Source organism: Anabas testudineus, chromosome 21 (genome assembly GCF_900324465.2).
Source record: "Anabas testudineus chromosome 21, fAnaTes1.2, whole genome shotgun sequence".
Taxonomy (NCBI): Eukaryota; Metazoa; Chordata; class Actinopteri; order Anabantiformes; family Anabantidae; genus Anabas; species Anabas testudineus.
In genome coordinates this window covers 13361789-13859077 of record NC_046629.1, presented here as the reverse complement: position 1 = coordinate 13859077, position 497289 = coordinate 13361789, and the positions used below count along the sequence as shown (strand labels likewise).

At 39.8% G+C, this 497289-nt stretch overlaps 22 protein-coding genes across 37 annotated transcripts; 9 read left to right on the top strand and 13 right to left on the bottom strand.

Annotated features, from left to right (window-relative positions):
* The first annotated feature begins 41065 nt into the window (after window positions 1-41065).
* LOC113173736 (polypeptide N-acetylgalactosaminyltransferase 5) lies at window positions 41066-46046 on the top strand. Its single transcript, XM_026377264.1, has 10 exons — window positions 41066-42236; window positions 42325-42491; window positions 42633-42752; window positions 43171-43306; window positions 43418-43537; window positions 43664-43781; window positions 43859-44188; window positions 44495-44575; window positions 44929-45081; window positions 45294-46046. The coding sequence occupies exons 1-10, from the start codon at window positions 41107-41109 to the stop codon at window positions 45432-45434; spliced, it is 2496 nt and encodes an 831-aa protein (XP_026233049.1). The 5' UTR covers window positions 41066-41106; the 3' UTR covers window positions 45435-46046.
* Window positions 46047-46152: 106 nt separating this feature from the next.
* On the bottom strand, window positions 46153-48808 carry LOC113173522 (ermin-like). The gene is made up of 2 exons (XM_026376949.1): window positions 48156-48808; window positions 46153-47073 (listed from the first exon to the last, which is right to left on the bottom strand). The coding sequence occupies exons 1-2, from the start codon at window positions 48622-48624 to the stop codon at window positions 46664-46666; spliced, it is 879 nt and encodes a 292-aa protein (XP_026232734.1). The 5' UTR covers window positions 48625-48808; the 3' UTR covers window positions 46153-46663.
* A 1198-nt stretch (window positions 48809-50006) lies between these two features.
* On the bottom strand, window positions 50007-53444 carry cytip (cytohesin 1 interacting protein). Its single transcript, XM_026375577.1, has 8 exons — window positions 53205-53444; window positions 52839-52891; window positions 52672-52726; window positions 52453-52555; window positions 52163-52256; window positions 51964-52030; window positions 51526-51592; window positions 50007-51305 (listed from the first exon to the last, which is right to left on the bottom strand). The coding sequence occupies exons 1-8, from the start codon at window positions 53370-53372 to the stop codon at window positions 50848-50850; spliced, it is 1065 nt and encodes a 354-aa protein (XP_026231362.1). The 5' UTR covers window positions 53373-53444; the 3' UTR covers window positions 50007-50847.
* Window positions 53445-55418: 1974 nt separating this feature from the next.
* Window positions 55419-70277, bottom strand: LOC113173834 (activin receptor type-1C). Its single transcript, XM_026377418.1, is given in 10 exon segments — window positions 55419-57365; window positions 58290-58420; window positions 58697-58821; window positions 59741-59897; window positions 60080-60247; window positions 60369-60599; window positions 60732-60974; window positions 64359-64589; window positions 69955-70057; window positions 70059-70277. Coding segments are annotated over 10 exon segments (1734 nt in total). The 3' UTR covers window positions 55419-57239.
* Window positions 70278-72291: 2014 nt separating this feature from the next.
* On the bottom strand, window positions 72292-93956 carry LOC113173523 (activin receptor type-1). The gene is made up of 12 exons (XM_026376951.1): window positions 93654-93956; window positions 83755-83828; window positions 82849-83103; window positions 81865-82137; window positions 81337-81603; window positions 79964-80169; window positions 77384-77483; window positions 76332-76478; window positions 75481-75756; window positions 74126-74323; window positions 73417-73547; window positions 72292-73293 (listed from the first exon to the last, which is right to left on the bottom strand). The coding sequence occupies exons 2-12, from the start codon at window positions 83819-83821 to the stop codon at window positions 73159-73161; spliced, it is 2055 nt and encodes a 684-aa protein (XP_026232736.1). The 5' UTR covers window positions 83822-83828; window positions 93654-93956; the 3' UTR covers window positions 72292-73158.
* Window positions 93957-96691: 2735 nt separating this feature from the next.
* LOC113173246 (uncharacterized protein C7orf57-like) lies at window positions 96692-100418 on the top strand. Its single transcript, XM_026376645.1, has 8 exons — window positions 96692-96792; window positions 97027-97073; window positions 97206-97370; window positions 97473-97569; window positions 98200-98317; window positions 98558-98634; window positions 99714-99809; window positions 100122-100418. Exons 1-7 carry the CDS (start codon window positions 96782-96784, stop codon window positions 99784-99786), a joined length of 588 nt encoding a protein of 195 aa, XP_026232430.1. The 5' UTR covers window positions 96692-96781; the 3' UTR covers window positions 99787-99809; window positions 100122-100418.
* A 372-nt stretch (window positions 100419-100790) lies between these two features.
* On the top strand, window positions 100791-103376 carry upp2 (uridine phosphorylase 2). The gene is made up of 7 exons (XM_026377259.1): window positions 100791-101027; window positions 101206-101320; window positions 101413-101571; window positions 101655-101769; window positions 101893-102102; window positions 102223-102369; window positions 102536-103376. The coding sequence occupies exons 1-7, from the start codon at window positions 100975-100977 to the stop codon at window positions 102676-102678; spliced, it is 942 nt and encodes a 313-aa protein (XP_026233044.1). The 5' UTR covers window positions 100791-100974; the 3' UTR covers window positions 102679-103376.
* Window positions 103377-103519: 143 nt separating this feature from the next.
* On the bottom strand, window positions 103520-128667 carry LOC113173733 (coiled-coil domain-containing protein 148). 2 transcript variants are annotated; one of them, XM_026377256.1, is made up of 15 exons: window positions 128580-128667; window positions 127365-127421; window positions 126842-126963; window positions 124045-124148; window positions 122531-122622; window positions 122289-122440; window positions 119973-120086; window positions 119663-119844; window positions 119131-119269; window positions 115614-115820; window positions 107855-107995; window positions 106331-106449; window positions 104808-104925; window positions 104507-104641; window positions 103520-104012 (listed from the first exon to the last, which is right to left on the bottom strand). In XM_026377256.1, exons 2-15 carry the CDS (start codon window positions 127417-127419, stop codon window positions 103869-103871), a joined length of 1824 nt encoding a protein of 607 aa, XP_026233041.1. In that variant the 5' UTR covers window positions 127420-127421; window positions 128580-128667; the 3' UTR covers window positions 103520-103868. The 2 variants fall into 2 exon arrangements, with proteins under 2 accessions (XP_026233041.1, XP_026233042.1); XM_026377257.1 differs by having other exon boundaries at window positions 119991-120086.
* Window positions 128668-128778: 111 nt separating this feature from the next.
* LOC113173731 (plakophilin-4) lies at window positions 128779-191145 on the top strand. 4 transcript variants are annotated; one of them, XM_026377252.2, is made up of 22 exons: window positions 128779-128937; window positions 142840-142973; window positions 156313-156425; window positions 160168-160202; window positions 163183-163314; window positions 163703-163896; window positions 164364-164946; window positions 171286-171456; window positions 173614-173824; window positions 174584-174716; window positions 176284-176497; window positions 182766-182949; window positions 183901-184018; window positions 184665-184856; window positions 185090-185263; window positions 185474-185624; window positions 186494-186686; window positions 187124-187208; window positions 187534-187651; window positions 187756-187896; window positions 188681-188745; window positions 190072-191145. In XM_026377252.2, exons 2-22 carry the CDS (start codon window positions 142845-142847, stop codon window positions 190315-190317), a joined length of 3582 nt encoding a protein of 1193 aa, XP_026233037.1. In that variant the 5' UTR covers window positions 128779-128937; window positions 142840-142844; the 3' UTR covers window positions 190318-191145. The 4 variants fall into 4 exon arrangements, with proteins under 4 accessions (XP_026233037.1, XP_026233038.1, XP_026233039.1 ...); XM_026377253.2 differs by having other exon boundaries at window positions 128780-128937; window positions 163183-163308; XM_026377254.2 differs by lacking the exons at window positions 128779-128937; window positions 142840-142973 and adding an exon at window positions 144391-144704.
* Window positions 191146-191932: 787 nt separating this feature from the next.
* Window positions 191933-193866, top strand: dap1b (death associated protein 1b). 2 transcript variants are annotated; one of them, XM_026375571.1, is made up of 4 exons: window positions 191933-192166; window positions 192689-192785; window positions 192968-193031; window positions 193154-193866. In XM_026375571.1, exons 1-4 carry the CDS (start codon window positions 192097-192099, stop codon window positions 193268-193270), a joined length of 348 nt encoding a protein of 115 aa, XP_026231356.1. In that variant the 5' UTR covers window positions 191933-192096; the 3' UTR covers window positions 193271-193866. The 2 variants fall into 2 exon arrangements, with proteins under 2 accessions (XP_026231356.1, XP_026231355.1); XM_026375570.1 differs by having other exon boundaries at window positions 191936-192166; window positions 192965-193031.
* A 1882-nt stretch (window positions 193867-195748) lies between these two features.
* tanc1b (tetratricopeptide repeat, ankyrin repeat and coiled-coil containing 1b) lies at window positions 195749-284186 on the top strand. Of its 2 annotated transcripts, XM_026376017.1 has the most exons (27): window positions 195749-195867; window positions 205479-205569; window positions 222190-222396; window positions 230386-230487; window positions 245087-245220; window positions 247356-247545; window positions 249571-249909; window positions 258704-258826; window positions 260290-260571; window positions 260899-261053; window positions 264889-265120; window positions 265602-265768; window positions 267538-268145; window positions 269602-269710; window positions 269862-269984; window positions 271581-271817; window positions 272033-272218; window positions 272928-273006; window positions 276558-276691; window positions 276861-276984; window positions 277096-277271; window positions 277462-277594; window positions 278578-278607; window positions 278732-278823; window positions 279329-279475; window positions 281252-281352; window positions 281459-284186. In XM_026376017.1, the coding sequence occupies exons 2-27, from the start codon at window positions 205512-205514 to the stop codon at window positions 283071-283073; spliced, it is 5883 nt and encodes a 1960-aa protein (XP_026231802.1). In that variant the 5' UTR covers window positions 195749-195867; window positions 205479-205511; the 3' UTR covers window positions 283074-284186. The 2 variants fall into 2 exon arrangements, with proteins under 2 accessions (XP_026231802.1, XP_026231803.1); XM_026376018.1 differs by lacking the exon at window positions 278578-278607.
* A 1163-nt stretch (window positions 284187-285349) lies between these two features.
* Window positions 285350-295116, bottom strand: LOC113172928 (WD repeat, SAM and U-box domain-containing protein 1-like). The gene is made up of 11 exons (XM_026376019.1): window positions 294907-295116; window positions 294141-294328; window positions 293859-293945; window positions 293082-293175; window positions 292559-292592; window positions 292387-292427; window positions 291916-292025; window positions 291377-291403; window positions 288801-288977; window positions 285662-285796; window positions 285350-285544 (listed from the first exon to the last, which is right to left on the bottom strand). Exons 1-11 carry the CDS (start codon window positions 294984-294986, stop codon window positions 285393-285395), a joined length of 1125 nt encoding a protein of 374 aa, XP_026231804.1. The 5' UTR covers window positions 294987-295116; the 3' UTR covers window positions 285350-285392.
* Window positions 295117-296280: 1164 nt separating this feature from the next.
* Window positions 296281-336162, bottom strand: LOC113172926 (bromodomain adjacent to zinc finger domain protein 2B). Of its 4 annotated transcripts, XM_026376013.1 has the most exons (39): window positions 335972-336162; window positions 330268-330369; window positions 317613-317771; window positions 315646-315834; window positions 315322-315441; window positions 314942-315135; window positions 314615-314821; window positions 313578-314219; window positions 312803-312870; window positions 312282-312700; window positions 311837-312118; window positions 310964-311024; window positions 309387-309495; window positions 309100-309201; window positions 308322-308532; window positions 307779-307871; window positions 307097-307158; window positions 306736-306801; window positions 305892-305957; window positions 305730-305774; window positions 305455-305481; window positions 304577-304642; window positions 304196-304336; window positions 303313-303567; window positions 302455-302678; window positions 301818-301892; window positions 301407-301644; window positions 301235-301297; window positions 301006-301150; window positions 300207-300901; window positions 299664-299952; window positions 299351-299506; window positions 298911-299059; window positions 298547-298752; window positions 298230-298365; window positions 297741-297887; window positions 297299-297585; window positions 296895-297038; window positions 296281-296773 (listed from the first exon to the last, which is right to left on the bottom strand). In XM_026376013.1, exons 2-39 carry the CDS (start codon window positions 330290-330292, stop codon window positions 296626-296628), a joined length of 6711 nt encoding a protein of 2236 aa, XP_026231798.1. In that variant the 5' UTR covers window positions 330293-330369; window positions 335972-336162; the 3' UTR covers window positions 296281-296625. The 4 variants fall into 4 exon arrangements, with proteins under 4 accessions (XP_026231798.1, XP_026231800.1, XP_026231801.1 ...); XM_026376015.1 differs by lacking the exon at window positions 330268-330369 and having other exon boundaries at window positions 296626-296773; XM_026376016.1 differs by lacking the exons at window positions 330268-330369; window positions 335972-336162 and adding an exon at window positions 335787-335810 and having other exon boundaries at window positions 296626-296773.
* Window positions 336163-340355: 4193 nt separating this feature from the next.
* On the bottom strand, window positions 340356-346829 carry cd302 (CD302 molecule). The gene is made up of 6 exons (XM_026375958.1): window positions 346642-346829; window positions 343405-343530; window positions 343191-343301; window positions 342537-342713; window positions 342364-342384; window positions 340356-342259 (listed from the first exon to the last, which is right to left on the bottom strand). The coding sequence occupies exons 1-6, from the start codon at window positions 346721-346723 to the stop codon at window positions 342057-342059; spliced, it is 720 nt and encodes a 239-aa protein (XP_026231743.1). The 5' UTR covers window positions 346724-346829; the 3' UTR covers window positions 340356-342056.
* A 1715-nt stretch (window positions 346830-348544) lies between these two features.
* Window positions 348545-364601, bottom strand: LOC113172893 (RNA-binding motif, single-stranded-interacting protein 1). The gene is made up of 13 exons (XM_026375957.1): window positions 364328-364601; window positions 361140-361309; window positions 359382-359440; window positions 358250-358341; window positions 354806-354963; window positions 353843-353922; window positions 353147-353262; window positions 352574-352623; window positions 352399-352486; window positions 352053-352103; window positions 351348-351458; window positions 351119-351199; window positions 348545-350996 (listed from the first exon to the last, which is right to left on the bottom strand). Exons 1-13 carry the CDS (start codon window positions 364376-364378, stop codon window positions 350925-350927), a joined length of 1179 nt encoding a protein of 392 aa, XP_026231742.1. The 5' UTR covers window positions 364379-364601; the 3' UTR covers window positions 348545-350924.
* A 9806-nt stretch (window positions 364602-374407) lies between these two features.
* tank (TRAF family member-associated NFKB activator) lies at window positions 374408-379820 on the top strand. 2 transcript variants are annotated; one of them, XM_026376958.1, is made up of 8 exons: window positions 374408-375043; window positions 375443-375584; window positions 375858-375966; window positions 376134-376204; window positions 376992-377050; window positions 377174-377292; window positions 377728-378122; window positions 378795-379820. In XM_026376958.1, the coding sequence occupies exons 2-8, from the start codon at window positions 375486-375488 to the stop codon at window positions 378963-378965; spliced, it is 1023 nt and encodes a 340-aa protein (XP_026232743.1). In that variant the 5' UTR covers window positions 374408-375043; window positions 375443-375485; the 3' UTR covers window positions 378966-379820. The 2 variants fall into 2 exon arrangements, with proteins under 2 accessions (XP_026232743.1, XP_026232744.1); XM_026376959.1 differs by having other exon boundaries at window positions 374409-374567.
* Window positions 379821-394021: 14201 nt separating this feature from the next.
* tbr1b (T-box brain transcription factor 1b) lies at window positions 394022-397778 on the top strand. Its single transcript, XM_026376922.1, has 6 exons — window positions 394022-394713; window positions 395045-395199; window positions 395391-395512; window positions 395749-395907; window positions 396229-396290; window positions 396855-397778. The coding sequence occupies exons 1-6, from the start codon at window positions 394022-394024 to the stop codon at window positions 397696-397698; spliced, it is 2034 nt and encodes a 677-aa protein (XP_026232707.1). The 3' UTR covers window positions 397699-397778.
* Window positions 397779-400425: 2647 nt separating this feature from the next.
* On the top strand, window positions 400426-418644 carry slc4a10b (solute carrier family 4 member 10b). The gene is made up of 25 exons (XM_026376575.1): window positions 400426-400717; window positions 401638-401679; window positions 404989-405070; window positions 406282-406434; window positions 406561-406699; window positions 407142-407302; window positions 407539-407724; window positions 408914-409002; window positions 410331-410488; window positions 410635-410722; window positions 411317-411463; window positions 411551-411654; window positions 412398-412572; window positions 412747-412880; window positions 413070-413315; window positions 413454-413559; window positions 413905-414066; window positions 414321-414434; window positions 414516-414677; window positions 414814-415065; window positions 415256-415324; window positions 416089-416262; window positions 416579-416698; window positions 416792-416853; window positions 416964-418644. Exons 1-25 carry the CDS (start codon window positions 400667-400669, stop codon window positions 417037-417039), a joined length of 3252 nt encoding a protein of 1083 aa, XP_026232360.1. The 5' UTR covers window positions 400426-400666; the 3' UTR covers window positions 417040-418644.
* Window positions 418645-420317: 1673 nt separating this feature from the next.
* On the bottom strand, window positions 420318-421599 carry gcgb (glucagon b). The gene is given in 5 exon segments (XM_026376578.1): window positions 420318-420435; window positions 420649-420804; window positions 421287-421397; window positions 421512-421564; window positions 421567-421599. Coding segments are annotated over 5 exon segments (471 nt in total).
* Window positions 421600-421949: 350 nt separating this feature from the next.
* fap (fibroblast activation protein, alpha) lies at window positions 421950-429356 on the bottom strand. The gene is made up of 26 exons (XM_026376577.1): window positions 429060-429356; window positions 428750-428831; window positions 428353-428442; window positions 428112-428206; window positions 427946-428020; window positions 427796-427848; window positions 427627-427699; window positions 427249-427369; window positions 427003-427157; window positions 426690-426787; window positions 426441-426570; window positions 426263-426301; window positions 426073-426171; window positions 425915-425985; window positions 425755-425808; window positions 425397-425521; window positions 425188-425238; window positions 424654-424752; window positions 424391-424460; window positions 424108-424302; window positions 423914-423968; window positions 423725-423824; window positions 423054-423112; window positions 422877-422949; window positions 422630-422703; window positions 421950-422411 (listed from the first exon to the last, which is right to left on the bottom strand). Exons 1-26 carry the CDS (start codon window positions 429060-429062, stop codon window positions 422310-422312), a joined length of 2241 nt encoding a protein of 746 aa, XP_026232362.1. The 5' UTR covers window positions 429063-429356; the 3' UTR covers window positions 421950-422309.
* Window positions 429357-429810: 454 nt separating this feature from the next.
* Window positions 429811-438990, bottom strand: ifih1 (interferon induced with helicase C domain 1). 3 transcript variants are annotated; one of them, XM_026376296.1, is made up of 17 exons: window positions 438432-438522; window positions 438158-438295; window positions 437722-437893; window positions 437441-437566; window positions 437252-437317; window positions 435416-435642; window positions 434830-435040; window positions 433120-433337; window positions 432726-432827; window positions 432507-432630; window positions 432214-432429; window positions 431699-431955; window positions 431445-431594; window positions 431190-431351; window positions 430907-431100; window positions 430688-430781; window positions 429811-430321 (listed from the first exon to the last, which is right to left on the bottom strand). In XM_026376296.1, the coding sequence occupies exons 2-17, from the start codon at window positions 438206-438208 to the stop codon at window positions 430124-430126; spliced, it is 2568 nt and encodes an 855-aa protein (XP_026232081.1). In that variant the 5' UTR covers window positions 438209-438295; window positions 438432-438522; the 3' UTR covers window positions 429811-430123. The 3 variants fall into 3 exon arrangements, with proteins under 3 accessions (XP_026232081.1, XP_026232079.1, XP_026232080.1); XM_026376294.1 differs by lacking the exon at window positions 438158-438295 and having other exon boundaries at window positions 438432-438990; XM_026376295.1 differs by lacking the exon at window positions 438158-438295 and having other exon boundaries at window positions 437453-437566; window positions 438432-438990.
* Window positions 438991-439187: 197 nt separating this feature from the next.
* LOC113173035 (potassium voltage-gated channel subfamily H member 7) lies at window positions 439188-469229 on the bottom strand. 4 transcript variants are annotated; one of them, XM_026376289.1, is made up of 16 exons: window positions 469154-469229; window positions 468515-468745; window positions 459782-459937; window positions 455295-455735; window positions 453735-453946; window positions 451919-452344; window positions 449863-450262; window positions 449547-449746; window positions 449378-449380; window positions 448536-448788; window positions 446620-446849; window positions 446417-446504; window positions 446099-446257; window positions 445057-445213; window positions 442590-442770; window positions 439188-442243 (listed from the first exon to the last, which is right to left on the bottom strand). In XM_026376289.1, the coding sequence occupies exons 1-16, from the start codon at window positions 469227-469229 to the stop codon at window positions 441944-441946; spliced, it is 3513 nt and encodes a 1170-aa protein (XP_026232074.1). In that variant the 3' UTR covers window positions 439188-441943. The 4 variants fall into 4 exon arrangements, with proteins under 4 accessions (XP_026232074.1, XP_026232076.1, XP_026232075.1 ...); XM_026376291.1 differs by having other exon boundaries at window positions 446644-446849; XM_026376290.1 differs by lacking the exon at window positions 449378-449380.
* Window positions 469230-497289: the final 28060 nt, after the last annotated feature.

Below are 497289 nucleotides of genomic sequence, written 5' to 3'. Positions count from 1 at the left end.
AGGCATGAGTACCTAAGTGTGAATTTTTTTTTTTTTTTTTTTTTTTTTGAAGCACATAGCCACTTGATCACTGTGAGCTAAAATAAAAATAATGAGAGGCGGCGGTTTTAGAATGTATAGAATTTCTTTGCTCCAGTCCACACAGGTACTGTACAACTATACAGTGAGTGAAACCACAGCTGTGCCACTTATGCATGAGTATTGGGATTACTGTCACCTTTGTCTGCATATTTTTCTTTGATTAATGTCACCCAAATGCTGTGTCTTCCAATTTAGAATCCAGTTCATTTGCATGATTTTTTGTACATGGTACAAATTTGGGGATAAATTAGTCAGTCTCCCATCTTTGTTGGCATGGCATTGAGTGATTTTTACTGAAGGAAAGGAGTCTCAGAGCAATACTCCCAGAGAATTACACCTGTGAGATATGCTAATCATTAACACAGCCATAATGACCTTATTTACCTTCATATAAAAGACAGAAATTAGCATTAGGTGCCCTAAATGAATGGGGAGTTAATAATCAAGGCACTCACTTATACCCCCTATTTGTTAGCTGGAGAAGCTAAACAGCAGCTTCAATATGTTTAGTTGCAGGCAACCATCAGTCGATGTCTTTAAAATGCATTATAGCACCATCTCGTATTGCTGCCTTGGAGGGGAATTCCCAGATGGTGGGCTATGATTAGGTAGTTCACTTAGCTGTTTAGAAATGAGCATCTGGAAACACAGGTTGAATTAACACCACTGGGTCCCTAATTTTCTCTAAATGAGTGTTATTCAATTAATCTAATTATTAGGCATGCAAAAACTGAAGGACTAATAGATTCCTATTATCCCGCCATTATCATCTCTTACTCACAAGTGCTTACATTTCTGAACAGGCTCACATGTGTTTAGCACCCGACGACACAGCCTCCAGCTTCGCTCTTATGCCGTCAGCTTACCTACGGACAAGTTTTTAAAAGTGACATCCTTGGTTACTTTTTAAATAATCTAATTTGCATTTTGCTTTCTACTGTGCAGCGAGTTTCAGTTGTTCTCATTTCTAGTCCTTTCGGATGCAGAGCCCTGCTGGTTTTCATTTTTGTCATGTAATCAGGGGCTGATTTAGACCTAGAACACCAGCTGAATGAAATTAGGTTTCTAGTAGGACTGAAAACAAGCAGCACTCTGGGTACTAAGGAGCAGGACTGAGAGCCACTTAATTACAACACTGTATCTGTGACAAAATAAAATGCCCCTCAGAGGCATCATTAGCAGCAAATATGCAGATATACTGCTTGGACAAATCAGTGGTATAGGTTTGAAATTCTAAGAATCAACTCTTAAAGCAATTAGAAGTGAGAAAACTGGCAATCACATTAAAGGAGAGCTATTTCAGAACAACTTAGCCATGTCCTGTCTGGGACTCCTGTGGCTATTTCTGCTACATTTGTTGCAAACAAAAAGAGGTTGATCTACTGGATTTTGAAGACGTCGTCCTCCTGTCACTTCACACTATCTGACATAATGGACAGGCAGAACGGATGATTGGTGTCAGCTCCTCGTCACCCACCTCCTTTCACATAGATCATGCGATGCAAGCCTAAAGTGGCCCGTGTTGTGTCTCTCTCTGTGTACCCCCCCACCCACCCACCCACCTCCTCCCTGGCGGAGCCCCCACTGTCCGGAAGGACCCTCTCCCCAGGCTGGAGTGGCTCCTGCTGGGACTGCAGAGCCGCTGGCGAGAGAGGGAGGGAGGAGTGGTTACAAAGACCTGGAGAACACTGTCAACAGCTTACAACCTCCCCCATCACCCGCCACCCTACCCCACTCTCCTATCCCCTATCCATGCTTACCCTCCCCCACGTATAGACAGACACTCTTGCAGCTGTATGTTTGTGTGCACTCGTCATTTGTCTCCATATGGGGATGCATGTGTCACAGAGAGGAGAGAGAGAATGTGTGTGTCTGTCTGTATGATTGTGTATTCGTGTTTTCTAGTGTGTATTGTATGTGTGTGTGTGTGTAAGTGTGAATGAAAGAGTGAGTAAACATGTCCCAGGAAAGGATTAACCTCATGAGCTGAAACATCTGGGGAAGACATTAACAATAAATGTCAAATACTGCACAAAGATAATCATACAAGAGATACTTAGTGATAAATTTCAACCAGATGTCAATTAAATCATCAGCTTGTTAGAACAAAACCACTTCAGCTGAAACCCACCTTTGGTTGTAAAGTATCCAAAACAGGGTTTCTGCCTCTCTTCTGTTTCCTACTCTCCAGCTCATATGATTTTCTCAGTGTCCATCTGCTTTTCTTGATCTTTTTTTTTCTTCAACCCCCTACACAGGCCCTGTATCAGCCAGTCTTCAACCCAGTCTAGCCCGGTTTATAATGCAAACACCCAGGCAACTTAATTCACAAAGAAGAGATACCAATTTTTTCTCAGCAAGTGATATATCAAGGATGTTAAACAAAGCAAACAGCTGCATCGAATCCTGATGGTGCAAAGCTAAGCCTTCAATTTGAACCTCCCCTCAGAAGAAAGCAGAACTTAGCTTTAAATGTATTCCTGGTAGAAAAGAGAGCATATTGTGTTATCATGAGAGTCTGTTTACCTAGTGAATCTACATATGGCTATCTAATATCTTTGTGCCATTGAGCAGGTTGGAGGCTTGAGTCCCAGGGGTTTCAAGGCTGGGATTATGCATGGCGGGGTTGAACTATTGCCCCTGTGTGATTGAAAGACCTCCACCAGCTTAGGCCCTGTTTATTGTACATTTGCATTGCTCAGTTCCACAAGGATGCTGGGAACTATCAGTGGCCAGGCAGCTCATATCTGGTCTGCTATAATTTGTTTTCCTCTGTGTCCCACTCGTGCCTTCCAGCAAGCAGGAGAGGCCGGGGGCTTACAGGCAATCATTTCGTCTGATTGACCAGGATATGCTCTGATCAATATCTCACACAAGGCCCCACATGGTGAGAGGAAACAAATCAAATATTTGTGTCTTTCAAGCCAGTATTTACACTCAAATTTAGGATTAAATACCAAAACATTTGTCCTTAATTTGAAGCAACAAGAGGGCACTTAATTTGGCTATATGTCAAATGTGTTGCACATTACAAAACTGTAAGAGTAGAGATATAATGAGACAACTTTTAAATATCGGGAGACTACTTTTAAATTTGACACATGTTTTGTGTCAATCAGTTGCTTTCTGAAATCATCTTGTAGCACTGAAGTGCAGATCTATTAACAAAGATAATTGCATTTGGATCCATGCCCTGAAGTGGTCAACTATGCAATTTCACTAATTCATCCTGGTGAAAGGCTGACCTTAAGAAATGTAATTACATGCACACCTGAGTTACACAAGAACCTAAGAGGTCCACAAAACGTTTACTGGTGAAGAAGGTATAATTACCAGAAACAATTAGCCCATTGTCATGGCAGTTGAAAAAAAAGAGTTTTTCCAATGCAGCTTCTGGCTTTACACAAACAACTGATTATGAAAATGCTGTTGATGAATCACATGCTGTCAGTACTGAAGCAAGAATAACGCTAGCCTGATTTGTTAATTTGTTTTTTAAACGCAGTATTGGAAAATCAAGTTATTAAAATGTGCTTGAAAGACAATGCACCTGCCTCTGTATAAGGTATACAGTGAAGGAGGGCATTAGTTCTACATGACCACGTGGAATTAAGTGGTTTTGAGTTACCTAGTATAAACACAAATCATTTATGAATTTTAATAGGTCTGTCCATGTCTCATAACTATGCATGACTTCATACTTTCATAATTGACAGGAAATATGGACTAGGCCAAGGGTTGCCTATTAGAATGACTTTTCATTTAATTTTTTGACAGCCCAATACACAAATGTGGTGTGAATTTCTTGAGCATATTCATGTAGTGCACAGGAACCTTTCTCATGAAATCTAACAGCAATCCCCCAAGGCCAGGACTGGTTCTCTTATAATTACACAGTACTACACTTTGTAGTTTGTACTAGTGAAGTAGATCTTCCTGAGAGTCGCACAGAATCCGAACTGTTCAAATGGGAATTCAATTTGTCCATTACAGTAAAACAGTGGAGTTGAATTTCAGTGATTAAAAACGAAATTCACGTGGCCAAAAGAGCCCATGCTACATTCAGATGGTAGCAAATCAGTGAACGGTGCTGTGTAGACAGGTGTGTTACATCACTTCTCCTCAGAGAAGTTGACCATGCAGACTGTGTAAACATAGAGTGCTGCCTTTTGCCCAAGTTCAGCTATAGGCCAGGATGCCCCCCCCCCTCCCTTTCCCCAAACACCTACCCTGTTCACGGCTGCTCTGTGGCAGAGAGGTGTTCATATACAATAGAACAATACGCAGTGGGAGGTCGAGGAATGTGGGCCCTATCACCCACCTTTTAGCACAAGCTAAAACTCATTGTATCCCTAAGATGTAAATCTACACCTCTGGGCTATAAATGTGCTACAAAGAGGGTTCTTGACTGAGAAAATTAACATTCATCCCACTCACAATTAAGCAGACAGACAGACATTGTCGCTTCTACACTGCAGCAACACTGGGGGCTTTGTTGACATGGCGTCTGGACAGACGAAAAACCAGAGGAAAATAATTTCAATTGAGTCATCGACTTGACATTGGTATCTGGAGACTGGAGTTTGAGTTCAAAACAAGACACTTTAAAGCTGAGCAAGGACAGAAGGATTGTTTTGCACCATTAATATGATTATGTGTTATTATTATTGTTATTTTGCAGTACTTAAAGTACTTTTCTAATAAAACAAATATCAAGTTTATATCACTATGCACATGTATCCAGATTCAATATGAAAATGTAACTGTACCAGTTCTACAACAGATGGGGTTGGCCATTCACACCAGTCAAAGCTTACAAAATTGGGTCTATACCAATCACAGAGACACAAGATATTCAAATCAAAATATCAGAAATCCTATTTGGACCACAGACAAAAAAGGCATTGTGAAAAGATCTGTGAAGACAATGCCAACGATGTTGGCACGTGTTAAAAACACGAACGCACACTGGTTATCACTGGATATAAGAACACATTACTGAAAGCATGAATACATTACCATCTGCTGCTTTTAATCCCAGACAGTTACAGTAGTGGCATGTTTTGGTAAAAGGATATCATTAATCATGGGTGTAATCAGATGACATCAGGTCATGGCCCACTAAGTGTGTTTTCCTCATTATGGTAATATGGAGGAGAGGGTTGGGTTTCCGCTCCTTTTTTTTTTTTTTACTTTGACACTTCTTGTGACAACCTACTCCTGATGAAAGAGGAAGGAGAAGATTAGGAGCTTGGACACAACACCCCTCAATCTCTTTCAGTAAATATAATCTGATAAATAGCCACTAATATTGTTTTTGATTTGGCTGGTGATAAATTAAATAGGAGATTTAAAAAATAAAATGACTGAAAAACTTCTGAGTTTTTTTATCATCTCTTAAATTATGTTTCATATTTATGTGGCATCAAATCTTAATTCAAGTCACCACAACTTCAGCTTGTGAATAGATCGAAAGCATTTCTGTGGCAGTATAAAATAAATCCTGAGGCTATTTACTGTCTCCTTGATATATGAAGTTTGTGGTTTTGATTGTGTGTGATTATGTTCTGGGAGAATGACCTTTAGTGGCAACCGTATTGTAATATAATGAGGAAGTGTCAGTCGGCAGGAGTACAGTGATGAGACGAGGCCAGGCAAGCGGCGTTTAGAGCATCGATCCACCAGCACCATGAGTATAGAGGAGAATCTGAAATATTTCAGCACTTCCCTCTCCCAATATACAGGTGGATACGAGATCTCATCGAGCTGCTCAGAGGCACTTGAGGCAGCCTGAGCCGTCAAGCACAATGAGAAAGAAGACAGGAGTATATGGACCCTTGTGTCTGTGATTAATGATGAGCAGTAGATATCCCTGTTTTCCCTGAATCATGAATCAATTTCCAAAAACAGCAATTGCACTGCGATAAACTGTTTACTGTAAAGTAGGAACTTTTATTCAAAAAGAATCATAGCATTTCTCTTTTAGTTATTTACACCATGAACAGTTTTTAAATCTGCATTGCCGTTTTTATTATTATTATTATGTGTGACTTGGAATATCACAATATTGTATCATACTGATATGAAAATGATAATTAATGGGGAAACAATAAAAAATTGTTGACACAAAGGTGAAAAGAGAGGTGGTGCAGATTGATATGGTGATGGATTCTCTTACCTCCACCTTCTCATTAACTCTACCCTGGGTAATATGACCTGGGAGAGATTTTCTCCTCCTACTTCAGCCCTAACACTGAGTCTCTAAGCCCTGCTTGGTAAGCCCTATCTCATAAAGCACAATTAAGTGGGCCAATCACACAGGCTTAAAGTCACTCCTCTAGTGCCTTCACTCCATAATTAACCAAAATACATCATCAGCAATAAATCAGCCCCATGGATTTCAACCATAATCACAGCCAATCATAATGTCGTAATTTGCTGTGACTTTTACCTTCAAGGAGTACTTGGTGTGATTTGGTCTAATAGGATTTAAAATCAATATTTTTTAGTCAAGTTTGTTTTTCCTATAAAAAAAAAACTAAACTACACAAATAACAAATCTGATTTACAGCTGAATAGGATCCTGTGGTTGGATGTGATTTGAGTATATAGTGAATGGTTTATCTCTGGGGTCTAAGCCCTAACTATGGAAGCAGAGCACCAGTGAAACATTAATCACCAAAGTATTATAGCTCATATCCTTGGACAGCACATTAATTCAGGTGGCTATTAGGCTGCCTTGCAGCCAACCTTCGAAAAAGGTCCACATTGAAATTCAGTTGACAGTGTACACTGTGCAGAAAGCTAACTATAGTGTTATTGTGGCCAACAATAAGCAAAACAAATTTCAGATATGAATATAAGAAATGTGTAAGTCTCTTTATTGGAGCAGAAGATGCAACATAATCTGAACACTGGACTTTAGTTGCCACTGGGTATAATCACTCTAGACTGGCACAACAATCTTCCCTGTATTCCTTGTCAATAGAGACAGACACTCTACCTGTAGATGGAAAATAAAATAAAAAAATGCTGAAGAAACACCAATTAGAAAGGCTCTCTCTCTCGCACTCCCTCAGAAAAGCCAGGCTCCGCTAAAGGTCAGGCTGAAATTTGAATGACAGGGCCAAAGTCTTTTACTCATAATTTTTGTGTTTGCGATAGATTTCTGAGCAATTCACAGCTTTAAAGGCCTTAAGTGGAACAGCAATTAATTGTAATGAATAATCTGACAAATCTGGTTGACATATGGCCGCTAATACTCCTCCTTTCTAGAGGGAGCAGTGGAAGGATTAGATTACCTCAAATGAAATCTGGGAACGCTGTGCCATCTGCATGTACAGGGAGAGGCAGCGCACGTAAAACAGGATGTGGGTGGAACTGGAGGTCTGCTCCCTGTCGCTCCAGTTCCCTCAACCTCACCAGCAACTGATTTGGGAATAGGGCCTGTTTTTTTTTTTTTTTTTTTTTTTTTTCATCTTATTGAACCAGCTGCCTCTCATGAAGTAAAACGCAATAATGCTGCAGCCTTGCCAAAATCGAACACACCAACAAAAGTAAACAAACATGACAGAAGTGATAAGTGTTGTGCAAACATATAAACAATACCGCCATGTCGGGCCATCTGAGCACAGGGAAGCCGTAACTTTATTAAAAGCATTTAAAGGCATGATGAATAACCACGCAACGCAGAGCTCTACATCAGTCCACTGTTACACGTACAAATCTTTACAAAGTATCTTGGGGCTACAGGACATGAAACACGCGTAAAAAAAATGGTGAAATGGTAAAAAATGGTAAGAATAACCTGATCCCCAGCTCTGTGAATCCGTGTATTGCTGGGAGTTTGCCACCATAACAACAGAGCTGATAGGTGTAATGGCATCATACTGTAAGTCTTGCTAAAAGCGTGATAAAGAGGCAGCATTCTGCATGAAGTCTATCAACAGCCAGCTGACATAAGCACGTGCTGAATCAGCACGTTCGCTAAAAGGGATGAAATCCTGTTTTCAGAATAATCTTTCACCATTTCTAAGCTCTCCCTTGTATGTATAGTGGAAGCAACCTCACCTCAATAGTTTAAAAGGAATAGTTTGACGTTGTGCGTAATACACTGTTTCGCTTTTATGTCGAGAGCTGAATCTGGAGATCAATGTGTTTTTTTTGTGTTTGTGTTATATATTGTAAATGCAGCTATAGCGGCTGGCTAACTTAACTTAGCAATAAGACTGGAAACCTACCTCAGTCCAACACTTATTGATCCCACAGCCACTCAAGCTCTTAAGATCGCTAATTTATATTTTGTATCTTGTTTGTTTAATCTCTACAAAAACTGCATAAAGCATAATTTTCCAAATAAATTCCTCAATTCTCAACTTGCTACTTGGAAACTAGCTCTGGCCAAAAAATAGTTGCACCTAATCCCCTGTAAAATAGTGAATTGCCATTTTTACACTTTGGGCTTTGTACATATTCATTTAAGGTGTGGCGTGCAGTTCTTAAGCTTGGGGGCGTCATGCTCTTCCTACCATATTCTCAACCTAGCACCACCACACACCCACTTCAAATATTCTTTTAAGATCACAGACTATTTTTTTTAGAGCCGTTAACACTGGTCTAAGTAAAGAGCCAAATTAAGGGGCATCACGAAAACATGCTGTACAGTTGTAGGTGTGTTGTGCGCTTGAAGCAATTCAGTGAAAGTTGCTGGTGAGCGGAGGTGGAGATGTAAGACAGAGCATCTGCTCACATCTGCCTAACCAGCCTTAATGTGACAAGAACACACCTAAAAAACACAGACTAATCACCTCATCCAAAGGCAGCGGGTGTCAGCTCAGATATTAGTCACCACGCACTGCTTTATGATCATCACTTTACCTCTAATGTAACTCTGATACAGAACACTGGCTTGCCTCAATTTACTCCACCTGACAGAGGGGGGAAAACAACAATGCATAATCACCCTTTTCTTTCTAAAATGCATTCTAAACAGATAGTTCAGGAGCCAGGTCTCCTATTTAATTGCAGGAATTGAATAAAGAACGTTTTCCATGAGGTGTTCGTGTGTGGCTAGCATAATTGCCAGGGAACAGGTCTTAATTTAAACCGGGGGGTAATTATCATGCAGAGCATACCCACCCAGAATGTTTGCATAACTATCACAAGCGTTTTCATAAATGATGCTTTAATTAGTCTTAATTAGAATTTGTTTAAGTCAGCAGGGAATGCAGGGCCCGTGAAATGATGTATGTAATAAGCATCAGGGCCCGCTCTGTTTTTTTCCTTACTTGGGGAATAGAGCTGACAAAATCACATCACATTAAATTGATTCAGTCAGAATTAAAATTCTTATGGTATTAATTAAATGGGGGAAGATCTCATTAGCAGGCGAGGGAGAGACCCTCTCTGCCAGCAGATGTGACGGTGTCAGAGCTGCTGTACATGCTCGCCATTAGGGCCCCTAGACAAGGAGAATGTGAGGGACGAGAGAGGAGGGAGAGGTAAAAGACGAGCGGTGAATGACAGAAGAGAAGAGATGGCACAATAGCATGGGAAAGAAGGGATGGATAGAAGGAGGGAAATGAGGGAAAGCGAGAGAGGAAAAAGTGAAAAAAGAAGAGGAGAGGAGAGGAGAAGGTGTCTGTGGCGCTGGGAGAAAGAGGAGGAGGAGGAGGAGAGCGAGGTGGCAGTGTATTAATGGGCTGTAGGCTCCTCACCATCTATAGCTTTATTTAGCTTCATTTGGTCTATTTGGCTGGAGGAATTCAATAAGAGGAGAGCTAATGACTTGACCAGATACCCTGTTATCAGCACTGATGAGACACCCTCTCTGCTTGACTCTTTATACAGCTACAGTAGTCTAATAGGCCTCTGGAAGATTGCTACCCAGAGCGGAGTACAGACCTCCCCTCTGGAAATATAGAACATGATTGTGCCTCAGGGAGCTTTGCTTCACTGCTACAGGGCTCACCTGATCCCCTTGTTAGAGAGCTAATAGCTATTGACACATTTCTTAAGGAAGCAAACTGCAGAATAACAATCCAATTCAGGGATGTTACTGTACTGAGGATTTCCTTTTATCCTATTGTGTTTTCCAACTTAGCTTTTCATCCCTCAGGTAGCTCCGGGTCAGCAGATAGTGGTGGGGATGCCGAGCAATAGACACATTGCTGGTCCCCTGCAGCAGCTGTCAGTTTGAGTGAACTGTAAGCTTGACTGGACAGAATAATATGACAGGAAAAGAAAGAGCAGCTAGAGATCATATGTACTCATTGCAAATCACTCTTTCGTCACCATCTGTGGTGCTATTGAGTCTTTTTGTGCATAGCAGATCTTACGCCAGAGTGTCAGTAAAATCAGCACCAGAATACATGGATCATACACAGATGAACCAGTCACCTGGTGGTTCAAACAGCCTTTAAATAATATATACTCTAGACTTTCTATTGGCAATAAAGTCACAATTTCTGAAAGAAATCCCTCAATATCCAAAACAGCTCTGTAAAACACCTAAGGCCTACAGTATATGAGACAGGCACTGTAAACACAGGAAACACTGGCCTGTATAGAATCCAATGAAAATGATAATGCAGGAAACAATGGCCTCAGGCAATGTAGCAGCAACCCAGCGCGGCCGATGTTACAAGGCATCACTTTCCCTTTATTAGGAGTAAGCATGACTGTTAGTAGGACCTGCATAAATATTTGGGGTAAATACACAGTATATCATTTTTCTTCACACTTGAATTGCATTATGATTTCCATGCAGACTCAGGTGAACCGGGGTCAGGGGACTAAATTAAGTGGGTCCTGGAAGCAGCTGCAATGGTTTCTCTCTTTAACCATGCTTGGCTGGTTAAGCTATCAAAAGCCGCTTGTACATGGATCATAAAAAACACTGTGTGTGTGTGTTTAAAATGGTATTAAAATGTTGTTGACCCTTAAAATTAGAAAGGGAAACGTGCAACTCTTTGCATGGCAATTATTTCATGTACATCCAGAGCACAGTAGAGTAGGGACATATGACTGAGGCCCCTTGAAAATTTATTGACAGGCAGACGGAGGAGTGAGGGGGTTCATTTATGACAATGGGGCGTGATGACATCACACCATAAAAGCAGTCTGCAGGGTCAGATGGTGTGTGCCGCACAGGTTTGAGTCTTTGTGTTTGCTATGCATGAATATATAAGGTCTAGAGTGGGTCAGTGGCTGACATTGCTTTCCTGTGATGTATTATGACATCTACGCATTTCTTTTTATTTTTTTAACGCGCAGGCTGGAGGTCCACGAGAACAACTGTGGTTTAGAATGTTACAAGTTGAAGATCCTAACACAGCGTGTCCCTAAAGAGAGACAATATTAGTGGTTCTTTACATAGTAAGCTGATTTTATAACATCAAATTCACAATGATTTTAGTTTTTGATAAACACTGCCAATTTGTGTTTGGAAATTCGTTCAAACTGACCTTCCACCGGTTATAAAAAGCATTGTCAAATTCTAATCATTCATTCTTATCGATGAAATGCTAATGCCAATGAATTCTAGGGTTGGAAATAAAATATATACTAAGACACAGACATTGTGAGCTGGTGTAAATGTTGGTGTACTGTTGGTGACAATGCTGGATTTATCTGTTTACATCAGTTTGATAAACTGCCTTTACTTGTTAGCTATTTAGTTTAATACATTAGCTAGAACAAAAATGTAGTTACTAAATTTAATTTCCAGTAAACATAATTTTTATATACAATAATCATGCAATATATAGCATTACTTTTGTGACATAGACTTACATGCATCATGATAACATCATACACTCAAAGTAATACGTTTTTTATAGGAAATATTCATGTATCTAATAATAAATAATTTCATTTATAGGTGTGTCTGTGTGTGTGTGTGCGCGCATCTTACAACAGTTACTATTTCCAGTATGTCCCAACTTAATGCTGTAACTCTAAGCACAGGCTATTATGATAATTTTGCTTACTTATAATAATTAGCTGTTGTATATTCATTAGCCTTTTAATTGGTTAACTCTAGGGACCACCAGCAGTCCCAGTCAGTCAAATACACTAATGATAGATACACACACACACACACACGCACAGTTCTCCACGCAGACAGAAAGACCTTGCACAAGTAACCTCCCCCTGAACTTTTGTAGAGCACTCTCCCTCCAATCACTCCAGCTTTCAATACAGCTGTCAGTTTGGGCCAGAAAAGCAAGCTTTAACTCTGAATTTGCAGCTTTGTCCTTAGTGAGAGGAAGTACCTGTGACATCTGCACTGACATGCTGGAGATAATCCTCCATGTGATTGTCAGACAAATTGGGGGTCAGCGGCGCTGCAGACAGGGGAATGTGGCAAGGGACATGGAGGAAATGTTCAATCACGGGCCAGCCCATTCGGGAGCCTCCCTTTTCAGCCTCTCCAGCCTATGGTTCATCTCTCTTTCGTGCTCTCGCTCTCTCTTTCTCTGCCCACAGCTGCTGGGCTTCCACTGGGAGGGAGCTGTATTATGGCTGGGTTAATTTACTGATTAATGTCCAGCCACTAGATCCAGCTTTCCCCAGATGGCCAATTAAAAACTACAACTGGCAGCACACATAGGCCTGGCAGCAGGTTGCCATCAGGCCCAGGGCTAGAGGCTGTGACAGAAGGTATGGGTCCTGTTTGGGCCCGAATAAGAGCTGCACACTATCCTACTCTTTGACTCACCACAATTAATACTGAGCAGAACTGTGGAGAAAGTGGGGCTACCACAAGGACACTTGTAGGTATACTGTGTGCAAGTTTACAGAAACTGCACCCAAAGGTAACATGAGAGTTACAGGTACATCACAACAGAATGCAAAACTGTAGGTATAATGACGAATGAGTAGTTTTTTGTAATGTTTTGTGACATTAAGGAATAACATAGGAATATGTCATATACTTTCTTTACCTTTAACAACAGTAAGTATCCAAAAAAACAAATGATTAATAATAAGGAAACAAAGAAAATGAGACGATTAGACATAAACATGTAGACTGTATGTTATAATTCTGAGTCATCTTGCTTTCATCTTGCAGACACTGCACAAATTGCATACTCAAAAAATTACATAATACCTAGAAGCTACTTAATTTATTTATTACTTTTAAAGCAAGTAAATGTTATATATTTAATTAATAAAGGTAGTCCTAAACAAATAACTACTATACATTTGTTAATTCCTCGGTTTTAGTGCAAATACTATGTATGTATGTATTATTGTATATAATAAATATAATATTGTTTAATTATCAAAATAAAGTGCTCCAATGCAATATTGTACATGTGTTCTTATATATAATATAATTCATTCTTTACAGAACCCAATATAATACAGAGCAGAAATATTTGACATCAATAATATCTGAATACAAACAGTGAAATATAACCTAAAAATCTATATTTCCACCACTAGCTGCAGGACTGCTGAATATTACCAGTCTGTAATATAATCCAGCCTGCAATAGAGCAGTGTTAATTTCACTACAATAACCCTCACATTATGAGACACTGCTATATTTAGACGGAGGCCATTTGAATACAGGTCTTGTCTTAATACTGACAAAAACCTTATAAATGAGCTAGGGTCACCATGGAAACACTGTAAATACAATGGCCGCTGCTGCTCTGCGAGGAAGGGTAATTAATAACTGAATTACCAAACCAAGATAGAAAGCCAGACAGACCCATGCAGCTTCTTAGTCCCCTGATGAAGGAGAGTTTAATACAAACAGTTGTACTTCTACTGGGTCAGCTAAACCAGGGATATCTGGGCCATCTCTGTTCAAAGAGAAAAAGGCCACGAACAGAATTGATGGCCTATTTCATTATGTAATTGCCTCTTTAACTTCCTTGTTCTGAGCAATCGCTCTTTAAACTCAAGCTCAAGGTAATATATGCAGAGATATTAGGGTAGTCTCACAGACAGATAATTCAGTAAATAGCTGTAATCTTTGCATCACCTTTAACCACCCCAGAGCTGACTAATATGTCATCTTAAAACCGTGGAGTGCTAGAAATGAGGTATGGTACATAAAAAAAAAAAAAAAACAACTGGTCGGCTACAAGGAACAGTTGTACATCAACAAAGAGCTGCGCTGAATCCTCCAGCATCACACAGAACAGAAAAGGAGGTTTGCTGCTGAGGATATCAAAAGTGTGGTCCAGTGGAACAAGGCTCCAGATAGCCTTTAAGCTGCCACCCTCAGTGTCGGGGTACAGGGAGCACAAAGCTGGATATGATTACCTACAAGAGAGTGATGCTTCCTGTCCTCCAACCTTTGAACTTAAGGTGTACCCTACATAGAATCAAAGTAAACACCAAACCCCCGTTCAGAGCCTCTGAAGTGGGTAGAAGTGAGAACACAACACAAGTGACCTGCTTCCTTTCATTTCCCTCTTCATAAAGATCCCACAAATGAAAAAAAAAATGTGATGCAACACACAAAGCAGTGATGGGAAGGCTGCGCTCTTATTGAAGGGTCAGTAGTAGGATCACTGGGAGAAGGTCACCAAAGAGCCCAAATTCAAACCCCATAATTGAGTAACAGGGGTCGCTGATTACAAGACAAGCAGCAAAGAAGAACATAAGACGGTTGTTGGGAGCAGCACCAACCTCAGGCTGTACAGAAAAACAAGACAAAGTGCCAAAAGAAGGCTCTGGAAGGATAGCATATTGAATGGTCTTCACAGGTCCACCACTGTGATAAAGAATGAAGACTTAATTAACTGAACAGTCGGGTCTAACAGGAACCAGTATATCAGAGAGACACAGGGAGAGACTATTCCCTTTATGTAATTAGATCAATTGGGCATGAAGTGAAGAGGCTTCATCCTAGAGCAGTGTGTGGTGGTGAAGTGGGATCACTGGCTGAGGTTTGATTACCTTTTGATTGTTAATGCAAAATTGGGCTGAGCCTCAATAGTGTCAATTCCTTATTTTCTGTTATTTTATTTTTGTGCTTATTTTGCACTGACTGAAATATGAGTGTTTGTTCTAAGAAAGACCTGACTGTACATCGCAAATGTGTGAGATGTGATGTGTATATATATATATATAGTTAAATAGTTATAGATAGATATGTTCAAATCAGTGGAGGCAATTAATAGCTTCTCTAATAATTCACCTGAGTGCTATTTGTTCACATATTAAGTCTGTAAATTACCTTTAGAAGGACCCCTGAAGCCCTGTGAGATGTTTTTATCATTTCACTATTCAGTACTGGGCAATACAACTCCACAAAGAAAGGTCCTATTTGAACAACAATGTTAAATGCACCGTACTTGTAGGTGATGAAATGTATAAAGAAGAAATAACTATTATCCTGGAAGTGCCAACAAAGCAATAAATCTCTTAATTTTATCACTACTGTTTGGCTGCAGCAGTACCTTGTCTCTTAAATAAGGAGCCAGAGTCGGAGACTGGTCCCACCATGAGGTTCCCCGGGAAGGTGGAGGGGGGGGGGGGTAGTTCTGTGGCCCAGTGGAGCAGTAGAGTGCCTCTGTCTGTGCCTGTCTTTCTACACCTCCAGTCACAGACAGAGGACTTGCGTGAGGGATGGGCCCCATCGTCCAGGGGAAACGGCTTGTGTCGGCCGCCCACACTGCGCCTCCTCTGTGTGAAATTGGCTGAGAGGATGTAGACATATTCCACGCACTGATCCATGGCTGAGTATAAACAAGAGAGGATCTCGCTTTCACTCCTAGAAGGTCAGGAAGCTTCCCCGTGAAACAGTAAGTGACACTGCCTCTTCCGCGCTCACTAACAGCCTGACCGGTGGAACTTGACCCACCACCCCCCACCCTCTGCCATCACACTTCTCTGTGTCCTGTGTACAGCCAATTCCTGCACTCTCGGTGGGGTGCACTGATATTTAGTGGCTGGGTATGCCAACTTAATCAACAATTCCAAGGACAGATACTCAAATTCACATTGAGGGACCAAGCAGCAGACAAAGCACCCAGCCTGTGACTGAAGATCCATGACCGGCTAGAAACACCTGCAATATCTTATGTCTAAACACTGCTCTGAGTCATATATCATAAGTTCAGATAGACTCATGGAAAAAAAAATCTAAAAAACCATGTTAGACCCCCATCTCGCCACCAACAATGTCCAAATGGTTGAGACAGAGACATGAGATCTGTGCATGAAATCTGATTGCGGCAGCAGTAAAATGGACTGGCGAAGGCATGAATGTAATTAAAGTGGCTGACACTTTTATGCTGGGTAATGGGAGTCCAGGGCCAACTATTCCCTGACGAGCTCCCCTCACAGTATGGAGTACGCTTTAATACCACCATGCACAATGACTTAACTGCAACTCTCAAGGCCTTCATGGAGATGTAATATTGATGTGTAAATAGGATAAATGCCAACATCCTGGGGTTTAAGGGACATAGTAAATAAACACTACCTAATACAGAAATATATAAATTAATTCAAACATCTGGACACCGCAAAGCAAGACAGGAGTGAATAAGGGGCAGCGCAACACTCTACAGCAAGAGCAAGCTATTTCTGTTCTTAAAATATATTATGTATCCTGAAGATTAATCATTTTTAAATTTTATGTGGTTATAAAAAGAGGATATGTAAAATCCTCCATGCAAATAAAACCCAAAATATCACAATATTCCCTGTGATAAAACCTGAGCTCCTGGTTATAAACAATGAAATTAAGAGCAAAAAACTGCCTGAACAAGAGAAACGGAACACCTCTATGTGTAATTAGGCTTAATGAAATCACAGTCTGCACTAAGTAGAGGAAACAGATGAGTTGTGGCGCGTACCGGCACTAATGTTAGGAAACAAATGCAGAGACTAGAAAAACAGTTAGGCATTGTCCAATCAGTAATGTATTTGTTAACGCAGGTATGAGGGAGGGAGCTTTTAGATCACAGTGGGGCAGATAATGAAGAAGTTAATAAGAGGAATGGTACTTTGAAATGTTCCTCAACCACCCAGGTCCCACAATTTAATCTGTAATAAATAATCTGGCATCATTGCAAGATGGCATCTCATAATGGCAAATGAAATATGCTGGTATGATAGGTACAATAAATCTGGATTTTCCTATGGTTCCCTCAGGCTAGGACAATATGCAACTATAGTGCTCTCTGTCAGGAAGAGCAGATCTCAGAGCCGTCATAAAATCTAAATGGGCACTAATTAGGCAAGCCTTCCCTCTCACACTTACTATTTCTATTGACATTTTCAGCGTGCCGCCCCCCCCACCTCCCCCTGCACTACCATAAGTCACTGAGAGAACTCCCAGGATTGCAGAGCACAGGGCTGTTAAAGGGAAGTTCAACTTAGTGGTAAGGAATAAATTTGCCCTCCCAAGCAGTACTGTTTCTTTTGTCTTGGACCCAAGCATATTCATGCATCTAAATGGTAATTTGCTACAACCAATGCTTCTATGGCAGAAATCAGAGCCATAAATAGACATTATAACAGCCACTGATTACAAACTCAGTCATTTAATAAAAAATAAAAAAAAGACCAGAGGAAGGACATTTAATTATAATTTAATTTTCTGCAACATAACAATGAGCCAATGCATGTTTTGGGATAGCATTTTTAAAATTCTCTTAGAATTGTGGCAGCTATAAATATATTACTTTTGTACTGTTTAAAACCATCAGCTAAGAATCATGATCGTATTTTTTTCTTGCTGCAGACACCAGTGGAGTCAATTTAACTTCTCTATAGGGAGCTCTGGGGTTCAGGGGTGGCAAGGAGTAGTGGGATCACGTAAATATATACGTATGCATTCCTTCCTTCTTCAAATTAATAAAAACCTAATGCGTACTTGGCACAGGACTGCTTGTTGAACATATGCTGCAAGCATTGCTAAGCCATCTGGCTCAGAGTCAAGTATTTCCACCAACTGTAGTCTTATGCTACCTGACAGTGGAAAAGCTTTATTCCCCTGGCATCAGGGCACAAATGGAGAAATATTATTGAAATGATTATCTGCATCAAGACTCAGATTTGGGCTGACATTTCGCTGGCTCTGTGTAATCCAAGGGGTTGTCTAGGAGAGGGCGGAGAGGGGTTTGCCGGTAAGCCTTGGCGGGATGATTAATGAAGCCAGGATACTGGGTGGACCCAGCCCACCTCCACTCAGACCCAGGGGCCGAGCCCCGCATATGAAATTGGCCTATGCTGCTCGTCTCCCTGGGAGAGAGCCACTGAGGATCCTCCTGACACCGGTCTGCTTCCACTCACCAAACAGTACTCCAAAGCCATGCCAGATCCAGGCTTAGGAGCTGCTCTCCCTACACTGTGTGGCTGTGAGGTGACAGCATCTACACACCTGCTCTTCTGTCAAGCACATTTCACTCAAGACATATTGTTTTTGGTTTTTCTTCCAGCAACTTTTCAGTACTGTTCCATAGGTGTCATAGGAGTTTTGTGTTTAAAAATATATTTTATATTATATGAATGATGCTTTTTCATAATATGAATCATTTGACGTTTTAAAGAAACAGGTGACTATTGGCCCAACATGCACTGTCACCTTTACAAAGTTACATCAGAAAGCATCACATAATGTCATGTTACATGACAAGTCATCACCATGACCATGAATTCTTCAGTGCTTTACATCACTGCCGCAGCACTGTCGCGGCTTTCCCTCAACCCCTTAGTCTTGATGGATGGGCCTGTGAAAGCCTCTCAGGATGCTGGCAATCGGATAACAGCAAACCAAATTCTTGACCAAGAATGGGGTGGGGGGTGGGGGGGGGGGGGTGTAAGCAGTGACAGGCAACTCGTGAATGAGCACGGACGAAAGAGAAGCAAGTAATTCAAAAAAGCGGGGAACATCTTTAATCATTCTGTGTCGATGATTAGTCATAGACAATGTTGCTTTGTTAAGAGGGTGCTGTAATTAATAACTGGAGCGGGACAGAACAATTCAGGGAGCGAGTGTCATGTGTTGTACAATACTTGAGAGAGGTGATTTCTAAATAGTGTAAATTAGGTGTTTACCTATTGTGATCCAGTCTGTGACACCGCAGCCTCTTTTTCCTTTAGAACAAGACCAAAGAGAATGATTAATTGCAAGCTTGCGGGTTTTACAGCTTCAAGAGTAAATCAACTTCTAAGAAGTGCTAACTTGCTAAAATATAAACTAATTTTAGGCCCCAGATATTAAAATATAATCCATCTTCTTCCTCCACAGGGAAAGCTAATTAGAAAATGTGACTGGCATAAGAGAGGAAGAGGTGGAGGAATAGTGGGATTAGGCTTGGGAGCAGAAAATCACACCCTCTTGCTAAATCTTGGGATTTCTATACACTCGCCGTTTGTCACACTTCCAAAACAAAAGCTAAAAAAAATATTTAATTCTGCAAACACCAAATAAAGTTAATAGTCATTTAAAACGTGTATCAGTAAAAACATTAACGTTCATATGTGATGAAGCAGTTTTATATTTTTTTTCTCCATTTACAAATATTTATGCTTGTTCTCTCTTTCTCTGGGTTTTTATTTCAGCATCTACACCTTCTTTTTAATGCAACAGCCAATAAACACCAGTTGCCTAAGGCAAAGAGGCTAACTGAATGAGGCTCGACTAGTATTCACCTCTGGTGTTCTTTGTATGTATTGACCTTATGCTGTGAAACATGCACCGCCTTTTGTATAATGCAGTTTAAATGCTTAATAAACAAAGAGGTTTGAAAATAGGGGAATAGAGGATTTGTGTAATTACAAAAAAATAATAATAATAAATAATAAAGAAAAATATATGATGATGAAAAATATAGTTTTTTTGGGTTTTTTTTTAAGTAAACTTAGATGCTTCTGACTTTTATGTGTACACAAGTTGGAAATAAGCAGCAAGAGAGGACTGTATAGTGCAACATGATACAGTAGCAGTAGCTAGTGGAGCAGTCCTAGAGAGCTGAGCTCTCACGACTCCCAGAAGACAATCCCCTGAGAGGAGAAATGCTCTGAGTGGTGACAGCTTAAAGGCAATAAGCCAATAATAAAGACCAGCAAAGTGGCCATGGGACAAAGTTCTATTCCTGTTATCTTCAAAACAACAGCGCAAACAAGTGTCACTCACAAGGCTGCAGCCAGGTGTACCAAGTTAAAGTGAATTTTTTACAAGTTTCCTCCATTCTTTAATAACTGAAGTAGGGTCTTCTCAATTGTGTGCTTTTTTTTTTTTTTCACCTAAATCTCCCTTTGCAAGCGTCTAACAAAGATGTAATTTTGTTGAGAGTGGCAAAATGATTTATTCTCAGCAGACCTGTTCTGTTAACCCTTTCAGTATAGAACATAACTCTCATAATCCATTTAGAAAGGGGCACATTTCAAGGATTTTAGTGCTATAATAGCTGGCCAATTGCTGCCCTGCTGAGTGTCTATTTGGCTGCACCAAATGCATTGAAATGCTTTCCTACTGTCGGTAACTACCCAGAAACACTCGCAAGAAAATCATCTGAGAGCAAATTGCACTTAACCTAGCTAAACTTTGTTTCATAATGTATGGACATGATACAGGAGGTGATGGTAAATTTATTTAAAAGCTGGGTTTGTAAAGGACAAAATAATTGCTTTATTCACAATTACAGAAATTGCTCTGTGTGATGGGAACATACTTTCAGATTGCAAAGGGAAGAGGAAAAATAATAGTGAACGTAATAATAAATTCTGATACTACGTGAGCGTTAAAGCCAGGAAAATAAAATTCCCACATCCAGGGAAAACTGCACTAAGAGACAAACTCAGTCATACATACTGTATGACACGAGCAACATGCACTCGACGTCTTGTGGCCTAATTCCCTAAACCAATAACACAAAACTTTGTCTTTTCATTCATTCTCTATGCAATCAACTTTTGTGGTGGAACTTTGGTGGTTGACTCTAACATTGTTCTCACACTTCAGTGCAGTTGTACCCTGTGAGGATGACAAATTTCTAGGCTAGTTTGGAAAGAAGAGTGCTGGAAGGCAGTGGCCAGACTGTGATGGAGGGGGGGGGGGGGGCGACCAGTAGAAAACTCATTTGGAATTCAGCACTGCAACATTGCCATCTTTTGGCCAGACGGTATACTCTGAAATACCTGGAACACTCAATCTCCGTAGCTATACCGAGGTCCTTAGGCAGCTTGACACAAAGGTACATACTGGATTTATACAGAGAAAAGAGACATTTTCATTTGGCTGAAAATGCAATACATATATCTGTTTTTGTTTATCTATGCAAGTCCTAATTATATTCTCTTAAAACTGCAAAAAATGTCACCTCACCTATTTTTCTCTATCATAACAATAACATCTTCGAAACAATGAAATAACACAGGATGCAACAAAAGTCAAACAAATATGTTCAGTGCTGTTTTAGTGCCCTGAGTCAGATATTACATCCAAAATCAACCAAATTCTACGTGATGGCTTGCAGAAATAAACAGACAGCTGTTCATCCATCATGCGCTCTTCTTCTGGGAGTGAATGTACAAACATGTAGTGAACAGGAAAGCTTAAGTGGGTATACTTGTCCTCTACCCGAATAAATATTTGTTTGAAGCTCCTATGCTGTCCTGTTTTCCCACGGTGGTGTATGGGACATCATGGATAAGGAAGAGGATGGGCTCTGACAGAGAGTGACAATTCATCCCTTCATCCCCCCCTAACTGACATGTCACATTCTCTGATGACTTTATTGTGCTCCCTGTCACTGCACTTAATCTGTGTGTCAGTCAAGCTGGAGCAGCCCACACCACCACCTCCAGACGGCAAAGCTAATACCCACCCTTTTAATGACATTAGATTTGGAGTAATGCCATTCAGTATAGCACTGATATTATCTTCTATTTGCATCATTCAGCCAGTGACACAGCCAGAGCTTGGCCGATAGAGAGCTGGTCATTTCCCCATCCATTTCCACTTGGATGACAGATGTCAAGATGGAAACTGGCTATTATTTACTGTAGCCATGTTTTTATCACAGACAGACATGATGTCTCACTTTACACCAGGCTGTCAGCCAACGCAACAAAACAGTCTTGTTGTGATATTTGGAGGACGGCAATAGAAAGGATATAATCATTCTGATGCTTTTGATTTTTTTCTTATTAACATTACCTGCTCTGCTATCTTAGCTCTAACTCCGAGGGGCCAAATTCATATTGCTGATCACCAGAATTGAACTGTACAATAACATACAAGTCTAATACATTACAAACAACTCAATCAGACAAACAAAGACCATCAGTTTAATCCTGCAAGAAAGAGGATAAAACTAACAAATAACCATCCTCATCACAAGCAAACCTTGATGCTCTATTTAATAATTATTTCAACCTCATATTGGCTTTTGTATTCTAGGCAAAACTCTGATTGTAGCACAATTAAAAATAATGTCTTAGGCATGCCAAATACCTGCCGTCCTCTCAATAACCATCTGCAGTATCCTCTTCAGGTGCAATCATGACACTGTAATGAACATGCCACAAATAATTTTGAGTGATTCAAATTCCCTCTGCACTGTGTTTGGTTCCCCTGTCATTGAGAATGAGTAAGCAGCATTACCGCCCTATCAGCATTAGAGGTAACAAAATCTTTTCTTTTTTTTTTTTTTCCACTGACAGTGCATTTTCTCTCCCATCACAGTTCCCACTACCTAATTAAATGTATTTAGCATCATAAATATTCCAGGGGGACAGGTTGACACAGTGAATTAATGTCTCGCCTCAATACCAGAGCCTCTCTATTGGCTGTGGAGAGAAAGTTAGCCCAGTGCCAGGTAAATGCTGCTGCTTGTATGTCTTGTTATAAATCAGCTGTGCATGTGTTTTCTAATAATGTGGGGCTGAAAAATACACTGATACTGGTTGAGTCACTGTGTCTACTTTTGGATTTACTTTTTTGGAATAATTGCAAGAGACTGATTTTCACTTTTAGGCAATTAAATATTAACTATTTTCAACAATTGTTGTAAAAATCCTATATAGCTGTTTTATATTTTCTTCTTCATTCATAGTTCGGACACTTTTTTGTCATTCTCCTTCTTACTAAAGTTAGATGAGAAGATCAATACAGTAGAACCTAGAGCTTGAAGCTAGTTAGCCATTCTCAACATAGTTGAGTGATCCTGTCTCTTTCCAGCATTAAGATGAGCCACCTCCCAGCACCTCTGAAGTTCACTAGTTAACACATTATATCTATTTTTATCTGACACATAACCTTACAGGGTCACTAAAAGGTCAGGGGCACTCCAGAAAGTTATTGTACCAAATGTATTTGGACAGATAACTAACTTTTCTATTTTTTTTTTGTGTATGCTGAGATAATGGTTCACATTCACACAAATAATAAATAACTATACAGGCAAGACTGGTACGAGTCTTCTCATTTACCTTTCAGCAAGTAACCAAAATTATCTGGAGCTAGACAAATAAACCGTCTTGTCTTGTCCATGATAGGAAAACTTACACAACTCCTGAACATGGAAAATAGTAAAGATATTGGATAGACTATGGGGAGCCAGATTAGCTAGTCTATTTAACTGAATAATAAAAAAATAAAACAAATAAATAATAATAAATAAAAAAGCACACTAACAGGCTGTATGTGCACTGTATTATCGCTACCTTGTAGCTTATGGCTTACAGTTTCATGGAGAGGAAAGTGACTTGTCCTGGTGAGCTGCTGTGCCAGGGTGCACCAGTCATAATCCGATCACTGCTGCTACCTTGGGATATTTCTGTGTTACAGCCCCACCTCACTTTGCTGGTGCATTCACCAGTGCCCTCTGTTCAACAATGCCATCCACAAGCCCCTTAGGAAGACAGTCGGGAATTTCAAACGACTTCCTTGGGGTTTGAATCCCATCTCAAGTTTTCCCACTTGAAGAGTAAAACATTTCACAGCCCTTTTTTGTGTGCTTTTCCCCTGCATGACTGTTTGCCTGTTAACCCACCACCTCAACAAAGAAGTATCCACCAGACTGGAGAGGATAGAATTACAAGATATTATGTTCATTTTAAATCTCGATATTTTTCCTAATTTTCCTCAGATTTTCTCTTTCCTGTGAAAATGCATGCATCACCTTTCTCTCCTCAACATGTGTAATTGCAATTTGCAAGAGCTAAACTAATTTTACGACACAGAAGCACCTGTATTCATCTCCATATTAATAGAAAACAGAAAGTATAAATCCCAATTTCCAGCAGCCAGTGTCAGTGAAGATGTTCCTTGAGGGAGAAGGCTGTCTCTTCTCCATTAAAATATTGGTGCTCTCCCCCGCTTTCTCTCTAGAGTGTCCCTTTTGAGCCGAAATCAGATATCATAATTATAAATGGCACCCAATCTACATCACTGGGTTTGACACTTCAAATATCCATATATGCCAATGCACATTTAAGTTTCCATTGTTAAGGGTGTTCTCTGTGTTGAATTATAGTACTGTGTGGCACCGCTCTAGAATCCAGGGCCCTGTGAGTCTCATTTAGCTGTGGAAAACAGAGATTTGACTTTCCTGACATAGCTTATTCCTTAGAAAAGAAGAGGAACCTTTTTTCTACTCTTAAAACCATTAAAAATCTGTTCATCTACACAGTTAATCTTGGTTATCTACAGCAGCAGCAGAATACTGGTCTCCATTATAAATCAACACATCACCCATTGACATTAATGCAAGAGGACATTTACTAATGTCCATGTATGCAATCTTGTGTGTGATCATTAATATTTGAAATTTAACCACCAAGGGTTGTGAGCCTCACCTGGGGCTGTATCTCAGTGTTTCTGCATCCCTCTCTGTGTGTATGTCATTACACCAAAGACAGGAAAGAACAGGAGCCATTGTCAGGTCAGGCTCTACAAAAGCTACAGCTGATGTAGGTGGTCTGCGTCTGCGTTGCCTCATTAGTAACAACATGAGCAGTGGTCTAATGAACTTAAGACAATGCTAATTATTGGAAGAGAACAAAGGCTTAACATTTTTTAGGAAGTGTGAAGCACTGAGTCTGCTTGTATGACAGCATTTAAGCCACCTTAATCCGCTTGTGATGCCGCGCATGGTGCCTCGACCGCATAGTGCCGGGGCAGGTCAGAGGGAGCAACTCCATACCTCAGCTGATATAGTCACCTGTGACAATCCTTTATAGGCTGATAAAGTAAGGGAAGTCTCTCAAGGAACAGTGCACTGACTTGGCGAAGGGTCTCCCCAGGGAGCAGGTGTCAGGGTTGTCTATCAGAAGGCTGAAAAGAGAAAAGGGACATGTTACCGGGCTCTATTGTATCCTGGTTGTCATTGACTGATCGGGTCCATTTAGCTGGCTTTCACAGTGAATGAAACCACCTGAATAGATGAAAGCGAGACAGCCTTCCCGACAAACAAGGAGCCCTGGAATATTCATGGAGGATCTGCGAGGAAAAGATTAATGTATTAGAAATTAAAATGGGACCCGGACGTATGATCTTGCTCTAACACTTGGCCAGACCTGTGTCACCCGCCGCTAGCGCCTGAAGTCGGCACATGCCGCTGCCAAGGTGGAGAGGAATCATTAAGCACCCTGCCATTGTGTGAGCAGAATAATCAAACTTCACCCCCCCCTCTCCCCAATCTTTCCCGCAGCACTGACAATGAATAATTCTGGAGCCATTTGCAATGTTAACGGCACCTATCTGGGCCATCCATGCCTTTATGATAAGAGCTCCAAATATGCATTTCAACAGTCTGAACAGAAGCTGCTTCACCGGCATTTCAAAGGACACCTGTCAGTCATCTGAAAGAGCTGTCAGTCTCTGTCACGCAACGGTGCCAGTGAAATGGCCCAAAAGATAATCTTTACTCTCTCTCTTTCTCTCTCCCCACCTCTCTCTTTCAGATCACAGCAGTTCCATTTGCAATGGAGTGACAAGTGATTTACACTGGAAAATGGATTGTGTTTAAACTGAAAAAAAAGGGGAGGCGTATTCTTTTAGGCTGTGTTATTCTTTGCTGGTTTACAGCTGTATCAAATATGCTATCATAAACGTGATCTGGACTACACTGAATGTCATTATGTGTGATACCACGAGCACTAGACGGGCTACTGAGCTCAGAGGTGACTTTGATAATCCCCTATCTCTCTAAACAGAGTTCTGTGTTTTACTCTGCGAGGAGCAGAAGCGGAGATGGAGGGGATCAAACAGGTTTGTGTTTCCAAAAAAGTTTGACTTTGTGTTGTTTTGAACTGGAATGTGTCTTCAAACATGCATTTTCTATGGTGAACAGCACTGCCTGCTATCTCTCTATAGATTTTTACTTAATAAATTCTCTCTTTTCCCAACACCGCCATACAGAATAGATGTGTTAAAAATAATTTCTTTGCTTAACTCCATTAACTAGTTAGTTGCAGACTGTACTTGTATGACCACTTGGTTGGCAAGGAGGCAAATGAAGCCCCCTGCCCCTCCACATGTAGGCCAGTAATTTGTTAAGCACGACTAACTTGTGTGCCACCAGCTGTTGGTGGTATTTACAGCTGAGTGCAGAGGATGTGTTTGTACAGAGGCTTGCAGGGCTAGTGCTGCACAAGACCCAGTCCTACTCCCATCATGGCCACTTCATGAGCGAGAACAGCCAACACTCACAGCGCAGAAAATGATACCATATAATCATAATACAGAGGAGCCCAGAGTGACACAAACAAAACTGAACACAGCCAGGACAGCTTGCTGGCTCAGCAAGTGAGGAGTAGGCCGTGCGTATGTGAGTGTGAATCTGGAAAATGACCTTTGTAACTAGTCACCCTCTCCAAAATCTCCTCTGATACTCTCTGAAAGTAAAATCCAATAGAAGTACGGGTGGCCCACTTGTTCTCCAAATCATGAAGCAATCGCAGCTAAGTTATGAGACGTTATATCATGCACGCCACACATCAGTAGCACATTTTGATCACTGCTACAACCGCCTGAAATTGTCTTCAATGCGCTCCTGGGAGCTCTGCCAAAAGCCAGAGTCACTTTAGTTCATCTAGCACAAACCAACACAAAGCTCTGTGGAAAACCCTTCTGCTTACCCATCCAAAATTCTTTGTTGTTTTCCACCAAGTCAGGCCATTTTCACACAGAACAAACAGGAATCTGACAAGCAATTTGATTTTTTGGGCACTCCTCTTTGTCACATAGTTTCCACGCCATGTCCGTTCCTCCAACAGTCTCTTCATTGTGGCTCAGGGAGGACACGGTTCAAGAAGTGAGTCACTTGATGAATGTTCACTTTCATTTCAGAGTGCAGTAGGCTGGCATAATCTGTGATACTGAACCCTGACTCACCAGGTCTTTTTTAGATGGAGCATTCTGTACTTCTTCCATTGAAAAAAAAAAAAAAGACTCACTCTTGCACTCACTTTTTTGACTGGATAAAGTTCAACTACATGTCCACTGATGAAATTACACGTGTCAGAAGCACAGCAGGGCCGTTGTGAACAAAAACATTACGAGGAAATCCGCCGAAGACAAACGAGCATGTGTTCAAATAATTCACGAATGAATGAAATGTTATGAGTTAATCAAATGAAGTGAATAAAAGAACAAAAGCGAGTAGTTATCTTGTCTCCAGTTGTCTTTTTTTTTTTTTTTTTTTACCATTTTGAAATGCTCACACAGATGAATGTCAATAGATGTGCTTGTACAACAGCTTTCTTACAAATTATTCAGTGACTACAATTTTGCTGTTGAAAAAGTCACACACAGAAAGCCATTTACCTGAGTCACAAATGAGTATGTAATTGAGTCCTTAGGGAAAATAACTCAGCTTAACTACTGGAAATAATGTGTAAATTCAATACATTTCCTAATGAGCTCATTTGAGTTTGCTGCAATTATATTTGCTAGTCTAGGTGCAGATAGGATTCTGCAGCTGAGCTGAGGTGAATAAAACCACAGCTCCCTTGTATTCATTAAAATTAGCATATGGACCTGTCAACACTTCTCAGAGGCACGTTGTAACAATGCCATTTAGCCCTGCATCAAGCAATGCCAATGGAATTAATGCATGTGGTGGGTAAATGCCTCCCCACCCCTAGCGACAGGGGTGGAATAGGACTGGCAGTGCTGGCTCTGACGCACAAAAGACGCTGCATTTTAACAGCCAGGCCCTGGCCTCTGACCAGGGGCCATCCACATCAACACCGCTTACACTCCACTATACCTCCCAGCTACTGGCCGAGCCAACAAGCTCTGTGCACACACTGAGACAGACAGAGAAAGGAAAAAGGCAGGAGCAATGAAGACCACCAGTGTGTTGTGAGCTAGTGTGTGTGTGTGTTTGTATGGCTATCATTGTGAGGATGAATGCAGCATCAATTTTTATCCGTTGGAGTGAGGACATTTTTACAAAGTGAGGACATTTTAGCCGGTCCCCACAATGAGAAGGGTGTTTAAAGAGGATTAAGACTATATCTTAGGGTTCGGGTTAAATTAGGGTTTGATTAGGATAAGGGTAAAGTTTAGGAAGAGGCAGTAAGTTATGATGCTTAGGGTTAAGTTAAGTTAAGGTAGTGCATGGGACGAAGAGCAGTAAAGAAATGATAGGTGGTCATCTGCAAACTTAGCCAATATATCTGCTTTTAACAGTTGTCCATTGATCTTCATAGACAAAGAGCTTTCTTTACTTAAACAACAAAACCCAAACTTCAAATAATTATTCTATATAAATAGCGAGTATATCAGCATATAAACTTAAAAAATATTCTTTTCAATAGGTGCCAAGAATGAAAAAATAGCTCTTTTATTGTTGTTTTGTCATCGTTACACTGAAGCTGCCAGTGAGAGAAGGTATTGTTGCTCAGTGGAGCACACAAGGCCCTAGTTGCATTGTTGTGCCAGGATTTTAAAACAGGCGCGAGTTATCAATAGACCACAGACTATTCGACTCACTCAGCTGTGCCTCTTGATACACTTCAGAACCTCACACACTGAACAGCCAGCCATGATCGCACACAATTGGGCTGCTTTACTGACACTTTGTTTCCAGATGGATTCAGGTCTATGTATAATGGATACACAGTGCCATCAGTCCAAAGCTCTCAGTTCTTATTTCAGTTGACATACATTACTGTCAGACTAACAACACGATTTCAAGTAATGAAATATCATTACAATTAGTTTTCTGAGATATAAGTTGCCTCACTGTAATAAGATTTGCCTATCGCAGCAGAAATGTTCAATTCCATGAAAGAGGACACTGGAATAAAAGAAAAGGAGACAAGGCCTCATCTGTGCTCTGCACTGATCTACACACTGTGATTACCTGAAGCAGAAAACCAAATGTAAAGGCCTTGGGCTGGCTTTGATATTTCCAACGTTCGTTTGTCTGCTATGACCTGGACTACATCTAACAGACCTAGACTGGAGGTCAGTAGGAATCAAGGGAGAGGAGAGGAGAGGAGAGGAGAGGAGAGGAGAGGAGAGGAGAGGAGAGGAGAGGAGAGGAGAGGAGAGGTTAAAATTAGAGAAAGGAACAACGTTGAAAATACCCCAGATGCTGACTCTTGAAATGGCCGAGCGCATACAGGGTTTCCTCACTCTCTTTTCTCACACAAACACCCAGACGATCCTTTTCCATCTCATTATGGCTACCTTTTGTCCAGTATTGAGTGCCATTACCACTCCCACCCCAGCACTAATAGAACTAGGACCAACTTTATTCTGTCAGGGTGCTTATTAAAAGATTACATTTTCACGCTTCTGTAGAACAGACCCTTAATGAGGATGAAGGGAGACTCATAGAGTTTGTCCTTACTTTATGACAGTTGAAATAAAAAAGGTAACCTGCAGTCTGGGCAGTCTGTATATCATAAGGGCAGAACCAATAAAGAAGAGTATTGTATTTTATACATAGTCTAGTATATCTGTATAATGGATATACACTCTTCATCTTGAGTGGCATGCCTTTTTAATGGCACGTAGACGTTGAGGACAAGTGGGGGAAGCTTTAACAGCTTTAACAAATGAGGCGAACAACTCAAGGTGTCCTCCAATTGTTAAGATATCACACTGCTAAAAGTATTAGCACAGCCGTCCCTGTGGTGGCCTCAGATGGGTAACATTACTTCATTAAAGCTAAGATTTAAAAAAAAAAAAAGTTTATACCATCTAGAAGTAGTGAGTAGGAAGATAAAAAAAAATTTGCCAGATGTTTAAAACACCTTAGCTTCACTGTATAGTGAATGTATGAGGACAAACAATTTATGAATTTATTAGTCTAAAAAAATATAAGCTGAAAATATTTTATGTTTATTTATTTATTATTGTAAACAGCTAAATATGTTGACCAAAAAAACTAAATTTTAACATATTCAGTTAATGCAAATAATCATTAAGTGCAGTCATGTATCAGTGTATAGATATTTCTGTAAAAAAGAAAAAAAAACTCAGTGTTTTTCATTCTTTAATTGTTTAAGTGGGTTTATTTACTGTAGGTAGCGAGAGAGTTCATTTAATACCTGTGTCTATCTAAGTTTGTAGTCTAATTACAACTAAATATGTTTAAATAGCCAACTCCAGGTAACAAGGTATTCAAAAATACAGTTTTAGATCATTTTTAGTATTATAGTATCATATTCAGTGCATATTGTAGAGGCTCTGTAAAATCATCTTTTTATTTCTCCGTATGAGTACTTTCAACTTTCCTTGATGTTATGTTGTTGCATTCCTGTGCGATGAGTAGATGGTGGGTTAAGAAGTGAAAATCAAATCAAACTCAAACACAAAAATAACTGTAAAGTTTACTGTGTATGTAATTAACTTATCATCGCTTTTTGAACTTGGCAATATTAGTTCATTATATATGGAAGTCAGCTGAAATGAAGACGGATTAATGTTCTCATATTATTGCGAAAAAAATGGGAGAGAAAATGAATGTCAGGCTGACAGACTGAAAAGCAGATAGCCAGACAGGTAAATAGATAAAGCTCAGAATTTGCATGGTATTTAAGATATGGGTTAATTTGTGTAATGGAAGAGATGCAGATAACAAATGGAATAAATCACCATCATCAAAAGTTTTAAACAGCTATTTAAACTCTGCGTTCTGAGGAAAAAAAAAAAGTTAGTTTATAGATCTAGTCTATCTACACCAGGAGAATGAGCCCACACTAAATCCGCCACAGTTTTCACTGACAGCTCAAAACTGTTTCTCAAAACAGTGTTTTTGTGTGTAGAGTAATACAGCCAAGCTCGAATTTCTTTCATTCCTTCAAGCGCAAAATACAAAAGGCCTGGGCTGCCACTACCTGATTCAATGAAGTGTGTTACATTGTACACCCATGGGCAACAAGGCGACGTGTATTTTAATTAATAAAGTAATACCCTGCTCTCAAAGGATTGGCCTTTGGCATTCTTGCCGTTTTTTTTTTTTTTTTGTAAATGCTGCCAGCAAAGACGCTGGGAGCATTTTTCTGCACACTCACACTCATGCAGCTGGATTTGACACATAATGTTTGAGACTAAGACTGTGAGTGAGGGGAGCAAACTGTGACGCATGTCATCATTTACGTAAAAAAATAATAATAATTAAGAGGAAAAACAGCAGAGAGAAGGAAGAGTGGCAAATTAAATGAGGTGTATTAGAAACACGTAAATGAAGAAGGGGCTAGGAAATTCTCATTTGAGTATAAGGTGTGAATCAAAGTTAATGTTAAGGGCTATGAAGACAGACACATGGCCGTGGGTGCTATGTTTAAGGAATAACAAGCACAGTGAAGGGTGAACGCACGCTTCTTTGGAGATTCTGGACCGGAAAGAGGCCTGAGGGAGCTCAAAGGCTTATGGGATACGGGCTGTGTTCAACCTTTCTCTGCAGCCACACAGAACAACAGAGAGTGATGGCACTTTTACAGTACACCACGCAGGCTCATTTGCTCATACCTAACAGAAATGTTAACTAAACATCTACAAAAGTAAATAACAGTGACAGCGATTTACCTTTATACATGCAGTCATGTTTATGGCCGCACTGGTCCAAGCTTTCTTCATAGAGGAAATAAATCTATTTACATGTAGGTAAACATTTATATCAATGTTGTATCTGTTATTTAAGTGTTGTAATCTTTTTGTTAACCAAACAAATAACTTCAAAAAGATCTTTTTAGATAATAAAATTAATTTTTTAACATAACAAACATTTTAATTAGCTAACAGGAGCGCAGGCACAAGTAAATCTAAAGTGATTATTCCTGCCCTTAGAGAAAGGCTGTCTCCCTGCGCTCTGTCAAAAGGTCAATTATGGCCCCAAACCGGCATGCAGTGACAGTGACCTGGAAGCGCTACTGATGACCCCACATCCAGGGGCCCAAAAGAGTTGATCATCTAACATGCAGGATGCCCGAAGCCATGGAAATCTGACATTTGTCCTTATTCAAATGAACACAAACAATATGCATCTCATGCCTCTCCCTAACCTGTGCCAAATCTTAGGCAAAGAGACCAGCAGTCTTAATGCATTGTCCTCCCATCCAAGTCCATGCCCTTCCCTGTGAATACAGCCACACGGCAGCCACACACACACACAGCCTGCAGTGAGGGCAGGCTGCAAAAAAGGCACCATCTCTACCAGCATCTTCATCATCTTCTTAAACAGTGGCCCTTATAGTTCTAGTCTACTGTGCTACAGTTACACATTGAAACGGGGTTATAAAGTTGTGTGACCTGTAAAATAAATAAATATTTTTAAGTTGATAATGGCTGTGCTCCGAAACTCTAAAATCTAAATCCTTAAAGTGGCAACAACAGATATTTGTAAAATAGAACAATGGATGAAATGATGGACCCACGGAGGTTTAGCAGCAGGTGCCCTCGGCCATTGGCTCACTCTTACCATCATTACAGCATATTTTTTGTCATAGCAGACAGCTGAATTCAGTAATTAAAGTAATTAACTTTACCAGTCAAACACTAAACATCAGACCAACACGCTCAGCGACTACCAAGTGAATTATACTACAATTAGAAGCTAAATTAGTGTTTACTTCCCATAAATAAAGGAGATTTCCTTTAAAAGTAGGTTTAAGATTTCAAACGGGACACAAAGGAGAGGGAACATATTTACATATTTGCAGGTGGATCTGAATCTGAACTAAAGGATCTGGTAAAAAAAATCATTCTTTTCCATAGAGTATGTGCCTAGCTGTCCACGCTGAGCTCAACATGAGCCCCTTTACTACAATGGAGTAAAAAGCTTTGCACAAACACCTCTATAAGAAGGTTATAGCCGTAACACCGGTGTATACACAGTAAATTCCCTCTGAATAGCACTTGCCCGAAGCAACACCTACCATAGTAAATGTTTATCCATGTGGACTTCCCATCTCATGCTGTTTTGTCTGTGTGTGCAGAAGGTAGAGGCCCGGCCAGGAACTGTGTGACACAGAGCAAGGGCTCTCATGTCTTCAGGGCGTTCCACAGAGCATGATCATGAAAAGCAGAAACATGAAGAAAACTGCAAAAGGTTGAGCCATGGAAACGTCCTTCTTCTGCACGTCAGTTAATTTCCTCTTTTTCCCTTTGGTTCCACATCACTTTTCTATTATGTTTTGAACACAGTGAAAACATAATACAAATCACGCTGCTGGAAAAATCTAATCATTACACCCTCAAATGAAAAAATGGATACCAGTGAAAAATGTAAGAGAAATTGTTATTTTTCACATTCTAATTCACATCACAAGGAACCGAAAAGAAACACATGCTGTATATCAGATTGGTTTGGTGCCTTTTGCCCCAAGCCATGCAGCACACACTGATATTAGTTTTAAATACAGATTGCTGGCAATAATAGAACAGAGGAGTCCATGCCTGCCACATAGGCCTGGTCTGGAGTGCTGCACATTGCCGACTTGGCAAGAGAGCTTCAATCAAAAAGCTCAAATAAATGTAGTTCTTTGGGCTCTGTCAACTGTAAACTGTTATTGATCCCAACAAATGAAATTTGTTCACGTTGATCGATCAAAGACATTATCTGTGTTTTCCAGTCTATTACCAGCAAGTGGAAACCCAGGAAGCATCAATAAATAGAGTAGCGTCACCCCGGGTAGATTCCTTTCAAGCCAGAAAGGCTGTAAAAACAGGCGACCAAACACAAGTACTTGTACTTAAAGGTAATGGACCTGCATCATGACTAAACGCTAAGTGCCTAGGGTGTCTAGATGTGGAAAGCACTTCTGTAGCACCTTCAAGGTCTAGAGACACTTGAGTGTGTACTGTATACTTGCCCTCCTCTCTTCTGCCCCTACTAATACCCCCCCCTCACACACCAACATATGAAAGCCTTCCAGCTGGCACCCAGTGCCTGTACTTGGCAGGTCGGGGGGAACATGAGAATTAAACCTATATTGCCCCTGCTACCAGTTCTCAAATATCAGTGGAGTCCAGCACTTCACTGGGGACTGAGGAGGGGAAAGCATGTCAATGGAACAAAAAGCTCCTCCTGGCACTACTCCACTGAACTGTTCTGCTCACTGCTATTACAGGCAAAAAGTTTTCACATGGAAGTAGGTACACATGCTCCTGTGAAGGAGGGAACCTGCTGAATGTTGGATGACAAAGTGATGCATCTATGCTTCTATCTAATGTACTGTTTAATGGACAAAACCCACCTGGGCATAAAGCGGGCTAATCAATAGGGCAGCAAACATTATCCATTTACCGTGCTATTTTGGCATTAGGTTTTCAGCTGAATTATAAGTCTCTATGACTAAGAGAAATGCAGCGAGATATGGGCTACTCACACTGTCTCTTTCACTCCTACATGCTATTAGATACACTCACTGTTAGGTATATACAGCTGAGACTGATGCAGGCTAAATGCAACAGGTCTGCAATGAATTCCACCATCACCACCACTTGGTCAGTTTTTTGTTTAGTGTGTTGGAGAGGTGTCGATTCAACTTTACAGCATGTTGGGAAGGTGTGGTTCGTAGCACTGTTCAATTAAACACTAGATATACCTAAGTGCAATAAAAGAAAACTGGAATTTAAGTGGATGTGCATTGTAACTTGTGATCTAAAAGTGTTTCAGAAAATAAAAAATCCACAAACCTCAAATAACCCCTTTTTAGTTTATTAGCTTGTGAGCTAAGGTTCTACTAGAATATAAAATACTGTATTGCAAGAATTGTATTTATTGTAACTTGCAAAACAGGAAGCATTTTTAATGCCGAAAACAATAAAAAATAACCGTGCAAGTTCATATTCTAGTTTATTTTCCATGTATGATGTTGAGAAACTTCAGCTAAACTTGACTAAAACCATCTCCCTCTGTTTGTTCACATTTCTTCAGACTAGCAGAAGACTGACAGCTTGTCCACAAACGGAGCGCAGCCTCACTAGAAATAGGAATATCCACCCCTCTACTAGTGATAGAGCAGCTCTGATAGCTCCTTTATTATGGAAAATTATTTTAAACAGCATAAAACGGCAGAGGCTCATTTTTTCCATGTTTCTGCCACTATCACTCCAGCTATTGATAAGATGTCTAAATTTATTGCAGAATAATTCTGCAGGAAAAGAGATAAAAGGTTGCTGAATAAAATATGAGGCGAAGGCTGTAAATTGTAGCAATGCATATCATTTCATTCAAATGTAGGACGCAATTACCATCTGCTACACTCATCAGTCCCCTCCTTTATGACTTAATTATATGTTTAATGCTATCAGATCAAGGAAAGGGCAAAACAGATGAATGAGAAAGAAAGAGAAAAGATTCCGCAACAAGACAAAAGGCAGATGAAAAGTAACATAAAAGGATGGAATTGATTTCATTCACCAGGAAATAGAAAAAGTTAATTTAGATACAATGTTCCCTCATCTCCTGTGCCTTTGTAAGATAATAAACCCAGTGTGTTGCCAATAGGTCTCATAACAGTCAAACAAAAGAAGTCAAGTTCTTCACAACTAAAAGTCTTCCGGCATTCATTTTGAGAAGGCAGCAAGTCGGGGAAACGCTCAAAGTGTTATATGATCATTGCATTAATTTCAGTTAATTACAATCATTATCTTAAGGTTTAGCAATGAAGAGTCATAGAAGAATATGGTATCGAACATAAAACATGTAAATCGCTTTTGTTTTCTGTTTTGAGTCATTTTAAAAGACACCAGCAGGCTTTTAGTTACTTCTTTCCGTGGCGATTTATGGAGGTAGTATTTGATATTTTGTTCATGTACATATTCCGTTGTCTTCCATTGCCAGGGTAAAATTAAACTTCACAATGCTGAAACTTTTTGTTTGGATGCTAATCATGTACAGCAGCATTCACAAAGAAAACTGGGGTTGTCCAAATGGCTGTGGGCTAAAAAGCTAGCCAGTGGGCATCCCAGGTGCCAGCGGGCACTGTCCTAACTGTGTACCTTTGGCCAGAACTCATTATAGGGTGACATTTAGGACTGCTGCTGCCCATGCCAAGTCAGCCCTCTGGATTGAGACAAATTATGTAGTTATTTTTTATGTCAGACATTAAGTCATGTCCAGTGGGAGCCAAATCAGTATCACCTTCATGTCACCTGGGGAAAGAAATGATAAAGGTTTCTTCTGGACTTCTCAAACAGGGGCTTTATTCAACGTATTTGGTGAAATACTCTGATGTTACTGAATGGATTTACAGCCTTATCTGTAGTGCAGAGACTTTAGTAGTAATTTCATGTTAGATTAAAAAATGTGAATGAGCTAAATAATTATTTTTCAATAATTCCTAAGAATTGCTAACTCTAAAATCCTTCATTCAGTGCGCTAACACACAAACACTTGATTAAGCTCTCTTTTCTTTCTGGTAGTTGTGACATGCCAAACATTTCTACCTGTATGCCGCAGAAGGCGTGACAGTTTCCCTTGATTTCTTTAAGCCAGGCCTGACAAAAACAGAGCGAAACAGAATTGCCAAATAAAATTGTTTCAAAGTATCACATTTATTACTTAGTATTAGTATTTTATAATAATATATAATAATAACCAAAAAATTGTGAAAGCTGTATGCTGGGATATAAAACAAAGCACCTACACCAGGGGTCCAGTGTGAGGGTGCTACACCATGAAGACAGGTCTCCATAAAAAGCATCGTTAAAGATTTCCACAAATTTTCAAGTAATATTTCAATAGTTCATGTCAATATATTATAAGCTTGAGATACAAATACACGATGCAGAGGAAATATGACAACATGAGTCCATGATGCAAATTCTTCCAGGAAGCCAAGAGGATTGTCAAACCAAGCAGGCAGTGCACAACATGAACAGAACTAAAGCTCCATCTTGTGGATTAAAGCAACTACAACTAAACAGCATCTTAATGGCTTCCTTGGGTTAGGCAGCAGAAAGGTTTGCATCAAGCCTTTAGAATGACTAAATATCCAAGATAATATGTAAACAGACAAAAAAACGACACACTGATTGAATCGGTGGGTCAGCCTGATTCTAATAATACAGTGTGTGTTTGAGAAAGAAGCGAAATGTGTAGAAAACTAATACATATTTTACAGTACTGAGAAACAACAGTTTGAAAATCATAAGTTTTGCAGGTCATAATTAGCTGAACACAAAACTAAACATTGATGAAACCTTCACAAGGTGAGCAGTCCACACTAGTTTGCAGGTAAGTTGTTTATCTGCTTTGTATTATTGGGCAAATTGCAGATAATTGCTCATTTGATGTATTGAGAGTGAAGCATTCATTTGATGCATATGCTGCGGTGTGTTTTCCACACAACCCTAAAGATGTAACAAAGAGAAAGAATGGGATGTAATTGATTATAAGCTAATTGTGCAAAGGTCTCCCTGATGGGAACCATCTGTCAAAACAAGCTGTACATTCACTAATTCTAATCATAATTAATTAAATGGCTAACAAATTACATACATCATAGTTAGTACAGGGGGGGAAACTACGGCAGGAACTGTTATGAAACAAATTAGCTTTAACAATGAAAGAAAATGACATCACATAACTAAATATTATACTCGTTTCCGCAAGCCATATTTCTTAATGAATTCTCTAATTAATTTAATTCACACAATGTGCATAATTTGGAGCTGAAAATGTCACTGGGTCAGACTTAACCGTATTGTTGCTGGCTGTCTATTCCAACAAGAGCCATATTAGGACAACACGACCTCTATGTAAATTACACAGACCAACTGCTGTAATTTTAATTCCAGGCCCTAATTAACATGTTCTATACATATCATCCGAGTACCTTTAACTCATGTTACACATGTTCATGTCAACACAAGATTTCTATTTGCCTTAATGTGGTGTAATCCCTTTGTTGGGAAGAGGCACGACAGTTTATGTTACAGATTATGACAAAGAGGATGCTATTTTTTTTTTTTGTTTTTTTTTATTATTATTGCTTGTTGGGTTAAGTGCTGAACTTTCCTGTCAGTGTTACTCCCACCACTCTTGGCGAACATTATGGACAAGATGGCCGAGCTCATTGAGAATGTATCTGTGTACAGCAGCACAGTTTAGACACCAGATAAGTAAAATCTAAAAAGAGCAATTTGTGACTCAAGTGTGAAACAACAATGGTTAGCAGCAAACAAATGTCTTTAAAAAATAACTTTCCCCACAGAAAACCTTCTTCACGGTGCAGTGGCAGCATTTAGACTCATCTTATGTTCCCATAATGTGCTTATGAGAAAGAATGTGTGGTATTTTTCCTTTGAAAATGGCAATTAATCAGTTGTGAAAATTGTTTGCCGACTAATCCTTTAATTGACTAATAATTTGAGCTCTGCTGTGTACATATACAGAAGCATTACAGTCACCTGCATGTTTGCACTTGAGTTTCAGTTCACGTCAGTATGAATTAAACCTTATACATTAGTTAATGTTCACTACTCGGTCAGCGGTGTTGTGCTAGTGTCCTCACCCTGTGCCTGTTCAGTTTAGAACAAATACGATCAAATTTACCAAATGATGCCATCATTGAGTGTGAATGCAGAGACGGATGAATAAATGAATAAATTGCCCAGTGGATGGAACATATAAGCTAACACATGCATTGCAGGGCTCCGGGGCTATCCTGAGGCCAATCATTTAGCTAACACACTAATGAAAGCGTGTGTAGTGTGGCTAAGGGCAGCCACCATGGGAGGTACCACTCCCCTCCCTCCTCATACTGGGGACTGTTAATAGGCTGGATGGAGCCAGTGGGACTCCCAGGAGAGTCCTGCTGATGAAGAGGAAAACCTGCCGTCGCCTTCACTAATCACTGCCTAATCACCGCAGTAACACAGGTTTTACAAATGTGATCATGCATGTGTGTGTGTGTGTGTGTGTAGTATGTGAGAAATACAGAAGTTTGAAAATACAGGTAATCTCACGTAAATATTTATTAAGGTATCTCCATGCTTGGAATTGTATATATTTTATGTATATTCAGTTTACATAGGAATGGACACCAGAAGCTGTTCCGGGGTTATTGCTCTGCACCCACCTTCACCACACCACCAAACATGATGATTTGCTTTTGTTTTAACCAGTTTGTTTTGTTTTTTCTGATGCCTGCAGGTACAACTCATAAACCTGCAGCCTGCTGGCACCACCTCTCTGATTCTAGCTTGGGTGAGAATTTGTACATTATTGTAAACAGGTTGGTCAAACAAGACAAAGCATTTGATGAAAAGAAGGAAAGATCAGATGACTCACAGCCACGTTCATTAAACTCAGTCTGGGTCTGTGGGGCCACACTGCTTAAAAACTCACCTGCACTGATTCTTCAGTTAGTGGACTGCTCACATGCAGCCGACACTAATCACAGTGGATGATCGGGTTTTGCCACATTTAAAGCTGAGACCAGCCCTTAAGAGCTACTGCACAATCACCTTACCACGTAGGTGATTTTGACGCTGAATCTACAAAGTGAAGCTGTGAAGCTGCTAAATTGAGTTAAGTTAGGAACACGCTTCCGGTTGCCACATACAAAATAAAGTTTTGATTAAATTTTTTTTTTTTTTAGCAAACTGGAAACAGAAAGCAATGTCAGTTGATTGTCCCTTCAATTGCCTATCATCTGCATGATCATTCACAAGACTTAAAGGACACAACTAATTTGTTGTAAGCAAATTCTGAATGCAAAAAGAGTTTCAATAACACACCAGCAAAGGCACAGTAGGTGTGAATCAATAAATGATCGTGTCGTTTGTTTCAGGGTACTTCAGTGACTCCTATGGCTCCGTAAACAAGGTTCAAGGTTCATTCATGATCTTTCGATCCTAGGATGACAAAACAATCCCACTAATGTACTTGTACAACACAGGGTCACAAAAAAAATGAAAAATAAGCACAAAAAAAAGGCAAAAAGGGATCAAAACTACCAAAAAAACACTAAAAAATGCCCACAAAAAGAGCTAATTTTAGCCCTGTAATTTTCTAATAAATTAAATTCAACGTTTGTTTTTCCACGTTTACCTAAAACTCGAGCATCAAGCTCAGTAGAGGATGTGAATGTTTTATTTTGAAGGTAAAACACCGCATTTCCGGTGCTCCTCCAGCTGTTTCCGGGCAGCTTTGCTGGTTGCGCCCTAGGCCGAAACTTTCCTGTTCATCGGTCCAATCAGAGTTTCCTGAAGTGCAAGTCGGCTGCTACGTCCTCATGCGCAACTGTGGCGTTTAGATCCAGTGAGGAACCGAGTAACTTTGGTGAAGTTTTTTTTTTTTTTTTTTTTTTTTAGATCGTGCGGGACACTTTGTGGGCTTCCCGAAACAAACATGTCTCCAGGCGGCTGGACGTGACCGGAGCGGGACGGTATGGGAGAGGATCGCTCCATTGTAGCTTCGAGCTGGGCCATGAGTGTCAGACCCTGCTGGATTTCTGACTGACAACACTCACTACAGTCGCTGCTGTGTGCCGTGGATTATTTGGAGCATGCCACGCAGGCAGCTAACTTCACCAAAGACAAGAAAACTTTGACTGCAAACCGGAGGTGGCACTTCTTGACACTTTCTTTCTCTTCGCTTTGATTTAGTTTTAAGGAATCTGAACATGATGAAGGTTAGGAGATACTTGAGGGGGAGTGGGAGGGTGCTCGCATTTGTGTTCATTGCCTCTGTCATCTGGCTGCTGTTTGACATGGCTGCACTGCGCTTATCAATAAACGATGTGAACAGTCATCTGCTGAAGGAGCGAGTGATGAGAGAAAGAGAAGTGTTCAAGCAGCAGTCCAGGGTGACCCAGCTGGTGAGGGTCAAACACCCGGTGCAGAGGGTGGACTTGGATGTTGCACATGAGGGCAAAGGACCACGTCATTCAGACATCAAGGTATCCCAGGTGTACAGACAAGGAGGCAGGAAATGGGACCAAATGTTCGGGGACAAAAAAGTGAACTCTGTAGAGCAAAGAGGAGACAACGTCCTCAAAGCTGACCACTCCAAATCTGTAGTTTCTAACCATAAAGAAAAGGCGGCCCTGCAAAATGTTACATCGAAACAGAGTGTTCCCGTAAAGAAAAAAGCAGTAGACTTGGATCTGAGTGATGCAAAATTAGAGAGAGGTCGTTTAATCAATGTAGCAGTGTCTAATGTAACCGAGGTCACCAGTTCACCTGGTGCTCAGAAACTCAAGCATGCCCCTCCACCAACAACAGAGAAGAAGCCAAAGAAAGACACAAACGAAGCAGAGAAATCTGCAAGCGAGCCAGATTTAAAGGCAAACAAGAAAGCTGAGGATGAACCCGAGGCCAAAACTGCATCAAAGCTGAGCCAGCTTCAGGCCGAGGAGGCACACCCTGTTAAAACAACATCTAAACTCCCCAGCAAGGACGTTAGAGAAGGGCTAAACACTAATGGAGAAAAGAACCTGACAAAGACAAATGACAAGAGCGAACGAAGTGCACTGACAGGACGGCCGAAACCTCCAAACAAGCTCCCAGCAGGAGGTGAATCAAAGGCCAACTCCACTGCTGTCCGTAAAGCAGGTCTGCACAAAGTGCTGTCTCTGGATGTGACCGTCGCCCCCCGAGATGCCAACGCGGTGGGTCAGTTCGGTCAGGCAGCATTTGTTGCCAGTAATGAAGACGCAGAGGTGAGGAAGAGATGGGATGAAGGGCACTTTAACGTCTACCTGAGTGACAAAATCCCGGTGGACCGTGCCATCCCGGACACCCGGCCTGAGACGTGAGTGTGTTTTGTTTTTTTTTTCTTTCTGTACATTTGACCTCTCACCCTTCAAAGCCGCATTGTCCTGTTTTGTTGTGTTTTTCAGGTGCGCACAGAACCTGGTCCACGACGACTTGCCTTCCACAAGTGTGATTTTCTGCTTTGTAGATGAAGTGTGGTCCACGCTTCTCCGTTCTGTGCACAGTGTGCTCAACAGATCTCCCCCACACCTCCTCAAAGAGATTATATTGGTGGATGACTTCAGCACTAAAGGTAATGGCGTCCTGACTGCTTCACACAAAAGAGCGCACCAGGGTTTTATCAAGTACATCATTGGAGTTCTAATGATTATTCATATTTGCTGTCAGTTTTGTCAAATCATGTGTTTTATCACTTGCTTGCACTCACTGACAGACTATCTGAAGGAGCCACTGGATAAGTACATGTCCCAGTTTCCCAAAGTCCGAATCATTCGTCTGAAGGAGCGACAGGGTTTGATCAGGGCCAGGCTAGCTGGAGCTGCTGTCGCCAAAGGTAAGAGGCTACTGTGATTAATAATTTTTGTAATAAATGTCTTTAATGCAAGGAAGATGCGTTAAAGCCGGACGAGTAATATAATATTAAGATTGGATGCAGGTATTCGTCACATGGTCACACTAATTTAAAGTCTGACATAGTATTTACGGGTTTTTAAAATGGAAAACAATTATCTGGGTTTGTGATAGTTTGTATGTGTAACATCTGGCATTTAAAAATATACAGTACTGAAACTATTTATAATAGAAGCCCTCTCAAACGTGTACCTGCTCTGTATTGTATTTATAGTACGCTGATATACATTTTATTTACATAATGAACAAACTACCTTTTCAACAGCTCGAAGTTGTGCTGTTACAATGCAAATAGGGCTGTTTGTTTAACTGCAGCAGGATGTTTGCTTTCTCTCATGTAGGTGAGGTTCTTACCTTCCTCGACTCCCATGTTGAATGTAACGTGGGCTGGTTGGAGCCACTCCTGGAGAGAATCTACCAGGATCGCAGGAAGGTTCCCTGTCCGGTTATTGAAGTCATCAGTGACAAAGACATGAGGTGACTGAACACAGCCACATTTAAGTCGCATATAAGTCAGTTGTGTTTAATAGAAGAAAAATTAAATGTAATTTGGATGTGAGAGTTTTCATCCTGACTCTTTCTCTTCAGTTATATGCTGGTTGACAACTTCCAAAGAGGCATTTTCAAATGGCCTTTGGTGTTTGGCTGGAGCGCGTTACCAGATGAGTACATTAAGAAAAACAACATGACCATCTCAGATCCTATCAGGTGCCTCAAGTGTTCACTGCTCATTGTTCAGACATTTTTCTTCATACTTGATCAAAATCCCAGCTTTTTGGCTAACAGCTAATATTTAAGTGGTATTCTCATTTATTTATTTATTTAACCTCACAGATGCCCAGTTATGGCTGGAGGCCTTTTCTCCATAGACAAAAAATACTTCTATGAGCTCGGTGCCTATGATCCTGGCCTGGATGTATGGGGTGGGGAGAACATGGAGATTTCATTTAAGGTATATTACCTAACTAATTCATGAATAAAAGATATTCGGGGCACTACACTCACAACCCATTATTGCCATTGAAACAGATCTGGATGTGTGGCGGGGAAATCGAGATTATCCCCTGCTCTCGGGTGGGACACATCTTCCGAGGGCAGAATCCTTACAAGTTCCCCAAAGACAGGCAGAAGACCGTGGAGCGAAACCTGGCGAGGGTGGCCGAGGTCTGGCTCGACGAGTACAAGGACATTTTCTACGGCCACGGCTACCACCACCTTTTGAATAAAAAGGTCATCGACATCGGCAACCTCACGGAGCAGATTGAGCTGAGGAAGAAGCTCAAATGCAAGAGCTTTAGGTGGTACCTGGAGAACGTGTATCCGGACATGGTTGCTCCATTAGTCAAAGCTGAAGGCCTGGTATGTAAATGTCTTACAGCACTTTTTTTGTGCACATTATTTACATTATTCTAAATGATCAGTTAAAATCAAGGCTTGTTGAGCTTTCTCTGTGAAGCTATTGTCATCTCTACTGAAAGCCCTTTCACGAAGCCAACCCAAACACAGACTGCGATTGTCCTTGTTTGCAACAAAGACAATCTGTCTGTTTAAGCCTGTGACAGCATTCGCTCGTGATTCATAGAAGAGAAAGAAAAACGGCAACAAGTAAACAAATGTCTCGCAGCACTGTCGTTTTACTGTACATCATCACGTTTTGCCCCGTAGGTCTTCAATCGTGGCTTAAGAAAGTGCCTTGCTGTGGAGAAAAGCTCTCTGTCCTTTGAGATATGTGATCTCAGCAAACAAGTAGGTGTCTTTATTTTACCATCACGATGAATGAACTTATTTTAATTAGCCAGATTATCAGCAAGGTTATTACACACATGTGATATTATGCAATTTTGGCCCCTTGCCTCGACTAATTCTGGGGACATAACACAAAAATATCCAGGAATAGACCACAATGAATGCAATCATGATCCAAGACCCAAGCCATGATAAACAAGGGTGGAGTTCAAGAAGAGACCAAGCCTTTCCAAAATGTGGTCTTCTTGGATTCAGTGCTGCTGAGCTGAGCTGCCTCACTCCAAATCCTTCAGTTTTCATGAAGCATAATTATATCCCTGCCACTCCTCTCTTTGTCTGTTTCTGGTTTACAGAGTCAGCACTTTAATTACACCTGGATGAGGCACATTCGACAACAGGACCTGTGTGTCGCACCCCAAGGCTCAGGAAACGGCTTTGCTTTACGATTATGTGACAACGTCAAGCCTGAGCTGCGCTGGTTCCACAAATCGTCCAACTTAGCCCTGGTAGGTCGACTTCGGGTGTGCCTCTTACTTTGTCTCCTGTCTTTGTTTTTCTCTCCTTTCACAGCTTTTGTTATTTTAGAAATTCTGTAAGAACAAAGAAGGAAGCTAAATGTTGTTGTTGGATGAAAAATGATATTGTTCATGAATCAGGGGGTGTTTAGAGACGAAAAGGTTTTTCCATTAATTGGGTTTCCTGTTTTTTCCTTCTGAAGGCGGAGCACCTCATCACAGAGTTTGTCTCCCACCACATGTGCCTGGAGGCAGGGCCTCAAAGTGACACTCTTCGCCTAAATCCATGTGAACCCACCAACGCCTTTCAGAAGTGGCAGTTTACACACTACCATGCTCAGTGATAGGACAATAAGATTTATGTTTTAAACATGAACTACAAGTGACTTAACACCACGGTGCAGTCTGTGGTCCAGCCTCAGAACACAGGACCGTCCTGAGGAAGTGGGAAACACTGTAGTGGCGGTAAATATTGTGGTGTAAAGCAGATGGTGTGGGGATGTGCAATGTGCCTTTTTTTTTTTTTACTATTATTACTTAAGCATCAGCTGACCTTGGGTTGAAACGTTTGTGCCAGACGAAAGAGACTGGGGCCTGGTGTTGTTTAAAAATTTCACTGTGCACGGGGCTCCCCGGGAGACAACTCCATCCGATAAGCTCATTAGAGCAACATATAATTTCTCTGCCAAAGATAAAAGGATCAACAATGCCTTGTGTTTGCTCTGCTGGATCTGGATAAGGAGTAGAATTTTGTAATTTGTGTAAAACAATATGTCTGGAACTTTGTGTTGGGAAAAACGGCTGCTTTTCTGGTTTTTAAATGATGTGGTAATTAGGTGTAGATTTTTGTTGTTAAAATGTCTTTTTACTTTTTTGTTTTGTTTGTTTTTTTGTATTTTTGTCACTAGAGGGAAGTGTTGAATCAAAACACCCAATAAACCTGTGCTGTGATTTCATGACTGTGTGATGTATATGCAATTTCTTAAGAAAGAAAATGAAAATGATGACAATGATACCATTTTAATAGCGTGTTTCTCTTTATTTTTAATTTTTTTTTATCCACTACACATTAGGATAATACACTAAAAGAGTGTGTGCTTAGTTAATCAGTTACTTAACTGTAATAGCTTCACTACTCATTTACTCTCCAGAGGTTCAGATGCTGATGCTCTAATACCAAATAAGATCTTAGATAATATCACTAGTAGGATTATAAAGCCCTGAGCTTCTTATTTCTTTAATCCACTGTCCTCACATAACAAGATGTTTTCATGCTAAACTAATGAAAAACACAAAATGCCTCTTAAATATCAGATTACCTTCCTCAACGATCAGATGCTACACAGCAGATACTGCGTGAGCCGGAAGGTTAACGTGACCCCAGTGTGAGATTTTCTATGCTACTAATCTACAAGTAGGCTTCAAGCTCATACAACAAATAAATAGGTCAACTGTGTACCATGTGAGCTGCATGTGCGATCACTCTCCTCTCATGCTCATTTTTTGGTTATTGATCATGTCCAGCAGTTTTAATTTCCTGAAAAGGATATCAAAACATTTTTTTTTTTTTTTTTTACAAATTTATTATCATGTACTCAAACTCCTCTATCTTCTGCCGGGTGTTGCCCCTGCGGATCTTGCGGTAGGACACTGTGCTGTATCTCGAGGATGTGAGATGGTCAAAGGAAGTGTGGTCACTGTCACTGTGACTGGATTTCTTCGGCAGAGGCAGAGTAGAGTAGCCTGAACTGGGGCCATGATGAGATCCCACAGGAACATGGAAGTTGTGGTCCGGCTCAGGCTCCTGGTTTACCTCAAGTTGCCTGTTGCCTGCTGTCTGGAGTTCAGCACTCGGCATCTGTTCTAGGGCATTTTCTTCCCCGTTCAGCCTTGTATAACTCACATCACAGCACATGTCGAAGGGTTCGCTGTTTGGTGTCTGAGTCTCTAGCAACACTTTTTCCTCTTTAGTCTCTACATTTGCTGGAAATGAAAGGAAGAGAGTGATCTGCTTTGATTTCTGTAAACAAATATAGTGGCAAGAATAAGAGATTACGAAGTGACGTATGTGAACCTTTGCAATTTTATGGTTTTCTGCATTCATTTGTCATAAAATGTGACCTAATCTTCATCTAAGTCAAGAGTATTAACAAATATGATGTGCCATATATAATAATATAATATATAATTATACAAAAAAAACAACCATAAAAACCTCATAGTGCCAGTAAAAAAAGTATGTGTATGTTTGAATATTGACCAAAAAAACATAACTGGAGTCAGGCGCTAGCATAGCTGGAGTCTTGTTTAGAAGATTTGTTAGTAGGTGTGGACTAGACCTACTTTGACTGACAAAAACTACTCAAACCTTTTAAGTTTGCTGCTCACAAAAAGAATACACTTATTTGAGCCACAACTCTCCAAAAGGAGCTTTCAGAGGATCTACGATCAAGAATTGCTGATTTACATAAAGCTGGAAAGCGTTCACCAGTCTACAGTTAGACAAACAATCTACAAATGGAGACACTTTGGGACTGTGGCTACTCTACCAAGAAGTGGGCGACCAGTCAAAATGACCCCCAAGAGCACAACAAACACTCATTAATGAGGTGAAGAAACAACTCCTAATGACAGCAATAGATTTGAAGGCATCATTGGAACTGGCTAACATCCTTGTTCATGGGTCTACAGTAGGTAAAACACCGAACAACAGTTTGCAGCGATTGGGGCGAAGATGAATTCCCAAGTGTATCAAAAGATTCTTCTGAATAATGTGAGAATGTCTGTACATCAGCTGAAACTCTGTAGAAGTTGGGTGATGCAACAGGACAACAGTTATTAATTTAGAGGGTTCACATACTTTTTCCACTACACTAGCACTATGAGCTTTTTATAGCTGTTCTCAATAAAGACATGAATGATCTGATTTTTTTTTTACTTATTTTTTTAAGCACATTATATTGTTAATACTCTGCAGACCCTTAGATGAAGATCAGATCACATTTTCTGACAAATTAATGCAGAAAACCACGAATTTTCATAAGGTTCACATACTGCCACCGTACCTGTTTCTGATGAAATATTCAGCTTGTGCTGTGTTTGTATGTCTGCACTTGTGCTGTCTGGTTGTAGAGATTCTGCAGGATCGGACTGACGCACAGCTGCTTGTTCAGCCTGAACGAACACCTCCTTCTCCATCTCTCTATTTCCCTTGTCAATAACGGCTTCTGCTCCTGGATCATCTTCCTTCTGTGAGGTCGGTTCTTCAGCTGCTTCACTAGTCACAGCACCCTTGGTCTTTTTAGCACCAAAATCACAAGATGCGTTTGATTTTCTGTCCTGATGAGTTTGGTCCTCGTCACTGTAGAACACGGAATCATCTCCCTCCTCCATCAACCACACATCGGTTTCCTCGAGCTGGTCCTGGGTCTGCAGGCCGTCAAAGGTGACCTCCAGCACCCGGGCTGATGCATTTTCTTGTTCTACTGGCAGCATCAGATCCTCTGAAGGCATTGTACGTTTCTTCATCTCCATCTGGCTGTTTTGCTTTCTTCTGTGGTGTGACACAGCTCTGTTTGAGTATTTGTTGACACCAAAGTTAAACGACCTCAGATAATCATTTGTTTTTATTTGACATCTTCAAAGCATGAATAGAAAGTCCCATCTGAATTTCAGTCAGCAGTGCAAAGTAAAGCTCTCCAGTATTCTCTCTACTGCAAGTACCATGTAGTTATGTGTATGTGTGTGTGTGTGTGATGACTCATTGAATCACAGGGTTTTGTTGTAGACTCAACAAAGGATCTTTGTGATTCTGGCATCTGCGAATAGAGTGATTGTATTTGTTCTTTAATCTGTGCTGGGTGACCATGTTCAGCATTGTAAATCTGGATTAACATTCTCCTATACCCCTATGTTTTCTTTGCAGTCATTTAACTCCCAGAACCAGAAGTCCTGTTGAAAATGTAAGAAGCTCTTAATCCGAAGTGTGAAATGTTACCTTATACTTCACAAAGATAGGCAAAGAGAAAGATAGAATTATTCTATCATGCCAATATATTTTACTATATAATTTCAAGATTTTATATTAAAGAATCACGGTGTTAATTCAACACATCTGTGGATGCAGTGAATATTAATAATACTATATCCAGAGGTGTTAAATAACTAACTACCAGCTACTACTTTTGCAGTTGCTGATTCTTAAAACAAAACATATTAAACCAGTAAATGATTACGTATTATTACTGATGAACCACCTGTCAGTGCATTCACTTTACCAACTGTGCTGTTTTTCTGTGCTGATCTTTGGACCTTATTTCGTTTCTTTTTATTTTCCTAATTACTCATTTCTTTCCTTTGCCATATGTTTCACACTTGAAAGTTTGTTTGCAGTTTACAACAGAAGTGCGAAATGACTTCATAATTCATATTTTCTTCTTTCAAATAGCTTCAGTGGGGTGCAATGCCAGCATTACATTTTTGCATTGTTACTAACTGAACTGAACATAAGAAATTAAACGAATGAATGAAGAAGTTCTTTCTTTTATCCTGCACAAGTGCGTAAGTGCGTACCTCACAATTTATTTGTGACAGGAAAGCACGTTTTATTGTTTTTGAGAGTGTGACACTTTTCACCTCGCTCACTCTCTCTCACTCTCTCTCTCGCTCTCTTACCGTCCCCCTCTTCTCGCTCTCTCCAACTAAAGCAGGAAACCGAAGAAGTTAAAGCTTTTACAGGAAATATGCAGGTTTCTTTTCTCAGGTTTTCTAACCTAGCGTGTGTTTATGAGTAAATTGTGTGCAATACCTGCACCACCAACCAAATATATGGTGTATAGCTCACACTTTCCTGATGAAAATGTAACTTCAGAATGAGTAATACTGTGTCATTACTAGTATCTACATGAAAACACTGGTTTTATAAGGGTTCATATGTTTATTGTTTTTGAAAAAGCCTTTTACATGCAGACAATCTTACTGCAAAAGGTAAAGCATGAGTGCAATGCACAGTTTCTAAAACGCTTCATTTTTTCTGGACACAAATAAAACACACAAATTTCTGTACATTTACAATTTACATTAAACCGTTTCAGTATTGCTCCCCACTGAAAATAAGCTGTCTGTAGTCTGAGAATAATTTTGGAAATAAAAAAAAACAGGTAAGTAGTACTCTCTCACCCACATCCTGTTTTGAACTAAGCAGCCATCTACATAGTGTAGAGCTTTGGTTTTGGTTTTGAACACACACACACACACACGTGAGAGAGGTGCAGTCTAAATGTTTCTCTGGCAGAAAAAGTAGAATGATATAAGTGTATTTTAGGTCACATTAACCTCATTTTGAAATTCAACTTGCTACATGAATACAGCTACTGCATTTCACGCTGTTCTTCTTAATGCTAATCACACTGATTGAGGCATCAGGGGAAAAAATGCAGTTTTTGTTCAAGTTAGTAGGATAAATCATTTCATTCAATGAACATTCCGCTCTGTTCTGCATACATTCATTCAAACACTTGTTTAAAGGAACAACATTTTTGTAATGCTGAGGTGCCGTAAGTCTGAGCCTAAACAGTGAGCCAGGCTCATCTCAAAGGTTCATCACCCTCTTGGGCAAGTGCCACAATGTCTGTCCTCTCAGTGTCTCCACACACGAAAACACAATATTCACAATGTTCAAATCAACCCTTTAAATCTGTGGAAACACAACAGAGTGCATTTCTTTATGCAACCTGGTCAGACCATGAACAAGTCAAGTCACTGAGTGTGTGTTCCTGTCTCCTCCTCTTCAACTGATCGCTGGAGTCCAGGAATCAACTTGAAGATGTGTTTCCGAACACTGGCACGCCGGGTCTTTCTCGGCAGGGTACCAAACAAAGAGGAGATCCTCGTCTCCTCCCACGAAGGAGACAGGGAGCTGCTGCTGCCAGCCAAACTGGAGCTGCTCGAGCGGCTGAGGGATTGGTGGTGGTAGCCGGAGCTTGATGAAAACCTGCGGAAGTTGTCCTGTGAAGTAAAATCTCTGGAGAAGAAGCAGCTGTCATCAGTGGTGCTGGACGCACTGCAGGGGCCGGGTGAGTTCACATCCCCAAACACACTGGCCTGGTCACTGTCGTCTGTCATCACACTCCTGCAGCTGCTGTCGCTAGAAAAACGGCGTCCACATCGGCCTTTGGGAGAGCTTAATGTGGAGTCCATGCTGTCATTCCAGTTATCTGAAAACATCACAAAGTCCCTGTTAGTAGAAGTTGTCAATTGGCGAGAAGTTAGCAACAGGAAGTTCGTCAGCAGCATACAGTCTGCTCAATTGTCAGGGGAACTCCATCCAAATTAACTCGAGTTTATGCATGAATTCATAAACTGTAGCTTTAGAGACACGACAATGGCTGTGAGAAAGGAAGTGCTGTGGTCTCACAGCTGAGCAAACTCTCTCACCTCCCATTAGACGTTTTTCCTGTATCGTAAGTGCTCGCAGCTCCACCAATTTCTCATGAAGTGATTGCTGTGTAGACAAAAAACAACAACAAGTGTTGTTACACTTTCAGCAACATTATTTTAGCTTATGTGAACATTTACCTACACACCCATAGTCTATGTCAGTATAAAAGCACACACACACACACACACACACACACACATACACATACACATAATGCTTTTGCAGTGTAGGATTGGTTGTGAAATGTTTGAGTCCTGGCTGCTTCATCTGAGGTGTAGCAATAGGTCAGGCTGTTTTTAAGTACAGTCTGGTAGTGCTCTGTCATTAATTAGCTGCAGGGTGTGTGGTTGGCATACTTAGACCACATAATCACAACCACAGATCTACAGTATGTGAACAACAAACATGGGCAGGGTTTAAAAAGAAAAACACACCTTGAGTAAGTTCATCTTCTTCTCCAGCTCAATTTGCTTCACCACGTTCCCGCATACAGTCTCCATCCTAAAATCACACATTAATACACATAATTACAAACACTTTCACTTTCAGCCCAAAGAAATTTGTGTAGTGTTGTTTTGTATGCCGTGCTTTGCTGCACCAAGGTTTTACTAAAATGTCATCGCTGTGACTTACTTCAGGTTGTTGGTTGATTCTCTTATCAGATCAAGAATATGTTGATGAGATAACCCTTCAATGCTGGCCCCATTTATAGTAACAATAATGTCTCCTACAACAAATGAGTACAGAAAAACTTGTTACTTGTGAGATAAAAAATTTGCATCGCATTTATGCATCGCTGTGTGGCTCGATAAGAATGCGTATACTGTATGCGTGCCCAGTGAAATACATGTTCATCTATGCATGGTTTTGTACGTGTGTGAAAGCATGCACAGGGCCTGTATTGAAAGGTGTGGGTGGTTCACCTGCGGTCAGGCCTGCACTCTCGGCTGCACTGTCCTCCTGCACCTTGCTCACAAACGTGCACATCTCCACCGCAGAGCTGTTTTTGGGCTGCAAACCATATGTCTGCAACAAAAGGCAGTTGTTTTAAGAGCCATAATGTCGATATTAATACTACACAAGTAAATTAAAGATTAAAAAGCACGGCAGCAATTCATGCACATGATCATAAAGAGGTTTACCTGAATGTCAAAACCGAATGTTTCATTGTCTTGCTTTTCCAAAATAATTGTGGACCTGTGCAAGTGAGGAATGCAAAAAAGACAGACTGTAAATAGTGCAAACAACATAATGGATCATGTCTTAAATATATTAAAACTGTACAGTAGATGTAATCTTTTATTTTTACCTTTGTGGGTCAGAGTAATCAACCAGTGAGTTAGAGGAGGAGGTATTTTTAGACTGCAAAAGGAGAAATACAGAGTTGAGTTCCTCTTTAAAATAACAGGTTCATGTTTTAAACCACTTTGGAGAAGGAGTACAGTACTCATTGTATACTGTTACATAACTCAGAAGATTAAAATAGTTAAAAGGCTTTTGAGCCAGTTGCAGGGAGCTGCTACACAGTTGGTGGTAAATCAGTGAACCGGTTCTTATCATAAAACAATGCTATGCAAGACAAATCGCAGCTCTAATCTTTCTCTGACACTGTGTTATGTTACACTGTATATACTCCAGCTATATTGCATGTTTCACACTTAAATTATTGTCTCACCTTGCACGCTGTGGGCAGAGTGCTTGTATTCTGCCGGTGTCGATCTCTACTTCCCCTCAGTGAACGCCGGTACCACAGAGAGCTTTTCTTCTTGTGAGTATTATCCAGAATGTAACTGTCTTGGCTGCCCTGACGCTGAAGTTCATTGGAATTCATGGTGGACTGCATGGTAGACTGGTCCTCAAAGCACCATCATGTCCCGCTGCGGCAGATCTTTAGTGATTGTGTGGCCCTGCCCTGCTGTGCAGCCAAAAGAAAATGTGTCAAAACGGAAATCCACATCATGTGATATTTGTGGTGGACCTGCATCTGCAGTCTCACATACCTACTTTCCTGTTCATCACTTTTTTCTATTCTTTCTTGAGAAGGGCTCTGCTGTTAGTAAAGAAAAGAAAGAAGAAAGTTTAGGCTTTTTTTTTTTTTTTGTATAAATCCCCTTCAAACAGTCCCTTCCTTTTTGCAGTCGTGGCACTCTGATTTATGGTCAGACATCAGCAATACATGAGAAACTGCTACGTCACCCCTCAATCAGCACCTGCTTCTAGCCTCACTCACCCATAGTTTCTCAGTGGGCTAAGCTCTGGTTTATGCCTTGCCTTGTGAGGACAGACAAAAGCCTGATTTAGTTTGGGGCCAGTGTCACAATATAGTGACAGTTTTGGTCACTGGGCCAAAGGCAGTAGACATGTTCAGATCAAAAATAAATGACACACACAGAGGCGGGCAGTCAGGCAGACAACAGCTGATGGGTCCAAAAAAAAAAAAAAGGAACCACAGCACAGAAACCTTTTCCCACTACTACACCCATGCATTCAAAAGGTACATTGTGTAATATAAAGGAGAACAATATCATCTTTCACCAGGCCGCTTTTTTTTTGGTGACCATGAAATGTAAGAACATTCACTTTGGACCTCAGTTCTGTACCTAGGAATTCATTTGAAAGACTTCCTAACCAGCTGATTGCATCACAGCAGTCCCCTCAGCCCCACTGATCCTTAGCAGAGCCATTGGCCAACAAACCACACCACTGTCTGGAACAATATCCCTACACAGGACATTGCAAAGCCCCATCTACACTTTTGCCACTTTATGTAGAGAAAGTCTCAGTTATGTTCCCTTGAGTTACATGAGCTCAAGCAATCTGACATCAGAAAAAGAATGAGGATGTACTCGCATTATCGCTTTTATAATAGTAAAATTGCCAAATCAAAGGGGCAAATAATTAAGAAAATGAAAACTAAAAAAGTTGTGCCACTTTTATTTACCACAACGTTTGCTTACATTTGTCACTATGGGAAAGTTTTCAAAAGAGTCCCATTATCCTCCTGTAAGTGACACTGCATGACCTTCTCGTATGTAGCAGGCAGCACTATGAAATCTGTTGAAGCAGCTCACAGCAAAACCTCAAGGGGTGACTCATCCGTGTAGTGCTGATGGCCTTAGTGTCGTGGCTATATTTCCTCTGTCTAACGGACACATTCACATCACAAACAGTGTATACAAAAATAAGGCGGTAGATCAGAGATGAGCAGAGATGAGTCACGTCAGTTTAGGTAAAAGAGTAATGAGGAAGATAAAAAGGGCCCGTTTCAGATAAGTTGTTCCGGGAAGTTCTGCTCCACATGCAATAATGTGCACATCGCTGCACAATCAGTGCGTTCAACTGTAATCTCAGACGTTTCACATTCAAAAAGAAAGACCTGAAACATGCACAGTAAATGAAAAACAGTTTATTGACCCATTTATCTCGTAGCCACTTACTTCTATATAGAATAAATAGCGCAAGAGCAACAATGCAATGACACGGAGTCCACATCTGAGCAAAGACACACAACAGTTTCACATGAATCAAATGTAGAAATCTAAATGAGTGGAGGCTTTAACAATCAAAAGTAGGTTTTATTTTGAGAAAGCAGTATCACGTGTATTAATACATATCTATGGCATACACAATACTGTATATAAAAAAAAAAAGACACCAGTCAGAAATTGCACATGGTGATCACTCCTCTTTGAAATTAGTCCCATATATGTTCAACTCTCCATTCTCCTCTCTCTTACTCCTGTTTAATTCTTATAATAAGAATTAGCAAATTGACAACATATAAGCTTGGCGCAGCTCAACTTAACTTAAGTCGGTATCTTAAGTTGGAAAGCTAGGGCAGAAGCAGAGCTAGATGCATTAATAATGTTATTTTAATATATATATATATATATATATATATATTTCCATTTGCAACACAGACAAATAATTCAACGACAGAATTCAACTAAACATTACACATATATAAAAACATTCAGACATGAATTGATATTTGCCAAGAACAGGCTACTGTACATAGCTTATTATCAAGAGGCAACACTGCTGATGCTACATACATATCTTCCAGTAATGCTTCATAACAGGAATATGCTCACAAACTGTAGTATGTGTCAACATTAGTAGCTACTAAGCAGCACTATGGAAGCATGTCACTTGCATTGGGAACTCAAATACATAAGCACAACTAAGAGAGCTAGACATGAATTAAAAGCCACGATGTATGGGAAACAGGTTTTTGGTTTTGTTTTGTTTTTTTCACAAATACTGCAATTATGAATTAGAATCTTTAAACAGCCCTATGGGTTCAGATTTACTCATGTGCACTTTTCATGACCCTGTTACGACAGGGTGCTTCACAGGTCCTCTCTGACAGGGGCATTAGTGATCCCAGTGAAATGATCCGAGCCCAGTCTGCTACCAGTGCTAATGTACAATATTAGCACAGCACCATAATGTAGCACATGCACACCAGCTTCTAAATCTTTGTGTATTGTTATAATTATCATGGTTTATTATTTTATCTTCTCAATTCTGTTGTCATCATGTGGTACAATGGGAAACCTGTTGTCAAACGTAGACGATGTAAATAACTATGCTCATGAGATATTATTTTTTTAGTTTGTTGGTAAAATAAAAATACCTTGAGCTACTTGTTTGTCTGAATTTTGGCTGTGGTTTTTTTTTTTTTAAATGCATAGTATAAATTTTAACATGCTTCCAGTGCGAATAAATACATCTGAGAGAACAAAACATACACTTTCATATTCACAAATCATTCAACTGTCAGGGAGCAGCTCTTTTCAGGAAGTGAAAGCTTCAAATGTGCAAAATGTATAGCAGGAGTTCATGTCTTTACTTCACTTTTTATTTAGAGCAAACATTTATAGTGCCAGCTGTCTCACGAGGCAGAGAAAATGGAGAAATGTTTTCAATCCAGTGATCTTTACTAGTGGTAGCCTGAGGGAAGCACCAGAAAGAGAGTGAGTTGTGTAAATCTAAACGTTTTACTGTGACTATTTTAAAGAAAGCCAAGACTCAGTTCTAGTCGGTCAGGCTCAGCCTTCATTTGTTTTAAGCTGTTCTCTAATCTATTGTGGTCTGTTATCATCTAATGTCTGTGGGTGGCACTAGAGGAGGAGCTCATCTACTGGGGGCTATGAACGTCCGAATCATTTGCGTACTGACATAACGAAGTAAGATTCAAACGATCGGGGACAGCATGTGTAAAACCAGACACAGCCAATTAGGGTTTGTTTTTTTTTTTTCTTTATCCATTATCCTTTGTGATTGTCAGTTTGCATGCTACCTACCCAGCAAAACTGCATTTGCTACAAGATATGGCACAAAAACATCACGATGTGCAACTTCAAGCTTTGGGCACTTAAATGTGTGAGGTAGCAAAATAATTGGTATTTACATTAAACATGTTCTTATTACTTATGGCTCTTTCTATGGAAACTTTAGCTGTTTGGTTCAAATCGGTTTGTTAGGTGTCTATGTGCAAAAGCAGCCGCAGATACCTTCTACAATACTTTGGCACCACCAACGACCTGATCTGACGGCGAACTGCGTGGCTGTATCCTGAAGAGGGCAGCCTCAGGCAGTTAGTGTGCACAGTTTTTCTCCCTCTTCACTCCCAGTTTGTCTCGCTTGCACCAGTGCCAGCACCAACGCCTGCACCGGTGCTGATCCGCCGGGTAGTTATCCTATCCTAATCTTTGACGTCCTTGATGACAGACAGCTGAGACACTGTTTTCTTGACCCGCAGAGCGGTGAGTCGAGCAGCAGGGTTAGCATACCAACACTCTCTCATCAGTTTGCCCATCACGCGCATAGCCTGACGAAGAAGGCCGAAGACAGAAATATCACGTAAGCCAAGGCCGAAGCATAAGTAACAACAATACAAAGTGTTTTGCAGCCAAATGTATAATGATCTATGATGTAATGAGGTAATGAGTGTTGTTCAATTTACCTGTCACTGGTTTTAATATTGTGGCTGATCAGTGTATACCACGGATTTAATGGAGGAGTTTGGTAAAGAATTTTATTTGGTGGTTGAAAATTTATTGTGTGACGCATCAGAATAACAGAAACATGCACTTGTTTGATAGTTTACTAAGGGTTTTAAGGTCGTTTAGGTCCTGGTATGAAATTCTCCCGTGCAGTGAGCTCATTACAGATATTTTAATGGCTTTCGTTTTTAGTTTTACCAAACTACGTCTTTTTTGCCCTGCTGTACATGATGTCACCAGCAGAGTTTCAAAATAAAAGTGGAAATTAGCAATGACTTTTCTGATTCAAGCTGTTGGTATCTCCAGCACAGAGAACCACATTATCTGATCATACAGTTCATATAGATTGTGTCACCACATTTGTCATTTTAAGGCTGATTCAGATTATTTTCAGTTCAGGCTGTTCTGCCACGTTCAGCACAAACTAGATCGGCAGAAGCGCTGATAATAATTCCGAAAGCTCAGAAACCACCTATGTGTAACAAAGTTACAGCATCATGATTGTTTCTTTGGCTTTTGCGGTCGTTTATTTGAAGCTCTCAGTCATGTCAGTCACTGGAGCTCCACTGAGTCACTGAGAAAATACTGATTCAGTGTTCTGCCCACATTTTGATGAACCAGAATTATTTCTGTTATCTCTGTGTTTTGGATCTAACCATTACAAGTGTATACACATAACGAAATGTATAACATAATAATAGTGATACTATTTTACGTCATGATACATTAGATACATTTCTGTGTCTCACCTCACAGCTCTGCCACTGGTTGGGAATGTTTGGTCTGAGTTTCTGATCACATACCACCTTCTTCATGTCCTCGATGGATGGATCTGAAGGCACCAGATCGTAATAAGGCAGTTGAAAATCTTCATGAAGTCCTGTGAAAATAACAAGAACAGAGATTTTGTTTATCATCCGCAACACACAAGACTGATGATGCACAGTACACTGCAAAATGTAAGGTACCGTAATAAACTATTAACTACTTTAAATGAGCGTGTTCGAGGGACACGCTGACACAGCACACGACAACTCGCTGTAACTGGGACGACTGCATGTTCAGTGCAGTTTTGCTGATGACTTATCTATTAAATATTTCTATAAATGTTAATAAACAAGTGGGAGTGTATATGTGCAAGTGTCATTAAAGGTACCCCTGACAGAGCATCTTCGGGCCAGTTCCCAGAACACCAGACCCAGCGAGTAGATATCCGCCCGCTTGAATGACTCAAAGCTATTCATATTGATTGTCTCATCCAGGATTTCTGGGGCCATGTACCTGCAGAGGACAAAATGATTAAGGCTTAACTTAATAAATAAAAAGAATTTCCCTAATCGATTTTGAGTGTGGGGGTTTGTTGTAAACTACAGAAAAAACAAGCTAAATCTGAACATGAATGTTGTTGTTGACTGCAGAGAATAAAATCTTCCTTTTCTGGGAATTTGCTCCCACTTTAAGACCAACTTCAGCAGCAGCAGCCGCAGCAGCCGCAGCACCCACTGATGACTTACGCCTTCAAAGGACATATATTAAGTTGTAAGCTTGTGAGAGTTTTATTCAACCACTAGGAGTCGCCAAACACAAAGTTTTAAATCCCACACATATGGTGCCAGATTTTGAGGGAGACAATTGAGTCAATACTTTATTAGGAGAGAATATATCTTCTTCATTATCTTCCTACAGTGTCTAGTTGTACAATTCCTGCACCAATCGTGTTTGCGTTCTCACAAATAAACTGAAGTTGTATCCATCATTTTTCAGACTGACCTTTTTCTTCACCTTACTTATAATAATAATTTAAATATTGCACCATTTACGTGTTCAACTAACATTACACTGTGAACAAACTGCATAGTATTTTAGGATTCACAGGACTGAATATGCACAAAACGTGGAAACATATGCTTTTGAATATGGATAACAACTAATTTATGTTGTTCAACTATATTATGCAGTAGCTGGATCTTAGTTCAGCTACATTTAGAGTTGTGTGGTGATTCAAGGAGTTACTTTTTTGACACAAACTATGATTAGATGTGTAGAATTGAACTGAAATAACAACAGATGTCAAAATAGCTGCAAAGTTATGTCTTCGAAGTCTTCTTCCCCAACACAGGATGAAATAAAATGTGGAAACTCTTTGGAAAAAATAAAGCATAATTTCATATTTCTATTGTGTGTGTGTTGTATATCCAACCTCTTGGTTCCCACTCTGTGGTTGGATGGTATGTCTATGGTGTTGGTCCTGGAGTCGTGTTTCACAGCCAAACCCAAATCTGCAATTACTGCTGTGCCGTTCTTCTTCACTAGGATATTTTTGGACTTGAGGTCTCTATGAGCGATGGCTGGCTTCCCTAGATCAGAAAAGATAGCACGGTATGTTATATTAAGACAAATAGGCTTTTTTTATCTTTAGGAGATGGTTTAAAATGAGGAAACTTTTTCAGGACTGATGGAGAATTAGGACATGGGCATCAATGTTTTGTGGTAGAACAGCAATTATTAAATAAAGTGTCCACGTTCATCATTCACTTACCCTGCGTGCCAATGATTTCCATGTGGAGATGTGCCAAACCACTGGCTATGGACAAAGCCAGGACTATCATACCTTCCACCGACACTGTGTACCTGTTCAGGTAATCATACATGGATCCGTGCTCATGGTACTCTGACACCAACCAGAGCTGAGTCCATGAGCCGTTATCTGCAGCACACAGCAAATAATACGGTCACATGTTGCCTTGATTGATCCCATAACTGTGTAGCTGATAATGTTAGATTAATGCACTTTAAAGTGTTCATGATTCATTGAAAGGTTTAAACACCCTTGTTGTCAGCAGCAATGAATCCCAGGATGTTATCATGTCTGAGCATGATAGTCTGATAAATCTCTGCTTCTCGGAACCAGGACCTCTCGTCCCTGGAGGAGAATATCTTCACCGCCACATCCTCTCCTCGCCACTTGCCCCTCCACACCTCACCAAATCGACCCTTTCCAATAGTTTCCTGCAGGACAATGGTCCGAGCTATGGTTCGCTGGACCAGCAGCGGCAGACCTGCAAAACACGGATGATTTTGTTTCAGCAGATCATTCAAAGAATACTTAATCCTAAAGAGTAATATTCTTTTATAAACATTACATCTTTCTTGCTTCACCGACCTAGAAAGAATGCCATCATTTCTCTCACCTGATCCAGATCCTGAAGTGCTCATGTCGTAGATCAGATCTTTAAGACATTTGTCAGGTGACATGAGCATCTGGTCATCCAGAGGCTCCTCTGGGTCCTGCCTGTGGGCTCGGCTGTAGGCACAGCGGTGTCCCTGCGCAACAAACACACCGAGAAGGATCCCTACAAACAGCAGGCAGGACGGCACCAGGATCACCACACAGAGCTGCAGCCTGCTCCAGCCAGGTTCTTCCGGAGGATTTACTGATAACATACATAAACAAAATGACAATGTTAATCCATCAAAGCCAATATTGTTAGCACACAGGTCCCTAAAATTACACTGTGAAGGTAAATGCGGAAAAAGTTAGTAGTTTGTTGTTAGTCAGAGGTTCCAATAGCATTTTGCACCCTCTGGTGGTTGTTGCTCAATATGGCATTAAGTGTACTGTATGCAACAGAGTGGGTTCAGAAATCAGCCTCTCAAGTGAACAATATATTACTATTGGTGCAACGTTATGCTGAAACATGCAGATAGACATTCATTTTACCTTCAGCCAGCTGGCCATCTTAAATTTTTAGGGAGATGGAAATTGTACATTTGGCATTTGCTAAGTTATCTATGCCAAAAACTGTTCTTCCAGAGTGTCCAGTGAATTTTTAATCACTGCCCATAAATGTTATTAAACAAATGTGATAAAGAGACACACTGTGCCAACAAATTCATCTCAAGAAAGTAGAAATCTGTTTTTTTTTTTATTTTTCTCTTGTTGTTTCCTTTTTTCTTTTCACTTTAGGTTAATGACACTTACTGATGAAATACAGGTGCACTGATACACCTGGTAATAAATTGTGAGTTAGTCAAAACAACGTAGTCTGGCATTTCTATCACTGACCTTCATTCTGTCCGTACATGGACAAAGGAAGCACAGTTGGCGGGCACTGTAAGAATATGAGATTTACCAATATGCTGACAAAAGTGTGCACAGTGAACACTGTAATAGTGTTATGGCATAGTACTACAGTTAAATGGGGAAATATGACGATTTTGCACTAAACAACTACTAACAACTAACTTTGGAAAACATCCACTTGACTTAGCCAACATAGATTGTTGTAACCTTATTTTAACTTCAGGAAACTCTTTCGGCATTCACATGCAGATGCGATGCATAGAATAGTAACAGTAAATTAAAAAAATCCAAACCTAATAAAGTATCTTTAGCCTTCTCATCTTATGTCCCCATCTTATGCCCTCACCTCGAACATGCAACATCTGCAGATGGCCCAATGTGCAAAGCAACACGTAATGAACTAAACCACAGTTTCTTAAGACATCTTTAACCTTTTACCTAAATACATATCTTGCCATGTGTCCAACTGGAGCTCAGTAAATATGGTGCAAAACAAGACTTTACTCTCCTCTGGCCCAGTGGCAAAAGAACTTTTACCAGAGGTGTTAAGTAACTAAATACATTTACTCAAGTCGTTTTTTTGAGGTACTATATTTGAGTATTTCCATTTTATTTTCCTTTGAATTTTACTCTACTACAGTTCAGAGTGCAACATTGTGCTTTATACTCTACTACCTATGACAGCTGAGTCACTTTGCAGATGCAGATTAAAATACAATATTAAAATAATTAAAATTAAATAATAAGAACCAATACATTAAGATGTATTATTATGAATAAACCATCTGTTTTTTTATTAATTAGATGATATTTTTCTTTGCCATGTGTTTACGTTTCACCTTACAAAGTTTTTTGTAGTGTACAGAACAAATGCGAAATGAGTTCATGATACATACTTTTAAGACTTTACTTCTGGTGTGTAGCCTCCAGCATTTGGTTTTTCTACTGGTATGAAATAAAGGTGGATAGAAGAAAACAAATGAATGTTGAGAGGTTTTCTAAATATATTCTCAGAAATAGTTCTCTCCTCTCCTCTCTTCTATTAATGCCTGAACATTTCAGATGTCCGCAGAAATCTTACATAGGAGACTCAAGTGGACCAAACTTGCACATTCATGTTATCAACACCATGAAGCTCAACAGTGTTTAGAATATACAGTCTTTTAGTGGAGCATTTAAAGTAAGTGCACTTAGTACTTCACCTGGAGTAAATAACTTGAGGAGGTACTTCTACTTGTAGTGGAGTATTTTTTTTTAGTTTGTGTATCTATAAACTGTAACCGTTTCTTGCAGGTGACTGCACGGATCGAAGAGATCACCCCAGCGCGTTCATTTCTACGTTTAAACAGTTTGACGTTATCAGAAATGCGTGGAAATAAAAGTGATGCAAGAACACAGAAGCTGCCACCTGTCAAGCTGTTAAAGGACAATATGTAAGCTGTAAATGCGGATAGACAAAGCCACTCACCATAAAGTGCGTATAACTTCGCTGATGAACATGATGTTTTCACGTATAAAAGATAACAGACTGGATGAGCTCACATGCTGATATTTGGAAAAGCAGCGGAACAGATTGATTTTAGTGTCCTCATTTACAGTCAGCACCATCACTGCCTCGGGCTATTGCCCTGACTAGTTTCATCAACAATCTGCAGCACTTCTCTTTTTAAATCTCAGCACCCACTGACCAGTGTCTGACGATGCCATCTAGCATAAGTTATTTTAGATTCTATTTTTATTGTCGTTTTAATGTTACACTGTGAACACGAATCCCTGTCAACATACAGTAGATGGTTCTTGTCTAGGAGTGGCAGAGCTCTGAGGCGTAACACTGACCAAATGAATATAGACACTAGAATATACTGTATAGCAGTGCATGATCCAGCTAAATATCAGCCTGCAGCTTTACTGGTTTGGTTCACAATTCCAGCAGCAGCAGAAGCAGCAGGCAACGGCTTTCAACAACAAGCTCTGATAAGCCTTCCCAGTTCCAATCAGCAGTCAGACACAGTGAACCCTTTTGCAGAAGCAAACTAAGGTCAGGTGTCAGCAAAACTGCAAAACAGCAGTAGCTCAGTGCTAATTTGAATCATATCAACATTACAAGGCATCTTCAATATGTATGTTCTTAGCTTCTTATGAAGCTCAGTCCAAAAACAAACATTTCTGCTTTAACATACATTGAAAATATACACGATGTTATGACTGGTCCCATTTATTAAGTATTTGAATTCGGATAAATAGAAAAATTCAGTAGCAACACTTGAGTTCACAGAGGTTCACAAGTGTGAGCTTGACCTCCTAGCATTTTCCACTGAATTGTATATCCACAGGTGTACGTAATCCCCCTCTGCTTTAAGGCCACCCAGCGGACCCATTTAACTTGCAGTAGGACTACATGCCTGACTAAGTATTTATTTATAAATCAAGAGGGGGAGGGCAGTGGGAGGATCACCAACGCCGGCCCATAGCCTCTGCCAGATTTGTTATGTCACAGGATCTAGTAGGATCAGCATGCACGTCGTCTAGCCAGGGCCAGAATGAGTGGGAAATCCCACACTGATTGGGCTGGTGCTGCTGTTGACTCAGTACTGTAAGTAGAGAGCAGTGTGACATTAACTGACTGTCTGAATGGATGAATCCATATACAACCAGTGGTGGAGGTGGTATCATCAGCATTACACCTATCTCACAATGAAACGTAATAGGAAATATATAATGATAATAACATTACCTGGCGGTAGGTGCAGAGTCTCGTTGTTGCAGAAGTCAGTGAAGCAGCAGTTCCTCTTGGACACGTTACGGGAGCTGTAGCAGAAAACCTGGCCCTTCATCTCCGAGGGGGACAGGCAGGACTTGACCGTCTCCTCCTTCCCATCAATCAACATCACAGAGTTCCAGCAGGCGCCATCTGCGGCCGTTTCACAGGTGTGGTTGGCACACAGCTGGCACACACACTTCAGACCTGAAACACATTGCATCATTCAAGATGGTTAGGTAACTGCTCTTTCACAGACACTCTCAGGTAGCTGCCAGTTAATCCGTTAATTTGTGGAAAAGGAGGGAAAATAATAATTACTAGACAAATGTTTTGACTCGCACATTTGTCGTGGCGAGTGTTCTTTAACTCCTTAGAAGCAGGATGCACCTGTTATGTAAGGAGGTCTATGCTCTTAAATGGCTGGAGGTGGAGGAGCCAGTGTAATGCCTCTTATTTTAACACCCAGATAATCCTATGTTCTACTTGGAGCTGCTGTCATGCTTTGTTTGATAAGACGTGAGTCATTAATAAGCAAGGCTGCACTGCCTGCTCGCCAGAAGTACAATAACTCATTACTCCACTAAATGTAGGAAGTACCACTTACACAGCACTACAAATTATTTACTTAGGCTGAAGTATTAAGTACATGCTCTTAAAGTACAAAAGTACGCCACTAAAAAAAAAACATCCATGTCTAATAAGATTTTTTTTCTAAAAATCTAAAACGTCCAGGCTTTGTTAAGCTTTAGTAATGTACAGCTTCCAGGAGCTGTTTATTTTTAAAAGCTTTATTTCTCAGTCACAAGAAATAAAGCGACACTTTTTAAAACAAGAAAATATTTATTAGGAACTCATTACACATTTGTGCTGTGAACTGCGAGCTTAGAAAGGTGAAACATGCACAGCTGGTACTGACAGGTGACTCGTCCATCACAATACATATCATTTATTGGTTCATTATATTTTGTTTTAAGAATCAGCCTCCGCAAAGTGACTATACAGGAGATGGTGTATCAACAAACTAAATGTTACCACTAAAGTTCTCTTAAGGTATAACTTTAGTATATGTTGAGGACTGTATCTACACATTATAGTAGAAACCGGAGGGTTTTGTTTGAAATGTACATCATATGTGCAGGTAATCTCTTCTTTATACATCCTCTATGTTTCTTCTACTAAGAGATAGGTAAAAAACACTAAGTGCACTAACGTTGTATCAAGTCAACACTTGAATCTAGGACGTTTGGACAGAGCTCTATCTCCACAAATGTTGCAAGGAACTGTTGATTTTTCTGACCCTTTTTAAACCTCCAAGAAAGTCAATCCATTTTTCATTGATTTTGTGCTGTGTACCACAGACTGTGCAGATCATTCGGCCAAAGTCCTCATCAGTAATGACAGTAATGTCTTGTAGATAACAGTTATTTGAATTATGAGCGTCAAGTAGATGATATATTGTGATTTGATTATACAGGGATAAAAATAATAACAGTGCTGATTTATATAATTACAAAATAAACAATTTAGAACCGAAACTCTGATTTTAACCTGCACTCAGAAGTTATTAAAATCCAAATCCTGATACTGACATTGATTGGCTCTTTCTGAATCTGTGCGAGAATTGTGTTTAAAGTCTAGCAGTGGCATTTTGACCCACTGAGGCCTGGAAGTGGAGCAATCTAAACATGTTGTAACGGTCTCAGATCTGGACTCAGAAGTACATTTCAGAAACAGACATTTAGGCAGAGAGAGTTCTTGTTTAATGGTGTGATCACAACGGGCTCAGACAATTGTAGTAAGGAGAACAAGCAAGATCTGTTAAAAAGGCTAAGAAAAGGCTACAGCAGGGCTCGGTGAACCCAGGCTTAACGTTGATTTTCATGGTTTGATTGATTGATTTGGTCACATTTAAAAATGCTGGTCTGTTTATGGACTGACAACATTCACACATACATATATACATGTTGGGAATGTTCTGGGAGGGTCTAGATAATCTGGGAGTCTCTGGGAAGCGTCAACGGGTCATAAAATTGACAGAGCTGAGAGAAACACAAGGCAGGGTTTTGTGTGATTTCTTTTACATGTAATTTTATAGACACCATCATCACTACAGTGAAGTTACAACTAAAAATACATACCAGCATATATTATTAATATATTATATTATGTATTATTATTATCATTATTATTATTATATTATATAGATATAGGAAAACAGAGCAGATGGTGGGCGACCAAGGATCGATCCCTCGGGTACAAAGCATCCACTTCCTATGTTTGAATTACAGGGATACAGTCATAAGAACACTTTGTTATGTCATGTTTGACTTTTTCTTTTTTAATGAGTCACAAATATCTTACTGCTGAGTAATTTCCCAAAATGTATGCTGTAGTTTTTAACAAATGTCACTCAAAGAGGAATAAATCGTTCACATTGTTCAGACAAGTTTCAGTTGCAGATTATAGAAACAGCACCGAGCATTTACAGTAGGACTGGGCTCGAAATAAAAACAGTGTAGCGATGTTCATTTCAGGCAGATTAGTTTTGTTCTTTTAATCACATATATAACTAAAAGAAAAATACAGAATATCACCAGCGTTTTATTTTAAAGGATCTGATAAGGCCGAACCTACTTGCAACTTCTCCAGGCCCCAAAAAAGATCAGGACTTCAGTTAAGGAAAAACCTAATTGGGGTCTAACAAAAATGCTTTACTTTACTTTATCAGCATACCTAGGAGTTGCTTGGCAACACCTTTCTCAGGGATAATTGTTATTACATAAAGTTTGAACAGACTTTAGCTCTCGAATGTGAAAGTGTAAATCACATGTAAGACTGAGCGTTGGTGTTTGTTTAGCTGGAGTCAAACCTTTCTCCTATCTTTAGCATTATTAGAGACAAAAGGCATGATCTGGGAAAAAAAAGAGGCCCAAACATCAGAAATTAGTTCAGCATTCACACTGATGTTATTTTTGCTGTAATGCGATATTATTTGAACAAAAAAAATCTTCGAGTGACAAATCCAGTCTTGGCATCCCGATGCCTCGAAGATATTGGCCCCTGTGGGTGTGACACAAATATGTCTTAAGGGTTTCCAAAAGTCACTCAGGGAAATAAATCTTTGATCTAACATTACTCTGTAAAAAAAAAAAAAAAAAAAAAAAACACAACGCCCCCCCATCCCTACATTTCACAGCTGCATTTCCTACTGCTGCTTCAGTTTTTATGACATACAGGGGGAAACTAACCTAGAGTGTCCCTTTACATGTGATCTCGTATTGATTGTGAATTCAAAGGTTCTTTATCTTTGTACAGTTTGACATAGCAAATGAGCCACAACAAACAGAACAAGCTGTGTGATGAGAACCAGCAATCAATAAAAGTTAAGTGAAAGCACAGAAAGCCTTACACTGTTCAACTATGGAGGAGAAAACTGTTAGGGAGCCACAGCTCTGAGGCGCAGTTTTGTGGTTGTTTGTCTCCTTGGAGGTGTAAATAACATGCTTTGTGCACTGCGGACACTGACTGTGTGCCCCATATTCACACACGCTGGAATATGTGCACATGTTCTCCTATCGTTTCCCAAGAATGCCACATGGGTTCAGATAGCTCTGCAGTCCCCTAAACCCGGGAGGAAACATGAGTCATTTCCTAAGTTAATTAATTGGATGTGCTCCTAACCTTAAAAGAACAACCGAATACAGTATGCGTCAGTGAGAATACTGAATCAGTGAGAAATGAATTACATGCTTGAGATGCTCGGTAAAGAAGCTATCAGCCTTTTGTTCTCAGATAATCATTGAGGAGGCAAGTGGGACTGGAGAAAAACTGAATTAACTCAGTGCTTGACATCTAGTCATGACAAGGGAGCAAATTGACTGAAAAAAAAATGTAACAAAGGTAGAAGGTATTTTTTTTGTTTTTTTTTTTCACTAAGACTAAAATACAGGCATGCAGCGGAAACGAGTTTGCCAAAGTACTGCACAGACTCCCAATTCTCACATGGCCATTTTTTTTTTTTCAAATGGAAGTGTAGAAATAGCAACTGTAATTTGTATTGTATAGTTTGAGGTACAGTACTTTTTTTTAAATACAATAAAACAACAGTGTAGAGTGTAAAGAGGGTGTCTACTGTCAAAACTGTTTAACGTCATAAGGTAAGGTTATACTTTCCTAGCTTTTCTTGAGACTGTCAGGGACCCTGTTACTACGCTCTAAACCTATACATGAAGCCAAAACATTATAACCACCTCTTCATATCATGCACTGGAGTACAACCCCCATTAACTATGACCTCAATAATAAACATTTAGTAGAATTATCACCTTTTTGACAGTTTTAACAGGAACGTAGAAATTATAAGCTAGTAAAAGAGATGCTGTATTGGATTTGATAAGATTGTGCAGGTGTCCCTAATAAAGTGACCACAGAGTGTTTATTTAATAAGAGACAAACAAAATAAATGGAATAGAAAGGAATAATGTCTGTTGTCTCCACTATTAACTGACCTACCTGCTTACCCTGGCAGGAAACACACTAAAGCAGCTCTCATACACGTTGCTGACAAAAACAAATACATAATTCCCTGTCTTTGCTAAAGTCTGAACAAATAGCATCCAAAAATAAAGAGAAAGGTCAGCACACTGAAAACCATTGCTGTCTTGAACTTTATTAGACAGACAGCAATTTTCCAGGGAATACACAAAGACAAACCAGGGTGCCGAGTGAAAACTCATTCACAAAGCACTTTATGATTATAGATTCATCATCGTCAGACTGGAGACCAACGGTTCACCATATGTTATGACAGTGAAGTGCCAATTACAACAATCAATTAATTTGATGATTATCGTTTGATCCAGAAAATGGTGAAACATGAAAAAGCAGAAGCTGTGATAGCCTAACGGAACACTTTTAGATTCTTGTTTTGTCCAACCAGCTATCCAAAATCCAAATATAATTAGTTTTCTTTCGCATATGGCAAAGAAAAATTGTCACACTGAAGGAATCACAGCAGAGTTTTTGTATTTTTTTATTCCATCTATTACCAAAATAGATGCAGATATATTTTCAGTTTATTGACTAATCAAACTTATTATTTCAGTTTGAATTCTGCTATGAATTTAGTCAAAGAATTACGTTTTTGCAACAATAACATGACATCATCATAATCTTCCAGCTTGACTGACAAATGGATATGAAGAGACAGTTCAACCCACAGGTTTGTAATATGTCTCTGTCTACAAACATTTCTGTTTTCATTTATAGATAAGATGTTTTTACGACCTACTGTCATATGCATGGAAAAACTGACTGTTTATAGGAGCCAACTATTTATTCTCCTTATATAATTGATCTTTAAAATCAGAGCCATAACAGCAGCAGCAATAAACTCTAATTAAACTTTTTTTAAACCACATTATTTATGTTTTTGATGTCGCTTTTAGTTTAGTTACATCAACTTGATTCGTTAGTTGGCACAAACCAGAGTCCTTTACTGGATGAGACAGTTCCCGTGGACAAAATGCTGAAAGTGAGTGAGTGGGATCAGTCAGCTCGGCCACTGTACCTGCAGTCAGCTGGACGACAGACAGGAAGACCAACGCCGCTTGAAAGCTCCGCTTCCTGGGACAAGTCATGGTAAGTGCCTCATCTGCTCCTTCTCCGACGCACACGTTTACGCAGCTACGCTACAGTAAAATACGCACGACAGCAGACATCGCGGTGAAGTCCGACGGCCATGCAGCCCGCCACTAATGCTGCTCACAGTAAACCCAGCAAGGGAGGGAGGAGGAGGGTGGGGGGGGTCTGTAAAACGCAATGAGAGGTTTGCTCCGCCTCTGTTGACTGGAATTTAAGAGGATTAGAGCTGCAGACCTCTGATGAAGACATGTGAATGAGAGTCTGGGAGAAAGTCTCCTGCGCATCCATTTAACTACTGCAGCTCCAACAAAGCAACTGTTAATTCTTTACTATGGATCTCTATTCACTTGTTTACTCAATGCCAAGTTTACATCTGCACATCACCAATGGAATAAATCTAGTTGCCATGACTCACCTACAACATAAACTCACCTGGATGACACTACACTGAATAGTTTCTCCAACTCCATGTGTTAATGCTGGTATAAATAGTCTACAGCAGCACGCATTGGTTTCCAAGTTGTAATTGCTGTGGGTGATTAATCTGTATCTGTATTTAAAATATAACTCAGTAGCCAACAAAAGCAAAGAGTAAACACTTGAATACTGGATGAGTCTACTGAACATTCACCTGTGTGCAAAGTTCTACTCACCTGCCTGCAAGAAGTTATTTACAGCAGGCCAGTCGTGTTTCGGCTACTCAGGCTCCATAGCAACATCAGGTGCCAATGTCACCAGGGAGAGAGCAGAGGAGCGAGTCGAAAGTAATCCCAAAGACGACGTGAGCAAAACACAAGCAAAAAAATGTTAAATTCCCAGCTCGACTACAGGCATGACTTTGAAAACAATAGGGAAACAGTTGTTGATAGAACTACTAAATTCAAGAAACCTCATCTGCGCTGTGTGTTCTGCAAACAGCACCAGCACAGAAGAGCCTTTATTTACTGTACCTGTAAAATGACACACAAAGTGACTGGAGAGTGTAAAAATCGGCGTCAATCTCCAAGTCCCACTTGGAGATTAGAAAACTGGCCGACTCCAACCTCTCCGCTGCACGTTTGTGCTCAAGATGGATCAAATGGCAGTGAATATGAAGACGGTTTTGCGCAGAAAATCTGACAGTTGTTTATGCATGCAAGCAGCACAGCTCAGCGCCGTCAGGCATCCACAGTTTTGTTGGTCTGTCCCATAAATCTTGTAGCATATTGATCAGTTCGCAAATCACTGGGACCCCAGTTTCTGCCTGACACCTGCCAAGATATCTGCCATGCAGGCGACTTCACTCACCAGCTGGCATGGAAAATAGCTAGGCTTTTGACCTTCCCAAATTAATAGAAATGTGTCAGATTAGAGGAGATTTCAGGCTTTTTACAGTACAAAAACTGAAAAACAAACCGAAAAAAGGTTTACAAATAGCTAAACTACTGCTACATTTGTGCCTGAACTGTCATAGATGGCTGCAATAGAGCACTTCAGCTGGCTTGGTGTCTACAATAAACAGTATCCGAGTTAACAAGAGGGTTTGATTTGAAATTATAGATGGTATAGACACAAGCGAAATACAAACTATACATCCATCCATCATCTAAACCACTTATCCTGTTAAGGGTTGCTGGGGTGCTGGAGCCAACCCCAGCTGTCACAAGGCTGAAAGGTGGAATGTGAAAAGAAAACAAAAATACACTAAAAGAAAAACAAAGAAACAGTCTACAGCGACGTTAGCAGCTCTGTTAACATGATTTAACATCAGCATGATGAAAATGCTGCAATGGGGACATTTAGCAGATATCTTTTCTAGGTTCATCATCTCTGATCAGTATGTTTGTGTATTAACATTTAGCATTAAAAACAAGTGCAGCCGGCGCCAATGGAATGGAAAGACTGAAATTGCGATCTACTGATGGCTCTGGATGAAAAGCCAGCGAGAGCACCAACGTTAATTAAAAGTATCTTCTTGGACACCTATTATCTATAAATTTCACTCAAAGTCAAAAAGGAAAACCTCATAATAATGCACAAGAAAAGAAAATCCAGATCACCAAAGATACATCCTGCAGGAATCACGAACGTGTGACGAAATTAGGAAAAGGTAATCCATCAAGTACGATGCGACAGACCTGCTATTAACAGAGACATGTCACCGGACACAGTATCAACACACCATCAAGACAAATGACACAGATAAAGAGAGATATTTTTTTCTATTTAATTAATAGAAATCACTAATTGATATAAAATGTTAAAGAAATAAAAAAAAAAAGGCTGAAGTTTGACTTCATTTACTTGACAATGCACGCATTAAGACAACAATGCACGCTTTAAGACAGTATACAGGCTTTACAGGCTTACTTACAGGCCTCTGGAGAAACAGAGTTCAGCATCATCTAGCAGGTATTTTACTTGTTCTTTTAGTATTTGTGTAAAGCTGAAGAAACAATACAACAACAGAACAGCTACATAATTCAATGTAAGAGTCAAGGTGATGTACAAAATGTCTGCGACAGAGTACCTTCTGTTCAACGACGTCTCGGGGAAAAGAGCAATGCCATTGATACCACTGTACAACCAAATGTTACAGGACTGATGGGAGCCCATGAAACAGCACTGTAAACAGGTGAATTACACAGAGTAAAACATAACTGTCCTTGTTGTGACCAGGTTCAGAATGGATGCTGAATCAATTGGCAAACTGACCTCTTTTCCAAATGAATCCATAGTAACTGAGATAAACAACGTAGTACAATTACTAAGATAATGTGAAACTGCTAATATGATTTTTCAAACTAAAAAAGAAAATAAAACATGTCAAAACAACGTCTGCTGTTCTGACAAAAGCAAGCCTACTCAAATGCCCAAGTAACAGTTTCTTCCTTGAAGAATATTTCTAACTGTGTTATAAGTTACATAGATATTTTTCCTATTTCCAAGACCACTGGCCGTCTCAGAAATGCCAAGTAAGCCATCTTTGGATGCCAAAATGTGTCCCACCAAGTGTTCTAAAATAAATATAGGACCGTGCCACTATAAGGGCACAGAACCCATCAAAGTCTTTTGTCTTCGTACATTTCTCTGAGCTGGTCCACCCTCTGGAAGGCTTTCGGTATGCGTCTGCCTCTTCTCAAGGCAGGCCTCAAATGTCCGTTTTGATTTTGTCCAGAGAGCTGTCGATCTTTGTGAGAGTCTTTTTGATGCGCAGCGCCGTTAACCTGGCTGATGGATTCTGGTACCAGCACTCCTTCATGAGTTTTGCCATAGAGGTTAGCGTCTGAAAATAAATATGAACAAATAAATGAGTGTCCCATGTCAACACTGAGGTATTATGGAAATGTTTTCCAGATTTCCAGAACATGCGTACCATAACTTTAATCACAGTTTGAACATTACTTACTGGGTCTGAGAACCATCTGTTGGGGATGTTGGGCCTCTGCTGATCCACACACACGACCTTCTTCATGTCCTCAAAACTGGGATCACTTGGTACCACATCATGAAAAGGGGGCTTGTAGTCTTCTACAATGCCTTATTGTAAAGAAAAGAATGCAACAATTCAATTTAAAGACGCACACTATGCTTTAAACTAAGCGAGAGACAGATTGTAATGTGGTTAAATGGTGTTTGAGGTGTTCAAAGGAAGAATCATGTCGTAGTATTGTTGTTTTGTCCTTAACCTGCTTTTAAGTGTGGCTGTGGGACAAAATAGAAATGTGAGGTTACTGTGTAGAGGGTACATCAATATCAAGTGTTGCTAAAGGCTCAGTTCCTTGTAGAAAGAAATAAACCTGTTTGACAGTGAAGAAAAGGAAGCAGGTTTTATTTCACCTAAGATGCCTCCGGCTTTTCTACAGACTGTGGGAGTGGGCATGTGAATCAAAGACATAACTTTCTATCAATAGCAGAAAAGCTTTTACTACTATCAAGGCAATAATCTTGTCTAAATAGTAGCACTATATCACTGTGATATGTTCACAAGGTTAACTTTACCCACAACACACTCTGTTTATCAGATTCATCATTTTCTGTCTATAGGATCAGGAGAATAGGTGATTACCAAGAGACGGGGATATGCTGAATCCAACACACTGTGTAAACATACTGACCATTGCTGACTGTCCTCCTGGCGATCTCCCATAGGACAAGACCCAGAGCCCAGATGTCCACTCTCTTGTAGGACTCAAAACAATCCATCTGTATGGAGTCGTCAAGCACCTCAGGGGCCATGTAGCGCTTTGTGCCCACTTTAGGATTGTTCCCCACATCTAGCTCATTGGTGTCTTGAAAATGCATGACGGCCAGCCCTAACGTGAAAGCACAAAAAAAGAACTTTAAAGATCTCATGCAGACGCGTTTAACAATGTACCAAAGACAATAATAATCCTTTGCATAATAATCTGCATTTGAGAGCCACAAAATAGTAATCTATGAAAATATCTTATGAAAATATTTTAAAACTTGGACCCAAATGTCTCTTATTTAACTGAGAAGTCCATTCTCAGTGTATGTGCACCGGAGGTTTCAACATCACGCTTGTGTAAATGACATAGCGAACCACGACTGTTGTGTCACAAAGTCATAAAATCCTCCTGGTGTGTGCACGTCTTAAACTGAAATCTATGGTGGGTGTAAAAACTAAAAGCTCTGCTCCCTTCCACATATGAACACTGAAACTATTTTGCACCGAGAAGATTATAACAATCAAAACCCAACTTTGAGTGAATGAAGACTTTTTAAACAAAGGTGGGGAAAAAAACACTTGTCTCCCTCTATTAACAGGTTTGATGCTTCTCCCCATACAGGATGTTGTTCCGCCATGAGAACAACTCGCATAGGAGACAAACAACTGCTTCCATGTTTGTCAGAACAGCAAAATGCGTCATCGGGAGCAGAATTTATTACATGGAGCTTGTAAACATGTCAAGCCTGTCGCCAGGTTATGGCTCCTACCTGAATTAGTCTTTATTCAAGTATCCTCAAATGGAACATTGGTGTATTAGACAAAGTGGTCAGAGTTCTTCCTAATGTATTTTTAGTTAGGAGAGCACCATGGTACATTTAGCAGTGGTTGTTCTTCCTAAATTAACAACAAATAAAGCCAAAGGGATTGATGCAAGTTGAGTGTTATCACGGCAGATGCAGCTTTTATGCAATGCCCATGAATGATAACATCTGAATTACCTCTTTAGTAGCTTCATGCTAGTTAAAATCATCTTACACTTGAGGTGAATACTCCATCAGCACTTTACTAAAAGGTAATTTTATATTCATTTCCGGAAAATACAGCTCAACAAAATTTCAATATTGGGATATCTACTCCACAACTATGAAACTATGTATGGGTTTGTAATGGCTGGACCAAAAAAAGATACATGTCTAATTTATAAATATAATAAATTAATGCCAGGAATATAGAGAAATATAAATAGGACATTTATCATGAACATGTTAGTGTACTCACCCAGGTCGGCAATGCAGCACTGCCCGTTCTTTTTAACCAATATATTTTTGCTCTTGAGGTCTCTGTGGGCGATGGCTGGTTTGCCCTGTGTGCCAAAGATCTCAACATGGAGATGTGCCAAGCCGCTAGCGATGGACAGAGCCATGCGGAGGCAGCCAGAGGCATCGAGGGTACTGAGCTGAAGGTAGTCATACAAGGATCCCATCTCATGGTAGTGAGTGATCAGCCAGAGCTGAGTACTGGAGTTCCTCGAAGTCATGTCTGAAGCTATGAAGCCTATGGTGAGAGGAATGTAGAAATGAAATTAATAAAAAGGACAGTTACAAGAAGTCATGAAAAATATTCTAATGCTGGGTTTAATTTAATAGTTATATGGTTTTTCATTTTATTCCTTTTTTTGAACTTTAAAGCCCAAGAAAATTACAAATATTACTCTACAGAGCAGCACATTAAGTAGCCGGACATTAAAACAAGTACAGGACTGGCTCTGTTCTGGGCGTGGAGCTGGAGAATGTTGTCCAAACTCAGCCCTCCCACCCACTACACAGAGTCCTGGCTGGGCACTGAAACATGTTCAGCCAGAGACTGATCACTGCCAAGCAACTTCACAGAGCCCCACAGGGGGTCCTGTCTTCCATCGGCCATTAACCTTTACAGCTCCTCCCCTCTCTCTAAGGGGGAGGAGTTGCAACGTATACCTCACCCTGAGGTACACCTGAGTTTATTATTATTTATTATTGAAATGTTTAAATTACTGATGGATGTAGATGATTTATTTTGTTTGTCATTTCTTTTTGTTGCTCATATTGTTACAGCTTGTTACATCGGGTTTCGTGTGATACCCTACATACCGAGGATGTTCTCGTGTCTCAGCAGCACCGTGTTGTAGATCTCGGTCTCTCTGAACCAGGACTTCTCATCTCTGGAGGAGAAGATTTTGACGGCAACACTCTCTCCCTGCCACTGACCCCTCCACACTTCACCATAACGGCCCTTACCTGGTAAGAAAAAACAGTGGAGAAATTTTGCAAACGAAATGCAAATAAATATCTGTTATGTCAAATTAACTTCATTAAACACATTCAATAATCTTGGATTAAACATGTGATACCACATACACAGTATCAAGGAACAACTAAAATGCCATAAAAAGGTATCTCTCTCTGTTTTATGTGTACAAGTAGCTAAGACAAAGAAATCTTAAATTAATGCAAATGCTAATGTTGCAGTGTCTACTTGATGTGTAAATAACCTGTTTACATTTTGCAACTTGTGTAAAATGTCCTTTTATTCTGCTGCCTCCTAGTGGTAATAAATCCATCCATGCACTGAATTTTCTGAGAGTCAGGAAATAACTTTATCAGCACAGGAGGTGTAGAACGGAGTTAGTTCCTTATTTCCAAACGAGTGACTTAACCTTGAACACTGATAACTATGACAACATGTTTGTCCGTATGAAAATATGTTTGCCGTTGGTAATATTTTCTCTGACACTTAACATACTACAACCAATCTCAGAAATAACATTTGTGCAATTTTGGCTCCAGGGACTTCATTACTGGAACTGTTCTGGAACATTCATTCTGGCCTGATTTCAGAATATCCTCGCAGCAATTGCACGTTTTGCAACACAAATATTTATTTCAAATTGATGTTTCTTTTGGATAAAGAAATGTACTGGCCTCTCTTAGAATCGTGGCCCATCAGTATTAGCATTAGGAAGGTGGAGAGTAAAACCATCAAATACTATCTAGCATGGTGCCGGGTAAGTATGCCCTCACAGAGACTGTATCTGAATGCTCGTCACAGCTGCTCTGAAGCTTAAGCCCCCTGTGAAATGAATGAATACTGTATTTAAACCTATATATAAGATCTACATATAGAAATGTACCATGTCACTTACCTACACACTCGTTGAGTGTAATCTGTCGAGCAACAGTTCGCTGAACAAGGAATGGGAGTCCTGAGCCACTGCCTGAGGTACAGGAATGATCCAGCAGATCCTGCAAAAGACATAGAAACAAAGAGTTAAGGGATTGTGTATTTGTGCTATCTGAATGAAAGAAAACCTTCCCAAAGGAGCTCCTGTGGCTGGAGCCTAAAAAAAAAAAAGATGAAATAAGGAATTTGTGGGACTCAAATGGAGACTAATACAAGCAGGCCGCCTTTGATGTGGCTCCCACATGGAAAGGAAGGGGGGCAAGGCTGTGTGTACCAGGATACTGTGCCTATGTGGGGGTGTATCAGTGCTGGAGGTGCAGAGTTCCCCCTGCTGAGTAAACAACAGAAGTGCCACCCCCTCTTCGGTGACTTGTGTGGGTGCTGGAGATTTCATCTAATCCAATGGCCAGACTCCAAAAGCAGCGCAATGCTACTAAGCCTTTTATTTATATCTCAGTTTATAAGACATGCAGTGCACCGGCGCTGACACACGAGGGCAGTGCACAGCAACGGAGTCTGCAGCTGCTGAGCAAAACAAATGACTAAACAGGGAGGAGAGGTCGAGGATTGAAAACAACACAGAAGAGTGATGCCTCTGATAAACAGATACATAATGCAAGAGCTGCCTGAGAGACAATTTGGAAACAGAACACGGGAATGCAAGCCCTAAAATGAATGACGAGTTAGTCTACTGAGAGTTTTTAATCCCCCATCTGCAGTACAGGAGGATTGTTTTTTGGGAGGGTACATTCAGGCCAGGATGTTAAACAGCAAAATGCAGTCAGAATGCTGAAATATCATTCAAATCAGAGACAGCGTCTGGGCAGAGAGCTGCAGACGGACAAGCACATGTGTTTGAGTCGGTTTTGCTTTTCACAGCCACGCTGCCGCTTCTAATAACCTTTCTCGTGGTGCTGCCAAGCATTTTTTAATTATGCTGAAACAAAAATTCTGTGGTTCCACGTTTGGGCCTTTCATTGCCAAGAGTATTGATGAAAATTGCTTGAGCATGAGCCAAAATCAGCCGTTTCCCTCTATCACACAGACACACACACACACACACAGACACACACAGTTGGATGTGTTATTTACAAGCTTCCTAATCAAAGATAAATGGGATGATCTAGAAATGTAAGACTTTAATCGTGCTCCAAAAGAGATTTTCTATGTTCTGTGATGGCCAAAGAACACAGAAAATTTTAGTTACAGATGTAAAATCAATGTTTTCAACCATATAAATGTATATTAAGACGTATTAGTATATTTTAGGAGGACAGTGACAAAATGGAGGACAACAACTATATGTTTAGAGCAGAAGCAACACCGAGAGCAGCGTTTGCTGAACTTGATTACACAGTGTGCGAGCTGCTGAATGTGCTGGGTTGTCTTTGAGACTAAACGCTAACCACAGGACTCCACCTAAACTCTGGATTAGTTTAGCAGGCCTCAAAAACATAAACCGCTCCACAGCGAAGAGACATTCCTCTACCAGACTGGAAAATGACTGAGACGACACAAAACAAGTTTGAAAAGTTTAACCGTTCCCACTGCTGAGATAATGTCCTTTAAATCACACACAGCTCAACAGCGAATGTCTGATTTCATGTAATCATTTATGGAGAAAGACCTAGAACATGTCGACCTAAGCACCATAATGTATTAAAGCTTAACAATTACAAGTGGTCAGACTTCACTCTGTCTGTCTCTCTGTCATTTCATAACATTTACTGAGACAAACATAAGGAGTGGACAAATTTAAGTGAGTGGTCCGACACATTCAGCCACGTGGCATGTTGCAAAATGAAATGATAACCGAAAAAGCCACAGAGATAAACAGTGCAATTACCACTAAACAATAGCTCGGTAGAATAGTTTTATTTTGAGGTTGCATGACATATTCTCATATCGAAAACATAGTTGTGGTGGACAAGCGCCATGTTTAAGCAGAAAAAATGCTTTTCTTTGTGCCATGTTTGGCCAGTCACAGCATACCACACTAAACTCTCTAATGTCTCATTTTTAAGTTATCTGGCTGTAAATAGTGTAAATGTGCCCGAAGAAGAAGAAGAAGAAGAAGAAGAAGAAGAAGGGGAAGTTCCCACTAATCCAACAGCTGAATCCCTCCAGTTCATACAACATGTAATTTTAGGGTTATCCATCTCTGTTACTGGTAGACGGATATACAGACTTCAGTTGTAAGACGCTGCGATTCAAGCACAGAGTTGTTTACGCTGACTGGTAAGCTGCACAGACAGCAAACAGACCTACAACGAATTTTAAATCTCGAAGTAGAAAAATACACACACACACACAAAATAAATCTAGTCCATACTGAATGGTGTATTTGAAAATACTGAAGCAGTGAGTTTAAATAGGGAACTTGAGTTTGATTGGGCTTCATTTGTAGCACACTAGTCTAACAAAAGTATGCTTTGAGCAGCTCTTGCACTGATCTTTGTAGCTCTCTTTTTTCAGGAGGTCTTCTCCTATTCAAACGCTATAAACCACTAAAGCTAACCGTCTTCATTGTATCGCTACTCACCGCCAGAGTGCTCTCCCCCACATTTGACGCTATAAGGCCATCAATGGTTCCATATTCAGCATCTCTTGATGTTAGCCTCTCCATCTGGTTGTGGTGGATGCGTCTGAACACCAGGATGGCAATAGCAGAGATGATGATGATGACAATGATGGGAGCCACGATCACGACAGCCAGCGTAGTCACACTGTAGTTTGGCAGCTCATCGGCTGTGAAGAGAGAGAATTATTTATGAATATAGTTTTTTAGAATACTACATGAAGCGTGACCTTAAGATTACAATTTGACTTTCGCCAGTGTACAGCTGCTTAAATTGAGCAGCCAACAGAAACGTCTTACAATATAAAAAGAGGTTATGATTATTCGATATGCTGGCTGCAAGTTTTGCAGCACTCTGCAGACCCTGTGAGGAGCCAGTTGAGGGAGTGGGGGTGCACGCAGGCATCAGGGTTCACACACAGACACACACACACACACAGTGAATCTCATCAAGTCGCCCTGAGGAACTGACCACCATTCACACTTTCAGACATTCCAAGGGAAAGAGAGTGCTCAGCTCTGCCTGCAGCACAGACAATGATCCCCTATACTCAGCTTGAATAATGAACTCTTTCTCCCACATCAGTAGCAGCACGTTCTAGGAGCTCGCTAGACTTGAATCAAACACATTGGAAGCAATGCAATAAATTAGACCTCTTTTTTCTACAAGGTTGGCTGTATTCTAATGTTTTGGCCCCATCAAAACATTAGACACCTCTTGATATAATGCACTCCAGTTCCTCATAAAGTGGCTATTGATTGTTTATACAATTCTCATACAGCAGTTTAAAACAGCTGTAGAGAAGAGACAAAAAAAAAGGGTAACATTAGCTCTGTGTATAAATGTCTGACTCTCCATCTCCAGGTGGTTTCGCCCTCTGGGTTCTTGTCAACCGACACTGACAGCCTCCAAGAGGACAGGGGGAACCAGGTGGACCATGACTAAACAATATTCAAAACCTCCCCCTCGCTGCCTAGTGTCTCCCCCATTTCTGTCTCAGGAGGTGCCAGAAGTGTGGCAACACAGAGGTGCAAGTCAGCCCAACAGAAACCATCCAGAACAGTCGTGGCAGACAGTTTCACAGCTCATGGCGCAGCCTCCTCAGTAGTGAATGATGGGGAGGAAGAAATATTTGCCACTTCGTATTTGTCTTAAACACAACAAGGAATAACCCACATGCTCACTGCTATTAAGAGTAGATAAATCTAGCGATAGGGGTTTAGCAGCTTAATTAAAGGTACAGATTTCAATGCCAAAATAAACAGATGCTCTTGAACTAAACTTTACAAACACAACTTCACATTCATGCTGCGTTCTGGACAGTGCAGTACTATACCTTTGACAGGCAGCTCGACAGTGCTGTTCATGTTACACAGGTGCCCGTGGCAGCACTCAACAATCTGGTCTCTGGACGGAGGGGTCTTACAGGTTAATGTGCTCTGCTCATAAACCTTAAAGCAGCCTTTCTGGTACACCAGGGAGCCAGCGTTGACTGTCAGAGATGAGAAACACTGGTGGCCCATGCAGCGGTTCCCTGTTACACATGAGCTGCCCTCACACACACATTGGTGCTTCTCTTTGATCAGGGGCTTTACCGCCTCTTCTGCAAAAGATACAGGGAGAAAAAATGCCACTACATTAGTACATAAGTTAGTAGTGAAATCATCTGTGTCACTATTTGCATGCATGTTGAATTTTATGCTGTTAAAAACAAACCAAATATTATTTATATTTATGCCATAAATGGAAATTATAGCAGATATCAGATCCAAAGCGGACCTTTGGTACAGTCTTAGGCAACATAAGGTCTATGGTGATGGTGATCGGCAGCCAAAAGAAATGTGTACAATGTGTGCAAAGTCACCTCTCCCTGGAGCTTGCACAGTGACGTTCATGTTACACAGATGGCCCTGGCAGCACTTGACAACATGGACCGATGAAGGTGGCATGGCACAGGTGGCTCTGCCCTCCTTGTCGTCCCTCAGGCAGCCCTTCTGCTGAACGGCCACCCCATCAATCACCTTCAGAGAGGAGAAACACTGCTGGCCTGTGCATCGACGGTCACGCTCACACATGCCACCCTCACACACACACTCCTGGTCTCTGAGGACCGGTCTGCCAGCAGACAGCTCTACATCTGATAAGAGGAAATAGAGATATGGGAAAACCCATTACCGCAATACCATTAGTGTCCCATCAAATTAAATGCCATTCACTCACATCACAAAACATGCAGGTTACAAATGGCTCTTTGTTGGCCGGTCATCGAAGCGACCACTCAAATAATTTTAAACTCATCCATCACTTTATGAAGTGCTTTAAAAAAAAGTAAATCAATGTGCCAGAAATGATTTTTTCACTTTAAAATCATCTGGTAATATAGTTTATACAGTTTCAGCATTTATTTCCAACCGGACTTGATGGTGTTTGTATAATTTAATTATTTCCAAGTTCTCCACTAAAATTAGTCCTTGGCAATATTGAACTCAATCACTGTGAAAAGATATAAAGATGATTCTTTCAATTCAGTTGAATGATTCAAAGCAAATCTAAGCACATCACCAAATCCTAATGGAAATGAAGATGATCCTAATGACTGCTTAACAAGTCTACGGGAACGATCCTTGGGCAGTTGAACAGATCTGTGAAACGATTTTCCAAATTTGTAGAAGCCTTGTTAATGAAGCTGTTCTGCAGCCAACTCTAAAGTGTCAGATGTCTATGCTTCACACATCACAGCTCTCTGCAAAGGGGTCAGCCATCACAAATACATTTCCAAACATAGACAATAGGATGGTAAAACGACTCCTTCCTGTTCTGCAGTATATTATAAAAAGATCGCACTTACCTTTCACCAGTGACTTCAAAGAGATGTTCATGTTGCACAAATCCCCAGAACAGCACTCTATCATCAGTTCAGGAGTTGGTGGGCTTCCACAGCTCAGGGGCCCTTCTTCATTACCCACAATGCAGCCCTTCTGAAGGACTGACGTCCCATTCAGTATAGAAAGAGAGGTGAAGCACTGCTGGCCAAAACACCGGTCCCCATCGCTGCAAGTCGATCCGTCACACAAACATTCGGAGTGTTTCACACTGCTTTCACCTAGAAAAACACAATTACAGAACACGTCAGAATTCATCCTTGAGTGGCTCGAGTGCTGCAGTGGGAGACCAATTACAGGAGGCAAAAATATTCCCACTCATATTTTGTGATGAAAAGTGCTAATCCCTCCTGTACGTAGCATATGGGGAAAAGTGTGGCTTGCCAGTCTTAAAAAAAGAAAGCACTTTCCACTGCATTCCACCACCACTGCAGTTGTTTAAAATAACACGGAGACAGCAGATGAAAGGGAGACAGACTGAGGAGCAAGGTGGCGAGAGGGAAAATAAATGATGTGAACGTTTGGACTGCATGTGATAGACTTGAATGGACCGACCCAGAGGCTGAGGGATTGTGAGGATGTTAACACAAAAACAGAAGATGAAATACACATTTCATCCACAAATCTTTTTACTGCATTTACTCGAGGCCCCCAGTGACAGCGCGTGACCCACTAATCCTGTTTGTTTGCCGTAACAAGGTTGATGGCTCCGCAACAGATAACTACACATTTAGAAAATAGCCATTCAACCAGTTCCTGTCTATTCACGCTGCCAGAAGCCTCTCCTGCCTTCAGCGGCAGCTTTCTCTCAGGTCTGACGTGTAAAGCTTTTGGAAAAGTGTGACAAGATGGTAGCAGAGGCTGATGCTTACCTTCCAAGCTAGAACAGGGGAGGACCAGGGCGATCAAGACCAAATGAAACATGTCCCCAGCTGTCATTGTAGACCTACATGGAGAACAAAGGAAAACAAGACGTGATTACTGCACTATAATAAAAAAGTGTTGCCAGGTGAAAAAAGTCTGCAGCAATGAATAAAGAATGGGGATTTTTAATCAGATGCGTTTGAATACCTCCAGTATTTGAGTAAATCGTCTTTTGGGCACACTGTGCAGTGAGACAGAAAACCAAGACAGTCAGACCGTTAACAACAGGATTTGCTGTTGACCTAAGAGTATTAGACAGAGCAATTTTAAAGAGGGAGACCTTTTCTTGTTTTTCAGAAAAAGAGTCAACACCAAGTTTAAAATGCTCAAGTAAAGTGGGTCTCATGCCTTCCTGTTGTCCTGGCAACAAGGCATTGAGTGGCAAGCAATGGGGAGACTGGTGCTCTCCTATTGGCTGCCTCTATGCGTGTGTGTGTGTGTGTGTGTGTGTGTGCGCGCGTTGATGTCTGTGTGTGTGTGTTGGAGGCGCAGGCTGCTTGGCAGTAAGGGGAAATAAGGAGCAGACAGACGTGAAAGGAGGAGGAGGAGGGGAAGGAGACGAGGAGCACAGCAGGGAGAATAAGTGTGGGTGCCCAAATACTATCGTTCAGAGACCTGCAGAAAAGTAATCCTTCAATATTTGATATGTCTGTAGGAACGTCCACACGCGCCGTGCAGTTATGCTTGTTTGCCTTGTTCATTGACAGGTTTTAACAAACCACCAAAGCCTACTGTGAACTCCAGAGAACACAAAATCCCTTCTAACAACCCATTTTGTAAAGATAATATGTGAGTTTTGTGGAGACATCATAGCCTAGAGCGTGCCCTGTTTATGCCATACTAAGCACCGGGAGCCGTTATCTTGGCAGCATGTGTGTGCGCGCCTGAATGCATCTGTGCCACAGATAAATACCCCCAGCCCCCCTCTCCCCCCACCCCCTCCGAGCCTTTGTGCCCGTCTCCCTGACATAAATGATTAAGCACGTAATGTTAGCATTAGCCCAACGGCAGCATCTGTACGGGCCGTTCACACACAGACCACATGCTGCTTCTTTAATCAGAGCACAAAACAGAGGCTGCCACACAGAGATAATCAGGAGCTGTGTCTGCTCCCCTTGGACCAAAGGAGAAGGGTGCAGCAGCGGGGGCAGGCAACGGGCAGGGGGGGGGGTTACGAGGAGGTAAGGGAGGTATAGCCTGGGGGCAACTGAGGGACAGTGGGTCAGAGAAGGACAGGGAATGAAGCCAGTGAGGGAGACACAAGGGCTCGAATGGGCTGCAACTCTGAGGTAGGCGGAACGGAGTGAAGTGGGACAAGGAGGTGTCTGGTGTCAACACCCAGGGGCATGGTGGGAAGAAGGGCAGCATGCTGGTGGGGGACATTTGGCTGGGCCATGGTGACGCCAGGGGGGCCGCAGGAAACAGGACAGAGATAAGCAGCAGAGTGAGACACAATAGTCTGGAAGCCTTAAAAAAAAACAGACAGACTCTTCTCTTGCTGTTAACTCATACATTATCCATGTAAAAAAGACAACAAGGAGCACAATATCCCGACTCGCACCCTGGTGACAGATCAATAACTCACAGCAATTAACTAAGTAGAGCATGTCATGGGGCATCACTTAATGGCCCTTAGTTGGTGTAGATGATTTGCTGCATTTTGTTTACATTCACTGCTGAAAGACCCTCAAAGGGGCACTGAAATTATCTCCATCTCAATTCATCTCTCCCACGCAGACACTTTAGTCTTAAATAAACAGGGAGCCACACTCCGACCACCAAGCAACCAAGTAGTCGTGTTATGCGTTCGCAGCTATGCACACAGTAAATATTCTTCTGGGCTCCAGCATGTGCCTACATTTGTATTGTGCACATGCAAAGTGCACTGGGAGTGTTTTCTATTTTCTTTGACATAAGAGCAGTAAACTGAAACTGCTCCACATCTATCTACGCACAAGCCGGTAACATTGTCAAGACAGGCTAACAGCTTGGCTCACACAGTGAAGACTGTGCCTGATATCGGAAACCACGGAAGGAATTCTTGGCGAGGAGAGATGCAGGGCCAGCATCTGCAGAACTGATTACGATCTGAACAGACAACTTTATAGCACTATGTAAATGTGTGTGTGTGTGTGTGTGGCAGCCCTCTATTCCTACGTATTGAATTATTGGGCAGCGTTCTGCAGTGTGTGTTTACAGAGTTGACATCCTGCCGTGGGTGTGATTTCATTTCCTCCCATCTCAACCCCCATCTTTCCTTTTAGTCCCCTTTTCCTATATCCTCTGATGAGCTGCTGTAATAGGAATAGGAAACCAGTATGACTATGACAGGTAATTTTAACTTGGAGATATATAGTAATGGGTCTCATAAGTTTAACACGACCTACTTTTAACTGTCTTTTGCCATCTATGAAGGCCAAACAGTTTATGGTCGTTTCCATTTTCCAATGTCCATCGAAGTGTTAAAAAGTTACTTACTGGCACTAACCTTGTACATGAAAACATAAAGACCACACTAGTTAAAACATATGCTGAGGTGAAATAGCTGAAGGTTATTTTAGGGTTGACTCCTGCTGATTGCTGCTAGAGGTACTTGAACGTTTTTCTATGCATCAAGACTCATTTTATGAGACTGTTTTTTTCCCCCAGACACTTCAGTTCAGTGTTCCCCTCTTCAGAGGGTTATCTTGATAAGCAGTTCTCTAAGACGTTGAGCAGAGCTTTAATTGATTAGATGGAGATTATGAGACATGCCACTCAAATGATGCGAACAGTACGTCTGAACCCATGTAGAGAGTTATGATTATTTAATATGTATGATGGTTCAGATGTCCATATATAAGACTATATCTTTGAATGTCCTATTAACCTAATATTCTCACAGCTGTCAGCAACAAAGGCAATTGTTTTACTCCGGGAAGTTACTTTATTATTTCAGTCCTTAGTATCCGGGTCAGGACAAAGGAGAGAATGAGAAAACACTACTTTGTCTGATGAGCATGGAGTATCACTGAAGCTGAGGAAGGAGGAGGCTTGGAGCGTTGCAGGAGCTGCTGAGTCATCATGCTGGCAACGAGGGAGACGAGAAGTGGAATCTGTGTCTGAGCTGGCAGGCTGGCACAGTTACCATGGCACAAATAGCCTGGGCACCGAGGAAACTGCAGCAAAGGAAGAAGCAGGCAGAGACTCGAGCACGGTGGAGCCTGCTGTTCGTGTCCCTGTCCGTGACCCAGACCCAGACAGCCAAAGTACCAGCATGCCATCAGCGACACACAGATGGTTCGCTCCTAGGTGGATGTGGGTGTAATACAGACCTGAGGGCAAAAGTCTTCTTCTTTGCAGCAGCCCACATTCATATTCACACTGCAGCTCAGCAGATCAACACATTCATTTAAGTGTAAAAAATGCATTCTCTGCCTACAGTCAAATACTACACTTGGGATGACTAAAACTAAGTTGAAAGAATACACAACCTTTATAGAGAATACACAACTTTTTGTGAGCGATGACAAAACATACTCTCACAATTGATACAGCCGTGTTCATGAATGGGGTAGCATGAATCTTACATTAAAAGGAGATGTGCACCCTAATGATTCAAACAGTAACGCTGTAACACTGTTGTAGTGAAAGACTACGTTCAACACTTTATATAATTCTAGATTAAATGTTAGTGATCAACAATGATAATTTAACATTAATTATGGGGATCTGACATCATAGCAATTACACATTTCACCTCTACAGAACCGTAAAGCAAACCAATTGAGAACACATCGCTCATCTAATGGTTTGACATCCAATAGTAGTTGGCATTTGGCTTTAGGTCTCTACACACTGAGGTATCAACAGTCTTGCAGGTCACTGGATGTCATACTGTGCAGCATCGGTCTGAAAAAATCTTGGTAGCAAATCTGTGTCATGCTGTATGATGTCAATTTTGAGGCATGTCAGTCTGTGGGATGAATGCCTGATGAAATGTAGAGCTGGGATGTAGGATGTACAGGATAAAAAGCAGAGACGTGTTACAAACTTGCATCATCCATATGAAAAACAAGCTTTGGCCTTAGAGCTGCCACTTTTTTTTTTTATTAATAAAAAATGAAATCACAATGTTGAATATAGTTTTCTGCCACATTTGATGCAGTGTTCAATTTAGTTTTATTTGTATAGCGGCAAATCACAACAGACGTCATCTCAAGGCACTTTAAAGTGTAACGTTTAAGACCTTATAAAATATAACGGTGTACAGAATTAAATAGAAAATCCAACAACCTCATTTGAGCACTGGGCGACGGTGCAGAGAAAAAAAACTCCCTTTAACAGAAGAACCCTGCAGCAGAACCAGGCCCAGGGTGGGCGGCCATCTGCCTCGACCGGTCGGGTGTGAATTTAAAGTGGAAATTCCAACTGGTTGGATGTTAACATCCAGAGCCGTTTTGAGACTTTGGTTCTTAATTTCTTGGTCTGAATTTTGTGACAGCTTGTCTTTGCCTGTCAAAGTTATACATCTACTGTTCACTGTAACTGTGCCTCTAGGTGGTTTAAACTGCTAAATTAATATGGTGGTTAATGTCTGTCAAATGTTTGATTAATAAGATTAATAATGTTTGAATAGCACACTGCAGCCTAAAAAAGCACTGCTTTGGCATTAATACTAACTTAGTTATTGATAGTTTCTACAATTTTGAAATGATTTGAAGTCAATGCCCCACTGTGACCTTCTCTGGTGAACAGTGAAATGCAGGTTGACCCCTTCTCAATGCTGTGCATCATACACTGTGTTTGTGCGTGAAAGACGTATGGCTCCACTGAATGAAAAGTGAAGCTCATTAACCTTTGGAAACACACCTCGCTGGCCAGGGGCTTCATCAAATGAGAGAGATGAAAGAAGGATTTCTGCGGCCCCAGGTCAACCCAGGCCCAGAGCCCTACAGTATCTCAGCAGCTACCTCCTTTCACAATGTGAGGAATGTAATCAAATGCAAATGCCCCCCTGCTTGTGTTCAATTCTCAGTCACACAATCATTGCAGTAGGCAATGGCATAGCAGGTTTTCGTTCCTTGGATACAGTGCAACCTGTGGTGTGTGTGTGTGCGCTCACAGTGTATTGGGCCTAGATCTAATGTAATCCGAGAAGAGTACTTTTCTTCCTGATGTGGTCCCACCCCATCTTCCACCGCTGCACCACAGACACACTCTGGTAGATCTCCACACACACAAAAAAATAAAAAATCAATTACAATTACAACTCTTTTGTTTCTAATGGCATTCCGTGAGGACCCACAAAGTTTGATTTGTTTCCTCATAGTGCGTGAGAAACACGCGAGACCGCATCAGCTCCACAAAGACGCAAGAACGTTTACATTTCGACATAGCTTCTGCGTGTCTTGCGAGGTTTTCTTGGGGCTTCGGGCTGTGTGGGTTCTCGTCGGACACAACTTGTAACGTCTTACAGCATTGTGAAGATACTGTTAACAAGTCTTCCGTGCAACAGTCACCATAGCAATTAGCCATCCATTTTTCGCACCACCATCAAAACATCTGAAACGGCCAATTCAAACACACCCTCGCCCTATGTTTGCAGTCACAGGAATGCACAAACATTCTCCCTCCAAACGACCATCTCACAAAGTTCACCGCTGCGGGACAATAAGGTTCTCAAAAGGACACCTTGATTTGTATCCCAGGACACTCTCGAAATACATTTTCCTCCTAGTGGAACAAGTAAATTAGGCAAATCGACTGAAGAACTGCATGGGCAGACACTCAAAGCTTAGAGATTCTGTTAAGTCGTGACTGATAGTGCTCCTTGTCTGGCTACAGAGATGTTGGTGGATACTTATCAAAGGCTACATGCGCAGATGTATTTCTGTTCAAGCCAAACTGGAAGGAAAATATGTAAACAAGCATTCGCACAAATGGTGATCACACCGGAGCTGGATACAGGTCACTTACAAACATGAACATGAATCATCAACACACAAAGATCTATTATAAAAAGAAAGTAATAAAAGATTTAGCTTGTAGTATTGATTTCAGCCATATTGCCCAAACCAATGAATAACTAAAACATTACAAATGTCTCATGTGCCTCAAGCATGCAAAATGAGCTGCACTAATTCAAGCACCAACGTGACGCTGAAGTACTCCCATCATAACCGAACTACTTCAGTTTACAACCCCGTGACCCCGAGAGATGAAACGTAGATTATTTCTGATTCGCAGACAAAGTGCCCACACAAAATAAGAGCCCGTGTCTGAGCCTGGGAAAGAGATCAGAGAGAGAGGCAGCAACTGAAACAAAGCCGTAACTTCCCCCCCCCCCCTAACAGCTGAGCGATAAGACAAGAGCACTGAAGCAAGTGAAGGGCTCATAAAATGTGTATTGCAGACTGTCTCCAGTGCAGTCTGGGGTTAGCATGGAGAGAGAGGAGAGGAGCCAGAAGCACTGCAGATCTATGCGCGCGCGTGTGTGTGTGTGTGTGTGTGTTTGCAGATAGTAGTGTCTCGTCTCCTTTCTGTCTCCAGTCGTCTTCCTCATTTGAACACGGAAAAAAAGGGGGGAATCAATACGTCGGCGCAGAGCCACCAGAAGACAAGAACGAGCTTCAAAACAGCAAACCGTGAAAGGAGACTAAAATCTGGCAGACACACAGGCATTCTTTTATCTTTATTCTCTTTTCCCCTCCAACTTCCTGTGTCCTGCTGAGACTGCAGTGCCCGCAAGACCCAGACGGCTCTTCTCATCATGATATGTTTAGGCTGCATAAGGCTGATGATTATTAAAAAGCTCAAGGTTTTTTTTTTTTTTTTTTTGACTAAAAATAACACTGCAGACAGAGGGCCCTTTCTGAAAAAGCTGGACACGAGCATGGAGCAGAAGCAAATTCAACCCACATGCTGTGTTGCTCTGCAGCCTGCTGCCTAATCTGATGCCAGATCTGTTGCTAGTTAAACTTTCTAGTAAGTCAGCATATATGCAAACACACGGAGACACAGGGCACACAGGACATATGCTCAAATGCTGGTGCAAGATAATGGAAGGTTGGTACTCAGAGGCTAGACCTGTAGCCAAACATCAGCTGCTGTCTCCCACCTGCACATGCATTCACACACACACACACACACACACACACACACACACGCACACAGTATCTCCTCCCTCCTCCCCTTTCTTCTTTAACTTGGGAGCCACCTACACGGTGGAGCGATGAGCCACAGATTCTTGCTCAGACATGAAGCAGTCTATCTTGGTCTCATAACTGCAGTTCTGTTGTTAATGACAGACTGTGTAACCTGATTCCACACACACGCAGGCAGACACACACACACACACACACACACACACCAGCCAAGCCTCAAACACTCTCTCAGGACTTTTTGGAGCGAGGGCTTCTCCTTCTCCCTTCACATGCATATTGTTCCAACCCAAACTGCCAGCTGCTTCTGACAGCCAAATTACTGTGCACACAGAAATGATTGCTAATAGAGGTCTACCCCCCCCCCCCCATACTCCACCCCCCCCTCTCCACCAAATCCTTGCCTCATGTCTTCCGAATGCTCAGACCACTGTGGACAAATTATATACTTCATGGCCATCAGGAAGAACAGCGATGCACTGATGTAAAGGCCAAGACATCTGCATCCAAAGTTTTTTGGGGAAGGAAAACTTGAAGGTTGTTAAAGGAGAGTCGTCAAAACTTTGATATTTACTGATAAATTGGCTGTAACTGGCTCAGAATAGGGAACCCATTGTGTCATTTTCAATTAATCAGACACTCCCATTCCTGATTCTTTATGTAATGTCTGAACACAAAATGAACATTTGAACTGGAAACAGACCAAAGCGGCTGATTGTCTGACTGCTCGTCTGTCCAAACACATTCAAATGATCCGACATAAGATAAAAAAAAAAAAAAAAAAGAGCAAGAAGAACTGAGGTTCACTGTGTATTTTTTTTACAACAAGACATACAGGTTGAGCTTGTTTGTTTTGAGTGTTTAAAATGAAGACGGTGAACAACAGCTCCATTATTAAAATGATATGACCTGTACGACATCAAAATAAGCTCCACTCTTTATTCGGCCACCAAATACCAAATGTTTCACTTCACATATTCGAGACCCCTTAAACATAAGTAGTAGACGGTACATCTGATGTCTGGATGTTCATGAGCACCGGCCAAGGCACCACTAAAGAGCCCATTGTTTGAAATACGTAGTCAGAGACAGAGGTAATCTCCTAAATGGGCGAGGAACAAACCCAAACAACAACATTACTGTTAAAGGCCGAGATACTGGGAGACAGAGGAGAGGGTCAATCACAACGGCAAAGCGAGCAGCCACAATCATGTTGGTGCACATTACCTGAGCTGCACAGAACAGGATCCACAAGATCCCCTGGAGTTGATCCATATCTCAGCCCAGACCGACTGGCATCCCTTTATCTGACCACTATCAGCCAGACTCCACGACGCAAGTCACTGAGAGCGCCAGGCGTCCTGTAGAGACCGGACCTCTGAGACCGGCCAGCTATGGGGTTACATTGTCCAGATCCTCAAAGCACCACACATTCACTACCACTAACCATAACGAGTAACCTTTTATTTATATATTTTCCTCTTAGGAAAAGAAAATCTCTATTTTTTTGCAAATCCAAGTGATTTTTAATTAACTACACAGTGTCTTTAGTGCTTAAAGTTATTCTAAAGTGGGCCCTTTGTGTTAATTAAACAGTCTGCCACGCCAGACACTACTGATGCATATGTACAGCTGTCAGATTGTCATGCATATGCACTCAACCTCACCTTGAATGCATCACAAAAACAAAAGGAGCCCAGTGGCTAATGCACAATCAACTGTCCCGCAGACAGCTGAGAAAAAAAAAACCGTGATTAGTATGTGGGAATGTCATTTGTGTGTGGGAGGGGGGGGGGGGGGGGGGCAATCACGACGAGTTGATTCACAAGAGAAGAACAGTTCAGTGCGAGACGTGACCATTCACACGTCTTTTAATCGCCACAATTATCTTTGAATGTCTCTCAGCTTGCATTAACACCTTAGTAATGAAGTTTGCACCCCTCTCATCAGCAGCTTTATCGCCTTTTTTGATTGCCCTTGCCATCTTATTACACCCCATTTCCTGTCCGCCCCCGATTGTTCCACTAGACATGTCAACAAATACTTCAGCATCCGCATCTGAGTGTTTTGTGTTTTTTTTGTTTTTGTTTTTTAGGTGGCAACTAGTTCAATTACGAATCAAACCACAGACTATTCTGATCCGATCTGATCTGGGGTGTCAGCAAATGTTGTGGCTCTCTCCACCCCCCTGCAGGACTCCGATTGTGATGGTAAAAGGTGCTCAGCGTGAGATGATGAGACACACGATCCCGGCAGCAGCGACCCTCCCAAGGAGCGTTTGAATGACAAAAGACTCTCAGCAAGTCACAGCTGCTGGCTGTGCCGAGGGTTTGATTTGATTGTGCAACTGAATTTACAGTAGAGGAAAGTGGCAGAGCTGAACTGGAGACCAGCAAATAACCGAAATAAACACATGCACGCAAAGCTACAGTCTGCTAAATCATGTTTATATGATGCTGGATCATAAAACCTGCATTAGTGTGAAATGACAGCGGGAGGAAAAGCTGCACATCAGCACCGGAGTTTCCACAGAAAAGCTCAGAGGAAGACAGGATTTCTCATTAGAGCCCGTCACGAAGCTTTTCCCTGACTAATAAGCAAACTTGTCCACATCCGCAGAAATGTCTGTTCCCACATCGCCACTAAGAAACGAGGGCGACGGTGAGGATCAAACGAGGAAATGACACAGACATGACCAAACTTACCGTGTGGGCTTTTCTCCAAGTGCTTTTACGAGGGCGCAGCTCGAACTATTCTGCTTGTGCCATCTCCCGAGGATTCACCGACAAACTCCCGATTTGCTTCCTAAAGTCTGCACAACAGAGGCTGCAGGACGCCAACACATTATCGTCGCTCGTTGGGGGAAAAAGAAAAAGGGGCAAAATTCACACGATTTTCGAGTTTGAGAGCGACAGAGAATGGAGATACATTATGATCCGCTGTCCGTCTTTACGCATTAACACTGCCCGAGCTGCTCCACTCGCTCTCAGAAGGTAAAGCGCAGCACTGGAGGAGGAAGTTACCTTGCGTCAATTGACCAGCGACCAGTCAGATGATAGGTGCAGATTTCCGGTCGGACGTTTCAAAATAAAACAAATCTGTGTGTGTGTGTCTCTCTCTCTCTCTCTCTCTTAGTCTAAATGTCTAGAACTACAAGTAGCCTACAAGTCTGAGGTATTTGTACAGTACACAGGAAACTTGTCAGGGGTTTATAAAATATGATGCACTGTTACACTGCCAGCTGAAATAGTAAAATGATTATACTATAATAATTCAAATAGTCTTGAAACAAGAGTGACTAATGGATGTTAATGAGATGTAGTGAAACCAACTTATTTTATGCAAACATCAGTCCAAGATGGCTAGATAATCACTTTACTATCATAGTGTCTATGACTCACAAAAGATTAGACAGGTTAATTAGTGAACCAATTAGTGGATTCTCAGAATATCTATTAATAATCTAATAAAATAACATATTATAGAACATATTATTATCATATTATTATCATAAATAAACTGTGTTTTTTATTTACTAACATTTTCAGTACAGGACTACTTGTTACTTAGTATTATATACTATTATATACACTGCGGTGTTGCTACTTTTAAGTACTTCCTCCATAAGCTCTGCTACATGTAACCTACTGAAGACCAGTATAAAGAGGTCAAGTGTTCATTGTGCAAGATGCAAACAGTATGATTTATGTTATTGTCATATCTCCTAATTGTTAAGCAGCATTTTAAGGCTTTAGCTGGTCATTTGGCAGTTGGCCTCTACTAATGCACTGTTTTGTATAAACAATATCTACAGTGCCAAATAAATGTAATGAGAACAAGATAATAGCACTTTCCTCTGAAAGATAGTAACGTGAAACAAAAGACACAATACTTAGATACGATAAACAACTTCAAAGGATTTTTGGGTAACTGTAGTCTCACCAGTAAGCCTGTTGCTGTATTAAATGACAAAAAAAAAAAACTATGAAACATCCTAGTGTGCACTCACAGAGCAGTTATTTGCCCATTATCTGATTGCTCTAATGTTTTGGGCTACAAACCTGCGCTTTTATGTTAAAAAACTAAAGTGAACACTTCCGGTCACAGACCTATTCTCTATGGTTAACTTGACAGACGGTGTCGCCTGGAAAACGGACGAGAGCAGGCGGCGGCGTCGGGGGGGGGGCGGAGACAAGACGCTGCAGTGGAGACGAACAGTTTGTAACTTTTCCAGCAGCCTTCAAGCTGCTGTTTGTGCTGAAAGCAACAAATTCTCACATCCTGTGAGGTCGGATACAGAATCAATAAAATTCTACGTTGTACTTAGTTTTTAGTAACTTGTATTTGTTGTTCTAAAGTTTCTGGATTAACCTCCATATATTTCACATGAAAGGAGTAAAAATATAATAAAACACAGTCATCATGTCAGTTTTCTTACTATAAATGTAAATCGTGAATCCGTCAAGATGGGATTTTAATAATCTGTAACAAGACTGTCATTTAATTGTGTAGTTTGGGACTAAAATCAGCTTCTCTGATAAGCGTCATTTATGATGTAATAGAATTGATCTTCACTGTGAACACTCTGACTAAAGAAATCAAAACATTTCAAAGTAAATCAAGGACGAAACGTTTCTATAAAACTTCCTGCTGTTGAGCCAACACCTGAACCAATCAGATCTTAGATCAGGTGAGCGGCAGGCGTTTCCCATCATGCCCTGATGTTTTGTAGTCCGTGGAGGAAACTAACCGGCATGCACTGCGCGCCGTTCACCGGGGATCGAATCTGCGCGGAACTCGGAGCGTGTGTTCGTTCTGCGCATGCTCCCAACGCAGCAAGTTTCTGTGATGTTGGACCGGGACCGGGAATCGAACCATCAACCCTGGGGTTCCTGTCCCTGTCAACTGAGTCACGGTTATGTTTTTCATTTACACTTACACACACACACACAGTTAGGTCTGTTTCTAGAGGATGTTGAGCATTAATTAATAATAACAGCATGGACATTTATTCAGCACAGTCGAAACACAATCTTAAAATATAAAACCACATTCAGAGAGTTCAAATTAAGCAGTACATCACTGTCACAAAGCCTGTGGAGATTAGGCCACTAAAAAGCAATTAGGTCTAACAGCCGACTGTTGTACCACAGAGAGCACACTGTGATTCATCTGTAATAAAAGCCTTGAATATATTTTCAAATTGCTGTGAAGGCACATTTGCATTTAAAAAATGTTTTATCACCTGCTTTACAAAGACTTTCTGAGATCCAGCTTTTCGAAGTGTGCAGTACATTTTTTTAAAATAACAATTAGCCAATCATTGTCATCAGTTTTGCAGCAGTTCATCTCCAACATTTACTAACATACTTTTATGATACTTTGCTACATGGGGTGTTTCAATTTTATTTCTTTATATTTCTAGTACACTCATTTCCAGAGGGAAATGTATTTTTTTTACACCGCAATATGCATGTGACAGCTTTATGATGGCACTAAATTACACTAAATTAAATAATAAGAAGAATACTTTACATTTCATATCTGGTATTATAGAGGGACTTAGTTTGGTATTGCAAAATTGTTACTTAAGAAAAGGCTCTGAATACAAAAGGGACTTAATAATATAGCTACATTACAGGGAAAGTGTGTTGTTTTTTTATTTTAAACAGATAAAATAAGTGTATTCGTCCCACATTTTAACATCACCGCTTCTTCCTCAAGTTGAAACTTGCAGCATCAACCCAAACTAACCGTTACCACGGCAACGCAGTCAGGCGTACCAAACAGAGTCCGCACTCCGCACACGGCAAGTTGTTGGTCTGCTGCAAAAATGCTTTCAGAGTAAGTATAAACTTTAGCAACCGAAGCAGAAAACCGCTGCAGCTCTTCATGCGCTACTATTCGGTGCCCTCGCTTGCAATTGGCGTTGAATGTGAGCTTTGTGGGACTGCAGTCAAGGAGCGTTAGCTAGGTTAGCTAACTAATGCTAACGCTAAACCAGCTTGTCGACGCGTTGCGAAGCCGTCGTCGATCAAAAGTTGACTTTCATCCTGTTTTGTTTTCACCCCTCTCTAGAAATTCCTCAGATGTCATCAGTGACGATGTTCAATCAATACAACCTGGCAAGTACAACTGTTCATATTGACATAATCCAGTTATCAACTATTATACTGCTATCACGCAGCTCTTCGTTCAAATAAAGTAATAAATAGAAAATCTCTCTTCCTTTCTCTAACTGTGTTTTAACGTTACAGGTGCGAAAACAGGTTATCAGGCAATAAATGGCCATATCTCCCAGATTCCAGGACTGTCCCCAACCATCGGCTCTCTTCCTGAGGGGAAGGGCCGGGGGCGAAGGGTTGGAGTCCTGGAGAGTGATTCTGACTATGTGAAGCTCGCAAAACAAGGAGGCCACAAGGGTAGAAGCATCCTGCATCCTCATTTAAACTGATCCGTGAAACTGTGACTGGTTAGTACTTTTTCCCTACATTTATTTTGGCCCTTTGTTTCATCCCCTACAGGGCTTCTGTGGCATGAGGAGTCAGTCACCTCTAAACCTAATCCATACAAACCCCCAGTGTGGTTCTGCACCACATCAGAAGAGGACAGTGACCCAAGGTACATTCACTATCATGCACTAAATGGCAGTTTGATTTAAAACGACTTGCACCTCTACACTACCATTGTCAGAACTACTGTTGGGATCACACTTTTAGTAGCACCATAGCACATCTACACATCCGTTGTTACTGCCTGGTCCTGCTACAGCTAATATCAGTTCTGTTACAGTGGCCTGACACGGTGGTGTAGTTGGTCATTTTAGTGAAGTTAGTTTTTGTCACCTCACAGTTCAAAATACTGGGATCAAATCCGGGTACTTTTATGTGTGGTTATGTTTGGGTGATCTCCCCTTGTCTGCATGGGTTTCCTCCAGGTACTCAAGCTTCCTTTGTGACTGTGAGTGTGAATGGTTGTCTGTACCCTGCTTAATAACATGTCGGTGCTGGGATTGGCTCCAACACCCCTGTGACCCTTAGCAGGAAAAACAGATATATGGACTGTTATAGCACTAGTAACAAACACCTTCAGCTTTGTACTGTAGAATATATAGAATGATGTAAACATACAAATCAACTACTATAATGACTTATAATGTTTGTTAGTCTTTATTCTGCACTAAACTAAATACATTCCAGCTATCATTAAGTGAAGGACACAATTCATGTCCTTATATTGTTTTTTCAATAGTCTCATTAACAGTGAAGAGAAGATAAACCCTGGGGCTTTTCAACTGCTAGAACCCCCCTTTGGGACTGACAATATGTCAGCTTGGGAAAGGGATGATAGCAGCAACGACAAAGAGAAGGTAAACAGAGAAATACTAAAGTCGTTGTAAAAGTGATATAGCCACAGTCACCTCAAAAGCAATTTATCCTGTCTCTCCTGTCATTTTATTCTGTTATGACCCCCTCCTTTATAACAAGCTTGAAAGATTATTAGTGATGCTGTATTGTTAGCTGATCAGTAGGACTTTGATTAAAGACATAGGAAAAAGATTTCCCAGCTATATTTACATCCATTTCACACTTTGTTTTCTGTTCTGCAGAACACCGCCGATTGTAGCCAGATGGAGAAATTGCAGTCACCCAATCAATATTATCACACTAACAAATTCAAGAGGATGTAAGTTTATGTTGTCACAAGATGGTGCTGTTGTTGTAGGATTATCATTCAGCAAAAGTGGTCAGCATCCCAATTAATTTTTTACAACTTTCAGAAAAGAAGCTGCACAAAATAGATTTGATTAGTGATTTTGATTTTGATCAGAGGTAACTGAATAATGAAGGAGTACATGGGTTCACATCAATTCAGTTTATTTGTATAGCACCAAATAACAACAAAAGTCTTGAGGTGCTTTTCAAATTAAGGTTCAAGACCTTACAGAATATAACAATACAGCTATCAGTTATGTAGAACACTCATCAATCTCACTTGAGCAAATACGAGCCAACAGTAGATTGTATTATAGATTTGTTATATTTGCTATGGTTAATTGTAATGTTTTAGTTTTTTTACCACTACGATCAATTTAAGTATGTAGTTATGAGCATGGCAGCACCTGCAACATATGTCTTCTATACACATTTTAACTTTGCCTCTTTGTAGACATTACATTTCCATGTTGTGATGACTAAGCAGAAATACTCATGTCAAATCAGAGCATTGGAGGCTAGACAAATGTATACGTTTACCCATGTGTTTGCTTTGGCTCACAGCTGGTCTCCGCTGTTTATTTTTCTGTGCCTTAAATGTCACTGACTTGTCCAAAACCCAAATAACCTCAACTTCCAACGCTACAGATAGAAGACAGTATAGTGCATGTAATGCTAATACTGTATGTTAGTAAGCCTTCAAATCATCCACCACAAAAACGTTATCTAAGTCTTTCAGTCATCTTTGTGAATTACTGAGTAAAAATAAGTAACTCACATTTATTTCAAGAAACTTAAGATGACTGAACTAAAATATACATTACTTACTGACTCTGTGTGCTTTACTGGAACACGTTTGTAATGAGTAACCAGAGTTTGTGTGGTGTACAACGTTAGAATACTGAAGTCCACATTTGATTTTCAAAATGTGTCTGGTGTCGTCCTCTGCCTAACGTAACATGTATTCTGTAGCAATGTCAGCACATTACATGTGCAATGAGAAATTTCCCAAATGTGACTCCCTAACATATAGACATTGTGTTCTCACAGAGTGTTTGACAAGAAACCAGCCCCTGTTGACATGTCTAAGCTGTTGAGCTTTGGTTACGCAGGAGACAATTAACCAATAGGCAGCACGGATGTGAAGTAAGTGGCACAATGTTTGTGATGGTTTGACCTGCAATCTTATTTTATCTATATTATCTAATTTTATTTTTATTGTTTTTTTATGACGCTATCAAAATTCACTGCCAGTACAATAGAAGGAAATGAAGGCAGGCTGTTCAGTAGTGTATGTATTGACTTTCTGTCACTCAGTCTGTTGCTGTAGTACATAATGAAATGATTACAAAACTTGAGATGTGAAGCTTTAAGGATTTATGATACTCCTTGGCAGTAGGGGATTTTTTTTGATAAGGTGAATCACTCGCGTTCTCATATCTTTTTCCTTGTCTACAGATTTGAAGACCGCCAGTGCATGGGAAACTCAAACAGCTCCAGTAGATGTAGTTGCCATCGTTTTATCTGACAACAATAATTTCATTACTCCTTCATGCTGAGCCACATCAAACATTTTACTTAATTTCTGTTGTGGTGTCATATCACATTTGTTACTGAATTGTGGAAGTTATTTACTGAATTAAAGCTAGTATGTTTTATTTATTGTGCCTGTTAGTGGTACACCATAGAGCGCTTTTTTGTTCCTGTGTCTTTAACTTTATTAAATGACACTATTAAAAGATTTCAAATAAAACAGTAAACAAAACAGTGTTTTTTTTTTCCTCTCTTTTTTTATACTATAGCACATAACCACTGGGATACAAAAGCATAATATTAGCCTTGAAGCAAATTACATAGTGCAGACTTAGATTTAGAGGATTTTTACAGGCAAAATATACACTGCACTTCTGTTGGTTGTATATTAAGTTAGCTCTGTGTATGATTGTTTTGACCATCACTGTGTGTTCCATGTTTAGTGTCAAAGGTTATCTCAGTGTCTGCATGTCATTTATTCACACATCAGTTGTTGAGATTGGCTCATATGTAGGATGTTTTCATTGTTGCTGCAATAGTTTTCACTTGGCCAATCATTTTTAACACGGTCCTGCTCCGTTTGTTTGGAGCTGCTGGATGTTTTTGCTGGAGTAAGGATAGGTGCTACTCCTCTCTCTGGAACCAATCAGTGATCAGAAGCCGCTGTATCAGCTCTGCCTTCCGACAGAGGTCTTGTATGAAAAACAGCTGCAACAAGTGTTTTGAGGTCTTACGCTAGAGCAACTTTTTGTAGACATTTACTGTGTTTGCTGCAGTCATGGCACCGATTTTACTCAACTGTATGGGGAATGACCACAATGAATATATCAAGTAAGTGTTTTAGCTTCTCACATAAGTTTAAATTTACAGTTTTTTGTTTCTCTTCAAAGAAATACATTTTTTGCATACATATGCCTAATTCCATAATGTTTGATTGGCTATTGAAAGCAATTGCTTTCAGTTGCGTGTTCTCTAAATATATTAACATGTTGCATTTAATTGCTCTTAGACAACTGGTCCAAGTGAAAAACCCCTACTTGGACACCATGGAAGAGGACATTCTCTACCACTTCAGCTTGAGTACCAAGACACACAACCTTCCAGAAATGTTTGGAGATGTTAAGGTATGCGAAATAAGGGCTGATTAAAGAAATTGATTTGGGATTAATAACTTAAAAAACTGAATTTAACAGTCTCCTCTCTGTGTTTCCCATAGTTTGTGTGTGTCGGTGGCAGTGCAAATAGAATGAAGGCTTTTGCCAAGTTTATCCACCAGGAGCTGAAACTGCCTGGAAACCCTGAGGAAATCAAAGATATCTGTGAAGGAACTGACCGCTACTGCATGTACAAAGTAGGACCAGTGCTCTCTATAAGTGTAAGTATTCAATGACCAGTTTGAAGATTGGTGTAAGAAAGAATCGCTTCTGATATTTTCATCACAATTGCCATATATTACAGCATGGCATGGGAGTCCCTTCCATCTCCATCATGCTTCATGAACTCATCAAACTGCTGCACCATGCCCAGTGCCGTGATGTGATCCTTTTTCGCCTTGGAACATCTGGTGGAATTGGTAGGAACAGTTTTACCTTGCTTTACTTTGGAGTTTGTTGTTCACATGGTTTCTGTCAGTATCTATGAGGTAGATCTGTAACATACACTAAGTATTTAAAACTTTCTACCCAATCATCTCTAGGTCTGGCTCCAGGGACGGTGGTGATCACAGATAAAGCGGTGGATTACTCCTTTCGTCCCCAGTTTGAGCAGGTGGTTCTAGGTAAAGTTATCACCAGAAGTACTGAGCTGGATGAAGGAGTGGCCAGTGAACTTCTGCAGTGCTCCTCTGAGCTTCAGAACTTTCCAACGGTGATTGGAAACACCATGTGCACCCACGACTTCTATGAAGGTACAGCATAAACAGCATCTCAAGGAGTTTCTGTTCACTTTTGTAATTCACTTATGTAACGGCTGACAACCTCAGCAGGCCATATTTGATACTGAGAAATCATGTGCTGTGTCTCTCTAGGTCAAGGGCGACTTGACGGGGCTCTCTGCTCCTTCTCTAATGAAGAAAAGCTGGAGTACCTGAGAAAAGCTTATGAGTCTGGAGTGAGAAATATTGAAATGGAGTCCACAGTTTTTGCTGCTATGTGCCGTGTCTGTGGCCTCAGAGGTATTGTGTAATGTAGAAAATGTTGCACAGTCACACATTTTCACTGATGGTCAGATTATTGTCTTGGTTGAAACTCCTGTGTTCTTTTTTTAGCCAAGTAGATGTTGATCAACATGAACATTTTAGCAAATATTAAATAATTGATCTTTTCTTAATTTCCCTCCAGCTGCTGTGATCTGTGTTGCACTGCTGAACCGCTTTGAAGGAGACCAGATCACCTCCCCTCATGATGTTCTGGTAGAGTACCAGCAGAGACCTCAAGTTCTGGTCTCCCACTTTATCAAGAAACGCCTGGGGCATATTGTCTGAACCACCTGCGTCTTCCATCACAACCCCAGCCTCCTAAATAGTAGGACTATAGTATACTGTGTATACTGTAGCTTAGACTTGGCTGGATAAGTGTATATACTGTAATAAAGATGTTAATATAAGCATTAGATACTTATTTAAAAACAAGGCTGTAATATTAAGTATTTTGCATATATGTAGTATAGATTGCATATTTTAATATTTAGTACTTATGTAAGATAATACTCATTTTGCAAAAATGTGATCACAACTCATACTGTGTGATGTAAGTCCAGTAGTTTGTTTGCCTGTCTTCTGTCTTCACAACATTAAAAAAATGTTTAGAATGGCCTTTGGAAAAACAATAGATTACATTTTAGTGAAGATACAGCTCTGTGCTTTATACACAATAATAATTTTAGCCAAAACTACAAATCTAGTTAGTTTTATAAAGAAGATTCCAAATCCTGAGGGGATCTTTGTAGGATTATTGTTTGCAGTCTGTTAATGGAAGAAAAAAAGCACATGTTGATCCTTAGTGATTTCCCTTATGAGGCAAGATGATGAGGAGGGCTTCCCACAATCTGTTTTATTGATGAATGTTGTTACTAAATAGTCAGAGACATAAATTACATTGTAGCTTCTGCCTTACAAGCTTGTTTATACCAAATGCTGACTTCCTGTGTAATATAAGCAGTCAATAAATATTAATAAATGTGCTGAGATGTCATTTTAATGTATTGGAATTACATGTTTATCATCACTAATACATACTCTATTGAAATGTTTTGCTCATTAGACTTTAGATTAGAGTATAAACCTACACTAAAACGTCAGTAACAGTAATTGCACTGTATCACTTGGTGGTTAATACAAACTCGTATATATCAGTTTATTTTGTCAGTAGAGCTGATTTTGAACCCAGCAGCCTCAAATAGCCAATTGTGAATGAGATGCTTACATACTCTAATGTCCATTAGAAACACCTCCACCACCCAGTATGACGTGAGTAATAAACATATTGTATAATAATCACCTTTCTGATCATTTCCAACAATTTACAAATAAATTATTACCAAAGAAGTTCTAACCTTGTAAAAGTAGAATTTATGATCGAGCTGCTGTATTGGATTCCATTATAATGTACTTAATAAAGTGACCAGTGAGTGTATATTTCTTATAATATGACAAAATCTCAAAGAAGATCTCGGTCAAAATTTCACTATGGATTTGGTGTCTCGTCGAGGTGGTTTAGTGGGCTTGATAACAGACAGAACCTTTTTGGCATACTGACTGTGGTGTAGACCAGCCTCCCGGAAAGCCTGCTCAAGCCGCACTCTTGGATCAGATACAATCTGGAAAACAGAGGTTAAAAAAAACAAACAAACATTCATGGTCAACAATCAGGCTGTTCCAGCTGTTTCACACTCAATCACAAACACTTGGTTACTGTGGTCTGTTTTTTTACTACAGGTTTTCATCACCTGTGTTACACAGTAACAAATTACTTACTTATTCTACTGCAATCACAAAAACAAACACACAGTGCACTGACTCAGTGGCCTTGAGATCAAGGCTGTGTATACAGGTCTCTGAGATGAGGACAAACACTGTTTGACCAGTCAGCCAGGTTACATAATTTTCTCCCACAGCATGGGTCACTGCTCTGTCTCAGCCAAGATGAAACAAAACGCGAATGGCTGGAAATTTAGAAGCGAGGCGTTGCAGGTTCATCATATGTCATGCATAGATAAGGAGCCATAAATTATGTGGTTGCAATTGACCACACAGCTGTTGAGTTTTGATACCATATAAAGGTTGTGCGCTGGTAGATGTTGTCATGCCTCACCTGTGTGTCTGTGTACGTGTTAATACTGTAGAGAGGCCTCTGAAGTTCAAACTCCTTTACATTCAACTGTCGGCTCCTCCAAGCATCTGTGTCTGCCATCACCCTCTCGGGGTCTGCCTCTGCCACCACCCGAACCTAAGATAAACAGGAAAATATTTAATAAAGTGATAACATTCAATTTTTTTCTTACTTCCTGCCACAAAGATAAGGATGAGATAAGATAAACCTTCTGTTCTGGGTCAGTTCAATGGATACAGCAAATTAGTGATGTTGTGAGGGTTAAGGACAGATAATGATTCACCTGGTTTCTGAGAGCTTCCAGACGATTCTGTTTCTCTTCTTCTTCTCTCTGCTGCTCAAGCTCCCGAGCCTCTCTTTCTTCTCTGCGTCGCTGTAACAAATCTGCCCGAAACTGCACCCTTGGAAGAGCACAGAGGTTGAGAACATTAGACCTAAACAGACTCTTTTTTCCGGTGCCACTGCCACAACCAACATTACCTATCACTCCTGACACAGTAGGCCTTCAGGCTGTGGCGGGCTTTATGGAGCTGCCAGAGTGCCGCTCCTCTCCTATTATCTGTTTTTATTTCTTTCTCAGCTCCTCATGATTTCTGCTGTCATTCCTGCCAGAGTTCATTCTCGTGACCAAAGTCAACACCATTATTTGGTATTTAATGTCAGCCTTTGTGAATGCCTGCAGAGAAATCCCAAGCAAATTGCACCAAACAAGGAATTTTTTTCGAAGTAGACTTCTCTATTTTTCAAGAACTGCTTAACGTCAGGCTGAAAACTAGTGTTTCACTGCCCCCTCTAGGCTAAAGTGTCGCACTTATTGGTGGTATACTGATATACTCTGCTGAATACTTCGACATCATTGCAGTAAAGTAAGACGTTGGAAGTTGTGGTTGAGTCAGAAGAAGTCAATTAGTTTTTATTTTACTTTAATAAACCTTTATTTAACCAGGTAAAGATTGTTTCTAATAGTTTTTTTTTCTAAGGGCAACCTGATCAAGACAGTGGCATTATTGTTTCTAACAAGGCAAACATTATTAAAAAAAGTATGTCAACCTTTTGAAATGTCATGGTTTTCTGCACTAATTTGCCATAACATAAAATGTGATTTGATCTCAGGAGTATTAATAAATATAATGTGTAAAATAATAATAACCCTTCATGTCTTTATTGAAAACAAAAATAAAAGCCTCATGGTGCTAGCCGGAAAAGTATGTGAACCTTTAGAATAATGACCTTAAAAAAGCTAATTGGACTCAGGTGTGATTTCAAACTTTGGAACTGTGTCTACTCTATCAAGAAGGGGGCAACCAGATACTACTACTACAACCACATACTTTTTCAACTAGCACTATGACAGTTGTTGTTATTTCAGGCACATGATATTAGCTAATACTCTTGACTGAGATGAAGATCAGATCATGTTTTATGACAAATTAATTCGGAAAACTATGAAATTCCAAAAGGTTCACATACTTTCTTACTTTTTTGCCACTGTATACACATGTAAAAAGTTTACATGAGTCAAAAGAGTACAGGTAAATTGACAGCAGCTAGTCAGTGCTAAGGAAGCTAAAATATATTAAGAACAGACGCAGATTGGTTATTAAATTGCATTCTACAATCTACAATAAACAGGGGCCAAAACGGATGCACCGGAGTCCAAGATACAGTGTAAGAACATAGTCATAGTTTGCAGAATAGGTGGACTTTCAAAAATGTTATAATAAAATTGTGTGTCTTATTGTTATATGCCTGTGTAAGGAGTAGTAAGGTCATAAGGAGAAGATGTGTAAAGTGCAGTGCACTCACCTCTCTTTATCTCGCCTCATCTGTTCTTCCATGATGCTCCGCAGATTTGCAAGTCTTTCTTGATCTCTCTGCTCCAGCATCTCCCTTTGTTTCTGCTGCTTTAAATAAAACTGCCTGACCTGGGAGAAAAACAACAATTTCCAAAGAATAATCACAAAAAGTTAACAAGAACAATAGCCACACTTGCACTAATTTGACTCCTACAGAACTCTCAGGATCATCACGTGCTATTGATCGTGACAGAGCATGAGTCAGATAAGTGTAAATAGGGAGAATTAGATGATATTTCAATGTCTGCCAGACTATTGTGGTAAATTATATGGAATCCAATGCAACCTAAATGCACTCATTAATCACAAAATGTCTCAGGTTGCCCATGCTCTCCTACAAGACCCCTGAGGAGAGAGTTAATTAAACAGTCAGAAACACACTAATTCTGGTCTAATTGCACCTGTGAGGACAATAACTAGATGGAATAATAAAAAGAGTCAGTCAGCAACAGTAACAATGTATGCTTTCAATTTGATCCCCATGTGTGCCCACAATGAAATCCTTCAAACACTATGGCCACAAATGGAAGCATAACTTCATCACTGAGCAGCCAGATATTGAAATTACTGTGATGTTGATGTGATGGATTTACTTTAGTGAGAGCTCCTAATGTCACATAAAGTGTAGTCATCTATGTAATGTAATCAAGTTTTTTGAAAGCGTCCACAAGTTTAGCACTGCTACATCAAATTTCCAGTGCTTCTTTTCCAGCAGTAGTTTTTGTGGGTCTTTCCTAGGTATTCACCCATATTATTTCCATGAAAGGTCACCCATGAACCAAATCCATACATTGACCAAAACTTTTTTTTTGCATCAGCTGACACAATAATTTGGTGCTTTAAGGAGTGTTTTCTATTCTCCACCATAATTGACATTTGAATTCTGAATGCTTAGGATCAAGCTGGGCCGGTATTGCTCTTATTTTTCAAAATGTTTGAAGCAACATTCTTGGCATACCACCAACTCTGATCCAAACCTAACCCGTCTGCACACAGACTATTATAAAATACCGCAGATCCTTCCTGCTGAGCAGAGAGAGGTTTGCTTTTTTTTCTTCACTGACTAAGTTTTCACTGTTTTGAGTTGCTTGTGTGCAGGTCTTGTGGACTAGCTGCATGATAAAGGAGCTACTGAATTTATAATTTATTATCTTGTTTTTTCCCCTCACAATAATAAACTTAAATGCACAAGATAATACGTTATGCATACAATGTATGGCACTTCTGAGCAAAGGATAAAAATGACCATCTATCATCTAGACAGAATATAGGTAATATATGTACCTAACCCTACACAAGGTTTGTTTGTTTTTTTTAATGTGTGTAATCCCTTTTCCCTGGTAATAAATAAAACTTTAAATTCAAGGATTAGAATTTTAGCTTGTAAACATTCATATGCATTAGTGTAAGTCTTAAGCAAGTGCTGCAAGAAGAAACCAAAACTTTGTAATGGTTGCAATGAACACAAAATTACTTTTTCTTTCTGTTGTGACCTGATGGAAGCCTCCTTCTCCTGCTCCCTCTTCAACCTTGCCTCTTCCTCCTCTTGTTGTCTAGCAGCTATAGCTGCCTCAAGCTTTGCCACCTCCTCCTGCTGGGCCCGCCAGTGCTGCAGCTACAAACACACATGCAAATCACACCAGTGAGAAATACAAATCAGGTTATTGCCCATCAACAGCTATCTTGTAAGAATCAATCCCAGGGAGACAACCAGCTGAGCCCCACTGCCATAGTGCCAAAGTGTTGCATGAACTTTAGAAATGTCAAAACTGCCTCTTGTACTTAGTGTTTGTGCTTCTCAATTAAAACCAAAATGTTTGCACCCTATTACAAACAGAACTTAATCTTGTGAGGAGACTGCTGTACTTGTACACCCGTTGCCTCAGGTCATACAAAATATGCAAGTTTTATTAAGAGTGTGTCTCTATATATTTACATGCCTATCCCACCATTCCCTGTCATTAACTTAGTGTCTTCTTCCTCTCTGTCTCCCTCTATCTGTACCTTTCTGCAGGAGGACAGCACTCATAAGTCACAGTCTATCACAGTCACTCACACCTGGTCTCAGGTGATCACAGTGACACACATGTAAGCCAGGTGGAACAATAACAACAGGTGACCACCAAAGGGTAAGTCTGTTACTAACTTGTCTGTTATTTGTTGTTGCTCTACTTTTCTTTCTCCACTTTTCACTCTCCCAAACCAGTCGAGGCAGATGTCCACCCACCCTGAGCCCGGTTCTGGAGGTTTCTTCCATTAAACAGAGTTTTTCCTTTTCCAATGTTGCCTAGTGCTTGTTCAAGGGGGATATGTTGGATTTTCTATGTAATTTATATAGTTCATATGTTTTCTACACAATTATGTAAAGTTCTTAAACCTTACATATAGGGTATTTTATATATATATATATATATATTTTATGATTTGGCGCTATATAAACTGAAAAAACATGTAAACTTGGCTGAAAATACATTACATTTAGTCATTTGGCAGATGCTTTTATCCAAAGCGACTTACAAGATACAGGGAAACTCACAAGGCAAAGGCAGGGTAAGGAAGTACAGTATCTGCTAGGGAGTGAGTGATTGACAGGTTTGTTATGCAGCAGCCTGCCCGTCTGCAATCCGACCTGGCAGACAGACTCACAGATCTATCAGTGGGGCACTTAGGAGTCTCAGAGGGAATGAACTGCAAATTAACATGGTCTCAAACACATTAGCACCAGTGGTATCATCAAGTCAGTTACACTTGATGTCCCCCAGAGAAAAAAAAACATCAGTTGTGTGTTTGGGAGAGGATGTAAAACAAAATCCAGTTCTATTTGACAGAAGAAGTACAATAGGCTTGTTCTTTAGAAATCAAGACCTTCTCTTATTCAGACACTTAGTGGCTCTATTTTCCTGAAACATGGTTCAATATGCAATTTTTGTGATCAATATTGCAAAATGACAAGGAAGAGTGATTAATGATAGTGACAGTACTGCGTCAATATTTATATTGCTACTGTACAATTTTCAAGTTTTTATGCAGTGTCCATTTGTTCTCTTTCGTCTTACTTCTCTTTCCTTTTAACTGTGTGTTAACGTACATTGTGCACTGTCGATGTTGAGCACATAATATAATCATGTGAAAGGTCAGAGTAGTGATTTCGATGATTAGTGGTGTTACCTTGAACAGAACCATAGACCTATACAAAGCTTCAGCACTACACTTACTTTTCTAGCCCAACAAAAGATGCCAAATAAAATGCTTCAGTTGACATATTTTATCACAGCACTACCTCTAAACTATTGACCTTGGGGGAAAAAAAAACATATTTTTAAGACATGAGCTAATGACCAATGCTCATATTTATCAAGTGTGTCTTTGTATTTAAATTTCTAATATATTTATAGTAATACTGTAAGTATATGTATATGTAAGTAGACCAGGATATCTCCTTTACTTTAAACATAGAACTGCCTTTTGTTTTGAGAAACATTATTAAAATTAGGAGCATCCTGTCCCAAAGTGATGCTGAAAAACTAGTCCATGCATTTGTTACTTCCAGACTGGACTATTGTAATTCATTATTAATAGGATCTCCCAATAACTCCTTAAAAAGCCTCCAGTTAATACAAAATGCTGCAGCCAGAGTTCTGAGTGGAATTAGCAAGAGAGATCACATTTCATGCTTCTCTCCATATGCTCCCTGTAAAATCCAGAATTGAATTTAAAATTCTTCTCCTCACTTATAGAGCACTTAATAATCAGGCTCCATCTTATCTTAAAGACCTCATAGTACCACCAGTATCATAGTATTTTCCCAGCAGAACTCTCTGACTGCAGGTTTACTTGTGGTTTCCAAATGTAGAATGGGAGGCAGAGCCTTTAGTTATCAAGCTCCTCTCCTGTGGAACCAGTTCCCAGTTCAGGTTCGGGAGGCTACATTTCCTCTCTAGACTTAAAACATTCCTTTTTTATAAAACTTATAGTTAGAGATGGATCAGGTGACTCTGAACCATCTCTTATTTATGCTGCTAGGGGTTAGTCTGCTGGGGGACCTCTACTGATACACTGAGCTCCTCTCCTCTCTCCTTTCTCCTATATCAATTCAAATGCCACCATTGCATGTCATTAGCTTTGTGTCTTCTCTCTCCTGTAGTTGTGTTTCCTCCTCTCTGTACTTTTCTGCAGGTATCCTCGGCCTGGAGCTGTTCTCTCCAGAATCCAGTTGACCTGCCCAATGTTCTTGCTGCTTGTTGTTGTTGTTTTTGTTGCGTGCTGTTCTTTTCTCTCTTCTCTTTCCACTCACCCCAACCGGTCAAGGCAGCGGCCGCCCACCATGAGCTTGGTTCTGCTGGAGGTTTCTTCCTCTACAGGAAGTTTTTCCTCTTAACTGTTGTCTATAGTTTGCTCAAATGGGATTGGTGGGTCTTCATTTTTTGTATAATTATACTCTGTAATGTCTAAAACCTTACACTGTAAAGTGCCTTAAGATGACTTCTGCTGTGAATTGGTGCTATACAAATAAAATTGAATTGAATTGAATTTATCAGTAAAACTATTTTAAAATAAGTACTGAATTCACTATTGTATTAACTGTATTATATTTTTCTATACATAATATAGAAGGGTTTAAACACACTGTATGCATTTTCTGACTTATTGATGAGTCTAAATAAGTTCTTTCTTGCTTGTAATCCATGTAACCCATCTGCTCCCCCTCTTCAATGCTGTCATGTTTCGATTGAAGCCAACAAGAACTGATAAATATAATTTTCCTAATATATCTATATTTCAAAAACTGTCAAAAACAGCCCTAAATTGAAATTAGAGTAGAAACTGAAAAAACAAGCACACATAATTAAACCATCCATCAAGCTCCAGGCTGGTCCAGATAAGACACCTGCATGTGTGATGCAACTGTAAGCGATGGAGCGGGTAAACAACCTGGTGGGTGGGCCTGAAAGCATATTTTTGGGTACATATAAACAAGTGACAGACAACACCATTTTAGATTTTCCCATACTCTCTAAAAGCAAACACACTAAAGTTCAGTTGCAATTTAAGGTTAATAAGGTCATGAAATAATCTCAAATGTATCTTCAAAGTTTAAATCCACTGTGAACATAGGGAGTTCTACAATTGCTGAATGTACTTTGTATGCCTTTCTTGTTTAAGCAGAGATGAAAAGGCATTTTAGGGTGCACAAAGAAAATAAAATGGTCATTATGTACAGTCTACAGTAATTTGTCACTGGAATCTCATTTTCTGTGAATTCAAAGGGAAATGAGACACCATCCTTTTTCATGGCAGCACAAAAAAGACTGCAGAGATGTCAGAATAACAAAAGAATGATAGCCTTTTTATCTGTACACTGCAGCCTGCTCAAAGCCTTTGTTAATACAACTGTACAGTTAAAGTGACATCTATTGTCAAGAAACACTGCAGCAGCCGTCATAACTTCCAACTGTCGACCATTTAAATGCAAACTGTAGGTATATAAAGGGATGAGGGAAACAGATTAGCTATGACCTCTTGGAAAACTACAAATCTTCTACAGGTAATGTTGCTGTGCATTACAACAGTAAACAGTGAAGAATGAGTGGGATGTAAACGGGCAGTACCACTCCTCCATGTGAGCAACCACTGTACTGAGGGACATAAGAGATGAGAGCTAATGTCCATTAAGAGATGAGAAAAATAAAACTATGTCTTTATCTTTGTATTTCCGCTTATCATAATAAGAATTTTCCTCAGGTTCATAACAGGCACATCACTTTGCAAAGGGAAAATTAGACACATATGAGCAATTAACTCTTCAGAGAGTTGTCAGCTGAAAGACTGTGTGGCCCACGCACTGTCCTAGCTCAACTCTGCCATTTCCAAACAGCCACCAGAGGGATGAAGAGCTGTACTAGTTAGTTACTAACACTCAGTGACATGGGATCTGGTAACACATGGCACAGTGCATTGAGAACACACTGATTACTACAAGAAATTACAACAGAAAATGAAAAACGTGTCGCTGCAATAAAAGACAACCTCCCATCATTTGAACATCTTTCTTCTTTCAATTGTTATTTTGTCCCATTGTTCTGCTCATCCCTTTCCCACCTGAACATTTTGCAACAACCTGACATGCCTCTAGGCTTAATTTACTCGTGTGGAAAACAATTGCTCATCAAAGATGCCTGTGAGTGAGATATAAGTGGGAGGCAAAATGAAAGCAAGGACAGAATACAAGGCTGGAATGAAGGGTAACAGCAAGAACAATGCCAGCTAATTACAGCAGCCAGCACAGTGCAGAAAAAAAAACAGCTAATGATTTGAAAAGAAGCATCTGTCTTTCAGTGATACATTGGAATGAAAAAAGTCATATCTTGTGCATTAAATTTTTATCTTAATCATCCGTTTCATTTCACCTTTCGCAAGATACACCTTGTGCAATCACTATCACGTCTACATCTGCAGCCTTGTGAAACTGAAGAACGGCTGCATGATTAATTATGCTACATGGATTCGTGTGTCCAGACGCATGAATCCAGCCAGTCATCTTTGTATGTGGATCTAAGAAGAAGCCGCCGTCTGTGTGACAGTCTTGCCCTTTCCCAAACAGAAGGGTACAACCTAACTCTGAAATCAATTATACCAGATTTCATCCCGCTACACATCCCCCAGGAGACAGCCGAGTGGACCGGCAGCACACAGCCTCACTCCCTAATGATGTCAGAACCAGACCAGCACTGACCAAATATTGTCCAGTTCGTGCTCTCATCTGAACCCATGGAGGCACAGAGAAGATGAGAAAAGACCAACGCGCACAATCACAGCAGTCCTATATTTTCTTTTTCTCTGGTTCAGAAATCCTGAACCTTGTTCTGTTTGTATACTTCTGTTATTACGAAGGGATTATAAACAATAAGTTGTATATCAGTTTCATCAACTATATTACTGTGATTTAAGCAAACTATTTGATTAGTTTATCGATTGCTTTTAGCTAACTAACCTTGTCATGTTACACTGGGTTAGGGTTAGGGTTTGTTCATTACTTATTTAACTATTTAAGTAGTTTACCTATCTTCCTATATGCAGTATACAACATAATCTACTTGTTAAATCACAAGGATTATCCCCTGACTTAAATCACACACGCTTGGAGTATTTAAAGCTGAAAGTAGAGTATAAAAACCCTCCATAAAAGAGCTGCTGAATGGTGAAGATTTTGTCACAGATTTGTGTCACAGTAGTATCATCCATGATTCTAGAGGACTGAATAAAATCAAAATGATCAAAACATTTAGTCATTTGGCAGAGGCTTTTATCCAAAGTGTAAGGGGTTCTTGCTTAAGGACCCCTACTAGAGGTAGGCCACAGCCAGGAATTAATCTCCAGTCTCCTGCATGGAGGGCAGCGATGTTACTACTACACTATCCAGCCAAAACATAAAGGTGGACATACAAAATGTTTTTCAAAAAAAAAAAAAAAAAGAAAAATGTGTAACCACAGGTCTTTGATAAAACACACGTTTTGGTACATTTAGAGGTGACCTGCCAGATGCATTGTGCAAGTATTTTATCAAATCTTGTTGTATTACATGCAAAAGGAATACAGTTTTGAACGTTGAAAATAATTTCATCTCACGAGAGGTGAATGGCTCACAATAGTCGGGGGAGCAGCTGCACAAAACAAAGTGTAAAAGAAGCAGATGCAACTGGAGGAGAATCCATCCTGCCTCACCACTGTATTGCCAGGCTGTGGTAATAAAGGCAATGGAAAAAAAAATAGAATGCAAACAGGTTTTCATCTGAGCCTTAACACAAACTTACAGAATGTACACTGAATAAACAAAAAGCATGGATGTGGAAAAATCATGGGAATGAAAATGTCTATGTGATGTTGTGTTTCAGAGAGCCATGAAAACAAAACTCAGAAATGTGCAGGTTTACCTAATTTACTGAAAGTCAAAGCTGTTGACAATACATTAAAAAGGAGACTGCAGAGACATGCTGCTGTCTTGAATAACATATTCCATCATTTTGATTACTTTTTTTTAAACAGACTTTATGCCACAATCATTGCAGCTGTATCTGAAGTAGCTCCATTCTGCTGGAACTGGATGTGAAGTGATTATTGCCGTTGAATTTGCAGCTTTACTTAGAGTACCAGTATCAGTAGTAAATTACAACGTACAGCAAATGATAAAGGGAAAGCTGTCCAATTAAATGCAGAATATAAGCAGCTCAGGAATAAGAGTACATCACAGTTGTATATACCCGCTTGATCTTTGGTGAATTCTCTTCAGATGAAGTTGAATATGTAAATAGGTAAATACATACCGTGGACCTAGGTTAGGCTGTTATAAATAGAGTAGTATTAGGTGTCCAGGAATCATTGCTTCAAGACAACACACTAAATCTTGGGAAATCTTGTTTTGAAAAAGACAGATAATAGAAAGATTAATAATTAGAGCTAAGGAAGATAAATTACAGCTTTGTAACTGCAAAGCAACAGTGCAATAGCTAAACCAGCAGTCCTCCCCCTGTTAAGTGATATGTCCTGAATTTTAACAAAGTTAAGCCCATTAATGATGGCCCAACCCTGTATCAGTACATCATAGTAACTTTCTATCTAATCTTTCAGAGGACATAAGCAAACTTTCCTAAATTGGCAGATAAAGCTAATCAAGTTGTACAACACTGCATCAACAGTACATGGTTTTGTTCACATGAATAATTTGTTTGTTGTGCGAATGTGAACTAGCACCTCCCCGAGACAGCAACATCATGTTTGCAAGACCTTCCATATTAGCTTGTTTGCATTCACAGCCCATCCCAAGTGGCAGCTAAAGCGAGAGATGCTGTCAGGCAGCCCAGAGTAACACACAGCCTCATCAGCAGATTTACTGTACACAAGCGGGCCGTCAGACACCACTGCTTGTCTGGTATCTCACACGTCTCTCACAACAACTGTAACATCTACATACAGCATGTTGTTTTGAAGAAAAATAAAATTGTCAGGAAACCAATTCAATTCCAGCCATTCCAGTGAATGACTAGTACAGTGAGTGAGTAGTGAGTAAAACGTGCAGAGAAGTACGATATTAAAGTTGTGCATGTACAAACATGTGCATATACAGTACATTCTAGTGGGATTAAATAAAGTAATTTGCAGATAACTGCCAACATAGTAAGGCATTCCCATAAAGTTGGAGTGTAGGTAAATGTGTAGGTGTAGGTATAGACACTAACTTTGTCTCTGAGATGCGAGCAGATGTCCTGTTGAAGCTGTTGGTCTCTGTGGAGCTCCAGCTGCTTCTGGTGGGCATATTTCGCCTCCTGCAGGGTGACCAGGGCTCTGTCTAGTAGTTCTTCCCGATCCCGTTGCCACTGCTGATTTACCACTCTCAGCTGTGCCTGGGTGAAGCGCTGCCAGTCCCACATACGTTCATGCTCTATCTGCAAGAACAACATGAACGGAGAAGGTACTCTTTGCACTAAAGCATTAGTGTAATTAATAATTGGTGCAGTGTATTAGTTATTTTTACAATAAATGAACAAAAATGTAAAGTAAAGATAAGATAAAGAATAAAGTGTGAAGACTGAAAAGGCAGCACTGCTGTATTGTACATAGTGGTGCAACAAACGGATAATATGCAAACAGAAATCTACAAATACCTATAAATGGTATGCTCTCTATAATAATGACAGCAGGACTATAGGGGAAACTCTGTGTCAGATCTGTCTCTACTGGTATATAAAATGATACCCTTCCCCTGGTTGTGAAACTTCTTGAAGGAAAACAGTTCCTGCCTGTGTGAGGACTGCCTGTAGCTATTCATCATTGTGTCAGCGATCACAGAGGCTGCATCACTTGGCTGCTTCATAAGAACAGAGGGAATGATATTCATCTATGGGCTAATAGCGGCTAACTGACAGTGGGAAGGCATTAGACGGCTGACTGGTTTTATTGAAAATGAGTGAGCTGACAGACCTGCCAACAGAACAGAAGAGCCAAAGGCAGTCAAGCAAATCTTGTTTATTAATGCACAACTTTGGAACTGGAATGGGAAATTCCACCCCTTGTTCTTCACTTTCTCTTGTCCTCTCCTTCATTACCCTTGCCTCTGTTGCATATGTGCATAAGTTGCCCATGTGTGTATGTGGAAGCATCCACACACTATTTCTGCAGTGCCCACTTAAAGTGGCACGACACTTGGGTTAGCTGATGCATCCACATTCCCTTTGTGCAGCCTACACGAGGGCTGAGTAGCAGCAGAGGTGGCCGTGAATCAGTTGGTAAGGTAAACGTCCATGCCACCCCAGAATTAGTTTGTTTACTGTTCCCTCATGTTGAGGTGTCACTGGACATCACACAAAAATCATGCAGTAGCTGCATCATCTACGTGCAGCTGTCTAACAACCATTTCCCCATAGGGATCAGTAAATAAAATGGCTTTGTAAAAAGTAAGAGATATGGAGTACTTTCACTCTTCCTTTGGACACTATGAGGGTATTACAATGAAATCCTGCTGGAACTCAAAAGGACATAGGGTCCCTAATTGTCAAGAGAGCTCATCAAAGTCATAACAGACAATAACACAGAGCACCCCTCCAGTACAGAGAGATCTCTGTAAGATAGATGGAGTTCCATTATTTGACAAAGTGAGAGACTTCCTTTACTTTAGGTCATCCAACTGGACAAATCAACTATGTCCAAACACTTGCCGAGACATTTCAAATCACATGCTTTATATGCTGCTGAAAGAAAGTATTTTGTTCAAATAGTTTGGAATTAGGAGAGCAAAAAATGTCTGTGCCAAGAATGTGAATCCCTACTACAAATCTCTGCTTCTGCACTACCTTCACTTTGATATTTCTCTACGAGATAAGAGAAATAAACTGAAGGCAAAATCTCACAAAATCAATATTCTAAAGTGAAAATTTGGTGTCTATTAAACTGTCTTCTCAGTCTTTCCCTAAAAATCATAAAAGATTCCAAAAAACAGATGCTGCAAGCAGTTTTGAAGGACTTAGGAACTGATCATCAGGACTCGTCACACTGCATAAACTCTTTAACTGGGGGAATATGTCACACCTGCTATCTAGCTATAAATACAGCTGTTTGTTTGATTTTGCATCAGAATTTAAAGAAGACAGGCAAAAGCAGCAGATAATGATGCTAAAATAATTGCAAGCAGATGGAACTAAATGGGAAGTGGCAAAATATTATAGCTCAAACTAGAACATTAAAACTCTCTGCCATGAAAACCCAACACAAGGAAAGCTTAGACACTTAGTTATCTGCACTGAAATTAATGTGTTCTAAGATACAGCCAATGTATCTGCAAGACTAATGGGAATAATATTTTCACAAGAAATACAAAGGAAATATGTGGCCAAAGCATGTTTTGTGTTTTCACTTAATATCTAACAGAGACAAAGAAAATCAGGTGCAACGTTCACTTCAACTGGGGAGTAACATCTGAGCTTACTGGGTATTAATGAATGTCATGTGTCCATGTCATACTATTCTATTCATTTAGCTATTATTTACAATATTTGTTCCAAACACAGATAGCAGAGGAGCATTTATACTAATCAGTGAGGTTTTAGCAACCTAATCGGCACTTCTTGCTGATTATTCACTGTATGCAAGCCCACTTAATTATGACTAATAGCCCAAATAGGTAAAGTCACCACCACCACCCGAGAAAGATAGAACGATCACGGCTCTAAATGCAGCACCCGGCTGGAACTGATGATGACAGGTCTCTAGGTGGTGGTGGTGGTGGGGGTGGAGGGGGATCCTGGCGGTCGTCATGGTGATGCTAGGCTGTGGCGTGAGCGAGTTGTCCACAGTGGGTGACATGGCACATCCTGCAGTGCGCTGAGTGGATCATTGTCCAAGCTTATCTGTGTCTGTCTGCTCAGTTCAGGGTACTGAGGTACATTGATCAGGGAGTCTGGGACTCACATTGCAGTGCTGTTTCAGAGTGAGGATGGAGACATATTTTGAAAGAGGTGTAAGTGTACATGTGTGACCAACCATGGAAGAGCATGGAAGTGTGTGTCTTGTGTGTTGTGAAGTCAGTACAGGAGAAGAATTAAAAGGGCAGTGGGCAAAAGATCAAGAATAATCCCCCAGGATTAATTTTTGCTCTTAAGCAAGGCAGTTTACCCCACTTGCTGAACTGTCAGCAAACCAGACTGTGGTACTCTCTGTTAAACCTTATGCATATGTTAAGAATATTGTACATAGTATTTATCGGGTAACAACTTGACAATTAGTCAATTAATCATTAAATTTATTGAATAGTAAATTGTGAAACATTTTTACATAGTCCAACTTAATCATATCATACAGTGCATGTCCAAAGATCCACCACCTGGATTTAACTGAACAAATAAGTAAGAGCCTCCCACTGGATAATTACTCCATGGATGATTATTGTTTAACTGACAACAAGTTATTTAACCCTAACTGATCAACGAAATATTAGAGTGTGCGACCTTTTTTTTGGACAGGCAGTGTATGCTAGTTTATTAATATCTGTCAGTATTACATATACAGTATGTGTTCAGGGGACATTGTACAATGTTCCAGCAAAGACCAAGCAGTGTGTGTGTGTATGTTTACCTTGGCATATTTCTTGTCCATACATTGCATGTTTTCTTTTTGATAGACTTGGTTGTTTTATATAATAACAAATAAAACAAAAAAATATGATAACAAATTAGATTCAGCAAACAATGTCAAAGTACTGACCAGCTCTTGTTTAGTCTTTCCAGGGAAAAGTCTTTGCAGCATGTCCATAAAAAGTGCCCTGTTGTTGGGTATGTCATGAGTGTACTGTGACAAAGTAAACCGGAAGCACTGGTGGTCATCTGGGCACCAGCCACAAAATCTGAAATACATTCACCAGAGGTCCAACTCATAATACACCTGATAATAAGATTAATATAATAAATAAATAATACCGTGGCACTGATAAATTACACATTTCTCACAAAAGCAAACAATTATACATAGCAAAAATATTTAAATAATAATCAAGAAGTGGCTCTGAGGCATTGATACAATCAACCTCCTAGTGAGACTCATTCAACAGCTTGCTTCTGAGGAGTGAAGTGACTGTGCCTCTATATGCAGTCAATGTCCTGCTGAGATTTTAATGTTTCATCTAGATCTGCCGAGTTACGCTTGAGTTGTGTCTCTTAATGTATTTATCATAAATGGGTGGCTGAAATAGCCTATTTCTATCAAGAGATTTTGAAAAAACAGTAGTTTTAATTCCTACCTGTCAGTTCTTTGCAGCTGCTCTTGGAGACTCTGCATCCTGCAGTGGTACCTTTCTGACATTGTATGGTAGGCCTGGATCAGGGAGTCCTTCAGCTCTGGGTAGGGGCTGTCTGACTCCAGGACCTCTTCTGGAATATTTTCTATATTCACCAGATTGTCTGAAGTACTAGGAAGATATTTCTGCAGAGGACCATACAATCATCTTTGAGATCCAGTGTGTAAGGTATTGTTCTTGGTAACACAGGGTAGCAATCACATTTTTAGCTTATGTGTAAAAATTGCTGAAACGGCAGGATGATAACTACAACCAGTAGTGAAAACCATGCCTCCAAGTCAAGGCCCATGAGCTCCTCCTCCACAGCCAGGTAATCAATGTTAAGTTTTGCAGTTATGCCATCTTGCTGGTCCTTCACAAAGTTTATCTGGAGATTCAAAGAGACACCTTAAAACGTCTTAATTACAGGCTAAGACAGCATCTTGCCCTGACTACTTAGGAATCTCTGATATCAATAACTTCACTATAATGTTGCTCTCTGAACAAATTCTTACGTTGCATTAGATTAAACAAATTTGGGACTATAATAATACCAAGTGCAGAGTCAAGGCATCAGAGCTATCTGCTGTAACACTTCAGTCTATGTTGTTATGCTTGTCTGCTCAAATCAGGAGTGAACTCACCCCCATCTCTTCTCACATACATCTAGATTCAAAACATTTATCATCAAAGTGATTCAGTAATAGCAAGTAATCAGTAACTGCCTGTCAACCAAGATGCTAGGTATCAGTAGGAGGAAAACAGTTTGTGAGAAATGTAGACAATCAATGTAGTAACTTTGTTTTTCCGTTTCCAATAATGAATGAAGGAAATAGAATGAAAAACAGAAATATCTCATCTCATTTACACAAACAGACCATTAATAAAACTGTTATCTTCAAGACATGTTTTGAAAAAATGTAAGGATCGAAATTGAGTTTAACATACCTCTCTTAGTGTATAAACATATAAACATTTAGTGGTTAAACAATGAAAACACTTGTCCAACAAAAGAACAGTTTTAAGCTCAAGTAAAATGTAGCAAAGTCCTCTATACTTTTTACAGTCCAGTGCACTAAAGACATGTCTCACTTGCCACTTGACACTTGCCAGTTGTAAAAAAAGATGTAAATATAGCATTATGGACAATCCGTGCTATGCCCATTAAGGCCAAAAAGCTGATATGCACAACAGCAACAGGGAACCTTTAAATGTTTGGCTATAAGATGAACATTAGCCATAAAGAGCTGAATTCTCCATGGAGACTGAGGTTGAAAGCCTTGATCAAGGCAGCACAAAGAGACGTTCAGAACTACAAAAAGGTGTGATGAAGAAAGAGTTACCTAAGAAGTACAACGAGCTGTCAATTTCTTAGGCATTAGAAACTGGCAAGCAAAGACTCACAGCCCTGGCTATGCGCCTGAAGACATACACCAGAGATATAGAAGTGACCCACCAAGACTGGAGACTGAACAATACTGGAAAAGTACATGAGAGAAGGAGGCATCATGTAACAGCAATGCTTAGTGGCTTGTGGATCTGAGAGCAGACCACAGCAACCTCCCTGAACAGGCTCCAGCAATCATCAGAAAGGCAGACATCCGAGAAGGGGTCTCAAGTATGAAGAGCTAGACAGCATCGGGCTCTGACACGATTCACACCTACTGGCTAAAGAACCTAGCTTCACTCCATGAGCGCCTGGCAGCACAAATAAACCAAATGTCAATGGATGGGACCCAACATCAATGATTAACAAAACGCTAGAAATTCCTGATCATGAAGGACACCCAGGAGGGACCAGTCCTTTCCAACTATTGACCAACATAGAAACACAGACAGGGCAGGTACCATATCTGTGGGGGGGGGGGAGCTGTTCTATTGTGCTCATGTAACCAGGTGGGTAAGTGTTGTGCACCAACACAGTAGAGAGTAGAGAGGGTCATGAGAACAAAACAACCTTGAGTGAACAACACGGGGGAGACAAAATGGCTGGCAGACAGTTCCAAGTGTTCCAAGTTTTTAAAGAGCCCTTCTTACTCCTTAATCTCCCCATTTATCTTGACAGCTTTTGAAAAGCCTTTCACAATAAAAGACAGAATTGGTGACTTGGGGACTGTGGCTATCTAACAAATAAGAGGCACGGACAGTGAATACAATGTTGTGTGCAAGCTGAGAACACTGAACAAAAACGAGAGTTTGGATTTCTGATGCACATGCAGGACAGCCTTTGCCAAATGCCATAAAAATCAAGAAGAAAGACAGATTGTTTTGGTTTACTACCCACAGAGAGTGTGCACAGCTAAGATGTATTGTCAAAGGCTTTTAGAGTACCACAAGCATTATATACTGAGAATTGTTTTACTAATAGCCAAGGACACAAGTAACAAAATGCGTCTTGGTATTTTCAGAAGCTGAATCATTATTATTTCTGAACCGGTTGCATTAAAAGTCTACTGTCTACACATTTGTTTGTCTAAGATAAATGTAGAAATACTGTCAGTCTGCAAGTTTGCCACAAATTAAGCTTTGTTAAGCTTGTCTTTATCAATCCATGGTCACAACTGACATAACTTTAATTTATTTAACATGCCTGTTGAATTACGTTTTCCCAGTCTGGTGGATGGGCAGCGTGCTGGTAATGCTGTACTTCACCCAGTCTGAAGCACAGGTCATCCCTGAGCTGATTAACAGGCTCCACAGTAGCTTTCCTGAATTCCTCTCGTTCCTGTTCCAGATACAGCTCTAAACAAAGATATATATTGGTACATTGCCTATACTGTAAATACCAAAGATTATGGTGAAACGCTTAAAAGATCATATACAGTAGCTTACCATACTCTTTGAGTGAGAAGATGGCAGTGTCCGTTATATTATATGGCCTGATTTGGGCTAGAAAATCTTGGATATCATTCTCAGCCTTCTCTCTGACTCAAGAGAAAACAAGAAAGTGAGTTAATATAACCACCTTATAGAAATAAAAGAAGAACAGCCAGGCATTGCACTAGCTTCAACTGTGTGGTGCATATCACTGTTAACGTTACATAGCAGTTTGCTAAACTTATCTTAGCTATCTAGACAAAAGACTTGAAATTCTAGTCTTCTAAACCAAAATGTATTTGGGTGATTTCATGAACAAACCTGCCTACTGTGTGTTTGCACCCCACCAGATCACTATTAACACAAATGAAAATGCTCATTATGCAGAATGTCCCATTTCAGCTAGTGATAATATTGCAGTATAAGTCTTAAAGCCCAAGTATCACTGTAACACTACAACTGGTAAAGGTATGACTAAGTTTAACTACATTATACTGGTCAGTAGCTTAATAAATAGTAAAAAGCAATCTACAGTAGTTTTTATAATACCATAATAATTGGACCCTGCAAAGTAGCAACTAAATATTTAAAACAAATGCATTGAGGTAGAATTATAAAGTAGCATTAAATGGTATTACTAAGAGGACAAGAACCTCAAATTTGTATTTAAGGAGAGAACTTAAAGAAATGTACTGTCTTCCTGCTATTACATACAGCTAATACTCTAATTTGTTTTGGAGATACAGGGGTGGGATATTGATCAGGTCAGGGTTGAAGTCTTCCAAAAAAATTGGCGACACTATGTCTTGTTATTGTTAGTAGCAACACACCAACAGGCCTATGGAGGGAGCTAAAGTAATTGTTTACTTCCTACCAATGGACCCAAGGGATTGACATTATTGTGAATAAAGGAAGAGTAACCATAGCAATATACTTGCCTGTTTTGCCATTTGACAAGGTGGCTTTTGAATCCCAAGGCAATTTAACTAGATATATGTGTAGAGTGTTGCAAGCAGGGGCACATCTTATGACTAGGCTCATTACTGAAGCTCACGCCTGTGTACATCATTAACCTTGGGTGGCTCAGACACAGTCATTACGCAGCCAAACAAGCTGCACCCCAGAGCTAGTGCTGCCCTTCTCACTTCACAAGGCATGACACCACTAGGGCCCTAGTCCCACACTTCTGCCTCAGCGTGCAGAGGAGGAGTGTTCCTCCACTCAGTATTTCATTCTGCTTCCACACTGTTGCTATAACCCCATGCTTTTGTCTTTTCTTTTTCTTCCATCATCACTAAAAGGAAAAACAGCTTACATGCGAATATTCCGACTCTTCTCTTTGTACATGTTTCTTTTTCCATTATATATTTTTCTCTTTAGGTTTACTTTTGCCCTCTCTCTTTATACTCTTTTTTTCATGCGTGTTCCTTTGAGGATTCAATGGGGCATAAGTGGAACATTTGTGTGGTTTAATAGCAGTTTCAGAAAACTGCAGCAAATAACGACCAGGAGTAATAGAGGGTTCTTACTCAGCTTTTTGCAGCCTGGGGCACTCTCTGCTCCACACCTGTCTGTGCTGTCGTAATATGGAGTTCTCCTTGGTTGCCTTGGCTGCACAGCGAGCCTTCTGAACCTATAAGAAAAGATTTTTCTTGGAACAGGAATACAGCACACATTGCAAAAACAAACAAATGTCTGCACTTTAGCCATGACATTTATTTCCCTCTATAATTAACTTTATCTGGACAAAACCATATCTCAAGTGCTTTAATGCATCAATTATCTAGTCCATTTTGTAACATTCAAAAAGCTTAACAACAAAAGTGAATAAATTATAATGTTACAAGTATGGTGAAATATGTAGGTAGCCTGCTAATGGTTAAAAGTAAGTTGTTCCCTTCCTCTCTGCACAGTTTTAAGGGCATTTGCTTCAGTCTTTATTGGCATTATTGTGTGAGAGGCTCATACATTTTGGTAATTCAACTGAAACACTATCAGTGTTCAAGCATGAAAGCAAAACAAACAACAGGAAATTAAAATAATCAAGTTGAAACATGCATGACACAGGGGACATGTTATTAAGAGAGAACAAGGGAGGCAAAAGTCTTAATATATTCTCATCTGTTTTCATCATCATCATCATCATCAAGAACAAGGCCTTCCTTTAGAGTGCTCTCAGTGCACCAATTCATTGTTTTCTATCAGTGTTTTTATACCCAGACCACTGGTTTAGATCATTGCACAAAAGAAAATATCACGTAGCTAATACCTGGGTATATTTCATATTAACATAAATAGTCAGGTTGTTAATTTATGTCATAATTATAATCATCATAATGTCATGTGTAGGAAAAGTAGTCAATATTATGCTGGATATTACACCTCAGGGTGACATATATATTTTATAGTTACTGGAACTGTGAAATAAAAAGACCAAAGTGATTTCATCCCAGGCCTCTCCCAGGCAAGATCTTCATTGCATTGGCTGTTTAATAACTCAGCTGAACTACAAAAACTACATAGAGCTAAATTTCCATCAACCAATTTCTAGTCTAACTGTTACAAATAAAACAAACCCATTAATATTTACCTTTATCATTTTGATTACCTATTTAAGCATTGTTTAGTCAAACTCCTATTTATATTTCAACAGGAAAACACATTTGAAAAAAATTAAGTTAACACTACCTATTGATTTTCTAATTATTATTAATTATTTGTACCACATAATAGTGTAAGTAGTAAATACTTCTATGCATATTATGTCCCGTCTGATATCTACATATTTCACACTCAGAATGGCCTCTACATACACAACTGTTTTTTTAAAACAAATTCTTTCACATTTTCTAACATCAGACTGATCAGAAATACATTGTAGACATTGTTAAGATGTACACAAGCCAGTAGTCTTGTATAACTGTGGCATGGGTTTGCAAGTGGAAGTTTAGCAGTTTAAAAGGCTAACCAATCATTAGGAAACCCCTTTGGTAATTATATATGTTAGGACAGCTAAAAACAGCTCATATCTAAGAAACCCCAAATTTGGTACAGATATGTATTCTGTTACTGAAATACAGTTCGTAGTGACAGAAGAAATTAGATTAAAATATTTTTCTATAATTGAAGGTACTAATACTGAATGCACATTCTAAATGCCATTTTTTTGAAAGGTTTTGTGGCGTTTGTGTATGGTGAAGTATGTTTGAATTCTGCTATTTTTTTGCAATTAGCAGTGGTAAAGATTATCCCACAAGGATGCAGTCTTTCAATTTGCTGTTTTAAATTTTCTAATTGGACCAAGGTGTCTTAGCAAAAACATTATAGGTAAATAGGTAGAATTGTTAGGTGAATATAGCAATATTGTGCTAATTTTCAGGTATACTATATACAGTATACCTTTTTTGCGTTTAAACGTTATTGTTTTATTTTGTTGTATAATCTGCCTACTTCACTATATTAACTAACTTCAATATATTAACTTGTGTATTGTTGCTGTTATTATTTCTGTTAAAAATAATATTATCAATATGCAAACATGTTAAAGGTTTTAGTATCTAATGCTGCCAGTCTTTTCCTGAAGAGCAAATTGATCCTATACTTGGGCATGGTCATTTATTTACCTTCTATCACATCACCAATTAGAAATGCTTAGAGAGGCTGCCTTTCAGCAGGCAGCAGAATGTGAACGTAGCCCGTCTTATCTAGGTTATGCAGAGAGCAGTGTTAGAAAGCGCCATTGGCAACCATAATGATACTAAAAAGCTTCTGCCACAGTTTACCAATTAAAACACCACAGGTCTAACAGCCTAATCTCTGTTGCCCCTAGCATGAACTTTTTGCTCTGCTCAGAGTCAGATGGCAGCGAACTTCAAACAATTTACTAGGAAACCCCAGGCAGCCAAATGAATATTCATGAAACTTGAGATGCTATTGTGTTGGGTTGTGATATTATTGTTCTGTTTCATGCTGTTGGACCACTATAAAGCTACGAACTATAAAGCTTATATATGCACCGCCTGTCTTGTATGAAATTAAATCCTTTTACAGAATGTGGAGTATAAGTTAGAGTAGAAAAAGATAAACAAATGGTGCTGCTACAACTATTTATATACAATTTTACAACTAAAATCAGGGTTTGGTGAGTTTATTCTCTTCCTAAAGTGGGTAATGAGGACTGTTCTGCTCTGAAACAATGATATATATTTAAAGGTTTTTTCACATTTTGTTTTGCTTAATCACAATGTTACTAAATGTAACAAGAGCTGCTTTTATCATAGTATTGCCGTTTTAAGTACAGGAAAGGCATTAATAACTAAAATGTACCTTCTGTCCAATTAGATTAGACTCCAGGCGCTTAGCGTCAACAATGGCTTGTAGTCTGTTATACTCAGTCGGTTTGTACTTTGAGCTGCCAAGACCATTTTTCATCCGGAGTGTCAGTTTTTCTGCATGGATGAAAGAAAATGATATGGTATTGGAAGTGCTGAAAATCTCATCACTTCTGATGTCTGAAAGTCTTTATGCTGACTTCAGCAAAGAAAGCAACAGAGGTAAAGAGAGAATCAGCTAGATAGTATGGGTAATTCACAAAATACTCCATGGGGGTGTTATATGGAAGGGGAGTAGCAGAGAGCAAATTAACTGTGTCAGACAAATTTTGTGAGGAGGTCAGTTGTGACTCCAAAGAGCAGGTGAATAAACACAAGCAATGCTGCTGCTGCTGACAAAAGCATCAAAGACAAAGTCAGTCATGAAGAATTCAACAGGGGAAAAATCTGTTCAACAGATCAATGGGCCACTATGTCAAATGTCAGCAATGTCTCAGACCCACACTGTGCTGACTTACCCACATCTTCTGCTCTGTAGTTTGTGTTGAATGTATTCAGATCCCTTCCAGTCATCACTGTAGACAAAAAGAAATCACTAAATACATGTGGTTGTGCAAAGTATGATAAAACACAGTCGTCACCTCCTCTGGTATCTGGTTTTACTAGTCACTGAAAGGATTAACAGGAAACCATAGGCCAAAAGCCAATCAAAAACTTCAAAGCCATCAAGGTCCACGTGGCCTTGCTAAATATTACTTGGCTTTCACAAGGTTTGGGAAGGGACATATGTAGTGATCACACTGTACCCAGTGTGATCAGATATACAGCCGGAACACCTCTAGGATTAAGCTTTGAAAACTTCTAGCCACACAGGCATTGTGTCAGTTAAGATAAATGTATGTAATAATATGACATATATGTCTGTATATCATCATATGACATATGATTTATGTAATGCAATGGTCTGGACCATTTGAAGATAATTGCTATTTTTCTGTTCAAATCTTCAACATAAAAGTTTATTTTGTAATTAGCAGAGCAAGATGAACCTATTATTTTTCATTTAATGACACCAAACTGAAAGCAAATGTCCTGATTTTAGACATAATATCAGTTTAACTAAAGTTGTTGCTTTTTACAGGATACACAACTAGTTTATTTTACTACGGAGCTGTGTGGAGTTTGGAGCTGTTACTTATTAGTTTATTAACTGATTAGCCTGTCGACACAAAATTGAGAATCCATTATTTGGAGGAAGAAATGGCCAACTCATTCACAGATTGTCACGAGTTAATACATATATGTTATGTATTTACTGGTCATCTCTGGCAGTAAATGTATTCAGTTGACTCACTACATTTAGATTTTTGGCTGAAGTTGCTCCATTAATTGAGAAAACACTCGATTACTAATCACAGTTGGTTGCAACTATATTGTTGCTCACAGATTAACTTATGGCCAGATCTACAAAAAGGTGGGAAAGCTAGATAGGTCTGATGGATGTATTAGTGAATTAATTGCTTTATGATCTCGTAGGTTAACGCTAGCAAACGTTAAGCTAGGTCTACCGTCCTGAAGTCAGACAAGTGTAAATGTGAGAAATAGAGCAAACAAAAACACTGGTACGTTTAACACACTTTCGTGATATGACAAAATCAAACAAACACAACTAGTATGAAGGCTCTGACATGTGAGTAAAATGTATTTTGTCACTGAACTTCCCATTAGCTTACCTTGTTAGATTCTTCTGCACAGTGTATCGGTTGACAAAATCTGTAACCAAGGAAACTATCATCCTCTCGTTCATTGGTTTCTTCAACAAACGGGTAACGCCCCCTTCTCCTATCACGACCAATCGGGGACGCGCGCCGCTTTCCCCACACTCCCACTGACGTCATGGACGCTCGCATTGCCTGGGACCGCTGGTGGAAGCGAGGAGCAGCGGCGGGGTCGTGTTCTTCTTGAGTACGGAGGCGAGTTTCACTCTCCCTCATGCACGGGACTAAAACGACGAGACTTCGCCGATGAAGTTAGAGGTTCCGATGTAGATCCGAGCCACAGCTCAGCCAGCGAAACAGCGGTCCTCCCAAGGTATTTATTGCTCCTGCTTTTTCCACAAACTGCAGAACAATTTGGTGAAACGTGGGGGGGGGGGGAAAAACGCGAGCATCGGTCAAGAGAGTGCGGGCTGTTAGCTGAACTCAGAAAGTGTTGAATTTAACCTTACAGTGGGAAGAAAGTGGTACAGGACAAGTTTCTCTGGGCTTCTTGGCTGCGGGAGACACTCTGGTAATAGGCTAATCTCGTTCTTGTGACCGACTCCTCGACAACGACGCACACCTTTTCTCCACGTAGTTCCTGCCCTCGGTGTCGTCCTCGGCCAGCTGGGGATGAAAACTTAGCTTAGAGACGCTCAGAACAGTTTGGTTAGTTTCCCCCCCCAGTGTAAACACATGTCATAACGAAAATGTAAACTCGTTTCCCCCCCCCCACCAACCCCTTGAAATTGTCCTTGAAAAGCAGGCTGCTAAGTAAAGCAAAGGCAGGTGAGCTTAGTGTGTGGGAATCTCTGGAATTCGAGGTCGCCGAGAGGGGCGGAGATCCAGACGCTGCTCCCACACGACGAGCTCACCTCCAGCCGCACGATCACTCGCTACACTCAAGCTGCGCCATATTTAATGACCCTCATCTGCATTTTAACCAGGGGCGTTTCTTTTAGCGTGGACTCATTGTTATGTGTAGTGTAACAACAAGCTTACCTGTTGTTGTTGTTGTTTTTTGTTTTTTTTATAGGACTAGATGATCTCCCCTTTATTCAGATCAGCAGACACAGTCAAGTTACTCCATCCTAATAAGTGCAGCTTTTGCTTTAAGCCTTAGTTATTGATAATAAATAAAAGTAAAGGTGTGTCACATGCAGCCTAAATCAATTTGCTCTCCAACTCCATATTTTTTTTAAATAACTTATTGATTGCTTGTATGAAGTGTCATTCACATCCAAGTATGAGTTGCTGTGGCAATGCAATCAAGGACCAGGGCATTCAACTTAAACCCACCCATGTCATGTTTAAGTTTGGCTCCAATCGAAGCAGAGGAAATGCACAGATGGAAGAAGCACTTATCAAGTGAGTTATGGGTATCAATCAAAGTCTCCTTCTCCTGTTAGGATGCGAAAGATGCTGGGAGCAAGTCGCTTCTGTTGCCGTTGAGGTTATCGGTCTGCTTCACTGATTTGACCACAGCTCCAAGTTCATTTTATTCCTGTTAATTAACAGTGAAAGTGCATATGGCCCATGTGAACTGGCTTTCACACTCCCTCAGTCTCACTTTCTCACACACATATACACACACACACACACACAATGAATCTTTAGGCTACTCTCCTCGTGATTCACATTACTGCACAAGGTGCACACTGCCACACAGCTGACAGCCACTGAAAGTGGTTCACTGTGGAATCGAAACAACAGGAGCATGCTGGTATGAGGAGTCAAACTCTCCCTCTGTTTTTGTTTTTGTAGTCGTCCCTGCTTGCACACGAAGCAGCGATGCCGTGTTTGGCACCAGGAGAGAGGTTTTTAGCAAGTCAGACGTGCAATCAACCAGCTGTCATTTTTGTTCGTGCTGTTCCTTGTTTATCACTCTGTCTGTGCGAGATAGCGATGAATGTTTGTGAAACTTTCTGTATTGATTATGCAGGTGCTAGGAGATAGTTTCAGAAGTACTGTTTGCATGAAAAAGAACCTTGTACCATGGCAGATAAAAACAAAACAGTGCTTGCAAGACCTTTTAAGCATTGCTGTGGTTCTTTGACCCAGTCTTCATGCTGAGTTCTATTTAATAGGAACTGACAACAGTTAAATAGCTTAGCGCCCTTTGGCAGGCCTCTCTTTTTTTTTTTCTCTCTCTCTTCTTTTTTAAAAATTCTGGATCAACATTAAGGCTTAAACTCTCAGTCTTGTGTTACGTGTTAGATTTACTGATCAAAAGATATTTTGCTCCATTTTGAAGAAAAAGCATTTACAATCCCTCTCTCAGTCCCTGTATGACTGACCCAAAATGGTTATTTGCCTTGTATCCATGTGTTCATGTCTGTGAAAGGAGGTGCTGTTGTAATAACCTCTTTCTTTGGCCAGTCAAAAGAAGATCCAAACAGTGAAGTGCTCTTAAAAGTTGCATTCCTCTTTTTGTGCTTTATTTGCCTAATTGCCTTATAATATCACAGTATATAAGCTAAATGCTGCATTTAAAGGTATAGACACCTAGACTTATGGTTAAGCGGTTATGGTTGACGAATATATTTATTAATTACTCTAAAAACATTTCTTGTATAATTGGAGAATTTTAATTTATTTATTCAGAAGTGTTAGTGTGAGATATATTCAGTAGTTCTTTTTTCTTTTTTTTTTCTTTGCTTTTGTTGTGTTGCTGAAATGTCGGATTACAATAGGAGGTCATAGTAGAGATGATCCGAGGAAAATTGTTTATTCATTCTTTAGTGTGGAAATTCTTTTTTCATCAAACCCTCCTCACGTAGCTAGCTTTTTTTTCCACCGTGTATTTGCATGACGTGGTCTGAAGAGAGTTGATCATCCTCTCCTGTCTCCCTTGAGAAGAAACCACATGCATTAGAGTGGGGAATTTCCATTGTGAACTTGTTGTATCTATCTTTGTTATAGTTCTCTAGAGGGTTTTGGAATAAAACAACAAGCAGAGCACTTATTAAGAAGGAATTCATCCTTAATATCTAAAAATATATCGTGATCACATACAGGAGAAAGAAAGTTTTGCTGTTAATTATAAACTTGCGACTTACGTGTATATTAGCAGTTCTTTCCTTTCTTATGTGAAAAACAAATTAAATCATCCACTTAAGTAACTACTTGTGTAGGATGTATTCACCCATCAGTGGCTTGTGTGGATAAGCCTTGACTTGTGCAGCTGCTGACTAAATGTTGATCTAACTGCATATGTAGAAAGATTCCTGAAATGGCCCCAGATTTCATGCTTTGGTTGGATCCCGAAAAGCTAAAGATAATGCAGAACACAAAGCATGTCAGCACTTTTAGAGATTAGGTGCACAATAGTTTTTTGTCTGGTAACATAGCCCTCCATGGGCCCAACATGCTGAGTCTGAAAGACGGCTGCTCATCAGTGTCTGCACAGCGTATGGACAGCAGCGACGAAGGGACAGGGTTTTTTTTTTTTTTTTTGCTGTATTTTTCAACACATGCTGCCTTAGCACCAGAATCTTCCTGCAAACACATTGCTAAAACAATCCCATCAATCTAGGTCTGTCTGCCTGGAGAGTTACCTAAACAGGGCACATAATACCTTGTTGAATATTTCAAAGTGCTACTCATATTATCACCCCAGGCGAAAGCTCTCTCTTTACTGATTGTAAAAGGAGGAGTGGTAAAGAAGTTCGTCCCAGTGGAATGCATGACGTAATAAATAAGCAGCCCTGAAAAAATACTGTAGTCTCTACAATCATATCAGAATATTTTCATTTAGACTGACAATTAATGATTATCAGTATTATTTGAGACAGATGCCATATTTAAATAACAATCTGTATACTCAAAGCTTTTGTGTGGGAACTTTTAGATGATTCTAGGACAGCAACTGGTGATTATTTCCATTTTTAAATGTGCTTGCTGGTTATTATTTTTGTTTGATTGCCAAATGTCAGAAAATATTGCTAACATAATTTGTCAAGGTGGCATTAAAGTTGAATGTCTGAGCTGACCAGTCATTTTAAACTCAAAGATGTATGCAATGACGTGAAATGCAGATGACCAGGAAACCATCAAATGTTTGATGGCGTGGTTTGATAAATGATTCAATTAGTTCTTTCTCAAACAGATTCATCTGATTCCTGTCTACTGACTAAGTGCTTAATTGATTTCCTGTGTTAGCATATGAGCTGCAAATACAAAACCTAAAGTGTGTTCCTATTTAGTTTAGACTTCTTTTAAAGCTTGTTTGTGGGATGGGATCAGGTGTCATTCCAGAGTGGTATGTGAGTGAACCCGGTGGCTGGATTTAGTACAGAGGTGAAGGCATCTCCCCAATGCCAGGTTACATTCTAGTGACCATGACCATCATGCCTGTGCCCAGACTACAACTGAAACGATATCACCTGTTTCCAAAAAGGTCTGCCAAGAAGCAGAAGATTCACTTCTTAAATGTCAAGGCATTTAAGACTGCAACAAAGTAAAATTACCTCTGAAAAGGGGAGTTGTTGACATTGGAAATGAACAAATACAGTTCAAGCACATGACATTTAAAATGGCATTTTATAGATCTTAAGCTTTGCATTGGTAGATCTGTGCTGTGTGATATCAAAGCGTATACTGGATCTTTTCTTTCTCTGTGAGAGTAACGTGATATAGTGACAACATCAAAGCTGACAAACCCGCAGCCTCAAGGCAGTGGTGCACAGATTGATACAATTTAAATGAATGAGACACTAACCTTTTCTGTAGCACAAAGTTAACTTGGGAGATGTACTTCAAGAAGCACAAAATATCCCAGAATAGCCAGCATTTTTTGTAAGATTTAAGAGAGTGTCTTTGGTTGTTAAGCTGCAGCTTACAAACCCATCCAACCTGTTAAAGGGCTTGTTCTCATCTCAGGAAGAACTGTTTTTCTGTCATCTGAAGTGCACTCTTCCCTGCATGCATCAGTAGCCCTGAACAATACCAAGCCCTCATACCCTGGATGGTCATTCATTCCCAGGTGCTCGCATGTCATTAAGATTTCCGCCAAATATGCTTAAAGCACCATAGATGCACCAAAATGTTTTGTAGCTATTGGGATAAGGGATAGCATACTGCAAGGTCATACACATCCAAAGTGAATCAGTAGAGAGTGTAGCTAAAGGGGAATTTATTTTCCTAACTTGTAGGGTGTGATTTATTTTTTCAATTAAGGCCCTTTTGATAGATTATCCACACGGTGCTATATAACAGGAACTTTACATTCCCTTCAGTACACAATGACAGTGCAGTCATTGCAGATATTTGCCGATTTGTCAGTCTGTGTCTGAGGATCAGTTTTTATAGGGAATCTTTTTTTTTTTAAGTTCAGTGTTTCACTTTTGTCATCATTTATAGGTAATATTGACTGTTTACTTTTAATAACACGCCGTGTATACTGTTCAGTTGAACTGTAGGTGTAGAAACCTTAGAAGATAGTGACTCCTTCCTATAAATGTTGGGCAAAGAAATCTAAAAGCTACGGTACCACAGTCTTCGTCATGCTCTTGCATTTTTGGGAGATCTTCTCCAGTTGACAGTCTGACCCCATGTCTCCATAGGAAGTGTACCACGAGCAGCAAGTTAGCAAAGCAGCAGCAGCTCTATTGGTCTGTGTGTCTACACAGGAGACTTTCAGGAACAGTTCAGAGTGTAGGTCACACGATACACAATAACGGGGGTTGTGCATTTCCTGTAAACATAGGAAAATAGATTTAAGGTGTAAAAATGTGCGAGTGTGTGAGTAAAACACAAGGTGATACGCAGGCTGTGTGGACAGCTAGACGGCTTAAAATAGGAGTCTATCTGTTCCCTAAAATTTCTTTGAAACAGATTATTGAAAAACGTGACAGAACCACCTTTTGTCAAGATAAAGCATGTGGCTCAACCACATAAAAAGCATTTACATTAGCGTATTCTTATATCAGGGAATTGGTACCTTTTGAGTTCAACACTAGCATGTTGTATGTTCTTACAAAAGCTATAATTCTTTGTTTGTCTTTAGCAGTGTTAATTACATTAACCTTTATCTCTGAAGTAATTAAGTATCCACCACAAGATCATTTTAAAATAAAAAAAAAAATAGTCATTGTTGTTGTTATTATTCATTTACATTATTCTTTATTATGTCTTTGTTATTCATTTACATCCAGTGGCGAATGTTAATGGGTTATGCAGGAGACTTGTCCAGTCTGTTGTTGCCCCTTTGAAAGACTTTGAGAAATCAGTTTCCAACCTGCAAGTCAGAACTCGTGGTGGCTAAAGGAATTGGTAAATACCATGTTGGAGTGGACATTATAGCGGTCAGCTTAACTACTTAAAAACATTGGTAGCATTTGAGCACTCGCTCTGTTACAAACTGTGCATATTACCAACACTAACTTTTTTTTTTTTTTAATGATGTGACTTATTTTATTCAAGAGGACTTGATTTATGTTGATTGTTGACTTTTCTGTCTAAAACCTTGTTGTTGTGGGGTGTGATCACAGCACTCTTGTTCTATGACCCCTCTCTGTCCACTTCGACTCTTATTGCAATGAGTAGGCAGTGCCAATGCAAATGATTTATCAGGAAGTGCGTGGTCAGGCGTCTGCTTATCATCTATTCTTTAAGCAGTTTTCACAATACTTCACAGGAACAAGATTTTCATTTAGTATTTTTTCCCAGGTTGACTAAAATTGAGCTCCCGGCCAACATGAGAACACAACTAGAACAAAAATAAATAGGTGATTATATTAATAATCTTTATTTCTCTCAGAGTCACTCAGGCACATCAAATGCTCATGAATATGTAAGAGCAAGGAGTGTGTATGAATGTAATGTAGAAGCCATCATTCCTTCATTACCCAATTCATCACAGCAAACCTCCAAAGATGTCTTTCTTTATGAAGAAGCAATCCGTTGTGTTGGATTTATGCTATTCATAGTTGTGTGATTGATTATTTTTCTGGGATAGTTCATCTCTTGCTTCAATCAGTCTCAGTATTAAGTGCTGAGTGAACTCAGTTATTCACCTCAGACGCCTAACATTGTGAGAGCCAGGACACTGCCAATGCAAGGACACTTGTTATGCTAATTCTCCTTTTCAATTTCTGTCATTCAGATGATCTCTGTATTTCTGTCAGACAGAACATAAAATTCAAACATTGTCATTTGATAACCATCTTATGTGCTCAGCGGTGGAAAAAATGTTTGACACAGTCGGTGGAGTGTGGTGGGGTGAACATTTTTGCAGTATTGATTAAATAGATTTTCATCAGAACTGTTAAATGAGGAAAAAATAATGTCCTAAGGCATGATTGACAATTAACTAAGTGCATTAAATCCTTTGTTACATCCACACAGGATTATGCTATAATTCCCTCCTTGGAAGTGTCGCTGTTGTTGTTGTGTTTGCATCGTAACAGTATGCAGAAAGGCTTTAGGGTGTTAAATATATTCTAGTAACAATGTGTAGCAGGATGAAGTATGTCTGTCTAGCACAAACTCTAATTCCGTTTAAAGGATTTACATCCAATCAGAATAATTTATGTTCCGTTCTGTCACAACATATTTCTGGCAGTGACACATTGGAAACAGCTGATGAGCCTGCAGTTGAGCCTTCCTATTCCCCATTAGCTGAGGTATTGTTGTGAGGAAGTGATTTTTTTTTAGGGTGAATGATCAGAGTGGGAGGCAATCACAGAAAGTTACCCTTGTGTTTTCACTGCTGCACAGGGCAAACATGGATTATTTGGTCTGTAGTCATCTTCCCCATGCCCTCTTTGAGTAAACATAGCTCGTAAGATAAAGTGCAGCACTGGGAGTGTGTGCGCGTGGTCCATGGCATGTGCGTGGGCTTTGTGTGTTTCATAGACCATATAGTGACTGTGTTTCCTGCCCTTACTCAGAGCCAAGCCCTGTGGATACACATGTTCAGATAGGCTTCAGGTTATTGCAACATTTTCAGGGTGAGGTTAAAGGTATAAGGTAGGCATGGGTGCAGCTTCCGAAAGATTTCCTTTCATGTCCACTCTGTTGATGCAGTGAAGAGGAGGCTGTTGGGCGATTGTCTTCACTCCATATACGTTTCTCCTTGTTTAATCCCGTGTCAACAAAATGACAGGTATGTGTCTGTGTGTCAGGAATCTATGTAGTTCTGTAACACTTTCATGGTAATGATTGATAGAGGGGTTGTGTGTGCATGTGTTTGTGCTTTGGAAAGGCGACATTCTTTCTGGACATGTTGATATGAGAGAAGTGTTTTTAGCTATTGAGAGCAGCAGAAAGTCAAACATCAATGGATCTAATAATAACTTTGTGTTTTCCTTCTGGCAAGTCCGTTAAACAGGACAATTACTGAGAATTTGTCATCCATGTTAAAAGAATTTTTAACACGTGACAGTACACTGACACCAAGAGGACTACACTGTTAATTGGTGACATGCTATTTGTATAGAACTATTAAAATAGTTGTATTACCCACATTCTTAAATCAGCTCAGCACGGTTATTATGGCGAGGTCTCAGAATTTCCTAACCACGTGTTTTGCTTAATAGCGTGTGCATCCAAAGAGGATTTCAGAATTCTATGACTTGCCATGAATGTTAATGAATGTTAAGCTATTGTTCATCCTGCTAAATTTTGATAGATTGTACTGGACATATGTTTTATTTAGGAAGTCTATAAGTATTATAGGTCTTTGGGGACATTGTTGTAGCTGCTGAGAGATTAATACATAATGCTGGTAGTTCACTCTACATATGTTATGACCTGTTATGTGCCACAGGGGCTTAAGAGCAGGTTGGGTTTTCATGCACAATGCTTTCATTTATCAGACCTGCTCAGGTTTCTCAAGTTCCAGTAGTTTTTACTGTAAATTCAAAGTTCAGAAAACCTAAATCAGATCAATATTCGGTCTGATGACTTTGCCTTCTAAACATTCCCAGTTCTCCTTGGCACACTTGCTCACAGTTTTTACCTGGGATGTTAGTAGTTCCACGCTTCTTCTGTGGATTTAGTTTGTCTCAGTGTCTTCTGCCTGTTCATGTAATCCCAGACTGACTCCATGATATTGAGATCAGGGCTCTGTAGGTGTCAAAGCATCTTGCAGGACTCTTGTTTTTTTTTTTCTCATGGCTCAATGTACACCAGTTTTTTTTGTGACGCTGGCTTGATGTCTGGGCTCATTGTTGGATCAGATCACACTTTACGATTGTTTCCATCCCAAGTCACAGATCTACAGTCTTTGACAGTCTGGAAGCAGTATAGACATCACAACAACAAGTACAGTAGAGTGTGGGCAACACACTCGAATATTGGTCAGTAAACACTGGAGGTTCTGGCAATAGACATTACCTCCAGATCTGCATGAATATTATATGATATGTGATATATCCAGGATCTCACCCATGATCAGAGATTTATCTTTTTTCACTGTGCAAATATCTTGCTCCTAAAAAATTAGAACCTGTCAGTTGGAGTCCATGTTTGTTTAGACACAAGAACATGTGAGAATTTCCCTTCTCATGGAATTTGCAGTATTGTCTAATACCTTTACTGCAACTTTACAGTCATTTAGTGCCCACACTCTACAGTGAGCGCTGCTTGTAGATGATCAAATCAGCATTTTGTTTATGTGCTAGACTGGCACTGACCTGATTCAACTAGGTCCAACTAGTCGTCACTAACAAATCACATTCATAATTGGCTGTACAGTCAAGTGTGTGCTGGCATTAACCTGGAGCAATCAGCATGTGAACTGCTGCTTCTCTCAGAGTCTGCAATTGAAATTCAGGCTAATTTATAATTGTTTCTCAGCTCATCTCTATTTGTCTGTGTGGAATGACTGCGACCTGGTGTCACGCAGCCTCCTTAAAAATCCTGACAAATCTCCTCTCACTGAGTGGCAGACAATGGATCTTTTCACTTACAGGAACACCGTGTGTATTTGTGTGTGTGTATGTGTGTGTTCAGGTAGCAGCAGTTAATCTCTTTTTGCAATACAAGTGAGAAATAAAGAAGTACGTCAGTCACCACACTTAGAGTACATGCACTCAAGTCACCTGTTTCATCAGATTCCTGTAGTAATGTTAAATGTCATGTAAGCAATAAGAAAATAAGATCAAACTGCTTAACAAGACTTACGGATAAGGTTGTACTGAATATTTTACTCGATCTGAAACCAGTTCCGAATCAGCTGAATCCAAATCCTGTATTTATTCTGAGTATTTTCCTGTACTTTTTTTTTTAAATTTCTTTAGACATTTGTTATAAAAGTGTAAAAAAGCTTTTATTTCAGTCACCATAGTAAGAAAACTAACCATTATTATTATATATTGCATTTTATTTAAGACTAGCTAACAGACTAGATAACAAAATTTCTCATTTTAATTGTCATTTAGCAGCTAATTATCAGGCCAGCATTTCACTGAGTGGAAAAAAAACTGTGGTTATTGACTTTTGACCTGAACTATTGACATTATTCATTGTTGAAGGTGTTATCCTTTAGTTCTACATTGTGCTACAGCTGCAAAATTTAAAGTGATGCATTGAAAAAAATACTTTATTGTCCAGTAAATGTGAATGTAAAGAGTTGATAAGGGAATTTGTTAGTAGATTCATTAAGCTCTATCGGTCCATCTCTAACAATGCTAGCCATCTGGTTTTTCAGCCATGTGTGTGTTTTCAGTTTTCCGTAGGCGTTTTAATAAGGGCACATGACTTGACTGGATAACCAACCCGTCAAACAAGTATTATCAAGCTGCATGAATGGAAAGATTACTCGTAGTAAAATATTCAAAGTGAAACCCAGGCGAAAACGGTCTAATACAGTAAGTTGGGTTAAAAATTTAAATACAGGGTTTTGTAAAATTAAACTACTATACAAACTCAACCACTACACAATAGAGCCTGACGTCACCCCACACTGGCTATCCAAGAGCCCACAGTAGAAAAAAAAAGTAATCTTCAGGCTTCAGAATGATACATCAATAATTCACTTAGAGTAAATATGTAGGCTTGGTTTGAAATGTGTCTACTGACAAGTTGCATGTAAACACAGGCATTGCAATGGTAGTGGCTTTGTGGTGCATGTAAACATGTTCTCCGGTTTCCTGCTTTAACCTGTTTACTCCCAGTAACCTGGTTCTTTGTGTGTATGCAAACACTGCCTGTGTGACGGCTGATGTTAAATTGCTGCTGCAGTGCTGCCTGTGACACAAGACAAAGTTGACTCTCAGGGAGACTAGGCGACTGATAAATTCATGTCTGCAGACAAAAATGATGCAGGAAGAATAAATCTCTCAACTTTCCTCAGTATTAATCTCTTTAAACTGTACTTTTTCATTCAGATTTTTTACCTAAAAATAGTCTTTCAGTTTGAAAGATGTGTAAGCACAGTCCTTTCCCTTTCGTTTTCCTTTCTTGCTCTTTAAACAACATTGAGTTTAGGAGATGAAGAATAGTGGAAGGAGGGGTTGTGCAATTAGCCACAGAGGAGTGGCCGGAGTCTGAGGTCAGATCAGACCACGTGATTTGACAAGTCGGGGTGGGGTCAGACTAAGACTTTTCTTGGCAGACTTGGATTAGAGTACTTTAAAGAGGAGATTTAGCTTTGACTAGAAAGGGTGTCTAGTAAAGGGATGCTTATTATTCCATGTTGAATAGCTTGAGAAATTTGTCACTGAACAAAGTGTTAAAATAGATGAATAGATAGATTAAAATAGATTTGGTTTGTCAGTAGCTGTGCTTAAATTCCTGTTCTTATACAGTGCGTTTGTTTTCTGCTTAGTGACAGGGAATTACCATAATAGTAATAATTAGACCCCCGTTTGCATCTTTGTTTACACCAGAATCAGGTCATTTTAGTGTGTTGGAACTGCACATTATAGACCTAAGGCATTAACCTAATGACAGCCTTTGGGTTCACCTTGTTTAGCTTCTCACCTACTTCTCAGCCTTGTGCTTGCTCCTCAAACTGTCTAAGGTCTTGACATTACCCAAGTTTTCACCCACCAGGCAGTTCACCAAGGTTGTTTTTCCCCTCAGTATATGAAAGGAAACAGAGAGAGAAATCTTGAAGAACCAGACAGCTGTGTGCTTGAAGGCCTGTGGTAGGTTGGCAGCAATATAGTTGTCCACAGTCTGATTTCAAAGCTGCTGAGAAGTCCAAGCAAAGCATAGTGAACTGAACAGAGTGGGGAATCACAGAGGTAGGCTCATATCACAGTATTTATTTGCCTAATTGTTTTTTTCTGGTGTTGCAAATGCAGAGGGATACTTACTTGTACTGATTATATAGATAGGTTTTGGTTATGCTATAAGGCATTTTAATTTTGATGGAAGGCTGTGTTTTAATAAATGTATTGAATTGAATCAGGTCAAATGTAATAGGTCCTACTTAATTTATGATGATTAAAATAATTGTTGCCATTATAATGTGTTGCTATTATAGCTGCATAAATCTCATTGTCCTTCTGTGTGAGCAGAAAGAAAGAAGAAAAGATTTTGTCCACTCCAATCAGGTTGGCAACTTCTGTCAGTTTTAAAATTTGCACTTAGGACGGCCTGTCTGTGTTGTTCTGCTCTGTGTGTGTGTGTGTGTGTGTGTGTGTGTGTGTGTGTGTGTGTGTGTGTGTGTGTGTGTGTGTGTGTGTGTCAGGGAGGAGGAGTTCTGTCAAATTCAAACAGCTTTTCCTGTTTCCTGTTGTTGTGTTTTCTGGCAATAAAGCAACATGGCCTTGATTCAAAGGCTGCAGAGTAGGTGGGGAGAGTCGGTCAGTATTTTGTAACACTATGAATGAGCAAGAAAGGAATTTGGAAGACTGACAGGGGATACATGAAATATCCTGCGTGGGCTAGCACACTCTGTAGTAGCAACCTACTTGTTGCTGGAATCATTGAAATACCACACATGGCACATGAGTTGGTTCAGCTCAGGCACCTTGACATGCACACGCTACCTTGGTGGCAGAATCCCAGAATACCACAGGGTCACATTTGGTTCAAGTGTCTAGGGGACCTCCCACACACTTTATACCCCACCCCTACTCACTAACTCATGCCTCTCCAAAAAAAAAAAAATGTAGCAGTATTTGTAGCAGTATTTCACTTCATAACCTTTTTCTTCTTATTGTCTGCCTGCACTACATGGACTCATTCAGTAAAGTTGATGTACTATTAGGTTTTCCAGTCACCATCAGGCAACTATAATGAATTTAGAAGTTTAAAGTTATGATGATACTACAAAAAGCTATTTTGGAAATTAGCATATGACTGTTTCAAGGTGGTTTTTAGCAGCTCATCACAACATGCCTCTTGGATCATCTTGGCTACATTCTTGCCTGGGTCGGTACAATAAATCATGCCAGTTAAGATATATGTCTAGAAACCAAGGGGTGAAATGTGTCCTATATGTGTATCTTACAGATGACAGCAGCACTGGATCTCTGTGGCAGTAATAGTCGGAGTAAAATCCCAGTTTCCCTAAAGTCACATAGCTCCTGTGTTATTAGACCCGCTGCCTTTTGTCAGCTGTTACGGCCCAGAACTGTAAGGAAGCAGTCGCTGGCTTTAGCTGTTCCGTCTGACTCAACAGGCTCTTTCTAGTAAATATGGATCCAATCCTGAGCGGTGTTCCCTTGACATTATCTCTGTCAATGGATATAATGAGACCATAACTATTTGTTCTACTTTCTCATTTCAATCCCAGACAAGTGGCCGGAGAAAGCAGAGACACGCCTTATGTCTTTTCATTTTTTTCCCCAAAGGCCTGTTCTCACTCATCTCCTGCAACCTCTTCACATCCAACATCTCCATCTCATAAACAAGTATTAACCTGCACACATATGAGTACTTTAGAGTTCCTGCATTGCTCGGATTTGAATTTCACTTCATTTGTAACTTGTACAAAACTGTTGGCTGTTCTGCTGGTGTTGTAATATCTTTTATGCGACTATTACATACAACAAATCATTATTTAACTCGTGTGTTGTCTCAAGGCCATATGGCATTGATTTGCACTGTCACAGACGTGAAACATTGACAGTCTTTTTCTTTTTGGCCATATGGCATGTGTGGGTGTGTGTTTGTTCAATACTGGTGATGGCGTGTGACCATTGATAGTCACTTCTCAGCATCGTTCAGCTGTCTGTGTTGTGTTCATGTATTCATGAGTGGATTGTGTTTGCATGCGCATGCACATAGTCTAGTATGTGTGTACAATTGTGCATGTGTTGTGTGTGTGTCCATACAGGAGGAATGCCAGCTCCTGAGCAGAGCCCAGTGACGGAGGAGGGGCTTCTGCTGACCATTCGCGACAGTTCAACTGGCCGCACCATGGAGGCTGACAACACCGCCAACAACATCCTGGCCTCTGTCAAAGAACAGGTAGTGTAATGGTTGTGGTTACTACTATAAAAGCCCACTGATTCATGTTATATTGCTCATATTACATTGCTGTTTTTGCTTTTATGAACTAATTACATTGACATTTATGGAATACACATACATACATATGCACATTGTACATTGTAGCAGCAAGAGAACCACTGGGTGTTTTTTCAACAATACATTTGTATCACTCACCCTCATAATCATAACATGCTGTGGCACACAGCACGGAGAGCTGAAGACCTCGAATCACGTCCGTGCAAGTGTTTTTTATTTTTTCATCTTATCGCTCATAATGACAAAACAAAGCATGTTCCCTTTCTTTCTTTCTTTCTTTCTTTCTTTCTTTACAGTTTCTACAGATCACCAACCACTTCAAAATCTTTGTTTTTTTTTTTTCAAAGTTAATAAGCATTTTTTTTGCATTAATAAAACTACAGCTACTATGATCTGAGCCAAAGCAGGCCTGAAGCATGGTTATTGCCCAAATCCATAAAACACATCAACACTCACCTTTATAGTCATTATTTCAATATCTAGCTATAATTGTTCATTGTTCCCTGTTGTAGTTAGAGATGGTCTGAACTTGCTGCGACCTGACTTTCTCATGGACTTGCCTTTTCTAGCCCTTGCTGGAATATAGCAATAATTATCAATACATATGTTACTCATTTAGAAATTTCAGGACTAGGCCCCAGGTGTCCAGTTTATATAGTTATTTCTGTGCGTGTGTATATTGACAAAAGTATTTTTGTTTATAGCAGGGCTACAGTCAGAGTGGACTGTTTACTTATTTGTCTGCTGGAAAAAAAATTAAGTGGAATTAGCTCGACTTGGAGCTAATGGTTGTTTATTGCCTGTAGTCATGGTCTGGCTTGCTTCAGTGGACAACCAGGAAAATTATCTCCTGCAGGGTTTGTGAGCCTTTGGAGGGACATGCCCTCTGACTCACTCCATCTCTGCCTGTCTCCCTGTGATTCACCCAGACTCCCTTCCATCACACACGCATACATATACACTGTCCTTTCCTCTGACTTTGCTCCAGTCCTCAATGTTCCTGGGAACCCAGCACAGGGCAAACTGGGCTAAAGAGATTTTGCACATTATTAATGACTTTACTTCCCCCCTTTGACATGTCAGATTCCTCTTGTTTTTTCCCTGAATGACACACTAGTTGAGCTACATTTTGAAATAAATTCAATGTGTTCTCTCATTTAGTAGCAGCCCACAAGAATCCCATATAGACTTACTGAAGAAAAGTGTGTTATTTACATGAGTGAGGAAGGAAGGAAGGAAGGAGGGAGCACCTGATAGTGTTTTCCTTCCTTGAAATATTCCTCAGTGGGTTGGCCGGTTAGAGCAGCTATCCAAGCAGGCGAGCAGGAAGAGCAAGTAGCCTGCCTGAGCTATTGCTTTTAGAGTCACTAGCAAGAGACATGCCTCTTCCTGCTGGAGTCGAGACTTTAAGAAAAGATCGTTCTCCTCAGTATTTAGCAGACTCTGAGAGGCAAATAATGGAGTGAATGAAAGTGAAAATGTGTGGAGGTCAGAGATAAGGCTAGTGTGAGCGTGGTTTTTTTCCTCTTCTCTGCCGTCTGCGTAAGGTTTTCCTGTGATTGTTGAGAGGCAGACTTTCTAGGGATCCCGATGTGGATGTAAACATGCAAGTCTGCTGTGCTGTAACTGTGGCCGCAGTTAGGGCTGTGGCTTGGTATGACTGAGTGTTTGGTAAGTGTTTCCATCATGGCTCTTTTATCTTTATATATATTTTTTTAAATAAAGTATTTTCCTTTGCTGATATTCCTCCCTCCAGTTGTGCTATTTATTTCTTGTGTTACTCCATTTTTTTTCTTTCTGTCTCTTTCCAAACTTCTGTTTCTGGGACTGCTTTAGTTATGACTACACAGGCTTTGCCCAGATGCCCAAACAAGGGCAGATTCACCAACATATTTTGGTTGTGTTCTCCCCTTTGTACATTTGCTTGAACTTATGTCCCCTGTACTGCAGTTCATGGTTATTAGAATCTTGTCTTTGCTGAGCACTTTTTCACTAATCAGACATCCATGATGTTTTATTATACACCCTATTTAAATGTATATTTCAAACCAGACTCCATTGTCAAGCCTAAGCTTGTATAGTTTTTTAAAAACCTTAACAAACTTGTTATAATTTTTCCCTCTCCAGTATTATCACCAGACGTCAGTTTACCCCATGGGGATGTTTTGAGGATTGACCACATTTGTATCTGTTTCATTTTAAGTCTAATTGGAGTTCTGGAAGCTCTAGGGTTTGTCTAGACATTATTTTGTCTGTGCAGTCACAACATTCTTATATAATGTGGTTTTATTCTGTCCTTAGTATTTTGAATTTAATTTGAATTTTTTAGAGATCTGCGTTTTGCATGTGTGAGAAAAATCTTTAGTTCAAATGAGAATCATGTAACACAATCAATTTAAATGTTATATTGTTTATTGCTGTTTTTATTATTTCAGTTATTAAACTGAGAATCACCATGTTCAGCATATTCATTAGCTATTTTGCAACTTGACCCCATATGTCTGTCTTTACCTTCTGCTACTGAAAACATTAACTAGAAGGAGAAGATATTGTTCATGACAGCAGTAGGGTTTGGTGAAACCAGGGTAAAATAGATCATGCCATTGTTAAAATTAGTATTGACTGAATAAAATCTTCCATATTACAGTTATGAGAAACTGGCGATTCCATCTAGTGTTGTGTATGTCAGAGTTTTCTTGTATAACATGGTGACTTAAACAGTTCAAGAACTCATAAAGGTGGAAACTACAGCATCTTGCATTCAGATATTTAATTACTTTAGCTAATGCTTGTACCAACTGTACCTGTGTAAGGAGCAAAGGTACAGGTTCAGTGTAGCGCTAACTAATACAAATGTGTGTTGATGGCCACATTCAATCAAGTGGCTTTTAACTGCTTGGTCATTAGCAATTTATAGCTATTTGATGAATGAAATGGTTGACTGCGTTCTGTCAGACCTAATACTTTTTGCATTTACGTGCACATAAAAATACCAGATCATTACCTGATTAGGAGATCCCTCTGTAATGTTTGGATACATTCTGAGTGGAGATTCTTGGTTACAGTGTGACTTTTAACATTTAACATATTATTTTCTGCCTCTACTTTGCAGGATCGAAACAACCATTTGCATCAGTTCAATTAACAGAAGTCATACAGTGGATGTTGACAGATATGAAATCTAGTGATCCCTTTGGATTTATAAAATGCTATTTATCTAAAACCCTGAATATGGGGAAGGCCTTCAGAATATGTTTTGTGAAGTAATTGCTTAGATATTTTTTCATGCATTGTTAGCCTCCTTAGGTTTAGATAATTAGACTCCACTAGGAGATGTTTTTATCCAAATAATATGCACATTTTAAGCAGGTCAAATTACAAGTTTCTTCTGTGTTAGTACAACAATAGCATCATTCCACCTGTTGTACACTGTTATAAAAATACTGGGAAATGTGCTCCCAGAGTTAAAATCAAGCTGAAAAATCAAGTAATTTTACTTTTTTCCCTCAAAATTAGGACAAGATGGGTGTTGTAGGAATGAATAAATAAAAGAAATGTGAAGTTGATTTCATGTTCAGCTTGCAAAGTAGTCTTAAAAACCAACATCAACATTTTTATATTAAAAAAAAAATGCAGTTTGATATTTGTGCCATATTGCCCACCCCTACCTTGGTTTAGTTTTGTTTCAGGTAGGGGTACAGGGGTGGACATGCCACAGGGTAAACCCAAACATTTTTAATGTTTCAATTACTAGCGAGTAAACCACCCACAAACATTTACATGTACCTAAACATAATTGATGAAAATAATATTGAATTTAGCTTGTGGCCTACAATATATATATAATAATACATACATGCATATAACCCACAGCCACAATTCCTTAAGGATGTGTGTGTGTGTGTGTGTGTGTGTGTGTGTGTGTGCTCCTGTTCCTCCTTAATTATGAGACTTTGCCCTTAGAGTAATACTGTTAAAGACAAATGTAAATGCACATGCTGTAGGGATGTGGATTTTTCCCCAGCACCATATTCAACAGCCTTTTGAGAACAATCCATCTTCGATTTTGAAGTAAGTATACAGGAGGCCTTAGGTTGTCTAGTAAGGAACCCACAGAGAAGGCATCAATGAGTATGAGGTCAGGTCTTTAAAGAGCATCTCTTTATTGATCACTCTGCCCTCATTTCTGCTTCCTACTATATCTCCCATGAGAGCTGTAGCTGCAGGAACAAGGGAGCCTTTAGTAGTGTGACTTCTCAGTATGCTTATTTTAGTGATGTTTGTGTTACAGCATCAGTAGGCTGGGGGAAATAGAGTGGGAAGGATGGTACGTCATGATGAGGCATGTGCCTTACTGACAGCTAAAACATTGTTGTAGAGTAAAACCAATATGTACAGTTTAATTGTCATATTATTAACCCAAAACACTTGAAATGTCAAGGCGTATCACGAAAATAACAGATTTTAAGCTATAAAGGACTGGTTTATTAGAACAAGTTGTGCATCTTCTATGTAGATAAAGAGCAGGCTAATGTCCAGTATGATTACCAGCAACGCTTCAGGTGTTATTCAGGATCTTGAAAGGCCAATATGAATGTGAAAAGGCCAGATTTTTTAATGTAAGTGTGATTAGGAGGCCTGGTTAAATTCAGTGAATTATATTCAGTATTCTATAATAAGAACTTTATACACTAGACAGAGCGGATTTGGTTCTTTCATTTTTCTCTATTGTGACGAGACTTAACCTCCGACGTAAAAGTAATTCTGTGGTTCATCTAGCCCCTCTAAATCTTTGTTTATCAGATAATTTCTAGTATCAAGATTGTAGTTTCCTTCCTTGGAAATGCCGTGTTTTTGTGTGCTCTTGTTCCACTTCTATTATGAGACTTTTACAGTAATACTGTTATTAGCTATGCCTGAACATGCCTATATGTGCCACACGACTAGCAAAAAGGGCCTCTTAGGCAGACTGTACTATGGTCTTTCAACACACCACCTCTCAGAAAACACCACAGTGGAATTTTCCCCACTTTGTTGGAGTCCATTACCCATGAAAGATTTGGCTGGCTCCTGACTCTCCCTGGCAAACCTGAGTTACACAACTCACACCCATGAGCTGACCTTGCTTTGAGTGCTACAAGTCCTGCACCGTCTTAAAGGCTTGATGAGTTGGCTGAAATATTACCCCCTTGTTATACCAAAGCTGTCCCATTTTAATGAAGCTGAAGTCATCTTTGTCTATGTGACCCAGCTTAAGGAGTTAATATTTTGAATCGGGGCAAATATTTAAGGCATTGTTATTGCCATTATGCATTTTTATTCCATAAGTTCAGCAGAAAGGTTGAGTTCTCTTTACGAGCGTTGGTGTCTTTTCCACCTCTATAGGTGAAATAAGGACTAATTACAATCGACTAGTGATTTTCTCCACTCCTCAGGGTCTTATCTGCCTTCCTCTCCCCAGAGCTGCTGCCGTGACACAGGCAAGGAGAAATCTAGAGGCATAAGCATTCTGGCCTCGATTATAGTCATAAAAATGGAAGCCTGGCTCCGAGCAATTACCCCATGGGGGAGCAGAACAAGTATGAGAGGGAACGAGTGAGACAGATTCAGAGGGGAGGGATACAGGTGAAGGAGAGTGCTCAGGTATACAAAGGAAAGACAAAATGCTCAGATATAGACAGGGGGCGCAGAGGGTGGTGAGTGAAGGGAAAAAGGACAAAAGTGAGAGTGTGAGCATGATGGAGAGAGGTAGAGTCAGAGATGCTGTCACCTGTGAATGGTTCTCTAAATCGCAGTGGCAGGAGGCTGTCAACGTTGAGGAAAACAAAAAAGAAGGCTGGGGGAAAAAAGGGAAGGGGAGATAATCTGCTCCCAATGTGACATGATGTCAAAGGAGTGGTGTGTGCGTCTGTCCTGGCACAGTACTGTCATTTTGAACCCATCCCTGCAAGATATCCCCTTAACTAGCCTGTTAATACTCATCACCATCACTGTCATCATCATCATTATCACTATAATCATTGCCATCGTCAACAGCACACACAGAGGAATAGGTCACTGGGGAGCAGTAGTTGTACTCGGCAAGGTGGAGGCACAGTAAATACTGATGAGCTGGCCTTGTAAAGGCAGTCAACCCCCTTCCAACTCCCTAAACTTCCAGTGTGGAAGTTTAGGGAGTTGACTGGGTGAAGCACCAGTTAGGTTTACAAGTGTCTCTGTATCATCCTGTGCCCAAACATCCCGCAGAAGAGGTCCTCTCAATGGGTGATCCTGAGCTGATCTCACTTGTGACTGCAGTTTTCATTCACTACGTCAAGCTCCAGATTGATGGTCCCTAGATTACTTTTTCTCCTCGTTTTGGCCAGGAGCGGTGTTCCTTTTCTCTGACACAAAGCTATTGATCTCCCAGTGGAATTGTATGTTCACAGGTCTGCGTGAATTGCACTGGCTGCGTGATTGCACTGCTGCAGCTTTTTAGCTTTTCGTTCCAATCGAGGAGATACAGATTGCCTTTGTGAGTTACTCGCTATGCCTTGGCATTATTATCAACAGCAACACATTAGAGCTTTTGTTGGGGCTACACATTGCTACACAAAACAGATCTAGTGCAGAACTTACATATAAAATACTGCATTTGTTGGATTTTAAAACACAGGGAAATACATTAGTGCCGTGCAGCAGTACAAAAAATTATGAGATATTATTATTGGATTTTCCAGTTTAAACAATATGTGAAGCCAGTCACACATCACGAACAAGGGCCACAAATAAATGTTTGAACATTTAGATGACTTTGTAATTGTAAATGTACCAAGACTGTCAAAGTGGAAAGCTAATAAATAAAAGGAAATAAAAGGAAATAAAAGGAAACTCTATACATAAAAGAATTTGTGAGGGGGGGAAAATACCACTTCATCTGTTCATGAACACTGACACAGTTTTTCTTTCACTCTCCCCCTCCCACAGTCTATCCTCTGTCTTTATTATTGACAGTCTTTCTTTAGTTGTCAGTGTCTTTGTGTTACAAGTACTAGGTGGTGGACTTGCCAATACAGATGACAGCTCTTTTAATAGCGTTCACCACACAAATGACAGTTTCTTTAATGGCATTTTAATCATCAAGCCAAATTATAACTTCCTTTTCTTGTTGAAATATAGAGAAAACCAGTGTTTTCAGGGGTCTTACTCATCTTTTATCTGAAATGCCACCAAGAAAAAATATTTTGGACTGATGAGGTCTAGAGCTTTGGATTATAGTTAGACCTTTTTAATAAGCATTTAAAATGTCAACATAGAGCTTATAATCTGAATGCTAAACTCATGCATGTGAAACACCAGAGGTTAGCATAGAGAGTCCTTCATCTTTACAGGGTTTTATGTGTAAACTGAGAAATTGGTTTAGATTTTAAAGCTACAGGACAAAGGAACACTGGATTAAAATATATTTTGTTAGTTATAATAGGGAAGTTTGCATCTCTAGCCTTTATTTTCCTGATGATGAGGATATAAGTAATAATTTTACCCTATAGTTGGAGGTGGCAAATATGTTTCACAGGTCAACAATCAGCATCGTTCATACTGTGTTCACACAATCATATCCAGAGGTCTACTAGTACAACATGGAGGCCGACATGCTGAGAAATACTGTATGATTGGACATTAGAAGCCAGTAATGACTTGGATCTGCATTAGGTAATCAATCTTAGGAACCCAACATCTATGGAAGGATCAGCTTGGTTTGACTTTAAATTTAAAGTAGTAGTATATAGGTACAGTAACAGGACATTACTGAAATTAATTTTATTGACTCTGCAGGGTTTCTGCTTTAAATGCTTATAATACCATGTTAGAAATCCTAGTAGAAATGATGTTCTATTGTGAACTTTCTTTTCCATTATCTGAGGGTGAATGGTGTTTCACATTTCTGGCCTTTTGTCACATTATGAGCTTATACAGTACAAAAGCTCTGGTGCAGCTGCGGGTCCTAAAGCAATTTTCTCTCTTTGACTCACCTATAGCTACGCCTTTAGCTGCACACTCTCTTACCTCAGCAAGCCACATTACTGTGTTTATAAATGACTTTCTCTCAAAAATGGTGGCATGACTCTGCAGCCAATATCCTAAAACCTTAGTATTTTAACAAGGTGACTTTGTCGGTTTTTATTAGTAATTGCACTGCATGGTTCTTTCAGGTCCGATAGCACAGCCTGTTCTGAGGCCTGTTCTCTTTACTCAAACCTCGGGCCTGCTTTTCTGTCCCTGCTGCGGCAGAAATCCTTTAACCTCTGCTGTCATTCTCCCACTGTGCAGCTGCTTTGCTCTCTCGTTGGAACGCGTCTGTGACACTGCAGTGAGAGTGCAGAGCTGTCAAGCCTCATTGGCAGTTAATGAACATATTTCTAGTAGATTCTCATCTTTGGTTAAGAGGAAAAGCCATCTGCACTACTTACTACAAAATGCATCTGCAGCTTCACAAGTGAAAATTTAGCCTTTTCTTTCCAGACCCAGGCCCATGTCACAGCCCCACCAAAACACACTTTACCACAGATTCACATGAGCTGCACTTGAGCTAATAAGAGCTGCAGTAAGGATAAGATCTCCAGTGTTAATTAATAGTGGGATTTGGACATTCACTACTAAGGATTAGGCAAAATTTGCTCTGATGTATACCTTGCAATTACTATTCTGTCATAAAAAGACGGTGCTGCGTTACAAAGAATACTCAGACATAATTTCACAGATCACCGGCACAGCATCACATTCGCCTAATTCATCATATCGTTTATATGGCATGTATGATGTTGTAGATTTGTTGTTTCACAAAATGATGCATCTGTTCAGTAATTCACAGCATGCACATTTATTGCTATCCAGACGTGCTGGTTTGATAGATGGCATCACAATTCTTTATAGATGATTTGTGTTATATGTGTTACAAATGAGCAGCAGTGTGCTTACTGTGGAGCGATTTTTGAAATGTGGTTTGGATGTGTTAGTACTATTATCTGCTTTAAATTTGAAAATGACTCATTTTGAGCTTTCCCAGATTGTGAAAACAGTCATGTACTGTATGAAGTGCAGTAAACAGACAAAAACAGAAGGCAGATCAGGACCAACAGCCTCATTGTTCTGAGGCTTTGTCGGTACAAAAAAAGCCATCAACCATCAACAAAAGTCATCTATTCACCTCTTCTTTCACACTAAGTCTGATTCAGAATAAGTCTTGCCTAACACCTGTTAAACAAGCACAGTTCTTGTTTAATGGTCGCTACTGTGTGCTCAGGCTGACTTGGTGAATCGTTATGCTGAATAAAAGAAATGTTTCCTAGTCTGTGTACTCCTAAAGTGTGCAAAATGCAAGGAATTTCGCATAGCAGAAAATACTCTCTCTCTGTCTCTCTAGCTAATATGAGCCCCACTTACAAGTGTGATCCTTGTCCTTGTTCCATCAGTTCAGGGCTCATTTTGGCACATAGCCCTGTGCTATCACAAGCTAATTATGGATATATTGAATTCAAATTTTTATAATATTCATAGATTTAATTAGTCATGCAGAACAAAGACAGTCGAGAAATGCTTTAAAAAGTTTTTTCTTGCTAAGGAGAGCTTGAGGACATAATGGTAAAGACTCATGGCAGTAATAATCTCAAAGCCACCTGAGAGGCCGGTGCAGGGTGCAGTGTTGTTTAATTGGCTGTTATAAAAGAACTCTTGCCATGTTCAGGCTTCTGAAGTGTCAGCCATCATCACCAATGGAAAGTGTCCAATAATTTAAAAAATGGTATTTAATGAAGGCAAATGTATAAATATGCATAATAGTGTAGAAAAGGATGAATATGATCAACACAGAGATCATACAGATGATAACAGGGCTGAAACCAATTTGTCAAACAGGAGAAGAGAGAAGTTCCATGCGGGACGTTGTGGACTTCTTTGTTCTCTTCTGTAGTAAGAAAACAGGACTGGAGTGAGCATGCAGGCAGGTTTTGAGCAGCTCTGAATATCGGTAGTGACAGAGACCTCTGTGCCTAATGGCTGCAGCAGATGTCTCTCTCTGCTGTGCTTGATCAAGATCATAGACTAATCAGCGGGATTGAAGGCCAGTCACTTTGCATGAAGTATTAGGAAAGACATAACTATTTATTTATTTATTTCTCAATTGCATCTACTACCTTTATAAAGGCGCAGCACAAACCATTGCTGGATTCACGAAGGTGAAGGTGCCAAAGAACAATTGGATTATGAGCTTAAAAGAAAGAAGGCACAACATGGTGAGCCAAGAGTAGTGACATCTGCTGAAGCAGGATTGTCTTCATTCAGAAAGTAAACAAAACAGTTACACGCCATATATATGTTTTTTTTTCCATTAGCATCTGTTACATATTCATAAATGATGCACATACTACTACTACTACGTCAACTCAGTAATATTTACATGTGCAATGTGATTTTTAGGTGTATATGTGGGTTTTTGTGTTGAGATGAGTAAATATACAGGGCCTAAGTATGTACTTTTGTATGTATGCTTATAGTTCTATATACACTCCTTTATGTGATTGTTTTGAACTAGCCCATGGCCTTATACTCCCTGAATACCATATTTAGTTCTATCTAGTTCACATTTTCTCTTTTGCCACCCTCGCTTATAAATAAATGCCCATATGGATTTTGCCCCTCCTGTATCACTTTCACCTTATGTTCCTATACACTGGAGTGATTTCACATTTGTTTCAGGAAGTAGTGAGAGGGTGCTTGAATCATCTCTCCCTCCTGTGTGGTTCACTGTCTTGTTACTATCATTCAATGTCCTCTCTCCCCTCATACACTATATAAACAGCATAACCTTAACTCTTATCCCCACTCTCTTTTGTGTAGCCATCTTGGTACCAAATTTTTAAACAAGATATAGCTAGCCTTGATCTCTGTGCACAAATGGTGTCACAATAGGGATTTCTTTCGGTATTTGTACTGCATCACAGGAACATTCAGTCCTGGAGCTTTGTGATAGAACAGTATATATTGTTGGTGGCCTTAAGACCCTGTGTGCATTTCTTTGAAGACTGGTTAAGTATTTGCAGGACGAAGAGTTTAGATCTCAAGAATAACGGCTAAATACATTTTGAATAAATTCTGCTCCTACATAAGTAGGGTACAAATATATTTCAGTGTTTTGTATTTTGAATGTAATGGAAATGAATGGTTGTAGAGAAGGGTTGAAATTTTCCCTACAGGCTAAATCTTCCATTAGGGGTTATGTCTCACAAAAGAGTATTGATAGCTCACTTTTTGAGTGGCTCAGTATTGGAGCCAACCTGTCTCTGTCCTGCTTCCTAGTTTGCACACTCTTTTAGCTGTATTTTTATCAAGAATAAGAACAGTGGGAATGACACCTGGTGAGTCTGCTTCTTAGTGGTGATGTGCTGCTTGTAAGGTAATAACTGGGGGTCGTACTGCAGTTTACCATTGATGTTTTCTGTTGGAAGTTTCTGACAGAGAGCAGCCTCACCACAGCTGCTCTGGAGTTTGATGTGTCAAGTTGCTGTTAATGCAAACTAAACATTTCCTGCAGCTGTGTCATATTAAAGGCTTTGCATGGATTAACCCTTTAAGGCTCTTAATATTATTATTTATTTATTTATTTAAGAAGAAAGACATTTAAAGATTAATTGCAGTATTGTTCACTAGAACGTTTACATAACAAGATGTGAACATGTTGGGCAATAATTTGTCAGTAGGTTGGTTTTAAATATTGCATGTTGAATGTTGCCAGAGGATACAGCGAGTGAGCAACAGGCTTTTACTGTGGTTTGTGCAGACCATATTACAATCAGTTTTTCACCACATCATGAAGGTAACCAGCAGTTTTTACTGTGCCTTCCTGTATGTATATGTATATTCATTTTGCTGTGTATGTTGGCATGTTGAGGTACTTATCTAATGTTATTTGCACCATACACATGCCACAAGATGTTATTGTGGTTGCTCATGTCACTCTATGGGTATCCCAGTCACATGAAAACATATCATTAACCTAGCAGTTTTCCCTCCTGCATTCCCCCTCTTACTGCAGTCAAGCCTCACACACTACTGTGTCTACAACTGAGGCAGAGAAGAGGAGAGCAGTGGAGGCTCTAGTTTGGGGGAGGGGTGAGTAGAGTATATCCATAGTGGAGGGAAATTTCAGTGCACCCCCAGGGAACACTGTTGGAGGTGTGAAAAGTAGGCTGGTCCTAGTGATTCAGAATGACAAAACTTCCTTAGACAGGTCACAAAAGGGGCTGAGAGCTTGTAGGTGTGTGTGTGTGTGTGTGTGTGTGTGTCTTTGTTTCTGTATGCAGCTGGCTGGTAATATAATTGACTGTGTAATGGACATTACATGGGATGTACATGGGGCTACTAAGGAGCAACTATCATCTGTACGCAGTGTTGTGGTGAGTGAGGCCTTTTTGTAAGAAAGACTATTTGCTGCAGTGCAGATCCTCCTCATGCTGCCAAGGTAGTGGTGTGGGAGAGTAAAAAGGTATTTCTAAGGTATGAAAATTAGTGTGTATTAGCATGTCGTAATTTTTCTGTGTACAAAAGACTCAGTATGTTTTGTGAGTGTCATGATAAAGTGCTTGGAGCTAGAGAGTTGTGCAAGTAATAGCCTCGCTCAGACTAGATAATTAGTCAAATGCTGATTTCTACTCGACTCCCATAGGAACAGTGCCGCCAAGGCTAAATATCACCCACTGAAGTGGTGCTTATCTCTCTGTGTGGGCTGAAAAAATGGCAGTACCATATAGCCTGTGCGTTTCTGCACCTTAGTTGCTGTATAGGGATATGCGTTGTGTCTTTTTTGAAGCTACTTGTAAGCAAACGTTTCTTTTTGGAATTGGCTTATTTGCAGTTCTGTAGGCTGGATCCAGACAGACATTTCCCCAATGTTAAAACAACGCAGGGAGGTGCATCGATGGAAGGCGCGTTGTTTGATGTATCAGTGAGACAATGAAGTGCAATCCAAGCAGTCCAATTGGAGAAACAGATCTGTGCGTTTAAAGCTTGTTGGATGCCAAAACATAGCACAGTGATGTATAGTACAGGGATTGTACAGTTGTGGAAAGTTGTCATGGCAGCTGCTGTTTCATCTTTGTTCTTGACGACTTTGAGGTAAACGGTAGAAGTACAACATTCACGGCTGTCAAACTGTCAACCTGCCTTCCTCACATAGGCTTCACTTTTGTCATATCTGTACATAAAGCTCTCTCCTTGACTTATTTTTCATTGTGTTTGTGTGCAGGAGCTCCAGTTTGAGCGGCTAACTAGAGAGCTGGAAGTGGAGAGGCAGATTGTGGCCAATCAGCTGGAAAGATGCAGAGTTGGGGCCGAGTCGCCAGGCGCTGGTAGCAGCAGGTAATGAGAAGATGCACGCGCACAGACACACACACATAACCACATTCCCACACATGGCTTTTTCATCCTTCACAGCAGTGACCATATTCCATAGTGTAACCTTATGGCATAGTGATGGAACAACCCAGTGTGCTCAAATCTGTCCTTCTATTTAGAAATGGACAGAACTGCTTTAGTGTTACCCAGACTAATCAGAAACATAATATAAATAGATACATTTGCAGAATAGCAACATTTTCTATTCCACACTAAATGTATCTATTGAGTGTGGATTGCAGAACAAAAACAACAGTTTGATCCATTTAAGATTACATTTAAATTAAGGCCAGAAAGATTGCTGAATCCTCTCTGAAGCCAGTGTACAACTGACTCTGTAGGCTATGTTTAATCAGTGACAGCATGTGTATGTGTTTATGAATCTGCATGATAGTGGAGTGTTGTTTGTTCAGTGAAGCACTCCTGTCAGTGTGTGAAAAAGCTTCTGCGTTTGTTCTGGGAACTCATTCCCACTTCATCAGCTAAGTCACCAGGCTGCCTGATCATCACACTTCAGTGACCACACATTCTGTCCTGTCTGCTGTGGCTTAGACATGTCAGGTTCATTCGTAAAGCTCAGTATCATCTACAGTACCCCAATGGGCTTCTCAGACACACGCTGACGAAGGTTCGACACCAGCCTTGCTTTATCACATGGCTACTCCAGTTGCCTCAATGTCATGTGAGTGTTACAAATTACACAGAGATGCACCCTTAAGCAAACATGCTGTTGACCGTCACCAGTAACTGATTTTATAATCAATACAGACATTGTTTTTAATGGTTTAATAGCTTTTAAGTCTAACGTAGCATAGATAAAACACAGATGCATGTGAAGCGCTGCTTGTTTATTCGATCATGACTCATGTAGTACTTGCACTTATTAAGCAATGAAGTTGTAGATTGTCTTTTAAGTCTAATAAAAAAATCATTCCTTAAAGTGGCAAGGGAAATTACAATAAAGGTTAATAGACTGTGACATTTAAGAGATTGCTTAATGGTTAGATTTTGCAGGGACTATTAATATGGTTCTTTGGTGCTTTTTCTTATTTGCTTATTTCTGAATTAAGGCCAGTAATTTTAATGTCACAGTGCAGTGCAGTATTGTGTAGATATGTCTCCTTGGAAAGTTTGTGATTACATATAAGGTTAACCATACAAGAATATGACTAACCTTTTTTTCCAATATCCACTCACTCTAGGTGATGATTGAGAGGATCGGCACTGTAAAAGCAGTTTGCTTTGTTGACATACTGGATACTTGATAATCACTCAAACTACAGTGAAGGCTTGTTGAGTACACAGTTAATTTAATCAGCTCATTTTGGCTGATTCGTCTTTTAAACTTCTTCCAATCAATATTTGAAATGTATCTACTGACAAAGAAGTGCCTCTTTGTCTTATATATACAGAGCAATTTTTACACCCCACTAAACTGGTTAATGGGTAATGATGCCAGGTTTGAGTTGGCCCTTAATGCAACTGGGATATATCTGGGCCCTGACACATGGTCTCAACAGGGGCTGTGATAGCTCTCTGTGGTCTTTTCTGGCTTTGTGATAATAAGCCCTATACCCTTACATGATGCATTCTTGCACTCCAGCCTGCATAGCTGCAAAAAGGACTCACCTACCACCAGCAGATTGCAGTACTCTGGAAGAGTGTCAATTTCCCCTTTCCCCATTTTTGCAGAGGCTCGGGTATAGAGCAGCCTCAAGTGCTTCTAAAAAGGTCTGGACGCCAACTCAGTGAAATTATGCATAGCCGTGATATTTTCTTTCATTTCCTCTGTAAAAACTACTGTTGTTTTTCTAAACTTCAGTTTTATTTTATTCTCTTCTACACTGGTGATCAGATTTGGAGACCAAAACTACAAACTTGCATTTATGTGGCAGTCCTCTATTTGCTCACAGCAGACATAGGAAAAAAAAATCTGTGCCACGATTTATGTTAAATATAAAGCTAAATAAAATAAAATAAAAATATGAACAGATCATTTGTCTGTGCTGACATTTGTTTTGTGAGCTTTATTAAATCATTTTAGAATAAACCTAACACAAAGGCAAAGACACACCTCAACGCAGTTGATGGAAAGAGAAATAAAGATTTTTTTATTTGTTTGCTTGTTTTATGTTGAGGTTTGTCATCATTTTAATATTAAACCAAGTTTCTTGTGCACATGATGTTTTCAGAGTCCGTATACTGAGAGAGAGAGCAATATACATATTTATCCAGTACATGTAAATGTAGCAACTCATCTCAGTGAGACACCAGTAGCTGTCCCCCACCTCCTAGGGTCCTTAAAAAGAAAACATGCCACGCCATTTTTACGCCTTTGTTAAAACCAGGGGATAACAAATGAAATGGCTATCACTGAACATTTGTGTGTGAATGGGGTTTAGATTTAACCATTGAGGTGACCCTGCTTGACTGAATAGCTCAGCAGGACAACAGCAGAGGTGGCAGCGCACCATCATTACATTTCATGACACCTACAGAGTTGACCACCCCCTTCATTTCTGCAAGCATACAGGGACATGCCATCAAACTTGACCTTTGTCAAAAATCCTAACAGATGCAACCTCTCACCCTCTCAGCCAGCCAGTCGACATGCGTGGCACATCATCATTATGGGAGCTATTCTTCAACCTCATCTGCCATGGCTCAGTGGAGCACAACTCACCTAACTTCCTCTTTTTAATTGCCTGTGCGCTCATTACAATTCTGAGAGCTGTGCGTCTTAAAACCCATTGAGTGCCAGCCTTAGATGGGGGAAAAAATTGCGGCAGTAGCAACATCAGGTACCTGATAGCAATGACAAGAAATAAAGAGAAAAGCGGAAAGGCAGCTCTGACGTCTCCTTCTTGGAGAAATGGCTCAGAGAAACTGAGTCACTTTCCATTTGGTCAGAAAGTATTTTCACAGATATTTACATAATGTAGAAACTATTAAGTGGCTATTAACATGTCTGTGTATGATGGCTCATGTGTCTGTTCTGCACCTTACTTTTTGCTGAGGCCTTAATGAAATGGATTTGCTGTAAGATTAGTATGATTTCTTTTTTTAAAATTTTTTTTTCAGTTGGATCTTCTTTAAATTACATTTTACTTTTGGTCATTTTCAGGTATATGTACTGTAAGTTTTATTTCTCTAAAAATTACGAGATATTATTTTGTTTTCACTCTTTCTGGTTAACATTAACCAAAAGGAGAAGATTTATAACCACTCAATTCTTACTCAGTGATGACTTAATGCGGCCAGACATTAGATACCTGTAACTACATGACATACTGGAGATGTCATCCTGCTGTGTTACTGGGTGCCAGAGTCAAAAAGAGTAATGGTTCTAACTTGGTTTATTGTTATAGCAGCTGCTCCTGCCAGCAAAAAATATGACAAATATGCTTAAACATAAGAGATTGGAAACTGAATTAAAGTGATCAATGCTCATGTTTGTAGCACACACCGTCTTGATAAACAGGAAGTAAAACAGGAAATCTCCACTTTGGTGATATACTTGGATCCTCTAGCTATTCTATCCCTATGACAGTGATTACATCTCTCACTCTGTTATGAAAGGCTTTTAGAAAGAGGCCTTGTTGCCACTCTTTCAGATGATTTCATTTGTGAATGGTACTGTGGTATCTTTGACCTGTAGTGTATACAGTGTATTGACCTTTCTCCTGTTTCCCCCCCCCCCACGCAGTTCATCTGAGAAGTCCCTGCCTTGGAGAACTGCAGGTATGTCAAAACAGGCATCGATATGATTGCATAGCTGTCCCTATTCATAACTGCAACTAAAAATAACCCAACAATTACACATGCTGCAATCTTTGTCAATCCATTAATGTGGGGGAAGAAAACACAATTGTTTACTCTATTTACCTTAACACAGTAGATCACAAGGAGGTCACAAGTGATTACATCTCTACTTTCTATTATTGTTATTGTCGATACCGTTCAATAATAAAGGGAACTAGATTACATTTAAATAACTCAAATTCATTTATTTATGTCCCTATTTAATTGTCAACATTTGTGGACTGGATGATCATGCTGAGTATCAAAGAGATAAATACAAGTGTAACATCAGTGAGGCTCAACTCATCAGCTGCAAGTGCTTATGAAATATTTAAATATTAAGAGATTTATATTACTGTGCGTATCCTTGTATGCATATTTGATTAAGTATTTGTAGTACTGTATAAACTTGTTTTACATGTTCACGATAATCATCACTAATAGGAGCTTTTCAACCAAACTTATAGTACTGGACAGCCTCAAGCATATTTTTGTTATAATATTTATTCAAGCCATTTCTGCACACTCAAATGCAACACGATCAGTGACAGTGAACACAAGGATTTCTCTCCGACTCCTTTGGGTTTCTGTTTGTTTAGCCCACACCCTCGAAGGATCTTCAGGAGAGAACAGATAACGAATTGAATGTACTAATGTATTTCATGGCTTATTAATTGCATAGTGGAACTTAGTGAATTTCTGAAATGGCCATTAATCTTTTATTGTCGATCTTGTCAGTAGAGCCTATGGGGGTTATAGTGCATATGCACTGGGAATATTAATACTACACAGTTTTCTCATTTGTTGCCTGCTCCCCATTTCCTTGTGGAATGCATTTCATTATTGTTGGAGCAGGGCTGGGGTCTAATCACAATCACAGTTTTGTATTGATTTCTCATTGTACTGTAAGTGATAAATGATAGTCAGGTGTGATAATGTACTTTTTTCCAATCTAAGTGAATTAAAGTCTAAATGAGTGGCAGAGAGCGTTACGGACCACGCTTTGGTCTATTAAGCTTATTGGCCCCATGAGCTGCCGTAGGTCTCCACTGCATGGGATAGAAGTGTTACTGTGGAAACAAACTTTTTTTTTTGCCCAAAGAAATGTCAGTGCAGTCACATTTGTCCGCTGAGAGTAGAGGACAAGCACTGCTGCATAAAAGCATTTTTTTTCTTTTGCTCTCTCTGTCCCCTCTCTCTCTTTGTTTAGCTGCTTATTCTTTGTCACACATGTACTCTGTTAATATATTGGAAGCTCAGGATGTTAGCACCATGTTAAGAAAGAGTCTGTCATTTTAATAAAGGCCTAATTAGGACCCAGCAACATTTTTAACCCCCCTGCACAGTGTGCAGTAAGACTCTTGTGCATGTTTAAAGGGCAACTTCTGGGTTGAATTTCTTACAGAATTAATGTTTTAGGTTTTTAGGGAAATTACACTTACATGATATTACATTATTACGTATTCAAACCTCATAAAATTGAGGAGTGAAACAACACAGAGATTCTTATCACACCACAACTCAATTTCTTGCCAGCAGCCATTATTTCTCTTCACTAAATTTTGTTCCCTGGTCCGTGAAGTCCTAGCAGGCTTAAAATTGTAAAGCTATTGTCCTTTATGTGCAAATTAATATTTACTTTCAACCTTATCGGTATGAAAGTTACCCTTAGGATCCATATTTATTATTATAACTTAATGTACCTGAGCTTGGCTGCTCCAGCTTTTGTGATGCTAATGTGATGCCAAAATCATATCACCGATCCGAGGTAGCCTGTGTACGAATGAACCCTCTCTAGTCTCCTAAAGATTAACAACTCTTTTAATTGTGTCCTTTTGAACATTGTTGACATGGGATTGTGTTGATATGTACAACTTAAATGTAAATGCCAAAAATCTTGCTGTAGAAGTAAGTAATGTTTTTCCCTCAGTTTAGAAAAAAAACGGGTTCAGTCTCCTCTTCTTCTTCCTCCTGTGTTCTGGCTTTTTGGCATCTCATTTATCAAACATGGTCAGGGCTCTGAATGAAAACCTTGTGGTCTGAAACGACACGCTGCTTGCCAGACAGAATCACTGCCAGAATAAAAGAAGACAAAGACTTGTTTGGTGTTTTGTTTGGTTATTAATGTTTTAGAGGACAAATAAATGCTTTTTGATCTTGTAGAACCGTTGTATTAGTTTACTGTAATTACTTTAACGTGTCCCTTGGATCACCAACACTGATTTGTTTTTAATGATTTCAACATTCTCTTACCCTTACTCTTTTGCCATTTTGCTCCATAAGTGTAACTTATGAATAGTTTGGTGTAGTCTGACAGTTATTACAATTAAGTTATCCTATTTGTAAATAGAGTAAACACCCTGTGAGGTCCAGAAGCATCAGGTTACCGAATACACTAGACCACTTGATGCTTGACCTACAGGTCAGCATGGCTTCTCTACACACCACCTAGCAGTGTCGGATTTGACAGGCCCCGGGCACTGATATTTGCCTCCCTGTTCCCCTCTGCTTGCTGCCGATTGTTCTAGTGATTGCAGTGACACTGGTCACGCTTAACTAGACTGTGATCATGGGGAAACATTGTGCACAGGGACATTAGAGGGCTAATTCCAGTTCCTGTTTGCCACACTGGTTGTTGCCATGCATAGAGAGAAGGGGATGCAGGGAAATGTTAAAGCAGCAAAACTATTTGGAGCTTGGCAGTATACACACACCAGATTAGTATGGCAGTAAATGTAATGGCTCAAACTGTACACAACCATGAAACTAATGTTGCAGAAATGATGGCTGTTATTGTGTGCTCTCAACTCCAAAAAAGGAAAACTTAAATAACTCTTTCCATCTCAAAGCCCAAACTCTGTAATTGTTTCAGACACAAAGCTCTTCTTCTCTAAGTTCCTGCTCTGATATGTCTTCCCAGATGCCTCCACCTCAGGGGACACCAAGTCTCGAGTGACTGACAGCTCCCAGTCGCCCAGCTACCGCATCAGGACTGAGTCAGAGCAGGTGTCTCTGTACTCCCCGGAGCAGTCCTCCCTCCATGAAAGTGAGGGTCTGTTATTACCTTCTCTCTCTTCTGCAGTTCCCTCATCTCTTGTTTGGGTCTAAAAACTGTTTATTTTCCTCTCTTACATTAAACCAGATGTCTGTTTGTTTTGCACGTCTCTGTTCCATAATGCTATCTGACACTTTGAGCATCATATATATCAAGTGATGCCTCATTACAGCTGATGAGAGGCTGAATGATGTACCACAGTGCAGTGAATCTTTGGCTGGTAGTCCAGTTATCCCTCTGCAGTGTCATTTGTCAGTAGTAATGCCATCTAGGTAAAGGCCATTTCTATTAAGAAACCATTTATGATCTGTCCGTCTCCTGTACCTCTAACCCTTCCACCTTGTCTTTCTCTGTTTCATTGCTGTTTGTCTTTTTCTGTCATCAGGGTCAGCGGGGAATTCACGTAGCTCAACTCAGATGAACTCCTACTCGGACAGTGGCTACCAGGATGCCAGCAGCGGCTACCTCAGCAGCCAGAACCTGGGCAAAGCTGAGCTGAGGATGCAGCACTCGTTCCCTGGCACAGGCACTGGCACGCTAATGAGGAATTCCAGGGCCGAAGGCCAGGCTTCAGCCCAGGTCAGCACCTAAACCTACAATATATTGCTGTTGTCAAGGACTAAATTAACCATCTTTGAAAGAACACTATACCAGTTGTTATTCACAATGTTATAAATTTCTATTCCTGAAATTTAATTCATAACTTGCTGTAAGATTTAAATTAATGAAAACAATAGAGAAGCCTCTTCACATACATGTTTAGTATGAAAGCCTAAAGACACAGAAGGCACATGGTGCATAGAGCACCACATAATCATGTTTCATACAGCGCTGGACACAGACACCACTGTGAAACCAAATGGCACTGTCACACACTATAGAGGGGGGTGGAAAAGAGAGCTGTGTTGTTGAGCATGTCATCATCATTACACAAGCCAATATGTAGCAGAGTATAATGCTACTGGAAATAATTTTACAGCTTTTGATTTTACAGACACAAAAAATACATGCACCTATGTTGTTATGTATGTCTTCCTCATGTGCAGGTTCCAGCAGTCACAACAGCATTGCCTGGCCGTGCTATGCGGAGGGTAAGCTCAGTGCCTTCTCGCTCTCACTCGCCAGCCTATGCCAGCAGCATGTCCCCCTCCCGCGGCTCCCTGCGTACCTCATCTGGCAGTGCCTATGGCTCACCCATTGTAACTGAACCCAAACCCCTCTCTAGCATCTTCTCTACAACCTTGCCCTCATCTCAGTGCACCAGTACCACAGCCACCGGTGGCAGTGGTTCACCCTTCTCAGCCCAGAAAAACTCCCCTGCTGCACTGCGACGCATGGGCTCCACGAACTCACGGTCAGGCAGCACTGGCCGTACAACCTTGCCCTACCAAGCTTCAGCAGCATCCTCGTCAGGCCGCATGGGCTCGCCTCTGACAATGGTGGACAACATCAACTCTCCGCTGACTAAACAACCCACTCACTCATCATCTCCAGTCAGGGCTAGTATGACCGCCGTACCCCAGCACTACAGTTCAACTTTGCCCCGATCTATGCTCCACAACACTGACCCCTACGGACCCCAGAGTTATGACATTTACGAGAGGATGACACGACCTGACAGCCTCACAGGTGCACAAATGCGCACACACACTCACACACTGCTATGTCGACTGTATGTGCTCAGTTGCTTGCTCACTAGAAGCGTAGTCACAGTAAAGCAGCAGTAGTCTTGCACTATACTGAGCAGGGTCTTTGGCTTTGTGCTAAAGTGCTAATGTTCCTTCCTGTCTTTGTCTGGCCTCAGTATGAGGGTGATTTGTCATTGTACAGTTTGGGAAATTCAGAAACACAAGTAGGCTAATTAGTTTTTAATTCATTCAATCAATGCTCACTAGTCATTGGCTGCACCCACAAAGGTCAGCACAACTAGAGTGAGAGTTCATAGATGGTCCACACAGACATATTGCAGAGCACCATATGGTGCATAATAAGGAGAACATGCGTACAAAAGCTGTTTTTCTGCATTTATGGGAACTCCCTCTCATGAGTAGATGATATTAATATTTTCAGCTGTCCTGATTAGAGGATTCCCTCCAGATGAATAAAATTCCTTCTAAATGCATAATTTAGTGCGTTATCAAACTAACATTATGGCCAGTCATAAAGTAAAAAATAGGTGGTTGTTGTGTGTGTTATTTCTTCAGAACAATTGATAAGACCAGGAAGATAGTTACTGATGATCTTTCCTGCCCAAACAAGTTAATGTGTCGTGTTTATAGGAGAAAAGCCAAAAACAAGCACAGACTAATATTTCCTAGTCAAACATGTAGCTTGTCCAAATCTAGAGGCAATTTGTCCTCACAGAAACAGAAGGAGGCTTTTTGAGCTCAGCTCTCAGCTTTTGAGGTATCTCCTGTAGATAGAAAAAGCTGTTATTATGTAGCAGTAAGCTTTATAAAAGTCAAGCATACGTAAAAGAGGTTTCAGCTGGGAAACAGAATGAAAGGAGTCATTTAAAGCTGGTCCAAGCAGGGTTGCACCACAAAACCAAAGGACAATTTTGGTTTTCCGCCAAAAGGTAAACAAAGCCCTTGTTCAGCAAATCACTCGATTATTGTTACAAGGTTAATGGACTGTTTTCTGCTTGACTTCATGCTACCTGGGGGAATCCTTAGATGCCCTGGTTGACGATGACGTTCAAGGTGAACATATTTGGTTATTGTGTTATTTTCATTGTCAGTTTTCCTTCATCCTCAGTGTATTGTGTTTGCATGCAGTTTGCAATGTGCACATGTGCCTACGTGTGTTCTCGGTTAAGGAATAATTCCCAATCAGGTGCTATTCACTTGCTATTCATTGGATTTGCCTATGTTTATTGTGGTGTTATCAGCATTTAAAGTCACATCCTGCACTGTTACCTCATCCTGCAGAGACATAATCACTATGTTTTTCATATGGATCTGCTGATGACAGTATATATTTAGTTCCACTACATTTGTCGTTCACCTTTAGGACAAATTTTACATTAACCAGTAGGTCAGTAGGTCACTTAAAGCATTAATTACTGTATTAAATTAATATGTGCTGTTTATGTGATATTAGTGGCTATCAACCTGCTTCATCTCACTTTTCAAATTTTTATTTTTGCGCAATTTATTAGCTCCTTTTATTGTACAGCCCTACACACACTGCTGCTAAGAATGATCACGGCTCCAGCAGACACAAATGGGTTTTCAGTCTCTGTCCTTTGAGCAGACCGAGATACCAGCCTAGGTCTTTCTTTGTCTCCTAAAGCAAGCTTCCTATATCCTCCTCCTCTCACTCATCTCTTTCTCACTCCTTTTCCCGTTAACATATTAATTTGTCAGTGTTTGATGAACCATAGTAGAAGGAAATAGGATGGTCACGTGATAAGGCTCAGTTTCAAGCACTTGGCAAATGCCATCTGACAACTTTACCTTGATTTTGTGGCTCTTGGTGGGTTTCTGTTAGAGTGTATCAGAAGATGCTTTCACTTTTTTTCCTCACCCCATCTTGCTCTGTCACACTTTGTTTTGTTGTCATTTTCCTCTGTTTTATTTTCAACAGACTTCTATCCCCGTTTCCTTTCTGCTTCTCTCAGTGACCTCCTCGTTTTTTTTTCTTCCCTCCTTTTTTCTACCACCTATCTGGCTACCTTCCCCGCACTGACGTTGGCAGGAAGTCGTGCCTTCCCTCTGCTGCTGAGAAATAGTAAATGAAGACAAATTGTCCCTAATAATGTGCTCATTACACTCAGTGACCATTTCAGAGCAGAGTGGCACAAAGAAAGCATGAGGGGAAATGGAATATCTGCATGTATGGGGTCTCAACCTGACAGCCAAACCACTATGATACCTTTAAACTGTGTTTTTTTATAAATATTCTCACATTTAAGTGTAACTATTTGCTGGTGATCATGCCAGCTCTCTTGTGTGTTTGAAGAGGGTTTTTTTGAAAATGGTTTTTGTTGAGGAATGCCATCGGCTGCATACATTTAAGTGTTTGTTTCTCCAGAGCAAGCACGTGCCAAGCCACCACCGCCCTTCATCTAGCCTCTGCCAAGTATAATCTGTTAAAGCCACAGTGAGAGGGCTGAAGGGGAGAATTAAATGACTATAACGCACCAGGAATGTGGGCCATTCATCCTCAATAGACAGCATTATGTTATTTCTCCCTGACAATTTGCAGATGCTTTTAGAAGTGACTGCAGCTCTACTGTCAGGGGAGCAGAATAAAGAAGGCAGACAGATTAGTCTCCTCTAAGGTTGTTTGAATGTAGCTACTTTCGGGAGTCGGGCTGCTGAGAGGGAGAAATATGCGTGAAGGCTTCTGTGCCTGGGAGATTCCGTTCCTCTCACTCAGTCACAGCTGTGCCAATAGCCTCCATTTGTGTGGCCGGGCTTTACATGGGATGAGAAGTCTCTGGTGGTCCTAGACGGGCTCATTAACCCTCTTTTCATTTCCATCCTTTCTTTCCCTCCCCCTCCTATATTCTCTCCTGCTTTCTTCTCGGTTGCTCCCGCCTTTCCTCACGTCTTTCCACCACCTCCTCTCTCTTCATATCCTCACCCCCTTCGAATCTTTGAACAAGAGAAGCTGAACTGACTTCCTGCCAAGCTGCTGCTAGTGGCTATTGTGTGCACTGCCACAAAATGAAAGGCTTCCTGGACTATTGGTTGTGGCACTACAGCACACAGGAGCAGCCTTATTCTGTTTTATTCACTGCCCCTGCACAACAACATGCCTTCCATTTTATTTGTTTATGTGTAGTCCATGTTAGGTTTAACCCTTCTGTGTCTCAAAGGTGTTTGGGTATTTAACAAAACATATTGATAAGCCATAAATTGTGAATCTAAAGTTTGGTTTAATTAGCAATAGGCCACAAAGGCACATTAAAAGATGACAGACATTCATCCACTACCTAAAACCTCTAAGCTGCTCTAAAGTATATAAGTGTCTTATTGCTCTTATTTGTCTGTGTTTGAAATTTATTTTAAATGGCTAATTAAAAAAAACCAAAAAAGTTTAAATATATATATATTTTCCCACATAGAACAACCTGTTGTCAACTGATATACAGCCCCTGAATTAAAGGGGACACATTATGCTTAATTTATAGTTTATGGTTATGTTAGTAATAATAATTACAATGTACAGTGGCCTACCAATCTGATGTGATCAGGAGAAAGAGATGAGCTGTTGTTTTCTCTCGAAAAATGTGGGTTAACCATCAGATAGTCGGTGCATAATCTGAACTGTAACCTACTTTAACTATTAATGTAGTTAAATGATTCTCTTACACATTCATTATGTAGCTCTTGGCTGACAAGGTCTTTGACCTGCTGCCTCATGCCTTACCAGAGCTTATCTTCTTATATGCAGAAGACTTGGTGCTCCAGTGGTCAGCCTCAGTCTAGCACACAATCTACATCTAAAATCTTGAATCGCCTTGCCCCCAGAAGCCCCCTGTTCCCAAATGAGTCAAACATGCTTATTTATTAATTTACTCTGTCTCAAACTGTGACAAGATTCCCTCATTTAGCTGGTTCTGCATGGGTGATTTTGTGTTTAGCAGCAGTCTGTGCCTCAGTTCATGCATTTGGAGAGGACCCAAGTGACGTTTGGAGACTGGAGCAGTTATTTGCCAACTGTATACTACTCCACTGGGGTTCACAGTTAAGTGAGCTTGACTGATGTGAGGTTCAACACACACGGGCATGAAGATAACTTAAAATGTGTGCGTTTGTTTGACAAAAAGTGAGATTAAAGAAGATCTAACGTGAGAACTCAACATGTCCATGTTGTTCTGTATGTTTCACTGCGTTCATGTCTTCAGTTTATCCCTCGGCTTTAAATGAGAGCATAAGCCTTAACACTTTAATGCCATCTTGCGAACTTTACAGTAGAAGCATAACCATTATTGTGCATTTTAATAAAAAAAGATTGTTGAAATGGCACAATAAAATATTCAGCTCCAATTTTAATTTAATCAGGGCAATGATTGGCTGAGTCATGCTATAATTGTAGTCCATTTTCATGCATTTACCCTCAGTTATTTTGATAGAAGTCTTGCAGCCCATTATCCATCTCCTGCATAGTAATTTACAAAATTCATGATTTTTCTTAATGTTACTTTGTTTTATTGCAGATGTTTCCCCATTTGCTCCCATGCACTGTATTTCTTTTCTCAGCTACTCCCCATCTAGAAAGGTTGTATCCCCTTTAAGAGGTGAAATTCACTAGCAGATTATAGTAAAATAAAATATACAGCTAAAAGTGTTTTTAGGAGCATGTGACTGAGCTGAATGTACAGATATTTGTAATTAAACCCTAGGTGTCTGCACTGCTTAGTTAGACGTTTTCATCACCACCAGGGGCTGGAGGGATTATGTTTCCATCCGTATGACCACCCAATTATTGTAAAAGTGACATCTTAGGAATACCTGGAGGGAATTCCTTCAAACTCTCAAAATGATGAACTGATTCAATTTTACACATTAAAACAGTGTTTATAACATACTGTTAGTGTCCCGTCTGGACTGAGTCTGAGTTAGATTGAACTTGCTGCTTCCTGCCACCTGTTGTTATAGTGACCTGTCTCAAAAGGAGTTTTAATTGCACTGATCATCTCAGTGGTTCTTTTATTCACCCGTGGCAGAAAAGCTTGTTGCTGATTATGGGCTAAAACTGCTTCCTGTACCACACATTTCCCAACATCTGCTCTGGCCACGCTTTGATTGGATCACAGTCCTCTTGCTCCAGCAGTGTTGGCTCTGGTCAGCTCTCATCAGTGGCCCATTTAGTGCAGTATTTATTGTTTGCTTCTGCCCTTTCCTTCCATAAGAAAGAAATAAACAGATTACTGACTGACGACACAAATGCAAAACAAAACTTCACAGTGCTAGTTGTACTTTATCCTGCATGTTTGTAGTTTGTGTATCCAGCCTATAATAAGACTGTATAATCAGACTCTCAGTGGTGGTGGTGGTGGTGGTGGTTAGCTGTTTTGTTTGGTTCATCTCTCCATCGTGTTCTCAGACTGCTTCATTGTAAATTCCTCTCAAGCAGCCTCAGAACATATGTGGATGTTGGCAGCCATTTGGCTGTTGGCTGGTTTAAGTGCAACAAAGGACATAAGGCAACGCAGTCACCCTTCCTTTTCAGTGGTAGTTGTTGTCTATAGTCGGCATGTTGTATCAAGGACATAATGCAAAATTGTCATTAAATGAGCATTAAAAAGCCTTTTCATAGGCTCTAGATAAGATGATGTAGTTAGGATTCAATTAGAAGATAACATTTTTTTTATACTCAACTGTTCAATTTTAAATGTTTTCATTTACTCTCATTCTTTTGCTTTCCTTAGTTTAACATACTGTATATAGTACATTACACCATATTCCCAAGCAGCCTTAAAATTGCTTGCAAGATGTCACAGTAAACCTAATATATTTTATTTTTGCACGGTTTACATATTGTTGTTAAGGAATGCGGTAAGTGCAGACTTTGATAATCAGTAGAGTGCTTTATCATGAAACTAAGACATTAATTTTAACAGGGAATTTTTTGCTTAATATATTTAATTACCTAATTCAATTATATTGTCTCTCTTAAGATTTAAAATTCATTTGACAGTTCAACAGAATAAATTTTAATCATTGGTCTGCTTAGAACGTTGGTGAACTAATTAAATAAAAAATCAAAATACTATGAAAAATGAATATAAGAAAAAAACCTAAAACAGAACAACCTTCATCCCTTTCTCTATTCCTTTTTGTCCCCCCCATGTTATGCACACAATAATTTGATAGTACACATAAGAGATTGGTTTTTAGGTTTACAGGGCTCAGATCATTGACTCTTCAGCTATGAAGCTATCTGTGTAAATGTTAAACTATTTGGGCCTCTCTGCAACTATCTTCCTTTCCAACCATTCTTCTCCATCCACAGGAATACGGAGCTCCTATGCCAGTCAACACAGCCAGCTGGGCCAGGATTTAAGGTCTGCCATGTCCCCAGACCGCCACATCGCACCAATTTATGAGGAAAGGACGTTCCAGGGCCCATTGTACCGCAGCCCCAGCCACACACAGCCGGGCACCCTATACAGGAGCACATCAGGTTGGTTCCGTGTTGATTGTTGTTTTGCATTGATGAAAAGACATTACTTTTTACTTTTACTTTTTTTTTTTTCTTTTGTCTTTGTGTGTGTGTGTGTGTGTGTGTGTGTGTGTGTGTGTGTGTGTGTGTGTGTGTGTGTGTGTGTGTGTGTGTGTGTGCGCAACACATCAGACTCCAAATAATTTCCAAACTTAGCAGAAACTCCATTTGGTTTTCTTATCTTCTCTCTTTATTGCCAGTGTTGTCTCTGTATCTTCAGGTCACGATAAGCACTTTTCAAAACAATTTTTCACTCATAACATTTCTTTCTTCTTGTTCCCTTTTGTTTTTTTAAATTCTATCTTATCCAGTGAACCTGGGGCCTTTCATTCTGGTTTGTTGTCTTCCTTGTGCAACACATTTCTCTGTCCATATGCCCTTTAGTACTTTGTCTGTTGTTCTTCCTCGCTCTTCTCTGTTCTTTTCTACTTTTCTTTCTCTTCTGTCATTCTTCTTTCCTTGCCTCCTCTTTCCTTCCTCTCTCCACTATCAGACAGGAAAGGTGAGACATGAGTTAATAGCCAGGTACAGATATGTCATCCTGCCACAAAGGAGTCCATTACCTATGTGTCACACTGAGAATGAGAAGAAGGAAGATGGGGCCGGGGACAGCTTGGTTACCCGCATCCACAGCCTGCTTTCTTCCAGCTCTCCTAATGTTGTCATTCTCCTCTCATCATCCCTCCTCCCTCAAACACACTAGCTTAGTTAGGGCATTGGCACACACACTCCATTCAGCCTTATCCGTCACATACTGGAGATCTGCTTAGACCGATAAGTTCTCTAATAAATGCAATTGATGCCATGAGGAGCCCCACAGACACGTCTTCGTGCCAGCTATATTGCGAGAAAGCGAGTGGGACGAGGCTGAAGGGAATGTTCAATATGGAGTCTTTGTAAGAGCTACCTCATTAGAAAATCCAATTTGATTCTAGAGTATTTTTTATTATTTTGTTCTGAAATGAAATTTCGGAGGGAGCATTTCCCCCCACCAGCTTCCAATGCCACCTTTAGCTTTTTTATAGGCTTGCACTTTACTTTTTGGGCAGGTGGGAGCAAGATTTTTATGATAAATAGAAATATTGATCCTTGCCTGAAAAGACAAGGACTGGAATCCAGATTGTTCCAGTAAAATTGCAATGTCACATTTGTTGTTTATCATTTGTCTTCCAGTGTCTTTGGCTCTGTTAGATTACATTTAGTTAGATAACCATATTGCAGAGTAGTGCTGCTGCCCAACATAGAAGTGCACTGATGTGAGAAATTGTGTTTTTGGAGCAGCCCCACAAGTTGACGTCTTGGTTCCTGGTAGGAGGGAGTTTGAGCATGCACATGCCCAGTCCTATTGGACGACTGATAGAGATCTGACCAGCTCAGCAGTCACACTGCCGCGCGTCATGTAGCGCTTCTGAGAAGGAAGGCTTGGTGAGAAGGAGAACCAGCTTGTTTATGCAGTTTATGACCCATTGTGTTTAAATGTAGGTCATAGGATCACTTGAAGCAAAGGAAAAGAAGAAAGATAAATGAAGTGAGATGCTGGCAGACTGAATATTGGATCTAGCCTGGAAACATTACCTCTCTGCATATTTATGTTTGTGACGCCTCTGCTTTACTAGTGTGTCTTTAACTATTTTTCTAGCTGGTCATGGTTGGTCATTGCTTCTCAGCTGTGTACAAAGTTGGGGCAAACACCCAGTGGCAAAAAGGAGCAAGAAGGCAGTAAGGGAAGGATATATGGATCATCAAGCAGGTTGAGTCTTTCTGTCCTCTTTGAAAACCTGCAAGGTCCTTCCGGCTAAATACAGTCTTGTAAAAACAAAACAACAAGCAACCAGGCCTTTGAAGAAGAGGACTTCTACTTTGTGGAACCATGGGAGCTGTGTTTTATCCTCATCATTAATTGGTTCCAGATTTGAAAATTTGCTGAGACTGTCAGAGCAGCTGCATGTTTGGTTTAAAGTTGTATGCCACCGGTGTGCAAAGCTTCAAGTTTGGCTGAAAAGGTCTGAAGATCCTGAAATCCAGCGTTTTGTGGTTTTGTCAGTTTTCCTGTGTATTTTTATTTCATCTTATTTTTTCATTTTCAAGCTCTCTGATGTTTTGTCATTCGGCAATCAGGTGTGGGGAGTCTCCAGCGGACATCAAGCCAGCGCAGTGCCATGACCTACCAAAGAAACAATTATACTCTGAACACAGCAGCCACTTATGCTGATCCATATCGCTCAGCACAGTACCGTCCCTCTGATGCCAGCTACACTCACCAGGCTGTCGTCATGGACGATGGTGCTACCCGCTCACCCTCCATAGACAGCATTCAGAAGGATCCGAGGTAAGCACTGCTCACTGTTTTCTTTTTGTTACTAACCTTCTCGATGTAGTCGGTGGTTAACAAACTGTAGCTTTGCATGAACCAGTCATCCAAAGGGACTACTTAAGCTTACGAGGCATCCCCGTTCTGCTGGGTCAACAACAGTGTCCTCTTACTATTCAAACACAGTGTCCCCTGGGTAGTTACACACAGAGCTGGTAATACTACCCTTGGCCCCCTCAACAATAGATTCTCACATATATTAAAGTGCTGCGTGTACTCTTCTTGTACAGTCGCGTGTAAGGGCAGGGAGTGGGTTGACCCCTGCAGTAAACCCCTGACCTTGCACTTTGGGAGACTTTGTTTATGTCTGTATATGTTGCTGCAGTGTAACCACTTGAAGTGAATGCACCAGGGGCCATTCAAGAAGTGCATTTGCATTTGAGTAAAATATCCAAATCTTCCAGTGTATTTTTCAGGTTTGCAGCTCTCTTTAAAACTGAATTCTGGATGTTTCCTAAATATATTTCAAGTGTAGTGTAGAGACATTGCATTCCTCACTCTCTTCTTTAGTATACACCATACAGGGGAAAAGTAATCCAAGTGTAACCAAAGTGGATTGTCGTATAGAACCAAATGTGAATGCAATTTCCTCGACTTTGCCCCGAGGTGCTGAGGTATTCATTTTGGAGGAATTCATGCCTGCAGTTTTTAAGTAAGCAACCTCATTTCTGCCTCTGTCGCTGTGCTGATACGTTTGATCCCACCTGTGTTTTCCAGGGAGTTTGCGTGGCGTGACCCTGAGCTAACGGAGGTGATTCACATGCTCCAGCACCACTTCCCCTCAGTGCAGGCCAACGCAGCTGCCTACCTGCAGCACCTGTGCTTCGGCGATAATCGAATCAAGGCTGAGGTAGGCATTGTGTGTGCCTGATCCCATACTGTGTCTTGTTAGAATGACTTTTTCAACATTTAACTTCTGAAGCTCTAGCCATTTTTTTCACTTCCACTCAAATGCAGCTACATCTCTTATAATTGGCACCATGACAGTTATATTTATTTTGAAGTGAGAACAAAAGCTTGCAGTTAAAATCAAAGTCAGACATCCATCACTGCTTGTTTTAGTTCTTCCTGTGTGATGAGAGATTATCGACACTACAATTCTTTTTAGGTTTGATCTCCCAAATCGAATATTCTGGCTAGAGCCTCTTTGTAGACTTCTCACCTCATTCCAAGAAATCAGCAACTTTAAGACAGTGTCATCAAAATCTAGAACTGCTGGTCTGAGCTTTACAGATGAAAACACGTTTTAATTAACTTTATGAATGAACTTAATTACTTTTCCTTTTAAATCTCCGTATTTAGCTGTGTTTTAAGGTTGACAATGCCAGTGGGTCAGTCATTCATCCACCACATCCAGACTGAAGTATTCAATGTCAGTCACACTGACTGTCGACTGACAGTTTGGTTGACATTTTACAATTTTAAGTGAAATGTTTCCATATCTGTTCAATGAATGAAGTGAATGAAATTCTCCACACACATTTATGTTCTCTTCAGGATGAATTGTAAAAACCCTGATTACTTGAATTAGCTATTTTCTCTATGATTGTTATCATGTCTAAATTTTAAATATGTCTGACACTTCAAATTATGTGTTTCCATTCTTCTCTGCTTTACTATGTGTTTAGTACCAACTAGCAACTGTTAGCATGCAGACATGGGTCACACAAGATTTGTTGGCATAAGGCTAAAAGCATCACTGGTTCTAAGTATGACTTTCACATAGCATGCAGTTGATCATCTGTGTAGACAATCTCTGTGTCTGTGTGCCTGTCTGTGATCTGACCATTCAGTCAGTGCAAACTCCCTCTGGATTTTCACAGTTTAGCAGAGAACTTGTATCGCCTCAGGAAGTGTCAGCACAAGTTGGGGGGTGGGGGGAGCAAAAAAGGGCTGGACACAATGACTGAACAGAGGATTCACAGCCTTTGTAGAGATTAAGTTACACGTTCACACAAAAAGACACTGGCACAATGAAAAATGTCTGCAGAAAGCAATAGTTTAAAACACCAAATAGATATACAGGAATCCAATGTTCCACCTTCTTTCTGAGACATTAAATGTCAAGCTTGTACTCGTGGTTATAGAAAGACCCAGAAAGCAGAATAAGATATTAGATGTGTAAAATGTATTTTTCATTCTCAGATGCCAAATGACAACTTATTGCAAAAATACTCTTGTGAAAATGTAAATGTAATCTTTCAAAGCACTGTCTCCTGTGGGTGAGCTCTATAGTCATAGATTAATTTTACTTTTTCAAATAATTTGAATCTGGTATGAATACATTTCCTGTTTGGACATTGTCTCATTATAAATACCTGCATGATTATGCTCTCCATGATACACAGGATAAGCTGTAACATTCTGATCACTGGTCATCTGGTAATAGTGTGTGATCTCATTCACCCCGTCTATAGGTATGTCGACTGGGAGGAATTAAACACTTGGTGGACCTACTAGACCACAAGGTAATTGAGGTCCAGAAGAACTCGTGTGGAGCTCTGAGGAATCTCGTTTATGGCAAAGCGATGGACGACAACAAGATTGCTGTGAGAAATGCAGGAGGCATCCCGGCTCTCCTCCGCCTGCTGAGAAAAACTGTAGATGCAGAAGTGCGGGAGCTTGTCACAGGTACGTCAGCGTGAGGGGAGAATATGTGTGCAGTTTTTATTTTTCCTACTGCTTCCTTTAACCACAAAATGATAAAGCTTTATAATAGTCCTTCATCTGGTGCACAAAGGACACAAAATTACATCTCTTTTTGTCTGCAGCTGCAACTAATAATTATTTTTATTATGAGTCTTCTGCTGATTGCTTGTCCTTTTTCCAGGGAGCAGTCACAAAGAATTCAGAACCAAGATTAGCCTAGAACAAAAAATGAAGAAAATTCTCACATTTGAGAGACTGGTGGCATTTTATGCAAGGTCAATGACTTGAACAATTAATCGATTATCAAAATCATTGTCTAATTTATGGTTAATGGAATCATTGATTAACCTGTAAGTCATTTTATCTCTACTGCTGAAAGCACCACTCCTTAACGGTGCTGTCTTTTTTCGGGCTCCCACACCACAAACAGATCTTTAGGAGATCTGCTGTGGGGTCACAGTAGGACAAGAACTATACATCACTTGTGCAAAACATGCTGAGTTATTTACCTTTCCAGACTCACAGACAGGTGTGTGTGTGTGGAGAGACAGTAGTGTGTTGGTTACATTGCTCATAACTTTTGATGTGAAACCTCTGCTTTTGAAATCAGCCAGTGATTGTCTGCTATGGCCTGTGGTAAAACTGCATGTGGTTAAAAAAGGAAAAACTGCTCTAGGAGATAAGTTGTGAAATGAGATACTCTGGAAAAAAAAATTTAACTGGCTGTTTACCATAGCATGTCTTAAGAATATGTACGTTGTAGGTGGAGATATTCCGTAAGTTGCTGCTAAGGCTGTCAGTACTGCAGAGTCCCTTCCCATCTGCATGATATATACAAAGAAATGAAACCACATTTCCATGGGATTCATTTTCTTTTATTGCTGAGGCTGCAGAAAGATTTAGCTCTCGAGCTCTCTGAAAATTGTTGTTCTCCTCGTCTCCGCGTCGGACTGTGTGCAGCTCAGTTGTATTTGTGTATTGTCTGAACTCCACAAACATGATATAAATCCATGTTGTTTTGGATCAGGGTGGAGCACTACAGAAACAAGCAAGCCAAGACATTTGGCTCCCAGGTGGCTGAGTCAGCTGTTTTGTGCTCGACTTCAGCCCCCGCTCGAACATAGTCTCAGTTTACAGTCCAGCAGTCCTGAGGGACAACAATACAGTTGGTGCAGTGCTGTATAGGCTGTATATTCACTTTACTTAACACATACCAATGGAGAAAATCATAACATTTTGAAAGAACACAAGAGCACAGTCTGCTCACACGCATGCTTGTGTTCTGAAAACCACTAACATTTTTTACTTCACTCCCTTCAGTCAAATTTCATGAGGTTGTACAGACAGACATGTGTTGCCCAATCAGAGTCAGCAGTTTTAACGTGAGCTCTGTTTCTCACTTTCATCCATTAGTCAGAGATCCTGATGTTGTTAATTGGTAGTGCTGGCCCCAGGATGGGGGGAGCAATTAGGAAAGGTCAGCACTGCTGCATTACCTCTAGTTAATTACTACTGATGAGAACAATCCTCAGAAAGAGCTCTCAGGTGGACGACAAGGGTATCCTAGGTCAGAGCTTAAAGTGGAGCCAACAGAAGTCATTCACTCACCCACAGCTACTTTGGGGCACATTAACCATTTGAATTAGCAAAACCTTCTCTAGCTGAGTTGTCGAAGGTAGTTAAGAGACCAACCAGTTGTCAGGACTAAAGGGCTCTACATTGACTCCCCTGCGAAGTCCAGGTGTCAGCTATGGTTCATTAAGTTGAGCTGCGAGAACAGGCCACCCCTTGCTTCAGGTCAGAGGTCACGTTGAGGGAACACACAATGTGATCTCGGCTCCCTTACCTGCCTCAACTTCCAGCAGCTGTTGTGGTTATTGCTCTGTCCTCAAATAGCCTTTAAGATCAAAAGGCCAAAACTACAGCGCTATCATTAACTCCAGTACTGGGAACACTTGAGAACACACATGTTCAAGAGTAATGTTTGTTACCCCCATGTTAGATAATACATGGTTTATCTTATCTTGGCTTTACTTGGGTAAAGTCAGCTGCATGTTTAATCATGATTTCATTGTATTTGAGCTTTTGAGAGTGTTTCAGCTTTTTCAAGTTTAATAAATGATAAAACTTGTTACCTAAAACATGTTAGATACAAAAAGTCACTAATGTAGGAGATCTATGATTTGGCTGGCAAGGAATAACTACATCATCTAATAATTTATACTACATATATGGCTACATACAGTATATGTTGCTAGAAAAGACTAATTTCTGGATTTTGTTTGATAAGGTGATGGTCGTATGAATTACATCTTGTTTTTGTCTTCCTACTGCTTGCATTAGCTTTGCTATATTATATTTTTTTAGTTTTTGCAGTTTAGGAAGGTGTTTTAAGGTTTATTGAGTTCCAACTAACACAAAAGTACAACCCTGTAGCAACACACACACACACACACACACACACACATTTGCCAAGTGATTGCATCCATTGCTGTCTTTTTTATAGTTGAGAGTGAAAAAAATGAGAAAACCTTTGATCAAGTGAAAAATGAGACACTTAATTTGATCCAAAAATAAATCCAGTTATAGCCATAAGCAGCAATGCACTGACTTTCATTGGAAAACAGAAAATGAGAAACGCCCACCAACCTCAAAAGTACCCACCAAGCTGTTTGTCTGAGGTTTAGTCGATGCAGCATTGACAAGTTTCCAGTTCAACTCCCACAAATTGAAATGCTAATAAATTGGGTGGTTTTGGGATGATCAGCAGCTTTTTACAGATTGAAGTAAATGCCCACCCTGTTATATTGCATCACCTGATGAAGTCAATCACATGCTGACCTGTAATTTGACAAATATTATCATAGGAGCAGTTAGATTTTGGAATTCAATCAGGGTCAGTGATCTGTTTGTGTCTAGATAAGAAAAGTGACCAAGCTGTGAAAATGCACTGTAATTCTACTACAAACAAAACACAGTTTTACCAGTAACCAGCCTGCTAGCCAGAATATACAGAATATACATCAATATTAAAAAGATCCATACTAAGGATGTTCAGTATAGTAAATCGTAGAAATAGAAAAAAACTATCAATCTTCTAACAAAACCTTCTGAGTATTGGAATCATTGTAACTCTTACAACATTCAGCTGAGAGTTCAGCTGACTTTATTTTCTACAAATGTCAATTTTACAAATTCCTAGCACAAAGCAGTGTGTTGTACTTGTTATGTGACACACTGTTTGGTTGAAGAGGTCAACTTTAAACTTATATGCAGAAAGCCAACATCAAAATAAAATAGAACTCCTCACTCCTTCTGTCCTGTGTGTTTGTATAATATGAAATATCAAATCCAGGTGAAAACTAATCGGAATGCTGATTTCATTGCATCTGTAACTGGGTGCAGATTCATAATATGAGTGAGAGTATGTCTAATAAGAAGTAGCAGCTCACATTGTTTAGGTTAATTGTGCACTGGCATTGTCAGCTTATCCTGTTGTTTGTGTGTATTAAAAGGAAAACAAAGCTAGTGTTAAAAAAAAGAAATCAAGGTACAGTAAATACATAACATTATAGATTTAGTATATTTAAAGTCTGGAAAATCACTGCTGATAAGCTGCTTGGTGAGGTCCAAACATCCACTCGCCATACTGACTAATGGCTCAGTGTGTTTGATATTGAAGTCATGCAAACACAATTCTTTCTGTCCACTTAGCTCCTGATCTGTGACGTGTTCTCTTTGTTGCATCCAAGCTCCACAACATACTGCAGCTGTCAGTCATACCTCAGTAAATTTGCCCATTGATTTCTTCAGGATGCCACTGCCCCCACAGGACTAGTCTGAAATCCCACTGAGAGTGTTTTATTCCTACTGATTGACATTAGAGTGGGTGTGGGGGAACATGTCAGGGAGAAAGGGGATTGTTAAAAAGAACCAGAGGAGTTGGTCATGAGGTGTGAGAATGTATCACTAAATTATGGCTTCTATGTCACAAAAGTAAACATAGACCTGAAGGCGCTTGTGCAAGGAGCAGAGTTCAATCACCAAAGGAGCATTTGATTGAAATTAATTTCACCGCCTGAGCAGAGCAGAGATGCTATTTCACCTGATGCCTAAAGCTTGTGTTTTGGCATGCAGCCCCACACACATACTGCTGGCTAGCTGTGATTTTAAGCACACGATGCATCTCAAGAGCCAACTGTCTTTTAATTTGAAGCCTTACATTGATATTTTTATGTAAGATAATGAAAGTTCAGTTAATGGGCTTTAAAGGTAACGGCAAGTAAAATGATGTTGATTAAATGTCTGGCAGAAACTCTGTTTGGCAGGCATATACACATCTCTCTGTATATCTTCTTGCCAGTAATAAGCTTAAATTGTGCTCCTGAGCCAAATTATTGAGTTGTTATTATCTCTTAGTTCAATTGGCAGGACGGGGAACAATGTGTTGAGAGAAACTGTGAGGTTGAGAACCAAGTTAGGAGAGTTAAAAATATTTTTGATCTTTCCAAACATATACAAACACAAACAGATGGAATATCAGTATAAAAGTATGCCCTGTTGTGTAGGTTATCATTATTAGCAAGATGTAGGGCAAAAGCTACTGTACAGTGACAAGAAAAAGTATGTTATTTTTATGGTTTTCTGTGTGATCTGAAGTCAAAAGTATTAACAAATACAATGTGTCTAAAGTCAACAAAAAAGGTCTTATCTTTTATGTCTTTATTGAGAAAAACCATAAAAACCTCATAGTGCTAGTGAAAAAAAGTATGTGAACGTGTGGAATAGTGACTTAAAAAAACTAATAGGAGTATTAGCATACTTGGAAGAAAATTGTTTTAAGGGTGCAGACTATAGCTACTTTGACTGACAAAAACCACTCAAACTGTTTAGGTTTGCTCCATACAAAAAAAATATGCTTGTGTGAGCCATGCCTCACCACAAGGAGCTTTTAGATGATCTATGATCAAGAATTGTTGATTTACATAAAGCTGGAAAGGGTTACAAAGTGATTTCAAAGGCTTTAGAAATTCACCAGTCTACAGTTAGACAAACAATCTTCATATGGAGACACTTTGAGACTGTGGCTACTCTACCAAGAAGTGGGCGGCCAGTCAAAATGACCCCAAGAGCACAACAAACACTCATCAGTGAGGTAAAGAAACAACCCAGAGAGACTAGGCATCATTGGAATTGGGTTCATGAGTCCAGTTTGTAAAACATTGAACAATCAGGGTGTCTAATGCAGTTTTGGCCACTACATATCATCATAAAAACATTATCCCAACTGTAAAGTATGATGGAGGAAACATCATGATTTGGGCCTGTCCCGCTTGCAGTGATTAAGAGAGCCACAGACATTAGATGTCCAAAGAATATGACAGAGCTAAATCAGTCCTGTCTGGAAGAATGGGCTAAAAGGGTCAACCAGTTATTAATTCAAAGGGCTCACATACTTTTTCCACTATCACAGTGAGGTTTTTTACATTTTATGATAAAATGCCAAAAACCATGAAATTCCAAAAGGTTCAGATACTGTATATAAAAACTGCTGCTATAAGTCAAGAGACAATTGAGATTGCTGTAATATTTTGTTGAGTATATATTGAGTTATTCTTCACAGTGGATTGCAGCTTTTGGAGCTTTTTAGCCTCCTAAGGTTACTGGTGCCCCGCAGAAGTCAGCCTGTGCCTTACTGTAAGCCTAGCAGCAAAAGCCATCTAATTAGAAGAACATGCTACATGCTGGCTAATCCTTGACAGATGCAGCATCAAAGGCTGCCAGGACTGTGCATGATTATCAGTGGTTACCAAAAGTATATTTGAATTGAGTGAAATGATGGCATAATTTCTGAAGACTTTACATTATTTATATTTCATTTCAAATGACTGAGCCTGTGCCATATGGATCCCTGCCTTCTCCTCGATCTTTTTTTCATTTCAGGCAAATAATCTTTTGCCCCAAGGATATTCTGCTGAGATGAAATTTGATTTGAATGTCTCATGCCTCGATGCTAGAGTTGCGGTTTCATTTCTGAAAAGCAGTATTTTCACTTGGGTTTTGTTATGTCTGCCTCTGCTCGTTTGAATGTGTTTGTTTTATGGACCCATCCTCCCAAACTGCTATTAAAAGCACAAGTTGTTAGTTTCTCTGTTGGGTTAGGCTAACTGCACATGACAGCTGACATCATTGGGGGGGGGTTGTGTGCCTGTTTCTCAGTGCCCGTGTTTGCATGTGCCTGTCTCCACAGGGGTGCTGTGGAACCTGTCGTCATGTGACGCCGTCAAGATGACAATCATTCGGGACGCCTTAACAACTCTGACCAACACTGTGATCATCCCTCACTCTGGATGGAGCAGCTCCACCTTCGATGACGACCACAAACTGAAGTTTCACTCCTCCCTGGTGCTGAGAAACACCACAGGCTGTTTGAGGTAAACCACCTGATGCACACACTTGGCACTGGCCCCCCACTGTGGCTATTTGATGCTACTACACATAGTGGCAAATTAGCTTATACTGTGGCTCCTCTGCAAATCATCATTGAGTCATCATTGAATAAAATATAATATCAGATTGGTCCAACATAAACATAAAAAACTAATTAAAGGTCATGGCTTCATGGCTGACAGCATGAGAATAGTCTGCATTTTAGCTTTTTAAGTTTTGGCTTTTATACAAAAAAACAAAATGATAAATAAATTAGTGGTAATTGAGCATGGTTTAGTCTGATAGCTAGATTTTTGATTTATCATGTCTCTTTTTCAAAGGTAACATCATTTCATAGACTATTACAGTCAAAGCTGATTTAATAATCCTAGCTTCTCTCATGGGGCTTCTTCTTTTGAAGGCATCGTTCTGCGTGTAGAGCTCAGCCTTTAATTGGTGACAGCCAGTCGCACTGTGTGTGCGTGTTGTGTATGTTTTTGCACAAATATATGCATAGGTGTGGTTATCTGTGTGTGTGTGTGTGTGTGTGTGTGTGTGTGTGTGTGTGTGTGTGTGTGTGTGTGTGTGTGTGTGTGTGTGTGTGTGTGTGTGTGTGTGTGTGTGTGTGTGTGTGTGTGTGTACACACTAAGTTGACTCCTTATTTACCCAGCAAAGTAGCAAAGAGTTAGAATGACTCCAGTCAGACCACACACACACTTCATACATTATTGATGGTGTACGGGGATGGCAAAACCCACATTACACATTAAAGTGGGGACACACGCACTCACACACACACACACACACACACATACACACATACACAAAGAGCTGTCATTTTGTGTGTTTGCGTATGCTCATTTGTTTGTTGAGCAAAGGCCCAAATCAAAGGCTGAATTTGTGTGTGTGTGTGTGTGTGTGTGTGTGTGTGTGTGTGTGTGTGTGTGTGTAAAAGGAACCTGAGTTCAGCTGGCGAGGAGGCTAGAAAACAGATGCGCACTTGTGAGGGCCTGGTCGACTCACTGCTCTACGTAATCAAAGCCTGTGTAAACACCTCTGACTTCGACAGCAAGGTACACACAAAGTCACACAGACACACACTTAGCCAGAAGGAAAACATGCAGCCACATGATAAAAGGCTCTGGGGAAGAATCCTACTTACCTTGTTTGAATCATTTTAGTGCCTGAGTCTAAATTACCCTCGCAGCAGCCAGCAGCCACTGTTTCATATACTTTTTCACCCAAAGCACAACCCATAAATACACAACAGTGGACTTTAAGAATCCAACACACTACCACATAGGACAGGTATACAGTATATGGTAGCAGTAGAAATTAAAACACATCTTCTAGACACGCATCTGTGCACTTTAAAAGTCAAGTGGCTCATCGGTAACATGGAGATTGCCTCCCCTAAGAGCCTGTTAATTTTCGTCAAACATATATGTCATTGACATTCTGCGAAGCAAAGCCTGTACAGAGCTCAAACAGCGTGGAATAAAATCCATTTGCTCCGGTCCAGATATTCTTTCTAGCTACAGACCCTTGGGTTCCCTATATAATTGATTTGTAACACAGCGAAAATCAGGCCTGTGTGCCACACATTGGCTGCAGATACTGTAACCCACCTCAGAGTTTATTGTATTATAGCTTTTGTCATGGTGATTTAGGAAGCCGCCGTTGTAACAGCCCACCCAAACCCCTTCTGCTTGCCACCAGATTGTGGAGAACTGCATTTGTACTCTAAGGAACCTGTCGTACCGTTTGGAGCTGGAGATGCCTCCGTCCCGGCTGACTGGGGGTCAGGAGCTGGACGGGTTACTTGGCAACGAGTCCCCCAGTAAAGAGGTGGATTCCAGCTGTTGGGGCAGGAAGAAAAAAAAGAAAAAAAAGAGTTTACAGGAAGAAACAGTAAGGATTACACTTCTTACTAGAGGCTCAGTGCATGTTAATTAGCAGGAAGTTTACATTGTCCATATTTATAGTCAAAATCAATATAATGTATGTCAGACATTTATGTAACCACACTCAGAAAACCACACAATCTATCTGTGTCCTATTGTTTGTGGTCATATTTATCTAAAAAGTTCCAGCGCTCTGAAAAATGACCTGTATTAAACTAAACACTGTGGTTGTTCGTCCAGTGGGACGGCGTTGGACCAATTCCTGGCTTCTCCAAGTCCCCCAAGGGTGCAGAGATGCTGTGGCACCCTGCAGTGGTTAAGCATTACTTGACACTACTGGCTGAGAGCTCAAATCCAGCGACTCTAGAGGGTGCTGCTGGGTCCCTTCAGAATCTGTCAGCTGGCAACTGGAAGGTACAGTACCACTGTCTGTGTGCACAGCAGATACATAGATTATTTTTTGATTTTATGTACAATGTTAAATGTGATATCCTTGGAGACAAAGAGGATTTAACATCTATGTGTCAGTCAAAGCAGACACAAGTTTTACTTGGAATCACACATGCTACATCTCCTGTGAGGTGTCGAGATCATTTTGAAGGTGTAATCCTTTCCTGTGCACAGTTTGCAGCATACATTCGTGCAGCAGTGCGTAAAGAGAAAGGACTGCCCATCCTAGTGGAGCTGCTGCGAATGGATAATGACAGGGTGGTGTGTTCAGTTGCCACCGCACTGAGAAACATGGCGCTGGATGTCAGGAACAAAGAGCTCATAGGTTAGTAGTCACACTGCAGCTACTGTTCTTACCTTTGTCCAGTTTAACAATAAACGGTAGCTCCTGCGGATTTTGCACCAGCAAGACTGATGCCATCTTGGAAATGTGCCTTAGGGGTTCCTTGTGAATGAAAAATCATGAATCTCAGTTATACTAATACCAAATAGATGTGTTTTGTGGCATTTAACTGTGTATGGATATTACATTACATCCCAGACAGTTTCATGTTTTGCATAAATTTATCTGACGACATTAATATGGTTAAACGCTGTATGTAATATCTTTTGGGGTATTTTGTAATATTAATGTTTTTATTTTCCATTTCATCTCACTCCAACCCCTGAAACTATTTTGTTTTACAAAAAAAAAAACAAGTTTTTATGTGATCTCTGTGTGGAATTAATGAGGACCTGCAGTTTCAGCTGAGCAGGGCTTACGCCTCTAGGCATAGTTGGGGAGGAGCTCCAGTGATGAAGATGCTTTTTGTTGTGTGTATGTGTGCGAGAGAGAGAGAGAGGGAGTTTGTGCTGCGTGCTTTCTGGTCTTTCGGTTGGGCTGCCCTGCTCAAGGAGATAGGGGAAACAATTCTTTTTTTAATGCCACAGTGCACACACTCGCCCTTGCAATGATAACATAATGTAATTTAGGGAAACTTGCAGTCTCAAGCACAATAAATATCTCTCAGTATTCTGGAAGTACATAATGTAGTTCAGGTCACACTGACAGACATTCACTTATACATTAAGTTAAAAATTGACTAATTGTTTGTGTGGCAACTTCGCCCTCTCCTGTCTGGGCATAACCTTCTTCCTATAAACCATGTTGGAACGTTTTAACCACATGTTTCACTTTTCACTCCTCCCTCTCAGGGAAATATGCAATGAGGGACCTGGTCAACCGTCTCCCTGGGGGAAACACCACGCTGCTGTCAGATGAAACCGTGGCAGCCATCTGTTGCACCCTGCACGAGGTCACCAGCAAAAACATGGAGAACGCTAAGGCCCTGGCCGACACAGGCGGCATCGAGAAGCTGGTCAACATCACCAAGGGCAGAGGAGACAGGTGTGCTATAGCAGCGTGTATTTGTCGATAAGCTTTTTGCAAGGGTGGAGGGTACACCCAGATACAAACCCCAATCACTAACATGTTTCAAATGCGCACAGAAACATCAGCTGCATGTGGCACTGGGCAAGAAGGGTTTTACACAAAATCGCACACGTACACAGAAACACATGCATTGAAATGCTTGGACAAGGAGAAGCCATAGCTATAGAAAAGGTGGTTTGTGTGCATTGAGGTTTTATGTCCCTGTGGAATGATGGCAGTAGCTATTTCTAGCCTGCTATATATTCAGTAATGTTCCAGGTTAAAATACACTGAGGACACACTCTCCTCCATCACTCACACTTCCCTGTAATGTTTACAGTGCAATTTAAAATTGGGTTAAAATCATTCAAGAGTATTCAAAAGGCATGTTTACATGTTTGTCTGTTTTCCAGGTACTCCATGAAGGTGGTTAAGGCAGCTGCTCAGGTGCTGAACACTCTGTGGCAGTACCGGGATCTGCGCACCATCTATAAAAAAGTAAGGGAATTTGCATTGATAACAGCAGGTTGTCATGGTACGGTTACAGCAGTCACCATCTAATGTCTCTGCAGGCTGATGAATAATGTATGTTTCTAATACAAGGAGGTCTTACAGTTGAACTGTGAAAGAAAACATTTGTCATAAACATTTGTCTTATAAAGGTCTAGGCAGTTGAAAGAAAACGAACTGTTCCTTTTAACAGCACAGGAATGTTTTAAGTATTCCCTCCGTGACCAAAGCGAAAGCATTTTTATAAATGCCACAGATGTGTCTTAGCTGCTCGAACCTCCACTTTTTCTTTCTTCTCTGACTTACTAAACAGGATGGATGGAACCAAAACCATTTCCTTACTCCGGTGTCAACACTTGAACGGGACAGGTTCAAGTCCCAGCCCACCCTTCCCACCAGCACCATTCAAATGTCCCCAGTCAACCACCCTGGTATGTTCTTTTACCCGTACGCCCCGCCAAATCAAAATGGACAGCACCAGTGAAACAGGAAAACCTCAGGAATTTAATGTGGAAATGTGTTTTTCTTTCTGCAGCTGCGAGTGCCACGTCGTCTCCTGCGATGCTGGGCATCAAAGAGCATAGAGACAGTGTCAGAGATTACCAGAGAGTGCAGTCAACTATGCAATTTTATAATTACCAAGGGGACAACAATATACATAAAAACCAGTATACAGGTACTCAACAATGCACCGATCTGAAAGCTATCTGTACTCTTTAAAAATCTCATGAAAGCATATCCACTATCTGCACCAGACTGCAGGTGACCCTCTGGTCCTTTCTGTGCAATGCCTTATCTATTTTATTCCTCATAACGCTCTAGGCAGATTCCATTGCCAGTCTCATCTCCCTGCCAAGACAGCCTTCTCCTATTATCTCCAATGAAGCCTGCCAACCCAGACACAGTCAGTCAGTTTATTTCACAGGACCTTAGAGCTGGATTGATACTGGAAATGGTCTGCACAGAAGTAAAAAGGACCAACCAGGCAGTGGTCAACAGACATTACAATGGTGCCTTTGTTAACGGGCACAAGTTCCAGCATGCAGACAGGGGCAGTGCGTGGGCACGCAGACATACTAGAGACAGACAGAAGCTCTCACCAGCCTACACTGGTTGGCGAGAGCAAGGGGAGGGTAAAGTAAACAAAATGAGCTGCAGTCTCGACAGTTCATGTATTACATAGCAGAGTGGAAATTGAGTTTTAGGATTCTACTGGTTGCATAAAGTGCCAAACAAAATACCCACCCCATGGGTTATGTAAACAATAGAATAGCAGAGGCCAACTATATTATTTGGTGTTGTTTCTCTTCGGCAAAAACTTGGTGCTTCTGGATCCTGCTCAGTATAACTACAGACATTTACCCTCTGAGGACTTTTTGACTCATGTCAAAAGAAGTGTACGTGCATTGTATCCCCATACGTTATTTCGGCTGTCTCTTTATTGTTACTTGTTTTTCCAGGGTCTGGAAAGCCTTCTCCATATTACTACCCATCCCCCACAAGAGAGGAGCCCAAAAGAACACAGGTGAATATAGTAACACTGAATAAATGTTGTATGTAACAGCATCACTGGGACTACATACAACATGAAGTAACAGAGTTCAACCTTTGTAACAAGGTTGCAGCTAATGATTCTTATATATTCTAATAATGCTAATTTAGCACTTTTAATAAAATGTCAGCACATTGCTTACTCTGTCTGGCCGGCACTATAAAACCAATCACGCCTTTTTTTCATAAGGCTAAACAATAAATTGTTTTATGATATAGTTTAATAGAACACATTAAATTCCATATTACTCCTAAAAATCACAACATGATCATTTTTCCATGTACGACCAAAAAGACAATGTGTGAGATCAATGTTTTTTTTTTTTATGAAGTGTTGGATAGTATTGATGCAAGGCCCTTGTTTGGGATCTCTCCTCTGGGCTGTATAAACTAGGCGAGGACAACCAGCTCTTCCACCCCACTTGCCTAATACAAAGAGACTGACACGTATTCCACCGCGAATAAATGGCGATGCTGGCAATGACCCAGCACATCAGCTATTGTCTGAGCGAGAGTGAATGTGACTGCTGGGATTGGGATAGTCTGGGTGCGTCTCAGGCACCTGTCACTGCGGGACACATCCATGTGTGCCCATTCAGATAATGGGCACAGAGAGAAGGAGGCAGGAGGGAGGCAATGGGGGTGTTTTCTGGTGTCCTTCATATCATCACATTTAGGCCAGTTAATGTGTGGAGGCAGTGGTCAACGTATTTCCTGAATTTCTACCAGTCACCTTGAAGCTGTTTCTTTTGCAATAGTGACCAGAGAAAGGACGGTTTGAAATATCAGGAAATAGACTTAGTCTGTTTCCTCTTGAGTTTGATTTGGTTGATATTCAGTCAATGTCATATCGTCCGAACCATAACTTGATATTTTGATCTCTCTGTTTACACAGATTAAACAAATGACATAACTGTTTGATGTGTATTTTAGAGGTGTGTTCTACCTTTGGGCCGAGCCAGGCTATTTGTTTCTCTCTGTCACAAAACTGTGCTATAAGCTTTGCCAACTGTAGCTTAAAGTCCAGTCATGAGAGTGGTATCCATCTCATTTAACTCTCAGCACAAAGGCAAGTGCCATTTTGGGAAGGATGTTTTGCCCAAACACTCCGGTATTGTGCCTGAATGCCTCCTGCATTAACACACAGCAGCAGCAGCAGCAGCTGTTGCTAACATGCTACTCACGATACAGCCTTCTGTGTACACGTGTTGTGACTTTAAGTACAATTAATGAGTTTCCACAGGCAGTTGCTAATCATATTCCAGTTCACCAGAGCCAACATGCCTCTTTTTCCTTACAGCCTGCGTATTACACAGAGGATCCGGGGAGGAGGAACTACGATACATACAGAATATACCTGCAGCATCCCCACGGTTATGACGACTCCTACTTGGAGGAGGTCATCACCTACCCACCGACAGTCGACTACAGCTCGCAACCTCACGGACTGAAATCAACCACCAACTATGTGGACTTCTATGCTAGCACACGGAGGCCTTCCTACAGGGCAGAGCAGTATCCTGGCTCTCCTGACTCCTGGGTTTAGGTCTGCAGAGCCTCCTGTGTCGCGTTCAAGAACTCCTTTTGTCCCTGATTCTCCTTTCAGGGTGGGAGGAAGGGCATCTTCATCCTGCAGCAGAGGCAAAAAGCCAGGAAGCACACAAAAACTTTATTTTCATGAACTTGGCTTTATGAGTGTGTATGTTTAAAAGTGAATTTGTTGGAAATGGGGCAAAACTGAAAAAAAAAACATGGCAGATGGAAAGATGGAATGTGTGCCAAAGAAGGAAATCAAGAAATGTTTAGTTTTTTTCTATTTAGTAGAGGAAGATGGAATCATGCTGGGGGTCTGTTGATGGACAAATCTGGACACTGCCAATAGGAAATGTGCATCCTGCTCTGTCTAGATGTCAGTTTTATTTTCTTTATAAAACTCTTAGCTGTGATAGCATGGTGAAAGGTGTGAGTCATGTGAGTGAGGGTCTGCGATAAGAGTCAAGATGGGGGAACAATGTATGTGCTGAAGCCAAAATGGATCACCAACTCATGTCTGGAAAAAAATAAAAATTAAAAAATAAAACTAAAAAGTAGTAATCTAATGTTAGTTTGTACAGAGGGATCAAATTGTACCTGTACTTAATGTTAAAGCTGTGTTATGCCATGGAGTCTTGTACATTTCTTTTATTTTATTGTAAATACTGAGGGAAATAAAACATGTTACTTGGTTTACACTCATCAGCACTGGTTTAAAAAAAGGAACTTGTGCCATGTTAAATCTCTATAGATATATAAATATATGCAGAAATATGTGGACAGATGATGGCATCATAACAGAACCATGTTAAAAAAATAAAAAGGTCAGTTTTGTTTTGTACGAGTGCTGTGTAATTGAATTTTTTCACAGATGTAGTGCAAACATTTTTTACACTTCCTGTTTACTGCCATGTTTCCGTGCGCACAGGTTATGAACATGAACAGCTCAAAGGGCTGCATCTATTCACCTCAAATGGGAAAAGGATTTATTATATCATGTTTAAAAGACATAAGTAGAAAAAGAACAGAGCAGAAAGACGGACATATTTTTATTTTAGGATGAAAATAAATCTCACTTTAACTAAGTACACTTTAACTTTCACTAAGGTAAGCAGATCTTGCAAAATAAAAGGTGTTCATGTGGACCACTTATTAATGAGTCCAATTAAATATTAGGTTCACTACACATGCCTCCTTCACCAGCAGCAGCAGCTTTGTGTGTATCACAATTTGACACAAGAGCTGTGAGAATGCAAGATGCAAAACCAGTTAAACAGAGTGTGCATGTAATCTTCTGTTGATGTGGTGAGGGCTTAAGATGGAGCATGCAGTTCACCTCCTGACAGCAGCTAAACTCATTCTATAAGCACACAGGGTTTAAACCAGATGACACACATGGTTAAACATCCCCAGGTGTTGGGATGTTATTTGGCTGATTAGATCATGGAGGGCATCATATACATCACATCATATTTCAAAATAAGAGGGCGGAAGGCTGAACAAAACCTAAAATTAAAAGACTGTGCGTTACAAAGAGGCTCTGTCGCTGTTTCTGGTTTCACTTCGCTCATCATGTGTGAATAATAATAATAAAAAAAAAGAAAAGAAAAGAAAAGAAAAAGGAAACGCGATGGGCGTTTCTCTTCCTGCAGCCCCGCAGGACGTCATCAGCGTTGGAGCATAAAAACAACAGCGTGGGCGTCGGACGCAGCTTTTTCTTTTTATATTGTTGTTGTTATTGTTGCTTTCTGTGCATTTCTCCGGAAAGTTTTCCAAAAAAAAAAAAAAAAAAATGGTGCAGCAACTGTCGAAATGTGGAGGACAGGAGAGTCCTCTGCTGAAAGCTGGCCACCCTCCTGCAGGTAACCTCGACCGAAGCGTCGCTCGTTTCACTGCTGGACTCGGAGACGGGAGACAAACCCTCAAGTGTTTCACTAACTTTTAAAGTCCTCAGGGGACGGATTGCTGCGTTGCCGTCGTGTAATCGTCATGTTGGTTGCATCGACAAATCCTTCTCGCCTGTCGCTCGTCCTCGCGTCTTGATCTAAAACTCGGGGCCTGCGGGGTCCGTGAACGTAGCACCGCGTTGTCGCCGCTTGGTTTAATGCGTGAAGTTCACTTGTGTGGTTTTCACGGCTCTGCAACAAAAGAACAAACGCGGAACAGAGAAGGCCTTCTGTGTTTCTTACTGAATCCTCTTGTTTCAGATTTATCCGAGCTTACATAGACGCCCTGTAACACCAGATACAAATTAGATTGACTGTAAACTTGTGTAGTAGAAGTGTTTTCTTTCCAGATGAGGTGCAACTTCATCAAGTAAGTGTATTGTATTTATTTTCATAACCAAAGTAACTTTAACTTCTACTGTTGGTCTGATTCAACAGTGAAGGCAGGAGGTAAACGGGTGGTGAAGAAAAGTTTGGAGGAGAGTGCCACCCATGGGACACCAGAGAAGGAGACGAGGAGATCGGAAAAGCTGAGGTAGTCCTACAGTCTGCATCTGCAGGATACGAGTGTGTTTGAAGCTCTCTAAAGACATATAAAGGATCAGATCCTGATCAGGTGTTAGGATGTCGAGAACCGGTTTGATTTGAGCATGCACATTACTGAACTTCTCTCTGAAGTGAAGTGAAACTCATTTGAATCTTGTGATCTTGCAGCAGGTCCCTTGCCACCTCCAACAGGATGCAACAAGTCAGCATGCTGCTGGCAGGAACTCTTGACAAGGTAAATCAAAAGCCTCAGTCACTGCTCTGCTTTTCAACTTGATCCCGTCTGAACAAACTGGATTAGTGGAAAGTGCCTCCGAGGCCCGATGTAGATAATAAAAACCCTGATTTCATCCACAGCTGAGCCACGACTTTCCGGAGACGCCGGTGAGCGTGAGGCACAGCAAGGTGCACCCCGCGGTGGAGAAGCCCCACTCACACCGCACCTTTGTCATCCAGCAGCCGAGGAAGTATTGAACATGTGTTCAAGAGGGAGGGGGAGGGGGGGGGGGGGGACCATGATATGTCAACTGGTAAAGGCAAGCGTGAGGTGTCAGACAAATGTGGGGACTGACAGGTTGTCTGTGGAGGGTTGATAAAACCCTCTATTTGCATACAAAGGGGGAATTATTGCTTTTCAGACTGTGCTTGTTTGTGATATTGTAAACCAGCATTTAATGGGCCTGCTCTAGAATTGCAAGAGGACTTGTGTAGTTGTCTTTTCTTTCCAGCAGATGCATTTGGGTATGTTTTAAAATGCGCTTTTGGAGGTTGTAAAGTGAGGTTTTTCAAGACTTGTTTTTCCCCCTATGTAGTGTTCACTATGTACTGTTTCAATGTTTGGCACTTATTGGATTGAAATTAAATAATTGCATGGCATCACTGTACTGCAGAGCTACCGCATCTTATTTACTGTCTTGCAGTAAGCAGCACTCGCCACGAGGTGGCAGCAAGTAGCCATTTATAAACTTTAATAAACTGTCTGAAGGGCTTGAAATAATTTGTATGCACCTTTTTATACTCACTGCTTCCAATAGTTTTTCCTGTGCATTAAAATAAATGGTTAAAAGGCACCAGTGACTTGTTGCTTGCTTATGTTGTAGGCTTGTAAAGAAGGAGCCTCATGGACTTAAATGTTTTTCATAGTGTGGTACTATTAACTTTTATAATGGTTTCGTTCAAAGTGAATTACTTTATTTATTTTTTTTGTTTTAAGGCAATAAAATATATGCAGCTAATTGAAAATCAACTACTGTATACACTTTACACTTGCATATCTTTTAATCCTAAACCACGTTTAATGTCTTTATCAACTCATGATATGCAGTATTTAAAATTTAATTGAAATTTGATTTTCCCATCACAGAGACACTGTTCAGTGTCTCACCTTATGTGCCATGTGTCATGCCTGTGTGTTCATACATGGGCCTTTTGTTTGCATCACAAAGTCCACAAACAATATCTGCTGCTTTTTTTTTTTTTTTCCTCCTCTAACAAAGTACGTAATGATAGCCTTGTAAACACAATGTGCCGACCTTAAATTCTCTGTGATGCTCATGCTGTTCGCACATGCCTTTGATACCATCTGTGTGTGAGGTTCAGAGACCTCTTTGGCTCTGTTTGAGGAGTGGAGCAGTTGGTGGTCTTCTGACTTGCAGACATGGTGCATTTCACTGCCAGTGTCTGCCCATTCCCCAGCCATCTGAAGAGCCTCGCTGACCCTGCGACGCCCACCAGGCTGCTGAAAAAACACTGTACGCTGACCGCCTCACACTGAGAAGCGCTGACTGACAAGATGTGGATTGCAGTCCCAAAATGGACTCCTATCACTGTGGCAAAATGCAGCAACGTGTTTTAATGAGAAATTATAAAGATAATCTATTTGCAGAACAGACTAAGACTAAAAATCACAACAATCTGTGATTTTCTGTTGAACATCTTTTGTGAGACACATTTTTGCTCATGAAATATAAAGGCGCATACAATCTTGTAACCTCATGAGGTCGCCAAAGACTACTGAGTACTAGGGGAGGAAGTTGCATAGCATGGTTGATAAATCTATAAGGAAATGATTCAAACATAAGATTCAATGTGTTCCTTAAAAAGAACGTCCCCTTCCAGGGTAGTAAAACTTTAATGTGAAGCAGCGTTTTAATGCAGCCAGTCCAGGTGGTGCCATGTTATTTTTTTAATACCCTCGGAGGTTTTAATGCAGCAATGCATCATATTTTATGTGCAGCTTTATGCTTTGCATTAAAAATCTTGATCTGCAAAGTAGCCAGTAACTACAGATATACAATCAATTCAGAGGAGTAAAACGTGTTTTAATGTGAGTGATATTTTCACATGACATGGAGGCAGAATTAAGACATTTTCCATTATTCATCAATCTATAGTTACTTTAATGAATTATTTATTTGTGACTAATTCTAAGCCAACTAGTTAATCAATGAAGGAAATGTAAGTAACCAGCTTTCAGCTGCCCTCATTGTTTAGTCTGTAGCAGTGTTTTGCTGGATCATAACTTCTTCTGAACTTCCTAGAGAGTTAAGAACAATGCAATCAGGGAATAAAACTAAGTTCTTAGTGATTAGGCTAAATGCTTAACGAACATGCAGAGATCATGCTTATTTGCTTATTTAGTTTACACAGCGTATATTGAAGTCGATTGGCTGTGACACTCACACATACAGTAAACAGATTAAAGGAGAGCAGGACAATGCACTCAGTATATAAGTGTATAACTATGAAAAGCAAGTCTAAAACACCTCTGCATACAGGCACCAGTACATGTCATCTATGCATTGCACTGCACAACATGTGCAGGTTAGCAGTCCTCATGCACTCTGCATCACAGGCCTGATGAGGCGCAGGGAGGAGGAGGAGGGGGGGCGTTGCTGTGCCTCCCCCGCCGACGGTGACCTCATGCGGGACGGAGGAGGAGGAGGAGGAGGAGGAGCCCGGCGTCCCGTATCCTACCTTGGAGGATCAAGTGGGGACCGAGTCCGTGTGGAGATACGCTGGAAGACTGGGAAAAGTTTTTCCGGCTCTTCCATGTCCAGGCCATTGATCAGGTAAGACCTCGGGAAGTCTTCACGGGCTGACTGATTGCGACCTAGTCACCGCCGACGCGCTTGTCGGAGAGGAGTGAACCCAACGAGGAGAGAGTTTTAGTTTTAGTGGGACCGTGTCGGGAGGAATGTCGGGACATGTCCATCAGGCAGCGGGCAGAGCTCGTACCGCTCCGTGCTTGTTCCGTTTCCCGTGTTGTTGCTCCGAGTTGGACATTAAACTCAAAACTTCAACTTTCCGTGTGGACTGGAGCTAAACGGTGCTTCACTCTGACGTCATGTGTGTGTGTATATGTCCTCACTTTTCACTACGTCACAGTCGCTGTGCTCGATTATTGCGTTCAGAGTTGAAACGATGAATCGATTAGTCGACCGACAAAAGTCAACGTTACAGCAAAAGAACTGCACGCAGAAACGAATCCAGTGGTGTTAAATGGTCAACACAAACAATTAAAATCATGTTTTCCTGATTATTATATTAATTGACCAACAAACTGTCCAAATGCCAAACATTAATAGCACATTTGGTTGATTAATCAGTATAATTAATCATTATTCTCTACCCTATTCAGTGCTGCAGCCTTAGAAAGAGCAGACTAACCTTAATTGACCTTTCTGAGCATAAACACACTTACTTTAGGAACTTTTTAAACTATGTCATTCTTATTTTTGGAGTGGCATCCTGCTCCACATGACGCACTTCATTACTTTTTCTTGTGTGGTCTTATTTGATGCTCACGTTACTCTGTATTTTGTGTTTGGATGCAGTGGTTTTCGAAAGCAAAAAACCCAGCCCAGATATATTAGTAGGCGTGAGGCTGGAGGACTGTAATCTTAGTCCACCCACACAGATTGAGTCATTGAAGTTTGACCACTGGTTGTGGATGACTTTTGCTGGTTTCAGCGTATTTTTTGATGGAGGAATCTCCCTGCTGCTCGGCCAGGTGCGTTGACAAATCGAAAGCTGTGTCTTCAGCCTCCGAGAACGTGCTTGTAAATGTCAAGATGCACCTTTGATCGCTGTTTGAACATGAAGTTATTGATTCGGTTTGGGGTGTGAACAAGGGTTGTGGAGCCTTCATACCCTTGCAACCCTCTTGGTGTCCTATCATGAAATCACCTGCTACAACATTTGCCATTTTATGTATGTTAAGCTGCTTGTCTTAATCCACCTTCAAGGACAATTCCACTGCATTTCTAGTGTTTATTTTTCATTTTAAAGTGACATATTGAACAGTATTAGCTGTTCTGCTGGCTGCCACTTAATCTGGACATACTACGCATTAACTTTCCAACGTAATTTCGAGCAATTTTACGCTGATTATTGGACCATTACAGTGGATTTGCATGCTTCCATTCTAAGTCTGGGGCCACCTTAATTGTCACCCAGCTGCAGTGTTATGAGATGTCGGCACTACAAAGCACTTATCTTATCGAAAGTGCAGTAACAGTGTGCCTCCCTGTCCCTACAGAGCCTAGTTCCCATGGTCTCCAGCCAGTTGGCCACAAACAGATGCTGGCATTAGAATTGCATTGTTATGGTTTAAGAGGCAAAGTTTTAGAGCCGGTGACCTGATGATGATAATGGTCATGATTTTGTACCTCTGAGTGGGTTTCCTCACTGTAGAAGCACACGGCTCCAATAGGAACGATTGAGATGAGCTCAGATCAGCATGCAGCTCGACTGAGACCAGTTTTTGAATGAATCTTGAATGTAGTGGTATGGAGACTTGGAGTTTGAGATTCCAGGATACAACAAGCCAAACCTTACCACGAACATAAATAGTACCATGACTCTCCATATCATACGCTGTTTGGTGTGGTTCAGATGAATTGCTGTGCGTTTGCCTGTTCGGTTTGCTTCATTTACGTTGATGCGAAAGCTTTCATTGAAACTCTGGTGAGTCTCGGTCCATTTTGAAGTGGACTCTTGTGCGGTTTGTTTGAAAAGCAGATCAATTACAATATTGTCTAAAAATGGGTATGTGATTTTAGTTGAGATCTCATCTCTTTTCTATGCTTTTATATTCCTTTTTATTTCCTTTTATCAACTAAAAAAATATATAAATATTAGAAGTGGGATTTCAATATCATACTCAAAACATTTTCACATGTCAACATTATTGAGGTACTTTTAGGGCATGTGGTGAAATAATAGTATAATAACACTAGCAGAAGCATTCAGCCTCTGAGCTCCTGGAACCTGAACAAAGGTGAGGTTGTTATGCAAAGTTTTATGTTTCATGTCATGCCAGGAGAGGTGCCATCTCCTTCATTAGGGAACCTGAAACAGTCACGAAAACCCAACATAGCAAAATATGATGATGTTATTCTTAACAACAGAGCAGAAGAAAGCGTCATAGGAGTTAAATGCAATGGGGAAAAAAGAAAAATCACACTAAGTTCTTGTTTGTAAGTAATTGTTTGGCTGAAGGATCACACACAGTAGCTGGTGTCAGACCTTCTGGCAAAGCAGTATTGTGCAATTGCATTAGTGTAAAGCCCATCTAAATTCTTTTCTTATCGTTTAACATCTCCATTTGGCCTCAGGTCATCTATTAAAATATTACAAAGTGACAGCCATGCGTATATGCCTGTCTTTGTATTTCAGTGGAAGTGTTGCTGGTTTCCTAGTATAGCATTGAACTGCTAATGACAAAACTATAGTATTTTCTATAGAATAAGTTGCTAACTTAGAGTTTACATTTGCAAGCATGTACGTGTGTTTCCATGCTTGCATGTCTGTATCTAAAGCACGTGTGTGTTTGGTGCTTCTCAGTAACAGCTGTTACTGATTTACATTTTTGTCGAGCCTTTTTGAAAGCCCTAGAGACAGGGGTGGGGGGGGGGGCGCATTCAGAGGTGCAGACCACCTTAACTGTACAAAATTATTCATGGCTAGTGCTTGCAAGGAAGGGGGCTTACATCATAGTCTTTACAGTTTGACTAAATCTAGCGGACTTTGACTTTGGCTAATCTGTAAAAAGTGTGAAGAATAATTGGAAAGTTTGTGGTTCGATCCCCGGTAGGAGGGAAATTGTACTAGTGGGACAAATCAATGTATTTGAAATTTGCCACCATTAGACAAATGTGTTTATGCCCCTAGGAACATTTGCCTCTTCCATTCCTTTTAGCTATTATTTAATCATTATCATTTTAATTGTGGGTTCTTACCTTAAGAAAAGTGCTTAAGCACTCCAGCACTGTGGGACAGCCCTGAGCCCTCACTGTCTTTAAATGCTTGTCAGAGTCGATGAATCTTCACAGGTTGACATTGGTGTAGCACTCAGCAAGATCTATTCCTAATTTGGCTCTTTTTTTAGATATGTCAACCTGTATTTGTGTTTCCTATAAAGTATTAACATACTAAAATGGCTGTCTTGTACCATGACGTTTGTACCCTATTTAGATGTAGCATACAGATGCGTCTAATATACCTAAAGGGAGACCGGCTATGGAGAGGGGACCCTCTCAGACATCTTATCTGCAAAGTGTATCATGGCTTAAATCCTGTCTCACCACAATGTTGGCGGTTTCCTGTCTGACATATTGCTCTATTCATAAAATAATATCTTTCGTCTTGGTACAGTGCTGACCCTCTGACCGACAAATCTTAATACGAGGAGAATCTCTCCAGCGTTTGCAGTAACTTCCTGTAGACTTTAAACGCTGCTTGTTAATGTTTTACTCCTAATCAAATACCGGTCATCCAGGGACGCAAATGTACAATTGTGTGTAACTAAGAGTGACTCGGCTTTATTTACTTCTACTCCAGATGTTCATTATTACTTGATTGCTATGGCAAATCAGTAATAGAGTGATAAGGTTCAATCAACAGCGATAACGGAAGTTAATGACTGTAACTCTGATGAGATGATTGTAAACTCACTGTGCAATTAAAGCTGCTGCTGGAGATGATTTCAGACAGCAGGTGGTTGTTGGTTTGATGTGACAAGCTTTTAATTGCAAAGAAAGAGTTCTAACCAATTTGTCAGAAAAGGGAGTGGAAAAACGGGTTTCTGAAGGCTCAAGAGGAAGGCTTTCTGCACAAATCCGTAAATCGGTGTTACACACTGATCTGACGTGCTAAATTAATGTAGGTTATTTGTAAACCTATAGGTAGCCAAGGTTTAATTCTAATGTGCTTGAAGAAGGTACGAGTGTTTTTATTTGACGAGAATGTGCAATGTCTTGTCTGTTTTAGTATTTTAGTTTCAGGTTTAGTCAAATCCAGAGCCTGGGGTGTAATTGTAAATTCAGAGTAATGGTTTCGCTCTCCAACATGCCTTGACATTTCTAGGCAACACTGCTGGGATAAAAACACACACACGGACACAGGTTTACCAACCACCACTGCTGTGCCAGCATGTAGGCCTGTGTCTGGATATAATCATCAGTCATAATAGAAAGGATCAAGGACAAGTGGCCTCAGAGGACAAATCAGTCTTTCCAAAATGACATTGCCTTCCCCATGGCAGACTAATGGGTAGATCAGACTTGTTATCCTTTTTTTAATTTCATGTTGGGCCATGTGGCTAGTCCTCCTCAGTTAGAAACTCTGGCTCTGCCCCAGGCTAGCACTTTGAATCTGCTTATGTCTGTGATTGGACAGTAAAATTTCCCACACAAATTGACCTCAGCCTGTTCTCTCAGGCTCTTTCTTATATTCTCTTAGATGAGCTACTGACATGTTGACGTTCACAAGTAACACAACATACGGTATAATGCTAACACAACCAGTGAGTATCGATGCCACTGTTTTAACCAGAACACCTCCTATCCTACCAGTGATGTTGTCCCTCTGTCCTATAACCTCATATAAAACTCTTGTAGAAGAGCCCATTAAGTCGATCATCTTTCTTGGTGTGAAAAGCCCCTTTTCAATTGCAGAATTTATTTTTAGTAATCTAAGAATGTTTTTTGGGAACAATAACTGCATTTCATCTGCAGGAACCATGTTCCAAGTTTAATTCCTGGTCATGGTTCATAATGTTTGTACTACTAAATCTTTGCATTGCTAAATGCTAGAAGTTGCAAATTGGTTAAGCACAACCACATAAATGGTTGGTTTACATATATAAATAGGATGTGCTTGTCTTTGTTGAAGCAGGTGGTGTGTAACACAGATTATTTGGCCTGCTTAGTGCTTTATCTATCTTATGTTACTGTAACTGATGCAACAGAAAACCTCTCTCTGTGCATTCAAAGATTTACGACGTTACTGTAACAATAGTGCAACAAACAATACTGAGTGCTTTCATTCAATGTTTTATATCCGGTTGTTACTCCATTCACATGACAGGATTCAAAGGTTCTGGAGTAACCCACGGTAATCATGTTGATGTGCTGAGCATTCTTTATAAAACCCATTGTAATAACCTCATTTTTTTAAAGAGTAAATGTTATTAAACAAGGTTTTATCTAATAGGAAAGTGTTGTACTGTGTGACCAGAGTAAGAGGTGACAGATTACTTTGCACAATATGAAGTCCTTTTTCTCACAGGCTCTAGAGTGGAGGGCTGTGCAGGAAACCTTGAGTCAAACCGGTAGACTAGTAACATAAAAATGTCTGTTCTTTTGTTATTCCCCTTCCACTCATGTTAGTGTGAACAACAACCTTTCGCTTGCAGTGGTTGTGCTGTCCTTCCAACCAATCACTTGCACTTCCTCCTTCAAGGGTTTGTTAGCTAACCTCCAATTGTTTATGGACCAGTTGAGATCACAGTCAAGGCTGGGCCTATTTCCTGCACTTGAAGAATGTACAACAAAAGACGAGATAATTATGGAGTTCGCAGGAATATTTTACAAATATCTAAATCCTTCCAAGCGGTGTTTAATAAACAGGCTTGAAGGTCGGCCCGTGATGAGAATTTCCATGTTGCTATGACGACAGTTTGGAAACCCGAGAGTGATCGTTCATGTAGAATCAGTTGACGAACAGAGTGTTTTAACAGGAAAGCGGTGAACTCATAGGGTGGAAAATAGCTGTTTGCAGCCATCCTCCAATAGTGGTGAAGTTGATCTGAGCCTAACAGCTCTCTCTCTATTGTCTGCAGCTTGCAGAGGACAAAGCAGGTTTTAACTCACTAACTGCCAATATATGAGAAATGCTTCCCTGCCAGACACAGATGGGAGGAAAAACAATCCTATTTTCTTTCTATATGTATCTGTCTTCTCAGGTGACTATGGTATAGCAGGATGACTCCTATTAACCACATGTGACTCTCTTCTACTTCATGGCCTGTATGGATTTAAACTCTATCAAGTCAAGTATAACCTGGAAAACGTATGTGTTGTTCACCTGAGGCAGCATAGCTTCATATTACTCTTCTATGAAAGAAAGCTCTCCCTACATACCTCTATAGACTGGAGTCAGTTTTATTGTTACCTTGAACTGTTCCAAGGTAACAGAGAGCCCATGTGTGAAAATACCAGAATGGGATAGGCATTCTTAATGTCACATGTTACTGCCCAAATACTTAAGTTGCTTTGAAGCCTGTTGAAGGCTTTTCGTGACTAGGCTGTCAGTGTCTTCATATAAAAGAGAACCCAAAAATGTGCACAATCCTCTCCCGTTTCTCTGTGCAGCTAGTGTGTATCCACGACGACCTGCGAGCCACTGTGGGACTTTGATTGCTCTGTTGTAATATCAAGAGGCCCCTTCTAGGAGGCCATGCTTTGAGGCTCAGATCCAAACAAAGCTTGCAAAGCAATGGAACAGGTCTGACTTTGAGGGCTAGAGAAATCATGATGCCTGCTTTTCTGCATACTATCCAGTCCCAACTACTAATTGCACTTGATGTTGACAGCCAGGGCAACGTTGTCCTATTGTCTTTTTCTAAATGACTACAATAAACTTGATGGAGATGCTCAAATCCAATCCGATTCTGCAAAGCATCAATACTTCAAATTACAGTGTGATATTATAGCCCAAACCCCTTTCTTAGTGTACTAGATGTAATGACACTGTGCATCTCCGATGTTGTCATTTCATTGTACAACTAGACCTTTTGAGAAGGCTTTCTAAACAAATGCCTGAACCATGTTGAGTAGGCAGAGTAGGGATTGTCTTCAGGCAGCAGCCCGTGTTAAAAACTCACTTATACCTTTAATATTGTTCATATTTTATGGTCAATTTATGCAAAGATCAAGCAATATATTACAATACATGTTTTTTTGTCTTCTGAAGGTAATAACCATAAATTAAAGTAAGATAATAAAATGATCTTGATCTGGTTCCATCTGTAACTTTTGAGGTCTAATGTGGTGGTTGGGGAAAATATCTGTGTCTCTTGTTCAGAAAGTTATCACATTGTTATGCTATGTAATGGTTCAAAATAACCTAATGTTCAAGGTCTAATGGTTAATAGAAATACAGAACAAAAAGTGATGTACGGTAGATGATGGCTCACAGTGGGAACTGTCTGTGTGTGTCTGATGACTGTAATGGGGGAGGGTGGATGGAAGGAATTTGTCATGTTGGCTTTTGGAGTTTCAAGAGGGCGTTTCTCATTTCCTTTCGGTTAACCTGGGTGATGTTTATTGTTACTGTGGAGATGAGCAGCCAGCTCCCGCACAGCAGTCAGCAGTTCAACTAACTGGGCTAATGTACTGTACTGTATCATACTTTCTGTTTCTAAATGATAATTTTGTGATATCAGTGATGTGTGGGTTATTGTATAACCAGTTGGCTTCTAAAGGAAAGATGGTTGTACTTCAATCTTGACTCCAACCCCTGAACCATCTAATTCTTAACGTGACAACATCAGGGAGATCCACTGCATCAAACCAGGTGGTTGCTTTATGAGATTTATCAAGGACACCCCACGTACACACAACCGCACACACCAACAAGTGACAATGAAGAAAAGCTGTAATACATGAATTGGTCTGTACAAAGTCATTTAATGGTTGGTTCAAGACACAAATGCAGATTGGGTGAAACCAAAGGGTATTTGTGTCTCTGATCAACATTAATCAGCCAGGAGTCGCTGTTCAAAGAGTGTTTTGCAATTTGTCTCTGCCCCCGTTCTATTGGTAGATTTTTGCTGGAGCATCAAGTCTATTGTCTCTTTTCTTGACTTTAGGTCGGCTTTATATTCACATCTCTAGCTGTAGCTTAATTCACTTGTTAATATATGTATATGTTACATTACATGTCTGACTGCAGAGCTAGTTTTCTTATTAGAGGAAAGGAGAGATAAACAGGGGAGAGCAGAGAAGGAGAAATGAGATGAGGAGAATCAAGCTTTTGTTTCAGACAAACTCTATATGTTTCACCTCCTGATAAAATAAACCATAATACAGGCTGATGACAGCAGCTTCATTTCAGGAATGATAATTTTATTTTTTTTCTTTCTTCATAAAGACAACTGGTAATAATGATAAAGAAAGAAATATTATGTCAAGAATTGTGAGAGAAGACCATAATCTTATTTCTGAGTAGAAAACAAAAAGTGATTCATATTTTAGGCTAGGGGGTAGAATGAGGGCATTGCTCATGTGTTTCCCTTGGTATTTTGGAATAAAAGACCAGGTGCACTGTGCTACCTTGACACTACAAGGATGCTCATGTTTTAGAGTTTTACTTGGTGGAGTAAAACCCCATGAAAAGTTAATTTCTTTCTCCGGGAAAGGCTGAGTTGCGATGCAGAAGCTCATCAGAGATTTGCTCCATACACCTTCACCTCCCATAACTGATTCTGTGGAGGCTCTGCTGCCCAATGTTTCATCTGGCACCTTCCATGATGAAAAAGCATGAATCGATAGGCAAGACCTGCACAGCTGCAGTAAGAGGACCAAGATATTTAAAGCCTGTAGTCTGGGTTTGAGGGCTCAGTGCAAGGACTGTGCGTTTTGTTTGCACAAGGCATAGCCTTATTTGGTTGAAACCAATCTTTGATTACTGTGCTGCTATTAATACAGTAGGGTACACTCCTTGCGTATTTTGTGTTTAAGGGTTTAGAAACCAAGCATCCCACACAATTAACTGTATTAAATGCTGCTGTATTTAGTTGAGTATGTTTTAACTTCTGTCCAAGTACATAAGACTATAAATAATTCCAAAATAAACAAGCACATCCAGGCTAGACTTTGAGTTCATATAATACCATTTAACTCCAAGGATTCAAAAAGAACACTAGCTTGGGAACCACCATGAAAAACAATTGCCAGCTCCCAAGTTCAGCCACATAGCATCCATTACATGTGGAATTCAGGGTATTCAACAAAGTGTTTTCCTGCATAACAAGATAGCAAAACTTGTCCTTTTCTGTTTAAATATTAGAGCATTCTTTCCGTGCACCCCTCCACTGGTGACCTACATGACTGGGAGAGCTGTGGGAAAACTCCCAAACTGGTGCCAGCTAAGTGCTATGAAATGCGGAAATACAGTGTTTTTCTATTTACTGATTGTTTTGTTAAGCTTTTGAGAAGTCACTTTAAATGTTTTTATTTGCAGGTGAAAAGAGGAAATGGCCTGTCTACTGTACCATGAATAGAAATTTCTCTTTGAGTTGCTGAATAATTTCTGTGTTTATTATTATGTGACAGTGAACACACAATTGTTGTTTTGTCATGGCTGTGAGTAACTTTTTTTCTATTGTTTCCTTCAGGAGGTCTACAGAGAAGATTCCAGGAATCTCACCATGTTTAGGGCAGTGTTGAAGAAAAAGGATGGAGGCAAAGGAAGCAAGAGGGATTCAGGTATGTGGAAAATCAAGAAACACAAAATCTAAATTTCTTCAGAATACAATAGAACATTGTTGTATTCATGATGCTTCCTAATCTATTTATTCAGGCAGGAATACAACATACTTAAGTTGCATTTTTTTTTCCATCTATGTCACATTTTGTTTATTACTACCTCACTGTATATATTAAACAGAGAAAATGCATTAGTGCCGGTTGGCCCAGACATTGATGTTTGCACCTTCATACTTCCGTGACCCATATTTGGAGCTTAATTTAATGAGTAACTTGTTGGTTAAGTTAAGCTGGGTCTGTAGCTGGTGTCTGTATTCAGCCTATTGTTGTCTGTGAGAAAAAATGCTTTATTCTGTAACTCAATTGTACATGTAGTCAAAATCAAAATCATTAACAGTATAAATTCGATTTCTTACTAATCATTGATACTGATCAGTCTAAAACAATATATCACAATGTGTTTTGCCACATCATCCAGCCCTATGCTCAGTTATGTGTTGTCATTTGAAATACAATAAATGTACAACAAAGGCATTTCAGACATTTATTGTGGTGCACCAAAGAACATCCACCATAACTTTCATCTCTGTGATTTAATTTTCACTTTGGAGACAATCCGACCAATGTGCCATAATATATGTTTTCTTTTGCTTTAGAAATCTGTCACATTTTCTAACATGACTACGCCCAAGTCACTCAGCAATCGTTTGTTGTCTAGTCTCTTGTTCATACAGTGCCCCCTTCCAATCATCCGTCTTGACATAGTGATTGACCATTTGTGCTTATACTGCATCTACCAGCTGAGACTTGCTTTACCACGTCAGAACTAGTTTCAACAGACAGTCTGGTACAGTCACCGTCTACAGTAGGTACATGTCTCATAGTTGAGCTTTCTCTGCCTTTGTCTGATGTGATTGTTTCAATCAACAGTCAGTGCTAAAATTAAAGGGGGCAGAGTCTAGCTTTCTTTACACATCATTCATCTCCACTGCTCTCCAATACAGTACATAGGGATAATTTATTATTCTGCGCTTACAGGTACTGTAACTCTGTCAAGTTGTTGCAACCTGCCTTGCATGTATGAATCACTCTGATATCACTGCTTCCCTGTTTGCAGACACACACACACACACCCTCACCCACATACATATACGCAGGAGGGTCAGTGGACGTAAAAGCTGGGAGCAGCAGAGTTTTATGGCGGGATACAACTCCTTTATGCCAGCCTCACTCTCCCAGTTGGACCTCATCCATCAAACCAAAGCAGCTCTGTCTCCTTTTCTCATGCTGGGACAATAAAATCTGACCACTCCTCTCTGTTGTTAAAGACTCTTAAGACAGACGAGAGGTCATAGTGGTACAACAGCTAGCAGTGGTCATTATGCTCCACTGTGGTTCCTGCACACTGCAAATATCTCTGCTGCATATGCTTTAGTTTTAAGGTTTAAATGTAAGACTCAGTTTAAAGCAGGTAGATTTGGAATTATTTCTTAAAATACAGTAATTATTCCTGAAAGGTCTAGATTTAGAAATTGATGAGTTAAACGTTACATTTAAAATGTTGTTGAATTGTATATCATATGTGCATGTATTTTATCGTCTGTTTTTTGAAGAGGGCAATCTGATAGATATTTAATTTCTTTGTGGGCTCCTGGGGAGGTTAGTGTTAATCAAGTTGCACACACTGCAGTACAGTTAATGGTCTCTGAGACAAGATGGTACCATATTGCACATAAAATATTCACTGTACTGTCAGCACCACTTGAATAGAGATTTTATTTAGGTGTCAAAACATTTGGGAAAGACACTTAAAATTAAATGTCTCATGCACTAGAGCATTACCATCCACTGTTACACACATTTCTTATTCAGTTAATAAAATCACATTTTTTGCAGTATTTTTCCTTTATGTGACAGTGGTAGTAGTAGTAATTGTAGTAGAACAAGTAGCATAGGACAAGAGAGGGGGTAGGACACACAGCACAGGACCTCAGCTGAACTCAGACTGCTGATGCTGTAGTTACTTGTTATGCTCCATAGCCATTCAGCAACCAAGGCGCTCCTATTCAAGTCCAATTTAACTTGGTTAAACTTGGTTTGGTTGATGCAGTGTTAATGTTTGAGATCGTATCTTAACTGGGGAAACGATTCTCACTGCTTTGACAGTTGCTACTTGGTTGTTTGCAAGTTTCTTTGGTACACTTTGTTCAATTTTGTTCTTAACAGGTACAAAGTTCTTGTAAAATGTACTCAGCAATATATAATTGAAATCAGTGGACGGGTAGACCTTGATAATGGTATACTTTTAAGATAGCTCAGCACATGTTGCTCATGACATGGTGGCTGTGGACTGGAGGGAACTTTAAAGCAGTCAAGGAAACTTGGCCCCCATGCCAGATACCACTACAGTCATTAGCTCTCCTTTGGGATCTCCTCATTGCCAAGACCACAAAAACTCACAGTTTGCTAATTTAGTCCCTCCATCTTGTGCTCCTCCTAGACCATTTCTCCTCCTCCTCTTTCGCCTTCTTGCAGACTCAATCTGTATGAGATATGTTTGGAGTTGGCCATTTTAATCCCTTTTAAGTACTTTTTTTATGGTTTGCTGTTCTGGAAGTAGGATGCTTGTTTGCTGTGGCTTCTTGCCTTTGATGTGAACATATTCCGAGAAAGGTTACTTTGCAAGTAGGACTAACTGGAGTTAATAGATTTTGGACCCCAAGGCTCAAGAAGATGATTATGTTGTAAAAAATCAAGCAGTGTTTTAATTGGTGTTCTCTTTAAGTTTATAGGCTTTGAGGACATCCTGCAGCTTTCACCACTGACTTCCTATTAATTCACAACAGTGTCTGGTTCACTGCAAAACAAAGTACTTGGTCTTAGTTGTACCTTGAAAGTGAATGCATGCACAGACTGGGCATTCAGGCAGATTGGATTTTGATAGTTCACATTTCACATAATTAACCAATTAATTACGTTTCACTTGTCTTTATCAGCCTATAGATGTAAAATGTAGATCTAATCCCATGTTTTTGTCTGTGTTATTTTGTGTTACTCTTTTTTTAAGCCAGTCCACATACCTTTGGTGGACACATACAGACACTGCATTTTTCCATAAAGATTTAACGCTCTTTCTGGCAAAGTGGCCTGCGACTGCCTGATTCAGTTTCCCTAATCAGTTCATGATGTGACCCAGAGAAAATGCATTTTTGACTCGACGTTAATTGCTGAGTGTGGCTGTATGTGACTGTGCGGGTTAGGTAATACCTCTGAAGTCACTCCAACTTGGGCTTCCCACTCGATGAGCTCGGCTGCTTTAAGCAGCTGCCAGACAGTTGTCTTTATGTTGTGGGTGACATGGTGTTAATCACACTAGCATGCACTGCAGTGTTCCCTTTGAGGCAGATAAGAGTTTCAGCTGTTTATTCCTCCAACCCCCAAACACACACACACGCCATGCACACACAGAAATGCAACCACCACCAGTTGGCAGGGCTTTTCTCAGGGGGGAAGACAGAAGCCGCTTCATGCATCTGGCTGGATGGAGACAGTAGATGAAGCCTATTACTCTGCTTTAAATGTTAGTGTCCCAGCTGTGTATCTATGGGAACAGTTATGTACTGACAGCAATAACAGAATATATTTTTATTCAGATTGTTGTAATAAAATAATAGGTTCAGCCACAAACACATTATAGATGAATGATGAATAGGTTAAACTTCTAATAGCCTTTTTGATAACAGTTGTATTCTGCATGATGTATATTCATGATGTAGAAAGACCCATGTGTAAAAGTGTGTGTCTTTATGTGTGTGTGTGAGACAGAGTGAGACCATTAAGCACTCTGTTGCCTCAGTTGTGGTGGTGGTGACTGGTACATGCTGTCTCGGCAGTTTCTGCTAGTTTATTGGGTGTTTTGACATGAAACAGTGATTTGTTGCTAAGGGTCAGGCAACAGCAAATTGGTTACAATGCAGGATTTTGTTGTTTGCGGCATTTCAGATGTTTCTTGAAATTGGCACACAGTGATGAAAGTGTTAGTAGGTTTAGCCTTTCTTGCTGAATTTCCTGAAGGGAATGGGCTCAATAATCCTGCAAGAAATCCATCCTTTGTGAAGCTTAAGATGCTCATTTCTTTTTTGGGTCCTATCAGGAAATTGTTAAAAAAAATGAATAAATAAAGCTAGATACTACTGCATAACCAAAGCTTCTGCTGTTATTACATGGTTTGGTTTAGTAAGGCTTAATAAATAAAAGCTGACGATGCAGAGATCGCCTCCCTGATTTTAGCAGTCTGTCTTCTGTTCTCTCCTGTATTGTATATTCCCTCTCTTAAATACAAGAGCAGATTTTGCACAGATTCCTTCCCTGTTTTCTGCATTATTTCTCTTTTAGTCACCCTCAGGGGTTTAACATCAGCTATTGTACAGTTATGGGAAGACTTCCCTCTATAAACAATAACCACAGGTGGTTTAGCAGTTTTCTGTCCAAACAAAAGTAGAAGCTTTTGATGGACAGTTGTTTGTTGAAGTCAGACAGTTTTTTATTGGTTACTGGGCAAATATACTAACATATACTAACAAATCAGTCTCAGGAATAAACTTACTCAGCTTTTAGTTTTGCATCTACTGGTATATGTGACTTACAGTAAATACCAGTGTGAGATCTGTCTATGTGCAGTCACCACAGATGAAAAGCCGTAAACTAAGTTCAGGATCACAGTAAATTCCCTCACTGACATATACAGGGTGGCCGACCTCCACTCAGACATTAACAAACAGTACTCTTTACAGAGTCTGGCCACAGATTTCGGTGTCAGCCCGTATAAGCCTGGTTCTTCTCCCTGAACAGCTGGGTGGCAGTCTTGTCTCCAGCCATATCTACCACAGCCATTTGGAGACACGCTTCTTCCGTCCACTGTGGCTTTGCAGGAAACTTAAAACAAGCTCCCTCATAGTGCTCTTCCAATGAGGGTGGAAGGTTAATATTTTCCTTTATTGGGAAAACTACGCTGAAGCCAAGGATAAGTATGTGCTACAGGTGAATTAAAAATGCAGACATTAGTTCTGTTGTAGATCTGCTGGATATAAAGTTTGTATGGCAGAGGAAGAAGAGGCAACAGGCAACAGGCTATGTTTGTGTGCTTTTAAAAGCCTTGGTTCAAAAGCATGAAAAATGTTTAGTAAGAAAAGTTTTTTTTTTGTTTTTTTTTTTTATATGTTTTGTAGCTTAAAATTAAATGTTGTGTGTGCTGAGCCAATACAGACAAACAAGATGCACACAGTCAACCACAGGATGTCTAGACCACAGATTACATACAGTGTGTGACCTGTGCAGGACAAAAAGACAGACTTCATGTCATGCCACACGCATTCACATACATACGCACAGACAGAGAGAGACAGGCAGTCAATGTCAGAATACATTATCAACATCCTTTGATTAACCATAATACCTAGTGTTCAAACCAGAACCACTGACTCCTTCATCATCAACTCGTGCATTTCCTTTTGGAAAACACTTTATCCCGAAAAGAAAAAAAGAAAAAGAAACCTCATGCAGCTACAGTAGGTCTGATATTTGCAACTTGAACTTTTAAGACTTCTATTGTATTTCATGTTTAGATCTGTTTCTCCTAACGCATCTACATAGGGTTACGTCTAGGTCACCTTCTAGGGGCATTTTCCTAACGTTAATTAAAGAAAACCATGCAGAATATCGTGAAATTACTTTTTTCGTTTATGTTTGCTGTTTTTCATCCCAGTCGTGTTTGTCTAGATTTTCATGTCCAGACAGCTGTGGTAGGATTTAAAAAACGGTGGAGAAAAGAATTCACCTGATTTACAAAGGAGACCATTGAGTGCACAGACCTGCACGGCTATCAAAGCACTGTGCAGCCAGCAGGCAGCGATTAGCAGGGCGTAGCTCAAACCACATCTTTCACTTACACACACACACACACACTCACACACAGTCGTGTATAAATACACACGCACAAACACACACACACATGTACGCCCACAAACCTCAGGTGTATCCACATTAGACACTCCCTTTTTCTCCTTCTAAATATAAGGACTTTCGGGGAAAGCACTGAACTTACTTGGCCCCTTATGCTGTTTTTTTTGTTAAGCTGGTGAAATTAATCCAGATAATCAAACTGAATTGTCATTTTATCACATCATTCAGTCTGTTTTCATGTTCATTTTAGCCATTTTCTATTTTGGTGGGGTTGTTTGTTTACCCTAACCAGTTGCTAGTCTGTTGAGTTGTTTTAGTTTTAATTTTATGGGCATGTTATGTTTTTTTTTTTCTTTTTTCTGCGTGATATCCCACCATGGTGGAGGGCACATTGCAGAGACTGCCAACTCTTCATCACAGCAACACACCAGTCATAGTCCCATTTTATCCCCACTCCCCTTCCATGGGAAAATAGTTTATTTTGCTGCTTCAAAGAGGAGCAAAGGAGTTGCATACCAGGGTGTTTGCAGATAGGTGTTTGTGATGAGATGAGGTGGAAGCGGTGACAGCGGCTCTCGCGACAGTTCATTGGCTGGACGGGCCAGTGGGCCACAGGTTTTTCTAATTACAGCATGACCTTTTAGGGCAGACAGATTCCTTCTGCCGAATTTTCCATTTTGCTTTCATACCCCTAGCATCCTTCGCCTGTGATCTAAATGACAACTTAAAGTGTTCCCTTCTTTGCAGTGATATCCTGTTAGCGATATGACAAGTATTCTGAGTTCATTGCCTCGCTTTAATAACTTTGATCTCATCTGTCCCCATCCCTCTATGCAGACACCAGCCCATGCTGTCACAGTGTCTGACTCTGTGTGGATGCCTGTGGAGTCCACAGTTCAGTTTTCCTTTCTTTTCTCCTCCATCTAGTTTGTTCTATGCTTCTCTGTTCTGCATTTCTGAACATAGAGACTAGCACTTGTGCCTATAGATGAATGTCTTGCCTTCCTTAGCTCAGGAGGGTTTGAGACAGGCTGAACTAATGACCTCTGCTCCTTTGTGCCCGGACTGAAAGGATCAGGGGATGGTGCTGATTGCAAAGAAGAGCAGTTTGTGTAGAGTGCTCCCTCTTCATCTTTATGTCTCTCTTATTTTAAAGGTTGGTTCAAGATCGTTATTTATTGGAAACTATTTTTGTGAAATGTAGTAAAACCAAAGGACTTTAAGCAGTATACAGTCTAGGTTGAAGATCATACTCTCGGAGCTGTGCAGAGAGCATATTTAGTTTCAGTGGGTACCATTTACTTTATTCTATGTAAATTCTGTGGAAACAATACTCATATAGATTTGCTAATGGTTTCTTTCGACCCTCTCTTTGTATCAAACGAGGCAAATCCGATTGTTTATACATTCTCAAGGATTCACCATGAACACTTTCAAAGATGGTTCAGAGATTTGTCCTAGTCCTTGTTTGCTCATGGGATTAGACTCTTTTGTAGTATTGGTTGGACAGTCTTTGTACCATATCCTCCTCCAGTCAACATTATCAAACAAGCTCTTGTCCAGGGGTCACTGGTGTTCTCATGACCTCACCTGGCCTCAGCAGAAGCCCTGCCTAATGATCTGTGTTAATGGCAATTCAAATCTGTTCTTAAACCAGATCCCCATGGCAACCTACAACTCGACCACAGGACTAGACCACATTGCATTTGTGACTGGAAATAAATCTCACTTATGTCTCATGAGCTGTTTTATCTGTATTGCTAAGAAATTGGAAGAAGACGTTCCCCAGAATATGTGGGCCAGCTCTCTCCATCTCTCACGTGGCTGCAGTGTGAGTCCTCTATGAAGCACAGTGGACCAATAGTTGTGTTTGCAGAGTTAAAGTGATGGATTGTAGAAGGGATGCATGCCTGATCATCCATCATCCACCTGTCCTTTGCTTATATCGTACCAGCTGTTTCCATGACTTGTAGAGGACATTGCTGTGATTAACCCGGTGTACGACCCAAATGAGACATTTGATGTTTTTTACTGTAGAAGCATGAATGCATCTGTAGTTCAACAACTGGACAGAAAGACTGTGTAGTTATGTGGTTAATTCTACATTAAGACTTTGTCACTGAGTTTCATTCTTATGTGCATATAAATATAGAAAGAAACAACATTAAGAAACATAACAAAAACATGGTTTGTCTGCAGTTTTGAAACCATCCTTTCTTTAAAATGTCTCAAACATCTACCAAAAGGTATGTTGATAATGTAAACACAGTTTTTAAGAATGTTAAATCACGGTCAGGAGCTGACTTACTTTAATCAGTTTTAGAACTCTGATTATGAGCACTGTTGAGAGGAGGTGAACACTGTGCCCCATTTTGCTATAGTCTGGCAATGAGGAGGCCTGGGACCTCACGCACAACACTGCTGGCATGAATATCAACTTTCCAGCCAGGATTGTCAACAGTGGATCCAGCCTGATTTATTCAAAAGCCCAAGGTTAAGCCCTTGGAAATTCAGCATGGCCACTTGGCTCATTTAGACTTGCACGCATAGTCAAACATTTGTATAGAGCAAAAGGTGTATTTAAATATTTTGTTAGGTGAAATAACTACCCTAATTTAAGGAATAAATCAGCTGATCATTTTTGTGCTCTGGTTTCCAACTGGGAACTTGTATTTGTAGCTTTTATTCCTCTTCACATTAAAATGATCCAGCAGTTGAGTTTTCAGGTCTGATTTACCTGCCTTCACCAGTGGTGGGAACACAGTAATGCTCCTCCTGCATTTCCTTTAACTTTGAGAACACTGTTCTCAGCAGCGACCTTGATACTGATTGATGCTTTGTCGACCTCACCATCAATAACCTGTCATTTCTTAGTTCAAGTGGGACACGTTTGCTAGTATTGTCTGTTTTCATAGTTATAGCACACCTGCTTTTCTCTGTATAGACTGTTTTCGGGTTGGTCGGGCAGTTTATCACTATTTGGAGTAATATCACATTACACAGAAAATGGTCTGATTTAGTGTAATTCCTCACTGGGCTGAATTTCTACTGGCATTCTCATGGTGTCCGTGTAAGGCTTTCTGAAATAGAGCAGGATAAAGATATCGTCTGGTTCGTATTTTTTCCCATACCTACATATATTGGCAGTTTATGAAGAGGAATGGGAAACGTCATGGTGCCTGCCCAGCGCTGCAACCCCACTACCCTCCCTACCCCTCCACACACAAATACCCCTCCCTGTCAGTCTCTCTTCCCCTGGGGCCAGTGGGGAAGGCATTCCAGAGATCAGGCCACTGCAGTGCTGTGCTTATGAGAGAAAGCGAGAGAGAGACACAGTCTTATTGTTTTGGATCCAATATATTGTGCACTCTTGCCCTGGATGGCATCGTAACTTTTCAGCTAATTTGTTCACATTATAAAGTGCGTAAGAATTTGAGTTAAGAGGTTTTAGATTTGCAGGAACTGATGTTGTTTCTGACAGGCCACAACTAAAGACACTGTTGGAGTTGTTTTGTCTCCTCAGGGGCCACCTGCATAGATGAGTAATGCTTAGAAACCAATGAGAGCGTTTGTCTGGGCAGCTGAAAAGTTAATGGAATTTGTTGAAGACAAAGTCGTCATTTAATATTTGTAATGTACAAAATATGCACATGCTAATTGATTTAACCTAAAATAAATCAAGCGACAGGAAAATTAGACACTGCAGATTGTCAAATTGGTTGCCTTTTATTCCTTGTATACTTGATTCTGCACTAGAAATGAAGCTAGGTAGAAGATATGAAAGTGAAAACAAAATTGATTGCAAGAAAACTGTCTTGGTTAACTTTATTATTTATTGAATACATCAGTCTTTGTTTTACAGTCTTTAGCCGGGCTGTCTTATACACTATTTTCGACTGCACCTATGGCTACTTCAAACTGAAGTGGTCTGAAATTAGAGTGGCCTCATGGGGATAAACCCTGATCTACAGTGTTTAACAGACCAGTTGCTCAGCTTAAGCAATAAGAAGTAATTTTTGTCTCAAATTACTTAGTGAATTTTTAGCCAAGAAGATTTGCATATTATTAACATATTAGATCTGATTTGTCCTTTATCATTATAGATGGCTTGTTGCAAAGACCCTCCCCCACTCTGTATTCCTTGTTGTCTGGCTCTTTCTTCTCTCTGTGGATTGCTGTGTGTTAACCATGACAGCTTTTGTGAGACTGTCACTCTGGTCTCGGAAGTACACAGGGAATCTGCATTGGCTCTCAGTCTAGTGGGAGAATTGCCCCTTTGCAGGATTGTCCTATGGTCATCATGCTTTGTGTGTCAACTGAAAGAATCTGCATTAATTATAGCCTTTTCTCTGTGGTCCATTAAGTAGTGAGAATCTAATTGATGTGCGTGTGTGCGTGCTTGTGTGTGTGTGTGTGTGTGTGTGTGTGTGTGTGTGCGTGTGTGTGTGTGTGCGTGTGTGTGCACTGTATGTTTATAAAGAGAAAGCAGAACTGTCATTCTATCATTGCCCATATAGACTTTTCTAGTATTACCGGCCAATAGTATTTTTTTGTGGCAAACAAATTGTTTTGGACTAAATACAACAGGCAGTGGACAAACAAACAGAAACACCACTGTTCCTTTCTGCTAACTGTGACTTTATGCTGTTTGAGTTTTGTGTAACATAACATAACACAACACAACATAACATAACATAACATAACATAACATAACATAACACAACATAACATAACATAACATAACATAACATAACATAACATAACATAACATAACATAACATAACATAACATAACATAACATAACATAACATGTTCAGAAGGAAAGGAGTCACAGAGTCAGACACTGTGACAGCATGGGCTGGTGTTTTTGTACCTTTGGACATTCACAACAAGTTACCTCAATATCCTCTCCTATCAAAGTAAACACACACAGTTGAGCTTGTAGTTTTTTCTTTCGCTTCGTTCAGGCCTCGGCTGGTCCATGCGGAAGCTATGCATCTTTAATGGGGCATTGCATTCCCTCACACTGAGTAACAGATAACGTTCTGTTGCACAGATTTGCTTGAGAGGAGAAACATACCATCCAGAATTACACTCATGAAATTCATTTGAAATCATTCGATTGTGGGAATGTGCCTAGCATGCTAGTAGACTAAAAATAGGATGTCTAAACCATGCATGAAAAAGTAATGTGTTTTAATCATTTGTGGTTTACTCTCATTTGACGAGCTTGGTCACTTTGCCTAAATAGCTGGATCAAAGGATGCACTGGACTTCTGTTCACTGCATATTATAATCAGAATGCAGATGATGTGCATCTTCACAATGAAGACACCCTCTTCAGCATTTAGTCCGTTTAGGTTTTATTTTCCCTTTTGTGCAGTTTTAATACAAAGTTCAAAGTTTCTTTATGTCATTTCTGTAAATGTAGGAGACAGAGAGATGGAACATTGGTTGAAACACACATTTAAAATTGACTCACACTGACCTGCTCAATAATTGATTTATACTTTAATATTTATTCTTCTAAATCAATGCCTTGAAATAATATTGAACCATTTCCATGGTTTTGGCATGTGCTCGTGGGCTCTGGCCCTTCACTTTGATGAGGAGGAAAGAGCCTGCAAGGGACTGTAATCATTTTTACATCATCTTGGGGCAGCACTGTATAATTAGAAAGGGTTGATTTCCTTGACCACAGCAGGGGCTGAAATTGCAGGCCTTGCCCCAACCAGGGGTTAGGAAAGTAGCTGAAATAGCACTGGCAAGTTTCTGTGCTTGTGTCCCTCTGCGTTATATAGTATCGGTCAGATGGCAGTGCAGTCACTGTGACACACTACAGCCTATTTACCATCACTTGGATGACCAGCTTTTATGTGGTGCCTCTTGTTTTCAGAACCAACTACCAAAATTACAACTTTCTTACAATCTCTTTAGCATGCAGTATGGCTATAACCATATCAGACATGTGCTATGACTGAAGAGAGTCTGCTGGAATCATTTATGGTATACCTGATGTAGCATTTGTTACCACTATAGTAGTTTCTAGTATAGTGGTGCATATGGGGGTCACACCATCAAACTGGATACAGCATACAGACAAACAGCATAACAAATAATGTCTGTTCCTTTATCACATTTTAAATTGGTGTGATAAGTTTTTTAGAGAGTCAGTGCTGCAGTCTGAGAGATGCAGAAATGAGATGCAAGAAGGCCCACCAGAGTACCCCAGATTAGATCATTTTTAATTTCTGATTTAATTTACTGATAACAGCTTGGTTACACCTTGGGATTGAATGTTTACCACAGAGGGAACTTGAGTCGGACTTCAATCAGACATGCACGCTACCTTTGGGACCATTTCAAGTTCCTGTATGAATGCAGTATGTCCCACTCAGCTCGGGGTTACAACAGGTCCTGGCTCAGCGACCTCTGGATCATTCACAGATTTTTCCATGTCTGACGGCATTCAGAGGTGTCAATGCAACCTTTCCGCTTCCTGTCTCTGGCATTCTTTTTTGTTTAGGAGCCTTTTAAAACACAGGACAGCTTTGTGTCCCCCGTGGTGATGTGGAGGCGTGGAGAAAACGGGTCTCTGTTTCTGATTAACCTGGCAGCCCAGCCACAATTGTTTCCCTCAGGAGTGAAGCTGATGCTAATAGTAGCTTTCCTCTTGTTGTACAGTCTGTGCCATGATATCTACAAACTACTGGCTGCAGACGGGCGTCAGTGCTAATCTGCTGAGGTCTTTCCAAGCATCCATGTCCTGAAAACAGAACTAATGCTAATTGTCATTACTGTGGTTGACCACATCTGCAGTTAGGATTTAGGCACAGTCTGCTGACATATGGTCTGTTTTATTAGTTAGGTATTACATGCTTTCCTGAGGTTGAAAATTCATGCATTTTAATTTGTGGCTATGATGACTGGGCAACTTTGATTCCACAGAATAGATTGCTGTACTTTGCATTTAGCCTGCTCCATGGCTGGAATTATCTTTCCCTGCAGGATGAGTGAACCAAAACCTTTTTTCCCCCGATCTAGAGCTTGGATGCCACTGAGGAAGCTAGTAACTAGGTAAACTAAGTCTAAAAGGTTTGTAGAAAGTAGCATGTAGAGACTGTGGGAACTGCTTGTATGTCAAAGAAGCAGAAATATATAGAAAATAGTTATTCCTACATATGAAGGTAATAGCAACAGTGACACTGTAAGAGAAATCTGCCAATTTACTATTGAAAGCCAGCGTGCTTAGCCCAACTGTGGTGTGAAGGGCTTGTACATTCCTCAACTTATCATAAAGCTCATGTTGCAGAACTGTTTTTTGGTTAACCAGGCAAATGTACTCTGGAGAAGAGAGAGGGATTTTTCTCACGGGTGAGGTTTTCCCCTTCGAGCCTTGCAAGCTTACACAAATGCAGCTATTAATAAGCTGTTATGAACCAGGCTGTGACATGGATACAGTTTTTGCTCGTGGCATCTCAAGCTGCTCAGTGTTGATTAAAATATATTGGACTTAGTTCGGATTTGTTCTGCCACTTTTAAGGTTTCTGAATACCAGAGTATTTTTTTTTTTTCACCATTCATGTTTTAAAACCAGTGTTACATTTGTGTGTTTCATAACTGTAACATTACCAGATAGATGATTGCTTCAGAAAATATTTGCCTATCCTTCATTTTAAAGGCATAGTGAAAACATGTTTAGAGAAATTTACAAATTATAAATCTCTAATTTTTCATGATTCAGATTTTTTGCTGTGGCACTCTCGTTTGTGCAAACAGCATTTAATGGGCCTTGAGAGCACGAGGAAAAGATTATTTGGTCTAATCTAACAAAAATTGAAAACATAAGGGCAGAACTCTCTTATACCACCTCTGCAGTGGAGCATGATGGTGGCAGCATCATGCTATAGGGGTGCTTCTCAGTTGCAGGGATAGGGAGGGAAAGAGTCCTTGACGAAAACCTCCGGAGTTCATGAGACTTCAGACTGGGGTGAAGGTTTATTATTATTCAACATGTCAATGACATGAAGCATACAGACAACTCTGGTTTAAGTCTCTGACTGTCCTCGAAGATAGCAATACACAGTCATCACTTCTGATGCAGCTTCAGTTGATCTACATACATATACTGTAATGTTACGTAGATATGTAGACAGATTTTGGTGTTTGTTTTTTTATACAAAAAATAAATACATATTTTCTCTTTTTCATTATTTGTTTGTTTTTCTCATTTTATTATATGAACATAAATTGCACTTCTCACAGTCATCTGCATGTGAATGGCTATTGTCTACATAAAATACGTTGCAAAAAACAGTCAATGTGCTTTTGAAATGGTGTTATCTTAACACTGTGGTCAGTCACACAGCATTATTTACCCCACTAACTGGATGTCCTTGTCTTGTGCCTCAGTGGCATGAGAAATGTTCACTGGCCCATGACCCTGGGTTTAAGTACATATTATGTGGCCCTATGTTTTTCAGGATCCAGGTCTCTTCTGCTTTTTTCTCACCTCACCATCAGTTATCCTTGTTTGTGTCCCTAGGAACCCATGAGAGACTTATCTCTGACAGACAAACTGTAGTGATTTCATGAACACCAACAGTTATCTATTCTGTCATGTGTCCTTAACACCTCCAGTTATTTCCTGTAATCCAGTATCTATAGTCTGAGTGTGATCTGTTTGTACATATAACTCTGCCTAAATACATTAAGAGTAAAAAGGGGGCCCTGAATGTGTCATCCTATTCTGTTTTTCAGTTATATTGTTCAAATCATTACAGAAATGTTTATGAGAGGCAAGTTGACTTCTAAAATCCAAAGTGATCCACTGCTGAAAACATTGAGAGTGTATGCATATGGAAAATTGTATATTGGTTATCATTAGGTGAAAATTGAGATTTTATAACATGGAAAACGTGACATTAAGCAAAAACAACACTGCTTTGCTCCTGAAAAGCTGACATTTTTTGGAAATAATGTATTCACCTGGAACCAAGCTGCTTTATAACAGCAAAGAAAAGTTGCTCCGTTTTGCTCTGAGGTTTTAAATTCCTGGTGTTTAAACTCAGGATGGTAGTAAAAGAAAATTATTTGGTTTCAGTTGGGTCAGCTTCAAGGTCACGTTGGCCGTCTTTATTTATCCAAAGTCATTTTGGAGACTTTTGTAGATTCAGGTTTCTGTATTAAATACAGTTCTTAAAAATAACTTGCTATATTGCAAGACACATAATTTAAATTTACCAGGCAAATATACTGGAGGGCAGTAAGAGGGATATTTTGTATTTAAATTGGCTTTGGGGAAATGTGTTTAATGTAAATCTCCTTACTCTGGGGAGAGTACTACAAAAGTCACTTCCACAGTTCTTATTGTAATGAAGGACTTTGTAGGTGACTGGAAAAAGTACTGAGGCACGGGACTTGGGAGACTTGTGGTTTCCTCAGCTACATCCTGACAGTGCTGTTTCCCCCTATGAAGGCTAAATACAAAGACCTACTGAATGTTGCCACCCATTTCTTCCATCTAATGGAGTTTTTTTCCCAAACAGTATCTCTAGGAGGAGAAAAGTGTATATTATTCAATGGCTGGTTGAAAAACACATAATGATTTTTCATTTAATGGCAGTTAAACAAGTGTATGAAAAGCCAGGATTACTACAGTTCCGTCAGAGTTTACACTGCATTTTACTTTCATACAGTTTTATTTGTTTGTATATTTAATTAATGACAAATCAAATTGCGTTTTATTAATAATAAACCCACTTTAAATGAACGCCTAAATATTTAGTTCTTAGCTTTAACTTGGTTTGCCAGTTCACATATAACCTATATATTTGAGTCTGACGATAGGCCATTTCTAGCAAACAAGCTCAGACAATGTGTATGCTGCCCGCCTTGGGTGAAATATCAACATGAGATCAAGGAAACTTCATGTGTCCTTTGGATGTGTAAGAAGTAAGCGGTACATTGTGTACAGGTTTAACATTGACATGTCAAGTCTGTCTGTTTGTTTTAGGATCTCTCCAGGGGTCAAATTGCACTTTTTGGCAACATCTTATTTGAAATTGTACAATTTATTTTAAGTAACTTAGCCAGTTAAGAAATTTGACAATCACTAAGGTGACTATAGCATTAGGCATGAAAGCTTTAACAGAGAATAAAAAGGAAATGTGCTTGCTACATGACGGTAACTAAGAACTAATCTGGAAACATGAATGGGCTTGTGTTCAATGTGATGTGCTCTTATGACCATAAACCAGTTCTTTTTCATCTTTTTTTGAATAGTTTCTTTTATATTTCCGCTTGTAAGGTTCATGGCACCGTGTAGAACCCTGCATATAGGTTTATGAATGTGACTCATGCACAGTACTGATAATTGTGAAGTACACTCACATAACACTTTGTTCAATGAGTCATCCTTCTTATCTTTGAACAGTTTTGTAACTAAGTAGAGCTTTGGTGTAATTATGTGGAGTTTTTTAAGGCTACGCACTTTCACTCCCTCCAATTCTATAAGCTGTCCTCTGCTTTAATGCCTGACGACAACAGTAAATGTTATTTGTGTGCTGCCCGAGGTCAATGTAATTATAAGCTTCAAAACAGGTAGCACGAATTAGGGACTCAGCCAACATGTCTTATACCTGTGGTTCTCCTCGGCAGGTGATGTTCACGGTCACACTGCCCAAGGACGATTCCCACCTGATGGTAACCCACAGCTCCAGGGCCATTGCAGCAGTCACACTTATACACACGATGATGTTTTCAGGATAAGCCTTGCCAAAGGAGTATCCATGTCTCTCCCCTCATCACCTCTGTTGCCAAGACAGACCTACATGATGCCTTTACGTCCCACCAAGAGATCACCAGGTACTGTTTTTACATATATTTCAGCTTTTTCTTTTGTTTTTTTTTTTAATGAATCCTGTTGTTGTCGTGCTGCTTTTGGTCACAATACTCTGCTACTGCCTCTGTTCTCTGCTATATCATGCCACATGATGAGTGGCAGCCAGGGCAATATACATATGTTGCATTCATTAAGGCTTTTCCAATTCTTTATGTACTACTTAAGTCTGACTTTATGAGTTTCATTAGCCTTCTTGGGCTCCCTCTAAAGTGAACTTTGCCTTTCAATAGGAGACTAGATAAAGTAACAGCCAGATTGTTCTGTATCCCACCACCTAGACTATAATGTCAGTCTCCTAAAAGAGATTTGTTTTTGTCACTCCATTCCTGTTTTTGATCATCTAGCGTGTTGAAGGAGACGTCTTTACAACTGCACTGTGTGTACACACTACTGGCTGGTAATGGGCATGTGTTTATACTGGAAATAATTGTCAGTCCTACCAGGCTTCTTCTGTCCTCTGTGTTGGGAACACGCTTGTCAGCAGCTGTGTTGTGTTTCAAAGCTGGGGATACCTTTTGTAGCTGAACTTCTTTCAGCCTTAGTCTTTGTAATATGGAGAATTGGCAAACTGAAAAAATCCTTAAGTGGTCAGTGTGCCTCCACTCACATGTGGGACTCATCTGTGGGTTATCTAGGCTTTGTTTAGAGTGGTTACAGCTTTGATCTGTTTAGTGTAAAGATGAGTTTGATGGCTACAGGATGGCATGGTTTTCTCCTTACACAAACTTGTCATTCAAGCTTACATTTCCGTTTCTTTATTTTGCTGTTTAGCTCCAGTTTTAAGATTTTGGTTTAAGTGGTTTTAAATGAGCTGTCTAATTTGGACTGCTGTGTTTTATTATCAGCTACAGATAAAGATGAAGATACTCTGTTTGGTTCAATGATTTCCTTCTCAAACCAGATTTTAATGCACCTTTTCAACAGTTCTCATGTATTCAGAACCAAATGTTTGACTTGCAGGCATGAGATTGTGACATTATGCATATTACATTATGTTCTGTGGAAACCAGATACATGACTGCAAGTACGCTTGCTGTCTGTAAAAAAGACAAATGCAGTTTGTAATGGCATGGTAGAGTTTAATTTGCTCAGTCCCCACTTAAGTTAAAACAAATCTGTCCAGCTACCTTTGGTGATGCAGGATTTGTGATGACTGTTTTATACCCATCGGAGGCTACTGATAAAATGTGCATTTACAGACATGAAAGGAGGGGCAGAGAGGCAGAGTAAGATTAAGAGAGAGAAGAGGCTGTGTTTGTGAAGGTGAAAAGGGCCCCCGAGACAGGTGAAGGAGAACACTCATTAACGGCGTGTTCCCTCGTGGGTTTCTTCGAGGCACGGAAAAAGGGGGGAAAAATGGACTGACGTGATAGGATGATATAGAGGACAACCAGGGATGGAGGGTTGGGGGATGGTCTGTAGACTTTCCTCCAGTGTCCTAACAGGTAACTGTGAAAAGCCATAGGGGGAGAGTTCACACTTCTAGCTAATAAACACATACTGCAGGAAATGTCTCAGCTCTGCGACGAAAACGACATAGGTCGCGGCACATTTTCTCTCTCTCAGCCTTTCTGAGCTGTAGAGGCGACATGGTGCTACACGCAATTTACGACTCATCTGTTGTTGAAATTATATGTTTTCCTCGACTGAAAATAGATAGAACTGAAACAACTGTGACTTTTTTTAGCATAAATGCTGGCGTTCTGGGTACCATTTCAACCAAGTCATGGGTGTCTTGCTAGGTCATGTGGCCAGCCGTACTACCTGATACCATTAAACTGGGACCAGTGTATAACACCTTTTTAAGCGTTCCAGCTTTTTGGAAACTTATTTTTTAATAGTGCTAAATATGCTATACATTAGATTAAGTACTTATTATTGAGTATTGTGAAAAACTTTATGGTTTCTGTATTCTATTGCTACAGCAAAACCCTTTTTTTGGTCAACTAGCTCTATTAACTTGATTAGTTACTTGTTCAAGTCAGCCTGCCCTCACTTGTCTATACGTTACATCCATCAGTGAATTCTTTTGTTCTTACATCCAGCTCCATCACTTTTGCCTTTAAGGAGAAGCACCTTCACAGATTCAGAGAGTATTTTGTAGCTTCACTGCATTCACACTAAGTAATCTATCACAGTTCGGAAGGCCCCAACTTAGTGGTTGTTGTTTTTTTTTTCATGAAAAACTTCACAGGGGACAACAGAGAAACATTGAGCTCATTAGGAGTGTGACGGATGCCTGAGCCGAAAAAGTCCTGGTGGCGTTGACTGCCACGGCTTTGATCAGCTCAAGCCCAGAGCTTAATCATGAAACACAGCATCCTGACATGTGTTGAACAGCGCTTTGATTTTACAGTCGTAATAGTTTACAGGCCCTCGAAAGGCCTGAGGGGCTTGTGCGTGAACGGACGCATCTTTCTCCAAACCAGTGTAGGCCAAAGATCGGGTACTGAAAACTTGAGGACCCCCAGTCTGAAGTGGGCAGATTAAAGTTAAATGTGGTTTTCAGCCCTTATTAAACAAAAATGAAAGAGCTTTAATTCCTCCCTCTTCTCCACCTCCGACAGTCTCCTGGGTACCTCCACAGTGACCTCCACTGGTTGCAATACGTTACTGTGCTGTTGTGGGATTAGAAGCATCTGTTGTCCGTAAACCTGCACTGCTAAGTGAGTTGCATCTATATGTATGTAGATGACCGATAACTAAGTCATCTGTCCTACATGATACACTTTACTACAATCAAGTCCTGACACTGTACAACATCATATATTAGTGAAGATAAATTTCCACCAATTGGTTTTGTGACCTTTCTGTAGTCACATGACAAAACAGTGAGTCCCATTCTTTGCCTCTGTCCCAGTCTGTAAGGGATAATAAAACTGCCATCCATTATGACTTATTGCTGTCATCCTCACTTTAATTGCTGTATATGCGATGTGGCAGTAGGGGGAGGTGATTTCAGGTAGGCTGTTATGTTTATTAAAATTAGTTACTGTAGGTGTTTTTTAATGGAAGCTTTGACTTTTGCTGTTCAGAGGCTGAGATAATGTCCACCAGTAAACGCATTTCAAATTCTCCCATGATCTCTCTGGCAGATGATTTGGGAAATCTTGGAGAAGCTATTTCTGCCATCAAGGCGGGGTGGTGACCCTGCTGATGCACTTAAACTAGATGAAAGCCTGTTGTGTTTGGATGCTTACATATCCAATAGGCTGAACTGCAAAAATTAATAAATGAATCCAGCAGCTTTTGGCTTGCTAATCCATCATTCACCTGGAGTACTTGAATGCTATACATGAGTGGTGGTTAGCTCTTTAATCCGCAATATACTCTTAAGGTAATTAAAATATATGTCAATTAAGTAAAATGTATGTATTCTTTGAGATTTTTAAAGTAAAGCCTGATGATAGTTTTAGAGGGTAATAACTCTAAAGATGAGGCCATTTGGATGTTTTCTTTAAGACTCATAGTTACAGATGAGTCATTAACAACAGCTGCAAGTTCAAGGACACTGGTCTGCTTTAAAGACACCAACTCTACTGCTTTAAGAAATCCTTATGACTGTGACTAACCTTCAGTTTCAGCTAATCATTAACAAACAGTGTTAGAGAAAACGTGTTGTGGATGCGTAGTATTCATATAGCAGACGCCTTCATTACCAGATGAGTGGAATTCATGCTGAAGTACTGTCAAGAGTATAAAAACTCTCTTCAAAGGCAGTTGTAGTCTTTGAGGTGGGCTCTCCTGAAGTCAGCTCAGGGGTATTGAGAGTAACCAGACAGCCTTGTGGGAATATTGATGCCTTTCCTCTGAGCTGAGCTGTAAAAGACCTCGTGATCCTGCAGAGACCCTTTGAAAGGTTCCTCTGTTGGGCACCTACTGAAAAGTACTATCCAGTTCTCCACTTCACTGCACTTCACTACACTCCAGCTTTGGCTCCTTATCACATACAGTCCCCCCCCCCCCCCCCCCCCCCCTTTTCATCAGTAGTGAGATCCCGCTGCACCTCCTGCCTCACAGACCAGCGCTGAATAAACTGTGACTGCTTCTTCAACCAGTAGACTCAGGATGCTCACATGATATAGTGGTGAGTCCTAATCCATTGTAAATGCTTAAAGGAAAGTGAAAGTTGAGGCTTACTTTGAACCTTTTGAGAATGTATCACCGTGTGCACATTGAAGACTAATACATAATTCATGCCAGATGAGTGGCTTGTGAAACAGCATGCGTGAGATTAGTCAAGACTATTAAACATTTTGGGTTAAAAAATGATTACCAGTCTCTCATTGTGCTGCAGTGCATTAATTGCATTAACCAGAGAGGATAATAGCAATATGCCAGGCAAAATGAATAAATCATGAATTAGCATTTATCTATTAAGCTTACAATGAACCATAGCTGTAATCTTTCTCGACTATTTTGCAATCACGTTGGTGAAAAGATTAAAAGCTTGCTACAGCTATTAACAAGACCAAGTATATCTCATGCTGTCCATGCAAGGGTGCAATAAATAACAACGGTAACCAAGTTTGTCATGTCGCACTCAGAATCTTAATTATAATTTTTTGCGAGAATAGATTATTTTTCACATTTGAGTGACATTTCGGATCATACAAATGCCTGTTGTGAGGCTGCTTTCATTCCCATTCGCTGCACAAAGAGGACACACTGTTTCATTGAAAAGTTGAAATGTGAAGAAGTCAGAGTCCATGCTTGAAGAATGCTGGGAAAACTCTGTGATCACTTCCTTACCATAAACAGTCCTCTCTTTCACTGGCATTTTCTGGACATTACAAGTTGTTGGTTATACATGTAGGTAGCAGTCAGTTTGGTGTGTATTTGTGTGTGTGTGTGTAAATATGCCTGTTGATTGATAGCCTGCTGGTCATGGATTTCCGACTCTCACACAGAATACCAGTGAGTAAAGAGTCTTCTGCAGTCACAGCTCGCCTGGCTGCTCTTCCCTAGAGATTGTCTTTTCCTCTCTGTTTTTCTTCTTTAGCCCATCTCCTCCCCTACCTACTGTTTGCTTGCTCTACTTCTGATTTATTTAACATGCTTACAATTGTTATTGTATGTACGAAAAAAGCAAATAAAAAGCCACAAATTGATCAAAATACCTGTTAAACAAGCTGAATAATAACATTTAACACATTTCCTGGATGTTTCGGGAGTCTCACTCCCTGACCCCCACAAATTATTTCAAATTTCTCTTTACATATTAAATATTTCCTGTCATCTTGTCATGAGCGGACCTCCTGCCCATATGTGAGTGACCATCCCTCACAGCAGCAGTCTCTTTCTTCTCCTTTTTTCAAGCTTAACATTCTTTCCAGTCGTTCTGCTGGCTTTTGCTTGGTTTAATGAGATCTTGGCTGTTTTTTGTTTTTTTTGTTTTTTTTGCAGGGTATCAGAATCAGATATTACTCATTTTTTTCATACCCCCTTGTGTACGGTGTGTGTTCAGAATACTGGGAGCTAATGAATCTTTATTTATTGGTCTGGTTCTGAGATGATGTGGAGATGTGATTGCTGGGTGACGTGTCTGTCTAGAAAGTCCTCACACTCGTCCTTCTCATTTTCATTTCCCTCAGTGGCAATTTATGGATTTGAATTAATGTGTAGATCACACGTCCTACATACAGTGTACTGGTATTAACAATATAACAGTTAATGTGCATGTAAATAGATTTACTTTATGGCTTTGGAATTCGAGATGTACTGAAAGTGAGAGCACATCTCATTTCTGCCACTCTCCCCTTGTCCTTGAAGGCTGATATGTCTGATACTCCCATTGCTGTGACCTTTTCATGCTTGTTATAGCCTGCAAATGCTTCATCGTCAGTGCGTCCATCTAGAAGGGCAGAGTGGTAATGGTAAATCTGTTAAATCTTGAGATGAGATTTTAAATGGAAGAAGAAGAAACTCCTCTGTGCTTTGTCTGGTCTTAAGACACAAAAAGTACTGCTTTAAATACCTTTTGTTTCTTCAGTGGATTATCAACCCTTAGATGTGGACAAGCGGACATTTATTTGTTGACATCTTCTGTAAACGGAATCTAAATATACCAGGTTTTATATTACTCAAACTATGCCCCCGGTAGTTTTGAGATTAAATACAGTCAACTGAAAACATTAGGCAGTGTGCTTACCTTGACTTTATCACACACAGCCCTCTCTGTCTCTGTTGTGTCACTTTAATTGGAGCTGTGTGACTCCTGGGTAATAGGTTGTGCCTGACCATCCACAGATGAATGAAGGTTTTCAGGACATATTCTCTCCCATATAAAAGACTCACTGGGATCAGATTCATATATGCTTCACTGGATCAGTTCCTTCATACTTAGTCCCATCTACTATATCTGCAAGGAAATGTCCCATTTAAAGAAGCAGAAGGTTTTTTTTTTTGGTATGAATACCACTGTTCCTCACTATGCATTTCAAGTTGCATATCCATAGATGGCAGTGTGCATCAAGCTGATTTTGAATGTCAAGCTTGGTTTGTTGTAATGACACTTCCAAATCATTTCTTTTCACATGGCTGCCCCACCCCACACTGACCCCCACCTCCAGGATTAATATCTGTGGTTCAAACAATTGTTCAGTCTGATTCAGAGGAGTTATTAGGTGGAGTCACTAGTAGTGGATGTGGTAATAGGAAATGGTTATCTTTGCTCTCCCATCTAATCTTTATGTTATGACTGGGGTTACAGATACGGTCATACAGGCATCTGATAACAAAAGTCTGGAGGAGGAGGCTTGGATTGGGTACAGTAGGTCAGAGCTGGAGGAGGAGTGCAATAGGAGGCATGCTGTTGCCATTCTTTTTGGATTTATGGATCTAAATTACACAGTTACCCCCTAGATCATTTTCTGCATCTTAATTTTTGCTTATCTCCGGACTCTGGAATGTAATTTCCTATTTACACAGGAAAATATGGGCTACACGTAGAACACTTGAAATATGCACAACTAGTTGCTTGAGAGATGTTTTTGTTTCACTGCCTGCTATTTAGTCTAGTGTCTTTGCTGGATATCCTGCAAGTATAGCCAATTATAAAGCCACTCTCCAGATTAGTAGGCCTTTGCCATCACTCAAAGAAACAACCTCATTTTTAGCTGAAAAAGGCCATTTCTACCGTATATGTTGTAAACAACAGGGACAAATATTATTGCACACACAAACATGGATATTACGCCAGGAGGAGACGTGTCTCCTGTGATTTATCATAAAGTTCAACACGGGGAACAAGCATTCTGCGCGGAGCAGTGGGATTTTCTAATTCTGTCGCTGTGCGAGCAAAGGGAACAAAGCAGTCAGCCATCGTTGACTCCTCACCAAAGACAAAGGTCCTCGGAGAACTGTACTTTACTGCCGTCCCAGATACATCATCAGACTTGCAGCAGGACACAGCCAGGCATGTATTCGTCGATATGTATCTTTTGCAGCAATGAAAGAGTATTCCTAAAAAAGACTGTACGCAGAAAAGACTCTTGTTTTGCTGATCCCCAGCTGTGCAGTCATTTTTAAAGTTCAGTAAGAGGCTAATTGTTGTGGTTTCCTGCTGTAGTTTACATTCCCAGAGCTGGCTAGCACTGTTTTACTGGGAGTCTCCAGCCATACAGACAATACTCTGGGTTGTCAGACAGACCAGAGCTGCTATCAGTGCAGTGAGCTGTCTCTGTGTGTGTGTGTGTGTGTCTGTGTGTGTGTGTGTGTCTGCATTTGCGAATGTGTGTGAGTGCAGCCGAGCCTGTCCAACTAAGACACCGCTGCCTCTCATGCATAGTCCCATCTGGAACATGTTAATCCAGCGAGAACTCCCTCTCTCTGTGTTTCTCTCATTCTGTCGTCTTTTTAATTTTCTTTCGCCTCTGGATGTGCTTCTCACACTCTCCCTCTCTCTCTCTCTCTCCTTCTATTCTCCCCGCATCTTCATTTCTTGCTGGCAGGTCCAATCAGGAAGCCCAAATATGTGGAGAGTCCTCGTGTTCCTTCTGATGCCATCGTGTCAGCGCTGAGGAAGGTGGCTGATAAGGAGTCCACACACAATGGTGAGTTTTGCTTTTGGTTCACGATTCATTTGTGTGCTTTGGTTGTTGTAGACATTTGAAAATTTTAACTTGAGCTCAGTGGCTTAAGAGTGAAAAATGTGTATGATGTCAACACGAATCCACAACTTTACCTCCATACTGTGACCTCTTTATAGCTATATTACTCATTGTTATTGAAAGGTAACATTAGTTCCTGTATGAGTGATCCATTTTAAGAGCTATAGAATTTGAGCATTGTTCCTTGTCCCTTATACTAACACACAATACGCAAGTGATTACTTTAAAATGTGTTTCGATTAGAGACGAGTCAGTTGTTAACTGTATGTAAGTATTGGTTTTCTTTGATTACTGGACATATATTTCATGTTCCTCCAAGTTGTGTCACTGCTGCCTATTTAGTTTTGTGTTGAGAGTTGTTTATTTGTGTATATAAAGATAATCTTCTGCTTAACGCTGTGTTTTAATGTCGAACTGGGCAGGGTAGGGTCAAATTCCTCTCATAGGCTTAAGTGGACTTGTAGGATGTGTTATCTTTAACAAGAGGCAACACAGAAGGAGAGTCCTATGATTGTACATGGGTAACAGATGCAGTGCAGTCCAGTCACTGTTGATTGTTACATACCAGGGAAGAAGGGTGTGTCTGACATTCAGCTGGCATAGAGCAGAGCAGTGTTTCGGCTTCCACTGGGCTACAGCAGATAGTAGACACCAGATCTTTTTAACATTGGCACTGCCAGATTTTCTTTTTTTCTTATGACAGGTTGGTGTGTTGAAAACAAATTTTATGAACTGTGCTATTAGACAAAAAGGTTTGAGAGACCATGTTTTGATTTCTCGAAGTTTGAATATGGGCAGAATTTGTGTATTTGGGCAAGCAATTAGTACAGTGTGCCGCAGGTTGCACAAGCAACACCCCTCTGCCCATTCTCACCATAACTCAACACCTCTGTAGTATTATTCATCTGCAGACCTGAGATCCCCCTTGAGGCAAATTGTACATTAACATTCCTCTGCTGTCTCAGAAACACCTTTTTTTTATTAAGCATTCTCTCCGCTTTTCTTTGATTTTCAACATATTTAAAGAAAGAAGATATTAATTTGAGTGTACATAATGTAAAAGAAAATCTCAAACAAAATATGTGTTTATAGAAGGGCTCTTTTTTTGGTTAACACTACAGAGTTGTGCTCAGCACTGCCTCTTCTCTAATTTCATTTTAGTCTAAAATGACTTTTCATGCGATGTAACAGACTGAGGTGTATCACAACTGCATGACAGAACTCTTGACAAGGCTTTAGGAGAATTTTTTGTTGCCACAAAATGTAGAGAATCTGCTTGAGCCTTAAAAAACACGAACAATGCACAATAATTAAGCTAAGACTAGAATTTGAATTTTTCATTATGATTTTTTTCTGTTTTGCCTCTAAGTCACAGATCTGGACAGTTATGACAAATTAGTGAGATTCAGTTTACATTTCAAGTCAAGTCAAGTCAAGTCAAGAAGCTTTATTGTCATTCCAACCACATATAGCTGAAGCAGTACATAGTGAAATGAGACAACGTTTCTCCAGAACCATGGTGCTACATAAAACGGCAACAAGACAAACATGGGGCTGAGGACTGCTAAGTTGTCCTAGCAACACACATAAAGTGCATCCTGTGCAACCTAGTGCAAACAGTGCAAGAACACAAAGAAAAAGTGCAGACAGACGTCAGAAGACAGTGCAAAAACAGAACACAAAACACAAAACAGCAGCGACCAGTAGCGGAAATGAATACAATTTACAACTGAAAGATGGAAACATGTCGAATCTAGCGAGTGTGTGTGCTCAGTTCAGTTTGTTGTGTGTGTGTTGAGGAGCCTGATGGCTTGGGGGAAGAAACTGTTCAAAAGTCTGGTTGTGAGGGCCCGAATGCTCCGGAACCTCTTCCCTGATGGCAGAAGTGTGAAGATTGGGTGTGAGGGGTGGGTGGGGTCGTCCACAATGCAGGTAGCCTTGCGGATGCAGCGTGTGGTGTAAATGTCCGTGATGGAGGGGAGAGAGACTCCAATGATCTTTTCAGCTGTCCTCACTATCCGTTGTAGGGCCTTGCGATCCGAAACGGTGCAGTTCCCAAACCAGGCAGTGATGCAGCCGCTCAGGATGCTCTCAATGGTTCCCCTGTAAAATGTAGTCAAAATGGGGGGCGGCAGATGGGCTTTCCTCAGCTTCCTCAGGAAGTAGAGACGCTGCTGGGCCTTTTTGCTGATGGAGCGGGTGTTGAGTGACCAGGTGAGGTTCTCCTCCAGATGGACACCAAGAAATTTGGTGCTCTTGACGATCTCCACTGACGCTCCATCGATGTTCAGTGGAGAGTGGTCACTCTTTGCTCTTCTAAAGTCAACAACCATCTCTTTAGTTTTCCCAACGTTCAGAGACAGGTTGTTGGCCTTGCACCAGGCTGAGAGCTGATGTACCTCCTCTCTGTACGCTGACTCGTCGTTCTTGCTGATGAGACCCACCACAGTCGTGTCATCAGCGAACTTGATGATCTGATTCGAGCTGTGCATCGCTACACAGTCGTGAGTCAGCAAAGTGAACAGCAGTGGACTGAGCACACAGCCCTGTGGGGCCCCAGTGCTCAGCATGGTGGTGCTGGAGATGCTGTTCCCGATCCGGACTGACTGGGGTCTCCCAGTCAGGAAGTCCAGGATCCAGTTGCAGAGGGAGGTGGTCAGACCCAGTCGGCTCAGCTTCCCAATCAGCTGCTGGGGAATGATGGTGTTGAATGCTGAGCTGAAGTCTATGAACAGCATTCGCACATATGCGTCTTTGTTGTCCAGATGGCTGAGAGCCAGGTGGAGAGTAGTGGTGATGGCATCGTCCGTGGAACGGTTTGGACGATACGCAAACTGCAGCGGGTCCAGTGAGGGTGGAAGCTGGGACTTGATGTGCCTCATGACCAGCCTCTCGAAGCACTTCATGATGATGGGTGTGAGTGCAACAGGGCGGTAGTCGTTGAGGCAGGAGACAGTAGACGTCTTCGGCACCGGCACGATGGTCGTTGACTTGAGGCATGTAGGAACAACGGCGCTGCTCAGGGAGATGTTGAAGATGTCAGTGAAGACATCCACGAGCTGATCTGCGCATTCCCTGAGGACCCTGCCAGGAACGTTGTCAGGACCAGCAGCCTTCCGTGGGTTGATTCTGCGTAGAGTCTTCCTCACGTCGGCTGTGGAGAGACAGAGCACCTGATCATTTGGGGGAAGGGTGGATTTCCTAGCTACCGTGTTATTCTTTACCTGTACCTCAAATCGGGCGTAGAAGTCGTTCAGCACATCTGGGAGGGAGGCATCGCTAACACAGACGGGTGGAGTTGTCTTGTAGTTAGTGATCGCCTGGATGCCCTGCCACATGCGCCGGCTGTCTCCGCTGTCCTCAAAGTGGCCGTGGATCCTCCTGGCGTGCGCGCGCTTCGCCTCTCTGATGGCTCGGGACAGTTCAGCCCTTGCTGTTCTTAAGGCCGTCATGTCTCCTGCTCTGAAGGCGGAGTCCCTTGACTTCAGCAGCGCACGCACCCTAGCAGTCATCCACGGTTTCTGGTTGGAGCGTGTAGTGACGGTCTTGGAGATGGTCACATCATCAACACACTTGCTGATGTAGCTGGTCACTGATGATGTGTACTCCTCCAAGTTGACGGAATCACCGGTGGTTGCAGCCTCCCTGAACATGTCCCAGTCGGTGCACTCAAAGCAGTCCTGAAGAGCAGAGATGGCTCCTGCTGGCCAGGTCTTTACCTGCTTCAGAACCGGTTGGGAGCGTCGGACAAGTGGTCTGTATGCTGGAATTAGCATAACAGAGATGTGGTCTGAGTATCCGAGGTGGGGGCGTGGCTCCGCTCGGTACGCGCCGGGGATGTTGCTGTAAACACGATCCAGCGCGTTCTCCCCCCTCGTCGCAAAGTCCACATGCTGATGGAGTTTAGGGAGCACCAACTTGAGAATTTCTAGGATAATAGCACCAAATCCTATTTAGGACATTATTATTGCTTGTTTTTATAAGCAATATTGTTTTGTAATCCGGGTGGAGTCAAACGTTACATGGGACACGATGGATGGGGGCGAGGTTGGGGCATGAAATTACGTGGTTAGTGTTGTAAACATAACTCAAAAGAGCTTGCAAGACAAGCGGGCCCAAAACAACAGTCAACAAAACCGAATAAAACAGTGTTAACCTCTGTCCCAGTCCTCAGTTTTGCATACCTAACAAATGTGAAGCAAATTTTGGTTTGACTGTGGCTTAAAAGCAAAAGTCTCTGTCCTTGTGCAGCTCAAATACTGATTCATTATTACCACAGCTTGAAAAACAAACCTCTTTTTAAGGTCAAACAGTTACTTAAACATACATTTTATTGCTGCCTCATAAATAAATGTTAACAGATGAACCAAACTGTTCTACGTCTATTTTCCCACAGTTGGTATAGTTGGCAGGCGGGTTTACAATTGAGAAATTATTAGAATGAGCCAACCTACTTAACTCATTAAGTACAACTTGGCAATATATAAATTCTAGGGTAATGATAGCTAGTTGTGATAGCCTGGATAAGGAGTAGGACACCCTGCTCTCTCTGAACATTATTTTAAAACCCACCTGTTCTCCATGGCCTTTGACAACCTGTAAGATGTTGGGTTTGTTTGGTCTTGTCTTTAACTTGTTTTTTTCTAGTGAATTTTATTTTATGGTTTTTATTTATTGTGTTTGTTTTATGTCTGTTTATTCTTTTGTACAGTACTTTGGTCCACTGTGGTTGTTTTAAAGTGCTTTATACATAAAGCTGGATTGGATTGGACTGGATGGTTCCTCGAGAGCCACATCTCTGCTTGTTTTCCAACTATGCCTGCACGTACAGGTCTACTTCATTCACTCATCTCACCTGATCCAGATAATCTAAACAGAGAGAGGGGACCCAAAGATAGTCGGAAAACAAGCAGCACTGTGGTTCTCTAGGACCAGGTTGCCTAGCTTAAGTAGAGCTGACAGGCTTCTGAGCAAAAATGCCATGACTCTTTTCCTCTACCATGTGAGCAAATTCATAGGATTTGTATTTTATTTGACGTTTGACCCACCATTCAGTTAGATCTACTGCCTGAGTTTGGTGGTTCCCTGATGCATCAACTGAGTGAATTTGTATTCATGTGTGTCACACACTGCATGTGACAAGGACATATACAGTTTCCTTTTGTCAGCAAAAAGAAGTTTTTCAGTCTTTGTTTTCTCCTTCTTCTGAAAAGGTAAACAATGCTGACTTTTTGCCAACGTTTGAGACAGGATCAGATGGTTGTTTGACATTGCAGCTTTTGAAACAAGGTCAGCACCAGCCGTGAATGTTGTTAGAGCGCCGAAAGGAATCTGAGTTGGGAAATCTATTGAAAAGCCACAAATCAATTGAGTTCTTAGAAGTTGTAAAGGAGCTTTTTGTTGTGGGTGTGTTGAACTCTTTCTTGAATATCCAAAACCATGATTCGCATCTGAGTGCAACTAAGGGTACTTATGGGACTTCAGGCTGCACAAACTCTAAATTCTCCCTACGATGAATGTCATTTTAAGTTTTTTTTTTTTTTTTTTTTTAATGTGGAGTGAATTTTGTCTGTGTGTTTCATTTGGCTACGCTCAGATATGATTAAAGCCTGCATGTGGACTTTGAATGTATTCATTTATTCTTCTTTTGGGTTTGACTGTCAGCTTTCCAGTGCTCTGTGTTGTGGACAAGCAGGATGGGCTGTAAGCTAAGAAAAGAAACGTGCATTTGACCTACAGTAGAATTGTCACATGGTTCTGTCTTTGAGGAGGTATAGAGTGTCTTGTGCATGTGTGTGAATGCAATGTGTATTTTTATTTAGTCTTATATGTCCACAAGCACATTTATGTTTGTTTATGCATGCGTGTGCTTGCGTGCATTAGTGCTTTTGCAACAGGCGGTCAGCTGTCGTCCTGTCAAAATTGTTTCAGCTGTGCTCTCAGGGTTGTCTTTGTCAGTCAAGACTGAAGCTCTTGTTGTGTCCTTTGCCACAATTGTCTCTATTCTGCTCCCCCCACCCAATGCTACAACTCCACTGAGAACTGGGCCCAAACATTTAACACCTGTTTCTTCATATAGTGATTATATTGTCAATGCTGAAACTAGGGCTCCACATATTTGGGCTGACTTTACACTTGGCTGAGGTATTGCTATTGCTTCTGGAGTAGTAATCTGAACACTCGCTGTCAGCTTGCATGCAGTGTGTGCTACTCATTTGTTAACCATGTAGACTATATTATCCATGACATCCTTTGTGTTGTTTGTTTTGGCACAATACAGGGCAGGCTTAGCAGCATGCAGGGCTCAGTGCAACATGATGCGCGTCTATGTTGCTTTGCGCTAATTGGATAAATCTGATCTTTTTCTTAATTCCTGATGAAAAAATCAAATCAAACAGAAGCAATCTCATGCAAGATCCTGCAGCCACAGCTGGGTCTTGGCAGACAGCGTCCAAGGAATGTCTTCAAATGCAAATGTGGGAAACTATGGTGTCACTGGTGACCTCTTTTTGCACTGCGCAGTGTGATTTCTGACCAGGGAACTTTGTGTTGCATGTCATATTCCTCTCTATCTCTGTCTGCATCTCATCTGTCTGTTTGTATTTCTGCTGCTATTGTCAAATAAAGGGTAAAATGTCAGTACAGTAAATAATATTAGCTAACAGACATAATAAGCAATATGTCTTTTAGCTAATATTATGTTAAGAAAGGAAGACTGAGAGATATGAAAAATGATTTTCTTCCAATAAGAATGGATCAGTTATGTATAAAGTGCCTTCCTGTATTTCTGTTCCATTTATAGACTCAGGCCCACTTGTATCATCAAGGCATATTGTTACCAGCTTATAGGAGTCATGATATTTCTCCAACCTTCATCAGCCTTCATTCACTGTGTCTCCTGAAGGAAACCAGTAACTTTGAGATGAATGAGCTGTGATTTCTTTTAGGATGTTAAAAAAGATTAGTATTGTTGTTGATCCCTATTTTAGAACTGCTGGATGAAGTTTTTTTTTCTCTTTATATAATAATGCTTTCAATAATGAAATCTTCATTATTGTGTGCTCCTTTGTCTCTGGGGGATCCCTACAGCACAGTCACTGTCACCCACAGGGTTGACTCACTGCAGGAAGACCATTTAGTTCAGTTAGTAAAATGCTTAATGAAAAAACCTCAGTATCCTTCATTAGACCAACAATAATAACAGCAAGAGTACATGTAGGGCGTCAGTCAAACTATGATTATTATCTTTGTGTCATCCCCACCCCCCAACCCTTAATTTATCTGTATTTAATTTATTCAGTATTAATACCAGGCTCACCTCAGTGTGCTATAATGTTTTATTGGACACTCCACCTGTGCTCGCAGCAAAGGACATTTGTGGTTCTGACATTGGAATGTGCAATAAGCACTCAACATGCTTCAGGGGGCCACGTAACCTCATACCTCTGAACTTAAATGGTGAAGCAGGATGCATGTTCTCATCCAGGGTTCATTAGACAGGCTCCACTGTTGTGGTAATGAAACTCCAGCTGCTAATGAGCACTGGCTGGATTGTTTTCTCGACAGGGATGGAGCCAAAACAACTCTGTAGAGCCAGTCTGTTCTTGGTGTTCCCTGTCTTACTCCTGGTCCTCCTCCTTCTGTCTTCATTCTTCTATCAATGAACCATACGGCTGCTATTTCACACCTGGTCATAAACTTCCTCAGGCAGCACATAACGATGTTGTTTTGTTTTTGCCTTCATTTGCTGTACAGTTACTGGAATAACAAAGTGGTTCCAGCTACATCCTTGGTTTTTCTATATCTGCAGGGTAGTGCAAGATGTAGAGGACTAATCAGAGGCTGTATATAGCATTGGAGAGCTCATCTTCATTGGATAGCCATTTCACTTTATAACTGCCTTCCATCCAGATAAATGTAATAATATTTCAATGACAGAATTGCCGTTGCCCTACTGCCACGATTTTATCATGACCATTGTGGAATAGTAAATGTCATTTATGAAGTCCTAAACTGATTCATAAAGTTGTGTCAAGTGGAGAGCCAGTGCTGCTTTCACAGATGAAGTCATGTCAAGCCCATTCAAAGGGGACCAATTAATAAACTAGGTTAATCAAGATGAGAGTAGTTAATGAGAGCCATGAGAGCAATGATCTTGAAAAATCTTAATTGACTACATTAATCTGGATGGTTTTTCCTCCATTGTGAAATTACAGGACGTTTGTTAAAATAGACTTGTTTCCTTCATCAAACCGGATACAATGAGGTAGTTTGGTAGAAAGTTTAGCTGTAGCTCATCTGTTCACTTACTGGGCTTGCATTGGCCTATTATCCTTATAGCTTTTTAGCTTCTAGGTACACACAGGTTCCAATTATGTGTGCATCATTGTACAGTTCTCATTGACTAATCAATCCAATCAGCCAAGAAACTTTTAATTCTTCAGCAGTAGCTGAAATAAATAACCGAAAGATGCGGATTGAATTGTCACGTCTTACATTTCCTTGTACATGAGAAATTATAATTTGTGCATCTATCCAGTGGCCCTTCATCAAATGTCTTGTCTACTCATGATCAGTGACACATTGGCAAATGTAACACATCTGTCATCTAGTCACTATAGTTTTTATAAGAAACAGATACTGTATCTATGGATAATTAAAGCACTGCAAATGCCGGTACTTGTGATGGGTTGTACTGAAATAGTGCTTGGTTCACATCCAAACAAAGTTTGATATATGTGCTACTTGGCAGAACATAAATATAAGTAAGTTGGATGACTTAGTGGTAGTAAAGATGCATCCTGAGTAAGACACCTTACAACTGAAGAATAAACCTGCCCTCTATGGTGAACAACCTTTGTTATTTTGACACATTACAGAATCTCATACAATTTGATGTTGGGCTTTTTGATGCTACAATAATGTTTTAGTTATTGACCTACATTATGCTGATAATTATTTCTCCGTGAGAGAGAGAAAAAATGGAGCGCTTACGTGCATAAACTTATAAACCATACCATTAAAACAACTGCACACCTAATCTCGCAACTCGCCAGCAGGTCTGGCCAGTATTCAGCCCACCTTCACGTTATCTTGGGAGACAGGTAGGCCACTTGCTGTCAGAAGTGGTCAACTGCTGATAGCATTTTAAAGCACTGAACCATAGCAGCGTTCCTAAATGTTTTCCTTTTCAGGAATGCCCGACAGCTTGAGAAACTGGTACCCCTTAACTGACCTCTGTATATTTTCCTTACTTCTTTTTTCTCTGCTACTTTAGGATAGGATTGTCACCTGTTTTATGATTTACACCACTATGTTTGCTTTGTTTTCTCAAGTGTGCCATATCGCTGATTTAAAATTAATTGTCATCTCTTAATATTGCTCTATTTTACAGCTCTTTTGTCTGTTTATTGAAAAGAATGCGCACAGTACAAAACACTTGCACGTAACTGAGCCCAGACAAATAAAGAACAGGAGATAAAGCCATACTAACATTAGGTTCAGTTCAGAATTAATGCAATTACCATATGTCTATTGCTACCATAGAAAACACAAACACTGACCATGCTTCATAGACCACCCTTGCGAATAAAGAATAGTAGAGATATATTAGACTATTAGTTCCACAGACTAATACTGTATGCTGTCGCAAACAACAGTGTTACATTGCAGCAAAAATAAACACAATCATTTACTTTACATGACCTGAATGTAATAGTTTATGTACTGAACTATTAGGGGCCTTCGTTATTACCAAGTGTAAAATAATGATGTTTAACTGTTTAGCTATACTAGACAATAGCTCTGTTGTATGTTGTATGTGTAAAAGCAGAATGATTAGTGAGTCACACAGTATAGTCCAAATCCATTCAGAAGTGACTGACAAGCTAAAGCCAAAGCATTGTAATTAATAAAGCTACAGTACAATCACGTGTACTGCATACACTATATTTTTATTCAGAAATCTATTAACAGTTAAGGAAATTTACCAGTACAGTGAGGATTTTGTGTCTAGCAGCGGGTTCAGCAGTGCCTCCAATGTGTGTTGTAGGTACAGTGTGTTGATTTACGGGAGCACCACTGGCTGAAGATAATGTTATTGATGTGGCCTATGAGCCTTAGTGCAGGCTTGTAAGTGCTTTTTGTGTCACATACTTTATGTGAGCCTTTCATTCAGTATTGGTCCATCTGTGTCCATGCCTTGAGCTTCTTTTACAGTCCCAGCTCAGGTTCAGGTCTACTAAGTGGTCCTTAGAGGGCAGTGGGTTTGTTGTTTAGTGATGAAGTGATCCTGTCAAAGCCTTGTAATAAAGGCCTGGTTGATGGATTTAATCAGATTTAACCCCATACCAACGATTTAATTATTTTTTATATTGTTTCATTTCACCCAAACAGAAAATGAGCTAAATACTGTTTACATAATGGCTTCAAAATGTTAGTTGTTAGTTAATGTCAGAAAAACACTTGCATTCTATAATTTTCTCTCTATGTGATTGAAATATTAGTGCAATGTGTGATGCCGTTCTGTTCACAGTTTTGTAATCTTCATGACATGATAAACTACGATAAACTCACATAATCCAAAAACAATGTGTCACAGTCTGCTAATGTATGTTGGCCATAAATGTGTGATGTGTAAGGTGCCCCTTTTTAAAGACCTTGGACCAATTCCCATTATCTGTGTCTACTAAAAGTTGATGAAAATGGCATTATGTTTGAACCACAAGTGGTACTGAACAAAGATTATATCTGTCCACAATTGAATTTAACAACTTAATTTTCATTATGAACGTAAATCTCAGTTATATTGCTCTTTCAGCTTATGATGTTACTGATTTAGGTCAGTAAGATAAGTTATTTTTTGTCTTTTGTTCCTAAACAGATTTGTATGTTTGCACTCATGACCTTGAACCTCAATGACAGAAAATCTGATAAAGAGAATAATGTAAGGCAGTGTCGGAAAAATTCATCACACCAGCGATGCCAACAGTCCTTTTTTTTCTAGTTTTTAAGATTTTGTGCAATTTTTGGTGAGAAATACTTGAGATGAGATTTCTTTCTTTAATCAAGAGCATAGTTTTTCAATTTGAGAGCATACTTTAATGCTCTCAAAACCCTTCCCTCACACTCAGAGTGTCTCTGCTCGTGCTCAGATTTGCTCTGCTCATGTTGACTGTTTTTGTGCTCTGAGATTTACTGTTCCTCGCACAGATTTCCTGTGCTCCCGCTTTCTCCTTGTACTCATCTGCTGCTGCACACTCAAAACATTTGCTATCAGAATTTTGTGCTCACACTTGGAAATTGTGCGTGAACGAACTGTGACGACATTGTAAAAAATCACCAGCCAACAGAATTCTACCTGTAAATGATCAATCACATAATGAGGGAGGGGCCGAACGAGGACGTTAACAGAAGGTGAGATTTGTGCAGGCTCGCTGTTAACTTGAAGCACATTGAGACAGGAAATCTGTGCGAGGAACAGTAAATTTTGAGAGCACAAATGCAGTCTTCAACATGAGCCCGTGCAGAGACACTTTGAATGCAATGAAGGATTTTGAGAGAAAGCATTAAATTATGCTCTCAAATTGAAAAACTATGTTCTTGATTAAAGAAAGAAATCTCATCCCATAATACTTTACAGGATTATATTGCTGTGTGATGACTAATGTGTGTTATAATCCAATGACCCTGAATTTCTAAAATCATTGTCATCTGCAATCAGGCCTCATCTTTGCATCACTGACGTTAAACGGCTTGTCTCAAGCGTTTACATGAGCAGGGGAACATTGCATGTAAAGAACTGAATTTCATTTTTTGACTGTATTTCTAATGGAGAAAAGTCAGTGCAATTGAAGCAGCTATTATGTATTAGTTTAGCACTGAGTATCTTGTTTCTGAGTAGACAAAAGCGTCAGTTTATTCAGCATGAAACCTTTGGGTGGATTCAATTCTCTGATTCTTTTTAGGCCCATAGAATATTTCAGTTTCTCAAAAGTAAAGGCAAGTGCTTTTCTAAGAGGTGTTGCAACCGATTGAAAGACAGTGCCAACATGAAAACGCACTTGCATCAGAAACCAGGCAACCCATCGGGCAGATGTCAAAGAGGTAACGTAAATATTCTGCACAGCCTCAACTTGTAGATATGTGCTTGTCTGGCATTACTTAGAACGCAAGTATCTTGTCTAACACATTTTGTTCTTGGCTGAGGGACGAAGAAACATTACTAACATGTGCCAAGCCATAATGGCTAATTCTGTTTTGTACAGATGTCTGTAATAAATTGCTGGCATGCTTTATTCTTCCTTTACTAAATTACTCTTGTAGTTATAGTAGCACCAGCTGAGAGCATTTCAATCATGACCAGCATAAGTTTTCAAGGAAATTCAAGAGCTGCTGGTGTTCTTAAATTAGTTTTGAATTACTTCTCATCATGTGTGCAATCTGCTTGATTAGGCATGTTTTGTAAGTCTGAATAAAATTTCAGCTACTTTTCAACAGCGGGACAATCATTGCGGTTGCAGTTGCAGGTTGAAATGGATAATACATGCACTGGCAGAAGTACCATGCATAAGCAAACTGTAGTTGTTCAGTGTAATCTGCTACAATTAGTAGCTCGGGTAGAAATGTGGGGTTATGCAATTGGTTATTTTGCATGACCACCAACTCCACCTGTTTGCATGTGAAACATCCTTCAGCAAAACACGTGAATGAGTTTATTAGTCACAGTCCGTGTGTATCTGTTCAAATTGATATTTGCCATGTGTTGTTTCTATTATGTCATTCAGTTTTGGTAATAGTGTTTGTACTCCATCCATGAACTAGTTGGTCAAATTAAGTTGGAGCTGTCTTCTTTTTCACCTGATGACATGTTACATTTGCACAAAAACTCAATAAATGTACTTCGACAAAGATATAGAAACTACCTGACAATGCATAGTAGCAGCAGCTGATTAACATACGGCAGCTGTTATACCTTTAGTATGACAAGATCTAATCGAGGCTCTCATAAGGAACTACACATATTACATTTAGGGCTCAGCAGTAGACAAACATGTTGCCCCAAATAACTACTTAACAGCAGCTGCAGACATAATGAGACAGCACAAACTCATTTGAGAAAGAAAACACAAATATAGATTAAGAAATTGCATTATATCTGGATAAGTGGTTGGCACAATGCCTTACAGCATAAAGGCAATCAAATGTATAAAGGGTTAAAAGTTAAAGAGTGAAAAGAGGGCTTATTTTGTTACGGAGAAGATGATGATGACTCATGGAGGGAAGCAGGGCAAGGTTTTGATGATTTTTTAAAGCAGGGTCTTCTTTTAATGGTGTATGCTATAAAACGTCATTGTCTCATTTCACTCACTGAGCATTTGCTACTCTCCTCTATTGTTCTCTTGTATACTTGATATTGCATGACCCATTGTTTTACCGTTTTGGAATAAGAAATATTAATTTACATCTGTATATTGACATAGGCATGAGATAACAAAACAGTACAGTATGTATGTATGAGACCTGCGATTGATTTCAGTGGGACTTAGCTACATTGTGCTGTTGGACTTTTGCTTGTATTTAATCTGATTCACTGTCAGCATCATTAATAACCATGGAAGAAACGGGGTATAGGAGGAAATGAAGAAGAGAAGGAAAAGGTGCTGAAAGAAAGTTGTATAATAAGCTTTTGTACCTCGGACAGACTCTCTCCCTCTTTCTTCCTTCTCTTCTTCTCTCTCTTTCCCTCTGTTTGTCAGTCAAACCTATTCTCTATGGGGATACTTTAACTATCTTCATTAGTTTACCACATATTTGAATTGCTACATATGTGTATAATTAAAGAATATGCTTTTAATTTCAGCACAGGTAGTGTCTCACAGTGTCTTACCTTCTGTGGCTTTAGAATATGGCCAAAGACAGTGCATAAACATATAGCATATAATGTTACATATATATAGGAGTGTAAGCCTCTGCCTTATTGAAGGCACCCCAGTCTTTAAATGGAGGTCTAACCAAGTGTTAAGGTTTGTGCATCAAGACTGCAGTCTATTTAAGCTGTGTTGGAGAAAGTCCATGTCCACTCATTGATATTCATAGGCTCTATGAGTGAGAGCTGTAAACAACCAGAAAGCCATGGAATTGGCACTCAAGGCGACAGTTTTTACCTCCTTAACAATGATGGACATTCACGTGTATTCAGGCTCTTTTGAAGACACACACATACTCGCACTCATGCCATCTCCCCCACCATACTCTCTCTCTCTCTCTCTCTCTCTTGCTCTTCTTTCTCTCCCTTTTCCGGATCTGCACCACATCAGCAGCAGCTGGAGAGTGCAGCATAGCATTTCAGAGCAGAGCTGAGAAGGGCAGGGCAGGCAGAGTGGCCCTGTGTGGGCCATCCAGAGAGAGGGAATCTGCCCGCTAACGTTAAGCATTTCTTTATACCTCCTCTCTCTCTCTCTCTCTCTCACACTCACACTCTCTCTCTCCCTCTCACTCTCTCATCTCTTTCTTTATTCCTCTCTTTCTCTCTCGTCTCTAGAGCTGCAAGCAGAGAAACAGCCAAGCTCCACCTCCCCTGCCACCCAGGAACTGATGACAAGGCTTGGCTTTTTACTGGGAGAAGGGATCCCGGGTTCGGCACGCATACCTATGGACGACAAGAATGAAAAGAAGGTATTTCATTTTCTCCCTCCCCTCCAACTCCCTCCCTTTTGCAACAGCAGCTGCTGCCACCACAGTACTGCAGCACACAGATAGAGAGATAGAGACGAGAGAGAAAGGATGAGAGGAGGAGGGAGTTGTTACAGAAGAATGGATTTTTGTGTTGCAGCTTGATGAAGTTTTTCCCCTGTGCATTGTTTTTCTGTATGGGGATTTAGGAAGCACCTCTGGGAATTATTTTTTGGCATAACAAACAACGGTAACTGTCAACCTGTTTTGTCTTAGATGTTGAAGATGTTCTAAAGAAAGTACCATATTTAAAATTGGTTGCATGTGGTTTGATTTCAGTGCAAGAATTCCAGTGTGGTGTGTTAGTCTCCCAGTAACTTGAGCGCTATTCCAGGGGTTCTTGAGTATGTAACAAGAGTGTCTGAGCCTGGTCCAGAAATAGTAATGTTAAGTCAGACCCTGAGTTTGTTGGACTCTACTAATTAAGCGAAGTCTGTGTGAAGAACAGACTCCAGCAACCTACATTCCTCTCATTCATCTCATGTCTTGGACATCGCCAATCCGAGGAATGTGAAAGAGGCTTACAAAGTATTTTATTTAGTTATATGTCAAAAGAAGATACAGGCAGTAGAGCAGCATTAATGCTTTTTTACCTTGTGGTTGTAGGTTTGTTTTCAAAGCTCAGATGGAGAGGAGCACATTATTGTCATCTGCCAGCAATTAGCTTTTCCTCCATACTACTGTTTTACAGCGTGTCTTTAACAGAGCATGCTGTTTTTACCTCTACCTTACAGTAAATTATTAACTGCCAGTAAGCTGTTTGGCTCTTGCTGTGATTTGTTAGGTGGCATAAGCTGTGGGCTGTAGCCTCAGGCTGGAAGTTGCAGAGCACAGGGTACTGACATATAAACAGGTGGGAAGTAGAAACAGGAAATGTCATGTTGTTAAAAACTAGCATTCCACACAAATTGTTAATGATGCTGCCGGCAATATGGCATCCTCCCTGTTCTGAAGAGTGTATTCTATCAATATGCCAATGTATAAACATATAGACTGTTGCTGTCTAAAGGTCGAGACATATCATTTTAAGAATTAGACATGGCTAATGTATTTCAAAGTAAGCACTGTACCAAATGGAGTAAGGAATTATTTTACAGATTTTAGTGCCAGAGCATCATGCAACATGTGGCAGAGGATTTAAAACAGGTAAAGAATGTGCAGCAGTGGTTTGCGATGTTTTGTTGAGTTGGTGGATTTGAGAATTCCTCACATGAATGGATTACAGGCTGCTTATGGACATTGTTTGGTGTCATTGTCTTTTAAGTTAGTGTTCGAATTAAAAGGATTCCACTGGTTGGAAAAATAAAGTTAATGTTAATGGAACAAGTTGAGGGAGGATTTGGTTTAAACCAATAGTCAGGCTCAGTCGCTGTGGTGTCTGACTGAAGGCTTTGGTTTCTTTTTACTCTGTGATAGAATCAGGATAAAGTTGAAGGAAGATGGGGAAACAGGACAAACCAGCTTTAATTTGAATTTGTAAGGTTGTCAGTTAGCTCAAACAAAGACTTGGCTGTTGTATGGTTGTCAGACAGGCTTAAAGACATGAGAAAGGTATCTATTGTGTCACGACAAAGTTGTGAGCTTTTCCCTTTTGAAATTCTGTTTGGGCCTACAGTATTTTAGTTCCTTCAGGCTTGAATGTGTAATTTTCAAGCCTTGCTCCATTTATAATGCTCAGGTCTTTCGGCTTGTGTGCCAGGCTCACGTAGGAAAAGCTCCTGCATGCTTTATGCTTGTAAATGTTTATTTGTGAGGCCAGGAAAAGCTCCTGTATGCTTTATGCTTGTAAATGTTTATTTGTGAGGGCATTTGCTGCATTGATTTCACGTGGTCCAGGTCAAATAGGCAATTAAATGTTATCAAATTATTTAAAGCCTTCTCATTTCTCCTTCCAAATAAGGTGGAGAAATTATTGCTGCATTAATGTTGCATTTATTGCTGCTCACGCAGAAAAAATGTGAACATGTTGCCAGCAGAGAGTTTATATTGAGTTAACTTCATATTTCATTGACGTGTTTGATTAGTAGAGCACATTCTTGATGTACCTTAGCATTTTTCTCTATCTTCCTTCTCCCCAGTGCTCTGTGACGAGCCAGGGCATCAGCCCCTGCTCTACACTAACTAGCAGCACGGCGTCTCCCAGCACCGACAGCCCATGTTCGACACTCAACAGCACAACCAGCCGCCCCACTCTCAGCCGCTCCAGCCCCTGTGGAACCATCACAAGCCCCAGCTCCACTCTTGAGAGCAAGGACAGTGGGATAATTGGTGAGATATAACCAACTCCTTAATCATGCCAACTTATCAGCTTGTATAGTGGAACAAAATGGGGCGGGGGGGTGCACAGTCCTTAATACTGCTGGAAAACAGTGCACAGAGAATCAATAGCTTACCTAGTAGCATGTGTAGCCAACATAAGAGCAATGAAAAACAGCTCCAACCAATTTCTCATTTACCACAGTCAGCTTAACACTGACTTCATCAGTTGCTTGGTTTAATAAAGACACATGTTCTTACAAAGCCCATGCTGCCCCCCAGTAATCATTTTTCTTTATTTTGAATTTTATCCTGCACATTACCATCATCAACATATATTCCTCAACACACACTCACTGTTTTATTGTTTCCCGCCACCAGCCGCAACTACACTATTCTTTGTAAAATTTGACCAGAAAGTTGCACCTGCATGGTGTAAGACATCTGTCATTCTGTTAACGCTGCTGGGACTGAATTGCATTTGTGTCAGATTATGTTCATCCTCTGCAAGGTGTCAGCTATTAGATTTGTATAGAGCTGTTCCAGCATGAGGCAGAATTGAGATGACAGTTGCCACAGTCTGACATTGTACTGTATCTCTAGTAATAGCCCTGTAAGACATCTTGGGATTTACAGAAGCTGACAGAGAGACGATGTCCATTTGTGTATTAATCCGTCTGTGGTTTTTCACTCACACAGTTTCTATTGGCTATAGCTCTTTTAAGGCCCTTCGTGTTTGTAGTATGGATTCAGTACAGAGTGTTACAGCTGTCTGATGCTGCAGTTGTCCTCAGTTGAACTTGAAGTAATTAATTTCTGAAGGAATTGGTAGCTTTTAGGAAATGGGTTATTTATTTAAAAGACATGATAATTCTGCAGTAGAAGGCAATGCATGTCAAAGTAATAAAGACAAAAAGCAAGAACTAGGATTTCCAATAGTGCAGACTTGTGATTACTATGAGTCAGTTATTTTGCCTGCCTAGAGCAATACCATCACAAGTTACTAAATATTTTATGGAAACTATGATATAGTATCTTCCAGCATGGAGCATCAATGTGCTGTCACCCAGCACGAAACATGCAGTCTTGCAGCATGTGCTGTTGTCCATTTTATTGCTTCTGTCAAATTGAAATTTTGTTCGACCTAAAGCACCTGATCCTTAAATGCGGTCATAAAAAAAACGAGGTTATGTTTTGTCCACTAGTCAGATTTTATCGTGTGATTAAATTGTTCTCTTAGATTGTTTTTGCAAATTAATTTGGTTTTGTACTGAACTAAAACTTCTTAAATTGGGAAGATTTTGTGACGTGTTACATAAGCAAAAAGCTCGCAGATGAGTTTCTACAGGAGGTACTCGGAGGAGCACTCCAATGTTAACCCTAACATAATGGCATAATGATAACCCTGGCAAAATGCTGACTTTGCAATTTAGTCATTTTTCACATAATTCAAAACTAAAGAAATACATTTATTATATTAATTCAATAGCACTAATCATGATGATTGCCAGCGCCATGTTTGGAGACAGCCTAGATGATGGCTGTCATTAATGGCATCATATTTTTACAGGTAATCAATGAAGGTCGGAAGGATGACGCAAGATGTTATGGCAACATTAAATCCAGATTAGAACCGTGTGATGCAAACACAGCCAGCTGGCCAGTCAGTTCCAGTCCTCTGACTGTGCTGATGTTTCTGTATCCAGCTGCCTGTCATTGGGTTGGACGGGGGGAGGATTAAAGGACTTCTCATGCAAATAAAAAAAATATTTTAACTTACAATTTACAAAAGGCAGTGTACATTAGATTGGCACTCTTTCTTTACATTTTTGTAATGTGTGAGTTTTTTTTCCTATTTCAACATCTGGTTGTTGCTTAAATAAGATTTAAACTAATGATCCTTGAAGAAAACAAAACATTACAGGGGTCTGTAACAACAAAGAACATACGTTCACATTTCTCATCTGTTTCCTCTTCCACCTGTTTTACTTCCCCTCACCTGCTTCAATTCCTGGCTGTGTTTTTATCGTTCCCCAGCTACCATCACTAGTTCTTCAGAAAATGACGACCGCAGTGGCTCCAGCTTGGAGTGGAGTAAAGATGGCAGCCTAAGAGGCAGTGGACGCCATGGCCTTGCACAGAGCGTGCGGGCAGACACCTGCTCTCCTGTGGCTGAAGAAGACTCGAGCAGTGCCACAGCAACACCAACTGACACCCCAAGCAGGACTGATCAGCAGCAGCAGCAGCACCAGTCCAGCACATCAGCAGGAGTATCAGGGCCACCACAGCTTCCAGGTCACTCACCTGAGGGACCCATTTCATACCCACCACAGACAACTTCATCCCTTGTAATGCCAAGGCCGAACTCAGTAGCAGGTAAGAGCCTTTAGTGTTTGAGCTTTTGAAGTCTGGATGTCTTTCTGAACATATGAGTGAAAGGAATGGTTCTGTCTATCTTTTACTCTGTGCTTTGATATAGAGGTACATAAAACATTTTACCTCTTGTAGCTTACTAGAATTTGTAAGAAAGAAAAGGCCAGGAAAACTGTGTGCTCTGGTGTCTTATTGCATTGCATTACCAGTCAGTCCAAGATTGTGACAAGTGGCGTGTCATTTCTAGTCCAAGCAAGTCACAGACATAGATGGGATAAAAATGGGAAGTCAGTATTTTTCAGACGACGGGTTGTGCTTTTCAAAAAGGAACTGAGTATCAAGGCAGAAGTCAAGAATTGGGCAGCTGTTGTGTGTAGTGCCTTGGCCCTGCCTGTTATGTTGGACCTAAGCACAAGTCACTGTCTGACTGATCTGTTCTGCATTCCTGCTTGGAACCTCCCTGTTAGGGCTCAGCTCTCCATATCCACACAGCTGTCACAGTTGTTGGTATCCCTCGCTACCCCCTTTTCCCTCTCTTTTTTTCCCCCTTTTCCATTCCCAGGTCTCCCTCATACTTCCTCCCTCTGTTTTGCTGTTTCTGCTTTTGACCTTGGTCCTGTTGTTGTAACAGATACAGTCATAAGTTTTATATATATCATTAAAAACTAAGCAGTTTAAGGGATCATCAAGTAGAAATAACAGTAACACAGTATAAATATAAAGGGTATGACTTAAGTGTTGCTTTAGCAGTTGTGAACTAGACAGTGAGTAGTACAGTATGTATAAAGTAAAGTACTTTAAAACGATGAAGAAAAAAAAGGTGGAGAATTTATGGAAGGGAGGGAAAAAGGAGCAAACCAAACAAAAGAAAATGCAGCGTTTATAGAACAACATTGCTTTGCATTGTACAAATAGAGATTAAGACAGAAGAGGTGGGCTGAGCAGACCTGGAGAAAGAAGCATAAAAACATAAGTGCAGGTCAGACAAGTAGCTAAGACAGAGGTGAGTGAAAGTCAAAAAACATACAGGACAGACTGAGTTTACAAACATCAGAATCCAACAAACAGTAACAGCAGTAATATATAAGTAATAATATACTGTATAATGAAGTTTTTATGTAGCTTTTACCTAGATGCATCATCTTGTCCTTGCACTTTTTGCTTTGACTATTGGTGTCAAAGGGAAGAAAGAAATAGTGGATACTAGAAATACCAAACAAACAAATGGTTGGTAGCCTTGAACACATGTCATGCTCACAGTATGTACACATATATAGCTTATGTACAGTGAGAAGGAAAAGTATGCAAACAAGGTTTTAGCTGATGTACAGACATTCTCACATTCTAAAAACTTTTTTGATACCCTTGGGAATTCATCTTCCCCTCAATCACTGCAAGCTGACCAGGCCCTGATGCATCAAAGCAGGCCCAAATCATTATGTCTCCTCCACAACTGGGGTGAAGTTTTCATGATATGCAGTGACCTTTTTTATACCAGATGTAGTGCTGTGTGTTGTTTCCAAATAGTTCAATATAGTTTCATCAGTCCACAAAACATTTTGCCAGTACTGCTGCGGGGTGTCAATGTGCTCTTTGGCAAACTTCAAGGATACAGCAATTTTCTTGTTAATAAGCTGCAGATTCCTTCATGGTGTCCTGCCATAGACACCCTGTTTGTTGAAAGTTTTAACTACTGTAGACCCATGAACACAGATGTTAGCCAGTTCCAATGATTCCTTCACATCTTTGGCTGTCACTCTGGGTTTTCTTGGTAGAGTAGCCACGGTCCCAAAGTGTCTCCATTTGTAGATTGTTTGCCAACTGTAGACTGGTGAACCCTTTCCAGCTTTATGTAAATCAACAATTCTTTATCGTAGATCCTCTGAAAGCTCCTTTTGTCGAGGCATGGCTCACATAAGTGTAGCCTTTTGTGCTGAGCAAACTTAAAAAGTAGTTCTTTTTGTCAGTCAAAGTAGCTCTAGTCCACACCTCCAAACTAATTTTCTTACCAAGACTCCAGGTATGTTAGCCTGTGCGGTTTTTATGGTTGTTCTCAATAAAGACATGAAAGATCAGAAGTTTCTTTGTGTTATTATTTTAGGCACATTATATTTGGTATTATTCTTATCTTAGATAAAGATCAGAAAACGTTTATGACAACTAAACGCAGAAACTGCATGTCACATACTATTTACTGCTGTTGATCAACAATTGCTATGAACCATTTAATCTCTTTATAAGATTTTGCTAAACTGTTTAGAGACCATTGTGTTGTTCAGTGAGTCCATACTCATGTACATCTCACCATTGATTCAACTAATATAAAGTTAAACAGGGCTGAGACACACTTTGGATCATAAAGCTTACAAACCAGGAAATATTTGACTGTTTATGTGTGTTGGTTTGTGTGCAAGCATCAGAGTGCTTGTCTCTGCTATAAGAGTTTATGGGCTGATGTCATAGTTATGCAGCTTTGCCCTCTAGAGAGCTGCAGAATTCACATCTCAGATTTTATGCTGTGTGAAAAAAACCCTGGGAGAGAACATCAAGGACATGGTGATACAGTTTAATTTATGGCCTAAACCAATCTGTGTTGGTGACACAGTGTGCCAGGGACAGGGCTTTTATTCATGGAAACTGTTTTCAGTTTTTAAAAAATTATTGTAAAGAAGCAATTACTGAAGAAGGAAGGGGTAAAATGAAAGATATGCCACTGGTGTGGCTTTGTATGCCAGCATGTAGGATAATAAGGTGTCTGCTGTGAGTTTACCTATACTTTCTAAGTAGACATTAACTAAGAACATAGAAACATGAAATTAATATAATGACTTGATTTTATTGCAGTATAATGATGCAAATTTACTTAAAAATGCAGAGAGTTGACCCACACAGGTATTACCATGTTTTTAATAAAGACATACCTGTCTTCAGCTGTGTTAAGATCATTGCAAAAGGGTTTTCTAATGAAACGCAGTAATAATGTTTGCTAATTATATGTCTGTGTACATTTATGTAAATATTCCTCTAAAACTACATTACTCATTTACAATATTTTCAACGTCTACTGTATTTCTGATCGATAAGATGTTATAAAATCTGCTTTTCTTTCAAAATCATGGTAATGTGTCTGGTAGTGCAGCTCATTGACTCACATTTCTAACGCACTGCTGTCAAGCATCCCAATGAGCTAAACTTCAACAAAAATAGGGCCAGTAGCAACTTAAGTTTTATTCCACATGTGGCTGAGATGGAAGATGAGTTTCACTGGTGGATTTATGTGCAGTCTGCAGTGATGGTGCAGTTATACTGGAGGTTTAGGATGATGGGGGAGCTGGGTATGAAGATCAAACCCAAAAGACACAATGGATTTTGTCCATCTGTCTGATGTTGGTCAATAAGTGTCTAGAGCTTTGTATGAAGAAGGAATGTCAGCATATTAAAGAGAATTGTCATTTGCAACACGTTATTGAACACACACGCACTCTCATACTGTGGCTAGCTTCTCCCTGGGCTGCTGTGGGAACTCAACCAGCACTGTGTGGAGCAGGCACGTGATGTGGCAAGTTGCACAAATGTTGGCACACACCACCTGTCACAGCAGACAGAGCTGGATTCAGATGCCGTTTTAGAGGCAGTTTGTAATTGTATTACATTAAATGAAAGCATTAAATGGTAACCTAAGGAACTATCTTGACTACAATTAGAAAATATTTTATTCCATATCCAGTAAGGAAGCATTTTAAGATGTCACAAAGACAACACCATCAGACCCCCCAGACATTTATCGTTCATTTAATATCTAAATATACCCAGTTTTAAAGATTATAGATAACTACTTGTAAGGATTATGTTGGATATATAGAGAAACGGAGTGTGTGTGTGTGCGTGTATGTGTGTGTACCTCTATGGGAAAATCTTTTACTTGTTCTCTCTGTAAGCATTTAACCTCTCATTACAGTGCAATGCAGTCATTTTTCTTCAGCCCAGTATTAAAAGCCTGCTGAGACAGCTCTCGGCTAACAAAGAGCATTTCTTGTTTATAATTTGCTGCTTTTACAGCGAATTAGCTTGACACAGAGTGTTTTATTGATTGTTATCTGATTCAAGTCTTATTTGTTTTCAAGGATGCAACAAATGGCAGTTGAATTCAGTAACTTTCAGTAACTACACAAGACTTTAGATGGTTAGCTTTGTATGAAGAAGACAGAACATACACAAAATTAGTTAAAATGAGTTCTCTAAAAATAAGATATTTTGAGCAAACTGTACCATGGTTTGGTCTAAAGTAATGTTAGACCAAAAAAACAATGTTTAGACATAATCAGAGGTTATTAGAACATATTATAGTATATAGTTTATGTTATCATACAGTTAAAGATTATCAAATTGTTTAAATGCCAACAGTAACCAACAAAGAGAATTTAAATAATTTTTAGTCTTCTAAAATGTGTTTCATGATGATGATTTCAGATGTAACAGTGCAGTCCTTACATTGCAGCCTAAGCAGCAGTAATAAACAGCAGCAAGGTAGTGGCTCAGATGCTTTTATTGGGTTTTTTTTTTTCCCACTCCAGCATTTTATGATATGCAAATAAATTTTGTGCTTGTTTGCATATTAGATTTAGCCAGTGCAGACGTTCTTCAAGACATTAAAAACACTATTTAAAATCTTTTGCCCACACTGACACTCTGAAATGTGAGATGATGCGTCTTAAAACACTGTGTTTGCTCTGTAAAATGGTGACAGTTCTTTGTCTTTGTCTCGGACTCTTGGCTCTTTACTCTTCATTATGCTCAGGTAATAAGAATTCTATTTTTGAGTCGTTTGAGTTAAGCTTTTTATGGAGGCTTACAGAATCAAAGGGCCACATTAGTTCTAGTGACTGGAATTCCATGGTTTTGAAATTTTAGCTTGAGCTGCTTGTGGTTAGGTCGCTCATATGGGGAGACTGAGGTAGGGTCAGTGTGGCTGAGGAATTGTGCTACAGTGCATGTTTAGCTATTCAGCAGAGCTTTGTGGTCTGAGCCATGGTGAGGTACAGTACACACACATTGTTTGTTTGTACTCCAAAGTCCTCTGTTCCTCTGGCAGAAGCCATGTAATGGATCCAAGTTTCTTTGTTAGACTGTGACCTAAGTCTGTGGACCGTTGACAAGCAAATTCTTGGACATATTGTTCCCTCATCAAAACCTCGACAAGGTAGGGTCTGAGTCCAGCTCACATCTGTGTTTTATTAGAAAAACTGAAGTCATCTTCACCTGGTCCACATACAGTCTGTGACTCAAGCATGCTTACAAAGGTCATCTAGTAATTTTCCCAAATTACAAAAAAGTCATGTCTCCCGAAATGGTGCAGCACTGCTGCTCTAAGACTAGTTATGGCTGTTTAAATTCAATTTGCTGTAGTCTCTGTGTAGTACTGGAGCAGGGAGGCATGACATAACTGTGATTTCCTTCCTTGTAGTTTTAAAAACTATTGTCTGTCTCTTTTACCAACCGGTTTGAAGATTCCTGCATGTTGAAACTGTTTTGTGATGTCTTCAGGTAGCCATGCTGTTTACTTCAGCCTCTCTGGCTTTATACTGAAAATTGATCTGCTCAGACCAGAGATTGAAAAGAAAGCAAAAAAGAAAACAGATACACATTCACATCCACCAGCTCTCTCAAAAGGTCACGGTGACATCTTTTAAAAATGTCAATTTTCAGACAATTGTTGCTGTCTCTGTCAAAGCAGGAGGAAAATAAATCCATTGGATAGATCAATCTGCTTGAGTTTTGAACTGTTTAAAATTCTGCTCAGCTGCTCACGGTTGACAGATCAGAGCTTGCCAAGTTTCCAATCTCAAAGGATAGTGTGTTTATTTAACGACTCTCTGCAACAACAGAGCTAGTTGTCTACGTTTGATTGACACCTCCTCACTATTGAGACATTGTTGTGACCTCCCTTAGGTGGATTTGTAATAACTCTGGAGATAACGTCTTAAGTAGCACCATCATTAGATAAACCCTTCACTGTATTTTTGTTTGCTCTAATTGCAGTAACACATAAACCAAGAAGGGGAACTGGGCAAATATTATAACTCTTCATTATTAGCATATGTGCATTGTCATTGTGAGCATCATAGTGTGTTGACAGTTACATTTAGCTATTGGAGTATTATTGTTTAACATAGGGTTTGTTTTAAACAGTTTGACTTTTACAACTACAATTGTACAATTACAATTGAGTAAGACTCATACCTTGTATGAGTCTTACTCTAAAAACTACCTTTTACTCTTACTCATACATTGCCACATGATGGTTACAATGAAGCTGCAACTTGAGAAGCCAAGAAGGTGATGAAAGTAGTGATTGTGTCCATTGGTAAAGGAGGAGTAGGGACTCAGGAACATAAGGGGACTGTGGTCTTAGCAGAGAAACTCAGCCCTATTTTCTGTTCTATCATGAGAAACACAGAACAGAAGGTTTCAAAAGGCACCTGTCTGAGGAAAAAAGAATCCCATTTCATCAGAATACAGTCTGACATATTTGTACAGCTTCAAAGTCACTGCTAACACAGACTTTAATGTATTGTGTGTAAGTTTGATCAATGGTGTGCAAGCAGAGAAAAGAAGGACTGAGATGAGAAAAGCTTTAAAGAGGGGGATTTGAAGCTATGCGATGGGAATTTGTGGCCTTGAAAAATGATGGTTAATAAGAGAGATGATTTAACAAAAAGGAAAAATGGTCATGGTACAGGATGCATTACCACAGATAGGAATCAAGGAGGGTGTGCATTTAAATGACTTAAAAGTCAAACTGAGTATTACTCTCAGACAGTATTTGCCTTTTGGACCACTGGAGGGAAATCGGTGCCTCTTGCATTCTCCACTTTAGAAATCTTCAAAGGATCTGAAAAGATCTCTTTTTGTGCTCTAGTGGCACCAGTCTTGGGTATTAGTGGTGATTTGCTTCATAAAGTTGATTTTCTATCTGTCTTTTCTTATACTCTGATAACACATCCCCATCGCCTGCTCCTCCTTACCCTAACAGTATCCATGTCATATTCTTTCATGTACTCATATATAATTTTACTGCTTTGCTGCCTCTTTTTCTCATGTCTCTCTTTCTTATTCTTTCACCCCTCTTCAGCCTAGAGCATTGATTAATACTGCAGGAGCTGCCCATTATAAACTGTAATCAGCTGCTGGAGACTAAATCGCTTGGTATTCTAATTATATTTCCTCTAAATCACTCCCTTTTCATCCTCTATTGCTTATGTTACGTGTGTGTCTTTGTGTCAAATGAACGCAGTATATGAACCATGGTGTATGCATGTGTGTCACAAATGTAGGAGGTTGACACTGTTTTGGAAAGCGTTCTATTCATTTAGCAAGTGCCTAATGCTAAGGATGCTGTGACTGGCTAAGCACTAGAGAGACAGCCAAGCTCTCTGCTCCGCCGCTGAATGCTGCCAGTATGCCTGCATGGGAGCACTGGGGCAGAGGAATCGCTTTTGTACCCTCTGTGTGCTCATCTGCTTGGAGCACTCTCCGCAGATTTAGCTGAGGGTCTGCACCCTGCCTACTCGTCTGTATGCCTGCCCAAATATATTCCACACTGGGGATGAGGGGAGGGTTTTCAGAATTCCCACTACCCTTCCTGGCTCCCATGTTGGATGTAAGTAGCTGTTCAGTTTAGCTTCAGGATCAGATTTGCTCAAGTGTTAGTGATAGTGTTGGCAAACTTTGCGATACTGGATGTGTGTTTACCTTAGTTGATTTTACTTTTTAATTTGTTGACATTGTTGTAAATTAGACTATGTCCTCTATATTTACTTGCGAAAGCACTATCTGAACTTACACTGCAGTAAAAGTAACCATGAGGGCCTTCTTTTATTCTAGTCAACACTTTATTGCTGGTAGCTTTCTCAGTTATTCTGTTGTCAGCAGACGGGTTTTAATTAGTGGGACATTCCAAAGAGTAAGTTAGCAACCAAGTGAGGAAGGGAAGGGAAGACAAGAGTTGAGTGTTTGTGACAGTCCCTTCCAGCTGAGGCTAAAGTAGAAAGCAGTGGCCCTGATTCTGCTCTTCTGAAGGACCAGGAGAGTATGGATCACCATGGTGACAGCATTGTTGAACACTGAGCAGCAATTGGAAGAGACCTAGATGCACTAATGCACATATTTGTTTTGTTTACAGACCACACTTGAAATGGGTTGAATTACTGTGTAGTCAGTGGCTCATCAAGGAGCTCATTAGTTTCATTAGCTTTAAGGTCCACAAGGTTCAAGGTCCATATATTTTAGTATTCAAAAACTGAGTGGAACAATGACAGTAATTTGAATAGTGTTTTCTAATGCATCAACTTGGTCTTGAGTGATTGTGCCATGACTTTGCGGTGTGTTTTGCGTTATTATGGAGAGCTGAGGTGGATTGACTGTAATCAGTCTTTTAAAGGGGAACGTTTCTATAATGTGCCACAGTTGGTTATTCCCACTGTGTTTTTAAGAAAGGTACATGAAATCTGATCTATCTGTTCACTCAGCAATGGTGTTTGTGGGGACATACCTCTCACCGCCATATTGTGTGTAACTGTCAGCTCATATAAAATAAAAAAGGGAGTATTTCTGTCTTGACTTAGGGATATTATTTCTGCTACAGTATACTGGTACTTGAACATACTGCCTCAAGCAAACTACAAATGTCAGAGTGCACTGGATTTCCTCTTCTTCACTCAGCTTCTTTTAGATATGCCAGATGTACCACAAAATCTTAATCTTGTGTGTGTTCCTCTTTTTCTGTTTGTGTTTACAGCGACCAGCTCCACAAAGCTGGAGGACCTGAGCTTTCTTGATGAACAGCGCAACACCCCCCTGCGGACCTCCATTCGCCTACCCTGGCACAATACAGGAGGAAGGCCACCACAAGACTCTAAAGGTGAGTGTTTGATGCATTATTGCTTTAGAAACTAATACACCGATCACTGTAACTGTAATGTAACTGTGAAAGTTGATATGCTTTTAATTGATTTGGCTCTTCTACACTACATTAGGTTTCAGAGAAATTACAACTGCCATGAGGATGTTGATGCTGTGCTGTGTTTTGTTGTAGTTTTATTGTAAAGTGATACAGTTAATTTGAGGTGGATGAAGATCCATTATTTGATTTGATTGAATTTATGTGTGCCTCATTCAGAGCACAGAGCTAAAATCAAAACCGTCCAAATACTTACTGTGATATGTACACACTTCTGCACTAAGTGGTACTAATGACGTCCTTATGTAAATTTACAGATTCAATTTTGCAAGGCTATGTTGATTTACTTGCCTTCATCGTACTTATGTATTTTGAAACCTCTAACAGTCAGAAGACCCACACAGTGAATATTTGATGAGAGCATGAATAATTAAATGTGACATCATTAGATACTCAACTATTTAACCCTCTTTTGAAAGTGTCCACTTCCCTTTGCACACCTCCATAAACGTGAAGTGGTTACAGCAGCAGTATGTCAGTGGTTTAATTTGTATGTCCCTGTGGATGCTGAATTAATAATAGGTCTTTGTATGTTCAGATTGAATTCATGTTCTGTATTCATGCATATGCTCAGTTTTACACCTAAACTATTGCTGAAGACAGTAAGAACGCTATTCACTGTTCACTAACAAATTATTTTAGAGTGAAGAAATTAGGTGTTTATGTTTTGTGTAGTAGAAGTGTGTATAGGTCAATAAACAACAGCACAGCCTATATAATAGATCTAAACCTAACCCTTTCTATAAAAATATCAATATTAGTAGTAGCAATAATAGAAGTGATTTTAACTATGAGTAGTACTGTAAACTATGAGTTGTTGTAGTAATTGAGTAATTATTGTAAATGCAGCATCAGCATCAGTACTAACAGTGGTTTCAGTGGTACTAGTATTATTCCGGAGGGCGAGAGCTATAAAAGAGTTCCTGGGTGACCAAGTGTCCTGAGATTTAATTAATGCTGAAGTGGACAGGATAGAGAGTCCTCCTTCAAGCCCACTTACATGGTGATTGTGCTTAAATTAACATTCATTCAAGCTAAAGCACATAGTGAAAAAAGACTATGTCCAGGGTTTTTGTGTATGTGGCACCATCTGGAAGGTGTGATATATTTAAAAAATAAAATTAAATCAGTAAAGATTCTCAGTCGTCCAGTGCAGACAAAATAAAAAAGAAATTATTAAATGTTGCACTGAAGGATAGAAAATTAAAATTTAAGAATAAGTTAGAACACAGCATTAGTTTGAAGTTGCCTGTATTGAAAACTCAGGTTTTGTACCTGATGAAAAGGTCATTGTTGCTACTGTATCAACAGAGGCTACAGAGGAGTTATTATAATTCTGTTTGATTCCTGTCACTTCTCTCCAGCTCGTTTTGCTCCCTACAAACCTGTGGACATCATGCTCAAACCCTTGTTGTTTGAGGTGCCCAGCATCACCACAGACTCTGTGTTCGTGGGCCGAGATTGGCTCTTTCAGCAGCTGGAAGATGTCCTTAAGGCCAGCGAGTCCACGGAGAACCACGGCGCTGTGGTTGTGGGCAGCGTGGGTTATGGGAAGACGGCCATTATCTCCCGGCTAGTAGCACTGAGCTGCCACGGAGGGCGTATGCGTCAGATTGCCTCCAACAGTCCCAGTGCCTCCCCTAAAAGTAATCAGTTGTACTTTTTGCCTTTAAGTGTGAAAACTACATTAGTTGCAAGCTTTTTGTTAAAGTTAATGAAGTTGTATTTTAACATTTACTCGACTATGGAATAACAATAGAAACTTTAAATCTCTTTACTAGTGTTAAATTTGTTTCAAACAATATGTGCTTCTCTGTCTCGACAACATGAAACAAATTTTGCTGATGCATTAAATAACAAATGATAATTACAAAAGTTAAATGTCATACTCATTTGCATACAAATTAATCAGTATGTATTAGATTTATATAAATCTATGTAAATGTGACAAAGTGTGTGTCTGTGCCTTGCAGGTGGTGGTGGACCAGGCATGGAACTTCCTCTGAGTCAGCCTCCACAGCCAACTCCGCCGTCCAGTGCCGCCAACACACTCAGAACCAGTAGTTGTCCAGGAACACCAGAGATGCAACGGCGCATGGGAGAGGCTGTCAAACGTTTGGCTGCAAAGGTACAACTTTAACCAGTAACATACCTCAGCAGTCAGGAGAAATCACAGTGTCAAAGAAAGTATACTTGCCACAACAGATGAGGATCTAAGCCTTTATTATTTTGTCAGTCAGCCTCATTTAAAATGTCTGATAACAGTCATCTGAGTGAAAAGAGTTGTTATTGTAATGAATTCATTCTTATTTAAACAAACAAAGAGTATGCCAAAGGCATAAGTATCTATGTTTTACAGTTATTGATGGACTGGGTCCTACCTTCTTGAACAATATACTTTATATTCAGTACTGCGTTTGTGTTTGCCACTGACTGTCTTATTAAGACTTTGGATGTGTCCAGACTTGCTTTCAGTATGTAGGAGATGCTCTGCTGAAGCCAGACACTGGCTCTGTTCAGTTGATTTATGATTTTTATGTGTTTATGTTTGATTTATGGTTGCTTATGTTCATTTGTTTCATATTCAGCATATGAAATATGACTTGTTTTTTTGGTAATGTGTTGAGATTGTGAAAGACGGTACCACCATTGGTCTTTGGTAATAATATAACATGCTTGTTCGATTTTAGGAGCCGCTCAGTTTAGGGCTTGACCATGAAAAATGAGCTCAGTAATAATGTGCTGGGCATCTCGGTACTACTCACTGACTGTGAGAACTAGAAAACCTCAGCTCAGGTCTTTAACTTGTAGATGGAAGTTATTTGCTTTGTATATGGTAAATACAACCACAGGGTCTCTCTCTGTGCTGCCATGGAAACAGTATAGTAAAAGTATAGTCAAGATAACTTTGTGGGGAATTTTGTCCTAAAGAGCACACACATCTTACAGTGCAGATTGAAGAGTCTTCCTTTAAAGGTTACATCTAAGCTGCTGTAGCTTTTAGTATTTTTCCTCCAACAGCACTTACATTTGCACTAGGTTGGCCAGACATCAAAACCAGTACATGAAGTCTAATAGCTTTTGATCCTTTTCTGTGCACAGAGGATCATAGAAGCGTCCATTTGCTTATTTATTTATTTATTTATTTTACAGATTTAGGGCATTTCAGGTCTTTATTAGACAGCTGACAGTACAGGGATAACAGGAAATGAGAGGAGAGTGAGATGCAGAACGTGAAGCAGCACAGGTGCGCAGCTGGATGCAGATTAGCGACATTGCAGTTCTTGGCAGGCCCTTCAAGCAGCCACTGCATCCTATTGTTTCAAACCTAATTCTGCAAGATCTTTATTGTTTTCATCAGGGGTAAACACTTATTACGGAATTAATCAATAAAGAAAGACCACTGCATGACAGCCTTGGATATTTGATAAGGCTATGAAGTAAAACAAGTTTTTAGTTTGTTATGTTGTATTACATGTCTGCATTTAATTTAGCAACACTGATCAATACTATTGACCACCACTAAGAGCAAAGATACAAACAGGAGCACCATATTTCTGCAATGTTTCCTCCATTTATGATCGAAATTGTTCAGGGCAGACAAGTCTTCACAGCTCTGTTTGTGGATCTGCTGCTTGAAATAGTGTTTAGTTTTATACTAATTATTAACTTTCTTAGATTTGCTGTCTTGTGATGCTATAATATTTCAAAACTGACAAACCAATTTGCAGATGTCATATCATACATTTTTGTATTTGTTAGTGTGTGTGGGTATGTGAATGGGTGAATGAAAACCTACATTGCTCGTTTGATTGACGGCACTGCTTTGTAATAGGATTCTGCCACTGGACACTGGATTGATCCCTCTTTGTCCTTTCTACCAAGTACATCCTAGTGTCTCTGTTACACCTCCAGGGTTTAACACTCCTGCCCTGTCAAGGATGCCCTTTTAGTGGTGAAATGGTGCATGAGACAAGCACTGTATAGCTTCCATGTCACTGGAATTGCTAACGTTCATGCAGCAGACTGCTGACTTCATGCTACCGAGGCTCATCTAAATGTGAAACCCAAGCAGTATCCCTCAAGCCAATTATTGTGTAAAGTGTTTCCAACAGGCACTCTCACAGGGGCTCTGTTCCTGTGATGTTTGAATACTGATGCAACACTGAGCAGCTTCTGTCAAATTCTGTCAGCTCTTTTTAATCATTGATTTAAAAGTGGCCTCACAACAGGGGCACTGAGGCCATTACATTTTATGGTTTATCTCAAGTTTTATGCCTTCTCTCCTGTGGCTAAGGCACATTTTGGGCATAGCTTCTCAACAGTAAATTCATTGTTGTGCCAGTAGATGAGGTACTGCAGCGTGTTGCATCATTGTTGGGATTCTTATTCATTCTTATTCCTCATTGATGAGGCAGTTGTCGTTAGAGATGTTTGTCTGCATGACTTCTGCCAGAGTTATTGTATTTATACAAATCTCAGGCGCCTTTAACTTTTACTGTGACACATAAATTGGCCAAAGGGAAAAGTATAATATTGGTATTATTCTTTTAAGCTACAGTAAACCACCTTATGTATAACATAATTAACCCACGTGAGTTGACTAGTGTCATCATAAGTACATATTTCTCTGCACCTATAATATTATATCATCTTTTTAAAGGGATCAGTCAGTCTGTCACTCTGTCTGTTTGGGTTATTTTGTTTAATTTAGCTCCTGTTTAGTTATTTTTCTCTCTGATATTTAGGATTATATGTAAAGCAAATTGAATTCTGTGGATTATAATAGAAAATCCAAGGCTATTATATTCTTTACTTACTTGTGATCGTTCTCTACATTTGCTGGTGCATTTCTTTTTTTCTAAATATCTTTCTGACATTATATTGACAGAAAGAATACACATAAAGAGTCACCTATCTGAATTTGTGAGCAGGAAATGCACCACTGACAAAGCTCCAAAATGAGATTTCAATTTCTTTTTTGAATCACAGTTTCCTCTTTGAACACTTCAATCACGAGGCTCTGTATTGCTGTGGAAGTTTTACTGGGTATATATACAATTACTTCGCATCAGATGAGTTACATCAGTAAAATGGCACACCAGTTAGGTTTAGCTCACATTTAAGCAAAAACCCACCATAGTAGTGTCCAGATGTACATGTATATACATTATAGCAGTATATACCAAGAAGAAGAACAAACTGTCCAGAAACAGAAGTTGGTCTTCCAAATGCCACAAAAGAACTATAGTAAGCTAAATATTATTTGACTATTTTCTACCTAACGACGCACTTTGGATCAAGCTTTCTGTTCTACAGTATCTCAACAGAAGATTTAACTGCATGGCCCGGGACCTAATTTTATTACAGCCAAAGTAGTAAAGATTGATCTCTTCATCTGTGTAGTTAATATAGTGGTGATGGAGCAGTAGGCAGGTAGAGGTTCCCAGCAGAGGGACAGGTCACCAGCTCCTCTTTCAGCTGCTAAAGTGTGTCACCTCTTTCAGGTTGGACTTTAATTAGAACACAGTCAAACTTCAGCATCTTTTTTCCTTTATTCTCTGTTCCTGTTCATTCTTCTTCTTTTACATCAAACCAATGCAGCAACGTGCTCAGACCCAGAAGATCCTCCTTTTAGACCTCCACCTGGGATCCATTGGATTCTTTTTATAATAGAGTTTATATAAGGGTGGTCAGTGTTTGCCTTGTTACTTCATCATCTTAATGAGGCTATGAAAATAAGAGTCATCAGATACAATTCTCCAACCACTTTAGTTTTTAATGAATATTATAGCTTTGTTTTTGCAATTGTTTTGAGCTCATGAATGCCCCCAGCGTTGCATGTTTTTCTATATGAGTGAATCAGTAAATATTATATATTAATATAACGTATTTCATTAATTTACAAAATAATATATTTACATATATTTAAATAACTGTTTTTCTTTTCTTTGCATTTCCAGGTGGTGGCATATCACTACTGCCAGGCGGACAATACGTACACTTGCTTGGTACCAGAGTTCGTACATAGTATCGCAGCCCTGCTGTGCAGAGCGCACCAGCTCGGTGCATACAGGGAGCTGTTGCTGAAAGAGCCCCACCTCCAAAGCATGCTTAGCCTGCGCTCATGTGTCCAGGACCCAATGGCCGCTTTCCGAAGGGGGGTCCTGGAGCCACTAGCCAACCTTCGTAAAGGTAAAACACAAATGTCTAATTTTAAAATAAAGTTTTTGTAAGCTTCTTCCGTCGTGACTTGAGTTTCTGAGAACTGTTTCTCCTATCTGCTGCACTTTTCTTTCAATTCTTTCAATGCTTCTTACCTGTTACAGAGGTTTTGATGTATGTTGAATCTCCCTCTGTGGGAAAGTTGGAAAATATTTTCGTATTCTCCCTGATTTTCCAGAACATCAACCAAACTTTTTAACAGAGCAGATGTAACTTGACATTACATTAGGGAGTAAAGTGAGAGCAGTGACTGTAGTTGATTAATCTAAGGAAAACCCTGTACAACTCTCATTCACCAAACCTCTGAGAAAGTTTAGTTGAGTTACAGCAGTGAGATTAAGCGCCTCTCTTAATTCTCAGCATTGGGACAGTTTATTTGAGCTAATACTTTCATGAGCTCTACCTCACTGCATATTGTCTTACTTGTGTTGATTAATTTGTGTGTTTCAAGAGCGCAAGATTCCAGAGGAGGACCACATCATCTTGATCGATGGGCTGAACGAAGCAGAGTTTCATAAGCCAGATTACGGAGACACTATCGCCTCCTTCATCACCAAGATCATTACCAAGTTCCCCTCCTGGCTTAAACTGGTGGTCACGGTCCGGGTCAACCTACTGGTAAGGAACATCATCAAAGACACTGTGCCAAGTTGTTTTGTCTTACTAGAAATACATTTTCTTGAATATGACGGAAGGAGTGTTGAATATATCAACGCCAAATGATAACAGCAACAGACCATAACCTGGATCTGGCATCACATGATGATCATGTTGATTGATATTTACTGTGGTGAATGTCAAAAGGTTTTCTTAAGCTGTTGCTCATTGTCACTCTCCACTCTAGAGTCACTTTTGTCAAGCGTTTCTAGGGACATTAAAAAAAGGGAAGGAGCAGTCAGTCACGTCGAGCAGACTAGCTTAGTGACACCAGGTCAGCCATTTGCAGAGATGCGCTAGACCTGTTCTGAACTCACACTGACAACCACTGAGGCTTTGGGATGCCTGATGAGACACACAAGGGCTGATTTTCTTTTTGCTGGGGCAGATTGTAGAGGCTGGGATCATAATGTAATAACTAACTGACTGACATCCAGAATTCAAATTAATAATGCTCAGGCAGAGTGTGGTCCGCGGGTACTGTCCATCAGCATGCAGCGCACTACAGACTGAATCCCTTTTTTTTTATTCTGCAGCTGTTAGACACATTTAAATTCAGTTCATGGTGAGGTTCTCTGAATGGTCTTAATCAATTTAAAATAACAGTGACATTTTGTATTCAGCTCATATATATATTCACATCTATTAATCAATTTGTAGCAGTTTATGATATAAAAAAGTTTTAAATGTACCAGTTGGCTTCACACCAGACAATCTGCTTATAACCTTTCTGTGAAGGGAGTGTAGGTGGTTTCTGATTGACACAGCAAAGAAGTATTTTAATTGGAGAGAATTTGTGTCCTAACCCCTGAACTCACTTGTCAGTTTTGCCTGTTGCATTGTCTGAATAACTTAAGCCGTAGATATAAAAAGGTGAATAATTCATATTATACTGGTAAGATTTTCTTCAAAGGAAGCCATGAAAAAATACTTCTCATCTTGCAACCATAGAACCATATTTGTGGAAAGAAGTGTAATGAAAGTGTCAGCATGTTGTTTTGTGCGTTGGACAGTTAAATAGGATCTCACCTTGTAGAAAGAGTTTAGAATATCAGCCTTTGGTTTCCAGACAAATATCTGGTGCATCTAACACTTCACCAGTCAGTGTAGGTCATCATGTGTGATCTGTTTCAGCGAGTGTGTTGTGCGTGTGTGTATACGTGTTTGTTTGTTTGTTAGCTATACCTTGTCATGATGGGGATGAGAGAGGTTTTGTCTCACTGAGACAATGCTTTTCTAACCTCCACAGGCAGAGGATTGGAGGATTGTGGTGCATTGATTTCTCCAACCCCCAGGACATAAATTGAAATCTGAGCTCTGGCTCAGCCCTCTGCTTGCCAGCTAGCCACTGTCCCATTGATCCCCTGCGTCCTAATGCTTATGTTCTGTCTTACTTTTCTCATTGCAGCATTCCCAACAGTAACAAGTGTCTGCTTTAGCCTGATAGCTCAGTGTGTTTTTGCTCTCCTACTGCTCATAACCACTCCTCAGATAGTAAAGCAGACAAATGCACATTTTGTGATGCAAAGAATGCTTTTGATCATGATTCTTCTATTTATCAGTTGTGGTTATACGGGGTACAATTTATATTGCAGAGACTAGAGAATAAACTGTTTAATCGTGTTTTGTTGGGTGTTGAGATTTGATCCATGCATTTTTTAGGATGATCAATATTTTGAACAATAACTTCTAAAATCTATATCTATATCTATATCTTGTTTCTTCCATAGGAGATCACCAGTCTTCTGCCCTTCTCCAAGATCTCCTTGGATGATTTTACTAACAACAAAGAAATAAGCAATGACCTCAATGCATATATCCAGTACCGTATTAATGGCAGCAAGGACATTATGAACAATATTAACCTGAATGGCAAGGCTGACCCTATCACAGTTGGCAAGCTAAGTAGCCATTTGATCTCACGTAGCCAGGGCTCTTACTTATATCTAAAACTCACCCTTGATCTGTTTGAGAGAGGCCACCTAGTGATCAAAAGTTCCAGCTACAAAGTTGTGCCTGTCTCAGTGGCTGAACTCTACCAGTTGCAGTGCAACATGAAGTTCATGACCAATTCAGCCTTCGAGCGCTCACTGCCCATCCTTAACGTGGCACTAGCCTCACTACACCCCCTGACTGACGAGCAGTTATTTCAGGCCATCAATGCGTGCTTCATCCAAGGAGAACTGCAATGGGAAGACTTCCAACAACGCATGGAGTTGCTCTCCTGCTTCCTCATCAAACGGCGAGACAAGACGCGCATGTTTTGCCACCCCTCCTTCAGAGAGTGGCTGGTGTGGAGAGCCGATGGAGAGAGCACCGACTTCCTCTGTGACCCCAGGTCAGACCTCTGCTTTGTAAGCAAATGCTGTGAATCAGCAGCTCTTGCTTTAGGAATGTGGGCTGTTTACAGGCATTACCAGTCTCTAGTGCATCAAAATCTATTTTGCAGTGCATCGCAAATGGACCTCACACTTTTCTAGGAAAATAGAAATTGAGCCAAGATAATAATTGCATGTCAGTCGTCAGCTTTGTTTTTTGAGTTAATTTCGAGACTATGAGTGTAAACAGTAAACACAATACAGAGCACCATTATGACTGAGAAATAATCATGTTGTTTGTCCTGGTGTCCCACGTTTTACTTATCTGTTTGATTCTGAATTATTTATTAATAATATGTGAATCATCGTGGCTGCTGTTTTGCATACAAAGTAACCTGACAAAAAGGACTTTGTGCAGAGAGTAAGTCAAAGGGTTCTTATCAATAAATGCAGCGTGACTCAGTTCTGAGTCAGGGAGGAAATTGAATTTGTGATGTTCCAGATATTTACTTTAATCATAGCACACCACCTTTTATAATGCACTTGCTAATGCACTGTTTTACAACTTTTTTATTTGGTTAGTAGCACACAACAATTTTCAAAAGCACTCCTGACACCCAGAGATCTCTTTTGTAGTGTTACTACTGAAATCTAAGTAACATTTCATCTTTAGTCCTAAGCTTTTTACAGAAGCTAATTCAGAAGGTTTTAAATAGCTGGACGTCTACAGAAAATGATCATTGCCCTTCTTGCATGTTAGTCTACTAACTGGTTTATTTGTGCAACTGTAATTATGGAGCCCCTTCATCCACAATAAGGACTGCAGTCATTCACACTTAATACACTGGATGACGTGACGTGGCTTCGTGTTTGCCTGCATATTGCCTGGCAGTATCACCTCTGGTCACACGTTGGGGTCTGTAAAAGGACTTAAGTTTCATATTCTGTTCATTCACCACGTTCCAACTCCCTCATTAAAAAAAAAAAACAAAGGCTCGGAGTCTGGCACAGGGAATGCACATGCACACAAAAGCTTGTTGCAATGCTTCTTATGTTTGTGCCTAGGCACGAATAGAGAGAATTTTAACCAGATCAAAGTGATCTGCAATCATGCATGTCCTTTTAATGAAGTTCTGCATAAATTAGTGCCAGAGTGCCTGAGTGAAGCGGGAAACGAGAACCCAGGGGTTTTACATTCTTCACTGGGGCATTGTTCAACATTTTTACTGTATCACATCAGTACTGAATGAAATTGTTCTCCATGACAAGGTGCTTTTCATGCACTTTCACTGTAAGTAAGGCAGATGAGCATTAAATCTGTCACTGGATTTACATGTGATGAAAAATTTAAGTTAATCATCAACCCAAAAAATTAACAATAAGTTATACACAACAAGGGAAAATGTTACATCTCATCATATTGATTACCTTTTCTGTCGTACAGTTGAAGATCCTCTATGTTGTATCTTAATACAGGACCGGCCATGCTCTCATGGCTTTCATGTTATCTCGCCAAGAGGGGAAACTGAATCGTCAGCAAACCATGGAGCTGGGACATCACATCCTCAAAGCACACATTTTCAAGGTACAGCTATAGATCCTGTACATGCACTCCATCCCTTCGAGGAGTTTCACTCTCCTTTTATTTTTTTTATTTTAGACTATGGAGTAAAAGGGCCATGGGATGTCTTTGTGCATTCATATATGTATTCATGTGTGTTTGTGTTTGTGTGCAGGGCCTGAGTAAGAAAACTGGTGTCTCATCCAGTGTACTGCAGGCTTTGTGGATCAGCTGCAGTGCAGACGGTCTTTCTGCAGCTTTAGCCTCCCTGCGGAACCTCTACACACCCAACGTCAAGGTAAAGATGTTCTCCAGCTCTTGTGTTTCACTGAGACATAAAGCGAGCAAGAATCTGAAAATTGTTTAACTTCAAATGTGTGAAACGCTGAAATATTCACTGATCCTAGCTTTTCAAAAGAGAAAACAGGCTTTTCTCAGGTTGTAGTCAATATAAATGTAATTATCTCTTTTTGATGATGTCATGTCATTTTTGATTTTGGATTTAGATTTTAGTCTTTATAGTCAATAGTTTATTGACTAATTATAAACAATATGTAGGTTGCTTGTTTATTAAAATACTAAAATATTAAAACGTTGAGATCTAAAATGTTAAACATAATCAGTGTACAAAATATTATTAGTCACATCTCAGATCATCAAATGTCCTCCCTAAACGAGTTTGTAATTCTCCAGATGGCAAATAAATATTATAGGGATGAGTGTAAGCTCAGCACAGACTAACAATTAGGAACAAAGAAAAGAAAGAAACATTGTGAAAGCGGCAGAAAGATGCTCATCAGCTTAGACTGATGCATCCTGCTTCTGTGTAAATGAATGCACAAATAATTAGAGCATGTCAGATTGATTTACCTTAGCTTAGCTAATAGCTTCTTTATCAAATTTCAAAGCAGTTTCTGTTTTTCTTACACTTCTTTCTGTCCTCTCTTTTGTAATTTCCTAAATCACACATTTTCCAATAATCTCCAGTTATTATCAGAACACTTTATGTATCTCTTGAAATATGGCCCACTTTCCCTGTCACTTTTATAATAATGATATGTAAATGCATGTAGATCTGGAGTCAGTGACGTTAGTGAGGAATATAGACTGGACTAAATGAGCAGTGTGGCAGCAATAAAAGGCCGTTATACATTAATTAATTAAAACTGGTTGGAAGCATTGAAGTGGATGTCATCACTTATTCTGACACAATAAGAAAACACTTAAGTGAGGCCAATACGTTCACTTTACGGTACCTCATACATTTTTGTTTTCAGGGGGAGAAAGCTTTTAAAAAAATTTTATTAACGCGAGTGTTTCAGTTCCATCACTTGTTGTCATGCTCATTGTCTGTGAGTTATTGTTTATGACATTTACAGAATGACCTTGTTCTGTCCTTCAGTCGATGTTCATTTTCCACAGAGGATCAAATACGCCATTCCATTTAGCATTGTTGAATACTCATTTGGTTTTTGCTAAGCACTTATCATCGATTTCTTCATGTTTGAAGTGAAAAAAACTAATATTTGCATTTGGTAGATCATGACATTTGTCTGATGTTTGTAATGAGAAAAATCTCAGCATTAGACTGAAGCCGTTTGAGATTTTGCGTTGAAATGACAAGGAGAAAATAAAAAGTATTTTAGATATTGATGTTTAAATGTGTTGACTCTTTGAATCAGAAATTGGTTATGGCTTTTATCTAAATTCAGCTACAAGAACCTTAAATACATCGGCCTGACGTCTTTCCCAGAAGATAACTTCCAATTGGGGAAAAAAAAAAAAAAAACTGGAAACTGTTTGTAGATACAAGAGCACAGATGGCACAGTTATACTTTGATAACACTGTTCCAACACCAGCTGTCTATGTTTGCATTTTTATTTGTACAATCAGGTGAGCCGTCTGCTGATGCTCGGTGGGGCAAATGTGAATTATCGTACCGAGGTCCTAAACAACGCACCAGTGCTTTGTGTTCAGTGCCACCTTGGTCACCAAGAAATCGCTTCCCTGCTGCTTGAGTTTGGTGCCAGTGTGGATGTGGTGTCTGAAAATGGCATGAATCCCCTCAGCTTCGCAGCTGCTGCAGGACACTTGGGATTAGTCATGCTGCTCTGCAAGAGGGATGCCAAGGTGAGGAGCCTGCTTTTACAACTATCTACTTACTTAATTATTTAGATTTAGAAATATCCACTTTGTTAGAGACGGTATTTATGCTAAGAACATGTTTACTTGCACAGTGATGCAGGACATAATTCATGGCTATTTAAATATGCACTTATGCAAAGTGTTGGCCGTAATTCCTGTACTTCTGTGCCATAAAACCAAGAATCTTGTTTTACTGCCAGGTTAATCACGTGGATAAGAGTGGCCAGTGTGCGTTGGTCCATGCTGCTCTTCGAGGACACCCAGATATTATCCAGTACTTGCTGGAGCTGGAATGGAGTGGTGAGGGGCCGCAGCAGGACTGCACTCTGAAGAACAAAGCTCTGCAGCAGGCTTTGATAGCAGCCTCCAGCATGGGACACACACAGGTCCGATGTACACACGTGCATATATTATTTCACACGATTTATCCCCACAAATTTCCACAACACATAATGAAGATTAATGAGTCTGAGGCTCGGATAAAGAAACGGTGAGGTGAGGTTGTTATGTCCACTTTATTAAGCCAAAAAAATAAAGAGAGAGAAATTCAAGAAAAACCCTAAACACCTTTCCTGTGATTTCAGGAACCTTCAATAAAAATTTCAAATTTTTAAGAGATCACTGGAAGCTAATCATAAAATCTAAGCACGTCTTGCTCTCAGTGATGATAACTAAAAGTGTTTTTCGGCCTTGTACGTCTGAAAGCAGGATTTGGAGATCGATCACAGTGCAGTGCCTTTAGCTGCCCAGGTGCCGACTGAAGGTTTATTTTGGCTTGCTCATTAGCTGGAATGGGATCCCAAGGCCCAGCTTAGAGTAACAGAACTGGGCCAGACTAAGCTCTCAGCTCACATGTAGAAGGAAACCCTGCTATAGTTCAGCTATTAATCAGATTGGACTTAACTCGCATAACCTCTTGGTGGTTCAGGCACCAGCAGTTCTCTATTCTGCTGTGATTAATTAATTATTTTCACTTTTTTTTTTCCAAAATTGTTATTCAGCTACATAATTATCATGTTCTATAACCTCTTGAAGCGTTATTTGATATCTTATGCTGAGAGAGTATGCCATTAATCTAAGTTTCTTTTTTGGCAGGTTGTGAGCAGCTTGCTGGCTTTGAATAATGAGCATGCTGTGCAAGTTGATGGCTACGACACTCTGTGGGGAGAGACAGGTATGTTTTCATCCATCTTTTTTTATATGTGGCTCTCTTTTATTAACACCTGCTGTTTTAGCATTCTGGACCACACCGTTATAATTGCACGCTACAGTGGAAGGTCTGTGCAGTAATGCTGCTCCAAGTTGTCTGGTAAAAGCTTTACTTACTGAATCATGTTTCCACTTAGTCAACACAGTATTTGCTCTTTCAGTTACAGTAACATCTCAGTGATACTGTATTTTGGACAGCTCAACTAATTACTGTATGCATTACTAATCATTTTTAGGTTGACTAATGCTGAAGAGTCAAAGTAGATATTGAGCTTGAATCTGTCGCACTGCCTGACTACAGTGGATTTATGCCTTTGCCTGATTTTATTATTTATTTAAGTGATGACACAAAGCAAGAGACTGATTATGCTAGTAAGGGGTATGGCACGATGTGGACCGTGGCTGTTATTAATGGCCTGCTTAAAGCCATTTGAGATGGACTGAGGAAATGGTACAAAAAGCCATTTGCAGTGCAGCAGGGAACAATATACAGGAAATTCTAAAAGCAGGAGGAGGTGGTCAGTGGTGGGACAAATCATGTAAAAGCTGAACAAATTAGCACAGAGCGATGTATTTGTTTGATAGAAATTACACAGTAGACAGCAAGACATCTGCAGTCATCATCACAATGTGAAAGGGTTCGAGCATCTTGATTTTTTTTTTGCCATTGCAGAGTTACAGCGCAGTATTGTGTGTATTATTAGTATATGCAGTATATCATTGTGCACTACTGTGACTAGTCAGCATACACCAAGAAGTAGTGTATATTGATACCACATTTGAACATGAACTGCTAAAATATTTCTGGTACATTATGTAAGTTTCAGACACGCCCATGTTACAGCTACAGAAGCTCTTAGGATTTTCAGGGCAGAATACTTCAAAATGCTTTTGCTGAGAGTTTAGTGATCTGGAGCTATAAATGTTCAAATTGCTTTCCTTACGTGAATGTGGTTTTGATCCTTTATGAGCATTTGATGCTTTTTCATACCAGAATAGATAAAACAGAAGCGTTTTAATAATAGTCTGTCTGTGCCTGTCTCCGTTGGAAGCCAGCAGGATTTAGCACTAAAGGTTTGGTGCTACTGGTATGTAGGTCAGTCTGTTCGTGGAGAGGCTGTCCACAGTGAGGTTAACTGGTGCTTGTGTCCCACAGTTGAAAACGCAATGCATTAGTCCAAAGATTTGGGTTGTAATAATAAGCCTAATGTGAAGCTTGCTGTGACTATTGTTGTGAATTATAGTAATTACATATCCACAAATATTAGCCACCTGTAGCTGCACTCCAGTATTTACTTCTCAGATCTGTTTACAAATTGGCTGTTAAATCACAACCGGCATCTCTTGGCACGGCTGCCATGCCTGTAGTGAAATATCAGAGCACAGGTAGCAATAGAAAAGCACTGAGCTATCACACTTGTGACAGGACTGCATATTTAGATATTTTTGTACTCATTAAAAAAAAACCTTAATCCTCATTTTGTCCAGTGTGCTACCTGAAAATGAGCCATTTTCTGCAGAGAATGAACATTTCCTGGGGGAGACTGAGTAGTAAAAATGACTCGGCTAATGATCACTAGAAGCAAACAACAGACATGACTTGAACTGAGCAATATATTTAATCTCAGTCACATTAAATCCCACTCCATTCAGTGCGGAGACCTATAATCCAACCTGGTAGCAGACAGTGCGCCTAGGCAGAGAATACCAAAGCTGACAAAGTTCCTGAAATATCCCCTTGAAAACTGGCCATTCATCATTGTCTCTGGAACAGTTTTCAGATAACAACCTGTCTCTGTGAAAATTTATTTCACATTTAAAATTCAATGGAATATTACATCTCTATGCAAATTGGTCCACTGTCTCCTGTGTTTAAATAGAGGCAGATTGGATTGTACATCTGTGCAAGCTCCGTCTTTTTAAAATCCCCTCTTAGGATGCTAAACACTTCTCCGTTATGCAAAGAAAGATCATTTAACTGCAAGAATCATTCTCACTGTCGTGAATGCACAGCAGCAGGATTGGTTAAAGGGAAAGACCAACAAATTCTTGTGCTGCAAATATATAATCTTTCATAAGTCATTAAGTTAGGATTCATAAAAATTTTACTGTGATTGATGTCATGGTGGTCAGTGTTCCTCTGTGTTTGTATGTTCATGATGATGTAACTCTCAGACCTAAGGATGTGAGAGTGGTTTACTGGCCACTGTAGTACTGGCTGCCCACTGCCCAGTGTTATTCTATGCTAATGTTTTTGTTATGTAAACTAGAATGCCTAAATGCAGAGGACAAATGTATGTGCAGTGTAAAATGCACCTAAATGCACTTAATTAAGCAGCTCTAACATTAGCATCCTGTTGGTAAAATGGTGATTTCTCCTGCAGACAGTGTCACAGCAGCATAATACTGTAGCTTAATAAGTGGAGTAGGCAGTGGGACGTTGTCACACTAAAACAGTAAATGTGTGTAAGGGGAGCAGAATAGTAGAGATACTCAAGTAAAGAAAAGGTTGCTTAGATTACACTTAGTTGAATAAATGCTATTGGCTTCCCATGAGGATATGCAAGGGGCTTTAATGGAGAACTTCTTGCTGAACACCTCAACAACCAGCACAGCTGCTCATTGTAACCCAGGACCATCCCAGGTGTTTCTAATGCTGCTCCCAAGGATACAATCAGTATCTAAGTTTAGTTGCTCAGAGTCATTGTTCTTTAATGTGCTGCGTGTGAGGATATCCATATTTTGAGCAGATGGAGGGTGGGGTTGTTTGGCTCTGATGGCTGTTCAGCCAGATGGATGATGTCAGTCAGATATGGAGGCTCAGTAGCGTCTGAAATCTCTCGGAGGTGAACGTGAGAGCAGAGCTGTTGTGATTCTTATGGTGGATCTCTCTGTTTGGACAAGCAGCGCTCATTTAAGACCGACCCATCTGCTGCCATACATCAGCAGCCACTGATTAACTGTAAGCATCGACAATTTCAAGGATCTGTCTCTCGTTTCTTTGCAGACCCAAATATGAGCACATATTAATAGAGAGTTAATTCAAGCTTTGTCTGACAAAGCTTCAAAATATAAACAGAAATGGGTGTTTAACAAAATTGTTTGACTTGGTTCTCTAATGTTTGTCTGCTGATGCATAAAATGACTGAATTCTCATTTCTCTGTTCAAGACCCAGGAAGCCTAAGGCAGGACTTTAATGAGTTTAATAAGCATAACATAATAGTCTGTTTCTAACTCAATTAGCACCAAACATTAGCCTACATTTCTCTGCTTATCTTCCTTGTGAAAAAAAAGAGGGATCCCGGGATTATAAACTCTATCTTTATCTCCTTTCTTTGCTCTCATGAATAAATCGCTCTGTACTGCACTCTACAAGTAATCATGCTCACCGATCGTCTGGGATACAGTGTCCTATCTAGCTGAGTGTTAAGTGGAATGGCTTAACTTTCACCTCTGTACTGTACCCGTACCTTAATTTGGTCCTCTGTGTGTTTCTTATTCTCTCCTCCCTCTAGCCTTGACAGCAGCAGCGGGCCGGGGGAAGATGGAAGTATGCAGCTTGCTTTTGGAGCAAGGGGCAGTGGTGCAGCAGGTCAACCGAAGGGGTGTGTCTCCTCTATTCTGCGCAGTCAGACAGGGACACTGGCAGGTAAGATACACTAAGTGCCTTAGAAACAGAGTAAGACTATAACAGTATTATTTTTCTGCTTCTAAGTGTTATAACATGTATGTATTGTTTTGCATGTCCAGACTTTAGAGTTAACTCTATTCAAAATGTTTCTGGATGTAGAGTCATGGTTTTTCTCCCTGTCTCCTAGATCGCAGAGCTGCTGTTGCAGCATGGTGCTGACATTAACATAAGCGACAAACAGGGCAGGACCCTACTCATGGTGGCTGCTTGTGAGGGTCACCTGAGCACTGTAGATTTTCTGCTTTCTAAAGGTTAGAAACAGCACAGTTCATTCACAAGTGATTATGGACTATTGAATCTTTTTATTATTATTATTATTATTGTTATGAAGCTTTAACTAACTCTGTTGGTTTGTGTCAAAGGTGCATCTTTAACTTCAATGGACAAGGAGGGACTGACACCCCTGAGCTGGGCATGTTTGAAAGGACATAAGAATGTTGTGCAGTTTTTGGTGGAGAAAGGTGCGGTCATCGACCACACAGACAAAAACGGACGAACTCCACTGGACCTTGCTGCATTTTATGGAGATGCAGAGATTGTAAGTGTAAATAAGTTTGGGCTTGTTGCAAACATACCAACACACTCAATCAGGCAAACAACACTCTTCATTTAGCGCTAAGTGAGAGCATCGCTATGTCATTATTGAACACATACCGTCCTGCGTTAACACTGCTCTTGACTGTTGACATGATGTTTAAGTGTTTTCAACTGTCTGCACTCTCATGCAGGTCCAATACTTGGTGGAAAGAGGAGCAGTGATCGAGCATGTGGACTATAGTGGGATGAGGCCTCTGGACCGAGCCATAGGCTGTCGGAACACGTCAGTGGTGGTGACTTTGTTAAAGAAAGGGGCCAAGCTGGGTAAGAACCTACTGTACATTTTATTAACAATTGTATTCAGTTTGGTGAGCAAATACTCAAGTACTAACGCAGCAAAGTAAGTACCAGTCCCTAGAAAGTGTGGTCTGCAGTTTGGTCACTTTAAGGCTAACACGGAGATTCTCAGTATTTAGTCTCTGTGTTTACTGTGTTTTTGCAAAGCTCGACATGTCATGATGCTATGAATAAGCTCAGAGTAATTCTGTGGGAAAACCCCGTTTCCATTGTTGCTTTTCACTCACCATTCAGTGTGTGTGTGTGTGTGTGTGTGGCTATCATTATGAGGATCAGTATGATTTTTTAACTATTGAGGACATTGTTACAAAGTGAGGACATTTTAGCTGATCCTTTAATGAGAAGCAATTTTTGGGGTTAATACTTGGTTTTAGGGTTATGGTGGTGTAGGGTAGGGTGAGGCATTAGTTGTGATGGTTAGGTTTAGGTTAAGACAGTACATTTGATAAATCAAAAATTAAAACAGAGTACATTAGCATGACCTACGTGACAGTATGGAGCTAGGGAATGCATTATGTCAGCGAGTGTCGTCACACTGACTGCCATACAAAATGTGTGTGCGTGCGACTACTTTCATTTCTAGTGGTATGTCAGTGCATGTGCATGTCCTTCTTTTTCTCCCTCATGTGGTGCTTGGCTAATTTAAGAATATGAGTTATCACCTAAATGACATTCATAGAGCTATCTGGGTCTGCAGCTTATCTGCACTGCACTCTGCTGTCTCAGAATAAAAAATTAAAAAGGAGTAACAGTATTTTCTATCAGCACAGTGAACAGTCTGCATGCTTTCACAAAGCTGTTTTAAGTGGAGTGACACATAATTGTATATTGTCACACTACACTTAACATTAACATTTTCATTTCTCTAGAAATGACCACTTTTGCATGACATCTTTTCTCCTCACTCTCTCCCTCTTGACTCTCTTCTTAACGGCTTTCAATAAACTAAGGCTACAGAACGTCACCTTATGATCGATCAGGTACAATCTTTAGGTAACTTTACCTTGTTCCAATTTCCAGACAATAAAGTGATCATCTGTTACCACAAATAACAGCAACTTAACACTTGTTTCTCGACTTCTGTCCTTCCTTCTTTGCATACAGGGAATGCTGCTTGGGCCATGGCTACTTCCAAGCCTGATATCCTCATCATTCTTCTTCAGAAGCTGATGGAGGAGGGAAACCTCCTTTACAAGGTAATGTGCAGCAGGCAAAGAAATCACATCTTACTGTGAACTACAGAAAGCATTTGACTTTATCAGTGAAATGTCCTCAAAGAGACAAACATGACCTCCTTACGCTTACCCACTTACCACTAGTAGGATACCCTATGCAAGACCTCCTAACTTGTAAGTTGCTTTAGATAAAAGCGTCTGCTAAATGTTAATAGAAAAAAGTATTTAACAACAACAACAATTTAGGTCACTATAAAAATCAAGTGTTTTGTTTTGTTTTTTATTTTAGCTAAGTTTAATGTTTGAAGATGGATGGATGTGTATGTTCCACACTTCTTACAAAAAGGAGCCAATATCAATGTCTGCCATTTAATAGACTGGGTTTTGTGGCAGAAAGGCCAAACCTGTCATGTATATTGCCTGTGTGTTGTTTATGAGGTAGCAGGCTCTGCCTCTCTCTCTCTCTCCCACATTTGCTGGTTCTGTCCTTGTCCTCACCGGATGCTTTGTCCTCTGTGTCCTTCAGAAAGGAAAGATGAAAGAAGCAGCCCAGAGATACCAGTACGCCCTAAGGAAGTTTCCTCGAGAAGGCTTTGGTGATGATCTGAAGGCATTCAAAGACCTGAGAGTCTCCCTGTACCTCAATCTTTCCCGCTGTCGTAGAAAAACCAATGTAAGCCTCCCAAGGGACACAGTTTTTTTTTTTCCTTTGTTCCTCAGCCAGGGCTCTATGTTTAGCATGATCCTTTATTGACTATATAATTCACCAGATTTTTATTTGTCAGTGTGATATTATGGCTACAGTACAGTTAAACTGATAGATTGTTAAAACAAAAAATTACTTTGTTTTAGGGAAGTTTCCACAATTAACTTGAAATGTTTTACACAAGCGAAGGGATCTGTGACTAGGATTTCAAAATGTGATTTGAGCATGTGCGCGCACGGGAAGCTTGTTAGTGTTCAGATGGTAACGGGGAGGACGAGAAAGCTACACACATACTGTGCACTGGGCTCAATCTCCTCAAATCTTCTTGTGAAACAGTTTCAGTTCCTACATGTGCCAGCGTGCCTTCTCCCTCAGAGTTTGATCGTGTCTTGTGCCTTTTGCTTAAGTTTTTATCCAGTTTAATAGAACGATAAATGAAGTAGTCATTTGAGCTACATTGGATATTAAATAATGCGACGTGAGAGGATATTAAATAATGAGACTTTCTTCACAGTGTTAATTGTTTCTGCAGAGATTTAAAAAAAAAAAAGTCTTAGTTCAGCATCGCAACTTTGCAGTGAGCCAGCTGTTCATGTGATTACATGCCGCAAGCTAAGAAGAGATATGAAACAGGCACAGTGAAGTTGTCTGTTTCTACAGTACAGGACACCTGGGATGCCTGCTCTGCTATTTTATCACCTCCCACAGGTGTTGGAGAGATGTAGCATTCAAATTCAACAATTTCTTTGTGTTTAAAAATCTTCTTGTGACTGTGATACAAGGCAGACTTAATTCTGTCTGGACTATAGATCTACAGTATAATGGGTAAAACCTGTTTTCAGAAAAAACAGCTACTGAATTAAGACATACATTTAAGTCCTAAAGTATTTGAACAGTGACTGTTTTCAAAACATCGGCACAGTACACCGCCACAGTGGATTTGAAATGAAACATGTTGCTTTTGTCACAGTCACATCATCAATAAATACAATAGAAACCATTCCTTTGGCAGCCGCACATGCCCTCATCATAACACCAGACTTTTTACGTAAACTCTAATCTGGCCTTTCTTCCTTCCTTTTTTAATTTACCATTGGTTTACATCTTGTGACAAACTCTGTATTTATCTTCTGTTAAGAATGTGCCAAATTGTTGATTTGCCAATATAATGTTTTTACCATCTCTCTGATGGACTTGTTTTGTTCTTTCAGCCTTACAATGGCTTGTTCACTGGCAGTGACGGCTCTTGGGATTTCAAATTGACAGTTAACAACAGGTTCCAAAGACAAATGCGACACTTAAAATCAATTCAAGACCCTTGATGTGTTTACTTACTGCTAAATGAAGTAAAGAGGAAATAACACACACATCTGACCATGGAACAGCTGAGCTGCCAGCTGGCCAAATATTTCTTAACCACTAAAATTGGGGTCTATGTTAAAGATCTCTTTAGTTCTTACACATGCATCCAACCCTTAAATGAAAGCTGACAGTCTATACTCTAAGCACATAATTTTATGTCAGAGCCATTGTTGTGGCTTACAGAGCCAGTCACTGTTCAAATACTTGTGGATCTCACTGTTATTAAGTACAAAAGTACACAATGTATTTTATAATGTTACTTTCTGTGATGTGAAGCTATATATGGCTAAATGTCCTGGTCTGTGTTAAAGGTTAATTTTCAGTGAAGGATCAGAATATCAAGTGGTTGACTAAAAGTTATTTACCCTGCTAATCTTGTAGGATTTTGGGATGGCTGAGGAATTTGCCACAAAAGCACTGGAGCTGAAACCCAAATCCTATGAGGCCTACTATGCCCGTGCAAGAGCTAAAAGAAGCAGCAGGTAAACTATTCAGCACAGCTCCTGACCAGCTTCTGTAGGCGTTACAGTACAGTAGACTGTGTGTTCTGGATCTTGCATAAATGTCTGTTTTCTTTCCCATCTAAAGGCAGTTTACGGCAGCTTTGGCTGACCTGCATGAAGCGGCCAAGCTGTGTCCTAATAACCGGGAAATCCGACGATTGCTGGCTCGAGTAGAGGAGGAGTGTAAACAGATGCAGCGCACGCAAACCAAAGGAGGCCTCGCTGGGGCCGCAGCTGCTTCCAGCCAGGCGTCAGGAGGCCACGAGTCTGATCAGGAGCGAGATGAAAGACAGGAAGAACCTTCAGAGCACAGCCTTGCTAGGAGTGTGGAAGGCCAAAGAGACACTCTGGAAGAGGAAGGAGAGGAGGAGGAGGAGGAAGAGGAAGAGGAGGAGGAGGAGGAGACCTCACAGCACAACAGAACAGCTGAAGCCTGTTGGTCACAGAACAGTTATTCCTACAACAGAGTCTTACCCTCTGAGCATGTCAGCAACAGTATGGGACATCAGAGTCAGAGTCTGACTCCCAGCTCACCCCCAGGCCCGAGCAGGCTCCCCCCCCATCGGTACCCTCGAGAACACCGGGAGGCCCTAGCACAGCAGGGCCTGGTTCTGCAACCCACGAAGCAGGCCCAGATAGTCAAGACCAACCAGCATATGAGCTCCATGCAGGCAGGGGGAGGGGCAGTAGGTGGCCGTCAAGGAGGGCCCAAATCTCAGTATGCTCCTTCCAGTCCCCTACCCAGCCGACACATGTCCAGCATGTTGAAGCCTGGACCAGGCATCGACATCAGCCCCCTGCCTCCCCCAGCTGATGAGCCTGTGTATGGGAACCGCATGCCACTAGCAACTGCCTCCACTTCCATGGGTCACAGTTGTGATAACGAGAACCTCCATTCAACCCAGGCGTCCTACACATCCTGCAGCAGCAGTTCTAAAAGTCTGGGTCAAGAAAGGCTGTCTGCCCACTCTGCATCTTCCCTGGATGGGCTGGCCTGCTCAGGTCCGGGTCCACAGGGGAACCACTCTGATCCAGGAAAGGAAGGATTGTGTGGTGCAGTTGGACCACAGGGAGGAGCCAATAGCAGCAGCATGCGTGTGTCCAGTTCCACTAGTAGCCTGGCTTCCAGCAGCAGTCTATCAGACAGCGGCAAACTGGGACCTGATGTCCGCACCAAGACAAAGCACAGCCAGCAGGCCAGCTCTACAACAGAATACAAACCCAGGCCCTTCATGGGCATAACTGACAAGACGGCACGCTTTCAGCAACAGCAGCAAGTCCAACATCAGCAGCACCACAGCTTGCAGAGTCACCAGAGTCTGCAGTCGGCCGGCCGCAGCTGGCTGAACCACTCGTCTGACGGCCTGGTGTGTCACAACATGTCAGCAATGAGTCTGCAGCCAGTCGACGCTGAGCTGCCTTACACCAAAACAGTGAGCACTTACCAGGATCAGCACAAACATCTGCCACCTCAGGGTGCTATGGCAATGAGTAGCTTACAAAACGGCATGCATGCCAAGGAATATGCAGAGAAATTCTGCCAAGCCACCAATTGTTACAAAGAGTCCAAGCCAGCGCTGGCTATGCAGCACAGTTTCATGGACAGTAAGCCCAAGCAGACTGGCCTAGCCCGAGATAATCCTGCCATTCACGTAGCTTCAATGAAACCAAAGCGATCATTTATAGAGTCAAATGTGTAGAGATGTATGTTATCTCTCTGAAACAGTCCACAATGCATACGCACACACACTAGTAACTATCGAAAGAGGAGTTGTTTTAATGTTTTAACCAGCCCCAAACAGAATACAGTCTTTACGCCTTGTAAGAAGTACAGGATGCAAGCTGTTTGTTTTGCTGTGTGAATACAGACTGCAGGCAGTGTACCGAATGCTCCAGATTTCTCTCCTCCCAACCTGTCGCTTGTGGCTGTCAGCGTCTGTTACAACATGTCCAACCATCATTCAGCCAAGCGGAAGACATTGCACTGAAGAAAGTATTAGGACGTGTACCGTACCGTCCTCATCGGAACAAAACGTGACAGTCAGCACTTTATATACAGTTAGGCCGCTCGAGTGCTTAAACAATATATTCAGTTACATTTTAATGTTATTACAGTTTCGAGTGAATGGAAATGAGGTTTTGAACTGTATTCATTACGCCAATAGAGTTGAGAGAGAGACAGAGGAGTAAGGAAGAGAGAGTCCTCAGTGAACGTATAAGAAAGTCTAAAGGACGGGCATTCCTGTGTTTCACAAAGGATGTTATAGATCCTTGTGTATATTATATAGATATTTACTTTTCCTTCTTTTCAGTGAAGGTCTAAGTCTATGTGTATTGACAAGTTCAGAATTGTGTATTTTGACTTATGCACAATGTTGTCCAAATGGTGTTAAAGATTCTAAAAAAAAAAAAGCATTTGTTAAATATGTTTGTACATTATATAAATCACCATTAACATTGAAATCCTTTCTGTATCTGCTTGTTGTTGCTGTCTAGTTTAATTTATTTACAGTGCCAATGGCTTGGTTAATTGTAAAAGCAATATATTTTATATAGTTATTTTTGCACAGCTACTAAGACATTTTATGATGTTAAGTTTAAGTGCATGCAACAATTGCAGTTTATATTACAGAGTAAAAAAAGAAATCAACGAAAATAAATGGTTTTGGGGCACAGTGCCATCAGCTCTATTTTAATATGTATGTTAAAAGCAATTGTTGCCATGTTTTCAGTATTGTGAGCTTTATTAGCTTTGGTCACATACTGTAATAGAACATTACTGCCATAGCCACCATGGGAGAGAGAAATAAAGACCCACTGAGGAAAAATCCAACAGGTCTACTGGCTTTAATTCGAAAACAAAACGACTTAAGAGGACACTTTCCATTCATTTGGTGCATGTGTTTACTTTTTTTTTTCTTACTGACAGATTATGATATATGCATCATGAACTAAAGGTCACTCTGTTGCTTCAGTGAGCTCTGCTTTTAGTTTCCTCTCTGTACTGTATATTGATGAGCCTCAGAGGTGGTGATCAGACCCACTTGCTGAGTGACTGCAGGGCTTCAGACCCCCTGTATTGCATCTCTGATAGTAACGTGGTATTTAGGCTATAAGGTATGCCCACTGTGTACGTCCTCGGTGCAGAATAAACAGAGCTATTATCTAGCAGTTTACATGAGACACACTGGGAACCTTAGAGACTGGTGTCTGCCTTGACCTTGGCCCACGGCCAAAGTGTGGCTTGTTTGGTCCCTCTTGTCAAAGGGGTGGAGAAACACTTTAGGATACTGCTTCTATCATTCCAGGTCAGATGTTTGACCCTGCAGTCCTACAAGCCCCCGGAACGCAGAGCACAAGGGAACAAAGGAAGGCAACAATTTGCAGATTTGCACTGAGCACCTTCGGCTAAGCTGAGACAGACCAGCTCTCTTTGCTCAGAGTGCAGTAAAGAGGAGGTCACCTGCTCCTCTCTGCAGCATCATCTCAGCCAGATGACGGCTTCTGTTTGGATGCTTTTGTCTTGAAAAACCCTCTCCAAGGGATATGTTGACCAGTTCAGGCACCGACCCCTCAGGTTTTGGTGTCATCAGAATAACTGGTGTCAAGCACCCCCAGTGCTCTTACCACACTTCTAAAGAAGGGCACCACAGAGTCAGTTCAATGTTTGACTCAACTTGTTTCCTAGTTCCTAGTAGGCATTCAAACATAGTTTAATGGACTTATAATAAAAGTTAATTTCATATTTTATTTGTGAGAAAAAACTTTGCATGTTATTGCTACATTACCAGTACAACAGTAGTGCTAGCAGAGCTACACAGTATAATGTCTTGATTTTGATCAATATATTCAGGATATTTTGCCACATGTGACTCCAGTTGGCAGCCAGCAGAAAACTGTAGTTGTAACAATGTATTTTAATAGTATTAGAATCACTTGTTATCGGTATGGCTACTGCTGTTTAATGATCAAGTACCTGTTTGGTGGATTCCAACAAACAAGCCGATGAGAGCTGCAGTCTACTGGCCTGACTTCCATCGTGTTATTGCCATCTTCAGAGATCTATTGGGGGTGAGGAGTGTAGTCTGTAGGGGCAAATTTGTCATGGGGCTGGTTTTGTTCTTCCCTCGTATCCAGCTCTCGATGGATTCTCGCTCATATGAATACCCGTCTGTGGAGCAGAGGCACATCGTGTCACCTTGAATCCATTTAATAAAAATATCTGCACAGAAAGAACCGAAGACTCAGGTTTGAGGCTTGGACAAGTTTTTAGCATTTGTTGTTTAACCTGCAGCAATGACTGGATCCTCCATCAGCTCTCTGGTGATTGGACACAGAAACTCGTCTGGAGCCTCTGAACCGCTCTGTTCTGCCTTCAAGGCCTCGATTTTCCTCAGAAGACGACGGCGGAGGCCCACAGACTCTGGGGAGCAGGCACGCTGTTTAGTATGCTTTTCAGTGTGGTTGCTGAATCACGTCACATGCACTGCAATTTCTTGCAACACTTAAGTTAAAGCACAGGTTGCTTGTAGCCAACGTCTAGCGTGTAATTAGACTGTATTTCACATAAAACAACTCAGCGTGCTATGTTTATGTTATTCCTATTCAAAGTGAACATCACTTATTATTCTGCTGGAGAATAAACAACATAATGACCAAATCAGGGCTAAATCACCAAGCGCACAGCTGCATGTTGCTTCCCACAGACAGCACCTTTTAAATTCATCATCAACTGCGCATTTCTCCACCGGCTTCAATGTAGGAATGACCTTCACAGCCACACACGATAAGTGTTGTGTCCGTGGAATGTGACGGTGAGGTCTGAAGCAGGCAGGGACACAGCGAATGAGAGCAGCTGCTGTCACGTTGTTCCTGCCTGCTTCCTCGAGTCCTCAGATGGTTTTTGAATCAAAAGAAATTATAGACAGTATTATGTTAGTGCTTAATTCGACTGTTATGTTGAACCAAAGAATGGATTGTTAATGTGTTTATTTTATTATTTAATAGCATTCAGTTTAAGGAGGTAGACAGGAAACATTGGAGAATAGAGAGGGTATACTCAATGTAGCAGAAATCCCCATCCTTCCTCAGACCACCCTATTTTATGTTCATGGCTAAACTGGCTCAACTGTTTTCCTCCATAGTGTTACCATCCTGTGATGAGGAAAGAAGAAAGCTTCAGTGTGGTTTGTCACTGATTCACATTTGCTGAGGAGTGCCTAATAAACCATCTGGTTCTAGCTTAAAGTTGATGACTATGGAAATTATGTCAGCTGATACATTTCGGGAAGGTGATAAAAACTATGGCTTGAAGTTGCGTGGAAGAGACTCCTGTTTTGTTTTAAAATGACTCAGTATGTTGTTGTTGAACTGCTCATTCAATGTGTACTCAAATGCCCCCATCAAAGTGAGAATATTTACTGTAGCCAATTAAATGTTGTGCATTCAGCTTTATTTTGAACTCTTTTCATAGAGCAAAAAGTGAGGATGTAAAGTAGTGGAGGGAAGCATTCGAGCACACATGACAAAGACTGCTGCTTGTTACCGTGAACTTGGCGCCTTGAAAATGCTGCATTCATGTTTTAAGTAAAACAGGCAGAGCAGAAGAGCCGCGGAGGTCTGTCTGCTGTCGCAATGGCAAATTGTTTAGATCCTATGGGAAAAGTGACTCAATCAAGATGTCCTCTCTCACTGAAACACGCTGAACCCATTAGGTCCTCTGATTCATCCATTAAATTACTTTTGGATGGGGAAAAAATTCCACTTAACAGCTGTATAGGGTTTAAGATTGTCAGAACATGTTTCATGATGGGTCAAAGTATTAGTGCTATACTGTGCACTTTACATTTAGATGGATCATTTGATGAGGAGCTACAATAAAACTGCAGGATGAGGCCATCTCCACAGAGACACGTTGAATTATATCCAACAGGAACTTTTCTTTTTCTCCCCTTACCCAAAGATTCATGAATATTTCATCAAGTCAAATGCACCGGAATCTAATTTGCAGTGTGTGTGTGTGAGCTCACACGAGCGTGTGTTTGTCTGTGTGCATGCACACATTTACATAAACAGCATGCATGGAAAATGAATGTTTCCTCGGCCCTTATTCTGCGGTAATGATGAGAGCTGTCCTCCATGTTAACACACGGGATGTTCAGTCCATAGGACATGCTTTGCATCACTGAGCAGTGTGCAGGTGAAGTTGATTCCACTGCTGTTTTTAAGCTGTGTTTGCTGCTGTCCAATTAAAGCGAACGCAACGACAGGCAAAAGGGCATTTTTACTGGGATTAAGGGGATGCTGGGATTGTGATCCAGCTAGTTACATGATTACAGTCGGCAGAACCAGCACCAGTCATCAGACTGAAGACAGCTTCTCTGGACATTAATGCATTCATGCAGCATGTGAACAGTTTGATACACCCCCTTCAAAACAGTGTGTGTGTGTGTGTGTGTGTGTGTAAGAATTCAAAACAGCGGCGCACTTAGCTGAAACTACCCGTTTGGAAATACTAACTAGAAAACACTCATACCTCCATCAAGGACATGAAATATAATTCCCTACAGTAAGTGTGTTATTTCAGCAGAACATAATTAGTTTTTCTTCTGCAGGGGGGATGTGGACACTTCATGCATATTTGTGCCCAGCTGGACGCATCGAACTGGGCGTCAATGGTAAAGTGGACATTATTCACATTTCTGCTGTTTACACATGGATCCGTTTTGTGCACGTTAATGATGTACAATTTTATTTGGCGATTTTCTTATCCCTTTCAGTCTGTACACTGAAAAAGCCACAGCTACAGATTATGAGTGTGTGTAAGTGCGGGTGTCCTGCTGTTGTCGGAGAGGTTCCCCTTTAATTTGTACGACTGCACTCGATCTAAGCTAATTATCAATTTCTCATCATGAGAGATGAGAAAGTAAGAAAGTGCGCACCCACCGAAAACCTTCAGCACTTAGCATCCTTAGTGGAAGTAATGATGCTGACATTTGTGCACCGGGTTTTACTTTGGTGTTTCATCAGTGTGTTTATCTATTACAGGCAGAGATATTTAGTATTTGGCTGTAGTTTGTATGGAGACACTAACCCAAGACCTTGGACGACTGAGTGGACTAATCTTATTTCCAGAGGGATTATCATTGTTTGTGACATAAAGGTCATCCTGCGGGGTGCTCTAATGTGATTTGTGTTTGTATAAGCAGACAGAAATGCTACAGATTCACGTCCCTAAATCACATCACTATTTTGGAGGAGGTGTTGGTGGGAAATCAGATCACCAATAAAAGCATCTTATATCATGCTATCGAATTTAGGCTCGTCATGTTTTGGGATCAAACAGCAAATCCCCATCCCCGTGTGCCTGTGGGATTATGGGTAGAGTACACTAACATGCGTGACTGTGTTTTATATTCCGTGCTCACCGATTCCCAGCTCTGCTGCCGTTTCCTTGCTCAACTGGCTGAGCTCTAGTCCATCCATGTTGTTGACTTTAAAGATGCTGACAAGCTCCTCCAGTCCTTCCTCACACAGCCAAGTCTGCACATCCTCCTCCGACCAATCAGCAAGCAGCAGCCTAGAGTGACCCGGTAACTTCCTTCCTGCAAAACACACAACAGGAAAGGAGGAAGTGCTCTGCTATTATACCGCCGTCTCCTGCAGCAAAACTTATCTGATGTAAACAAACAATTTCCCCTCACACTCCACAGAGAAGGACACACTCCCTCCGTGCTGATATGGGAGTGACAATCACTTTCCTGCACACACATAAGAAAATTAATCCCAGGGTTGTTTTATTTCAGACCGTGCCAGCATGCTGCTCATCAACCTTAACATGACACTAGAGAGAGAGCGGCCATCATCTATCACACGAGGCAGAGATATACTGGCCTGTTGTGTGCCGGCCCTGCTAATGACACCTCACAGCAGCTTCATCGCCCATCATTAGCCACGTGAAAGATAACCCCCGAAGACTGGAAGGTGTAGCTCATTACCGCCACGCCACATGGTGGATTTCTCCATTACCTCTTCCTGCATCTGCTAGCTTGAACAATTTACATCGATGGATAGTCTCTTATATTCTATTAAATGATAAAATGCCATTTCATAATGCCTATGCTTAAAAATGATGAACAGCTCTGGCTCCGTTCTAAAACATCCTGATGCTGTGCTACGTTCTGGTCCACTGATGCTTCAGCTCGTAGAGGAACTTGCATCTTTTTGTCTGTGATTACTTTTTGCGTAGGACGTCACGACTCGGTGCAGGAGTTAGGATCTTACATTTTTAAAGTTGCTACCAGCTCTGTGAATCTATAATCGCATACAAACTGAAAATCACAAACGTCAACCACATGGTGGTGCTATACAAAAGTCTGAGGACCATGAATGTCCAACTTTAAAGGTAATACATCATTCAGTTGTCAACATATATCAGTCTGGACTGAAGTGTTGGACCCACTGACGTTTTACCTTTTTTGGCAAGAATAAAAATCTATGTAAACATAACTTTGTCCCAGGCATAATTCTACTGAATGGAAACATCCACTTATTGGTTCTACACAGCAGAAAGTAAGCAGAGTAACACCACCTCCTCTCTGCAGCGCTGCCTCATAGTGTGTGGAGTCTCCCAGTCTAGAAAGTGAAGTCATGGAAACACTGAACCTCAGAGCTTCACTGCAGGCTGGGACAGCTCAGACTGCAGTGTTTTAATTACTTGAACAGATGTATGAAGCTCCCCTCATCATCTTCATTCTTTACGGCTTAAAGGATAAAGCTGATAGTCCATTCTTCTTGCTGTCATGAAGGGACCAAAACAAACAATGAATTTCTTCGACTACTAAGCATTGCCTGCAGATCCAAATCCTGATAAGGCTTATTCCTCTATGCTGTGGACCTGTAGACACATTACATTTGGCTTGTTCAACATGTTCCTTCACTATATTGAGCATGGGTGATGTAGTTTATGCTGCCACTGTAAATACTCATTGTCTGGTCTTAGAGTATCTACAGCACAGCTGAAAATGACGCAATACATGCTACAACAGTCCCCAGTTAATGCACTGTTCACCCAATTACCACTAAATTTATCTAATGGTCCTTCCTACTAAAACACGTGTTCCATTATTCTGGATGATTAGACTGACAGTATAGACGGAGTGATGTCGGAGATATGTCACTTATGCAAGTTGCTCACAGCTGGAAAAATTAAGTATGGATGGTGATGAAACAGCTGCAGATTTTGCAAAACAGAACCAAGCAATCAATCTCAGGAAAGCCGTCTTTCTTTCAGTGACATTCCAGTTGCAGTTTGTGTCCATTCAGCAGTAAGTTACTGTAAATGTGACACAATGCGTCATAGTAACAGTGCTGACATGCTTTATGTTAGTTAAGTCCAACTGTGGTCATTGCAGGTCATAACCCTGCAAAGACTTTTTCCCTCTATATCCTGAGGGAGAGGATCTGCACCACATTTCACTGCAAACCGAGATACTTCAGTCTGGACCACAGCGGTGAACTGACAGATTAAGTGAATATTAACAATTCAGTAGGAACAAATAGGCTCCGGAAAGCAAAAAAAAAAAAAAGTCTTACCATACCAGTCTTTTCATTGGATTTGCTGACATAAGGAAAATAAATGCCAGCCTCATTCTTTAAAGCCTGACAGTAACTATATCACTTTACTTTTCTGGATTTCCATTAGCTTCGCCCAAGCTGAGGCTTTTCTTTTTTTTTTTTTTTTGGGTCCACATGACGGTGTACAGTATGCCAACATACACATAATCACAAGGAAAAGCTTTCCATCACATGCAAACAAAGATAACTCTGTGACAAAACGAGAAAATCTGCCTTCAGTGGATCAAGACATAACGCTATCTAAACATTGGTACGAGACCCTGAAACTATTCACACGTTCAAATAAATTAATTCAAATGAAAAAGACTGGGTTACTGTGAATAATTCTACATTTCTATGGGTGAAACAGAAAAATGCATTCATTTACCTTGGCACACCGTCGCCTTTGATTCAGCTGCGGCAGAGAAAACATAAAAGTGAATAACGTTAATATGTGACACGAAAGAAAGAAACAATATTAGAGGGAAGACGGCGAGAAAGGTAAAAAAAGTCACATCTTGACTGAGGGGGAATTTGCTTTGTGAACTGATGCCCCAGCTGTCTGACAATTGCGCCTTCATTTGGTGTTTCGAATGTTTTCTTTCATGTTGGGTTTGAACCTTTTCTTTTTTAAAAGAGAATTCACCTTCATAACAACAGCTCTCTGGGGCTCAGTGCTAGTTTGCCCCTGCTGCACCAATAAACATCAATCACAATTCTTCCTCTAGACACTGCAGCCAGACAGAAATACACATGTAATAGGAGCTTCTCTAGCTGGATTTCTCCCAAAACACTCTTCTACGAAGGCGTTGCCGCCTCCAAATGGCTTCTGGGCTTTGAACCTCTGCTAACAGTCGGTTTTAAAAAGGAGTGAGTGAGTGCGCATTTGTCTGCTCCAACCTAAACTATTCTCTGTTAAGCGGTTACCGGTTCTGCTGCTGTCTCCATCTCCTACTCTCCACACGTTCACTATTCTGTCCATGGAGCCGGTTGCAATCCACGGCATGGTAGGAGACAGAGCGACAGCAGTCACATACCTGCGGAGAGGAGGTAGGGGGGAGGGAATGTGAAGGGCGTGCATGACGGACTGAAACTGGCCCAGGAATAGATTGGTTCCCCTAAACTTAAAAAATAATAATAAATAAATCAAGTTTCAGATCAAACAGCATCTTAAATCCTTTCAAGCACTTCAAAGCGCAGTGCTGGTGCCTACCTGTGGTGTCACTTCAATGACTTGTCTAGAAAGCAACGCTGGAGACTGTGCACTGCTGCATCGCTGCACCCAGTGCTTCTGGGAAAAGCTAATCAAGCAAAAATGGCACCTTCTGATCTGAAACACTGAATCGACTCTTATTCTGCTGTTTGGCTGAGAGCTGCAGAGATTGCACAGTCGCTCACCTGTCGTGCTGTCTCAGAGTGTGGAGCAGGGTTCCCAGGTTCTGGAAACAAAGTGCAAACAAACACGGATAGAAGAGGAATGTTTGGCATCTGTGTGTTTACAGCAGATGTGGTTTACTGTTTAGAAATCTGTCCTGGAGCAGCAGAGCTCAACATTTTCAGCTTTACTTACCGTGTCGTATATTGCAACACTTTTATCCACGGAACTGTTAAATAATTAGAGAGGAAACAACATTAATGTCATTTGAAAGAATTCATATGCTCATATTTGCATTACAATAACATATTAAAGGGAATCAATTAATGCTAGTCAAACATAAAATATGATGTTTGCATTTAAGTGCTGCGAACAGAGCACAGATTAAGCTGCAGTTTGTTTGACTGAGAGCCAGGTGAGGAAAAAGGACCCGAGCACAAGATCACACACAACAACATACACTCCTCCTGTGGCCGACTGAGGGAACAGCAGGATCTGTGTTTAGCAGAGGCGTCTGAATAGAAAGGAAAATGCAATTTCAACGTAATTTGTCAAAAGTGACCAAATTATTTCACAGCAAACCACAAGAGAAATGAAGAAGTCGTAAGTCTCACAAAACAGAAATCAGTGCAGACGTAGGAGGTGTTCATTAGAGCTGCTCACAAAGCCGGAGACGAGAGCAAGTGATTTATGTGGATTTGCGTCGAGCGTGTCTCACCCCGAGACGACCAGATCTCCATCAGAGGAGAAGGCGCAAGAGAGAACAGGAGCCGACTGGCTGGTGAGAACGTGAAGCAGCTTCATGGTGCAGACTGAGGGTCAACGACAACAAAACAACAACAAACAGGGAGGTTAGAGGATTTAATAAAGTTGTGGTTTTGTTCCACTACCTGCACGTCACCTGCACACAAATGCAAATCAACCAAAATTGAAGTTCACACACACACACACACACACTGTTCTGTGTCCTTCTACAAGCTGCTTAGAGATAAAAAATAAATAAATAAAATCCCCGTGGACCACAGCAGGTCACGATGTGGGACACTTTGAATCCTCCCCAGATATGGCAGTTACCACGGCAACACATCTTAGGCACTAACAACATGGCGCGTTCACACACTAACGAACATACAGTCAGTAGGTTGGTTACACAATCGATGGGCAGGCAGACATAATGTTTCTGTTCTGCTGTCTTCTCCACACACACACACACACACACACACACACACACACACACACACACACACTCACACACACTCATGCTGCTGCTGTATTTCAGCAGAAAGTCTTAAAGTGATTCATTATTAATAAGTGAGTGTGCAGCTGATTTATTCCACACACTAATATATTTCTTCTCTTCTGCAGAGATTTCAAGGTTAAGCCAGTCAGCAGTCTCCCTCTCTCTCCTCCTCATGGGTGATGGACTCGGGGAGTTTTCTACTTTTTTTTTTTAGGTTTTCTAGTTTTCTGGAAGCGGGCAGAGGGGTCAGCCTACCTGCTCCTTCACGCTGGGAAACAATCCATATTTTCAGCTGGCTGTCCTGTCCACAGGAGGCCAGTCGAAACTCCACACAGCAGCCGTCTGCAGAACAAAACACACATTCTCTCTCTCTCTCTTAATAACAAACAGAGTTTAATGACAAAATTGATGCTTTTTATTCCCCTAACACCGAATAATCACCACACCAGCCAACAAGATAAATAAAAAGCAGCAAGAACAAACATCTGTGTGGGGTGAATACAGAGTGAAGTGCGACTTTAAACGCCACAAACTCACCAACTGTGAACTGGGATGCAAACCTGCAGCAGGCGACTCCCAGGTCGTGGGCGTCTTTCTCAGCGTGGAGGAGGCTCACGTCCACATCCCACAGTTTGAGGTCTCCGTACGTGCAGCCGGTCATAAACATCTGGCCACATGGAGAGAAGCAGCAAGCCACAACGCTGGCCTCGCTCACTGCGCCGCATCTGCGAGAGAAGACGTTTAGGTTTTGTGTTACTTTAACAACCGAACAACAACAACAACCAAAAAAAACATGATCAGAATTAGAATTAGATCGGATCATGTGATTACAGATGTAGATAGGAGCTCTCCCAGAATGCACTGGGGTGATTGTTATTGTGTTTTTCCTTCCACTTGTTAACTGGTAAATGAGGTATTTCCAGTGCCTGGATACTGGTGCATGACGGGAGAGGTTTTCCACCACAGGCATACACATGACAACAGAACCGAGGCTACATACAGAGTTCAAAACATGTTTGTTTTTGTTTCTACTTTCCTCTGGAGCTGGAAACAGCTTTTCCTGTGTGTTTTTATCTGTTCTTCTCTCACTCACTTTTTTTTTTTTTCCCCAGTCAGAATTGTGCAATATCACCACTGACTCACGAAGGTCAAGGCCACATGGAGTCCACATGAAATGGAGAATGTGATAACAATGTGAAGGTGTGACCTGAGGATGTGAGATCATTAGAGGATCCTCAGACATTTTATGCTCTAAAAGATTCACCTAGGAATCAGTTAATAGCACCACAGGCTGGATGTGCACCTGAAGATTGGTCTTCTAGTGGGTTTCGCTTCACCTGCGTAATGTCTTGGAGGCAAAGTCCCACAGGGCGACGGTGCCATCACTGGCCCCTGCCAGCAGCAGGGAGGAGTCTGGAGCCAGTGCGCACACTCGGAGCGGACTGCGCGACGGGTGCTGCAGCACCGCGGCCGCCTCACCGGTGTCCGACCTCCACACCACGGCGGATCCGTCCGTGGAGCAGCTGATCAGGTAGCTGCCACAGGAGCTGAAGCAGCAGCAGTGAACCCCGTAGGCATGACCCGAGAGAGGAGAGCAGCGCAGCTCCGAGAAGTCGCGGGTGCTGTACACACGGAGAGTTTTATCAGCTGAGCAGGTCGCCAGGAGGGACGCAGAGAAGGCGCAGCAGCTGATCTCGTCCGTGTGCTGTCGCAGAGCGACATGGCTCCTTACATCTACACCTCTAATCTGCAACACACCTAATACAAAAGTACATTATATCCTCTAGATGTGAAGTAAAAGGAGGGTTCATGGTACAAAATAGAATACTAAAGGTCAAAAGCACTGAAGTGTGAGTCTAATGAACTTAATGCTTTTTACCATTTACCTGCGATTTAAAACCAGTGATTACTGTCGCGCCTACAAAGGCTGAGTGGATAATAGTGTTATTTTGAAAACCAGGTTTATTTCATCTGTGCCACCACAACAACTAGTTTAAAAATAATATCCTTACAAAAGTCGCTACTCATTTCACAATATTGATAATAAAATACAGTAACGCTCAACTTCAGCTGAGGTGAGATACGTCCCAGTGGATCAAAACCGTGTCCAACTCGCAGGCCTCGCATCCGTCCACAGGATGTCTGACTCTGGCTGAAGCTTAATGCTCGGAGATGAAACACACTACATGCACCCTATGAATTCTGTTGAGTGCATTTTCTTTAAGGGTTTCCCACAGTATATCCTATAGGTAGCACACATAGTGAAAAGATGGGAAAAAAAATTGTTTAAAGGTCAGGCACTGCAACACTGAGATGACAACAGTGTTTGAGGTGATATTTAGCACAGTTAATACATTAGATATACTGTATTAAATGCTACAATCATTCTTGTGCATTGACAATATGTTCAACAACACTGTTTTGTATGCCCACACCTGTTAGAAACAGGACTTGCAAGTAGTGGCAAACAACTACTTTACATATACCAGTGACACCTCAGTATAATTATTTTTTTACACAACTCACAAACGCAGATAAACAGCAGTACTGTGGGCACCAAAGCTGTAAACAGTTCTTTTCTTCTTTTTTCTTTTGATTGGCTTGTTCAATAGTCCATAAAGCAATCTTTACATGTTGTTAAAGCTGGGTGTAATTTCCTACTTTTTCTTAGAAAAGGCTGAAACATAAATACTTGAAAAATAAATACACATACACACAGAGTTGCAGTACCGATAATAAAAAGTCAGTGACTCTCCTACATAGGAAATCTTGATTTCCACATACAATATTGAGTTCAAAAGTCAGTGCATTTTCATACAGAAAACAGTATTGCACTTAGATAATAATCCATTAAGTGTGTTTTCCTAACTACATACAGCAGGCGTGTTTGTCCGTTCCTACTGCACATCAGTTATTGATCAACTGTTTGGATTTAGTGTCACAGGAGCAAACGAGGCCTCCAACACCAAAGATGAAGTTTGATATGTAGAGAGTAGTGTAGAAAGTCCACACTTGAATTTGTTTATTTCAGCAGTTCAGTCCAACGCTTATCAAAGAATCTCCTCATATTGTGTCCGGCTCGTCCGATCTCTGAATTATCTTCATTAAACCTTTCACAGTTATCAAAAACCAGGTTCACGTCGATGATGAACGTCTCCAAATTTAAGTACCTGAAATTAGAAATGGTTTACATTTCAAATACTTTGCAGTATTTTACAGTACACATCATATTTGAACAAGTTTTCATGGAAAATTTGCTTTTACACTTGACAGGGAAAAAAAACAACATACTGGTTGTTGGCGAGCTTTTCTCTGATGGTGGAGAAGTCCATGGGTTTCTTGATGACCTTCCTGTATCCAGGTACGGCTTTGTGGTTGACTGGTGTAAGGAAGGGCCAGGCATCCTGATGGGCCTCCAACTCAGCCAGCAGCACTCTGGAGGGAACAATCGGAAAACAAATCTCAGCTCTTTGCACTGCAAACACTTTAAGGTACTTTCATCTGTTGCAAATGATGCTTAAAACATCTTAGATTGGGATTTTTAAAGCATCAATAGACATTTACTCCCACTTGTTTTTGGATGGTAGGATTTCTGACTACAGAGAGATGATTCTAAGATGTGATGATAATGACAATTAGATGAGGTTAAGCGAATGCAGCTAGGTCCAATATGTGCAGTATGTGTTCATACATACCGACATGTTGCCAACCCATGTGTGTTGGCTTTGGCTGTTTTGGCTTTTTTTGCATAGGAGACCAGGCTGTCATTCTTGGCCTGGGAGCTGGACGTGCTGTCGTCTCCCTTCCTCTTCTTGAACTCCTTGGTACCTTTCTTTGGCACACTGTTGCTGCTGGCAGCCTCCTCTTTGATGTGCTCTCCTGCCACAGATGGCTTACCATTTCGTTTTACCTCGCTGCCTTTCTTCCCTCCTCCAGCTGTTTGGCTCTGTTGCTTTCGATTCCTGGGGGACTGACCACTTTCCTGAATGACAGAAGACAAGGACGATTGGGGCAGAGGCACACAATACATAAAGCAATGTTAATTAATTACATATGTACATATGATAGAACATATGATGACCCTTTAGGCAAATGTCAAAAATGTACCAGCTTTGACTAAAGAGTATGTTGATATACCTTAGCCATACAAGTGGGACAAAACCAGTCGCCATCAGGTACTGTGGTGATCTTGGGTTTATGGCAATATGTGTGGCAGCCTTTGTCACAGCCGTCACAGAGTAAGAGCAGTTCTTCATTATCTCCTTTCTCACAGAGCTGGCAGTGCTGGGAACACAAAATGTATGTAGTTAAAAATCTGAACTGAGATTCTTTACATCATTATAAAACAGAGAGTTATGGAGTTTTGTGCAGCCAGACATTTTGAAAGATATTGTTACAGACTGAGCTATTATCTTTCACATACTTTTTTTTTTTCCCCCCATCTGTTACCCACATACCACTTAGAGATAGAAAAGGCTTGTAGATTCCCTTTTTGATTCTTCAAATTATGCACATTAAGAGTCCACAAATCTATAGCCAAATCCATCAAATATTGTTTTTCATACTATAAAACTATCAGTAAATGTGTCTATATATAGAGAGAGGGAGAAATGATGTGGCACTAACCACTTTCATGATGGACCGTTCCCAGGCAATGGATTTCTGCAGCTTCTGAATGCAGAGTGACAGCTGAGCTGAGCTGCGGACTTCACTGAGGGCTTTACGCCATAGCCTCAACCCAGGAGCTGCCTCCTCCTCGCTGCTTTAAGGTCACAGAAAGTGAGAGTGTACCATTACTGTACAGTAATCATGTACACAGTCAGTCACTTTATCTCACTGAATTAAAGACCGGATGACAACCAACATACTTATAGTCTATTTCTAATTAAGTCACATGTCTGCTTAAATTTGAATGAATGTACTTATGGCTTTTCTTTAGGTACCTTCGTTCAATGTTCCTCTCCAGATCTGTCAGCCTACTGACAGCTATATCGAGGGGATTGTTGGGCCACCGTACAACAGTGCTGAGAGGTTTCTCCGGGCTGGTTTCTTTCTGACCTTTATTATCTAGAGCTGGGGAAGAGAAGAGCTTGTGCTCATGATAGACCAAATCCTCCCTCTCTGACTGGGGCTCAGGGTGCATCCAACCCTGAGGGGAGTCATCACAATATCACATTTGGCAACGCAGTAAAGCACAGTCATAGTCATACACTAGAGAAATTACATATAAGATTAATATAGGGAAACCTATCTCTACTGAATTATACTGTAAATAGGTGAAAGGCCTGGATGCTTCCTTGCTCGTACCTTGACCTGCAGGCTTGCAGAGACGACTTTCCTCTCTAGTTCCTCAACTTGCTGCAGCAGGCTAATATCCACGTCCATGGCCTGCTCCTCGACACACCAAGTCTCCACTGTCTTCTCACTCACCTCCTGCTTGTCAGCTGTATCTACTACTGCCACCACAGATGCATAAACACATTACAACAAACTACTTTCTATCATATATTATTTTGGCCTAATTTATTGTATTTTATTCAGTTTTTTTATTGCTTATTGCTTCTGATGTACTTCTAATGCTTTTCCTTTCTATTCCTACTTATACACTATATTGTAATGTAATGTAAAGTGTTTTCATGTGAACAAGTGCCACATTCAAATGGTCAAATAACCATTGTTTATTTATATAATTGCAAGGATGTCATTTGAATCCTAACTTGAAGAGAACACAAGAGAGGTGGATGTACCATTTTTGCTGTTGGCACAAAGCTGGGTCATATACTCCATGTGTTTTTGGATCTGCTTCTGTAAGACCTTTTCCCTGATGCCTCGGCTATGGAGGGCCTTGACCAGACTGTGCAGTTCCTCCACGTCTGATAGTCTCCACCAACCATGCAACATCTCTGACAACACACACAGCACAAATGTAAACTATCATTGCATAATTGTTCAATTGCTTGATGGTTGACTTGTACAAGTGAGTGACAGTGCTGTCTGGGCAGCGAATATTTTTAGTCCAGCATATTTCACTTGTTTGTACTGGCAGTGGGCCATTCTTACCCTCGGGGATGGGCTGAGGACTTGGGTAGTCCTGGGTCTTGGCCACCTCCATAGCAGAAAATGAGGCACAAAGGGGCTTGTCACTCAAGACCTCTGGGGTTCCACTTTTGATGGCCGAGTTGTTATTAGCCAGGGAGAGGATGCTGGTCCCATTACTCTCTGTATGCTTGGAGGCCAGATCCAGCATGGGGTGTAGAGAAGTGCCAGGAAAAGACAGGCTGGGACTTGACGCAGTACTGGACACGTCTTGTTGTGTCGGGCTAGATTGATGAATGCCAGACTTCACTTGCTGAAAGGAAAAATACACACACATTTTCATTTTTGACCAATTTACAACTATGTAATTCCACTACCACATGCATAATATGCAAGACAATCGCTGCAATAAAGCCAAGAGGTCCTTGTGCACTTCCAACATGGGAAAAATGTAACACTAAATAACAGCTAAAATATATCTAATTGTTTCAAAAAAAAAAAAAAAAAAGACAAAAAAAAAAACAAAAAACAAGACAACGTGATTTGAAACAACTGTGGCTGGACAACCTGAAGGACAGATGATTGTAAGTTACTGATTCCACCAGGAGAAGTGTAGCCGACTGTAGCTAAAGAATTAGTGGAGGGGGAGGAGCAGGATTTGGCGCTGATGGCCCATGGAGAAGAGGAGGAGGCCGGAGGACAGGAGCCAGAGGTGACTGAGAACTCATCACAAGGTGAGCGAGGCAAGAGGCTAAACCACTGGCTGCTCTTTTCTGTCAGTATCTTGGAAAGCTGGTCATCATGAGGGATATGTTGGGGGCTGCAGGTTATCCAGGGACTGCCTTTTAGCTGGGTGACACTGAGTGGAGATGGCACAGAAGTATCTGTTTTATCAGTGCTGATCACCTGCTGATAGGTTGCAGATGGAGAACTGCTGGATATTCCACTTTGAAAGGAGAGATATGAGAGGTGAGATGCAGTGGTAGGAACTTTAGCAGAACGACTGTTCAGACCATTGTGAGAGTTGATGTCTTGAGTCATTTTAGCTACTTCAAGGAGTTTGCTGAGCTTTGATAAGGAGCCAGGTTTCTGGAGGAATAGGTTGATACTGCCTTTGTCCTGCTGGCTCTCTGTATCACTGACAGTGCTCTGTACCACACTGGATACCACTGGCTTCTGTGTCTCTTCCAGTTGCCCTTCTTGTACGCCGATCACCTGTGTAGTCCTCTGTCCTTTCTTCTCCCACTCCATCTCTTCATAATCTGCGTTACAAGAAATGTCAGCTCAGAGTGAAAGAAACTGAAACTTTCTATCTAATGCGTAATAAACAAGTAATTAAAAATTATCTATCAGTTTGAGTTTGCACCTTCGCCACTCTCCATGCCTTCAACAAAGATGCCCCCACACTGTGGAAGGACCCAGTAACGTCTCTTGTAGCGGTCCTGTCCAATCGCCATGGAGTGCAGTGAATGAGATGAGTCAAATAGCTTCTGTCTGATGTGATTCTGTTGCTAAAGAGACAGGAAGGTTGAACTACAATTAAAATCACTGCTGAGCTCAGCTCAACAACAAAAAAAGTGTCTAAAAGGTTTTACCTTGTATGTTTTCTCAATCTGTTTCTCCAGTTCCTCCATACTGGCTGAGTGTGCACTGTCATCCTAGATGAAAAGATCTCATTAGTATGAGGCTAGTAGACTGGCTGACATTTACTATAATAAACACTGTATTAGCTGCTGGCTCCAGTAAAAGTATCATGCTGTCACCGACCTCCTCTTCATATATCTCTGCTTTCTTTCCTTTCTTTCCCCCAGATTCTTCCCCATCTTCGTCGTCATCATTGTCTCCTTGGTCCTCACTGTCATCTTCTTCGTCCTCTTCTTCTTCACTGTCCCCTTCTTTTCTCTTGCACTTGTTTCTGGCAGTGGGGATGACAAAGGTGTGGCTGTCCTCTCCTCCCACATTGCTGTCTCTCTTACCGCTCCTCTTGGCATGGATGTTCCTCAGTCTTTGGGAAAAAACAAAGAGAAAATTAAGCATTCAGACTCTAGTTTCCAGTGAGACTTAACTTAGTTGAGATTTCCAGGTTATAATAGCATCAAGATGTCATTCGCTAACACACTTTTTTATTGTGCATGCACAATACCCCAGTACTTCCAGCTGGATAAAGCATATACTCACTTGCGAAGCTTTCCCTCAACAACCCACATGTCCTTCCTCAGGTTGGTCATGTGATCTATGTTTTTGTCAATCTCACTGCAAAGTATAAGAAAACAATTAATAGGTTCTTCTGTGCCCTTTGAAGATGATAACAAGAAAAGTTTGCAACACACTGAAACACATCTGGTGCCCACTGCAAAGTGTTACCACATTCAATGGAAAGTGATGACACGTTGTTTGATGTAACCTGATAATCAGAGTTTTGTCATATTCATTTTTTTTTTATTTAATCAGAATTTAAGCCCTCATAAATCAAAGAGGGAAATGCATTGTACTTTTGGGCACACAGATTAACTTAGTTCCTTCAAACACATAAAAAACATTTGTTTATATTCAATGATTGAGGTAACGCAAATGTAGCAACTCTTTAAAAGGACCAATTTTAATTTGAGTGTTTGTTTATTTTACATGATGCATTTAACAAGACTACTGACAAATGAGAGAGCTTACTATATATTAATATTTGCCAAATTTACTGACCGAATTACTCACAGAGACAGTGTACATGTGCCAGAATTAGCCAAAAGCTAATATTCATTTGTAGCAAATTGGAAAAATTACCAGATAATACAAGTGTCAGAAAGTGCATGAACATCACCTGATCACAGCTTTACTGCCACAGAGCTCATTAACCAGGAAAGCTAGCATGGAGAGCTTCTGTGATGGACTGTGGGCCTGAAACGGCTTAGTCCTGAGGCTGAGGGCCAGAGCAGCCAGCTCTGTCTGCTCACAGTGAGCCTCCATGTAGATCTGCAGGATCTCGGACACATTGTCTCGGTTGATCTCCACATTAGTCAAGTGGTCCCCCAAGCAGGTTTTGCTCTAAAAAAAAAAAAAAAAAAACAGTGTTTGAAGGATGGTGTTTAGTTGGTTAGAAACCCCAAGAAACTAGGCCAAGATCAGTGTTTGGTAGATCACTGTGCTTTTGAGTAACGTTCTCCTCCTGACATACTTAAGCATCCCCACATCTAGTGGTGTGGCCATCTTATGTTCTTTTATGAATCTCTCTTTTAGTGTGCACACAACCGATTGAAAAAACCCTTTATTATGGGTAAAATTATGTAAAATCATGTAAAAGCATAATTACATTCTGCAGCACAGCATGGAGAAAGAGAATTGAAGAATTAATTAAAATTAACCTAAGTAGACTTCATTTAATTGCACAGACCCAGTGCACTGATAAAACCTAATGTGTTCTGGATAGTTGAGTAGGCAATGCACTCGTAAAAAAACTGCAATGGCAGCTACAGTCATGCTGTTGCCAATAGTCCTTTAATTAAATGTTCTAATATCTAAAAAAAGTAAATATCTTAAAAAGTTAAAAAAAACTACTTCTCTACTAATCTTGCATTGGTTACAAAAACTGTAAAAACTGATTTTTGCATGTCTGTGTGTGCATACAGGTCAAGCAATCAACAACCATACAAGTTCTAAAACTGCAATGACATAAACTTACCTTGTGACCTGGTGGTAGACCAGGATCACAAACAGCTGCAGAGAGCATGCTTGCCAGCAGGTCCTGCACCTTGCCTGTACTGTCCCCAATGTTGAGTAACCCCACTTGCAGGTCACTTAGGTTGAGCGTGATTGATTGTGTATCCAACCCCAGAACTTTTCCAAAGCTGCACAGAAAATGCACCACCATCAGGCAGTCAGAGAAGGCGCTTCCTGGTAGGACCAGACCAGGGATACGAGATAACTCTGGAAGTGGCTGGAGACAAATAAAAAACAAATTTCATAAATAAAACTTAGTGTTACATTTATAATCTTTCGACAATTTCTTACTAGTGCCTGTAAATACTTTAACACCAGCTCCTTTCACAACATCATTACTTTAATTAACTTTTATTTATTACAGTTTTGATTAGAGAAGTATCGGACAGGGAATTTTCTTTTAAATATGAGTCTGTTTCTTTAATTAGTTCGGTTAAGGTACAGAAATATTGTGAATACAAGTCCTGAATTTTCTGTTTACATTTATCAGTAATGATCATCATGTCTTGACATTAAGAGCCACTTGGTGGCAGCACTTCAATCTACTGTACATCAGTTTTGCTTTTAATAAACTCTAGATGCTTCCAGAGACAATTAGCATTGGCTCTGGAGCACCAGAAATAATATATTCATCAAAAGCTAAAGTAAAAAAAAAAAGGGAAAAAAATAAATTACCAAACAATCTTCATGCTTATAGCTTCTACAGTGATTATACTGATTGATTTCTATCTCAAAAAAAACTGCAGACCGGTGCATAATTACATCTACTCCACAGATGGAGACTCTGTGCTGACATACATGGACTGTCATTTTCATCTGCCAACAGCTCCACAGTGTGTGAATACCTTATGATCTGCTAAACACATGTCTTCATTTGGCTTCCTCATCTCCTTTACTTTTTCCAGTTCCAGTCTCTTGAGCACTAATTTCCTTTCTTTGTTTAACCGTTTCTCATCCTTCTTCTCTCTCTTCAGACGCTCCTTCTCCTAGGGCCAAGACAAGGTATTATTGATATTGCTGTGGACTATTGTGCTCAGAGTTGCTTGGTCAGGAGGGACACAATAAAAAAAATAAATAAATAAAAACAATATAACCTCAATTAATATAAAGCTGAAACATCACAAAACCTGAACTGACAAAACATTTCACTAATGTTGGTTCTGGACTGCTGTACTCCACTACAGAATGAAACAGAAGAAGGAATGAGCAGAAAATCTGTTACCCACCTCTGCTTTTTTACGTGCCTCCACGGCCTTCATGAGCATCATGTGCTGCCTGCGTCTTTCCCTTTCCTGGTAGAGGGCAGAAAGTTTCTATTCTATTTGCAGTTTTTATCATTTGAATAAAAGCATCGAAGCTACAACATACACTATGAACCATACGTCATGCACAGAAAAGTAGCAGCATACTGTCACTGTCACTGCACACTGTGCTGTAGTTTAGGTGTTACGACATTCATGATAGTGAAACCAAATGGAACACAAAGATGTACAAAAAGCAAATGAAGGCAGGAAATTCAGACACAAAGCATAAGCACAGCCATTATTGATCTGAGCATGATGGCAAGCAACTGTGTTTTAGAACTATAAGTAGCAAATATTAAGTGCTACAGTTATACAGACATTTACTAGCAAAATTCAGTGCATCTCTTAAAGCCAAAGTATATTTAGTGAGAACAATGACACAAATGACAACAACCCTGATAAAACATTAGGAAAATCTGTAGGTTAAAAAAAAGGCAATTTTGTTTCCATTAACTTAGCTTTTTAAATAGGAGGAAACAAACACTGTGTATATTGACTTTATCACAAGGTAAAACTGAAGGGTAAATAGATTTTAAGGAACCCAATTCAATCAATTCAAAGAGGAAACAATGTAATAGGTAGTTGGTATTTGTTCATGCTACAGTGGAGAAGAGGCATTCTGTGTCTTGTTCTGAGACAAAGTGCAGACATATGAAGTGCATTGTTCTGAAAAAGCCATGCAGAGTGATATAGTATGACTGCAACCAATGCTACACATAAAACATTGCTTTTATGGCAACCATTTATCACAACACGTTCACAATGCCTTGTTAAATGCGCAGAAACAAACATACCCATACCATATCTAGTCTATGCCTCTGCAACTCCTGGTAGAAAGAGTTGGCAAAGTATTAAGAAACAGAAAAATCACACCAGACAATTAATGCAAGAAAACAAAAACAAAAACAAATCCAATACAGGGTAAAATAGAATTACACAAAAAAATCCCCAAAATGTAATTTGATAGGATATAGTGTACAACTGACAATCAGTTAAAAAACCTTCTCCAGGACATTTAAGGTAATCAACAAAACAATGGTTTTTAGTATAATGTGACTGTGGGCAAAATACCCACCTGGTGCTTCAGTATAACAGCTTGCAGTCTTCGCATTTCCTTCTCCTTTAAGACAAAGATTGGCTGAATTAAAAATCTAAACATATGCATACAAATGTATATGGCTGGTCTCGGTAAGGTGACAATATAAAACAATTTTCTCATGAACCTCGTCTTACTTGCCTTGTTTCGTTTCTCCGCCTCCAATATTTTGGCACTGGCTGCTGCTTCTTTTTTCTTCATTTTTGCCTATGTGCAGTTCGCAAAATGGGATTCTAAATTATACATCAGAAGTGACGTATTCTTTCAAAACGCTAACAGCATGCACACCACAATATAATAAAAACATATATAATAAAGAAAGTTAAAACTTATTTATATAAATCTGGTTTGTTATTTTATGCACAAGTCTTGTGTTTGCTAGATTGCTTTAGTCTGTTTTCTTTTGTCATAATTAACTGCAGACACTCCACACAAAGCTAGATAAAAACAGTGGCTCATTGATAATATGCAATCAAACACAATGAAATTATGAGCAATGAGGTGATTATTCCCTCCTATTAACAATAAGACAAATGGATGCAGCTAGTATGAAACACCAGCAGGTACTAAGAATAAATTAAGATTAATTTCCACCAGTAATTATAGCCCCAATGAAATCCCGTTAAGACCTGCTTGCCAAGCATGTCAACTGAAATTTGATAAAAGCTAAGATACTTCACAGTTTTTATTAGTGAGGGGATGGAAAATAGGTATTTCACTTAGCCATGGTAAACTCTGAGCCTCTTCTTATTTAATGAAATACCGCATTTTTATATTAAGCTCCATCACAGTGTAAGGAGATTTTCACATTCAATGGCAATTTTGCAAAAAACCAATTAGGCATTAGTCACATGTACTCAGTAGATGTGACCAAAAGTAGGACCACATAATTTAGGAACAGCCTTTGGTTGGCTTTTTAAAAAACCCTATCAACAGCAGAAAGAAAGTGTTATACAATGTTTCTGCAATAACTTTCAGGACAAACCTCAAGAATTTGCTGTGCACGCCGTTCTTTCTCCATACGAATTTGCTGAATGCGCTTGATCTTCTCCTGGTAAAAGGATGAGGGCAAGATCAAATGAATTAACTGTTAAGTCATGCATGTTATAGAATGGTGGAGGGGAGCGAGGTGTGGGGTGAAGAAGCACTGTGGCTCTATGCAGATGAGGTAGATGCAGGAAGGATAGCAAATTCCCCTAGAATTCCAAAGCAATTTAACTGTGCTTAAAACCTATTCGCCTTGAAGTGCACAAACTCAGAATATGTAGAACAGAATAGAGCAGCTGTAAATAGTTTTGAAGCTCTGCACAGAAAATTAGACAATGCACACAGAGAAGAATCCTTACTTGTTGTTTGACAAGCTTCATCTGTTCCTTCTTTTTCCGCCTTTCTTCAGCAGCTAATATTGCTAGAACACATAAACATATTAGGCTCACACACAGTATTTGACTTAGTGCAGAGACACTGCCCATCCATAAAAAAAGTCACCACATGGATTTAACTAAGCACATAGGTAAGAGCCTCCCATTGGATAATTAATGTATGGATGATTAAGTTTTGGTGCTAACTGATGCAATAGGTTCAGCAATGGTATGTAACCAAAGAATGAGGTCAGCTGACTTCCTGAATATACTGAATGATCAGGTTATTCCATCAATGGATTTTTTCTTTGGGATGGGCATATTCCAGGATGACACAGCCAGGATTCATCAACTCAAATTGTGAAAGCATGGTTCAGTATGCAGGACACACCATTTTCACACATGGATTGGCCACCACAGAGTCTAGACTTTTACCCCATTGAGAATCTTTGTGCAGCGGTCTGACTCTCCCATCATCATTATCATCATTATCATCAATACAAGAAAAATGAATGCAACTCTGGACGCGAAGAAATGTTGAGACATTGCAGAGGCCTATTGAAACGTATTAAACGTAATCAAAGCTAAAGGTGGACCAACGAAATATTAAAGTATGTGACTTTATTTTTGGACGGGCAGTGTATTTGACTGAGCACCAGCTTTTTACCTTGTTGTTTCCTTGCCTCTTTGGCTGCTTGCACCATGGCCTGCTTCTCAAGTTTTCTCATCAATTTAATCTGAGCTGCCTGTCGAGCTATTTCTGCAATATGATGAAATAAAAAATGTGAAACAGGAAATCACAGACCTTATTTGAGGTAAAAACTCAATCAAATCAAATCAACCTACAGATACTCCCCAAATCAACTCTAAACGACCTCCAGAGAGCCTGGCCTTTTTGCAGAGAGCTACAGTTTTTGTATGCATGTGAACACCAAGAGTAAATGCTTAAGATCAAGATAGTGGTTGATCTAGAAAGATGACTTTCCAAATTGGTTTTAAGGTGCTCACACCAAAACTTTAACCACTTACATTTTAGTTTAAGGGTTTGCACTGTAGCTAAGCTGGAAATGTCCGGTGACAAATTAAAAAAACAAATGCAACAAGTCACAAAATGACAAAAATACAAAATACAGCCAACTATTGTATGAGTTTTACACTGAATTTGTTCTTTAACAGGTGTTACTGAGACGTAACTATGGCGTAAACTGACCCTGAGCTTCCAGTCTGCGTAGCAGCTTGGCATCTCTAACATCTTGGAAGTTGTTTTCACTAATGTTTAGAGGATGGTCCTTCCATTGATTGGCTCCAGTGGCATCACCTGTTATCTCATGCTCAGATTTTGGGCGCCGGTTATGCCTCCCATCCATTGCTATGATGCTAGGGGCAATCTCTTCTTCAGCCAGCAAGCACCATTGTAAACCCTGCGTAAAAAAACAAACAAACAAACAGAAGGAATAAGAAGTAAAAACAAAACAAAACAAAAAAGGATGACTGATTGCTTTCATTTATGGTTGATCTTGCTGACTTGTCGTAACTTAAAGCAACATTCTTGGAAACGTGTAGGAAATAAACAACATGCAGCAGAATTCATTTATGTGCTTTTCCTACATTTAGATAAAAACAGAGTTGTTCTTAAAATATATTTTAAATATACATTTCATTTTACATTACGATTGTATATCAGCAGATAGGTAAATGTTTTTGCTTTTGTTTATTTTAAAACAAACATATACGCACAGATTTTTATCAGTACAATTTCACCAATGACACAGAGTGTACTGTAGATCACATTACAACTGAAATATGTATTACATTATATGTATATTTACATTTCCATGTATGATTAATTTACATATTTTCACAAAATCAATGAAATGAGGAAATAAATCTGAACTCTAGATTACTAAAGCATGATGAAAGTTCATCCAACAGTGGTGTGTTGGAAGTTATATCTAGTAACACAAGACCAAACAAACAAAAAGATTTACCTCTGGTCCTTCTCTGGCTTCATAGAAGTCACCAACTTTAATTTTTGTACTAAAGCTGAAGTTTTCCCGTGAGATTTCAGTTATTCCATTCCGCACTAAGTACTGCACACAAAAGAATAATACATATTAATTTAACCATATTAAATGGTCAGTCACCACACATTTGGTATTTTTTCACTTGAGAGCAATTGCATAAAGCTTCAGCGATGCAGTATATGCGTGGCATCATTTAAGGTTTTAAATCTATAGGCTCTTTCCATAAAAAAACACAGTAAATGTTGATTCACCTTGATTACATCGGGATACTGGCGCAGCTTCTTTCCACATGGAGCTAAGTAAGCTACCTCCCCTTGCAGACGACCTGCTACAGTCCTGATCCGTGTCTCTCTCTGCCACCTGTACATAGACACGGTTTAAACAAAAACAAAGCTTGTTAAAGCCCTTTTCAGATGTCATTAATACATAATTTATAAGTATGAATATGTACACACATAAAGCAGGAACTATCAGTACTTGGACATTCTCTCATTCACTGCGGCAACAGAACAAGGAGACAAACAATGTACAATAAATTATGTGTGTACAGCTGTGTAGTTTGTGGCCTTGCAATCCTTTGACCCTTTTTGTAATCAGACTCTTAAATGGCCATGAGCCAAATGGGGCAATTCCTCAGATCCATGAGCTCCACTGGAGTGCAGCCATAGTTTACGTTAAAGACATGTGGGTTGTTATTCCAGACAGAGCAAGGGCTGAAATACAGTCATGTGGCCTCTGTTTCCTGTGAACCTGCTGATGAAAAACATCCACAGAAGATGAAAGGCCGCTCTGATCCAAGGCTACAGAAGTTGTGGGCATGGAGCTGTTAATGTTGTGTGTCTGTGTTGATGCTGGATGCAATTAACCCCTTGTGTTGAACTGCTGGGCCTCATTTTGCTTCCTGCCCACAATGACTTATTTCTCGAGACTGGGTTTTTATGGCCTCTTAAAGCAAAGCAAGATTTTTTTTGTAGTCACTGATGAAGATGTAACTGTCAAACCAGGAACTCTAGCAATGCTTTTTAAAAACAATTTCAGTATTTCCTCTGGTAACATTTTCTGAATCTGACTGCTGCTTTCTTGGCCACTTAGTCACATTTACATTTTTTGTTGGCGCCGTTTTCTGTTTATTCAAAATCAAACTGTTGTACAGTATGTGGCAGGCCCAAGAGGTAAGATAATATATGCTATGGGTGACTATATGTCTTAGGTTGCTCCTGAGAAGAAAGCCTGGCTGTTGCTGACCTTTTAGTAAAGGTCACTAGTCTGCTTTCACTGTAACTCCAATTTACATAAACACAAGCAATACAGCAAATATGATAGTAAGGACAAAAAAAAAAAAAAAAAGAATGTAAGTGAACCTTTTGGAATTTCATCGCTTTCTGCCTTGATTTGTCATAAAATATAATGAACAGATATAATGTGCCTAAAATAATAACACAAAAGAAATTCTAACAACCAACCTCACAGAGCTAGTAGAAAAAGTATGTGTATTAATCAATAATTGATTCCACACCTCCAAACTAGTTTTCTTCCAGGGATTCTAACACATGACTGCAATTAGCTTTTTGGAGGTTGTTATTCACATACTTTTTCACTATGACCTGTTTTTTTAGTTGTTCTCAATAATGACATGAAACACCAGATTTCTTTTGTGTTATTATTTTAGGCACATTAGGCACATTTGTTAGATGAAGATCAGATCATGTTTTATGACAAATTAATGCAGAAAACCATGAAATCCTAAAAGGTTCACATACTTTTTGTTGCCACTGTAGTCAGAGCACATCATCAGAGCATCAAATGAAGTGAATGCATGGTATCTCACCCAAACTTTAGAGGCAATTGTAGACTTTTTTCATCTGTTACTCTCCTCCTCCTCCCTGATCCTGAAAGCAAAGACAAACAACTCAGTGCTTTTTATGCCACCAGCAGAATCTGGACCGCTTAACAAAGAAAGGGATGGGATTACATTCTTCAAAATATGAAAACTCTACAAAGGATATCCTCCTAAAAATATTAACAGTTCTATGTGAAAGCCACCTATATGTTTACATGACCCAGCACAGTGGAATTTTTCAACATTAGACAGACAACATTCAGAGCTTACACAAGAAAGACAAGCACAGGAACAGAGCCAGTACTTTAACAAACCACTGCCATAACAGGTACTGTATAATGATTGAGTTGGGTTGTAGTGATTTCTCTTACATGTAGAATTTTATAGATATCTCTTTAAGATCATCAGTAGCATACAAGTGCTATTACTCAACAGCAATGCTTGAGGGAACACAAAATGAATATTTTTCCATTACAGCAGGTCTGAATCAAGCTCTTTAGTAATGTACAGTAATATACTCCATGACTCATTCAGTATCAGATTTATAAAGCATCTGGCTGGGACATTAAAGCAAGAGCAGCTGAAGATAATCAAAATAATGATGCAACAAATTTCTTCCAGAGATGTCATTTTAACCTGGAACTATCCATGTTTTTACACTGGAAAATAAGCATCCATCATTCCAATGAGTGAGAGAGAAAGAGAGAGACATTAAAACTATTTGCTGAATTTGGGTAATGTTCTGCTTTTATCTAATAGAATATATAGAACATTTTCATGAAGCCTGAATTACACATTTACTGAACTGTAAACTGAAGCTTGAAGCAAGTAATAAAAATTATTGACAAATTTGGCCTTTACCTGACAGTGTGGCAAATGTAAAAGATGGGGATGGGGTACTGTGGTTACTCGATGCCTCTGAGCTGGTCAGCGTGGTGCCGGTATGCAGGCTAAGAACAGGCTCGATGATTTGCAGGTTAAGTGGGGGGCAGTCAGCTGAGAGGTTCGAGAAGGACTTGTGAGTTGAAGCTTTGGCTGGTTTCAGGTTAGTCCTTTTGGTGTTGCTATCTGCTTGTGTTTCATTATGTTCCTTTTGGTCATCCTCAGAGCCATCAGAGCCACTATCCAGATTGTTCCCAGACTCTGCAGTGGGATTCCAGAAACAGAGAGGGAAAGAGAGAAAACAACATTCTTCTCACAACCAAAATATACAGAGCACTGCTAATTACTCAAAGACATCACTTCTTACAACTTATGCCTGCATTAACATCTTACCAGTGGCATTATTTTGTTAAATGATTCTAACCTGACAGACTACTACCAGAGTCTTCATCCTCAATATCATCGTCATCATCATCAAGATCATCTAAAGAGTCATCTGAGTCCTTGCTGCTGTGGATGTCAGACTCACTGTCTCTGACCAGACAGGAGGACTTGGTTTTAGGGTGGCTCTTTGCTGCATGCAGAGATGCGAGAGTACTGGTCTTCCTTGATCTATGAGCAACTCCTGATGAAGCAGACGATTTAAGAGGAGAAGCTGAGTTGCCTAATCGTTCCTTGGCGCCAGTGCTCAAGTTGATGGGCACGGGGTAGTGAGGACTGGTAGCTGCCAGGACCAGCTTTCTGTTACGGATGCTGCTATGGCTATGAGGCAAAGGGGCATCTTGAGCTTTGCCGTGGATCACTCCATTAGGGCGACGGTTAAGGAACAGATTGGAGTCAGTGCTGTGTGGGAGAGAAAGCAAATGGTTGCTCAGTGAATCTGATTAATATTTAGGTGGTGTCAGCAATGACGAAGAGAGTGCAAGATTTTTGTGACTTTTATACCAGTTCTGGCTGGTAGGTCGAAGGGAGAACGCCTGCCTCAAGGATTCCTCAGAATGGAGGAGCTTCATCTGTATAAATGCAAAAGAAAGGCAAACAAAGAAAAAAGAAAGTAATTACACAAACTGTCACTCACATTGCATTACTGTGGGCTGTAAATGAAGGAATATAAGGTGTAATAAGAGACAGGGACAATAAAGAGCAGACTCAATCCTGTCAACAACAATAAAGGAAAAAAGGCTGCTGTTGAAAAATATTTTCAAATTGTTTGGCTTAGTGCCATTGTGCGACTCTAGCTGTCATCTTCTATTTGCTGCTATTGTCATACTCTGGCAACCAAAAGCCTGTACTTTAATGTACCACCATTATATGAATTAAATCCATCCTTCTTAGAATAGTGACAATAACCAAGTCCTGTAAAAGACGCCAATTTATCTCTCTTGATAACAACCATTATAAAGCATAATAGAGCTAATTGCTTGTCAATTTTGTTAAGTTTTCCCAATGCATGTACTACATTTACATGCATTGTCACATTTAGCCATGCGGTGGTCAGATTCTCATGCAGTATAATAAAAGCAACGAAGATTCTGTTTAAGCATTAATTTTCTGCTCTGAAGAAACTTTTTTTTTTTTTTCCATGACAATGATGGACAAAAACTAAAAGGATAAACATGCTTTACTTCATCAGAGTAATTTATTTTTGTTTCTTAGATAGAATTTAGGAAAAAAAAAAAAAAGGCACAAGTACCAATGTAAATAAAAAGATGGAAGTCACCTGTTTCAATTTTAAACTATGAAATGAGCTTTCATCTGGGAGGTTTCCACTGCTCTCCTGCATGATATCAGCCTGCTGCGTGTGCTTGGTAGAGTGCATCAAAGCTTTTGGTTTACGTGAAGGCTTTGGTGAAGCTAACACTGGAGGTGGTAGCGAAGAGAGGGAGGGAGGTGTTGTTGAAGACAGAGGTGAGGGTTTAGGTGAGGAACACATTGACAGGGATTTCCTAGAGGAACAGAGGTCCAGAGGTTTGGCAGAGGAAGAGGCATAGCTATGCTTTGGTGAGGATGAAGCAGAGGAGCTCTTTGGTGAAGTGGAAGGGGGCAATTTTTTAAGTGAGGTGGAGAATGAGGTGGGTTCAGGTGGGGTCTTGGAAAGCAGAGGGGAGTTCCTGTGGGATTGTGCTGAGGCACTGTTGCTGCCTGCTAACCCCGTAGCCTGGATGACACTGATGTGCTGCTGGGCTTCGTCCTCTTCGATCCTGGAACACTGTAGAAACAGAGCTCTGGACTGAAGCCGGCCAGCAAGCTGAGATGAGTGCTGGAGGCTGTACAGGGAAGTCAAAGGAACATTGTCACAATGACTGTCCACTGGAGTGGAAGGTCTTCTCTTTGTGCTCTCTGAAGTGTTCTGTGTCAGCCGCTGAGTAGGAGGATGAAGAAAACAGGAAGAAGACAGCATGTCATGTCAGCTCCTACTGAGAGAGCCTTACAGCGTCAGGCTCTGTCAGCTAGCACATACATCCAGATTGCCACCCACTACAAAGGCTGCGTTTGACAATCTGACTAAAATTTACTTAAAAAGGGAGTTTTATGCAGAGAAACTTGCACCTTTCACAAAAACAACAGACATAAAAAATACAAAATATTTCATACCAACATGATTTCATGTTTTATGCTGAAAATACAACTACACAATGGCAATGGCAGGTATTTCAAATGTTAGACAACTAATAAGCTGTAAGTAAACTGATTTTCCTGACTGAATATTCATGCTGAATATTTAAACACCAGTAATTCAACACAGATGTGTCTTACTTCAACTTTCAGTTTAACTTGACCCTCTTTTTCTGAATCTGAGTCTTCGCTGTCAATGCTCTGGTCATCCTCCTCATTATCATTGTCCTCCTCCTCCATGTCATCAGAGTCACTGGTGGTGTCCTCACCATCACTGGAGCTACTTGACAAAGATCCGGACTGGCTGCTGCTCATGCTGAAGGTCTCTAGTGGTCTTTTGTTGGGTTTCTAAATAATAGGAAAAGTCAAGACAGAAAACAGTCGAGACATATAGCGATGATTTTAGTAGTAAAGTACTGGGGGAAAAAAACAAAAACAAAACAGTTAAGATCTTGAACAAATATTAACCTTTTCTTTTGTTTTCTGAACAGTCTTCTGGTGAAGCTGGTCCAGGTCCTGACAGCTCTTTTGACTTCGACTACCACTGGATTTGCTTTTCCCCCTTTGTGCCTTTACTGGAAAGGAGCTGATGTTCACAGCACAGCTCCCAGTAGGAGACGAGGCACCCCTACCATTCGCTGTTCCCTTCACACCTACAGAAACTGGCATTGGACATTTCTTTAGATGTATAACTAGATATAACAATATAACAGCTAATAAACACAGGAAGGCTACAGAACTTAAGATCAGATTTAAAATGTCAGCAGCATTTCAATGGTAAACTTGCTGTTGGTCAGTTTATTGTTATTTATATGTGTGAACTTTGGCACTAACTTGAAAATTTTTACCTGAGCTAAGTGCCTGTAAGTGAACAGGATCATGGTTCTTGAAGGTTGATGCAAATACAGGATGCAGAAGTGTAGGGAAGAAGGCTCCTCTAGTAGGTGCCTCCGATGACCGCCACCAGTCTGTAGTGGTAGAGTGAGATACTGTACCGTTAGGCATAAATACTCTATTACTAATATGTAATTATAATGTTGTCCTTACAATTAAGACTAAGATACAATAGAGTAAGATCTCAAAACAATTTGCGTTAAAGACATAGGAAAAGTTATGTTTGCCATGAAAACTGCATCTTCACCTACATTATTAAAATTTAAGTGCACCCTTACCTGGAAATGCACCAAACTGGGAATGAGCAGCCAAAGAAGACACACCCAGAGTACCAAGGCCTCCAAATTCAGAACGTAAACCTGAATTTGATGTGTAAAGCCCCAAAGCTGGATGGCTGATTATGGGAAAACTGTTCGAGCTGCCAGACGTATTTGAACGTTCACCTGCTGTCATCTGTAGCAAATGGTCTGGAGAACAAAGGATTTTATGTGGTAATCAGATATCTGAATACTCCATTATGATATTCACATACAATAAAAGACAAAGCTTTGATTCTGCTTGATCTGTTCAAAACTACTTGACTAAGTAAGAAACATTGTAGTCTGGGGAGTGTGACTCATGGGGATTCTAGGTCTGGCACAACCACATAACAATAGGAAAAAAAAGATGAACAAAGAAGAACAAAAACCATGCTTGCTTTAAAAATAAAATAAACAAATGCACTACCAAAGCTAAACTAAGCTTTCATGAGGGAAATATATCCAGTGTTAGTTATCAGGACTACTTCTAACAGAGAAACCAGTCCAGCCCTATTTACTAGATCATTAAAAACCTAGGCCTGTGCAGGAACGGACATGATAAAAGCAAAGCCCAGCTGATTTGTTCTATAAATGCCATGGTATCTAAGCTAACACTGTGTCTGATTGCAAGCTATTCCACTGTACTGACATTATCAGCTGCCCATCTGGTAAGGTGGCATTGGCTAAAATTCACAGACCAATTTACCCATCAACACCATCTGGCTAAACACTTCTATATTTAGGAGGTGCTGCATAAATTGTTTTTTTTTTTTTTTACAAAGCCACAAAATGAAAGCAAAGACAAAGCTTTTAAAGGCATGAAATCTTTTACATAATTCTATCCAAAGGGGTGTTGCCATCACTGAATGTGTGATAACTTTCTTTTATTTCCCACTTGGGATGAGTAACCTCTCAAAAAACTTTGCAAAAGAACAAGTTTACTTGTAACTGGGCAAATGTATGCGCATGTTTGGTGTAGGGGTCTGTAAGTGAATAATTCATGAGAATGTTTCTAATGTGTTCCTCATTGTGATAACACACACACACACACACACACGCATGCACACACACAAATTACTTCTTGGGGCATCATGAAGGGAAAAAAATAATCACAAACCACAGTATGTAAATTTGCACATTAATTTGTGGTCAGGGGTAATCTGACAGCTTATGCATCACTGCTGCTCAATGCATAATGTCTTTGGCCACAATTAGTATTCAGAGAAAACAAGAGGATGTTGGCGGCTGCATGCACAGTGTGAGGCTGACAGACATGTCAAATCATGCAGGATAAACTGAAGCTAAAGGTTGTCAAAAGACATCCACAAGGGCGTACGCAGCTTTTTAAATTGTTGGCATTCATTAGTTCAACAGCATTTCCATTCCTATCAAAATCGCCTATGACTTGACTGGAGAAAGGTGTTTTAAGCCTCTTAAGCCTGTCACAATTATAGTTCTGTGTTTTTCACAACATTTAGTTGGACATCAGCTCCGAATAGATTTACTTTGTCACTTTTTTATTAGAGTAGAAGTATAGTTATATAGTACAGAGTAATTATGAAGTCAGTCAGAATGGTACATTCATCCATCCATCACCTATTCCTACTTATCCTTGAAGGCTGTGGGGAGGCTGGAGCCAATCTCTGCTGACATTGGGTGAGAGACATGATATACTCTGGACAGGTCGCCAGTCTATCACAGAGCATGGTGCATTCATTTACATGTATTAGCTTGTGAATTTTAGGCTGTATTGTGTATGTATGACTATGAAATCTGCAGCACTGCACACTCAAAACCCCTAAATTATAAGCCCCCCAAAATATTTTCTCAAGCTCAAAACAGTAAGTTAATATGCTGACACAAAATGAAATAATACAACAGAATAATTATCGGAGTCACACTTGATCCAAATGCTGTGTTTCCTGTGTGTGTGTGTGTGTTCTTACCACTGTTGGTCACAGGGGAGCTGTCTGCAGGGCAAGGGGCTGGGCTGCACTTAGAGGAGGGTATCTGGGGTGGAGCAAGGGATGAGCTGACTGAAGAGGATGTCATGTGAATGAAGCATGCTGAAGATGGGGAGGACAGTGTGTCTCCAGACTCCATAGCTGTCAAAACAATGCAGACAACACTTAGAGATACACAAGATGACATTTACCATTTACCACATTATATTATAATAAATAAAGATGGCCAACAATTCAAATAATTCACGGTCACTGTTAATTGATTTTGATAGGTACTGTAGGCAGGTATTGTAGTGACGCATTTAGTACTATGACTAGGTGATTCATCAATCTACAGAAAATGAATCGTGAACTATTGGTTGTTTTAAACAACTCTGTTGAAATTAATAATTTCATCTAACTCATCTTTTTTGTTAATTCTAACAGATTTAATGACTTTTTCTCCACACCTGAAGAGTTCTGTCTGATATAAATGCAGACAGTGCATAGAAAACATACAAAGCAGTGCAGTAGATGCAATAATCACATGTCATACTCAATATGCAGTAGAGCAGAGCACACAAGCCGCTGGTTAATATCAAGGGTTTTCAGAGCTCTTTTATGTAAAACTGCTGCCACATAAGCTGTGATCATCTACTGAAGCTGTGATCTTCAATAGAAATTTCAATCTTCAGCCTCTTAGGAACAGAGTTTCTTTTTTGTTCCTTCACAACTTTTACACTAAGTCCATACAGATGAATAAACAGTATTACTGGTCTCAACCATTTTCTCTGATGACTCTTACAGCACTGATGTTTTACCCATCACTCAAATCATGCCACAGAGATTCTAGTTGCTACTCTTTCATCACAACCACATTTCAAGGATTTTCCATTATTCATGCCTTTTCACATCCCACTAATCAAGTCCACATCTGAAATCCTCTTTAACGCATACATCTAGATTGTGTTTCACAGCTCGGCTTTGTTATAGTGATGTACTTTACACTAACAACTTCTAGATCTCCTTGGTGATTCTCCTATGCACAAGGAAAAAGGAGCTGCTGATTAATTTGAGGAGACAAAGCTACACACTGAATAGCAAATATCATCCCTCAGCGGGAAGAGGACTGATGGGACATAAATGACATGAACACTGTAGCTATGCTCTACTGGATAAGACAAAGTTTTCTGTGATATTGCGAGTGGGAGTTTATGTGGAGAAAATAACAAAGGTGTATTCATATTCATAATGTAACACTAAAAGATAAATAATAGCCATGAGTCAAGCTAAGATGTCCAGCAAGCTATGTATCCGTTAGGGATCGGCAGTACAAAGCATATATGCAATTTGGTGGTGACAAAGATAAGGTAATTGGTCTGTTATCTGCTGATATCCTAATAATTAGACACACACACAAAAGACAGGCATACCAGACATCCAGCTGGTTGCAGATCAGATTAAAGAACCTGCATGCAAATGCACAGGAGATGTTTTACAAAACAAATGACTCTGACTGGATCAAAGTCGTGTTCACAGCAGCATTGCTGCAGTTTGCACAAAGTCGTGTATGACTTCACAAACACAACATAGGTTGTCATCTCCAAGTGCACGTCACTTAACAGGAAAACAATCATTATAAACAGAATGACATTGTAATAAGACAAAGCACAAAATACCGCCAATCATTTAAATGCAGGCTGCTATACTGTGACTATTCAAATAAACAATCTAACCTCAGTTTCCTCAATAGTGACTGTGTGAAAGCATTTTCACAATACTGTTAGGGTTTTTTAAAGATTTTCTTTTCTCTTTTTTGTGCTGAGTGCTATAAATGAAATGCTTCAAACTCTCACTTTGCAAAGTAGCTTGTGCAATACAATAAGGAGCTTTAAAACAAAGTCAAAGTCAAATAACATGTCATTAGGGGCTGGGAAAATATACTTGAAAGGAAAGGGAATTTTATATTCATACTCAAGTTCATAGGCCTCAATGCATTAACAGAGATATATAGGGTAAGAGGTGTAGAAAGTGCTTGCCCATGATATCCTTCTGCAATATAGCACACTGCTGATACTAATAATGATAATCCAGTAACAGTGTCATTAGCGAGAGGAACAAGTATTAATAAAAAGTGTTGTAACACTTTTAGCAGATGGAGAGTGGCGTCACTCAGAGGTACTTGCCCCAATTTGTGGAGTGATGAAAATGTGAGTGGAAAAAATAAAAATAAAATAAAACAAATAAGTTCTAAATTGAATTGCCATAAATCCCTAAAAGACTTCTGATTGGCATTACATCACAATGTTAAATCCACCTCCTCAGACATTAACATCGTCATGATTGATTCTATACATGGTTGCTCTGACACCAGCTGCAGTCTAACAAACCTTGCAAATGACTGCTGGTGTCCATCATCCCACTTAACAACATTAATTCCTTCTGCTACCATGAAAAAATAGCAATGCCAATCACTTTGGCCTCAGTGATTTTCTGGAAGGGATATAAAAAGTACTTTTAAGAACAGAATGGCATTTTTTCCCTCTCTTCTCACTTTTTAAACCATTCACTTTGCTGTAATGGAATTCAAACACATTCAAATTCCTGCAGTCTTTCATTTGACATTTAAAGTTAAATGTAAAATTATTATAATATGCTCTTCACCTCAGCAAATTACAAACTATACTGTTGCTACACATGGGAAACAATGTCCTTTTAGTATGCAGTGTTCAATTTCACCAAGTATGCAGAGATGAGAGGACTTTTCAGTGATTAAAACATTTTATTGTTAAACAAACAACATTCTGCATACAACCTGATTAACCATTTGTCACAGGTTTGCTCTTGGCGAGGGCCCCTTTTTTATGAACATGCTGCGAGAGAAAAGCAACCATGTGCTTTCCATAAGTTGTGTTTATGAGTGTGAGCAAGGATGGTTGTCATCAGTGGTTAGAGAAGTCTATGCAAAGCTACAGTATGTTGTACCATGACTATTAGCACTGGGTGGTAGACAGCAGAGGAGACCCTCTAGGACATGACAATGATATTGCAGTGGTCTCACTGTCACACCAAATGTGATCAATAGCAAACCCTGCCCAGGTTTTACTAAACACTTTTTAACACCATCTATTCACTGATTTGGCTGCCTCAGCTGGTCTTTTATGCATTAATGTAATCACATCTTTGACCTTCTGTACAAGAACACACACATGCTGTGTGCCCAGCAAAGAAAATCCCTCTAAGCTCATATGTCAAAATAATAATCAATTTTTGCTGTTGTAAATAAGCCATAAAACACAAAGTGTAGACATTATGCTAACATCAGTGTTCAGAACACATTCATCCTTTGGAGAGACCTTGATATAAAAATATATATTTCTGCTTGCATCAACTGCTTCAAACAAGTATTGCATTCTGGTAAGAATACAATGGAAAAGCTGGTACTGTAGTTAGGGAAGCAAATGGAGACTGATGAATGACACAAGGATGTTTCATAAAATGAATTTGTCCTTCACAGCAGCATTGCTGCAGTTTGCATGTGGATCATTTTTGTGACAGGTTATCCAGGGGGTGGGATGTGGCGCCTGGAAACAGGGGTTTCACATGTTCTGCACAGATATTCATCATGCACATGCTGGTAGAGCTCCTGCTTACTGCTGTCCAATCAATAGCAAGCATTAGGCATAAATTGTGTAGCTCAGCCTGCTGTTTTTAATTAGACACATAGAGAGAAGCAAAAAAAAAAAAAAGTAAAAAAATAAATAAAACTCCTTGTATGTCCCAGTCAACTGCTTATTGTTGTTTCTGAAAATTTTGACGTTACAGGGATGATAATACATTGTTAGAGCAGTATATATTGCAAAAAAAACACAACTTAATACAAATGGTATATTTAACAGTTTAAATGTATCTGTTCAAGACCAAGTATAAACAGATACTTTCAAATACTTTATATTTTCAATGTTTTCTAAAATAAGGTTAAAAGACAAGTGTCATGTGTGTCATGCAGGTATGGAGTGTGGATTAATAAGGAAAAAATAATAATTTCAATGACTGTAGTATCAGGCTGCAACATAACAAAATTGAAGGTGGTCTAAATACGTTCTGAATGCAAAATAATACAAATAAAAATGCCTTTGTCTTTTGGTATGCAACAAAACTACATGTACATGTACTACATGTACAATATACCTGTAGTTCTGTAAATCAATCATCTGTTAATCATGTGTTTGTGGAAGGTGATGCGATTCTAGCTATGTTTAATGCCAGGGACAATGAGTATTAGAAGAAATCCAGGGTTTCTCAGGCTTTAAGGCTTGACACTCTAGTGTCAATAACTACTTCCATTTTAAAATGATCAAACAAACGGCTTCTTAAACAGAAAAACACAAGGGCTAACAGGGATTTTCTCCCCACTGTTGATGTCCAACATAAAATAAAAGACAGCTAAGGTCAAGGTAAACATTGCTGTTTCACGGCTGTTTTCTATTTCCCTGAAGAGAATAACATCAATCACATAGCAACCATAAGGGGAAGTGGGACTGCAGTGTGCCAAATGAAGCAATAAAACACATCCCGAGTGTCCCTTTTAAAGCATTAGTCACACAGTATCCGTATGTCCACTGCTTTACTGAAGCAGACAAGGCTGGTTACATTCAAACAAGCTCCAATGCACGTACTTAATGTCTTAAACGAAGGTCACTAATAGAGAAAAGATAATCAGTACATCTAATTTACCTCTAGAATTTGGCACTGAAGCCTTACAGTAAGATAATGTAATTTTGGCAAAAGGGGAAGAAAATTTACAAATAACTGAACTTTTGCATCAGCCTTCTAATAGAGATGCAAGTGAGCTGACACTTCACATCTGTACATCAGTTGTTTTGATCTGGAGGACCATTGGATTACACCTCTATAACAAATGCATGGAACACACAGAAACAAAGGCCGTCAGCACTCCTGAAAGACCAGAGCAGGTACGATTAAGATAACAGGGAAATACCTAATAGAGGTGTGACAGTTTTGACACATTCCTCACACTCTGCAGGGAGGTCTGAGGCTCAAGAGGGAACATAGAAATATAAACTAGAGCAACTTTAGCTGCTACATTCACCTTTAAACTCAAAGGTGAATGTAGATCAAACCCTCCTAACATCATTAGCGTGTACGTCACAGAAGAAATACATGAAATAAATCTTATAGAAAAAACATCTGTTAGTCATGTGTTAGTGAAAGGTGGAAAAAATCTCTGAACAATTTTAAAATACTCTACCTTTAGTTAGAACTTAGTTAGAACCTCCCACTAGCTGATAGGTTTTCCAGTCAAATCTTTAGAAGCCATTCAATGAGAAAAATAAGCTATTTACTCCTAGTGCACAATGCCACAGAGCTCTTAGATAATTATATATGAGAACAGAAATATTGAACTTAACAGATTTTCTAAATGTGAGACATTTTAATTCACAATCAAGTCAGGAGATTCTCTAATGAAAAATCTGAATCACCGGTGCCAGTTGCAAAAAACATCATACAGTAGTACAGGATTAATAATTTCTGCCTGGATGGAGCTGTCTTGAAAAACTGATCTGGTTGGTACAATGTGATTAAAAACAGTAAGCTTGTGCAAAAATCAATAAGTGCAGAAGGTAATTTTCCGCTTTTCTGAAAGATTATTTTTCATTATTCATGATATACGAGTCAGAACTCACCTCATAAGACCTGAAACCAACTAAAACAATATTAGTTAGGGGAAAAGTTGCAAAAATAAAACTAAATTGGTTAGAATTAGAGACTCTAGGTTATAGAATAGTGTATTTTCATTATGGCTGATAATTTCAGTTAATCATTAAATTAAACCACAAGCAAAGACTGGCAACAACACTGCCAATTTTCATTTTACTTTCCAATGGACGGTAAAATGAAACCAGTAAGGCAGTGCAACTGCACAAACTTGCAGGTTTCCCTGTGATAAAGCTTGGTGCAATTTCCTGTACCAACCCTCTACAGACCACAAACATAAAAGAACAAGAAAAGAACTATACAAGGTCCTCTTTGTAATGGTTTAACCAATTGCATGAATGAAAATGAAATCTGAGACAAACCCAGTCGAAAATTTTGCACTGCTACATATTTAGGATAAATATGATCAAGATTTACAATTTATCATAGCAGGGTGGCAATGGTGTAATAGGAGGCATTGACTGAAAAATCTGTTACACAGACAGTCCCTGTTGACATTCTGCTTCTGTTAGTCATTGCATCAAAGGTTATCAGAGTGTTGAAGGCAAATATCTAACAGTTTTGTCATCCAGACTTCTTGTTCTTGTTACCACAATGTTATGTTTCACATCATACAGCCATTTTAGGAAAGTAATAAATGAAAGTTAAGTTAAATACACAGAAAAATATATAGGGCGTTTTGTCAAAATAAATACATTACTACTTATGGGATGAAATAGGACAATGGCTTTGAGATGAGGAAGGAAAAAAAGAGGGCTTATTTTAATGGTGCTCAAAAACATTACGTTATTGCTAAGCGCACAGCACATACAGCTGGAGCTTCAATAGATGTGGGAGAGTCACTGGGGATACTCAGACTATTTTTATTTTGATGAATGTAAAATAACTAATTTCCTGTCTGCCTCTGAGCCATCTTCACATAAAAGCTTTCAGTTGTTAAATTTCAATAACCTGCTTTCACTACTTCCAACACTAAGTTCAATAAATCACTGGCCCCTTTATTAGGTACACCTGTAAGCTCACCTCTCTTAAGGGGTGTGTCTAATATTTTGGCCCCCTAATAATTTTATTAAAAAAGCGAGACAGTTCTGCCTTTGTATGTAACAACTATAAAAACACAATGCTTCATACAAAAAAGTCATCAATGCATTGAATTTGCAATGAATTGCAAATAAAAAAAATTGAAGGGAACAAGCTGTGCATTGACAGCATATCAATAATGAAAAACTTTTCGTACTATCCACAAGACAGGCCTGTGCCAAGAAATGCCCCCCTACCTCACACATTGAAGCAGCTGATGGAAACCGACACAGGGGCCCAAAGTCCGGACAGATAACAGTAAATCCATGCCTGTGCATGTTCCAGATACACCCTACCTTCTAGACATACTGTAACAACCGGATTCAACTAAAATGTGTGCCATATGAAAAAAAGTTCAGTAATCAGCACATTGTGCAGCTGTATTACTCTTGCTTCCTATTTTTATTTTGGACAGGAACAGCACCTTGCAGATGGTTCAGTGTTTCTGAAAAAGGAAGGGTTTTAGGGAGACCTGATGTTTGATTATCAAGGGCTGAACAAGAAACAGTTAATATAATAGCATCCTTTACCACTTTGGGAAAGGGTTAGCAAAGTCCAAAGTCACAGCAGAGTACAGAAACACAAATACTCTGAGGATACATGTGACTTTATTTATGAGAATCTACCACTCTGAAATGTTCAATCAGCCAATGGATTAGCCAAGTTTTGACGTTTCTTATTACTCATTAGTCGATGCACTTAAATAACAATACCAAACAATTAATAGCTAAAATTATTTGGATTCACCAGTGTGGCTGACTCACCAGTATACATTTTAGCACTTAAAGAGAGCAGCAAGTAAGATTGCTGGATCTGAAAATACAGTTATAGTGTTTATGTTGCTATGTCGCCTCTCTGTGACCCAGGGCAGAGCTCAGTGGACAGAAGGCAGGAGAAGAGAGGGAGCCCAGGTAAGATGAGACTTTACTACTTTACAACCATATGGTGTTAACACTTGTTACTGTACGTGTGATAAACAAGTAAAAAGTCAACATAAATAATTTATCAAAATACCTGTTAAACAAGCAAACTCTCAGAATAACACACATCTCACGTCTCCCGAGATTTACGAGTGTCCTGCATTTAATTAGTAGCTCCCTGACTCCCGCAAATTATATAAAATCTCCCAGATATCAGAAATGTACACTTCTTCTACCACACACTGTGAAGCATTCCTCACACTAGTGCTGGTGAGGCATTCAGGGACAGTACAAATGTAGGTCATCTGCATTTCCAAAAATCATATTATTTTCAAATACTTTCATACATACAACATAAAATGTTCATATAACTTCATCATATCTCCCTTGTATTTATTAAAAAATAAAATGATTTACAAGATGGTAGTGAGGCCACCTATGTTGTACTGGACTGGAGGCAGTGACACTACCACAATGACAGGAGGCAAAACTAGAGGTGACAGAGTTGATGATGCTCTGATTGTTGGGAGTGATGAGGCTGGACAGGATTAGAAATAAGTATATTTAAAAGGACAGCATAAGTAAAGTGGTCCAAAGACAAAGTGAGCGAGACAAGACTTGGCTTGGGTATGTGTAGAGAAGGGATGTGAAGCATATTGGGAGAAGAATACTGAGGCTGGAGCTGTCAGACACAATGTAGTGAAGGATGACATGTGAGGTTGGTATGACAGAACAAGAATCAGAGAACAGAGTGTGATGTAGAAGAATGATCTGCTGTGGCAACTGCTAAAGGGAGCAGCTGAAAGAAGATGATCTGCAATTATTCAATTGAGACACTTCTCAACCGGTACTATGGTTCACTCAACAGTTCCAGTTCAGGTTTAATTGGTTCCTTCACCTAAATGCAAGTTTTACATGTTTTACATGTTTTTACATCTTATGCCCTCAGACAATTCTCTACTTTCTCTTGCCCATATTTAGTTTGGTACACACAATGATACCGAACAGCAATGAATACTGTGATATTTACTAAAGCTAATATGCTTGAAGATTTGTTATAAGTCACTTATTTCTCACCACTTCTAACCAGTACCAATAATTGTGTTCAGGTCATTTTAGAAAAGTTGTAGAATAAACACCAACTGTGCTCTTTTGAAAACTTCTTTGTATGATTCAAGGAGAACCAAAGGCATGCAGGTACCTTTTAGTAGCTGTAAGTCCAATGAGGCACAGCATTTATGAGGAATGAGAAAATCTGGGGAATAAACCTTAATGCAAACATTTCTGGATGAAAATATTAAAAATAATACATTAATAGATGACAATCAATATAATGATATTAAAGCAACTCTAAAGTAGAAAGACATTACTTCATAATTTTAAAAGATGTCACTGTAGTTCAAATATCCCCTTCTGAGTACTCAGGCCAAATGAATACAATACTAATTTTATTGCAGGAGAACTGTCAATGCATAACAATGAGATCTATTAAGGAAATCAACCATCAAGTTGAAATACATACATATTAAATTGAGGTCTCTGTGTCATTTGTTTCTTTTCCTCATTTTCTGCATGTTTTTTTTAATTCCCAATATTTTATTATGCCATATTTGTGTTTACAGTGAAGAATAATAACATTGTTATTCTGTGCACCTGTGTTATCTGTGTAATGAGAAGAGCCATTACCAAATTAATATTATTTGCATAAACATCTTTACCAAATTATCAATTTTGAGTCAGTGTTAATGAAAACAACTTGCCAAATTGATGGCATGTGAGATTTCCATATTTCTGAGGAATCTCTATTAACAAAGCTGTTAAAGAAATGATGGTACACAGTTAAATCAATTACAAAAATTCTGCAACAATATGACATAAATGTAACTACACAGTTGCATGTAATGGTTTCCTGTGTATCAATCCTACACTGATTTTCTTTTCTACTATGCTCACAAAGGTGCAAAAAGTAAAAGCTTGTTTAGTATCTACAAATTTCTTTCTCTCTATGCACCAATATCAATCACCAGCTTTGTGACTGCACTTGCAACCATTCTTTGAAAAACTGACATTTAGATCCTTTTCTACTAGCTCAGTAAACAGTGCAAGTGAGATAACTGATCATGTGCTGGGGTAAATCTGTGAGCGGCAGAAGGTCACCACCCGCCAGCAAAGCTGATAGGGAAAATGGCATTGATGCTCCAGAGCTGCCATTTTTCTTCTCTGACAAAGACTCCATCTGCCACCAAGCCATTTGCAGCCTCCAAGTCAGAATATCAATGATTTCCAACCATTTCATAACTCAGCGTTCACCTTGGTGTCACCTCTATGTCTGAGCGCTGCCACCATGGATTCTCTCTGTGCAGGCCCTGCGGGCTGCCAACAAAATTCTTTCTAAAACATATGCATGATTTTTACTTTGTGATATAATGTTGATGTGTACTAAAAAAAAGCCATGGCTACCCAATCCAATCCCAATCCAATCTTCCTCAGGGTCATCTGTAAAGTCAGAGACACTCGTGCAGGCCCACAGTCTGCCAGCCACCTCAGCAGTAGACCATACATTTGCTGTCCAGAAACCCAGAATTTGACTTTAAAGCTGAGCGATAAATAGATGAAGGGGAAGATAATTACTACATCAATCTAAATTGACATGGCTGCGCCACGTCAGAGTAAATGTGTTACCGAAGAAGACATCTCGATGAACAAAGCCCAAGGCTCAAAAGACAAGAAGATTGTAGAAAAGATGAGTCCGAGGCTAATATGGCCAATTAAATTTACACTGTAAAGCAGAGCTTTAAGACTACCTGTCTTATTTGTAGGCTATGCAAAGACCATTAATCTCATTAGGCCGCATTATATAACTAGTTGTTTTGGATTAGTACCATAAAGGCACATACTGTGCACATACTGCGCTTCTATTTTATTCTCTTGTCAATTCAGTGTCCATAGTTCATAGTCCATAGTCCATAGTTGCATCATTCACATGAATCTTTGATTTACCATTGACAGTTCTTTCATCTCTTTACTTATCATTTCTGCTTGTATGTTACTTCCCCTCTGGGCAGAAAAACTGGAAAGAAGAGTGGGCTTTTGATATTTGCTACCATGTCATATTACATAGCCACAGCAATCTGTTCACTCTTCTGGCAAAGTCATAAAATATGGCCTGCTTTGTGAAACTACATAATTAACTGAAGCACATAAATATTTAAAAACTAAGGCAAATTTCCTTTGCATAGTTCAACCTCTCTATTTTACAGAAATCATATACAAGATAATGATCCATATTAAACATAACTGTCAACAGTCCATAAAGCTTCCCTCCTTCTCATTTAAGGCTTATCAATAATGTAAATGAAAATGATGGATCATACATGTCATACCACCCCAACCCAACAATCTAATCTACCATGAAACCAAACTATCAACATAATTAAATTCACTTTGATTATTCTTTTAAAATGTCACATTAAGCGCAAATATGTTTTCTGGGTTAGAATTAAGTAACATTCTAGCACCGAGTAAAGGAAGGTCTGGCTTTACTTGAGAAAACAAACATGTCTGCTTTGTCTGGAGCCAAACGTGTCCTTTGTGTATTTTTTTTTTTGTATCTCCAGTGCATTTGAAGTGAAAAAAAAAAAAAAAAAAAAATGCAAGCACTCTCTGTCTTTTACTGTAAAACAGCTGCAGACACATGATGTTAAACAACTTTAGCTTTAAAAAGGTAATTCAGTCTTTCTGCCCTTTTTAAATCCATTTAATTCAGAGATCCTCATATTCTGCACATATTATGTACTTCTTGACTACTGGAATTATATCACCACTGTCAATTATTATCTCTAATCCTTCTATGTAACTCCTTTCACCAGGTCTCTTTTTTTCCTTTCATCTTTACTACAGTAAGAATGGGCTCACGGTGCAACCAAATTTCAACTACCGATAAGTTTCACTAAACAGCTAAACAGAGCAATCAGAAACAGGTGCACAGATGCATAATGTACTGTGATTTCATAATCTAAAGATAGTCATTAAATGTTTCACCATCGCGATTAACTACACCTTGTAAACAAAGGGCGCTATTTGACCTCAACTCACCAGAGGCAGGCTGGTACTGTATACTCTATACAATATACATATACAATTACGATACTTTAATACAAACTGCTAGAATTAATCCTTGAGTGATTCTATTATATGCACACAAAAGAAAAGGAGAGTGCTCATTTTTAGAGAAAATAGGTATAATTCCTATGCCAAACCTGTTTTAAAAGTGTAACCGCACTCCAAATTCTAAATATTAGACCATTACAGTTATCTCTCCCGACCTTCCTGCAACAGCAAAATGGCCATCAAGACTTTTTGACACCAAGTGCAGACAGGGTCAAAAAGGTCTACCAAGGATAAGTTATTTCTTTATCAATTCATTTAAATTCATGGCAACAATAACATGTCACCTGTGTCCATTTAATTCATATGTTAAGCATCAACATATTTGCAACTTGTCATTTGTGTTAAATTTAAAATAATGGCCATTGTGTTTATAGAAAATGTAACTAGGTTGCAATACAAAATGCATTTGTGATAAAGCTACTATATGCAATGTAGCCCAAATTAAAACTTTAAACAAAGCCAAACAATAGCTCCAACCCCACCAATTACCCCTGTTTGGCTCACAGTAATTTATCTTAAAATACCCCATAGTCAAAAAAGTTTTCTTTTCTCCCCCAAGAGATTTAAATATGTTCTGAAGTCTTGACACACTAATTCTAAGAAAGACAGGAATTAATTAGATACACACAAAATGAGAGCAAAGTACAAAGCAGCACAAACTAATTTCATAAAGGACGACTTTGTTAAATCTTAACCTAATTGGAAAATCCTAATCCTATACCTAAATAATAATTTAAAATGAAGTGTACCGCTTAGTCCAGCATTTCCATTCATGAGTTACTTTTGGGAGGCTGATATGACCAAACACTGTATAAGACTATCCTCAGTTCTGTGACATCCCTGCTCTGCACCTGAAACATGAGACAACAACAGGCAGATTTGCCACTTGATTTTTATCGATTTACTCAGTCAGCTTTGTTCCTATCTGAAAGCTCTATGAAAATTAAATAAAAATGGTAATATGGAGCTGAAGGAAGATGAGCTCTCCATTCCAAACCTCAGCAGAAAAACAAATGCATTTGATTCGAGCTCATCTTCCCTCGTCTATATTACCAAGAGGCAACATAGTACAATGAGACACAAACACAAAAGAAAAAGAAAAGAAATTGGATTATGGTCTATTATTATTATTATTGTATAAGTGTATATATGTCGCCATATGGTCAAAACACCTATATCAAACAGAATTCACTAATCTGAATAGAGACTGGATCAAATTGTGTATAAAATGTAAGGCAAATAAAACTACAACAGCTTGAATCACTTAAAAATGTCTTCATACAGCACTTGAATCACTACTATACAGTGTCGAAGGTATCATGGTGTTATATAGTAATTCTGAACAAAATCGAGACTAACCACTGAGAATATCATAGAACAACAACAATTTTGGTTTATTAGTAAAAATCACTAAGAATTGTTTAATTCTACTGTATATACTTTATCTTACTGTAAAACTGCAGTTTCCCTCCTTTACATTATCTAAACACCTCTAAATCCAGTCCTTGAGATAGTAAGTCCAGTTTACAAATGGCTGCAGGTCAACTATTAGTATTACAGGAGGATGTTTCTGTCTTAATGAGCAAAAATTAGAGGTGCATTCACATGGTAATGAAAGAAAATCAAATGCATATTACAATCATTTATTGATATGAGGCCATTTAAGATCAGGTTAACAAATTCACAGAGCATGTTTTATGTAAGACATGTAAGATAGTGGGTGCAGAAGACAGTAATTGCCAGACTAAGCTTTCCTTTAAGGGTTTACCCTGAAGGTACGTTTAAATGGAAACATCTAAGGAAAGTCAAATAAAATAAATTAGCAAAAGTCCTATAGAAATCATAAATGAGCATTACATGACTTTCATGTTTACACATATCTTAAAAAATTAAATCTTGTATGGTTAGTACATTTAAAGACTACATATTCTGCCTGTTTATTATTAGTACTCTTTATGTTAATTAGATTCTAGTGAATACAATAACTATACCATATTAGAATGAATAGCTACTGGCTGTATACAGGTATAAAGTATAAAACCTATTTTGTTTTTAAGAAGCTATTCTATTTGAAATCTCAACCAATAAAAATAAACAGTAAAGAAAGCTTCACAAACATATTCTCTGAAGATTTTAAGAGATATTTAATTTCAACTTCAGTGATTAGCACATTCTAATTGACAAAAGTGAACTAGACTATTAAACATTTTCTAAGACAGGTGAAATGTACTGTAACATACCGAACAAAAACATCTTCTAAAATGTTTAGACACAAATAAAGAAAGTTTAAAAGGCCAAAGATTTTGGACTCAAATGAGCAGATATTCCACTTCCATTTGTCACATTTATTTTCCAATGTAGATAAGTAGCCCTCATCTATACCTTCAATATCATATGTAAATACGATCAGTAAACACTGGAGGTTTCATAACTCAAAAGCAAAGCCTTCATGTACAGTAGCAGCAACACTTGCTGTGTGTCACCTACAAGTGGGTCACCTTACAGTTCCACTTGTGTCATTTTGCAAGAGAAATTACCATCTCCTGCAGTTGAATGTTTCATTCACTATATTAAGAATAATGTCACCCTCCAGTCACAAATAATGAGCTGTTTACACCAAGTCTTTCAATTCTTCAAGGATGAGCCATCTCACGTTACTCAGTTGTCCACCTATCTGGCTCCATTTCATCCTTTAAAGACATTGGCCTCTCCACACTGAAAGCTGTTAAGCTAGGTAATGCATAATAACAGGTAACCTTGGTATCAATAGCAGGTTCCTTTTCATAGTTTACTCAGCAGTCGTTGTGTTACATGATTTGAGGGTTTCAGCTTGCTAGTGAGGTCTGGGTGAACATTATGTTTTGCTATGACTGGGCCAGCAGTTGTAAGAGTGAGAATGTGTGTGTGGGAACACAAAACTTTGCCTGTTCAGGTAGTTATGGGATTGCATGGACAGTGAACACAAAATAAACAGCAGTATATGTACCTCTATATACACTTTACTACTGCAAATTTATATATTATTTGAACGTAATTTGTATGAGTCTAAAATATTACAATAACAATTTTCATACCAATATAATTAAAGATGTAAGATGAGTAATGATCGTACTGTAAATGTGTTTACATATTGGTCTTAAATACTTTTTTGATCATATCAAGTTATACTTCAAACAATACAGAGTATTATGATATAACACGTTTATTTTATTGTTATATGGCTCATAATAATTAGATGATTGTATTTTCAAAATAACATGCTGTTAACTTGAAATCAAAGTCAGAGTTGCAATACCTTCACTGCATATCTAGATGCATTTTAAATGCCTGCACACAAAACAAAATACTGACTTAAATTCACTAAACCTTACGTATTGGCCTTTAACACTTGATAGAAGATTTTTGGTCTCTTGTCAGGGCAAACAATGTTGAACAAAAAAATTAATATGTAAAAATGTGGCTGCGGCAGCATGTCTAGCACATTTAAACAGGGAAGTGTTTGTGGCAGCAGTGACCAGATTTTTAATGCATGAGGATCAATAAGAAGGTGACTGCTGAAGCACAGTCTTTGTGTGAGAGTGGAATGGTGTACAACAGCAACTGGATTAAAGGTCTGCATTAAAAGATCCAACTAATGCTGGCCCAGTAGAATTATGAATATGTATTCAATTCATACATTCGCAGTTGGCCTAAAATACTACAAAGCCAAACAAACAAGCCAGACCAGTAGCATTTTAAACATCAGCCCCATTAACACAGCAGGGAGACTTCAATCACAGAAGCATGACTGGTTCAAATAAAGAACACGACAAGCATCTCCAGGCGAGGAGAAAATAGACCAGGAAGATGAGTGAAAAAGAGTAATCTCCCTGACATATTCCTAATAATCCACCTCCCTCGTGCCGCTTCCCCGAAGCTCACACAATCATGAAGTGTCAACACTGACCTACAAAAAGGGACTCCCGTCAAGCCTTACATGTTTAAAAACATCAATCACAGCAGACAAAGAGGGTGCATTGAATTATACAGCATTAACCTTCAGGGCTTGCATATAAAGACTATAGATTTATTTATGCTTGTGTGTTAAGAGCCTCTGCACTTTTCCTTACAGCAAGCTGGCTGCCAAATTGATGAACCTGCTCAGCCCTCAGCAGGAGTCCAGCACTGTGATTAATGAGAGCAAACTTGTGGAAAGGGTAACAATAGGAGAGACAGGGTGAAAACACAATTATTAGCAGACACTTTGAGGAAAAAGAGGCACTTTTAAAAAAGCCAAATGAACACGAAAAGGAGCATCTCTCCAACCATACTACGAGGAGCTTCAGACATGTGGAATGCGATCACCACTTGAAATAATCATTGCTAATTTTGCACAATAAATGCACAACTCTAGGTAGTCAATTACCTTATTCAATATTTACAACAAATGCCAAGCTGCTCATTCTTTTGATTTCTCTCACTGTTAAAAGCTCATTTCAGGAACCTAGTACATAACACTTCAGTACTGTTCTCCCTGCACTTTTCAAGGATAAGTGATCTGAATAAATATGAGGCAAATTTTGTGACCTTCTACCTGTGTTTTGATTCATTGGCAGAGACTAGATGCACGTACAACACATCAAGGCTGTGATCTGATTTATCTCGCTGCCTTGGCTACTGAAGTCATTTAAATGATGAACTTCACCAGGAAAAATGTTTCCTGCCATTTCACTTAGCCTGTGTGTGTGCAAAGGGCACAAGGCAGTTCATTACTATCATTATATCGGTAAAAACAAGCCAGCTCTCCTCCGCAAACAAAAGATGTTTGTTAAAACTAAACAAAATAAGTGAAAGTAACACGATCAGGATAAGCTCTATAGTCCAATGTGGGCACTCTGAGAAGATTACTGTACACTACACAGTCCAGTCAGTGTGAGAAAACATTTTGACATGCAACAGTAGAAATATAATGCAATTATTTTATCATATTATATCATTGTGACTAAAGCTAATGGTGCATGCTGGTTCACTATCACAGCTTAGCAGACACTTGAATACAACAGCCTATTTAGTAACACCTGTGCTTTTTCTATGAGATAAGATATTTGCTGTAGTAAAGACCTAATAAAATTTAAGGTTTCTCAAGCAGGATCTTTAGTGATCACAATCTGTTTGAAGAATTGTCCGTAATAGAGCAATTTAAATTTACTAAAGCTTTATTTTATTTATTCGCTTTGTGCTCCCCTGGTTTGTGTAATTATCATAAAAAAAGAAGGCTGCTGTATGTCATTCAAATAGTATTTGTCCTGGCCAGCAAAACAAAACCACAGATATACATACATACAGTGCTCAAGAAGAAATCAGGACAGTGCTTTGCAAGTTTAAAACTTTGCTTTCTAGGGCCAAACCAAATTGTAGCATGTCAAAGAGAGAGAGGAAAGTGATATCTCAGCAGCAATCTGTGTGATTAATAAAAAATAGTGTTATTAATTACAACTCAGCTGAAAACAATGTTGTATCATTGAATCATTCAGATCGTATCTCTCCTAAAGTTTCATTAACTTTGTTACAGCTAAATGACAGCGGCGTCTACAATTCACAGCACTAATGTAAATAGTCCAAGATGGCGAATGCCTTGTTCTTAATATGAAAGCAGAAAAAAAATGGAGGGTATTGTCATAATCTCAAAGGGTAAATTTCAAGCCAGAGACCGCAGCTGCAGCATTGGCTGCGCTTTCCTTTAAGAGGAAGCCACAAAAAGACAGAGACAGAGGGAGTAGGAGACCAGTGGGCAGCCCAGGGTTTAATTCACCACTGATAACAACTTAATGTTGAGAAAGATGAAACGTTAAGAAACCCCACCTGTTATTAGTGGACTCATTTCCCGATGCTGTGACACGAAAGCATGAAACCACAACAAGCAGACGCTCCTTTTTCGCACATGACACTGTGCGTCCAACAGAAGCGCGATGCGAGCTTCAGATAGAGAAGTTTACTTGGATATACTGAACACGTTTGCACCGTTTGCTCGTTAAGGTGTCTGGACACACGATAGATCCGCAGACCGGGGGGATCAGGTGGCAACAAAGACCAGACCCGTGCTGCAAGGTAACGACAAGTGAACGCAGCCTGCCCGTCTGCGCCGAGCACCGGTGTCACGTTAACGCTAGTTGCTCAACTCTGTGTTAAATTGACCCCGTTTTTTGTGGCCGACTCGCAATTTCAACACGACAACAGAGCAATTCGGGACAAAGTTGAGATCACCAACTTCTGAAAATGCCGTACTCACTTTGACGTTAACTTTTTTTTATTTTTTTTATACACATATAGCAGTGTTGAACTCCCGGCGCTTCGCTGTCCAGTGTGGCAGAGGATGCTAACGTTCCTAGTTTAGCTCACTTGTTAGCAAAGATAAACGTACGTTAGGAGCCCGCAGCTAGCGAGCTAAGGTAACTAAAACCCAGTTGAACTCACCGTGTCGCCGACAGCCTGTGTATCCCTCTAGAAACGGACAAAAAAAAAAAAAAACCCTACACGCTCATTCACTTCCCACTTTTGCGCAGTTTGACGAGCTGGTCACCAGCCGCAGATTGAGGAACGCTCTCCTCCGAGCAACTCGACACGAAGTGACGTCAGCTCCCTGCTGCTTCCACGGGGGCAAACTTCAGCTCTCACAGCTGCAGCCTGCAAAGTGCAACACAGACAAGATCCTGTGCACGGTGCAATGTTGATTCATGTATTTAAAATGGGGGCAAAATAAAGCTTTAAAGGACACACACACACACACACACACACACACACACACATGCAATTGCATTGTCCTGCATACGCTGTCAGCTTTTTTTTGTTAACTAATAACAAAAGAAGAGGCAGGCACAGGAGCAGAGTGAAGCAAAATGAGTAACGTGCTTTTTTTTTTTTTTTTTTAAAGATTTGCTGGTTCATTAGTTGATGTAACAGGTCTGTCCGGTCTTGTTGTCCTGCAAGCAGAATTGGACTTAAAGCAGCAACATCAAACAATGATACTCTTTCAACAACCAACCCAATGAAAGTAATAACAAACAGCAATAAGGAAAACCACTGAATTAGAACAAGTTAGGAACTGACTGGTTAAAAATGTAATGGCCCCTTGGGAGAGTCTACTAAGTTCAGACAATGAGTTATTTAATGCTCCATTTGCTCAGAACTAACATCTGCTGATCATTAAGCTGCAGCACGATTGGAGACAAGCAACAAAAATGGACCTTAAGGTTTTCTCAGTTTTATTTCTGGATGAATAAAACATAGCATCACTTTATGGCGATTATGGTAAATTGTGTTTATTTCTTTAATATTAACAAGATGCTGTGTTTCAGCCACTCTGGGCCAGGGGGGCAGGGTAGATTGCAAGTCAAAGCACTGCACCTTTTGCCAAAGCTCACCATACAGTACATGAAGTTGAGCAAATTTTATAGGATAATTAATCCAAAAAGGCATATTTGAATTAAAGATGTGGAGAGAAACAAACTCCTTGATCAACATTTGTGATATTAACCATGTTTTATGGCTTGTTCACCATTCCTCATCCGAATTGATTTTTTCCCACCCCCCCTCTAATTAATTCTGTGTCACAGTAGATGCTGCAGTCAGAGGACCTGACCGGACTGAGTGAAACACACGACCAGCCGAATGAGCACACATGGAGAGGGAGGAAGAGATGATTTGATAAATTGGTCAGCCCAGCCACAGGGTACCTGGCTTTTTAATTGTATTGGACAATCTGGTATTAGTGAGAATGAGCAATGGAAGAGATCAGAGCAGTGTCACTTTTAAAAGCTTTTTCCGCCCGTTGTTTTTCACACTGTACAATCAAAATGTCAGCCTACCTTGATCATTTGTAACATAATAAGTTGCAGTCGATGGCTGTAATGGAAGCATCATGCTGGGGGAAGGGCAAACAGTCTGTCCCCTTTAAAGAGATTTTTAAAGAGTCTTGATTAGAAAGTATAATGAGATACCAAAGACGCGGCAAAGATGATCTCACTAGAGACTGGCGGAAAACAAATTAAGATGGTGTTTTTGTTTTTAATTATTATTTTTCAGTCCATAAAAAGCTCAAGATACCCTTAAGGCACATGAGTTGGACTCACAGTCATTGATTATTTTGTCCTGACTTAGTTAAATAATACAGATTTTAATCATGTCAGCACACAGAGCTCTGATCTCTTTAACACCAAAGCCTCCCAGCACTGCACATGCATTTGATTTAGAAAATGGCACAGGGTCGCAGCTGAAAACAGGGCACATTCATTGCTTAAGGTTGCAGCTGCATGTGCATGCACATGCACATGTTTGTGTGTCAAATATGCAGTTTAAACTCTAATGAACAATTCTGAGCAATTGAGTCTAAGAAAGAGCATAGCGGCTGGTCAGTGTAAATACTGGCCTTTGTTTTCCTCTCTTCTTTGGAGCATGCTCTAGGATAGTAAATGGGGGAGAAACATGAGACTTCCAGGACATGAGAAACAGATGCTCTACACTTTTGCCTACAGACACCTTTCCGAGGAAAGACAGGAGCACGAGGTGTTAAGTAAACGTTATGTTTGAGCACACAAATGACATAGCCACAAGAAAATTGAGAAAAGCAAGACGGATTTGCAGTAAAGAGGAAGGAACACCGACAGTGCTTCTGTTTTGTTCTGTTCTGCATTGTATTTTATTCCCACTAACTGCATCATTTATAGGCTTGAGGAAGTGAAGTCCGATGTGGCTCTCATTTTCATTCCATCTGTCACGGTACTGTATGTCATATCTTATTCATGCACGCCAGTGTCCATTTTAATTAGTCATTCTGGGTCAGCGGTGACCTCTTCCCGCACCAAGCAGTGGTGTGGCAGATGTGTGTATGAAATTCATTCGCCATTATTTGTGCGGAAATAGGCCATTACAGCCTTTGTGATGAGACAACAGCCCCTCGGTGATAATGAAATACATATTTCAGTTAAACAGAGAAGACGGTTTTGGGGATGTAACAGGATAAATCACTTAAGCTGCAACTCGTTAAAAATAAATGGCTATGCCGCAAATGGTTAACCACAGAAGAAATCCAACCCCATTATCAAATGAGGCTTGTCAGTATATTTGTGTTGTAATTATTATTGTTATTATCACAACTGTCTGGGCATAAAGCAAATTTAGGAAAACTGTTCACTGTGCACATCAGTATACATTTTCCTCTCGTACAAGACCTTCACAATTGTCTATAGAATTACAACAAATGACACATTTGGGTAGACCCAGCAGACTATTAACTATTTTATTTGAATCTCTGTAAAACATCTGAGATGAAGGCAGCAATTCAGAGAACTGAAACCAGGCTAGTCTGTGAACACTTGTGTGTATAGAAAGGAGCATTTGCAGTCACACTCCAAGCTTTTAAACGCATTCAGAGTCCCATTCAAAGGCTTTTTTTTTTTTCTTTTCACAACATTCAGCTTTTGTAGCTCCAATTAATTATACTTAATTGCATATTCATGAGAGAATCACTCTTTGGTCTTTGGAAAAGTGGTAAGCTTGAATTGGAAAGGTAAATATCAGCTGAACTCTAAACAAGTAAGCCATCTATAAAAGCCCAATGAACAAATAACATTTTCTCAATGTAAATTAATCTTAAAGTCTGTATTTGCATTTCTGATGTGTAGCAGGATCATTAACCTGATTGACAGATACAGAGGATAGCATTAGCTTGGAGAAAGGATATAATTGTTTCTGTCATCTATTGTATTGTGTTTACTTTGCATTCATGTTTGTAAAAATATCTAAACTCTTTACCTGCAATATGCATATATTAATAACTTCCCTCATCAATATTTAGAGTGTTTACTTTTTATTATCTGTAGTCTCATTATTGTTGAACCCTCATCAATTTGCAAAAAAAGAAATTCCTTCTTTGTCTAAGACAAAGAAACTTAACAGAATATGATTCACTGTCCCACCTTGTGGCCAAATGTAGAAATTATCCATAATGCCTTGGGTGCTCCATCAGTGACCAGTGGCCCAGAAACGCATTTAATATTTCCTTTCTAGGTGTTTAGCATAGCTACAGACAGACCTAAACAAAAAGAAGCATGTGCAGTCATGATGCAAAGACTAAATTAGATGTACATAACTACAAAGGAAAGGTAATTCCTGCTTCAGTCTCTTCATCTTTGCCCATGCTGATATGTCAACAAAGCTGCTGGACACTTTGAGGGAATGACACCTTCCAGATGACAATGATGTAGATGTACTTTCAGAATTAATCAGACTCTATGCCCAATTTTAGAATCCCAATTCATCTTTCATGCCTCCATTATGCATTGACACACACACACACACACACACACACACATATATATATATATATATATATATATATATATATATATAGCAGGGATATTCTACAGCAGCATGTAAAGTATGTGAACCCCTTGGAATTCCATAGGTTTTCTGCATTCATTTATTATAAAACCTGATGTGATCTTCATCTAAGTCAAGAGTATTAAGAAATATGATGTGCCTAAAATAATGACATAAAAAAATTCTAATCTTTCATGTCTTTATTAAGACAAACCATAAAAACCTCCCATGGCTAAGTTACTGGGTGACTTGTTATTATTTTCGGCAAATTATATTTGTTAATACTCTCGACTTAAAACCATGAAATTCCAAAGGGTTCATATACTTTTAGTCGCCGCTGTATATAAATCACACAGAGTGGAGCAGTCTGTCCTTTTTCTTAAATTTCAAACACTGCTGCACAACCTGATGCTGGGAGGTGACACATTTCTGGCACCAAGCAGCTTTAGAACTTACTGACAGTTAAAACAGAAGCAAAAACTTGTAGACAAACATACTTTATTGTGAAAAACACACGGGCTCAGATTCTGCCAAATTAATGTCAGATATTGCACAAAAACATTCATGCCAGGGAAAATGTATTGACACTTAAGAATGGCACTTGCTATATAGGGGTGTTTGCAATGTACCCATCGCAAATCCAAATTTTGATTGTCTTTAATCCAACAGGATTTATTGTTTCCAGCATTAAGATCATAGCCTCCTTCTTAAAATCAAAACAATAATACTCACTAGATTGGATTTCATAGGGCAGCAAGAAAAAACATTTACAAAGAAATCTTATTATATACTTTGACAACACAACAATTATACCTGAAATGTGAATAAAGATTATCATTAGTTACCCTAGAAAATGTCTTGGAATGAATGTAGAGTTTTATATCAGCTGGCTATACTTTTGTTAATCTTATAAAGAAACTGGTAAAACATTCTGTCAAAACCACTTCAGCCCACATGGCAGAGTACAGGGAAATTTATCAGTTTACTGCTGGTTTAGGATGGTTTTCCATTTCAATAGGGTTACAATGGGGAAAAAAATCTGGTTTATGGACTGTGCAACTGAAGCAACCGCTTCAGTGGTACATTTACATGAGTGAAGAATACATACTCTATAGCTCATAAACTAGATTGGCTATTTGCATGTGCCTGTGATAGCCTAAAACTGAGAAGTCCTGTTTTTATCATGCTAAATACCAGAATAATGCCATCTGGGTTACCTAGGCTCGTCCTCATGTTCAGCTGTTTAAACTGTTTTACTGAGGTCTTGATTCAACCATGTGATCATTATGGATGCTGCTGCTGAACTGTACTACATCATAAAGAGAGATGTTTCAGTTAGACAGTTAGCCTAGTCTCACTGACATGTACCTGTCAGTAATATTGCAATGTAATTCACCAGCACCACAAATTGCATTTTCCAGAAATGATCACACAGTTTAATCACCTTCACAAATGTAGGATTTATTGCAGCACTGTTGTTTTAGACCAGGGAGTGCAAACCTGAATCTCTTTGCTCTGTAAAATTTAGCCAAGCCCTAGTGCATGATAATGACCTGATGTTACATCCAGTGACAGGGGATATACACTCACTGGCCAATTTAATAAACACATCTGTGTGATCTATATGCAATTCGATACAGCCGCTCTATTATAAATTCAACTTTTACAAGGTTATTTTACAAGTTATCTCTATAAATTGGGTGGTCAAAATACAAGAAACACCTCTGAATATAATGCACTCGAGTACAACTCTCACTATAACAGTTTCTGAGACATTACAAACTTGTAAAAGAAGAAGTCATGGCAGAGCTGCTGTATTGGATTGCATTAGTCTGTACAGGTGGCCAGTGAGTGTATACTGGTCAATAGTTACGTATGAAAATGCACAAATTTAACATATTTACAGATGATTCTTAATTAGTACAGAGAACAAAAAAGCTGAAGTAGTGAGAATTTTATGTGCAAAAGTAAAAAGGTTAGTAATAGAGTAAGCGTGATGCCACTTTTCCTACAATCACACTAAATTATTCACGTCATGTGTTAACATTCATCATAACACTGGCGGGTGTTAACCCAAAAACCACATCAGCAACTGCTTTAAGAGTGGACTTCTCCCTGTATGAACAACCACACAGTTAGTAGGGTCTCATTCTTCCTAATGTAAAAGAGAGAGAAGATTCTACTATGGCACGCTGTCAGTCTCCTCAGTCTCTACCAGGCAGGACTGGTCTGTGTCCAGGACTCGAAACGGAGGGTGATACTCGAACGCTGTGACAATAGTACTTCCAAAATTATGCTTCTGGTGCAGGAACCAAACGACTGCTGACACTCCCATGACAGCCACCACGCTGAGAATGACCAGGACAGACAACAGCGCACTGGGTTCTGAGGAGGCAAGTTACAATGCAACAAGGGTCACTACTTTGAACACAAAGTCACAGATGACGTAGTTAAGAAATAGATCAAAAAAGGCTCAAAGGTCGACTTACTCTGCTTGGCTTTCTCTGACTCTGAAGGGGGGAGAAAAAAGCACAGAGTGAGGCATGTGGAAACCCTGTTTTCTGAATTACTCATGAGTTATTTTAAAAAAAATATGCAGGATAAATCAGCACAAACAAGATTTACAGAATGGAAAAAAAAACCCAAAAGATTTGAATCTTACTTTGGGCTGCCTCACAAACTACTCCATTCTCCACGTCATCTATGCAGCTGACTTTTTCCCACGTCCCGGCGACGCTGTGCAGAGCCACGCACGTATCCATGAGCGGCAAGTCTGATGAGCCAGCTTCCCAATTCGTGTATGTCACAGGGTCTTCGCCAAACCACCTCATTTGTTCAGCTGAGAAGATAGACCAATCAGTATTCTAGCTGGCCACCATTACAGGTAATCTTAACTGTCCTATCGAAAAATTACAATGTCCCCATTTAGATTAAAAAATAAGTACACTAACTGAATTAAGCTTTTCCTGATTGTACCTCCCATGACTTCTTTAACAAAAAACAGGATTTCCTGGAATTGAGCCAGGATGAGTCAGTCCTGTCATACAAGCCTTCAAAAGTAGCAGACACCAGCAGAAAACAGAGAACACGCTAACAGAACAACTGTTTAGACCACGGTTCACAAGATTTAACTTTCACGCTCAACTGTTAAGACAAAAATATACAGATCGGTTGATGTAATAAAAAATGTTTCCAACCAATTGTAATTAAGCTGGTAAGTATGCTCCACACTTTTCTCATGCCATTCAGAATCATGTTTTATCTCATGAGAGTTGGCCAGCGTGTTTCCAAAAGCCCCTGGTCACTTGATACTTACTGTTTGTGTCATAATACATTCCTAGCCACACGTTGACATTGCCTTTCCACACCTCTGGGCTGTACTTGATAACAAAGTCATTCTCTTCTGAGCTCTGGATAGTCAAAAGCTCTAAAACAAACAAACAAACAAGGAAAGAGAGCATGAGATTACAGCAACAACTGTCATTGTGTCTGATTATACATGAAAACTGAAAATAAAATGTTCCATGTACCAAAGCCCTGGCAGATCCCTTTTGCGCTGTCAAACGTGTAGCTTTTGATTTGTTCTTCTTCTCCGTGGACAAAGTGGTAACATCTGTCTTTAAAGGGCACCCAGGTGCGTCCGTCTGCAGGGCAATCTGTGGAAAGTCATAGGACAAAACACTGTCATGGAAAGATTTGGCACCTGACCCTATTTAGCTGCATGTATTCACATAGAACGATATAGAAGCCACAGGGAGAAAATTAACAAAAAAACCTTATGAAATATAACTGACTGAGCTAACTGACAAACGCCATTTTAAGATGCCGCAACAGCTTTGCATAATGTCTGGCTGGATGCCAGCTAACACCATTCTACAGACCTTCAATAGATTTCATGTCTGTACAGTTGTCACTACCCTTTTTGTTAGTTTCAACTTAAGACACTTTTCCTCATTCATACAGTTCATAGGCCTTTGACAAATGCTCTTGTGATCTTCCAGACTGTTCCCCTTTTTACCACTACCGCACCTGTTTTGAGGATTTTCCCTCTTTGGAGCTTGTTGTCTGTCTCCAATTTGCTTTAACGCTAATATCTGTCAGAATAGCTGAAAAACAAAGCTGAAAGATATATCTAGTTGCCAGTTTATGGAAGCTTCAGAAGGTAATCAGTTCCCATCACGTTTCATGTAAAATCATGTCTTTAGAAATTTAGTAAAAGTAATATGAAAACTAAAACTTCTCATTTACTAAAGTATTCAGTAACCTCTGCTTTGGCACAAAGTGTAATCAGTTGCAATATTCATAATAATCACAAATAGTGATACACCTGAGGCAAACTAACTGGACACTGGAGTTAAAAAAAAGGTCTTCATGCCTGAAGACCTGTACGATGTCAAATTTTACACTGCATGTAAAAATGACTTAACAAATTCTAAAAAACAAAATCTCTGGGATAAAACTTTGGCAAAACCTTGATCAGATCAAGGGTATAAACTTATATCTAAAGTTTTCTGTGTTCCCAAGAGTAAAGAGCAAAGAGTCATAGTTCTGTCGGGCCTAGTATCCCCTTAACTTAACTAAGCAGCAATGATTTAATGAACTTCTTTACAAACAAACTTAAATAACTTTTAGAGAAAAAAAATGATCAGATCCTTCCTGGAACTGGCTTGGATGGTTTCACATATGTACAATAGCTATAGTTTAATTTGTAAGACCTAACTCGGACTGCTTCTTCCCCATAGATCATGTTGAGTTCATTTTAATAATGAATGCATCTACACCATCAAGACTAATGATGAATTAATCTACACCATCATAGACCCCTTTCCGACTGGACTTCTCAAAGATGTTTTACCTTTGATTAGTACGTCCATATTAGATTAGATCACTCTATCTTCACTAACAAGCTACGTATACCACAGGCTTTTAAGGTTGCTGTAGTCAAACCTCTTCTCAAAAAGCCTACTCTGGACTCAGGGGGTTTTAGCCAATTATAGACCAATATCCAATCTGCCCTTTATCTCAAGGGTTATGATCCAAAGCAATTACGTGACCACCTGTGCAGGAATAACTTGTATGAAGATTTCCAGTCATGATTTAGAGAACATCGTAGTACATAAATGGCTCAGGCAAAGGTCACTAACAATCTTCTATTAGCATCAGACAAAGGACTTCTCTTGTTAGATGTTAGTGCTGCATTCGACACTATAGATCACAACATTCTATTACACAAATTAGAAAATGTCAGTGGGGTTTAAGAAACAGCACTAGACTGGTTTAAATCTTATCTATCAGATACATTCCAGTGTGTGCCTGTTAATGATTAGTCTTACATGGACCCAAACGTTAGTTAGGAAGTTCCACAGGGTTCTCAGGCTGATTCTTTTTACTCCATATATATTTTCTATATATTAGAAAACACTCCATTGCTATGCAGATGATACTATCTATAAAACCAGAAGAAACTAATCAATTAATCAGACTTAAAAGCATGCTTAAAAGAAATGAAGGCCTGGATGAGACATGACGTCTAATCATATTCTCACCCTAGATGACACAACAGTAGCCTCAAGTAATACTTTGAGGAATCTTGGGAGTTTTCTTTTACCAGGATATCTCCCTTACATCATACTTAAAATAAATCTCTAGAACTGCCTTCTTCCGCCTGAGGAGCATTGGTAAAATTAGGAGCATCCTGTCTCAAATTGATGCTGAAAAACTCATCCATCCACTAATCCAAAATGCTGCAGCCAGAGTTCTGACTGGAATTAACAAGAGAGATCATGTTTCTCCTACATTAGCTTTTCTCCACTGGCTCCCTGTAAAATCCAGAATAGAGTCCTCACTTATAAAGCCCTTAATAATCGATTATCTTCAGAGTGCAGTTACTGGCCCTACCAACCTGCCCAGTGGTTTTGCTGTTATTGTTTTTTGTTGCGTGCTGTTCTTTTCTCTCTCCTCTTTCCACTCACCCCAACCGGTCGAGGCAGATGGCCGCCCACCCTGAGCTCGGTTCTGCTGAAAGTTTCTTCCTCTAAAAAGGAGTTTTTCCTCTCCACTGTCGCTTCGTGCTGCTCAAGTGTGGTTGTTGGGTTTTCTATATAATTATGTATATAGTTATGTTTTTGTAAGGTCTTAAACCTTAAACACCGTAAAGTGCCTTGAGATGACATCTATTTGGATTTGGCAGTGGCAAGTATATGTGGCAAACACCTGGATCTGCTCAACACCTGGTTAATAACATCCCTGAAGTGAAGCATGGTGGTGCCAGACATCAATCTGTGAAGGTGGGGAGACCTGAAGATGGTGGCATCAGCAGGATTCATGTGATAAATCCATGATGCATTTGTAAACTAGAAATCTCATTTCATTTCCTTCATTTAAATACACGTGCAAAGCTATTCAACAATTTATAAATAAACGTCTCACTTTACAATCCACGCAAAAAGCAACTGGACTGGATGTACCACTTTTAACTTTGACCTTACGTAACTTCCGCAACTTTCCCAAAAAAACCAAACAAACAAAAAAGAAAAACTGTGCCGAGTACGTTTGAATCACAACTTCTGTCCTCATGTCAAACAAGGCTGTCGACATTTAGGAAAGTTGTAGCTGTGTTAAACGTGCTAAAGTCCACTGTCACGTAGCACCGAGTGACACACGGTGGTAAACAAGCCGAGCTCAGGCCTCCACCGAGCGGAGTGCGTAAAGAAAAAGACAAACCCCAAACATCCCGCTAGTTCAAAATCTAGTTGTCAAAGTCTTACCCCCGGTCAAAGCCAGCTGCAGATGCATCCACACTAAAAGGAGAGAGCATCGGAAACGGTGGTTTTTCTTCAGCGGCTCCATGACAGCGAAGACAACATTAAAAATAAAAAATAAAAAAAATCACGTAGCACCAAACTAGTTCTCTGTCCGTCCGACCGGAGCGTCAGCGGCGTCGTCAGCACAAGGCCCCGCCCACACACGCACGCACGCACGCACGGACGGACGGATTTCAACTTCCAGGTTAATACTCTACATTTTCCTGGGTTTTAACATTAACCTAAGCAGGAGTTTGTTTGTTTTATTTTTTTTTGTTGCCTAAACAATCCAACATGTGTTTTCTTTTTGTATTGATGTGTTGATGTCGACGTGTGCTCTGTGGAGAAGCTCTGACTTTCTGACAACAAACCACAACAACAACACACATCCTCCTCTAGGTGGAGCTGCTTGCACAGTGATCGTCTGTCTCCTGTTTCCGTGTTTGCTTTGTTTATAGCCTGCGTGCTTCAACTCAGACCAGTGACCTTTGTAAACTCTACTGTCATTTCTTTTCTGATGCTACTTTGGATTATGCTGATATATTACATATTCTACTTGGTCCCTACCTTTATTTTGAAATTCCCACCATGTGTCTATCACTAGGCTCTTAATTTGCTGTATTAATTGCTGATTAATGAAAACAATAGTTTGCTGCAGACCTGAACATACTGTAAGTACCACAAAGTTCAATACACACCTCTAATACACGATCTCAACAGTTGGCAGAGGTTGTATTTATTGCAGTGGTGAAATTGATGGCATCATATAGACTTGTTGAGTCCAGACTCCTGTATCTAGTCTGTCATTGTTATCATGTCTATCTAGTCCAGTAAACAGTGTTGAAATAAATAAGTGCACCGTGGTTTTGATCCTTTGTAGACCGCGACATGTAGGACAAAGAAGCTTCCCCTTCCCTGCAGACGGTGAAGAGACGTGCAGACCCTTCCTATCCGAGTTGGTGAGGGAGAGGGGAAGCGGTGAGCCTCAAGGGCAGAATGATTGTTGTCCAGGAGGAAGAGGGGGTTTTAACTGAATTGCTTGTAGGCGCAGGTGGCACAAAAACAGACAGCTGGAGCATGAGTTTTGCTCCTCGTCTGGAGCTGGTGGCTTCCCGTAGGGTGTCACAACACTCTGCATGATACCGTAGGGATCCATCTGCCATGGCAAGGCCTGCTCACAGACACCCTCCCATCCACCCATCCTACGCCGTACCTCCTGATACCCATAACTCACCCTGTCCAGTCCATGCTTGTTGTCAACAATACCACGTGACAGTGTTGATAGAGTCCTCACTAGGTCTGGGTGGAAATCAATCTACGCATAGTCACAGCACATCTCAACAAAGCTAAACTACAACTAAAATAGTTGATATCATTTTGCTCAGAGGAATGTGGTGGAAGAATATGTTTCCTTTATTAGTACTTAGACATCGTTGAGCTTCAGTTTTGATGTTATATTTGATTTTTAAGTCTTTTCAGCCCAGTCAATCTGACATGACAAGTCCCATCTTTAATCTGACTAAGTTTATAATACATAAGTAAGTGTGTAGGATATTACAGTCTGGAAGATGTGTCTCATTAATTCAGGACTGGCTAATGTATGTGGAGGGGGTTTGTCACTGTCACAGGAATGGAGTCTGGTATCTGGGAGAAAACACCTGACAGCAAAGTGACCTTTGTCAGCTGCTGCTTTGGGAAGCTAAACAGATGTTGCTTCTTTTTTCCTTCCATTTTGCATTTCTGAACCTGTCCATGGTCACTGTTTAAATTTACCATAAAGATAACATAATGTTAAAGCAATAGCTCTTCTTACAATAGCAACAGTGAAATAAACCACTAATTAAACAGATATGCAGCAGATTAAAAGTTGAGAAGTTTTGAAATTTTTATTGAACAAATGTCAAAGAAATAACATGATAAATCTTAGGCAACAAACTACAGAAAGAAAAAAAAAAGAAATCTTTGGCTTTAACAAACACTACAAAACAAGAACACAGAGGAAAGATTCCCCAAACTGTACATACAAGTTACCACTGGCAATTGTGTGGCACAAGTTAAAAAAAAAAAACTTTCATATAGCTCTATGAAAATCTCTTCTGTTGAACAAGGTGTCTGTACAAAACTCTTCATAAATTAGTACTTTTTCCTATAACTTATGGACTATTCAACATGATGCTTACGTTTCCTTTGATGCACCTCTGTAACTCTTGACCCAGATATTATGGCACTTGGCATATTATGGTTCAAACACCATTAGCAGCATAAACCTCGCAAGACAGTATTACTTCTCATTCTCAGGCATTACATAGAAATCTCAAGTATAGTGGCCGTTTACACATGTTGTTGCATACCCCAGCTAACTATAGAGGAAATGCTGCTGCGAGTTTGACAAGACACAGCAACAAACGTTTGTTTAGAGGAGTACAGATCCAATGAACAGGACAAAGTTTTGTTATCATAGTTGCTGTTAATGATCTTAGGCCAGCCTTTGCTATCGCCATGAAAGCAGCACCTCTTCTGAAACTATGCAGTTGAAAGTGTGAACATGAGCAGAAACATGTTGTTGCCTCTCTAATGATACAATATAACGTCATAAAAATAGGTCTGAAAAGAAAAAAAAAAAAAAAAATATCAAGAAGTATACAAAACAACCTGAAAAGAAACAGCTGTATGTGGCCCGCTCCTGAGCGTGGCATTTGGTCAGGAAGGGCGGGCTGGACCTGCTAACCCGACCTAATACAGAGGAGAAAGAAAACTCTGAGGTAGATAACTGATCTGACTGACCAGCAGGCCGGATCACAGGTTAACTGGATCAAAAAAACTGCTTTAATTCACTATGATAAAAACATCTGACTCTAGTGCTATTATATATCAGATTAGTCTTTTTTTCCTTGTAGAAATATTTTGTTACTACAATGTTGCATCTCCTATACATATGGAATTATCTGTGGCACACTTTGGATCTAGGCCCTACTTCATGCACACATACGTGTGTCCGTACTGTACTAAAACATATGAAAACTGAATGTAAATGTATAAAAAAGGCACACTGTCCAAGCTGCAATCTATTTTACAGACTCATTTATGTCCTTATTAAAGAGACAAAAGATGCTATTTCTCCAATGCACTAGTTCACAATCTTTGGTGAAGTAAACTACAACTGAAAGTGCCAAGTTAGTTTGTTTCCTGTCAATGAGCGAGGTGCGATAAAATACACATATTCATTTCATTTTATCCCCCAACTCCCTGAACTTTCCCCAAGTTCTATTACAAGGCTTTGATGAGTTTTTTTTTGTACAATCGTAAGTCCATGTTTTCCTGTAGGTTTTTCAAATGAACACAAAAAAGACACATCCCATCAAAATAGCAATTAACGTCACCCAAAACCACAAAAGCATGACCAACGAACAGAATTTGTTAGTCCTGCCTCATTCCCCAATTCCACAAAGTTACATTTCAGCTGCTCTACAGAGACAAGTAAAAAGGCGAGATTTCAAAGGTCTTTCAGCTGAGTTTCTAACACAATCCAACATCCAGCAACATTTATGGCCTCTTTACTAAATAAATATTACATCCACTAAAATCATCAGGATTCGTTCAAAATACTTCTCTAAAATTACTTTTACTTTTTTTTAAAAACTACTTTTCTAGCGGTTCTGTGAGAGGGAAAAACACAGAATTCATTGAAAAGTCCTTTTTTAAATGCAATAGCTCTCAACTTGTTTCGCTTATTGTCGCTGTCTGTGGGGATCTGTACAACTGCTGTATCAAAACAAGTAAGGCAAACTGTAATCAGACAAGATCAACGCAAGGTATTAAGAGAAATAACTTTACGAGAAAACACATAACACTTCACCATAGCAATACGCACACAGCAAGCACAAAAACAGAATTTTCAAAATGTCTGTCTGGAAAAAAAAATCTTCAGAAAAAATGTAATATTTACAAAAAACACATTTATTGTGATATACTTTCAGCAACTTCTCACATGGCCGCACATTTCTTGTATCCTGTGGCCATCCTTGGTAAAAAATAAATGTTTTCTTGTATGAAAATAAAACTTTTTTCCTACTTAATTTTAAGTTTTAATATACCTTGAATCATTTGATGTAAATGCTGAAAATTATACCAAAAATAGTCTCAGTTAAACTTTTGCAAAACCTGTGCAAAACAGTGTTAAGAACCTTAGCGTCCATTTCATTGGTAGACATGATTGTTTTGGCTCTTATCCAAATGTTACCTTAGCACTACTTGGTTTGTTGGTAGGAATATGGAGAATGATTGCCTGACGAGTCCACTTGTGACTGTGCACCATTTTCCTAAAAGATAGAGTCAGATAAGTCTACGTCTTTGTCTCTGCCGTTTCTCTCACAACAGGCTGTTGTTTTAAATTGCAATAACATTTTTACACACATAAGGATGCATTGATTTTACAACATACCTCCACAGGAACAGCTGCTGTTTGCATATGTGCATACTGTGGGATATATGCTCCTTGCATAGCTGTGTTGGGGGCCATGAACTGCACAATGAAAAAAGAGAAACAGGGATATGAAGAGGAAATTCATGATCCACATGTTTTATGGTACAATGACACAAATGTATGGACACCTTCCTCAAATAAGTTTAAAGTGTTAACTCATTTCTGATCCCATGCAGTGTTCTCTCACCGTTCCTGCACTGCCCAGAGACAGGTGACTCATCTGCTGTGTGAGGGGGGCCATCATTGAAGTAGGCTGCAGTGACATTGATGGGTCGACAGAGGGCGATAATACTGTACCCTGGAAGAAAAGTGTGAGTGCCTGTGAGTGATGTATGTATCTGGTGGAGTATTTCTCTAAAAGAATGGGGGATAAAATAATAATGATGACAGATAAGATTTCAATACAATAATTTTGGACAAGGAGAAGCTGAATAATCTAAGTTTTCTCATCTCATACACACAGCAGAAGGTGAGTAGTTACAAGTTGAACAAGTTGTCTATAAGCATCTTGGCTGGCCTGGTGCATCTAACAGTGTTTTCACATCTACGCTGGCTCATTTTCAAATCAAGAAAGGCCTTTCTCTCTCAATTCAAACCCATCTGTTGGAAAATATTCGGCATCTGTCATCAAATACACAGCTTTAAACCGCCTCTTCAAGCAGTCTTTTACATTCCAATGAAAACACTTTAGTACTGCAAATCCTCAAGGATCAGTGTCACCTTATGTGTAAGTACTAATCTTCCATATTGTGTGTGTTTGTTTACAGGATGTTTAAATTATGTAACAACTACAGAGAGAAATGTTTTCATGAAGTAAGTAAAAAAAGGAGAGAGATACAGGGGTTGTGATGAATACAGTGATTATGACAAGATACAGTGATCTTTCTCTTACTGGGTGCTGTAGGATGTATGGTTGATGAGGCACCCAGGATGAGTTCTGCACCTGGAACATCACACAAACACACTTTGGTCAACTGGCACTGAGCAGCTGCTATTTTTAGAGATCACATGCACAAAACACAGGGGTCACACTGGCACAGAATCAAGCCACAGTGTCCTTTGTCATAAATCTGACCCACACTTCCAAAACCCCAAATAACATGTTTGTGATCCTGATGACAAATGGTTTATAAACTTTTCCTTACTACCAGTAAACCTGCTGAATGTAATGTTTAAGTATTTCAAGTATTAATTTTAATCAAAGTTTCATACACATACATGAAGGGAATGATTCAAACCTGGTATGTTGAAACAGGAGACATGTAAGGAGGCATGGACGTTTGAGCAATCATCCTGTTTGAAATACTGTATGCTGGTGGGAAAAACCTGCGGACACATTATTTTTTTTTTTTAAAAGGGTAAAGTCAAATGTATTGTCTATGAGAGTGCAATCTACTTTTTGTTATAACTTACCCATTTTGAATTGCAGCTGCACTAGGGTCATATGTGAGTGTCATTCCAGCCTGGGGAAAAATAACAGTATGATGCATGCAACACAAACTCTTAACCAGCAAAACATCAATCCATTACACTGAAATAAAAAAAAAAGCACCCTAAATCATAAAAGAGGATTACAAATCAAATTGAATATACATAGCATTCCTCTGAGCCTGGTTCTGCTGGAAGTTTCTTCTTCTACAGGGAGTTTTTTCTCTCCACTGTCCCCTAGTGCTTGCTCAAGTGGGGTTGCTGGGTTTTCTATATAATTCTGTATACAGTTATATTTTGTAAGGTCTTAATCCTTAAACACTGTAAAGTGCTTTAAGATGACTTCTGTTGTGATATACAAATAAAATGGAATTGAAAATTGAATTTCAGAGTGATACGTGTACTTTTACCATTTTCAGCAGCACTAAACTCCAATAAAGCCCCTCATTTTTTTTAACGCTATAGTATTTGTTCCATTTGTGTTTTTTATTATTTTTGTCCTTTATTATTCTGGTCATGGATTGATTCCTATCTCATTTCATGCAGGGCAGCACTTACCCGTCTGGAGTCACCGTCCCTTCCCCAGCCCCGACCATTCTGGGCAAATTTATTCTGACTTAGTCTCTTTTTCTGCCCGCCATCAGCAAACTTGCACAGCAAGGGTTCAGATGGTGCTAAAGCGAGAGAAATGGTAAGGGAATCAAATATAGGGGTTTGTCCCAAACAAACCCTATGTATGACAAAAGGTGCTGTCTGTCATTGCTTGCTATACAGTCATTCACTCCCTGAAGCCTGGGAGTGCACATTTACTAGCCAGCCTGGGATCACAGACATCTAATTTGGCAGCTGTGGAGCTGTAATCCCCTCCCTTTTGTAAAGGAGGCAAAGCCAGCGGAGACTATTTCAGTCTAATAATCCAATTAAAAAGCTTAGAGAGGGAGTGGAGCAGGCATACACAGCCGCTCACTCTCTCGTTTTCTTTGTCTGTGCTCTGCCACTTAGGGCTGAGTGTATATGAGCTTTTCACCAGCAGAATCACTGACTTCCACTGAAAGCATGAATCAGCTAGTTGACCACTTGATCCTGTCGTTACAAGTTAGCCCATTAACACTGTGCACATTTTAGTCAATATAATGCAAATCCGGTTATTTAATTTCACATATTCTTTCCATAAAATGTCAGTTAAACAACATTCATGTTATATTTTTGCAGTTTGTGCTTGTAAACATGAGGTGACGCATTTTACTGTCTTACCTGGAAAACCTGCAGGTGTTTTAATAAACTTTCCATTGAAGTGAGCAATGACTGCATCACATTTTTCAGTCGACTCCATCCTGAGGTTATTAAAGACAAACAGAGCATAGCTACATCAGTGATAAGTGCAGGGTAAGCAGGTTCTTTCCAACAACAGCTTCCTTTCTAGGTAGGTGGAAGGGGTGGTTCGAAATAACAGATTTCTATCTGTAGGCCCAGTGTACAAGTTTATAAGTTCACGATTTGGGCAACACAGATGCATTAGTGCACATTCACACACCCAACCAATCCTATGATGCATTACAATGTTTTAGTGTTGTCAGTCATGAGGTATTACTGTCAAATGTTCGGGTTGTGCAAGTGCGACTGGCAGAAGCTTGTATTACCACTATAATTAAAACAACCATTCATTATGAAACTATTTTTAAAAGCAGTTTCCATTTGTCCATACATGAACTGTTCTTTATGTCATGTAATTGACAACGTCGTGTTTTTACAGTATGTACTAATTTAAAACACATATGCAGTATGTATGGAGACTTTTATCGTGAGGAATCAGCTAAACCAACAATTTGAAAGGTGTATATGTAAAATATAACTTTATCTTTGGTAATTAGCTTAAAATAGTAGCCTGTTCTCCTTCCTCAAGCTTCACTCCTATCACTTGCATTTCACTGGTTGCACCACAGTCTTTTCCTGTTTACTGTTGCTTAGATGTCTATTTTGGCCATGATGTAATTCAACAAATATTCTGCAAATTTCTAATCCAAAGGCAAACCATGTGAAATACCAGTAAGAGGCTAAACAGGATGTGAATAAACTCAGCTGGATACAATTTATTTAGATTATTCACAACAGGGTGTCGTATATTACAGTATATGTAGCGCCAGTAAAAACTCTTAATATTGTTTTAGTTGCATAAGTCACTAATAACAAAATTAAGTATTATAATAAGTATATGACCTGGCAAAGCCCACTCCTCTGCTGGCTCCACTGGAGTCTCTCAAGATCCGTGTAGATATCACCTGGCCGAAGTGCTTTAACATGCTCTCCAGCTCTTGCTCATCCATAGACAAAGGCAAGTTGGAGATGTACAAGTTTGTCGGATCTTGTTCTTGTTGCTGTATAGTGACAAGAAGAAGGAAAAGACTTACACATATTAATTATGGAATTAAAAATGCTCAAAACACTCTCTGAAGCACACAAATACGTGAATGCATCAAATACGTGCATCACATTCAACCTGGCTTCAGTAACATGTAAAGGGAAAGAGAGGAGAAAAGAAGAATTTTCCTTGAATTTTCACATAGTTAATGCCTGGAAACACAGCCTTTGTAATAAGGTTATCGTGTATTTTCTTCATCCTGTCTGTATGTTGTAATATAGGGTCACTGTGGGCAGGGATGAGACATTTACATGCAGCCCATAGTGGGATAAAAACTCATATCAGCAGATTTCCTGTTGTATTTTAATCACATCAGCAGAAAAGAGAAATAGCTATGGGTCATAATATTCATCAGTGTTACATTGCATTCAGAGTCAGCTACAGGGCCAGATTGGATTACTTAAGGTAACAGACAGAAAACCAATGGACAGACAATGAACCATAGCCTGTGCTGCAACAAAATTCAAAGTTTTTCAATTAGAGCAACTGGTCCTGAAAACAGGTGAAAGAAAAGATGATAAGATGGAATGAGGGCTGCATCTTAGCACCGTACAGCTCTAAAAACTACCTAATAAAGGGAACAGGAGACCGTCGGTAATATTCCTATCTGCTTTCTACACATGCACAAATTGTGCACATGTATGGAATAGATCACCACACATCGGTAAGTCATTAACTGAAGTGTTGATGAAGACGAGTTGTACAGCTGATGTAAGGGTGTTACTTATTTAGCTACAGGAAGTATAAAGTACTGTAAAATTAAACTGGTCTGTTCTTTGTCAGTTTCACGAAAGGATCATTGCTCCAAATCCACATCTAGTAGATGTCCAGAACAGCATCTGTCTGTTGAATTTAAAAGAACCTGGAGCAGCTGCAACGTTAAGTGTCTTCCCCCAAACAAATCCCGGGATTGGACTGTGACTTTCTGAACTTTTAAAAGAAACAACTTAAACAATGCTTTTTCTCTATTTCATCTATGCAGCTTGATAAGACCACCTTTAAGAATTTCCTAACATTCACTTCACTAATGCTTTCTTACACAAATTTAATGTGTTCTCTTACACACCTATTTCCTACCACCTTTCTTTGAAATAATAAAAAGAAAAAGGTCATTGGTGCCTGGTAAAATAAAAAAGGGACCTTTGTCAGAGAGTACATTAAACTCAAAGAAGCTACTGTAATAGTGAGAATAAGACGAGCAAAGATCTCCAGATAGGGAAATGAGGCCAAGGGTTCTTTCTCAGTGCTGTATGGGAATGAATTTCCCCTGACTGGTTCTTGTTACCATAACAGCACACACTTATTTACTTTCTTTTCTGATGTTAGAGACTAGTATAATGTGAGCAATGCAGACTTACTTTATAGCTCCTCATCTGTCACTTGTTTAGTGACAAGTTGGATTTGTGTTGGCCTTTATTTGCTGAAATTCACAGCATATTCACACTTTTTCACTACAACTGTAAAGTTTAGACTAAAATAATCTTTTTGTTGGATATACATTATGCAGGACAAGGGTACCCAACCCTCGTCCTTGAAGGCCACTGTTCTGCTTGTTTTTCAATCATCTTTGCCATTCCCACTGGTATCAGGAATGTTCAGTGAATCAGTAGCTGTAGGTGAGGACCAGGTTTACCTACCCTTGATATAGGGTATGTATTAGAGTGTTTTGGTCATGGCCAATGTGAATAATTTCTCTGAAAAATCAGCTATAATCTGGCTATTGGCATTTAAAATCTGCAGCCAGGATGGGAGCTGTGGTGTGACGTAGTGCCTTGAAATAGAGTATGTACATACAACACATGTAGGGCAACAAGAACCATATATGAATGCAAATTGCTAAATACATTTTACCATTACGATACAGCACAAATATGCACTGTGTTAATCCTGCTTTACCATTAATTCCAAAGTGTAACAGACTTTATGGAAAATTTAAAAGAAGCAGAATAAAAGAAAAGAAAAAAGTTAAGAGACAGAGAATGAGCTCCTGCTGCTCTAAGCAAAAGAGGTGGGGTTGGACATGGTCTTAATATAGCAAGGGTTCACCTAAATACTGACATAAATGCATGTTGTTAATATAGGTTCGACAGAAATAAATGTGCAGTGACACAGTTCTACATACAGTGGCAAGAATTTCTTTTTTTTTTTGCATTAATTTGTCATAAAACATGATCTGATTATCATCTAAGTCGAGAGTATTAACAAATATAATGTGCCTAAAGTAATAAAAATAAAACATTCTGATCTTTCATGTCTTTATTGAGAACAACCAACCTCATAGTGCTAGTGGGAATAATAACCTTCAAAAAGGTAATTGAAGTCATTGGAGGTGTTAGCATAGCTGGAGGAAGAATACGCTTATGTGAGCCATGCCTTGCCAAAAGACGCTTTCAGAGGATCTATGATGAAGAACTGCTGATTAACATAAAGCTGTACAGGGTTACAAAGTAATTTCAAAGACTATAGAAACTCACCAGTCTACAGTTAAACAAACAATCTACTAATGGAGACACTTTGGGACTGTGTCTACGCTATCAAGAAGTGGGCGGCGAGTCAAAATGACCGCAAGAGCACAACAAACACTCATTAATGAGGCAAAGAAGCAACCCAGAGGGACCAAAGATTTGAAGGCATCATTGGAACTGGCTAACATCTGTGTTCATGAGTCTACAGTAGGTAAAACATTGGCAGGACACCACAAAGGAAGCTGCTGCTTACTAAAAAGAACACTGCTGAATGCCTGAAGTTTGCCAAAGGGCACACTGACACTCCAAAGCAGTATTGGCAAAATGTTTTATAGACTGACAAAACTATATTGAACTATTTGGAAACAACACACAGCACTACATCTGGGGTAAAAAAGGCACCGTATGACATCAAGAAAACATCATCACATCCATTATGTGGCCTGGTGGCTCAATGGGTAGCCTTAGATACAGAAGGTTCAGGGTTCAAACCCTGTCACAGACACCAGGTGTGTCCTTGAGCAAGACACTTCACGCTAGCTCCCCGGGCGCTGTATGTAGCTGCCCACTGCTCCCCCCAAGGGGATGGGTTAAATGTAAATGTGACATATGACAAATAAAGGTCTTCTTCTTCTTCTAAATTATGGTTCTATCCTCTATCCTGTTACTGGAGTACTACCACAAGGACTAGATTTTAGTTGCCTGACCATCCAGATGGAGATGAATTGTGGAAACTGTATGGATGTAATATAAGATTAGACTGTACTGAATCCTCACTTTTGCCATTTGAGCTTGGACCCCAGTGGTCTTCAGGGAAGCCACAGCTTTCTGAGCCGCAGCGGGGCTGTCAAAGTCCACAAAGCCATATCCTGAAGAGACAAGCAGCACAGTTAGAACAATATTATATAGCCTGTACAGATAAAGTCAGTGTGGGCTGACCTGTGCCACGGTGTGGTCAGTGGTGATAGTCTATGTTTATTTGTGGGTATAATGTGTTGCTATAACAAAACTTTACAGTGTGTGTCTGCGATATTGGACGGTAGTTATATAAGTATACTTCTTCATTTTGTTTTTGGTTTATCTTGTGTGGTTCTGTGAGTGAAATCAGAGAAAGGTAAGAAGAGACTGCAGATACCAGTGTGATGTTCATGGTCAGCTCTTTGTCCTGGGACACACAACTACAGTGAAACCACAGTCTCTGACCTCTACTGCAGCTGCTATATTTAACCTATTCAAGCTAATTTATGGTGAATATGTCAGGCCCCCGATAAATGAGTCACACTGGTACTAAATGTTTAATGTGAAACCATCTCTTAGTTACAACAGGTTCTTGATAAAGTGTGAAATAAAGAAAAAAAACGTTTTAAATTAAGAGTTTTGTGAAACACTGGGCTTTATGCAATTTTCAGTCAGAGCTTTACAAGAGCTTTAAAATGTCCCCTTTAACTGAAAACCTTTGATTAGCTGGTACCTGTGTAATCCAGAGGAGAGTGACAAAGCATTCTCTTACAATCCAATCAACAGTGGAGAGAAGTCACTCTTTATTCAGGTGGATAGTGAGTACTGGAACTGGAACAAAGCTACTCTCCAGCAGAAAGAGGAGGAGTCAGCCAGCCTTCTTCCCAGGAACAACCCACAGCAGTGACACACCAACAGACAAGGGCTGAGGCTTAAAATAACATGAGCTGTGAGGCAGCTTTGAGCAGCCTGGCTGTCTTGCTTCCTGACTCGATGACTGCATAGCTGTTAAATGACTTGAGGTTTAGACTGAATCCACACACTGGATGTCTACTAGTTTTTTGAAAAGTAAGCAAGGTGTAGGAAAGTTTGTGAAATTGCTTCATGCATAATTAATGAGAAGCAAAATAAACAAGGGTGGTGTTCAAAAGAAAGAAAAAAGACATCACACCTTTACATTTGTTTGTAGTCTTGTCCAGGATAGCCTTTGTTGATACAATTTTGCCATACCTAGGGAGGAGCAGAGAGGCGAGGTATTGTTAGAACGGCTATGTACCAGACAGGGCCAGTTATAAAGCACACAGAGAAGGAAGGTTGAGCAACAACCTATGACATCACTGTAAAAATATGAGAAACAGGAAGTGGTTTCCATGTGGTGCTGAAAATCCCCACTGTGTGAGAGCAAAGCTAAACAGTCCCTTTGTGTATTTCAAACACATACAAAGTCACTTAAGGCTTTTATGGTATCTTTTTTTTGTAAAGTCCCCAGACAGCAGGGATTATCAGTTACTGATCTTTAATGTGGGGAGTCACCTATATGTACATTTCTGACATTTAACAACTGTTTTAATTAAATATTTAAGTACACTGGTGATTTGTATACATCTTACACTTTTGCATGAAACATTGTTGTCATTTTGTTGCTATGGTTTCAACAGAGCTGTCTTAGTATGCTTATGGACCACAAGGATGTTGTAATGGAAACATCAGATTGTACCATGGTAATATAGTGTCATTTCTTAAAATAAGCTTTGATGCATGTTATCTATTAAAAAAAGGTGAATAGGTAAAAGTCACAACTCTGCTACTTCTTTTTTTTTAAACAATAAGAATCATAATAGTTAATTTTTTATTCTTTAATTCATTTTATGTGTATTTTAAAGTGGTTGTTCTATTAAAGCTATATGTATGAGGCTCCACTTTTGCCTAATCAAAAGTGAATACAAATGCAAGCAAAGCAACCTAACAATGATCTCAAAACAAAATCCTGAAGCAAACATTTACAAACCTACAGTACATGAATTCTAAGTGCATGTTATCAATAGATTGAGACAACTGTTTCTATTCTGAACAGTGTCTATACCTGGTAAGAGAAGAGCGTGAAAGTATTGTACAGTAGGTGGGTCTGTTTTTATATACATTTCTTTCTACTCCTATCTACCCTCAGGCCAGTTGCGAAGACACTTCCACCAGGGATAAGGCTAAATGCTGAACTGGGTTAAAGAGCATGAACTTATGAATGTTACTTCATCTGACTTCTAATGTAGGATCATGTGTGGCTACAGTGTGTTTGTCACAGTACCAAATACAAATCTTATACATGCAGCAACTTAACACACTAATGGATTGTTTAGAGTGATCCTCTGAGACCTCTTGCATGCACAAAATAAGGAAGTCCTGTTTGCCCACAGATTTATATAGGAAGTGGTAAAACAACACATTTAATGAAAGTACTGTGAAGAACTTACAGTGTGTACATTAAAATAAGTAAAATGTGATTGTGATCAGGTTACAATCTATCCTAAAGTCTGGGTGTGTCACTGTGTAAGCCCATTTCAAAATGCAGTCTATCTATCTATCTATCTATCTATCTAAAGAATGAATTGAGGCTGAGGCTCCAGGGTGATCTCAAAGAGAACTGTGGACAAGCTTAGTATTTCAGTCCTTAATCGACACACATTACAAATGAAATCACTGCTGTGTCCCATACACTGTCAAGTTTCACATCAAGCTTCAGTTTGACATAATTAGATGGATTTTCTGTGTAATAAGTGCGATTAATTTTTTACACCTTATTTGTAACCTACAAAATAAACAACGTGTGATTAAGGGACAGCCACTTTAAATTGAATCTTGACTCTAAAACTGAGCAGACCAAAAATCAATGACTAATCAATAGCAGATAATGATGAAAGGAAGTGCTACTCACGGCTGACAGAGCTTGACCAGGTCATGGTCTGTGGTTGAAGGGGACAGGCCCCGAATGTAGAGGTTTGTTTTGCTGAGCTGGTCCCAGCCTGCAGTGCTACTGCTGCTGCAGTTGTTGTTGGTGCTCGGGCTTGGTGGAGCCATGGGGTGTGATGACAGGGCAGCAGATGGCTGGAATAGGTAGGAAGGCAGAAAAACTATGTTGAATTTTAACATTTAGAGAAAGACCCCTAAAATAACTAGACAATTGTCAATTGAACAGCAGAAAAAAAAATTAATTTTCAATTTTTAAAACCAACATGGATATATTTTTTTATCCATGAGTTTTATAAGCAAACAGTTGCTTATTTCCACCACAGAGAGCAACATTAGCATTCATTTCAAGTTGTGCTCCTGCTGACCTCAGATATGTAAGTCTAAAATTCAGTCTTTCTCTTTATAACTCTCCATCAACTTCTAATATCCAGAGCTTTAGCTGCAAAATTATAATGTGTAGACAAGCTATATGCTAACAGTGTTTGACTGATGTTTAGTATATGTAGTGGTAACAGTGTCTCAGCTTTTTTTTTTTTTTTTAGATGTGAAAACACCTGTCTGTTGTGTCTGGAAATGACACTGATGACAGGGGATGAGAGTTCCCAAATAATTTATATATATAGTCATAAGGAGAAAAAATAAACTAACTACTCTTGACACTCCTTCATTAGTTTCACGTGGGTTTCTGTCATTTGTGAAGATTACTGTTTTACAGAGCAGTGATCTGTAGCTGCAGGGTATTCTCCCACAACACCTTTGCAGTCAGCACATTCAGGGTCCACAGGGGCTTGTAGTTCTGACAATAGTGTCACATTGATGTCATAATGCCTTAGGGTGTCAAAAAAACAATCATCTGTGGTGTAGTGCCAGACATCTAAACCTTAATGCTTCTTTTAACAAAGTCACTTCAAATGGTTTAAGCAACTTCATGTATGACAATGTATCTTTCAAGAAAAAAAAATTGTTAAGAAACAAATCATTTGTTAGTTAATACAAAATATATACATATACATGGTTCATATTCTGGTTCAAGTCTATAAATAGCTGAATAAAGCAATGGAAAGAAAGCAAAATCCTTCCATTTGAAACTTTTTCTTTAAAAGACACAGATGTCTTGGTCTGAGGGAGCATTCCCCTTCAGGCATTTGGCTTCTTCTTTACTACCTGACACAGATTATCCCCCACCCCCCTTTTCCCCCTTTGAGGAAGCACAACATGGGAGGAAGCTGATGGAATCCCAAGCATGAAGTGGTGACAGGACTGAGCAAACCAAGTCTGGATTTTAACCCAGACTCCCTTTTGGCTGTCTGGTTGACCTCCTCACATGCCTTCACCACAAAACCAGTGTGACCTACTGTTTTCCAACTTATTGGTGGCAGAAGTCCTTGTTCCCTCCACCCTGACCACAAATGAACTGGTCTCTATAGCAAGGTCACAAAGTTAAAATTATGAAGATTTGCTTGGTTTATAGTGCAAACAAAATGGTTACACAAACTAAATGTGACAATTACTCGGGAATACTTCAAATAAAACTGAAGTGTGCCATCCCATTTCTTAGTAATGATGATAAAAAACAACATTAATATTGTTACTTTTGTTTCTATACAAGGAGGTGACAGAACAGTCACTAAAACTTTATGGTAAGCTGAAAAAGAAAATAGCAACAACATTAATGGACCAAAAAACAATTATCCTAATCTTTGTTTTTTACCCAAATAGGAGGAATAACACATGCCTTACATTACAATTCCCTTCACAGCATCTCAAAAGAACAATGTCCATTTGATATACCTTGGGTGTTTAAGTTTCAGGCATGAATTTCAGGAATTTTATCTCTGGAGACATTTCGTACCAGTTTTTTTTTTTTTAACATAAGCAGTAATAACCTAAACTTGTAGGGCATGGCATGAAAAGAACAAACCCACCAATTCTGGGAAATCAAACCTCTATTCTGTAACTTTGTTTTACCTTAAAACCTTTAACAGTCACTGTCATCACAGTTGCGTGTGTATTTGTAAGCTCATAAAGCCTACGTTTCTATGTTAAGAAATATGCCAAGTAATTACTGCTAATGAAAAAACTCAGATGTGCATTGCATTCATTCCAGTAATGGCTTATAACACATGCAGCATACATACGTGAGACATGTCAGGCTTTCAAGAAAATACCTGCAAAAGAAGCCCTGAACCCCATTGTCATTGTTTTCTGCAACTTGCTTTTCTTTGGCATTTCAAGTACATTTTCATTCATCTGCCTGACTACTTAGATGTAGGACTGTGAGAGACCAAGACGGGGAGAGGACGGCATCTTATCAGCCAGTTCCAGACCAGCAGAGCCTGTCATATCCGAGCTGGAAATACACAGGGCTTCCAGTAACAGGCCTCGCCCATGGAGCTTTAGCCACAGGATAACAGCATTAGCACGACACAGTAAAAATGCTTATTCAAATCTTCTGGCTACAGGGAATTAAAAAAAAAATCTATATGTAACATCAGTGGACAATTAGAAACCCATTGAATATGGTTTTGTACAATACAGAAAACAAACAGTTGCAAACAAATGTGCTGCATGCATGACATTACATGGATTGAATGCCCCCAAAAAAATGTAAAGTATGGTCTATTACACTGAAAGCTTGCTTGATTAAAGAGCAGCCCACCAAAATGTTTCACAATAAACAGAAACTGCCTGTGTTTGGTTGAGTTTCTGTTAAGTGGTGTTATTGGCCAGATCATGTGAAATGCAAACCTTTAAAATCCTAAATATTAAACGAGGGTTGCTTCTGGAAAAGGTTAGAGTACATTACAGTTTTGCAGGCCAGTGCAGCCATAACATCAGCTCCTCCCTTAGCTCTCCAGCACCATCAGACCCAGACCACGGCCCCGGTGTTCTCATTTATGGATGAAGTCCAATCTGGATCTTCCATCTGACCCGGGATCACAACACTGTCACTTCAAACCACACAACATAGCTAAGTGAACCACAGCGAGTTTTTGCCTAAGTCGCCTTTCAGCTGGAGCGTCAGCTGCAAATAAAGTTTATCTGGGCGGTGAGCTGCTGTCAAACGCTTTATTTGCGACTTCCATGAAGTCAGTTTGGTGGAAACGATGTATTAAGGATGGATTTTCAGTAGAAATGAGGGTGTTTAGTTACCTGTTTGCGATAAGAAGTCCTCTGTGGGTTTCCAGAATTAGCAAAAATCATCCTCAGGTCCAGAATGGAGGGTATTTTAGTTCAGGTACAAATGTCTAGCGAAATACATCAAACTCCTCGCATAAGTAGAAAATTAGTTGACATATATCTTCTCCTTACTCCGTTACATTACAACAATATAATTCTGTACACATATCCACTGTATTCATATCCTTATTGTCGTCGAGAACAGCAGCCTCCGTAAATTGTCCCAACTTCGGTGCCCAGCCCCGTTTGTTTGACTTCATTGATTTGCAGTCAGCGCTGCGCAGGACAGACGCCGCCACGGAGGGACAAACCATTGCGACTCTGGAGTAGGGGTAGCCGTGCCGCAATGTTCCCAAAACACACGATAGTCCACTTATTTGTGGAAATGGTGAATAGCTACGAGACGTTGTTTTACAAAGTGGAAACCATAATCTGGCGTGTGCGCCTATCAAAACTGTTCCTGTTATGTGAAGAGATAATAAATAGGACTTCTTTCCCCCCCTGTTGTTGTTTGTATATTATAAGGTGATGCATACCAAACATTCCACTGTGCGGCTGCTGATCCTGGATGTGAGATTATGACGAGTTTCACATTGTTTTGCTTTTAACTTTCAATCTACAGACGATATAATCTGATGACTGGCTGGTAACAGGGAGTTCTATGTTTAGTTCTTATGGAAAGTATTTATAGCAGAGTATGAAGTATTATATTTAGTACGGAGGCAGCCAGAGGTGGTAAGTGCAATTTGGAGGGAGGCTTTAAAATGGGCATTTTTCCATTTCACTTTTATTCCATCACAGAGGGGAATATTAAACTTTTATTTTAAAAGCTTTAGTTACTATTTGGATATGTAGATCCAGGTCATTATACAGCGGGTAAAATGGACTCCACCTTCACCACCTGCTGTTTTTGTTCCACAGTAAGTCATATAGTAACTGAAATATTTGTCCCTTATTTTATTTGTGTGTTGTTTTTATTATTACTAAAAAATGTTCTTAGTCATATTTTCACTTCTGGGAATTTGTTGAACAATTAGAATAGGTGAACATTCATCACATTCATTGTATTAATAGCATCAAATTACACTTACATAAATAATTTAAGGTTTAATTTTATAGGCAAATACTTGCACTTTTACTAAAGTATTGAGTTTGTGTACTTTATCCACCTGAGATGGCAGCAATCCACTGATGATCAGAATGATGTTGACTACAAATAGATAAAATAAACACAAATAAGTTTTAAAGAAGCCTTAATACAATGATTGCTCAGCATTAACACATTTTGATGATGTAATATGACCTCTTATATTTTGTAAGAAAAAATTAAATGAACATCGTGCCCACTTAAGCAGACACATCTACATCCAAGTGGCCATTTTCATAAATTTTCTAAAACTGAAATATTCTGTAAATGGAACTTGTGGTACTTGTTGAAAGCTGCCATTTCACTTGTGGTGCACTAGGGACAAAAAACAAAAAACAAAAACAAAAAATAACTAAAGCACAGTCACTTCCTTTTATTAATACACATCGGGTAAAATCAAAACAAAATGTTGGTACTTTCTTTTTTCAATGACAATTCTAGAGGATTAAAAAAAATAAAAGCTCACTTATAGATTACCCAAATTATTTAACACTTTGATCTCACAGACAGAGATGTCTCTTGTGGATATAGCAAAATCTTTGGAAATAAAGGTGTTGGCTAGAAATCAGAGGAGATTAGGCGAACTGATCTTTTAGGGATTCGTTTTCACAGCAGATTACAATGTTGTTGAAAGATGTGAATTACGGATTGCAAGTATAACATAGTATAGTATAACAGTATATATTAAGTATATAGTATAATAAGAAGAGCCATTCTTATATGAGTGCAGGTGGTTGCAGTGGTGCAATGCTTGTGTGTGCACGTGTATGTGGGTCTTTATTGGAGCAAATAAGACTGGGCTATACAGTAAATCAACAATCCAGAAACACTAGTGTCAGTAAATGTCAGTAAATGTCAGTAAATGTCAGTTAATGGCGACATGGCACAATTACCTGGTACATGCCATATGATACTTCCTTGTTCTGCCTTTATAGTCTAAATCCTCTTGATTTCAGTTTTGCTAGTATGAGAGAACACATTTGAAAGATGCTTGGTTTTAGTATATAAAGTCAATATGGTCCCTAAACCTAAAATGATCCCTGAAATTATCCTTGTGATTCCACTATGTCAGTGGTGTCCTTTTAATGACAGCATCAGCACAATGTGTATACAAAGGTGCGCTATATTGTATATCAACTCAATGAAACCAAAGGTCACCAGCAGAGCATGTAGAGAAGTTCATCAAGCCAACAGAAGTCGGTGGGTCAGCATTAAAGGAAAGGGAGAGAAGTCTGATTCAGCACTCTGCAAAAGAGGGGGCAGGGTTCATGAAACGTTGAAAGAAAAGGTTATCTTTGATCCTGTGTTTGTGTAGTACTGTAATGTTTACCTTTTCTATTAATTAAATATATTATTATGGGTATTTCTGTGTTATCCATAGTTATAATTACTTGCAATTGCACAAATCAGACCTTGATTATTTATCTTGTTAAACATCAAGCACACAGTGTATATAATTAAACATTAAATCACTTTAAAAGCGTTGTTTTGGTATGAAAGGGTAGCCTTTGCCAACAGGGGAACAGCTATCTACAGATCTCTCTAAAAGGAGATATCTTTTCCTTATACAGATGCAGCTTGAGATTGCACATGTAGCCTATAATCTCTCAAATAGATGCAAAGATCACAAGACATAAAACACACACATACAGGCTCACTGGGTATTTCCAAGGGAAATAAGAGAGTGAGGTTATTTTAGGGCATTGTTCCACTTGTTCTCACTGCTCTCTGATCTAATGAAAACAGTTTCTACCAGCAAACATCTCAGAGGTATGTAAAGCAAGCGATGCTCTCTGTGCGGGCCTCACACATTACAACAGCGAATTCACTCTCACAGCTCAATCTGTGAACAGCAGAGAGAGAGAGAGAGAGAGAGAGAGAGAAAGAGAGAGAGAGACGGTTTTCCTCACTTCCTCCTTGTGTTAGATTCCTGAGAAATGGCACCGCCACAATCAGTGCCGCACAATGTTTTAGCAGCTCCAGGAAACTTTTAGTAACGAATCTGTACCTTCCTGCCTGGATGGAAGGGTTGGGTTAGGGTGTGTATCCCCTCTTTGGCAGCGGTAGATTCATTTCCGCTGACTCCTGACTATAAACTTACCACAAAAGTGAGTTGTGAATGCCTCTATGTGTGTGTCACACAGAAACAAAGAAACATTCACAACTCTGGCCTGTAATTGAGGGGCTGGTGTGGGGACCTGATCAGTTATCCAAAAATGAATGAGTCAGTTTGCTGCTTCCATGATGAAAAGCTGGGAATGATCTTTTTTATGGAATTATACAATAGGTCATAGTTTTGTGTTTGAAAAGACTGATGGTCTTTTAGGTCACAGGTTTTTTAAGAATGACTGTCAAATTATTAGTTTTTTGCTTCTTAACTCTATACTGATAATATTGCCTTAGGAAGACTTCCTGTGGCCATCATTTTGCTCTTGTCAAATGTCCTAAAATTGAGAGTCACTTGTGTACAAAGGCAGTTCTTTCAGGATTGTCGCTGACATAAAGAACAGCACCACTGGGCTGTTTCATTGTATACATTCTACGGCCGGACAGGCAGACCTTATTGTAAACATTGTATGGTGCTGTTCAGACTTAGCATAATGGTGTTGTCCATATTCCCATTGCAGCAGTTGCAGCATTCACCTTGACACTGGTGGAAGCAGCTTGTTGTCCACTGTGTGGAAAATATCAACAATTATTATCACTATCACTACTTTGCTAAGTAGAGATAATAAATTAGCAAAGTAAAGGCTACAGCATGCTTTATTTTAAATGCGATGATCTCAAATAAATTTGAACACATTCATGAATGAATAGACCCATTCTGTGATGTTCTTTCACTGATAACCCCTCAGGAAGTGTGTTTAAGTTGCACTATAGCCTAACCAAAAAGCATAATTTTCACTACCTTCACTGTAAGATAACATAATAGCACAAATGCATGAATGAATCTATTTCCTGTCACTGGTAGAAATTGTCTATCTGGAGCCTTCAGTCTCCTGCTGATAAAATTTTAATGAGCTTGAGTAATGGAGAATGATAGAGGGCGCCTAGTTGTTAGCTAGGGACTTTCCTGTTGACCTCATTTAGTTTTTTTTCCAGCTACACCTTTTGTAGATGTTTTCTATTATTTTAACCTACAAAGTGACATAACTGGCTTGTGCTCTGCCCTATAGGACTATTCTCTTATAGTTGGTTGCTTTGATAATGCGAGTCCTGAACTGTAAAATCAACAGATTCCTCTCACTCTCAGTGTTTAGTCAGAGTATCATATAAAGAGCAAATAAGTTATCTTTATCACAACTGCAAAAACACAGCTAATTCAAACGGTGTATGATCTATATACTATACAGTAAACCAGTTATGATCATCAAGTCCATCAAGTCCTTAAAACACACAGCAGAGTATACATAAAACATAACATAAAAATACCTTATCTTATACCCACAACCGGGAAATCAATGCACATGAGAACAATCAGTAACAGTAGTGTTGTCTCACTTTGGAGCAATTGGGCTATTGATATTTGAAAAATGTAAAATCTGGTCACATCGGTCATTCAGAAACATAACAGGATGTGTGGTTTATCAATGATTTATAGAAGAAGATCCCCATTACCTTGCTAATGCAGAGAGGTTTGAGGTTTAGGACTTATGCAACAAGTACAGGGAAAGAACTTCCTCTTGTAATCTCTCGGGAAATTGTGTATGCTTACAGGAAAGTCTTATTTGTCCATCCAATGTTAAGAGCTACAGCATATCTTATGTAGGCTACTATGGCAGCACACAAAGGCATGATGGTGCTTTAACAAGAACTAATCTTCCATAAAACCTCAGTGGGGTTTGACTTATATACGAGAGCGTATGAGTCCAGTATAGTTAATGATAATAAAATGTCCCATAAAAAAAGTTGGAATACAATGACTGCTTGTGTAAATTTCTCAGAACCACAGAATCTTCCCACAGTTTTTCAATACACTCATCCCGATCCCATCTTCCTCAAAAAGCAGGAAGCCCCTAAGGCCAGAGCGAGCCTTAACCAAAACAATATTGTCTACAGCTTCAGCTTCTGATAGTGGCTCACTGGTCTGCTCTGATGTCACACACTTTCACAGATTTTGGGGAAAACACAAATTGCACCCTTTCGAAATGTGGTGAATTGTTTTGGCACTGTAATGCATATGAATCAATGTTTTAACTCTGTAGTTATTTTGAGCATTTTTATGATGAAAATGTGTAAAAAGGATAAAGAAGAAAATGTCTCTCTAACTTGTAGTTAGTTCATCTCTTGGCTGCTAGGTTTCTTTTCTTTCTCCATCTCTCTATGGGCTCCTGAAATCTGATATGTGTGTATCCCCCCCTCTGCATTCCTCCGCTTCCCTCCTCCCCTGGCATGCCAGAGTCTGCAGCTCTACCCCCTGTTTGATCTCATGTTTCTGCAGACCTACAGCAGATTATTTATTTTACTGGACATGGAGAAAACATGGATGAACCATTCATTGAATCAAGATTTATTGCTAAGCTCCAGCCTGACTACAGAAAGCCATGTTCTGGTGTAGAACAGGGCCTTCTTTAACAGGAAGCCTCATATCCTGTTCACCAATGACACATCACAAAGGATAGTGGGATTGTCATATTAGTTGAAACCCCATGCTGGTCTACATACAAATAATCTGCTCACCTCGCTAAGTACAATTGTGAACATAGGTTGCTCAATGAATCACATAAACCAATGATAAAGGACCTTCACAGATGTGGCCTACAGGGTAATGCTGAAAAGGACAACATATATCCCCAGAGATCATTTCTACTGAAAATTATAAGACCTCCCTGCACCATCTCTCTGTCCCCTTGTGTGTGGTATGACTAGGGCATTAGACAAGAAATGCTTTTAGTGGTTAATTTATCAACAACACCATCAAAAAAAAGAAGAAAAAATCCTCTAAAAAAATCCACTTTTCCTTTCAAAACATCAGCGTGCATGGATGGTTAAAGTGCTATTGTACAATACTCACAATGCAGGAAATGTGGATATTGTTGACTGAAATGCCTCACTGAATTAAGAAAAATGATAGCATGCTTGCCTTTAAGAATCACAGAGTGTTATACAGTAGCACTGCATGGCAGGACTTTGCAGAGGTGATTTTGAGTTATGAGTTAAGGGAGAATTCAGTGCTTACTTTGAAAGAGAAACAGAGCGAAAGTAAGGGAGAGAGAGATCAAATAGAGACGATCACCACATGAAAGAGGACTATTCGTAAATCTGTCTCGTCACATTTGTTCTTTTATCATCTTAAGTTTGGTTCATTCCCACTCATGCCTGGCAGGTAGGTTTGACAAAGAATGCATTGAAGAACGCATCCTGTTTTTCCTCCAATATGATTTTATGATAACTGATAAATATCACAAACAGTCATCAGGAAAGATGAACAACGGAGGGGCTGATGACCGAGTAGAGAGAGAAAACATTGTTTGAGATTAAAGATTGTGGTCACTGAAATGACTCGCCAAATCGTTACTTAGAAATACAACACAGTCTGAAACACATTTTTTCTTTACCAGAACCACAAGAGTTATGTCACATAATGGCCAATACCATAATTTTCAACGTCAAAGCAACCATGAAAAATATGTGAAACTCCTAAAATGACCGGCTGTTCTTCCACTTAAAGGAATTTTTAGGGTTTTTACATGGGATTGTTTCTGGGTATCTAGGTCTGTGAGTCTCAGCAGGAGCAGAGGTTGAGGTTGGAATGTCACTGAGGGTCAGAGATGACAATCTCTGTGGCAAAAATCAGGACAGCTCAAGAAAACAATCCTCAGAGGAGCCAGACCACTGGAGCCCTGCTGTGTTGGACCAGACACAAAGCCCATTTATTCATATCACACTGATAAAGGAGACAGAAATTGCTCATCCACTTATCCTGCTGGGTCAGTTTTAATTAAATCAATTATGGAATGAAACTAACCTTTCTGGTGTGCAGTTTTAAAGGAATTTGGGATAATTTTGCTGTTATTTAGTACATTTAGCCAATTATTCTAAATTAATTTCGAAATGTTAACTGACACCAATACCTCAGTTTGTTTAACAGAAAGCAAATACAGGGGACAGATATTTTAGAAAGTTTGCATCCTGGTCATGCTAAAGTTAACAGATATGCTTTTCAGAAATTCAGAAAGTGAAATATGCAAAATATCCCCTGAGACACTGTCAGGGAATGTGAACTGGAGGTCAACTGATTTCTAGTACTGCCGGGTGGAAATGAGAAGAAGGTTGAGCCAAGTTTGGAGGGCAGTGATGTGAAAACAAATGATTTATTAGTATGATAAATTAATGCTAAACATGAGTTTCAAACATTTTTGGCAGCGGTCAGGTAATAAAGCACGGTAATGACAAGAAATGCAATTCTGCCTATTTCTTGTTAATGAACCCTATTAATACTCTCCTCCCTCCAGTAAATGTTATGGTAAGCTTGAAAAAGTCTGTTTACCACATTTACTGCACTTTAATACTGACTATACCAAGACAAAAGTTGCTACATAGAAGTTATAAACACAGTTTGTCACAAGTCACTCTTAGCTGCCATCTAGTGGTTAATCCTTTTGTGCTGCTGGCATTTGTTGGGGTTGCCTTTTCGTAGGGAGATGGTTCTGTCTGTGGCACACAAAGCAGTCTATGTGTCTAACCAGCCAAGTCAGAGGTGACACAGATAAGAAATATTAACCTAAATTTTGTCCAGCCAAGCCTCTACATAAGATAACAGTAAGTATGGAGAATGCAACATTATTAATTGGATAGGAACAGGAAGAGAATTTACCATAACGGTACTAGGCAGCAAATTGTATCATCACTGAGGAAGTGTTCATGCAGTGAAAGAAGAAGATGACAAAAGGATAAATATAGGGAAGGTTCTGATATATGTCCACTGCAATAAAAATAAAAAAACTTTGCAGTGTTTCCTGATTTTTATCTATGTAGCACTGATACCGCTTTAGTTTATATGTTGTTTTAAAATAAGAGAACAGAACATGGTACAAAAAAATCAAGAGAGAAAATAGTACCTAAAAAAACAAACAAACAATAAACAACAACAAAAACACACTATAAAATGTGAATTTGAAAAACAACATTTTTTTTTATCAAAACTCCAGTTGTCAACCACTTTATGTGGACTAAGTGTTGAATGGTGGCTGTGGCCCAGTGAATCTCCTGTCATCATTCAGCCTCATTAGAGATTTTACAGTTCTGGCTCTGAACACGTTTGCAGCAGTACAAAATGCTGTAAAGCGAGGCTTCAACATCACACGTTACTGAGTGCTGGCCACAACATAAGAATCTGATACCATGCGGTGCAAGTTGTGGCCACATGTTACTTTAACCAGAAATATCACCAGGGGGCACTAATGCTAAGCAGAGCACACCTATGAATATTAAATACATTTTTGTTTATTTGCTGGCAAACTGTGAGGTTGCAGTCACTGAATGTTGATGGTAATTGTTTTGTAAAGAATGGACGGATGTCAGCACTTTGAAAATGTAAATAAAAAATATAATACCAAGCATTTTAAAATGGGCAGTGAACAAGGCTCCTAAAACAACCGAGCAATGTAAATTGTAGCGCCTTACTCAACCAAACTTACACAGTATCAACACAAATGTCAGTGTCGGATGTGCCATGCTGATGCAGTGAGTGCAGTGAGTTTTCATGTCAACAGTGTGGCAATGTGGAATCAAGTCAAAATGAAAGTTGTAATGTCAGAACATTTATAGGTATTTATAGGTTTAGGCATAAATTGTCATCTTTGTCATCTCTGACTCAGAGAGAGGATTTGTCAACAAAAGCCATACTTGTCAATAGGATTGCTTAGCTGCTTTGTTGTTAAGGGATTTATAGAAAACACGAAATTTTAGAACATCATTATTTAATATAGATCATTTGTACACACTATAAAGCAGGGCAGGCTTAAAATGGTGTATAACTGGTCTATAACACATCTAAAAATGCACTGCTACCTGACTACAAATCACATGTATAGGTGACAGCTTTACCGCATTTCATCGTATGGCCTTAAAACCAACTGGGACTGTTAGGCTAGATATTGCCTGCCCCCAATTTTCAGTGTGCTAATTATTTAGTGGTAGTTAAGATATGAAAACAATATAAGCTAAAATAATAAAGGTCTTATTTTACGTGAGGCCTCTCTAGGGGCGCTCAATTTTGCATTAGTGCTGGGACCTGTTTATTTTGTTCTTTAGTAGTGCAAATTTCAAAGATGTGCGGGCCTCTGGAGGTCTGGGGTCCTTGGCACTTAGCCCAACTTGTCCAGCTTGTCATCCAGGGTTATGTGCTGTGTTGTTTTAATGTGCGTATTTCTGTTTTATAAATGACTACATTTGATGTCTTCAGTAAAACTGTGTGTATGTGTAATGGTGCTGTACACATAGATTTATATTGCCTGCATTTCCAAATGGGCACAACTATCCAGTCCCTGAAAGCCCAAACATATTGAATGTTGGTTGCATTGTTGACAGTTTAACCCCCTGCACATTTATTAGGTAACCTGAACTACTGAAGTACAATATCAACAAATGCAGCTCCTGCAGGCCTGTGAGCTTGTAGTTGTGTGACCTCCACACACCCTAGTGCTATTCCAATGCAATAAAGCAGACTCAAAAATGCTGCTTTATTGCACGAACTTGTAGAATGTTCAATAATGTTAGGGAAAGATGTTGGAGAGTAAAATGAGCACAGTACTGGTCTAGTTTGGGGACAGTTTTCACATGCACAGCACTCGGTTTGCAGACGCGTAGGCTGGAAGAACCCTCAACCAGCTAAACACCCAGCGCCCCAGCGAGCGCCGCGCTGATTGGTCGAGGCCGAGCAAAGGCGGAAGTCTCCGGAGCAGGGGGATTCCCCGAGGGAAGTTCCCAACTCCACCAGGCTATGTAAAACATACGTCGCCATATCCTCTCCGGCGCTTCGTAACTTTGCATCTGAAGATTAGGCGGCGACGCTGCGGTGGTGTCAAAACAATATATTCGACTTTGGCAGTTATTCGAATGAAGGTAAGAGGACACTCAGTCGCCGGGAGCGACAGAAAGTGATCCGTGGAGTTGGGTCTCCGCCACCGGTTGAATGAGCAATGGCTAACGAGTTAGTAGCAATTGAAAGAATACGGAACTGTGTGGAGTAGTTTTTGGACGACACTTTAAAGCGCTGCACTGCTGTAACCCGGCAGACTCCGACCTTAGCTGCCGTCCCTGTCGACTGGAGCCTCATTCAGGAGCCTCCGGTGTTTAGTATCGCTGACAGGTAGCTGCTGTGCTGTTATGGCACTGTAAAGATCGACCAGGAGACTGATAGATGAGGAGCTCCGGGTAAGAATGACACGGGCTACTTTTTTTTTTTAAATTCCCCATCTCAACTCGTCCACGGTAACTTTTCCTACCATACGTTATGAGGCTCCAGTTGTCCCAGAGTTGCTCTGTAGTTGTCTTGAGTAGTACATCTGGACAAGAGAGGACAAAAATGTAGGATCCAGGTCAGTAGTTTTACACTTGTTGTGCAACATATTTCAAATGCATTGACTGCATTTATTTACCTTTTAATTACTGTTCAATAGCCCCAGCTGCTCAACAACAACACATATTAGGAAGTGTGGATTGGTACTTTTTCATCATTGCATAAGTAGCCTATCTTACACAATTCAACCAAACCATAAGGCACTATAGTAATTTATTGGCATCTTTTTTTAAAAACATTTATTTTAAGCATTAAAAGACAGCTTTATAGTTGTGTACGACAGTTGTTAAATGAGCAATAATAGCCACTGTCTCTGCACTTTTATTAAAAATAAAAACTGGTGTTTTAGATGGTGTGTTACTTTTGTAACGAATTGTTTGTAGGCTGTGTTTTGAAACGTTGCATGGTTTATTTACAGGGCTCATGTCTGCTGTGTCAGTGATGAATGTGGAGCACACGGCATGGAAAGAAACATCGGAGACCAGCTCAACAAAGCTTTTGAAGCTTTTCGCCAGGTCTCCATTGAAAAGGACAATGCTAAGAAGGACCTGCAAAAAATGGTAAAAAAATAAAATTATAAAAACATTTTTGAGCTTTTAGTGAAATTATCAGTGTAGCAGTAACACTGGTAATGTTTGCCGGTTTCACACTACAATTTCTAACTTGCTTACTCAGAGTGTAATAACTGATTTTTCAGATTTGAAGTAGCCAAAAATCTGTTTTATTAATTATTTATGAACACGTAACATAACACAGATTTATAGACCTAGTAGAGTAGATCAGATTGCAGATATGAGATGAGAATAAAAATAACACAAGCCTCATTTTTCCAGACTGAATATTATGAGGGATACACACAAACACTTCAAAAGCAGATAGAGGACCAGCAGAAGTTGATTTCCGTACTCCAAGCTAAGTTGTCAGCAACAAGGCAACCATCAGGTGAGACGTGCCAGATGAGCTCTCTTCTTTAATGCTGGCATATGAGAAGAGAGCACTTCACTTCTTTACAACAAATTGTCATGGATTGCCACAAACTATACTGAATGTGTCTCATCAAGCATTCCCTGTTGTACAAACTGTGAATTTTCACTGCTTTGGATCTTAAGGAGAGATGAAATGCGAGCCTTCCAACCATCTCCTTGATGGGGCCAGTTCTTATAGGATAACACAGTACCCGGTATGTTCACCGTGCTACATTGTTCTATGTTAACGCTGATGTGAAAAGTGCAATATGATGACTGCAAAACAGTTCTTTCTTCAAATCACACATGAGCATTTATACAGCTTCCTCTCACACACAAACACACACGCTGATGGTACTTCTGCTTGATGTTGCTGCATTTGTGTCAACAAGGATGTTAAAGGAAGGCATTATGTCTGAGGCCAATGAATGCACTGTAACTATAAATACGAATCTTTATGAAACAAGATCGATCCATATGTGAGTTTGACTGTAGACACATATTGAGCAGTGTGACTGTAAGGTTTAGGCATCATCCTTTAAGTAACTTTTTTTTTCATCATTTCATCCTCTGGCTGTCAGCCTGCAAAAATAATATTTATTTAGTGATTCTGATCAATGTTTACATAGCTCTGAAGCTGTTTGTAGATAATTGAATAGTTAAGATAAAACCTGTCTGTTGTTCATTTACCCTGACAGGAATTATGATTCCCATGCTTCTATGTGTTTTTTTAATGATCTGAGCAGCTGTGGGGACCAAAGATTGCTTTGTTGTAGCATGCATCCTTTGTTTTATGCCACGCAACGTAGATCCACGTTTACTTCACCAGATGGTGCTAGAGGATAATATCGCAGCTTCACTGTTCTGTATTTCACCAGTCAGGAAACATTTTTTACAAGTGAAAATAAATTTGTGATGTGTTAATAAAACTGCAGATGTATAAACAATATGCCCTCAGATAACTGTCGTTAATGACTATAAATCTAATGTGTCTTTTTTCAGGAGAATATGGACACTGTTGCTGTTGCTCCTAATTTGCCAGTAAACAGCAGCATTGACTAGTATGTGTCTCTCCTTGACAGAGACTTCTTCTTCTCTCTTTTTCTTCATTCATTCTTCATTCTTTAACATTGAAGTCAAAGAATTGATTTTTTTTTCTCACTCTTTGTTTATTTGTTTGTCAGTCAGGACATGCTGAATGCATTTGAAGAAATCCAAGGGAAATTCCGTCAGATTCGGTCTCTAACCAGAAGACAAAAAGATCACCTCAAAAAATTCCATGGAGGAAATGATGCATTAAATGGTAATATTAATATTTATCAAATATTACCGGCCATTTTTTAAGACTTGACACTTAATCCAATTGTTTTGTTAATCCAATTAGTTAAAAGAAAATGCGTTGAAGTCAAATGGATTTATGCAATAAATAATACTAATATCATATGTGTTTTTTAGCTTTTGCTTAGTTTTTTAAGATGGTTATCGAAGACTGTACATAAACACCTCATTGTCTTTGTAAAGTATAGCTGGACACCTCAGTGGAATTAGTGAGCATGAACACATGTAGTAATTCCACAGACCAATACATGATGTAGGCTATGGATACAGACTGTAAACTTCATTAATATAGCATAATTATTATTTTTATAATTAATATATAATACATTAATTAAAGCTAGCACTGAAATAGTTGACATGTTTTTTGTTATTTTTTCCATGTTTTTCTACCGTCTGACAGATCAGCGGTTCTCCATGCCCATCCAGTGCACAGACCGTACAGCAGAGGCAGAGACGCCATTTTCCTCAGCGCTAAGGTCACCAGTGGAAATCCCACTCCCACCTACGTCTTTGGCATCACGTGGCGCCAGCCCTGAGGACAGGGACTTAGACTCTCTCAGCAAACTCAGCGTCAAATTTCCACCCTCTGAGGACAGTGAATATGACTTCCTTAACAGTGCTCCAGAGAGAAACATTGGTCTCACCGTGCCCATAAAGCCACCTCACAGTAGTGTCCCCTCCACACTGTCAGAGGAGGGGCCCGTGGAACTGCCCATGCCTTTTGTCTACCATACATCCCCCTCCCACTCCACATCGTCTTCACTCTCCCAGGAGAGCGTGCGGGGACCCCAGCAGGTGAGAATCACAGGAGAAGGTCTGAGAAAACTAGTAGCAAATTATCAGTTTATGATTGGTCTTTGCTAATGGAGGAGTGAAACAGTGTGAAGTCCAAAAAAAAAAAAAAAAAAAAATCCCCTTGACTTAACTTGAAATGTATTACTGTGTAATGTGTGCTGATTCTTTTTTTACTTAAGCATGGATGCTCTGGTTATATTTGGCATCTTTGCTGGAAAGTGTGAGCCAGATGGAAGCACAGTTACAGTGTTAGAATCAGATGAAACAAGTATGATGGTTAAGTGGGATTTTATTTGCTGATGTGTATAAATGCCTAATAAAAATTGTGAATGACATGCAATAACATCTAAAAGTTGGTCCAGTTTTTCATAATATCATTCTTCCCCTGGATTATATCAACATGGGCATTTCTAATAGGCATGACTGTTTTGATAGCTCGGATGAACACATAAATAGTAAGATAATGAGACACTTGAGAATAACCTTTTGCTTTTAGTACTGCTGAATATTTGTGCAGTCTGTTGGGTTGACAGAGGACATGTTCTTCTTTTCCTTAAAGGAACAGATACTTCAACTTGAAGGCCAAGTGGTCCAGCACACTTTAATAGAGTGTAAGGATTGTTTAGAGCATGAAATAATGTATTGTTTTCTTTGGTTCGTCCTGATCTGCAGCCTCTCTGGAGCCCTGGGCTGTGTGATGCAGTTGACGTGGGGACAGAGCTGGCGACGCCTCAGAGCAGCAGTCCTGATAAATGTGCTTTCTGCTACGCTGTGGTTCCTCAGGACCGAATGAACAGCCACCTCTACTCGCATTTCTCTCGTAAAAGTGAAGCCGACAATTGACAGTGGAAGCAGAGACTTATGGACCAAGGCCACAACTACTCCAAGACTTTACTGTATCATGGTCTAGTCCTGCCTGCCATGAAGTACATGCGCTGTACTGGATTTGAAACGAGACTGCAATAAGACTTGAATCCATTTATTTAATACTGAGGAACTGAATGGTACACTGCCCTGCCCATGATATTTTTATAATATCGCGCTGAGATTTGACTATAGTAAGTATTGATGATGCATAATATGGTCTATATGAGCAAATAAAGCTGACATTTACTCTTGCACCATTTTTTATCATTTGGATTAGTGGTGAACATGCAAACATAAAACACGTCTCTGTTTGCATCCATATGTAAAAATATCAGGCGGACAGTATGTGTATATATTAACTTTCTTTCTCTCAATATATTTATACATTTATTTTTTATTTTAGAAAGTATTTTGCTTTAATAACATGCAAACTTTTTCTTTTAGTGAGACATTAATGCTTAGGCACATTATGACTATTTACTTCTTGAAATGACAGCTATGCCCTCCCTTTTATGTTGGCCACAGCGTTTTATATCATGCTGTACAACCATATGTTATGTATTAGACATGCCAACAATATGCATCAAATCAATCAAATGTTAGCCAATCAGGCTTTTCTGCAGCAGTGGACAGTTGATTAGCACTATTTGCACATGAATTTCCAATGTTCTTCGATGTTGTAGACTTAAGCCAGGATAATTTGAAGCAGATGTATGTCATTTGTGCTGAGTTAAAAACTTCTGCAATGAGTTTTGAAAAAGTTAGTATGCCATTTGTTCATTAAAACTGTCTACACAAATGCCAATAAATAACATAAGGCACACAATTAAACCATTGTTTAATTAGATGTTCAGCTGCCTTACTATTTGTACATATTTTCTTATCAGTATTATACGACTTACTGTATGTAGGCACTTTTTAATGGTTAAATGGACATGATGTGACATTTAAAGTCCAATTGTAATAGGCAAAACTCACAAAATGACAATAAATCCTAGGTGTGTTTTCAATAATTATGGAAATATATCACACTTTCACAAAACCTTAAAGAGACAGTGAAATATAGGCAGCTGCATTGAAAATAGATTACGTGAGAGTCACTGCATGTTCTTCTGTGTGCAGAAGTACAACCTTCAGCGTACATACACCTATCATTTGAGTTAACCCGAGTCTTCTCCAAACAGCGGCATCAGGCCTTGACTCTAGCAGTATTTATTCACACCTTGGAAAATAATTGCAGTGATGCTTCACCATTTAGTGTGATGACGTTTCAGGAAATGGGGACACTGTGCATGGTGGAGCACTTCGTTGTGCAGCGAGGACCTTGCAGCCCTTCAGCTATGGGCTGGTATCGCTTGCTGGGTAGATGAGCTGGTGGGAAGACTGCATACAAGCTTGTTTCTTTTTTTTTCCTTATACGTGTTGGGCCCTATAACTCGCTTTCAATAATCAAATACTGCTTAACAGGCTGATTGATTCATTATTTCAGCCTGAACTGATGTTTGGTGCTAAGCATTTCACTATCACAAAAGGATCACTAGGGTGTAAAAAATGTGATGTTGTGATGCTATTAACGATACCCAACTAATGAGTCATTAGACGTAGATAGAAGAGTTTTACTAATTACAATAAAGAAATGACATCATTTACACGAAGGAAAGAAATAGATTTAATGTGGTGTATTTAGAAATTTGAATATTATATCATACAATATTTTATGTTATTCTACTGAAATGTGCCACAGATTAAGCCTGTTTATTTTAGACTGATATAAACCACTTCATTTTACATTTGACATCATATCATGGGCACTGAAGGGACATTATATTCAGATTTTTTTTGGCAAATACATATCCCTAATGATCCTCTCTGGTTAATCTGTGAAGAGTCAAACATTGTGCAGCCTGCATGCTTTTCTCTCAGGGATCATGAACAGCTGCTTGCTCATAATTATGTTGTCATTCATTGTTATTTGGAAGAGGAAACTCATACTGACAGCTAGGATTTTTTTTGTATATTTTCATACCCTGTATACTTACTCACTTGTGTATATAGTGATGTGAACTGTTTGTGAAGACTCCACTTTAGTTCTGATGCTGTTACTGCTATAATTTACAGTAAAATATGAAATTGAAGTGCAGTCTTTCTCTTTGGGACATTTACTACCAGAGGCAGTGGATTTGAAATAGATGTAATAGCTATAAAAATGAAAGAGGACAAAAAAGGAGAGGGATATGGATTGAGACGGAGAAGTAGCAGGCTGATTACAAGGTGTCAAAATTGCCAGGAGCAAGAAGGTGAAAGCAATCAGGGGTGAGAAGAGTGCAGCATTCGTGAGGGGCAACTAATTATCCATCTCATTTGTGGAGAGAAGCATTTGAGGCAGCTCTAGCCCACTGAATGGTGACAGATTGGTGCGGAGGAGAGGGGAGGTGTTAGAACAATGGAGCCCAGCTCACCATCATTACTGCATGCTAATCAGCAGCGCTTCTGCACCACCGGTCGGTGCTGCAGAGTTCGGGGAGGCAGGGAAGTCACTGGCTTCAGGGGACCACAGTCAATTCCAAGAAGAGAAGAGAGGAACTGACGCACAGTATAGCTGTTGGCACTCTACCACCGCTTATTTGAGCTTGTACGTTATCCTATGCACAGTCTGATCTCTGTGGCCTGCACTATCAGCTTGTACTTGCGTGATGAGCTGATCGTACTGGTGTTTTTTAAGTACGTCATGCGGAATAATGTGTCACTATATAGTGTAATGCAGAATATACCGTTTATATACGACTGGGTAACGTATATAAACAATGAAAAAAAAGGAGTGAACTAAATTTTTAGTTTTTTTAAACTAGATTTTAAAAATGAGTGACTTCATGAGAGTGTCACACTTTCTGAATAAGTTATGCAGAACAGTGAATGAAAAAACAAACAAATCACATTCAACATTATATAACAAAGCAAGTTTATGTGAATGCAGCACATATCTAATTTTGGAAAGTCTTTTTTTTTTTTTTTTAACTAACATTCAGCTGTGTTCAGAGGGAATTAAGTGCCGTCACAAACCACTACACAACCCTAGTGTTTAAAGAGGAGGAATACAGCTGTGTATTTCTATTTTTAAAGGGAGCATTTAAAATCTACAAGCAGTCAGTGAATCAGTGACAAATTTTTACAGTGACAGTTGTACATCAAATACTGTATGTAATCCATAATCTTGCAGCTCCAAAATAAGAATATTTTTACGTATATTTTGATATTTGAAAATAGCGAAAATACAACTTTTAACCTAATAATTAATTCCATTATTAAAATTGTAAATATATTAAATTTAATGCATGTACATATTAATTATAATGACTTGGTTTACAAAATGGCTGTTCACCCCGATCACGTTTTCTCTCAAAATGAATTCACAAATATTTTTTTACACTACATAAAATATGTAATCATTGTATTCCTATAGACTTCCCATCTGTGTATGCTTGTGTATCGTGATATCTTAATATTACCAAGCAATTCATGATAGAATTATCAGAAAATGCTGAACTCTGTAAACAAAAACAAACATACCTTTTTTCTTTATTGACCAGTAATTGGATTATAATTGCAGTAGACAATAGACAGAGGCAGCACCATTGCACTAAATTATTATTTTCAACAATTACTCCTCTAAATATTTAAACAATGTTTATCAGATCATGCCATTGCCAAGGAGATATAACACAATTGAGAAAAAAAGAGTTGTTAAAGGGTTTAATCAAATCGAAACAAAACAGAGAGATAGCAAGTGGATTAAGGTCACCTGGCTAGAGTGCCCTCTTCACATCAATGTCATTTAGATAATTAACAACTTAGGAGAGAAGCATATTCAACTGTCTGTGCACTGGTCACCGTTGGCATGAGAGACTGCCAACTCACATGGCGTTGTGAGCTGAGAGTATCACCTCACAGTTGTCTTGCCATGCGTTGAGCTCCTTGTGCTCTCTGTGCAGAAGTGGTGGAGCTGACTTTGTGTTCGATTAAATGTGTTGAAGCCATCGCTGTCTGTGTAAAGTCTCAGAACAGCCCCTCTCCATTGTGTTTGTTTCAGTGCTGGTCTGAGAGCCCTGATTTCTGGAGCAGAGATTTGGCAGTCACAGCAAGTGATGACAGAGGCAGTGGTGAGATCGCACCCAGAACCCCAAAGGAGGCTCACATTTCAGGCGGATGAGAGGCTTGTTCAATACACAGAGCACAAAAGCACTGATCAGTGGCGTTTTGTTGATGCCATTGTTCTGAAATCACATTGTGCAACCATTGCTAAGACTACTTTTCTATGTTTACTAGGGGAATGTTGGGGTGTTGGACATTTGTAAGCTTCTGAACTTTTTGAAGACATTTGGCTGCCAATTTGAAATAATTGTACGACTGAAGGTCTGGCTCTCAAGATGTCATCCTCCTGTTATTTTATTGTAGCTGTTAAATCAGAGTAGGTTGTTTTTCTTCCTGACACATGGGGGTGGGATGGAACATGGGGATGTTTGTGGAATGGTAACTTGCAATTCAAGGGTTAAGGCAGCATGAAAGAATCCATTCTCGGTTTAATGACCTAGCCTCGCTGGGAGAGGACGACAGGGAACATGCTCTTGACTTGTACTGAATTTGCCAATTAACACCTCCAATAACAGGCTGCCTCTGAACATCACCAATGTAGAGAGAGGAGGAGCAACTCTCATGCACTTTGTTTTCCAGCCTCTGATCCTGTAGTGATAAGGTCTGTGATTTCTTCATACACTGAAAATTATTTTGCCTTATACACTGTTTGGTGCATTTTCTTTCATAGTAGGATTTCGTTTGAATTGTTGCAACAGCTTTGAGCTGAATCCTCAGTTCATGAGCTGTGTTGTCACTGACTATCAGACTGGCAATGATGTTGGAAATATTTTATTTTTCCACGTGCTGCTCGAATCCTTATGTAGTTGTTGGACATTCTATTTTTCGCACATGCCCATATGGCCATGTACAGCTTCAATTAGACACATGGCTGGTATCTAAGATACACCGTGCTTGATTAGCTTTGTCCCTTGTTATTGTTATACATGAAAATAAAAAACAACAGTGCTGTCCTTGATAGATATATCGCAAAAGATCTGTCCCTTCAAATAAGGCCTTCATTCTAGTCACCCCCCTGGCTTCACACATGCTTATCAGACTCCCAAACAACACCTAGTACAGGTGTGAATATCAAAATCCCCAGTGAAAATCACAGTGGGCACTTTTGTGTTGTCTTCGGAGTCCTCTTCCATACAGCAGTGGGTTTGCATTGGGGCTGAGTTGCTGCCGACTAACAGCAACTGCAGAAACACCTTTGGCAAAGTGTAAGGTGGACATCCTTACACCAAATGACTTAATGACTGAAGAACCGCCACCCAGATCTAATTGAAAAAGGTGCCTAAGTGTACAGTAGCTGGTTATTGCCCAGTACAATCACACCATAACACAGTAGTTTCACAATTCATTAGCAGGTATTTAAACAATATACAATAATTGAAAGAAGGCTGCATAATTGATAGTGGTTCACACCATAGGGAAAGTGCAGTGATCCATCTAATGATAGTAAAAAAGCGTAGTGGGTTAAGACACGGAAGGTAACACTTGAGATGTGAGCTGAGCACAAACTGTGACGACAAAGGCCTCGTCCCTCACACTTTGTCTACACAACAGATACAAACACTGAGAGGATGTTAGTCATGTTCATGCTAGCAGGAGCGGTTCACCACGTGCTGTACTTCCCCGAGGTGAGCAGATCATCGCTGTCTTATTCTCATGCTGACCACCTTTGTGCCATGTGTAGAAGAATATGAACCTTGTTAGAGATGCTACATACAAATCAATTCATTTATTCAGTGTTAAGAAACCATCTGGCTTGATTAGAGCTGAAAGTCATCCTGGCAGGCCAGTTTCCTGACTGACACCTCATAGAATTAGTGGGAGGACGGCTTCATTTACTGCATTTTGCTTAGCTCAGTCTACACATCTTCTCATCATGCTGCACCCTAAGCCCAGATATGAACCGAAAATTCAACAACAAGCTCCATGTACCCCGAGTCTTCGCTGCATTTTTAAACAGATCCAGCATATCTGGATGGTTGTTTATTGTCTTACAGAGATATCTTAGATGTAACACTTTTTGTGTTCTCTTTGTGGAAGCTGTGAAAATGGCACGCCATATGTAATACACTTGCTTGCTGTTGGTCTTGCCAATTCCCCCAAGATCAGTAATTCCTGTGCCAATGCTCACACTCTCTCTTTGTCCTTGTGATTTGACGGAGCTTGTTGGATTGGATTGGTTTCTTTCTGATGCTGTGTCTGGTGTTTAGTTGTTGATTTGATGTCACTCGCAGTCCGGTTAAAATGATCATTGAATCAAACATACGTGTTCACACACACCTCGAAGATACTGAAATATTGGAAATTAAAGTGAAAAATCTGAATTGCACATATGATACAGGTGACCCAAAGGAAACAGGGGACAGCTATAGATAAAACAGAGCATAATCCAGTAGTGTTCTCTTTTTTTTTTTTTTCTTTCCTAATTCAGCACAAAACAAATTGGCTGCACATTTTCACACCTTGTGTAACCTGGGGATAGAAAGCGCAATTCTCCCTCGTCATACCTGTGACAACAACCTGCAAAGTGCTCCCAGTGCCTTAATCTGCGACGCAGAGACCTGCTGCTGCCGCTGCTGCATGTAGATGTTGTTTTCTTCTTCCTTAGCTGCTTGTCCCTGTGGTTTTTACATTTACACACCCACCAGAATCGCACAAGGTAAAAGAGAATATGTGAGTGTCTCGCGAGCTACCAATTTTTTTCTCTGAAAAACATGTCTGGGTTCAGAAAGCAATGAATGCACACTGATGGTATTTGATTTAGAAATGGCAGTCAGACCATGATTTTAGCATCAACAGATGGCCAGTAGATTGGTTTAAATGAGTAACACCACTGCCTGCTTTAGAGTTGGCTCAAGTTGTATAGTAGTGTACTACTGTCTTATCATATCTCCCTGTGTGAATGATGATGTCACCATGATAGATGCTACTCAAGTGGGATCAGACCTACTCAGTGATGCCTGTGGAGACCAGCTCTGGGAGATCCCTGTTTGGCTGCATTATTCAACAATACTCCTTACCTCTACCAGGGAAAAGGGACTGTTGAATATTTGAAAGATAGAATTTGATTTTTTATTCAAGTGTATAGATGTAGATGGGAGAAGGGGGAAAAAATAGAGATAGTGCCAGTCGGTGCAGCCTGGATGGTCACCAAGGCAACTTGCCGAGTTTTTCTAACTGATCTACGGGACTTCTTGGCTGTCTCACTGGGGGGCGTTTTGGAGAAGCGGGCTTCTTCGAGCGCCTTTTGACTGCAACTACTAGTTGAGGGGTCATTGATCATTTTAGTCTCCAAATTATGGCCATCAGTTAGTTAGGAATTTGATCAGTGCTTCCTAACTGTACCATTTACTACTGTCGTTACACCTTGCAAACCGTTGCAAGACCTGGAGCTTTTGCTATAGTGCTAATAAGCTGATGCTAAAATGAAAAACTACGTATAAGGTGCTCAGTCTCCTCTGGAATCCTAGACTGTTTTGTTAAATTGAATGAATCAATATTTCAGTTGCAACATAAGAAAGGAAATCTGCTCATTGATAACGTACCAGACATTGTGCCAGACAGTGATAGCCTATTTTCAAAATGGCAGTGTAAAAAAAAACAACAAAAAAACAAAAGAAAAAAAAAACATGGCTGCAGAACCACTGCTCAAATCCTGATGAGCCAACTCAGTATTGATCCATCTGGCTCTGAAGACACTGTCATGTCACCTTTGCATTTAAGTGTTATCTTGTCAGCTTCAAATGATCTAGCTGTCAGATCTGGAAAAGGCCGGTCTGTATGATGTTGCTTTGTCTCTAATGTCCAGCTGTTGTTACAACAGCTGAATATTTTAATCCATCTTCTGCACTTTTCAAGGTTTACAGTATATTTATTATGCTAATATATGATGATCTAATTATAAATAACTTTACATATGATTGTCACGCTGTGCTATGTGTCTGCCATGAACATTTGCAGGATGCTATTAAATTAACCATGATCTGTGACAGCTGATCCTTTCGGTCCACAGTTTCACTCACTTTTCATCTTATTCTTTCCTCGGTGTCACCCACTCCTTCTGACAATTAAAGAGACAACTTAGAATGAACATTATCAGGAGCTTAGTAGCAGCACAAACCAAGTGCAAATAGCTTCAAAATTGATTCCTTTCTTTACAGCAGATGTAACTGATGGTGAAAGGGTGGGAATCCAGCCTTGTGGTGAAAGGGCACAAACTCGTTCAACCAAGGTGTGGTAACAGGGTGAAAATTTGAAGGCAAATTCGCTCCCTGCTAATGTAGCCTGCTTCTCCCCTAATGATAACACACCCACTGTATTGCACTCACAGCACTAATTTTCATGTTTTCACTCACATTTGCTGCGAACGCCTTTCTATGATTTATCTTTTTTCTCTCGTACTCGAATCTGTGTTTGCTGTCCAGAGTCTATTTCAGTCCCGGCGTAGCGGCTTAGTTTCCTGATCATTTAAAGAGTGGATCAATTCCTGAAGGCTCTTATAGACGCTGCAGGCCGGAGAGCGTACTGGGCTGCTATAAAGGCAACAGTAGGACACCAGCCAGTAGTTCACACTTGTTGGAGCATACTGGTGAGGCTGTGAAGACGGATTCTTTCTTGATTATATGGTACTGTCTGTATTTCTCATCTTTCTAATCAGTGTGAAATAATGGAACTGTGTGATATGTAATATTGTCCGCGCCAGTTATGAAACATAGAACATCCTCTAGCACATGTACAGCTGCATGGATGATACATTCATTTCGCAGTAAATCACCATCCCTCCCTGCGTTTATTTCTCGTTCACTCTTGGCAAAGTTTTAAAAGAAAATGAACTGGTTTCCACGTGTTTGTTTGTGACAGCCTAGATGTGAGCGGTGGAGACATAAATCATGTCACATTTATTTTTCCTCTCAACTTGGAACATGGTTCTCTTCCCTGTAGAATTCAGAACTGATCATTAACCTTTCCTTTAGTTCCTTCCCTTGCCTGGTCACATTTCCTCTCTATTTGGTTCCTGGCCCCATATGCCACTTTCCTATTTCCTGCCTGCAGACAGCAGGGAGTAGCTCTATTATCACCTTCCTAGAGCTGTCTTTGAATGTGAGAGGCAATTCCATTTCACTCTCAGCCATGGGGAGGAGGAGGGGTAGGAGTAGAAAAGCACACCATAGAGCTCACAGAAATTGGTTTAGGGTTACTTCTTATAGTCCAATGTAAGACTATTTGGTTTTTGTACTCATTTCTCATAGATTTAATGATTATACAATGCACCGTCTGCTGCAGTGGTGCAGGTTTTTTTTGTGTGGAACAGATCCAAATCAGAGCAAAGGTTAAGTGGTGCGTATCATGTCTGGTTGTTGTGTGAACACTTTATAGTCAACTCCACTTAGAAGTCATCCTCTGAAATATTAACAATCCTAAAGCAGGTATGTTACACTGCTGTGAAGCTGTGCTAAACATATCAAAGATGTCTCTAATGCGTTCACTCTCAAGTGTGTTCTCTCCGTTTTGCGACATTTTACTCAAAGCCTGTGTTATTTTTGGATTTCCCTAAGTCTTATTCCAGCTTTTATCAGCCTCTAGTTCTTTGGAATGGTAGGGCTCTTGACAATATTGCTCCTGGATAAATTAAACATGAGTTACGTAGAGTGATAATCTGTGGGCCTCTCTTTTCACACTGCATTCCCAATGAGCTGTGTGTTGGCCTGGTGTTGTTGCCTGTGATTTTAATGAAGATTATTCTTGTAACACGACTGTCGCCTGTTTGCTCCTATTCTCCCCAAAATATTTTATCTGCAAACAGAGAATTTTGATTTCTTTTAAGGGATCTGAGCAGCATTTGTGCTTTATTATATTAGTATTTCTTCCACAGCTCAATCAACAATTTATTATGGGTGTAATTAAAGATATTTAAGTACAAAACCCTGGTTGTTGATTAATCAGGTAACAGTTTTTTGAGTTGTTGTTTTTAGATTAAACATTCATCATCATGTCAACCTAGTTATCGATTAAACAATATGCTGGCAGACACAGCTGTGACTGGGTAATTAGTACTTATTTTCATCCTGTCTAAGCAATGTAGGCTCACATCAAAAAAAAAAAAAAAAAAAAAAAAAAAAGGCAAAGCTTAAATTACTGGATTGCAGCCTTCTGTTTTCTATTGTTCAGGTTTAGCCTGATAGTGCTCGGAAAACCTCAGAGTATTCTCAATGGAGTAAGTGCACACTTCATGGCATGGCCACTCTTAAAATGGAACTGATGTTTTATAAATAATTTCAAAGTTACAAACATCAACCTCACAATCACAGCGATTCAATGATATTCATTTGGCATAAGTCAGTTTCATTTCTGTGGGGCTTTTCATCAGGAATGGCTTAAAAAGTAGAGTTAGTCTGAATTTTTTATGCTGTGGGTTTACTGGGGACAGTGGCCATGTTCTTCACTTGCAGACGTCTGACAGTGCATGGCAGCAGAAATAACAAAATGGTCACAAACCCCAACTGCACTCCCCGGGTCACAGAGGCTGTTTAAAATTTAAAGAGACTAGCAACAAACCAAACAGTTGATAACGGGTCAGTAGCAGGTGATAAAAGAAGTTTTTAAAGGTAGATTAGCCCTTCTACTAACTTTGTGATGCCTGACATTATATCTCTGCCATTTGTTAGGCCAAACAATACACATTACAGAGCGTGAAGCATTTGTAGGCATTACTCTCAGGGATTGTAGTACCCGGAGGATTACTATATTTTACAAGTGTTACTTTGCTACCGAATTGGTATGAGACTAAATTCACACATTTATAATTATGCATGAATTTTACACACCATCAAGTGTATTCATGTTATTCTAGTTTTTGTAAAGGGGAGAGCTCAGCTGAGCAGCGTGGAGAGCTCATGGCTCATAGTCCCTAGGAATTACTATTATTTCCATAAGAGCGTGCTAATTACCATGCTTATGATGCAGGGGGGAAGAATTGACGGGGAGAGACGAGCTGAAGTTAAAAGAAAAAAATTACAGAACAAAAACGCAAAAATAAATAAAGGGTTTGTTCTCAAAAAGTCACAAAAGAAAGTAGTATTACAAGAGTACTGCATATAAACACACGCAACCTGTCACGCAGGGCTGTGGTTGTGACCTTGGAATAAATTTGCATGTAAAGAAATAAAAAAATGTGGTGGATTTGAGTGACTTGTGTATGAGATGACAAAAAATGTAAAGTGAAGTAAATGGTATGGAATATAATTAAAATCGCACAGTTTACTAAATTGTATCTTATGTGTATTTCTGCATACAGTTACGAAAGCTACTTTTCATAGGAAAGCATTGCACATTTGTTCATAATTAAAGGTAATTGTGAATTTATTTGAATGTGTAAGGAAGAGAAAAAAAATAACAGGGGTTTGTCTTTAATAATCTAGATTGACCATTTTCTTTGATTGTGCTCTGCTGCAGATAAAAAAGCACGTGTATAAATATTCTGGGGTGCAGAATCCCTCCAGTGCAGGCTAAGGTATGGTACCAGCACAGGAGCCGTGTCATTTGTATTTCCACTGAGCATCATGATCACCTGTCCTGAGGTTAATTTGCTGTGAGCTGTGTGGTAAAGAATCACGGCTGGGTCTGGTCTGGCTGGGCGACCTTTAAGGCCATCAATAATGAGCAGGTGTAGGAGTGCACTTCTGCGTAGACGCGTGTCTTGGTGTGTCCAGGGAGGACTGCTAATAAGGGTTTAAAAGCCACAACTGTCCACTCCGCCCCTTAGCAGCCCTCCTGCTGTCTTTTCTGTCAGAGAGCACCCTGATTCCCTCTGACAGAGCAGATCACTGATGGCAGGAAACCACAGGGGGCAATACTCATGTTAGCATTGCACAAAGCACCACCACACTTGACCAGATTAGTCATACTAGTTAATTAAAGACTTAAGGTAAATACAGGTTTTGTTTTGTTTTTTTTTATCATCAAATTCCACAAAAAAAAAAGAGAGGAAGAAATACTTCACTTTGATTTATTGATGGAAATTGCAATGTGACATCTGGCAAACAACATATAAATAACTTAAAGGCCATCTTAAATGCATTCCCATGAAATTTTTAGTGTCGCTGTAATATAAGCCACTACCTGTCATGAATCCCAAATAACCTTGGCTCTATCCTCTTAGTTCAGCCCAGTGTGCCTCATTCCTTATTACTGGCCTGACAAGGAAATGTTTACCCATCCGACAAGAGACAAGCCATTTCATAGTCGGAAAAAGCAATTTCACCTGACTGGAGTAGCACACTATGTCCCCATATCCTTGCTGGCTATAATTTTGTTGTCATTTTGTGTGCTGTGATCATATCATTGAAGTGACAGTACTGGGCATTAGGTAAAATCCCTAAGCTGGTGCTCACTTTCAGGCTTTTTCTCTCCTTGTCATTCACATTGATTAGATTAGACCCAGGTGGAAAGCAGATTCCTCTAGTACAACAATAAGAAAACGGTGATACAGCGCTTGGAAGAAAAAAACAAAAAAAAAAGCACATTGTTTTATGCTCAGCTGAACAGTGTTAACCAGAAGTACCTGAATCAAAAACATGTTATTATAATTAGGTTTTCTCTCTCTTTTTTTTTTTTTTTTTTACAAATGATAAAAGGCTGTATCTAGTAGAAACATTTCAAAGAAACCCCAAACAGGGTTAGGATCTCCTTTTATACTAAGCCTGTATTAACAAATTGCGAACATATAAAGTTTAATTTAAGTAAAATTAAAAGGTATAATTGTTTTGCACTAGAAAAAAACATAAACAGCTAATTCATTACGCTCAGCTGTTCAACAGAGAAATTGCGCAAGGCAGGGGACTCTAACCTGCAACACACGGCATATCTACATCTCCCAGAGGAGCAAACCTGGCCACGGGTAAAACAAATCAGCCCACACCTCTTTGGTTATGTCCACTAGCTGTGTGAGCCAATAAAATGAGAGGACTTAGTCTGATAAACAGGCACCAGAGCACCTGGGGAAACACACTGAGTTACTGCATGGGTGGCTCAACAATTGGTTTGTTCAGGAGGAGGGGGGAAAAAAAAAGCAAGCCTATATTTGCTTATTAAAGATCAGTGGTGGAAGTGAACCATAATCCTGTAATGAGGAGAGCAGAGAGTGGCCTCTTTTCCTTGGGCACAGACAAGCCCGTGCTTGCATGTTTCACAAGAATAGATTGCTGGACCCTATAGCCCTACTGTAATGACCCCTCTTGTTAGCTTCAAAGAAGCATGGCTGTTCATTAGAGATACAAACTTGTGGATGTGCCCACCAGTGAAATGGGCCTTGATCTGTCTTCTTTTAACCTTGTCTGGTTCAGACTGTTCTGTGCACGCTCGCTGGTTAATGACACTAAAGTAGAACTAAACCAAAAGTTATGCAGGGAAGTGAAAATGATCCTTTTCTGAGGCCGCAGTGAGTGATATTGTTGGTTACAGCTTTATATTAAAAGACGCTTGCCATTTTTTGTCTGCGCTACATACATTATATACAAGGGAGGGACATATAAACACCTTTTAATATACAGTAATAAAACAGAATAAATCTCCATAAAGAACAGTTAAAAAAAAACAAAAAAAACACCATAGCATTGAATCAGCATCTCTCTGACATTATATGGCTCATAAATGTTACACTGAATTACATTATTGTTGATGTGTACTAGAATCTCCTAAATCCAGTGTAATTTTAAAAGGCCCTTATAAAATGGGAGGTAGATCACACCACCCCCGATGAACAGCAGTCTGTGTGAATCGTTTTTTAGGAAGATAAGCAGGAAATACAGCCAATTTTTGGGACTTGAGCCATAATGAACTTCATTTAATCTTCTGCATTTACATCCTCCTGACAAACTTCCATTAACTTCAACTCTAATTAAACGATGGTATTTTTGTGCTTTCATGTGCTCCTCTCTATTTTAATTCTCATTTACTGAGCTCTAGCTGCCAACAATAAACTCATTCTGCTTGTCCTGATTGTCGGTTAAAGTGACTTCAAATTCAATACTTTTCATAACCTTTAAAGTTATAAAGGCTTTAAATAGGCTCCATTATAATTAACTATTCCTCCAAAAGACTACACTAAATTAATCTAAATTGCAGCTAATTTTTTGAACCAACAGTCCAAAACATGATCTGTTTTTAAAAAACCCTCAGGAGCTGCATGTGTCCCTGCAGCCCGTGTTATCAGTGCACCGGTTCATAACTTTAATGCATCAAATATTTATCAGCCCTGGGACTCATAAACACATCTTCAGTGGGACGCCATGATTTCACGCTATATCACAAACATTTTAAGGCATCCCATGCGCTGCCTGTGATGGACTGTCAGTTTTTGGTGTGTTAATAATATATCTTGGGTTCTCCTGGCAAACACACTTTGGCACTCATGGCACATAAATAGGTAAATAACGCGGATACATAGGTAAATGACGCAGCTGGCGTTACGGCTGACAGCAGAGAACAGCCCCTACAACCATTGTACTTTTATATTTTTAGTCCAACGTTATTTTCATTCACATATATATGAAGAAACAGTCGGAGTAAGTATACTTTAATCACGTGTAGGCCCGTGTCACACTACAAACAAATCACTTTGCTCACAGCGTTCCTCATATTGTCCTAATTAAGAGCTGTCTAATTAAATTACAGCCTTGAGTTAACCAATGGCGATACTTGTTTCATTAGCAAAGCGGGGAGAGTGATGGAAAGAAAATCCTTCCTGATTGCAGGATGGTGTCAGTTGGCTAATTTGCTGCCTCCGGTACCTCAAGTCATAGCAAGGCGTTTTCAGAGTGTTAGATTAGGAAAGGCGTGTGCAAAAGCTTGTGATATAGGTTGAGCTAATAGTGGCTTCCTATTGAGCTATGCAAGTCGAGAATTGCATCTCGCCAGCGAGTGATCTCTCCAAGAAATTTATGAATGTGGGCAGTGGCTTTTCGAGCTCCGATGGATCAGAGCTTTCGTTGCAGGACCATCCTATTATATCTGCAAGTGACAACCTGGAGAGAAGTTCACCTCTGAAAAAAAACTCCAGGGAGATGACGAATCAGTCAGAGGCAGACAATTTTCCCGACTCCAAGGACGCATCAGGGGACGTCCAGAGGGGCAAACTCTCTCCTGATCTTCACGGAGTCTCTGACATCCGTCATAATTTCGATGGATCTGCAGGAGAAAGGTGCATCTTTTCTTCATCTACCCAACCACAGCCAGTCTCTGCAGCTCCCACCGCCATGTTCCCTTACCCGAGCCAGCATGGACCAGCGCATCCGGCTTTTTCTATTGGAAGTCCCAGCCGTTACATGGCCCATCACCCGGTCATAACGAATGGAGCTTATAACAGCCTTCTCACCAACACGTCTCCTCAAGGCTACCCGACGGCGGGCTACCCTTACGCGCAACAGTATGGACACACGTACCAAGGAGGGGCTTTTTACCAGTTCTCTTCGGCGCAAGCGGGACTGGTTCCGGGGAAAGCGCAGGTGTATCTGTGCAACAGGGCCCTGTGGTTGAAGTTTCACAGACACCAAACAGAGATGATCATCACAAAGCAAGGGCGGTAAGTACGCGCGCACAGGCTTCGCTGACACACACCTGCACAATTCGTCGATGTTTTTTTTTTTCTTCTTCTTTTTTTTTTTTTTTTGGATACATCACTGTCAAGGTTTTGTTCCCAAACTTAAAAACTGAAACGCCTGGAAACGACTGTTTCCCCCTCCAAAAAATAAAAAATAAATAAAAAATAAAAAACGATGAACGGATCTGGCACAAACAACAAAACGAGCTGAAAAAAAAAAAAAAAACACTGGGAATCAAATCTGGCTTTTTGATATTTTAAAATTAAATATATTTCTTCTTTTGTCTAAATTCGCGTCCCTTTATTTCCACAGACGAATGTTCCCATTTTTAAGCTTCAACATTTCTGGCCTTGACCCAACTGCGCACTACAATATATTTGTGGATGTAATACTTGCTGATCCAAATCACTGGCGATTTCAAGGAGGAAAGTGGGTGCCCTGTGGAAAAGCAGATACAAATGTCATAGGTATCATATTTTTTTTATTATCACATTTTACGGCATATTAATACAGTTAAAGAATCATATTTACAGTTCTTCAGTATGTGATCACACATTCAGATTTGAATTTTTCGTGGCTGAATTAAACCAAATTTTTTTTTTAACAATAATCAGTCATATACGTTTTCATGTTTCTGTTCTTTCTATATACTCTAAAGGAAATAGAGTTTACATGCACCCGGATTCACCAAATACCGGTGCGCACTGGATGCGTCAAGAAATATCGTTTGGAAAACTAAAGCTTACAAACAACAAAGGTGCCTCCAACAACACGGGACAGGTAAATGAAACGCTATATCCAGAGTCTGGGATATTAATGTGGCACCAAGTTGGAAGGATGTAATGGCAAACAACATATGCTGGTTTCCTTTCAAAGCTTGTTCAGTGCACCGCCTGTTAATTTCTAATGCTACAATAATTATCAAATGAAGATAGATTCATATAACATCATGTTTCAATCGTCTCCCCAAAGTTTGACAATGAGTTTCTGACGTGCGTCTTTAATTGAATCTCCAGATGGTGGTTCTCCAGTCTCTCCACAAGTACCAGCCCAGGCTCCATGTGGTGGAAGTAAACGAGGATGGGACAGAGGACACCAGCCAACCAGGAAGAGTCCAGACTTTCACCTTCACAGAAACGCAATTCATCGCCGTCACAGCTTACCAGAACACTGATGTAGGAGCGCGCTTAATATCCAGCACCACATACATCTATAAGTCTCATTTCTCAGTTTTAATACGAATAGAAAAGAGAGAAGTGTTTTTAAGCACACGACAAAACAAAACATTATTTTAAAACAAAGCAGAACACGGATTGTTTCAATGGGAGTCAAGAGAATAAACTGACTAACTGTGAATTATCTCATCCTACACACCCACCCACACACACACACACACACACACACACACACACACACACACACACACTTACAAATATAAAGAATTATTAAATACAAACTATATACATCTTCTAATGACTGCATTACTTTTTGCACAGATTACCCAACTGAAAATTGACCACAATCCATTTGCCAAAGGATTTCGGGACAACTATGATACGTAAGATTATTCATTTTAGTTTTCTGTTATTTCGATTGTAATTTATTGTTTTGTGTGTTTTATACCATGTTTTTTCTAATTCACAATCAGACAAGTGCTCATAAAGAAGTAAAATTAATTTAAAAAGAAATCAGAATGATTATTGTTTTGACACAAAAGAAAATAAATGTGAAACTAATCAATTTATTCAATCAACTGAAACGTGGTGTTTCCAGTTTAATCGTGTAAATATTGGATAAAATAAACATTAATATCCAAATATTCGTTCAAATGATCCAGTGAGTCTTGACTTCGGCTTGTTTTACATGTTCATACTTTTAATTCTGATTTTCCAAAATTCAGACAACAAAGCTGGCTTTTATTATTTATCAGTGCTTAAAACGTGTCTAAATGTTTTTGTGTTCTTTGTCTGAGACCATTTGAGTCGTTTAGACCCATCAAATATCAAATAAATGATGTGGTGAAACTGACGTTATCCCACATTTCTTAGATTTCCACAGGGCCAACCCAAGCGCACTGTTTAGTTTCTGAATTGTTTCTCTGTTTTACTCTCCATCTTTTCAGTGTCTACACAGGCTGCGACATCGACCGCCTAACTCCATCACCGGGTGACTCTCCGCGTTCACAGATCGTGCCGGGTGCGAGATATGCCATGCCTAGCTCCTTCCTGCAGGACCAATTTGTCAGCACTTATGCCAAATCTCGCTTTCACCCTGGCGTGGGGACTGGTCCTGGCACGGAGCGCAGCGTCCCACTCGGCAACAGCTTGCTATCCCCGCAGCAAACCGAGGAGCCCACTGTTGCCACCCCCCCGCAGCGATGGTTTGTCACCCCTGCCAACAACCGACTGGACTTTGCTGCCTCGGCATACGACGCCGCTGATTTCGCCGGTAACGCGGCCACCTTGCTGTCCTACGCAGCGGCCGGAGTGAAGGCTCTTCCCCTGCCGACTGCAGGCTGCTCCAACCGGCCTCTTGGCTATTACGCAGACCCGTCAGGCTGGGGAGGACGCACGCCGCCGCAGTACTGTGGCGTAAACAGCAAATCCAGCTCGGTCTTTTCCTGCTGGCCCACTAACTCTCTCGGAGGCAGAGCGGGCACCAACTACCTGGCCGAGGAGAGTGACTCCATCCCGACAGAGAGGTCACCCATCAGCGGCTCAGAGGAAACCAAACCTAAGGACATGACATCTGAGTCGAGCTGGATAGAGACGCCGTCCTCCATAAAATCCATTGATTCGAGTGATTCTGGTATCTTTGAACAGGCCAAAAGGAGAAGAATCTCACCTTCTGCCACGCCGGTTTCAGAGACAGTGTCCCCGTTAAAATCTGAGCTGCTGGCACCGAGAGAGTGTGAGAAGAACTGCACAAAGGACATTGGTTATTACAGTTTCTACCCTCACAGTTAAAACAAAGAAACGACCAACTCCTACTATCTATCTATCTATCTATCTATCTATCTATCTATCTATCTATCTATCTATCTATCTATCTATCTATCTATCTATCTATCTATCTATCAATCTATCTATCTATCTATCTATCTATCTATCTATCTATCTATCTATCTATCTATCTATCTATCTATCTATCTATCTATCTATCTACAGGTTAACGACAAACAAAAACAAAACAAACTAACAAATAACTCCACCTCCATAGTTAATGGCCAAAGTGTAAATTCTTCCACTACCGACTTCTGGGCGCATCCTTTCCACACTGTTAAGTCAAAAAAACACTGTAATTATGAATATAATGTACATATTGAACACTTGGTGATAGTGACTGGATGTACACAACATAGATTTAATCGGATTCATAAGTAGTATTTAAAAAACAAAACAAACAAACCCTCTTCTGTTAAGTAGCCTCAACTGTTAGTGACAAAAAAAAAAAAAAAAAAAGATATTGAGAATCTGTACATGAAATGTTCTTGTGTAGCATAAACTGGCATAATATCTCTGTCAGTGGGGAAACAAATGTATTTTGTACTTTATCAAAGGCGTAGGCTACCAAAAATTTATGACGTTACCGATCACTGCTACATTGATCATAGATGTGATTAAAGAAGTTATAAATGTTGGTAATGTAGACTTAGGCTCTTTTTTTTTTTTTTTTAAATTTGTTTATTTCAGCCGGTTCTTTTCCATAGCCTGTCCGCTATGCTGTCGTGAAAACCTCTGTATCTGCTGTAATGTGATTGAAACATAATAAATGATGTTGTCATCAGGACAAGTAAGTCATGTTTTATTGGATATAATATAAAAAACAAAAAAACAAAACAAACAAACATTAATATTGTCTTTCCACAGACTCATGTGTCTTTGTGCGTCTTTCCAGAAATACAAAAGCGGCCGTGACGGCGCTGATGGATCATTGGAGCTGAGGGGTTTCAAACAAAAGTGAACTAATGATAAATATTTTAATCTCTTTAGAATTAATCAGAAATGTTAAAAGTGTTGTATAATATGACACACATCACACGCGAGGATCATCCAGTTAAAAAGACAAATATTTGGGAATAAAAAATAAAAATCACGGTTTCTGAGGCTGGTTAATGAAGGAAAAACACAACAGTAGTGATAATATTAATAATGACAGAAGTAGATTGAACTACTGAATGCCAACAGATTTAGTTTTATTCTGACTCAACAATCAGGATCGTTGCAGCACTTGGTTGAAGCCACTTTGTCATTTATGTGGTTCGCCATAAAAAATGGAAAGAGGGTGAAAACTCAAGTATTAAGTCACAGTTACACACAGAAAAACTGTGAGGTTGACAAGTTTTTTGGTTCAGCATCCACAGGAAGTGACACATCCAAAGAAAGTCTCTGTTTAAAAGTGCGCACAGGACCAGATCGGACCTCACAGTTGATCTGATAAAACAAACGGAGAAACAAACCCACCTGATTCATTGCTAATTGGCAATCGAACCATTTCCACCTGTAATCATCCAATTTTTTTTTTTATTTGCCTTGTTGGAAAAGAACATTCAATAACAAAACCAAATGAATGAAGCCGAGAACCTATATGATCAAACGTGTGCATCATCAATCCAATGTGCAATTAATTGGAGTTTCAGTGTGAAGGAGATGCTCACAGCTGTCAGTAAGAGGTGTGGCATTTAGCTTGTCATGAAGTGTGTGTGTGTGTGTGTGTGTGTGCGTGTTAACGCTCAGTCTCTCAGTCAGTGATGGGCCTTCCCAGGGATAAACAGCAGATGGCGATAAATAAAAGCAGCTCCTGTACTCAAACAGCTCCTCGGTTAGTGAGTCGAAGCTCGTAAGGAGGTCAGTCCAGTCCAGGGGCAGCGATGAGACTTTATTTTAAACAGGACTATTTATTAATAATCTCCTGCGGCTCAATTAAGCTTCCTTACTGTGGTTTTCCTCTGGATTCGGCTCCACGTAGACTGTGATCTACACCAGATGGCGGTGCTTTACTATTATTAAAAGATCCCTGCTGTTAACCAAAGCGCCAAAATGGGCTGTAGCAGCACTCCTCAATCTCTGGTCACCACACACAGCAGCTCCTCCTACAACAATATACACCTAACATGCACCTTAACAAGTCCCAAATCAAATACCAGGGTAACAATAACAACCAGTGACTTGGACTGTGGATGCTTGTTTATCCTCAAGTCATGCGCATTTCCCTGTGAAGGACTCTTTTAATAATCAGGTGATACACATCAAATGGCCTATTAGAGCACTAGATACTTGGAGACGTGCTGCGTTTAAAGCCTGGATGAACGTACAGTCATTTTTACTTTACCTGGGCTTCCCCAGTTCAATCCATCATCAACTATGAGTGAGACGCTGTGTAAAATATGTGTGGACCAACACTAAACACAGATGGCAGGGCAGAGAGTTGGACTGCAGTTTTTTTTAAGTCTATTTTTAAAATAGTCCTCACTAGTAATCCTTTGATTCAGAGTCTAATAATAATAATAATAATAATAATAATAATAATAATAATAATAATAATAATAATAATAATAATAATAATAATAATAATAATAATAATAATAAAACACCAGCAAATAGAGTGTTATATAACCAGACTCAGCACACCTCGCAGCTCGTCCCCACATTTCACTCTGACAAAGACTAAACATTTCAAGAGGGACTCGTCCACGTCAGCGCGCCGAGACGCGCGTGTTTTTTTATGAACGGGGACAGTGTGTGAGAAGCGCTAATCATCTCCGACCGGCGACGATATAAACATGTGACTGTGGCTGTGTGGTCGCTCACTCACTGCTACACCTGACGGGATTGAACACACACACACACACACACACATACACAGACACACACACACACTCACACAGAGAGGACGTCTCGGCTCCATCTCTCTCCGGTGAAGCGCTCAGGGAAGATGATGGACACCACGGACCCGGCTGTTCAGATAGAGCCACTGTTGCCATCGGTAAAGATCCCTTGGGGCGAATATTTACTTACGTAGATTAATATTTCATGGCGACTGTCAAGTGTAATCAGTGTGTGTGTGTGCTGCATAGCTACCATGTGAAGTGTAATGTTAAATTTTAAATAAACATGTTTGTGATGGAGGCGGTTGCTCACAGTGTAAGTCAGTAGTCTTCCACAGGTGGTGGTCAGTACCTGTTGTAGGGGATTTTACACATTTTTTTATTCAATTTCTCGATGCAAAAGCTTCATTGTTGTGTTTCTGCACAGAGATGTTTTACAGTAAAACATGTCTGCTGTAGTGAAGATTTGATGTCTCATTATTTTGTGCTGTGCTGTTCTGCAAGTGACAAATCCCTGTTGTGACAGCTGTCCTATTGAAATAGTCAATTCAGACAGACAGACAGACAGACAGACCACTGACACATTTTGATATGAAGTTGTGCGCTGTGCGATGAGCTGGAGCTACAGTAACAGTATGAAATTATACTTTGGAGAAATTGTTAGGTCCAAACCAGATAAAAGGAAAATGAAAGATGTTCTCCGAGAGCCTTTTTCTGTTGGTCCTTGATGATCATTTCAGAAGAGATTAGTCGTCATTATCCATTTGCTGTTTACACCAAAACAGATTTTTCCATTTAGCTGAGAGTTCCTTTGCTCCGTGGCATCACTTTTAGTGGCTTTGGATTCAACATGTCAGGTTATAACCTGACCTCAAAAGTCACTGAACGTTTAAGAATTTAAAAAATAACTTTTAAGAGTTTATCTTTATCTGATTTGGAGCAAAATATGTTTTTATTTTGTTGTTGTTGAAAGTATGAAAATGCTTTGAGTGGCCTGAAGTTTGAAATTTTGTAGATTAAACCAAAGAACTGCCAGTAAAATAAAGCTGGACTAAAGTGGTGCTTTATTATCTTTCAGGTTAACTCTTCCTTTGCCTCATCAGTTGGACGAAGAAGTTTGGTGAGTTGCATTCTGGATTATCACTGGGGCTCGAAGTTAAAAAGAAGCTTGTGAAATGTATTTTTCCTTCAAGCTTATTGAAGGAGACTTTTAATAGACCACATTGGTGCAACACCACAGGTTTTTCTATAGCTTTAGTTCGTATATATCCAAAGAGAGCAAGAGGAGGCATGGGATCAATCAAGCTTTGTCCCTGGTAAGATGCTGTGGGGCAGCAGCAGCGATGATGTCACAGCTATAAGCTCGTGTTGAGAGACTGGTGGCTCTGTCGATAGATGCTCAATCACAAATTACAGTTGTTTGACACACCAGAAGGGCATCAGCATTTATCAGGCATGGTGTGAAGCAGGGCAGCAGGAGAGTGTACTGCAGAGCTCAGAGCCCAGACTGCAGTGCACTCTGACTAAACTGATTATACACTGTAGCAGAGGACACACAGGGGAAAAGCTCATGCATTCTGAAAACCTGGAGGTTCCTTGGCACTTCAAATGTCAGGTAGGACCAAACTTGATGCCCAAGAGCTTGACTGCTGGGATTGTTTAAACAAGATGTATACTTTAAAGGGATATCCTCTTTAGATGCTGCTTGACTTCTACTGACTATGATGGGTGCTGACACTGAGTCTAACAAAACAGGGACTCAAAGCTGTAAAACACCTTAAATAGCAGCTGTGAGAAGAATAAATTTAGCACTGATGTATCCTCTTACAGGATGCTGAAGTTTGTGGGCTGAAACATTTAAGGATTACAGTGCATTTTGTGTCACATGAAAGCCTGCGCGGTTAATGATATTGCTGCTACTGATGGTTCCAACATTGCCATCTGTAGGGATCAGATCCAAGTATGTGCCACATCCTGTGATATCACTTCAGCCGCGTGATTTGCCAGTTCTTTAATATGATTTTTCTGGTTAGTAGCTTATTTTCATTTATCACTTTTTGCATGCAGTGTAATTGGACCACCCCACTGCTGCCATTTACAATGCTTTCCGTTCGGATTTCTGTTTTTCAGCAACGCAAAGTATACTGACCTCGTTCTGATCAGAGTCCAAATTACCCACCGAATATCAGTCAATCAGCAGTATCAATCTGCTGTGTTTCAGTCTTGTGTGTTGTGATGTGTTAATTTCCTAGCATCTCTTCGTCTCAGAGACACGATCCCTTTAAATGACATGAAAACAGCTAATTCATAAAACAGGTTTGTGTATGAATTGTATCAGTTCCTGAGGTTTTACCTGACTATGTTGCATTAATTTAAGTATACAGGTGTACAGTACACTGCACACACCCTTTCCTAGAGGCCTATTCAGAATGCACAGATAAATTCATAGCTGAGGCATCCAGGGTTCCTATTTTGTGTGAGCACAGTGCCCATTTAATATGGGCTAATGTGGCTGGTTTTTTAGTAACAAATAGTGGCAGTTTAATCTGAGCAGGGAAGTTGATCCATGCCCAGTGTATTTGTAGACAGATTATCTACATCAGCCTCATGAGCACTGCAGCTGTGAACAGCAGTGCCCTTCATTATCATAATGCTCTGATGGCCACTGGTGATCAAGATGGCTCAGTGAAAACCTGATATCGAGCGAGCTTAAGAAAAAGACAGACTGCTGGGAATGCTTTGAGTTTATTTGGCTCTCTCAAGGAACATCTAGTCCTGCTTAAAGCACTCGTAGTAATGTAAAAGTTTTTTTTTTCTTTCCCAACACTAGCTATTTCCGCTTGGTTTTACAGTACATACCGCTGGTGGGTTAATCAACACCAGCACCGTGCCCAACTCCGACAAATGATCACGTGTTAGTCGCATTAGTCACACACAGTTTACAGACTGTGAAATGATAGCGAATCAATAATAGAAATAGTAGCACTTCTTGAGTTTAAGCCTATTTTTACATGTGGAGATATTTGAAACAATCGGTTCAAGAGCTTATACAACATGTAGCACCTCGTCTGTTTTTGACAGTGCTCACCAGTGGCTGCTCAGTCAGTTCAACACTTTAGTCCAGAGTGAAAAACCGAGACAACTGAATTCTCACGACAAGAAGATTTATGATCCATCCTAATGACTTTGGTGATCCTCTGAGACATCACCAAGCCTCCTAAGTCTTATTTTTATGTTTTAAAAAAAATGATTTCTGTTAGATTGATGACTTTACAGAAATGCTAGAATTGTGAAAGCGGTGCAAAACCTACTATTTGTGGTTTAACGCTTGCGTTATGAGCCAGACTCTTCCTTGAACAAGTGTGACGACATGAGTGTTGTTTTTAATTGTGAGGTTGCCAGGCAACCGGCAGAAACTCACACAAAATAACAGAGTCCTGGAAAGAGATAGTCAAATCATAAGCCCCTGTAAAGCTCCAGGTTTTGTCCTTAAACAAACAAGATATGAAATGTTAATGAGTGGGCAGATTGTTTGAACTTTAAGTCTTTGGTCTGGGTGACCTGTCCCCTGGCTGCAGGGTACATGTGACAGAGGCATCAGTCTAATGTCTTGTTAAGTTTGCCTCTTTCTTTTCTTTATCACCTTAGCACCAATGTGCATTTTACAGGCAGTGATTATTCTTGATTTAGTTCCTATACAGACTGAAGAAGCACAGATTTAGTCCTCACTTTACTCCCATCCTGCTCCACACTAGTTAAAACCACTTTTGTGCAGCCTGGTGCTCTCATTAATGTCGCTGTTTGCGGTTTGCAGCTGCAACATTTCGCTGTGAATGTAAATGCTGAGTGGATGTAGCGTGTTCAGATTATTAAGGAGGCTTAAAAGGAAAGAAAACACTTTCAGGAATTACAAAAGATAAAAGCAGGTAAAGGGTTGAAGTTAAGCTTTTCACCTTGTGTGCACTGTTCTGCTCATTTTATCGAGCCTCTCTCTTACCACCTACTCACTGTCATCTTCTTTCTTGGTTATTACATAAGCAGGTCCACGTTCACAACATTGAACAGAAAGCTAGTTTTCTCAGTGACTGTCAACACGTCATCTTTTGAGCTGAACAGCAGTAAAACTTTGATTGTTGATTGGTCACTTATTGTTCCCATTCTGAAAATATTTCTGTTTGGACTAAGATGATACCCTTTCCTCTTCAAAATGAGACTGTAATTAGTTTCCATAGCAACCATGCTCAGTTGGATAATGTGTTTGTTCATCGTGGCCTCGACTGTGAGGAAACACCAGGTCAACAAACATTTCACTTCAGGATACATGCTGCAAATATTTAGTGCTTCAAGTTGTGCGGTTTAATACGATACTGTAACATGCTGACTGTGCGTATTGAATAATGTGTGAAATATGTGTTTGTGCATGTCACAGAGAAGTGATGATGAGGCAGTTGTGGACAGAGGAGGAACACGGTCCCAACAGACAACCAACTTTGAGCAGGAAGATCTCGAAGGTACCTCGACCGACACCGAGTGCATCTGAAACCCAAAGAGCTTGAAGCACTAAAAGGCTGCTGAGGCACAGTCCTCCCACTGCTTACAACTGCTGCTTGACAGCTTTTTCATAGTTTAAAGTTAAGAGCAGAGTGGGAGGCAGAAACTGTAGGTGAACTGAGCTTCCATCGGTAATTTCACAATCCCTGTAACACACAGACAATCAAAAATAAATATATAAACAGTATTAGGGTAACTTTTGAGGTAGTAATTATGTTCATGGGCCATTAAACTATATTTAGCTATAGAACATGGTAATAATACACATAGTGTTTCTGTTTAGTTTGCCAGTGTACATCATATCTTTCTGTAGTGTGCATAAATAGGTTGATTTAACATCTTAACTTAATACATATTCGTTCCAAAGGTTTTAAGTCTGAATGCAGCAATTATCAAATAAATGTGTCGGCTCCTTTTTGTATCTAACCCTTCAAAATAAAATTCAGTTTGTAGTGAGTTACTAATAAAGACCAGAAATTCTGCAAAACACACAGTAAATCCTTTGAGGCATAATATGAGAAGTCATTTCTCTTTTTTTTTTAAAAGAATAATGTTATGTCGATCAGTTTGGCACACAGTAACTGCACTGCAGAGCTCTGGATGCACTTTGTTGTTGTCTGAATCCTCATGTCAGATTGCAGTGAGCTGAGTGGGCTGACTTTTGAGTGCTAACACAGATTTGCTCACTCTCTCACTATCTCACTCATGCAGTCGCATATATGCAGAAACACAAAGATGGTTACACATACACACTTTTACGTAACATTTAGACGTTTCACAGTACTGAGATTTTTAGTACTGAATAGTGTTTTTGTTTAGTTTTATGTTACCAGACAGCTCCAAATGTCCCCAGAAGAAAACCCTCCACTTGGGAAGCAAATTCTCATAATGTTTCAACAGGCACTTTTGACGTGACGCGGGATATACAGTGCAGCAGCAGATAGTATTATGTTGTTGTAAATGCACAGGAAGTGCTGCAGCAGAAAGCCATGATGACGATGATGAATATAAAGCTTAATAGAGTGATCCAAGCCATGATCATCATGAGCCATTAAGCTTCTGAGAGTACAAACACACACACATACACAAACACACACACACACACACAAACACACACACAAACAAACAACTTTGCACTTTAACCTCTAACCACCATGGGACTTGTTTCCAGGCCACAGGACTCTCTACATCGGGGTCCACGTCCCTTTGGGAAGTACCAGGCACCGCAGCCATCGCAGGCACCGTCACCACGGAAACAAACACAGGAGAAGGAGCAGGGACCGGGCCCTCACCTTAGTTGAGGGCAGAGAGTCTCCTGCTTATGGTACTGTCCAGAATCATGACCTTGCACTCATTGCAGCATGGAAAATGTATTTTTGCTCATTATTAATATTCTCGCTACAACTGTTTCGGTGTGGAAGAGTCATGTGCAATTCATTGTCCCCCCCAGACACTCCCTCTCAGAGAGTGCAGTTCCTATTGGGTGCTGAGGATGATGATGAGGAGCATATTCCTCATGACCTCTTCACAGAGATGGATGAGATCTGTGTGAGGGATGGAGAGGATTCTGAGTGGAGGGAAAGCGCCAGGTACTGTTAGACGGTCATGTCATTAATATAGCATGTACACACAGCTGTGAAAGCACAGATTGAATGGACCGGCAATGTCCATGATCCCACTTATACTGATGAGAGATGCAGCATCTAATGTTTGTGTTTCCGTTACATTAAGTAATTGAAGATGGTTGTTTTCATTCCTAAGGGATTTATGATTGTCATTGTTTTAATCAAGATGCAGAATTTATTTTTATTATGATTATTAAGACATATTTTGTTTACAGTAATACCCTTGCAAGAGGCAATAATCAAGTGGAGAAAATGAGTATAAATGAGACAGGGAGAGATCTTATAACTAAATGTGAGCAGATAGGGACCCAGAATGAATGAGTGTTGCTGTTGCAGCTAGAACAGATGGTCGGCCAGTTTGGTGTCTGCTGGTCTCTCCTGACTGGAGCTCAAACTCCCGTTACAGGTGGCTGAAGTTTGAGGAGGATGTTGAGGATGGAGGAGAGCGATGGAGCAAACCCTATGTAGCCACTCTGTCTCTGCACAGTCTGTTTGAGCTGCGCAGCTGCATCATCAACAGCACTGTGCTCCTGGACATGAGGGCTAACACCATCGAGGAGGTTGCAGGTAACTATGGCAATCATAAATCGTTTTATCATGGGATACAATTTTTGTTTTTTGTCAAGCAGCTTTTCAGACAGCGATCTGACTCAGAGAAGATTCTTTTAGTAACCCCTAATTGAAGCAAACTCATTCCAATTAAAAAGATAACATGAGTTATCTCATATCTTGGACTTTGTGATGCTGTTTTTGTTCTTGGGACATAAGTTTATTAATTTGAATCCAATCTTTGTGCACATTAGACATGGTGTTGGACCATCAGGACTTATACTCACCACTTGGGGATGAACTCAGAAAGAAAGTGAGGGAAACACTGCTGAAGCAGCACCATCACCAGAACCAGAAGAAACTGGCTAACCGCCTGCCAATTGTGCGCTCCTTTGCTGACATGGGTCGGCGGACATCTGAGCTCCACCTGGACAAAAACGGTGACACGTGTTCACTTTCAGTCATTTTCAACCTACTGTTAGGATCATGTAAGAGGTTACAAAGGATGATTAACTAAGCAGGAAATTTAATTTCTAGATCTTTTCTCAATTTGACTTTAATATTGTATACTTAATTATTAGACAATTCTGCTTCTTACTCTATAATCGTTTAAATTACCCACTCTGAAACTGAGTGAAGGTTTATCAGGTAGACACAACTTTTGATAGGTTGCAAGTCATTTCACTCACCGCCTTATTTAATTCCATAATAAATGGTGGTATGTGGATACTTTTAAAATGGGAAACGTGTGTATGTGTTACACACATATGGGCTTAAGTTGCGTATGTTTTCTGATTCCCTCCAACACCCTCCATCTGCCCACCCACCTGCCACAGTCCCACTAAAGTCAACAGGTGCTGATTTATCCAGCTTGCCCCTGTCTTTATACCAGCTTATACTTAAAAAAAAAAAAAACATATTGCAGGGCAGAGTATTCTTATGGTTTGTTTTGATATTGGCAACTCAAAATACGTTGTTTTTGTTAGGTTGAATACAGGTTGGTGAAAAATGTTAATAAGTACATTCTATAAATACACACATTTACTTGCTGATTTTCACTGTACAAGAACTGAATTCTGGGATAAATTTAGTCCAGGACAGGCTCATAATTGGAGGCACTGCTCCAGTATTTCTTTGCCAACTGCATTCTCTACGCTTCAGGTTTGCCAGATTTCCACATATCAAAATGAGGTACACAGAACACACCAAACTGTTTGTTAAATCATTTTAGTATACTAGAAGTCGTGGTGAGCTATTTAATTTCAGTGGTGTGCCATTTTAAAGCTAATTTCGCAACATTCTCTGATAAGCTGATATTAAACAATATAATTAATGTTCATTTTTAACCCACTTGTTTAATGAATACAGAAATTAGGCCAGACCTGTTAGTCATTTTGGCAGTAATCACATTAACATAAGCCTGGATTATTTGAGACAAAAACAGTGCTGAATAAAATGGTTGGTTTAACCTGCAGTAGACACACCTGTAAAAGCTTCCTGTGCTTCTTGTTTTGTTTTGTTAGAGCAAAACCAGTTTGGCTATAGTTTGTGAAATCATCTGTTGAAATGAAGTTCTCTTGAGGAACGCATGGAATTGACTCATAATGGTGGCTCGTCTGATTTCTCCAGGCCAGATGTCATCCTCCCAGTCTCATTTAGCATGTCCCGATGGAAAAGGGGATGTCAGCAGAGAAAACAGTTCTGTGGACTTCAGCAAGGTACAGTATGGTGCACAGTATGTGCAGCTGTACTATAACACATATCGTACCTGACGTTGTTGTTGTAAGTATTTCTATTCCTCATTCTATTTTATTTTGAAACTCCACCATATTTGAGAGGGAAATATTAAATATTTCATCTGACAGCTGTAGTTATCAGTGAATTTTTTATTTTTTTTTATGAGAGATGATAAATTGGTATGGCACCCAAATACTGTACTTAAATATAATCAGGAAAGTAAAACGAATGCATCAGAATTTTGGACTTTAGGAATTGTAAATAAGTTTTTTTTTTAAGTTTTTTTACATTTCTGTATTGATATTTCTGTAAATGTAAATGATCCTGTACCTCTTCACACTTTTTGAGAGTGAGAATTATTCTTCCTTATATTTCTGCATATTAGATGCATTTAATATTTGGTGAACATGAGAGATGATGTCATTTCATTATGTGTTTCAAACTATGAACACAGGTTGCATGTTGGTACTTTTGATGAAAATGTTATTTAAAATATGGGATTAGTATTACAACAATGTTAAGTAGTATTCAGACGCTTTGCACTGACAACCACATAACAAGATGAAATCCTTGTTGATATCCTTTGCATTGTGTATATGACAACCGTTGCACATATCATTTGCTTGATTCACATATCTAAATAATTGGCTTTGAAACCAAAAAGTCAACACTATACTACTGTTTATTTAAGTCATGACCCATCAACTCATCAAAATATTTCTCTGAACAGCTAGAGCCACGTGGACATTATGAAGGAACAAACAACACTCCAGTCAACACTTGTCAACTCCACATAATTATCGCTGAAAAAATCAACACCTCTAATATTCCAAAATATTCTGCACAATACAGTTCACCGGCGAGTGGAAAGCAGATACAGGATGCTGTAAGAGGATCAGTTTCACAGCCAGGCTCACCATTTATACTCCATATATATGGTTTTGGGCTCAAGGCTTATGAAATATAACTCATCCTTATGAAATATTATGCAACAGGCCATACCAAAATGTATATTTTAGTTATTATCTGCACTATTCCATCGTAACACATCTGTGAGTGTTACATCCTGTTACGCAAAAAAAGTCTGGACAGCTGGACTATATTTAGACTGCAACCCATTGCATTTGCGGCTTAATGCTAGGATAAACAGTAAAAATGACATATTTATAGAATGCACTTTTGAACATGAACATTTTTTTTTAATAATCTTTTCAAAGCAGGCTCTCAGTCAAAGCGGCTTAGACAACAAGCTAACTGGAAGGGGTGTTTTTATGATACTCTAAACACTGTACTTTGTGTTCTCTTTCAGATAGACCTTCATTTCATGAAGAAGATCCCGGCAGGGGCCGAAGCGTGTAACGTGTTGGTGGGGGAGCTGGAATTTCTCAACAAGCCAGTAGTGGCGTTTGTCCGCCTTTCACCGGCGGTTCTGCTCAGTGGGTTAGCTGAAGTCCCCATTGCCACAAGGTCACTGTCTGATTCCACTACTGTACTTATACTCATATCATTTATTCACTATTATCATTATTATCATCATTTATATTCCTTGACAGTATATTTATAGAGCTGTGAGCATTGTGATTAATGTTAAAAGACATCTTTTTTGCTGTTAGGTTTCTGTTCATTCTCTTGGGGCCCTTGGGACGAGGTCCTCAATATCACGAAATTGGAAGGTCCATTGCAACACTTATGACAGATGAAGTAAGAATTTACTGTAAGATATCCTGTTACCTGTCAGCACGCTATGCTTCTCATTATTTATTCATTATGTTTTCAAAACAGGGAGTGAGTGTTTTAAATTTCAACCAGATGCCAAACTCGGATTTTTCTACCAGCACTTTGCATAAATTCACAGTTCGGCAGAACACAACAAATTCCTGAAGTGATGGAACATTTCTCAGCATGAAACACAGCACAGAGCTTTTATGACATGCTTTTGGTGATTAGTCAGCCCTCATGTCCTGCTTTTTTTTTTGTTCAGGATTTAGACTACCATCCATCATCACTGAGGAAAAGATTTGACAAAGTCCAAACTTTACTATGCACTTTTTGGAATAAGTGGATTTGAGCATATTTTACTGAGGGATAATATTGAGGGAGAGGGAAGCATTGATGTTTTGCAGGCTTTAATATTGGGGTCTTGCTTCTCTCTCAGTGCAGTTTTATAGTACTTCCTGCATACGCGTAAATGGGGTTAAGTTTACTGCAGAATGCCTGTAGGTGTGAATAAACTTATATGTGATTTAGGGTAATTTATCCTCCATTTAAGAGCCTAATATACTTTTGTGGCTCCAGGTTTTCCATGATGTTGCATATAAAGCAAAAGACCGGAATGATCTCATTGCTGGGATTGATGAATTCCTGGATCAAGTGACAGTCCTGCCTCCAGGAGAGTGGGACCCATCCATACGGATAGAGCCACCAAAAAATGTACCCTCCCAGGTTGGTCCTTTTTCTTTCTACAACATGTGACTCATTAGAATATGTACTTGAAAAAGAACTAACAGCTCTGCACTGATTGTTAAACAGGAGAAGAGGAAGAAAAGTAACATTTTACCAAATGGATTAGTAGAGGGGGAAGAGGAAGAGGAGGAGAGTGGACACGGGGGTCCAGAACTGCAACGCACTGGAAGGTGGGGTGGTAGTCACAAATCGAAAAACAATGTGCAGTATTTTTGTTTAGGGTTAATTCTGAACAGCACTAGAATAGGAGAGTCTATATGCAGAGGTGAATACCTCATGCCAAATCTGTAGATATGCAGTACTGTGCCAGCACATCGTGCGGCCTACTCACTACACTCACTTGTTTCTTGCAACAAATTTATTTATAATCGTACTGTGTGAGGATTTTGTAAGTCTGCTTCTTTAACTGAGTTCCATTTTAATACTGATGTTTTACACTTAGAGTTATTTCTTACAAAATATTGGACTAAATGTTGGACTAGAGCTCAAACCTTGCTGTAAATTATATCAATTTTAATTTTAATTTGACACCAATCTTTACTTGTTATAAGTTTTTTTAAAAATGCAGATATAAAAAAAAAAAAAAAAAAAAAAAAAAAAAATCAAGCCCTTAAATTGAAAAATACCACTTTTTCTACTCACTGTAGACTGTTGATCGTCTATTTCTGGGTAAACTTGGTGTGTAGTTGTAGTCATTAAGCGGTTTCCATAGTAACATCCTGCCTCGAGGTCTGTATTTGTAGCTAGATTTTTCTATCATAGGGATAAAACACACTAAACCAACATGGCCGAACACTAGGATTAAGTCAGTACAGGGAACTAACTTGTTTCAACATTTTTTTTATAGGGGAATAAATTATGCTTTTGACAACACAAGTTAACACGACTGACAAGCTACTTTGTATGTTCCCAGGTGGTTTGGCGGTCTCTTTCTGGACATCAAGCGAAAGGCACCCCACTACTTGTCCGACTACACCGATGCTATCAGTCTGCAGTGTGTGGCCTCTTTCCTCTTTCTCTACTGTGCCTGCATGTCTCCTGTCATCACCTTTGGAGGACTGCTGGGCGAGGCAACAGAAGGACGCATAGTAAATCACTTGCTTTTTTTTTTTTTCCCATCTAAATGTTCACAGTGTTCTGCCAAATCTAACTGTACACTGCTGTGCACTGTAGTAGCCTTTCAGTAGTGTTGTAGTTCAATATGATAAAGATTTTTACAGCAATTGGGTCAATGATAATTCTGTCGTCTTTCCATTCCCCAGAGTGCCATAGAGTCACTGTTTGGAGCCTCACTGACTGGAATTGCCTATTCCCTGTTTGCTGGGCAGCCCCTCACCATCCTGGGCAGTACAGGCCCTGTACTTGTGTTTGAAAAGATACTGTTCAAATTTTGCAAGTATGTTTTACTGGAGTGTGACTAAACCATAACTATAAAGACCATTTATTAGTTTAATGGACAAGATTTCAGATGTAATAATGACTTCCTCCAGTCTACCACATTACAAACAGTGAATAATCGATATATGATGACATTTGAGGTCAAACATGTTCCACAGTGATTTTTCCTCTTTTATTTTGTCCATAGGGAGTACGACTTGTCCTATCTGTCCCTGAGAACCTGTATTGGTCTGTGGACAGCCTTCCTCTGTATCATGCTGGTAGCCACAGATGCCAGTTCCCTTGTCTGTTACATCACACGTTTCACAGAGGAAGCCTTTGCCTCACTCATCTGCATCATCTTCATCTACGAGGCCTTGGAGAAGCTTAACCACTTGGGGGAACAATTTCCCTTTAACAAGAACAACAACCTGAACAAGCTCACCATGTACTCGTACGTACGCCCTCATTCTCACACAATGTACTGTTTAAAGAAATGATGAAAAAAAAAAAGTGCATTTCCTGGAGGTACAGTAAATCCCCGACAGATGAGGGATTATTTAGTCACCCAGATGTTCATGTGCTTCCACAGATGTTCATGTGTTGAGCCTTCTGACCCCACCAATGGCACCCTGAAATATTGGGAACTCAACAACATCACTGCCTCAGAAATCTACTGGGAAGCGCTTGAGGTCAAGGTACTACCCATGTGACTTTGGTGGAAAAGAGTGAAAAAAAAAAAAAATCTGTCACTCACGGACGTTTCATATTCATGCAACAGCTTGAATATACAGTAAAAGGAATAAGGAGAAGAATAGATACAGGTTTTCCACCTTGAAGTGGCACGCTCTCCCAGATGGAGGAAGCTGAAAAGAGAAGATTAAGGGTGCATGGGTTGGATTATATTGGATTAGTCATTGCAAATCACCAAAAAAGCTTTTCAGTGAAGTTTTAAGTGAACATGGCTGTTTGTGATAACACAGGATGCCGTTGTGTTGCTAATCATATGATAATAAATAACTGTCTTTCACCTGCTGTTGCAGGACTGTGTTGAAAAGCAAGGGGAGTTTGTGGGCAGTGCATGTGGCCCTCACGGACCCTATGTTCCTGATGTCCTCTTCTGGTGTATCATCCTCTTCTTTTCTACCGTCTTCATGTCCACCTTCCTCAAGGAGTTCAAGTTCAGCAATTACTTTCCCACGAAGGTACTGTGCGTCATGCGCTGTCTTCATAATAGATTGCTTAATGTTCCAAACATGAAGACCAGCATTTCTCTGCGGGACTGGGTTTTGCTCAGCTGTTGTGCAGCATGGTGCATTGGTGCACTCTAGTGGTTTAGTTGAGGTGCTGCATTACATAGATCAAATAGAACATAAGGAGGAGCTGCTTCCTTTAATCCTGCTGTTTGAGTTTACAATGTTTAAAATGACACCTTTGAATGATTTTTCATCTGTGTCAGGTGAGGTCCATCATCAGTGACTTCGCTGTTTTCTTCACCATCCTCACCATGGTCCTAATCGACTATGCCTTAGGGATTCCCTCTCCAAAATTAAAGGTTCCCAGTGTTTTTAAGGTGAGCTATGTTAAATAGTTTTACATTTCAACAAGCTACTAAGTACGTTTAACCAACAACTAAAATGATCTGCTTTGTTAGCCAACCAGAGATGATCGAGGTTGGTTCATTAACCCGCTGGGGCCCAATCCCTGGTGGACAGCAGTCATAACTGTAGTCCCAGCTCTACTTTGTACCATACTCATCTTCATGGACCAGCAGATCACAGCTGTCATCATTAACCGGAAGGAGCACAAACTCAAGGTACTTTGCTGTCCTGGCTTTGGACTCTAGTTGTAGACTGCATTGGCGCAATAGTTTGTATAGCATCCTATCCAGGGTTTGAAAGATGACTTATTTACCTGTATTCATTTAACTGTAAAGTCCTTTCTCCACCCAGAAAGGCTGTGGCTACCACCTGGATCTGTTCATGGTGGGCGTGATGCTTGGTGTGTGCTCTCTGATGGGCTTGCCCTGGTTCGTAGCAGCCACTGTCCTCTCCATTTCCCACGTCAACAGCCTGAAGCTTGAATCTGAATGCTCTGCTCCTGGGGAGCAGCCCAAGTTCCTGGGCATCAGAGAGCAACGCTTTACCGGCCTCATGATCTTTACCCTCATGGGCTGCTCTGTCTTCATGACATCCGTGCTGAAGGTCAGATGCTGTCTTTTTGTCCAGTTAAGATTTTTGTACAGTTAGTAGTTTTATTATTGACTGCAATTCAAGGTACACCTCTGTAATTGCACTATGGATTTCTCAGTTCTCTCTCCTCGCTTAATCATGGTGTTCAGCAGTTATATACAGTTCACAGTGTTACTGACTAAACGCTTTTATTGTGCTTCAGTTCATTCCTATGCCTGTATTATATGGAGTATTCCTGTACATGGGGGCGTCCTCTCTCAGAGGAATTCAGGTAAATGATTTGAGTCTCATTGTGTTTAAATTTTTTTTTGCTCATATTAGACTTTGTGCTGCAGAATCATACCAATTGGACATTTCATGTGGATTTGTAGTTTTAGTGGATTAAATCTGGCTAGGTGATGTTGATTTGTTGTCATAAATTCCTTTTATTTTTGCTTGTTTCTCAGTTTTATTGCTCACACCAAACACACACACACACACACACTAAATGTGATACATCTGTTCAGCTTTTAAGTTGTAAATATCAAACATTATTGCGCTCATGCGCTTGGTGGAGATTACGCAGAGAGATGCTCAGTGTTGTTAATTCAACTCTTATACTAGATAATCTGTGTAGACTGTTAACTCTCACCAAACTATCCATGATAGGGAATCGCCTCCATATTGTCTGGCTGCCCAGATAAAAAGTGTTAATTGGCCTCTAGTGTGTTCCCAGCATTTACAGAACACCTGACTGGTATTTAATTGCTCTGTTTACTTCTTATTTTCTTTAATTTGGAGCTTGTCCTATTATTGGGTTGGGAAATTATATTTAAATTAAGACAAAAATATGCTTTTTAAGAGTTCTAGTTACTTTTAGTTATGCATTTAGCAAACACATAGTAAGTTTTGCTTTTTAGTTGCTAGATGTATTATTTTCAGTGGGTTGAGCCACTCTTAAGAATCCTTTTATATTGAGTCTATATGTTTGTTCTGACTCAGATAATATTTTTGAAAAAGAAAGACCACTTAATGTTCATGATGTATCCTCTCCAGTTCTTTGATCGTCTTACACTGTTTGGTATGCCAGCCAAGCACCAGCCAGACTTCATATATCTACGACATGTGCCCCTGAGGAAGGTGCACCTCTTCACCATCATCCAGCTCAGCTGTTTGGCTCTGCTCTGGATCATCAAGACCTCCAGGGCTGCCATCGTATTTCCTATGATGGTATGTAAACAGTTGTTCCATCTGCACGCCCATACAGACAGCATGCCTTTCACTAGACACCTGACATACAGTAGGTGTTAACAGAGCTCAGTGTGTCAGCACAGACACAGTATGTTGACGCAGGAGTCGTCAAAAGACCGGAACTCACTAAAAATCTGCCTTCCTGTAGTGTCAGCCTTGATTTGCTGTAATCCCCACCTGTTTCCCATTTAACTGAATCTAAACCCATGTCCCTCCAGTGGCAGAGTCCCTTTTAGTTATTGCATGTGAGTTTTGTGAATTCAGCCTCTTTTGATTCACTTTGTCAACCCTGCAGGTGTTGGCTCTGGTGTTTATAAGGAAGCTAATGGACTGTATCTTCACCAAGAGAGAGCTGAGCTGGCTGGATGACCTCATGCCAGAGAGCAAGAAGAAGAAGCTTGAGGATGCTGAAGAGGTATCGTTGCTGCTCATAAACTTTGCACCACAGAATGCACAGCATTGAATTCATGTTCTCATGCATTGAAACTGCATTTTATTCTGTTTTCAGGAGGAGGAGCAGAGCATACTGGCAGAAGAAGGAGTGGTGCAAGTGCCATTGGAAGGATACAAGTAAGATATGAAACAGTATATGTGACGCTTTAAAGTAAAGTGAACTGATTTTCCTAAATTCCATTTAAATTGTATTGATTGTCATTTTTTTCTGGCTTATCTTTTCACAGAGGAATACCAATCATCAATATCACAGACGAAATGTCTAAAGGGTCTTTTGGAAATTCTTGGAACGCCAACAGTTAAGACATTTGAGAAAGAGTGGAGACTTGTGTTAGTGTTAGACTTTATAATGTATGTGAGCAAACTTATAGTTAGCGCTGGCAGAGGTGACCAAAGAGTTAATAATAGACATTACAGTGAAAAAATAAAATTTGCAGTACCTTATGATCCGATAACAAAACATTAATGGTCTCTCCACTATGTGTGGGCACTAACAACCTTTAGGTAACCAGTGAGTAAGGAAATGCTGCTAGGAGTTATCCACAGGGTTGGCTGCCATGTGCTCATTAAGTGTTTGGCTTCTTGTTCTGCTGGATAAATATATTCTATTTTTATCTGTGACTGTTCTTATTTATAGACCTCGTACTAGGAAGCATCATTGGAATCCATTTACATCTTTTCTATTACACTTTCTATTGAAGACATGTTAATAAGTCACTAGGTAAATGTTTTGAACATGTTCTTTATTCACGTCTCTGTAAAGCACTGGAAACATTAAACATACTGTAGATTAAGAGCTGTTTGCTATTTGACATTTGGGTAAATCTATCAGATTTTTACTAGTTGTCAAGTTTTGATTCATAGCATATATTTTACTAATTTATTTAATAAAACCTCTGTCTTTCTTGAGTCCAACAGAGCACCACAATGCTCAGTGAGAGTGCAAGATGAGAATGTAAGGTGAAGATGAAGGACAGTATTTAAGTATTTCTTGTCCCTTCTACAGTATGTGCCCATAAACAAATCTGCATTGTGTGCTGTAGTTGATCAATCTTTCAAGTTTAGTCTGTGTAAATAAATAATTGTGTTATCTGGTGTGTCACAAATATTCCAACCTCTTAAATAACCGGTGAGACCTACTTTACAGTTTTCTTGTGTTGTTTATGTCTAATTTCACTTTAATTTACTGTAATTTTAGACACTATAAGGCTACATGAATGTAAAGTATAAAAATGTCAAAGTTTGATCTTGTTAAGAGACAGTTTTCAGGTTTTTGTCTTTGATTTGTATATATTTTGTGTATACTTTGTATTTTGAAATACCATAATATCTACATATCCTCTTTATCTATTTATGTACCACTTCCTTCTAACTCTGTTCCTTGTATTGTTTATTATTAGACATTAAGTGTGTTGTGAAATTATATATGAAGTTCTAGTTATTGTATATTAATTATAATAGCTTTAAGTCACTGCTGACTATAGCAGTGATGGAGTAACTAGTCGTAAATGTTTCTAAAGCCATATATTAATGTGTACAAATTCCTTTAACATGAAACCTGCACAGGTTGGTCGCATGGCGTGAGATGAGAACGAGTGCTTTAAAGTACTTACTAAAGGGCAATATACTGTACATCTGTTAAGAACCAAATGCAGCAGCACTTTTTTGTTAGAATATCAATACTCAAAAAGAAATTTATATAAGAAATGATTTATCTATATGTTGTTTTTTTATAAAAGTAATATGGTAGTTGAAGAATACATGGAGTATTTTACCTCTTGGCGTCAGTATGTTGCTTATGTTGTAAATGTAAATTTGTTTTAAATGTAAAAGTGAATAATCTCGTAGTGTGTTTCAAAGTAGGTATTAAGTTTAGTTTTAATGTGTTTTACCATGAAGGTATTCAAAATAAAGGATTACAAATAATTTGTAATACAAAGGTGTATAAAGGGTTATTTTCAAAATGATTTTACATATATATCCTGTGAGTGCCGTATTAACGTAATACATCTCTACGATCACTCTTCATTCCTGTGTCTTTGGTACTCGTACACTCGACAGCGTGTTCCCAGCCACAACGGAAAGATACAAAGGTACAAAACTATAATGAGGCTACAGAAGACAGAAAGCAGAGTGTTCTTAAACTGCTTCAAGTGAGGGAGCACACACGAACAAGGTAACAAGAAGTAATGATGAACACTGAACAGGCACTTTACTGGTTAATCAAATCAAGTCTAGTTTATTGAAATAACCCACTGTCAGTTAGTCATCAATGCTCGATCAGCAGCCACACATCCTCGTATAGTATTTCATTTATACTCACATCAGCCCAGCTGTGCACATGCTCACACACACACACACACACACACACACGATGCATTCACATTGTACCTTGATGGGGAATGGCATGAAGGAAACATCCCGTATTAGTGTCACTAAGTATATGTGGACATTTATAACCCTCAGAGATTTGGCCCAGAACACAGTGGGCGGGGCTTTTGTCATCAACAGATGGTCTGATAAGCTAAAGATGACAGCTTAGAGAGGTGGCACATCCCTGAACATGTCAAGCTGCTGGCTCATGTGAATTATTGTTTTGTCCCAGCGCCAGGAGGAACTCAAGAGCGTCGACCCAGGCATTGTTGCCAGTGAGTCTGACTTGATTGACATGATTTCCTGTTCTTTCATTTAGTATAACCTTCTTCGGCGTGTTGTCGAGGCATCTCTGGGAAATCACTCTCCAGTGAACAGCTGACAGGTGACACACATCATTTTTTCACCTTGTAGAAATCCCGAAACACATTTCTCCCTCAAAAGTGATGTGTTTATGGATTTTTATTTCTTTTGCCATAAACAGGAGAGTTAAGAAATATGAGCAGTACATGACATCAAATCATGTTTCTTGAACGTTGACATCCATAATGTTCAAAGCATTGTCAACAAATATTGTTATGAAATGAATATCTTCTTTATTGTCTTTAAAAAAAAAGGTTCTCCTTAAAACTACTACTCATTAAAATTACTATATATTTTTGTATAGTAAGACTTTATTCTATTACTAATGGTCCAAGAAATATAATTTATATATTCTCTGACAGAGATGCAGCTCCTTGCCAAGAATAATCTTTACCAAAGTCATCTTTCAAAACGGATTATCTCCAAAGAAGGAACTCATAGATTGAACACATTCCTTTATTGAAAACTAAATATGACTTTCCTTTTTATTAAGAAAAGGAATTGAGACTATCTACAAATGTATTCTACTATCTCAAACTTTGAGTCAGATCAAGAAATTTACGGGAGAAGAAAGTTCAAAATTCCAAAATGTGACATGTACAACCAAAATCATGGCGTTGATAATAAAAATAAATCACACAGAATTTATGGTTGAAATGCATCTCAAACACAGTGTAAATGTTTGCATATATTTGCAACATCTTCTTCCAAAGAAGGCCAACAGACCTACTTATTAAGGAAAATTTAATAGCATGACGAGGGGTCAGCACAGACTGTGAAACACAGAACGATATAATGACAGTGAGTGTTGCTCGGGAAGCGGGTGGCGCTCTCTCAGATTGAATCTAGTCTCTTCTCCCTCGGCCAGTCTTCAGCCAGGACACAAACTCCTTGGCCGCCTGGTCCTGCAGGTAGGAGCTCACGTCACTGGTGTAAGTGCCGTCTGCATGACGTCTGAACAGACTTCTGTAGAAACAGATACATTTAGATGGTACGATTACGATACTGTTCCTATACCTGCTGTGCAAAAGGCTAAGCCTACCGTTATCACATCCAAAACCTAAAACATATATGAAACTACAATACTACTGCAGATAAAGACTGATTTTCTCAATATGTAACTAAACTGACTAACTATATTTGAAATAATTCAAAGCTTGACAAGAATGCACTCACCCATTCCTCTTTGAGTTCTTCAGCCACTGAACAAAGTCTTGCGCTCTTCTTGTTTCCAGGTATTTGCTGTAGTCATTTGAAAATGTTCCCTCTGAATGTCTCTTTATGTTTGGAGGCTCGATAGGTTCGGTCATCATGGAGTTTTCGGTCAGTAGCCTAGAGAAAGACATATTATCAGTACAACTTAGCTGAGCAGGACTATCTCTTAGACTGAAAAAAAAAAAAAACATGTTACAGGTAACTGAGTTAAAATAATTGAACTTAATTCAGTTAAGTTTAGTTAACTTAATAGTTGGATCAACTTTAAATATTCAAGTGTAACATGTTTTCTTCACTGTACTCCCACCCTGTGCAAAATCTTTTGGGAAAATTAAACCAATACAACAGTTTAAAAGAATAATCACCACCACAAAGCCTGAATAGCAATGAGAGTAATTAGTGTTCTCATAATGAGTGATACACAGCACTGCAACTCTCAGAAGTATTTTTGAGCCACATGCGAATAGCGTTAAAATACACTTTTTAGATATATATGTGATGTCATCCAATACTAAAACCTGTTCATTTCTATTGCAGTGAAATGAATGCATTTACTAGAGGAGAGTCGCGAGTGAGAAAAAGCTGAGAGGGGATCTTACATGGAGCCTCGGTCTGTGTCCTGGTCTGGCACCTGCCAGCTGCTTTGGACGATAATGAGAAGCAAGAGTCCAGCAAAAAAATGGGAGCTTTTCATTGTTTGAGCTTCTGAAAGAAGAACACAGAAAGAAAGACTGAGTGACAAAGAGAGTGTTTCAACAAAGAATAGGAGAATAATACTTTACTTTGATGGAAAGGAGTAAAGTACAAAGATTCTCACCTGTGCTGCTTTCTCTGCTGAGCGTCTGAGGGAGCGTTTGCAAAGTGCGCTGTTTGGTGCCCCTTCTTCTCTTCTGGCGTCAGGAGTTGTTTCATGGACCCCTCTTGATCTGCTCTGTCTTATATGGAGGAGCTGAGGAGCGCTCTCCCAGGTGACTCCACCGTCACAGAAACCTCAGCATATCCTCTGTTACTCTCAATCCATTAGTCAGCTTCCGTCTAAGTCCACTGAATGTATTTGACTTACAAAAAAAAAAAAAGTACCACATCTGAGTGATAAAAGCTGCTACTTTAAGTGCGATAATCAAACATGACCTCTAATCTACCATTTCAAATGTTTCTTTATAATTCTCACTGCATAACTACATAAAATCATGGTTGTGTGTTTATTTCATATGACCACATTAAGAAACGTTCATATACTTATGAAGAAAAGAATGAAACTGTTATAATTCCAAACTTTATTTATTTGACTCTCATTAGAACAGGACTGCAACACAAATGGTATCATTTCACAATAAATCAGTGCATTGCAATTTAGCTTTTGTACATTATCTTATTCACATAAAGATGTCTTGTCAATCATAATTGCATGCAGTAATTTTTTTTTTTAAATGTCACATATTTTGACAAAGGTTCCACACAAAATACAGATTTGTACGAGCAATCGAATATTAATTGCACATAAAAAATGAGCTGAATGCATTCAACCGGACACTTCCGAATATCTGTAGGATAAAAAATACACTAAGTAGAAAATAAAACTGCAGTTATGCTCAATATAAATGCTTTCACATTCTTCACATCTATTTGGGATTAAGGAGGCATTTCTGCAAGAAGTGACTCATGAGGCTGTATGTGTGACGAGAGGCTGTTCCACTGAGCGTGTGGTCCTTATCAGTGTACCACTGGAAATAAAACCAAAAGGCAGATTAGTACCTGGACTTTAAAGACTTAAGTGTGATGTAATACAATCAGATTTAATAATAAACACCATCATAAACACTATGTTATCATATACATTTAGATTGAATTATAATACATTCGTTTTTTATTTTTTTAAACCTTCATTCAATCAACACCATCACGGTCAATATTTGCCCCACTTCCCTGAGACAATATTTACCATCGCCTCAAAGTCCACCTTCTCGTCCACCAATGCTTTGGAGATCTGTGCTGCTTGCTGGAAATGGACATTGTCTACAGGAAAGACAGCGCTTTCACTACGTGACCGAACATCAAAGCTCATAGAGTGTGTTTGTACAAGACTTTACTATGTTACCAGGTACACTGATGAAAACAACACGACCAAATGCTCAGGTCCTATCAGAAACTGAACAGAAAAAGATTTAACCTAACTCGACTGAACTTACCATCTGCTGTGCCATGAACCAGTAGATATTTTACTTCAGTGAAGTTCTTTGCTCTGGCCGTCACAGAGGAATTCTATTAGGTAAAAGAGAAATATCAGTTCATGACATGTCTCAAGTCACAAATCTGTAGCAGTTTAAAAAGATTATTGTAATTAAACTTATTTGCATGATATTTACTTTGTAAGAGTCTGAATTCTCCGAGGGTTTTCCCATGTAGCGTTCAGTGTACACTGCATCTGTACAAGAAAATACAGTCACAGCACAAAATATAGGACAATTCAAAACCTAGAAAGGTAGAAGAACATTGAAATGTGAATCTTTAAGGGAAATACCACTGATTTTACACAACAAAGTCAGTTTATAGCTCTGCAATGAGATGAAAAAACACTGATACGAAAAGTTGTGGCTCCCCTTGAGACTTGCATTGAAGGTAACGCAAGTACTGATTTAAATGCTTTTTGTGAAATATTGTTCATCATCTGTCTTTATAGAAACACATACAACTAGTCAACAGTTATCATTCATTAAAGGATGAACCGTTCTTTTAACTATGACACAGATTAGGAGCCAATCATTTTTGAGTGAATATGTAAAGTCTTGCTTGTGACCTTTTGTTTGCACTCAAAGTAAATAGTAATTATGAAGACGCTGAATGGCAGAGAAATGGCAGCGGTAACATCATAGCTAGTACTCTATAGCAAACAAAACCTCTCTTTAGATCTTTCTGACATTGTTATGGTGATCCGAAACTATTGATCATCTCAAAGTCTGATAGGACCCCCACAGGTAACGTGCTAAATTGAATCTTGTGGACACTGTAGTATGCAAGCCTGTACATGTACACTCACCATAATATTCCCACTTTGCTACTGGAGCTACTGCTATTCCACACTTGAAGAGCCCAGTTCCAGCACCCAAGGCCATTGAGGACACGTAACCACCATATGACTGAGGATCACAATCGATTACATTTAGTGAATCCAAAAACATAAACTAAAAATATAAGTACAGAAAACAACAAAACATGGTGAGATTACCCAGCCCCATATTGCTATTCTGTCCTTGTCGATAAAACCCATGTCAATGAATTTCCTGTGAGACACAAAAGAAATTGATGTCACAAAACAATGCAAAAATCCACTAAACCAGACATGTGCAGTGGACGACTGTGACTGTGGTAAAGTCAACAAGTGAGGTCACAAAGATGAACAAATGTTCAGGCACACTTTACCTCACAGCCGTTATCTGATCTTCCACTTCAAAAGTCCCAAGACGCCTGTAGATCGAGTGCAATATTTGATCGCCTTGGTAACCGCTTCCCCTTCCGTCAAAGCTAGCAACGATAATCTCATGTGAGCTAGAGAGGTACGTGCCCCAGTTGAGCTTGAAATTGTAGGACACTCTCTGACTGCAGGGGCCACCGTACCTGCACGAGACAGCAACAGCAGGCGTCACCAAATGTTAACAAATGTTACCTTTATATTAGGATGGAGAAATGAGGAGTAATAACTTACACATCAATAAGGAGAGGATATTTTTTAGACTCCTTGAAATTTGGTGGTAACATCATTTGATACCAAAGATCTGTTAGCGACAAAAATGATAAGTTATGAAATATCAGTATTCATAAACCCCAATACTAATCCATCCATACATTATCTAAACTGTTTAATATACTTTTAAGGAGTGAATATTCAACTTAACTTACTGCTTCTTTTGTAAAAACATACCAGAACAAAAATATTCAAAGCAGATGCCTTCAAACAACAAGTCTCACCATATCCTGCAACCTTCAGTGTGCCATACTGCATTTTTGGCATTTGAAATTCTGACAGAATATTTCCCAGTGCACTGTTGTCTTCAAGGATGGAGATCTCTGAAAAAAGAGAATCAAATAAAAACTGTAGTCATATTAGATATATACAAAATTACAACTTTTAAATAAAGTATTTACAAAATGTTTTTTGCATAAATTAGTGCAGCTTGGCCTGTGATACTAAAAATAACTGTGATCAGCCACTTTTTTTCTTGTTTCTTCTTCTTCTTCTTCTTTTTTTTTTAATTGTGGATGCCCCATCCTATTCGCCTGACTGGGCCCCTTGTGATTTCTGGCACTTACTCAAAATCAAGATCAGCCTGCTGGGAAAATATGTTTACTGCTATGAATGAAGCTGGGAAAAAGATGATTTTCAGTAGGATTTCGAAAAATGGATCCACAGATTGAGGTGCGTCGAGATATGTGGCGATTATGTTTATTATTATGTTTATGATTATTATGACAATAAAGACAACAAACTATGGTCAGACATACGTGCACCCGGGCCCCTGTTGTCCATGAGTGTGTAGAGGGGCAATCCAGGTCCTAAAAATAGAAAATGCACAATTGGTTGGAAACTTGTGTTCACCTTTAACAAAAACCATCTTAGATTTGATTCACAGATTCTCCTAGGCACAAACAATATCTAAACATTGGCCATGGATGAGTTACTGCTGAAGTAGAAATGTGGAGAGGTAACTGACCGTAGCAGTCCATTCGGTAGTAAGAGGCGTCAGAGCTGAAGTAGGCTGAGTTGTACTGACACCTGTCCTCATACAGGCCGCAGGTGAGGCACTGACGGGTAGGAGGGTTGCTTCCAATCATAATCCTGATAATCAAATAAGTGGCAATTTTATGTCACTGTAATAATTAGCACCTTGTTTATTCATGTGTTTGATAATCTTCCTGGGGTTCATGAATGCATACACATAGTAACATTAACTGGAAGAAGAAAAACTTATATAAAGAATGGAAAGTACTAAATAAATAAAATAAAAAACATTGTAAAAAAATGAGCAATACAAATGAGTTTTTCCATCACAGATTAAAATATTTCCTTACTTGTAAAGATTTCTTTTTACAGGTATTCCTTGGTACTCGTTACTCACAAAATATCTGTCGAAAGGAATTTTACATGTTACTGCATGTATTTGTCTTCTAATTTTTATTTTTAGGGAATATGTAATGTATTATTTAGCTGTTGCATGGTATCATCACTCACATGGCATTTTTGGTTAGTTTGGATATGTAGATGACTTCCCACCTCCCAGAGGTAATAGGTGTTGCTTTGCCCTAAACAAAACACATTCACATTGGTGAATTAAATGCTCAAAGCTGGATAGTTAATTCGAATAAGTACAACTAATACTAAATACTTACATCTTTCACATAATGAATATGTTTGTAGCCCTGAGTGTCACTCATCACTTTGTAGAAACTGAGCTTATCTTCGGCAAAGAAAAGAGGTAAGGGCACGTACTAAAAAAAACAGGAAATATTCATTGTCATGCATGAGTTCAGACTCTACTTTGACAATGAACAATCAGTAATGGTATTTTTAGAAACTTACATGGCCAACCCAGCCTGTCTTGCTTGTTTGCTCAAATTTCTATGCAGATTAGAGACATTAATTGCAGTTAATTAGTATCTAATTACATGAACACGAAGCCAGTGATCCTAGGAATCATCTAACTGGAAACCGGTTAAGATTTCCTGACTACACAGATAAGCGGAAAATTGACATCTACCTGTTTTTCTTTCCAGCTGCTTCCATCGAACTCGTAGATCTGTACAATCACATAGTTCTGTTTTCTTGTGACCCACTGCACAGCAACACGTTGGTCTGTAACCCAGGTCACTGAGCTCAAAATGTGATCTCTGAGCAAAGCCAACAGAAAGTGACAAGGTTTTCACACCAGGCACACCATGAATATACAACATCAATGCTTCAAATGCAGTACGAAAGAGTTTAGTTACAAGCTAAAAAATATACCGACCCAGAGGCCACAGATGCAGGAGCAAGCACCTGTGTGCGTTGAGATGGATTCGTGGTATCAACCACAAACAGTTTCACCTTGGTAAGGGGTGATCCAGCCTACAACAAACACAATAATACGGCACATTCTCGATGAATAATTACACAGCACTAAAGTATGAGGAGGGTAAATTATGGAGCCAAGAACTGCCCATATAATCTGTGCTATATAAATATATACTGACTTTCATCGTAGACTATAGCATCAAATCTCTTAATGAGCATCTTGTCCGTAAATAACTACAGTCTATGTTTGAGGCACATGAAAATCCAACCTTTGGGTATGGGACAGCCACCGTTTCAGGATATTGCTCAGCTCCGTACCAAGAGAACTCCACTTTGTGGACTTCTGAATCGTTAAACTCTGCATAGGCTAAGAATTTTCCAGTTGACGACCACCACATCGCCCCATTTGACGCAAACACTTCCTCTGAGGTAGTTGGAGACAAAAATCATTAACTGCCGTAAAAACAGACACAAATTTCACATAGACATTTCTGACAAAAGGACACAGTACTTACCCTCATATACCCAGTCAGGGACACCATTAGAGATTTCATTCTTCTTCCCATTATGCGTCACTTGTACAGTTTCAGCAGTGACATGAGACTTTAGAAAAATGTTGAAGTCTTTGACGTACACCTGCAAAACACAACGTAGTTCTAGTTTGGGGTTTCATGACTTTAAATATAAATATGATCCACATCCTTACTCAGATTTATTGCGTCAAAGAAAATGTTATTACAACTTTAGATTTAGTTTTTTTGCCGAATCAGCCCACTGACTCACCCATGATTGACGCATGTTTCCAAACCAGTGATGTTGAAGTAGCTGCAGTATTTTTTTTATTTGAACTGAATGTGAAGGCAAGTGTGCATGATAACATGGTGGAAACTCACATATTTGTTTCCAGTTGGGGCCCAGGCAAAGTACTGCACGACAGCAGGAAGAGTCACAGGTGTAACAAAAGTTCTGCAGCGAGATATAGAGGTGACTGGATTGAAATCACTGCCTGTAATTTCGCAGTTTCTGTCAATTCAATGATCGGTTGAAGACGCGGCTACTTACGAACTCTCCCTGTCATAGATGGAGTATGAGGCTGTGAATGAATGTCTCCATTTCTGATGTCAAACACAAAACTTGGTTTCAGACCTTGATAAATTATGATTAGACTTGAAGTGAGAATTACACCTACTGTAAAAACGAGCGACTTCTCACCTTTGTGTAATTGCTTTCAAAAGCAATGTATTTAAAATCACCTGACAGCCAATAATCGGTGGCATCCACTTGGGCCTACGGTGAGAACGAAATATTAGTACAATCTACCATTGATCAACATTGAGTGTTATATTAATAGTTATATTTAAAGATATATGATTATTACAAAGGTTGAATTGCTCAAATATAGCGTCTCTTCTTTTGTTTCAACATTGTGGAGAAAGACATTCCCATCTCTTGTTTTATGCAGAAACTCCTTATCTGCAGACATGAAAGACAACACACACACACACACACACACACACACACACACACGCTTGTGAAATATTTTACACAACATGAACACTCATATATGATGTTGCTCAGAGCATCTTTAAAAACAGAAGTGGTTCTGCTGGTGGTGATACCTGTGATCCAGTGCAAATTGTAGGATTTCCATCTAATGGTGTCATTGAAGTAATCATCAAAGGTGAACGGCCTTTTGCTACCACCAGATTCTGAAACGTGCACATGCTGCATTACTTTAAATTTGTAGCGTGGGAAACTAGTATTTTAAAGTCAGAAACACTCATTCATCTGTGCGTCACACGGTGGCGCTATTTCAACTCCCATCACCACGCCATTAACGATGATGATTCCAAATCGGCAGGTTGAAAAACACTTATGGAGTGTTAGTTTCAGTTCTTGCCATTCAAAGGAGTAACACACAGATGCACACATGAAGACAGAAAGAAACACACGAATAGAAGCTCTAAAGCTGTTTCTGAATGTGGAACTGAACAGACAGGACTGAGGTTCACTTACTGCTGAAATAAACTGCTGGGATTGTTATTAACATGATGACGACAGCCGCCCCCACCACCCACCACAACACCTTGCTGCAGCCCTGTGAAAGGTGACACACACACACAAAAAAAAAGTGGCAACAAAACAAAAACAAAAACAAAAAAACAAACAAACAAACAAACCTCTGAAAACACCCTGCACGAGTTGAAGCTGCAGCTTCTCGTGTTGTTGAGCCTCTCAAACTGTGCACAGTAAGTCATTCTACACTTATTGCTTCTTTGTACAAGTCTTCATCACTATTGAAGCTGAGAATAAATCGATTACTGACCATGATGCTGGTGAAGTCGCAGTGAAGCTCTCGGGTCTTTAAGATTCCTTAAAAGGGCGCTGTCATTAAGTCACCAGTCAAACAGTTAACAGTCAAATGACCAACTCTCACTACAAAACATCGGGAACAATGACTTGAAACTACATGGCAGCGTAAGGAAACTAAGCTTCGTCCTACTTTAGGCTCCTCACACGTCCCGCTGCATTCCTGAGGAGCCCGACACCAGACAGAGATGACTCCTTGAAGTCAGCAGCCAGCACAACTTTCCAAGAGCGCACCACTTGCTGGTATTTAGGAAGTGGCTTTTTTTTTTTTTTTTTTTTTTTTTTCACCGAAGTCACTCAAATAAATGTGAGAAAGCTGGAAAAGTCCCACTTCCAGTTCGTTTATTCATATTTTCCACCTTTGGAAAAAACCCTAATAATGGTGAAGCTATTTTCACTCAAGTAAGAGAAACAGAAGGGGAGGTGCTTTTGTTATTTTTTTTTTTATATATTTCTGGAAATGTTTAACACTTTAGGATAAGTACAACTTACATGCTTTTACACATGCTGTTATCTAAATACAGGTTTCTTACTGTAGGTGGAAATAATAATTTATGATCAGTGCTATAAATAGTACTGATAGTAGTGGCTAACAGTTGGACTTCATGGAAAATCATCAGCATCTGTTTGTATGAATGTGTGTTGACAGGTGGGCTCTGAGGGGCCATCACAGGCTCAGCGCCTCCCATCTCATGAGACTGCACAGGTTTCAGGGGACTTTTTTTTATTATTAGTATCAATTTCTTCAAGTGAGGCACACAGTACATATATTTCATGACTGTTACAGAATTTCTGCAGTGAAATCATGTTAAAGACACCAAAGAAAATCTCAAGCTAAATTCAGAGGAAGGGTAAAACATAGAGAATGCTTCAATCCACCACCATTGTGACACCAGATATTACAATACTGTGTTGAAGAGTGTGATGGGTATTCCATGCTGTATAAGCCATACAGTTACAATCAGAACAAAACAGAAGTCAGTGTTTTCTTAATTACTGCAGCTTGTGTTTGGTTGCACTTCATTCTGTTTCTTCGTCATCTGAGCACTGTGCCATATAGCTCGCGTGTTCAGCGTAGTCAAAGTCAGGAAACTTCACCGGGAGCTCACTCCACTTGGTGCATTTGCTGATCGGCTTTCCATTCAGTGTCACCACGAAGTTTTTCACGTGGAGGCAGGGGCACTCAATCCCACGATACAACATCATCGAGCCCCATCTCTGCAACGGAGCACAGGAAACAAACAACAGGCAAAAAGATGATATGATAGTAAGTCTATCCTTTGAGAATGCAAAGACTAAAGTAAAGAGTAAAGGCACAAATGAATGCTTCCATTCACTCCATGAAATATAATGTGGGAGGAAAAATGTCTTTCAAAAAACAGTTACATGATGAAGTAATGGTCTGTTTGGAAATCATCTGTGTCATCTGATTCCGACTAATTTTCTCTGTAAATTACAGAGGTATTTCCCGACATGTTCAACTGTTCCTCTAAAATATGTTGAAAACAGCAGCTTTGCTCACTAAACTGTTCCAAGTAAAACACAACTCTGCTAATCAGTTAAATAATCTGGAAACACATTTACCTGGCCGCATTTTTTGCATGCTATGAAGCCATTGGTCTCATAATCTAAAAGTCGCTCCACAAGAGAGGTGTTTTCTGTCCGATTGAAAAGTTTGCTGTAAAAAGGAAACAAACAAACTATTACACTAGTGCCATACAGTTTGCACACCACTAAAAACACTGAAAGGTTCAGACTTATGCCCAGTCAAGAATGTCTCCAACTCAAAACTGCAATTCGTACCCAAACTGTGATGTAACATTGACTCTGTGCATGTTTTCAATGATCTCGACGTCTTCACCAGTGCAGACGTGTGTGCTGCAGCTTCGGCAACTAAACTTCACGTCTGCCGGGTTCACTGTTTTTACGTCCTTCTGCCTCTTCTTTGTCATCCTCACCTTCTCCTCCATTATAGCCTGTATCTGAAAGTCTGTGATCTATGGAATAACAAAAACAAAACAAACATTACTGGTAATATTCTTACAGCAACAATGCATGACTTTTGGCGCAACAGATATAACCATACCCGTTTATCATAGTTCACTTGATTCATGGCTCTGATTTTGTCAATGGCTTTGTCCATCATTTTCTGGCGGTACTCATTGACAGACTCCTTCTCAGCCACCCCTGTGTTCTTCACTTCAACCAGAGTGTAACTGCTGTCCTCAGCTCTTCCTCTGCCTTTAGCCTGCAAAAGGTAACAATTGAGTCAAAGTGCCTTGATTATTAAACCTAACAGCAACGAAGACAACAGGTCCTTACTCATTTGGACACCACTGACCTGTATCATAGCAATCTCATTGGTGACAAGGCCGTATCGGATAACAAAATTGCAGGCTGCTATGTCCAAACCTTCCTCAGCCACTGTGGTGGCGATCAGCAAGTTGACTTTGCCTGTACGAAATTTGTTCAACACATCTCTTTGCTCTGCCTGTTTAGAACACACAGCATTGACAGGGTTAAATTCAAATTGGATTCGACAGAGGATGCTAGAGGCAAATGCACTGTAGAGTGGTGTGTGCACAGCACACTCACAGAGGTCATTGGTTTAACAACACTCTGGTCTCCTCCTCCGATGACATACGAAGCTTTCACTCCAATGTCAGCAAACTTGGGGTTTTCCTGAATCCACTGACTTAAAGCAATAGCGCTGCGACGTGTTTTGGTGAAAATGATCCCTCTGGCCTCCTTCCTGCTGCTGAACTCCTGAAGAATTTTAGTCCTTAGTTTTGACAGACTGTCATTTTCGTACTCTGGATTCTCTGCAAGCTTCTGCAGTTCTCTCTTGTTCTCTGCAGGACATAGATTTCAGAGAACTGTGATCAATTCTTTGTATGATTTTAGATTGTTGAAGGAATTAAAGTTGATTATTCATTTTCTTATCAAGAGTTTTATGAAAAGATTTCTACCACCTTATATCTGTCTGTTAAATACGTTTACACTCACTTTATTAGGTACAGCTGTATAATCTAATACAGTATCACAATAAATAAGTACTTTGTTTTAGTTGCCTTGGTTATATCTCAAGTAAACATTACTACATTTAATACCTTTAAATAAACTGAAGAGGAATCTTTCAGTGTCTGTGATTTGTATGGTATGCTCCTGGTCAGGCAGAGTTTTTTTCTTCATCTCTTCCTCGTAGTATTGGTTAAGGAAACTGAAGGCGTCGCACATGCGAATGGTGTTGCTGAGATTCAGGCCCTCGTTATATTGTCGGAGATGCGCCGTGCACACCCGTACATTCTGATCTTCCTCTTTAGCAGCTGAAATGGATCCAAGTTTGAAAGTTTAACTCGGACAAGGGGTTAAAATTCATGAAGATGAGAGAATGTTTGCTCACCTTTTGCCTCTAATTGAACAACCCACTGTTCATAATTCTGAGAGCCAAGGTCACATGTGGGGGTCAGCTGGGCATGGTCATGAATGGCATTCATGATTTTCTTAATTACATCGCCAAAGGGATCCTGAAAAATTTATTAGGTTATACAAAAATGCCATTCTCTCTTCATTTTTCTGAGAAACGATTGTTACCGTGAGGCCATGCACTGAACAACTGTACCTCTTTTCTGTCTTCAACAAGCATAGTTGTTTTCATTGGTTCCTTTTTGTATTCCCCAAGGCTCCTTGTCATGATTTTGGATGCATCCAAGTTTGCACAGATCTGTGAAAGGGACACAGATTTATCTTGTTAGAAATGAATCAAAATGCTCATTAAACTGTCTCAATGTTTCTGTTTAATTTATGCACGTTGACACAGGCTAAAGGCCAAAAGGCTGTTTTCAATTTTTTACTTTTGTGGTAATAGGAAACTTTACAGCTACCCTTTCTTTGATATCGGCAGTGTGGAACTTCAGAAACGGCTTAACTGGACGAACAGGTTTAGATGCCTTAGCCAGCTTTACTGGCTAACACTCTTGTCTACGTGGGAACAGAGCGATGACAAAGGTGTTTACTCTTAGAATATGCTCCTCTGCTTTCTCCATTTTGGTGGCTCCTCCAACCCCTGGTGAGGCCGTCAGTCCCAGAATCTGAGGGAGGGGCACAGGCTCCTTCTGCTGCTTCTTCAGACGTATGTTGCTGTGCTTCTGCTTCAGGTAGCGCATCATTATGTGGTTGTAGACTCCTCCTTTCTGAGTATGGTGACACTCATCTATTACAATTAGTGTCAGATCTACATGGGCAGAAAACAAAACAAATAAAGAGTTGAATGTGAAGCAGTCTCTGGATAATGAAACAACACTGATGCATGAAGACGCGGACTGCTGGATAATGTTGGTGATTCCTCCATGAGAATATAGCTCAGTAAAACAATAACATTTACATTTCTACATTTCTTGCTGTAACATTATCATTAAGGGACAAAATTGTTTACATCTTTCTGTAAGAAAGGCTACAATTTTCTCAATCAAACGTTGCTATTTTCAAGCTATTTATTTATGTTGCTTAAATAAATAGAGGTGATTTTCCCTCAAAGATTATAGCATTTCTCACTACGATGAAGCCTCCCACACAAACCATCACTTTCCAGGAATGTCTGACGCAGCACTTTAAACCACACAGTGGGACATATGCTGCTCAAAAACGGTCAACGTCAAAAATGACTTTTGCCAATTTGTATTTTACAAAAAGTGAGAGCAAGGTGAATTATAATCATTCACATTAGCAGGTGATAAAGTTGTGTCCCTGGAGGAAAAGAGAATGGGCATTGGCAGCTTGATGTGCTATGGGTGATAGAAACTCTCATGTGGATTTGATCAGCCATACGCTGACGGCTTTAACAGACGTGTGGCCTGGAAACTAAGTGGATGGAGAGAGAGAGAGAGAGAGAGAAAAAAAAGTGCATGCTTTCAGGCGTTTCAACAAACAGCATATGTTCCACTGAGGTGGCTATTCCACCTTGGACCGGTGCGTGCCAACGGGAGTGAACAGCCGAGCCAGAAGACTTTGACAAGATCCTGTCAGCTTTCATCAGGGGAGATGCTGCTACGAGTCCCGCGGGTGGTTTCTATTCTAAAACCTGTCAGTTTCCGTGGGTTAAGCCTGGACAAATTTTAGATGAAAGTTGGAGAGATATTATGGCCATAATTAATTCTGAATGTGTATTTAGTAGAGTTCCATGCTTCGTGGGTATCTTTTGTTTTCCTCCCTCTCTGTTTGCTCGATGCTGCTATGCTTTACTACAGGTTCCTTTTTCTGACTGCTGTGGACATGAGATCCACCCTCTGTTTCTGCATTCACCTCCATCTGGTTCATAGATACAGCATCCAACATGTCTCTTTGGCCAAACTCAGTCAGCGACATCTTGTTTTTTAACTTTTTTTTTTTAGATTAGATTGACAATGGAGACACAGATAGGAAAAAGGGGAGGGAGAGAGGGTATGACAAGTAACAAAGGTACAGAGCTGGACTCACGGTGCAGTCATTTGTCAAAGACATTATTACATTATGTGAACAGGCACCTTTTTCTCCATCCACCGGTGTTTATATTTAACCCAGATTCACTGTTGTAAACAGAACTGCAACTTGTTTAAAGTTAAACCTAAAGTTCTCCTCGAAAGAAAAGTCTGTACTAAGCAAAAGCACTGTGAGTAATGATGCTAATCTTATTTTCTTTCCCTAGTTGCACAACTGTTTTGGAACTGTCACACAACATAAAATCGTACCACTTAGCTTCACTCCTTCGTCCTCTCCTTTGTTGTCCCTCTCCAAGTAGTTTTCCAGAATCTGGGCCGTGCAAATGACGACGTCATTTTTCTTCACTATCTCCGTGAAAGAGATTTTGAGCTGGCTGTCTCCACTGACTCTCTCTACTTTATAGTTCTGCTTCAGATATGGCAAGAACTCTGCAGAATAATGCTGCTCAACAAGAGGGACCTGCAGGATACAGCAGAGAAGACATTTTTATCATGCTGACGCCACAAATTCAGCAAATTAAACAAATACACACATCTGTCAACAAGAAGATTCATATCTTATTGTTTGTATGACGGCAAAGCTCCTGCTGATTTCTTTGTTTATCATCACAATAACCACAGTTAATCCAAAGTGTTTCTTTTTCTGCTTAAGGCTGATCACCCACATGCCAAGTTGCAGGGGAATATCAAAACCTTATGGCACGTAATGTGTGGTGAGCTGACCTACATGCACAAATGAACTTAAACGGAGATTTTTTTTTACTTTGGATGTGAAAAGGAGAGAAGTAGGTTGCTATGCAAGTGTGCAAAACCTAAATCGAGAGAGGAGTAGTACCTTGTTCACCAGGACGACTACTTTCCCTGACCTCCCTTCTGCCCGCCTGCTGTCCAGATGCTGTTTGGTAATATAAACTGCAACTCTTGTTTTACCACTTCCTGTTGGGAGGCATATGATGATGTTTTTCCCCTCCAAGGCAGGTCTAGCGACGTCCTCCTGATAATCTCGAAGAACAATATTAGCTTTATCTGGGCCTCCGGCTTCTGCTATTGGGTCAGCTCCATCTGTAATGCAGGGCAGAGGTTCAGACAGACAAAAAAATCTGTCCATGTCAGCAACCCACAATTACAGGCATTACCAGCAGGAAAGGACTGTGCTTGCCATTGGTGGTTTTGGTCTTGTTGAGGAATTTCTTCATAATGCTGCTATTAAAAAAAAAAACACTCTGTCTTACGTTTCCAAAAATAACCACGTCAGACCCAGTATTCCCCCTTTTAAGTAAACATCTGCATGAGTTCATCAATCATTTAGATTTTCTCACTTTGAAGTGCATCTTTTTGTCCCCAGGACATTTCATGCCATTTTCCTCTCTTGTCTTATTTTCCGGTTTGCAAGGACAGCAGCCTTTAAGTCTGACTGAAGCTCCACTTCAGTCAGACTTGTTGGCCAGTTATGAGTCATTTGCTCTGTCTAGGCCAAGGATAAAACATGACTAAGGAACCATGCACGATGTGTACTGTATGAACCCCCCTCACAACAGCCCTTTCCTCTCATTTGCACATGTGGGTTCTACATCCTCCACATTTATGAGTTTAAACCCCCCAGAAAGATCGTTTATCTCAGTGCAGACAGCTTTTAATTTTCCTCCTCAGACTTGGTATGCCAAAGGTTAAAGTGCTCTTTCAAGTAACTACAGTGCATAAAGTAAATGTGTGTCTGTACTGACGGAATGATAGAGCTTTAACAACAAAAGAAGTAAAGAGTGGCCCGTTTACTGAGCGTTTACCAGAAGTTCCCAGACATTAAACTTATTAAAGAAGGAAAATCTACATTTGGCTATGTTTAAATCCACCACCAGCAGGAACAGAAAACCCACAGGCCTATTTTTCAATTTGATTCAGTATAGTAAAATACAGACTAAAGGAATAATCCTGAGCATAATTTGTTCTACTTAAACCATGCACTCTGACCAACGATAGTGAAGCTTATGTCATTACTCAAATTAATGAGACAAACTGTACTGTAACCTCATATTAACAAAATAAAAGAGGCTCCTTCTAGTTGCTCATTTCACATCATTATTCCCACTGTCTCATTATTCCACATTTTGTGCCACATCGCCGTTCTGGATTGATTATCTCTCGAGCGATCGTTTATTAACCGTCAACATGTTGTCAGAATTTAAAGCAACAAAGAGAGAGGATGCTGATGAAGTAGCCACTAAAGAAATGAACCAAATTAAGTACAACATAAGCCTCGAGTTGCAGGGAACGGCCCCGTTTTACAGCAGCCAAAACCTCTCCTTTAAATTTCTTTACAATGCGACAATACAGAGTCAGCATGTGGTTTTAATTTGAGGTGCTAGCTATGCTGCATCCTCTGTGACCTCTATGTGATTCATTGTGGTACACACATGGAACATATTCTTTGGTGTCAAGTAGGCAGGAGGGAGAAATGTTCCACTTGCAGCACATTCCAACTGCGCTCATTCTGGCTTCATACTATAGGTTTTCTACAGACCCAGTGGAATTTTTTTTTTATTGCTATGAGTTTGTTTTTTTGTGTGTGTGGGCTACCGGCACAGAGCAAGAACAAGCGATTTAGATTACTAACATGCTTTAAATACTTGAACATCAACAGTAACAAGAGTGACCATGAGTGAATCAATCCCACCTGGCACTGAGGGCTCCAAGCTGCTTGACAGCTGTGTGGATTCAGGGCTTGCTGACAGGTACATGTCTGAAAAGACATATAAAAATCACGGCTTAATTTCTGAAAAGTGTTTTTCAGAAATATAGTTTGACCAAAATTCAGCTGGTATCACAGATATCTTTATGTAGTTTCTTTTGGACTCTGTGAGACCTGTGCTTTCACCCTGAGTATCTTCGCATGTGCTGATGTCCATAGGCTCCGAGTTGTCACAACTTTCAGACGCACTCTGACTTCCTGTCGGTTCATCTTTCACTGAAGACAGCTTCTCATCTGAGTCTAGTAATAAATAAAGCAAACATCTTGGTATTTAGGGATAATGATAATAATAAATATAAAATAAATAATTATTATAATCAGCTATCTGTTACTTAATGAGCTCTAATAAAGGTGCAAACAGTGATAGGTGTGTGCTCCATCTGGTAGTGACTCACTTTGTTTGTCAATGTCAGATGACCCTCCCATCAGCCTGTACAAGTCATTGTGGTCAGTTTCCCGCAGAATATTCAGAAATGTAGAAAACCACCCTGGTCGATGTCTCACGATTCTTCTCAGAAGTTCCCGGGCTCCATTCCTAGATCCTCTTTGTGCTGTTTCAGTTTTAACCTAAAAACATGATGAAAACAACAACAACAACACTAGTCTGGTTATGGATTCCACTGAAGTGCTTCAGCAGAACAGATGAGTGCATTAGACTGCCATCTAGTGGACCATAACCACAATTACATAGAGATATGGTAGAGTAGTGGTTTTGGATCTGGACCTCGACTAGTGAGGTTTACATTAGATCTGCTTTATAGTTTCTGTTGTGGGAATAAGGCGGAGACGACAGAATCGACATTTCTGCTTTGATAAATAAAAAAGAGTTACATTATTTTTCAATGGGGATTCCCAGCAGGCTTTAAATAGGCTGTCAAACATCGCTCACATCAATAGGGGGCGCTGTACACGGAAGTGTCGCTCGGAAAACAAACTTTGTACACGGCAGCACGGGAGGAATAAATTCAGCTGAAATGTAAAAAGTACACAGACAAGTTAAGTTGCAGAAGCACTTGAGACGCGCGTTAGTGTCTTTTGGCTCATACTGTGGCGCATGACACGTCCAGACGAAAGGGGAGCGCACATGTCCCATCAGTGTACTCACGATCTCCAAGTCTTCTTCGGTGAGTAGACCCTCAGAGTAACACGGTACGCACACCTCGTCCGTCTTCATGCCCACAAGACTGGGACAGAGTATTTGGATGAGCCGTACGCAGCAGTCGTTGTCAGCCTCCACTTCGGGCTCCGGGATGTTGTCCTGTAAATAATCCGCCGCACTCTCACAGTCCGCGCTCACCAGCGCGTCAACAAACGCCCTGAACCAGCCGGGGCTGTGTGGCTTCCTTATGACGGCACTGATGAGGACATTTGCAGCCCTTGGCTCACCCTCAGTCCTGGCCTTTTGTCTGATCTCTTCCTTCAGGTCGCTTTCGATAAATTGCAGATGATCCAGTACCTGCTCCACCTTGATCCGTTCCGTCAACCTCGGCCTGAAGTCTTCAACGAGACGAACCCACTGTTCATCCTTGTCGGACGCCATCAGGGCGCAGATCCTCTGTAACACTGATCACAATATTATCCCACAGCCTTCCTGAAATCTACCCAGAGCCCAACTGATGATTCACTGTGCCCATGTCGAGGAAAATGAAACTGTTTCACTTTCGTTTTCCCCAAAACGACGGAGAATAAGAAGTTGTCCACTAGGCGTCGTTATTGGAACACAGTAGGTTTGTGCATGCACACCATGGTCTGTAGGAGCATTATCACATATCTGTCTATGACTTTTAAAGAAGTTTGCATTTATGTACCTTCCTCTTCAGGCTTTTAATATAATTATGCTTTTATATAACTAAATTCTACATTCAGTCGATCTTTAAAGGGTCTTCTGCAGCCACTGTTCACCTACTCAGGTGACATTATTTCAGCTGATCTGACCTCTTCTCCGTTGGCCTGGGTGAGTTTTGAGATCCCCCTCATTTTTTGTAAATATGTTTTGCAGCAAAAACTCCTGTACTTGAATTATTTTGTATTTCTGGGTAGGTCAACAGAGAACATGATGACATTAACACAATATAAAATGTGTAAATATAAAAGTACACACATTCCCTCTGCTTCACAAAAGTATGTCCCATTAATTTACTCAGTAATTTACATCAAGCTCCCCTGACAGCAGCCCATCATCCTCAACCTACCTACTGTTCTGTCCCAACAGCAACAAATAAAATAGAGTACTGTACAGCACTCCCTGACCTTGCTAAGAAAACCTCTCCATCCTCAATATTCATACTATCCTGGCTAATTCCATGATGCTGTACAAGGAACTATACTAATATTACTATTTGGCCTTTAATAATGCAAAACCAGCACAATTATACATGTTTTAATTTATTGCTCCCAATGCATCAAAACAAACATACATACTACTGTTTTCTTATATAATTTGCTCAGTTAAAAAAAATACATTTTTTTTTTTTTACATCTGGCAATGTGATGTATTCATTTTCTAAGAAGTGTCTACCAACCTACTTGCTGTGTTTTTAATGTAGACTGTCAACGAAAACAGCACAGAAACAATATGATTTGTTGTTGTCTTCTTAATTACACATGAAGATGCTGACTGAGCATTTGGATTGTATAGGCACATGACCCTCTCTGGGGCCTTTACTTACAAGTACTTTCCATGCATTCCCTATTCCCTCTCCCACCCTCCCCCTCGCCACCTCTGGGTGCACCCTAAAAGAGACAAGTATATTGACATCATTTTTATATTGTTATATGCTACTTTGGGGCTCATAAGCAGTGCAAAACAGTCAATAATCAGATATAAAACACATGCACTGCTTCGTAGAAATGCCTACATCATACTTGTTTGTCGGGCACCTAGCTCTGGGTTGCCAGCAGAATTCTGAATCTTATGTTATCCGCCTTGACATACATGTATGGTGTGTTTTGTTGGCCTAATATAATACAGTAGGTGCACATCAGTGACAGCACAAATAATGCACATTGTTTAAAGAAAGAAAACTACAGTATACTTAATACTGTGCTGTGTATTGCAGTGCAATTGTCCATGACCCCTGAGTCACACTTCAGAGAAGACAGGCATACTAAGGATACATACTAAGGATATGAAAACAGTTCTCAGACCTTTGTAATAATGCTGTGTAACTCTAATAGCTGCAGAAAAATCTTGAGTGTGTTCATATTCAGTTGCAGGTCCTATATGTGGTTGAGTGTATATGTATTGTACAAAGGCTTTAGACTCTAACAGGCTCTAAGAATGAATAAAAAAATTTCAGGAACTGGAACCTCATGTTTAGATGTTCTTGCATGCAAAATGTCAATAAAGATGCAAAACACTGTAGAATTTGATCAGCTATGACTTCATGCAGGCTTCTGATCTGTCTAAGGGCATAGATGAACAAATCTATACCTTAGTAACAGTAATGGGCCACCTCCAGCCAGGATTTACGGTCTTTCAAGATTCAAGATTCAAGATTCAAAAAACGTAATTGATCCCAGAGGGAAATTGTTTGCCTTTCTCGTGTCCTTCCATCTTAGGCATGTTATTCTGGGGTGAAAAAAGGTGATCAGTTGCATTGTGTTTTGCAGTAGTGATACAATTGCTGCTCTTAACTCACACCCAGCTTCTGGAGATAAGAGAGATAACTTTTGCTTCTTTTGATTATAGCCATGAGGGGATGGGAAAAGTTTGACAGGCTGTTTGTGCACCCTGGTAGAGCACCTGTCTTGACTGACATGTAATATGTTACAGAGGTATACGAGGGCATCGTTTCTTCTGGTTTGTTTGAGCATCCTCCATCTGCTACACAGGCTGGTACGCTCTATTAACTATTGCCTGAGTACTGGAGAGCCAGACATACTCTGGCTTTGCAGATGAGTGTAGAAAGCAACCCACATGATGTGATGCTCTGGAGTGCTGGTTAAAAGGACCTGGCTAATGTGAGGTAGGTCAGTTGGCTTTGCTTTTTTCAGAATTAATGATCAAGGGAGGGACAAATGTCTCTAATGGTTAGTTAATGTTCATTAATAACCTCATGAATGTAGATAGACTGGTGCACTGGCGCTCAGTTTATGCACTTGGACTGTGTTATAACACAACATATTTCAGCAGTCACAGAACAAAGTAGAGAGCCCATTAGAGTACAAAGCCTGGGTGAAAAAGACATTTGGTTAGGTGTTGTAGTGCTAGTTCTATCACAAGCAGGTAATTACTTAAGTGACTGCAAAGTGCTCATGTAGGGGCAGTCAAATTACATTCATCCCGATTGCTTGGGCACCTATGTCACTGAGAAATCGAATGCTTATAGATTAAATCAGGGGGCTTCTGTGGAGATAGAACTGATGCTACAATATGTAACCATTGTTATTATACTGATAACTGCAGAAAACACCTCCTTATTACAATGTTAACTGCAGACAACAGTGTTTTAATCCACATGCATAACAAATAAGAAAAGAAAAACATCTTATTTCTATTACCAAGGCATTGCAAATTGACAATACATATGTCTGTGCCAGCATGCTGATAAAACAAAGTTGCTACTACCCATAGCATTACAACTCATATTGTGGAACACTGTGCTGCTGAAAGGTTTATGGCCTTGGAAACTCTAGATCTGACACGGGTCTGTGGAGTCCAGCGCCATTGAGGTTCGCATCAGAAGAGGATGGGGAGGGAGAGGAGGAGGAGGTGGAAGAACTTTCAGCTGGAAGAAGAATCAATGCAGACGGGTTCCCTGTGGTCTGTTGCTGCTGCTGCTGTTGTGGTAGCTCTGTATGTCTTTGTACAAGCGATGCTGTAAGGCTGTCCCCGACGGGTGCATTCGCATTGGCCGAGCTGGACAGAGAGTCTTTGGATTCCTGAATGGTGCTCTCTACTTTGTTGATGGGGCCCTGGGAAAAACAGTGGCAGTACATATCCAGCTTACAGTACAATAAATGAGAATGCTGCAAAACCTCAACTCCAACAGAAATTGGTTAAAATGGCAAACATTTCTCAAAACACCAGTATAATGGCACGTGCCACAAACATTAGGAGAAATTGTGAGATTATAGATACTCCCCTTGAACATTACTGGTGACCTGGTGAGGATCTGACTAGGGATTGTAACAGCCAGTTGATGTATGATTTTAGTGTAGAAAATGTACAGTGGTTCCTGTACCATATATATGAGTAAAAATAACCAGATTCACTGTGTGGAAAGAGAGATTATACTGGATAAAATGTCAACGTCCTTACTTGAGTTCCCGAATGGCTGAGAATATGGCCTGAAGTCAGAACAGCTGGCTGAACCTTCACAGCAGGTCTGTGATAGTCTGGACTAGCGGTTACAGCGCTGTAGGCTGGAGGTCCCAGAGTTGGCTGTCTCTGTAGCAGCTGCAGGATGGTCTGAATATCTGACAACAGCTGAGACTCCAGCCTCAAAAAAGAACAGAAAGGGACAGAGTAAGACAGACAGAAAGATAATCTGAGAGTAAGAGTAATGCAGAATTCTGACAAGGCCTCGAAACTCACTTAGTTCTACTTAAGTGAGCACTAGATGGAGCTTGTGCTCCTCAGTAGTGGATAAATGAGGATGTGGTACAAGCATGGAAAGCCATTCAGCCAGAGTAATAGACTAAAGACGCTTCTCCTGCTAGGAGTGATAATGAGTCTTGTGTAGGAGGTGTGAATTCAGCATTTACTGTGGAAATGACTGTACCGCACTTGTTTGGTCAATCTAATTATGACTAGATTTCTTCCAAGCTCTATATTTAGGGCACCAGCCTGACTTAGAGAGTGCTGAATAACCTTTTAATTATCTCTTTTCCATCTAATGTACATAGACCGTGTCAAATTGATTATGTCACTGGCTTACTGTGCTCCTGTATTGCAGTGAGGCAGCATTTTGTTTCCTAAATTTAATTTATGGGAATGCATGAGAGGTAAACATAAAGCACTGACACAGTTGAAGTTCAATTCAGGTGAAGCAATGTAAATGTTTTTTGCCGGTACAGCAACATTTTTCCCTACCATATCCTTTCAAAATACTAAAAGCCACAAACACACAATTGTGGATTGAATTGCATTTCAAGCTTTTATTCTCTGTGACAATTCCAGCTAAAATACCACCTACTGTTCGTTTGTGTGTCTATTTCAAGTGGCTGATTGGCTGGAAGTGTGTCATTACATCTATGGTCAGCCAGTCAACTAGAGAAAATAATGAGACTTTATGAAACTAAAAGTGTCACATATTGATTCTGGAAAAGTATCGTACTGGCTGTACAGTACCAATCGTATTGTTTCAATCGCAGGGAGTTTAGCTGGATAATTTTGTAATTTTGTTCTTAGTCAACTATTTTAGTTTCTGAAAACAAACATTTTGTACCAATTCGTTCTCAAGTCTGAAATGTTCCGGCTCTACAGTGGTACATCCTGCTCGCAGTACATCCAGCCTCTGACTTTGAGTCCAACAACATCTTCTGCCAACTAGTTGCCTTCCTCCACCTACTCATGTACATTAGCAACTGAACTACACACAGCCGGTGATTGCAGCAGAAATCTAGCTTACTTTTAACAGTGTAGGAGGTGACAATTTTTAAAAAATAAAGCACTTCATAATCATTATATGACAAACTGAAAATGTAATGGTGCAATAATTAAATAAAATAATCACACATTTTAATGCCCTGCCCTCGCTTTCAAGCACTTACTTGGTTTCCAAAGTTTACTATTTATTTGATATGTCGGTGAGCATGGCAAAATGTGTACAGCTTTCACTACGACAGTGTAGACATGTCATATTTTTATTTTATCTAAAAGCTTTCCAAGCCTAACAAAAATCCTAGTAAAGATAAAAATGATTCACAAAGCATCTTAGCCCTTAAAAGAGCTCCTAAGGTGAAAAACTGTTGGGAGTAGGGAGGGGGACTTTTAAGAGGCTTAAATGTTTCTTAAGCAGATGAGATGTGCATGAGGGACAGAGAGGTAGAAGAAATATGCTCCAAACACTGAGTGACAGTGAGGTAACACGTCGAGTAGATCATGTAGGGATAATGTGTGAGGTTGATCTCATTAGAGATGATGCTGCCGTGCCAGAATTTAAAACATGATTCCAAAATGAAACAATACAGCAGCCGTGGCTTGTGTCTGTCACAACCTTCATCGCACCATCTGAAAATGAGGATATTTTGGTATAAAATTGCAAATTTCTCCAGCAACAGGGGTCAACTACACCTCCTCACTGAGAGGTTCTGTCCCTTCCTTGCTCAGAGTTGCTCTGAGACTCCCAGACTTTTTAGGCAAAGTTAGGAGGCTCTCTGAGAGTTTTCTAAGAGTGAATATGGCCCCTGGGTTCACTCTGGCTAATCAGCCCTGTCTCTCACAGCCACCTCACCTGTTCCCAGTTTAGCAAATACCCACCTCAGTATAAATACCTGACAGTTTCCTCCAGCTCATTTTCTGTTTCTCGTGCTTAAATGATCTGTATAGACATTTGTTTGTACATTTAGCTTCACATTTGTGGTATCTTTGAAAACTGTGGACTTCAGTTGGAGTTTAAACTCTGCTGACTTAACAGATATGAAAAAAGTGTAACACTTTTACCATTATGATTTGATAATATGCTACTGAAAATGAAGAAGAAAACCCCACTTAGATTAAACACTGCTTTCCTACTTCGAGTTTCAATGAATATGTGTATGCTGACTTAAAAGAAAATGCATACCTGCTTAAATGATCCTGAAGCTGACCTAAGCGCTGTTCCAGCTCCCCATACGTGATCTCGCTGGCAGAATTATCATCCTCTCTCAGGTCGTGGAACTGTGCTGACTCATCCAGGTAGTCTGTGGGCTTCTTACAGGCCCATTTATCACAGCACATATCTGGATTGCCAAAGTAACACACATGCTTTACATTCACACATGTGGGTCAGGACAACGTCATCACCAAACAAAAAAACCCCACTGAAATAGAACGCAATTAATCTCTACAGGAGAGCTGCGTGTAGTTTTTTTTTTAAATAGTAATTTATCAAGCCCTTGCTGCTGATGCAGTGTTTTCTAGTAGCAAACCAACCCTGTTGTTATCTCTGCATGGCACCTGGTATTCAGATGGTTGTCCTGTGATATGTGTTGAGCCTCTTTTGTGGGTTTAAACACACAGACAGTTAGTTACGTGATTACTCTATCTGGTGCAGCAGTCTGTGCAGGAGGCTTTGTTCTATCATGACGAGCCATATAGATGTCAGGATCTTTGTTGGCTGTGTGTGCCTTCACCATGGAGGGCACTTACATTTGCTCTCATGCAGCCTTTTTTTTCTCTCTTTCGAGGAACAGAGATTAAAAATAGCTCCGGCCTGTCACTCAGCAGTTTCCTTATTCACAGTGCCAATTGTCTGACTTGTACTACTTGTGTTATGCTCATTCAAAACTCTGTGGGTCCTGTTATGGCTAATTAGATACTTTTGCAGTTATTGTTGCATACAGTATATTAGATCACCAAGCCAGAAAAAGAAAGGAGATTGCAAATTTGGAATCTCCATTTCCAACTAAAGTTGCAGATCAATATCAAGCACAAGCATAATGTTTTTAATATGGCAAACTTTACTTTTTAAAATGTATTAAAAACATCCTATAGCATCCTTATATAGTGTTAATATTTGACACCTGAAACCCCACAGTATTTTTCATAACAGTAACGATTGTGTTCATAATACAGTTCTTTAAGTATGCATATAGAGACTGTATGAGTATATCAAGCTATATTACCTTCAAACGATGGGCTACTATCCAGGGCATCTCTTACTATAAGTTTTGAGTCCTGCACTGGGGGTTTGGGTGAAGGGGGACTCAGGACTCCTGAACATGTCTTTAGGCATGAGTTAGTTGTCTCCCTCCTGATGTCCTTATCCACTTCCTTGTTTTCCCCTGTGGAATAACAATCAACAGCAGTAAGTGGAATAAGACAGTTCTCTCTTCCCCAGGGATTAGATTTTCTTAGCAAGCGCTTCTCTAAGAAAAATAGCAAAGAACAGATTTGCAACAACAGAGCTTTTACTGAACCGGTGCAGATGAGTTTCCGCTTACCTTTAGGTGGATCTGGTGTGAAGGAGATCCTTCTTTTAATGCTTTTACTGCCCTGCCCATCTGATTCGCAGCCTTGGGAATCAGGGGACTGAAACAATGATAGGGTTATGTATCAATTCTTTAGTGCAAATTAGTGGTACATTTGTATTAACCTGCCAGAAGATGAATAACATGTATATGGATGTTCATGGTTCAAGGTCCACTAACGCCAGTCTAAAATTATCTACCTTGGCAGGCTCATCTCTGAGGTTGAAGGTAAGCTCCAGGTTGTTGAAAAAGTAGTCGGCAAACTCTGGGTACATGTCAATCACCTCCAGCAGATCTTCTCTCTGAATAGTGCTCAGGTCGCAGTAGCTCAGCGCTCGCACATCAGCATTAGACTTCCCAGGCGTGGCAAACAGATGGATCATTTCTCCAAAGATGTCATTTTTTCCTGGTTGTTACACAGTCGCGCACAGAGAGGGAGAGAGAGAGAGAAAGAGGAGAAAGAGAGAATAACTAAAAAAAGAGAAAAGGTGCACTGGGAAAACACCAACTTTACCTAGATTGACTGCATTGACTATGGAGAAGAATTGAAGCTGTATCATGTTTCCTGTGGGGATTTACTCTATCTACTCCTCAGGCTCCTGCTAAAGGGCAGTAGATATTTTAGTTTTGTGTATAATGAAAATAACAGTCTCTCCTCTCTGTGTGAATGTTCTCTCAAGGCTTGTGCATCACTTGACTTTCTATCTTTGATCCATTATTTATGTCGAGAAACAACTGCTAACTCAAAACAACTTTGAAGTGAGAGTAAAATGAGGGCTCGATATCGATTAACATACTTCACTTGTGATGCGCGTTATCGACACAATATTTGTGTTGATAATGTCTATCACATAATGAAGCCAGTTCTTCAGCAAACATCCATGAGACCCTCCAATCAATCATAAGCCCAGCTTTCAAAGTAGAAAGAAAGGCTTTCCTCTGGTGAAATGGAGGTCTGTTCTGCAAAGAGCTAGAGGTCTAGTTTAAAGGGCATCATGAAAAATCCCTTTGTTGGTCCTGGGGTTCACTAAATGCCAACACTACAAGCAGGGAATCAAGAGAAAAGAGAAAGAGATGTGAGATGCTGGCTGCCAACGTTCCTTTCACAGCATGCACCGGACAGAGGACAGCCTCACATAGTGAGACTCTAACTCTACGTCCCCACCCCAATTCATTCAGCCTGGAACAATTCTACTAATATGTTGTGGGGCAACAGCAAACATACAGTATATGATTACACAAACAAATTAGAGCAATATGTTTGAATCAAATATAAACAGGTTGATCTATTACATCAGTGATTTTCTTTTCAATGGGTTTGTTAATAATAGGTTTTCTGATGCAGGAGCTTTTGCTAAGCTAAAACCTCATTCTGTCAGGTGCAGCCTTGGAGAGCATCCACTTCATGAATAATGGTAAGATTAATCCAGGCAGCACATGGCTGTGGTTCACCCATGAAGAAAAAGATGAACACTCATTGTTGTTAGAATATTAAGTATTGAGTATCAATGTATTACTAAGGCAAAATATTTCACTCTTAAAGCTCGCATCTGTTGAAGTCAGAGCTGTCGTTTGCTGCCCTTTTCATAATCCATGTTCTGCAGCTTTAACTCACTTCCCCGTGCTGTCAAAAAAGTGGCAGCTATTTTACTATGGTCTTTGAAATTGTCAAACAATCTTACATGGAGCCACTTAATAGAAATGTCAGTCTCAAACCTGCCATATAAACAGCCCTATTGCCCGGAGGACAGAAATGGCACATCTTGCTTTTCTTGTCAGACTATGTGAATATGATATGGTTTAGCTGCTGTAATGATTTAAAAATTATTCATGTGTAGAACGACTCCGAGTCTCTGAGTCATACTGAGCCTCTTTCTTAGCAATATCGTGTTCAAATAGTTTGTGTTCACTGGGAAAGTTTTCCTGAGCTTATGCTTATAATACTGCTGCCGTAACCATGATACTAATGAAAGACCCTAGTAAAACATCAAACTGAGTCAAATGATATAAACATAGAATTCTGGCGATATGTTCGCAACACTAACTGAATATTTAGCCTTCGGATGTTGCAACAATGATTGTATTGTATTACCCAGAATGGCTACTACAATGTCATCTTTGAGGATCTCAATAGAGCCACGGGACAGAAAGTAGAGAGCAGTGAGTACGTCACCGCTGTGGACCAGAGTGTCTCCAGGAGGGGCATGTGTGGATCGGAAGCGCATAGCCAATGCCCTTAAACAGCCTTTGGTGGCTCCTTCGAAGGCTTTGCAGTTGTGAAGAAGGTTTCTGTTGAGGTGAAGACAGATATCTGCCTGCAGGCACTCAGGAAAACCTTTTAACACCTGCGATGCAGAGAACATCAGTGAGTAAAAGGCAAATAAATCTTGGTTAGATATCCTCAAAATGATCATTTAGTAAATAATTCCACAACCCACAACGAGAGACACACTGAGTAGCAAATGTGTTACAAACAAACAGATGAACAACATGTTACTGTCAGCTACGGTCTAATTTGTATCATAAGAGAAGGACTAAATGTGAATTGATCTAAATTTAATAACATAGAACAGGAAGAGCAATGTTTGATAATTATTATCACATGAAGAACAAAAACAGACTTTGTTTTTTTACCTGTAACCATTTAATAAGACCCATCTGTCACACTTTGTCTCACATCTTTTATAACAGATATCATATAATCCTATGGATAGACATGACTTTTAAATATTACATTATTAAATTCAAACACACAATTTCTTTACTCAGATGCTGAAACAAAAATCATGTCTACGGTAACATAAGATGAAAGTGGAGAAGACTGTATAGGTTAGGCTATAGGTAGACTTGATACTGTACCATATGTCAGGTAATGATCAGAGGGTTCCTATGAATTCATTGATTTAGCCACAAAATAGAAAAAAAGAAATGTACCTCCTGCTCTTACCAATGAAGAGATGTCAATCCATATAATCCAAAAGCAGACAAGAGAAAGAAAGCTGTCTTTAGACTATTGCAAACTGATTATGAATTCATTTTGAATAAGCTTGGTTAATTTTAGCTTGACATTCAACCATTATGGTGACTGATTGTTGATGTTTACCGTGTTCATATCAATTCCGTTAGTGTAAGTCCATGAGTGTTGGAAATACTCCTCCAGCCTTTGCCTTAGTGGGTTGGGAATCTGGTGAAAGCGGATGAACTCTTTGACGCGCAACATTTGAGCGTGATAGCGAGCTGTGCCGGAGTACAACCTCTGAATGATGGCAGAGACATTCCCGAAAATACTGGCGTACATGAGAGCTGAAACAGACAATGATGAATTAATAAGATGAGTTGTATTAGAACAAACGTGTTTCATTCCAACCACTGCAAATACTTTGAAAATGCAGTAAAAAAAAAGGCAGTGACATACTCACAGCCAATCAGCATGACACAGATGGAAAAGATCTTCTCTGAGTTGGTGTTAGGGGAAACATTTCCAAAGCCCACGCTGGTGAGACTGCTGAAGGTGAAGTAAAGTGCTGTGACATACTTGTCCTTGATAGATGGACCCGAGCTAGGATCGCTGTAGTTGTATCTCTTCCCTATGGAAACACCGAGATTGTCTAGCCAGCCGATCTTGTGCTCCAAGTAGGGCTTCTCCACGTTGCCGATGGCGTACCATATACAGGCTAGCCAGTGAGCAATGAGGGCAAAGATGCACATGAGCAACATCAGCACTGCAGCTCCATATTCAGAGTAGCGATCCAGCTTCCTGGCTACACGCACCAATCGCAGGAGCCTAGCAGTCTTCAAAAGGCCAATGAGAGTGGTGGTCTAAACAACAAATGGACAGTAATTAGCAGTTTTAATGTAGATTTGTCAGACAAATTATTATCTTACAGTGTGGTTTATATTATCTGTCATAAAAAGATGTATTTGTTAGAATATCAACAAATGTTTTTAATCTGTTGTTAGAGCACTGTCAGCCTCAACCAAACATTTGTTAAGGTCTTCAATATCTGATATGTGAAAATAGTGACATTTCACCCCCTAAACGTTGGTTTCCTTTTGTCGGAGTAGGAGAGCATCTAGTTCAAGCTCAGTTGTTGAATATATACAGGAGTTCACACTATATTAAACATAAATTTGAATAGGATTGTTTGTGTAATTTTCTATTTTCATTATGTACTGTATGAGTTGGCGTCTTCCTGCAGTGCACAGATTTGCACATGAGATGAGATGGAAACTCTGGATGCCTGTCAGTGTCTCATATATATATGTTTGATAGAAAAGAGCGCTTTGTGTTGTCTTGATAAATAAAATAAAAAAGAAAAGCTAAACATTAAGTATTAAAAACGTAATTAAACTTCCACATACTACACTATCATGACAAATTAAAATTTCTATTAAATATACCTGAGCGAGTACTTACATAATATAGCTACACACCTTCTCTCACTCCCTCTCTGTTCCTTTCTAATGGTAACATCATTTAGGCAGTTAGGAGTTCAAGTAGGGGGCAAAGCACTCAATGTCTTTTTGACAATTATAAAATATTGTTCTGGTAAGACTGGTTTGTTTGGAAAGCAGTCAGACATTGATTAACATCTATTTCAGACATATTCTCTGCTCTAATCAAAAGGTTTACTCAACTGCTTGTAGGTTAAAACCGTCTTATTAAGCTGCTGAATTAAATGAGCCTTGTGAAAACCATCTGCCACTGTCTCAGTTGCTTTTATTTTCTGAATGAGAAGGCAGTTGAGCTGTACTGTCTGAAAATGTCAAGCTGGAAAGCTATATATAGAAATAATGTATTAGCATATGTCTCTTTTATAGTCCAAAAAAGGGAAAATAGTAGTTTTCCAAATGTTTTTACTTGCCACTTATTGTGCAAAATTGTGCGAGACTGTTTTGTTGTCATTGTTTTGTGAAAAGACAAATTTCCTTTTTATTTGTTGTCACTCACTGACTCAGCAGTAGTAGCAGTAGCAGCAATGCTGTAGCAGTGGAAAAGATGATTATGCTTTATAATCAGGGGCTTTTCTGGTGTAATGGAGTGCGTACAAAGCACGATAAAGCACTGAAGTAGATCCAGAGCCTGAGGGGACATATCCTACCAACAAACAAGCCAGCGGGCCTGGCAGCCAGCCTACCAATGGCCATCTCACATCTGCATGTAAGCTGTGCACGCAGATCTGTTGGCCTGCTCTTCACATAAATGCATCATTGATTGCCATTTGGTAAGCCATTAATCCGTGTAAATGGATTCTAGAATGAGGGCCATTCAAAAAAAAAAAAGAGGAGAAGAAAAAAAGAAGAGAAAAATAACATGCAATTTAAAGTAATCCTTTCAGAACTGAGACAGAAAGATTCAGGCTTTAAGTAGTGGCCCGTGGGTACAACTCTGGACTTAGTAAACAGCATGTGCAGAAAAGCTCCATGTGAGGAAAAAAGAACAAGTAAGAAATATATGCACTAGAGAGAACATACCTCATCTGATCCTGAGCCAAAAATAAGAAGGTCGAAGGGGATTGCAGCCACCATGTCTATAAGGAACCAGCCTTTAAAGTAATGGATCGCTATCTTAGCTGGATGGCTGACGACCTCCTCATTCTGGTTAACGTAAGTTGTCCTGAAGTTTATGAGAATGTCAATGATGAACATAATGTCCACCATTAAATCCACCACATTGAGAGGACTGCAGGAGTATCCACATTCACGCCTCTTCTGCTCCTCTTGGTCATTGAGAAGAAAAGCAGCAGAGTAGGGAGTGAGGATTGCCGTGTAAATGACGAGCAGCAGGATCAGCCAGTCCCACACAGCTTTAAAAGGGCTGTAGTGGAGGATGGTGAACTTGTCCATGCGGGGCGTTTGCAGTTTGTACTCTGGCAGCACATCGGCGCCGAGTGACAGGACCTGGAGGAGTGGTAAGAGAGGGTCAGAACAGAAAGGGCAACCTGGGGGTCAACCTCTTAGCTGAGTCGGATCACTTGAAACATAAAAACTTTATTTTCATTCACCTGTTCAAATGTAAACAGGTTTCCTTTCTCTTTGTGATAAAAAGACTTCAGCTTCGGTTTTGTCCACAGACTTCAGGAACCTGATTCGACAGCGACTGTCACACCCTAACGTACTAACGTAGGTAAAAGCAGCCATTGGTATGAAAAACAAAAAAAACAAACATCTGCACATCTTGGCACCATGAAGTATGAGTGAGTTATTCCGCATTTTCAAGAAAAAAAAAACAGTAAGCTCCTCACTGTACGGATAATAAGGTTGAGAAAAGCTATATTTGTACATATTTTATACATGTATTTTGTTGAGCAAACACTTTCTCGCATATGAACTCTGACTGTATGATAAATAATTCAGTGTGCCCTGGAAGGCTGAACCATCCCTTGTATTCTGCTTAATAAGCAGTGGCAGACAAAGAGAGAGGCCTGTCTTGTGGCACAGAATAGTACAGTAATGAGGATAAGGTCTGCAGGTCTTTCTCGTCATTTCAGAACATCTCGCTATCTTCAATACATGAATTATAGATTTGATAGTTAATCATGGATAGAGGAGCATTTATTAATGATGGCTATCTTCATTTAGAAAAGAAAAAGTCATGTTGACAGGAGTAAAAATGCAATATTTTTCTTGGTTGTTGCCTTCATCTACATAAAAGATTCTGCCTCTAGATGGCCATTGTTTCAGCCGTATGGCAGCGAGCTTTGGACCTTCTGCAATGTCCTTGAGAAACTGATTTGCAAAAATAGGAATTTGATCAATGTAGGATTACTTGAATTTCCTCTTCCTCACTTTCTGAAAGAATTAGCTGATGTTGAGGAGTAGACATGTTACGTTATTCCTCATTATTATGTCAAATTTGCAAAAACGAATTTCTAAATGACCCTTCTATCTCGTCCTTGATATCACTGCTCAACTGCTGACAGGGGCAGTCAGTAGTCAGCCATGTGTTACCCACGTGACACATGAGATCACCAGCTGCTTTTTTAACCTGCCAGCAACGAATGCCACAAGCAGTGTGTAACATGTGCTGTGTGTATCAGTGTATCACGCTATCCCACAACCCTCCCTGGAGGCACCCCCGCTGATTAAATTAGGTGTCATTAGTGCAGCGACAAGGACATTATCCCTTAGCCAACATCCCAACCACTAAATTGAAAATGTGAGACACACAACCAAGACTTTAGGCATTAAACCTCATGTTGCATGATGTTGGCTGAGAATTTTACCTTTTCACCGTCTATGCAAATATCTCACACTGTTACAACAAGCAAAGCAGAACTTTCTGACTCACCTGTGTGACTTTCTCTGTGACATTGTGAGTTCTATCTTTGACCTTTGGTGCTATAATTGTTTTCTCAGATGTTGGCGGAGAGTGAGTCTTCTTCTCAGTTGCCTCAGAGAAGGTGAGTGCAATCAGAGGGATCTTGTTGATGGTGCTGTACTTGTTGATGTTAGAATCAGATGTAGAGCCGAGCAGGCTGGACTTCACATGATTAAAAGGGCCTGCGGTTTAGAACAGAGTAGCAGTCACAGTAGTAACCTTGGTAAAGTGGTTTTATCTTAGCAGTTAACAGAACTATTTTCTGTAAGATAGGCCATTAAAGTCCAATCTTGATGACAGTACCAAAGTTCTGAACCACAATCACAGTATACTATGAGTATTGTTTTTGCAAAAAATAATCAAAATACAGCAAAATGGTATGAAACAATAATATTAGTTTTACGTTTCACCAGCGTAGACTTAATAAATACTGTGAAAGAGTGCTTCACTTATTTAAAACCTTATCTCCATGTTCTATTCTGGCATCAGTGAGTAGCAAAGGAACTAAAGGGATATTTTTTTGTACAAATGGTAACAACACTAAAGCTAATCTAGCCTATGCTGTTAAGAAATGTATTAAAACAGCTGTAGATTAAACAAGTTACAAGTCACTACAAGAAGTAGTGATTTATTTGGATACATAACATTTTCAATTTTGCATATTCGTAAAAGCAAAGACTGACCTACTGTGCTTCGTTTTTTCTTTTCACGTTGTAGGCATGCATTAAATTACATGTAACATATGATGCACTGGAGCAGTCACTTGAAGAAATGTCATGCATGGCAAAAGAGAGCTGCTGCAGACTGTAACTGTTTCTCTAACCTGACATTATCTTATGGTTTATGGCCACCTAAGCAATTCTTTAGGGTTTTCCCACGTACTTTGTGTTTAATGACTAACATAGCATGGAAGATTATCCAGTTAGCAGAACTAATTGCATCGCATATTACAAACATGCATTCATGCAGATTAATTTAAAAGCAATGCTTTGATGAACACACTATGAAAACAAATATGAGGCTTACAGTACATGTGTTTAGAGACTGCTGATGTGACAAAATTACTGTTGATTTAAGTATGCAATAATTTCACCTAATCAATTGGATTATGCCCACTCAACTTATCAAACAAAAGTGGATTTATGCTAATTGCATTACTCAAAAGTCATGCTCCAAAACTGTGCAGAGCGATGAAACTATGGCTTTACCTCTGACATAGCTACTGTAGTCTAAAAGCAGCATTTTGTGTACAGAAAGAGAAAATAAAGGACAAACATTTCAATAAGCTCATGTATATTAACAGATGTAATTTGAGTCATATAAAATTATTATCTTGTAAACATCACTTCTGCAAAACAAATTGATGTATATTGCCTTGTTGACCCAGTGACATATGATGATTGAGTTAACATTGATCTGCAATGTCATGAAAGCTCAGTCAAGATGTTACGGCCGGCCTAACATACTGTAGGAGTGTAAAGTAATCACAGAATGGGGCTGTATGCTTTATTTACATACTGTAGTCCATACCTTCACTTGTATGCCGATCCCTGAACACGCTTTTGGAATTGGAGCTATAACCTTCAATTTCATGGACGGATGAGGCTCGCCTCATGCTGTTGATGCTCCCTCTGGGGAAGGTGTTTGACAGGGAGGTAGAGGACTGGTGTGGTTCCGTCTGGTATAGCTTCTCCCATGTGAGTTTCGGGGATGAGTGGTCTACTGGCTCAGGACCGACGCTAGCCTGGGAAGAATGGTGGCTTGAGCCTATGAGGGCATGCGTGTCATTTGCCTCAGTGGGACTGCAAATACTCTTGGTGGGAGAGGGGAAGCTCTGCAAGGCCACTGAGTCCTCAATCTCTTTGGGGGAATCGACCATTACAGCATCTGGGTCCTCTTGTGGAAGAGATTGCTTGTTTGTATTCATTAGGCTCAAAGCAGCCTGGCGGAAGCGGAAGAATCGACTCCTCCCTGAAAAACGGAAAGCTTTCAGCTCACAACACTGAAAAATAAACATACTGCATCCAGCTTAAAATTAAATTGACTTGTCAGTTGGTGAAAAGAAACTACTTATATCACAAGTGCATTCTGCAAACGCAGACCAACCAGTGGAAACCTATACTCAATTTCCATACTATGTTTGTCCCCAGTTTCATAGAGTCTCTGTAATATCTGTAAGAAAATCTGTGGCTGAGGCTTCACACCTTTAATTAACAAAATATGTGGTTACAGCATTTTCTGTGCATTTATTCTGAGCATTCTCTAGTGTCTATTAAATACACTAATTTGTTGTACACAGAACTTTCAAATTAAGAGTGAATAAAGAGAAAACACACTAGTTTTCAGTGCCAAATTAATTAATTTGTCAAGCCTTATCGATTTGTGACAGGAAGCTAATGTTTGTACAAGGCCACATCTTCAGAATAGGCCCCACTTGGGCCCCAGTGAATGTTTTAGCTCAATAGGGTGAATGTGAAACCTGCCTCACTTGTGAGCAGCACCCCCCTAACATAAAGTCACTGCCATCTGTTTCCATTCCCTGTGCTGAGGGCTACACAGCAGCTTACAATAAAGCCAACAAGAGTCAACAAGTTTCCTGGAGAGGAACCATAATGACATCCTGGGTTGGCAGGAGATATGGACAAACCTCCTGTCCCCATGCCTCTCTGTAGGTTGACAGTGTCATTTGTACTGAGAATGCCCTTGGTCATACCTACAGTATGCAACATACGGTATGTAAATGTAACACATGTAAAAGTCTAGCTCATCATGTACCTTTTTACAATATTTTTTTTTGCTAAAAACAAAACGTCTCTAATGTAGAGTAGTGTGGTCAAATACACTGCCCGAAATAAGCCTGGTCATTCAGTATATTCAGGAAGTCAGCTGACCTCATTCTTTAGACACATAACTATGCTGAACCTAGACCTGACCAACTGCATCAGCCCCAGATCATAGCACTGCCCCCACAGGCTTGTGCAGTAGACACTAGGCATGACGGGTACATCACTTCCCCCGCCTCTCTTCTTACCCTGATGCACCCATCACTCTGTAACAGGGTAAATCTGGACTCATTAGACCACATGAGCTTCTTCCATTGAACAGTTCTTAACCCAGTTTCAGTAGTTTTTATCAATCTCCTTAGATGTTTTCTTTGCTTGATTCATGCCAATAATTTGACCCTTCTGGGCAGGATATGTCTTTTGCCATGGTTGTTTAAGAAATGAGAAGCTCCTCACTGCATCAGTTAGGGTTAAATAAATTGTTGCCTGCTAAGAAATAATGATTCATGCAGTAATTATCCAGTGGAAGGCTCTTACCTATTTGCTTAGATAAATCAATATGGTGTCTTTTTTTGGACAGGCAGTGTATCTCTGCCAGCAGCGTAACATTCTCATTTATTGTAATTTCATATTGACATCTACCTGACATGCAGTAGAGTGTAGCAGAGCAGAGAAGATTGATTTCAAGTCTCATGATGCCAACTTAAGTTGAACTGAAATTGAACAATAACTGAGATCCTTCTTGTACAATGTAGATTGAATCTGTGTGTGAATTTAATTCATTTAATTTAATTTAGTGGTCTTAATGCTGTTTTGGATGATGGTTCAGCATTGGGTCTCCGACTGGTCTGTGCAGCTGCAGACCCACACAGCAAAATGCAGTGCACTGTGTGTCCTGACAACTGTCAATCACGACAAGCACAAAATTCTTCCACCTACTTACACCTGTCCACCACAGCATTAAAATCACTGGTCTTTTTGTTCTGGCTAAATGAGTAAATCACTGCTGTGCCAGTGATTAAACCCTTCTGTATAGATCAAAATATCTAATCTCATCACCAGTTTACAGTGATTTATGACAAAGCTTATTAGCAGCTTACAGTGCTGTCTTGACATTTCTTCTAAGGTGGTTTGGAAAGTAATTCACATATTAATTCATTGGATGCTGTTGAATCACACATAACTGTAACTGTCATGTGATCTTAACAGGTCATGCTGCATTTGATCTTAATGGCTCTCACATGACTTATAAGTGTGAATAAAGATGTTACCATCCCCACAAGTGAAAAGACACATACATGCAGATATAAGCAGACACATCAGCTTCTTTCACAGACACGACATGGCGAACATCTAAAAGAGCTCAGAGTAGAACTGCACCTCCTGTACTGAAGACGTCATTTGGCAAAGTAGCAGGAAACTCTGTGTCAGATTTCTACAAATACTCTGCAACTTAATTGTGCTAAACTTTAGCAGAATTTGTGTTCATGTGTACCAACAACCATTTTAGGGTAAGTCGCTGACTAACATTACCATCCTACACAGCAGAAGTACATTTTTACATTTTAATGATATAATAAAAATACATTTTTATGTACTCAGGCAATGTATTTCTGTCTGCCAAAATATCAGATCTGTTTTATCTTCCATGAAAATATCAAATGTTGCAGTTTAATGTTCAAATATGTGATATTTAATATTTTATAATATAATATATAATATTTATTGACATTATTAGTGTTTTATGATCTGGTTCAGGCATCACAGCACTGGTTTAAGGTCAGACACTCTAGGGTAATAGACAAATATCGAACAGTCTATTCAAACGCAATGTTGCCAACCAAAACACAATCTTGCTCTAACCCTACTCTGCCCTGAACAGCATACACCTGTCATCAACCCCAACCACCTCCTTTGTGCTCACATTCTGTTAATGAATGCAGCACTTCACTTATTCAAAAACATATGTTTCACCATATCATGATAAGTACGGTTGCTAAAAACATAACAGTGGTTGCAGTTTATTTGCATGGGAATGTCATTTTTAGGAGACAGTGTGCTTTTTAATGTTCGGTCTCGGTTATTGTGACATTTCAGTCATTACATGTCCTGATAGCCTGACAGGAATTACTGTACATTGCCAGTGCCAACTTTTGGTATCTCCTTATGGTATAGATGCTTTTAAAATATATGTACTTTTCTTGTGCATTTGAAGAAACACTGAATGTGTGGTCAATCTGAAATCAGCACATGCTGTCCATACTATCAGTGCCTAGTATACAAACCAAGTATAGCATTTAATTGCCTTCATTGCCCATCTGTTATCTAAAGTAACGACTGCTCAAAGTCAATGTTAAGGTCGTACTTAAAGTGTGATGTGTGCATGTAGTCAAGACTTTTTCTAATCCACCGTCACATCATATGTTTATTCTGCTCATCTACCCACAAATCCCCTTGCCAAAGCACAGTCACAAATAATCAAGAGTGATTAGAAATGCTAGCAACAGACACAGGAACTTGCATGCACATATGCAGATGCACACACTTAAATACACACATACACACAGTACAGCAGAAGCCAAATGTAAGTGCCTTGGAGCAATTCATGCTGAGTGAAGTGGATAGTTGAGCTCCGGTCAGAGATGCTGAGTGTCTCCAATCACATTGGAGTAGGAAAGTCTCATTGACATTTATACCTCCTGACACACATCCAAATAAAAAAACAAGGCGTGTGGTATATGCTGCTCTCCCAAAAGACATAAAACCGATATAAATAATTAAACATCCTCAACAAGATAAGATTACATAAGCAGACATTTGCTCCCTGCAGGCACACACTGTATTGTATTGACGCTCACATACACTGTATTATACAGCACTGGTAACTTAAATACTGTAGTTTCTAAAAGTAATAACACTGAGGACGGTAATTTGTTTGGAAGTTATAGCACTGCAGGAAAGTGAATGGAAATGTCAATGTTTAATCGGTGTCTAAGAGATGAACGAGTGTATTTTAATGGATTACGTCACCTATAGTTATCTACTTATGAAATAAAAAAAAAACAAAAAAAAAAGCATAATGTCATGATTTCATAGCACTGCAATCAAAGAGTAATTAATCAGACACATTAAAAATATTAAATTAAAATGAAATGACAAATTAATAGCAATGCTTTTAAGGTAAAGGCAAAGAAGAAAATATTTTGGAATATATTTGTTCAACCAAATACTCACTTTGATCTGACTTTGTGGGCGATGTGGGGCTTATTTTCTCCGTGGAGTTATCACTTCCCTCATCCAGGACATAATCAAAATTTAAGATAAACATCATCACCACACCCTCCTCATTCTTCACTGGGATTATGTGCGTGTAACACTGAAAGTCAGACCCTGAAAGAGAAAGAAAGTGTCAATGGCAAAAAGCTGAATCACACATTATGCTTCTCCATAACACACCTTCAATTTGTCTTTATCATCAAGTACAAATACGGGTATTACAATCAGTCACTGTAGAGGTCATTGTTTAAAATATATTACAAATATCAACACCTCCATCTGGTTTTACATTAAGTTGGAAAAAAAATAAGTTGATCCAATTTAAAGATCATGTGAGACCAAATAAAACAGCTACAATACAATACATAAACCCAGGGGCTGAACAACGTTTATGTATATAGTTTGTGTGTTCATGTTTGGTGCATATGCTCTATGTACCATGTGTGTACTAATGAGCAATACATGGCATGAAAATTGACTAAGCTGGCTGAACATGGAGAGCCACACTATAGTGTAGACAGCATGGTTTAGTAGAATAAATCAAAAGCGAAGGACAGATTACAGTCAATTTAGAGGATTGTGATGTGCTCATAGGAATAATCTCTAGGACTGAGCATCGTGTGAAGCAGTGGAGCAGAAAACAGCCTGTGAACTAAAGTTAGTCTTGAGCCCAGAGTATCATCATTTCTCATCTGCACTGGTTATAGCTGTGTTAGCAAAAGCTAGTGATGCCTGCAGGCACAACTGCCCCACCAATAAAAAAAAAAAAAAAACTCTATGAGCTGGATCACAGTGACCATCCTATGTACTGTATAGGACAAATGTACCTTAACAGAATTCTTCTGTTTTCATTGAACTTTCTCTAATTATCAGCACGTAATCAACGACGTTACACATATTTTAAAACTCTAACTGAATCTTGTAAGAGAAGTTGATGGGAGTAATGGTATTTAATATTTAGCACTAGCTTATAAAACCAAAATTTTAAATACTAAAAGTGTCCCCTTGTCACTCTATGTAGGTCTGTCTGTCTTTCTGTCTGCCTTGTTGTGTTTCTCCTGCTCACAGTGGACACATATTACCAATGTTCGCTGTAATCTCCTCAGGGCTCACAGACACCCTGCCAGCAGCATTCATTAGCAGTAGACTTGCTGTCTGACTAAATATAACAAGCTTGGTCTGCCGCAACATGCCAGGGCTCTTTTGGAAGGATTTTTGCATCAAAACTCCCAGAAGTAATGCTGCATTGTCACCACTGACAATATGATAATGTGGTTTTAATGCGAAGCATAAAACACGAAAATATACAGCAAATTCAACGTTTCAACAGAATCATGTGATTCGATGTGGGGAAAAAAAGAAACATTTGTCTATGTGGGATGTGTGGATAATAATAAACCAGTGGGTGAGGAGTACACCCACCCATCTTGTCTGGTGTCACGGGTGTCTGGTTATGTTACTTTAAAAAGTAGAGTGGTGGTGAGAGTGGTGCTTAGAGAGCAGGAGAACTGCAAGTCCCTCCACAGAAAATCCCCTTTTCATTAAAAGCGCTTTCCTGCCTTTCCCAGAAATCATTCATCTAATTCTACATTGTCCTTCCTATTAAGAGGAACCCTTTTTGGTTTTACTATGTTCATTGTTCAGAGTGAAGGAAAAGTGACCGAAAGAGTCATTCACTACTGTAAATAGTTGGTGATAAAGCCTCAGTTTACCTCAAAAATGATGCAGATATTGGTTCTAAGGCATTTTAACCTTTATTCTTCCAACTGGGAACATGGAACCAAAATGTACAATGCAGATTAGGAATTAGATTATGCAGGTGTACTTAATAAAGTGGCCAGTGAGTGTGTTTAAAAATGAAAAATTGTAAACACAAGATTTCAGCATTTCTCCTCCTTATGTTAGGAAACAAGTTGTCCTTGCTCTAGTTGATCTATATTTAGCTTGTTTTCTAAACTTTTCTGTATAAAGCATTAAGCCTGTGAATTAATTATAAACTGCTTAAATTCAGTGAATGCTGCAATGAGCACATAAATTAAAAATGTGTTTTTTTCTAAAGAGCATTACTACTGTACATGCTTGCATACTCAGAGTACATATAAAATCACTCTATTTATTCTGCAAATTATATATTTCTTTCCATCCTCATGCTGAGTAGGATGTAATATCACTCAGCTGACACTGACAGACTAAATGCCAATATAAAATATTTAAAATGTTATGCTGTCCAAAGATTGATGTTATAAGCTCTAAATGTGAAAACGACTAAAAGTAAAACAGTGAATATTGTGTATAGTGTACATTACACACAACTATGCTCTTTGTAAAGACAAGATGGTACAGTAAATTCAGCAGAAATATTTCTGGGCTGGAGTTTACCTTACCAGATGGGGAAACAATGGTCATGCTGTATGGCTAAGCTGTGGGGGTCCCTTCTCATCTGGTGTCCTGCTGAATGTCACCTCTACCAAAATGGATCAAAGGAAAGCCTCCCTATATCTATGTTAAATCAACCGTGGTGCCCACTTCTAGATTTGATATGATAGGTTCGAATCACTTTAATTGTCATTGTGTAACAGTAATGTAATCAAATTGTTTAATTTTGTGTGTCAAATTAAAAATTAAAATTAAAGAGTGCTTTTATACTAGTAAACAAAGGGAACTTTTTGGATTAAAACAAGGATGCTTTTCTTTTCCCCACCTGAAGTCTGAAGCAGTTAACTGTGATCAGCAGAGCTGCTCATGACCTGAACAAAGACAGGCTCAGCTGTTGACCGGGAACAACTGTGTTAGTCATCTTATTTTCAACCTGGTCAAAAATGGTCAAAAATAAGACCTGGTTTAACTGATGATATTCACTTGTATGGATATTTTACTTTTTCTAAAATGGTATAGCTTAACTGCACCTCACAATAGAACATATGTGAATGAAAACTGAATTCAGATGGAAAGATCCCATTTTCTGGATCTGTGATGCTACCCCCTGTTGAGCAACAAATTGCCTTGGCGGAGAAGACTTTGCAGCTGAGGTGTAATGATGAACTGTCAGACAGTTTTATGAGAAGCTATGGCCTTTTTCATTTTTCTTTTGCTAGAAGATAATATTGGATTTGCAATTTGACCTATTTACAAGTTGTTGTATCAAAAATGTTAACTACATTTGGTGCACAGTAGAGAGGCTCTTCAGGGACACTGTACATTTACCCCCAGAAAATGCTACTTAAAAACATCTTATATTCAGATATTTTTGTTATATAAGAAGTTTTATGTAACAATAAAAACTTTGTTCATTGCATATCTATAGTAAACCTACAATAGGGAACAAAACTCTTTTAACATCATTAGCTGTGTTGTTTTTCTGTTTTCTTTGCCAGTGTATTATAAACTAATTTCTGCAACTTCCTGGCAGTTCTAGACTTTATTTAAGGATCTGTTTGGATTCCCTATCCTCTCTATATGAGTCAGTGATTTAGTCATAGGTTGTCTGTCATTATGAAGAATTTTCTAGGCTTTGATAATACCACCCCCAACAACACTGTTGTTTGCTTAACTAGTGCAATTTAACCACACCTAATCATCTTTCCACAATTGAGAATGCAGTCGGTTGACAGCAAATGGATATGTGGACAGATGATTGGTTATCTCTGTGTCAGTTTGCATTACATATGCAACTGCAGCAACGCATCTGACAGGATCCGTGTCATCAGACAAGTCATTCTGCAAGTCATACTTCCAATACAAACAGCCCACAGCCTGGTTGAGTTTTAAAGTGCGTGACTATAGTTATCAGCCAAAACAGTAACATAAGTCGGTATAGGAACATTTTAATGGTGGCTATGATCAGCAGGTGTCAGAACAACAGCATGCAGTGTATTACACGTCACATACTACACATATTTTCTGCAGGTATGTAAAACTGGACACGAAAGCGGCATGGACACGGGAGGATTTGCTTGTTGATTGTTTAACAACCTCCAGTGCTTATAGATGTAAACTGTGAACTAGATTATCTGCAGAAAAAGAGTCACTGATTTGTATTAGTAGATTTTAGAGGTTCGTATACTAAGGAGAAAAAAAAGAATCAAACTTCTACTTTTAATATGACTATACAGAAGAGATAGAAATAAATATTTTATTATTATAATTATTATAGCAACACTTTCATACCAAGTTTGTTTCTGGCAAATAGGAAACGGGTTAGCTTTGCTCTTACACTATGCCAAATGGAAGTAAATTAAGAAACACACTCACCAATGGGACAAATATACAGTGCCTACATAGTGCAGACATAGATTTGAAAAATACAAGCAAATAGAGAAAAGCTGCTAGTCATGTAGAACACAGTGACTTATCTCCCCTCTTCTATCTTTACAGTTGACAAGATTAAAAACTGACCTTTCCTTCATATCAACCGACAGGCTATAGTGTACAGTAGAGTAAATGTTATACTAAATACTGCTATTTATACATTCTTCACCAATACTCAACTCAGCTCAACGTAATGCTGTCTAAAGATGGGTGTAGCTGCTGGACACAGTTAACATCGTTGACAGGGGAGCAGTTTGGACCAGTGAGAGAGTAGCTGTCTATTAATTCCCTGACCTTTACATAGAGTGTATGTTTCCCTGTGAGCCAAGAAATGTTATTTACACCTGCTTGAATGAATAGACAGTGTATTAAGGATAGTTTCCTTTTCATGATGGAAATTTCATTACTGTAGACTCTATTTCCATCATTAATTATTAATACATTGATACTTAATCAAGTGCTCCTTTGGACACTGTTACATTGATGACTTCCAAGTCAAACAGAGTTTTGGTGTCTTAAAACATAAATAGTGTTTATATTATTACACTAGAACAAGTACTATATATTGTTTAATCTTATTTCAAAAAGAGAAGCTTCTTCTTATTTGAACCTCAGTTTTAGATTTAGATGTATTGAGGCTTCCTATTAATCTGCATAAGCTGATCTGCTTTAGGGCAAAACACGAGTAATATTGTTGAGCACTGATCTTTGTTTTTGTATTTTTCTACCACTGCACTATCCACAACCGCAGCTTTTAAACAGTACAGCTGCAGACTGCAGCCTGGTAATAAGTCTTGTATAATGAAATCTGACATGTTTCTCGTTTAGGGCTATTCTGCTTAAGCCAATACACAACGTTACTGGGGCATAGCCAATTGGGACTAGGGCATGTAGGGAGAGGCCATGCAAGCTAGCCCTTTGTTTAGAGTCCTTGGGTCTTGTGGCAATATCTTGCCTGAGTAAAGACTGCTGTAAGCTACACAGCCTGCCCTAAATTCATCTTCAATCAGTGTCTCTGGAGCCATCAGGGATAACTAGCAGCTCTAGCTCGTGTTTATGGTTATCAATTCATGATATTTTGCTCCATGATCCGTTATTGTGTTTCATTTAGCACACATGTTTATTTATTTATAATTTAAGATAGCATATACTGTAGGTCATGATTAAGAGAAACACAGATGGTATGGAGAGGAATATTAGAGTACCACCTCCAGTACAAGTGTCTGATGAGATGAAAATAGCAATGTTGTACTGTTCAAAGCTCCATCTGCTCCTCCTCACTACCAGTTAAATTGGTGGTATCGAACCATCTATTATCTAAATAGATTTGCACATTTTGCAATAATGTACGGCCCCACGTTAACCACGTTTCCTAGTAGTTAGTTAGTGCAAAGATAAAATGAGCCTCTGTGATGCTAACAGATGAGGCCCTGATGAGGAAAGTGCTGTATGTTTTTCACCTCATACTGCGAGACTCCGAGGAGGGTCGAGTGTGATGAAAAATAGATGTGCTTTTTGGAGCGTGGTCATCCAAGTGTCTGCAGCACACCTTATGCACTGTAGGCACTTTGTGTCCCACTAAACCCTGCCGCTAAACTCTCAGCAGCAGTACACAGCCCTTCAGTCCCCTCAGTGGGGAGTCATCTACTGTATGAAACCCTACACCCATGCATCCCACATGTCCAGATCATTCAGCATGGTTAGTTAAGCTGCCACTGTTATGTAGCCATTATCCTTTTAACTTCTCCGCACGCTGCACGGTGTCAGCTTCCTTTTGTTTAAACCTATTCAGGTACAAAGTATTATTACACCCTGTGGAATAGGATAGCTTTACAAAGCCATTGAGGGAAAGCACTTATCTAGTTGATTTTGTATTATCGCTAGAGGACGAATGCACATATGGTATCTTTTCCCACAACCCTTTTTTTGACCGTTCACAAAGAAAGGAGCACAAAAATGACGATGATAACATGTTCTTGTGCCTTTGCAGTGGTCCTATGGTACCCATTGTTCCACTACTTTTAATTTCTAAGCATATGCATAAGCAGCTTAACTTTTGCCTTTTCGGTGAAAAGAGCCAAAGCTTTGTTGCCCCTGATGTCCCGAAGCTTCCTCAAATCCTAACCTTACTCAAAAATATTCCCACTCTAGTTATTGGTAGGAGAGGAAAACAACACTATGTCACATTGTTATAGATAAAAAACATACAGTAGTCATACAAAGCATATCCACAATATTTAAAGTGACTGCATCTGTGCGAAAAACAGACACAAAGGAAATACTGCCAACCAATCTGAGCCACTGCTGGGTTATTTTATGATGTTTTTAACATACCAATGTGATTCCTGACGTACAGTAGGTGAATGTAAAATGGAGGGCTTTGTGGATTAACCGATTTGCATGAGGACAGATATCTTGAAATACAGTTAGGAGAGGACGCGTTGAATACATCCACTTTCTGCTTTCATTTGTACGGCGGCTTGAATCAATGGGGCCATCACTTTCAGGAACGCACAGTAGTGGGAATGTGTGGATTGTGTCATCCGTAGCAGTTTAATGCATTTACTCGGTAAGCTGCTCATTCCCAGTCACTGCACTGTCAGCCCTGACATCTTTATTCATGAACACACTCGCTCAATATGAATTCCTCTGAGGAGTATTAAGAGTTGTGTCTTGAAGCTCTGATGCACACCAGGGAGGATTGCAAAGACAGAGAATGACGATTATGTCAGAAGTGTTCTGCAGCTCTCATCTGCTGCGCAGGCAAATGATGTTTAGGTGGAGTAAAGCACATATGTGTAAGATGCGAGGACGGGAAACTATATTGAGTTGTGTTAAAATCCTGCTTGTCTAACACCAAGCTGTTTGTGGGCTCACGCAAAGACCCTAGAGTGTTTTGAGTAATTGTCTTCCAGGTTTCTGAAACAATCTATTTTAGCAGTGTAGCAGCTGGCTCTTGGCTTCATCATGATTAGCGCAAAAGAAAAAAAAAAAAAAAGTCTAGGCTGATGACTGCTGATGGTAGATTAAACATGTATCCATGGTCTGGAATCTAATCAAACTCACAATTAAAAATTAAATGGCTTCTTCTTATGATTTAACAAAAATGTGCCACATTCATTTTTCGTCTAGCTTAAACACCTCATATACCGCTGTTTTTATAAGCTTAAGACATTATCTCAGAGGAACAAATATGAACTTAAAGCAATAATATCCAAGATAAAAAATGTCTTGGTGCAAACACGTAACAGAGCTGCGACGTTAAAAGGCAGGCCGTTGTCGTGCTGCTCTACAACTGACTCTGCACAGCTGGTTGAAAAGACTCTACACAGCTATGTCATGGTGACCACAAAAAGCTCATGTGAGTGCATGGCAGGAGGTGGTCAATCTGGGGATTTATGCCACTGAGGAGTAACGTCGTATTAATTCTCTCTGACTCAGGATTGCTGCCACTGCAGTACACCATTCATACCAGGAGTAGGACTGTTTAAAATGAATGACTAACATCCAGTCTAGCATTGCATGAAGAGCGTTTCAATGCAAAGCTGGAAAAGCCGTATCCTATCACATGCACCAGAATTTTACGGATTAGTGGATTGATCTACTCGCTACTAAAACTCCAGTGCACTTTTGTTGTAAACCACAGCGCACACCATGAATCTCCACCCTGTATTTTATCTAAAGGGGGCCAAGTGGATTTGTTTATGCAAAAGTCTGAAACTATGATACATTTTTCAAGACAGTAGACGAGCTCTGTGTCAACCGCTGTGTCTCACTCACACTTTGTCCCTCAAAGCACAAGATCTGTGCATCATGTTTTCGCCTGATCTTGCACCTTCTCTTTCATTTCTATTTCTGTAATAAATCCAAAACTAAGAAGAGCATCACACAGTTTTTTTTTTTGTTTTGTGTGTGTGTGTGTGTGTGTGTGTGTGTGTGTATATATGTGTGTGTGTGTCACCAGACACATGGTGCTGTGAATGAAGGCAGGTGCCAAACAGATGTGTCTTCTATTTTTCACCTCTGTGTTTCACAATGTTCGCTGATGGAGCTCTTCAGTGTTGACACACCAACAGTAAAACCACCTCTATATGTACACTGGTGCCATTTTCATGACATATCATACAGCTAAATATGAAACATGATTGATATGGCATATTTAAAATAATCTGTATTTCTAATATTGTGTGTTTGCTAGTTGCCACTTAAGTTTTTCTTTCTCTCTATGAGGGTGTACGTCTTCTAACTGATCCCGGCTGCAGAACAAGAGGCCACAGCATGAAACGGACATAATGAAGAGCTGCAGTGAGTGCCCTTTCAGAAGCCTCTCGGTTTACGGGCATGCTGTGACAGCCACCCCGCTGTGCCGTGTCACTGACTTACCATCCTTACGGTAGTAGGTGATCTCAATCTTGCGCTCCTCGGAGCCTAGCACAGCCTGGGACACCTGTTTGATGGCCTCTTTGTCAGTTAGGTCGCCATGCAAGAAGTCACAGGTGCACGGCTTCTGCATGATGTCCGGTCTCGAGAAGCCTGTCATCTCACAGAAGCCATCGTTGCAGTATATGATTGCACAGTTCTCCACTCTGGCGTTGGCTATCACGAATTTGCGATCTGCATGAGAGGAAAAAGTATACACTGTGTACTTTCTGCTGTGGTACATCTGACCTCTGAGGCTACACCACAGCGTCAGTGCGCACACAGGGTAAAATCAACCAGCCACAACAAGGACAATAAGTTCACTGTCACCTCTTAGGGATTCTCTGTGTATTATAGAAAAAACAAGACAAACAAACAAAACAGCCTATTAGTGATTTTTTTTAAACCTCACATCCAAAAACTCACCCCCCCCCCCCCTCCCTTCTGCTTATCTTATTGTTAAATAAAGTCATTTTAAAATCGTTTAGCAAGTGATAAACCAACATCTCCTTATTCATTTAGTGTCGGTGTTCATCTGCAAAACGCATTTTCTTTGTTGTGGTCCAAAATTAGGATGATACTGTGCGTCAGGAACATACTTACTCTGACCCTCGAATTTCCGAATAATTATCCCAAGGAAAGTGTTTTGTGGCGCAACGTGACCTCTTCTAACCGGCATGTTTGCGCACGATTTCCAGTGGGGAGCGCCTTTACAAGTAAATCCCGAAGTTACGGATGTTGGCTCTTTGTGATGTTTCCTCTACCAGAGCTCATGCTCGACGCGGGCACTCCTGACCTTCCCACTTCGCCGTGGACTTCTTCAGCCCGTTTGTATGACTGAGCACGTAAACGCCTCCTCGCCGAAACGCGCGGATTCGGGGAGGATTGCCTGAGTTAGATTCAGTTCGCAAAGCATGTCGCGTTGCGGATGGATGCGATCCTGACGTCCTCTTTAGTGCTGTGTTGGACGCTGCACAGCGGACTGTGGTTTGATATGCCAGCAGGAGTGACGTTGCTCCCAGGGGGCTTAGTTGCCTCCACCTACGTTAAGGATAAGTCACAGCCTTGTGCACCGAGACCGAGCACCACTGGAATATGCGCTTAGATGGAAATGCATACTGCCTCTTGTTTATAGGAAAAAAAAGGTTTTCCCACACTGATAGTATACTTTAAGTTAGGAATAGTAAATTTCTTTAAGCATGCAACACACAGTAGTTTCATACAATAAAAGGATTGGTCCATTTTTCATCCACTGCATTTTTACTTTCAGTGTAACTATTATAACTGGTACTTGTTTGTTTTTTTCAGTATATAATTGACCTCACTGCTCTGAATATTTGTCTGCATTCACTGCTGAATAATAATAATATTCTCCAGCCTCTTAATAAATAATGAGTTGATGAGTAATTAGAGCAGCACATCATTTTGGGAATTGTGCGTATTTGTGTTCTTGCCTTAATGAAGTCTTTATTATTTTTTTTTATCTCACTACAAACAACATATGTGTGAAAACACCAGTTTTTGGTTTTGCCTCGAATCATATACTAGTCTATTTTCTGTTCGGTCTCTTTGGGCATAGGTTTAGAGATAGGCAGACTTTGTTACCTCTGCAGAGCCAGACTAGCTGGTCTATATATTCTATAGTCTATATTTTAATAACAGCTTTTATATATACATTTTATTAATCTTGGGATCTAGCAAGTTGCTCTAAGTTTCAACTAAAACTTTTTACTTGAGCTCACTTTAGTGTTAGTGCTTGACTGGGGTGCTGTCCGTGGTCCTGTAGTTTCAGTACCACTTCCTGCTTTACTTCAGTACTTAATGTACAGTTGCCTGCTGGTAGTGCACACATCCATACATTATGATGAATCACTGCAGGCAAATGAAAGAAATAAAAAATAAACCCTAATCAGCCAACAGCCAGGTGGTGAAAAAATAATAAATGTATGCATAATGCAAAACCTCACTTGCAGTCTTGAAACATCTGTCCCGGTATTTCTCCTAGAGGCCCATTAACTCCAAGCCCCAAATGTATTCAGCACAATATTTCAAGCCAACTCTGTTCATCAGGTCAAAATACCTCAGAACAAAAACACCAAACAATACCAAAATACCTCACACTCCTACTTTTTTCATTTGTTTTATTCATGACCCCACCACTTCAAACAAGATATCACATGTTGTATGACTATTACACTGGCACCATTATGTGTTACATATTGATGTTACTAACGTCATAGTTTAGTTGCATTATACTGTATGTACTGTGATGTGTGGAGATGCAGGTGTGAAGGAACGTTATGGTAAAAAAAACACGCTTTTGTTTTTTTTGACCTACATTTAGAAGACTGGGACACAAACTCAGTGTAGTATCTCCTTTTTTTGCAATGCTCATGCAAAAGAGTTTACTTTAAAAATCAGCTTACATAGCCTTGTTATTTACTTTGCAACTGCCCTTGTGTGCCCTTTAACCACCGTCTCCAGACCACAGTGCTTTGTCCTGGGTGTTTTATTAAATCAGTGCTGCATTAAGCCAATCTGCAGCTCAAATCTAATTTTAAAAACTCAGGGGGCAGCCATTACCTGCCACCAACTAAGTTATAAGATCATGACAGTTTATATTTGTTGTTGCTTTTTGGCCCAACATCTTAAAAGATAAATAAAAAATGAAAACTGAAGTGATTGCATTTCCATTCTGCAACCCAGGGACCAAACTATTACTTATAGTATTGTGAGAAATGTTATTGTTGTATGCATCTCATTTCTGGAAACCTACTTGATTAACACTGACAATCATGCTGGTTGGTCAAAGCAATTGGGTGGGTGTGGGGTGACACTGACAGCTGCACGCAGGGGAAATGATAGCCCATGGAGAAGTGAGTGCTCTTGGGTAAAGACACTTGGCTACTGTAGTGACAACTCAAGCATGCTCACCCCCCACACAATGAGTATGAATTACACTTTGAACAAAGATATCTTTTTGACCAAAGCTATTTTACAATCTCAAGTAGTGGGGATGAAAAAGAAAAGATGTGACCTTTAAGTCTTTGTTAGCTGAATGTCACTCAAAATGATCTCTTTATCTACTCTCTAATACATGTGGCAGCTTTAAACACTATATTTGACACAGCCTTTACTCTGATATTTATCTATCAGATTAATGCAGTTAGTGCAATTTAAACATTTACCTTTTTCAAAGCTAAGTCCTTACCTGCTCTCATAGCATCTGCTGCGTCATAGCTGAACTATGTGAAAAGGGAAAGTGGAAAAACATCCCCTCAATAAGGATCAACAGTGTGTCATATTAGATTACATAAAATAAAAAAGCATCTGTTTTTGACCACATGAAAAGTTCCAAATGTCTACAGCACTGACTTTTTCTCTCTACTGTATAGTTGTTTTGAAAATCACACTGCCATTCATTTATTTGTTCATTCATTCATTCATCCCACATAATCTCCTAGAATTTAGAGCAATTTGAAAAACAGCAGCAGCCACAGCAGCAGCAGCAGCAGCAGCAGCAGCAGCAGCAGCAGCAGCATCCACTGTCCAGAGCCTAATCCAGGTCTCACGGCAGTACAGCTCTCTCTGTCTCTCTTTCTCTCACCCATTCTGCTCTCTCTGCTGCTGTGGCCCATACACATACGTCCATGAAGTACAGTTGTAGGGCTTTCTTATTGTCTATATAAAACAATTGCAGTCATATCTCAGAGAATAATCCAGTATTGCAAAACAGTGCACTATTGCTGCTTTTGCTGCTCTGCCTTATCCCATATGCCACTGCACACGTTCTTCACCATCTGCCCTCAGTGAGAAAAATGGAGCAAAAATAAACAATGAAATAAATAAAGGCCACCCTGCACTTTTGGCTTAGTACAGTATGTGACTTGACAATACCATTTAATCCACCAGAGGTGAGTTCTTTGTCCTAATGAAAAGGTTAGCATTATAACACAGTGTAAAAATGTGCTTTGAAATCTCTCTCCAAAGTAAACACGCTAAAAGCTTGCACAAAGCTAAATGAATGAATCAACAGTAATTTTCTCTAAGTGCCTTGAGATTGTTTTGAACCATCCCGTGTCACATGTTTCCATTAATTTGCAGGGTCAGAAATACTGCAGCATCTGTCCCCTGTGTCACCACTGTGAGGGAACTTGTGCTGGGTCCCATGTGAATGCTACAGTCTCTAAGGCACCATATGCTGCTACCCACAAATAGGCTACAGAGTCATCTGACAGTGCACCACCACCTGTGTAACTTGCTGTGCCATTTGCCATTGACTATGCTGCGACTGCTGATTCATCATCAAGCCAGAAACCTTCTCTAGTGCAGGTCAGATGTCCATTGTTGTAGAATAGTGCTGATACTTGAAGCTTACACAGATCTTGCTGCTGCTCCAATTTACACTTATGGATTACACAAATGTGAAATAAACATATAGGCAATATAAGTTCAGGATCAGTTCTTACAGATCAACCAATTATCATTTTCAGAATGGATCAGTCATCACTCCTGCTTATTACATTTAAAACTACTTGAAGTGACAGTTTTTCAGAGCAAATGACACTCTTTTATAACTTTGTTTTATAATATTCTAATACTGAATGACATGAAAAGGGTCACGGTCACTGAAATCTTTCCATCCAAGTAACAATTTACCTTTATGCATAATTAAAATTCCACTAATTCCAATCTAAAACGGACTAAAACCCTAAAATCTTAAATTACTCTGATGACCTTCAAAGCCTGAAACAGCAACTTTTGTGCCTTTCTGGTGCTGTGACTCTGATCATCTTTTACACTGAAGAATCTAAATACACAGCTAACTTATTAGCTGCATTTATACATTGTCATCAGTAGCATTTGAGTTGGCAGAATAATGATGAGTCAGATCCACCCATCAAAGCACAGAGATGTCTCAGATTGTGGCTCGATGTGTGTAGATGAGAATGCCTGTGATCAAAAACGGATACAAATTGAAAACGGTCATATCAAATCATTAGCAATATATCTTTAAAGGACACCGTGACACAATCTCTGGAAGACGGCTGTAAAATCGATGTCATCAGAGCGTGGAACACATCCATCCATTGTCATCTCTTTGACAAGTTGTAAGACGAGTTCATTACCGCTGTTGTCAAACTGCTGGCAGGGCTCAGTGGAGTGCCTACCTCATTTCAGTTACCCCCTCTCTTAGTCGAGGTTCCCATGGAAACTGGTGTGCCCCAGTAGATGTGCTGCTACCCCCCCTCCCTCCATCAATGTTGGCTACTGTTCACATGATTGTTCCATGGTGGTGCTTTCCACTTTAATGTTTTATTATAACTTTGCCTACGTGTGAATTAATTTAGTGTTCTAATACATAAAATACATCATAATTGTACCAACAAAATAAATAAATAAAGGCTCTGACTTTTATTTTAGCTACAGGATGAGTTTGCTGATATAGACATGTTCATTTTTACAAAATATGATATTTGAGATCACTGGGAACTTATTTAGCATAATATAATAATACATCACTTTAAACATGTGTATTAGAAAAGAAAGCACAACTCAAATGTGAAAATTTCAACAGTTAACATTGTTAACATACTTACTAGCACTAACACATATTGTATCGTATTATCACCCACACAGACCCTACAAAGACCTTGGGATTTTTCTTCTTGTACAATATAAGTCAGAAATACAAAACAAATAAAAAAGTAATGTAATACATGTAATCTATATTATCATTAATTATAAATTTCTGAAAAGGGAGCATGAGCTTTTTTATCTTTGCTTCTTTCCCCAAAGGTAAAAGTTTTATTTTTGTACATCATGCTGCACCAGCACATTTTAATGATTATTCCCCTATGCCGTACTGTACTCCTCTGATCTTCACTGTCATCCACTCTAGTATCAATGATGCAGATGCAATTATCTGTGATGGCTAAAAATAAAAACAGAGGTTCATGACTTTTGATGTCCAAAGAAACAAACAAACATGAGGCATGTCCTTCCAGTGCCTCACTGTAGGGTTTTTTGTACAGTTAGGTTAATAAGTAATAATAATGATGCATTGGGAACTTGTCTGCTGTACACCATCACAATTAGTTGGAAATGAAACACTCAAGTTCTGGACAAAGTCGAGATTTTCATCTTTAATTGAAGGAGTTTGATAAAAGTGCGACATTGACTGTTCAGGAGTTACAGTGATTTTCACATACAAACCCCCAGTTTTAAGTTCTTAAGGGTTAATTAGGTGAAAAGCTATAGCCCTACTTACAGTATTTATCCTGATACTTTTGTCAGCAGTCAATAAACACCAGGGACATGGTTCAATTGGCAGCCATACTGTACATGCCCATGCCATTACGCTGCCTCCACCATGTTTGATGTGGTATGTTTTGGATCATGAGCTTTCTATTCCATACTTTTCTCTTTGCATCATTCTAGTACAAGGTATGCAAAGTCTAATCTGTCCTTGCTGTTGTCAGGTGTTACCAGTGGCCATGCAATTGCCTGACAGCCCTTTTCTCATTATTTATGAGCCCCCCCAAAGAGAGAGAGAGAGAGAGAGTGTGTGTGTGTGAAAATGGCTGTAATTCCTGAATGATTAATGCCACACTTTTGTCAGACCCCTTGAGTTAAAGCTTAAAGTCTTGACTTTGCTCACATCTTGGGTGTTTCATTTCAAGTTTAATGTGGTGGTGTACAGAGGACAAATGTACTCCATATAGTATATGAGGAGTCAGCAAGTTACTCATGCTGAGGTGCTGGTAAAAATATCCTGAATGTTGCACTTTTACCCTGTCCTGGTTGTTTGGGATACCTTAGACAATTGGGTGTGTGGGATATACACAAAAGAAACAGCTACACAAATACATTTCCTGCAGTAAAATCTGAGAAAAGACTCTTGCTCTTTAGACTTCACAAACTTAGGGGGATTTACTATTTGACAATTCAGTGCATTCTCAGTCACACATTAGATTTCACTGGTAACTTCAGCCCCAGTCTCATTTAACTGCAATATTAGGATCTTTAGAGTTATGTTAGGACTTAGAGAGAGTTAGGAACATTGTTGATGAATTGCAGTCCATTCAGGAATAAATACCACTGTGCTGACATCATGTGGTTACTGTGGTAAACTACATGCAATATCTCAGGCCATAAGCCTTTTGTACCACATGACCACAAACACACATGACACAAGCATGTGATTATCATCATGTGAAATGTGACAGATTACACCCAGCCCCAAATAATGGTGATTCTGAATGGTGAGACACTGCAATCATCACATTTCTCATCTTTCATTTAGATTTATATGTGCTAGAATATGTGCAGTTTTAAAGGTTTGTACATTCATTCTCCCTTATTTTTAGTATTTTCAGCCTTATGGTTTAATACGTAAAACAAGTATGAAAGAGCACTTGATTTGAATTGAATAAATGGACAACAACATCCCAGAATATGTTAGCTACATTTACCTTTGCTTACACCTTGACATAGTTCACAAGTAGTTGTGTACAGACTGCCTTGTCAAGAGTGAATTTGGCACATTTCTTGCTTTCTTAATGTTGTTGTTAGTTGTAGAGATGCTAAATGGATGGTTCCTGAATGTGTGCTTCCTATTTTGCAGCATGGAGGATGTGGGGGTGCTGGTGACACTGTTGGAGACTTAGTCAAAACTGAGGACACACTTAACCAGCATGGCTACCACAGCCTGTTGCTGCAATATGCCATCACATGTGGTCTGTGCTTAGTGGGACCACCATTTGTCCAACAGGACAGTGACTCCTAACACACTTCTATATTATGTAAAAGCTATTTCTCCAAGAAGGAGAGTGATGAAGTGCTTCAACTGATGACCTGGCCTCCACAATCACCCTGATCTAACTTCAGTTGAGATGGTGTGGGATGAGTTAGAGAGTGAATGAAAAGGAGCCAACAACTACTCAACACCTTTGAGAACTTCTTTAAATTTGTTGAAAAAGAAATTGATGTAAAACCATTCCAGGTGACTGCCTCATGGGGCTGACTGAGAGACTGCCAAGAGTGTGCAAAGCTGTAATCCAAGCAAATATTCAAACTTTTGACTGGTAGTGTACATAATGTCCGTGTCATGAGGACTGACAGAGGCTCCATGTGGTTGATGCTTGTGCAAGTAAATCAAGTGCAGTTCAGCAGAGGCTTACAGCCTGTAGAACTGGTGCAGATTTTTATTGGTATATAAATTACTTTGATCTGACATGAAGTTTCACTTTTCACAGAACCACAGCATAAAAGCAAATTAATTAAATCTGTGGCTTCATATGGCTTATGATAGTTTTGTTTTTGAAGTATATTAAGAATAAAATATTGTTTTTTTGAGCTATTGGGTAAAAAAGCTTGAGAACATTCCCTCCCCTGTGGGGTTTATGCTCTACTGAGTGATGTTGTACTTGAACTTTATCGTTATTCTCAGCTATTGTAACTGGGCTGATCCATAGCTGTTAAAAAATCAGTGGGAGTGGAGGCACACAAAGATTGCAATATATATTTAAAACAGAAGAGGGCAGTACCGACCAAGATATAAAAAAGTAAAAGACAGAAATGTTTGACCTATTGTGTTCGTATTTTCTATTGTGAGTTAAATACGACACTGAATGAGAATATCCTTTAATTACTGCTCTTTATGAATTCCAATAGTTCCAATGCAAAAATATGATCACTTAAAATAAGATCACTGGATTGCATTTTAATTGTAACCTACAAACTCTTTTGACATTTGCAGCACATCTCAGTTCTAACGCACGGGCCTATGGATCATCACACCTCCATGCAAACATGAGCATTCTTGTATTTTGGTGCTTATTTCAAGCCTAAAGTTACCATCCTGGATAGCTTCAGCCTGATGCTCAGAGAGTGACCTGTCTGGACGGACCAACCCTGTGGCACAGTATGTGTTAGATTACCACACAGGGAATTAACAGAGGAAGGTTATAAGTCTGTCTAGGCTTGCCAGAGGCAGGGTGAGAACTACAGAGACTGCAAGAGACCTAATCTGACAAATGATGTTCAGATGGAGACAAAAGGGGATAGATAGATAGATAGATAGATAGATAGATAGATAGATTTTTAAAATGTATTATAATGTATATAAAGCGCACAGTTGTGTTAGAATGTCATGAACGTTTTTCCTACACTTTCCTGGAGTTAGTTATTAGTGAGACATCTGTGTTACAGAGAAAAGTGAGTATACTTTGAAGTTGCCTCGCCAATGAAGAGAGGTGGATAATGTCAAAAGTCATTCTTAAGTGTGGCACTGATGATAGAAAGTTGTTCTTGTAGAGGGAGGGCGGTGGCATGCCTATGTAACATTCATATCATTCATTTGAATTATGAATCACAGTAAAGAAAACTCTATGTTCTAAGCTGATGAATATTTGAAGGACTGAGTATACAGATCGTCATATTGACAAAGGAAGAATACTAATGTCCGCCTCTTGGAGTTTGATTAGAGGTTAAGCAGAATGCAAACTGCATAATTTATTTTTATTCTTGCATTTTTGTACCTTTTGATTTGACTCTTCTTTTTATGTTTGACTCTTCTTTTTATGTTTCTTTTCCGTTCTCCTTTCCTTGTTGTGAAATATAGTATGGGACAGGATGCAAATTGGTGTCATTTGTTGTCACCCTGTGAAATAAAGTAAAACACATGTTTCAGTTTTTACTGCACGAAACGTGTCATGTGCAACATACGGTACATCCAATATAGTTCTTCTATTTCCAAGGCCCATGCTCCAGTAGTTGACACACACACATAGAGCCCACTGTCCCTGCTGACACAGACCTTGTCCACAATCTATTAAATTGAATGTTGTATTTAACTGGTTTGGAGCCAGGGCAAAGTTACATGCTTTTGTATCATTCGAACTCCTCTCTCTGGCGGAATGTGCTTATTTCAGAGAGGAGGGAGACGCAGAGCGAGAAAGTGGGAGTGAGAGCCCATGCAGGTGAGAGTGTCTAACAGTGAGGAAATCAATATGATGTAAATTATTAAGAGCTCAGGAATGCGTCTGACCCCTACTGTCTTGCAGCAGGCTGGGCTCTGAAGGCTGGCAGGTGGACGCGAGCTTGGACTTTCCCTCTAACACTCATTAGTGGCTGGGAGCCGGGGCTCCTTGTGAGTGGGAAGGCAGGGATCACAGCGGGGAAGTGATGGCCCAGGCCTCTCACATCCCGGCTCAGCCTTCGCTCTGGCTCTGCCAGCCTCTCCCTGGAAGCTCATTAGTAAGTGCACTGATGCATAAGAGCTAGTCATTAGCTGGGCTTTTTTTCCGTCTTCATCTCTCTTTCCCCTGACACCATGTCTGATCCTGAAGACCGGTGGCAGTGCTGGTTTAAAAGACGAGAGAAGTCCACATTACCGCAGGTAGTCTAGATATACGGATATGAGACAGTGGTAGCCATCAGATTTTTTTCGCTTTTATATAGGGGGTGTAGGGTGGGGGTGTCAGTTTGGAGTTCTTCAAATGGAGTCCATCCATAGCCCTTCAAACCAAAGAGTAAACATTAGCGCTTGACCAGGACTTTGGCTGAGCGCCCCTTTCTTCCTCCATGGTTGGTTTTGATCTGGGGTATTTGCTTTTGCTGCTGGCCAGATCCCCTCAGCACCTGATGGTTGCCCAGGCTCTGAGTAAATAAGAGCTGGGGCCCAGGCCTCTTCGGGGCTGCTGGGTAAATAAAGTCTCTGGTGTGTGTAGCATGCCTGGCAGCAGGGCGAGTACTGTGGAGTGCTCCAGAGACACGCCACCCCCCCTTTTCTATATCTAGCTGTTTAATTCTGTTATCCTCCCTCTCTTTAACGTTCTCCATTATGCCTCTCAGTCCACCAACATACACACCAGACCTCCCTCTCAGCAGGTGTACTGATTGTTAGCTGGTTGCACTCATCAACATTTATGTCTTCTAAGGACCCATGTCCTTAGATAATATGATAGGATTAACTTAATCACTTGTTCCGGCGGGTTTGGTTCAAATGAAATGGAAACAAACAATTTCGCATATGAGCTCATTTGTCAAACAATATCCAAGGTTATACATATGCTACATCCTAAGATATTTATTAGACACCATTTGAATTCAAAGATCATATAATTAAAAGCAACATATAATTAAAAACATCATGTAGGATAGAGCTCCTGCCTCTGAGGAATGCTTTGGCATTTAGCACGTCTTAAAATGTCACAAAGATAAATGATGATGATAGCACCTGTGATAATGTAATTACTTTTTCAATGGTAATATTCCAAAGCCACAAACAAATGGATTTCATATAGAGCTGAAAGATTAAACAATTTAACACATGATGTCTCCATGACTTATTAAAACAAAAAGTGGCCATTTGGGACCCACAACACATTATACTTGTGTACGTGTATTTTCTTACTTTCAGCTACTTTCAGCTCAACGAAAAAGCTTGAAGTAGCTTTTTGTAAAAGACACAGCTGTTTTGACCTCATTTCCCCAGTGAATGAGTATTGTTCCAGCAGCTGATGTCTTTTCAGTAGACGAGTAACAGATAAGTAGTTACGTTTACATGCTATAGTGTCATTCAGTCACTGTAACTAGAGGTTTGCCTTTGTGAAAGTTTACTGAGTCAAATCTCATCAGCTTAATGTGATCTGGCGCTAGCCATGCTGGATCCCCTTATGCCAATTAATCCAGGTTGTAACTCACAGACTCCTGCTGACCAATTCACATCCATTGTTGATAGTTTTTGGCTGCAGGAGCCTCAAATCTCCTTGTTAGAGCCAAAAACCACAAGAAACCCACCACCTCTTTCAGCCCCATCATATTGTCTGTTTATTGCCAGCAATTAGTAAAGCCAGGCAGGCTGAGAAATGACAAGATGGGGCATGGCTATTGCAATGCATGGGCGTTGTTGGCTCACTCGCCAGCTGAAAGCCTCAGCAATGTTTGTTAACCCTAGGGGTCATGACTGATTCACTAGCGCAGACAGAAAACAAGATTTATGTAGCACAAATCAATACGCAGTCAGACTTTTACTATTGTGCAGCGCCAATCCAGGCACTTCTCTCTATCAGTCTAACATGACACTAATGTGCTTTTATTCCTGTTTAACCCAGCCTGTGATGAATCTGTTGGCAGGCTAAGACGGAGACAATGAGGAGCGGGCTGACCTTGATTAGTTGAGGAACACATGGCAACATGCAGGGGCTGATGCAGTGGCATGTCACGGAGTGAATGGCCTATCAGTCTTCAAATTTCCTGCTGGGGATTGTTTATCCACTGTTTATCCATTGCGCGAGAGAAATTAGCCATTTACGTCTCGGCTCCTGACAGTGTATCAAGTGGACTAATGACAATGTATTTGGGTGCTGATCCCACTCAGTGCTGTCTTAAGTAAATTAGAATGAATACAGTTCCTTCACTTCTCCTCACTGGGAGTATCAGCTAACCAACCTCACAATTCCCCTTTATTCTCCCTTTCATTAGCTGTGATTTCATTAACATTGCTTGTCAACCGAACACAAAAGGACACACACCTGGCAGAATGCTCACTGCAAACAGCTCCAGAGTAAATTATTGTACACTACAGTAGGAATCCTCATCTTACAAACTGGCAGGCCAATAATGTAAAATTTGTTTGATGTCCTCCCCGCTTACACTGTTAAAGGGGGAAATTGGAAAGTGACATGAGTGACGGGTGGTATTCTCTGAGCATTGACCAGCAGGCACAATAGAGCAGTTGAGTCTGGTTCCAAGTTCTATTTCAGGGGCTGCATTCCAATTGATTAGGAGGCTTGTGAAACAAATGCTGGTGACAGAAACGAGAGTGCAGCCCTGGCAACTGTTGGGCACGGTGCCAGGTGTACAGTCTTTCCTTACAGCATCTCTCTCTCTCCCTCTCTCTCATACACACATTAGTGACACATGAACGACACCCACAATGTGACCACTGGGAAAACTTAGCAGCTTTATCTCTCTGAGCTTTGCTTGCTGCCTTGGATTCCACTGTTAAAAAGCTTGTGAGCAAGGACTCTTCAAATGTATAACCTCCCGTTTAAAGGAAAAATGTATCTAACGTTTCTGAGAAAAAAAAAAAAAAAATTGCATTACTCTTGGTCCTTGACAATGAGTCTGGAATTGTGCTTTAGTCAAGTACAGTTTTGAAGTACTTTAAGTACTTTTGGCCTGAGTTTTAAACTATTAATCTATGTATGCGTGTGTGGCATGATAAAATTCTGTATAGGTTTCTGGTCTGGGCGCAGTGGCAAGTGGGTGAATGTGTCTGCCCATGTGCTTGGTCTTAGCAATCGCACCGCTTAAACCCCTGCTTGTCTTTATAGTGAAGTTGATGATTGGACAAACAATCTGAGTCTGGATTATTGCACTGGAAAATGAAAACATATGCACAATTTGCATTTTAATGAGCAAGTGAGCATTATAAAACAAATAGTCCCGGCAACAGCAACTCGTACAATAAAGCTGTGGCTTAATGTGGCAATCAGACGTTTTATTAACACTCGTGTAAATCACTTAGTACTATAATTTTCCATTTTAAACACTCAAGGTGCATTTGGAGATTTAAGATTTAAAATTAATATTAGTAAATACATTATTTTATTTTTGTTTTATGTTGTAGTCAATATACAAGTCACATGTTGCTTCTTGCTCCTTTTAAATCTATTGTGATTGTGACATGTAGGAGGAAGCCATGCATAAAATTTATGCATACAATTTATGCATGGCTGATGCAAAGTTCAGTAGGCCTGTGCCAAACAAAGCACTGTTCAATTAAAAGGAAAGTAATGGCATCCTATATAATAAAGGATATCTGCGCATATATAAACTGACAGAAAAGCATGATGGCTCATTCATGTCATGCTATGCAATTTAGTTAATGCATTCCCCCTTGGTCTTTAAAACACTTGCACATTCAAATTTGCCATCATAATCTGTATGACAGAGGACATTAATTATGTTCGTTGGCTGATCACTGTTTCTTCACAACATCTCTGATTAAAATTTCACACATTGTGATGATGTGCTTCAGAGCTAACTTCAGAGCTAGAAGCTGTGAAATTTACTAAGCAGTCGGTGGGGTTGAATTTTTCTAGCGTGCGCGTGCACACACACACACAAACGCACACACACACACTCACAAAAAACATATAATCCAAATCAAAGCTGTTAAGTGCTTGAGGAAAAGCTTTATTTACATGCAAATGGCAATACATCTTAGCAACTTGTTCATTAAAATATTGTGCAAATGAGGAAACAACAAAGCAGTAACGTCTCTCCTGATATGTGGGTTCAAATTTCATATTTGGGAAGTTTAATTAAGCAATAGATTATATTTTGAAGGGAGTGTTCACTTTAATGAATCCCCAGAGACCGCAGATAAACACTGCAATGGTATCAAAGCATTCATCTCTTTAATGGATGTGAAAATTAGAGATGTAAATGGCTTTAAGCCTTTATTTTCATTGCTCGTGGGAATATTTACTGGATAAAGACGAGACTTACGTAACCTACATTATACATATACTTTCATTTTTGGAAATCACATAAATAGTATGTGACCATTTTCAAGGACAAACGCTAAACACTTATTTAAAACATGCTTTTAACTGCTGCACCTGTCAAATATCGAAACAAGTGGACTTTTAGTGTTTGTTTTGAACCAAATTCCATGTAGATTCGAGCAAGCACACTATAGTGCTTTAGTATCTGATTCCCACTCTTCTGTTTGGGTGAACTCTTGTTTGACCAAAGAGCATTTCTTGAGAGAACCAGTGGCCGTTTTCACTTTCTCAATAAGACGTTTGCCTGAGTGTGGCTCTATATTCTGCAATCCCAGAACAGTGCAGAGTCAGTGAACCCTGGTACATTGTGTGATGGAGGAGTGCTACGTGCCCAACATTCACCTCCGCAGGGCCGCCTGTTGTTTATCCCTGTAATGTCCATTTTATTGGGAATCTCAGCGAGCCTTCACACTACCTGCTGTGCTCAGCAGTGTGGAGAAGCCAGGGCCAGTAGAGTGGTGGTCATTGCCTGTCAATCACAATCACAAGGATCAGTTAGCAGCCATCAGTCTGACAAGCCGTACCCAGATGTTGTCTGTCTTCCATCTCCTCACGTTCTACCTCCAACCATTGGTTGTCCTTCTTCCATTACTTCTTGTTTGAGCTTTCTACAGTACCTGTCTATCATTGGCTAATGCTGGCAGGGACTTATAGTGTTATTATTGTATTTCGTGTTTGTTTTGTGTAATTCATGGCTCGGAAAAAAAATTGAAAAGAAACATATTACTGTTTAAAAAAAAGTGTTATTTTCAACCTCGAAGGAGACTGTTTCTGTGTTTGTGTTGGAGTCTTGGGGAAGAGAGCAGTCAGAGGTGATAGGAAGGTAACACGGCAATATACTCTAGCTGCTGGAAAACAAACACAAAACATTGATTATATCATTTTTACAGACACCCAAAGCTCACCGTGGTTGATGTTTACCTGACAAGAAGTAAACAGCACGTTGGACTGTAGACTTCTACTCTGCATTTCATTTGCTGCCGTGCCCCCGGTATACGTACATCTGTGACCTGTTCCCGCCCCTAATTTCCCCCATCGCATTCAGAGCAGAGCTGCCAACGGTCAGCTTCATTACAGCCAATATCTTAAATCACCTCTCATGTGTTTCCCACTAGTTTGGAGCTTGGTCTCCTCTGAATCGCAGTCATTTAAATGTTCCTGTGCTGATTGAGGGTGCAGGTGGTAATACATTAAGGGACTGAGACAGCCAGTGGCACAGTGCTGAAAGACCTTTACCCATTTGCACTAAGTTTCCGCTCACATTCGGAGGCATGACGGTCTAATTAGGCCAATGCTTTTGACTGTGGCCATATTCATATGGGACAGCTCACTTTAAGTTGTACAACAAGGTGATTCTACATCATATATACTCCACAAGGCCAATAGATTATGACATGGTCTAGGGAATTTCAAGAAGGAATTGTAGAGTAATGAAAGCATAGAATGGCTGCGGAGAAGAATTGCGACGGGGTTATTGCTCTTTTTCTCTCCGTCTTTTAAGTAAAGGAGTCTCAGACCTCTTGAGAGGCAAAGATTTCTGGTGTGTAAAATACTACTGATGCTGCCTTTTAATCTCTGTGGCAGCGCAAATAAAGATGTGTTTAGAATTACATAAGCAGAGTGTCTACAGTTTTTACAGATTTGAAATAGAAATGTCATGCATGTCTTAATAGAAATACATTTTACAGTGTCACATGTCAAATCAAAGGCATCTATTCAGTTTTATACAAACAACTTGTTTCTGTTTTTGAACCAGAGTGAGTTCCCTGTATGTCTCTGTCTTCTGTTCCTGATGAGCTCTTCTAGCAGATAAAAGCTTCAGAAAGCCCTCGGTCCATTTCCATTCTAGCTTCCAGCAGTGTGAGTGGTGTGACAGCCTCTTGGGGCAAAGGGATTATTGAGATCAGGCCTCCCCCAGCTCTATGCCTCTGGCCCAGCCAGCCAAGCCAGCCCAGTCAGTTCCTCAAGCCCCCCCCTGGTGCCTTGCAGAGCAGCCCACTAGGCGCACAGAGAGCAAAGAGGCACCAGGGACCCCTCTAATTGTCTATGCTTTGGGCAGCTTTCTGGCAAGCCAGCGTGAAGAAGGCCCCCAGTCCCAAGGCTGTCCCACTGCTCCCCACTCAGCCCTTGCTCAGAGATTCAGAGGACGATATATCTGCTTTGAGGCTTTTGGTTTCTGAGGCCATCCTTATAGTACAGGTGGAAATAGAGAATTTCTCTCAAAGCCAGCTGTCGACATGGTCAGAGGTAGTGTTACAGAAGGATGATATGCTAAACTGCTTAACTGATCTATCTGATTTGTAGTGTAAATGTATTATGAACACATGTCACTCAGTATTTCTTGGAAGGACTTTAAAGCTTTTATGGTGTTTCTGTTAATCTTGGAGTTTTAAAACTACAGGTTTCAGTAAAATATATATTGCAGCATTGACAGGCAGACTGAATGTATTCTTATGTAAATATTTGTTTTAAATTCACTTGACATGTCTGTTCCAGGATACGGGGGATTTATAACTGTAACATGTGGAATACTGGCTTCTTTACAACATAACTAAAATTATTAATCAAGACTTTTCATTTATTTCATCCTGTTCTTGAAAATATACAGATTTTCAAGATGTGCTGCTGTTAGAACCACGGAGGCCATAGCTTCTGGGAAATGGATGAGAACTGACAAGGCCACCAATACAAAGGAAAAGGGTTAGTCTATGGTTTTCCAACTGGGGGAGGGGAGACACATGAAAGTGTATAGCCACAATAATAATCATGACACAATTACTTTATCCTCATTTTGTTAATTTAACAGCAGCTATATGGCAGAAAATACGTTTACTGTTTACCTGAAGAAAGTATTTACTAAAATTATTTCTTAAATTTTAACCACGGAGAAGAATGTCATGAACTTAGCATCAGTCAGTAGTCCAATGATGGTGATGATGTTGGAAATCAGTTACAGCTTATGTGTGGCTTTCCAACTGCATGATCAACCAAATTGAACTACAAGCAATTATGCGGCACAATAACATTTAGGTATGCGTGCCATTACTAAGACTGACAAAACATCACAATTACTGTGCATGTATTAGCAACTCATTAGCAACATACACATTGTACAATTTCCTCCGCCATTTAATTAAAGTGATTTCATCATTCACACCTCCCCCTTTCTATTTCTAATCATAAAAACACCAATTAACTGACAAATTCCACATCAAAAACATACCGGTGTGCGGACCAGCTATTGTTCTGCAGACTCTTATAATACTGTGATGGGAAATCATTATTTCTTTCAAATAATTCATTAGCACATAAACTTTTCATCAACATATATTACTCCAATGTGTTAGAGTCACACATGCAGCTGCTGGTTTAGCTTTTTTCCTCTTAGACAGAATATCTGGAACAAAACCAAACCAAATGTGCTCAGCTACTGAGTTAAAGTTATGAGCTCAGTAAATAGGTATTTAGGCATGCTGGTCATGCCAGTAACAGCTATGCAAAAGATAGCTAGACAATAGCCCCTAACTGAACTGTGACAGGGTAATTACTGTGCACACATAATAAAATTCTCTTTACAAAGGTCACTCAGAAAGTGTAATTAAAAAAGCGTTATAGATTATTTTTATTGAAGCAATTAAACCAAAAAGCAAAAAGTAATTAAGTGTGGAGGTAATAATAGTGTTGGTCAACAGCATTTGTTTTGAGAGAGGGATTTGTCAGCCTCACCTCTCTAATGCAGCACAGACATCCTTTAATTTACACTCTAGGATTTTGATGTTAAACTGTTTTTTTTTTTTTTTTTTTTTTTTTTTTGCTGTGTAACAATTATGTTTATAATGCCAAAAACTGAGCTGGATTTAATGAAATCATTATCATGAGTGATAACTCTGAGTAGATGTTAGATATGAATTATCGTCTAGTCCTATGTCCTGAATTAATGAATCGTTACTATTCATTACTACTGGTTTATAATCATGTTAAATTGGCCGTCTTATCAGCAGTCAAAGACTTGGGATCATCAGCGTCTTGACTGTGTGGACTGTGCCAAATTCCTTGTGGATATACTCCTGTCCCCTGCACACAGAAAAAAGGGAAAGATAATATTAGGAGGTTAAACTCCACAATTTTCTCTTAAAAGATGCAAGGAGAGCTGCTGCAAAAATGTGCTCCTGCTTTATGAGGGAAATCAGACTGACGGGTCTGTGGGGCATTAGCATCCACTTGACTTTGAGTGCAGCCGATTTTACAAGCCAACACATACATGTGGCTGACACATCAACTGTGTTGATCTCTGCAATTGTGTCAGGTAACTGAATTCAGATGATATGTTAATGTGAAGGCTAAATATGTAGCCCTAGTTAGCATATGGGCCACATGAATTTCAGAAACTTATTATGATTCAGACTGCACATGTCTGAAATGTAATAATCTAATTGTCAGGTAAGAAAAAAAAAAGCCATCATTTAATACAATAAGGTCAAAGATATGGTAGAAAAGAGTGAAGATGGATTTCTTTGTCAGTCACAAACATGAGCATAAGGTTGTTAAAAGTTTTTCTTTATTGTCCATATCAGTGAATTAACATAAATGAACAGAATAAAAATAGAAATAAGGAAATAATGAATTGGTGAACTAAAGGAAACAAAACGTATGCAGAACCCTTTACTGGTAATTGTGCCATTCACTGTACTCATCTGTCAGTGTCAGATATGAAACAAGGATTTGCTGAAACAAAATTACAAGGAGAGCTAAGTCCACACTACCTGCATTGATGATTGCTTACATCTTCATAGCTTTTGTCATGTATGTCTTTGAAAAAGCAGTGAAATTAATCATTTCTAAACATCCTTTAAATAAGGACATGTAGCCCAAGAGTACAGTAAATAAACTATAAAGGAACGTGCATGAAGGTCGAGGTTCGTGCTGCTCATTGTTCTTACAGACTTTGGGCACAGTAGAAGTGATTTGACGCAAAACTTTCCTTTTGTTTCATCTCCTGTCATGGGGAATGTGAACAGCAGAGGGCAGCTTGAATACATAAATACAAACTAGAAGCGTGAATCTTTCAGTCATCAACCAGCACACACTCGTTTACATCCCTGTGTTCCCAACACGCCGCTCAGCTCCTGTCTGACAGCCGGCTGAACCACAGAGAGCTGGGGGATTGTGATCAGCATCAACCCTATCACAATACCGCACAGGGGACACGGTGGAGGAAGTGGGGAATGAAAAGAATGTCGGAGTGACAAGTAATTGACCAGCACCGGTGAAGTAGCAGGTAATGTTATGGAAACCCTGTGTCAATTTGTAAGTCACATAAAATCTCTCTCTGTCTCTTTCCCTCTCTGCCTCAATCCTCACAGGCTGCAAAGAGAGTTACAGCAGCTTGCTGCTGCAAAACAATCCTCAAAGACAACACTCTGTGCTGTTTTTATTGTTAAACCTGTGTTCAGCCATTGTCTGCCCTCCCTCCTGAGCTCCATCTCTCCCCTTTTCCTCTCTCTCTCTCTCCTGCTCTCTCTCTCTCTCTCTGTTTGCCCCTCTCTCTAACCCTCTCTCTCTCACTGTGGCTTAAGATGAATCTGCCAGCATGTGCTCATGCTCTTCATCACTGTCAGGTGCCCCATGGTGGTCCTCCTCCTCTTTCTCAAACTGGGCACCAACCGCTGGCTGGAATTATTCCTCACCTCCAAAATTCTCCCCACTGTTTCTAAATAAATGTGACTGTAGTAACCGAGGAGTGTTGCTCATCCATCTTTACTGTGCGGTGTGTGGAGAGTGCAGTGTTTACTGAACAAGACAGAGAGCCTAATAAGCCACACAGCCAGTGTAAAGACACAAAGTACACAATGTAACATAATATATTAGATTTCTGTCATTTACAATGACAATTTACTCTGCCCCATAATTTAAGGAAATTATATTTGTTACGTTCTACATTTGTTGTGTGTCATTAGCAGTTGTTTGGCCAGTTGTATTGGACTCGTTAAAGCGTCCTGCTAACTGTCTTTGTTTCACTTGACGCAAGTAGAGATGCTGATGCTAAAATTTGTAATTAAGACATGCCATCAGCCCAACAGCGTCGGTATCTGAAGTCCTTGTGAGTGTCAGAATGTGTCTCCTAGGTGGGATGCTGGTTGTTAGAGTTTACCGTGAATATGTGCTAAAGATATAACACTATATGCTCCAGCCTTGGAGACACCTACACATACAGTATATCTGGCTGCATGCTGCTGCTGCTGCTGCTGAACAAGGTGCGTAGCGATATCTTCTCTCTGTGTTGATTATCAGCAGACAATTAAAGAGGATGCATTAATTTGTTTTTCTTTGAGGTAATTAAGCTCTTCCGCATGAGTGATGTTGTCCTTATTGTCCCTGGCTTCATGCAAATGTGATTTCCTTCCAGCCCTTTGTTAACGTTTTTTCTAAAATGCCTTTCGTGCACATTCCATCAAACGCCGAGACAATACACACAACATAAAGTTAAGTAGTTTTATTTTCACTTTTGGAGAAAACTTAAAAAAGCGCAGAGGTTGTAAGTCACTTAAATGAGGAAAGCACCTGCGATACAACTTGATTAGCAGTTAAATCAAATGACCTGCAGTGCCAGACCTTTGGTTGATCTCTTGTGGAACACATGAGCTAGTATTCTTCCTGTCGTCAGTGTGAATCTCATTCCTCAACACAAATATGCACTTATTAAGTTCCCCAAGTTCAATTTGAAATGGGTTTGTAATTAACAACTAAGCCAAGCTTTAAATGTCACATTTATTGTATTTTCCTATCTCTGAAATTCAGTCCTGAAACAGAATGATGTGTATTTTATAGCAGTTATGATAAGAGGCTTACACAGTCAAAATCTCAATATAGATCATTTGACAAACGTCTTTGGTGGCCACTCGTTAAATTGGTTTCACCCGCATATTTGGGCCTTATTTAAAAGATATCTTTGAATAATGGTAAGCAGTTTAGCTCCTCTGAAAAGAGGAGGGTGATGCAATTGAACTCCATTTGACTGTGTTTTGTTTAATCTATAACACTGTAGGTTTTCTGCAGTCCTTTCTCACATAGTTTCTAGCTTCTATATTTTAGCATAGATTAATACAGCTTAGACGTACCTATCTTGAATGTAAGTTAGTCTAATACTCCTCATTTCATATCAGGGGCACAAGAACATAATTATCTGATCATTCCTTGCATTCATTACATTAATGAATCAAATATGAATGAGTGTTCCTCTTGAAAAAAAGTTAATTACCATAAACATTAATATTAATGTCATCATGTGGCGACGCAGAGCTAAAATATCTAATGATGTGTTTCAATATACCAATGTTTGCAAAAAGGAAACCAAAATACTCTTTGTAATTGTTCCTTTAAATATGCAATTTCGGAAACAACCGTTGTGACAACAATTGTGGAAAAGCAAAACATGTTCCACTAATCATAATTAACATGCTTACAATTTGCAATCTGTCACTGAGTTGCAGGCAGGTAAGGCATTGTCTATGTTTGTGCTTCACTCAGTCACATCTGTTTGGAATAACAATGTGCATCTGCTGAAAATCACTGGATTTAAAGCAGCTGCATTTTACTCTTTACATGGGAGGTTTTGGCAAACAGCATAACGCAAGCTGTGATGGAAATAAAAAAAAAAACACAAAAGTATATTTTGTATTATGCTGACAAGGGGCTACTTGGCATCTTGCTTTCTGAACAGTGACCACGCCATGTATCTTTAGTACAGAGGGCAGCGAATCATAAAGAAAACAACACGTTATGGCATACATCTCAACAATGTGCCCCAGATATTCTGAATAGCTGTTGCATGGTCACTTTTTTCATACCAGATGCATCAACAAGCTGGTTGTGTTTTACCTCTACTGAAACATTGGCTGTCAACTGAACTCCCATCAAAAGCAGTGGTACCATCCAGTGCCTAGAGCGTCTGGCTCTGTCCTCTTCTTCAGCCAAACCGGTCTCTGGCAGCTGCACGCATGTACACTGGCCGAGGTCAAAGCTGTCACTTCAGAGGGCACTGTCAAATCTCAGCCAGCACTGCATGATGTGGGAGTGCTCCCTACAATCACCCAGATGTTTCCAATCAGCTGGGCTTCTCCCATCCTCCTCACCCACTTTTGGCACTGTCTGAATTCGGAGTGCCACTATCAACCACTGGAAACACTTTATTAAAAGCGAATGAGAAAATCCGATTAAGTGAAACTCGTGCTGACATTTTCAATGATAATTTGCATTTTTTTTTTTTTTTTTTTTGTTTCCTGCGACTCATCACCTCAATTCTTGGCACATTTCCATTCCTTTTGCAAGAAATAAAAAAGACAAAATTAATAAAAATAAATAAAGAAATGTGCAGATAATGAGCAGTTGTTGTGAGCAAGTTTGAACTGTGCTGTGTAACAGACTTTTAATTAAATACTTTTAAAACTTAAAAAATATTTTTTGGCATCAGACAGTTTTAGACACATTATATATGTATGTTAGGTGGATGCACTCTGTATTTATTTCATGTTAACAATTTAAATCACTGAGAGTCATTTTTATTTCTCTCTGAAATAAAAATGACTACTACTGCTGGATTAATCCCACCAATAATCGTAGTGTATAATAACTCTGGAAGATTGTGGAGGCTAATGCAATAATAAGTGTATTGAAATTACACGTGTGAAACCAGACCTGGAACATAATATAACAGTAAATGTGATACTTTAGCAAGAAAAAGTGCCTGAGACAAGTTGGCACATTCTGCCCAGTGACCTTGTTTCTAAGTCAAACAGAAGCCACAACAGTGCTAATCATTTATAATAACAGGATAAACAGGCTGAGAGAGGCTATGATATAGACCACTTAACATCAGCCTTCACAGTACACACAGACAGACAACTTTAATGTATAAGCAAATGGTGCATGTAATTTTGTTAGATTGCATGCTGTAGAGAGCCATAATGTTCTCTGTGCATGAAAATACTGTAACCTTCCACACAATATTTAATGTATAACAATAAATAGAATATATACACATGCACACAAAAAAACACACGGTGACCTTTGACCTGGCATAAAGTAAGGATTTTTTGATTATTTTAAAAATGACATGTTTGAGACTATGTGTCAAAGTCTAGTTTTAACAACTCTATTAATTCAGTATTTTGTGAGCTTATGTGGTAAAAATACCACAAACTAGTGACACTAAGAAAACCTGAGGCCCAGAGGTATTACTCCAACACAGAATCCATCAATGTTTTTGCGTTCTCTGGATATACATTAAACCTGCCATTTATATATATAATGTGCTGTGTGATTTTGTAGGTGGGAGGCTATAAAAACAATTCACAGGAGACAGTATGTGGAGAGTCACTGGAAGCCCAGGTTAGTCCAGCCAAACTAACTTAAAATAACTCTTAACAAAGTCCCATTTTCAAACAAGTATAGGAATTACTGCCCCACAAAAAGAGCATGCATTAAACGTGACGGATGGCAGTATTTAATTCTGGATACTTGTACCTCAAGGAGCAAAAATGAATCATCCTTGACTTCACAATAGCACAACAGTGGGACAAGGCGTGCCTCAACCATCGAATGCAAATTACCACAATTTAGAGCGTTGTATTCAGCGGGAGACCATTGCTAAATGGTCAGACAAGCTAGTCACAGATATTAAAATAAATTATGTCTAATTTGAATTTTAGTCACGCTACATTAACTAATAGAAAGTTATTAACATTTCAAAAGACGGAAAAAAAGCTTTTGCCTGCAAAATTAACAGTGCCTGGGCTGACCTGTAAGCCATGCAGTCTGATCACTGTAATGACAGCGTAATGGCATATTTACATTAAAATCTGGGCAGCTAATATGGGATTCAGAATGGGAGGCTCAGTCAAGGATTATTTAGTCTGGCCTGTTGGCCTCTTGCTGAATGTTTCTTTCTTAACTTCAATACAAAGCAGAAAGTTCTCATTTCATGACTATTTATGTAGTTGGTCTCTCTGTGGCTTGCTTTCCCTCTCACCGCCCTAATGTTCTCTTTAGTTTCAACCTTTTAGCTTTCATCTCCTCTCTCTTTTCCCTCCTTGGTCTTTAAAGGCAATTATCATTTCACTTCAGAAATGTCAGAATTCGGCACTTCAGCTGTATCTCGAGGAGCCTTGTTGGGATGAATGGAAGATGAGTAGGTCTTTCCCACCAACCCTGAGCCTTCTGATATTGAAACAAGAGAATTTCTTTGCATTTTAAATATCCCTAATTCATTTCCCTCTACTTTGATATTCTCCAAGAAACTGCTGTGTTATTTCAAGATATAGGATGAGAGCACAGAAGCGATAGGATCATACTGGTTAGGGGGTTTTAGGTTTAAGGTTTAATTGGTGTGAAAGCAGTAATGGAATGAAATGTCTTTGTAATGTAGAATACAGTTTGGCCAGTGTGCCAGATTTTGCCAGATTTGACCAGTGTGTGACAGTATGACTGAATTTTACCTTTAATAGTTACAACATCACAGGGTTTGCAACTAATCCATTAACTGTATTTTTAACTCACACTGATTATGAGAAGCAAATAATCAATTGATGACTTATTTGCAACCTTCTGTGATAAAGTTATATAAGTCTAGTGTGTATATTTTAAAAGTGTATTTAAGTATTAGGAATTTAAAAGGTGTGTTGTCCTTACTTTACCTCAGGCTGAATTAGTTTCTTTTAGAAACATATCTATTATTGCCACATGCACTCCACATGACTGCTGGCTGTGGATATTGGACTCTGACATCCTGCAGGTGGGAGGAAGTGATATGTATTTAAAAATGCAAAATGGCATCTAATGTTTAACGTTGCTGCTTGTTTCTCAGACCCAGGGTGGACCTGACCATCTGCTCCCCTGGTCAGATGGAGTTATGCTTTTGGCAGTGCTTAGAGCTCTTCCATTGGCCTCCATCTCAAAGGACACTGAGTATTATCAGATTTCTCTTACCTAGGAAAGCTCAGACAGTGGCACTGTAAGAATAACAATATGCTTAGAGGAGGGAGGGGGTGGAGGATAAAATGGGTGAAAAGGAGGGAGTGGGACAACAATAACAACAAGTTGTCTTGCTAGCAGCCAGATACTGTCACATTACAGATGGAATCACTTCAGAAACATAGAGAATTAATATCCTAATGAAGCTTCGAGTGGCCATTAGGTGTGTGTAATGTGGCTCCAGGGGGCTGGGATAGATGTCCAGCAGCTTTAGGCCCTTATTTGCGCGCAGTCACCTCAGCAGTTGCTTTTATTAGGGTAACATTAGAGGAAAAAGGAGGATGCCACAGAAAGATAGCGTTTTATTACTCTGGTTCCTAGGGAGCCGTGCTCTACCTGTCACAGGCACACAAACCATGCTGTTTTAGTTCATTTTAAAGCTAAATATCTCTATTACAAATGTCTCTGTCTAAAGAACAACATTTGGGTTATTATCACCAAAGTGTTCCAGCATTGTCTGCAGATGAGTTATTTGGTGTAATGTTTCAAAGCGTGGTTGAAGGGTTCCTGTGTAGACAGCCGTGAATATAAATTTCATTCACATTTTTCATTCACGTTGATATACTCCGTTTCTATCATTTTACTGCCTCTCTCCCTCTCCCCCTTTCTGTGTCTCTCTCCTTTTCTTTGACAGGACTATTGCATGCCTCTGGTTTTTATCTCCTTACATTTTCAGGGAATGAATTGCTCTCCACTGTCACTGGGCTCTGGCCAAGAATTCATTTTTAGTGGGTCAAATGTTTCAGAATGTCATCTTTGACAGGAAACCAACCAGCACGATGAATACAAGGTAAGACACGGCCTGCTGATTTTTTTTTTTTTTTTTTGTGTATCACTGCATACACACACACAAAAAAAGCATGGTAAACGTGTGTTACACCAAGCAACAGCACAGAGTGTCCATGTAGAAATCAATATTGAATTAAAACACTCCCCACTCATGAATAAAAAACAAAAATGAAAAATGGTGAGGGGGGTTTTGGAGCTGCAGGACTCTACAGTCAGCTAATGAAGGTTATGTTGCATGGCAGAATTCAGTAATTGCAATGCACAAGTGAGGTATTAGACAGGATGTAGCTAATGGAAAACAATCACATTTAACATGGCTCCTTGGTTCTAGCTGTTCAATAAGTGAGCAGCAGGCTGGTTCACAGCAAACAGGAGGCAGGGAGGGGGCTTGCACGGCACAGGGTTTTAATGTGATCGGACTATAACAGACAATCTATTTACAGTGTACTCTGGGGAGCTAATAAACAAATGTTGAGTAATTTCAGCCAGCAGTAATTACCCTTGCAGCTGACAAGGAGAGTGTGATACTCTCTCCTTCACCTTCAGCTCAGTCCAGGAGGTGTGGGCTCTTCAGAGTGGTCCTTCTCTGCTCATATAGATGTGGCTGCTGGCCAGCAGTTAAATTCACAGGATCATTTACAGTACACCGCTTCTCTCTGTGCACCAGGGTGTCAAATTCTACACCACTGTTTTGCCTTGGTAATAGCCAGGGCACAAATGAATATCATAAAAATGGAGCATCTAATAGTTTGCAGTAAATGTACAGATTCGCAAATTGTACTCTGTCCTCTAACACTGACGTGTTAAATTTAATCAAATTTAACTGAAACTCAAGCAGTAGGTTAGCAGCTTGAGTGATTATTAACATTTGTAGATGATTTCATGCCGTATGCTATAGCACTCTAACCCCATTTCTAAGTCAGTGAAGGAAGAGAGCAAATGCTAAGTTTAGGGAAGCAAACAAATTACTTTGCAGGTTAGATGGGCAAAAAGGCCAATGGCATCTTTATCCAGAGAGCTCAGTCTTGATCCTTCAGTTAAGGCAAAATAGATTTTTATGCAAATATGTCTCTATCGATCGCTGCCTCTTCCTTTCTTTGATTGAAGGGAATAGAGAAAACCACATATGCATTGATAGAGACAATCATTACAGAACCATTCATTTTAATATCACAGCAGAAGAGATGATCTGTTCCATACAACTACTCAACAATCTGTAATACTCCTGACTTTTATTTGTGGCTATGATGTAGTTGTTTCAGAACAGATTAAAATAATAATAGTTTTCCTGTCATAATGTGCTTACCGGGTTTTTGTGTTGTAAGGAGCTCGTGCCAACTAGCACTATTTTCTGATGCAGATCATGCCTACAGTACATTAGCCCCAGTCCCCTCTGTCTTTCTGACCAGTATGGCACAAACAACGCCACATTTCAGATCCCCGTGTTCTCTCTAGAATAACAAGGAGGGAGTGGGGCTGTGACGCGAGGGGTCCAGTCTGAGGGGCTGACAGACGGATAGTGAGCCAGCCTGTCCCTTATCCTCAGACAGGCAGATGTCCCCTCTCTCTGCGTGGCCGGCTGCTGACCAGGGGAGTGCCAGGCGGCTGCTGAAATGAAGAAACTTGAGAGCTCCTCAGGGGGTGAGCTGGTCATTTGATGTCCAGCACAAGGGCAGGGTGTGATGCTGAATGAGCTGAGGGAGAGAGGCAGCCGCTGCAGTCTGTTACAAAGGCCAAGGCTGACGGGTAGGGAAGGAGGAAAAAATACTGAGCACATACAGACCATTACTATATTTCATCTGTTTTGTCAGAGAGAAAGTGGCTGTGAAGCACATGTAAGAATTTGTTCTGAATATGTTTTATTTCATAAGTCATACATTAATACATAAAACCTATTAAGTCCCAAATAATACCGTATGTAATACATTAATCATTAATATTCATCAATTATTTACATCATGTTGCAAAACCTTTGTTATTATTAGCTTCTTTATGACCAGGAACTGTCCGTGATACTGTAACTTACTGGACAATGGGGGAGTGATACTGACACAATCTACAACTGAATTTCCATTGAATATGTGAAGTACAGTCACAATGGAGCTATGACATCTTTCTTACCTGGCCTAGGTTCAGTCTTGCAGGCAGTGGAGAGCCCTTTGAAGGCTACAGAGAGACTGAGATGAGAGGCAGCCCTGCCTGCAGAGGGATCAACCATGCTGAAGTGCCAGCACCACAGTGCTGTAATTAATCGTCAGTGATGGCAGCCTTAGTCCTGCAGACCTGCTCAACTTTTCCATCACAACAAAACCTGCGGTCAGGAGATGTTAGGCAACATTA

Bases quoted from the DNA above. Each gene is read 5' to 3' on its own strand.
- LOC113173736 (XM_026377264.1), top strand. From the start codon at position 41,107: ATGATGAAGGTTAGGAGATACTTGAGGGGGAGTGGGAGGGTGCTCGCA. The intron at 42,237-42,324 runs GTGAGTGTGTTT...TGTGTTTTTCAG, and splicing joins CCGGACACCCGGCCTGAGAC to GTGCGCACAGAACCTGGTCC. The intron at 43,307-43,417 runs GTGACTGAACAC...CTTTCTCTTCAG, and splicing joins ATCAGTGACAAAGACATGAG to TTATATGCTGGTTGACAACT.
- LOC113173522 (XM_026376949.1), bottom strand. From the start codon at position 48,624: ATGGAGATGAAGAAACGTACAATGCCTTCAGAGGATCTGATGCTGCCA. The intron at 47,074-48,155 runs GTACGGTGGCAG...TTTCATTTCCAG, and splicing joins GAATATTTCATCAGAAACAG to CAAATGTAGAGACTAAAGAG.
- cytip (XM_026375577.1), bottom strand. From the start codon at position 53,372: ATGCAGTCCACCATGAATTCCAATGAACTTCAGCGTCAGGGCAGCCAA. The intron at 52,556-52,671 runs GTAAACCTCTTT...CTTTTGTTGCAG, and splicing joins CATTCGGTTTTGACATTCAG to ACATATGGTTTGCAGCCCAA. The intron at 51,306-51,525 runs GTGAGAGAGTTT...TGATGTTTTCAG, and splicing joins GGAAAAACGTCTAATGGGAG to ATAACTGGAATGACAGCATG.
- LOC113173523 (XM_026376951.1), bottom strand. From the start codon at position 83,821: ATGACAGCTGGGGACATGTTTCATTTGGTCTTGATCGCCCTGGTCCTC. The intron at 74,324-75,480 runs GTGAGTACACTA...CTTTCACGTTAG, and splicing joins GTGCTGCATTGCCGACCTGG to GGCTGGCCGTCATGCATTTT. The intron at 73,294-73,416 runs GTAAGTAATGTT...ATTTATTTTCAG, and splicing joins ACAGATGGTTCTCAGACCCA to ACGCTAACCTCTATGGCAAA.
- LOC113173246 (XM_026376645.1), top strand. The intron at 97,074-97,205 runs GCAAGTACAACT...TTAACGTTACAG, and splicing joins TGTTCAATCAATACAACCTG to GTGCGAAAACAGGTTATCAG. The intron at 97,570-98,199 runs GTACATTCACTA...TTTTTTCAATAG, and splicing joins GAAGAGGACAGTGACCCAAG to TCTCATTAACAGTGAAGAGA.
- upp2 (XM_026377259.1), top strand. From the start codon at position 100,975: ATGGCACCGATTTTACTCAACTGTATGGGGAATGACCACAATGAATAT. The intron at 101,572-101,654 runs GTAAGTATTCAA...CATATATTACAG, and splicing joins GACCAGTGCTCTCTATAAGT to CATGGCATGGGAGTCCCTTC. The intron at 102,103-102,222 runs GTACAGCATAAA...GTGTCTCTCTAG, and splicing joins CACCCACGACTTCTATGAAG to GTCAAGGGCGACTTGACGGG.
- LOC113173733 (XM_026377256.1), bottom strand. From the start codon at position 127,419: ATGACTGGAAGGGATCTGAATACATTCAACACAAACTACAGAGCAGAA. The intron at 119,845-119,972 runs GTTGTAGTTATC...GGTCCTCTGCAG, and splicing joins AGGCATGGTTTTCACTACTG to AAATATCTTCCTAGTACTTC. The intron at 107,996-115,613 runs GTTAGTGTCTAT...GTGTGTTTGTAG, and splicing joins GCTCGCATCTCAGAGACAAA to CTGCAGCACTGGCGGGCCCA.
- LOC113173731 (XM_026377252.2), top strand. From the start codon at position 142,845: ATGCCAGCTCCTGAGCAGAGCCCAGTGACGGAGGAGGGGCTTCTGCTG. The intron at 142,974-156,312 runs GTAGTGTAATGG...GTTTGTGTGCAG, and splicing joins TGGCCTCTGTCAAAGAACAG to GAGCTCCAGTTTGAGCGGCT. The intron at 182,950-183,900 runs GTAAACCACCTG...TGTGTGTAAAAG, and splicing joins AACACCACAGGCTGTTTGAG to GAACCTGAGTTCAGCTGGCG.
- dap1b (XM_026375570.1), top strand. From the start codon at position 192,097: ATGGTGCAGCAACTGTCGAAATGTGGAGGACAGGAGAGTCCTCTGCTG. The intron at 192,167-192,688 runs GTAACCTCGACC...CTGATTCAACAG, and splicing joins AGCTGGCCACCCTCCTGCAG to TGAAGGCAGGAGGTAAACGG. The intron at 192,786-192,964 runs GTAGTCCTACAG...GTGATCTTGCAG, and splicing joins AGGAGATCGGAAAAGCTGAG to CAGGTCCCTTGCCACCTCCA.
- tanc1b (XM_026376017.1), top strand. From the start codon at position 205,512: ATGTTTAGGGCAGTGTTGAAGAAAAAGGATGGAGGCAAAGGAAGCAAG. The intron at 271,818-272,032 runs GTGAGGAGCCTG...TTTTACTGCCAG, and splicing joins TCTGCAAGAGGGATGCCAAG to GTTAATCACGTGGATAAGAG. The intron at 272,219-272,927 runs GTCCGATGTACA...CTTTTTTGGCAG, and splicing joins CCAGCATGGGACACACACAG to GTTGTGAGCAGCTTGCTGGC.
- LOC113172928 (XM_026376019.1), bottom strand. From the start codon at position 294,986: ATGGCACCGTCGCCCTGTGGGACTTTGCCTCCAAGACATTACGCAGGT. The intron at 294,329-294,906 runs GTGCACATCCAG...CTTCTCTCGCAG, and splicing joins ACTAGAAGACCAATCTTCAG to ATGCGGCGCAGTGAGCGAGG. The intron at 292,026-292,386 runs GTGAGCGACTGT...TCCTCTCCGCAG, and splicing joins ACTCTGAGACAGCACGACAG to GTATGTGACTGCTGTCGCTC.
- LOC113172926 (XM_026376013.1), bottom strand. From the start codon at position 330,292: ATGAATGGAAATGCTGGACTAAGCG. The intron at 314,220-314,614 runs GTAAGACACATC...CCTCCTACTCAG, and splicing joins AAGTTAAACTGAAAGTTGAA to CGGCTGACACAGAACACTTC. The intron at 301,645-301,817 runs GTGAGTATATGC...TTTTTCCCAAAG, and splicing joins GTTGAGGGAAAGCTTCGCAA to ACTGAGGAACATCCATGCCA.
- cd302 (XM_026375958.1), bottom strand. From the start codon at position 346,723: ATGGAGCCGCTGAAGAAAAACCACCGTTTCCGATGCTCTCTCCTTTTA. The intron at 342,385-342,536 runs GTAAGATTCAAA...TCCCCCCTTCAG, and splicing joins AGTTTGTGAGGCAGCCCAAA to AGTCAGAGAAAGCCAAGCAG. The intron at 342,260-342,363 runs GTAAGTCGACCT...TTGCCTCCTCAG, and splicing joins GTCAGAGAAAGCCAAGCAGA to AACCCAGTGCGCTGTTGTCT.
- LOC113172893 (XM_026375957.1), bottom strand. From the start codon at position 364,378: ATGATTTTTGCTAATTCTGGAAACCCACAGAGGACTTCTTATCGCAAA. The intron at 352,487-352,573 runs GTAAGTTATAAC...ATGTGTCCGCAG, and splicing joins GCAGCTGCAATTCAAAATGG to GTTTTTCCCACCAGCATACA. The intron at 350,997-351,118 runs GTATGTTGTAAA...TCTATCTTTTAG, and splicing joins CAGCAGCTGTTCCTGTGGAG to GAAAATGGTGCACAGTCACA.
- tank (XM_026376958.1), top strand. From the start codon at position 375,486: ATGGAAAGAAACATCGGAGACCAGCTCAACAAAGCTTTTGAAGCTTTT. The intron at 375,585-375,857 runs GTAAAAAAATAA...TCATTTTTCCAG, and splicing joins AGAAGGACCTGCAAAAAATG to ACTGAATATTATGAGGGATA. The intron at 375,967-376,133 runs GTGAGACGTGCC...TTGGATCTTAAG, and splicing joins AGCAACAAGGCAACCATCAG to GAGAGATGAAATGCGAGCCT.
- tbr1b (XM_026376922.1), top strand. From the start codon at position 394,022: ATGCAAGTCGAGAATTGCATCTCGCCAGCGAGTGATCTCTCCAAGAAA. The intron at 395,200-395,390 runs GTATCATATTTT...TATACTCTAAAG, and splicing joins AGCAGATACAAATGTCATAG to GAAATAGAGTTTACATGCAC. The intron at 396,291-396,854 runs GTAAGATTATTC...CCATCTTTTCAG, and splicing joins TTTCGGGACAACTATGATAC to TGTCTACACAGGCTGCGACA.
- slc4a10b (XM_026376575.1), top strand. From the start codon at position 400,667: ATGATGGACACCACGGACCCGGCTGTTCAGATAGAGCCACTGTTGCCA. The intron at 407,725-408,913 runs GTGACACGTGTT...TGATTTCTCCAG, and splicing joins GCTCCACCTGGACAAAAACG to GCCAGATGTCATCCTCCCAG. The intron at 411,464-411,550 runs GTTGGTCCTTTT...ATTGTTAAACAG, and splicing joins CAAAAAATGTACCCTCCCAG to GAGAAGAGGAAGAAAAGTAA.
- fap (XM_026376577.1), bottom strand. The intron at 426,788-427,002 runs GTTGGATTTTCA...TGTTTGTTGTAG, and splicing joins TGGCTGTCCCATACCCAAAG to GCTGGATCACCCCTTACCAA. The intron at 424,461-424,653 runs GTGAGACTTGTT...TGTCGCTAACAG, and splicing joins ACTGAAGGTTGCAGGATATG to ATCTTTGGTATCAAATGATG.
- ifih1 (XM_026376294.1), bottom strand. From the start codon at position 438,866: ATGGCGTCCGACAAGGATGAACAGTGGGTTCGTCTCGTTGAAGACTTC. The intron at 431,101-431,189 runs GTATGGTTATAT...GTTATTCCATAG, and splicing joins AAGTGAACTATGATAAACGG to ATCACAGACTTTCAGATACA. The intron at 430,782-430,906 runs GTACGAATTGCA...TCCTTTTTACAG, and splicing joins AATGTTACATCACAGTTTGG to CAAACTTTTCAATCGGACAG.
- LOC113173035 (XM_026376289.1), bottom strand. From the start codon at position 469,229: ATGCCGGTTAGAAGAGGTCACGTTGCGCCACAAAACACTTTCCTTGGG. The intron at 459,938-468,514 runs GTAAGTCAGTGA...TTTCTCTTTCAG, and splicing joins CACCTACTACCGTAAGGATG to GGTCTGACTTTCAGTGTTAC. The intron at 452,345-453,734 runs GTGAGTCAGAAA...CCACTCCTCCAG, and splicing joins TCACAGAGAAAGTCACACAG to GTCCTGTCACTCGGCGCCGA.